The following is a 486,926-nucleotide window of genomic DNA, read 5'->3' as shown; positions in this document are numbered from 1 at the left end:
AATCAGTATCCCACACATAGATCAATAAATCATCGCTTATACTCAGAATTAAAAGGCCATACGCGTGTTGGTTTTTCTTGTTCCACGAGGCTTGAACAGTTTCATCTTGGGCTGGCCATTTCTCCGTGAGCACTTCAAAGATTCCTTTTGTCATGAAGATCGCTTTCATCTTGAGGGCCCAGGTTTCGTAGTTATTGCCATCCAGTTTGGGGGAAAGGAGCCACTCCTGAGTAGGCTGTAGTTACAGGATCCATACTGCAGTCTCTAACTAACTCAGCTGCACTTTCAAAAATGAAAAATGAAAAATAAAATAAACTCTGCTTGTGCCTAGAAGCCTGTTGCTCTTGCTGGGCCCATAATGCTGTTAGAAGTTGTTGATTTTTACCCACAATAGGTAAAACAGCAGAGCACTAAGGAATGAGCACACACTCCAGTTACAGAGTAGGTAGCAGAGGATGGTTTGGATATTGCAGCTATTTAGAGAAAACACAAGGAGATCCTTGTGTGACTAAACACTAAACATTTATTGGTTAAATACACTTAGACAGGAAAGACCTATATCTAATCTAAAGGACTACATAGTGGATAGGTAAGGAGAGAGAGAGAGAGGTTTCCATCTGCTCTCTAGGAGGAAAGGAAGGATTGTGACTCAGCACAGGAAGTGCTGCAGAGTCAGTTCAGGGGTCATAGAGTAGGGACAGATAGGGAGACCCTGACTCACTGTCTCTACTCCCAATGCCCCTAGTGGTCATTAGGACAGTTGGTGCAAAAGGTCGATGCACTGGAAGTTCATCTCCAACATTTTCTTCTCAAACATAATGCAGATACAATGTAAATGGTAGTATCTGGCAAACTTGACACAATTGTGCAGAGAGTGAAGGCAGCATCGAGGATAATATAAGTTAGGGAGGGGACCAAGGGGGTGAATAGTCTAATAGTCTAGCGGCTGGCAGGTGTTGAAATGTGAAGAGGGAGAAGAGAGAGCATAAACAGAGGGAGGATAAAGAGCAGCTTAATTTCCTGTCCTCCTGTATATGCTGGTGCATGTGTGATGCCAAGGACTTCAACCAAGGAAGATTTAGGGTCCTAGCTGGAAAGATGTTGCCAAGATTTTGCAAGGGGGAGCAACAAGGTGCAAACCTGGCACCAGATTCCAAATGCCCACAGGTACTAAGGGGGAGCTCTGGCACTCAGATGCAGGGGTGAACCCATGACAAGCCCATGGAAGCAATGGTCGAAACTCAATGAATGGCTCAAGGATTTTGTCCTGAAGCCCAATGCTTTCAAGCAATCAAGCATAGTGGTCTGCGTGTGACATGGCCATGTAGAGGGTGACCTAAATAACGAAAGACATATCCCAGAACCTCACAACCAAGGCTTGAGAACAGAGAAGCGATCCTCATGACAGCATGAGGAGGCTATCCTCTTTTGCAGGCAGGTAGCCCAAAAGCTGTTAGAGGTTGTTGATTTTTACCCACAATAGGTAAAACAGCAGAGCACTAGGGAATGAGCACACACTCCAGTTACAGAGTAGGTAACAGAGGATGGTTGGGATATTGCAGCTATTTAGAGAAAACACATGGAGATCCTTGTATGACTAAACACTAAACATTTATTGGTTAAATACACTTAGATAGGAAAGACCTCTATCTAATCTAAAGGACTACATATAGGTAAGAAGAGAAAGAGAGGGGGGGAATGTTTCAATTTGCTCTCTAGGAGGAAAGGAAGGATTGTGACTCAGCACAGGAAGTGCTGCAGAGTCAGTTCAGGGGTCATAGAGTATGGAGAGATAGGGAGACCCTGACACACTGTCTCTACTCCCAACACCCCTAGTGGTCATTAGGACAGTTGGTGCAAAAGGTCAATGCACTGGAAGTTCATCTCTAACAAAAGCACCCAGGGTTCTGGATTGATGGTGCAGACAAGCAGCGGCTCTTCTGCCATCCATCCGTGCCTTGCCTGGCAGCTCCAAGGATCAAGTGAAGAGAAGTGCCGCCGCACAGCACCCCACTCCTGGAGCCCCAGAAATGCACTGAACAAGAGTACGGTGCATTTCTGGAATCCTCCTTGCTGTCCCTCTTCCCCCGCCCCCAGTGCTTGCAGCCACTGCAGCCACATGATACATTAACCTGTTTTTTAGGCACACTCACGCCCAAAACCTGGGTTATGCAGCAGGCTCCATAAGTGGGCTTGCCTCCTAGCCACCCCCGGGAGCTGCATGGCTCCTGTTTGTGCACATCAGCTGCAGAAGCATATCTAGGGGAAATAGAGCCTAGGGCAAGCACTGAATTTGCGCCCCCGTCCAAACATCTGACACCCATCTTTCAGGTAACTTTACCATCATATCAGCTCAAAAATACAAGTCAAGCTCGCTAATCTTTTAATATTTCAAAAACTATTTAGCAGTGGACATAGCCAGACCAAAAAATGCTGGAAAATGACAACTTTCAGTATGCTGGGGCTCATGAAATACCCAAATACTACGTGGAGGTGTACTTGGAAAAATAAACAAAAGTGCCTATCTAATTCTCTACTATGCATTGTAGCATCACTATTACATAAGTTTTAAAAATAAATGGAGAATTTAACTTTTCCCAGATACTCTGAAAATAATTAAATGATATGCAGAACAAACTGTGTCACTGCTTGGAATATATAATAGTATTTCAGAAAGACAGTTAAAATGAGAGAAAGAGAGCAAGAAACTCCCAGTGGGCCTTGATACTAAGGATTTCACACTGATTCAAAGACAAACTCACCATTAATAGCCATATTATTAAGACATCACATTTAACTCACTTATCACAAGAATCAAAGTAAGAACAAATGAATACAATCCTAGCTCATAAGCTTCAGCTCAGTATTCACAAACCCTGATTCTCTGTACATAGTGCCAAACTGAATATGTATACAGTGACTTTTTTTTTTTAAATTACCTGTAGCCCCTTCAGGGGGCTTCCTAAAGGCTGTGGGGGGGGGTCTTCAAATGTTCTGCCTCCCCCTGCTGGCCTCTAGGGCCTCACAGGGACCATTTGAGCATGTGTGGTGGCCTTTAAAAAAAATATTTTTTAAAATGGCCGCTGGAAACAAAATGGCCACTGTGCATGCTCAAATGGCCTATGTGAGGACTGGCATGGCCTAGGGCCTCACAGAGGCCATTTGAGCATGTGTGGTGGCCATTTTGTTTTCGGTGACCATTTTTTTAAAAAAAAATTAAAATTGCACCCCCCCTTCAAGTGGCGCCCGGGGCACGTGCCCTGCCTGCCCTTCCCTAGATACGCCCCTGATCAGCTGCAGAAACCAGGCCCATAGCCCGGTTTGTGCTGCTCGTGAGAATAGCTTCAGAGGCTTTTATCGGTTTTGCCCTCTGCAAAGTTCCAAAGGCAGAAAAACTTTAGCTTACAAGGGGACAAAGGCAGAATTCCAGGAACTGGCCTTGGGAAACGTGTGAGTGTGCTGGTTGCTATTTAGAGGGAGTGCAGAACAAAAGAGCAAATCTACATTACTAATTTAAGACTTATTGACTATATTACGGGGTTTGTTTGCCCTGTTTCTCAGGGTAGCCTTTAATCTTCAAAAGATTTATGCTGTTTTAGCAACTCTGGTTTCATTAAGAATGCATGGAATGCCGTGTGTGTGTGTGTGTGTGTGTGTGTGTGTGTGTGTGTGTGTGTGGTGTAATCTTTTTCTAGGAAGCTTTTGCATCAGTTTACTTGAAACTGCTGCTTGACCTAAGCGGAGATCAGTTTCCTCTGGTGTCAAGTGCCTGTCCATGCATGGCTTCCTTTGCTTCTTTAGGAAGCCAGAGAGGCTGTTCTCACACACAGCCTAACTCAGGCTAGGGAAACCCAACTTGGGTTAGGTTGCATGTGAGAACCACCAGGATCAGACCCAGTCCTGACAAATCAGGCCCAATCCACCTAGCCCAGCTTTTTAGGCCGGATGTAAGCCAGACTAAGGGGAGTGAGTACTCTCTTAACCCAGACTCTGGGATTGTGTGACTGTGTCGGTTGCTTGCAGTCTGCACGGTCACAGAAATAGGAGCCTAGAGTCCCCGTCTCACAGGGGAATCCCTTAATGCACTGCGCTCAGTGTGCAGTGCATTGTGGGATACCCAGAGGCTGGGACGCATCATAATAAAACATATCAGTTTTATCATCTCCCAGGCATACTAGGAACACAAAACCTTACCCAGTTTTATTCAGGCATTATTTCAGCTAGTAATGAGAAACACTGAAGACACACATCCATACATTTCATCTTGCTATTGCTTATCGGTGCCCTATTCTCTCTCCCTCACCAATATAACACATGAGATTTGAGATCTGATGTGACTTTTTGTCATGGGTTCTGTTTCACTTTACACACACATATTAGGCTGGAAGCACATACCTTTATTGACTCATGTGTGCTTGTGTGAGTGTAACACACACACACACACACGTAGAACTAAACAGTCAAAAGCAATAGGCCCAATTCCAGTTCTAGTCACTGGCATCTAATAGTGCACAACAATGAGTAGTCTCAAATAGTGATGCAAAATACTCATCTGCATCTAAAGAGACAATTAAGTGGGCCCAATGAACAGCAATGCAAATGTGTATTCAGATAAGCATCTACATCCACAGTAACCAGGGGCGTAACTACAATTAGGCAGGGGGAGGCCGTTGTCTCGGGGGCCCCCGCCTTGGGGGAGCCCCTCAGAGGCTCTCCCCCACCCAGCGCCTACCCGATCTTCCGCCACCGAGGAGGCAGCCCTGGAAAGCTCACTGCAGGTTTTTGAAATCAAAGGACAGGAGTCTGCACAAGAGAGACGCCCCCACCCAAGCCCAGGGAGAAGCGCGGAAGGCGGCTTCCTCTTTGGCAGGCTCCTCGTGTGCCTGGTGGGGGGCGGTGGGGGCAGCTCTGCTTGCAACTGTACTGCCACGCGCGCAGGGACCAGGCAGCCGCTGAGGTTGCGGTGACTCGGGGGAGAAAAAAGTCACGGGGGTGGGGGGGATTGCGCCTGCCTGATTTCCTGAGAACAGCTGATCTCCTGGGGAGAGCTGCGAAGAAGCCCTGGCAAGTGGGGCAAAGGAGCCGAGCCGACCCGAAGACGGGGACATAGCCGCCGGCCAATTGGGGAGAGGAGAGGTGGCTGGAGAGCGCAAGCCAGCAAGAGTCCATGCTCAGGGCTACAGCCCAGAGGCCGCATATGTGTGGCGCGGGGCAAGTCCGTTGAAGTCTGCGGCACTAAGTAAATGTGACGTGCCGTACTATCGGGACGCACGGTTGCTTGAACCCGCATCCTCTCTGGCCTGGCTGGCAGCTCTCGCCCTTAATCCCCGATCGTGAGCTGTGAGCAGGCCGTGGGAAAGAAAGGGCACGTTGCTCATGTGTGTCTGTGGCTGTCATCTCTCTCTTCTTGTCTGACGTGTGGCGAGCCTGTTTCTGGAGCTAAGGGGCTCCTCCTGCTGCTGCCAAAAGCACTGGGCGGGGAGCGGAGAAATGGAGCATGCAGCAAGCGCGGGGGAAACTTCCGGTAAATGCCGCCGCTCATAGAGGTCACTAACTTGCTGGTTTTTCTTTCCTTTTGAAGTCATAAAAAAAAAAATTTCTCGGCGGGGGGCCCATTTAAGAATCTTGTCTCAGGGCCCACTCCAACCTAGTTACGCCCCTGACAGTAACTATATCTATGGAAACCTGCTTCCCTTGATGGACTCAAGTAAATATGAAGCAACCCAAAGATTCAGATTGTGCTATTATGCAAAGTACCCATGAGGAGCACAGAATATTTAGCCATGAATAATATCTGTAAATGAAGTGCTACAAAAAGCAACAGCCGACATGAATCACCATATATTCTAGGTTACCATCAAATGCAACAGTACTGCATTTGAAGTACATTTGGCTATGCTATTATTGTGTCATTCATTTTCTTTGAAATTCTGTCACTAAATGAACATGTAATGAATAAGTAATTCACACAGATCTCCAAAAAGGTTAGTATTTTTATTGCCTCTGCAATGTAACAACAACCATGAGTTAAAATGGCTTTTAAGGACTATTGAACAGAGCTGTGAAGGATAAATCTATCCAAGGATGTAGCAAGACTGAAGTGGGCCCTGGGATAAGAAGTTAAGATGGGCTCCTGGGCCTCCTGCCTTCTCCCCCACCTCCCAACCACCTCTCTCCCATATTTGCTGCAGAAGAACTATATGAACATAGTGAAAAACAAAATATTCTTGGCATGCCCTTTCTCGCTCCTATGCAAATAATACCACACACTCTCTACACTCTGATCAGGAGCCAGCAGCTTGCCAATGAGTCAGGGAAGCAGGAGAGAAGAGTGGGCTGCTTCCCAGCCAATGAATGCCTCCACCCCATCATGGTCCCAGGGATATTTGTCCGCCGTTGTTCAATTATAGCTGTGCCCCAGAGTCTATCAATAGCTACTAGTCAAGGGGGCAAATGGAATCTTCGGAACAAACAGTGGACCTCTGATTAGTAGATGCTGGGGACAAAGAACAAGTGCTGGCTCTTTATTTGTATCTTGCTCTGCTTTTGAGTTTCCTTGGTCACTGTTGGGCTGCTCAACTTCGGCCCTCCTGCAGATGTTGGCCTACAACGCCCATCATCCCTGGCTATTGGCTACTGTGGCTGGGGATTATGGGAGTTGTAGTCCAAAAACAGCTGGGGGGCCTAAGTTGAGCAGGCTGCTGGGAGACAGACAGTTGCCCCAGATCAGGCATCCCCAAACTGCGGCCCTTCAGATGTTGCTGAACTACAACTTCCAGCATACCCAGCCACAAAAAATTGTGTCTAGGGATGCTGGGAGTTGTAGTTCAGCAACATCTGGAGGGCCGCAGTTTGGGGATGCCTGCCCTAGATGGTCCTTGATCCGAGCTAGCAAAGCAATTCTTACATTAGAATGAAGATTGTCATCCTTGCTACAGGGACCATGTACAAGGAACTCTTTAGCCTGATTTACTAGTCAAAATCACAAATATTTTAAATATATATTTTTGTATCCAAAGGGATTGGGATTTTTATATCCCAGATCATTTGCATGTCAAGATTTTTACACTTCAGTGCTAGACTGCTAGAGAAGCGCTTGCATCATGCCACCACCTCAAAACTAATTTAAGAACTGTTGTTCGCAGCTCATAGTAACTGTGAGAACATTAAAATTCCATCTGCTTCTGCCATAAGAAAGAAATAGAATGAAACAAGGGATACAGACACAGTAGTATTTATTGCTGCATCTGATGCATTAACACCCCCCTCCACTTTATTGTAATAGTAATATAAATGTACTATTAGAATGATTATAAAGTGTAATGGAATATGATAGATTTTAAAGTGTGGTTGCAACCCCCCCCCAAACCCCAACTCTTTACCAATGTAGGTGCTTCATGTAGCACAACAGTTAGTGTATCTGCAGATCAGCATAGTTGCATAACAGCTTTGTATCATTTGGGTACAAAGATTGCATGCAAATAGGATGATGAATGGCCTTAGAGCCTTTTAAATGTTGTGCTAACCACACAGACTGCCGGATTTGCCAGAGTGATGTAGTGGTTAGTGTCACTCTAGGATCAAGAAGGCCCAGATTAGTCATTAATCTGTTTTACTTAGTCACGAAACACATTGGATAACCCTGGGCTAGTTCCTAATCTACCTCACAAGGTTGTTCTGAGGGGAAGAAATTGTATACCACACTGAAATCCTTTGAGGAAAAACAGGATAGAAATGTAGGTAATAAGGATGCTCAGAGTACACTTTTCAGTGGTCTCTGTAGGGCCACCATTATATCAATCATCCCAAAGGTGCCAAGAATATGCTCTGTATACTTTATCTAATGGGTAGCATATTGAACCACACCGCCTGATCCTTTCATCTGTAGTTTAGAACACAGAGTTGGGATCAGGGCTCTTGGTGCTGAATACAAGCAGATCCCTGTCAATCATCATTATCTATCTATCTATCTATCTATCTATCTATCTATCTATCTATCTATCTCTCTAAGGTGTACCTGTGGCTAATCTTGTGCGTGGCAGCTCTCGCAAGAGTTCGCGAGCAGAAGCACTGTGGTGATCGGGCAGTGGAGATTACATATGCAGAGAGGGAGGAGGAGCCTGTGAGAGCAGAAGCACCATGATGAATGGGCAGTGGGAATTCTATATGCAGATAGAGAGGAGGAGCCTGTGATGGTTAAGGTCAGTTGGAATGCAACTGTTACTGGTCAGCAGATGTTCTTGATTGTAGAGGAGATGAATCTATATATATAAAAGGATAGTGAGCAGGTGTCTGCGAAGAGAGGGGTTGTGAGGGAGGAAAGAGCCCCTTCAGGAGAAGGAGGCTGCTGTTGTGTGAATTAGATGAGGAAACAAGACGAACAAGATCTGTTAATTCAGGAAGGGAGAGAGATAGAAAGAGAGAGAAAAAGAAAAAAGAAGGGAGGGGAAGAAAGACAGAGGGGGAGAGTGAGTAGAGGAGAGAGAGAAAGAAAGAAGGTAGGGGAAGAAGAAAGGGCAAGGGATTGACCTGAGCCTGTCATAGGCCTGAGGGGAAAGAGGTGCCATGGTAGTGCCTATTGGCAGCAAGAAAGGGCCTAGTCAACCACTGCTGCTGTTTGGGGCTACTAAGGTTATTGGTGGAGGGAAGCAGGCAGGCAAGGGACGGGCCTGGGCCTGGGCCTGTCAGCGGCCCGAGGGGAACAAGTGGCCATGGCGGTGGCAGCAGTGAGGAAGGGCCTGGTCAACCGCTGCTGCTGTTCCTGTGGGGAGGAGCAGGAGCGGAGTGAGGGTGAGGAGGTCTCTGGGGATAGGAGGCTGCAGCTTAGCCAATAGCCACCAGCAATGCTGCAGCTGCAACCAAGAGGGGTGAGGGGGATGGAGTAAAGGGATGGTTGAGTGACCAAGAAGTGTGAAGGAGGTCGAAGCAATGGGATAGAGGAGGAGGAGCAGGAGTGCAGCTCAGGTGAGGGTGGAAAGATCTCTGAAGTATGGGAGGCTGTGGCAGGGTGTGAGGGGAGCATTCAAGTACTAGCACGCAGATGCTCTGCATGGGTTTAACTAGTAATAATAATATAATATAATATAATATAATATAATATAATATAATATAATATAATAAGATATGATAAACTTTATTTGTTAGCCACCCCATAACAAATTGTTCTCTGGGCGGCTCACAACAGAGGATTAAAATGTATAATAAAAAACACATAACACATTAAATCATAACAGAAAATACAAATACAAGCAGCTTATAAACTCATTTTAAAATTAGTTAAAAATCAGATCAAATCTGAAAAGCAGAATTTAAAAGGCCTGGGTGAACAAAAAGGTCTTTACCTGGTGTCTAAAAGAACAAAGTAACAAAGTCAGGCAAACCTCACTGGGGAGGCTATTCCATAAACAGGGTACTACCACCGAAAAGGCCCTCTCCCTGGTAGCCACCCGCCTCACCTTGTTTGCCAGCCCCTGCCAAATGGAAAGCATCTGGGTGCCCCACCCAGAAGAGGGCCTCCGAAGAAGATCTTAAGGTATGGGTAGGGACATATGGGCCAAAGTGCTCTCTCAGGTAACCCAGTACCAAGCCATTTAGGTCTTTAAAAGTTAAAACCAGCACTTTGAATTGGGCCCAGAAACAGACTGGGAGCCAGTGCAGCTGATGAAACACTGGAGTGAGATGATCAAAATGTCCAGTCCCAGTTAATAATCTTGCAGCCCTAGTTTGTACCAGCTGCAGTTTCCAGGCCATTTTCAAAGGCAGCCCCACGTACAATGCATCACAGTAATCTAAGTGAGAGGTTACCAGAGCATGAGTAACTGTGGCCAAGCTATCTCTGTCCAGGTAAAGTCACTGTTGGAGTATCAGCCGAAGCTGATAAAAGGTAGTCCGAGCCACAGAGGCCACTTGAGCTTCTAGTGACAGTGCTGGATCAATGAGCAACCCCAAACTGTGAACCTGGTCCTTCCCTTTGTGCTGATGCTTGCACCTGACCCCACCCCTGAACCAAATAACAACTGCTATTATTCGAATTAAGGGCACCCATTTCATTTACTTACCATATATATCCAGAATGATACATGCAGACTTCAAATGCTGATGAGGAGCTGTACCAACAAGTTTTCTCTTGCTTCCAGGGTGAGTTCTGTCCCATTTGCCAAAGACTGGATGCCACTGAAGGTGCTGAAACATAAACCTCTTCCTGTGCTGCAACAACTACAAAAGCAGACTCAAGCTGTCAGTGAGGCTGTTCTCACAAGCAGCCAAGAGGATGAGGAGTCCCAGTCCCCAAACCTCCACACTGCCTGGGGCAGCCAGTGACCATCTGCGTGTGCCCAGCAGTGTGCCTGTGGGGAAGGGAAGGTTAAGCAGCCTTCCCTGCCACCCATCCAGTAGCCCTTCTCACACTGATCATGGGAAAGGGCCCCATATTTCTTGTAGGGCCACAGCTTTATTTGGAGTAATTCTTACTTGGAGTAAATCCTATTTCACTCAGTGGGACTTACTTCTAAGCAAGCATGCATACATACGGTTGCACTGTACAGCTCCTATATATGTGTTCCAGCCCTATGCATGCTAAAACCACATTGAGATCAATAGCACACATAAATGTGCACTAGATTGTGGCCTGTGTGTGTGTCAAGACCTTTTTTAGTTCTGTAAATTATTAATAGGAATGGGATACAGTCCATTTCAAAATACAGATTTAAGTTTAAAGAAACAGGAACATATCTTGCACTACAGAGCACTAATGTGACCATTAAAATCTTTGTAACCAATACAAGATACTAAACTACACATTCCAGTTTTAAAATGCTAAAGGTTTATTTTTTTGAGGGGGGGGATAAGCTGAGCAAACAACTGTAATTTAAAATGGTATTCAAACAAGAAGGGCTTGAAATTGTATCAGGTGCTAGCAAAGTTATGTTTTTAGTCAAGAATAACAGGCTTGACCAACAGTCACAATGCGTAATTAAATTGCAGCTGTCTCTTTTAGTCACAAGCTGTAAATTGTGCATTCTGGGAGAGCCGTAGCTATATTGTAGAACCAAGCCTTTATAAAACATTTTAACAGTAACTTTAGGTCTTTTATATTGTGCAATGGCAATGCAAATTGGCAAGAGTTCCCATGTCTGTCTTGTTCTTCATCGGATGCTTTTATCAGAACTGCAAAATGCAATGAGCAGGGCTTTTTCTAGTGGTTGAGGCTTGTGTAGCTCTTAAGGGTAAGTTTGGGAGCACAAGATAACCAGTTGTTATAAACTGTGCACAGTGTTACAGAGTTGCAACATAGGATGCTGCTTTATACCAAGTCAGACCACAGGTCCATATAGCTAAGTATTGTCTACACTGACTGGCAGCGGCTCTCCAAGATTTCAGGCAGGAGTCTTTCCCAACAGTGGTGTAGAGAGGCCGCCAGTGGCCCCAGTTCAGTCCACTGCCAATGGCTCCCCATGTACCACATCCTGCATCTGACTATGGTGGCCCAGGTTCTCTGGGAAAAGAAAAAAAAAAGACCCATGCAGTGGTGGCTCCACCCCTGTTTCCCAATGGTACCTGGGAGCTTCTGCATGCAAAGCAGATGCTCTACTACTGAGCTATGGCCCTATCCCCTAGGTAGGGGTGTGCACAGAACTGGTTTGAAGGCACTCTATGGGCCTCCAAACCAGGTTGAACGGCGGGTGGTTCCTCCAGTTTGAAGTGGGGGGTGGCACTTTAAGTGCAGGGAAGGGTGAACTTACCCTTCCCACCACTCTTTCCCCATTGGTGCTCCTTTTTCAGTAAGTCCATGGGGCGGCAGCAAACCTCCCTGCCACCCCATTTGCCCCTGTTTATCAGATATTCCTTGACGTTTTGGATGCACACGTGCATGGCAGGTGCAACGTGCATGTCCTTGTGCCAGCACAAGCCGGTGCACCCAACACTTCCAAGTATATCTGGTTAATGGAGCCAAACGGGGCTCCTGAAAAAGGAGCACTGGAGTGGGAAGAGCGGCAGGAGGAGTAAGTTCACTCTCCCCCGCACTTAAAGTGGCACCCCACCCCACTTTTGAGCCTCCCCCTCCCGGTTCCGTGCACATCCCTACCCCTAAGGCAGGGGTTCCCAACCTATTGTCTTGATTGTCTTGATAACAAATAAATAAAATAAATAAATTTAACAACAAATAAATAAAATAAAATAAATGTAAAGAAAGAACCATTTCCCCCACATATGCACACCTGTCCCTTCCCCTTGTTGTCATTCTTGTTGTCAGAGATGCACCTAGGTAATTTTGGAGCCTGGACCTAAGGCCTTTTTGCGGGGTTGGGGACCTGTCACTATCCCTGCCCCCGCAAGATAACATGCAATTTTTAGAAGAAATTCTGAATAAGAGTGTTCTCACTGACCTGCACAGACCACATTTTGGGTGGACAGTCATTCCACTTATATTAGCTGAATGCACTGGGGTTTTTTTACACCAGAACATGCTCAGGGAAAGCTAGAAAAGGCATTTTTAGAATAAATTCTCCATAAGATACTTCCCACTGACCGGCACATACCACATTTTGCATGGACAGTCCTGCTACTCTCCCTTCTTCCTCCCTTGCCTGTCGGGTGAGTGCCAGTGCCAGCACAGGCAGGGTGCAGAGAGAAACACATTGAATAAACTCTTCTTTGGCACTTGACAGGTGTGGGCAGTGGGGTGGGGGAGAAACATGTCAGCAGTAGCAGCAGCAGCAGCAGCAGTGGAAAGCAGCGAATCTTCTCCAGTCCCTGTCCCCAGGTGGCCCAGGAGCTAGTGCAGGCTGCTTTCCTCCCCTCCTCCATGTTTCTTCTCCTCCAGTCCCCATGAGCTGCTTCATGGCCGGCTGGGGTAGAAGCTGCTGTCTACTTGGCAGCTTCTCTCACCCCACCAGGCCCCACCACCTCCTCAAGCGCCGACTCTGAGAACGGAGCCTGGCTGGCTGGTGGAAGGAAGGAAGGGGGGGATAGGATGGCCCGGGTTCGGCTGCCGCACGAGTCTCACCAGCATGGCTTGGGTGGGTGAGCAGTGGTGGGCAATCTTTCTGAGCATTTGGGGAGGGGCAGTCTTGCGGGGGACCTGAACATGGACCAGAAGTCCGGTCCAAAGGGCACCACTGCTTGTTGGGCCACCTTGGCTCTTCACTGCTGGGCTGGTTGTGAGTGAGGATACTGCTGTGCTTGATAGCAGCAGCCGCCATGGAAGAGTGTGAAGAAACAGAAGAAGATGGAGGGAGAGGAGAAGGGATTTCTGCCCATAGAGTGCTGCCAGCAGCTCTGTGGTGCTCTCAGTTGTAGTAGGCCTCAGCAAATGAAGGTGGCGGCGGCTCTAAATATGCTGCTTCCCGAAATTTGCAGTCTGAAAAGACCCACTTCACCCTGTGTGGAGATTGGCTAGTAAACACTGTCAATCAAGAGGAATTTAAACTTAAGAACCTCCTCTGGAGAAATTCCCAAGGGAGGGGCACTGGAATGGAGTGAACAGGTGGCCATAACATTCAGCTGGAGTTAACTGACAGATGCAGATAGGGGACAGTTGGGGCTAGAGAGGTTGGTTCGGTTTTCCAGAGCAGGACTGAGGGTGGAATTGGAGATTGGTAGGTAGGTTTTACAGACCAGGCATGATCTCTATAGAGCAAACTTGACTATCTAATGTAAAAGCTGAGAGTGAATGGTTGATTACACAGGATATACTGCCAGGGAGGTTGTATCCCAGTAAAGGTGTTGAGAGTCTAAGGAAGGTTGTTATTTTTAAACAGTCACCTCAGCAATTTGAAAGTAAAGCCTTCTTTAATGTACTGACACAATTTTATATAAGTACTGACTTGATGGCACAACTTTCTTTCTTTCTTTCTTTCTTTCTTTCTTTCTTTCTTTCTTTCTTTCTTTCTTTCTTTCTTTCTTTCTTCAATTTTTAGACCGCTCTTACAAAATAGCTCAGGGCGGTTCACAAACATCAAAGACCCTTTAAAACTATTTAAGAGCACTGGAAGGCCAGGCTGAACAAATAGGTCTTTAGGGCTCTCCTAAATTCCAATAAAGAATTCAAATTATGGACGTCTGCAGGGAGCGCATTCCACAGTCCAGGAGCAGCTACAGAGAAGGCCAAAGGCTACAGACGAGTTGGTGGCAACTGGAGCTGGACCTCTTCAGATGATCTTAGCATGTGGTGCAACTTTACCTTTACCTGAGTTTGAATACAAGTTTGAAATTAAGAGTTGGTGCCAATTCTAAGATTGTTACTTTGTCTCAAAAACCATTATGTGTTTGACCCTACATTGTAGTGAATATGAAACCACTGAAACTATTGTACAAGAATAAAGTTATTTTCCTTGGCTTGGAACTTTAAAACTGTTTCAACTGTTTCTATTTACTTCTTACCACATTACCACTTGGGCATGATACCAAAGTTAGTTTAGAAACCCAAATTAGGATTTAATTCATTGGTGGCAACGTAATAAAGGATTTTAAACTAATTAAACATATTGAGCCCTTTCTCACAATCACATGAGAGGGCTTGAGGATGGGCAGCAGGGAAGGCAGCAGAAGCCCACCTTCTCTACAGACGATCCGGCTGCTGGGTCTGGACAGGTCAGGGTGTGCCGAGTCTGCTGGTGGCCCAGGCAGCCAATGTTGGCCCAGGTAGCGAGGAGCTGCGGGAGTCGGAATGCATGGTCCCACCGTGCAAGTGTAGGGATCCCCACAGTGACAGCCTGGAGCCCACTTCTGTGCCAGCGCTGGCTGGGGGCAGCCGGCACTCACGCATGAGCGGTTAGCCCAAATTAAGGGCGTGCCTGCACCTTTAACCTTGACTAACTGGCGGGCTCGTTAGGTGGGTTTGTCACCACTCAGCTCCATCGGTTCTCAGGGGCAGCCAAGCCTGGGCTTAGTTGCCCTAGCCCAGTCTTGGATGCTCATGAGTACAGCCTCATTGTTTATTTTAATGTCTATATATTTTAAACACTAATTTCCAGGACAAACCTTGGGTCCTGACACCTTGCTGCATAGCTAGCCCTAATCCCTTTATCCCAAATGAGCTATATTGCTTCCCTTTGTGTTGTTCCATCAAAAAGGTTACTAATGGCTATTGCTGGTCTATTGTGTGTGTGGGGTGTGTGTGTGTGTGTGTGTGTGTGTGTGTGTGTGTGTGTGTGTGTGTTTGTTTTAGGTAGTGAGTCCTTAGGGGACAGGGGACCTTCTTCTTCTTATCTTTTTAATATGTAAACTACTTGGAGAACTTTTGCATAGAAGATGTGGTGGCCATCCTTCTGTCAGGTGGATTATTTTGAGTGGTGATGTCATGGAGGCATCTTACTGTCACTGTAAGTGCATTGACTCATTCCATTTCTGGCCCACATGTGGGCACCATCACCAGTATGATACTCCATTATTGGTGTGTGCTGGCACTGTTGTCAGGGCCTCTGAAGGAAGTGGTCAGGGGTGTAACTATAATAGGGCAAGGGGAGACAGTTGTCTGGGGACCCACTGCCTTGGGTTGCCCCAGAGGCAAGTCACATGACTGACTCCCCCATCCGCGTACCCGCCTGGGCTTCCTTCAGTTGTATTCATTCTCCAAAACTGATGTGAGTGTTAAGCCCTGGAGCTACCAGAACAGCATGTCTTTCTTAAATGACTCGCATCGTCCACAATTTACAAAACCTTAAAAAAAATAATGTAGGATGATGTTGTGTTGTGGCATATATATATGCCACAACAGAATGAATATATATATAAATTTAATATAAATATATAATAAATATAAATTAAAATGCCCCCCTCACTGAAGATAGATATAGATATAGATATAGATATAGATATAGATATAGATATAGATATAGATATAGATATAGATATAGATATAGATATAGATATATCTTCATTGAGGGGGGGCCCATTTTAAAATCTTGTCTCTGGGCCCACTCCAACCTTGCTATGCCCATGAAAGTGGTTAATGGGGTTGGGCCTCCCCCCGCCACCCACTTTTGTTTTATCTTCCCATCTTGTTCTGAGAGCGCTTAGCAAGTAAATTACATTGAAGTTACACCAGTGTAAATGGTCAGGAGTTCAAGTGGGACTACAGGATTGCTCTGTGAGTTTAAAAGGACGTCCTTCTAGTATGTGCATTTAGGACTCCAGAGCTGCAATCCTGAGTATATTTACTAGAAAGTATGTCCAATATTTAGACATATTTAGAATCAATTAGTGTGCCACTACATTAAATTCTGTTGAACATGTTATAAAACTATCAGCCCAGTAAATATGATGTTTCCTGTGAACAATCAGAATGAATTCTTCCAATCAAATTTGAGGAAAATTTGTCAGGATGTCAGCCACTGTCTTCTGAATAAATATGCTTAGGATGTAATAGCATAGCGACTGTTAAATGTTCTAATTAGGTTTTTATTATATAACAGTTCTGAGTATCCTTGGATAATGTGAAAAATGTGGTATATAGGTTACTATGGTGAATGTATTCTGTTTACAATAGACAAGCCTCAGTTTCATTGGAACTCATGCATCTTCCACTTTTGTTCAGTAGATGTCACTATAACACAGGTTAGGCCTGTGAAAAGAAAGAGGAAGAAGACTGACTTAACTGATCGTGTGCATTGTTAGATCCTTTTCAAATGTTGGACCAGGTTGAATTTATCTTTAAAAACAAATGTTTCTCATTTTCTTATACACACAAGATTAGGATCTAAAAACCAGAATAAATCTCTCTCTCTGTCTCTCTCTCTCTCTCTCGGTTTGGTTTTGATTCACACATATAAAGACTATGTTTGAAATTTCAGTTTTGCTGAAGCATGAAGAAAGGGTTCAGATTTGAAATTTAGGAAGAAATGTTAAGGAAAGTAATTTAGAAGCATATTTATGCTTGAATCAAACTTGAGTCTCTGAACCAGACTATAGATCAGGTTGATTTCAATCATAAATATAAACACATTTATTTCCCTCATTTTCCCCTCCCAAACTTCAATTTTGACTGTAATCTCCTAATGTTTATACAGGACATTAGGTTACTGTGATGAGCTGATGATGAATCTGGGTTATTGGTCAATAGGTCTGTGAAATAGGCATGCGCACAGCACGGTTGGCACCACAAGGAGGAAATGTTCCCAACATGTACCTCCATGTCAGACCTGACCCTCTAACTGACTGTTTGCCATTTCCAAGGGCCTATTAAAGAACAGTGAGTGCTTTTATTATTGAGCTCAGTGGGGAAAGCAATGGAAAGAACTATATTTCCCAGTGCTCCCCATATACTTTCCAAGATGATGCTGAAGCACAACAGGGTTCCATATTCTTTAAGGGGCACTTGAAATGGGTAAGAAGTCTGTTTGAGAGCTGGGTCCCTCACAGAAGTGCACACTGGGAACATTTTCTCTGCATGATGCCAATAGAGCTGTGTGCATGATTCAACTTTGCCTCTTTGAAGCCAAATAATTTCACAGGCCTACTGGTTAGCTCTGAGAGCATAAGGGCCCAAATCCAGCTAAAAATTGTTATTTGAAACCAATGGAACAAGTTAGTCATCGCTAACTTACGTCAGTTTCAATGAGACTTGATCACGGCTAACTTTAGGTAGGTCAGCGCCACAGGCCTCTTATCCCGATAATATTCATGTTTAAGTCTTCTTGATTGAAATTGGACATAAACAGGACCACCTTTCTGTAGATTAGAATCAAAGGCCAAGAAGTTTTTTATGTGTTTCTCAATGGGCAGAGCTATTCTGTGGTGCAATTATAGCTATGTCACCACTCCATTTTAGGCCTTTGCTGTTACAGTAGCACTGGAATAGCATTCTGCCAGTGTATTGGCATGTTTGTTGCACTAGTGTAGCAGTAATGATCTGAAGTTACACTGGCAGAAGGGGGCTTCCACAAAATCCTGTGCTGGTCAGATTGGCCTAGTTGGGGCATAAGACTGAATCCACGGAAAATGTGCCGGATTTTGAAAATCTACAGATATTCATTTCAGCTCTAACCTCCCCCCAAACATCTTTGTCCCTATTCAGCTGCAACATATGTAGGGTTGTTCACTGCACTTCTTGGCCAGCACCACAAAGCAAGTGGGAGGCATCATCTGATTCACATGGTGCAGCTTATGTGATACTGCACTTCCAAATCAAGTAAAGTGACAGCAACTCTTGTCCTCACATTAAAAAACAATGACCAATTTTCTGTATGAAAGTAACCAGCCAGACACAACCAGCCAGACACAACATGGGGCATAAGATTGAATCCTCCCTGAGCCATTAAGCCGCCCTGAGCTATTTTGGAAGGGTGGTATACAAATCAATCAATCAAACAGACAAACAAATAATAACATCGTAACATTGGGATAATCAAAGTGAAGTGAACTATGCATTAAAACAACAATTTCTGAAGAGTGTAGTGTTTGCAAAGAAAGACCAACAGCCATTTTAGAAGAACACAAACAGAAGAAGCTTCCCAGGGGAGGCAGTCCTTCCTTTATTTAACTCCACCTCTTATATGTCAAACCTTTAACTCTTAAAGTGCTATACACTATTATAGCCGCCCAGAGACGTAAGTTTGGGCGGGGTATAAAATACATACATACATACATACATACATACATAATATTATGCCACAGAGAGATGAAATATTGTATAATATATTCTAATGAATACCCTGACTTGAATAGAATGTTGACAGTTTACTCCCATGGTTTAGAAATGGTCTTAGTCTTAGTCTTAGTCTGTTATTGTTTTCTTTTTAAGAGGTGTCTTTTCTTTTTCTTTTTAAAGAACAGCAATTCTTGAAGCCATAAATTTGAGAAGTGAGATACTCTAGTCCATAGGAAATGAAAGCTGCACAGTTGCTTTTTGTTTGGTTGCAAGGTACCAAGAAGAAAAAGAAACCCCTATCACAATTTTTTTTTCTTTTTTTTTTTTTTTTGGCCCTCTTTGTATTAAATGAAATGTCACAGCAAGAACGAATAATAGTTTGGTGCTGCCTTCATTCCAAGTCCTGCTGTTTTTATTCAGACAAAACTCCCATTGATTTCATGCTTTAAAAATGATATTTTTCAGAAGCAATAGCTGTGATCTTCAAAATGCTGTATCTTGTATAATTACTTTATAGCCATGCAAAGACAGAAGTAAAATGCTGCCTAACTGGAGCTCTTTGATTAAAGAACTTTCATAATTTGATGCTGTTCTTGGCTTGCATTTTTTTAACAGATGTAACTTACTCTAAAATGTGGAAAGATGTAAAAATAGGGTCAACAATATTAGTCAGGGCTGGTTTAACTATTGCGATAGAGCAGCAATTTATGCTATAGAGCAGTTGAGTCCCAGCCAAAATGGTACTTCAGCCATGTATGCAATGACTGCTGCTCCCTCCGCCTCATGGTAGCACAATGGCTTGAAACTGTTTGCTGAAGGGAACAATGAAATTAAGCAGGAACATGGATTTTGTTGTTCCTTGAGACCAATAGGGTACAATATTGTGACGGTGAGTGAACAGGTTGCTTGAAACAGGAATCTCAAGATATAGTTGCTTGTTGCTGCACTGGGTACCAGTGTTTAAAGGGTTATTTCTATGTGGTGCCTATGTGTGCAAAGAGGACCTGTTCTATGTCCCCTTTAGCATTATAGGTTAGTACATGAGCTGTTACCTCATCAAATGACAAGGGAGCAGTGATCATGCTTCCTGCTCTATTGATATTTACAATACCAATAGCTTGCTCTGGCACATTCACATGTAACACAAAACCACAGTTAAATGGGGCAGAGGGTGGAATTTGTGAATGTCCAAATGCATGAAACTGCAGTTCCGTGGCAAAAGCAACCTGTGGTTTCCCTTACCAAACTCCAATTTGAACCTTCAGTTTGTAGTGAATTTTGCCATCCCAACCTGAGGTTTGGGGGCAGCAGTGTAATGTCCAAATGCAGATGCCATGATAACTGTGGTTTCTTGCTGTTTCTGGGACTGTTTCTGGGTCTGGGCTGCCATAGAGAGGGCAGCCCAAACCCAACCAGGATCACACCCACTCCATGCCTGTGGCACTTCTCACTGGCCACCTCTCTGAGCACTTTCCCCACCCTTCTGTCTCCAATCCACTCAAGACATTGCCCAGCCACAAAGGACAGCACCACGTCCCATCCCAAGCCTGTAAGACTGTCAAATGCCCTCTTCCAACTTTTTCCCTTCTTCCCCTTCCTGGGCAATCAGATGAGAAAGGAGATAGGATTGCAAGACGGGCATTATGTGCTTTGCTCTCTGAAAATGAAGCTATAAATAAATATATTCACAAACACATGCAGTTGCAGTGGCATCATAAACTGGGCAACCCAATTAGATCACTGCAAAGATAACATGGCAGGCAGCGATACCCAGGGTTGGGTTTAAAAGGCAGCCTCACTCAGGAATTCTTGAATGGCTGAGCTCTATTTTTTGTACAATAAAGTTGGGGAAGGGGGCCCAGCCCTTTCCCCTTGGGTCAATGTGTGAGCTCCCTAGGCTTGCTGATGAGAAGACCCATTTAGCAGGATCAGGCATTGCCTCACATGGCAGAGGAGATTCCTCCCCTGTGATGATGATGGATGCTGCTTCCAAGTGGACCACTCTCTCATGAGAGTGGAAGGCCATGGAGATGCCCATTCACAACTCAAGAGAACAACCATCCAGGGTGGAGATTGGGGACAGATCAGATATAATCGCTAATAATGTGCATTGAAAGCCCTTCTCCCATGAACCACTCTCTCGTGAGAGTGTTAGACCATGGAGACTTGCATGCGGGCCGGATAGCAGGTATTGCCCAGCCTGGTTGCTTCACACAAGCCAGCCGCAGGGATGGGTACCCCGGCAACACCTCTCCAAGTCTTGGTGACTGTTGTGAGGAAACAGTCCAAGTGGGCTCTCTGCCAGTTCAGTCACCTGTTGGGACATCCATTTTTATTTTTGCCTGGCATTAAATTCCCTCTCCTGCAATTCCCCTTGGTGGCCAATCTGCATATGCCACAAAGCCGGTCCAAACCTGGGAAATTTGAATGAGAGTTAAAGGTATGTCCCTGGTCTCGGTGTTTCCCCAGTCTGCCCACCCAGTAAAAACTAGATACATGGAGTGTCAGATTCTCCTTTAAGTACATCATAGGCTTCCTTGGAGAGGTGGGCATTGTTGTGCAAAAGTTAAATTACTAACCAAAGAGAATGGGGGCTCACACAAGAGCCCCCCTTTTTTGATGGCTCAGCTCATGAGAGTGCAGTCCAATAGAGGACTGAAGGTTTTCAAGCCTAAGGTCCTCCCCAGGGAAATGGTTCTCTCATGAGAGGGCTAATCCCCAGGTGGCAAGCCAACCCGGGAGCAGGAGTGTAGTTTGGTCTTCCTGGGCTGCTTTGCCAAGGTGAGCCATCACAAGATCATCCTTGGTCACAGCAGGCCAGATCTGAGGATCCTTTTTCCTCCCTCATAGTGGTGCATAGAGCAGTGGTGTGCTCACTGTCAGAAGATGAGTTTGCATGGCATTTAAAGGGATTTAAATGCCCCTTCCCTGCCGAGGGTGGGTGGGCCATTCCAAAAAGACACAATCACACTCAGCATGCCCCATTTAAGATTGTGGCCAATGGCTGCAGACTTTCTAAAGCCTTGCCACATTAGAAAGTCTGGCAATGTGAGGGCTATGGAGCTTGCTGGGATTCAGACTCGATGGACCAGAAATAGGGAGAGGCTCCTTTGGCCTGAAACTGGAGGTTGCTGAGTTGCGGTTGGACAAACACCTGCAATATAATTCATGGTTAGAAAAATTAACCACGGGTTTGGCAACCTCCAGTTTCATGTTATATTTGAATGCGACCTCTGTGTCCCTCCCAGTGTTTAACCTGGCAAACAGTATGCATCGGCCTAGTACTTAATCAGTCATGCTGACTTGGATTGGTTACAATTAATGAACCAGACTATCCCGAGGTTTTACTTGGCCATCCTCTCAACCACAACACTTCCCATTTCTTCTCACTTATGCTCTTCAGAGGCACAGTACTGTAAATGAATTCAACAAACTTTCAGTTTAAGGTGAATTTAAAAAACAAAACAAAACATTTATCTTTAAATTTTAACTTGTGCTCTAAGGTGTGGAAATGTGAAGGTAAGGTGCCCATCTGCACTTCGGTGCTATATAAGCTGTAAAGACCTTGCAAAGTCTCAGCTTTAAATACAGGCTTAATTTTTAAAAGTCAAGGAAGTGAAATGTAGAACCCATTAGTTCTACTGAAGACTTCTTTCTTTTTTTAGCATTTAAATGTTTGACAGACTATGCTGCAAATGCAAATGCAGCACATTATTATTATCTCCATGGGATAAGGGGAGGGGAGAGGCTATGTAGGTGAGAAAGTGTACAACAACCCTGCCATGCAACCAAGCTTGATGTGCTTAGAGAAAATATATTACACTATAGTCACCCTTCTGTGCAAAAAGTAGGAGTATTGAATAATGCTTTAAAACGATGCAGTAGAAGTTATATCCCCCTCCCACGTAACTTTCTGTCAGTGGTGTTGGATTCCAGCAACAAACACCCCACACAAAAAACACTTCAGTTTGCAGCAAAAGGTAATTCTAGTTCATTTGCTTGCTCAACCCCATTCACTCTGCTAAATGTAGATACCTTGTGCTACATTATAGAAACACTCTGCTTTTAATGTTCCCCCTTACCTAAGCCTGCCACATTTATCAGAGAGAATTCCTGGACAAAACCATCAACAGGGGTATGTGCAAAATTTAAAACCCAACTCTTTTGACCAGGATTATAAAGAGTGCTTGACTGTGGAGCTTGATGGCTGCTTCCAGTGGCACTCTTATCCTTGGACTTGGACAAAGTCTATGGCCTCCACACTCCCTGTGGCCCCCCCAAATCGTCCTTAGTCAACCCTAGGTGGTGTGGTCGCCTCTGGCCCACACTACGCTGGTGATTAAATGCATTGCATCTATATATATAATTTGCTTACGGACGACCGCGTTGAGGACTACATGCGGAGGCGTCCGGAGCCATGCGGATGCCTGAAGCCATTGCCTTGGGAGGCAGCGGCAGTGAGGGAGGCTGGCGGGACTCGGGGAATGGCAAACTCTGGTAAACTCAGGGAACAGAAACAGAGGAAGAAGGGAGGCTGGTGGGAATAAGCTGGCATATTAGGAAACAGAAAATTGGCAGACTCGGGGAACGGAGGAAGAAAGACAGAAAGGCTGAGGTGGGGAAAAGGAGGAAGAAAGGAGGATAACAAGGAGGGAGAATCCAAGAAGCGCCCTCAAGGATGGCCCTCAAGAACTGAGGGACTGCAAAGTTCGCCTGCTTTGCAAGCGGCGGGGAATGAGGTGCCAGCCTTCAAACCGGGGGCCCATTTGCTCTGTGTAGGTTCAGCTAAGGGGCGGCTGGTGGGTAAGCGGAAAGCGAGAGAGAGACATCAACAACCGAACTGCTGTCAAAATGAAGCCCAAAATCACCACCGGTAGCATTAATGAGAGGAAGGAGACAACAACACTGGCTAGGGTAAAGCGTATTTAATATAGTGGTGAGGGATCGACAGTGTGAGTGCCATTAAAAACCATTGTGTGAGGGTGCACTGCTGAAGAGGAAGAAAGGAGGAAAGGCAGAGTGGGGGGGGGGAGAAAGGAGGACAGCCAGAGTCGGGCGAGTGGTGGTGGTGGTGGTGGTGGGAGAGAGCAAGCGTGAGAGTGGTGGGGACAGTGGTGGGGAAGAGAGAGAGAGAGAGTGATGAGGGGGAGAGGGGTGATGCCACAGGTTCAGTGCATCGCCACACAGATGCTCTGTGCGGGTTCAGCTAGTAGTCTTTATTTCGGTCTTTGACCAGCATAACAGCAAAATAGACAAAAACAGTTCAATCTACTCCTACAAAATAATAAGAAGTTTCTATAAAATTACTTAGTATATTAAGTAAAAGAAGCTAAAAGTAAAAACTATGGACATAAAACTATATATAAAAGTTAACACTAATAACAGAATGACACGGAGTATAAAGGTAGCAAGACAGCAAAATGATGTAATTAATACAGAGCGGTGTTAAATCTCATACCATATTGTATTCTATACTATGAATGGCAGCAAAAAATCCAGCAAGTGGAGGCAACATACATATTGGCTTTAGAATATTTAGTTCTTAATGAGCTCTAAATGAATTTTGCTAGCTATAAGGCAGAACTTAGCCACATTATAGGATCTAGAGTCATTCTGATCTGCTAAGAGAAATTTAGGTTAAACGAATCAGTTCAGCCTGGATATGAGCTAATATCTGACGAGCTTATGCTGAATATCAGGAAATAGTGACAGTACAAGAGTACATTTATTTATTTATTTATTTATTTATTTATTTATCGATCATATTTTTGCACGGCCCAAAACTTATATCTCTGGGCGGTTTGCAAGATTAAAAGTAAAACATTAATTAAAAACAAAAACAAAAAACTTAAAAGCAAGAAATGTAAAACACAATTTAAAATTTTAAAACAATATTCTAAAAACAACATTAAAACAATCAAAATAATATCAGTTAAAAGTCTGGGTGAAGAAATGCGTCTTTAGACACTTTTAAAAAGATATCAGAGATGGGGAGGCTCTTATTTCACTAGGGAGCACAGTCCAAAGCCTCAGGACAGCAACTGAGAAGGCCCATCCCTGAGTAACCACCAGAGGAGCTGGTGGCAAATGCAGACGGACCTCTCCTGATGATCTCAATGGGCGGTGGGGTTCATAACAAAGAAGACGTTATCTTAAAAACCCAGGGCCCAAGCTGTTTAGGGCTTTATAGGTTATGACCAACACCTTGTATTTTGCCTGGAAACATATTGGCAGCCAGTGTAACGCCTTCAATACGGGAGTAATATGGTATTTCCTAGATGACCCAGAGACCAGCCTGGCTGCCACATTCTGGAGCAACTGTAGTTTCCAGACTACATATAAGGGCAGCCCCAAATAGAGCGCATTGCAGTAATCCAGCCTGGAGGTTACCAGCAGATGTACCACTGTTTTGAGGTCGTCTGTCTCAAGAAACGGGCGCAGCTGGCGTATCAGCCGAAGCTGCTAGAAGGCACTTCTGGCCGCTGTCTCAACCTGGGACACCAAGGAGAGACTTGGATCCAGAAGCACCCCTAGACTGTGTACCTGTTCCTTCTGGGGAAGTGTGACCCCATCCAGAACAGGCAGATCAAAATCGTCTCTCAAGTTCCGACCCCGTACAATGAGTACCTCCGTCTTATCTGGATTTAGTCTCAGTTTGTTATCCCTCATCCAGCCCATTACCGACTCCAGGCAGGCATTTAGGGAGGTTATGCCCTCTCCTGATGATGCTGACATGGAGGAATAGATTTGGGTGTCATCAGCGTACTGATAGCACCCTGCACCAAATCTCCTGATGATCTCTCCCAGTGGTTTCATGTAGATGTTAAACAACGTCGGAGACAATACGGAGCCCTGAGGGACACCATACAAAAGTTCAGATTTTGAAGAACAGCAGTCTCCAAGGGACATCATCTGGAACCTGCTTGATAGGTAGGAGCGGAACCACTGCAGAGCAGTGCCTCCAACCCCCAACCCCCTCAGACGCTCCAGAAGGATACTATGGTTGATAGTATCGAAAGCTGCCGAAAGGTCCAAAAGGACCAACAGAGTCACATTTCCTCTGTCCATTCCCAGTTGGAGATCATCCAACAGGCTGACCAAGGCAGTCTCCACCCCATAGCCAGCCAGGAAGCCAGTTTTAAATGGGTCTAGATAATCCATTTGCTCCAAGACTGTCTGGAGCTGGGAGGCCACCACCCTCTCAATTACCTTGCCCAGCCACGGAAGGTTGAGACAGGCCTGTAGTTACTCAGCTCCAAGGGATCCAAGGTAGGCTTCTTTAGAAGCGGTCTAATAATTGCCTCCTTAAGACTAGGAGGCATCTTACCTTCCTTCAGAGATGCATTTATGATCTCTACCAGGCCTTCTACAACAACCTCCCTGTTAGATTGAACAAGCCATGTCGGGCAAGGATCAAAAGGACAGGTGGTGGGCCGCACTGTTCCAATCAGCTTGTCCACATCCTCAGGAGTCACAAACTGGAACTAATCCAACCTAACCACATAAGAGGAGTCACGTGATACCTCCACATCAGATACTGAAGTAAGTGCAGAGACAAAATCCAAGTCAGCCCGAATACGAGAGATTTTTTCCAGAAAGAATTCATTAAACACATCACAGCGGGTAATAGATGATTCCAAATTCTGATTCAAGGGAGGGGGGCACACACTATCCCTCTGACAACCCTGGACAACTCCACCGGATGTGAACTTGTGGATGCAATACAGGCCGAAAAGAATCGCTTCTTTGCCGCGTGTATCGCCTGAACATAGGTCTTTAAATGAGCTCTATGTTGCAATCTGTCACATTCAAGCCGAGTCTTTCTCCACCTGCGCTCCAGTCATCAACCTCGCCACTTCAGCCCCCGTAGTTATTCCATATACCAAGGGGCCAGTTTTTAAGTGGGTCGGAGAGGTCGCTTAGGAGCTATCATGTCTACCGCCCCGGTGAGTTTGCTGTTCCAATTCTCCACCAGGACATCAACAGGATCGCTGGCAGAGCCAACACTGAATCCCTCCAAGGCTTCTTGAAATCCTATGGGATCCAATAACCTTCTTGGGCAGACCATCCTAATAGGGCCCTCGTCCCTGCGAAGGTGAGGTGTGACTGTGAATCCAACCTTAACCAGATAGTGGTCCATCCATGACAATGGGGAAATCACAGGATTCCCCACCCACGGAACACCACCCTGATCAGACCAAATCAAGTGTGACACCTGCAACGTGCATCAGTCCCAAGACCACCTGAGACAGGCCCATAGTCGTCATGGCCGCTATGGTTCATGATGAACTCCTGAGCCACCCCAGACAAATTTGTCCCGAAATGAACATTGAAGTCGCCCAGCACCACAAGCCTGGGTGACTCCAACACCAATTCTGAGACCAAGTACGCTAGCTCAGTTAGGGACTCTGTTGAGCAGCGGGGCAATCAGTTCACCAACAGACGTCCCAGTCTATCCCTGGTCCCCAAACTTAAGTACACACATTTGATATGGTCTGACACTCTAACAGGGATCCTGGTAAGGGGGATATTATTCTTGTAGACCACAGCCACTCCACCTCCTCGCCCCTGGTCCCTCACCCACTCCTCAACAGAGTACCCTGGAGGGAGAAGCTGGGACCATACTGGGCCCCCAGCCTCATCCAACCAGGTTTCTGTAATACATACCAGGTCAGCCCCTTCATCCAGAATCAAATCGTAGGATGGTTTCTGATTTGTTCTGGACCGACCTGGCATTACAGAAGAGCAAGGTGAGGTTCCATGGGTGGTTGGCACTGCTCCCCAAGGTCAAAGAGCTGGCAAGACAGCTGGAAGGGGAAGCAGCTAGTAAATTTCTATGTTCCCTTCCCCTGTAACGACCTGCTGACCTGCCAACGTTACTTCTTCTGTTCCCCACCACCACCACCGGAATGGCTGCCCCACAGTCAGTGGACATTTCCCCTGTCTCCCCATCTCCAGATAAGCCCAGACACATTTTAAAAGATCCTCACCCAGGACTAGTTAAAACAGAAGCCCCTTTATTGAATGCCTCCCACATACAAATACCTGGGCCAAGAGACCTGGCCCTCACTGTCCCCCAAAGGGACGACCCCCTTTGGTGTCGCCCCTTCAGTGGCGGGCCCGCCACCACAGGCAGCATTCCTATATAGGGCCAGAGAAAGCCCCTCTGTTCAGCTGGCAGGCTGGAACTGTCGACTCACTCCTGGCCCCGATCCTGCAGAGCAGCTAAAGGCCACAGTTCAACTGCCAAAGGCCACAGTTCTACAGGTCAGGCAGGGGACCAGCAGGTGGACTCGCCTTCTCCCTCTCCCTCTCCTGCAGGCAGATGTTCAATGCAGCGGTGGCGGCAGCAACAACAGACAGCCCACACCAGTGTCTCACCCTGGGGGGTTGTCTGGGAAGCAGGTGGTCTCTCCCAAGGCTGCAGGGCTTCTAACTGGCTGAGGCAGGAGGCAGCGTTCCCATATAGGGCCAGAGAGAGCCCCTCTGTTCAGCTGACAGGCTGGAACTGTTGACTTCTGGCCCCGATCCTTCAAAGCAGCCAAAGGCCACAGTTCTACAATTCTACATGAGCTGTTTCAATCTCACCAGAGCCTTGGGGCAAATACACTCTCCATATGGAATTCTTTGATATCTCCCTTCCATCACAGCTGCGCACAAGACATTGCATCGGGCCAATGTCAGGGCTCTGTGGTACTTTGGGACTGTTAGCTGGTTTAAATAGTTGGCGGGGGTAAAGCTCAAAATTTGATTGGCCCAAAAGACACCAACCGGAATGGAGCCCTGATCAATTTGCCACTCCATATCATATATCCTTTCCCTTATTTTGAGTCTGGCGTTTTCATAACCCAGGGTTAGCAGTGGTGATTAAGTGTGATTATGACCTCTGCCGGGTGCTTTAGAGACAGAGGGGACGGAGTGGGGAAAGAAAGATGTGGAATCGGAATATGTTACATTAAGAGTTGAAATGTTTCTGCTAATGAATATTTGCATGAATATTCCTGTTCGATATTCTTACATTCTTGTGAGTTCAGCTGCTGTTTGTGCCCTCAAGAACCCATGTGTTAAATCTCCTGTGTTTGTAACAGTGTCTATGTATGTGTGTGTAGGGGGGTGATGTTTAACTTGCAGCGGAGTGGGAGGAGCGCCAAAGGCCTTTAGGTCCAGTGTCCAGGATCCACACATTTCCTGCTATATGGGGAGTAGTGTAATTTTTTCAGAAGAGGGTTAGGAGTGCATATAGTTTTGGGAGCAGTAGCTGGGGGTGGAGCTTCTGCAAAGCTTAATCTTTTATGTTGTAACAGTAAAGGACAGGTGTATTTTAAGGCCTGCTGCTTTCTGAATTTTTTCTGCTACTCCATACAGGAGAGACTTCCTGTTGGCTATGAGGGGCCCTCACATGACTTCAGTGCTACATGAGGCAATGAGTGTTCTAGACAGAAGTGGGATCCCAAAAATACCGCTAGAAAAAAGGGGTTCTCTCTGCCCATATACTTCACAGCTAATCCCAGAGGCCCACTATCACCGTTGCTAACACTGCGGATGATCCAAGGCAGGGGAAGGGGTTTACCCAGCCATATACAGAGAGCCAACCTAGGCAGTGGCAGTACTGGTGCCAGAGAAAGGTACCAATATGGCATTGACACCCTGAAGCTACAATGCCTGGAGACAAGACCAGAAAAATGGGTAAAATTAGCAAACGTAGCTTTCTGACTTAAATTCCTGGACTTTTCGTATCCAAGACAAGAACAAATATTTATTTATATACCACTTTTCAACAAAAGTTTCCAAAGCAGTTTACATAGAGAAATAATAAGTAAGTAAGTAAGTAAGTACGAAAGATGGCTCCCTGTTCCCAAAAGGCTCACAATCTAAAAAGAAACATAAGATAGACACTAGCAACAGTCACTGGAGGTACTGTGCTGGGGGTGGATAGGGCCAGTTACTCTCCCCTTGCTAAATAAAGAGAATCACCACGTTTAAAAGGTGCCTCTTTGCCCAGTTAGCAGAGGTTATAGAAAACAACACCTTTTCTATATTCTTTCCTACAATTCTGGACTGTCCAGGCCAATCCTGGCAACTCTGCCCGTACCCTGGAAATTCCAAACCCAACAGGAAGTTAGCTGGTGGTGTCTATTACTCTGTCCTCACTCTCTCTCTTATAGGCTTGTCTTTCCGCATCTCTGTAAATTACTTCAACAGAATAACTTACAGTATTTTTGTTTATCTGAACCCTCCTTATTTTATTGGTCAATCCCCTCCCAAGTGGTCTCATTCACTTCATAGTCCCAGGTGCCATTTCACGAGTTTAACTAGTTGTGTGGCCCTAGGGTTTGGGGGGCCCTGGGCAATAGAGTCATTTGAGGTATGAAAGGCAATCAGGCAATTCACTTAGCTCTATAGATAAGCTGCAATGAAAATATGGATAAATATAACATATTCATTGCGGCTAATTTTTATTACAACTGGTGTGGAGAATTATTCTGGATTATTCTGAAGTAATAAGGAAGAAAGTGATTCTAAGCATGTGCAGAGGGCTGTGAAGCTTTGCAGCATGTGGGTGGCTCTGGGAAATAGGCTGCCTGAGCCACGGAGAAGGAGGAGCCAAGAGGAGCCATCAGACATTTTTAAAAGATCTGTTTTCATGGGGTTGTACTCAAAAGGTACATCATATGTCATGCAAAGAGGTACTTTCAACATATATTTTTAAAACACACATATATTTCAATAAAGTAATACCATAATTCATGTATTTTAATATGAAATTATTGTTATTAAAGCACTATCTAAAAGTGTCCAGAATTCTGAAATAATTTTTATCACAAAATCCCACTTATAGCCTTATACATTTGTAAACTAAGGCAATCTTGTTTACTTAGGCTGGGTTTACACAATCACACAGATCCTGGTTAAAAAGTTAATTAGGTTTAATGAGTCCTGTGGAGATGACTGTGTGAACCCAGCATTTCAAAGTAATCCTGGTCAAACCACTTCAGTTAACCAGGATAGACAACCAGCATTTATAGGTAGTATACCTCTCATGAAGAATGTTCATGTTCAAAGACAGAATTCTAGTTGTTCATAGGGAGCAGTATACATCAGGTATAGAACCTCCATGTTCAAAGACAGTCTTCTCCAGACTTCTAGCTGCTCGTGAGGAGAATGGGGTGATGATGTTTCCTGTAAGCACTTACTGGGAGGTTCCCAGAAGGATCTAAGTGGACATTGTGAGAAACAGAATGCTGGGCTGGATGGACCTTTTCTCTGATTGAGGAAGACTCTCATCTTTCCATTAAAAGTGTATTATACAAATTCGAGGAGGAGGAGAAGTGTAACACTGGCTCTTACCCATGTTGCCTAAGTTGGCTCTTACCCATGTTGCCTAAGTTGGCTCTCTATGACAAAGGCATACTAATTCTGATAAAGAACCTCCATATTCGAAAGCAGTTTGCTGTCGCCGCCTGTGCCTTCACAACTAGGCCCCTTGATGCTCAATTGGTAAGCCAGAGGTCAAGAACAGCGTCCAGCATACAGTCAAGCAGACAGAGCAGAAACCAGGGTTCAAGTGGTAAGTCAGAGGCCAGGGATAAGACAGGTTGACAAACCAGACGCCAGGGTCAAGTAGTAAGCCAGAGGTCAGGAACAAACCCAGAGGTCAGAGAAGCCAATTAGTCAAGCCAGAGAAAATAGAGACAACTCACCAGCAGCAAGAAAACCTTGCAACTGAGGCAAGGCTTGCTTCAGATAGAAAAGAATTTATACCCTTTCTATTGTAAGGGGAACCAATGGTCGATGAGGAATGCCCAGGGCCCAAAGTGGGTAGGCATGTCCAGGGCCCGGAGTCTCAAAAGCCTGCTGTAGTGCAGCAGCTTGCCACAAAGGGCAGTAATACGCAGAGCCTCAGTCCAGGTACTTGGCAATTATCAGCCTCAGTCCAGGAACCTGTCAATTATCTTTGAATTTTTATTTTTATTTAAGTTTATTTCCAATTTTTATTTATTTATTTATTTATTTATTTAGTTAGTTAGTTAGTTAGTTAGTTAGTTAGTTATAACATTTATATACCACCCAAAATGCAAATCTCTGGACTCCCAAGTCTTTAATATTTGACTTGGGAGTCCTCTTGAAGATTTAATTCTAGATGTTTTAAAACTATCTTATGAGCTTTTAGAAATGATATATATGTATATATTTTGTAGCATGCATACTGTGCTGAAACCTTAAGTGATTTGACTGAGTATAGGTCCCATTGTACTAAGGTATCTTTATATGCTAATTAATTGAACAGTTAGGTTATTGATGTATTAGGTTAGCTGATGGATATATGTATGGCATAAGTATGTAGTACACCGTTCTGGGCTCCCTGGAGGAAGAGCGGGATATAAAATGTAAATAAAATAAAATATATATAATTATTGTTTGGATCTTCTGATTGGCCAAAGGCAAATAAGTTATTTAGATAGGTTCAAATAAGATTAGGAAAAGAGAAAGTATAGAAGAAGAAGAAGAAGAAGAAGAAGAAGAAGAAGAAGAAGAAGAAGAAGAAGAACTATTAAACCAATAAGGGAAGGACTTATAGTGGATATTTTGAAAGAAATTTTACCAATAGAAGTTAATAAATCAGAGAACAGAATGATTCAGAAATTGAAAATGAAATAAATTTGAAAAATGAATAGAGAAGCAAGAAAATATAAGAAGATACTATTTTGAGACTAAGAATAAGAAAAATAAATTATCTGATAGGGAAAGTCTCCTTTTATAATAAAAGGCTGCAATATTATGAGCACGAGCTGGATGTTGTCAAGTCTAAGCAGATATAGCTGAAGAGACAGGCTGGGCAAAATGAAGCTGGCTCAGCAGCCTATGTAGACAATTAAAAACACAGAAGGTTGATATAGAGATAATAAAGCTGAATTTGGAAGAACAAAAGTAGGAAATATAACTTGATACTTAGAAGAGATAGATTTTAAAAATTTACTTGTTTGAAGCAAAGAACAATTATTTGGAGTCATTTGGCATTTGGTCGAGATAGAAGCTGCTACTCAAATTATGACAATGGCTCTAAAAAATAGAGGTGTGCAGAACTGACTCAGTTCGGTCGATTTGAACTTGAACGGAACCAGCATAAAAAAAGCAGTTGGTCTGAGTTTGAACCAAACTGGGCCTGTTCTGTTCTGTACTGGTTCAACAGTTCTAGGGGCAATGCTTATAAAGGGGAATCCGGTGAGGATTCCCTTTTACAAGCAAAGGAGATTAGGAGAACCTACCTTTAAAAGGTTTCTAAGGGCGGCCAGTTGTAAAAAGGTTTCTAAGTTTCTAAGGGGTGTGCGGTTCCATGCACACTCCTACTAAAGAAACTTTGAAAACCATGAGATGTATTTGTCTGTGACATTTATCAGCTTGCAGGTTAGGAACACACCCCTGCAATTAGCTTGGTAAGGGAGAAAATGTATTATAAGCCGAAAATGTATTAGGACATTATAATAAGTAGGAGGGGGACATATTATGACATTAAAAGATCTTTAAAATGAGATGAAAAGATGAGGATTTAATTCTCTAAAATAAACAGAAAGAGAAAATTAGATATACATAGGAAACCCCATTTAAATTATTTTTAGAAATCAGAATGGATAATAATAAAGACATTACAAAAAGCAAGCCATATTAGCTGATATAAAGGCGACACAATACACTTGGGTCTGCAAGAATACTTCTCACCAGACTTTCTTTATTGTGTAAAATAAAAACATAAGCAAAAACTACAACAGAGAACAAACGTTTCAACGTAAAGCAAGACAGTTACACTTCGTTTTAAAGGGCTATCTGAAGATAGTTAGGGATAAAATTAATATAAAAAGAAAATACATTACAGAAATGTAAATTTTATGCTCTTAACATGAAAGGTCTCACCTCATCAATAATAATAACATTTTCATTATTATTTTAGGAAGAAAAAAAGAAGCTTTATTTCTGCTGGAAACATAAGAAAAGGAGAAGAACATTTAATCATTTTAAAACTAGGTGAGGTTTATGCAACCTGCAGTAACCTAGAAGACAAGAATTGTAATTATTATTAAAATATTTATTTATAACACATTTTTCTTAACAAATTTCTTGTTAAATACGTTTTTAAAAGATGATGACGGTAAATGAATTATTATAGCTTAATTGCTGAATGGATAGCTGGTCTTGTGGAAGCAAGGATGAATTGTCCACTTTGCTAAGCAGGGTTTTCCTTGGTTTGCATTTTGATGGGTGACTACATATGACCACTATAAAGAGATTCCCTTAGAGCAGCGGCTCCTAACATTTTAAAATAAGTCTACCCCTTCTATCACAAGCCACCAGTTCAGGTACCCCATAGTGATTTTCTGTGTGTGTGTGTGTGTGCGCGCGCGCTTGCACAGATGTAGACACAAATTTAAATGTGACAGTTATGAGACAGGCTGCTTCGGTCATTGGCTTACATACTGGCTAAGTTACTTATGAATATTTCCACATAAATTAAAGGGACAAGTTTACGTAGTCTGGTTTTAAGCCAGCCAATGATTGGTGTAGCCGATTTCATAACAGTAACATTTAAATGTGTGTGTGTGTATGTGTGTACACATATTTATTATTTATTTATTTATTTATTTATTTATTTATTTATTTATTTATTCGATTTTTATACCGCCCTTCCAAGCTGGCTCAGGGCGGTTTACAATTAAAAAACAGAAATCATTAAAAACAATTAAAACAGAAATACAAATATAAACACCAATTTAAAAACATCTTAAAAACAATTAAATGTACATATGTACATAAAAACACAGATTTAAGTGTTATAGTTAGGGAGACAGGCTACTCCAGTCACTGATTCACATCCACACATAAGCAGTCTTATTGAAATAACTGGGACAAGTGTACTTGTCCCCTTAATTTCTGCGGGAGTACTCAGTACTAATTTTCTGAAGCCTGTCAGTCAAGCTGAGGTGCCACCAATGGCTGCGTGGGAGGGACAAAAGAATGGGAAGGAAGATTGATGGAGTTTCGAAATGTATTTAAGAGTAGGGATGTACAAACCGGCTCGCCCTTGAGCCGGTTTAACATTGAGGCAAACTGGTTCGAGGGCTCAGCCTCAAGCCAGACCAGGCCAAGTTCAGCTCAAGATCAAGCTGAACCCCACTGAACCGGCTTGGGGCTAGTTTGGGGGTTATATGTGATAGGTCTGGGGGGAACTCCTCTGGTGGCCTACAGGGTGCTGCTGTGGCCACAGGGAGTCCCTGGTGGTTCCCCCTCCCCGGGCAAACAAATGGCCAGTGCTCATATGTGGTGGCCTCCAAAATGGCCACCACCAATGCAGAAAGGGCCAAAAAGGCCCTGAAACAGGCCAAAACAGCCCTTTTAGGACCCGGCACAGGCTGGCGAACTGGGAAGGGGAACTGCTGGAGATCCCTCCGTGGCCGTGGCAGCACCCCTGAAGGCCACCAGAGGTGATAAGTTTAAAAAACCAAATTTCCTCCCCTCGAGCTGGCCCAAATTGGTTTGGTCTCAAGCTGGTCCGGGGCCCAGCTCTTCGTGCACAAACCAGACTGGGCCCAGTTTGGTTCAAGTCCGGTTCTACTCGAACTGAACCGGGTTTTCCAGTTTTGTGCCCATCCCTATTTAAGGGGAGAAGTCCAGGAGGCAGCCATTAATTCTGCTGCCCTCATGGAGGAGAAGAAAGAAGAGAGACTGATGATGGCTGCTGCTGCTGTGGAGTGGATTCTTTGTGGAGGAATACTAATGCTGAGATTCTTCAATCTGTGCTGGTCTGGATTCTTCTGCCTGGAGGAGCTTCAGCCTGAAAGAGATTCTTCTGCACCCACAGGCAGGATACATATGAGCAAGGGCAAGGACCCTAAGCATTTAACAATGTCGGGTATGCTGTTGCACATGGAGGTCCTTGCCCCTGCTGGCAGCACTAGGCCAAGTTTGCCCTTGACTAGCGGCAGTAAATCAGTGGCTCCAGCTCCTAAGCAGGAAAAGCTGACTGTGTGGTGGGTGCAGCTATGGGGAAGTGGTCTGATTGCCTGAAGGCACATCTAATTACCTGGACCATTGGGGAGATGATGGCTTTGGACAACCAACCATTCCAGATGATGGAGAATGCTGCTTCCACCGGCTACTCCTGCTGCTTGTCCCAGAATATGAGATCCCTTCATGCACCACCTTCACTAGGAGGATGGTGCCTTCTCTGTACCATGCATGCAGGAAGGCTGTGTTGTCTCGGCTGCATGCAGCAGGGTCCAACACCAGTGTGCACTTCACCATAGATCTTTGGACTAACTACAGCAGGCTGCACACTGCCTTCCTGTCCCTGACAGCCCACTGGTGGGGGCAGGGAGGTGAGGGGACATCTGACACTGCTGATGTGGTGTCCGGATGGACTGTGTTGCATGTGGAGGCGATGGACACTGACCAGATGACAGATAAGATGTCAGTGGTCATGGACTGGCAGGTGGATGCTTGACTGATCAGGAAGCCAAACCTCCAGCGAGACTTCATGCTTACTGACAACACAGCCAGTATAGCCAAGGTGGCCAAACAGAGTTAATTTGTGCACATATGTTGTGTAACGCACATTTTGAATCTGGTTATGCACAATGCACTTGGCCTTAAGGAGAAGGGCCAAGCATGACAAGGAAGTTCTCTACACAGGTTATGCTGCTTCCTTGGTTACTCTTGTGGAGAAGTGCCACAAGATCTCCAGCCATTTCCAATGGAGCAGGAAGGCAAGGCACATGCTCAAAGTGAGACAGCTCAGCCCGCACATGTGGCCAATGATGAACTTGCCTGCTGGTGCCCTGACATATGTCAGCCTACCTGTCAGTCACGGTGCAGCATTCTAAGGCCATGGCAAAACCCTTATGCACGCATACACAGTACACACAGGTTTGTTTTGGGGGGGAAATTCTTCTTAATTTTAGCTGTGTACTGTATAGTATGTGCCTTTATTTTTATTTAACCTTGTGTATTTTACCAGTCGCCTTTTGTATTTTGGTAGCCTTATGTATCAGCAGCCTTCATACATAATTGTTTCATAATGCAGGCACACTGAATTTGGTCTTCACATTAAGCAGTTTCATTCAGACAACCAGGCATCATTGTTCTCATTGTTGGCTGTTTGCATTTCACACACAAACAGAATTTAAACTTCATCAAAATACTCCCAAATATTGGGTCTCTTTCACAACCTGCTGTCATCTTCCAAAAGATGAATTCCAAAAAGGTTTGCTTAGGATTTAATGAATATGTTTTGTTTACATTTGTCCCTTGCATTTATATCAACTTTAAAGTTGTCCTCCTTGCTCAGGTATGTTGGGGACACCCTGACCCCAACATTTAAACCCAGAATTACCAACCCAGAATTTTGTAGAATTCAGGCCTGTGTCTGAATTCCATTTTATTAAGGAATCAGTTAATGCCTGAATTCAGATGAACTGACCAGTGCATGACACCCAGACCTCATGACTGCCTGGTAAATGATTTGTGAAGGCAGGGGCAATTTAGCATTATGTATCAGTGCTTGTGAAACTCACAAGAGACACACTGGACCGGGTCTCACGATCCGTGAGACCCGGTTTGGGGAAGTGAGCAGGAAGAGCGGGCTAAGCCCACTCTCCTCGCTCACGAGCGGGGAGGGAGCCCTGGGCGCTCGGATCGGACGCCCACACGATTTCTGGCTCTGAGATGGAGCCGGCGGGGGCTAGGGAGCTCAGGGGCTGCACGGCCCCTGGAAGCCCCAGTACTGGGGAGAGCCCCAAGCCGGGAGGCTGATTTTAAGCTTCCCGGCCAGGGGGTCTACTCGCAAGTAGCCCGAGTTTGTGGAGCGCTTGCTCCGCAACCCCGGGCTAAGAGGCAGGCTACAGGAGCGGGTTAGCCACTCCAGAACCACCGGGCTCGGCTGCGAGCCTGGTGGTTCTGACGACCTACAGAAATCGGGCTAGGCTTTCCTAGCCCGATTTTTGTGATCGTCAGAATAGCCCCAATGGGTCTTGCTTGATTACCTGTCTCACACTGCTAAAATTAACTTGCTCTCCAGGAATTCCCTTACCTTGCTGACAGGATGCTTCTGCCTTAGTCAAATGTATTGATTAATTAGCCTCAAACATGTACCCCTTTTTGATGTTACTTTGAACATTCTTTTGTTATAATTACACACTAGATAGATGTACACAAGAAATAATTTAATTGCTGTCTAACACATATAGTTTGGCTCCTTCCTTCTTTCCTAACATCTTTGACTTTTAACATTCTTGGGTCAAGGCAGGAGAAGATGTAGATTTGTTTTGGGGAATGACAATAGAACAATACCTGTACAATAGAGCAAGATCCTGTGTTCTCTTGCTGACCAAATATCCTGAGCTAATTTTGATAATTAAAAGACAATATCCAGAGGATAACAGGAATGGACATCAAAGGGAGTAGCAACTACAGAAATGGAGCAAGCCAAACAGAGAGTCAGCAAGCTTTGCCTTACCAGCATATCTGTGCTCGAGAGCCATCTCAGAGTTTGCTGCTAAAGCCTCAGTGCTAAAAGCAGGAACTCTTCCCATGGACAGGAACTGTCTTGACCTCTGCTGCATAGTGAGAGATCAAGACTTCCCCAGCCATGGTGCTCTCGCTCTCCACCTCGCTCTGAGCAAACTACCACCAGCCTGCTTGACTGCTTGAAGCTTGCATCGCTCTAGCTCCTGCTTTCCAGCTCCAGAGTCTCTTCTTCAGCTGAAGCCTCACCGCTCTCAAGCCTCTGACCCTGGTAATATGCTGCTTCCACAAGCTTTGGATCCCTCTTCCCTCCTCCCTACTAATCACTGCTATTCCTCTCCTAAGTCCTACCTTCTTCCTTCTTTCTCTGCTTCTTTCTAAATGTTTTATTAGGATTTGTTAGATAGCTGTGATTATTGAGTGCACACACATATGCTAGTTAGGCACATTACACTACCCCTTGAATTGGAAACATTTTTTAATTTGGATGACTTGTTTGAATTTTATCCTGATAAGCAACTTTCTATAATAAAGCCCATTGAACTTTCTGAGTGTGTCTCCCTCTGTCTCTGTTTGTGCGCCCAGATCCTACATGGTCACCATCTCCAAGAACCAATTCAGTTTGTGTATGATGTAACTTTCCCTCTTTCCCTCTGAGCATATACAGAGTGTGAAAACAGGTGCACTCCATCCCTCCAAATGCTCAATTCTTTTATTGGCCACCTTTGTCTTTGCACTTTTGTAGAGAGGGTGGGGCCAGGGCTTGACTGTGTGGGTGGGTGAGTGCATGCTGCATGCAAACCACCATCTGCGATAGGATTATTTTATTTTTATTTTATTTATTGTTGCATTTATATACCGCGTTTCGTTAAAAGACAACCCCAAGGCGGTTAGATTTAGATCTAGTCTATCATTTCTCTTCCCCATACACTACTCTTAGGTTGATAGCTCATAGAATTAATATGATAAAGTTATTATTAATATTCAGGATGATATTTTGGACATAGAGTGCATTTAAAATAAAAATAAAAATAAAAACCGAATAAAAGTAAAGTGGTCAAGCCTCAGTTTTATTCAAACTTAACGTTTACAATAGGTTAACACTTCTTGATACTGTAGATTTCAAATGTGTTTTGTCATTCTGCGTGGGAAGGGAGAGACATTACCACTTCTTGATGCTGTAGATTTCATGTTGTAATGCATGTTGTCATTCTTCATGGGGAGGGAGGGAGGGACAGAAAATGAGTGGGGTGTGTGCAGCAGCTTGCTTCACCTATAGGGAACAATGGGGGTGTGAAACACCCCATTGTCACCTATGGGTGGCTGCTAGGAAAGCAACAGGGGGTTGTGTGGCGGAACACCATGCGTGCCACCCATCACCCTTTCCACATAGCAATTCGCCACTTGATTGTTGGTTGATTTTTGGTAAATTGAAAAATAATATCTGGATCATTCCAGGTCGGTGACCTGGGATGACCCAGTCTAGGGAGACCTGCTCTACTCACGGGGTTCTATGGGTAGACCAGCAAACCCAATGGGAATTTCCCAATGGGTTTGCTGGAGAGCTGGTCTACCCATAGAAGCCAATGGGTAGAAAGGTCCCATTAAAATTAGTGGGTCTGCCTCGTAACATTTTAAAAGTTTACAAAAAAAACAACCAAGTGGCCAACTGTTTTGTGGGTTGAGTGGTGGGAGCCACCCATGCAGCCTTACCTTCCAACATACTTTGGCGCTCTTAGACCTTAAAAATTTGGCCAAAACAGTTCAAATCTGAATCAAATCAAATTCGAATTGACTCAGATTTTATGCCAGCAGATTCAGGCTTGAATTGGACTGGCCTGATTCAATTCAAACTTGAATCGAATTGCAAAACGCAATTCGTGCACATCCCTATTGAAGACTGTCTTTATATATAATTCTCTTAAATGTACCCATCGCTAATCCCATTTATGGCAGCTCTTGTGAGAGTTTGCGAGCAGCTTTGGCGGGGGGGGGGTTAGTGACAGGGACAGGGGAGAAAACAGTGATAGCAGCCAGTGACGGACCCACCACCCAGCCGGCGAGAGAAAGCATGGCCGGCCGGCAGGGGGAAGCAGCAGGCCGGAGGAGGTGTCCGGCCCACCAGCCGGCCAGCAAGAGAAAGTGCGGCCAGCCAGTAGGAGGAAATGGTGGGCTAGCCGGCTGGAGGTAGTGCGGCCAGCTGGTGGGAAAAAGCAGCAGTTCTGCTGGCCGGTGAGAGGAAGTGCAGCCGGCGGGTGAGAAGACGGGGCTGTAGGCGGGAGTGGGTAGGTGGTGCCGGACTGGCCAGCCGGTGGAGGTGGTGGGTTGGTGGGCTGAGGCGACCGGCAGGAGGGTGGGCGGCTGGGTGGCTGGCTGGTCAACCGGCCAGGAAAATAAGCGGGGGCAGGGGAGAGAAAATGGCTGCGCCAACTAGAGGTGCAGATGCTCTGCACCTGACCTAGCTAGTCCTCTCTAATAAAACGCTTGGTGTCCGTCCGTGGACTGACACCAAGAGTGCGTTCGTGCCTGGCCTGTTCTGGGCATGCCCAGAACAGGGCAAGGGAGGCACGAACGGCAGGACCCGGCGGCCATGTTGGGGCCGGGAGAAGGAGAAGTGGCCGCCGCCTACGCCAGGAGGAGAGTGCGGGAGAGGCGGCGGCGCAACCGTGGCCACGGCCAGAGGTGGCGGTGGCCGCGACGGGGCAACTGGCGGCGGGAGTGCGGGTGAGGCGGCGGCGGGGCCAGAAGCGGCCGCTGCAAATAAAGGAGAGAGGCGCCGGGGGAAGAGGCGGCGGGGAAGCTGGCCGAGGTGGCGGCGGAGCCGCCGCCGAGGCCTGGCGCTGCCAGTAAAGCCAGGCGGGGGGGGGAAACCTTGGGGCCCGATCCCACCATTCCCATCCCCCCACCAAATTACTAAGGGCCAAATTGGCCCTGAAAAATGCCGCCGCCGAACCGCCCTCCCAGCTGCCCGATCCCACCATTTGTACAGGAAAGAGGAGCTCGCTAGCAGAGCTACTCTTTCTGCAAAGGCTCTTCTCAAACTGGCACTTTGAGCGGAAAGGGCGTCCTTTCGGCTCAAAGCGCCAGTTTGAGAAGAGCCTTTGCAGAAAGAGGAGCTCTGCTGGCGAGCTCCTCTTTCCTGTACAAATGGTGGGATCGGGCAGCTGGGAGGTTCGGCGGCGGGGGCCGAAAGCATTACTAGCACCCGTTTTTCAACGGGCTAAAATTCACTTGTATTATTATAAAACAGCAACTGAAGGAATAGGTACAGATAGGTCTGTTGGGACAGGAGTGTTGTTCACTGAATATTGGGAAACATTTTTTTTTGATAATGAGGCGATTCTCACAACTGGCAAAAAGCGCACTAAGGGAGCCTAGCCCGCTTTTTGCCGGTCGTGTTCTGCAATGGGAGCCACACGGCTCCCGGCAGCAAACCTCAGTAATTCCCCCTCCCCTTAGCCGAGGTTAACGGAGTGAGCACTCCGTTAACCTCAGCATTTTGATCATGTATTGCCGTGGCACGGCTCTGCGCCGCGGCAATACACGAGGAGACCCCCGACTGGGAGGCTGCAAGCAGCCAGCCAGGCTCAGGGGTCTCTCCAGGATGTCCCGCGCACTTGTGCGGGACATCCTTGAATTTCCGGGGGCCGCACAGCCCCTGATCCCTGCAGCCCCTGCCAGCTCCATGATGGAACTGGCAGTCGTGTGGGCAGCCAATCCTGCCGCCCAGGGCTATCTGAGGATCATCTGCAGGGAAAGCGGACTAAACCCACTCTCCCCGTAAACCCTCTTAAGGTGGGTCTCACTGATCCTGAGACTCACCTCAAAATGTATCATTTTGCAAAATTCTTTAATTTTGATTTAATTTAATGTTTTAATTTAAACTCAAAATTAATTTCTGAATTCTGTACAAAAATAAAGATTATGAAACAGGAACAAACCTTTGTGTGTGTGGCTTTGGTCTTCTGAACGTTAAATGCTCATAAGCAGCATTTCAATTTATATTCTGAGTTGGAAGACAACTTGTACTCAGTTCATAATATGGCCAAATATTATGAGCTGGACAAAATTTGAATTCTGAATTAAAAATGAATGTTGGCGACATCACTGCATGAAATAGCAAAGATGTATTTTATGTCAATTGGAATACCCTGGTTTAAGTTCAAGCAGTACACTGGCTTAATTATTACACAGTTCATTATACACTAGTAATTTTTAGCCCGTTGTAATAACGGGCGCTAGCCTTAAGGGGAGCTACTGCCACCTCTTGCTGAGGCCGCGGCCGCCATCGGGGCTAGTCGCCCCGCCACCGCCTCACCCGCACTCTCGGTGGCGTCGCAGCCGCCGCCAACGGGGCCAGTCGCCCCACCGCGGCCACAACTACCTTTGGCCGAGGCCGCGGCTCCGCCGCCGCCTCGGCCACACTCTCCTCCTGCCGTTGGCGGCGGCCGCTTCTCCTTGGCCCGCCGCTTCTGCTCCTCCCGGCCCTCTCGCCGTAACGGCGGCGGCCGCCATCGGAGCCAGTCGCTCTGCCGCGGCCACCGCCTGGTCCAACATGGCCGCCCGTCTCTGGGCGGCCGTATCTTTTTCGCCCGATCTGGGCATGCGCTCCGCGCATGCCCAGATCGGGCGAAAAAGACACGGGCGGCACGGACGCACGCCCAAGGCTTTTATGGGTAAGGATTATAAAATTCAATTCTGACTCTGACCAATTCTATTGTTAATCTCCAACTGATTAGTAGAGACCTTAAGTCACTCCCTGTAGACTAGTCAAATTGATCTGAATGAGACAACGACAAAGTATGATTTATTTATTTTTTAAAGACTGTGGCCTGAGAACTAAAAATCCCCCACACATTTTCTCTGGTTAGCACTATATTAGCTGGATTATTTAGTTTGCCCAGAGACATTAAACAGGTCCAAACAGGTAAGGCCAAGGTCAAAAAAGCAGATCAGGGTCAGAGGCAGTTCTCAGCCAAAGGTCAAGTTCCAAAAAAGTCAGATGGTGGGACAGGACTTGGTTATAGTACTTATAGTGACAAGTTGTTCAGACTGTGGAGTCTGTTCTGAAGCTTTATAGGCCTGGTTTGTGGAGCCAGCTGACAATTACTGTGGATTAAGTGGCATCCTTATGCTATAATGCTTAGACAGTCAGGCTTGCAAGGGAGGCATAACACAGAGGTTTGCAAGGTAGCACAGGAGTTTATATGACTGTCCTGAAGGCTGGGTGCCTCACTTCGGGATTACCCCGAATGCTTTACAGGTTCTCCAAAGATATGCCACTGATCCATGTTATGCACACTAAGGGGAGTGTTTTCACACTCTTAATTCTACTGTTTCTAGGTAGGAGAGGCCACAAACCCAGGATTATAGGCTGAGATGGTCTGTTGACACTTGGCCCCAAATAACACACATTTTAAAGACTGGCACCAATGGGAGCTTTCCTTCCAGACTAAATAACAGCTGCAAATATGGATTTGGATCACATCAGGGACAAAGAATTAGTACCCTTTTCCAAGTCCCAATCTGGATGTGCCACCCAACTCCTAATGGGTGTGTGTGTGTATCTAATAGCATGCTTAATATAATGGGTAGTTTGGTCTATAGAATCAAAGGGCAGGTTCTAGTCATATACCGTTTTAGCTTCTCCTTTCCTGTATATTTTTTAAAACAATATGTCCAAAGTGCACTTTCCTTTTCCCTGATGTGTTTGATGAAGGAAATCCACCAGAAATTCAGGATGAGACCTTGTAATTCACATAATTGTTTAATTCAAATTCTGATTCAGAACAATTTGGATCTTCAGTGCACAGAATAAATAGTTTCCTATATCTCTCACCTCTCTCCTGATGTTAAGCATGTCACCAACACTTTCAACTAAACATGCTCTTTGGATTTCAGTTTTTCAGCATAAGCACTGAGTTCAATGGAAATTGCTCTCCAAAGAAGTGTGTATAGAACTACAGCCTCTAGAAGTGTTTGCTGAAATCAACAGATTATTTCAACAGATAAGCAAATGATTGAAATTTTAAGCACATGTACCCAAAGCCATATTCCACTATGTCTGAAATGTGTGCATTTACTTCCTAGTAGGTTTACCAGTTTTGGTTCAGATGGGTGTCCGGAGGATGGGGGCAATGGGGGGGGAGTTGCTCCCACAAATTGAGCCAGTTCCCATTGAATTTAATGGGCATGCTCTGGGGGGTGGGTATTGGATTGCTGGCTTTGCCCCCCCTCCCCACAAAAAAACCACACAAATACTGTGGACACCTATTAACAGCATTTAATTGGTAGAAAGCCCAGGAAGAGAGGATACAATAAGGATACAATTTCCAGATATCCACCCAGGGGAATAGCTAGGGGATAGGGGGCCCGTGTTCATTCCTGCCCTGGTGGCCCCTCAGAGTGAGGGAGATAATGAAGAAAATAGGGAGGGGTGGAGCTGGGGGCCCTCAGGAGCTGGGGGCGGGGGAGGCTGGGTACTTTGAACCGATCTGCTAAATTACAGCCACACCTCTGTATCCACCATAGTCTAGTGGATACAGAGTGTAGAATATTGTGGCATCAGCATAGAATATTGTGGCACCCTAAGATGCACACATTTATTGAGGATAAACTTCCATGTACTTATGCTACAAATTTTAGCCTACAATAAATTTGTCCCTCTTTAAAATGCCACAAAACTCTTGGTTGTTTTAGGGTAATTAAGATGGGAACTTTGTACAGTACACACTTACCTGTGACATTAAGTCACATCACCTAAGCTTATTCTAAGTAAACATGCCTAGAATTGTTCTGCACCTTGCCTCGTTTAGTGCCTTTTTGGTATTTGCACTTCCCTGGAATATGCAACAGTTTACAAGCAATTAGAAAAGGACAGGAGGAAGAGGAGGAAGCATCCACCCCAGAGGAAGATCCGTCATAAGCAAGGAACAACGGGCGCCCTCCACGACCAAAATGAGGGATACCGAGAGACTAATCTTTGCCCTGAGTTCTGAGCCCCCACCGGTTTCTGTCTGTGTCACATATGCTGCTTAGTCATGACAGCACCAGCTGCCGATGCTGCTTTTGCCTCCCGCACGAGTCTCCAGTTCTCTCTCCTTCCCTTGGCAGCAGCTGCGGCTTCCCAGTCACGACTCCCCCGCCGCTGCCCCCCTCCCGCTCTCCCGGCCGCCCCAAGCTCCAGCTGCCAGGCGGAGGCGGAGCCGGAGGCAACATCAGCAGCAGCAACAGCAGCAGCAACCTCCTCTTCTCTCTCCATCACAGCCCTTTGGTTGCTCGGGAACTGTAAAGTCAACCGAACCTGAGCGCACGGGGGGCGGGGCTAAACAGGCAGGCTGGCCAGCAGGCGGGGTGGGGACCTGGTGGCGGTGGCAATGGCGACGCCCGCCCATCTCGGGCCCACCATGCCGCAAGGGTGGGGGGAGTGCCTGCCCCGATTGGTTCCCTTTCGACAAAGGCGTGGCCTCCTCCTCCCTGCGCCTTTTTCCAATTGGCGGAGGTGCGTGTCAGTGACCAAAAGTGGGGTGGTGGAATGGGGTGGGGGGAATGCCCATCCTCAACACCTCCTCCGTCAATGCTTTGCAAACGGGTAGCGGGTTTGGGTGAGAGCGAAACGAGCGAGCTGTGAGGGAGAAGAGGGCGAGAGCGTGAGGCAAGCGCTGGTAGGACCGTCTCCGGTGGCCGGCCGGGCACAACGAGGGCAGCAGCAGCAGAGCTGAGGGACCGAGCGGAGGGGATGCGAGGCCGGGTGAGGAGGAGTGCCGGCGAGGAAAGGCGCGCGCGCGCGCGGGGGGGGGTTACCTGTCCCACCTGTCGCCCCCCTCTATCATTGCACCCTCAGCCCGCTCCCCTTCTCGGCCATCCTTCCCGCCTTCCCTAACCGCCCCCCCCTTTCAAATCCCACCCACACTAGCCGCCCACCCACCATTGCACACACGCTGTAGCCACCGAGGATGCCTTCTCCTTCCTCGCCTTCCCCGATCCCACCCCCCACCCCTCACCTTCCATCTGCCAGCCGAGGCTGTTGTTCCCATGCATTGCCTCTCCCCGTGTCCCCCCCCCCACCAGCCCCCGCCTTGCCTCCTCCTCCCCCCCACCCCAAGTACAAGTGCCTCTTGGTGCTACTGGCTGAGGGGGCAGCATCTTTTCACACGCCCCTCCTTCAGCATCTTTGCCTCCGATCTCCCCATGGCTTTGGGGGACTGGGGTGTTTTCCGTCGCTTCCTCCCGGCAGGCACAGCCGCCGCCACTAGCAGGAGCCACAGCAGCAAGCGCAAGGGATAGTCAAATCCTGCATCCATTAAGAAGTGATACTAGTCGCGATGGTGACAATGAACAGCTTTCTAATCGATCTCTTCAGAGCAGATAGTTGAAATGCCAGTGGTGGGCTTGATCCTGCTGCAGTTTTAGGATTAAGGCAATTCGACCCACCCCTGGGCATCCCTTCTTCCTTCCCGGTGCCTGCATGCTTGCTTGCCTCTTATTTGTATTCTTGTGGTATGTCGTACATATATGCTCTCTGAGATTTCTCTCTTTCAAGCCCCCACCCCCTCCTATGAGTTAAATATGAGTAATGTTATGTGTGCAATGGTGCTGCAGACTCGTATTCTGTTCCCTTTCTTGGCTTTTCTTCTCCTGCCATGGCACTATGATTGTGGTAATTTGGGCCTTTGAGATTTTATCAGCTGAATTTATTCTGTGCCATATGTTCCTGTGTGTGAACACACAGACATGCAAGTAGTAGATGGTAGGTGTTAATTTGTACGCACTGGTCCTCTTCTTGTCCATTTTCTGTGGCAGACCTTTAAAAAAGGTTTATTAGTTGTTACCTGGCGGATAGCGATATATATATTAGGTGATAGCCGGATGTAATGGGGAAATCTTGGGAATACCCTGGGATGGAGCTCAATTCCCAATTTCTTCTGCAAGGTAGGCTCTAGGATTCCCCTTATGGTGCCATCGCTTGAGTTTGTTTTGTAGTGCAGTTTTTCATGCCCATCACTGAAGGAATGGGTAAATTAGAATTGAAAACATTTTTGAAGCATCTGTTGCGGATTTAAAATACGTGAATTCTGTTTTTGATTGAACAATTTCTTGTGAAGGGCTGACTTCTATACCAATGCAGCTTATGTGTGCATTCCTTGATGTGGAATGTATTTGAAATTTTACAAAATTCATTGTATCAATTTAATCAAGAGAAGCCATTATCTTTCTCAAACTATTTGACCATGATTCAAATATTATAATCTTTGTGTTAATCTATTAAAAGCAAAAGCCAAACTGACTGGGAGGGGGCTGTAATTACATCGCAGCCTTTGTGCAATTAAATTTGAAGGCTTGGAATCCCGATCTTCTAGAAAAAGGAGTAGGTCTAAATGAAATGTTCTATTTTTCACAGTCTCCACCCATATACTGGGGCTCTTTCAGGACCTGTGGCCTGCTTTACCTACCTGTATATTTGCTGTAGCAGCTACTGTAGCTGCTGGCAGTTTTCCTAATTGCCCCCAAATGAGGCTCTTGGAATGAAATCAACAATAGTTATTGGAGTTTGGGTAAAATATATGTAACTAGTAGCTTTTATTTTGGTATCACTTTCTCTCTTTTCCCACCATCCCCTTTCTTTGCACGGGGACTTATCTTGTCTGCATTATTCCTGTTGAGTATTTAGCTCATGTTATGAGAAAACAACCTCAAATAATTCTCATTTGATAGTTTCATTATTAATTGATGAACAAGTTATCAGAATGTTTCTCTTCTTCAGGGATAAGAACCTATTTGTTAACTAATGTTGTGTTAGCAGTGCCTTATCTCTCTATATTTGGTGATCCTCAGTTGCCAGGATTTTGCAAATATGTTCTAGATGAGTGGGGGAGGCAAAGGCAAAGTACTGAAGTTATCTGCTGTACCAAACAGTAATGAAAATGTGTAAATCAACCTTCTCCAAAGCCCTCATAATAAGTACTAGGAAAAGGCAACCTCCCTAAAAGTTTTTATTGAAGTTGAAGGAGTCTTAAGGCGATAGGCTTTGAAGAGCCAGCATGGTGTAGTGGTTGGAGTGCTGGACTAAGACCAGGGAGACCTGAGTTCAAATCCTCATTCAGCCATGATACTTGCTGGGTGACTCTGGACCAGTCACTTCTCTCTCAGCCTAACCTACTTCACAGGGTTGTTGTGAGGAGAAAGCTAAGTATGTAGTACACCGCTCTAGGCTCCTTGGAGGAAGAGTGGGATATAAAATGGAAATAAATAAAATAAAATAGAAGCAAAATCATTTTCTCAAATTTAGATATTTACAGTTTCATTCCCATATTACATGACGGCCCTTAGTGAAATTAAATGTGAAGTTCTGGAATCTTCATTGCTAGAAGAAGGAGTTGGACTGAAAGAAATGTTCAGTTTCTTACAGTCTCCTACCATATACTTAGAATACAGCTATACTGAAGTGCAAACATTTGTAGTTTCTAGTAAAAGTAATGCTATAGCATTTAAAACACTTCCCATTATCTCTGTTCTTACAACAACCATGTAAGGTAGATCAGTGTTGTTATTCCTTACAACTCCAAGATAGTGATGCCTAAGATCCTCTGTAAGATCAGGGTAAGATCAGGGTGCCCTAAGTAGTGCCCTTGGTGAGGTGTGCCTTTGGCACTTATCTCCCCTCAGTTGCCAAGTTGTGCTGCTTATGCACAGCTCAGTGGCCCCTTCAGGTAGGCATTCTTGGCAACCCCCCAGCTTGCTCATTAAGGCCGGCTCCAAGTTAGATTTGAAACAAGGACTCCTGGCTCCCAGCTCAGACACTTAGCCACTTACACTATACTTAATCAGGAAAAGTAAGCATTTGTTGAACTATGCTGGTTTTGGATTGCAAGAGGTTGCTGGTTTGAATCCCTTTTGGTATGTTCCCCAGAATATGTTTTCCAGAATATGAGAAACACCTATATCGGGCAATAGCGATATAGGAAAGTGCTGAAAGGCATCATCTCACACTGAGGAGGCACTGGTGAATCCATCCTGTATTCTACCAAAGAAAACCACATGGCTCTGTGGTCACCAGGAGTCAACCCCGACTTGAGGGCACAATTTTACTTTACCTTTCCCTCCCAAACTCAGCGTAATGGGGTAGTCCAACCTCCAGCATAGCACAGTTAAGTCCTGCAGAAATCAGTGAGAGAATTGTGGGCTGAGTTGCCACTAGTGTTAATACATTTCATATTAACACAACTAATTTTAAATATCATTGTTTAAATACTAATGTTGACACAGTTAAGAATGCAAGTCCATCCTGATTTGATAGCAAACATAGCTTTTCAGAATGAATGTCCGTTCCCGAGATATTGTTTCAGAGAGTTTGCAGACATAATTTATTTATCTTGCAGCTTCAAATATACATCCTCCTTTAAAGTAGAGATCTGCACGAACCTCAGGTTTGAATACAAACTGGTTCATGGTTCTGCAAACTGGTTTGTGCTGGTTCACCCGAACCACGAAGCAGTTCGGTGGTTTGAGCGTGGCACCAGGGGGGCGGCAGTGAGTGGCACCTTTAAAAGTGAGTAGAGCAGGTCCTTACCTGCATGCTGCAGCACCACAGAGCTTCCTGCTGCTGTGGCGTTGGTTTCCCCCAACACCCTGCACTCAGTGGCGGTGTGGCGCTGGCACACACATGATCTCCGCGTATATGCAGAAGCCACTTTCATGGTCCGCATGGAAGCAAATGGCTTCCAAGTATGCAAGGAGGCCATGTTCATGCTGCCACCGCACATGGGCTGTTGGGAGTGTCACAGCAGCAGGAAGCTTCATGGAGTGACAGCACACCGGTAAGAACCTGCTCTACTCACTTTTAAAAGGTGCCACGTGTCGCCCTCAAACTGCTGAACCAGTTTGTGGTTCTGCCTAACTGGCACAAACTGGTTCACAGAACCACAAACTGGTTCATATTTGAACCTGTATGTGAACTGAGGTGCACATTCCTATTTTAAAGGGGGCGGGGCGGCGGGGGACGCACTAATTGTCTTACCAGTTGAAATTACATCCAGATTAGTGTTTTGTAGTCATGGACAAGTACACATAAACAAATCTTGTCTTGTAATGTGTTTTAATATTAATCATTTTAAAATTAATCCTTGATTAATCTTGTAAATATTTTAACTTTACATAGAATGATTTTTCCTTTTTTTGTTTCATTGCCATTGAGTAGAGAAAAAGTATTAATACTTGTGAAATCTGTTTAACAGTTGCTTATATTGTCAGTGTTATAATATCTGTGTATTTATTTCTGTGTGGTCCACCAGTAATGTGAGTTTTGGGTGTTAAAGATAAATCTCCTGGATTTGCCTGTGCCAACAATCAGATAGCTTGGACTTCAGTTTTTCCAGTGTTTGGGGTAGTATATGTGGAAGCTCTAGTATTACTAAAATATATGAAGTGTTTCAAATATAGCCTTACACCTATGCATGTTCATTTGTAGAGACATCACTAATATTTGATTTTTATGCATTAAATGGATGTGCAGCCTGAACCTAAGAATATTTTAAATCAGAAATAAGGCCTGTTTAGTTCAAAGGTAACTGTATTTGGGCTGGTATTTCACCTGATTTATTGATTCTAAGATCAATATTTAGAAGACGTTCTATTGCATTGGAAGGCAATACTGCTCTACTGTTGTACCTTAGACATAACTACAAAATGTAGCTTGATCCTATAAATTCCACTGTGATCAATGTAGTTTACTCTCTATTATTTTTTCTATACTGCTTTTTAGCAATAAAATAAAAACAAAAGGTTCTCAAAGTGGTTTTTATGGGGGTGAGAGTCAAGATGGTTCCCTGTTCCCAAAGGGCTCATATCTAAAGACAATTAATTCAAAAATAAAGTACTTGTGGATCAGGACTGCAGTCTGTTATAAGAAATGTTGGTTAGTAAAGTAGTTCATCCTGTGACTTGGCACTATTTTTTTAGATAGTTTATGGCTTTGTGTTAGTGTGTTAGTATATCTAGCTGTTGGCAAATGGTGTTAAAATCTACCAGTAACACAGCGTGACTATTAGTTATTTCTGTAAATGCAGGACAGAGACTAGGCAGCTGGGTAGGTAGGCGGGATGATAAGGCAGGCAATCTAACTTTAAAAAAAGAAAGAAAGAAAACCAACACACTGAACAGTCTAGTTAGGGTTTGTGTGTGTGCTCTCTGATGGCATTTTTCAAAGGTAAGGATAACATTTCTATGAACTGACCTACAACCATTATAGTAATCTATTGTGGAAATAGGCATGAATTATCATAAAGTGGAATCTTCTTAATGTTTGGAGACCAGCTTGTATAATTTGTACCACCAGCAGATAGACACCATAATGCAGGGCGTGTCAAATCCCAGGCAGCAATGGAGCCATGGTGTCTACAGAGTTAACTGTGATGCCTAGACTAGGATATTGAGACAGAGTTATTTAATAAAGTCTTTTTTTGTCGCAGGCTGCTCTGTCCTACGGTAAGTATGCTACTTGTAAATGGAACAAAGTCCATATACCAGGCCTGCTCAACTACGGCCCTCCTGCAGATGTCAGCCAACAACTCTCATAATCCCTGGCTGTTGGCCACTGTGGCTGGAGATTATGGGAGTCATAGTCCAAAAACAGCTGGGGAGGGCAAAGGTGAGCAGGCTTACCATATACCCTCCCACTTCATAGTGACCATCAATCACTAAGTCTGGTTATTTTGTCAAGTGTCCATTGTCCAGCTCGTAAATTTTTAGGCTGGCTCCTAGATCCAAAGAAAAATCTTCAACGTCTGCCGTAATGGTTATGAATATCAGCTGAGATATCTGACTGTCCAGGCAGATAGTTACGGAAGAGAAGGCCTCCTGCATAGTAATAGAATAATTGGGCACCATCTTCCCAAGTATGTTCTTATGGTGCCATCTTTATGAATGATCTCTTGTTCCTTTGTGCTTTTAATGGTATATAAAGTCCTATTACCTTGCTTTTATCTGCTGGCTTCGTTTATGTTTTACTGATATTTCCTTATGTTATATGTAAAGAGTGCCATTTTGTTGAAGAAATATTGGTTAGTTAATTTATATAGCACATTCCTGATAAATGTTATGAACTTCTCTTACATTTTAAAGAATTGAAAACTGGTTGGTGAATGCATCCTTGCAAACTGTTAAATTCCACATACAGGTGAAACTCGGAAAATTAGAATATTGTGCAAAAGTCCATTAATTGCAGTAATGGAAATTAAAAGGTGAAACTGATATATGAGACAGACGCATTACATGCAAAGCGAGATAAGTCAAGCCTTAATTTGTTATAATTGTGATGATCATGGCGTACAGCTCATGAAAACCCCAAATCCACAATCCCAGAAAATTAGAATATTACATGGAACCAAGAAGACAAGGATTGAAGAATAGAACAATATCGGACCTCTGAAAAGTATAAGCATGCATATGTATTCAGTACTTGGTTTGGGCCCCTTTTGCAGCAATTACTGCCTCAATGCGGCGTGGCATGGATGCTATCAGCCTGTGGCACTGATGAGGTATTATGGAAGACCTTCATTAGCGGCCTTCAGTAATTCTGCATTGTTTGGTCTCATGTCTCTCATCCTTCTCTTGGCAATGCCCCATAGATTCTCTATGGGGTCAGGTCAGGCGTGTTTGCTGGCCAATCAAGCACAGTACACTGTATACTTTTCAGAAGTCCGATATTGTTCTATTCTTCAATCCTTGTCTTCTTGGTTCCATGTAATATTCTAATTTTCTGAGATTGTGGATTTGGTTTTCATGAGCTGTACGCCATGATCATCACAATTATAACAAATTAAGGCTTGACTTATCTCGCTTTGCATGTAATGCGTCTGTCTCATATATCAGTTTCACCTTTTAATGTGCATTACTGAAATTAATGGACTTTTGCACGATATTCTAATTTTCCGAGTTTCACCTGTATTTATTCTTAGAATGTACATATCTACATGGAACTGCCTCACTTTTTTGCTTTATCTGGGCTATTCCTAAAAACCATTTAAAATGAATGCATTACTATTATTTGGAATCAGAGTGTGCAAGACTATTTATTTATCTTGTGATAATATTGTTTTCTTTTTAGGTTAGTTTTAACTTTACAATAAAATGGATGTTACTACTTTTACAGATTTGTGAAGCCATGCAGCTTCATAAAAACAACAACAATGCCTTCATCTTTAAAGTAGCCTTTGTTAATGGTTCTGTTGTATACTGTAACCACTGAGAGTCAGTACAAAGAACTTTTGTTAAACACAGTGAATAGTATTTGTTGTCCTTGCATAAGCAGTCAGTACCATCAGTGTCTCTTAAGAATGGATCTCACAAGCAGTTTTGTTCAAAGTCTGTACAGGCGAATGGTTCATCTTGCACCATATTGTGTCCTCTGACTTGGTTGGTTTGGGTTCTGAGGCAGAGCAGGACTTTGCCAGCTATCCCACCTGAGATACTGGGGTCTGAAAAAGATACTTTACACATACAAAGTGTAGCCCTTTTCAGACAGTAAGCTGGCCATGTGTTTGGTTGTTTATACATATGTACGCATTTTCATTGAATGACTACATGTGTGCTAATTTTAAAAGTGAACATGGATACAGGTCCCCTGAAATGCAGAATACAGATAGGAAGTGTTCTGCCGTATCTATGATCAACATAATCCTCTCTAATAAAACGCTTGGTGTCCGTCCGTGGACGGACACCAAGCGTGTGTCCGTGCCTCCCTGGCCTGTTCTGCGCATGCGCGGAGCGCATGTGCAGAACAGGGCAAGGGAGACACGACGGCCGGCACCCGGTGGCCATCTTGGGCGGCCAGAAGCAGCCGCCCCGAAGAAGCTGGGTGAGCAGCGCCGGGGAACACTGGCCGCCGCCGCCTTGGCCAGAGGACACCCGCGGCGGCAAGGGAGAGGCCCCAGGGAGCGGAGGGCCCGGCCGGAGCTGTGGGCGGCGGCGGCGGGCCCGCTGGAGCCGCGGGCGGCAGCGGCGGTGGGTGGCGGGCCCGCCGGAGCCCTGGGTGGCCGCCCCGGCCGGAGACACGGGCCGCGGTGGGTGGCGGGAGGGGGAATGGCGGCAGAGGCCCAGACCGGCGCAGGGAGACGGAGGCCGGGACCGGGGGCCGAGTGAAGGCCGAAGAAAACTACAAGCAAAAATGCAGCCTCCGCCGCTGCCTCCAAAGTCCCACCCTCCCAACTTCCGAAACCACCTTACCCTGTCCCGTGACAGTTGAGCAAAGAAGGTAAATTGAGGAGGGAGAGAGGAGCTCGCAAGGAGTGCTCCTCCCTCTTCAAAGGCTCTGCCCGAACTGGCGCTTGGGGCGGAAAGGACGCCTCTTGCATCCTTTCAGTGCCAAGCGCCAGTTCGGGCAGAGCCTTTGCAGAGGGAGGAGCACTGCTTGCGAGCTCCTCTCTCCCTCCTCAATTTAGGACTTTCTTTGCTCAACTGTCACGGGACAGGGTAAGGTGGTTTCGGAAGTTGGGAGGGAGGGAGGGTGGGACTTCGGATGCAGCGGCGGAGGCAGCCTTTAAAAAAAAAAAAAACAGTAAAGGGGAGAGGAAAAGGCTAGCGCCCGTTATTATAACGGGCTTCAAAACACTAGTGTTTGAATAAAATATATATGCATATAGGTCTATATGTGCATACACTGTACAGAGCTTCTGTGTGCACTAAATTTAAGACGTGAATAGAGACTGTATGTTCTGCTATTGATAGTTTGTGGGGTGGGATGGATAGTAGTGAAGGGGGTTCCATGCCTTTGCTGGCAGGTGCTGTTTGAATATGGGGGAGGGAGTGGGGCAACTGAGGCAGCATCATGGTTAAACATCTAGCTGATTGTCACATAGGAGATTGTTTGAAAAGTTGGGTGATTTTTGGACACTGGTTCAAAAGAGCTTTGAATAAATTGTTTTTTCTTTTTGATTGTTAGTGTACACTTAAAAGGTTAACTGGGTTTGACACAGTTGCCAACCCTTTCGCTTTCTTCACTCCATTTATGGTCTAGCTGTCCATGACTCCATATCCTCATGGTTCTCTACTGCCTACCTAATTATTCTTCCACCGTTTTTACAGGTGGAAGCTCTTCTTTTGCTTTCCCTATCTTTGTTGGGTTGACGACTGCAACCTTCTCCTTTCTGGTCTTCCTTTGATTAGCCATCTTTCTTCTATACAGTATCCTGCTGCAATGCATCTCTGTTGTTGCTTTTGTCATGTGAATCCCTACAGTGAATTCATGTCAGTGATCTGTCCATGACCCCACTGCTGCTCTCCCTGGATGATCCTGTGAAATCAATTTACTTTCAGTACCACCTATTTGCTGATAATCCCCAGATCTGCCTCTCTGCTGCATAACGTTTTTCCTTCCTCCACTTCTGTATCTTCATCTGTCTGACACTGCCGCTTCAATGCTTCATTGTCATTTCAAGTTTAGTATGTTCAACACTGAATTTCTGATATTTTATTTTAAGTCCCCCCTTATCCAATGATAATGTCATTGTACACTTGTTCTTCTTTGACTCCTCTCTCCGCTTTGTCCCCCAAAGCCAGTCTCTAACCAAACCATATTGCTTCTCCCTTCCGCTCTGTCCCACCCTCCAAGAAAAACTCTAGTTTTTGCCAGCTGCAACCTTCTCCTTTCTGGTCTTCCATTGTCTTGTTTTAGCTATCTTGTCTCCATCCAGTATCCTGCTGCCAAAACACCTCTGTTGTTGCTCTTCTCATGTAAATCCCTACTGTGGCTTTATGTCCTTTCCTAGGTCCAGCACAGCTCCTGCCCTTGCCTTGGCCTTGCCCTTCCTTCTCTTTCTTTCTCATATAGCCCATTACACTCCTGCCCATGGCTCCACCACCTCAGCTGTCTAAAGGTCTCCTGCTCCTTTAAATGACCTTGCCCTTTCTGTCTTGCTCCTCTTGTTCCTGGACCTCCTTCCCAGAACACCTGCATGATTCCTCCTCTCGTTCTTCAAGTTTCTCCTTGAAAACCACCATTTCCATGAAGCCGTTGGCATAACACCTTAGTCTTTGTACACTAATGCAACTGAGCCAAAGTACGTGTACATACAATAATTACATGTTCTTCCTTGTACGCTGCCTCCACTTCCTCTCTTGTCCCTTTTTCTGTCTAATCCCTGTTCAGCCATGGAACTCACTGGGTGACTCTGGGCAGTCACTTAACTCTCAGCCTAACCTACTTCACAGGGTTGTGAGAATAAAAAAATAACCACGTACACTGTGCTGGGCTCCATGGAGGAAGAGCGGGATATAAATGTAAAAGTAAATAGACATGGGTGGCATTATGTAAATAAATAAATTGGGCCTTGACCCTTTTCTTTGGGTCATTCTTGGAACGGAAATAGGGCTGCTTGGGATACATCTGGATTTAATAACTCTACCTCTAAATATCCTAGTCTATGTGCCAGATATTTGTCAAACCCTGAAATAAATAATAGCATACTGCTGCTTGACAAATACCAGGTGCCAGGGAGCCACGATGCCTACAAGTAACCATGGCACCTAGACTAGGATATTCAGAAGCAGAGTTATTTAATAAAGACTTTATTTGTCACAGGCAGCCTTGTTCTTGTTCTAAGTTTGTTATTTATAAAGAGAAGCCCACTTACTCTCTTTCTCCACATTGTCTGTCACTAAGTCCAGCAATTTTGTTAAGTGTCCATTACCTGGCTCCTAAATTTTTGAGCTAGCTCCTAGATCTTAGGCCTGGCATCTGGCACACATAGTTAACATTGTCTTGTTAGCTTGATACTTTGTTTTGAGGTAGACTAATTAGGTGTATTATACTCCCTAATGTTATGGGAGTCTTTATGTAAATGTGCTCTTCTAATATTAATCTCTTAGGCATTATACAAGAATTCCTGTAGGGATTGTGTTGTTCTGTGTTAGTAACTAGATAACTCTGTTCTTCCTATGGATGTGGGATTTAATGTAAAGCACAGCACGTTCTTAGAAACTGTGTGTGAGAGTGTGTGTGTTTTTTAGACAATTCCTCTTTAACTACTTGAGTAGATTTCTAGGCACCTCTGGTTTCTGTGGGAGAAGTTCAGGAAAGTAAGGATGTGCATGGAACCGGCGTTTCTGTTGGTTTGCAGGTGGCGGCGGTCTCCCTTTAAGAGCAGGGGGAGAGTAAACTTACCCCTCCCGCCACTTTCCCCCCACCGGCATCAGTTTTTTTTTTAAACAGTCCATTAGGGCGGCAGTGTACCTCCCTGCCGCCCCAGTGCCCTCGTCTTCTGGGTATAACCAGAAATTGCTGGCGTGCCTGTGCACGCCGGCACGGGTACGAGCACGTCACACATGCATGTGCCGGCCATGTTCTTTAACATCAAGTGCAAAATGTCACCATGTTCTTTAACGTCAAGTGCAAAATGATGTTGTTTAGTTTTAAAAGAATCTAATATGTATGTTGATAGGGTATTTCTTGGCTCTGACGACTTTCAAAACTTAACGTGGGGTCGTAGTGAAAAGCACATTGAAAATGTAGTGTGCTGCAATAGCAAAAAGAAGCAAAGTCAGTACTGGAAATTATTAGGAAAGGGATTGGATCTAAATATGCAAGTATCATTCCATTATATAAATGCAGTGTGTTTCTCCATTCTGGTCATGCCATCACAAAAAGAATATTGTAGACAGGGAAAAGGTACAGAAAAGGACAACACATTATCTAGGGCAGTGATTCTCAAACTTGGGTCCTCAGGTGTTATTGGACTTCAACTCCCATAATCCCCAACCAAAGGCCACTGAGGCTGGGGATTATGGGAGTTGAAGTCCAATAACACCCAAGGACCCAAGTTTGAGAATTCCTGATCTAGGGTATCTGAGCAACTTTCTGTAAGTGACAGCTAAATTATTTGTCGGGTTAGTTTAAGGAGGAAAACTGAGAGGAGGACATGTCAAAAGTTTATAAATTTGTGACTAGAAAGAAGAGAGATTAAATAAAATTCTCATAATATTGGAATTTAGTACTATTTCATGCGACATAATTAGAGGATTTCATTAACACAAGATGTAGTTATATTCACTAGCCTCTATAGCTCTTTTAAAAATTTAGATAAGTTAAGGGAGCTGTGGCCCAATTCAGACATCACACCAAACCTCTGGTAGATGTAGCTGAGGTAGGTGTTTGATTGTCTACGTGTGTGAAGCTGCAGTTCTGTCACTCTGTTTTTGCCTCCAAATCTGAATTTGCACCCTCTGTTTGTAGTGGGTTTTGCTGCTGAAACTAGAAGTTCTGAAGCACCATTGTATCATCCAAATTCTGTGGTTGCTGTAACTTGAGCTTCATGAGGAAGCTCCTTCCACTACTATAAAGAGATCAGCTCAGAAAGTGTCGGTTCTAGAGTGGCCTCTTCTCTTGCTGGCTGCCTCTCAGAGCGAATGCTCCACTTCTCTCATCACCTCACTCCTCCTGCCTCTGTCTGGCAACAGGGATGCTGCATCCCTAGATTTCCTGCATTTAAAGGGACATAGTGGAATAAACCTACTTCCCCTTGCTTGCTTTGGACCTGATGTGTTCCTGAGCAAGAAAGGGATTGGAGGAAAAGACAGAGACAACAGGAGAGAGTTCTCAAACGTTATCAAATGTTATCATTTCCGTGTTTATGTTAAGGGGACTTTCAGGCCTGTACAACATAAGGCCTGGGGGCCAGATTCAGCCCGCAGAGACTATTTTACTGGCCCCCCAGGTATCCTGCAGCAACACAAGAGCTGGAAACTGTCTTATAGCGCCCCCTGTGCATGCTTTCTCAGAAATATGCTCCATGGTGTGCCCAGTGAGGCTTACTCCCATGTAAGCATGCCTAGCATTGCAGCCTGAAAGCATCAATAACTAGGGAGAGGAGAGGACTTGGCATTTGTTTGGGGCTGGCATGCATTCTAGAGGCCCCACTCATTGAGCACAAGGACAGGACCTATTCAAGGCCACTATCCAAGGCCACTATCCTTGGTTAAAACTATGGGTCCATTGACAGGGGGATAGATCCACAAGTAACTAATATAATAATTTTAATTTTAATGTAATAATGTGCTAAAAATTTGATCTCGGCCCCTGCACACCACATTGTGGATGAACATTCCGACCCACCACATGTGGTGGGCCACATTCCGGCCACATGTGGGCCACATTCCGGCCCACCAGGGCATTTGAGTTGTGCAGCCCTGCTTTAAATCCTACATACAGACATAAACAGATTTCTGTACACACACACAGGCTGGCCCTGAACCAGCACAGCAGAGAAGCATAGGCAATACAATGACTCTTCTAAAGATATACCTGAGAACATTTCCCCTCACCCCAGCCGTAGGAAAGACAGCTGTGGGGTGATGATGAGCACTCCACTTTTAAAGTGCAAAAGACTCAGATGCTGCACCTCGGCAAAACATGAGTTCCACTGAAGCTATTGTAGGAATACTACCACATTAACCCCACTTGTGATTCCCTTGATCTTGTTCACTTAATTAAAGAAAGACAATATTCCTTTACATGTGTGATGTATGTTTGTTAATGGCACTGATAAGTTCACCGTGGGCTGTGTGTGCTGGCATGTGCGGTGAGGCTAGAAACTCTGTGGTTGTGATCCTGGGTTGCCATAACAGAAACAAGTGTTCAGAGAGGTTTTTAAGGCAAAGCCTGTCTTGCTTCTGAGGGGAAGGAGGTTGGTGTGGGGGATTGTTAGTGCTGCAAGTGATCGATGCTAGGGCAGCCTCCAGTGCACTTGTCAATGAGGTGCCTTGCATGCAGGACCTCTACTTAGAATTCCTATCAAAATGGATGTGAAAGCTTCCAAGGAAAGAAGAGAAAGAGGCATGCATGCAAGGAGCTCTTACATGGACCTAGCACCTGATTTGGTGCATCTGTTTCTGAACCCATTCTGTAGAAGGAGTTAAATGTGTGGTCTGACTGGACACGAGTACATGAGGTGTCTACCATGGTTGAATGTGACATGTTTAAAGTACACGTGCACAGTTAAATTATTTATTTATCAAATTTGTTCACCACCCTAAACTTCCGTCTCTGGGTGGTTTACAACAATATAAAACAAGTTAATATACAAAAAATAAAAAACCTTAAAACAACTTAAATCCACAGTCAAATTAAAAAGCTTGTGCAAGAGATACGTCTTTATGTACTTTTAAAAAGTTGTCAGAGATGAGGAGGCTCTTATTTTTGCAGGGAGTGCATTCCAGAATCTCAGAGCAGCAACAGAGAAGGCTTTTCCCTATGTGTCCACCAGGCCAGCTGGTGGCAAATGCAGATGGACCTCTCCTGATGATCTCAATGGGCGGTGGGGCTTGTGATGAAAAATATATTTTCTTAAATACCTTGGCCGTAGCCAGGTACTGTTTTGTCTGGCATCCATCGTAAATGGCTATAGTATAGTATAGTTTAGTGCAGGTATAGCCTGCACCTATTTTTATGAGGTCACCCAGAATGATGCAGTACAATCTGTTGCTGCCAAGAAAACTTTCCCCTAAATAAGATAACCCCACTTTTGAATTGGGCTTGCAGTCTTCTGGAGTCATCCTCAAAATTTTCAGGCCAGCTAGGCTTCACCCATGCTCCCAAGATCTTCTTGTAACCTCATCATCCTGGAATGGTAATCTAGCAGGTGCTCTGTCTATCTATCTTCTATATATTTAATTTTCTAAGACATACCCGTGGCTAATCCCATTTGTGGCAGCTCTTGCGAGATAGCCATGGGTACTGGCGAGAAAATGGCAGCAGCGGCCTGCCGGCTGGCAGACAACAAAAGAAAGCACCAGCAGCATGCGGGGAAGAAAAGCACCGGCAGCCCAGCCAGTGGGCAGCCGGGCAGGGAAGGAAAGCGCTGACCAGGCCGGCAGCGAGGGAGGAAAGGAAAGCGTCAGTCAGGTCAGGTCAGCGAGGAAAACTGCTGCTGATGGGGAAGAAAAGCAGACTGGGAGGGGGAGAATGGGCTGGGGCTGAAGGGGAGGGAAAGGAGAACAGACTGGGGCTGAAGGGGGGGGGGAGGAAAATGGGGAGAAGAAACAGGGAGAACTAGGGACACAAATGCTCTGCACCGGATCACCTAGTTCCCTTTATTCCCTTCCCTTCTTGGAACTGAAAACCCTTTATTCTCTTATTCTAACTGTGTGTGTGTGTGTGTGTGTGTGTGTGTGTGAGAGAGAGAGAGAGAGAGAGAGAGAGAGAGAGAGAAGGAGTCCCCAACAGACAGAGGAAGAATTTCCAAGAATCTACTTATCTCCAGTAGAGGTGCGAAGAGAGAGGCCCAATTTTCTCTTCCCAGGAGATGGAAGGGCCCCCATGTCCCTTCCTCCCCAACTGGGGAAGACTGTTTTTCCCAAGGGAGATTAAAAGAGGAACCCCAAAAGGGGTACGCAGGTATCCCCGTGACAAACCATTTTTCTGGATGTTTAACTTGAGTTTGTTAAACCGTCCAGATTGGAATCTATGTGCAGTACACTGCAAGTGGATTTCTCCTAGGAGATTCCAATTGTTGGTTGTAGGCTCCTTTCCTATGTTTGGGTTAGGGTTTGCACCACAGTCCTTGCTGAGGGAATCTTGATGAAGGCCCTTTCAGATCTAGGGAGCCTGCACTAATTTCATCAAGCCCCTCTGCTCTTTAAATTAGGATGCATTGAATCCAGATTAATCCTCCTGACTGAAAGTGTTTTTGTCAGGCACCACATTTCCAACCAAGTAACAGGTTCCAGATCCACCTGCTACAATTACTGTTCATGAGATTTGCCTTAGATGCTGATAGCCTCTGTGCAGCTATGTGAAGGCATAACTCTACTGAACAATCCCTTCTCTCACCCACTGCCCCCTCCATCCCAATTCTCAGTGAATTTTCTGTGTTTCTCCCCCTTCCCATCTGGAAGAGCCCCTTACTATCCTGGGATAATTGTACATATGTCTGGCTATGTAGCTTAGGAAAATTTTATGAGGAGTGGCAGGAAAGAGTGAATGTCTTTCCCCTGCCAATGGCAGGTGATTGATGCCGAGAAGCAGGGCTGTCCCTAGGGAAGCGTGGGGGGGGGGGGCTTGACATTTCTATCTAATATGCATAATATGTAAAAAACAGACACAAACATATCCAATTTAACACAATTGCATTCCAAACTTGAATTTAGTGTTGAATTCTTGAATTAAGAATTGAATTTTCAATTCAAGTTGAAACTTGAATTAAGTGTTGGATTCCCAACACTTAACTCAAAGTTGGATGGCAGTCACTGTGTAGGTTATAGTTAAACAATCCATTATAAATGTTGGATAATTTGTGGAAAATGCAGTAATACTTCCTAATGACCTACACATACCAGATTTTGCATGAACAATTCTGCCAATAAAATTAGCTGAATGCACTACTATTTACAGTAGAATATGCTGGGGTGGGGGGAGGTTTAAATATTACTTCGCTTGTATTTTTTTAAAGAAGAAATCAATATAACGAGCAGATTTTAACTGTTGTTGTTCTCAACAGATGATCACCGCTCAATAATCTGATCAGTAATTCCCAAACCACATCATGCCCCAAAGATGCAGATCTTTCTCAGATTAACATTTACCATATATAGCAATTATTCAATAAAATAAAAAACATTTGAAGTTGAATCCTACAAATTTCAAACTGTTGTTTTACTTTCCTTTTGCAAACACATTAATTTTTAAAAAATCTATTACCTATATTTAAATCCTCTGTCAGTACAATCTACACAAAATGACTTTGCCCAATCAACAACAAGCCTAACCTACTAATTGAATATATTGGACAGAAACCTAGATATAATAGTTGCTCCAATCTTTAAATTGACAGTAAAACTGAAGCATACAGTTTGTTTTTCTTTGCTTCTGCCACAAAAACAGGAATACGATGAAGAAAAATGGGCATGATTCAGCAAAACTTGTATGCTTTGTGCACTGAAATTCTTTGTGTTTACCATTTTTGTTGGATAAATAACAGACAAGAATATCAAATCAAAGCTTGATCTTGTTGCTTCCACTCCCCTTTCCCCTAGCCCTTCTTCAGTCTATCCCTCTTGCCTCACCCCTGAAAGTTTACTGCAACTTAACAACACCTGCTCCATGGTTCAACCCACCAAAGGTGGTGTTTTATTTTCGTGTTTCCTTTGAAACAGTCTTTTAATGGGCACAAAGAAAATATGTGTAGCACTGCAGAAATGCTCACAGCATTTCCATTACAAATTTATTTTAAAAAAACCAATTTGTAAGTTATTTATATACAAGCTACTGTTACAAGCACAGAGTAAAATAAAAAAGTAATGATTATAAGGGGAAACATGTTGAGAAAACCATTTTCTCATATTTTGCTGTTTAAGCCATTTTGAGAACATTGTTGCTCAAAAAGCAGCATATGAATATTTTTAATAGGGGGGTGGGGGAGAAGAAACCCACACACATAGACCAGATTAGAGCTATAAGCAGTTTAGTATCCTCAGGAACAAAACCAAGAACATCCATTTTGTTAGAGCAGTTTTTCTTCCCTCATTCTCTTTAAAGCTTTTAATATATTTGAACTGACTAATTTGAGGGCTTTCCCTAGATTTGTGTGTGTTATACCAGAACTGTGGCATTGGCATACTTTGAAAATGATTTTTTAAAAAGTGTAAATCTCTCTTACACTCACATACACACGAAACACATGCACAAATTTGATATTACTTCTCAGTCTCACATACACAGTTCATGGGGGTGGGTGGGAAGAGAAATACTTTGGCTTAAGCAAGGGGAACAAATCACTCTCTCGCACAAAACAGACAGATAAGGGTGGGTTGGGTTTTTTTGTTTTACTTTCCTGGGGGAAACAAGCCAAACAGCACCTTAGAGGGAACAATGCTGGTGGCTACAAGAAGAAAGCTTTGTGCATTACCTCAGTGGTGACTTATTTGGTAATGCTGTGCCATAAAATCCTACTCTTGCAACCTACCATAATCAGAGATGGCTATTGCCTCTAGTATTGACTATGACAGTCTCTTGGTGGTTGCTGGTGGAGATGAAATGGGGGACTATATGCATCTTCCAATATTATTTAGGAACACACATATAAATAACAACTGACATGTTGTGCAGCACTGCGGTGGCAGAAGTAAGGAGTCTGTGCAAGTGGAAGAAAATATTGCAGATGCATCATGTCCAAATATGCAAGTGACATAACTGCAGTACTGATCTTGTGCAAGCACAGCCTACACTGCTAAATGCCCTTTCACATGTGCACAGATGATGCTCCATGTTAATATTAGCTTGTTTGTGCAATTGCAGTTCTGCAAGTGGAAACACTAGTCAGCAATGTTAACTCCCAGTGTTTTAGAACTCTCTTGCACCTGAATGCTATCTGTCTCAAGGTCTTTTTATGACGATAAAGCTGTGCAACATGCTGGTTATTTTCTATTGGCTACATATATAAGCCAAGTGGCTTTGATACCAGTAACTTTTGCACAGGAACAAAAAAAAAAGGGGGGGGGGAGCTCTTCTTAAGAGTAAAATAGCTCATGCAAGCTAGTATCCAGGAGATATGCATTTATCAGTGCACTTGCTAAATAGCAATTATATTAATACAGTGCATCCTTACTGAGAATATTTTGTACAATTCTTATTATTCTGTCTTTTAAAAATGTAGCAGAGCTAGGGAAGGTACAAGGTAATTGAAATTATAGGGAGGATAAAATTTTCTCTTTATTTGAACATCAAGCTTGCTCTTAAATGTATGTTTCAAACAACAGTCTTAATAGTAAAAAAATAAACACTTATTTTAGAATTGGTACTCTCTAGCAATGTAAGTTTATAGGTTGGTATAAAAAATGTAAGTCTCAATTCAAGACAAAACTTTGAGAAGTGCCACTGAAGAATAATGTAGGGTTTTTGTTTGTTTACACAGAGTGGCTTTTTGCAGTAAAGTAAAATTTTCAGTCTTATTCCTATTTAATTTCTTCCTCACTCACTCCACCTCATTCCCATCCTCTGTACTTTAAACTGCTAGACTGGTACATCTTGGTTGTTAGACTGATTTCTTCAAGGAGCTTTATAATTTGTATTGGCAGTCCTGTAAAACCTGTTTATAATTTGCCTGTAAAAATGCTGTATGCAAGGCTCAAGGTTAATATATATTCAGCAACCTTGAACAGATATTTATCAGCTGTCTAAGGTATGCCTGTTTAGTGTTCTGTTCTGTTGTATGCCTGGAAATACCTGTAAATTTACTCTTTGGAATGAGCACTCTGAAGGAGCTTTTTGGAAAGTATACACAGTTGTATCTACTTAGACATAAGGGAAACATTGTGGGTTTCTATACATTCAGGAACACTAAACAAGATCACTTGCTGAAAGACAAGGGCTTCAATCAGTTTGCCCAGAATAGACATTAAGCTAACCAGCCTGCAGTTCCCCGGATCCCCCCTGGATCCCTTTTTGAAATTCGGTGCTACATTGGCTACTTTCCAGTCCTATGGTACAGCCTTATTCCAAGGCCTTGAATTGCCTTGATCTCCAGAAGCAAGTGTGGTAAACAATGGGGAAAAGTTATCTAGCAGATGGGAAGTAAATGCCTATGCTGCTCAGTTGATAAGATATTCCTAATTATTATTTTATTTATCAGATTTCTATGCCACCTGATATAAACATCTCTAGGCGGTGCACAAATCAAAAACAGAATATTAACAGTATAAAACAGTTAAAATCCACAAAATTAGCAAAACAAAATCACCGATAAAAGCACAGTGCATTTAAAAATCTTTAGTTAAAAGCCTGAGAAAACAGGTCCATCTTGAGGGTTTTCTTGAAAACAAACAGAGAAGGGGATGCCCTTATTTCAACACAGAGAAGGCCTGGTACCGTTGCCACGAGCCAGCATCAACTGTAACCAGACCTCTCCAAATGATCTTAATAGGCGACAGGGTTCATGACAAATAAGACGCTCTTTTAAATACCCTGGACCCAAGCCGTTAAGGGCTTTGTAGATATTTGTAGAACTATAATACTTCTGACACATTATGCGAAGATGTAGCTCCTTTGAGGAGTCCATAATGCTGGGGAAAGTTGAAGGAAAGAGAAGAAGAGGACAACCAGCAGCAAGGTGGATGGACTCGGTTATGACAGCAATGAATGCACCACTGAGAGACCTTAAAGGCCAAGTTGAAGACAGATCATCCTGGAGAGAATATGTCTATGTGGTCGCTAAGAGTCAACACCGACTTGACAGCACTTAATCAATCAATCAATCAATCAAATCAATCAGATATTAACCAGACTTTGTATTACTCTCAGAAACATAGCAGCAACCAGTTCAATTCTTTCAAAATCAGAATTATATGGTCCCTTGGAGTTGTCCCCAAGACCAATCTGGCTGCTGCGTTCTGTACAAATTGTAGTTTCCAGACTATGTACAATGGCAGCCCCATGTAGAGTGCATTAGAGAAGTCAAGCCTAGAATATTAATTATAATATTCTTCCTCAATGCTTTTTTCTTTTACATAGAATGCGGACCTTAATTCAACTGTGTTCGCCACAGTTTAGCAAAATACAAGAGCAAATGAGTCTCGAGTACACACACTCATTCCTCCCCTCCCCTCAATCTAATCTGTCCTGTCTGTAAGCAGGAATCCATGGGGACATCCAGAAGGCAGCATGTTAGGTTGGAATTGTAGGACCTCAGAGGTCTGGGTGATTAATTTATGCCTAAGCAAAACTGAGAACTTAAGTGTCCCAGGTCCAGGGTACTCCTAATCTCTGGGCACAAAGGAAGGAGATTAGAAGGTTTTGTTTTCTTGTTTGTAATGAGATCTGTTTCTTGCTTGCAGTGAGGTTGTATCCAAATCCAGTAAACTGTGGCTTGCCTAAATATAGGTTGCCCACAAACTAGGATCAAGCCATAATTTGCCAGATTTTAACAAAGTGATGAACTGCAGCTTGCTACAAACCGGTAATAATAATCATGCACAGCGGATGTGGGAGGATAGGAGAGGGGAGCATGCAGGTCTGAGGGTTGTGTCCGCTCTCTCCTGTTATCCTAAACAATGGTTTAGTGTTACATCTGAATATCCCCGCTGCATCTTGTAGAGCAGAGAAGGGCAGGCTTAAGGTTTCCAGGACCTTATTTTATTTTTGTCAGAGTCTTAGGAACTACCAGCAAGAAATAGCAGCTTGGGGAGGTGGCAGATTGTATAACCATTTCAATCTTCAACTGAGGTTCTCAACATCCTGAAATGTTGCTGGACTACAACTCCCTACATTTCCAGTCTCAGTGATATTCATCCATTGTGGCTGGAGATGATGGATGTTGGTCCAGCAGCATCTGGAGACACAAGTTTGAGAACCCCTGATCTACAGGAGGATAAAGGATTTTAACATTGAAATCCCTGCATTCCAGGATAATTTTGCTGCAGGTCAGAGGGGAGCAAGATAACCTGCTAGTTGTGGGGGGGGCGGAATCCTTGAATTCCAGGGATACAAATATTTTTGTCTTAACTGTCAAAGGCTCTTGTAGAGCCTGCACTACTTCAGAGGCTACAAATATATTTTATGGAAACAGTTTTAATATTAAAATTGTCCTGGTGTGGCGTTTAGTCAGAAAGATAAGAGCTTTAAGAATGCAATCTATATACAGGAAACTTAATACTTACCAATATTTTTAATGAAATATTGTGGTTATTTATTCCTGTTGGGTAGCAGGAAAACAAACTTCATCTTAGCCCCTTCAAAAAGCCCCCCCCCCCACACACACATCCACTAGACATATTCAAAATTGTGTTTTTGACGCTGCTGATCCAAGAGGATGCTGCCTGTCACGTCTTGTCACTGTGCAGGACAACTGTTTCTACCATATCAAAGAATAATAATCTTTAGAATAGAGATTATTGTTGTATAAGTCTCCAAATAGGAACATGCATTTTCAGATGACTTTAATACAATTCCTTTTATTAACGTAAACAGCCTTGCAAATGTTTACAAAAGTTGCTAGCATACAAAACATTTTAGTAGCCTTACTCTTACACAATTTTTGGGGGGAAAACCACTGGCTGACATGCTGCAGCTTAAAGTAAGTGGTTCCGAACCACTCATGCTGCTGTGGGCATCTCAAAAAACATGCCTGTGATGCTGCATAACAGGCCTGTTCTGCTGCTGCTTACCCTTGTGCACTCATGTTTTGACACTGCTTGCACTGAGAATAATACAAGTAGGATCGTGACATATGATTGTGTAAGTAACAGTGGAAGAGCCCTGTTGTGCAGCACCACATACTTGTTTTTTAGACACCCACAGCGTCACGGTTGGTTCTGAACCACCCATGCAGTGTATGAACCACCATACACTGTGGGTGGAGAGGTCTGATCTTTGAAATTGCAGGTTTAAGCACATGACCAGTTATTCTTAGATTACAATACAGGGGAGTGAAGAGAGAAATCCTGAAAGGAACTAAAAACCAATGGGTTTTTCAACAATGTTGACCTTGATGTCGCTTCAAAGCAGCATATAGGAAAAGCCGTGGCCACAATTGCAGGGCTCTGATCAAAATAAAAATATTTTTATTCAACCTAGCATCCATCTGAAACTTCTGTAAGATTTTGGAGAAGAACTTCCATGACTTCTTTCTGCATGTCCTCTCCTTAATTTGAACAAGAAGGCCAGACCTTGTTTTTACTGGCAGGACTCAGCTTGAAAACATGTAAAGTAACAGCCTCTGAGCATTAGTCAAATGCCCTTTTTACTTGCCAACTATCTATAAGGAATCTTACATTAACACCCAAACTACATAAAAAAGCTGTTTCCAGGCTGTCTGCTCGAAAAAGCTGCTGTAGCCTTAGAGCAAATGCAAACAGCTAATCAGGCAGAAAGATGTGAAGTGAACCCTGTCTCAGGGCAAAGAAAAGGCAGAGAGAACATAAGACCTCCTGTCAAAGACCACATTCTTAAAACACAGACAGCCCAATGACTTGGTATATTTGTTTGGTCTTGATTGGTGCAACAAGTATACTAACCCCTGCTAACCTGGCAAAGAGGTATCTTTTAATGTGGTGATTCTCTTTATTTAGCAGGGGGAGAGTAACTGGCCCTTTCCACCCCCAGCACATTACCTCCAGTGACTGTTGCTAGTGTGTTTCTTTTAGACTGTGAGCTCTTTGGGGACAGGGATCCATCTTGTTTATTTATTATTATTCTGTGTAAACCGCCCTGAGCCATTTTTGGAAGGGCAGTATAGAAATCAAATAAATAATAATAACAACAACAACAGTAGGATTCTTTGCAAAGCAAGAGATTCCCGGTGCGAAAATACTGCCTCACTAATGGAAGAGAATTCAATAAGCACTAAACTATGTCCAAGTAGATTTTTAAAGGGCAAGACTTGTACTGGGTAATGGGGTACAAATTGCAGGCTTTGAGCCATCACCTGGTCACTGGGGGCAATTTCTAACTGCCAGTGATGACCAGGTGACATGTTAAATGACAAGCCTGGATAAGAAGTCTCATTAAAATCAGCAGGAGCCAGGATATCTTCTTGAGAAGACTTAAAGTGCTGTCTTCTCTCTCTTTGGTCCTAGTCACAAGTGTCATAGAAGATCTAGTGAAAACAATAAGAAATTACATAGAGACAAAAGAATGGAAATGAGGTAGGTTCAACGAGGAAATGAGGAGGTTCCATGACAACATAATGCTCTATCTGTCTAATACAGTGAATTCCTTAAATACAGTAAGGTATCACTCTAGAAATGAGAAGTGTCTGCTCGCAAGCTGAATTATTAAAACAGAATCTGTAGGATTTCAAACTCATGCTCAACAAAAACTGGATATATAAAATTTCTCTCTAAGTATGGTGGCTCTCAGTATGAGAGACAACTAAGCATCTTGTTTTGTTCTACTTTGGAAGTTATCAGTTAGGGTTTAGCTAAAAATTATATTCAATCATACCTTCACATTTGGTGAAGTGTCAATGGCTCATGGCTAAAATCTCACTTTATTCTAAATTATTAGAACAATTTGTTAGCCACCTTTCCTGTGTGCAAGATGGTTGCAACAACAGAATTCCGTAATAAAAACAAGTCTGTAAACAAAATGAAAATCAAACGAGTAGAGGCAACAGAACAAACATACTAAATCAACTGAACCAAAAGACAAATGGAATAAATGCTTTGCACTTCCTTTGGCTAATAGAGCACTGGTGTAGCATTACAAACAAATAAATTTAGGACCTTCGCAGTTGGAATCTAACCTCTGCCATGGATTCATCAGGTGGCCTTAAGCAAGCCTCTCCCTTTCAGCTCCAACTGCAATACGTAGAAATATTACTTACTTTACAGGATTGTTGTAAAGATCACAAGACAATTCATGTGAAAACTCAAAACCACTATAGAAATACTAAATATAATTATTGGTAAGGGGGAATTTAGGACTGCAAGCTTAGAGGACAATTGATGGAAAGGCCCTGCTTCTTGCTGTGACAAATCTTATCTGACGAAGACCTGGAACCTGAAGCAGGGCCTGGGAAGAGGATTGAAGCTGTCAAGGAGGACACTATAAGGATAGAGACTTTCTGAGACATGTGGAACCTAGGCTGTGAAGAGCTTTACAGATAAGCACATGGAATTGAGCCCACAAGCAAACTGGCAGCCCATGCAGTGGGAATAAAATTGGCTGGATATGTTCATGCTGTCTTGCATCCTTCAAGAGATATGTAGCAGCATGTTGCATTAACTGAAGCTTTGGAGTTGTCTTCAAGGGAAACCCCACACAGAAAAATATCACAGTGATCAAGCCTGGTGGTCATGAAACCGTGATTTAGTATTGCAAGATCATTATCCAAGAGGGGTGGAGGCTATGCAGCAAAAGGGGTTGATAAAATGCGCTCTTTGCTACTGCAACAAACTGCATAACAAAAAATAGAATCAAATACAATCTGCAAACCCTGAATGCTTTTTTTGTGGCAACCTAAAACCACATTGATTACAGGATTACCCCTTCCAAGACTTAAGGAGATCCTATCTGCATTACAATGTGTAATTTGGAAGTTCTTCTTTCTTTTTCAAATCTATCCACAGCACTGATGGATCATCAGTTTCAGTAACGGCAGTTTGATAAAAGATTTTTGTACCAACAGGAAAAAGCAGAGAGTGTTGAAATTACAATTTGATTGATTGATTGCTTAAGTGCCGTCAAGTCGGTGTTGACTCTTAGCGACCGCATAGATAGATTCTCTCCAGGATGATCTGTCTTCAACTTGGTCTTTAAGGTCTCTCAGTGGTAAATTCATTGCTGTCGTAATCCAGTCCATCCACCTTGCTGCTGGTTGTCCTCTTCTTCTCTTTCCTTCAACTTTCCCCAGCATTATGGACTCCTCAAGGGTGCTGGGTCTTCATATAATGTGTCCAAAATATGATAGTTTGAGCCTGGTCATTTGTGCTCGAGTGAAAGTTCTGGATTGATTGTTCTATGATCCATTTGTTTGTTTTCCTGGCTGTCCATGGTATCCTTAAAAGTCTTCTCCAGCACCAAAGTGCAAAAACGTCAATGCTTTTTCTGTCTTGCTTCTTCAAAGTCCAGCTTTCGCTTCCATAGAGTATCACAGGAAAAACCATTTTCCAAACAATTCTAATCTTTGTAGGTGTAGACACGTCCCGGCATCTAAATATCCTTTCCAAGGCCTTCATTGCAACCCTACCAAATTCTAGTCTGCGGCGTATTTCTTGACTGCTGGATCCTTTACTGTTGATGGTTGATCCTAAAAGGCGGAAGCTTCACCTTTACTGTTGATGGTCAATCTTAAAAAGCAGACCACTTCAATGTCTTCATTGTCAAGGATGGTTGCTGTACCCATTGTCATTAGTTTAGTCTTCTTTAACTTTAACTGTAGTCCCATTTTTTCACTGTGCTCCTTGACCTTCATTACTAGAGCTTGCAGATCATCTGCATTCTCAGCTATCAGAGTGGTGTCATCAGCGTAACGCAGGTTATTGATGTTTCTTCCTCCGACTTTAAAACCACCATCTTCTTCCAATCCAGCTTCTCTCAGTATATGTTCAGCATATAAATTGAATAAAGAAAGAGAAAGTAGACAGCCTTGTCTTACTCCATTGCCGATCTGGAACCAGTCTGTTTCACCATATTCCGTCTGGACTGTGACTTCCTGCTCTGCAGTTTCTCATGAGAACAACAAGATGTTCTGGGACGCTCATTTTGCTAAGGATATTCCACAACTTGACATGGTTGACACAATCAAAGGCTTTTCTGTCATCAATAAAGCACATATTGACTTCTTTCTGGTATTCTTTGTCTTTCTCAATTATCCAGCATGCATCAGCAGTGATATCTCTTGTTCCTCGGCCTTCTCTGAAACTAGCTTGAACATCCGGCATTTCCCTTTCCACATAGGGCTCTAATCTGCGTTGGATGATCCTGAGCATTATTTTGCTAGCATGTTAAATTAAGGATATTGTGAGATGATTTGCGCAATCTGTTATGTCTCCTTTCTTTGGTATGGGTATGTAGACTGACCTCTTCCAATCTGTTGGCCACTGTGTCATTCTCCAAATTTGCTGGCATAGTTTGGTTAGAGCCTTGCCTGATTCTTCTTCTGTTGCCTCCCATATTTCTATAGCTATTCCATCAGTTCTTGTAGCCTTCTGACTTGGTAGTGACCGGAGTGCTGATCTAACTTCAGCTTCCTGTACTAGAGGTTCTTGCAAGTAGGGAATATCTTCTAGACTGTTTTGGACATTGACATCCCTGCTGTACAGATTTTCAGTATACTCCTTCCATCTCTGTTTGATCTTCTCAGAATCAGTTACTATCTGGCATCCCCTAACATACCAGTTTGATGTTGGAGCCTCCCTCTGAGTTTTGGAAAACTTGATTCGTTTTCCCATGTCTATTTCCATCCTCAAGGTCTTTACAGATGTCATTGTAGTATTGCTCCTTGTGTCTTCTAACAGATTTATGAAATTCCCTATTAAGTTCCTTCCTGAGGTCTTTATCTTTCTTGATTTTGGCTTCTCTCCCCTTCTGGGCAATTTCCACCGTCTGTTCTAACATCCATTTTGCTTTCTTCCATTTCTTGGTCTTTGGCAGTCTCCTTTCACATTGATCCTTAACAACTTCTTTGATTTCATTCCACAGTTCCTCTGGTTTCCTATCAATGAGGATCAGAACTTCAAAGCAGTTACTGATGTTGTTTTTCTGCTTCAGCTTGACTTGGAACTTGCACATGAGAAGTTCGTAATCAGTTCCACAATCAGCCCCTGGCCATGTCTTTGCTGTTATAACTGAGCTCTTCCACCTCACTGCACCAATAATGTAATCAATTTGATTTCTGTGTATTCCATCTGGTGATGTCCATGTGTATAGGCTCCGCTTTGCTTGTTTGAAGAAAGTGTTAGCAATGAAGAGATCATTGGCTTGGCGGAAACTAATAAGTCATTCTCCTGCTTCGTTTCTGTTTCCTTGGCCATATAGGCCAACTGTTTTCCTCCTTACCTTTTCCAACTTTGGCATCCCAGTGTCCAACCACCAGCATCATATCTTGCTTGCCTGTTCTGTCAATTTCAGATTGAACTCGAGTATTAAACTTATCAACTTCCTCCTCTTCTGCATCAGTTGTTGGGGCATAAATTTGAAGAACTGTCATGTTAAAGGGTTGTCCACGAAATCTAATTGATATTAGTCGATCACTGACCGCATTGTACCCAAGTACTGTCATTGCTATATGCTTCCTGACTACAAAAGTGACACCATTCCTTCTTTGGTTTTTGTGTCCCGAGTAGTAAACGGTATGATTTTCTGACTGAAAGTGTCCCATTCCAGTCCATTTTAATTCACTGATGTCTGAGATGTCAATCTGTAGTCAATCCATTTCATCTTTCACTGTGACGAGCTTTCCCATATTCATGCTTCTAATGTTCCATGTTCCCATTCTAATACTGCCTTTGCAGCTTCAGATTTTCTTTTCCCACATGGCAACATCAGCTGCTAGACATCCAAAAGGCTTTAGTCTAACTGCGTCATAAACACCTTCGGTACTCTGAGAGATCCTTAGCTCTTCCTCAGTATCATGTTGAGTACCATCCAACCTGAGGGGCCCATCATCTGGCACTACGTCGACAATCATTCCATTTTGTCTATCCATGTGGTTTTCTTGGTAAAATACAGGCATGGTTTACCATTGCCTTCTCCCACGCAGTATGAAATGATGCCTTTGTCATTGTCACTGAAGTGATTGTCCGCCTCCAGCACCTTCCTGTATCAGTGCTGCCCAATATAGGTGCCTGCTTCCTTTAGCTCGGTAGCTGGGATGGCCTTCGCTCTTTGGGTGACCCTACTGGGAGTATACCTCCCGGCGTACTTCGCTCATCCCTTCTAAAAACACACCACCACCACCACCACAATGAGGCAGCATAGCAGGACTTGGAGGGGTGCTAATTTCAATGAGGAGAGGAAAAATAGGATATTGATATTTCCAAGCCAGACGTGTTATCAGGCTGCACAAATCTGGACTATGTCAGAGTAGATTAGGTGAAAGAAAACTACTCACAAGCAACTGGATAGTAAATACAGTTTTAAATACCTTTGTTGGACAAATGAGAATCTTAGAGAACTGGAAAATTTTGATCATTTATTTTACAAACTAACCTAACATCTTTAAAAATGCTAGGACAAAAAAGTCATGAATAGAAGATTGTTCAGGGAGGAGTAGAACTTGGCAAGGAGGAGAAGTCTGGAAATAAAAGCAAGACAGTAGAATGTTCAACAAAAATGTTTATTTTGAGCAGAATATTCCTTGAGCAATATGTTTCTGATTCTGTGTGCTTCTAGTACAGTTTAAAAGTCTGCTTAGTGACAGTGGTTGTCCTTCTATTATAGGATGGCAAATGTATTCCCCAAATAACCATGATTAACCAGTTAAACTGGAGATAGTTCTCCTCCCAGTGACTTTAGATGTACCTGCTTCACTTAGCTTCTTTGATTAAATTATTTTTCTTGATGTAACTGTAAAATCAAACTGGGGGGGGGGGATTGCTTTTCAATACATAGCATGTAGTTACCTTCTAAAATGAAGCCTAAAGCTATCTGAGTAATGAAGAGTATGCATCAAGATTATATCAAACAAGAATGTACTTTAGTAGAAAATGCTTAAGTGGAGTCTTCCAGACTGATTGTAACAGATTTCATCACGATTTAATGGTTTTTATCATGATTTTAATAGATTTGATTTCAGTTAAATCCACCTGGTTTTCTGGGCCTACAGTTTGAGAGTCCCCGAAGCCTTTCTCTTTTTGCAAACTTCACACAGTCCCTCATGTTCCTAGGCTTTATATTTGAATTTTCTTCCCAATCTCATCCCTCCCTTTGGTTCCTCTTCTTTGATTTTACTCTTTTCTTCAAGCAGTTGCTGCCTTTGTACTTCATTCTCATAGATTCCTGCTTTATAGCCAATTTGCTACTCTGTCCTCCATGGCCTGTTCAGCACCCTCCTCTTTGGATGTGTGTCTTCCTTACACTGGCCTCCTCCACCATTGTTTCCACAAGCCTCTGCCAAGATTTACTGTGCCCACTTGAGTTCGGAGTGCCCTATGCCCCTGTCTCCTTCAGCTTCTTTCCCTGCTCTCCTCACACCCCAGTACAAAAGGATTTGTGTTAAGCTTTTCATTCCTCCAAATTGCCCTTTTCATGTTTAATAGAGAAGCTGTCAATTTGAGGACAATTTTCTGTTGCATATATCTCCATCTAGAGCAGGGATTCTCAACGTTGGGTCCCCAGATGTTATTGGACTTCAACTCCCATAATCCCCAACCAAAGGCCACTGGGCCTGGGGATTCTGGGAGTTATATAACATCTGTCCAATAACATCTTAAGTCCAATAACATCTGGGGACCCAACGTTGAGAATCCCTGATCTAGAGTATTGAGATGTTTCTAAACATTCTAAAATGTTATAGAAGTGCATCCACCATCAGGGGAGGTTTACAGCCAGATAGGCCATAGTCCATCTTTAGCCTACTTTGTTTCAAAATGTATTTTTAGCCTACTTTCCAGTAGGCTTATGAGATCACCCAGCTTTCTCTGTGTGTGTGTCCGTCCGTGTGTACCCCTGATCAACTTCGCAATGCCTGGACCAATATGAACCAAATTGGGTAAAGTTGTAGGGACACATAGGGACACCTCAACGGCGTAGTTTGTGATGATATCATCCACCCTGATCCAAGATGGCAGACGCATGCACTTTTGAGGTGCAAGTGGACTAATTTATGAATTACCTAACTGATTTGTACCAAATTTGCTTCAACTGTAGGGAAACATAGGGATGCTCAAATGACACAGTGTGTGATGATGTCATCCATTCCAATTCAAGATGGTGGCCATGTGAAAATCTGAGGTGCAAGCAGGCTAATTTGTGGACTGTGATGATGACACAGAGGGTCACCTCAATTGAGTAGTTTGTGATGATGTCATCCACATTGATTCAAGATGATGGACACATAAACTTTGGAGGCGTATGTGGGCTAACTCGTGAACCACTTAACCAATTTGAACCAAATTTGCTACTGCTGTATGGACACATAGGGACACCTCAATGGCGTAGACTGTGATGATGTTATCCCAGTTCAAGATGGCGGACACGTAAACATTTGAAGCACAAGTGCACTAACTTGTGGACAGTCTAACCGATTTGAACCAAATTTGCTACAGCTGTATGGATGGACACATAGGGATGCCTCAATGGTGTAGTTTGTGATGATGTCATCCACCCCAATCCAAGATGGTGGATGTGTGAACTTTTGAGGCACAAGTGCACTGTCTAACCGATTTGAACCAAATTTGATACAGTTGTAGTGAGTGACACACAGGGACACCTCAATGGTGTAATGATATTATCCACCCCGATCCAAGATGGTGGACACATGGACGTTTAAGGTGCAAGAGATCTAACTTGTCGACCTTGATTTGAACTAAATTTAGTCCAGTTGTAGAGACAGTGAAAGGAAAGTCACCTGATTAGTTCTTATTAGAACAACTTGTTTCTTTTAATTTCAGAAACAGGAAAAGCCTATAGCTGATATCAATGTTCTAGAGAAAGGGAAAGACCTCTGAAGTTTGCTGGGATATTACCAGCAGTTTGTGCTCAAAAAGAGTAATCAAACCCTTATAGAGTTCCTTTCTGGGACTGAAAGGCAAGATACAAGTTTCTTAAAATAAAATTTAATTTAAGATTGGCATGAGGCTTAAATGACAATCAAAGTACAAATCAACAACCACTACAAGCATCTTTGTAAAAATTCAAGGATACAGGAAAGCAAAGAATGTTCATTGTAGAAACTTCTTTAGAATAATGGGCACAACTCGAAGATTTTCAGAGTACGTGACAGAATTACCACAGTTTGTCTAGACTGGTGGGAAAAAGGTGGTTAGTGAAAGAAAATATGATACTTTAGTTGCAACTTTCTGCATGTTTGGGAATGAGTTCCATTGAACTACTTCTATGTTAGTAAATAAGATTTAGTTGTTGTTGTTTTTTAAATAAAGTCCTTTTAGTTCTTTAAATTTGCAGTAGATTGGGAGGTGAGAATGCTTTAGGAGAACTAAGGATCAGCTGAATGTGAGAACTGAGAGAAACTTGAAAGAGCAGTTGGATATTGGCAAGTAACATGGAAATTTTGAATAGTGGAACAGGAAAGCTATTTGCACTTCAGTTACTTTTTTCTCTGGAAGAATAATAGCAGCATTTAAATTTGCAACATTTTCTGTAAATTTAGTTTCATAGCTCAGTGATTTTGAAGAAAATTTCTCATGTCTGAATGGTCAAATGCAAGACCAACATACAGGTCTGCAAATTCCACATGTCAGACCATAAGTGGAACACATGACAAAACAAAAATTGCATGTGTCCAGCTGTGCATTTTTTTAGTTTATTAGATGGAATTTACAGATGGCTGAAGAACTGCATCATAGCCGTGCTTTTAAAATATAGTTACCTGTCCTCTTAAATTTGGTGCACAGTTTATAATTGGTTTGAAGTTCATTTACATGTCAAAAATTTCCTTGTAATTTGGGAGAATTAGAATCAGTGGAAACTATGGATTTCCTTTTGATGTTAAAATTCTCTGCAACTGATTCTTTCAAATGTTTCTTTGCTCGAATTAATATTGGGCTTGAAGATTCCTTTTGAATTTTGCAGGGAAATATGGGCAAAAGGGGAATTGGAGTACATCTAAAGGAGGGGTAATCTTTAATTATACCTTTTAAAAATTAGGCTGCAAGATATGAGAACTTGGACTGCAACGAACAGTGTGCCAATATCTGCAACTGAGAAAGACATGGGGCAGAATCCAGATGAAGTTAGTCTTGGCAAAGCACCGTTGAAAGAAATGAGACAAGACTGACTAAAAATGTCATTATTTACAATGAGACTTGGTCAACGTAATCTGGTTCCTTCCTATGTGTTAGTGGTGAGGTTCAGCCAAGACACTGCTGAGGCATTGCAGATTATAGGATGACTCCAGTGAAAACACAAAATGATTCATCTTTCTGGTCTACCTACACAAAAGAACAGTGACTGACATGACAGGCAACGAAATGTAAGCATGAGAGACCCATTGGGGCTACTGCATACACTGATGTTTCCCTGCCTGTCATGCTGGCCCAGCCTTCTTAGTGGAATTAGTTTGGTACAATGAGATGATGAAATCCACTTGTCATAGAAAATGGGGCACAAGATGGACTATGGTTATTCTCAGCATATTGGTACTGAGAATGATTTCAGAGACTGGGCAGAAGATTTAATTAATTACATTTCTATACCGCCCAAAACGCAAGATGACTGGAACTGGAAGTTAAATTTTAGTTCAGAGGGTTTTTTGTTGTTGTTTGGTAAGATATAGTAAGCTTTTCTCCCAATTCTAGAAAATGGTTGGATTCTTAAATAAAGTTTGTATTGGGCCTTTATAGTTAGTACTTGAACTATTGGCTGGAAGCTGTCTGAGCAGTGGCTAAGCATGGCAAATAATGAACTGGTGTTGAATAGCAATAGCAATAGCAATAGCACTTACATTTATATACCGCTTTATAGCCGGAGCTCTCTAAGCGGTTTACAATGATTTAGCATATTGCCCCCAACATTGAAGTCACTAATCCTGCAGAAATGGAAACCCATATCTTCCATTTGGAGAAGCGCTGGTCTTGTGGTAGCAAGCATGACTTGTCCCCTTAGCTAAGCAGGGTCCATCCTGGTTGCATGTGAATGGGAGACTAGAAGTGTGAGCACTGTAAGAGATTCCCCTCAGGGGATGGAGCTGCTCTCGGAAGAGCAGAAGGTTTCAAGTTCCCTCTCTGGCTTCTCCAAGATAGGGCTGAGAGAGATGCCTTTCTGCAACCTTGGAGAAGCTGCTGCCAGTCTGTGAAGGCAATACTGAGCTAGATAGACCAGTAGTCTGGTCTGTGTTCCTATCTCCTGCAGCACTACCATAACAGCTGACTGACTGACTGAAGTTCTGCTGCACCTATCAGTCATGACAGAATGACTTATAATAGAAAAGCACAAGAAACATATCTACAGATCTGGGTTCTCTTTCTGGAACTCCATAAAAATTGATATCATATAATCAGATTGCTTCCCAGGGCCAGTTTCTCCTTCTACCCTGCTTCCCCAATTTCTTCCAGAGTCCCAGCAATAAGACAGAGAAGTGTTATTTGTTATCTGGGGAGAAGTGTTATTTGTTGAAGGGGAGGAGAAGAAACTGCCTCCCAGATATTTAGCAGTCGTGGCTTCTCCCCCTTGGTGAATTGGGGAATGTAGCAGCTCCTCCTTCTCGCTTTCAGGTATTAAAAGCAATGTTCTTTCTAATTTTTGTTCTGAGAAGCAGTATCAAGACAATACTGCACATGTGCATTCAGAATGGGGCCCTCCTGATTCAACCTGAGCGGGATCTAAAATTAACTGAGTGAACATCAAAAAACTTGTGAGCGCACACCTTAGAGGGAACGTGCACACGCCTTAGAGGGAACACTGATTAGCAGGGATGCTGCCCTGTTACCTGCCACCCCCTATTTCTCAATATGGAGATAGGAGGCAGCAGCTGACCTGTTGCTGCTACTCACTTTACTTCTTCTGTCCCTCTTCCTACATTTCCATTCAGGTAAACTGGGATGGGGTCAGCAAAATAATTTGGATTAGTCATGCCCACTTCCTCTCTAGTTGCTGCTGCTGCTGTTGTTGTGTTCCCTATGTAAATCATTTTGAGAACTTCTGTTGAAAAGCAGTATATGTATGTGTATCTCTCTTTTCCCCACTGACCTCTTATCTAATTGTCTTTGTCTCCTGAGCAGTTTTCTTGGTTTTATTTTGTTTTGTTTCACTGATAAGTTATTGAAGTGAGGGAATGAATGTATGTAATGAAGTTTATCACACATTTATTGATGGAGTTTTATAATGTATGTTGTAAGCAGTCAGAAGAGGAGTTGATCTGTGCTGAAAAGAGTAAGCACAGTGTCAGAGGTCAGAGGGGAACATGGTTAGTAACTATTGGTAGCAGTAATACAGAAGCCCCCAATGCATGCACCAAGACTGAATGCAGGTTTTTAAAAACACTTAACTCTAGAACACCCTGCCAAATGTATAAACTCAGAGGCTGTTTAGAGATCTGAAGAGATGTGTTCTCTTGCACTTTGTATTAACTCTGGTATATGTACCTACAGAAGTCTCTATTTGTGTACTCCTACTTTTCCATACCTTCCAACATTTCATGAATGAATATAGAGATGTGCCTGCAAAACTGTAGGGGCATGGTCATGCAACCTGGGAGGTGTGGTTTACAGTGTGTAGTGAACATGGTCAAATAGCCTTGGAAGCATGGTACAAAAGTCAAATTACACCTGTGGCATTAATAATAAAGTGCATATAGAAGTAAAAGGTTACCTTAAGTGGTGCAGCGGGGAAATGCTCAACTAACAAGCAGGAGGTTGCTGGTTCAAATCCCCACTAGTACTATATCAGGCAGTAGCAATATAGGAAGATGCTGAAAGGCATCATCTCATACTGTGCGAGAGGAGGCAATGGAAAACCCCTCCTGTATTCTACCAAAGAAAACCACAGGGCTCTGTGGGTGCCAGGAGTCAAAATCGACTTGATGGCACACTTTACCTTTGGAAGTAAAGGGCATGCAGAACACATTGTCCAAATTACCAAAAGATAAACCAAGTCCATGCGCTCCAACATTGCATGCACCAAGGCCATGTGCATGCTGGTGTTGTGCAGGGGCAGCTGAGTGATGCCCCGCTGGCACATGGGCATAGCTGGGAGAAGTGCCATGATTACGACAATAACAGCCATCAGAGCAGGAGCAGGTATGGAGCTGCTCTCCTCTGCTTTAAAGGGGCTGCGTAAATCCTCATTTTTTAAGGGATGTGCCTATGATTTGGATGCCTGAATTGTGTTTTGGCACATCCCTACCAGTTAGGGTCCTCACTTGGGCCATCTTCCTCCTCTGAGGATTCCTCAGGAGCTGAACTGAGGCAGATCCTGACACAACTCTGCATCATCACTGCTGACAAAGCCCAAGGAAGGTGCAGATTGAGCAATTCATGAATGCACATTTTTCATGTTCATGGGCCACCATGAAGTTCTGCTCCCGAAATTTCCCCTCCTATAGCTCTACAATTCAGGGTAGTCCTTCCCTAAAATCCCCTCTCTCCCCTTATAATGCTGCATCTACAGCACACTTTCTTTAATTTCCCCTTCCACCCCTGCAATCTCTCTTTTCTCTCTTGTCCTGTCAGTCCATCTCCCCATTGTTCTGATATACAATTACTGTCAGGTTGCCTTCCTTCAGCCTTCTAACAACCCTCTCTTTCGCCTGTCTTCTCCTGCCATTTAAACCTAGATCACTGATTTGCAGTTAATCTTGTCCTTCCATTACATCTCACTTCCTAGTCTCCAATGTCTCTCACCTTCTCCAATAAGCATTAGCATTACCCCCCTGGGGGTGGATAGGAAAAAGTTAATGATGCTTGGTGAACAATTATAGATCGAAGAGGAGACAACTTGCAGCCGGCCCATGGGAGGGTTATCTTATTTATTTATATAAATCTAAAGATGTATATGCCACCATTCTTCATAAATGAATGGCAGCTTACAATTTAAAAACTTTAAAACAGAGCAAAACCAGTCTCTAAAATAATAGAAGTGCAGGATAAGACTATTAAAACCAAGCAATCAAAATAGTGTTAGGGGAAGGCCTGTTGAAAAAATAAGACTTCAACTTTCATTTAAGTTTAAAGTGGGGGGGGCACACCCAGGAGAAATAATAATATAGATGAATATCCTTCTAGATAACACAGTATAGGATAAAATGTTGTTTTCTGTGGCCCCAGTGCCACATGGGCACAGTCGGGAGGAAAAAGGTATCCCTTCAAACCTGCCGTCAAGAACAAATCTCCTGAAACAGGTAGATTCAGGTACAAATTGTTTTGTTGCCAAATCAGTTTGCACAGACAGCAGGTACAGGCAGTGATTCTCTCAGCAGCAAGAAGGGGGTGAAAAAAATTCTCTTCTTTTTTCCTCAGTCAGGAAAGCAGCAACAAATAGCAGAGAATCCACTTCAGGCAGTCAGCAGGCAAGGCAAAGCAAAGCTCCTCTGGCTCTCTCTCTTTTCCCGTGAGGCAGAAAGGTGGCTGTCTGCCTCCTTAAGTACCTTTTAAAATCCCTTCTTCAAACTCCCCCCACTCTTGTCCCTTCTTTGACCCTTCCTCTAGCCAATGCAGGTTCAGTCACCCCTGGCAACACAGTATTTGAATGGAAACGAACCAATCTGGAAGCCGGGGGGAATTGCCAGCCAATTGTTGTACACTGTAAATCACCAATCTGAAGTTTAGGAGGGTGGCATTTAAAAAAATATTCCTGACAGCAAGCGAGATCGCCACAAAATGGAGGTCTGAATCTAAAACATTTTCAGGTCCAAAATTTTGGGCGATTTGTTTTGGACCTGAATCTGGCCAGCTAGTACAGGGGTGATTTGTTTTGTCCACAAATTGCAGAAAACAGGTAGATTTGTGTACAAATCATTTTGCACCTGAATCGATTTGCACATCCCTAGTTCTTACCAAACTCATGTCTATCTTCACTATTTCTTTCCCCTTCCAAGCAGAATGATTTAGGGAGATTTAAACTGCCAAAAATGTTTTACATCCAGGGAATGTGTTTTGGTTCATAGATAACACACCACAATTAAAAGCCTGGCAGTCATTTCAGAAAGAACGAAAGCAAGCAAGCAGTGTGCCCTTACAAACATTATTTGGGGCAGTGGGAGGGTTCCATATCCAACATGAATCATGATTTAGTGTGCTTATTCTTAGACTTCCTTCATTCTTTCATTGCAGTTATTTTTGCTCAATATTTTGCCCAATGTTAAAACCCAGCAAGAACCTTTACTCAAACTATTTCCAGCTTGTCCCTGCTCCTATCTCTCTGCTGAGAAAATTCATCAAACCTGCCAGTTTTGAAGTGACTTCTATCCAGTGCTCCTTATATGCTGGCAGATGTTTGAATGGCTTTTTATAGGATCCTATGGAGAAGTTAGGGAAGTGGTTCTTGCTGTTTGCAGGTGTGAGCAACCTAGCTACTAGTTTGTTCCCGCAATAATGTTTTGGCTGCATCAGTCGGATTTCCTTGGATTTCACATCTTCATTTTATAGTTAACAGTTATTTTTGGTTTTCAGTTTTTGATTAACCTAAAAAGCAATTTAAAAATAGTAAACTTGCCTACTTTATTAGCATGTCCTGCACTACTTTTATTGTCACCTTCCCCTGACTGACTGTATGTGGTTTCAGATTTGACACTAAACTGTGGTTTAGTACTAATAGCAAGAGCCTTGGGCTTGCATGCTCTTCTCCAGAGCCGGAGCCACCACTGGGTGAACGGGTTCAAAGAACCCAGGCCACCACCAATCAGGGGCCATGAACGTGGCCCTAGACATACCCCCTGCATCTGACATCAGACGCAGGGGGGGGCATTATTTCAGTCCCAAGGGTTCTTGCAGCCCCGTTTGGAACCCAAATCAGCCCACGCTGTGTTGGCAGCGTGGCCAGGATGATGCTCCCTGCCTTAAAGGCAGGGAGAGCCGCTCCTGGTCTTGCTGATCGATCTCCCTTCCAAATGGGGCCGCACAGCCCCATTTGGGAGGGATACCACGTCCCCTGCATCTGACGTCCAACGCGAGGACTGGACCAGGGGGACACGGTGGCAGCTGCACACCAGCCGCAGGCAGCCTCCCTACGCTACTGCTCCCTCCTCTCCTTTGTGTATGAGGGGTGAGTAAATGTTGGGGCTTACTTTGTGGTTTAGAACAAACTGTTATTTGTTGTTGTACTGAATCCAGCCTTCATATCCTCAGATGTTCAGAAACTGTCCCTAGAACAAACTGGAATGTTCCAGGTTTTGACACACCACCACTCTTGTGCCACAAATTAAATGGATTTGTGGGCATATTTACTATATATTGGCTGCTCACTTTAATGATAGATATTCTCAGCTTCTTCATAATCACTTTACTACTACTTTGAATTAAACTTCTCAATTGAACATTGAGGTGTATAAAATTATGCATAGACTAGAGAGAGTGGACAGAGATAAATTTCTCTCTCACACACATACAACACTAGAACTAGGGGTCATCCCATGAACCTGAAGGCTGGGAATTTTAGGACCAACAAAAGGAAGTACTTTTATACACACACCATGTAATTAATCTATGGAATTCTCTGCCACGGGATGTGGCGATGGCGACTAGCTTGGATGGCTTTAAAAGGGGCTTAGACAAATTCGCAGAGGACAATGGCTACTAGTCTAGTGACTGTATGCTACCTCCAGCCTCAGAGGCAAGATGCCTCTAAATACCAGTTGCAGGGGAGCAACAGCAAGAGAGAGGGCAAGATCTTACCTCTTGCCTGTGGGATTCTCAGAAGCATCTGGTGGGCCACTGTGTGAAACAGGATGCTGGACTGGATGCACCTTGGGCCTGATCCAACAGAGCTGTTCTTATGTTCTAATCCTTTCCCCCTGTTCTAGCTTGCTTATTTATTTATTTATTTATTTATTTAGAGTGTATAATATAATATTATTATTATATTTATTTATTCTGAGTGTGCCCTGAAGGTGTAAAAAGCCCCTTTTTTCTTGATATAGTTCCACCTAGGCAAACTTTCCTTATCTTAGATGTTAGGACAGCATGGGAAAGATGAATGAAGAAAATTTTCCTCATGATGGAAAATTTTGGATCTCCAGATCTCCAGGAGTGGCTTTTTAGAGTCATGGGTCACAGGAAAGATCCACTGTGCAAGTGGAACTCTGTCCTTGATTCTTTGAATTCAAGCATTTATATCTGGTGAAACTAACCACCATCCAATGTAGGCCAGAATCAGTGGGTCTAATTCTGCACCTAAAAGAATGTGGTCCACATCTGTGGTCTAGAGACCCTCACTTTTCCTGGCAGTTTGAATTTCAGCAGATACTGAAATTTCAGCAGATACTTTGTTTTTTTTGTTAAAAACAAAATGCCACCACTTTGTGGATGGAGGAACACTGAAAACTAAATTCCAGAAAAATTCCGATGTGCATGCATTTCCATGTTGTGAACTCTGCCTTTTTCATGGGTCAAGCAAGCAAACTGTATTTGGGGAGTGGTGGGGGGGTCTAGATAATCGTCCAGTCTTTCCTCTATAAACTTGATTATCTTTTGATAAGCAGACATGCTACAAATGTTTTGAATTTGTTTTTGTTTTGTGGATACTCTAGACAAAAATTCCCTTTATATCAGAATAGAGTTTATTTTTGTAACTACAAGTCATAACATAGTATATAAATAAAATATAACATAAAAAAGACTTAGACATAATCACACCCATCTAATTCATAAAATACATGAAGTCGTCTGTGCACTTAAATGAAATTATAACATCCTTTAAATACCTAACTGCAGTTTGAGCTCTAATAAGTACAATGAGACTAGGCCTTCAGTTGAAATAATGCATGTGTAAGGCTAATCCTGAGGCTGCAACTTAGTCAAATATCCGGAAGATTTAGCTGGTGCAATCCTCTTTTTAGGTTTAAAAGACATCGTAACAAAAATGGCTAACTAAGATAAGGTATCTGTCCTTGCCCACGTGCTGAGGATAAAAACTGTGTGGCTTTGACCCATATTATTTATTATTATTTATGTATTTAAAATATTTATATCCTGCCCCTCCAGTACACTACTGCTCAGGGTGGCTCACAACAATACAATAAAAGTAATAAAATTAAACAAATTGAGTAAATAGATTAAAAGTTAGGTTAAAAACTACCATCAGTATTAAGTTGAAATTAAAAGTTATTTTAAAAGCTAAAAACAGAGAATTATAAAAACGAAAAACTAAAGAATATGGTAAGTTACCCATGTGGTAAGTTGTTTGTGGTGCCCACATTGCTCTGGTCAGTGTTAAGCATATCAGGAGTTTCTCTAATGTGGTTTAAACTGGGCTGACCCACCTCAGTGTCACTTCACACAAACTGCTTATCTTGCAAAGCAGTGCTCACTGAGTCGGCAGCATTGGCAGCAACCACACTGCAGGACACACAAGTGAATCAGGCCTGAGTTGGCATCTTTTACCTTGCAGACCCCATGTAATCCTCCCCTCCCCTCCCCTGCCAAAACTATTAGTTTCTAACCCTCCTGGTGGGTTAGAAACATAACAAAAATGTTAAGGCTAATTCCAAAATTAAATATGATTTAAATTATGATTTCAGTTCATTTTCAAGTCTATGCATTGAAATTTGTAAAAGCATTTTTCTCACTGGAGGTAGAAATGTTAGTATGTCGAATATATATCTCCTGTCAGTTTGCATCTGCTACATTCCTGAAATTTTTACGGAACTTTCCCCAAATACACATATTATCTATGGCCTTCCTGCTCTTAATAAAACTTCCAATTTAGCCTTGCCATACTGAACAACCTTTCATACTGCTGCTCTAGCCTACACATTCCTGTTTTTGTAATTGTTATCAGTTTCCAGCTTAGCTAGGACATAGTTTCCAGGCTTTCCGGAACTGCATCCTTCACAAATATTTCCCCTAGCTTTGCAAACTATTTCACAACCTACTTTTTATTCCTAAAATAAATGCCAGAAAGTATCCTTTCCCCCTGCTGAAATTATAAAATGATGTTAGATACAAACCAACAACATAATGCAGAACCTATACTAAAATAGGGTCTTCCTAAACATGTTAAATTAAATTTCTTCAGAATCCCTCACAAGCTGCAAGTGGAAGCAAAAACACCCTGCTACTTGTGAATTGTTGCACACCTGTCAATTTATGAATAGTAGCTATATCTTCATTTATTCATGCACATTATTGAAGTGCTTCTCAAGCTTGGGTCAGCAGATGTTGTTGGGGCATAGCATTCCCCCTGTTCAGTGGTGGCTATGCTACTGTCAGCAACATTCCCAGCGACCCTGGCCAAAAGCAATGTAATGGAAGCAGTAGTCCAACCACTTCTGGAGCCCCAAGTTTGAGAATGCCTTAATTACTGTTTTGGGACTAAATGTGTCATCTTTTTGGAAAGAAAATGCCTCTTAAACAAATGCAACAATGATGATATGTGGAATATGCATTTAAAAGCTAGAGGCAAAGTGTGCCATCAAGTCAATTTTGACTCCTGGCGCCCACAGAGCCATGTGCTTTTCTTTGGTAGAATACAGGAGGGGTTTACCATTTCCTCCTGCCGCGCAGTATGAGATGATGCCTTTCAGCATCTTCCTATATTGCTGCTGCCCAATATAGGTGTTTCCCACAGTTTGTGAAACATATACTGTATTCTAAATGAAAATGTTTTGTATTTTGTAATTGTGGACTTGGCAGCTCTGGGACAGTATGAAAGGTTAAAAGCCCCATGACGTTTGAAGGCCTGATCTGATTATTGGTCCTAGAATGCTTTTACCCTTCAATATGCTGCTTTGGTGGCCAGTGATGTCACCAGTGCAGCAGATTAAAAGGCAAAAGTAGTAGAAAAATTGTTAGTGGGCTAACTGCTGCTCATCTCCCCTGATTCAAGTTGGTGGACACAAGAACGTTCGAGGCACAATTGGGCTAACTTGAGAACCGCCTAACTGATTTGAACCAAATTTGCCACAGGTGCAGGGACACATAGGGACAGCTCAAGGGTATAGTTTGTAATGATTTCATCCACTCTGATTCAAGATGGTGGACACGTGATTGTGGGAACTGATTTGGACCAAATTTGGCACAGTTGTAGGGACACATAGGGACACCTCTAACTTGTAAACTGCCTAATTGATTTGGACCAGATTTAGTCCAGTTCTAGTGATAGTGAAAGGAAAGTAGACAGATTAGTTCTTACTAGAACAACTTGTTAATAATCATAGACTTATTAGCTGGTGTAAGTTGATACAGGTATGCAACTATGGCATGTGATTACCACTCTACATAAGGTTTAGAAAGGTCATTGAGCAGGATCCAGACTAACTTAGCTATTGAAATTAATGGGGCTTAAGTTAATCATGTCTCCATGATCCACCTCCACAGTGGTGTTCAGTCATGCCTAAATTTAGTCAGGAACCTGCCTATTGTCTAGCTCTGCCAGCATTTGCAAAGTATATGAATCTATTTAGTCTACTACTAGAATAATCTAATTTTAAAAAGTTTAATATTTAATGCTTTTTTAAAAATATATATATATTGTTACCAAGGAGATTAGGAATTTCAAAGATATTCTTGTTAATTGTATGGGGGTTGGCAAGAGATTTTTCTTTCTAACTAAATCTAAATGGAGAGAAAAATACTGTATTAGTATTTTTTACTAAAATATAATACTATTTTATTTTAATAAAATAGTTATTAATTATTATTTTAGTAATGGAACTTGGAACAAAGTATTCTTTACTGAATTATTTTGGCTTTAAAATGTTTTTAAAATAGCCATTCTTTAAAATGTAAGTTCCAGTATGGTGTGTTCTGTCACTGATTGATTGATTGATTGATTGATTAAGTGCCGTCAAGTCGGTGTCGACTCTTAGTGACCACATAGATAGATTCTCTCCAGGATGATCTGTCTGCAACTTGGCCTTTAAGGTCTCTCAGTGGTTCAACTTTCCCCAGTTGAAAAAGACTCTTCAACTTTCCCCAGCATTATGGACTTCTCAGGGGAGCTGGATCTTCGCATAATGTGTCCAAAGTATGATAGTTTGAGCCTGGTTATTTGTGCCTTGAGTGAAAATTCTGGATTGATTTGTTCTATGATCCATTCATTTGTTTTTCTGACTGTCATTTAGCAGTGGTCTGTCACTAGCCTGCCCTATTTATGCTTGGATAATTTTCAACAGATACTCCCTGTAATTCCATTTGGGAACACTAAAAATAATGATGCAGCTTCATGTTTCTAGGGATGTGGAGTCCAGCAGATGAAGTTCATTGATCCATAGCCATGTGCTTATTTAATGATTTCGATTCATTCCTACCCTGCAGTCTTGTTCCTCATGAGTAGCTCCATTCCCGGGTCACTGAGATGTAAAAAAAAATTTCCCACTAACATCAGGCTGTCTCTTGTTTTGCAATTCGTACAGATTTTCTTAAAAAGGAGTAGGAATAAAGATGTAGTTTTTCAGTTTCTCTGAAGTTGTTAATTAATACTGAAACACTTTGAAATATTTTTGTGGTAGTGCCATGGGCCCCAACTCCCAGGGGCAAGTGGCAAGCTGTGTACTACTGTACGCGAAAAGCAATTTATGTGCTGCCTAACAAGATACCACCAAAGCAAAGGGTGGCCAGTGATGCACTCTGAGAAGTTGTGTTGTGGAGAGAGAAAAGTAATAGGATGGGCATAAACCCTTGTATCCTCTTAAAGGGGCTCTCTGGATTGCATTGATTTGAACTAAAAAAGCAGCTGATGCAGTGCTTTATACACTATATATAGTCTGCAGTGTTAACTGCATTATAGGTTTTTTGCTATTGTATTGTACACAGAACGATTTTTCTCTTGTGGTGTCTGTTGTAAATGGATTTGATCATGCAACTTGTACAGAGCAAGGTAATAATTAATCAACTGCAAATATGGTGAATGTGCCATTTGTTTATCTTTTATTAAGAGCATTGTGAAGCAAGGTTGGCTGATGCCAATATTACCATTTATTTCTTCACAGGTAATCTTACTAACTGGGGGAAAAATTCAACCGATGTGGATTTCTTATATCAAAAGCCTTCGCTTCAGTCTGTTGCAAAGCCTTTAGGTCTTCTCTATGCCATGCTGTGCAACTGTCATCCCATGAGGAATTTGTCTTCATGAAGATTCCTAACATTGGTAATGTGATGAATAAATTTGAGATCCTTGGGGTTGTAGGTGAAGGTAAGCACACACCCTTCACTAAATTTACATAGGAACAGCATGCATAAAGAGTTATGGGCATAATTAGGAAGGAAATGTGTTTTTCACTGGCCAACATGCTCTTTAATGTGACAAGAGCCTTAGATAAATTCATGGAGGACAGGCAGGGGCTTATACAAATCCATGGAGGACAGATCTATCAGTGGCTACTAGTCTGATGAATATAGGCCACCTCCAGCCTCAGAGGCAGGATGCCTCTAAATACCAGTTGCAGCGGAGCAACAACAGGAGAGAGGGCATGCCTCTGGGCTTCTCAGAGCATCTGGTGGGCCACTATGTGAAACAGGATGCTGGACTAGATGGGCCTCGGACCTGATCCAGCAGGGCTGTTCTTAAGAACCCCCTCCCTTCTTTGGAGCCTGAAAAGGGTGGATGCTTTCCTTGTGCGAGCCTCTGAGAAATTCAGAAAACAGTAAGACATCTCTCTGTTTCCAGCTGAGGCTTGGCATGAACTCTGTGAGAATCTCTTGTTTACTTTACTGAGCTTGTAGCTGAGCAGAAATTCAGAGGCTTTAGTCTGTAATCATACTGAGTTTCAAAAGCTCTCAGAGTGCCTTGAAAGCCAGTGTGAGATGAGAGCTTACCCTTCCTTCTGTGTGAGGGGCAGCGTTAATGGCAAGCATGACCACACTGGCTACTAAGGCCAGCCAGATTGGTGACCCCCTAGTACTAGCACAAGGTCCTTCTCTTTTTGTGAGAAGGTGACCAGTGTAGGTTAGAAGGTTGCTCTGGGTTCTGTCTGGGGAGATTTGGCATGCCACCCCACTGGCAATATTTAAGAAGGCCAGCAAGACCCTCCTGTTCCAGGAGGCTTTTGACTGAATCTTTTCTAGCAACTAGATTTTAATCACTGCTATGGTTCTGTTATTTTTTTGGCTTTGTTTATAGTATTATTTTGATGTGTTTTTATTGTGTATAATCTGTATTTATTGTGACATTTTATTGTCACCTTTGAACACTGCCTTTGTACTTAAAAGGCAGGGTATCAAGTCCCTGGAATAAATAAATGAGGCTTGAAACATATTATAGAATTTTGCCTTAAATAATACTTCCTAAGAATGTGTATGTATACCAGTGGCAGCCAGTGAGGGTGGCACGGGGTGGTGGTGATGGTGAGAGGATCTTTAAAAAGTTATTACCGCAGGTACCACCGACACCTGCATGCCGCCGTGAGCGGCGGCGCCCCTCCTGGCATCCTTCATGGTGGCTCTGGCTCTCACCTGGCCTCTGTGCATTCATAGAGGCAACTTGCATGGTCAGCATAGTGTTGCTGACCATGCAAATGTATACCTGGTGAGTGTGGAATGCCAGGGGAGGTGCCACTGCTTGCAGGTGCCAGTGGTACTGCTGGTAATCACTTTTTAAAGGTACCTCTCCATGCCCTCCCCAGCACTGCCCTTACCAGACGCCATTGATGTATACATTTTGATTGACATCCAGTCTAATCAATTTGCAGAGCTATGTGTTGTGCTCTGCAGTGTTGTGCAGCCATTAGTAGAAAGCCTTCTCTTGGTTGTAGCCAAAGTGGTGTGGTGCACTGCACAACAGGATGTGCAACTTGTCAAAATCTTCAGCTAATACAAAGACTAGTCTGGATTGGAACATACATTCCTTTCTTTCCGTTATGGCTTTGCACTAGTCCTTGCACAGCATTACACCAGTGCAATACTAGTCTGAATACTGACTGTTCAAATTATTGTCCCAGATTCCTTTGACTAATACTTTTATTCCTCTTCTCTTGTAATTGTTTAGGAGCCTATGGAGTTGTACTTAAGTGCAGACACAAGGTGAGTACGATGCTTTAACCTAGAGCAACGATTGCTATGTGACTCAAGTTTCATTTTTCTAATGCTGACAGTGTATACATAACAACTTGAAGAGGCTATTCACATGGACAGCCAGGCTAAGGGAGCAAAAGAGAGACCAGGCTACGGGAACCAGACCAGAACTTAGACCAGGCTAAGGGAACAAAGCCGAGTTGAGCGGCTTCTGACGGTGGTGCGGCGGCATACCTCCTTAGGGAGCCCATCTTTTAGCCAGAGTTAAGGATGTGGAGGTGTCCTTAACTCAGGCTAGGTGCTCGTGTGTTGGAACCACACAGCACTGACACAGAAGCCGGCTCCCAGCCAGTGCCATGGGATCCCCACAATGCACCGCGCACTCCTGCAGTGCATTGTGGGACTACCGGGGGCAGGAACTGTGTGTCCTGGTTCCCAAATGTCCATGTACTCTGACCCAGCCCCAGCAGCTGGATTGTCTGCAGAGAAGGAGAGCTTCTGCTGCCTTCCTTGGCTCCCACTGCCAAGCCTTTCTCATGTATCGTGAGAAAGGGCTTGTAGTGTCTTACTATATACTGAACTGATTCAAACATAACACCAAACCATAGTTTGGCACTACAAGAAAAAAATTTCAACAAGCCTCGGCCTCCTGTGCTTCCATTCTCCCTTTCATGATTTGAGGCAAATCATTGCCGTTTTGTGCCTCCAGAGGGGCACTCTGGATCACTGGTTTTATTTACAATGAAGTAAAACATTTTTTCCCACACACAGCCCGCACCCCAAGCCCTGCTCCTTTAAAAAGAGTAATGAGTGGAAAATAATCTGAGGTCATTCACACAATCAAAAATTGTGTTTTACCTGGGTTTGGGAGAGCTGTATGCTCCCAATTTTTGGTTGTGTGGAAACAGGATAGGTGGAAAATGTGGGTAGAAGTGATTGTGTGGAAGCAAAGTAGGAAGAAAAGCTACCCAGGTTTTCCTCCTACCTTGCTTCCACATAACCGAAAATTGGAGGCACACACAACTCCCAAACCCAGGTAGAACACAATTTTTGATTGTGTGAATGACCTGTGTATTATTTATTATTATTATTTATTTGATTTCTATACCGCCCTTCCAAAAGTGGCTCAGAGCGCTTTACAGAGAGAAATAATAAATAAATAAGGTGGATCCCTGTCCCCAAAGGGCTCACAATCTAAAAGAAACATAAGATAGACACCAGCAACAGTCACTGGAGGTACTGTGCTGGGGGTGAATAGGGCCAGTTACTGTCCCCCTGCTAAATAAAGAGAGTCACCATCAGAGGCGTAACTATAGGGGTGGCAGGGGGGGCACGTGCCCCAGGCGCCATCTTTTCTGGTCACGTGGGGGGGGGGGGCGCCGCCATGACCAAATTTTAAAAAAAAAATTTAAAAAATTTTCTTAATACAAATGTTTCCTGCTCAGTGCAGCAGTGCTGCAGCAGTCAAGGGAGCGCGTTGGTGCCCCCTTCCCCACGAGCGGTCCCTTCCGCGCCGCCTGCGCCCCCCCCATTGCTTTGCTGGCGCCTAGCGGCCAGTCAGTGGCCTGGCTTGGCGGCAGCGGCAGGCACTTGTGAGGAAAAACCTAAGTATAATGTAGTATGTTGGGGGGGGCGGTGGGGGGGCGCCATTTCAGTGCTTGCCCTGGGCGCCGTTTTCCCTAGTTACGCCTCTGGTCACCATGTTAAAAGGTGCCTCTTTGCCAAGTTAGCAGGGCTCTGTTCTCAAACTTATATCCAAAAGGTCACCTGTGCGTGTGTGTTTACAATCTAGTTGTAGTCTGAGTTGCACTGACACATTTTTCAAGCAGTTCTACTGCCTAGCATTCAAGTTATTCAAAAGAATGTTGCTGGGTTGCCTATAGTGCCATGAAAAATGCCATCCTAGATACAAAAACTGCTCAGACCAGTCAGACCTGGAAGCCACCACATATCTTATGCAAACTGCATGCTGAAATAAATAGTCTTTGCATCTTGTTGACCCATACCAAAATCTAGTTCAAAGGCTTTCGAATTTCATCCCATGATGTTATCTAGGAAGATAAAACAGCCTAATACAGCTAGAGACATATGAAAAACAGAGCTTCTCACCATATTTCTATCTGGATCCCGAGCATAATTATATCCAAAGGCAGTTGGCACAATTTCAAATTCCAAGGGAGAGAACTTCTGAGTAAGTGTGTTTAGGATAGCTGCAAGCAGGTGTGTGAAACATTCCCATAAGCATGTCTGGTGTTGCAAATAAGACCAGAAGTGTTGCCACTTGCAAAAAGTAACAGGTGAATGAAGCATTAATATCTTTCCTCCAAAGTTCTGAGAACTATATTTGTACAAGGAAACAAAATGCCATGGCATCATGTGATCAGCGCATATCTATTTTTTTGGACACTTAATCCGCACTACCATACACTCTGGCATTTTGTTCTCTAATATCTATCTGGTCTGTCTCCCGTTTTTAAATTAAGTTTTGCTCAAATGAATAAAATTGAGAAGAGAACAAACCATTGCAAACTGAGTGTAAGTGTGGTAGTAAACTAGGCAACAGATGTATTTGCAGAGCAACTTCAAATATTACTGGAGGAATAAAGGTCGGAATTAAACAAAATAATTATTTAAAAATAATTATAATTAAAATAAACTAAGGCATGGGGGGAAACATAGCAATGATAATGGCCACTCATAAAAGACTGCCTAGCAATATCATCAACATCTCATTGCTCTTGCAACATCCTCTTATTTCCCATAAACACACCCTGTTATTTCAAGTAAGGAAGTATCTGATCATGCAGACTCTTGCTTAACTGGCCAATTATTTTTGGAAAGTTCTATAATTTTTTATTTCATCTGTGATTGAATAAATGTAATAAATGTATACAATTTGCTGCTAATGTAGAAGTGTGTTAAATTTAACCATCAAATGCATAGCAACTATTTCTAGTTGCTTTGAGTCAAGTGTACTATTATCAGTGTTCTATATATTTAAAAGAAAAATGAAATGCATACAAGCATTCTTTTAATCCTAACATATAATCCTTGCGCAAGAAATTGAAAACACTTCATGAAAATCCTCTGTACAAAAGTCAGGTTTTGTGACCTTTTCCTAACAGAAGAAATACTTAAAATAATCTATTTCTAATCTATATTATCTATATAATCTATCTATATAATCTAATCTATATTATAGGTGATAATTGAAATTTGAATGATGTAGCTAATTGCTGATTACTGTTTTTACAGCTATTGTGGAAATTTTAATGCAAGCCTTCTCGACTGCGTTGTCTGTGAAGAAGGCAGTCAATTAGTTAAATTCCAAGTACTGGCTCATAAGGCATAAACAAAATCATTTAGGATAGAACCATGTTTTGCCAGGTTGTCTTGAAATGCAAACAATGTTGTGGGGAAATCTCTTGATAAGGGTTAAATAGAAAACTTTTGCTTTGGCTAATGCGATATAACAGAACAGAAAACATACTATTGAACTTAAGGAAGCTGATCATCACTCCATTGGCCAGCTAAAGCTGATGTTTTGAATTCTATTTTACACAAGACAGAAAGAACTCTATTAAGCCTTGTATTGCCATCCTGTTTTTACAAGGCACTATTTCCCAAATCACCAGCTAAACATTCAGTTTTAGTGTTGGATAAATGTTGGACTGAGATCTTTCAGCAAGCCACAGTTTTCTACATAATAGGAATTGATAAAGGAATAGCAACAAGTCTTGTGAAGATAAGAAGTTTCACAAACTGTATGCTTCCAGAGACAGAGATATCAATAGACTTCTATAGTGGCAATTTGTGAGGTTGCTGTGTTTGCAAATTGTTTCAGTGTATTTAGCTAGAAGGGGAGGTTCATGTTTGGATGGGTCTCCTTTATGACTGAAAGGTAGTGTACAACAGCAGGATAACATTGACTTTTTGATCTCTTCTAGTCCTGTCATTGTATGAACCTTATTTTTTTGATTAAGTTTTTCATTTAAGATTATTGAAAAGTCAGTAGTTTGCTTGCCAGCTTATCAGCTTTCATAGCTTGCATGATAGCCAAGCTGTCTTCTTGAAAGCAATTAACATTTATGGCAAATATGGAGTTGTGCCATTTTTATGTAGAGAAATTCACAGGCTGTACCATCTGCAGATTCAGAGCCTAGGTATTTAACATGGTAGAAACTAGCAAAGCTGTGTAGTTGCTTTTGCAGTGACATGCAAATGTGCCCAAGGAAACTGGAATGAAGGAAAGGAGAAAGGAAAAGCTGACCATTGGGGACATGACACACAAATCCAAGTTGATTTTGGAGATACACCACAATTTACTGTATTTATCATTGCAATGATTTTTTAAAAACAAACAAACTTGAGATTGAAACTTACATTTATATTTGGATTATTTGTAATTATGTAGTTGAAGGACTGGAGGATCTTTTATTATCATATGACTACTACAAAGTTGCACAAATACATATATCCTGTAAGAGTCAATCTGTAAGAACATCTGAGCAAGCAGATGCCAATGATGTTTCTCTCTCAATATTAAATGTTTTTTCATGATCTAAAAATCAATTTGGTGCCAGACTTAAAATGTAAGACCTTAAGGATATTTGTATTTTTCACTGTACTAAGTTTATTGTGATTTATAATTTCCCTTTCTTTCCCTTTCATTTTTGTTTTATTTATTATTCCTTTGCAAATATATACATTTTAATGTAGGCAAAATATTTCTATGTTACCTTTCCAAGGCTCAAGGCAATCTTAGAAACAGATCATTAAAACACAGTGTCTTGGAGTCTGTTTTGCCTGAGTGATTTCCACTCACAAAATGGGCTTTTCCACCTCCTCCTACCCTTCCTGCTGCCACTCCTGTGCCTTCCCAAAAAAGCCACTCTTGAGAGTTTATGGATGCCCCATAATGGCCTGAGTTGTAGCCCAAGTAGTTGCAGCAGGAAAGGGGGACTTGGTGAACCTTGGGAGACATCCCTTGCACTAATTGAAGTGCTTGTCACGCCTCTAATGACACTTTTGGACCCAACTTAATATAGGAACATAGGAAGTAGCCTTATACCGAGTCAGACTGTTGGTCCATCTAGCTCAGTATTGACTACAGAGACTGGCACTGGCTTCTCCAAGGTTATAGGCAGTCTCTCTCAGCCATATCTGGAGATGCCAAAGAGGGAATTTGGAACCTTCTGCATGCAAGCATGCAGATTCTCTTCCTAGAGCAGCCCCATCAAATAATATCCATTTGGTACACTTAAAAAGACTGGTCAGCCAGCCATAAGACAGAAAGAAATGGCCTTACATTACCTTCATGAAAGCAAATAAGAAGAGAAACCATTAACGTCTGAGGGAACATCATTCCACAGTATCTTGGCAATTGCAGTAATGGGGAAAGGCCCTGTTCTAGCTGCAACAGTTCTCACCTTGTGTAGAGTTGGAATATGAATAGACAGATGTAACTGGCATGGGTCCTGCTATTTAATTGAAAGTATGTGTGTATAGGGTGGGAAGGGTGAATGGATCTTTTAAAAGAAACATTTTACTGCCTTTATTTTGTAGGAAACGCATGAAATCGTGGCCATTAAGAAATTCAAAGACAGTGAAGGTAACTTTTCTAGCTTCATATATGAATACATTGGTAATGAAGTTTTATAGGTTTTACACCTGGGATAAAATCTTTCAAGAATTTTATGATGCATATATTGTAAGTGTAGGTTGCTTTGAACAGTAACTCGTCTCTGAGGCTATACACCATAGTCCAGAGACTTAAAAGTACACACTCTTTTGTGTGGAAAAGAGAGATTGCACATAAAGAGATCATAATGCTCTCCAAGCTTTTTCTGAAACAATCCAGGAATATGCAATTATTTATTTTAGTGACATTTAATAAGCCTCTTTAAGAACTTCTGAAGCGCGATTCCATGCATTTGGTGAGTAACTTAGGGTGAGGAATTGCATCATGGCATCTGGCTTTTCTCCCTCCTGTATGTGTGTTCCATCGCACTCTTCAGCTTGCAACTTGCCTATGCAAATCATGCCAACGAACAAGTGTACAACAGGAGCAGAAGCTGATGTCCTGCTCCATCCCAACATTGTATGTACATTCTGGAAAATCAACTCAAAAGAACTACAGAAGGCTGTAAATATATAACTACAGAATATAACTATAAGTTAAATATAACTACAGAATATATTTAAACTACAGTTTAAATATATGCCATTAAAACAATAAGCTGTTAGATTCTGGACGAATATGTCAGGTTAAAATTATTGTATATACTCTGTGCCATTGAATTTCATATCAACATGCATTTGCATGTGTAGATTATTTAACTGATGCAGTGAGTCTGTAATTTGGTAAACTTGTTTCCACACCCAGTACAGAAATAAGCTCTCTGGAGTTATTAGTGCTGCCTTTATCTTCAGTATTTTTTTTTATTTTTTTTAGGAGAACACAGAAGTCTCTTTTGTGAGATAGTGCCACAGCAAAAGCTATCTTGTTCAGTCATGTCACTATTCTTGAACTACTGGATCTAAATTAAATAGATTAAATAATGTTAATGGGCCTTTTCAGTTGTGTCTTCTTAATTTAAATGGAACTTTATTTTTGTAACTTCTCTCTTTGGAGGCAGTAGAAATCCAGACCCATCATTACATCACAAACGTAGGTCCAGGATAGTGGTAGCAGTAAGAGCCAGTGGGGAGTAAGAATTTTAGGGGGAAAGTGGCTTGGCAAGAAGGCTTAAGGACTCCCTTGTCTGGTGTAAACTTCTGTTTCCCAAGGGCTGGTTCTTAACATGGCCCTTGGCGTGGCTTTCATAATGACATTGGTTGTGTTCTCCAAATCTTCCTAAATTCTAACACTAATGCTATCGGCCAACGGCACCTCTACTTAACATTGCATAATGCTGTCTACAAAACTATTCAGTTTGTTAATTACAAATTGAAATCATATTGGATAAAATGCTATACAATTCTTCATGGTTAAAAAGTTCTTCATCAAGAATCTAGTGGTAAATAAAATAAATACAAACTAGCTTAACCTGCACAGAGCATCTGCACGCTAGTACTTGATTGCTCTCCCCCTGCCACCCCCTGCCACAGCTCACCTCACCTCAGAGATCTCTCCACCATCATCTGAGCCGCACTCCTGCTGCTCCTCTACCATTTGGTTGCTTCCATCCCCATCATCCCTTTGGTCGTGGCTGCAGCGTTGCTGGTGCCTATTGGCTAAGCTGCAGCCCACTATCCCCACAGACTTCTCCACCTTCACCCAAGCCCCACTCCTGCTCTTCCCCACAGGAAAAGTAGCAGCAGCGGTTGACTCGATCCCTTCCTCACTGCTGCCACCGCCATGGCTGCTTGTTCTCCTCAAGCCACTGACAGGCCTAGGCCAATGGCCTGGGTAGCCCCAAACCACCAATGGCCTTGGTAGCCTCAAACAGCAGCAGTGGTTGACTGGGCCCTTCCTTGCTGCCACTGCTGCCATGGCCACTCATTCCCCTCAAGCCGCTGACAGGCTTGGGATCATTCCTCACCCTTCTTTCTCTCTTCCCCTCCCTTCTTTCTCTCTCTTTCTCTCTCCTCCACTCACGATTCCCTTCTGTCTTTCTTCCCCTCCTCTCTTTCTTTCTTTCTTTCTTTCTTTCTTTCTTTCTTTCTTTCTTTCTTTCTCTCTCTCTCTCTCTCTCTCCCTTCCTAAATTAACAGATGTTGTTCATCTTGTTTCCTCACCTAATCAGGGGCGTATCTATGGTAGGGCAGGCAGGGCACATGCCCCGGGTGCCACTTGAAGAGGGGGTGCCATTTTTAAAATGTTAAAAAATTGCTACCGAAAACAAAATGGCCACCGCGCATGCTCAAATGGCCTCTGTGAGGCCCTAGGCCATGCCAGGCCTCACAGAGGCATTTGAGCATGCGCAGAGGCCATTTTGTTTTCAGCGGCCATTTTTTTTAAAAAAAATATTTTTAAAAATGGCCACCGCATATGCTCAAATGGTCTCTGCGAGGCCCTAGAGGCCAAAGGTGGGAGGGGAAACCTTTGCAGACCCCCGCCCAATGGCCTTTAGGAAGCCCCCCGAAGAGGCTACAGGTAATTTTTTTTTTAAAAAAAATATGTCACTGTACACATATTCAGTTTGGCACTATGTACAGAGAATCAGGGTTTGTGAATACTGAGCTGAAGCTTATGAGCTAGGATTGTATTCATTTGTTCTTACTTTGCTTCTTATGATAAGTGAGTTAAATGTGATGTCTTAATAATATGACTATTAATGGTGAGTTTGTCTTTGAATCAGTGTGAAATCCTTAGTATTAAGGCCCACTGGGAGTTTCTTGCTCTCTTTCTCTCATTTTAACTGTCTTTCTGAAATACTAGACTATATTCCAAGCAGTGACACAGTTTACTCTGCATATCCTTTAATTATTTACAGAGTATCTGGGAAAAGTCAAATTCTCCATTGATTTTTAAAACTTATGTAATGGTGATGCTACAATGCATAGTAGAGAATTAAACAGGCACTTCTGTTTAGTTTTCCAAGTACACCTCCACATAGTATTTGGGTATTTCATGAGTCCCAGCATACTGAAATGTATAGTTTACCAGTATTTTTTGGTCTGGCTATGTCCAATGCTAAATAGATTTTGAAATATTAAAAGATTAACGAGTTTGATTTGTATTTTTCAGCTGATATGATGGTAAATTTATCTGAAAGATGGGTGTCAGATGTTTGGACAGGGAGCACAATTTCAGTGCTTGCCCTAGGTGCTATTTTCCCTAGATACGCCTCTGCACCTAATTCACATAACAGCAGCTTCTTTCTCCTGAAGGGACTCTTTCCTCCCTCACAACCCCTCTCTTCGTAGACCCCTGCCCACTATCTGTGTGTGTGTGTGTGTGTTCCTCTCCTCTACAATCAAGAACATCTTCCGACCAGTAACAGTTGCATTCCAACTGTCCTTAACCATCAGAGGTTCCTCCTTCCTATCTGCAAATGGAATCCTCACTGCCCAATCACCACAGTGCCATAGGCTGCTCCTTTCTATCTTCATATAGAATCCCCACTGACCAATCACCATGGTGTTTCTGCTCTCACAGGCCCCTGCTCACTATTTGCATATGGAACTACCCAATCATCACAGTGCTTCTGCTCGCGAACTCTCGCGAGATCTGCCGTGCATGGGATTAGCCATGGGTATGCCTTAGAGAATTTAGATAGAAGATTGCTCGGAGATAAATATTAATTGAAGATGGCAAAATAGCAATTAGTAATACCTCTTGTACAAATACTAAAGTATTTTCTATACTTGTTCCAGATCCAGCCAAATAGGAAACAGAACCGAAGATCAATTTAAAAAACCCTTTTTGCTAGTGGTTATCTAAATAATAGAATTAGTATTAATTCTAATTAATAGTATTAATACTAATTATTAGTAATAATTCTATAACTAGTTAAACAACCAGTGATGGATTATGACAGTTTCTTTTAGCAATTTAAGTACTAACATTTGTGTCTGATTAGTGAATTGTGAAAGAGTTTAAATAGACATTTGTGCCTTGTGTCAAATTTGAGAGAAGCCCTTTCTGGTGATTCCATACTAGGATATAATTTTTAAAACCATTTGTTGGTACTGTTTACTTATTTTACCAAAATTTCTTTAACGTTTAGAAAATGAAGAGGTCAAAGAAACCACTTTACGAGAGCTTAAAATGCTTCGCACTTTGAAACAGGAAAACATTGTGGAGCTAAAAGAAGCTTTTAGAAGAAGAGGAAAACTATATTTGGTGTTTGAATATGTAGAAAAAGTAAGTTTTCATTGATACATAAGAAAAGGTTCAAATGTTCCATTACATAGGGGATTAAACTTTTTTAAATGAAGACATTTTATGTATTTTAAAAAATGGCTTAGTTTATAGTTTTACTTTTCCAAAAATGATACTATTTTGTGGTATTGTGTTCCTCAAGGGAAGCAAAAATTGGGCAGGGAGGTAAAAAGGGGTTATATTCTTTCATAATCTTTATTGTTGGACAATAGGTGGGTATTGCCTTAGTCAAATACAGTGTTATAAAGTTACTTGGGTCATAAATTGTGCTTTTAAAAAGCATAATTGGGTAAAGGAATCTGTTGTAATATCTTATAACTTATGTCTTGTATTCTGGTCAACCACTGTGCTATGGGAGAAGATGCTGAGGAAAAATGATTTAAAAATAATTTGGTATAGTACATACTAATTATCTGAGTTATTAAAAAAGAATCAGTACCCACCCTGTTCCTGTTTATGACTTATAAGGGTAATTATGAACTATGTGCTATCTGATATTCTTTAACTCTCCTCTATTGGAGAATATTCTGGGAATAGAACCTGTACTCCAAGTTGCTTCCTTCCCATCCTGGCCAAAGACTCTATTATTCACTAGAATCCTGTCTAGCATCTTTTTGCTCACCTTTGCAGTCTCATGTATTTGCCTTCTGTGTCCCGTGTATCACAGCATGTGACATCAGGAAGGGCGAGAAAATGCTGTGCCTCTGCATTAGTGGTTCATGGAACAATGTGTTTTCAGAATTAAAGTTTGAATGGTATATCATTAGTGTGGTTTACTCCTCTTCATTGAGTGTAGTTATGGCTTGTCAGTCAGAAAAGTATTGTTACCAGATTTGCTCTGAAGTGTGTTAGTAACCACCCTTCATGACTATACTTTGCTCAGTGGGGAAATTGGCTCTAATTGCTGCAAACCAGCATACAGCTATGTTGTAACTTTAAAGTACCGGGAAAGCTGATTGCAAAATGGATATACTGGAACTTAAGAGTAGGCTAAAGCAAAGGAACACATACATGTGCCTTGAAAACAAAGTGTTGCTTTATTACGAGCTATAAAGGTGTACAGATTAAGAAAAAGGTTTAACCCCATTAAAGCAAAGTTTAGTGCACAGTGTGCCGGGTCTCACGATCAATGAGACCCGGTTTGCGAGAGTGAGCGGGGAGAGCGGGCTAAGCCAGCTCTCCCCACACATGAGCAGAGCGGGAGCCCTGGGCGGCTGGATTGGCCGCCCACACGATTGCCGGCTCCGTGACGGAGCCGGTGGGGGCTGGGAGGAGTGGGGGCCGATTGAGTAAACCTGGGTTAAGCGGTGGGCTACCTGAGAGGGTTTGCTGCTGCGCTGCCTCTGGTAAAATTTAACCTTTTCCTGCTAAGCACTGAGAAACCACACATGATTCAATTTTCAGATTACAATGTAACACTTTGAATGAAGCTGACAAAGCATTATCAGTTCTATTTTTTAATGTCCCTAAGGAGTGAACCATGTGCTGCAGTTGGGCAGCCCTGGGCCATGGATGATAAGAAAATATGTTTTTTTCCATCAGCTTATGCCTATGGACCCTCATACACAGTAACAGTGAAAGGAGAGTTAGTGCAAACAACTAACTCACTGCCAGAGAGCCCTGAGTCTGCCAAAAGGGCATTGTTGAGGCACCCTCAGCAACAACCTGGTCTGTGTTATAGGGAAAGTGGGGAAGCCTGGAAAGTGGGTGGAGCTCTGCTAGCAGAAGATTCCTATACTCAGTTTCTAGGCTCTCCCCTTTCCCCTGAAGCCACGTCTGATACAGCCCGCAACAGTGCCAAAGGTCCCTCTTCTTACACTGGTGTGTATGTCCATAAACATACACAGACATAAACTTGCACTAAGTCTCTTACTCTGGTATCACTATCACAGTGAGGAGAACAAAGCTAAGAAGCACTCTGGACTTGCTTCCAGTCTCCACCGCTTAACCCAGGTTTCGGGCGTAGGAGTGCCCCAAGAGCAGATTAATTGCTCATGTGTCACCGCAGTGCGGCTCTGCAGTGTGCCGACTCACAAGTAGCCTCCTGACCGGGATGTGACAACAAGCCTCCCGGTGTTGGGGTGCTCTCCAAAAGGCATGTGGTGTGTTATGGGACTTCCAAGGGCCAGGAGGCCCCCAAACCCCACCGCCTCAACTGGCTCCGTGACGGAGCTGGTAATTATCTGGACGGCCGATCTGGCCACCCAAACAGGGCTAGGTGGTTGTCTGCAGGGATAGTGGGTCATGCCCGCTCTCTCTGCAAGCTTCTGGCTCATGGATCGTGTGTAGTGCCTTGATGTAACGTGTTGCTTGGCCTTAAGTTAAGTGGTTTTCCAGGAAACCACTGTTGCGTAACTAGTAGTTTCACCACCTATTTAGAAAGGATAATAGCTTTTGCAAGAGCAGCTAGAATAATCCTGCTGTCTGCTGGGATAGTATCTCCTTGATGCAACTCCCATCTTAAAGCTGAGTTTCACTATAAGAGACAATAGATCTTGTCTATTAACAGAAACTTCTAGCATCCTATAAGCCTTTCATTAAAAAACACACTAGGATTTAGGTCATACAGGAATTAAGCTTAAAATATAATTGGAGTCTTTAATATTGATTCCATATTTGAGTCTTTAATATATTATATAATATAATAATAATCAGCAAGGGATGCAAGTCCAGATATACAATTGTACATAGATTACAAGTTGAACCAGGGAGAGTGTGGTTTTGTGAATAGAGGGTATTCCTGACCTTGAAATAACCCAGTGGGCTCTGACCCTCATAGCATGATCCCCATGCATGTTTACTGAGAAGTAAGTCTCGTTAGTTTGGATCCAGGTTGCACAAGCAGACAACATACACTTATGGAAGATGCCTTTGTCTGATTTTAGCCTTCTCCTTTCTCTGAAGCCCACTCCATTCTGGAGCATACCCTGACTTCAGGAGAGGCTTTTCTGGGGGTATACCAAACCGGCCCCTGTTCAGCCTAATCTCAGACCAAACTGTTAGAGGTTATTAATTTTTACCCTCGGTAGGTAAAACAGCAGAGGACAAAGGAATGAGCACACACTCCAGTTATAGAATAGGTAGCAGAGGATGGCTTAGTTTTTGCAGCAATTTAGAGAAAACACACGGAGATCCTTGTAGAACTAAATACTAAATATGTATTGGTTAAATACATTGGCATAGGAAAGACCTAAACCTAATCTAAAGGACTACGTAATGGATAGGTAAGGAGAGAGAGATATGTTATGATATGACCCTTACTCACTATCTCTACTCCCATTGCCTCTGGTGGTCATTAGGATAGTTGGTGCAACAGATGGATGCACTGGAAGTCCATCTCCAACACAAACAACCCGCAGTTCGTATTTGGAATTTTTTTTTTTTAAGTAATTAAGCTAACCGCCACATGGTCTGGAGGTACTGTGCTGGGGTGGATAGAGCTGGGGTGGATAGTTACTCTTCCCCTGCTAATTAAAGAGAATCGCCACATTAAAAGGTGCCTCTTGGCCAAGTTAGCAGGGGTTATATGTTAGCAGGGGTTATATATGAACTCCCACAAACCAAACCAGGTGTGTGTGTGTGTGTGTGTGTGTGTGTGTGTGTGTGTGTGTGTGTGTGTGTGTTCGGGGGTGGCAAAATGGAACATGCCCAGTCCAGTTCGAGTCTCATCTGGACTCAAACTGAACCGGGCAACCCGGTTTTGTGCACACCCCTTTTCCCTATGGCATGAGCAGACTTTTATTCATGCAACTCTGGGTCCAACACATTATGTTCAGCTTTCTCTCAGGAAAGTATTGATCAGATTGTATTCTGGAGATCAGAGAAATCCCTCTCTTATTATATCCAGCTGATAGTAAAGGAGCAAACCCAAGGCTTCCTACTTCTCTTACCATGGGTAGAATCCTGGGACCCGAGTTAGGTTTAATGTCATAGAATTTACTTCTAAAGAAGTTTGCATAGGATCACAGTTTGTGTGGGTGTGTGTAATTCATATTACACACTTCAATTGTTGATTAAAGTCCAAAACTGTTAACTAATTATGCTATAGATTATTACTGATTAAAAGTATGGAGTTCCACAAGACTCCATACTGTCTCCAATGCTCTTTAACATCTAAATGAAACTGCTGGGAGAGATCATCAGGTGGTTTGGTGCTGGGTATTATCAATATCAAATCTGATGACGCCCAGATTTACTTCTCCATGTCAACCTCATCAGGAAATGGCATATCTTCCCTAAATGCCTGCTTGGAGGCGGTAATGGGCTGGATGAGGAATAACAAACTGAGATTGAATCCAAGTAAGATGGAAGTACTGACTGGGGGGGGGGAACGACCCAAGAGATGGTTTAGATCTGTCTGTTCCAGATGGGATTACCCTCCCCGTAAAAGATCAAGTACGTAGCTTGGGAGTGCTACTAGACCCAAAGCTCTCCCTGATTTCTCAGGTTGAGGCAGTGGCCAGGAGCGCTTTTTATCATCCTTGGCTGATTCATCAGCTACATCCATTTCTAGAGGTGAATGACCTAAAAACAGTGATACATATGATGATAACCTTCAGACTGGACTACTGTAATGCACTCTATGTGGGGCTGTCTTTGTATGTAGTCTAGAAACTACAGTTGGTACAGAATGAGGCAGCTAGATTGGTCTCTGAGACAACACGAAGGGACCATATAACTCCGGTTTTGAAAGAATTGCCATGGTTGCCGATATGTTTCCAGGTGAAATACAAAGTGCTGGTTATTACCTATAAAGCTCTTAGCAGCTTGGGTCCAGGGTATTTAAGAGAGCCACCTTTTACGATCTTCTGGAGAGGTCTGGTTACAGTTGCCACCAGCTCATCTGGTGGCGACTCGGGACCGGGCTTTCTCTGTGGCTGCTCCAGGGCTTTGGAATATGCTCCCTGCTGAAATAAGAGCATCTCCTTCTCTTCTTGTTCTTAGGAAGACCCTCAAGAATCTCCTTGCAAGGTTTTAATTATCATTTTAATAATTTGTTTTATATTGTTTTTACTTTTTACATTTTAGCCTGTGATTTTTAATATTATAATTTGTAGACTGCCTAGAGATTTACATATCAGGCAGTATAAAAATATAATAAATAAATAATAGGAGGTGGTTTATATCAAGAAATGGGCACAGCTGGTGTATCAGCTGAAGCTGATAGAAAACACCTCTGGCCACTGCCTCAGCCTCTGGTATCAAGGAGAGGTTTGGATCCAGAAGTACTCCCAGGCTGCATACCTGTTCCTTCTGGGGAAGTGTAACTCTATCCAGGACAGGCAGATCAAAGTTGTCTCCTGAGTACTGACCTAGTCCAATAAGTAGCTCCATCATATTTGGATCAGTCTGAGTTTGTTATCCCTAATCTATTACCTTCATTACTACCTCCAGGCAACAATTTAGGGGAGTTACTCCTTTTCCCAGTAATGCTGACATGGAGAAATAGATTTGGGTGTCATCAGCATATTGATAACCAAACAAAACCTCCTGATGATCTCTCCCAGCGGTTTCATATAGACATTAAAAAGCATTGGAGATAGTATATAATCTTGGACTCCATACTGAGGCTCTTGTTTCGAAGAACAACAGTCTCCAAGCAACACCATCTGGATTCTGCCAGAGAGGTAGGAGTGGAACCACTGCAAATAAGTGCCTCCCACTGCCTCCCCCTCAGACGCTCCAAAAGGGTACCATGACCAATGGTACCGAAAGCGCTGAAGGCTCCAAAAGGACCAACAGAGAGACATTCCCTCTTGTCAATTCCAACTAAAGTCACTGGAAAATAATACAAACACATAAAATATCTAGCAGGACAAGCTTCCATAACTACATGCCATAATGGCAGTGCCACTGTTTAGAAGCCCCTGCTTTGAACCAAGTATAGGGTGGCTGTAATTAGTGTTTGAAAGTAAGAACATAAGAACAGCCCTGCTGGATCAGGCCCAAGGCTTGTCTAGTCCAGCATCCTGTTTCACACAGGGGTCCACCAGATCACCACATCCTGTAGCAGAGAATTCCATAGATTAATTATGCATTGTGTGAAAAAGTACTTCCTTTTTGTTGGTCCTAAGTTTCCTAGCCTTTGTGCAATGACCCCGATTGTAGTGTTGTGAGAGAGAGGAAAACAATTATCTCTGTCCATTCTCTCTACTCCATGCATAATTTTGTACACCTCTATCATGTCTCCCTGTAGTCACCTCCAAGCTAAAAAGCTCCAGTTGCTGTAGGCTTGCCTCTTTAGGAAGATGTTCCAGGTCAGAAACATACTGGAAACTGTGCATACTCCAGTAATAGAATAATGTGGACCCTACTGTCTACAAAAGTTAATCAGATGGTTACATTCTTACCAGCTGAACTTTCCAAATTGTTTTTAAGGGCTGATCTATAGTACATAAGAGGGTACTGCAATTGTCCGTCTTCTTTCCTTTCCCTTTTCCGAGTTGAAGATAGTTGTGGGGGGGAATTGCTTCACATTTTGGGTACTCACCCCACTTTCATTTCTGGTAGCAGGGCTTGCGGATTTTTGCACAGTTTTAAAAATCTGCTGTTGTAAGAATTATTTCAAGCAGTTGATTCTAGGCTTCTATTATGTCCATACCCCAGTATTTTGGGTTATATAACTTGTTATCTGTCTGGCTAACTTCAGAAACCTGTTTGACCAGATGCACAAGTAATCTGTGTACAGTGTAAGCAACAAAGCCTCTCAAACCATTGTCAACACTCTCAAAACCTATGGTTTGTCTCGAGGCTCTACAAGGTTACTAAGGCATGAATTATGGTGGATAGGTTCCATTCCTGAGAAGGGAGCACAACTCACTAAAAAGATGCAGCTGGTTTTCAGTTTTAGAAAGGATTTTTCACTTTATTCCAATTTGCTACAAACTATTTCATTCATACAATTTAATCTTTGCACGTGTTATTTGTTACAGTGTTATAAATATTCTAGTGAGTTTTGTAAAACAGGAATTTATTTCTATCTTGTAAGAAAAACAGAGGCTTTAACTAAGTACAATTTTCTGATTAATTAGTAAAAATGGAATGCGTATAGATTTTTCTATGAAAGGAGGTTAATTAACTATTTTAATGTTGGATCGATACCTTCAAGATGTTAAATTGCAAAATTGCTTGCATAATCCTCACTGCAAAACGTTTTAGTAGTATTTTAGGTCAAGTGCCTTTTAGCCTCTAATATCATTATGTTTAAATCTAGAATATGCTTGAATTGCTAGAAGAAATGCCAAATGGAGTTCCACCAGAAAAAGTAAAAAGCTATATTTACCAGCTAATTAAAGCAATTCATTGGTGTCATAAAAATGACATTGTTCATAGAGGTGAGTAAAACCGAATCTTTTACAGGGAAATTTTGAAAGCATCTTAAAGATATTAGAAAGCAAGGTAATTGCACAGATAATTGTAAGTATCCTTCATTTAATGCTGGTTAAGTTGTCAGGGAATATGGGAAAAAGTACAAGGAATTATGCATACTTTACAGGGTTAGTTTTACTGTAAATGTAGTCCTAAAATGCAGTTAATATTCCATAGAAAGGAATCAGTTGAGATATTTACACTGGCTGGTATCAAGAAGAACAAACCAGATGCAGGAGGACATTGTGCTCACACAAAGCAGTTATACCAGCTAATTGAGCAAAGTCTGGAGCTTGTGTTCCAGACTAATGTTGCACAATTGTGGCAAACCTCATTTGTTTCAGTGGGAACTCTTGTGTAAGAATGCTGTAGTGCAATTCTGCAAATCCCCATTTTATCACAACTAAGGCACCTTCTTGCACTAGCCCAATAGTGCTCATTCTGCAAGCAGTTCCTGGCTCTGGATGTCAGCCGGTGGATCTAGATAGCATTGCATATAAAGAAAATATCATTTTATAAAGTCTATTTGTTCTCATACATCTTTAGTATTAATAGGCATATGTAATTAAGCTTTATTATTTACTTATTTTTTGGTATATGATTCTATGAAAAATTTTTAACAGATGGCTTCAACAAAAATGATTCCAGTAGAATCTAAATGGCATGCAATTGAAATTTAACATAAAGGGAAGGTAGCTAGTTACTTGCACTGTAGAAACCTGCATTAGATTCGACAGATAACACTTGATTATTTTCCTAGACCAAGAGAGCCCCTCAGTATCCTAGCAGGACAATAGTGTTAACCCAGGTTCTGTTTGCTCTGGTCCAGTTCAGATATCATGCCAAACTTCATTTATGCTAATCATAGTTTAGATATGAAGCCCCATTTTGAACTTCATACAATGGGCAAGCCATGAGCACTCAGCTTCTTAAGCTGACAGCCATCTTATGATACAGCAGCCTTCAGAGATGGAATGATGGCCATAACCATAGCTTGTTGCTTCACAACAAACGCACTTCAAACTGTGGTTTCTGAGTCTTGTTTTGTAGCTGATTTACATACCGTAGTCAGTGACCCGGGCCTCACAATCAGTGAGACCGGGTTTGCGAGAGTGAGCAGGGAGAGCAGGCTAAGCCCGCTCTCCCCGCACACGAGCAAGGCAGGAGCCCTGGGCAGCCAGATCGGCTGCCCACATGATTGCCGGCTCCATGATGGAGCTGGCAGGGGCTGGCGAGAGCGGGGGCCGATCGGCCCTCGGAAGCTCCAGCATTCCCTGCACAAGCACGTAGGGCATGCTGACGAGACCCCTGGAGCCAGGAGGCGGCTTTTCCCCTCCCATCCGGGGGTCTCCTCGTGAAGAGCCATGGTGCGGAGCCACGGCGCGGCTGCTCACAATTTTAAAAAACCAGTTTGCGGAAACCTGGAAACTTGCTCCGCAAACACGGTTTTAAGGGCGGGCTACTTGAGTGGGTTACCTGCTCAAGAACCACTGGGCTTGCAGCCGAGCCTGGTGGTTCTCACGATTTCAGAAATGTAGTAGGATATGCAGACACACAGCAGCACCCCTTATGCAGCTCTCCCTATCCTCATATGCTGTTGCACGCTAAGATGCTGAAGTGTTCCCCATGCTTCAGAAGGGCTTAGTAAGATCAGAAACACAGTGTCATGCCCTCGATCTCAGACAGCGAGGAGGAAGGGGAAGCTGTCAACATTCCAGCTGATACCGGGGTGCCTGAGGGGCAGAGACTACTAAGGACACAGGAGACTATTAAGGACACAGGAGACTACTAAGGACACAGCTAGAGACTATTAGGAGGAGTAAACGCCTCTTGCAGAGGGCTGAATTCCTGCCAGTTGGGAGCTCTCGGCTTGTGCTATAAATTGCGTCACCAGCTTTCTATTCACTGCTGGAAAGCAACGTTTGTCAACTTCTGTGTCGACAGCTTGCAGCCAAGCTCGATAAGAAGAACTGGGTCTGAGCCGTATCCTGTTTCTGCAACTTCATTGGAGACTGTGAACTTCCGTGCCAGGTGGCCAGATACGGACACACATTGCTGACTCTCCAGAATGCATTTCCAATCTTTCTAAATGCTTATGGAGCATGGGGAGTGCCAAACTCTTAGTCTTTACTTTTATGCAAGAGCAGGAGCACAGGAGGATGGGATTGTTGCACAAGGAGTGCTGATGTGTGTCTACACACCCTACTTACGCACACACTTGGTTGGTCAGGATGTCAGCCACTGATTTCAATGGGAGAATTAAGTTCATGTTTAAAAACTTCTGAGTTAAATCAGTGGTATCTTGCAAATGCTTAATTTGGGCTGGATCACGTCCTAGGTTTTCACTCATTTGATAATCACGTTCAGTGTTCAGAAAGTAGACTTTGTTGAAATCTCATTGCCCATGTAAACCGCTCTGAGAACTTTGATTGAAGAGCGGTATATAAATATCCCTAGTAGTAGTAGAAGATTTATACCAATAAAATATAGTGGCCCACATGTTCTGCAGCAGTAAGTGGGTGGAAGAAAGGCTGCACACTCTCAAAGAGGCTGGAGAGTAGTTACAGCAAAGGTTTCTTCCACAGCCAAACTTGCACAGGATAGGGGAAAGTGATTTTTGCCTTTCTTCTGTCCCTCTAAAAGCTCTTTTTGCTTCCAGAAGTTACTCTCTGACGGTTATTTCTGGAAGCAGAAAGGGCATTTGGAGGTAGAGGAGAAAAGCAAAGATCACGTCTTCCTCCTTGTACACTTGGCTACAGAAAAAGCCTTCACCACAGCTACCCCCAGCCTCTCTGGAGAACTTAGCCCAGGGGCCTAGCTAGGAGAGAGGGGGCCCGTGTTCCGCCCTCTCTCTGGCAGCCACTCAGAGTGAGGGAGATAATGAAGAAAATTGGGAGGGCAGAGCTGGGGGGCCCTCAGGAGCTGGGGGCCTAGGTTCTTTGAACCCTTTTGCTCAATTATAGCGACACCCCTAACTTAGTCCTACTTACATTACTGCTGTGTAACATGATGTGGGCCAAGACATTATATCAGGAATATATGCAGTTCTTTCAAAACAAGTAATAATATAGAACAAGTTAAATATTATGATTTGCTAATTTTTTTTCATATGCCTTTAATATTCCAGATATCAAACCAGAGAATCTCTTAATAAGCCACCATGATATTTTGAAATTATGTGACTTTGGTAAGGGTTTTTTTCTTTCTTTTTGATGTGTGTGCTTATTTTAAGGGTTTACAAATAGAGTACTATAATTAAAACTAAATTAAACTGATAACTGGAATTACAAAAAATGAGTTCTAATATATAGAACTTAAAATTGTCAGTTTAGATTTTCTGCATATACTAGATTTTGTTAAAAAATCTTTCGCATGAAAAATTAAAATTATTCTATAGCTTGATATCTCTATGATAAAGATATATCAAAATGTTCTATAATCTGGTATTTATATTCCAGTTATCTGAATGGCTTTGTAATCAGTGTTTTAATTTAATGTTTTTTTAAAAGACATTGATTCTCCCATGAAATAGAAGTTGGGATGTAAATAGCAAATTACTAATTTTGTTTTACCAAAATAACAAAATCATTTAAATATGGTTCAGGGCTGTGCTCGAGAATAGCAGGTACCTTAGACCTAGAAATACAGTCATTGAGCAAACAGCTGCTTTCAAAATATGTGCGTGAGAGGCATCAAAGTAGATTCTAGTGCAGCATAGGGATTAGAAAGGCTACTGACTTGTGCCTTTTGGACTTTAATATGATTTGTTTGAAGTTTGCAGCTCTAAGAAAACAATCAGGAAATTAATCAGTAAGAGGCTTGGTTAATTGGTGGAGCAGCTGGGGCTGGGAATTTAATGCTTTTGAGGTCATATGGATTCTGGTGTTTTGGTGTAATAGGGAATTAAGAAGTGGAAGTCAACAGTGGACTTCCTTCTAGCTATGATAAGTTAGTGCACACTTCCTTCAGTATCTCATAAAGGCATCTCCATTGAGTTTTTGTTGCTATGCGCCAATAAAATTTTATTATTTTAATTTCTAATTGATTAATTACTGGTTAAAAGTAAGTTGATAGATTTTTTATAGATAGATAGATAGATAGATAGATAGCTGTGCATCAATTCAGAACAACAATTGGTTCCATTGTGATGCAAGCCATGTTGGAGCATTTTCACCGGAAACTATTATCATGAAAAATACCCCCTATATTGGAAATAGATTCAAAGCAATGCCTCATCATATCAACATTGCAATAAACCTATCAGAAGATTGTGGGGGATTTGCCTTTACTGAAGATCTAGCATTCCCTGAAGAAAGAGGATGCCCAAAAGGCAGCAACATAAATTTAAATTGATGCCTTTTCTTCCCTCTTCTTAGTATAGAATGCACAAAGGCAGGAAGCCCCATCATTACGTTGAATCCTTTTCCTGGGACATTATTAGGAAGGCAAAGTGGAATGGCCATGCCCTTTAACTATAGGTTGTAGCCATTCTCCTCCCCTGCCCCAGTAATGTGCCAGGAAAAGATCACATTGTAATGATCTTACTTCCTACCGTGGTGCATTCTAGGATGAGAAGATGGAGGGAAAGGCAGCAATTTGAATTGCTACAGCTGGCTTTTGGGAAGTGGCTTACTTCAGGGAACTAATACCAATGTATCAGCTTGATGAGATCCAGAGCCCCCCAGTGATCTAATGTATGATTCAATCACTACTGGGATCAAGTCCATCCCAATAAAGCCCTGATATGATATGATATGATATGATATGATATTAGCCTCAAATTACAATTCTGTGGGTGGGGTTTTGATTTTTCTTTCTTTTGAATATACCTTTGTATAGTATATTTCGTGAGGAGAGCTGGTCTTGTGGTAGCAAGCATGATTTGTCCCATTAGCTAAGCAGGGTCTGCCCTGGTTGCATATGAATGGGAGACTTGATGTGTGACCACTGCAAGATATTCCCCTCAGGGGATGAAGCCGCTCTGGGAAGAGCAGAAGGTTTCAAGTTCCCTCCCTGGCTTCTCCAAGATAGGACAAGATTTTTTTTTATAGGACAAGATTTTTTTATTGAACCAACAAACTACCAAAGCATATAGGGCTGAGAGAGATTCCTGCCTGCAACCTTGGAGAAGCCGCTGCCAGTCTGTGAAGACAATACTGAGCTAGATAGACCAATGGTCTGACTCAGTATATGGCAGCTTCCTATGTTCCTATGTGATCTTGGGCATTATAATAATTAATCTTCCCCTGTAATGGGCAACTGTATTCTAGGTAACACAGTCAGCTCAAGTGGGGCAACTTTGTTCCCCAACTAGCCGGTTCCCTTTGTACACCTTAGTATATACCCCAGAATCCTCTGCAATCATGTGCAGATGTGCAGGCATTATGTCATTATGGAAAAGATGGCTTGAAGAATATAAAAACTCCTGCCTTAACAGTAGAAACATTTTATAAATGAAGACTACAGTCCTAAACGCACTTGCTAGGGAGTACGTCCCACTGAACTCAGTAAATATACTTTGGCTTACTAGGAATATGTGAATTCCGCTCCCCCACCCCTGAGATGTTTACTGAGAATTCAAAGGCTATGCAACAGTGCCTTAGGGATTACAGGCTGTATATTATAGTCTATTTCTCTTGACTATGTGGTGTCTTTATGTATAATGCTTGAAATCATGTGCAGTTGCTGCTTAAACACATGTATTGTAGGTGTGGTTTCTTACTAGTAGGAATGTAGAAGGAAGAGTACAGGTGGACCTTGCTATACACAGTACCCCTATTTGCAGTTCCGCAAATCTGCGGGTGCCTAATTGACACCAGCCTCTTATTCGTGGATACAAAAGTGTTAAAATCCCCATATCAGCAGTTCCTAGGTGGTCAGAAATGACCTTGGAGATCATTTTCAACTGCCATTTTGTAAAGAGGAGCCAATTTGTGGCTCATTTGTTTTTAAAACAGCATTTCCCCATGATTTTTCATGGAAACATGGGGAATTTTGGACTGGGGGGGGGATTCCTCGATAGCTGGAGACCCACAGAGCATGGCAGAGCACTTGTTTCATGTTTTCCCTTTTTTTCTGCCCATTTTCTAGTCTCCAGGAACCTACCCCCCCCGCCCAATCTGATTTAGTTTAATGCCCTGTAATCCACGGTTCCATTATCCACAGTTCCTCCATAGAACAGAACTCCCATGGATGATGGGGTTCACCTGTACTAAGCATATTGTGACAGATGCATTTGGCTATTGTGATGGTTTCACACTACTGCTATTATGGTTCTCTATAAGGTTTTTGTGTATGGCTTAATACAGGTGTATTGTGTTTGGGATGGTCTAGTCTCCAGCACTTCGCTTAACTGAAGGACAAACCTCAAAAGCACAAAAAATTGATTCAGTGAGATTACAAAGAACACATACATTTCCATTTAAAAAAACCTTTTTTGGCCTTAACATTGTGTTAAAATATATGTAATAGAAGTAATTTTCACATGATTTTGGTGTAGGTTTTGCGCGGAATTTGTCAGAAGGAAGCAATGCTAACTACACAGAATATGTGGCCACCAGGTGGTACCGTTCACCTGAACTCTTGCTTGGGTATGTAATCATTCTAGCTGTTAACATTTTGTAAATCGTTTTCACTTATTTGTGCATTTATTCTAATATATTGTATGAGTTTTAATCCAGTACAATGAGTAAGTGTAGTAATGATATTTGGGCTGCTTATATCCATTGGCTATTTTGACAGTCAGTACTAAATTAACTTTTTTGCCTCTTGAAGAATAAGTTAATAATTTCTTTTTTAAAAGAACGATTGTAAAAATATATTTTGGATATTGAAGAGATCTGTTATCCTAATGTTATAAGCCAGAAATGGCCAACCTCTGAAGCACTTAGACTGCATGTTCAGACTTCCTTTGTCTTGAGGACCAGTTTTTTTTATGCACAGGGCATATGTGAAGAGCCCTTACTTTACCACTAGTAACTAGCATCCCTAAACACTGATGCCCTGGTAGGCTTGAGGATGGTCTTTCCCTTATTCTTAATCTTACACTTGCATTTCCGCACGCACGCAGCCCATATCAGTTTGCACTGTAAACATGGTAGATAAAATATCATGATGCATAAAATGGAACAACCAGAAAGGCCTGCTGAAATAATAGTGCCTGAAGTGAAATGCTTCTGAAGGGAGCCAAATGGATCTCTTGTGGCAAAAAGTTCCATACCTTGAGTGTTGCCACAGAGAAAGTGCTCTTGCATGTTTTAACCATCTTCACCTCTGAGGAAGGTGTGATGCAAAAAAGGAGCTTGTCTGGTAACCTGAGTGGATGGGCAGCTGCATATTGAAGTAGATGATCCTTCAGGTAACTTCAGCCCAAAGATCAATATTATTATTATTATTATTATTATTATTATTATTATTATTATTATTAATTTTGCATTTATATCCCGCTCTTCCACCAAGGAGCCCAGAGTGGTGTACTACATACTTAAGTTTCTCCTCACAACAACCCTGTGAAGTAGGCTAGGCTGAGAGAGAAGTGACTGGCCCAGAGTCACCCAGCTAGTATCATGGCTGAATGGGGATTTGAACTCGGGTCTCCCCGGTCCTAGTCCGGCACTCTAGCCACTACACCATGCTGGCTCCATAGGCATATATTCCATTTGTTTTCTGCATCAGATATTAAATGAATCAGACTATGATTTTTATTTTACTAGTTTATCTATATTCTATCTGTTCTGATGTATATGGACACTGAAAGCTAGAACTTCTTTTGTGCAGGAGTGCTATCTAAGAAATCTGAAAAAGTATGGGGAAAGTTGTTAAATACAGGTGGTCCTCGTTATCCGTGGGAGTTCCATTCTTCCCTAAAACTGCAGATAACAAAACTACGGATAACAAGACCTTGAGTCAATGGGAATTGGGCAGTTACGTTCCTAGAGCTTAAAACAGGGATTAAAATGTGGAGAGGTGGAAGAAATAAGAGCAATAAAGTAATGTACCATACTCTCCAGGTCTCCAGCTATCCAGCAATGCCAACCCCACAAACCCCCAATTTCTCCCATTTTTTTCCAGGGAAAATTGTGTGGGGTTGTTGGTTTGTTGTTTTTTTAAAGATAGAGCTCCCGAATAGCTCCATGGTGCAAAATGGTGGCCAGAAATGTCATTGGAGGTTACTACCCAAGATAGGCAAATTTTGAATATTTTTTTAAACCACGTATAACAAGGTCGGGACTATATAGCCCGACCACTAATACGTGAAACCACGGGTGCTGGGACTGTGGATTACAAGGGCCACCTGTATCTAATCGTGCTTCAGAATATCTTTTCCTTGTTTTCCTTCTATAAAAGAATATTTTCTCTGATTCGAAATTCTGATTTGATTTTTGCTAGCAGACCATGCAGAGTAGTCCCTTTATCATCTGGGGGCTAGCCTTGGGAACAAACCCATATTTGAACTATTTTTTTCTCTGCTTGGTCAAACGGCATCAGTGCACATATTATTCTCGAATGAGCTGCTTGTTCTAGTTTTTGCATCAGGATAAGTCATTTTAAGCTTTGGTGCATATTTAGATGCATTTTGCAGACTATAGCAGGGAAAACAAAGCACCAACATTAATATACCTTTATGTGCATGTGGTGAATGCATTGTGGGGTGTTTTTTGTTTTAAACTTTCAACTGCCAGGAACTAGTGTGCTGCAGCATGGGAAAGAAATATACACATTGCTCTTGAATGAAAGTTCAGATTCTTTAGCATTGGAAATAAATGGTAAAATTAAAAATGGCAATCCAATCCTAGATTTCAAAATATCATGCTGTCTGCTCAAGCTCAATTGCATATTTTTACATCACAGTGGAAGGCACCAATCAGTAGCAATTGTTTAGAAGGAGAAATAAAAAAAGAAAGCACCAAACAGTTAAAATTTCAAACACAGCAATTTGGACATAAAATAGCAATTGGTGATAGGGGTGTGCAGAACATTCTGAGGTCAGAACAATCTACCTTGAAATGGGCCGTTCCGAGTGTTCCACGCTTAGAACAGAACACCCCTAAAATGGGGGAAGGGTGGTGGTGTTCCAAGCTCAGAATAGGACAGCCTGAATCCGAGCGCCATTTTGGAATCCAAAGTGGTGCTCGGAACAGGGTCAGATGATTCCAACAGGCCAGGGTTGTTCTGTTAGAACAAGAGGTTCACCAGGTTGTTCCGACGGAAGGTTTGGTGCATTTTGCATTCCATTCCAAGGTTGGAACAGAATGAAAAATGTGTTTCATGCACACTGCTAATTGGTAGCCATAGGGTGTAAGGAAAATAGGTTTGAAACGAGCAGAACAGAAGAAAAGAAGAAGAAACAGAACAGAAGAAAGCTCCTGTCACATACCAGATATTCACATAGTAATTAATTTGCCCATGTTTATTTCCTAAAGAGACCAATGAACCTGAAAGACAGATTGGCAAAAAGCATTTGTTTTCCACTAGTAAAGTCTATATGACTTTACATTTCTGGCCTGTGAATGGAATAAGAAAAATAAATTGGCTAGAAAGTACACCCATTATTTTCCAATCAATCAATCAATCAATCAATTATAATACCCCTATGTATTGCACACAATGCTGACTTTTTAAAAGGAGGGAAATCATTAATTCTATTTGTTATACGCACTACTAGAGGAGAGCTGGTCTTGTGGTAGCAAGCATGACTTGTCCCCATAGCTAAGCAGGGTCTGCCCTGGTTGCATCTGAATGGGAGACATGATGTGTGAGCACTGCAAGATATCCCCCTCAGGGGATGAAGCCGCTCTGGGAAGAGCAGAAGGTTTCAAGTTCCCTCCCTGGCTTCTCCAAGATAGGGCTGAGAGAGATTCCTGCCTGCAACCTTGGAGAAGCCACTGCCAGTCTGTGAAGACAATACTGAACTAGATAGACCAATGGTCTGACTCAGTATGTGGCAGTTTCCTATGTTCCTATGTACCAAACTTGGATGTGTTTCCCTTTACCCTTTTTTGCCCTTGAGTTGCCTGCCTGTACAAGAAGAGCTACTGCTAGTTAGTACAAATTCTATAACTTGCCTTGGCAGGAAGCAGGAAATTTAATAAGTTTTCTTGCTGGCAGGGTTAGGAAGTGCTTGCACTTATATTCTGCAGTACACAGTACATTGAGATAGAGGGACAGGCAGATCACTGACAGGAACGATTGTTCAATCATTCCGAGTTGACTTGAGCAGACTGGTTCAAGAAGAGGAGCTGGTGGAAGCACGTGGCTGAGGGGCAAAGAATGAAGTCCCTCCGTGAAGGAGACATTACTTGTAAAAATGCCCCCTCTTTCTTAAAACGAGTATCTCATGTATGATACGCACCATGGACTGAGGCTAAAGAGGAGGAAAGCGTATTATAATTAGAAAGTTGTTATGCAATTAAAAATGAATTTTTCTTGATTTTTTTGACAAAAGACTGAAGAAAAATTCATTTTTAATTGAATAACAATTTTCCAGTTATAATATGCTAGGAGCAACATTTGCTCATACCACACATACCATACTATGGGCAGGATCCAGACCAGTGTTGCACTTGCATAATGCGACAAATGTGTGCCTCTGTGTTATTTGTGCTGCTCTGCAGTGTTTTACAGTAAAGATAAAGTGTGCTGTCAAGTCAGTTTCGACTCCTGGCGCCCACAGAGCCCTTTGGTTTTCTTTGGTAGAATACAGGAGTGGTTTACCATTGCCTCCTCCTGCGTAGTATGAGATGATGCCTTTCAGCACCTTCCTATATTGCTGCTGCCAGACATAGGTGTCTCCCATAGTCTGGGAAACATACCAGCGGGCATTCGAACCAGCAACCTTCTGCTTGTTAGTCAAGCATTTCCCTGCTGTGCCACTTAAGGTCTTAGCTAGTGCAAAACCTTTTCCAGAACATGTATGATATTCTACAGCATTTTTTCCTGTAGAAGGTTGAATTGGATCAGCCCTATCAATCTTTTTATAGGAATTTACACCAGAAAGACATTTTCCAGAGTAAAATTAAGAATGTTGTTGATTCTCCCTTTAGAAGGGAACACAATTATCAATAACTTTGTATCACCAGTGCAGCTGTAATTAAGGGCAACCTAAAGGAGAAAACTAAGATACTTCATTTTAAAGGATGAAATGCCTTGGATAATTATTTTTCCCCTTATACCAACATGGGAAAAATAGTTAAATATTAATGACTGGTTATTTGTAATGTATGTATTAGTTGCCTAATTAGCAACAATATCCATATGCTTTCTTTTCAGAGCCCCATATGGCAAGTCTGTTGATATGTGGTCGGTAGGCTGTATTCTTGGAGAACTTAGTGATGGGCAGCCATTGTTTCCTGGTGAAAGTGAGATTGACCAACTTTTTACAATTCAGAAGGTGCTAGGACCACTTCCTGCAGAGCAAATGAAACTTTTCTACAGCAACCCCCGTTTCCATGGGCTGCGGGTAATGTGTAAATAAATTGTTTTGTGCATGTTTTCAAGTGGTGCATTGCGTACATAAAATGTATCTACCAAAATAATCTCCCTGTTTGACAGTGCTTTTGTAGAAAGGCAGTTGTGCATAAATGTGTTTCCATTTCTATTTTCTACTAGTTTCACAAGTGCCTACTTATGGTTCATAATGATAGTGCTCTGTGCTCTAGAACTGAAAAAAAAATGCTTTCTCATTGTCTCTTCCCTGGCTCCTACAAGAGCTTCAAACATAAAGATTGCAATGCATAAGGAGTTTACACTGCATAGTGATACTGTTTAGCAAACCATATATGCATACATATTTACATAGGAGTAAAAGAAAAATAACATTAGAGAAATATTGCTGTATTGCAAATCAAATTAGCTCTGAGAAGTATGAACACTGTATGTGAAGTCATTTTAATGAATTAGGCTCTGCTATCTAGAATACTTCCCTGTCTTTACCATCTGGAAAACCTCCCTTTACAACTTATTTTAAGGATGTGTTCACAATAGCTGGTGTAGTGTATGTCTGCCTGTTAAGTTAATGAGGTCATTCACACAATCAAAAACTGTGTTCTACCTGGGTTTGGGAGCTATGTTTCGGTTGTGTGGAAGCAAGGTAGGAGGAAAACCTGGGTAGAAGTGATTGTATGGAAGAAAGGTAGGAAGAAAAACTACCCAGGTTTTATTTCTACCTAGCTTCCACACAACAGAAAATTGGAAACACACACAATTTTTGATTGTGTGAATGACCTCACTATCTTCCATTCTCCTTACATTCTCCTTGACAAGTATTCAAGAGGAAAATATACACAGGAAAAGGTAATCCCCCCCCCGCAAAACAAACAAACAAAAACAACCATGTGGCTTCTTTAGGTAAAAGACTCTGAGGAATTCCTAGGACAGGATTCCACAACCCATGTAAAATAATAGAGCTCTTCTCACGATCAGCGAGAATTACTTTTGGGCTGTCTGTAAGGCAGGTTTAGCCTACTTTCCCCACAGACAATCTCCTGTTCTTCCCTGGGAGGACAGATTGCCTGCCCAGACGAGTGGCAGCTCCGCAGGGTTGGGGTGATAGGACATGCCGCTGTGCATCGCACTGCCCCCAGGAGTCCCAATGCTGGTGCATTGAGTGTGCACTGCATTACTGGGATCACCCTCCCCAGTGTGCCAGCTGTGGCTGCAAGGTGGTTAAGGGAGCCCTTGCTCTCGCGAGTGTTTGTGAGCAGCTGCCAATTGCAACAGGGACGGGCAAGAGGAAGAATATGATGGCAGTGGTGGCAGCTAGCCTGCTGGCCGGCTGAAGAAAACTGTGGGAGGGAGGGGGCCACAACTGGCTGGCGGGCAGCCGTGGGTGGGTGGGGCAGGTAGCCATGGCAGGCGGGCGGCTGTGGCCATCAGCTGGATGGCTGGCCAGCAGGCCGGCTTCCAGAAAAGTGCTGTGGGAGCGGGTGGGGAAGAGGAAGAAGGGGGCTGCGGGCAGGTGGAGGGAGAAGGCGGCAGCTCCAGGCGGGCAGGGGGAGAAGGCGGTGCCTGCTGGTGGGCAAAGGAGGCCAAGTCTGGCTGGGCAGCAGCGGGCAGGCAAACTAGAGGTGCAGATGCTCTGCACCTGTCCCAGCTAGTAAACTTTAATTGGCTGCCAGAACAGACATCTTGCTAAGGAAATGTGTGAAAAGGTTCTTGGCGCCAAACAAGCATGATGTGCAAGATCCAAGATAGTTTCTGATTGACTGATTAGCAGCCACATAGAGATGCTGCTTGAAGACCAGGAAAGCAGTGCTCTTGGAGAGAGTGTTAATTGGGGATGGCCCACAGTACTGTGGCACCTGAGGACCTGAAGTGGAGTGCGGAATGCCTCCTTGCTCATATCGGGGCGGGGGGGGAGCCGCCCTTCAAAACTCATCCTTGAAAGCTTTGAAAGTGGTATGTGGGACAGGAAGGAGGGAGGGTTTCCAGCAGCTTTTCTCTCTGTAATTCTTGCAGTGTGAGGGGAGGTGATCCTTGCAAAGATCAGATGGTCCTGGAGATCTGGTCCAATGGCAGTAGGCATTTTGCTGCCCTGCTGGCACCCCAATAATCTGCCCTAAGGCAACTACCTTGCTTCATGGAGTGCCCCTAGTATTAACCCTTTCTCCCATGCCCTTTTCCTGAAGTAATAGCTTCAATATTACTCAATATCCCCCCTTCCTTGAAGTTGCTATTAGCTCCACGGGGCAACCACAGTCTCAGGGGAAGAAGTGGCAGGAAGGATGATACAAAAGGCATGGGAGAACAGAGTAACATATTCTCTCCCCATCAGTGCTCCCTCTAAGGTGTGTGCACATGCCTGCATACTAAAGTTTTTTGATGTCCGCTCAGTTAATTTTAGATCCCGCTCAGGCTGAATCAGGAAGGTCCCACTCTGAATGCATGTGTACACACTGCCTTGATACTCCTGCCCAGAACACAACTCATTCTGCACGCAAATGAAAAAAATGAGAGAGGACACTAATTCATGTGCTACCATTTCCCCTGCTGCCCTGCCTGTCTTCAAAAGCAGCCATCTGGGGCTATTAGCAAAACAACAGTGAGGAATTTTTTGCTCCAGATCTTCCATGTCTGTTCCAATTTGGCCATTAGATTGTACTATGTATTGCAAATATTAAAATATTTGCCATAATATAGCTACTCTTGGTTGTGTAACTTGAAATATTAATTGCAATTAAATAGAAACTAAGTTGCAGCAATGTCTTATTTTAAATGAAGGAGGCAGTAGGGCAAGAACAAGCATTTCACCCTTTGAAGTTTATTGAAGCCGTACTATTTCAGACACATGATCACTCCCTTTCCGTTATGCCTTCTCCAAACAACTCTCATTCAGCTTTCAACATTATTAATCAATGGAGACAAGCAGTCTGAGATGTTGCATGCTAGTGCTGGAAAGTTGCGAAATTAGAAGCGATCATTGGGAACATATGATTCTCACTATTAAACTCGTATATCACTTACCTGGCCTACTTTTAGATCTGGCAGTTTGCAAAATGATATGACATGTACAGGGTATCTTCACAAACAAGCAAATTAGAAGTTCTCTCTTAGTTAAAACCCTAGGCAGACAAAAATGTGGTATATTCAGTGTTTCCTATTGACACATCATAGTGTGTGTGACTTCTTTCTTGTCAGAGAAGTGCAACCTACGAATAGCATGCTGAAACTTTGCCTTCTCTAATAGAATGTTTTCTTAATGTCCCCAAACTGCATTAGCTTTTTAGTGGGGTGGGGATTCCGCCACCCCTTGCATTCCATCTGAAGGGATGCCAGATGCTTTAGCGTTTGCTCATATTCCTAGTGGCAAGTGGACAGAGCTGCTCAACTGTATTCTACCTGACAGTATTCTACCTTTACACAACAGCAGCAGAGCACTGGGATACATCAAATCTAGATCCTAAGTTTCCTTTCATTACTGCAATCACTTAATTCTTTGAATTCATTTAGACCCATCTGTATGGGAAAATATTTTCAAACTAATCCTAACTTCATTTGTGTACTCTCTTCATGAATTACTAGTCTTGCTTTCATGTTAACTGCATCTAGATCTGTGACATTTCTTTTAGCCATTAATAACAGCTGAGAGATGCCCAGAATCAACATTAGGGGAGGGGAACTAATATTTGGTGCTGCTTTCCCAATTTAAATTGACTTTCAATCTCCTTTTTTGCTTATTGGAGAAAACCTTACAGATATCCATCATAAGAACATTAAAATATTGCCTAACAGCTTATTTCATATGGAAGTCATATTATCAAAGACAGTCTGGTAAACATAAATGCTTCTCTGAGGGAGGGCAGGATGCCTCCTTGTCTTAAGGAGACTGTTATTAAACCTTATTTGAAGAAACTTGCATCTCTCAGGTTGAGGTAGTGGCCAGGAGTGTTTATCATCAGCTTTGGCTGATATGCCAAATACGTCCATTTCTGAAGGTAAATGACCTTAAAAACAGTGGTACATATGCTGGTAACCTCTAGGCTTGACTACTGAAATGTACTCTTTGTAGGGCTGCCTTTGTTTGTATTTTGGAAACTACGGTACAGAAAACAGCAGCCAGATTGATCTCATGGTCAGTTCAAAGGGACTATATAACACCAATTTTGAAGGAATTGCACTGGTTGCCTATATGTTTCCGAACAAAATACAAAGTGCTGGTTGTTACCTATAAAGCCATTAATGGCTTGGGTCCAGGGTACTTAAGAAAACACCTTCTTTATAATGAACCCTGTCACCTATTAAGATCATCTGAAGAGGTCCGGTTGCGGTTGCTGCTGGCTTTTCTGGTGGTGACTCGGGACTGTGCATTTTCTGTGGCTGCCCCAGAGATCTGGAATGTGTTTCTTGGTTAAATAAGAGCATCTCCTTCTCTGTTTGCTTTTAGGAAGAACCTCAAGATGTACCTGTTTGCCCAGGCTTTTAACTGAAATTTAAATTTTAATATGTTTCTACTTACTGTGGCTGTTTTTATCTGTTTTATGAATTTTTAACTGTTTTATACTGTTTTTATATTATGTTTTAAGTTGTACATTGCCTGGAGATTTCTATATTGGGTGGTATAGAAATTTGATATAGAACAAAACCCTGTTGATCAGGCCAGAGCCTGTCTAGTCCAACATCCTGTTACCCACAGTGGGCCAACCAGATGCCTCTGGGAATTACACAAGCATGAAGACAAACCCCCTCTCTCGCTGTTCATTTCTTCAACAAGTAGTGAGGCACATGCTTACTAACAGTTAGTAGTAAGGCACACTGAGGTGACATATTGCCATCCAGACTAATAGCTTATGAATTTCCATAAATACTAGTTCCTCCATGAATTTGTCTAATTCTTTTTTAAAACCATCTGAGGTAGTGGCCATCACTGCATCTTGTGGCAGCAAATCTACAGATTATGCACTGTGTGAGAAAGTACTTCCTTTGAACCATCTGAAATCATAATTCAGTTTCATTTAAGTTCTAGTGCAGTGTGTGTGTGAGAAAACTGTCCAGTGTGAATTGCATGGTGTAAGCTTCACTCATGTCCCTCTTTAGTCACTTTTTTTCTGAACTAAAAAGTGGTTGTCCTCTTCTGTACCTTTTTCAACTCAATTTTATGAGACGCAGCAACCAGAACTGTAAACAGTATTCCAAATGTGGCCTCACCATAGATTTGTATAAAGGTATTTTAATAGCAATCTTATTTTCAGTTCCTTTCCTAATAATCTCTAGCATGGAATTTGCCTTTTTCACAGTTACTGCACACTGGGTCGGTACTTGCACAGAGATATCTACCACAACAACCCCATGATATCTTTCCTGGTTAGTCACTGCCAGCTCAGACCCCATCCATGCATATGTGAAGTTTGGATTTTTTACTCCACTGTGCATTACTTTACACTTATTCACACTGAACCACATTTGCCATTTTGTTGTCTGCTCACCTAGTTTCGAGAGATCCTTTTGGAACTCTGCAATCCATGTTAGTTTTCACCATCCTGAATAGCTTGGTATCATTTACAAACTTGGCCTCCTTACTACTTCCACTAAGTTCCAGATCATTTTTGAATCTTTCATGTGAATGATCATGCCTAATTTTCCCTTTAAAAAATTAGTTTTGCTGCTGGCAAGAATCTTCAGCTGAATGCAATTTTTGTACCATGAGCTCTAATTATATACTTGAGTGTTAATACCTGATAAATCTGCTTGGTAAGAATCGACTCTTTAAAACCATGTTGCTGTATCTATTGACAAACCACAGTTGTGTCTGTTTGCAGAAGTGGTGTGGAGGTAGGGCCGCGTTTCCCCATAACTATTTTGGGCACCATATATTGCAAATACTATTTTGGTGACTTTTGTAAATGGTGCAGTTGTGTATTATATGCCAATTATTTTTTACACAGTTCCCTGCAGTCAACCATCCTCAGTCTTTGGAAAGGAGATACTTAGGAATCTTAAGTGGTGTTTTACTTGACCTTATGAAGGTAGGAATGTTGTCTTTGCTTTTCTCTGTGTGTGTTTGGCTTCAGTTTGCATCAGGTCCTATAAATTGGCTATCCTTATATTAGTAGTAAATTCATGTGGCCTGCTTTCTTAAAATCAAGAAAAATATCTGCTTCAAAAATTTGCAGTAATACCTAGGATTGCTCAGGGAGAATGTGCCCTTTCCTGTGTACTGTTCCATTTATTTTTGGAAATGTTTACTTTCCATTTAGTGTGCTTTGTCATTTTTCTCTGAAAATAATTCCACATTTATACCACTTTAGCCCTATGTAGATTGTATAAATGGAACTTATTTTTTATTTTAGTCTTTATATATTGAAGTAATTTGTCACTAGTTGCTAATAGTGGTGATGAAATTGCAATGGTAATCTTTTAGTTAATTTTGCCAAATACGTCTTTCCAGGTTTTTACAGATTTTTCTTTTCTTTCAAAACTTTAGAGCCAGTGAGATTTCTTTTTTTAATATGAGGTTTTTTATTTTAGAAGTACAAACAAGAGAAACACACAATATCATATGATGATACTTTTCATCAAAAGGAAAGGAAAAGAAAAGGGGGGAAATGCTCTTCCCCTCCCCCCACAAGAACTAAATAAGAGGAGAAACCATTCACCGGGCCCAGTTTTTAGTTGCCTGTTATACTGCTGGATACCAAGTGTTTGTATCCTTAAATATTAATAGCTATATCTTTTGTGGGTCTTTCTACATTAGATTTTTAGAATCCTTGTTTATATTTATTTTAGATAAGTACCTTGAAATTGTATTGTTCACAACCGAAACGTTTCAGAAATTAATAACTTGCGGTAAATGTGCATATTTCTGCTTTTAAATGGTATACAACTCGGTCTTGTTTCTTAAATCTGAATTTCTGTTTAAAAGAACTTGCTTAAACTGGATCCAGGAGACAGATATTTAACAGAGCAGTGTCTGAACCATCCGTCATTTCAAACTCAGAGGCTCTTGGATCGTTCACCTTCACGGTCAACTAAAAGAAAACCTTTTCATGGAGACAGCAACACCTTATCCAATAGGTAAATGACTGTAGCTTGTTACATCAGTGACCTTATTATAATGCATATTTCAGCGTCTTGATTAGACTTTCCAATAAAGGACAGGTTGCACAGATTCTGTTAACATTTACTGTCATTGTGCTCCTTCAAATGTTAAGGCAATATTTCAGCCCCAACAAGTGCTGAGAATTAGCATTCCTGTGCCATCTCCTTGAAGAGGGGTTAGGTTCTGTGGGGCAAGTTGTCCACCTCTGTCAATACAGAAATCTATACATCCACCGTTAGGGCTTCCACCTCAGATATGTTTCATAGATATGGACTACTAAAAGAAAATAATGTAGGGGAAAGCAACATATCTTCATGCCAGGTGACCTGGCAGGGGACCTCAGTTTATTTCTTGAGTCCATTATTCCCACTGTGAGTGTATTAAAAGCAGGAGTGTCAAAATACTGTTTATTCACAATATATGCTTAGTATCTATTATCCTGCGTTTAAGTATTTATTTCTTTAATACATTTATAGCCTGCCCTCCAACATATAATCAGTGCAGCTCAAAAGCAGCAAAACATTTAAAAGTCAAAATACAAAACAACAAAAACACATGAGAGCAGCAAATAAAAACACAGCACATAAAATTATTAATAGCCATCTTAAAGGCCTAAGAAAATAAAGAGGTCTTTGCCTGACACTGAAGTAACATCAGAGTAGGCCCCAACAGACCTCTATAGGGGGAGCATTCCATAGACAATGTGCCACAGCCAAAACAAGTTATCTCACTGGTCACCTGGTCACTTGCCTTACCTCAGAAAAGGAGGTCATTTGGATGAGAGCCTGTGATGACAGGAGTTTCTCACCGGCCTGATATGGGGGTTCTCTTTACTGCTAACATATGCTTGGCACAAACAGTCTCAAAGACTCAGTGCCAAAAGTGTGTGTGTGTGTGTGTGTGTGTGTGTGTGTGTGTGTGTTTGTAAATGCCAATCTGTGTTTGATGGTAAAGATTTGTAATATAGGCTTTCTTTGTGTTTCAAAATACAGAAGTCAAGCCAGCAAAAGTACTGTGCAGTCTCACCACAGATCAAACAGCAAAGATATACAGAATGTGGGAGTTGGATTGCAAAGAGAAGAGGCTCTTCCAACAAATGAAAGTTTTCTAAATGGAAACCTTCCTGTAACTGCGCATAGTCCAATGCTTTCAAAAAAAACAAGCAATCCTCCTGGATCTGGCAGCAAGGATATAGCTAATAACAACATACCACATCTTCTCAGTCCAAAAGAAGCAAAATCAAAAACTGAATTTGATTTCAATTTGGACCCCAAAGCATCAGATGGACCAGGTTCAAAATACCTGAAGTCAAATTCCAGATCTCAGCATAACCGCCACTCATTTATGGAAAGTTCTCAGAGCAAAACTGGCACACTGCAACCAGGAGAAAGGCGTAGCCGTCACAGCTATATTGATACTATTCCTCAGTCTTCAAAGAGCCCCTCGTATCGAACAAAGTCAAAAAGTCATGGGGCTCTGACAGATTCCAAATCTGTGGGTAATCTCTCTGAGGCTAGAGTTCAAATTGCAGAACCTAACAGCAGTCGGTATTTTCCATCCAGCTGCTTGGACCTGAATTCTCCTACCACACCAACGCCACCTCGTCATGCTGAGAACAGAACTTTGCTCAGTCCTTCTGGGAGAAATAACAGAAGTGACGGTACACTTGAATCGCGAAGACCATCTACAAGACATTCCAAAACCATGGAGGAGTTGAAATTGCCAGATCACATAGATGGAAGCCATTCACACTCCTTATCTGCTCCCCATGAATCTTTTTCTTATGGTCTTGGCTACACAAGTCCCTTCTCTTCACAGCAGCGCCCTCATAGACACTCTATGTATGTGAGCCGGGACAGAGTGAGGACAAAGGGCTCAGAGGGTGGCTTAAGCGTAGGGCAAGGGATGGCAGCCAGAGCAAATAGCCTGCAACTGTTATCTCCACAGGTGCAGCACAAGTCACTCACAAGATCTGTTGGCTCTTCACGTGAAGACTGTACAGAAGATACTAACAGGGTTAGTTTGACCAGCTGACTGTCACAGCTTTCCCTCCCCCTCACTTTTTCCTCATTGTATGTTTGTGTGACTGTACAACCAAATTACAAGATGTAAGCTTTTGCTGTTGATTAATGACACCTGGGAATGTCAAATGGTTTTATTCCTCAGGGAAGCCCACTAAAATGTGCATTGAAAGCTACTGCTTTATATTATAAAATAGGTGTTACCTAGTGTGTAGTATATGGATATATGTAGCATTCACATGATGACATTGGTATGTGTCACAAAGCTATCAGTTTGGCTCAACGTTATTCAGGTGGCGCTGTGGGGTGTGTTTTTTTGGCATAACATTGTTCAGGTTTCTTTCACCCGTCTCATCTCTGATCTAATAAGATCAAGAGCTAGCACACACTTCCCTACAAAAGTTAGTCTAATGGAGAAGACTTTGTCTCAGAAAGACTGCAGAGCTGTTTCGTAACATTTTAGCCCAAGATTCCCAGGTTGTAACCCACCAAGCTTAACAGAGCCCACTAGCCATGTATTGTGGTTTACCAGATGCTTGATCCCTGGTCTCTTTTTTAGGGTGCTTAGTCAGCCAGCAAAAACGGAAGGTTTATCAACCCCCCATGGACTCTATCCAACTTGGGAGCCACCTCCTACTCCTATATTTTGATTTATTATAGACCTCTTTTCTGATTCCCTATAGCAAGTTTCAAATATTTCATGTTGGCCTGGTTCACACACATCCAATTGACCATTTTGAACAGAGATCATATTCTCCCTGCTTCTTTTCCTCATGCTCAGATTCCTTCCCTCACTTCCTCTTCCACTGTAATTTCTGAATTGGGCAAACAGTGGTTGCTGTAAACAATAGTTTTCGTCCAAATGAGAATTGGAAACCACAGTTTGAATTGTGCTGCTGTTTCAGTTCAGCACATCCTAATTTGTAAACAGTGCTCCAGATTATTTTTTCATAATTATATTGTGACTACAAACCAAAAGTACTAGTCACTTGCCAGTCACTCACATGACTCCCTTTTCTCTTGCTTTTTGCTGTGCTGCCATAACAAATATTTGAATGTATATGGGACGTTAATAATTCTTACTTGAACACCCACTTATGGTAATAATTCTTTGGATTTTATTTTTTTTAATGTTAGGCTGCTGAGCTAAAGTTTTCTTCCTCACCGTGGCCAGATTTATCTAGACGTAGGTACATATATTAATCCGAATGTGACTTTGGGCTCTGTTCAACCATAAATTTGCCAAATTAAATAAGCTATACAAGGATAAATGAGGGGAAGTGTTGGAGTTTTGCTTGCACTCCATTTTGGGATAGTGATTAGCACAAGTGACTGTATGACATCACCCAGTAACCTACTTTAGCCTGTGTCCAGATTTTTGTGTCTTCGGACATTTGGGGTAATATGAAGTTCTCTACTGCATGAAGGTTAGGTAAAATACATAAAATTACAAGCATAGTGGGTCTCATTTAAAATCTCCTGATTTAATTCATCACAAAATTAATAGTATATATAATACATGAGATGCATACAATCCTTTGTAATTGATCCAGCAGCATGTCAGCACAATCAGTAAATGTGAAATGGTTTCTGTGTCAGTGTTTTCATGAAATAATATTAGGGCTATATACAGTCACTCTAGTTAACTGAATATATCTAATGCACATTACATATGCATTTTTGCCATTTGTTTCTTCAGTTTTTACTCTGCCATACCACTGAAAGGGTGGTAAAGGCATCTCGTTGGTGAATTGTTGGTGGGTTTGTTGGAGGTGGGATACTTGGGCTCGGCGTATATTACAGTAGTGACGGCCTCATTCTCTATTTATGATCTGTAATTTGGGCTGACTACATTCTGTTCTTGCTGTATGTTGTGACAAGTCTAGATATCAAAAGTGCAAAGCATATCAATGGGTGCCCTGCAAGTGTGGAACTCTCTCTCCAGACTACTTTTTCAAAACATTGAGCATCCTTTTGTGGTTTTGAAAGGTCTTTCTGTTAGGGCTAGCTTTTGGAACCAGGACTAAGCTCATAAGGGAGACCTAGAATTCTAGCATGTGTTGGTTTGGCTGATTTTACAATACTTCAGCACATATTTTAGTTATGAATTGACCTGTTTACCCCCAAGTCTCTAAGGTGGACAGATTCAAAATGCTGAACAAATTAATATGCTTGTCATGTTACTAGACTGATTGGATTCCATTAGAGTTTAGTAATCTTAGAGCTTTAGAAAGGTTACAGACTCCTTTTAACTCATTAAAAAACAAAATAATTACTATACATTTTCTTGAAACAGGACTCTGGAACAAATTTCTTTAACACAACATTTTTCATTGATTTTATGGAGTTGGGTATAATTAACAAATATTAGTAGAACTAGAATGAAATTATGTGCCGTTTACATACATGTTAATTGCTATCCTGTTGCATATCACTTGAGAACAGCACAAGTTTTTTGGCTTTTATTTAGGGTGGAGCATACCATGATCCACATCAAGATGATGGAGCATCCACAAAAGAAAATAGACTTCTGTATAACGATCCTGTACCTAGAAGAGTTGGTAGCTTTTATAGAGGTATTTTACAAAAATACAGAGGTATTTTTATTGTATAGAACTTGATCAAATTATCTACCATTGTTCTAACAAGAGATAACTGCAGCTTAACTAGAAAATTGATCATGCTCTTTTCCCCAGAGATGCTCTCTTTCTCTGCTGCAGGATGAAGACATCGCACATGGGTTATCGTTCCCACATGCTCCAGAGAGCAGGGCTTCAGTTAATTGTTCAGCCTTTATAAGCCTGAGGAGGATAAGCTCCACCCAGTTCTGTTAGTACTGCACAGTTCCAGAGACAGTCTCCTTGCCTTGCCAAGTTTCTCCTCTCTGTTCTTTGTGTTTGTTCATTGTTTCCTCCAGTTTTTTGAGCCTCTCTTATCTATCTTCACCCTACTGCTGTTGATGGAACAGGCCAGATGGATTGAGCACATTCTTGTGCTGAAGGGGAAGTAAAGGGCACAAAGCAAGGCTGGCCAGATTAACCACAAAGCACTGCTGACCTGGATCCCAGCAGTAGACACAACGACGACCACGCAGTCCTCACCAGTGCCGAGGGAAGGAGCGAGTGGGCCCAACCCATGGAAGGTCCTACAGGTCCTGCAGCTCCCAGGATGCAGCAGGCTGAGAAATACTGCCATCCCATTATGCCCCCAACAAAACAATGAAGGAGACCAACACGCATCACTCACCTTTCCCGGCAACGTTGTCACTGCACCGCTCCAGTGGTCCCTCCGCCGGGGCTGCTGCTTGACTGCACAGCTTCTGGGAAAGGTGGGACCGCCAGAGAACTGGGCAGAAGCACTCCTAACGGACTGATTCCTGACCCAGCACAGCCATCAGCACCTCTGCTTATAGAGGCCCACAGATGGTCAGCCACCAACAGGGCCCCCAGAAAAGGTTGTACCAGCCAGCCCAGCTCAGCCAGACACTCTGGGACTTGAGAAGCCCAGAGAGCCACCACTTCCAGAAAGACTGAGGACACCAGAACCGGTGAGACCAGGGTCTCTGCATCCTTTCCCTCTACTAATCCAAAGGCCCTGGGCCCAGCACTTACCAGGAGAGGTCCCAACCACCTGGCAAGAGTGGTTCCAGGGCATGCTTGATAATTCCGTGCAACACCGCAGGCACTCCAAATCCTCTAAGAAGTGGGCAAAAGATCTTCCTCATCCTCATGTTCCTTGTCTGATTCATTCAGCCCTCCTAAAAAGACAAGAAAGAGATATATGTGTAAAAAGTCTCAAAAATCTAAAAAGACAACGAAGGCCAGTAAGCGGAGCAAAAGTAAATGGGATCAGGATTCCCAATCTAATTCATCAGCTATTTCTGTATACAATTCTCCAGACCCCCACCCTGGGGTGCTTGATGTAGAACCACTAAATCCACACCCCATTGACACAGTGGAAAGCCATGTGGAGATACCAGACAATCCAGACTTAGACCTGGAATCTAGAGAAGAAGGTGAATGGTCAGATGACCAAGCCACAGAGCCCTCTTCACAATCACTTTTTAATTTCATATTTTTATACTGCCTGATATGTACAACTCTAGGTGATGTACAAATTTTAATATTAAAAATCACAAATTAAAATACATAAAACACAATAAAACAATATAAAATTATTAAAATTAATTCTAATTAAAAGCTTGCATGTACAGAGAAGGAGATGCTCTTATTTCAGCATGGAGCATATTCCAAAGCCCTGGGGCAGCCACAGAGAAAGCCCAGCCCTGAGTCGCAACCATAACCAGACCTCTCTAAAAGATCGTAAAAGGTGGCAGGGTTCATGACAAAGGAGCAGCTCTCTTAAATAGCCGGGATCCAAACCACTAAGGGCTTTATAGGTAATAACCAGCACTTTGTATTTTCCCCTGAAACATATCGGCAGCCAGTGCAGTTATTTCAAAACCAGTGTTATATGGTCCCTTTGTGTTGTGTTGACCCAGAGACCAATCTGGCTGCTGCATTCTGTACCAATTGTAGTTTTCAGACTACGTACAAAGGCAGCCCCATGTAGAGCACATTACAGTAGTCCAGTCTGGAGGTTACCTGCATATGTACCACTGTTTTAAGGTCATTCACCTCTTTCATTCCAGATGACTTCACACATCTCTTCCGCAAAGCCATTAGTACACTAGGGTTGCAACAAATACCCACACAGGAAGAGGAGAATTAATCTTTACTACGGTCATAAACCAGCATAAAGTATAAGGGTGATTACATACTAAAAGTGGGAGTCGATAAAAAGTACACAGGTTGATTACATATGGTACAGGACAGAAGCATGAGAACATAAAAAGCCTGAAAGGAAGAGGAGAAGTTCTGGCAGTTCACAATCTTTACCAGATATGTTGTGTTGCATACACCAGCGTAGAAAGACTCTCCACGTGGACTGATGGATTCTGTTTACTGAGGCCCATCTGGACACCAGGATGGTATCAAGGAGTGTATCCTGTTTTTTAACCGCCCCATGTTCCCGATGCCTGTGCACAGGATTTGCTTTTTCCTTTTCCAGACTGCTTCTCTGACATGGTGAAGCAGGAATGGCAGGCGCCAGCAGCCCATAGAAAGTCTGTGCCCTTTTCTATCTCAGACAGCATCAGTTATGTTCCAGGTTCCAACCACGGATGCTCCTGTGGCAGCCCTGACATCTCATGCCATCCTATCTTGAGATCGGGATTCTGTGCTCAAAGATACCACTGAAAAGAAGGTTGGATCTTTTCAGATACCACTGAAGAAGGGACATAAGGCAGCATCTCTCTCTACATGGGCTTCTACAGCAGCCTCCATCATGGCACAGGCATCATTACTCAGTGGACAAACTACTGCTATCCACATCATCTGATGTCACCCGATAAAAACAGATGCTTTTTGTCAGGTGACGAAAGGTTGAAATCGTTATAAGAGGCAACACGCCTCATGCAGTGGGTGGAAGCCCATCTATAGTCCACCATATAAGGGAGTCCTGGAATACAAAGGTAGACTGGTTCAGCAAGAAGGAGATCCATCTGGTGGAGTAGAGCCTCTATGACCACACCTTCCAGCTTCTCACTCAGGTTTTGAGTCATCTGCAGGTGGACCCTATTTGCATCTCCAGACAACAAAAAGCTTCCACAGTTCTTCTCCTGTTTTCCCTCTGAGGGTGCAGAGGCAGTGAATGCCCTGTCATCACCATGGCCCAAGAAACTTTTGTATGCATTTCCTCTGGTCCTGGTCCTCAGCCATGATTTGGCTTCACAAGGCACAGGTGATTCTGGTGGTGCCACATTGGCCCTGGTGCCTGTGGTTTGCAGAACTTTTACATTTCGCCACAGCAGGTCCATGGTTTTGAATGCAACATCTTAAACAAGTCATTTAGTAAGAACTAATCAGTCTACTTTCCTTTCACTGTCTCTACATCTGGACTAAATTTGGTGCAAATTGAGGTCCACAAGTTAGATCTCTTGCGCCTCAAATGTTCATGTGTCCGCCATTTTGGACCAGGGTGCATGTCATCATTACAAACTTGATGTAAACATTTGAAGCGCAAGTGCGCTAACGTGTGGACGGTCTAACCGATTTGAACCAAATTTTCTGCAGCTGAATAGACACACACGGATGCCTCAATGGTGTCGTTTGTGATGATGTAACCCTTCTCGATCCAAGATAGCGGATGCATAAACTTTTGAGGTGCAAGTGCACCATATTTAATTGGGGTGGATGACATCATCACAAACTACACCACTGAGGTCTCCCTGTGTGTCACACTACCACTGTACCTAATTTGGTTCAAATCAGTTAGACAGTCCACAAGTTAGCCCACTTGTGCCTTAAATGTTCATGCATCCACCTTCTTGGATTAGGGTAGATTACATCATCACAAACTGTGCCATTGAGGCATCCCTATGTGTCCCTACAACTGCAGCAAATTTGGCTCAAATCGGTTAAGTGGTTCACAAGTTAGCCCACTTGCGCCTCAGAAGTTTACACACCTGCCATCTTGCATTGGAGTGGATGACATCACACACCATGCCATTTGGGCATCCCTATGCAGAAGATTGCCGGTTCGAATCCCCGCTGGTATGTTTCCCAGACTATGGGAAACACCTATATAGGGCAGCAGCGATATAGAAGATGCTGAAACACATCATCTCAGACTGTGCGGGAGGTGGGAATGGTAAACCCCTCCTGTATTCTATCAAAAGAAAATCACAGGGCTCTGTGGGTGCCAGGAGTCAAAATCGACTCCTGGCACCCAAAATTGACTCCTGGTACACTTGGTACACTTTACCTTTACCTTTACGTGTCTCTACAGCTGTAGCAAATTTGGTTCAAATCAGTTAAGCGGTTCACAAGTTAGCCCATTTGCACCTCAAAAGTTTACGTGTTCGCCATCTTGGATTGGGGTGGATGTCATCCTCACAAACTACACCGTTGAGGTGACCCTGTGTGTCTCTACAACTGTACCTGATTTGGTTCATATTGCTCCAGGTGTTGCAAAGTTGATGGCGGGGGGACACATGGACACACACACAGAATGCTGGGTGATCTCATAAGCCTCATGGAAAGTAGGCTAAAAGAGGGTCCTTGATACCATCCTGGTGTCCAGACAGGACTCAACTCAACCAACAGAATTGATCAGTCTACGTGTAAAGTCTTTCTACGCTGATGGAGACAGCACAACATATCTGGTGAAGATTGTGGATTGCCAGAATGTCTCCTCTTCCTTCAAGATGGTCTGGACAAGGGCTTTGAACCAATACAATAAAGAGACAGGTAGCGCTCCTAGCCATGTTGCTGTCCCCATCTGCAGCACAAGATCTCCACTACCACCCACACCTTCGACAATTCCTCAGGGGCACAACACTCACATTGCTTCCAACTGAACAGATTCCTTCCTGGGATCTTCATGAAGTCCTGAGAGTCTTACACACAGCTCCTTTTGAACCCAGTGGTTCCATGCCTCTTCGCATCTTTCATTTAAATTGGCGTTCCTAGTGACAATCACATCTGAGGCCAGGAGGGTCTCAGAATTAACATCGCTATATGCTAATCCTAATTTTTGTATCTTCTCAAGAGAATCTGTTCACTTGGTACTGGATCCTTCCTTTTTACCAAAGTGTCTTCATTGTTCCACCATTCCCATGATATTGTACTCCCCTCTTTCTGTTGTAAACCATTACATCGTTTGGAGAAAGAATGACATAACTAGATGTGTGTTGCTGCTTGAAGACGTACCTCTCATCCTTCTTTTCTACAGAGATGCTGTTTCTGCTGTCATCTATGGGCCAGAAAGTGACTCCGCTAACATCACCAGATGGATTAAAGTGTGTATTGCCCTAACCTATGAGGTTCAGAATCTACCAACTGCTAAAAATTAGGGGTGTGCACAAAGTGTTATGTGCACATCCTGGGGGATGGAAAGCAGGCACTTACTTGCCTCTTCATCACTCCTCCATCGCCCCCCAACGCCACACTGCACGGTTGCAGTTGCTGCTCCCAACAGTCCATGGGCAACATCAGCTCGTAAATGGTATCTGCCCATGCACGGACGCCATTAATGTGCCGACGCTGCCCGCAGACTTCTGGGAGAAGCACTGCAGCCGTGCAGTGCCGTGTTTAATACCAACAGCGCCCTGGCAGAGCATCAGCGGAGGGGTAGGTAAGACCTACCTTCCTCCTTTTAAAGTGCCTGCTCACCACTCACCAAAATGATTTGTCTGGGGCAGTTTGAAGCGTTATAGCGCCTTGAATTAGAGGGGCCAAAATGCTTCGTGCTTATCCCTACTAAAAATCACAGCACACTCCACACAGTCGGCAGTGCATTTGGCCACATTTTCCACAAATGCACCTCTTACCAAGATCTGCAGAGCAGCTACATGGGCAGCACCTTGCCTGTTCACAAGGCACTGTAAGATGGACCTTCATCATTTCTCTCAGGTGGCCTTTGGCAGACGTGTACTTCAACATGTTCCCCTCCCCCTGCCCATTAGATGCTGATGCTCTCACCCGAGGTTTCTGACTGTGACATGTCCGACGTGAGATGTCCTCATCCAGCAGGAGAGAAAAGAGCATTGGTCACTTAACGTGAAGGCTTTTCGCTGCTGGATTTGAGGACATCTCGACCCACCTGTCCAGGCGTCGGCATCTACTGGTGTGTTTTCTTCCTTTCTGTTTGGTTTTTTCCGTGTTTCTTCTGGATCTTAGATTTGGCTAACTAGAACCGGGTGGGGTTTATCCTACCCAGGCTTATAAAGGCTGATCAGTTAACTGAAGTCCTGCCCTCTGACGCATGTGGGGAGGATATCCCACATAGAAGCCTTCATGGTAAGTGACCAATGCTCCTTTTTATCAGTTTTATTTCATGGGTGAAATCCTATTTTCATGTTAACTTTCCTTGGCTGTTTCTGCTTCAGTCTGACCTTTTGCAGGGATTAAATTTAGGAGATTTAGACTATTTAATTTGTATGCATTATAATACAACTTGAGAAGGAATTTTAAACTGCCAAAGAAAACTGTTCTTGAAAGATCTTAAAGTACTCATCATTTTGAGGAACGATTCTAACTTGATTATGTTACTCGTGCTAAGTCCTAGTTCCTTTTTGTTGTCCATTTCTCATTGCTGATAACATATTGTTAAATTCACAATATGGTAAACAAACACAACTATCAGTATCATATTTGGGGAACACAACTACCAGTATATTTTGTTTTGCTGAATATAAACAATTGAATCTGAATTTACCATTTTATTGTGTTATGAATGAAGGGTTCTAAGGATGATAGATACATTGCAATTTGGTATTTATTTTTACAGTCCCATCTCCACGCCCAGAGGGAACATTCCTAGATAATAGTGCCTCAAACAGAATTCCTGCATTACCAGCAGAGAGCAGTAGTGTAACAAGCCACTCAATGAGACAAACTGCTTTTGATCCTTGGTAAGTTGGTATCTTTATGGGATTTTGTAGAAAACCAAGAGGATGATGGGTACTTGCTCATGTGATGAAATATTTGGTTTCCACACATGCCATGGCTATAGTATATTGGCTGAATCATTTTTAATCATTTATAGTATTCAGAATTAAAAGTTTAATTTCTTCAAATAAGATCCATCTTATTTATTTATTATTTCTCTGTGTAAACCACCCTGAGCCATTTTTGGAAGGGTGGTATAGAAATTGAATGAATGAATGAATGAATGCAATTTTGACTTGCATATTCTTAATCTACAATGGATCTTTCGCAGCGTTGAATCCTCAATCTCCATCTTTCTGTATATTAGATCCTCTGATACAATCTCTCCTGTAAAAGTGTCTTTCATCTTCATTTGGTACTGGCAATTTTGGCTATTTTCATTGCTCAAAAATAAGATCTAATTTTATAGATACCAGACAAGTCTACCTTTAACCATCAGCAGTTGATAGAAGAGAGGAAAAAAAATATATTTTAATTTGCACTTTCACACCATGTATGTCCTATATAACAGGGTACATATTGTAGCTTTAATCCTCTTGCATAATTTTGAAAATAGCATTTTGAAGGTATCATATGAGACAAATGCAGTTAATATGGTTTTTTAAAAATACTTCATTTTGGTTCCATTGCTAAATGTAAATTCATTGCTGTGAGATGAATGTGTGTTGTGTAGGTGGGAAGGCTGGGGAAATTGCTTGTAAGATCATTCTCTGTTTGCAGTTTCCTGGAGCAAAAGCTATGCTGGGATAATTTTAAAAGATCAAAATGCAACTTCTCATTTAAAATTGAGAATCTGATTTTGTAATAAATATATTTATTGGCATGCATGTAGAGAGAGTGGATAGATGCAAATATTTCCCCCTCTCTCATAATACTACAAATCATGGTATTGCAGTTGATTAACAGTAGGTTCAGTAGTAGCAAATCTAACAAAGGAAATACTTCTTCAAACAGTCCATATATTCACATATATGGAATTCACATATATGTGAATGATGACAATCTGTGGTGATGACCAATCTTCCCTCTAACAGGGATTCCCAGATGTTGTTGACTACAACTCTCAGAATCCTCAGCTGCAATGGCTTTTGCTTGGGGGTTATGGGAGTTGTAGTCAACAACATCTGGGAATCTCTGTTAGAGGGAATACTGGGGATGACAGTTGGCTCAGATGAAAGCAGTTGAACAAACCAATGGATGATGGGACTATCAATATTTTCCAGCCCCAATTAACTATACATATAGAAGCATTTTGAATGTCTGATATTGGGGACAAACAACTAGAAAAGCCACACCTTCTAATCCGCCTTATTAGCACTCAGACATCAATCTGGTTGTTGTAAGAAATTGACTGCTGAAAGAAATGGCCCTTAGTGTAATCTGGCAAGACAAGAAATGGTCTTAACCAGCAAAGGGGGTGGGGATATATTCTAAGGGAAATAAAGCAGCAGTGTGTATTGCCAATTATGCTAAGAAAAAAACACACAACTGTATCTTTAAAATCTAACGACTCTTGCCCGTCTGAGCAGAATGGATTAGAAATAAGTTGAGGGCATTTCCATAGAGGTAATGTCTCTTTGTCCCTTCCCCACCGTCCCTTTCCTGTACCTTTTTATTTTCCCCTTATCTGTCGCTCTGAACTGGCTTTTTTCTCTCTACCTCCAGTCTCGCAGCACACTCCATTGAACAGATCCCCTTATTTCTTTCATCTTTGTCTGTCTCTCATCTTGTTTTGAATCCTACTCAAATCCATTACTTTGACCCCACTTTTTATTCCAATTTGTCATCTCATCTATACTTCCCATTGTAACCAAATGTTATTCCACTCATGCTGCCTTTTTCTTTCCTGTCCTTTTTCTTTCCTGTCCTCAGACTCTCTTCACAACCATTTCCAGACTGTGACTCAGCTAAAACTAATCTCAGCCAGGTTCTCAGTAACCTTCTTTGTTCAAATATAAGTGCTTATTGACCTATCTGCCCTATTTTGTATATTCTGCCAATCTAGGTGCTGACCTAGGAATGTAGATGCTAAATTTGTCAGACTATAGTCTTTTACACATTTGCCTGGGAGGATGCCTCATTGAGCACAATGGGACTTACTTCCAAGTAAACATGCATAGGATTGTGTCCTCATTGCCTTTGTCTGAATCAATAAGAAACCTTAATTACATTTAGAATTACTTGCTAAGAATTTATACAGTTTGCTACCTTCATTTACTTAAAATAAATGCAAAGCAGTCCTGCTCATTTAACAACATAGTACTACAATTGAATTGAAATGCCCATCTGTGGCACAACATCTAAAACCAACCAACAGGACTGAGTTGCTTGCAATCAAAACAAGCCATAGGAGATGAGGCACTGGCCTGGTTTTAGATGTCCAGGTCAAACTATGGTTTGACCATTATGAATGAGATTTAGACTCATGTCTTTCCTTCCTTGCTCAGAAAGAACTATTTTGCTAAATGGGCAGTATGCCTAGCATTTATTTTGGGAAACAAAAGTAACAACCTAACGGACATTTCCTCCATCTCTTCCTGTTTTAGGCTTATAGTTTGCTGTGCCATTTGGATTGGAAAAACTGTGGACAATAATACAGAAACAATAATTTGCTTCCAAAACAATAACTAATAGTCAGGCAAACTGTGGTATAGCCATAGTTAACTTAATTGATCATGGCAAATTAGAGTTACCATGAAACAGAAAGAAACGGAAGGTCATGGGGAAGAAGAGAATTCACAATTCCAAAGCCTATTTGCTGCAGCCAAACTATGGTTTGATTATGACATCTGAACCAGGCCATCATGTATTTTGGCAAGAATCAGGACACAGGAACCACCTTTGGATAATTTTATGAAAGGTGGTATATAAATCTAACAAATAAAATCAAATAAAAATTACAGCTAATCCTGTGTTTCTGAATTTGAGTGTCAGATTTCTGATAAACTTCTGGGCCCTCTTCCCAAATTCCCTACTGGGGTGGGGAGAACCTGTGATCAGTTTTATTTCCCAGTGTGTTAGGTATGTAATAATAGTTTTGTATGCAAGTTGATGGTATACAACACTACAGAACAAATAGAGCTTTCCCCACAGGATATTGGCAGCAGATAAAACATAATCCATACAAGATGGACAAAATGTCCTGGATCTGGTCTGGGCCAATGTCCTAAATCTATGCCGGTCCTTTCTATGGATTTTGAAAAATCCTTAAAACTGACCAAATTCTGCTCATTGAAGAACTTCAGCATTTAAGTGACCAGAATTCAGTTGCAGTTCTATATGATATTTTAAAGCATTTCCTTGGATGCTCAAGGAGATTGTTCATATATATAATTTTCTCAAGGTTGACTCAGCCTTCCAGCCTTCCAAGGTCGGTAAAATGAGTACCCAGAATGTTGGGGGCAATATGCTAAATCATTGTAAACCGCTTAGAGAGCTCCGGCTATAAAGCGGTATATAAATGTAAGTGCTATATATAATTTTCCTGTAAAGATATATCTTTGTAAGATGATATATTAATTGTGCAGTTCATTATGCTGAAATAGCTGTTGTTTTTTTCCCATGTTAAGGAAAAGTCCTGAAAATGCTCATTCTGAACAACTAAAGGAAAAAGAAAAGCAGGGTTTTTTCAGGGCAATAAAAAAGAAAAAAAAGAAATCCCAATTTGTAAGTATCTTCTATATTTCCTAAAATTGAGTGTGTGTATTCCATTATTTTGAATGACTTTAGTTCCATTTTTGTTGTGCCGCTATATAAAGTATCTTTCTTTTTAATGTTTAGTTTATCAGGTAACTTATTTCTGTTCATTTTCCCAGTCAGATATGTATTTTGCAGTTATAATTACACAAAAATATTTAGACTGAGATGCAAATTACTATTTACTCATATAAGGCGCTTGCACTAGCCCAGTGCATTTTTAAACTATTTTCTTCTGACTCCCATGCTATAGCACAAGTCGTTGCTGAAATGCCTAGCTTAAAGAGCAGCATGCATGGCAAGCACTGCTGTTCAAGAAAAGCAAGTCTAAATACCCCTTGGAATGACAGAACTATTTTAGGGATCTCTCCCCAAGTTCCCAGTTGTTCATGCCTGGTGCAGTTGTTCATATCTGAGAATCCAAAATATCTAAAGGATATCTTCTCTGAAAATATTCTATGAGAGCCGGGCACAAGAGTAATAGCCTCAGAATTTAGTTTTACCCAGACTGTCTTAGCTGGGTTTCTGGTGGTTTGCTTAGGAGAGGACATAGATAACATCCTAACAGCATTTCAAATCATGAGGATATTATCTGACAGATTTGAGTCCATAAGAATTTCTCATTAAGCCTGGAACAGAAAAATCTTGCACTATGATCTGGTCCAGGCATTACGTGGAGCCAGGACTGAATCCTGGCTTTGTGTGATGTCTCCTAGCCTTGATCATGTCTGCTCTCCTGATCCCCTTCACACATGAAAGGAGGAAGGATTCTATTTGGAACAAACCAGGATCTCTTCTTCAATGGCAGTTGGTATGGGTGCAGCTGGAGGGAGGGCAAAAAATGAGCCACATCTTGCTCTGCCCACACCACCCTGACTGCCTTTCTCTCTCCTGCTGTGGCAAATACAAGGCTGGCTCCATGTTACATCTGAACCAAGATAATGCAACATGAGGCCTCAGAAGACCTTAACTGACCTCATGAGGCTTGTGGGCAGGGATTGTCTGGCTAGCATACAAAGGGAGATGTTCTTTCATATATATTTTTTATGTTTCTTAATTGTATTTCATATGCAGCTTATATATATTGTGACCTGTTCCAAATCCTTGAAATGGGGCAGGCTGGATAACTAGCTAGAAATTTAATTTATTTGCAGAATAAAGCTGTTAAATAACAAAGCATATTATTGATCATGAATTAATGTCTGCATGCATGAATATATGCTGTTTTTAGTGTTGGAGATTGAGTATATTGAAAGCATGTGGTTTGAGTTCTTACTCACTGGTGAAACTGGTGAAGCTATTTCATTTATTGTAATAAGAACAAACATTGTTTTTAGTATTGTCATACTTGCAGGAGTCTAGTGGATCGTAAAATGGTGGTTATGTTCTTGATTTATAAAACATATTTCTTAATATGCCAATTTTTTAATTAGCACATTGGATTCCCCTTTGAAAATTCAATCTTGAACATAGTTACCTTGAAATTCTATTGAATTGCTTTTTCCTAGTTGAATCTTTGTTTTTGTATAGTGCTGCCAAACTTGGATAAAACAGAATATAAATTGAATAATTGGACACCAGTCTCCAATGTTGTTCTTGGAGACTGTTGCTTTTCAAAATCTGAATTTTCATATGGTGTCCCTCAGGGCTCAATAATGTCTCCAGTGTTGTTTAACATCTACATGTAACCACTGAGAGAGATCATTAGGAGATGTTGTGCAGGGTGTTATCAGTATACCCAAATCTATTTTTCCATGTCAACATAATCAGGAGAAGCCATAACCTTTTTAAATGCCTGCCTGGAGGCAGTGATGGGCTGGATGAGGGGAAAGCTTTTAATTAGCAATAATCGTGCCTCGAATTAACCTCATTGGCTACGATACTGCCACTGCACAAACTGAGGCTGAATCCAGATGAGATGGAGGTACTTATTGTGCGGGGCTGGATCTTGGGAGATGATCTTGATCTGCCTGTTCTGGATAGGGTCACACTTCCCCAGAAGTTACGCAGTCTGGGAGTGCATCTGGATCCAAACCTCTCACCACCCAAGTTGAGGTGGTGGCCAAAGGTGCTTTTTATCAGCTTCGGCTGATAAGCCAGCTGCGCCCATTTCTTGAGATAAATGACCTCAGAATAGTGGTACATATGCTGGTAACCTCCAGACTTGATTACTGCAATGTGCTCTACATGGACTGCCTTTGTATATAGTCTGGAAACAGCAGTTGGTACAAAATTTGTCAGCCAAGTTGGCCCCAATTATTCCTCTACTAAAAGAGCCACACTGGCTACTGATAAGTTTCCGGGCAAAATACAAGGTGCTGGTTATAACCTAAAAAGCCCTAAACAGCTTAGGCCTAGGGTATTTAAGAGAACGTCTTCTTCACCATGAGCCCCACCACCCACTGAGATCATCTGGAGAGATTTGTCAGCAGTTGCCACTGGCTCGTCTGCACTCCTTGCTGAAATAAGAAGCTCCCCATCTCTAATAATTTTTAAGAATGCAGTTAAGATCGTGTCGGTTTGTTGGTTGGTTGGTTTGTTTATTCTATTTCTATACCGCCCTCCCAAAAATGGCGCAGGGCAGTTTACACAGAGAAATAATAAATAAATAAGATGGATTAAGCCTTTTTCCGCCCGTAGGCAGCCAAGGATTTTCCACCCCCACCGCTGCAGTGAGGAGGATAGGGGTGGCAAGGATGAGCCCCGCTTTTTTAACTTCTAAATGCCACCACAGTGGCAGGATAGGGGGCAGCCAGGGAAGGCTGCACAGTGGCTGCTGCAGGGAGCAGAGGACAAGAGGCAAGTCCTCCCTTTTACATTAAAATACCGCTGCCTGCGTGGCGGAATAGGGCAGCTGCAGCAGGTACTGGGAGGGTTGTGGTGGGGGAGGAAGTTCCCCCATTTTACCTTAAATCAGCTTCCTCTGCATGGAAGAACAGCAAGGGAAAGCTCCTTCCAGCTCCCCTGCTCCCACCCAAATGAATGCACGACCCTGGAATGAGTTCTCCCTCACTGTTCCTCCACGCAGCAGAAGCTACTTTAAGGTAAAATGGGGGAACTTCCTCTCCCACCATAACCCTCCCAGTCCCCGCTGCAGCCGCCTCATTCCACGGCATTTTAATGTAAAAGGGGGGACTTGCTTCTCATCCCCCGCTCCCCACAACAGCCGCTGTGCGGCCTTCACTGACTGCCCCCTATGCACTGCAGCGGCATTTAGAAGTAAAAAGGGGGCGCTTCATCCTCTCCACCCCTACCCTCCTTGCTGTGGTGGTGGGGTGGCAAGAGGCTTAATCTCTCCTCGTCATCATCAGCAGCAGTAGTTTTAAAAGTTAAAGAAAACAGAAAAAACATTTTCCCCGCCCCAAGTTCTGCTGCTCCCCCAGGATTCACCTCCATAGGCAATTGCCTCTATTGCCTCTGTGATAATCCACTTACGGTTAAGACACATTTCTTCGCCCAGGCTTTTAATTAGACTTTACAGTTTTTAACATTGCGTTATATTTTAAATTATTTTAATCTTTCAACATTTTTAATTTTGTTTTAAATTGTACTGTTTTATTGTAAACAGCACAGAGAAACAAGTTGTGGGCAGTATATCAATATGAAATAAATAAATCTGCTTATAATTTTCAAATCCTGATCAGCGGTGTCTTTTCCAAAATACACCGTGCTTTTCATGAACATTAAATGAATGGGTATTATCTGTTTTTGTTTAAAAACAAAAACAAAATACTTCCTTTCATGTGATATTTCTGTAAAATCATCCACAATCTCTATATAACCTTGCTGGTTTGTTACCAAACCACCTTTTTCTCATGAGCAAGAATGGAGACTGCAAACCCATGATGTACTGCAGCTTTGAGTGAACTACACTTGCATAAAGTCATCTGGGGTCCTTACATGAATTGAACAATGGGTAGTATTGAAAAAGAATGGCAGTGCCAACAAAGCCACCTAAATTTTTAAAAGGCAGACATTTTCCTCAGAAATCTGCTGCTTGGGAGTCAGACAAAAAACTGAAAAGGGAATTTAATGTATGAAGTTTGGACAAGCGTGACCATATAAGTGTCTATTGTACAATATGTTTGAGCTGCTATTGTGACAAAATGTAGTCTGCTGTGTCCATCATCATGACTCAACCCAAGCTGTTGTGTCAATGAAACAATGTAGAAGCTGCTTTTCTTCCTTTTCTAGAAAATGACATAGTGTGATAGTGTGAGGCTATTTATAGGCTGGTCTATAACATTTTTGGTTGTTACTGAGCCAGTTAGTTGGCACAAACCAATGTAGTAGCTATTGCCTAAAATTATTGTAATGCAGACTCAGGTTCACAGCCCTGTGCAACTCTGAAGTTCACTGGCTGGCCTTTGGCCAGTAGCTATTTTTCAGTGAAATCTACTGTAATGATGAAATGCAGAGCAGTTCACAAATATGGTTGTAACAGCTTCATTCTCAACATCTTGCTGAACAGGTTTCTTTAGCCACCAAATAAAAGAGGTGTTTCCTAGGTCTGTGTGTCGGGTCAGATCTGACAGAACTGTCACTTCTGACATTGCCTATGTCAGAAAATTTTGGAATAAACATGATTCTTACAGGCCTCTATTGCACTGGAATTATCAGAATGCATTCTCTGTAGTGTCTGATTTATGTCAGAATTGTCAGAATTAAAAAAAAAAGAGGCGCGTTAGGGCTTCTAGAAGCCAAGCCAAACAATGTTGCTATAGCAATTGCCTTATTTGGAACAAGCTGAGTAGAGAAGAGGGGGAGAGTTTTGGTCCAACAGATCAGTGTATTGTTCATTAGCAATGCATTGTTTCAAACAGTCTGAGTCTGTCCTTCAGTCACAGTGCCTGGGAAGGGGCACTCTCTGTTCCCTACAGTCTGCCACAGTGCACATTTGCAGCAACGTGCCAAGCTAGTATTGTGGCTCTGGGTTCAGAGGAACTCTTACCCCCTAGACTTCCAGGCCAAAGTCCAGGGGCTCCACACCTCGTGGGGACCCCCAAATCCTTTTTAGGCTATCCTGGGCGGTGTGGTCACATTGAAAATATGTTTAAAACACTGTGGGATGGGGGCCTCCAAAAGCCTTTAGGTCCAGGCTTCAAAATTACCTAGGTGCACCTCTGTCTGGGTTACTTCTGCCATTCAGTGGGTGGGCCAGCCTGCTTCATACTACACACATTGAATGCTATGGTCATGTACTTCTGCCATGGGAGATTTGAAATCTTTCTATTGAGCCATTCTGCTGTTATAGCATGCAGAGTTTTCCATTCATATGAAGGCAAGGAGCAATTTCCACCCAACAAGGCATGTTCAGTGGCCAGAGTAATACTGTAAAACAAATGGTCATAAAGTCTTTACTTTACAGTTATGGTACTTCAAACATGTTTTTAATTTTTTTAAAAAATTGTGTAAGTAGACCACTCAATTTCTAACTATACAGCAAATATTGGCATAAACTACCACCGTGGGAATTTCAGAACTTTCTGACTAGCGCTTTAGGAACTAAATTTTTAATAAATTTTTTTCCATTGATCCTATGGAGTTTCCAGTTGAAATCTGACACAATCTGACTTTCCAACCATTTTAATAGAGTCTCATTCAAATTCCAAGAAATTTCATGTTGTATCAAATTGTGCTGGATCAGATTCAACAATTTTGCTATGTTCCTATTGTTTGCCTCTATAGAAGGGAGACATGGAAGTAGAATAAAAGCATACATTCCCCAAGTTCAAGCCACTCTTCTTTTTGAAAACTACAGGTGAAACTCGGAAAATGCAAAAGTCCATTAATTTCAGTAATGCAAATTAAAAGGTGAAACTGATATATGAGACAGACGCATTAGATGCAAAGCGAGATAAGTCAAGCCTTAATTTGTTATAATTGTGATGATCATGGCGTACAGCTCATGAAAACCCCAAATCCACAATCTCAGAAAATTAGAATATTACATGGAACCAAGAAGACAAGGATTGAAGAATAGAACAATATCGGACCTCTGAAAAGTATAAGCATGCATATGTATTCAGTACTTGGTTTGGGCCCCTTTTGCAGCAATTACTGCCTCAATGCGGCGTGGCATGGATGCTATCAGCCTGTGGCACTGATGAGGTGTTATGGAAGACCAGGATGCTTCATTAGCGGCCTTCAGCTCTTCTGCATTGTTTGGTCTCATGTCTCTCATCCTTCTCTTGGCAATGCCCCATAGATTTTCTATGGGGTCAGGTCAGGCGAATTTGCTGGCCAATCAAGCACAGTACACTGTATACTTTTCAGAGGTCCGATATTGTTCTGTTCTTCAATCCTTGTCTTCTTGGTTCCATGTAATATTCTAATTTTCTGAGATTGTGGATTTGGGGTTTTCATGAGCTGTACGCCATGATCATCACAATTATAACAAATTAAGGCTTGACTTATCTCGCTTTGCATCTAATGCGTCTGTCTCATATATCAGTTTCACCTTTTAATTTGCATTACTGAAATTAATGGACTTTTGCACGATATTCTAATTTTCCGAGTTTCACCTGTATCTTCCCTACAACAATTGCCCTTGGGTCCTTTTTGCTGCCATTAAATATAGATTGCAATATTAGTCACCCAAATGCTCTTACCTATTTGCCTACAATTTGAAGAACATTTTCAAATTGCATTTTCAAAGGCAGAGGCATTTTTTTTAACAGATGGAAGAATAGCACTTATTCCAGGACTTGCTGGCTGACATACTACAGTGTACTACAGGCGGTTGTGCCTCCCCTGCTGCTGTGTCTAAAGCAACACTGGTGCTGTTGCACAAGAGTGATCTTACACATGATTACAGCATCATGTATGCACAATTGCACAATTTTACATATTAATGCAAGAGTGCTCTCGTGCAGTAGCACTGAAATTTTGTATGCCTGAGGCAGCATGGGTGATGCAGAGCCACCCATGATACACTGCATGTCAGCCACTGTCTTAGAATTGTACTCACCAACTTTTTTCCACGCCCTTTCTTCTGCAGAGACCCTAAGAATTGAGGTTGATGACATTTAACATTTCTGATGGATGATCCACCTAATGGTGCCATGGGGAAATGACTTGACTAGCAAGCCAGAAGTTGCCGGTTCGAATCCCCACTGGTGAAACACCTATATCAGGCAGCAGCGATATAGGAAGATGCTGAAAGGCATCATCTTATACTGCACAGGAGATGGCAATGGTAAACCTCTCCTGTATTCTCCACAGGGCTCTGTGGTCACCAGGAGTCGACATCGACTCAATGGCATACTTTACAATATTAAGGCATTTGCTTCTGTATTCTAGATGTCAATATGAAAGACTATTTGGTTGGCTTAGCTGGTTCTTAAGCTGCATACATACATAAAAATGTGCGGGCTCCTTTATTCTAGACTTTGCTGCTAATGTTAAATTTGATTTCTTCCAAAGTGTTCAAGTAGTGGGAGTTCTACAGTAATGAGAATTCCAATTAGCAGATCGGTATTTTCCTGAGCCATTTTATTTAAAACTGCTGACCTGTACTGAGGTATAGCCATATGTCTTCAGTTTCAGCCGTATGCCATGTTAGTGACTAATATCATCTATATATATAATTCGCTTACGGACGACCGAGTTGAGGACTATGTCTGGAGGCATCAGGAGCCATGTGGATGCCTGAAGCCTTTGCCTTGGGAAGGGTGCGCTAGCGAGCTAGGGAGGCAAGTGGAATCGGCAGACTCAGGAGACAGAAAAAGAAAGGAAGAAAGGCAGAGGAGAAAGGAGGAACCATTGCCTGGGGAGGGAACAGCAGCGAGGGAGGTGGGAATCAGCAGACTCAGGGAACGGAAAGGCAAGGCAGAGGAAACGGACCACAAAGAGGAGGTGGCTGTCAGCATGGAGAACCAAATGAAGTCCAATCGCTGGGAGGTAAGGGGCCGCTAAAAGCCATTGGGACTGTGAAGACGTGCTGCTGACCTTCCCGCCCAAAAAGAAAAAACCCAGTGCCATTGTTCCACTCCCCCGCAAAAAAAACCACCAGCCAGTCTTCCACACCCCACATCATAAAAAAAACAAAAAACCCTCAGCTCCCAGTCACCCCTTCAAAAACAAACAAACAAACAAACCACAAAGGGACAGTGTGGGCCAGCCGCTGGCAGTCCCCCCCAAAAAAAGCCCAGACAGTCTTCCTGACACCCCCCCATGCCAAAAAAGGGGAACCAATGCTCCCAGTCATCCCACCAAAAAAAGGGACTGTATGGGCCAGCATTGCGTACAGTGCTGGGAACTGTGAACACAAAGGGCTGCCTTTAAGGGGGGGGGAGCAAAAGAGCCGGTGGGGCGGACAGAGCGAGCGAGAGAGCCGGGGGGGCGGACAGAGCTAGCAAGAGAGCCGGAGGGGGTGGACAGAGCAAGCAAGAGAGCCGGAGGGGGCGGACAGAGCAAGCGAGAGAGCCGGAGGGGGCGGACAGAGCAAGCGAGAGAGCCGGAGGGGGCGGACAGAGCAAGCAAGAGAGCCGGAGGGGGCGGACAGAGCAAGTGAGAGAGCCAGAGGGGACGGACAGAGCAAGTGAGAGAGCCCAGGGGGGGATGAACAGAGCGAGCGAGAGAGCAGGGGGCGGCAGCAAGCGAGAGAGCCGGGGGGCAGCAAGCAAGAGAGCCAGGGGGGACGGCAGCAAGCGAGAGAGTGGGGGGGGCTACAGAGTGAGCAAGTGAGCTGTTGGGGGGACAGAGCAAGTGAGAAAGCTGGTGGGGAGAAGGGGGATCAGGTTGCAATGCACGGCTACAAAGGGAGGACCAGCCAAATGAATTATCCCAACTAAACCCCAAAACGAAATAAACTACCGCACAGATGCTTTGTGCGGGTTCAGCTAGTTCCTTCTAAAATAGCTGTGGCAGCTATAAGGAATATTCAGGCATGCAGTCCCATTAACTGATAGTTTTCCTAATATAATCTGATAATTATTTTGAATAAATTACATAAACATTAGTTGGTATTTTGTATGCAGATAACTCCCCTCCCCGTGTAATTTATCTTACAGTTTGCTGCATCTAGATCTAATACATGGGCGGAACTGAGGGGGGCAGCCAGGGCACGTGCCATAGGCGCCACTGAGGAGGGGGCGCCACCCCAGTTCCTGCCACCCCATTGCCACCTGCCCAGCCCCAGGGCCCCTCAGCCACTTCCCCTCCTGCTTGCCTTGCCCTCCGGCTCTGGCCTAGGATCGGAGCGGCCTGCAAACTGCAGAGAGCTCTTCTCTCCCCGCCTCTCAGCTGATCGGCGGGTGGGTGAGGCTTCCAGAGAGGCCTCCGTGTTGGCCTCCCTGAAGCCTGAACTTGGCAGTCCCCCGCAAGCAAGCCAGGAAGGAGGCAGGAAGAGTTCTCTGCAGAAGGCTCTCTGCCCAGACCATCCAGCACCGCTTTTGCAAGGTAGACTGTGAATTCCTTTTTGTGGTTACCCTCCCACCCCGGATATATAGGGATTTGCTTGCCATAGGGCTTTGAAATGGGGGGGGGGGGGGCGGGGAGACTGAGAAGTCTCTGAATATTTAATTTAAAACAGATTGAAAAATTTCTGGCTTTAAATTTCTGGCTTTTTACTATCTAAAAAGGCCTATAAGTGGCTTGTTTCATGGCAAAAAATTGCAAAAACTTCTGGAACAGTATTATATTATATTCATTCATTCATGTATAAATGCACTTATGTTCAAGTTGTTTTTCAACCCAGAAGGTCTGAGTGAGAACTGTGAAGCATGTGTGGTGCTTTTATTTTATTGTTCTAGTACAGTGAGGGAAATAAGTATTTGATCCCCTGCTGATTTTGTCCGTTTGCCCTCTGACATCTGCCCATCGCTGACTTTTGGGCACTGGGCTTTTGAGGGTTTGTTTGTTGTTCTGTCTCTCACAGCTACAATAAACCTACCATTCCAATTATAGCCTGGTCATTTCTGTGTCAGAGGGCAAACGGACAAAATCAGCAGGGGATCAAATACTTATTTCCCTCACTGTATGTGAACTGCTCCCCAATAACTCGCAGGGATTTCAGGGTAAATCTGGCCAACATGTGAATGCAGCACCTCCATTCCAGAGGAGATGTGTGTTAAAGGGCTTTAAAAGCCTCGTGTGAAAAACCTCCTGGAATCAAACTTTACTGAATTTGTTCAGAATTCTGAGAAAACAAACATAGTCTCACCCTACATGGTTGAAGGGGCCATTTTAATGATTAGTGTTTCTAGTGTGTTCTAGGCATTAAAAGTAGCACAAATATATAGTACTCAATGTATATCAGTATATATTGTGAAGTATGTGTGTGTGTATTCATTGAAATGCATTTCCAGGCAGTGTACTTATTTTGAAATATCAGACTTAAATCCTTGGGAGCCTGGTGTGTGTGGAGTCCCTGGACTTTGAGAGGCTGGTGGCCCATTTTAAAATCTCATCTTGGCCCATTCCAACTTTGCTATGCCCCTGGCGGTCACTACACATGGGTTTCTGCACAACACCTGCACAGAAGAAACTTCCATGTAGAAAATGTAAACTGACCTTGAATTTTCCATCCATGACTGGGATATCTGAGATTTAGAGTCAATAATAAAAGAACAGCACACTGCTTGTGACAGGAAGGGGCAAATTACAATGATTTCTTAGTCGGGCAGGGGCTGGTTTTGGCCCTGGCAGAACTTGGCTGTCTGTTCCTGTTGCAAATTCCTCTGTCTAGTGTGGCAAACTAATGTATCCTCCTCCCTCCTGGTGTCAAAGTAAGCACTAGAATGGTGAATGCACATATACCCCATCATGAGCCAATAGTCATCACAAGACAAAGGCTGGCAGGAATCATTCACTGGTTTATAGACCCCCCGCCACCTTCTTCTTCCCCTATTTTGCTAATGGCTATTTGGGCAGGTGATCCTCTAGTCTAGGACAAAGTCATGTTTTTTTAAAAAGCATGATATGAGAGAGAGAAAATGACACTTCAAATCCTCACATAACTCCTGACTGTTGTTCTAAGTCTTTTACAGAGATGGCTCATGTTTTCAAGGTTTGATCGGCTCATGTTTTCAGGGTTTGATCAACAACTATGTCTAGATGGTACAGTGTTCTTTTTAACAGGGATTGCCAGATACAAGTCCCATCATTCCTGTTTGGACAGGGGTGCAATTTCAGTGCTTGCCCTAGCGCTATTTTCCCTAGATATGCCTCTCATCTAATATCATTTTTGTTTAAGATCATAAAGCTCCACAATGTAAACGAAACTGATACAAGCATATTTAATAAGATTCTGCTAATTACCACATTGTATATGCTTGATCAAAAAGACAGGTAAAAGTAAATCATGCTACAGCTTGATTTAAATGCATAGCTGACTTGTGCATACTTGAAATTCATTGGTCAATAGTGTTTCCTCCATTAGCATTTTTATCATTCAGCAGAGCAATGCATCTTATCTTGCCACAATTATATAAAGAAAGATTTAACATGATAAATGTGTTACTTATTGAAGTGTTCATATATGTGCAGATAAGAGAGAAGGATAGCTCTCCTGAATTATAGAGTTATTTATGCAATTAGTTTTTGTATCTTATATTGCAGACAGAATCCACCAAGGCGGAGAACCCAAGCATCAAGAAATCACTCTTTCCTCTTTTTAATTCAAAGAATCACTTAAAGCATAGCTCTTCTTTGAAAAAGATTCCTGTAGTCACTCTACCTATGGTATTACCTTTTAAGAATGGTAGCACTGAATAATAATAGTAATAATAATAAAAACCACTCCAGTAAATCTATTTTACTGACTACAACAGCATGTATTTTCTTCTCATGGGGTCACAGTCTCTTCATGCAAGTTAAGCAACTTGAGCCAGTTCCATAAATTCAAAGGATTCAGAGCTTTCTTGTTTGTTTTTCAAAAATACAAAAAAGTATAGCATAATTTCTATTTTTGAAAGATTAGTAGTAGGCATTAGTAAACCATGGCAAGCAACATCTTGTGAAATAACATTTTCAAGAGTGACTTATCTTTTTTAAAAATTTGTGTTCTGAAGTTTTCCATAGTTGAACTGAGTCTGTTGTTTTTCCTTTTTGGTTAAATAAAAGGGGCAGACTTCCTTTTAAAAAAGTCTATATTGCTACAGTGTCATGGTGATTGGTGGCCTTATTGCTTTCAGTTGGTAGAATAAAGGCTAAGCTACCTACATTTAATAGCTTTACAAGTTTTTAATCCTGAACGCTGAGAATAGGTTGTCTAGCCAACTATTCCCTCCTCCCTCCCTCCCTCTCAAGTAAGCACTAATACCTAAGCCATATAGGAGAGAAGTTCCACCATTCTATCCCCAGCAACTAGCTTTATGTATTGCTGAACTACTTTTGTGATTAGAAACCTCTGGTAGTTTCCTTCCTCTAGGTTGGCAGGGGATAAATAGCTTCCTTGTTCACATTGTGGAAAAGTAATGGGCTGATAACCCTCTACATTCACATTTTGATCTTCCTTGTTCAAAGAAAACCTGGTTTTTGTGGAGGTGGCTCATGATCTTAACAGCAGTATGGAATGCTATTGAAATGAGGATGAAACACAGCAGTGCACTTATTTAACTGCTCTCTCTCTCTTCCAGTGACTTGACTAACAGCATGTGAATGCCTTATGGGTGGAGGCTATAGCAAATCTGCATGGCATCTACAAATATGATTATTAATGTGGAGATATTAAAATAGCATTACAATAATGGGCTTCACCTGCATTGCTTTGACCTGGGAGTCAGGGGAAAGGGGTGGAGGGCAGATTTAGAACATTTGTTCTCAGGAACTTGTCAACACCCAGTATTTTTCTGTATTGCAGATGCCTGGGAGTGATAGTCAGGATCTTTTGGCATTACAGAAAGCAATTCACTCATCTAATCACCCGGCCAGCCGGCAGAAGGACTGGCATTCTGACAAGATGACAGAAATCCAAACTCATGTGAGTGAAGCTGCTGCTTCATTTCATTTTGTGGACACTGGGAGTCTTGGCAGGTGGCTCATCCTACAGAGAATAATGGACAGGGCTCCCAGGATGCAATCCAGAGTACCATATACTTTAAATCCATTACTGAATCAGAATGAGGTGGATGTGATGACTTCTCATTTTCCCCTGGCACATTCCCAGATGGCAATTTCCCTTTGATTAACCACAGAAGGGCAAGTGTGCATTCACATATCATCCTGCTTTAAGTCGAAGTGCCTGCGAGCTATCAGGGAGCATTCCATACACGATTCGAATTTTTCATTGCTTGTTGGAGCTTAGCCCGGTTTATGTTTGGGGTAAAAAAAAATCCACTTTTGGCATCATTTTTAAGGCGATTTGAAATATCCATAACTCGCAGTACTTTGCCCTTCTTAATCCCACGGTAAAGCCTGCTGTCTGGGAAAGCTGCTGGTTCTTTAGTGCACTCTCTTCCTTCTCTCTAGAAAGCAAGACACCAGGTTGTTCACACCGCAGGCAGAGGAGGAAGGGTCAACATAGACCTCACCGCTCTCTCTTGTAAGGGCATGGTGGGGAGCTTAGCCCCAGTGGCCACTTGGCTGTAGCCTGTGCCTTGTTGGCCACATTTGGCAGTTTTACACAGAAAATGGTTCTCCAGTTTTCTGTTAAGGTTACTCTAGTAATGGATCCATTTATAATTTCATTTCCTATCTTTGCTTTGTGTTTGTCTAACTTTTGTAGGTAGGAGGTAAGTACAAAGCTGATTCGGTCACCTCTGAACATTTTGTCAGATTCTCATATTCTCTCTCTTATTAAAAAAATTTTTTTTGCCAGATTCTAGCTGATGAGACACACACACCACCCCTTAATGTAGAATCACATTCCCTGCTCAGAAGTGTTGGCAGAGTCTCCTAAACTAGATAGAGGACAAGGAGAAGCAGCAGTTTAATGCAAGAGATGGGAGGCTCCCAAGAGGGAACCAGGCTTGCAGATCCTTCTATGTTTAGCTATCTCTGTTTAGCTAGATCTGTTATCTGCAATTTCTTATATATCTTATTCTGTTCAATGTCTAAGATGACCCCAGGAAAGGAGGGAGCAAATATATGGCCCATTAGCCCACATACAGGATTGAAGACAGCTTCTAAGAAGCATGAGGCACTGTCATGTTATCCCATATATTGTATACAAGATAAACAAAGTATGTTATGCACAAGTGTCTTGTGCAAACTGGCCTTTTGATTTGGGGCCTAAATACCTAAGGACTGCCTTGTACCACATGAACCTAGCTAGAGACTGTGCTAGTCACTGAGGCTCTCTTCCAGATCCCTCGTCCATCTGAAAGTGAGTGGTGACTATGGAGAGGGCCTTATTTTATTGTGGCACCCTGACTGTGGAATGCACTTCCCAAGGAGACTTGCCTGATGCCAGACTTGGTGCCAGGCAAAACATTTTTTTTGTCCAGACGTTCTAGCATGTAACATGAGCTAGTTTTAGCATAGATTTTCATCCATTCTAATGTTTTATTATTGAATTTTACTGCTGCTTCATTGTACAGTCCTGTGTTTGTTTAACTCGTATGCTGTATTGGAGCCAGTGGTGGAGCGGGGCCGAACCCCACCCCCGCATCTGATGTCAGACGCTGGGGCTAGCCACGCCCCCACATCTGACATCAGACGCAGGGGCGTGGTCTGGCCGAACGGAGCCTTGAGGCTCCGTTCCAGGCGCCTAGAGAGAGTTTAACTGCCGAAGGGGCTGTGCGGCCCCTTTGGCAGTTAAACGAAGGCTGGCGCTGCGTTTGCAGCACAGCCCAGGAGCGGCTCTTCCTGGAAGAGCCGCTCCTGGGCTGTGCTGCTAAAGCAACACCAGCCTTTTAACTCCTGAAGGGACCATGTGGCCCCTTCAGGAGCTATTTAGGCTGGCGCTGCCTTCGCAGCGCACAACCAGGAGCAGCTCTTCCGTGCCTTTGCTCCTGGCTGGCGCTGCAAACACAGCGCCAGCCTTTGTTTAGCTCCCAAAGGGGCCGCGCGGCCCCTGCTCGGGAGCTAAACTAGCCTCCCCGCGTCTGATGTCAGACGCAGGGGACGTGTTGGGGCTGCTCTTGCGGCCCCTGATTGGTCAGCGCCCCGGGTTCTTTGAACCCTTTGGCCCAATGGTGGCTCCGCCCCTGACTGGAGCATTGGGGATTTTATTTTATTTTATTTTACTCCTGATAGCTTTACTGAGGGTGGCCTAGATTTTTTTTCAAAACAAATAAATTCAAGAGACATCGAGTGAGCCCTTGTGCTGCAAATAACCACAGTCATTTTTGAAGTTTTAAAAAAATGCTTAATCTGATTGATTTGATTCGATTTTACTATTAAATTAAGTGACCAACACCTACAGCATGAACCGTATGCAGAACGAGCAAAGTACCACTAGCACAAGAGGGTAGTTAACTGCCCTAAGAACCAAGGATTTCCAAATTGTGCTATGTGCAAAAGTCCTCATTAAACTTAATGAAGAATGCAGCTGCTGTGCAACACTGGCCTGGAACGCAAACTCCAGCCTTAGGGCAAGTAGCTCATGCAACAGCTTTGTGCTAGTGCAGGGTCCTTGGCCATTATGTTGATTGCTCTAGATATTTACCAGTATTTTTTAAACGGAAGAAGATTGATTGAAACAGAACAATGTGAAGTTTAAGCACTTAAATCAGCTAGAACACTTGCATCAATTAGAAGGAATCTAAATTAATGTTGTTTAAGAGATTCTCAAACCTGGCTGGAATACCGAAGGAAATTTTGTATAGAAAATTGGGTTATTTTGGAGAAAGGCTCTTCAGTAAAGAAACACTGCACTTTGCTTGCAGTTCCTTAAACATCAAATATGTTTGTGTTTTGAAGTTCTAGAACATGGTAAAAATAAATTAGAGGATTTGAATATTTCTAGATGACACTTTCTGGCGTAAAAACCAGAAAGTCACTTTAAAAAAAAAGTTATAAGTGAGCACACCCCAAAGCATTGTCAAACAAATGTTAGAAAATGGGCCTAAGTGCCTTTTCTCATGTCTTATCTTTCAGAGCCAGCCTTTAAAATCCCTCCGCAAGCTGTTGCACCTCTCCTCTTCCTCAAACCATTCAATTCCGTCTGAACCTCGATTTCAACCCTTACCAAGTCAGCCAGTGAAAACGCCTTTCTCTGAAGTTCGAATTCACCCTATAAGTCAAGCTTCCACCAGTAGCAGCAGCAACATCCGGCAAGAGTCCCAGTCAAAAGGCAGAACCACACTCCAGATCCCAGGCCAGATGGAGCCAAGTTGGCATGTTTCCTCAATGAACAGGAGTGCTAATGACGGAACTTCATACTCTGATCAGATGCCTTCTAAGAGTGGGCAGAATGGGCATACATATAACCGAACAAATCGATCTCGAATGCCAAACTTGAATGATTTAAAAGAGACAGCCTTGTAATAATACTCCAGGGAATGCTATGCAGGGATTTGCCTAGGGGTACGGTGGTGCTGCTGATCATGGTTGTGACTGAATTCTAAGCTTTATAAAAAGGTGTGCAATATTGAATACGTGGAGCTACTGTTCAGTACCACATTGATAGAGATAATACAGTAAAATGAACTTGATTAATTGCCATTCATCTAATCTCATTACTATAGAATGTGCACTTCAGGGAGAATGAACTTTATTGCCCTTTTCTCTCATTTTACATTCCAGCTTAGTGCACATATCTATCCAAAAGCTGTATAAGCACTTTTGGGAGTTAAAAGAAACGTCTTTAGACCTATGCCCTTATGAAATTTTTTGCTGCCTAGATTTAATTTTTTTTAAGTGGGGTTTCTGAGATACACTTGTATCCCAAATAAGGATTTAAAGTTCAGTTGTATGTCTTTATTTCTTTTTTAAACTTCCATATTTGATAGGATTTGTAATATTTATTTATTATCTAATATTGTATTGTTATAACCATATCTTATGTTACGATGTAAAGTTATTTTGAGCTGTTTGAAACATTGTGATGCAGTGCAACAGCTACAGTAGTTTCTATAAAACCTAAATGAACATATATTGCATCAGGAGTATTTTATTATATACATAAATATATATATGTGAATATATATATGTATGTGTGTGTATATATATATATTCATATATTAATGGTAAATTGTTTTTTTAAAATATACTCATTTAAAAAATTGTTATGACACTATCTGCCATATTTTTATACATTTGTGATATAAAGTGCAGTATTATACTTCTAATAAAATGGAATTGGATGTGGATCAGTGTGACTGTAACAAAATGAATTTTGCTCAGCTATTTAGATGCAGTTATATTGATAACAAACAAAATACATAGTGATTCTCAGAGTTTGTTGATTCTCAGACTTTGCTATAGACCTTTTTTCTGGAGGTAATGGCTAAAATGTATGAAACCCTAAGATCTAATGAAAATGGTATTTTCCCCTAAATGTGTGCTTAGCTTTCCCAATTTTTTTAATGGGAGGTAGGCATCTGCATTATGGTGGCAGAATCTCTGTATTGCTTGTAATCCCCCAACCAGGAAAACGGATCCATAACTAGAAGTTAAAGCAGATGCTCTTCCATTAAATATATGGGGGAAGACCAAAGAGCCACAGCAGAGTTGCGAGTGGCAAGCCAAAGGTGGCATGACACGGCACTGTAAATCATGGTATAAGATTTTAGGCCTATGTGTGTTCATTGCACTTTGTTTGAAATTGTACTAACGAGAAAGTAAAATATTGTATTTAAATGTAAGAGAGGCTGTGGCACTTTCATTTGTTTCTAGGATTAAATAAAAGCTGTAACATTGATATTTGAATATGGAAAGAAACAGTTTTCTGCTGAAGCTTAATTTTCCTTGTATATCTTCAAAAGAATACTTCTATGGACATTAACACTTCTGGATGTTTTCCAGTTTCCTAGATAATATTACTTTAAAATTACTTTTGTAAAGTGAATTTATAATTTAATACATGTAGGGCCTATTTATTTCTCTTGTTTAAAATCCATATAACTCAGGAAAAATATAATTGGAAAAATCTAGGTATCTCTTTATAAAACTGTTATAAATGAAAAGAGCAAGAGGACAGTCATGTCAGAATAATATATTTTAGCTTACAAACTTATAGAGTTCTTGGCAGTATAACTGTGTTTTTTCCTCAAAAAAACCTGGAAAGCAGAAAGTACTGGGCAGTATTTAACTAATTACTAGCACAGTTGAAGGGTAGATTTGTCATTATACAGTAAAGTTATGACGGATTTGAAGATTTTAAAAAGTAGTTTAATAGACTTCATAGCAGGAATCTAACATTTCTTCCATTGCAAGAACCTAAAACTTGGCAAGAAAACATTGTGGCAGGTGTCTATTTTCCGAATTGGAAAATAGTTACTAGAACAACTTATAAAATAATGAGTGAGTATCTATGGGAAGTACGGTGGGGAACATGAGTCTAGTGGGATTGGTAATAACTCGATGTCAAAGATGTCTGTTTTGATCTTTTAATTGGCAGTTTCTACCTGTCATGTTCCCCCATGAATCCAGCCCCATGATTTCTGACTGCATAAGTAAATTTTCCATCTAAAATTCTTGATTTTGTTTAGAGATTGGGGCTCTAAGCAGTACAGCTTGAATGTCATCAATGTTGTTTTTTAGCTGGTTTTGTACCAGCTAATGAGTAGTATTTCTTGCCTTGCTAGTAATTTGCACCATTTATTTAAAGCTACTATAGACCTTTTTTATTTAGGGAAGCCTCTGAATGGATACTAAAAATCTCCAATTATGTATATTAGATAATTAATTGTGCTTCCATGTGTTTAAAATATTATTTTCAAGCATTAACCCCAAAATGGGATTTTTTCCCTCTTTTTTGGTCCAAATTATATGAAACCATTTTCTCATCATCTTGCATAACTAATTCCTTTTAGTTAAACGAAAAGCTTAGCTGTACATCATGCTTTAACATATACAGTTTTCAATCTGTTAATAGGAAGAGTAAGTCTTATTCCAAAGGGTTGTGAGACAAGATCTTGCACTTGATTTAGTTTATGGTATCCAACTTGTAACATGTTAGTCTTGTAAATGTTCTAAGATGTCCAAAAAATCTTATTAGACTAATGGAGATTTGCTAAAACCATAAGAGAAAAGCCTATTATGTATTAAACTATTATTCAAGGGAGAGCTTTTCTCGTCACTCAGATCAGAAAATAATTTGCTGTACTCTATAGCTTTACCAAGAATTGAGCAGCTAATGTTATGTCTGTGGCTTTTAAAATAGTACTGCTGGTATAAAAGAATCAGGATCATGTATATTACTAAAATTGCATAAACTTTCTGTAGGGTTTTAGAGTTATTTTTAATGGGAACAAATTAAAACATTAACATGTTTAAAATTATATTTGAAAGAAAAGTTTGATGCTTCTGCAAAAGTGTTCCAAACATGCAATAAAAAAACTTTCAAAAGTATGTATATGCCAACGAAACATACTGAACTCTGCCTGAGTGGCTTCTAGAAAGTAGAGTCTTGGTTTCCGAATCAAGATTTTTTTTATGGTAAACCATTGCTAGGATGCTGTTTATTTTTATTTTTAAAGATCCAAATGATATTTTGCTTGTTCTCAGGGGGAAAAAATCTAAGTGAAGCATCTGTAAGTTTTGTTTAAAATTTGGTAATAGAGGAAAGTTTATTTTAAAAAAAAACCCTCCCCCTTTTTTAGGTCATTAGTGCTATATATTGAGAATCAGACGTTTGTTGGTGGGGAAATAGTAACTGCCACTCCCTATTTCTTGGAATTGCCATGCTTCCATTACATACAGTTTTAACCTCCATTTTACTACTTCAGTCCACAATCTGGATGTATGGTTTTCAAATGTTTATAATATCTAATATGTTTTGTTTTAATTTCATATATTAGAATTTCCAATCTTATGCTTATAAATGTTGGGATCAGCATCTCTTCCATAGACTTTCTGGAAGTACAAGGCAAGATGTCCTACAAGAGATGTATAGATGCAAATTGATGGGGTCTTACAATTTAATTTGGTGTTTCTGTAGAAAATATTTTCATTTGAAGATGTCCTCTCTTCCTTCCTCTCTCGGCACTCACTACACCATCGCTTCTCAGCCTTTTGGCTAAGATCAAGTTTAGTGTGTAGTCTCACTCACCTCACCTCACCTCACCCCACCCCACCCCTGCAGACTGGAAAGTATTAGTAACCCACAGTGGTCACCCAGTTTCCAGTTGCCTTAAATATCAAATTTTATTTTTGTACTGTATAGTAATTCACTTAATATGAAAGACATTGCAATGCTCTTTTCAAAATAGTCTTAAGATAACTATCAGGAGAACCAGGAACCATAAAATATGTTTAGCTTCTAGTACAAGTACCAATTTGCTTTAAAATTGTGGACAAATGTGGAATAGGCAGAGAAACATCATGTCTGCCTCACAATTCTATTTGGAGTATCAAGTGGTGTGTGTTAGGGATGCTCTGAGATAGAATTATGAAATTGTCAGACTTTTGCCTAATAATCTAATGTGTAGTCTGACTTTTGCATAACCACAATGCTGTGATAAAGAGGTTTTTGTGGGAAGGTATAGCAAGGTAGTAGTGAAAATCTATTCAGTTACGTTCAGCATACATCTCCAAGTGTTCCTGGTTTCACTGTGCAAAAGGTCTGTAGTACTTAGTGTATGTAGCAAGGGAAATGTAGTTATGTAATCTTCAAGAAATATTTTAAAGCACCTATTTTAACAATTATTGACTGACGTCCTGTCTAATGATGTCCAGAAGCATTCTGTAAGGGTCAGTAACGTGGTTCCAATCTTACAGAGCACTTTTGGAGTGCAGGAGTGCGGCTCTGGCCGCACATGCTAAACAGTGAGAGTTGTACATGGGCTCCTGCTTTGTGCCTGCACACCCTCGAAGTGCACACTTCTAAAGGATGTCAGCTACTTAAAACCTCTATGAAACCAAGATAATCTAGAAAAAGGTGCCTTTTCATTCCAATCCCTTCTTCTTCTTCTTCTTCTCTCATTGCCATAATGCTGACTGGCTCTTCACTACAATTTGTAGCAAATTAGGAGAAAAGCCATTTTTCTAGTCTCCAATCTAACCTAGCTGATGTTCAATACTGTAATACAACACGGCTGTCTGCAGGAAAAGTTAACATGGCAATGGCTCTTTATCTCTCTATACCTGTTAGTTTGCTGGTTTTGCCAGCCTGTTTCTCTTCATTCAGCTACCCTGACAACACGGAAGAGGGTCTTCCCCAACACATGCACCACGTGCCAGTCACAATTTACATTGTAGAACCAAAGTCCAATGAAATTAGGACTTTAGTTTATTGATGGAATGCTTAATGTGGAAAATAGTTAAATAGCTTTTTATAATCAAGTGCTGTAGATCACAGCATACTGGAATCTGACAACTGGGAGTATGATCTCCCTGACCAGGGTGTGTAATTGTTAGCTGGAGTTGTTTATTTTTGAAAGCAAGAAAATACACATTTAAACCTGAATAATCTCATTGAAGTAAAAAGCATTGCAAATTGATATATTTTCAGTACCCTCTGAATCTACATTCTGTTTTACTGCTTCTGAAGAATATAAAGAAATTCATACAAAGGTGACCAAATTCTTTTTAAAAAGTGGTTGCAATACAGTACCACTAATTTTTGTCTTAGGTGGTACTTTTGTCTTACAACTGAATATCTATTATATATTTTCAGAATAGTTGTATGCCCCGTAGCATAATTCTTGATTGGGAAATTGCACATCAGTTATTTATCTTGGTTAGCTGTTCTCCAAACATTGGTTCTTGATGTTTGCTTTGCTTCTTCATTTATGATCTAAGAGCCCAGTAACAGCCTATGCGTGAACAGGAGGCATCAGATGTTGGGAAGTGCTTCCAATGAACTGTAAGCCAGCTCAGCACATGCCCATCCTTGGACCATTTTAAGGTGTTTCCTTTTTCTTTTCTTTTTTGCTTTACATTTATTTCCATGTAGTTCCAATTAGGTTGCCTTGTTCTTTCCCCCCAGAGAATATTATCAGGGAGATACAGGCCTTATTGTATCTTGACATCCTATTTGCTGTCCCACTCAGTGATCACCATTGTTAGACTTGCTCAGGATAATCATCATTTAATTTGCTAGTTTGTCCAAGAAAGTAATATTACCTCATTCTTTTCAAGCTAAATCATTCTTTTAAAATGCTGTTATATTTTGGTGCGCCAAAACTCAGTTCATTGGACATAATTCTTCGGTATGTCTTTTTAAGCATAACTATTTAATTGCAAGACAGCTTATAAAATGGATGGAACTCAATAACTGAACATCTCTACAAACAAGATAATCTGATACAGGCAGTGTGTTTGTTCTAAAATTGCAAAGTAAAATTTAAATGAGTTTATGCTGCGAAGATTTTGTAAGGATAATACAAAGGTTACTAGGTGGTTGGAAATCCTCCACATTCCCCCTATTTTTCTACCTCATTGTTACTTTAGGAGAATTCTGATGAAGGATGATACTTATTCAGAAGTGGTACATTTTGACCTGTAAATCTGGATTCTCTGGAGATGGAAAAAATGCCAAATAGAAGTATTCAGGGTAAAAATATCATTGGCCGGCTTTTAGTGTGCTTGGAAAGCAGGACTGCTTTGATCTCCATTGTCAAAATACGGAATAAGAGCTATTGAAAAGAAAAGTGGGGAGAAAATACTTTGGTAGTATTATAAGGAGTCAGATAATTAGAAAGGATCCAATTATGAAGGCAATTTTCCAGATTTCTGAACTTCATGAGGAGAAATTACCTGTGTTCACTATATCCCTTTTTAGATGATCTCAGACGCACAAACTTACTTTGCCCCTGCTTTCTGCTGTGGAAGAGATGTAATTGTGATGGTAACCTTTTAAATCTTTTAATTAACACTTTGAAAATAATTTGGGTATTTGAAAATTTCATTCCGAGTTAATAAACTATTTGTAAAATGTTTATAGAACTATTTGTATCATGTTGTGATTACACCTTACCAGATTGTTTTCAGCATGTATTCAGTTGTTAACTCTATAATTTTTTATTGTTTATGTAAATAGTATGAGAAATGGTATGAGAGAGAAATTATCCTGTGTTTAGCCTTTACTTAACAGCATGAGAATTATTCATTTTTACTGAGCACAATGTATTTTTGAATGGGCCTTCCAAAATATGTCTTTAATAAAAATGCAGGTTTTGCACTAGAAAATGGAGGTTGTCATCCCTATTATACTTAAAGCACTTCACATGTCCATATTACATTTGTTTCAGCATTGCTGACTTTATTTTCTGCTTACTCATCTGCTTTTAGTCATACTCAACAGGCAGATCTAAATTGCTGTTGCGTATATAAAGCTAAATGACTGTCATGATATAGCTGTAACTTCAGAGATGTTTGAATTATATCACTATTACATCAGTCTTTAAGTCCAGATAATAGGAATTTTTATCTCAGATAGTGGTTTGCCACTGGATATTCACTCTAGAGGTACAGGTGACAAGAGTGTCCCCTTTCTTTTTATAGCTTCCTAATCCTTAAGCAGCAAAGGTCACTAGAGGATTCCATCATGAAAAGTGTATCCTTCATTTTCTCTTCACTCAAGGAAGTTCTTCACACAGGGCTTTTCAAATCCTTTAGTTCGCATCTCCTCCGGAATAGAGAGTATGTGTTCACATATCAGACAAATTTACCCCAAAGTCCCTGTGAACTATCGAGGTTTTTCTGGGTTTTTCACACAATCTGGGTTTTTCACAGAGTGCAGCCTGATTTATATGCGGGGTAAAAAAATCCACTTTTTGCATCATGTTTTGGGGATAGTTTTGACTCTGCAGTAAAGCCTTGCAAAAAACGCGTATTAAAGCCTGCTGTGTGGAGAACTTCTAGATGTTGCATCAAATGACCTTTTATTGTGGATTGTTTTCCTGGATACTTGCAATTCCTCCAAGCAAGGCAATGGCCAGAATACAAGTAACTGTTGCAACTTATCTATACAGATACTGACTTAAACCCATGATTGAGTTTGTGTTTGATTTCTAAGGTCCACATGACTTTCATAGATGTGACTTTCTTTCCCCATTACTGCCTAATTTACATTCTTTCCACTAGAAGAAGCCTCTCTGCAGTGAAGAAAGGCAAAATCCAGTCATCAGGACTAGACATGAGTAACAATCATTTCCCCACCCACCCTCACTTTTTTAAATAAATGGAGCAATGCAAACAATACAAATCTGATTGAAGCAGTAGCATGGGTGAAGTACTTAACCGTCTGTCCCTTGAGCTGTTCATCCCACAAGAGGATTGTTTTCTACTCATGGAGAGGGGCAAGATGCATGGCCATTAATTTTTTTCCATGCAGATGAGAAAACACCTATGGCCCCCTGATTTTTATTTTGAAATAACAGTCCAAAGGGATATCGTTCATAAAAACCTTTTGGGCTGGAAATTGTGGTTGAATAATGTGGACAATCTGATTCCAAATTCCAGAAAAATATTTGGACATACTGTCATATTCTGTGGAGTATGAGCAAGTTCCTTGCTCAGTCTGATGGCAATACATGTGCTAAACCACCAAGTTAGTTTGTATCTTGGTGATTTTGTCACACAGAACACTGATTCAGTGTCAGTCTCCAGTTTCCTCTGGTTCATTTTTATTCTGATTGCTACTCTTTGTTTGCAGTTGTTAGGTATGGGGGTTGTTTAATCAGCTGTATTGCACTGGCCTTGAGCGATCTATTTCAGTATTCAGATCATTCCTCCTATCTGAATTCATTTCAGAAACCAATGCCAACTTTTTAAAATCATAAGTCAATAGCTTCTGATTCAGATACTTTCTATTCCATACACATTTTTCTCTTCATAATTCAATGATGCACATCCATCTAGCTGCCAGGAAGAGCACAATTAAAGGAAGACCATCCAATACATTGCACAACCAAAGGGGCAAAGTCCATCCTAGTAGCAGCTGTCAGAGAGGGAATCTGGAACTTCTCTCTTGGCCTTCTTCAGGTGCAAGAAAAGGGAGCACAAATCAATGTACTATCAATGCAGGCTCTTGCCTCTTAAGTGTGTCTGCTTTGGTTCTGATTTGGAACAGGTCAGCTACTGTTATGGATATTTATATATCTCTTTTCAATGAAAGTTCTCAAAGTGGTTTACATAGAAAAATAAATAAAACATAAATAAAGTGGCTTCCTGTCCCCAAAGGGCTCAAAATCTAAAAGAAACATAAGATAAATACCTGCAACAGCCACTGGAGGGATGCTGTGCTGGGGCAGGGTAGGGCCGGTTGCTCTCTCCCTGCTAAATATGAGAATCACCACTTTAAAGTTGTTTCGTTGCTCAGCAGTCTCCAGGAGCCGTCTTGTCCTTCACTTGATCTTGTTTAAATAGCATTCCATCATAATTACCAGAACATAATAGAACAAGCATTTCCAACCTTGTAGCCCAACCACATCAGGGACCCCCAATGGCCCTGTGTGGCTGGGGCGATTTGCATTGTAGTTCAAAATCAACAACCAAACTATTTTCGGAACTATACCAAAAGCTGGGAATCCCTGGAATGCAATGAACAGATGGGATGGACTATAGTTTAATGACTGAGCACCTGCCTTGCATGCAGAGGGTCTCGGGTTCAATCCCTGGCATCTCCAGATAGCACTGGAAAAGCTCGCTGGAGATTCTGGAGAACTGCAGCCAGTCAGTGTAGACCATGAATATGGCCCAGGGGGGTTCCTCTGCATAGTTGTGAGCATTTTACATGACTTATTGAAGTCAAGCAACGTGATGGCAGCTGCACAATATAACTGTGGATACTGAGGTGATGTAGGATACAGTGCAATGACTGTCACATATTGAATTAATACTCCAGCAGTATCCCGTGTTGGCACCAGAACTGGAGCACCTATACAGCAGGCTGAAGTGAGTGCCTTCAGCTGGCACGAAGTGACTTACTTGACTTCAAATGAATTGTGGGGAGCGACAGATTTGGAGCCATCTCTGCTCATCCGTGCTACAGGTGGCAGCACTGCAGAGCCAGCAGCAGCGCCATTCTAGCCAACCCAACTCTATGTGTAGGAATCTCTCCTCTGTTCCCTAACTCCTCTCATATTAACTAGGGCAGGGAGGAGGAGGAGGAGCACAAGACAGAACCCAGTCACTTGAAATCAATGTATCACTGCGAGCACCTCTCTTCCAGTTGCCAGACAGACAGATAAGGGGTTGGGGGACAAGTTGTGTGCAGGTGTGGGGGAGGGGAGAATGGGAGCAGCATTTAGTGAGCACCTCAGGCACCAACATTTCTTTGACTTTGGTGGGAATCAAATATTAGTGGTAGAGCAATCCAGGCAGACTTTATACCAATATTACCAAATACTACAGTGTCATGCAAACCTATTAAACAATAGAGGTTCTGGCAGGAGAGCAGTATGGGACACCTAAATGATGACAGCTTAAAGAGCATGACTCCACATTTTGACTCCACATTTTAATATGTGGACTAGTGACTTAGCCTTGGAGAAGGTATCACTATAGGTGAACTGCAGCCAGCTGCAAGTGCAGGTATGTTGATCTAAGCAACTCCTTGTGATTTTATTGCTCTTTAGTGTGACTGAGTTTTTTTTATCCTGTTTCCACTTCTAGTGTGGGATTCTCTTCCTGTGTACATTTATTCTCCTAATGTTTTCTGATAGCAGAGCCCACATTTTAAGGCTGAATAACTGGTTCTCATTTATCTTCATATTAGTTATCCCTTTAAAAAAATTCACATCACTTTTTTTCTTTTACTAGCCGACCCCACACAGAGCATCTGTTCACTCTTTGGGGCCGGCAGTTACCTCTCCGCCCCCTTCTGCCCCAGTCTCTGCTTCCGAGCCCAACCACCTCTCCTCCCCACTGCCACTTCTGCCCCCTCCTGGGCCTTGCCTCCGCAGCCAGGCCGGGCCCACCACTTCTGGCCTCCACAGCCAGGCCGCCACTGTGGCAACCAATCCTCCTGGGTGCACCTCAGCCAATCAGGCGCGTCCGCCACCCAGCCAATCAGCTGGGCTCTGGGACGCACATTCCAAGGCACACCCAGGAGAATTAATATAATAGATGGTAAGAATTTTTGTCACAGGGGGAGGCATTTCTGGTAACCCCAGGGGTTCTCAAACTTGGGTCCCCATATTTTATTTATTTATTTATTTATTTATTTTTCCATTTATATCCTGCTCTTCCTTCAAGGAGCCCAGAGCAGTGTACTACATACTTGAGTTTCTCCTCACAACAACCCTGTGAAATAGGTTAGGCTGAGAGATAAGTGACTGGCCCAGAGTCACCCAGCTAGTATCATGGCTGAATGGGGATTTGAACTCTGGTCTCCCTGGTCCTAGTCCAGCACTCTAACCACTACACCACGCTGGCTGGACTACAATAGGTTGTTGGACTATAATAGGCCAAAGGCTGTTTGGGTTGGGGATGATGGGAGCTGTAGTCCAACAGTCTCTGGAGACCCAAGTTTAAGAACTGCTGTGGTAACAACAGCTGTGGAAATCAAATAACCTAAAAAAGAAAAGAAAAGAGCATGAATTGCTATTTTGCTGGTCCTTGCTAGGAACCTGTGCTATGTACTTATTTGTATTTCATGCTTCTTCTCACACTTTTCATCACATGGCTGCCATTACACTGCTTAATCAGCCTCAAAGGAATATGATGAATATGTCACCCCAACTGGAGCTATGCCACTTGACACCAGTGTGAAGCTGCAGTTCAGCTTCAACTTTTCAACACTACCTTTTGACATTTTCAGCAAGCTGTGTTCTGTTCCTAGATTTCCCTCACACATATGCTGTTTTGAAGCTTTATAGGCTGTCAGCTATTTTAGCCTCTTTTCTCTTTCTCCAGAGAAAAGCATTTTATTGAATCAAGAAAGGAATTTGCTTTATATGGTTGAGGTCAGGAGAGATCTCAATTGGTATGGGCAACCCCAAGCTTACAGGGGAAGTTGTTGCTGCTTTGAGTACAAGTGTTCATTATTATGTGGCAATTGCTCTGCAATGTAAAATCCTTTGCACTGGTGATGCATGGGTCTAAAAAGAGGCGCTCTTACCCCTGGACATTCGGGGCTGAAGTCCAGGGTCTCCACACCCCCTGCCCCACCCCCCCAATCATCTTTAGTCTGTCCTGGGTGGTGTGGTTTGTGCCCTCAATCTACTTGTTAAAAATGATGCTTAACTTGCAGTGGATGGAATAGAGCTATCCAACATCATCTAAGTGGATGCTGACAGATCAATATATTCAGCTGTCTCATGGATCCCAGGTTCTACATCTTTCCTAGAAGAGATTATTCCTGAGAGGGAAGCTGTTAGTTTCAATCCATTAGTCTAATCCAGGGCTGCACACAACTTTGGCCCTCTAGCTGTTTTGGGACTACAGCTCCCATAATCCCCAGCCACAATGGCCAATAGTCAGGGATGATGGGATTTGTAGGCCAACATCTGCAGGAGGGCCAATATTGTGCAGCCCAGGTCTAAACTCTGGGATCTTTCTACATGCAAAACCTGTTCTCTACCACTAAGCTTTGATTCCAGCAAAGCATGAAAAGAAACAGAATTATGTTGGTAGCTAGAGAACTGCATGGTTGTCTGATGGGTATTCAGCGTACATTAGGTTTGCACTGGACCTGTGCAGTCCATGCTGTGCTCTCAGTCTCACTGCCCTATATCTATTAGAACTGTGAATTGGATTTAGACACAACATTGCCCAGGAGAGATGTTGATTAGGAATCGCTACATGCTACTTCAGTGCTCTGAACAAATTGGCTTATGATGGAATGTTATCTGGCAACAGTGTTGATAGAGCCAAAAGTAAAGTCTAATGGGGTAGATTCTCCGATTTGCCATGCTGATCCCTCAGATAACCGCCATGCATGCGCATTGGCCAGCTGACCAACGAAGGAAGGTGTGCGGGATGCTGGGTAGTGGTGAAAGCTTTTTAACCAATTGTTAAAAGTTTACTCTGTCTTCCCCTCTGCTTCCAAAGATACTAATAGCTTACAGGAAACATAACAGAATAATTAATAACCTCAAATTAACAAACAAAATAAAAACTCTAATCCAGCTGAAACTTGATTAGGTTTCTTAGCGGCCTCCCTCTAATATACCCATACATATGTGGAGTATGCAGAAACCACTACTAAAATTTTGGGTAGCCCTGGTTTGCTTCAGGGATAAATCGGCATCAGATCACTGATGTTTGAGACCAGTCTTTCAGTAATGGACATATAATAGCCTTTCCATATAAATGCATCATAACTCTAACTTTAGAATAAACATACACAAAGACAGATGCAGTAACATGCAGTCGATTCACCAGCCCTAGTAACATCTGGAAGAAAGCTGTAGTAACTGGAGCTTAAAAGAATTTGTCTTTTCCCAAATTCATTATTCATTCCCTTTGATACCAGAGAACATCTTCAAATAATTTACTTCAGCCACCTCCATTAAAATTGAAACAGATACATATTTTGTACAGCTTTTACCTCCACGTTGCACAACCATTATATAATCAAGTTACAATCCCAAATGTACAAAGGTCAACACTTTTGGGAATGCAGCACAACAAATCCAAACCATGGCAATACAACTTTGGACGTTAAAAACAAATTAAACTGCATCTCCTGATGCCACATTTCAAAGTGTTTTCCACAGTTTCAGAAGTACTTGGCTGTATAGTTCAAGGCTTGCTGCTTTTAAAGGGGGAGGGAGTCTTCCTGTACCTGTGGGGTTAGTCCTGTGCTGAACAGGTGTCACCTAGTAAGTCAGCTCTCCTTCATCTTTGTTGGGGCACCAAAGCTATGTCCCTCTACACTGTGCTGTACAGTGAGGCAAATGCCCCCTTGAACTTACCATCCCCACTATGGCCACCAAAGTGACTTTCTTCTGCAACCTCGTACTGGAGGGGCACATGAACCTAAGAAATAAGCAGGGCCTTTGATCACAAGGTCCATTTGCTGCTCTGGGTCTTTGAAGATTCCATAGTGACCATGGGGAGAAACAGCACTCCCTCCCCCAAGTTTGCTACTTAGAAAATAGGGCCAGGTGGTAGCACATGAGAGTGTTTGTGTGTGTGTGTGTGTGTGTGTGTGTATTTTCATCCTGATACCTTCTGCCTCGTCCTGATGGCAGCGTGGAACATAGGAAGCTGCCGTATACCGAGTCAGACCATTGGTCTATCTAGCTTAGTATTGTCTTCACAGACTGGCAGCAACTTCTAAAAGGTTGCAGGTAGGAATCTCTCTCAGCCCTATCTTGGAGAAGCCAGGGAGGGAACTTGAAACCTTCTGTTCTTCCCAGAGTGGCTCCATCACCTAAGAGGAATATCTTACAATGCTCAAACTTCTAGTCTCCCATTCATATGCAACCAGGGTAGACCCTGCTTAGCTAAGGGAACAAGTCAGCTACCACAAGACCAGTTCTCTTCTCCCTGTCCTCTCGTATTGCCCTCCTAGCCTCTCCTCTCCTTATGAAGGCTCTGGGAAACAATGGTGAAAAATGTCCCCAAGCCTTGGGTGTTACACATGTTGTTACTAAAAGCAGAACAGGTGATTATTTACTGGTTGCACAGAGGTGTTATTTGTATTTTTAAAGTTAATGAAACTTAACTTAAAGCCAACATAAAAATTAATGAGATTAAGCACATAAAATGTTGCACTGGGTTATACCATAGAAGCTTATCATAAAAACAAAAACAAAACAGTTTCATAGTGATAATGCAGGGGGAGGGGGGAGGGAGGGAGAGAATGAACAAACGGAGAACTTGGTAAATCATCAAAAAAGTGTTGGCTTTATTACTGAGTATCGTTTTAAATTGATTTGAAAAGCCCTTACATTTGAAAGATGATAACCCCTTCAGAAATGTTATGTGTATATAAGAAAGTAATTGCATTATTTACACACTGCTATGTGCTTACATCATATTTAAATTGTACAGAAGTTACAGTAATCCTATCCGCAAACTAACTTAGACACACATCAGTCTACACCCAGACTAATGTTATGCTAGCAAAATGCTGTTGAATTAGTGGAAGGGTAGGCAACCTTGGCTCTCCAGCTGTTGTTGAACTACAACTCCCACCAATCCCAGACATTGTGACTGGGGATGATGGGAATTATAGTTCAGACAGCTGGAAAGCCAAGGTTGCCTACCCCTCCACTAGTGCAAGAGCACAGTGCAATGATGTGGTGTGAAGAAAGGAACATCTGTTCCAGATTAGTTCATGCACTAGCAGAAGATGTTGGCACATTGCCCAATGCATTGCCCAATGCATTGCCCAATTGCACAAGCTAGTATGTAACCCACAATTGTGCAACATTGTACCTTGGTGCAGCTCTGCACACTTATGTGTGTGCACCTTCTCTTTTTACACTAGCACAACACTAGTCTGGATGCCAGCCCTTAAATCTGTTAGGTAAACACAAACTAGGATTTCTATTTTGCTATATTTACTGCAAATAAGGATGGCTGTAATGCTTTTTTTTTTTTTAAAAGAGGGATCCAAAAATTCTAGCACCTTATTGATGGATTTTATATAAGTTTGAAACAACAAGACTGGCTATAAAAGACTTAATACTATTGTATTATTGGAGCTGTTCTTCGATAGGGTGAAAGAAGAAAAAATTGGTCTGTAGAGTAAAAGGTAGATGCTCCCCTCCTTTACCCTGTAACTTCTGATTCCATTGCAGCTTCCTACAGCTGTTGTGGCTAAAGAAACCCCTTCAGGAAAAATATTCATGCAACTCAGTCACATGTAGTTCAAGGATGGCTCCTAATCTAAGAACGGTCTGGTCAATCCAATAAGCTCCTATTTCTCATACCAGATGGCAATTGTAGCAAACTCCTCACAAATCTTTTCCTGTGCCAGGAAGACTTTCTGTAAAAAGTAGTAACTTTACACAGTATTTCATTAGAAAGCCATATGAAATGGGAATGGAACGATGGCCTTTATCATTCTTTCTTTTTGTTGTGCTGTACCTTTTGGAAGCACTGTAGAAGAGCAGTGAGTTTTGCTTTTGGAGAGAACAGCTCTCGGGGGTTTTTGAATACCTAAAATATTATAATATTAATTGCTTAATAATTAAGCAAAGGCTGATGGAGTGCAGGGAGGACTCACAACAAAGGAACCTTTTTCATTGTTGTGCAAAATGCGTTTTTATTTTTATCTCTTCTTGCACAGATCAATCTCTGATTTCATAGGCTTGGGGAAAGTCCTGTAAACACCATGGTGGGGGTCGGGAGGAAGTACCAGAAGCTAAAATGTGGGTGGGGGGTGGATTTAATACAGCACGGATCAGGGTTTCAGAAAAATTAACTGGCCTAGATCCCATCTCAAGATTGCTTTTAAAAAAACCATTAAGCCTATCTAAGTGTTAGAAGATACAGGTCACAGCAGAAAGTGGCTGGAAAATGATTTTAATTTGCATAGGACATGAAAACCCTACCCTACAGACTACTCTTTTCATTCATTGTATCTCTCTATCTTGCTAACGCCTCCCATCACTTCCCTTGCAATATCATTTGAGGATTGGGTCAAGCGCACTTATTCATGCACTCAAGCAGCTCCATCCGGATCGCAATGCGCACGTGCCAGCCGAGCGGTATCAATCGAACGTAGCGAGAGACGATGGGTGGGCGCAAAAAGTTCTGCACAGAAGATGATCTGTCTGAATTTCCATAGAAAACCTGCAGAAAGCCAATAGGGAGAGAAGAGGGCAAGTTCAACTTATGGAAGATCTTATGGAAGGCTCTGGGCCTTAACCTTTATCCGATTTTGCATTCAGTATGTTGGAAACAAATTGACTGACAAATTACTCTGTGTGATTAATTTGCCAAGCAATGCTACTGATGGTTCCTGTCACTAGAAGCAAATTACTTCCAATTACATGGTGCATGTTGCTAAATTCTGCTCAGGGAGATAAACCTACTTCTCCACAGCTAAACTGTGTTTACACAATAGTAGACTTGTAGGGGCATGTAGGGTCATATCTGTATGCAAAATGACTAGTCAAACATATTAAGCTCCACTCAAGTCCATAAAATTATTGGCACTGAAATAATGTAAATATATTAAGGACTGAAAATGCCCTGTTTGTTATCCTTATCCATTCTTACCATTTAGATCACATACATATTTGATCCAATGTAATTAAATGCAAACACAACATTATGAAGAAATGCTTTGTCTTATGGCACCGCTCTTTGAATTGACAAGCTTTAACAGAAATTCATATGGACGTATTAAGCTGCCTCGTTCTAATTTATGTTAAAACATTTACCACCCTGCCATTCTTGCCACAGGCAACCCAAGACAGCTAACAACAAGAACAAAAATGGTCAGTTATACTGTATGAGACCATTGGGCTACCCAGTACAATAATGGTTGAATGAATTACAAATTGAGTCCAAACATCAGAGTTTGGGGCTCAGCTGGTAATTAGCTCAGAAGTTCTGCACTGGAGAAGATTGTACTCCAAATCCCCCAGTTCTGAGCTTTCGATAAATTACTACTATTCTGACCAACTATGGAAAGTTCTTGCATGGGAAGAACATGGTATGAGCTCTTGCATGGGGAAAAAAACCTGGAGTGGTAAAGATGGGGCAGAACATGGTATTCAATGTGAACTGTTCTTATGCAGTTTCCAGCAGTAAAAATAAAAATCTGTCCGTCTGGACATATCTTTAGTCATCATGACATCATGAGTTCATTCACACAATCAAAAACTGTGTTCTGCCTGGGTTTGGGAGGTGTGTGCTCCCAATTTAGAGTTGTGTGGAAGCAGGTAAGAGGAAAACCTGAGTAGAAGTGATTGTGTGGAAGCAAGGTAGGGGAAAAACCTGGGGAGCTTTTCCTCCTACCTTGCTTCCACACAATCACTTCTATCCAAGTTTTCCTCTTACCTTGCTTCCACACAACTGAAAACTGGGAGCACACACAGCTCCCAAACCCAGGCAGAACACAGTTTTTGATTGTGTGAATGACCTCCCTCGGTTTTAAGTAGATGTCAGGTTCTAGGGATGCGCACAGAACCGCAGCAGGGAGACTCAAAGGTGGTGGGGGTTTATTTTTAAGAATGGGGCAGGGTGCACTTACCCCTCCTGCCGCTTCCCCCCACCAGTGTCCGTGTTCTTAAAAGCCCACTGAGGTGGCAGCATACCTCCCTGCCACCCCATTTCCCTCGTCTTCCGGCATGGGCACGTGCACGTCATGCGTGGCATGTGCAGGCACATCAGTTGCTTCCAATCAGTAAGGCTATTCACATGTGTGTGTAAAACTGGTCTAAGGGAGCAATTCCAGTGGGACCACGGCAGCAAACCCACCTGTGAAGCCTCCCTCTAAAACGCTCTCCTGACCATCTGTCAGCCGTGGCTGCTTGCAACCACGACTGCCAGACTGCGGGGAGCATGGGAAAGGGGGGTCCCCATAATACACCGTGTACTTGTGCAGTGCATGCTGGTATTTGTGGGGGTGGGGCAATCCAGGCTAAAGCATACCAGCACCCCAATTCCCAGAGCCACCATTTGATAGGGATGTGCAAACAGGTTCAACTGTTCAGGGTTGAACCGAATCATCCCCTGTTCGGTCTGATCCCGGACCGAACACTCCCCGACTGCAACAAAGGCTGCCGCACCTGCGCAATTGGCCTCTGTATGCTCAGGCACAACGTCCTCCAAAATCGCCATCGCACCGGAGGGGAAAGACCATAATGGGCCGAAGAGCCAGTGGTGACATGAAGGGAGGCCAGAGGGGAGAGGGGGAACTCCCGTGGACACCACCACCTCTGCTGCCTCCAACAACTCCCCCGAAGGGGGTAAGGTGTTTTTTTTTAAGTATTTATTTATTTATTAAAATGTTCGTGAACCCCCCCTGGACTGGACTGAATGGGGGGTCAAGGGGGGGTCAAGGGGTGCCAGACCGAACTGGCCCAGTCCAGTCTAGACTTGAACCAAACCAGCTGGTTCCATACACACCCCTACCATCTGAGCGGGTGGTCTGCCCGCCCAGGAAAGCCTGGAGGATCATTAGTGGGGAGATAAACTTGTCTGGGCTTCCTCCCCACAGACAGGGTAGCCCTTTCTCACTAGTCATGAGAAAAGGCTCATTGAATATTAGAATTGTATTTGAAAAGTGTTGCTGATCTTGACCCTTCATTTCTTTCTATTTGAGAGTAAATGCCAGCTTTGTTGCATATCTACAAAATCACATACTGACCCGGTTGTTTCCTGTCTGATCCTTATAATAGATCCAATTCAGAGTCTCATCAGTCCTGTACTGTACACTGTATTTTGTCATCCATTCATCTGCATCACACCGTCCTTGAGTGATTATCCCTGAAATAACTTTGATTTCCTTCAGGTCAATCTGCAGCCACTGGCTAGCATCTTGGTATTTGGAAAGCCAGGCACACCTGTAAGAGATAAGGAAAATATATAGGGGGTTTTGTAAATGTCTTCAAAAGACAAACATTTGTTGAACAAGTGCTTCTGTTTTACAGAGGTCTCCCTTACATCTGCCATGTCCAGGCTGCACTGCAGTGCAAATAATCATGTGATTCAAGTATATATTTAACTTCCATCCTAACATTCTCCCTTTGTCTGTGAAAAAACTGAAGTTCCAACTCACTAACATTCCCAAAACTATGTCACAGTCTGGTATCACACCAAGGAATGGAATCCTAGATGGAAATATGAAACTAACAAATTATAGGCCATGCCAAGGGTTCCCAGTGTTGTTGGACCATCATACCCAGCCACGATGGCTAAAGGGGCCAAAGGTTGGGAACCCTTAGATTATGATATACAAGCAGAGCAACAGTCCAATTTCTTCAAATCATAGGGAACATTTTGGTAGTGGCATCCTAAACATTCATTCAAACATGTTTGTCGTGCTGTGACTTGCTCCCTAATTCCACATTTTGCATTGTATTGTTCTTGTAAAGAATCCCAGGGTATCAGTGCAGGGTACTGTTGGTAGGGTTCTGCTGGTTAAACTTGAGGTACTTACTGTTGGTGCCAAGAGCAGCTGCTCCCCCTCCCCATTTTATGGGGGCAATTTTTGTCAGGAATACTGCACAGAGGGAGGTTAAAATGCCATTCTCCATGGAACATAGGAAGCTGCCATACACTGAGTCAGACCATAGGTCCACCTAGCTCAGTATTTTCTATCCAGACTGGCAGCGGCTTCTCCAAGGTTGCAGGCAGGGATCTCTCTCAGCCCTATCTTGGAGATGCCAGGGAGAGGACTTGAAACCTTCTGCTCTTCCCAGAGCGGCTCCATCCCCTGAGGGGAATATCTTGCAGTGCTCACACATCAAGTCTCCCATTCATATGCAACCAAGGCAGACCTTGCTTAGCTAAGGGGACAAGTCATGCTTGCTACCACAAGCCCATCTCTGTCATGGTCTCAATCTAGATCTGCCCTCCTACACAGCTGTTAAGTTAAAAATAAAAATAAAGATGGAAATACAATGCTTTTAGAATCCCATGCAACTTGACCCTGAGAGCAAGCAAGCCAGAGCAAGCAAGCCGGAGAAAAAAACTGAGCGATGAAGAGGAAAGACCCAGACTGAAAGAACTGCAGCCACAGAAAGGGATTTGGTAGCATAACAGCAAAGTGAAAGAAAGAAACAGCAAGATCAGCAAGGACACAGAATAGAGGTGGTTAAGCAGAGTTGTTTAATACATACATATTTAAAATGGCTGTATATAATGCATGCCTGGTTCTCTACTGGTAGCAAACACCTCTTGCAACATTGGAATGCCATGCAGCTTACCCAAAGCCTTGCCCGTTAAGGCGGGCCTTGTTTGCAGTCCATGAGGTATACCATCCAGTGTACTGCTCTGGACTGGAACAACTTATCTGGTCTGAAGTAACAGCTCCCGACTCAAAACCAAGCGGTTTGTGATAGGGACATTCTGTAATCAAAAAATAAGCCAACTTACAAATGAAAGATCCAAAAAGCTATCTTGAAACTTAGTCTAGCTACAGAAATTACCTTTTACTAATAAGATGAACATTCACAATATGAGCTTTGTTCATCTTCCTTGGGATTTTTGTGGGAGTTTTTGGTTTGGGCTTTGTTAGAATGTGGGGAGGAGAGAGACAGAGCGTAAGAAGGGAAGAGACAGTGAAAGAAGATTTAATAATTTATGAAGGATATGGGAATTACTAAGAAGATTAGAGAATTGCTTTGTTCCATAAATATTTGGAAGGGCACCAATAAAAATAATTGTGAAAAAGGCAATGGCTGACATCCTGACTAACAAAGTACCAACACAACAGAGAAGCACCGATGTATCACCAGTGTTTCAGAAGAGTTCTAGACTAACCAAGCACTAGTGCTAGTGTGTGAAGCCTTCAGTAAGGCCTACATGACCCTCAGTGATATATTTCTGAGTGGTACAGAGCACTTCCTGGGGTGCTTCCTTTGGGCAAGCTCCAAACTCCATCCTACTGACATTTCACACACTCGTGTCAGCTTCCACACTTCTTTCCAGAGTGAAGGGCCACCTGCAGGGACTTTATGTGATTTTTGCAGTAGCAGCTGCCAGCCAGCTCTTGGATTCTGAGAAGAACCTGTCCATTTCCCAGTTGCCACAGAAGTAGTGGGTGGGCTCTTCTTGGAATGAAAGAGCGGGCTAGCAGGGGGCCTTCTGAAAACCACACAAGGTTCCTGCTTGATGGGTGGCCAGAGGATAAGATCATGCTGGGAAGAAGATGCATAGAAGCCTACGTGAGTGTGTGGACTGTGACTAAGATGGCACTTGGAACATGCACGTAAGCTGTGCACATCCTGCATTTGATTGTTGTCTGGAAGAGCCCCGTGTCAACTGTTGCCTCTTTTTAGATCCACACAGCTGCTGTGATTTCTTTGATGACTGAATCACTACCATCAAGAAAATCACATTGATCACATGTGTAAAAGAGTTACAGCAATGATGAACAAAATTTGACTTAATCACCCCTGTGTGTCAGGCTGTGATGTTTACAAGAAATAACAGTTTATTTTAGTAACAGTAATCTCTAGATAACACAGTCATAATACACTTAAGAGATAACCTTCTGTTCTAGAAAACAGTAGTAGAAAGAGGAATTAGTAAACAGATGTCTGGGGACTGTCAGACCAAGTCAAGTCAGTTAAATTATTTAATGCTGTTACCACTGACCTTATAAGTATACTTGTGTTCTGGGCCTTAGAATGGCTTTCCCTTTTAGTTACGTTTGTACAATCCATACAATTTTGCTCTATAATGTGGATCGTTTGATACTAGAAGGTGAAATTATCATGGCTCATGCTGCTCTTTGGTTCTGTTTATATTGCAAGTGGGTAAACACGACAGTGGTTGCATTTTAAAAAGTAGTAAAAATTCTTGCTATGTTTAAGATAAGAAATTATTAACAAACTTGAGGTCAAACTACTATTGTGAGCTTTATTTGTTTATTTTTTTGATTTTAAAAAAAATCATATAACCTTTCTTCCAAAAAGGCACTTAAGCTGATGCACAAAACAACACCACCACCAAAACAAACAAACCTGCCTAAAATGTAAACAAAGCAATCACAAATAAAATCCAACAACAAACATACTGGCAGACATACTGCACAAGAGTAGGTCAGCATCTTAAGAGTATGTCAGCCTAGTAATGTTGTCTTTGTTCAATTTGCACAAGTTGTGTTGCCCAAGAGTAGGCCCATTGGAAATAATGTAATGCAATTTGTGCAGGGGCATATCTAGGGTGGGGCAGGCAGGGCACATGCCCCGGGCACCACTTGAAGGGGGGGTGCCATTTTTAAAAATTAAAAAAAAAATTGATGGCTACCGAAAACAAAATGGCCACCGCACATGCTCAAATGGCCTCTGTGAGGCCCTAGGCCATGCCAGGCCTTGCAGAGGCCATTTGAACATGCACAGTGGCCATTTTGTTTTCAGTGGCCATTTTAAAAAATATTTTAAAAAATGACCACTGCATATGCTCAAATGTTCCCTGCGAGGCCCTAGAGGCCAGCGGGTGAGGGGGAATTTTTGCAGACCTCCCCATGGCCTTTAGGAAGCCCCCCGAATGGGCTACAGGTAATTTTTTTAAAAATTAATATAATATAAGTCACTGTACACATATTTAGTTTGGCACTATGTACAGAGAATCAGGGTTTGTGAATACTGAGCTGAAGCTTATGAGCTAGGATTGTATTCATTTGCTCTTACTTTGCTTCTTGTGATAAGTGAGTTAAATGTGATGTCTTAATAATATGGCTATTAATGGTGAGTTTTTCTTTGACTCAGTGTGAAATCCTTAGTATTAAGGCCCACTGGGAGTTTCTTGCTCTCTTTCTCTCATTTTAACTGTCTTTCTGAAATACTGGAATATATTCCAAGCAGTGACACAGTTTACTCTGCATATCTTTTAATTATTTTCAGAGTATCTGGGAAAAGTCAAATTCTCCATTTATTATGTAACAGTGATGCTACAATGCATAGCAGAGAATCAGACAGGCATTTCTGTTTAGTTTTCCAAGTACGCCTTCACATAGTATTTGGGTATTTCATGAGCCCAGCATACTGAAATTTGTAGTTTTCCAGCATTTTTTGGTCTGGCTACATCCACTGCTAAATAGTTTTTGAAATATTAAAAGATTAACGATCTTGACTTGTATTTTTCAGCTGATACTATGGTAAAGTTATCTGAAAGATGGGTGTCAGATGTTTGGACAGGGAGCGCAATTTCAGTGCTTGCCTTAGGTGCTATTTCCCCTAGATATGCCTCTTAATTTGTGCAATTCTTGCATTTGCACAAGTTGTGCAAATTGAACAAATCCAACATTACTAGGCTGATGTACTGTTGTGCAGTATGTCAGCCAATAATGATAATGAAATCAGGAAGAAGAAGAGGGGAAAAGCAGTTCTGGAAACTCCAGCCAGGCTGCAAGCCAAGTGAGAAAGGCCAGTCTTCATAATTTTCCTCAAATAATAGTGACAAAAAGCATTGGGCAGCATCCAAGCTAAGACTTGCACAAGCAGAATGTTTCTGTCCAAACATGGGTGAGAAGCACAATTCTTGCCAACCCTCCATCCTTCGGCAGCCCCTGAGTCCACTGAAAAAATGTCTCTGAGGGCTGGAGAACCTTTAGGAGCAGATTTTCGGTGAGCACAAGGATCTGTAGAGGGATGGGAGATAGTGGCGGGGCTGTTCCTCCTCCCATGTGCATGCAGAAGGTTGCCCAAGCAAATACCAAAGTCAGAACTGGGCAAATGAAGATGAGAACATGGCTGAGAAATACCTTCTGTGCTCTCCAAATGATTCTTATAGTGCCACCAGAAAAATCTGTTCATTTTGTCCCAAATGATTAATGAGTTTATATGGCCATCTCACTCTGAATCATTTTTGTCTTCAAATGTCTTTTTTTGTTTAATTAAAAAAAAAACTTCAACAAGGTTACATAACAATAGAAAGACCCAGTGGCGGGCATCCTGACTAATGAAGTGTGCATGCATATTATTCATTCATTCATTCGATTTCTATACCGCCCTTCCAAAAATGGCTCAGGGCAGTTTACACAGAGAAATAACAAATAAAGAAGATGGATCCCTGTCCCCAAAGGGCTCACAATCTAAAAAGATACATAAGATAGACACCAGCAACAGTCACTGGAGGTACTAGTAGGGTCTGCAGAAACACAACAGGAGCCATTGCACATATAGCCATTGTGTCTCTGGAGACCCTGCATATTAGTAGGGTCTGCAGAGACACAATAGGAGCCATTGTACAATTCCCTCAGTTCTCTTGTGCTTACACTCTTCCCCAAGAGTACGAACACTTCTGAGCACTGCCTGCATTTCAGGAGTGCTCTGTAAGATCGGAAACACGTTGCTGACCCTCAATGAAGTGTTTTTGCTCTTCCAGGGCATGCACAGCACTTGAAATATTAGCACTTCCACAGTTAAATACTAACTGTGGAAGTGGAAGAGGAGTGAGGGAGCTGCACTAGGGATTCTGCTATAGACCCAACAACATGCATGCTTCATTAGTCAGGATGTCAGCCCCGTTAACATGATTAGGAGCAATGCATGTTCTCCTATTGCCTCCAAGGCTTAGGTCGAAGTGCTCAAGATAACCTACACCAAATTTTCGCAAATATAATGGGACATGAGTATAACCTGTGCACGGGATATATTTGCAAAAATAAAGTAATATCCTAAGTAATCTGGGCCAGTATGTCTAGATGGATTCTACTACTATTATATCCTTTCAGATTACAAGAAATGCTCTCTGAAGTACATGATTTATGTACACTGTGCATACCGGCTCAAGGTCAAATCAGTTCATCATCAAACCGGGCCTGTTTGATGGTTCATCCTTGAGATAAACAGGGCCCTGTTTGGATTGGCTCAGCTCGACTTTGAGCCAACCCCCTGGCTTGACTTCGAGCTGAACCCCCGGGGCCAGTTCATAAGTTCTAAATCTGTGTGGTGGGGTTAACTCACCGCTGGGTCCGGATCATCCGGCGGCCTCTGGGAGGTGCTGCTGTGGCCACAGAGGGGTCTTATAAGGTCCCCTCCCCCCCCAGCTTCTCCTGGTCTTCCTCAGGCATTTCCAGCCCTCTCCTGGCTTGCGGTGGCTATTTTGAAGGCCGCCACACATGCACACTGGCCATTTGTGTGCCCAGGCAGGAGGGAGTGGGAACCTTCCAAGACCCCCCACCCACTGCATATGCGGCAGCACCCCCTGGAGGCCACAACCTGGACCCGGCGGTGAGTTAACCCTCCCCCCCACATTTAGAACTCCAGAACTGGCTTGAACTCAAGCCGAACTGTGTGGTGTTTGGGAGTATGCAAAACTGAACATGCCTGGTCCAGCTCAAGTCCAGTCTGGACTCAAACTGAACTGGGCCAACTGATTTTGTGTACACCCATATACATTGTAGTGTTGCAAGGGCATACAAAATAGTATCTTTGGTAGCTCATTCTGAACTTTGGACTTCTGTTCCTTTGGAAACATGCCAAAGCCTCTTCCAGAAATAATATAAGATGATTTTTTTTATGAAAACTGGCTGTTATTGGCCTGGATGAGAGAGAGAGAATATTTTTATCTGCCCTAAGCCCTTGGGATAGGTTAGGCTATAAAGCCCAATATATCAATAAAAGGTCTTACCTGGCATGCACTCCAGACTGTTAGATCCAGTGGACCATACCGAATTGGGACTTCCCTGACAATCACATTTGCAGGCTTTACTATGCCAGTGCTCCAGTCTGTCATCCTACCAGAGTGCAGAAGAAACCATCACCATGATGCACACAACAAACCTACATCTCTGTTTCTCTGGGCACTTGCCCTTTGCATTGGGCTATACAGCAAGTCCATGCTGCCATTTTTTTAAAAAAAAAATTAATGTGGGTTTTTTTTTACATTTTGTATTTTACACACATCTTTCCCAGTTTCCCCCATCCCTTTCCCCTGCACCACCCCAGAACATGACCTTCCCTCCCCTAGCCAGCCTTTGCATGCTGCCCTGGCTGGGGGAAGGTGGGAAAAGAATGGAGAGATCAAAGGAAAGAGAAAGGGGGAGCAGAGAGGCAGGGAGGGAAGAAGAGAAGGAAATGAACACCATTGCAACAAGAGATGTGGGTAAATCAAAAAGGGTATTTTAAAAAAACATTCTAAGAATAGTTCAATAAAGTTATCCCAGATTTCTGACCATTTATCCAGTTTATTTACTTTTATGAAGGCCCATTTTTCATGTGCCGCTAACTCAAGCAGATCATGCACCCATTCCTCACTCCTAGGAGGAGGAGATTTCCATCGCCTTAGTATTAATCTCTTGTCTATCAGTAAGCTTGCAGCAGAAGTTGGAAAGCTATTCGAGTAAACCTTTTTTCTGATTTCAGCTAATGCAGAAGATTTGGGTTGGTCATAACATTGGCTTTACATATTTATTTAATTTAGGCAAATGCTCATCTCAACCAATGTAGACTCCATTTTTCAAACAGAATTTCCCAAGGTGACTTACAGTCAAATGCACAACAATACAATTCAACAAAACAATTCAATTTAGTTCAGTTGAATAGTACAATGTAAACAATTTCAACTTCAACATATCCATAATTTCCCCTAGATTTCACTCCATACCCTATGTATCTTCATAAAGACAGTGCGAGGGGCAATGATGTTGCATCATCTTGCACTTGGGCTGGCATTTCTCTTTGAACCATGCAATACTTTGTCAAAATGGTGGCATGGAGACAGGGGCCAAGGCTTGGATATACTTAGGGACAAATTGAACCTGAACTTACACATAAACTATCACTACCACAATGGCAAGCTATTTTAGGTAGTGCTAAACGTAGCTCAGTGGATGTTAAATTGCACCTTATTCAACAAAAGATTATTTTCAGGGCATATTGGACCCCTCTACAACTTACGTGATTAAAAATGGCCTCAAATACTAATTGCTGTATGCAATAATCCTCATGACAACTTAAAAAATATGTTCTGGGTCTGTCCCATAGGCGAGGATTCTGGAGGGAGGTTATTACGTGTATTAATTTAGTGATAGATTCATCCTGAATGCAGTACTGGGGTATGTCTCAACTGAGTGGGGACTAAAATTGGGTCCTAAACAATGGCTATAGAGAACTGAGAGTTAGTCTAGTAGCAAAGACCATGAGCAGCAAAGTCCTTCATCCAAATGTTACCTCAGCCATGAACTCACTAAATGGCTTTGGGAAAGCCACAATTCCCTAAGCTTCTGCAGAATAATACTGACAGGATTGCTGGAAGGATTACTGTGAACATATACGTGGAGCACACAAAACATTCTGTACATACAAAGCATTACTATGCCTCATCCTGTCCTAACTGCCCTCCTACCGCTAGCTTTTATATGGCTGAGCTGTGGCAAGGAAATCACACTAACGCAGCAACCTGCATGGCTGTGGATAAATTAAGAGGTTCATCTGAAACTGAGTTGCTATGCCTACACAAAAGGATACATTTCCTCTCCACACACTTGTACAAGATCGGGGACTTGTATGCCCAATCCTGTCAGCCACTGTTTCAGCACAGTATACAATGTGTGTTTGTGGGAGAGAGAAGTTAGTGACATTAACAACTGTCCCTGAGATTTTTATGCAAAATATCTCAGAATGACCACAATTCATTGTCTTAGGGTGCTTAAGAAGGAAATTTTGAAACAGAGGCTCAAATGCCATTAAGAAAGTAGAAGTCATGTTGTGGTCAGATGTTCAGCAATTATGTGGACAGACATTAACTCCTTTAATTTTTCAGAACTGGAAGCATTAAAACCCTGGCCAAGAGTGACCAACTCAGAAATACTAAATTAATTATTAGGCTTCTCAGTAATAAATTCCCAGCACTGAGCAATTTAAAACCAACATGAATTGGAGGGATATGATCCTGCCCAAATCGTTTACTTATACTAACAATTTTAGAAAGTTCATTAAGGGCTAGGAAACCAGTATCTCCCTCCCACCAGCCCCAATAAAAGACATAGGATCCACAAACCTATTGGCCTATCAGCCTGTTAAATATTGCTTCAAAAGCATATACACAATTCTTAACGAAAGAACATAAGAAAAGCCCTTTGTGGATCAGCCTCAAGGCCTATCTAATCCAGCATTCTGTTTCATACCTGAAGCCCACCAGATGCCTCAGGGAAGCTGAGGGCATGCCCTCTCTCCTACTGCTGTTCCCCTGCAATTGGTATTTAGAGGTTGCTTGCCTCTGAAGCTGGAGGTGGCCTAAAGCCACCTAGCCAGACTAGTCACCATCAATAGACCTGTCCTTCATGAATTTATCTAAACCCCTCTTAAAGCCGTCCTGACAGCCAGGTGCTAGTGGTAACCACATCTTGTGGCAGAGAATTCCATAGGTTGATTATGTGTTTTGTAAAAAAGTACTTCCTTTTGTTGATCCTAAATTTCTTGGCAATCAGTTTCATGGGATGACCCCAGTTCTAGTGTTATGAGAGAGGGAGAAAAATTTCTATCAATCAACTTTCTCCACATCATGCATGATTTTATAGACCACTATCATATCTCCTCTTAGTCATTTTTTTTCTAAACTAAAAAGCCCCAGGTGTTGTAGCCTTGACTCATAAGAAAGGTGCTCTAGGCCCCTGATCTTCTTGGTTGCCCTCTTCTGCACCTTTTCCAGTTATACAATGATCTTCTTAAGATATGATGACCAGAACTGCATGTAGTACTCCAAATATGGTCATAGGAACATAGGAAGCTGTCATATACTGAGTCAGACCATTGGTCCATCTAGCTCAGTATTGTCTACCCAGACTGGCAGCAGCTCCTCTAAGGCTGCAGGCAAGAATATCTCTCAGCCCTATCTTGGAGATGCCAGGAAGGGAACTTGGAACCTAGATGCTCTTCCCAGAGCGGCTCCATCCTTTAAGGGGAATATCTTACAGTGCTCACACATCAAGTCTCCCGTTCATATGCAACCAGGGCAGCCCCTGCATAGCTTAGGAGATGCTTGCAACTTCAAGACCAGCTCTCCATACCATAGTTTTGTATAAGGGCATTATAATATTAGCAGTTTTATTTTCATACACTTTCCTAATGATCTTTAACATGGAATTGGCCTTTTTCACAGCTGCCGCACATTGAGTTGACACTTCCAACGAGCTGTCCACCATGACCTCAAGATCTCTTTCCTGGTCAGTCACTGAAAGCTCAAATCCCATCAGCATATATGTGAAGTTGGATTTTTTTTTTTACCCCAATATGCATCACTTTACACTTTTTAACATTGAACCCCATTTACCATTTTATTGTCTACTCACCCAGTTTGCCCACTCACCCAGGATGGCACATTTGGCAAGCATTTTCCTCGGCATAAGTAATCTCGATATGCAGTAGCGGAGCCAGAGCAGCGGTGGCCTGCAGCCAGGGATTCCCGAACGGAGCTGCATGGCCCCACTTGGGAGTTAAAGCAGCTCCCCCTCATCTGATGTCAGATGCAGGGGACATGTCAGGGACGCAAGGCGTGGCCCCTGAGTGGTGGCGGCCCGGGTTCTTTGAACCCAGTCGCCCAGTGGTGGCTATGCCCCTGTTGATATGGTTACTTACGCCTATCCATCTGGTTCCACTCTTTGAATAGTCATCCAAACCCCAGAAAGCTCATGCTAAACAAATCAATCAAAGTCCTCCTGTGTTTTACCCAAGGTAGGGGTGGAAATCTGGCCATCCCATTCTTGATATCTTTACACGTAAAATGATCCCACAGCTGTAATATGGACCACAGTTTGGAGGAAAAGGGTTACAAGTGCTTATTTCTCCAAAATAAGTTTCTGGCTTTACCTCCAGAAACCTCTGCTTCCTATTTAGGAGCATATAGAAGAAGTGTAGAGTAAAAGTATACTTGGCCAAGCTGGACATTTGGAAAAGGCCTGATTGTCTTGGAATTGTTTCATAGAGCAAACCCAGGAATGAGAAACAGACTCTAGGCTTGTAGAAATATTTATACAGGAATTTCATTTGATGGAAATTGACATTAAAGCCAGGGAGAAAACAGGTACTCATTAAGGCTCTCCACACAAGCAGTGTGGAGAGCCTGCAGGGCTTGTGCAGGGAGAGAGGACTTGACCCACTCTCCCTGCACACAAGCATTCCACCCTCCCTGGACAGCTGGATCGGCTGCCCACACGATTACCAGCTCCATCGTGGAGCCGGTAGGGGAGGCAGGGATCAAGGGCCGCCTGGCCCTGGAAGTCCCAGAATGCCCTGCATGAGTGTGTGGGGCATTCTGGGGAGACCCCCAATGCTGGGAGGCTTGTTTTAGCCTCCCAGTGGGGGGGGTCTCCTCATGAGTCACCATGGCGCAGAGCCACACTACGGCGTCTCACAAACAAGAAAATGGGGTTAGCGGAATATTCACTCCGCATACCTCATTTTAGGGGAGGGCTACTTTGGTGGGCTAGCCGCCATTGAACCACCAGGCTTGCCTATCCAGTTTAACCCCATTGTGAGAATAGCCTCACTGTCTGATTATGAACCAATTAAAATATATGAATGTTCAAAAGGGCATACCATTAATGGAGCAGATCTGGTCTTAGGGTAGCTGGTCTTGGCGTAGTCTTAGCCATGTGGATTCCTAGTCAAGTCCAAAACTGAGATTAATGGGTTACTAGCGAAGTCTGAAACAAATTCCCTCCCTGGCATCTCCAAGATAAGGTTGAGAGAGACTCCCACCTGCAACCTTGGAGAAGCTGCTGCCAGTCTGGGTAGAGACAATATTGAGCTAGATGGACCTATGGTCTGACTCAGTATAAGGCAATTTCCTATGTTCCCATCTAAAGTGTGGGTGTGTAGAGCTGTTCTTGTGGTAGCAAGCATGAATTGTCACCTGTGCTAAGCAGGGTCCACCTTGGTTTGCATTTGAATGGGAGACTACATGTGTCAACACTGTCAGATATCCCCCTCAGGGATGGGGCCACTCTGGGAAGAGCATCAGTATGCTTGCATGCAGAAGATTCCAAGGTCCCTCCCTGGCATCTCCAAGATAGGGTTGAGACAGATTCCTGCCTGCAACTGTGGAGAAGCTGCTGCTAGTCTGTGTACTGTAGACAATACTGAGCTAGATGGACCAATGGTCTGGCTCGGTATGTGGCAGTTGCCTATGTTCTTAATCCAGGATTCAGTTTTTCACATATGATCTGTGTATATCAAAAAGTCCCCTGCTTCCATGTTCTTACTTTTTTACAAGACTGTGAAAATTATTTACCTTCTTATGTCAAGGAAGGGAAAAAAACAATGCCAATGCAATGCTTTAAAAGTCACGGAGACTGTTCACACAACCTGCCAAGACAGGGCTAAGAGAGCCAAACCTGGGCTTGGGCTGCCCGTGAGAACCACCAGGAGCTGCGTGGCTCCTGGAAGTGCCTCGGCGGCAGACCTAGCTATGAAGGCCGGCTGTTCAATGAGACTGAAGGGAGCGAGTGCTCCTTAAACCTGTCTAGCTGACCGTGTGTCAGCACAGGCTGCTTCCCAGCCAGCATTGAGACGCTGAGGGGCACCCGCCTGTCACCGTGGGGATCCCCACAATGTACTGCGCACGCGCATGCTGCCGTGTGGGATTTCCAGGGGCTGGACAACACGTCCCGTATTGATTACTCCGCACTGCCTTGGCAGCGGCAGGTTCTCTGGGGGCACGATTCACATGCCCAGCAACCAGGACCCAGTCGGCTGCGGGGGAAGTTAGCTTCTGTAGCCTTCCTCCCCAGGACCCTGACCATGAGAAAGGGCCCACTGTGTATTTTTAATTCACATTTGGTAGCAGACTACTTTTTCTTGCACTTTTGTCTAATTCAAGAGGAAATTCCCTAGAGAAATCTTGGATCAATCCTTTACAGCAAATGGCCATAAGCAAGTTTAATGTTTCTTGGAAAATAGACACATATATTACAAATGGTTTATACATAGATGCCATGGCAGTCCAACTGTTGGAAAAGGACTATTTGCAAATTAAAGTGACAAATTGATTCATTGTACTGATCCTTAAACTGTCTCAATCATTTCCCTAAATTTCATTTTATTGTGTATGTTGTATATTGCTGTTTTATAGCATGATAATGTTTACTTAAGCAATAAGAAGTGGTGATGACAGCTTAGATTTCTTAGTACATTTCCTAGCCTACCTAGAAATTCTGGGGATTGAACCAGGGATTTTCTGCATGCAAAGCAGAAAGATTAGTCTTGAACTGTAGCTCAAGACTACAGCTAGTCTTAAAAGCACTTCTATTAGTCTTACAAGCACTAGTATTATCTGATGATGATGATGATGATGATGATGATGATGATAATTATGATTTACTTTATAGTATGCTGCTATTATAGTGGGCAGTCTATAAGTCTATAACAGCGGAGCCAAGCTTTTCAAGTACTATGAAGTGGAGTAGATTCTGGTTAGCAGCACTAAACACTGGGGAAATAGTCTCTTGACTCAGCATATCCCTTCAAATCCTCTTCTCTTCTCTTATTTATTGGTCCATCTCCAGTTATCACCAGTATATCTAGTGGCGACTCGGAACCGGGCCTTTTCTGTAGCTGCTCCTGGTCTATGGAATGCACTCCCAGCAGATATCCGCAGTTTAGGCTCACTGTCGTGTCAGCCTTTAAGGGAGCCCTAAAAACTTACTTGTTACACTTACTTATATGTTGATGTTGTTTTTAAAGTATTTTAATTGGTTTTAAATGGTTTTTAATGGTTTTTATATTGTTTTTAGCACTGTGTTTTGAATTGTGTGTTTTTATGTCTTTTTAAAGTTGTTGTACACTGCCCAGAGACTCTGGATGGGGCGGTTTATAAATGTAATAAATAATAATAAAATAATAATAATAAATTGCATTTCTATAAGAAATCTCTAGGCGGTGTACAAATTAAAACATAATATAACATTTAAGATTCATAAAAACAGATAAAAATCACAGTAGATATAAACACACATTAAAATCTAAATTTCAGTTAAAAGCCTGAGAAAACAGGTTTTCTTGCTTGAATAACACCCAGTGCCACTGCTAAACTCCTGAGTATAGGGGAGCACACAGCACTGTGTGTGGACAAGTGCATCCTAGTTCTATTGCATTTTCTAAAAGAAACAATTTTGAAAGCAAGGGGAAGAAAAATATGTGAAAATAGAGCATGTTACATCAGAATGAGCTTTACTGAGACAACAACTGAATTTTGATTACATCATAACATCAGCTCTCTAGCTGTGGGTAAGGGGTGACAGGCCAAAAGATTAGTGCTTAAATTATAAATTAAATTATAAATTAAGTTGGGGGAAAGGTGATCCCCTTATCGTTTTTGGGGGGTCCCCATCACTACTGTTTTTAAAAGTCTACAAGGGATGTCATATGGCAAAATTAAAAGTTATCTGGGAGCGTAGCTTGTGGATTTCATTAAGGGCCACCTCCCTATTCTGCATAAGACTCACCTTTGTAGCAAGGATACAATCCATTCTAGAATCTTATCATGGCAGAGTGGATGCCTGGTGGGTAGGCAGTTGCATAGCACGGCAATATGACAATGCAGACTTTAATTTTGCAGGCAGAGGTACACCCAGGTAATTTTGGAGGGCACCCCCCCACACACACACACACTGTGACACAAGCAGTATTTTTAATACATGGGTTCTTGTGGGCACAAACAACAACTGAACTCACAAGAATGTAAGAATATAAAACAGAACTATTTATGCAAATATGCATTAACAGAAACATTTCAACATGCAGCTTAACTTATTCCCTTCCCACATATCCCCCCACCAGGTGCTCTTACCCCTGGACTTACGGGTTGAAGTCCAGGGGCTTCACAACCCTTGAGGACCCCCAAATATTTTTTAGTCTGCCCCCTGTGGTGTGGTCACGGTAAAAACGTGTTAAAAATACGGTATGGCGGGGAGGGGGGCTTCAAAAGCCTTTGGATCCAAGCTCCAAAATTACCTAGGTGCACCTCTGCCCTGCCACCTCTAAAGCAGAGGTCATGGTTAGCTGCCCAGCACAGTGGCAGGCCAATGCCACCCATGACAGACTAAGGAACATTTGGAGGCACCCAGGGAGTGTGGAGGCCCTGGACTCTGGCTTGGAAATCCAGGGATAAGAGCGCCTCTGAAGGAAGGAACCATCAGTGACTCCGTAAACAACTTCTGTAAAGAAGTGCTTAAGTTTTTGTGCCATCATCAGAAAGAAATCTGTTTTCTACAGAGAAACTGAATTAGACCCAATCCCAGAATAATATAGCCCTTTGGTTGTTGTCCTGAGCATTAACATCTTATGAATATACAAATATGTAGAATTACACTGCCCCTAACTGGGCAAAGAGGCACCTTTTACTGTGGTGATTCTCTTTATTTAGCAAGGGGAGAGTAACTGGCCCTGTATCCACCCCCAGCACAGTACTTCCAGTGACTGTTGCTGGTATGGTGGTCTAATAAATAATAATAATAATAATAATAATAATAATAATAAGAAGATGATGATAAAAGCCAGAGTCAAGATTCAGAGGGGAAATTGGGTGTGGCGGGGGGATAGCACACTCACTGACAGTATTTCAAGAAGTTGGTGCACCCAACCGCCCCCCCCATCTGCTTTTTGAATGCACGCAATGGTATAACCGGGAGAAAGAAAATTAGGGGGGGCATAGAAGGGCCAAGCACATTTCTGGGTGGGCAAGCTGTGTCCAACATGTTGGATTTCTGAAACAGCAATGGAGAAGGGAGAACTACATTTTCTGAGAGGACACACTTCCCCCCCACCTGGAGCCACCCTTGAATCCGTGGTAGTTCTGTAGGGATGCCTTCCAAAAGCAAACTGGGGCGGGGTGGGGAGGTCCATATGCAGGTGTGGAACATGGCTCTCTGGACTGTGGTCATATTTGCTACATAGATTGAAGTTCCGTTTTGTACAGTGGCTGACATGCCATGCAGGGATCCATTGGTCCAAGAGAGAAGTGTGTGTGCTGCTTGTGAACTACTCTTCAGCTTGATGCACTGCTTGTGGAAGTGAGGCTGCTCCATGCCCACTAAATTGTGCATCATTGCAGTTGTGACACTACTTCCATCATTCCCAATGGGAGCAGCATCGCTGCTGTGATGACACACTGCTTAGCAGGCATGCAGCAGCCCTACCTCTGCAATCAGCACAGGTGGGCTGTGTGGAGTGGCTCTCATGCAGTGTGTGTGCCTCTCTCTTGGACCCAAGGATTGCTGCACAGTACGTCAGCCAGTGTCTCTATCAAATTTAAACAATACTGCAGTACTGACATTGTAGAAAATGTGTTTTAAGCAAATTTATCATTTTGTGTCCTTGATAGGAGGCTGCATTCTGGTGCTGTGTGAATGCTGGTGGGATGTGTTGTTAAATATTTACTAAAAATTACCCAGGGATTGAACAACCTGAAAGCATAAATCCAAGTACTACAAGGTGCTGATTTCTCACTCTCTGCAGTGAACACATGAGAACTCTGCACAGAATGGAATAAAGCTTAAGAAGTAGATGGACATGTTCAAGAAGTATTCAGATAAGCTGAAAGGACCTACCTCAGCAGGTGACAATGCCAGTATAGCTGTCCAGGAAAGATAATTTAGCATAGGGAAGAAATAAGAAAATGACAGTTAAAGCAATGTTTGTAAGGTGCTGAACAGTAAAAAGTATTAACATGGTCACTTATTCAATACTCATAGTGTGATGGATGTCAAACAATGGAAATAAATGAAAATGGAGCACAAAATGTCTTTCACATAAGATGGCTCCTATGAATTAGCAAGATAATAAGGAATAGGAGTACACACTTGCAGAATGCAGCACACTTTCTAGAACTCAGCAACTCTAGATTGTTTTTATTTATGTAGCATCCTAACTTAGTTTCTTACCTCTTTCTATACTTTGATTAATCACCCTGATTTGCCCAGCAATTCGTTGGAGACAAATTTCCCGGCAAGAATTGCTAGGAATGTGTTGGAGACAGAAGACCTCTAATGCACAGACAGGGCTCTCCAACAGCATGGACTTCCCTCTTTTCTTCAATGGACAGGACAGCTCGATGCACACCAAGGAATGAGCATATGGTGGTGCTCTTCACTGAAGTGAAAAGGGAATCCGGCTTGCACAGGAGTTGTGTGTGTTGTGTGTGTGTGTGTGAGAGAGAAACGGCACTCTAAATCAAGGTAAAAGTAACCAAGAGTTTAGTGGTGCCTTAAAGACTAGCACATATATTGTAGCATATGTTCTTGTGGATTGTGGCCCTCTTCAGCAGATGCACAAAGTGTTTTCAAATGTTGGTCAATGGCTTACATACTATACAGTGTTTGTTTTGTGCACTGCAGGCATTGCTGTAGCTTCCAAATGCAAGCTGCGCTAGAGTGCCCTTGTGCAAATGATGACATTGTGCAAGGAAGTTGTGCAATGGCATAACCATTTTTTCCTTTGGCCATGCAATTGTGCAACTTCCTCATGCGATTTTAGCATTTGCACAAGTGTTCTCTGGCACAACTTGCATTAGGAAGCTGCAGTGCAACTACACACACACACACAAAGAGCCAGACTAAAAGGCCAAGGTAGTTCAAGAGGTATCAATAGATGTGTCATAATTCTATGCAAAACAAAATGAAATCAGGTCCCAGACCGAATAGATCCATCCACACTATCCACATCACGTACAAATATATTGAGGGCATGTCTGTCTGCAGCTAGATACCTGTAAATGTCCTACAAAATGTGAATTTTAGGGTTGGTGAGAAACATATATAGTAAGTTTTAATGAGGAAGTTGGATTTTGTCTCTTTTATGAGCAATAAATGTATTGACATAATGCAAGCTGGTTTGCTTTACACATGGTCATGTGCGCTCTCTCTCTCTCTCCTTCTCACACACACAACACACCTATGTCTGAGTGCTGAATATTAATATGAGAACTAGAAAGAAATGAACCCGAGTGATAGTTTCGAGTTTCTGGTGTCTCCAATTCAGCTGCGTCAGGGGTCAGATGGAGTTCTTCTTTCCACGATATTCAAGAAGTGGAGGTTGGAGTTTAGCAGAGCGTTTATACTGTAGTTCTGCAGGAAGATCAGTCAAGTGTTTCCAACATGCAGATTCATTATAAGAAGAAACACTGACTAGAGCTGCCTAACTGGTGGCAATGGCAATGCTCCTGGGAATTCTCAAAGCTCTCTCCTACAAGAGATGGGTGAACACACTCAGATACTGGAAGTTCAACGTAAACTAAACTTTTTACTTCAGGGAGTCTCCAGGAAGGAATGCTTTCAATCCATGTCTTCCTTTATTTGGGAGGAAACCACTTTCCACACAGCCTCTTGTGCTGCAGTATCCATATGATGGCTTTAAGGGTCAATCTCCTGTGACTTGACATGACAGAACATTGGGTTGGGTTCAGAGGTATCATGTGCAAATGGAAAAGCACTCATTCAAAGAAGGGCACATAGGGCACCAGCTCTCTCTTCCATTGGGAGCCTCCTGCCCCATATCCCTCTCTATTCCCAAGTCTCCCCTGATCCTCAGGAGTGGCTTTTGGGGGAAAGATCTGTGAGCTGCAGTATGGAGGACACCACTTGGGATCCAACCGACTAGACATACCCCTGGTTCCATGACCCAGCTCACTATTTAGCTTCACACTCATGAGGGCCAGATGGCTCCTTATTTTCCATTGAACATGAAGTACAATTTGAAGTGCAATTAATACTGTCAATAATTAGCCAGAAAAGCACTGGATGTGTTCTTGGTGGGTTGATTTGTTTGTTTATGGATGCAAGAGAAATGCTAAATTAATGCTTTTAATTAATATTGGTGTAATGGTTTTAATGCTATTTTAAAATATGATTCTAAAGATTTTCAATTTTAATGTTTTAAACTTTTTGTTTTTTGCTTTAACGAATGTTTTACTTTTTCTGTTTTTATTTTGTTGTAAAGCACCCAGAGACATAAGTTTTTGGCAGTATAAAAATATGTTAAACAAACAAACAATAAAAGAGAATTGCTGGCACAATACATTCAAGAATTTGTTTTTAAAAGTTATACTTACTGTATATACTGCTTTTCAAACAAGTTTAAATAATACTGAAGTAAACTTTGTAGTGCAAGTCACCTAATGGCGCAGCGGGAAGCAACCTGCCTAGAGAGCAGGAGACTGTTGGTTGGAAGCCCCGCTGGTGTGTTTCCCAGAATATGGGAAACTCCTATTTCGTGCAGCAGCATATAGGAAAGTGTTGAAAGGCATCATCTCACAAGGCGTGGGAGGAGGCAATGGTAAACTACTTCTGTATTCTACCAAGAAAACCACATGGCTCTGTGGTTGCCAGGAGTCAACACCAACTCGACAGCACAACCAAACAAACTTTGTACTAATGGTGGAAGTAATAAGGAAGAAAAGAAAACAGATTCAAAATCTGTTCCTATTTATATCTCTTCCCATCAGTGAAACATAAAAAATATATTCTTAATATGCCACTTGAGAGGCGGGGGAGGAAAAAATAAAAGGAACATGCACACACATGTGGGGAAGGAAGGCTGAAACAAATACAATTGCTCTGCAATGATAATTGCTATTGATAAAGAGCAGATCTACAATCTTTTAGAGAATATGAAGGACATAAATGCATGGAGCTCTTCATCTTTTCCTGTAAAAGTATATGATTAAAGAGAAAACAACAAATTAAAGTTCCATAAAAATTCATTTGCAGTCACAGAAGCACCTCAGGATATACAAGAACCAACAAAGCAAAACAAGTGTACTTAAGTATATGGGGGTTGTGTGTGTATGTAGAAAGAGATGCTTCTAATGAAATTACTAGGCTTCCATCCAGAGAGCCTTGGCACAGCAGAAAGTGTGTGCATCATTGCATGCTGTCATGGATGGAGATATTGCCACTAGTGAAAAGGTCAGTAGTGAACCCATGTCAGCTTTGACAGCACTGATCAGTTTGAAGCAGTACCTGGAATAAGTGTTATCAATTTTCCACCCCGTCACAGGGCTGGCATTGTCATTGCTGGATAATGACTGCTCCCACCCTGCACAAAACATTCTGTAATATACGCTGAAGTGGATTGGGAACAGCATTTTGCACACATAAGCCCAAGACCATGTGTAGATTGCTTCATCATATAAAGTAATGAGCATTCAAAACCATGAAAAGCAACAACCTGCTCTGCAACTGACAGCCATTTAAAGACAACACAAATCGAGAAGAGCCAGCTTTGCCAAGAAAACAGTAACTGGCAACTCTACTTTTGCCAGAGCCACCAGCTGGTAACAGTCTGTAGATGTAAAAGGAAGACAGGGATCCTGTCTTCCTTTTATTCATTGAAGAGAAGAGCTGATTTTAGCAAGTGCTTCTTTTCTTATGGCTGCAGGAAAAGCTAGACCAGTCAAAATGTCCTCTTCTATTACACAAAGAAAGAAACAGGAACTCTTGTTTTCCTTTAGTCACCCTAGTAACATTTGCTCCCTAAAGCACTATAAATGGGTATTGCAATGGTGGCCATGATATGGAAACTGGCCTCATGTATGGGAGTTTAAAAATAAATAAATAAGAAATCCTACAAAAGAATCAGAAATAAGGTGAAAAAGACAAAACTATTTCAGATTTCACAATGGTATGTTTGCTTGTTTCTTTAATTTGTTAGATGCTTCTCTAACAAAATGAGTGAAATGCCTAATCAAAATAAAAACTAAGCAGCACCTTCCTATTGAAGTCAAATTTATTTAATTTACAGTATATACTGCCTGACTCCAGAGGCTCCAGGTGGTTCACAAAAACAAAAAACAAGTACAGCTATTAAAACAAGAATTAGAAATCTAACACATTCAAAAATTAAAGCAATTTTAAAAATCTAAACAATTAAAAATTTTAAACTCAAGTTTAACCCTGGCTAAAAAAAAAACCCTGGCTAAAAAAAGTGTGTCTTAGGGGCACCCTCCCACCACCCAAGGATTAGGTACGTAGCTTGGGAGTGCTCCTGGATCCAAAACTATCTCTGGTTTATCAAGATGAGGCAGCGGCCAGGAGTGCTTTTTATCAATTTCGATTGATATGTCAGCTATGCCCATTTCTGGAGGTAACTGTACTGGCTTCTAATACGTTTCCGGGCAAAATACAAAGTGCTGGTTATTATCTATAAAGCCCTCAATGGGTCCAGGGTACTTGAGAGTGCACCTTCTTCATCAATGGCCACCCAGCTCCAGGCAGTCTTAGAGGAAACTGATCATCTAGACCCATTTCAAACTGGCTTTTGGGCAGGTTATGGGTTGGAGACTGCTTTGGTTGGCCTGATGGATGATCTTCAATTGTGAATAGACAGAGGGAGTGTGACTTTGTTGGTCCTTTTGAATCTCTCAGCAGCTTTTGACCATAGTATTCTTCTGGAACGTCTGAGGGGACTGGGGGAGGGAGGCACTGATTTGCAGTGGTTCCGCTCCTACCTCACAGGCAGATTCCAGATGGTGTCTCTTGGAGACTGTTGTTCTTCAAAATCTGAACTTTCATATTGTGTCCCTCAGGGCTCCGTATTGTCTCCGATGCTGTTTAACATCTATATAAAACCGCTAGGAGAGATCATCAGGAGATTTGGTGCAGGGTGTTATCAGTATGCTGATGACACCCAAATCTATTTCTCAGTGTCAACATAATTGGGAGAAGACATAACCTCCATAAATGCCTGCCTGGAGGCAGTAATGGGCTGGATGAGGAATAACATACCGAGGCTGAATCTAGATAAGACGGAGGTACATATTGTGCGGGCTCAGAACTTGGGAGACGATTTTGATCTGCCAGTTCTGAATGGAGCCACACGGCCCCGGAAAGAACAGGTACACAGTCTGGGGGTGCTTCTGGATTCAAACCTCTCCCTGTTGTCCCAGGTTGAGGCAGTCATCAGAGGTGCTTTTTATCAGCTTTGGCTGATACGCCAGCTGCATCTGTTTCTTGAGATGAACTACTTCAAAATGGTAGTACATATGCTGGTAACCTCTAGGCTAAATTACTGCAATGTGCTTTATGTGGGCTGCCTTTGCATGTAGTCCAGAAACTGCAATTGGTCCAGAATGTGGTGGCCAGGTTGGTCTCTGGGTCATCTAGAGAGACCATATTGCTCCTGTGTTGAAAGAACTACACTGGCTGTCGGTATGTTATCAGGCAAAATAAAAGGTGCTGGTTATTACCTATAAAGCCCTAAACAGCTTAGGCCCTGAGTATTTAAGAAAACATCTTCTTCACCATGAGGCCCACTGCTTGTTAACATCATCTGGAGAGGTTCATCTGCGGTTGCTACCAACTTGTTTGGTGTCTGCAAGAACGGGCCTTCTCCATTACTGCCCCTGGAATGTACTCCCTGTTGAAATAAGAGCCTTCCCATCTCTGGCAACTTTTAAAAAGGCACTGAAGACACATTTATTCACCCAGACTTTTAATTAGAATTATAGTTTTAAATTTTCTAATATTGGGTTTTTAATGTTTTAAATGATTTTGATTGTTAACTGATTTGATGTTTTAAATTATTTTAAGTTTTGGGTGGTATAGAAATATTTTAAATAAATAAATAAATGTTTTTAAAATAAATCATTAACCCTTTCACCTATTAACAGCATCTGGAGAGGTCCAGTCACAGTTGCCACCAGCTCGTTTATTTATTTATTATTTATTTAGCACATTTTTATACCGCCCTAACCCAAGGTCTCGCCAAGGTTTGGTGGCAACTTGGGATCGGGCCTTCTCTGTGGCTGCCTTGAGACTCTGGAATATGCTCCCTGTCAAAATAATAGTATCTCCATCTTTGTTTGCTTTTAGGAAGACCCTCAAGACACACCTGTTTTCTCAGGCTGTTAACTGAAATTAACTGTAAACCTTTTAATTGTTTTTAGTCCCATGAAATTGTTAACTTTTTGTTCTGTGAAATTGTTTTAATTGGTTTTAATGTTTTATATTTTTGTTTTAAATTGTATACACTGCCTAGAGATACACACATCACATGGTAGAGAGGTAGGTAGATAGATAGATAGATAGATAGATAGATAGATAGATAGATAGAGTGGGGATGAGCACATTGTTTTATAGCTGCTTCCCTCATGTACACAAGGAGATCTTATGTGGATTTAAATAAAGGCTTATTCAGCAACAACTCCATTTTCTCCTCCTTTCCCTCCCTCTTCCTTTGTGACTCTTCCCCCACACTCTCTACAGCAGTGTTTCTCAATGTTTTTGGAGTCATGGACTAGTACATTTTTAATGCACAGGTTCCTGGACCAGCAGTTAGTAAGGGGGTCGCCCCCCCTCACCCCCACCCCCACCCCCAAGCACCTCCCAAAAAACAATTTCAGGCAGTTCTCCAGAGCTAATTTCCAGGCAGCCCTCTCTGCTGGATATTGTTCATTTCAAGGAAGTGAAATGAATGTTATCCAGCAGCAAGGGCTACCTGGAAATGAACTCCGGAGAGTCCCTGGTGGCCCCTGCCAGTCAGAAATTGGGGTGTGTGTGTGATTTTTTATTAGTGATGCCTCATGGATCGGTATCCAATGCCTTGCGGACCAGCACTGCTCCGTGGACCGGTGGTTGAGAAACACTGCTCTATAGGAACAAATGTCCAAATAAACATACAAACTGCAAAAGATAACTGGATAGGATACAACACACATGGATACACTGGAAGACGGCAGGAGTAAGTTCCTGCATAGCTCGGAGAACTTCAAGATATAAAGGAAGATCTTCATGTAAAAAGAAAAGACCTGACTCTCCCAAGGCTATGGAGACCAAGGGCCCTTTGCTGCTATAGAATCTTGATTCTGATTCCTTTCAGGCTGGAAATGAGTAGGGGCTTCAGGCATGCACCCAAATTGTCTTCCCATCTCATGGCTTAGAAGAGCACTGGTCTAAGGGGGAAACATCCCTATTGGTACATGCCCCCTAAGCCTAATTTTCCACTCCTAATAGGACCCCTTCAGCTGCAACACTCTTCACAGTTTTAAGAATGCAGGGAGGAGATTGAAGCCAATTTCCCTCCCCCAAAGATCCCACTATATTTCTCTACATGAAGGAAACCCAGCTGTGCAGTCCAATAGTCAGGCAATACTAAAGACAAAGATGTGTGGGGGTGAACAGGGTGTAGGCTGGGCAAAGCGGGGTGTGAATGAGGAGGGAAACTGAGGATGGGCAAGAGAAACAGAAAGGGAGGAAAGGAGGTGAATGGGGGATGGAGAAAAGAAGGATAGTGGAGGAGGATTTAGCAAGGGGAGGAAGGAACCCAATTTAATATCCATCCAAAGACATTTTTAAGTACTAGAGGGATTGCCGCTTTGTAGTTACAGGACAGCAGGGACGGAATGAAAGAGCAGAAATGTCTCCCCTCCCTGTTTTCCTCAGTGCTGATATCATTATGAGAATTTTGAGTACTCATGGAGTAATTGCCTTGTTCATTCCTGAGCTCAAGACAAGCCATCATAATTGCTTCAGGGCCAAAAGTAGGGGCCAATCTCAGATACATCTCTTTCAGCCCCTGAAGTCATCTTGGGAGTTGAATAGACACCATTGCATCCTCTTGGACTGATCCCAGCTGGAGGATGGCATATCTGTCCTCCAAGCCAGTTCTCAGACCTGGGCAGCATGGATGGAAATAGAGAGGGAGGGTAAAAGGGAGGAAAATGTTCTTCTCTTTGCTCTGTCTTCTTTCTCCACCTTCATTTTTTTAATGGGTTTTGTTGGGATTTCCTACCTTCCGCCATGAGACAGGGTTGTTTACCCAGCCAAATGGCAGTATGCCGGGAAAAGCAGGGGGCTCCAGACGCCAGCACAACCCCAGTAATTACCTTTCAGAAGTCAGGAAGGGCTCAGAGAGGCGTGCAACAACTGCTGGGGAATGGGCAGGTACAGCCCAAGATGCAGCAGAATGGTGGAGAGGGAATAGTGAAGATATCAGCTCCACAGCTGCAAACAGGTGTAGAAAGGCTAATGAAGGGGGTGGAGTTGGAGAACAAGTCCCCTTTGGAGGCCAGGGATTGGCTGGCCAATCTACCTGCCTGGCCAGGGAAGAAGGAGAACACTGGAAGGTGGGAGAGGAATGTTCTAAATGTAGAGCTGCCGAAGATGAGAAGATCAGCAGGGATGGGGTTTGTTGGTCTGGTGGATTCCTAGAGAGGAGTTCAGGCTTTTGGCTCCCACTGATAGGAGAAGGAGTGGACTGAATATTCTTCCCTCCTTCCCCAACTCTGAGACATTGCCCACACCTATAATTTAGTGTGAGAGGGTGGAAAGTTTATTTAGAGAATTCCTCCTCCCTAAACATGGACAGGTTTATACTTGTAAACTGGGTTTTCAAGGGCATACATTTGCAAACTAAAGGACTGATCATCATTGCCTTTTAATGATGCCCCCAACCATGGATAGGCCATGCCTTTGCCCTGAATAATGATGTTAGTCTGGGAAAACAGCCTTTAGGTACTCCATCTTGTGCCTGAGGATGACGGGAGTTGTAATCCAACATTTGAGGACCTAGGCTTCAGAACCTCTAGTCTACTGTGTTCCATATGCCCTAAACATTTCAGGAAACACCATTTGGAATGTTCCCATGAAGGCTTGTAGAATTTCCAGAGGCAAAAATTCTGCAGTGAAAATTGCTTTAGCAGAGGATGTTATACCACACACCTTCTTTCTGAACAGAACTAGTTAATCACAAATCAGTGATATAAATTAGCTGTATTCAGTAGCACAGTCAATAGACGTAAGTTGTTCCAACCACAATTCACATTAATTAGTCAAGAAAAGCAGACCTCAGGCAAATTGACACTTCTCAGTCAATTCCTTGCTCTGGCTTTCTTTCGCTGTGTGTGTGTGTGTGTGTGTGTGTCTGTGTGTGTGTGTGTGTCTGTGTGTGTGTGTGAGAGAGAGAGAGAGAGAGAGAGAGAGAGAGAGAGAGAGAGAGAGAGAGAGAGAAGCCCTGCCAAAATAAATGCTAAAATGATTGCCGAGTCTGATAAAATGAGGTCAGGACCTGAAGAGTTGTTAATTTGGGGTTGTGAGGTTACATGATTAACATTGACAGCCTTGTCAGTTTAAAATCTAGAGGACATGCCTCAATTAGATTATGAAATATAGGTCAGAAGTTGAGCCTGGGTAATTTATAACTGCCTCCATGTTCCAGTACAACCCCACAGGCAAGTGGTCTTAAATGCCCTCTATCTTTTGACCTCTGAATTGCTTGCCCTGACAGTAGTTACCTAACAAAAATACATGCATTGAAACCCAAAGAATATGGAAAGCTGATATTTACTGAAAGTGCTAGCATTATAATAATCATACTACAGTCATAATCCCCACAAATTATTACTGCACCTCTTTGAATTTTATTGTTGTGAGTGCAGATACTAAACATGACTGGTATTAGGGAATAAGGCTGTAAGCTTAAATATAAGCCATACATATGCTAACAAATAAAATTTTAAAAATTTTAAACAATGTAATAAACTTGTCATTCCGGCACTGAATCTTTAATGTAATTTTTAAATTTGTAGTTATGGAAATATATTAAATAGACATAGCCCATCATAAAATAACATTATATTTCCATGTTGATAAAATGGACAATTTAGTGGCTACAGACAAAATAGAAATAAATTAGTGTCACAACAAAAACACTTCCTTCAGAACATTATGAGGGTTGATTAAGGAAAGTTCTCATTAAGAACATAAAAGCCCTGCTGGATCAAGTCCAAGGCATATCTAGTTCAGGCAGCATCCTGTTTCATACAGTGGCCCTTTAAGAAACCCATAGGCAAGAGCTGAGGGCATGCCCTCTCTCTGTTGTTGATCCCCTGCAACTGGAATTTAGAGGCATCTTGCCTCTGAGCTGGAGGTAGCCTATAGTCACCAGACTAGTAGCCATTGCTAGATCTGTTCTCCATGAATTTATCTAAGCCCCTTTTAAAGCCATCCAAGCTGGTGGTCATCACCACATCCCATGGCAGAGAATTTGTTCACCCCTTTCCCCGCTGGCCCCTTGGATTGAGGGAGATAATGAAGAAAATAGGGAGGGGTGGAGCTGGAGGGCCCTCTGGATGGGCCCAGGTTCTTTGAACCCATCCGCTCAATTATAGCTACACCCCTGTATAAATCTCTATCATGTCTCCCCGTAGTTGCCTCCTTTCCAAACTAAAAAGCCTCAAGAGCTTTCTCACACAGGGCTTCTTCACCAAACTAAAAAGCTCCAGATGCTGTAGCTTTGCGCCATGAGGATATTGCTCCAGACCCCTGATTATCTTGGTTGCCCTCTTCTGCACCTTTTTCAATCTACAATGTCTGTCTTAAGCTAGGTGTCCAGAACTGTACATAGTTCTCCAAATATGGCCACAGCATAGATTTGTATAAGAGTATTAGCATTTTTATTTCCAATCCCCTTCCTAATGATCACAAGCATGGAATTTGCCTTTTTCACATCTGCCATGCATTGAGTAGACACTTTTAATTAGATGTCCACCATGACCTCAAGATCTCTTTCCTGGTCAGTCAGCAACAGCTCAGACCCCATCAGTGTATATTTGGACTTGGTGTTTTTTTGCCCCAAATACATCACTTACACTTGCCTACAATGAACCACATTTGCTATTTTGTTGCCCATTCACCCAGTCTGGAGAAATCTTTTGGAGTGCCTTGCAATCAGTTTTGAATTTCAGTGCCCTGAATAGTTTGGTGTCATCTGCAAATTTGGCCACTTCACTGATTACCCCAACTTCTAGATCATTTATCACAAGTTAAAGAGTACTGGTCCCAGTACAGATCTCTGTGGGACTCCACTTCTTACTTCCCTCCATTGTGAAAAAGGGAAATGGGACTTACTGTGAAGGATTCTTTTCCCCTGACCTATGGAGGTCATTCCTACCCTGTTTCCTGTCCTTCAACATGAACCCTTATCCCATGATTGCAGGGGTGTAGCTTCCATTGGACATGGGGGTGCAAATGTCCCTGGGCCCAGACTTGTCAGGGGGCCCACAAGGGCTCCCACCAATGCCCAGTGCTACTCTGCTGCCGTCTGCACCGCCACTACCCTCTGAGCTCACTGTTGTCCCAATGCAGCCTCACCACTCATACTGCCCATAATCTTCACCATCAAAGGGAGCAGGTCACCCGCTGTGGCAGCTGCAGCAGCAGGCGGTCTCCCCCCCCCCCACACTCCTGGCCGGCATGGGGCTTGTCTTGGGCCTGTGTGCCTGAACACTACAATTATGAATAGTGACACGTGATGTCACAAAGTTGTCCATGGGCTGTCAGGCAGCTTGATATGCACCTGCATGACTGGTATGTTTACTCAAAATGCTCTGATGGAAACTTGGTCAAAAGCTTTTTGGAAGGCCAAGTATACTATGTCAACTGGATCACCTTGATCCACATGCCTGTTGACACTCAAATAACTCAAAAAGGTTAGTGAGGCAAGACTTGCCCTTGCAGAAGCCAGGCTGGTTCTCCTTCAGCAAGGCCTGTTTGTAAATATGTTTAACAAGGTTGCCATTAAGTATGCTTTCCATCAATTTACCTGGCACCGAAGTTAAGCTAACTGGTCTGTAGTTTCCCGGTCCCCCCCGGATCCCTTTTTGAAAATTGGAGTTACATTAGTTACTTTCCAGTCCTCTGTTACAGAGCCTGATTGTAGAGACAAGTTACATATATTTGCTAGGAGATCAACAATTTCATATCTGAGTTCCTTCAGAACTCATGGGTGGTTGGCATCTGGCCCTAGAGATTGGTTAATTTTTAGTTTTTCAAGACAGTTTAGAACATCCTCCCTCATCACATCAAATTGGCCCAGTTCTTCAGCCTCCAAGCCTGAGAAGCTCAGTTCCAGAGCAGGCATATGGTCAATATCTTCCGCCATGAAAATAGATGCCAATAAGGTATTCAGCTTCTCTACAATCTCCTTATTCTCCTTAATATTCCCTTTCATGCCCTCATCATCTAAGGATCCAACCACCTCCCTGGCAAGTTTTCTGCTTCTGATATATTTAAAGAAGTTTTTGTTATTCCCCTTGACACTTCCAGCTGTGCTCCTCAAACTCTCTTTAAGAGTTCTTTGACTTCAAAATACAATGACAGCAAGATAACATAATATGGAATAAAAATAACACATACTTATAACATTGATTCCACCTGCATTGATCAATTAAATAACCAATGTTGAATATAAATAATAGATACAGCTGGCTTCTGCTCTTGCACATGAAAGTCAAGCCAGCTGACACTTTTTTTTTAACTAATCCCTACCCTCCATTCCCCAGATCAACAGACAAATCAACAATTTAACAAGAATTAAACATTTAAAAGATTGGTGGTGAGATCTCATTTCACCTTCTTTCCTGAGGAAAACCAGTTTTCCTGAGGAAAACTGAGGAAAACCGAGACCATCTTTTCATCCCAGGATTTCTACAATTGTTAATTTACCCTTTGTCTACCTTGGTGGCTCCATTTACTATAGAACAAATTTCTAGAGTGTTGCAACTTAAGATTGTCATCCATTTTATCATATAACATATAAACAATGTATAGGACTGAGAAGTATTGATTGTGATATGCATAAAGCGGGAGTATGGGATTATATATATATATATATATATATATATATATATATATATATATATATATATATATATAACTATCACGTTCAGCTTTTCCTTTTTCCTTCCTTGATTTCAAATAATTACTCAAAAGACCATCTCTTTGAAGTTCCTAAAAGAGCATTTTACTAACCTATTGTATATAGTTGTACATAGGATTGTGTATATATGTGTATGTATGTATACACACACACACACACACACACACACACACACACACACACACAGAGAGAGAGAGAGAGAGAGAGAGAGACACAGTTACATACTGTATATATCCTCAGATTGATGTCCTGAAACTGCCCTGTCAAAAACAAACCCCTAGCCAGACAGAAGTCAAACCCTAGAAAAGCCAAGCCCTAACAAACTTCCTGGGGCTATTCCCACGATCAGGGAAAATCGAGCTAGGGGAGCCTAGCCCAATCTTGCCTGATCATGGGAGCCACCGGGCTCGCAGGGGAGCCCTGTGGCTCCCAGGCAGTTAACTCGCCTAAGTACCCGTCCCCTAAAACCGGGTTTGCGGAGCGAGCGCTTCGCAAACCCATTTTATCATGAGTAGCCGCGGAGCGGCTCTGCGCCGCGGCTACTCAAGAGGAGATCCCAAAGGGGAGGCAAAAAGTCGCCTCCCGGCTCCAGGGGTCTTGCCAGCATGCCCTGCACACTCACGCAGGGCATGCTGGAGCTTCCGGGGGCCAATCGGCCCCCGCTCCCCCCAGCCCCCGCCGGCTCCATTACGGAGCTGGCAATTGTGTGGGTGGCCAATCCAGCCACTCAGGGCTCTCGCCCTGCTTGTGTGTGGGGAGCTTAACCCACTCTCGTGTGTGGGGGCTTAACCCACTCTCCCTGCTCACTCTCCAAAACCGCTTCTCACTGATCGTGAGACCCAGCTCACTTTGTCCTCCCCTCGTTGTTTTCTTGTCAATTTATTTAATTTAATTTATTTATTTGCTTTCTTGCTTGCTTGCTTGCTTGCTTCTTTAGGAAAGAAAACAAAAGTTTGCTGCCTTCCCTGGTCTGAACCTTTTCTTCTCAAGAGCTGCTTCTAAACTGAGCCACCTCAAGAATGAGATTAATTCATTAATGAGTCACTTCCTTTCTCATAAGAAAACTAAGAGATGGAGCCCTAAGAATGTGGCATTATTCAAGCATTCTAATGTATTGACTAGAAAGCCAGAGGTTGCCGGTTTGAATCCCCACTGGTATGTTAACCAGACTATGGGAAACACCTATATCGGGCAGCAGCAATATAGGAAGATGCTGAAAGGCATCATCTCATACTGCACGGGAGATAGCAATGGTAAACCCTTCCTGTATTCTACCAAAGACAACCACAGGGCTCTCTGGTCACCAGGAGTTAAAATCAACTTGACGGCACACTTTACCTTTAATATTAATACTTGGTATAGCACATCGCATATATTATCTTGATAAAGTAATTACAACAACCTTGTAGGAATTATTATTTCTGGATTGAAGCTGAGTCTGAGCCTAAGGCCACCGAATGAGTTCATAGCAGAGATAAGAGTCAAAGCAGAGAAGTCCTGGGTTTCAGTTCAGTTTCTTAGCCGCTATGTTATATGAGCTCTCACAAATGAGTCTCATGCAGATGCTCCCCTACAGATCCTACAGTCAGCTTCACACACAAGGCCAGCAAGTTAGTAGGAGTGAACCGCTGGTTTCCAGTGTGCATGTACCCCTGGGACAAGATGGTACTTCCTCCCCTTTCCATCTCATCTGAACCTGGAAATCGGGTGCCTTCTGCCACCCAGATTCAAATCTATGTCAGATGGTGGAGGTGACCCTACATTGCCAGCATGGAACAGGGAGGAAGTGCCAACTTGTGCCAGGAACACATGCTCACCAGGAACTAGTGGTTCCTCCTCCTTACTTGCTACCATTACAGGTGAAGCCACCAGAGAAACAAAAATATAGTCATGTTTGAAACCTGAGGAAAGAACCCCAGGTTTGTTGATTCAGATCTAATGATCTAATATCACACAGCTCTGTATTCCTTTTTGACTGGAGCTGTTTTAGAGTTTTGGTTAGGTTGCTTACTTTTGAACACAAGTTAACCCACCTTTAGTATTTAGATTCCATGTGATTAGAAAGTGGAAAGGGGTAGACTCTCTCGAGAGGAGAGCTGGTCTTGTGGTAGCAAGCATGACTTGTCCCCATAGCTAAGCAGGGTCTGCCCTGGTTGCATATGAATGGGAGACTTGATGTGTGAGCACTGCAAGATATTCCCCTCAGGGGATGAAGCCGCTCTGGGAAGAGCACAAGGTTTCAAGTTCCCTCCCTGGCTTCTCCAAGATAGGGCTAAGAGAGACTCCGCCTGCAACTTTGGAGAAGCCACTGCCAGTCTGTGAAGACAATACTGAGCTAGATGGACCAATGGTCTGACTCAGTATATAGCAGTTTCCTATGTTCCTATGTCTGCTAGTTCCATCCCTAGTCTGTGACTATGATGAACGAACTAGAGAATTACAGAATAATTTTATTAGTCTGATTTTATATTGTAACTATTTTATACATTTTGTGATCTGCCCCGAGCAGTAATGTACTGGAGGGATGGGGTAGAAATATTATAAATAAATAAATAAATAAATAAATAGGTAAGTAAATAAATAAATAAATAAAGCAGCCTTGTATATGTATCTTTAAGTGGGGGAACCCAAATATTATATTTTGAAAGAACAACAAATTATCTATGAATCCTAAACTAAGATAGTTTTCAGCTAAAAGGAAAGAAAGAAAAGGGATGTTTTGAAAGCTTGCAAACCCTCCAATGTATTGTGTACGTGCATTAGAACAGCAACATAATTCCAAGGATTATGTTGAGGTATCCCTTCTTGGACAAGGGAAGATGCTGCATGGTTGCATAACCTAAAAACATATCACTTCTTAGCAGTTTTGTAAATTTTTAATGCTGCTTCCAGACTTCTGTACAGCAATTAAGGTTCTAGGAAAATAGAAGAACAAAGAATAGAAGGGAAATATAGTTACTGTTGCTTCTCTGTAAAGATGTAACATAACAAGGCAGAACATGCCCCCACAAAGAAAGGTAATAGATAATACTAGCTTGTACCTCTCAGAGCATCTGCATGCTAGTTCTACCTGCCTCTTTCCATCTCGTCAGCACTCCTCACACTGTCTGGGCTCCCCATGCTCCAGCCAACTATCCCCCCACCGCTGCCATGTCTGATTCATGCATCCAGAGCCCTCACGGCCTCCCACCCCCTCGGCTCCACCCCACCTGGTCTCCATGGCAACCCTCTCTCCTTGTTTTGTAGAAGGCCCCACGCTTTCACAGGCAAACTTTCCATGGGCAAACTTTCCATGGGCCCCGCTGAGAAGGAGAAGGTGGTGGCCGTTGCCGAGGAGGAGCAGGTGGAAGCGCTGCTGCTACTTTGTGGTTTTGCTGCCACCAGTGGGGAGGATGGGGGCGGAGCAGGGGGCGGCTTCCCCCTCCTTGAGTGTGGCGCAGCCCGGCCCACTCCGCTCTGGCCTGCGCATGTGTGCTCCCATTCCTCTATTGGTGCCGGCAGCCGCAGTTTCCTTCCCATCTGTGGCTGGTGGTGAGAGGGCAAGAGAAGCTCCCCTCACTGAGTGCTCCACGCCCAGTGCTCCAGTCATCAACAAGGCTTTCGCCACCTGCCTTCCCACCTGAGCCTGCTCCCAAGACAATCAGCGGGCCGGGATTGCATCAGGGATGACTCCCTCTCTCTCCCCCGCCGGCTGCCGATTGGTTTACCACAGAGATGACGGGGCTTGCTGTGTACACCCTAAGCATTATAGATAAATAGATAGGTTTTAATGAAGTACTCTTGTATGCAGCTTTCTCCATTAGGACCTTAAACTGTCTTACAAAAAAAGTACATGAATTTAGGCTCCCACTATATTGATGATATGGTTATATAGATTTGGCTACCATTTTCAAAATGGGATAAGTTCTGAGAGATGGACTTCTGACTTCTCAGGGGCTACTCTGTTTTCCAGACACTGGGCCTGAGATCAGGAATGTAGCAGCACGGTCCTCTCCAGCCTCCATCACCAGTATTTGACCAAGGTAGGAAGAAAAGCTGTCCTACCCAGCTTTTCCTCCTATCTTAATTCCACATAATCACTTCTTCCTCCTGCTACCTGTTTGTACAACTGAAAATTGAGAACACACACAGCTCCTAAACCTGAGCAGCACACGTGTCCCACCCAGTTTTAAGGTGTGTGAATGGCCTCATGCACTCACTGATATGGAACTCCCAGACCAAACCATAATAAAAGCTAGAAGTGTGCCATCTTCGCCGGTAGGTTCCAGACCTTGCCCGTACTATCAAACAAATCCAAAAGCCCAGAAAAAGTCAATACTTTCCCAGAAAAACTCTCCCATTGAAAAGCATGGGGAATGAGACCTCATAAAACTAGGAAAAGACTAGAGTCGCAGTGACCTATGAAGTTAAGATGCTTGCAAACTCCAAGCCCTCACTGACTCATTCACTGGCTGACATGAAACTTCCAGACCAAACTATAAAAGATAGAAACATGCTGTTTTCGCAGGCAAATTCCAGACCTTGCCCAGATAATGAAAAAAAAATCCAATCCCCCAGAAAAATGCATTAATCCCCTGGAAAATGCAGGAAAATTCTTCCATTGACAGTATGGGTCATGAGACATCATAGAGCTAGGAAAAGACTAGACTCACAGCAACATAAGAAATTCATATGCTTGCAAACTGCAAGCTGTTTTATTAGTACGTTAATATATTTTGCAGAGATGTCACTTCACAAGTTTTGGGGGGGGGGATTAGGATATAAAAAAGCCCACCTCAAAAGAGAGTCAAGATCTTCAAGCCCCCCAAATATGGCTCCGTGTGGAAAGGATTACTGCATCTTGCCACCATATTGTGGAGGCCTTATAGCAAGGGTAGGAAAAGAAAGAGGAGTGGAGACTTTGTATTTATATCTATGCAATGGACAGCTTAAATGAACAGTGTAGTAGTACTATCCCTGTCAGGCTGTGCCCACTCAACCACTAAGTTCTGGTTTTACCCAGATAAAAAACTTTTCTTTCAAGAGTTGGCAGTCTTTAGATGTGGCTCATCCAGTATTGGATTTAGCCCCCTACCTTGATCTAATAGCCCCCTACTTTGAGCCGCCTTGAGGTTTTCTTAATGAAAGGCGGGGTATATATTTAACAATAAATAAATAAATAAAATAATGCAAAGCACATGCAAATTAAAAAATCTCATCAAACTCAATGGGGTTCCTTATATGATAACATTTAATCACCTACCTGTGTATACTGCAGTTCATATACGTACACACACACACACGAATTTTTATATATATCTTACACATACACACACACACTGTAGTAAACAGAAGGCATTCCCCCTTCATCCAGCTGAGCTTCCTCATTCTCCGATTTGCTATCTCAAACAGCACTGAAATGGTGAAATTGATCAGGCTGGGATGTGATTATATAGCACTTTACTGAGTCAAATTCTATTAAATGAGATGGTAAAAAATGATTTTACTGTACTTAGACCTTGATCACATTGAGTTGCTTAAGCTAATCTTATTACTACTACAATCTGGATTTCAAAAAAATGATTAATGCATATAATTTCTCTTGCATTTATAAACACAACATTGAGAAACTGTCCTGTCTTGCTACTGCTTTTTGTTTTCCTTAGCCTATCCATCAGGTTAAAGAGCACACACACACACACTTCTGTGTATTATGTCAAAAGTTTATTTGTACCTTGTGCTGTACAATATCAAAGAATATAGGTCCCTATTTAGAACCTTCAGCTCTTCCTCCTCCTCCTCCATCCTAACTTTTGCAATAGCCAGCATTTTCAAGACCTTCTGAGTCAGAGGTATTATAATTCATGTAATATCTCACTATATAGATAGAAATTCCAACTAGCATCTATAGTGCATAATAACCCTGCTAACTGGGCAAAGAAGCACCTTTTACCGTGGTGATTCTCTTTATTTAGCAGGGGGAGAGTAACTGGCCCTATCCACCCCCAGCACAGTACTTCCAGTGACTGTTGCTGGTGTGTGTCTTATGTTTCTTTTTAGAATGTGAGCCCTTTGGGGACAGAGAGCCATCTTATTTGTTATTTCTCTTTGTAAACCGCCCTGAGCCATTTTTGGAAGGGCGGTATAGAAATTGAATTATTATTATTATTATTTCTTGTTTACACAGTCAGACAGGTGTTATTGACTGGTTTGTTTTATCCAGACATCGAGTCCTTCCCAAGGACCTGGGATGCCAGAATTTTATTGTCAATGGTTATAGATATTGTCGCAGAATATAGGCTGTTCCCAGTAAAGCTGCTTTTTGTAATTGGCTGATGGTGATTTCTGTGGCCCCTATGGTGTTGAGGTGCTCTTCAAGGTCTTTTGGAACTGCACCCAGGGCACCAATTACCACTGGGATTATTTTGGTCTTCTTCTGCCACAGCCTTTCGATTTCAATTTGTAGATCTTTGTATTTGGTGATTTTTTCTATTTCTTTTTCTTCTATTCTGCTATCCCCTGGTATTGCTATGTCGATTATTTTGACTTGTTTTTCTTTCTTCTCAACTACAGTGATATCTGGTGTATTGTGTGGCAGATGTTTGTCTGTTTGTAGTCGGAAGTCCCATAATATTTTTACATCTTCATTTTCTTCAACTTTTTTAGTTTTATGGTCCCACCAATTCTTGGCTACAGGTAGCTTGTATTTTTTGCAGATGTTCCAGTGTATCATCCCTGCTACCTTGTCATGCCTTTGTTTGTATTATTATTATTATTATTATTATTATCTGGTAGCTGCTCAGGGATGGCCCTTCTCTGTTGCCACTTTGAGACTCTGGAATGTGCTCCCTGCTGAAAAAAAGAGCCTCCCCATCTCTGACAGCTCTTTTAAAAGTATTTAAAGGCGTACTTGTTCTTTCAAGCTTTTAAATTAGAATTGTAGTTTTAAATTATTTTGTTTTAATTTTTGTCTTAAATTGTTTTATGTTGTGTAAACCAACCAAAGATGCATTTTGCTATTGCTGCCCCGGAATGAAGTCCATAATTATATCTTGGTTAGTCCCATTTAAACAGCCAGGACTGAGGCTAGAATCAAGCATTCTGAATTGCTTTTGAGCTTCTCCTGCAGTATAAATTAGTGTCCCACCAGTCACAATCCATTTAATTCCTTAGGTCCTAGACTACAGTATTCTCAATTTAGAAATTAACAGGATCCTGGCTAAATATTGCTGCTCAGACCAAAGTTTGCTCAAGCATTATTAGTAGCCAAAACATGTTATGCAGCATACCCTGCTATTGTATATATTGTTCAAAAAGACACCATAATTAAATCATCATCATCATCAGTAGGCAGAGGACAACAGGAGAAGGGATCATCTCTGAGCTGCATGTCAAAATGAAAAGAACTTCTAAGCAGGTTACTACAAATAACAAGATAATTGCTTCCAGCTTATGTGAATGACCTGACAGTACCTCTTGGGATCCTAAGTTAAAGTGATTATCTCTGCAAAGAGGAACTGACAGGAATTCTGAAGAATGTTGAATCACTGTAATAAAGGACCAGCACAGGGTTTCTTAACCTTGGGCCCCCAGATGTTGTTGGATTACATAAGAACAGCCCTGCTGGATCAGGCCCAAGGCCCATCTAGTCCAGCATCCTGTTTCACACAGTGGCCCACCAGATGCCGCTGGAAGCCACAAGCAGGAGTTGAGGGCATGTCCTCTCTCCAGCTGTTACTCCCCTGCAACTGGTACTCAATTACAACTCCTATCATCTCCAGATATGGCCTTTGTGGCTGAGGATGACTGGAGTTGTAGTCCAAAAACATCTGGGGACCCTGGACTAGCATATTAGATAAAATGTACAATATGGGGTATTCTAGTCATAAATGGTGGCATAAACATGCCACACTAGTCTGGCCTCATCTGGAGTACTGTGCCCAGTTCTAGGCATCATCACAGTTTTTAAAAGATGGAGGCATACTGGAACAGGTTCAAGAAATGGAGATGGTTAGGGGTCTGGAAAACCAGCCCTTCGTGGAAAAGTTGAAGGAGGCTGGTCTTTCTGGCCTGGGAAAGATAAGAGTGAAGGGGGAACTCTTCAAGTAACTGAAGAGCTGTCACATAGACCTGTCCTGCCTCAGAGCAGGACTATATCTAATGAACTCAACTTACAGGAAGGTGGATTTCAGTTGAACATTAGGAAAAACTCCTTAATGGTAAGAGGAGTTCAGTAATGGAACCAATCACTTGAGGGTGGGGTGGCAGGCTCTCCCTCAGTGGAGATCTTTAAGTAGAGGCTGGGGATGCTCTAGTTCTGGATCAAAAAGTGGGTTGGAATAGGCCACTCTTATTTGAAGAGTGGCCTACAAGACCTCCCCCAGCTCTATGAAATATGTGGTGGGTAAATGAAGGCATGACCTCTTCAGGCAACCCCGGAGACCAGCCTGGCTGCTGCATTCTGTACTAGCTGCAGTTTCCGAACTATGTACATAGGCAGCCCAACATAGAGTGCACTGCAGAAGTCAAGTCTGGATGTTACCAGGATATGCACCACTGTTTTAAGGTCATTTATCTACAGAAATTGACGTAGCTGGCGTATCAGTTGAAGCTGATAAAAAGCACTCCTGGCTATTGCCTCAGCCTGAGAGATCAGGGAGAGGTTTGGATCCAAAAGTACTCCCAGACTGCATACCTGCTCTTTCCGGGGGAGTGCAACCCCATCCAGAACAGGCAGATCTATACCACTTCCTAAATCTTGAACTCCCACAGTGAGAACCTCTGCCTTCAATCTTCTGCCAATGTTGAAGTTAGACCTTACTTAAAGCTTTAAAAATTATTCTTCCCTATGTAATACATGCAATTGGCTTTTCAAGTCTTTCCACATAAGATTTTCCAACACATCCTGGAGAAGCCTGAAAAATATCTTAGAAAATCATGGGAAGCACAATGAAAAAAATTCTAGCCAGGATCCAAATAACTGAGAGTTCAATATCACCATTAGGTTTCTTTTTCTTCAAGAGCAGCCCCCATGCCATAGGGTAAAGTGTTCTTCAACACAATCATATGGCTCTCTGTTTAGAACTAAGTCCCACTGAGTCTTAGTCCTAAATAAGTATATCTTGGATTGCAGCCTTTGAAACTGCTACTACCACCAATATTTATATACTGCTTTTCCGGTTACATAGCTTACATAGAACAAATAATGAAGATATAAGATGGTTTCCTGTCTCCAAAGGGCTCACAATCTAAAAAGAAACATAAAGTAGACACCAGCAACAGCCATGGTCAAGATAGCGCTGGAGTTGGATAGGGTAAGTTGCTCCCCTTTTGCTAACTATGGGAGAACCACCATTTTTAAAGGATCCTCTTTGCTCACTTAACAGGGCATTTAGCAGAAACCAATAGTAGTTTCAAAAGCATTTTTTTAAAATGCTGAATGGGAGTCAGCAGTTAAAAAGAAAAGTCAAAAATTCAATTTGGCTACTGCAAGCCCCTTGGGTATATCTCTTTGGATCTCAGCCCTTCTGAAATGTCATCATTTGAAAATGTGAATGTTTATTTGACATGACATGCAATAATTTTGTTAAACACATTAGTAACTAGCATCCCTAGAATGACAAACAACCCCTCCACCTGTCCCAGCAGCATTCAATGTGTCTATATTTAATACAGAGAAGAGATTAATTTGTTCATGTGAAATAGCAGAGACAACAGAAAAACAAGCACAAACAGTGCTTACCTTTATACTCGAAGAGAAGACACAGAACCACACTTCCTATCTTGAAATGCATCTTTATTTTCCCTCAGCTTTCATCAAAGGCTACATAAGCATGTGGCACAGCTTTCTGAAAAGGGCTGAGATTAACTTAAGCATGGCCTCATTAAGCACCTTACTCTCTTTAGCAATTAGAAGGTTTACAAAGCCACATTTCCTATATTAGGAAATATTTAGACAATATTAACAGAACATTTTCCTTAGTATTTCCTGCAAAACTAGACTTAGTTTTCAGATTTAAAGAAAATACTAAGGAAAATGTTCTGTTAATATTGTCTAAACATTAAGGAAGATACATATGTATTTGTAAATAATGCACACAGAGAGAGACAAAAAAACAGCCTAGAGATCCTACAGAAGAACGGAACTCAGGGTGCCATGAATTTGGCCAATACAATGGACACAAAATTGAAATGTGACCCTGTACACAAAGGTAATCTTTGGAGGCTCTCCTCTGGATGCCCTCATCTTGAATGGTGGCCAAAGATGTGGTCTTTTCCGTTGTGGCAGTCCACTTGTGGAACTCCCTTCCATAGGGAGGACAAATGTTATTCTTTGACTGACACTCCAACAGCTCCCCGCTCTATACGCATACCAATAACATAGCACTGTCCTATTACATGAATAGATTTGCAGTGACAGCTGGGGCAGGGTAGTCAAGCTGCTGCTTGGCTCAGATAGATGTGTGCTCCTATGCCAAGGAATTTTTAAAAATCCAAAAACCTTAAAGGGTAACAAGAAGAAGGTGTAAAGGAAAGCCTTACTGTGGTTTATCTATTTGAAAATTTTGCTCCTTGATGAGTGCTTTGGGTTGAAAATTAGAGATGTACACAACACTGAAGAATGAAAAAATAAAAAAGGACATTCACAAAATGAGTGGACCAGATTTGTTAATCTATGAATAAGATCTCTGCTTAAAGGCATGGTGAATCGTTTTATTTAAAGCCATATGAAAACACTAGTATGATCTTGTATTCAAAGTATTACATGCCAATACGCATCACTTTACGTTGCCTGTCTCTGTGTCCCAAAGTGGTTGTTCCTTTTGATATAGGCTGTATTTGGTATAAGAATGTATGAAACTTTTTCCAAAGGTTGGACTTTGACTAGAATACCTGGGTTCAAACTTCTGCTCAGCCATAAAGCTTACTGGATAAGCTGGAACTAAACATTGTCTCATCCTATCCTGCCTCAATAGGTTGTTGTGAAGAGGATACCATCTATATTGCCCTGAGTTCTTTGGGAAAGGGAGGAGATATACGTGTATTAAAACCACACAAATACATTCACAGTTATTACCACCTTGTGTAGCAGCAGCAGCAGCTCTGTGTCTTCAAACCTGGATCCAGAAAAGCAGACACACAATTTATTGAAAGGGTAATAGCAGGATTCTGCATGTTACTTTTGATCCTTGCACAATTGTTCTTCCTTCCAAAAGCACAGAACATATCTGGTTTAATGGCATATCAGTCCTGCTTCAGAGATGACAGAGAAGCCTTGTTCTTTTGTTTTGTTTTGTTTTGAAGCCTATGTGTTAGGGCAGTTTTTGCAATTGGACATAACCAGCCTGTGCCATTTGTCACTGATAGTCCCAGGTGGAAAGTGATCTATGCATGATACTCATTTGTGATACTTGTTGGTGGGGTGTGGAAAAGGCTCAGCTTCCCCACTCCCCTTTCTTGTATCTTTCCATAATGTTTGTAAAAACGACGGCAGCAGTTCATAACTGCAGTTCAGACATAAAGAGGCACCTGTCACTAGCTAATGTGCTTTGGTGATCCGCCTTCCACCCCCATTTTAGACCTTATAGCTCATTCATAAAGAATCCTCTCAAAGACATGTTATTAGAATGTCGCCAAGCAATATGGTGATTTTAAGTACTGCAGTCCCCGAAGCCTCACTAGAAGGGGGAATCATCATCATCATCATCATCATCCACTCCTCATTTCAGAGAACAAAGTATTTCATTCAGGATTCTCCTGCGATGAGGAACTGTGTGCTGTTCTGCAAGAGACACGGAGCAAGCACTTCATTATCCGTCGACCTCTTTGTCGACAACATGTGACCTGCTGAAGCAGGGAACAGCCACCTGCCCCACCTCGGTGCCTGCCTACGAGTGGGATTGCCTCATTTGTTCGGAGAGGCATCTCACCCGTGTGAGCTTCCTCGCCCACCGTCCTTGTTGGGGCTGTTCTGCATTTTCTGCCGCACAGATCCCGAGCGTGGGCGGCGGCGGTAGCAGCTGCAGCGATGCAATTATCGCAGCAGCTCTCAGAGCTGGAGGCTCTCGGCTGCTGGGGCCCCCCACCTCCCCACCCCCCCGCTCGCCTCGCGCGCTTCCTGCTAACATCGAACGCACCGGGCTCTCATTTAGGATGATTGCCTTGGCAACCCAAGAAAAGCACGTGCCCCGGAGAGCCAGAAAGTTTCAGTGCCTGCTCCCTTCTCTGTGAAGCCGCCACCACCAGTCAGGCTTTTCAGCAAATTCCCCCAACCCACACTTTGAATTGTAATAGCTTAAAACAAACAAAAAAAACCCTGCAGTCACTGGCGCTAGGGACACAAAAGACGGAGAAATTGGAAGGCTGGTTGCCTTACAGGGGATGTAGTATGCCGTGTATTGTTCTAGCAAATGGAAGAACCTGCCTTCGTACTTCACACTGCGCGGGAGGAGGCAATGGTAAACCCCTCCTGTAGTCTACCAAAGAAAAGCACATGGCTCTGTGGTCGCCAGAAGTCGACACCAACTCAATGGAACACTTTACCTTACTAGTGGGAGGAGGCCGCAGCACCCGAGTCTCTCTCCCAGTGCCTTTGCCTTCTCTTACCCACCGCCCCATCCACAAATTCACTGGAGCACTTTTCCGGAATTGCATGGGGAGGTGATTAGGCTGGGCTACCTATCTACACGCATTAAAATACTAGTTTAAATTAGTATTAAAGTAGTATTTATGGCACACGAGGGATGGGGGGGAATGACGAACTGGCCTGTCCACCTTCCCTTAGGTAGCACTTCTCATGCTTGATAATCTGCTACATAATAGTCCTGTTCAGACATTACATTGTATGCGTATACAGTGTCTGTATGCATGCACATGCTTTTTGTATAAGTAACCGTGTATTCATTAATTTTAAAAATAAACCTGTGTAAGGGCCCTCACATGCAGGTACAGATAGCAAGTGTACTACTGTACATGCAGTGAGCACATATAGGTATGAATAATTCTATGTGTATACAGATCTGTACGTGCGTGCATTGTACACAGATTATACATATGTTGTGTGAATATGGTTTATGTATAAGGCTAATGTGTTGACTTCATAATATATACCATTTATTATATATAATCCCAAATCTTTTGTCAATAAAGAATTCTAAGGTGACAGGAGCATGACGTGGGCTTTCTAAAATTACCGGCAGCATTCATTATGAAGATAAAGCCAGACTACAAAGGGCGGGGGAAAAGTTCATTTGTGGTTCCACTGGGGCTCGAACCCAGGACCTTCTGCGTGTAAAGCAGACGTGATAACCACTACACTATGGAACCATTACGACTTCGCTTTTTTCCACCAATCTCCTTCACTTACAAGATCAGCGCCGCATCTGGTTTGACGTTTTGTATTTCCTGATATGTCACATGCTCCGCCCATGTGAAGTGCAAAGAGAGATGAGCTGAGTGAAGCTAGAGGGAGGGATTTCTGCGGCCATAAATAAGCAGTTCGGTTTCATTCTGAGAACCTGGTGCTGAAGGATGCCCAAACTAGCTTTTCAGCTATCCAAGGTTGATTCCCCTCCGTGATTTTACATCACGGCAAAATTGAGGGCGGGGAGGGAGTGCACTGCCACGAATATATACGGTTTCTAGTAGGTAGTAGTTAAGCAATCAGCGGCTCGTCTTCGTGAGGGGAGCTGCTTAGACCGGGTGCAAAATGGTCCGTTTGCAGTTCAATTGTCTTAGCCTGAATAAGAAATACGACTATTGTTCAGGATTACATAAATATTCATATAATTATCCGGGGGAAAATCACATGATGTGGTTTGACCAACTCACACTAAATTTAATGATTAATAACACTTTAATGCCTTTCCTGTTGCTGATTTCAGGATGCTTTTAGGCAGAAACAAAACAATGGCCCTCCCCCAACGCAGAAATTCGGAACGTTTATGCAATTTTTTTTGAAATTATTAAGGAAATAAGCTGCTACTTGTATGTATTTCGCACATTAGAAAAGGAAAGTCCAGTCACACATGCTAATACTGTACGAGACCATTTTTTAAAAAAGAGAGGCTCCTGCGCCTTTAGTATGTGCAATGAGAAAAATTCAACAGGTGATACTTTTGCATCATTGCAGTCTTATAAAGAGGGAAAAGCTGCACATGTTGAATTCCACACGAACTTGCAGATGTTAAAAACACAGACAGGTTGCTTTGGCAACCCCCCTCCCCCCCGAAACCTTCATAATTTTAATTGTGTTTTAATTCTGTTTTAATAGTTCTAATGTTTTAAATTTTAATTGTTGAAATGTGTCAATCTTTTTATTGGTTGTTGTCTTGTAAACCGCCCAGATAACTTGCATTTTGGGCAGTATAAAAATGTGTTAAACAAACCAACCAACCAACCAACCAAAAAGAGAAGTAGGGTTAACAAGTTTTAAATCAGACCTTGATCCAAAGCATTTAACATCAGTTTGATCTGAAAACATAGCTTATCTCCATGCTATGAAAAGCTCTACTTGCTGATTTCTGCAGGCTAGTCTAAGATTTCAGATACCTTCCACAAAAGATGGTTTCCTTTCTTTTCATACATAGACAAGACAAAGACATTATGTGTCCAGCCATTCAGATTTGGGTTTGTAAATATATTTTCATTGTAATTTAGCAGCTATCTATTGTTAAAGCATGGAATGTTAAGATAATTAGGTGGACATAAATGATGTGCTTTGCTTCCATGCACATTGAATTTAATTTAAAATTTGTATTTATACATTACCTGGTAGAATTGTGGATTGTTATGTTTAGTGTGCCCAATTTTTTTTTTTTTTGCTCTTCTGTTGTTTTCCAATTGTATTTGTAATTTTTTTTAGAAAATATACCAGAATGAAATGTATTTACAGGTGCAGGAGCAGGTCAGATCCCAACCCCCATCAGTTGGCAGCCCTAAGATGATGTCTGCAAATGGAAAGTGGGGAGGGGAATCTACTTACCATGCACCCCCCATCCACAGAATTTATGACAAAACATTTCCCCCCGTAATGATTCACTAAAAAATTTAATTGTATCCCATTTCAAAGGCAGACTAAACTAAACAAACAAACAAATAATAGATATGCATGCAAGATGAAAAAGCATTTCTAATGGGATCATTATGATTCTTGTAATGGCCTGTGGTTTTGTAATTACTGTTCCTGGGTTTCATTTTTATTGGTATTTTTGTTTTGATATGCTTATGGCCAAACAAACTTACTAGAGGTTCAAGTAGGGTTCCCAAGCAAAGTACTGTTCCTGGATTTCATTTTTACTAGCCGACCCGCACAGAGCATCTGTGTGCTATTTGCGACCAGCTGTTCTCCCCTCCCTCCCGCCCTACTCTCTTGCCGGCCCGCCCACCTGCCCTCCCTCCCTCCCTCCCTCCCTCCCAACTCCGCGGCCAGGCCCGCCGCTGCCGCTTGTCTGCCGGGCCCGCTGCCGCTTTCCTCTGTGGCCACTTGCCTCTGCGGCCGCGCCAGGCCACCACTTGCCTCCTGGGTACACCTCAGCCAATCAGGCGCCTCCGCCGCCCAGCCAATCAGCTGGGCGCCAGGACGCACATTCTAAGGCACACCCAGGAGAATTAATAATATAGAAGACTGGTATTTTTGTTTTGGTATGATTATGGCCAAACAAACTTACTACAGGTTCAAGTAGGGTTCCCAAGCAAGAACACAAAAGCTATGTCCATGCTAGGAAAGGACCCAGGGCAGACTCTGACAAATAGGATTTTCCTTTTTCTAAAGGCCTTGTTAGAAAATAGTGAAATCCTAAGCTGCAGTGTTGGCTCAGTAGCTTAACCATTGTAACGAAAGAGCTTTGGCTTATGGCACAATTTATCGCATTTACAATAATCGGGTTTAAACACAGCTGTACTTAATACAGCTCTTTTCAAACCAACTTTGGATTGATGTGCTCTGACATGCTATATTAGGAAGGGCAGTCCATGCATCAAAACAGAATTCCTTATGAAGATGATCTTTCTAGATGCTGTCTGGTATATGCTGCAAAGGAATGCTGCATGGAGAGAAAAACCTCAGTGTGCAGCCCTATTCAGATGTGATGCTGTACATGTGTTCAGGTGTCTGTACATATGTACATATTTTTGTGTGAATGTGTTACATGGATTGATTGTTAAAATTAACCTAACTAGGTACAGACCCTCTTAATTCAGGTAGAAATAGGAAATGTCCTGCTGTATGTGCACTCAGCATAATGTGTGAATCAATCTCTCTGTCTCTGTATGTGTGTACACACACACACACACACATTCATACAGATCTGTACATGTGTACACTGTATTCAAATTGTACACATGCTGAAGATAATGTGATGTTCTGGGCATTGACAAACGGTCACCTCTGACACACAACTTGCTTGTTTGGTGGGGTAAATTTTTATTTAGTGGCCTATCTTTCCCTTCACTAAGAGGTGAGGCTAAAAGGCCCACCATCTCATTGGTCAAAGGGCTTCCACAGGGAGTAATATGTGCTGCCACGCATTAGAATCTCTGCATATGGCCTAAATCTTTATGTCCAAGCTTGAAGTATGCTAAGAGCTAAAAGGTCTTGTAAACAAACTAAAAAAACAGGAGGCAGGCAACTGCAACTCAAAAGATCCATGGCTGCAATTTTTGCTGTCTCATTTTCTGTCATATGTATTCAACAATGAGGGATAGAAACCCACTTCATCATCTTAAAATGAAACTCTAAATGTCAGAATTTTAATAGGTGTTGTGCCAACAGCTTTTGAGAGACTTTAAGGAAGTACAGTTGTCCCTTGCCAACCACGGTTTTCCCAATCACAGTTTTGAGTATCCTACTGGGAAACTGTGGCAACTCACCAACCGTGACTTGAGTATATCCCGCTATTCTCATGGGATTTCATTGGCATGATTTTCCGAGGGTGAGAGGCAGGAAAGAGTGGAGGAGCGTTGTGGAGAGTTGGAAGAGTGTTGGAGTGTTAGACAAGGGTTGGAGGGGCGTTGGCGTGGTGGAGTAAAGAGAGAGATCTGTGGAAACCGTACAGTATTGGGGGCCGTAGATGTTGGGGGCTGTTCAGTACTATAATGGCTACTGTGCTTTCACTGCTGCTGGGGGGAGCCTGCATCTCACTGTTTGCTATTGGGGGGATCCTGCATGTGTTAGGGGGTTGTAATGGCTGCTGTGTCTTCACTGCTGTGTTTGCACTGTTTGCTGCTGAAGGAAGCCTGCATGTGCTGGGGTTGGGGCTGCATGGCTGCTATTTCTTCACTGCTGCGTTTGCACTGCTTTTTAGGCAGAGAGAGAGAGAAGCGAACATGAGAGAGAGAGGAGCAGTGGTGAGAGTGGGAGAGCTCCGAAAATGGGTCCAAAGTGTGCAGGCAAGGCCAAGGGAAAGGAAAATGCTGTGGCCAAAAGGCCAAGGAATGACATGTCCCTGGAAGACAAAATCAAAGTCTTGGACTGCCTGAAGGAGGGCCAAAGCAACAGCACATTTGGAAGATTGTTCAGATTCAAGGCTGCAAAGCACAGGCGGACGCTTCTGTTCTGCGCCAATGCCTCAAGGTGGCCTGATGGTCAAGCTTATGCTGGTCTGCTGGTCCCTGAATCCATGGGCAGTGAAGGGGAAGAACATGGACCACCTCCCTGTGTTCTGGAGAGCAAACACGAAGGCCTGGCTAATGTGCACCATCTTCATGTCTTGGTTCAACAATTGCTTTGTGCTACCTAAAAGAAGAACCTGGCTTTTCAATGCTCCAGAATATTCTCCGGACCTGCTGCTTGCCCACCCCAGTGTGGAACTGGTTTTCATGCCTCCAAACACCATGTCGTTCATCCAGCCAATGGATAAAGGCATCATCCAGGCTTTCAAGAGCTACTACACCAGGCGGAACTTTGAACACATTGCTAACCTTATGGATGGCAACCACGACATGACCCTGAAGGAAGCCTGGAAAGGCTACATCATCACCCATGCCTTGACCATCATCAAGGAGGCAAAGAATGAGCTCAGGAGCAGCACCCTGAATGCCTGTTGGAAGAAGCTGTGGAAGGAGGCTGTGAGAGACAACACTTCTGTGCCAGCTGCAGAGGAAGAGGTTGGGAGGATAGTGGCTTCTGCCAGGTGACTTGGAGGTGAGGGCTTTGAGGACATCTAGCCGGATGAAGTTGCTGAGCTCCTGGAGTCACACTCTGAGGAGCTCACAGAACAAGACTTGGAGGCTCTGATCAAATCCTCTAGTGATCAGGAAGAAGCTGGTGAGGAAGAGAAAGACTTCAGGGCCACAGCAAAGTTGATCCTTGAAAAGATCAACAGCTTCCTCAAACATGCCTCAGAGCTGGCAGATGAAGCAGTGGACATGGACTCCTTTATGCAGCGCAGCCTGACATTCAGGTGGGGACTGAATGAACTGATTCGGCCCTATGCAGAGGTCCAAAAAGACCTCAGGAAGAAGATGGCACAGCCAACCCTCCTGAGCTTTTTCAAGAGAGTGCAGTCTGGCACTTCAGAACGGCCTGGCACTTCAGAGCAACCTGTCACTTTGAGGAGCAGCTGTGAACTGCCTGTAACAGAGGGCTCATCATTGTCATCATCATCATCATCATCGGGAGGGTGCTGCTACCCCTTCTTCACCTTGAAAATCTCCCCTTGCCATCCCACCCCTTCCACAACTCCCTTCCCCCTAATTGCAACCCACCACATCTTTCCTACCCCACCTCCTCAGCTTCCTGACCATCTGGATGGCTGTCAGGTAGGAAAAGCTTCTCATTCAGATTTCTTGTGTTCTGCTGTTTTCTTATGATTTTTAAAGTGTATTTGAGTGGTTTGTGGGGGTGGGGTCAGGAATTTTCAAGGGGCTCAATCTGCTCATTCGTCTTGATGACTCTTGGTCACTCTTGCTGATTCTGTTGATATTTATGGAGTTTTGGTGATTTGAGTTTTTTTGTTTTTTGTTTACCACCACACCCCTTGATTTTTAATTGATTTCATGGTCATGGTTCCCCTAACCCCCTTGGTTTTAGGGTTTTCCATTGGTTTCAATGCCTTGCCAACTGCAAATTTGCCAACTGCAGGATTCTGCGGGAATGTATCCCTTGTGGTTGGCAAGGGACGACTGTACTGCAGAATTGTCATTGCCCATGTTATATGCTATAGTTTCTGCAAAACTTTGCAGGCTCTCATAGCACATTTTGTATTCCTGTAACATTATAAAATGCAAAAAATTCCACCATTCCCCACGCATGTAACTAGCACTGTTGCAATAGATTTGTGTGCACATTTTGATCTAATGGTCATACACACCTATGCATGCGCAGCAGTTATGAAACTGTTGAAGGTTTTCTTTATTTTATGTTCATAAAACAATGAGCAGGAGTGAATAAGATTTTTCTCTTGCAACAAGGCTATCTTATCTAATGCAAAGCTCTCCTTCCTTTGTATGCTTATCAGCAGGATGGGAGCTTGTGCCACTGTAGTGGGATAATGACCACTACAATCACTCGGAATTTGAGTAGTTCAGTCTATAAAGGTGAATAGGGAAGATAAAACAGGGGACCACCAAGCCATATTACTCTTAAGTATCTCCACGGTAATATGGTCAATACCTGGAGCTTTACCTGATTTCAACTGGATAATAAGAGCATTAATTTCACTGCATGACACTGGAGGCCAATCTGATGATGGGGCCAAAGTACCTGTTGAATGGGAGACTAAATTGTCCTCCTTTCGGAATAAATTCACGAAATGTTGCAAAATGGGGGAATTACATAATCAAAGTGAATAGTATTACAACATAACTGACAGGTAATCAGTATCCAAAAGACTGCACAGTTTCTAGCTTTAGCTGCCATAATTAATTTATTCCAGTCAGCCATTTTGCCCTTTTTATGCTTTAAAAGAAGTTTATATGCTTTCTTCTTATCCATCGCCTCAGCCCCTGAGGTGGAGGTCAGACTAGTTCTGTGGACCAAAAGGGTGGCAGTAAGTTGGTGTTTAGCTTTGTAACACTCCTCATCACACCACCCAGGGGAGCTTTTTGAGATCCCACCAGTTCCCCCAGGCTTTGGTCGAGTAAGAATAGGTTGTAAGGCCTGTATAATTTTGTCATAAGATCTTAAAAAATCTGGCCCAAGTTCACAATTACCAGATAATATAACAGAGCGATGCATATCAATGTTACGAGAAGTCAATAAGGAGTCCACCCTAGCACCCAAACTATCCAACCAGCTCACCCGAGAGGGACAAATCTCCAGATCAGAAGTGGTGGTACAAATCACATCCAATTTAGGTAAGGTATCAAAATTTAGGAGTAATTCCCCCGGGAGGTGATAACTCTCACACTGAATGACAATTCTAAAATTTACCGGCCGAGAAAAAAGTGAAGGCGAGATAGCCATATAATCGATTGTTGAAAAGCCAGCACTAGACCAATATGTATATTCAGCTGGATAATCACCGTACATTGCCCCATTAAGGGTATGCAAATGTAGTTCGTCGAAAGTTTGTAATAGGCATAGCCCAGCAAAATTTCCTTTGGAGTCCTAAAATTTATGAGTTAACAATGGGGATTGAATTTCCCCATCAAATGAATAAGATTTGAATTTAGCAAATAGTTTTTGATTGTTGTCAACCAGCCTAGCATTAAAATCGCCGCAATCAGCAAATGCGCCTGAGGATACAAATATTGAAGACCTTCTATATATAATTTCAGTTTAGACCATATTGTCTTAATGCAAACAATCCGATTCAAAGGCAGAATGTATACATTAATGAGTAACAGGAGCAAGGCCTTAGATTTAATAAAGAAGGGCCATAGCAAACTGGTCACAACTTGGTAATGAAAGACATTCAAAATTGAGAGCAGTGTTAACTGATATGCAGAGACCACCAGTCACTCTGCCTCTGTTCATTGGAGGAATAGCTGCAAGTGAAAAGGTAACAAAACTATTCAAATACAGATCCTCGGTCATCCAAGTTTCCTGCAGAAAAAGAAAGTCAGCCTCCACCAGAAATTCCAGAAATTCCAAATCCAGCAGTTTTGTCCTTAGTCCAGCCACATTCCACAAGAGACACAAGAAAAAACTGCTCTTACAGAGTTGTCAATCAGAATGCTCTGTTACAATATTAGCATAATCCAAAAAGTGCCTATGTCCCAAATCTGAACCATTAAAATCAACAAATGCCTGAAGATCCTCCACCTCAGGCTGAAATGACTGGTCTAGTAGAGAAGAAAGAAGAGATGGAGAACCAGAATCTTGCAAATTCAATAGGGCAGGCATAGGAGATAGTGCTGCCTTAGTGTGAATAGCTTTCTGCAAAGGTCAACGGAATGAACTTGAATTTAAGAGTAAAATACATTGATCAAAATGCAGATCCACAGAGAAAGGCAATACTTGACCCCAATATAAGGTCCCTCTTATCTTGGGATGAACTGTCTAATAGGATTTGCGATTCTGGCAAAGTATCCAATTTAATACAGATCCTCTGACTAGACTCCAGTTCCTCCTGCATAACAATTAATTGTTCATCTATTCCAGGGCAGAAGGAGAAGAATGATCAGAAGAAGAATTTATCTCTGATAAGGTCAAAAGCTGACTACTATTCAATTCATCCGGAGAGATACTAAGGTTGTTTCCAGAGTTTAATATTAATAGAATTGAGAGGAGAGCTGGTCTTGTGGCAGCAAGCATGACTTGTCCCCATAGCTAAGCAGGGTCTGCCCTGGTTGCATCTGAATGGGAGACTTGATGTGTGAGCACTGCAAGATATTCCCCTCAGGGGATGAAGCCACTCTGGGAAGAGCAGAAGGTTTCAAGTTCCCTCCCTGGCTTCTCCAAGATAGGGCTGAGAGAGATTCCTGCCTGCAACCTTGGAGAAGTCGCTGTCAGTCTGTGAAGACAATACTGAGCTAGATAGACCAATGGTCTGACTCAGTATATGACAGTTTCCTATGTTCCTAGAATTAATCTATGGAATTCTCTGCCATGTGATGTTATGATGGCCACTAGCTTGGATGGCTTTAAAAGGGGCTTAGACAAATTCATGGAAGACAGCTCTATCAATGGCTACTTGTCTGGTGGCCTCAGAGTTGTAGGACAGAAACATCAAGAGAGGGCATTCAACCATGAAACTCACTGGGTGACTCTGGGCCTGTCATGTATCTCCCAGCCTAACCTATCTCACAGGGTTGTTGTGAGGATAAAAATAACCATGTACACTGCTCTGAGCCCCTCGGAGGAAACATGGGATATAAATGTAAAAAATAAAGTAAATGCACTCACCTCTTGCCAGTGGGCTTCCCAGAGGCGTCTGGTGGGCAACTGTCTGAAACAGGATGCTGGACTAGATGGACCTTGTACTTGATCTAGCAAGGCTGTTGTTATGTTAAAGAGGAAATCGGTGGAATTGCTCCACAAAAAAGAATCATCTGTGTGCAGCCCAGCAGCTGGACAGTGACTTCAGTGACTGTTGCTGGTGTCTATCTTATGTTTCGTTTTAGATTGTGAGCCCTTTGGAGACAGGGATCTATTTATTTATCTATAAATAAATAAATAAATAAATAAATAAATAAATAAATAAATGTGAGCCCCTTATTAATAGTGAGCCCCTGGTGGCGCAGTGGTAAAACTGCCGCCCTGTAACCAGAAGTTTACAAGTTTGATCCTGACCAGGGGCTCAAGGTTGACTCAGCCTTCCATCCTTAGGTTGACTCAGCCTCCCATCCTTCCGAGGTCGGTAAAATGAGTACCCAGAATGTTGGGGGCAATATGCTAAATCATTGTAAACTGCTTAGAGAGCTTCGGCTATAAAGCGGTATATAAATGTAAGTGCTATTGCTAGTGCTATTGCTATTGCTATTACTTCTCTATGTAAGCCGTTTTGGAAACCTTTGTTGAAAAGTGGTATATAAATATTTGTTGTTGTTGAGGGGCTGCCACAAGCAGGGATTTGAGAGCAGCAAAATCCTACTTTTTCCACATATAGGTTGGGCAAAGGGCCCCCATCCCCTTTTGGAGGGGTCATGCCCCCCTGCTTGTGCTCTTAGGGGTGACACCACTAAGCCCCCGGGGCAGCTGGAAGCCAGGGATCTCCTCTTCTGCTGATACCTGCACGGGGATATCTGCAAATGGTGGCACGCTGGGCCAGTTCCAGGAATTTTGGATTGAAGGAGGGTAGGAAGGAAGAAGTGGGGCTCCCCAGGGATTGGTACTGGGACCAGTGCTTTTTAATTTATGCATAAATAATCTAGAAGTTGGGGTAAACAGCAAGATGACCAAATTTGCAGATGACATCCCCACCATGACCCCAATGCACATGCATGCGTGCACACACATGCATACACACAGAAGTCCCCAGCATGTGTCAGCCCGCCTGCAGCATCGCCTCTGCCTTTGCAGCCCCATCCCAGCTTGGATGGTATGCAAGTAAATGCTCATTTTCTGCAACAGACTGCAAATCCTCCTCCCAGATCTCGCCCCTCCAAAAACGTTCACAGAGCAAAAAGCCTGAAAACTACGCCCCTGGGAATGAGGTGAAATCCAGTAGGAAAAGCCTGATTTGTAGGAAAAGCCTGGGACTTCGAACTGACATCGAAAAGACATCGAACTGACCTTGGAGGGAATTTGGCACACACCCTCCTTTTCGGGGGAGATTTGGGGTAAAGCCCCTGTGTGAGAAAGCTCTTGGGGCTTTTTAGTTTGGAAAAGAGGCAACTATGGGAAGACATGATAGAGGTGTATAACATTATGCATTAGGGTTGCCATATTCAAGCTTCCCAAATCTGGGTGGCCTAATTTGCATTTGCTAATTATGTGGAAACTAATTCATATTATTTATTTATTTATTTATTTGACAGATTTGTATACTTTCCCCTCCTTCTCTGCCCTCCCATGTGATCAGATCCAGAGTAAAATCCAGGCAGCACATTTGAAATCCATGTAAATCTGGGTGGAATTTAGCAGCTGGGTGGAGGAGCCAAAATCCGGGGGCTAACCTAAATTACGGGGGACATGTCAACCCTGTTATGCATGGAGTAAAGAGAGTGGACAGAGATACATTTTTCTCTCTCACACACAACACTAGAACCAAGGGTCATTCTATGAAACTGAAGGTTTCTATGAAACTGAAGGTTGGGAAATTTAGGACCAACAAAAGGAATTACTTTTTCACACAATGCATAATTAACCAATGGAATTCTCTGCCACAAAATGTGACACCAAAGACCTAATGGTTTTAGAGGGGTTTAGATAAATTCATGGAGGACAGTTCTATCAATGGCTATAGGTCACCTGCAGCCCCAGAGGCAGAAGCCTCTAAATACCAGTTGCAAGGGAGCAACAGCAGGAGAGAAGCCATGCCCTCAGCCCTTGCCTGTGGGCTTCCCAGGAACATCTGGTGGGCTACTGTATGAAACAGGATGCTGAACTAGATGGGCCTTGGACCTGATCCAGCAGGGCTGTTCTTACGGATTTCACTTGCTCATACTGTACTGCATAGTGCTTTGGTGCTGTGCACCCATTTGCACACAGATGCACTAGAGACACAACACATCCACTCACCTGGAGATTTAATTTCTAGAGACTCAGGGGAGAGAGCTGAATCCTAAAGAGTAACTATTCTAGCAACTCATGTGAAAAAAATGAACAAGGTATGCCTAAGAAGCAAAAACAGGACGAAAGTGGGGAGAGAGCTCTACCAGAAATAGATTCCAGAAGACAAAGACAGAGAGGTCATTCATACAATCAAAAACTGTGTTCTACCCTCCTACAATTTTTGGTTATGTAGAAGCAAGGTAAGAAAAAAACCTGGGCAGAAGTGATTGTCCACGGTAGGAGGAAGTAAAACTTCCCAGGTTTTCCTCCTATCTTGCTTCTACATAACCGAAAATTGGGATCACACACAGCTCCCAAACCTGGGTAGAACACAGTTTTTGATTCTGTGAATGTGCTCAGACTCTGGTAAACATGGAAAGTTGGAGCCTATTCACTTTCAGCTACATGCCATAATAGATATCTTTCTATACTTGCTTAATTCTCTTAATTTTAAGGCTAGTCCTTCATGACACACATCTGACAGCTAATCTAGTCTTCCAGTCCCATTTTTCCTATTTTTGAGTCATTTTTCATGCTGTCTTGACAACAGCAAGAAGCTTCCAAATAGCAACTTGTCAAAATCACCACCTTTCTGTCTTTTAAAGTTTCAAAAACTGACTGTTGCTGCCCAACCCACAGGGAGTGAATTAATTCTCAAACTAATATATCTGCCGGAATGATGAAATTCTAGCGGGGGAAGAGAATAGCTTACTAACATAGTATTACTATTTTTGTTTTGTCTCTCTTTTCCTATAATGGTGTGTGTGTGTGTGTGTGTGTGTGTGTGTGTGTGTGTGTGTGTGTGTGTTGTTAATTGAGATTATCTTCTAGATGTAGCAACCTCTCTAAATTTCTCTGTAATATGGATAGCGAACTTTGGGAGATTTTGTAAATAATTTGAAATAGGTTTTGGAATGATTAAACTATTTCAGAGTTTCCAAGGAGCACCATATGTATGACCTGCAGCAATTTCCCATACATTTCCCAAAATGGGAAATATCCAATTTTAATATCTTCATGCTGGGGAAAACATCACCTCTTGATTTCTGCTGGTTATGGAGGTGTTAAGGCACAATAAACAGGTGGCAAACCTAATTAGTAGAGTAAATTAAATGATGTTATCATTTTAAAATATTAGGTAGACCACAAGAATGAACTGATATCTGTGTGGACAATACTTCGTTGAACAACTTAGTGAATCTTAACTTTCTAAAATCCATGCTGTGCATTGATTTGGATAACATATACTAGAAATGGCCAGACCGGTATAAGGGACTTCACTTCTTTCTTACACAATTAAAACAACAAGCACTGTCTATTTTAACACACACTAGCTGACCCCGCACAGAGCATCTGTGCAGTTGTGTACTGAGCCTGTGACATTCCCCCCGCAGCTTGCTCGCTCTCCCCCTGCAGCTCTCCCCATTGGGCGGGCCAGGGCCAGGCCATCCCACCACCACCTCCCACCTTCTCCTCCGGCTGGTAGGGCTTTGCCCGCCATCTGTCTACCGCCTCACCGCCGCCATAATTTCTCCCCGCCACCGCCTCCTCTTCCTGGCCGGCGGGGCTTCGCCTGCCGGCCCTCCACCTCTGCATCCTGACCACTGCCATTATTTCTCTCCGCATCAATGCTGGAACTCTTGCACGCTCTAGAGCATCTGCGCTTTAGTACTTGATTGCTCCCCTCACCTCAAAGATCTCCCCACCCTCACCTGAGCTGCACTCCTGCTCCTCCACCATCCCGTTGCTTCCATCCTCCTCACCCTTCTTGGTCGTGGCTGCAGCATTGCTGCTGCCTATTGGCCAGGCTGCAGCCTCCTATACCCAGAAACCTCCCCACCCTCACCTGAGTCCCGCTCCTTCTCCTCCCTTCAGGAGCAGCAGTAGTGGTTGACCAGGCCATTCCTCACTGCTGCCACCACCATGGCCCCTCGTTCCCCTCAGGCCACTGACAGGCCCAAGCCCATCCCTTGCCTGCCTGACTGCCTGCCTCTTACAATGGCCTCAGTAGCCCCAAACAGCAGCAGTGGTTGACTGGGCCCTTCCTTGCTGCCAGTGCTGCCATGGCCGCTCATTCCCCTCAGGCTGCTGACAGGCTCAGGCCTGTCCCTTGCCCTTCCTTCTGTCTCTCTTCCCCCGCCCCTTCTTTTTCTCTTTCTCTCTTCTCCACTCGCTCTTCCCCCTCCCTTCATGATTTCTCTCTCTCTCTCCCTCCCTGAGTTAACAGATTTTGTTCATCTTGTTTCCTCATTTAATTCACACAGCGGCATCCTCCTTCTCTTTCCTCCCTCACAACCTTTTTGCAGACCCCTGCCTGCTATCCTTTTATATCCAGAACATCTTCTGACCAGTAACAGCTGCATTCCAACTGACCTTAACCATCACAGGCCCCTCCTCCTTATCTGCATAGGGAATCCCCCTGCCCAGTCACCATGGTGCTTCTGCTCTGACAGGCTCCTTCTCCCTATCTGCATATGGAATCCCCACTGGCCAATCAGGTGCTTCTGCTTGCAAACTTTGCATATGGAATCCCCACTGCCCAATCAGGTACTTCTGCTTGCAAACTCAGCCAATCGCCTCCTTCCTACCACATCACCACGCATGACCCTTCTACAAGAAATAAGTATATAGATTGTGCTGCTAATAACTGTTTCAGCCATTACCAGACTCTTGTTTTTGCATTCATTGCCTTAAAAGCAAATGTTGGTATTTTAGTCAGCATTAAGTAGCCTGGGTAATTTCTCGTGACCTCTGGTGTAAGGGGTATCCTCTGGCTCATGGGGGAGGAGGTTTGTCTGCCATCATGTTTGAAGGCAACAAAGAGAGCATTAACTTAGAAACTAAATTCACGTCTGTTTCCTCAGGTTGCATGTTATCATGATCCTCTTTGTAGGCAACTTGAGATGAAGCTCAAGTCCTCACCTTTTTCTTGTTCTCATTATTGTACATTGTCCTCCACAAAGGCAGATGAATGTATAGATTAGTCCAGACAGTCAAGCAGATACTTGACTCAGGGAAACTTGCTAGAGTTTGTTCAAATAAAACCAGCATTGCCTCCCCCACCCGCCGCCGCTCCCCAACTGCATTTTATCTATAGCAAAGTTTTACTGTGTCACAACCCGAAATGTTAATGCTTTAAAAAACAATTCATGATATAGTGATATATTTTAATAAAATTGTCAGCTCAAATCAGACCAAAGATCATTTGCTCCATTATGATGTTTCCATCAGGGAAGCCATATATATGCCCCTGGAAACGCTCAAGTTTGGATGTAGCGGAGGAGATGGCCAGGCTAACACCTGTTGCATATGTCCAGCACCTGATATTCAGAGTTATTTAATTTACCAGTATATTACTATATTTTGGTAGCTGAACACATGATTGACTGCATTTTGCATTTCTCTGGTTTTCTCTTTGAATGATCTGAGTGCCTCTCCCTCTGTCTAAACCTCACGTGTTGTAGTTTATGCCATGACAGTGAGTGTGCTAATCTGTGCCTCCTCATCAATACAATAGTCATTGCGCAGGAAGAGACCATGTGGCTCCTGATAGGAAGCAGATAACTTTAGTTCAGTGATCCATTTCGCTGCCTGAGATTCAGGGAGTGTGCAGAAGTCCAATACCTCACTCTGCTTGCACTGCTTCTTCTGTATCTGTAGCACACAGGGCTCTTGTTTCAGGCTGAAAGGGGGGAAGGAGCTGCTTGTTTGATCCACTCATTTCTAAAGCAGGGTGTTTGGGAAATCTTCCATCAGCATAAATGTAAGGAGGGCGCAAATATAACCCACCGTGGAGATAGCAGCAGTAGCTATTGATTTCTTGTCGTTTTCTGTACACTCTGCCCAGGAAGAAGACTTGTTTACAACACTTAACAGTCAACCTTTTTGCTGATGCAATGGAAGAAAGCAGGTAATTTCTTTGTGTGCTTTTCTTATTGAAACATTTTAGCCATTTTTAAAGAAAGTATTCAGTATCAGTTGAGAGAGAAAAGTGCATGAATACAGATTGTGATCTTAAGCATGCTTCTCTGGAATTAAATTTCTTTTAGATCAATAGGGCTCATTTCTAAGTAAAATATATGTCTGATGCATAGCATGAGCCAGCAAAAATCTTGGATTTATACATCTGTCTCTCATAGGATCGTAGAAGTTTAATCATGCCTAGTTCATTAGGTTTTTGTAAACATCAGTGGAGTGGAACTAGATTATGTATTCAGGCGTCCACACTCTCTTGCTAACTACTCAGGCCCATATAAGGATTAACCAGATATAGAAAGACAAGATTCCTACACATTTCATAGTTGGGTAGAAGAAGGAATTTTGGCATACATAGCTTGTCACAGCATACTACTGAGATGGGGAGAGAAGCTACACCTGGCAAAATTCCCTTTCCCACAACTGTTAAAGGCAAAGGGGCCACTCAGGGGTGTAGCTATAAATGAACGAAAGGGTTCAAAGAACCCAGGGCACCTCCCGCTACTGAGGGACCCCCAGCTCCACTATCTCCCTCACTCTGAGGGGCCGCCAGAGAGAGGGGTGAACACGGGCCCCCTCTCCCCTAGCTATGTCCCTGACTCTGTTGCATCTGGTCAACCTTCTTCACAGGGTGTGGTCTTGCAATATAAAACGGTCTTGATTTAGGAAGTAGAAATCACAATGCTCCTCTGAGTTATTCTTCCTTTTATCTGCATTTTAGAACTGATGTTAAACATGATTTTGGATGCATTTACATATTTCCTAAAAGACTCCTGGTGGTTAGCTGTCCATGATAAATATATTACTCTCTTTCTACAACTGCAATCTTTCTTTAAAAAATAAATCAGATCACGGAATTATTTCTGAGCTTTCTAAGTGGAAAGAAGTTCATAGCCAGTTAGCAAAGGAAGAATTTATGTCATCTTCTTTAAACTTAAAGATTTCTATCTTGTCATTACAAGGAAAGCTTGGCCTTGAGTAAAGTTCCTAAATGTGATTCTCAGTTGAATTTTGTATTTCTAGTTTTCATTTCATTTGTTTCTCTTTCTCCATTCCAAGTAGCTTTTCATTTGCAAATTAAGAAATGCTGGTATGGTAGTCCAGCTTGCAAGAGTGGGGAGTTGTATTCCATCTGCTCTGACAGTATGCTCCTGCCCGATGTTGGGTCCCGTAGTGATTACTCAATGGTGAGGATGTGACATTTTGCACATGTTCTATGGCTCTTTTCTTGAATACTGTTCAAAGGCTGGGTGTCCACAGTGACATCCAAAATAAGCAACGGCTACCTAAAAAAAAGGGGGGGGGATGCTACTATTCCAACCATTCCAATTCTGTGATGCCTCCAGTCACCCATGATAGTTAAATAGAATGTCTATTTTTAGAGGCAGTGTAACTTTGCAGACCAGACATGGGGACACAAAAACAGAGGAAAGCAGTTGCCCTCAGGCCCTGCTTCGAAGTTTGCCAGGGGCTGAAAAGGGGATGCTAGAAGAGATGGAGACAAAGAATTACCCAGTAAAGCAAACTGAGTAAAAGGCAGAGGTGGGACTGCAAACCACTAAACCTTGCACTTGCTGCTACAACAAAACATCAGTTTTACAGGAAGTAAACTTATGATGCTGAGAGATTTGCCCAAGAGCACAGACCGTATACAAAGCAGTGGTAATGTTTGACCATAAACACCAAACCACTGCTTTACTCCCACCTTTCTGCAGTGCTATGGTATGCCATGGTCTGAATTGTTCCTCTCCCATTTTTACAGATACAAAAGGAAAATCAAATTCAAGCTGCCTCATAATTTCTTCTTTTTTAAAGCATCTATTAGCAGCAGTGATATAGGAAGATGCTGAAAGGCACCATCTCATACTGCATGGGAGGAGGCAATGGTAAACCCCGCCTGTATTCTACCAAAGACAGTCACAGGGCTCTGTGGTCGCCAGGAGTCGACACGGACTCAACAACACACTTTACCTTAATTACTTCTGTACAAAATGCAGACTTAAAAATGCAGTGGTGAAGGCCATTGGGTGCTGCAAGGTGCTATGACTGCTTTAAAATGTATTAGACATATTCATGAAGTATAGCTCCTGCCACATTGCCTATGATAAGCCAAATGGAACCTCCATGTTCAGAAGCAGTATACCTCTGAATACTAGATGCTATCAGCAAACAACATAGAAAGGCAAATTGCTAGTGCCTGGTAATGAGCATCCAGAGACATCTGGGCTGGGTGGACATTAGTATGGTCCAACAAGACAATTATTGTTGTGTTGAGCAACAGCCAAATGCAGTTTTCACTTCTCCATATGCACTGAAAACATGTTCTTAATTTACATGTTCATTTCCTTCTCAAAGTTTCTCCAGAAATTCAAAGCACACATTTTCTTCCCAGATTCCCCCCGCCCGCCAAGTAGTTTCTCCTTCAAAAATGTATCCTCAAGATACATCCTTCTCCAAAGAGAGAAAAACTGTTTTGTGGTTTTAGCACTCAGCAGCATTCTTAACCATCTTAATGTATTTAATTATTTATTTAATAAGATTCTCTGGCCATCCCTCACACATACTGTCCTATCAGTCTCAGGGCTGCTTTGAAGTCCATGAAATTCATAAAACTATAATAAAACATGATTGCACGCTCCAGCTTGGAGGTGACCTGTGCATGGCTGACTGAAGTTAGGTCCACTTTTTCTGTGGTGAAACTGCAGCTGTGGAATGGCCTTCCTAGGAGAGTCAGCAGACTGCCTCACTGGCAATGTTTAACATCTTTAAACAGTCTTGAGGGCTGTCAAGACCCTCCTCTTCCATGAGGCCTTTAACTGAAGCTTCTGTATAGCCGCACAGTAGGTTTGAATTGCTGCTGCTTTTCTGGCTCTTGTTATCTGATTGCTCTGCTGTAGTGTTGTTCTGATGTGTGTTTAATTGTGTTTTTATTATATGTTTAACTGTATATCACAGAGACATTTTATTGTTGCTTTTGTAAGGCTTGTTGCATAAAAGGCATGATTTCTAGTGCCTTAAATTACAATAATACAAGCAGCAGCATCTTAGATAAAACAGCAAAGTTAATAAAGCAAAAAAAAAAAAAAGGTTGTGTCTGTGTGTGGGGGTGGGGGTGGGTAAATATACACAGCCATCAAAATAAAAACCAGCTGGACTAATATTATTTCAAAATGCCGGGGAAATGAATAGAGTTTCAGTGGCACCAGGAAGATATGAGAGTAGTAAGCACTAGGCAAGTCTTTCTAGAGAGAGCGTTCCAAGGCTGGGGCTCTGTAAAAGAAGGCCCCTCACTAGTAGCCTACTACTTAACTTCAGATGGTGGTGGCACCCAAAGTAGGTCTCTGATTATGATCTTAATCATGTCATCTCTGCCTTAGAGACAGAAGAACAAAAGTGTTGAAATCTTAGAAACTGGATAGCTAGTCAATCAGCACCAGAGCCCCAATGACCCAGTTTATAACCCCACCATTTCTGTCCACAGTGGCGTAGGAACCCCTGTGGCACTCAAGTATCACCAGTGGGGAGATAACAAGGAGATAACTTGGCGGCTACTTTTTGTGCACCAGCATTGGTGCTGGCAGATCAGAGCTTCAAACATCCCACTGACTTACTTAAGTTTCACAAATGCTTGTTGATTTTCCATGGAGAAAATGTTTGGCCCTAAGATGGCAGTCAGCAGAACTAATGTTTCCCTTGGGGCTGGTGGTACCACACATTATGTGCACATATAGAGTGCAAATGCTGAGCCATGGTTTGAAGGACATTCCTTATTGCCTAATAATGTTTGTTGGTTCTTTGGTTGTTTGAATCCCATTGTGTACATCCATATTCCAAAATCATCTGCCTAGTTTCATATTAAACTTTGCCTTCCCACTTGAAGTGGACTTAAATCACCTGATTGCTATAAGCACAACTCTGTTGGAATAAAAATGATTAATTTTCCACATATAGTTACCTCAGAAGTTATAGTAATTCTCTGTAGAAGAGAGGCCTTACTACTCTTATATAAGATTTATTATAGTTGTTATTTTCAAGCTGCAGCTTTTCTTCAGCTTCATAAACTTAATCCTGGTGTTTGTTGTTTTCAAAACCTTGGTTGCTAAGGACTCTTGTCTTGGTACCTCTCAGAAGTAGCTTTTCAAGGTCGCAGGAATGAAATTGAAAGAGTGCATGCCAAGTGTTGAAATGCAAAGGAACAAGATTTAGGTTTCTAGTAATGTCCTTTCCTATCTGTAAGAGTTGTTTGACAGTGAGACAGGCTGTCTCATGCAGTGGAAGGCTCTCCTTCACTGGAGGTTTTCAACAGTGTAGAAGTTTCCTACTTGAGTATCTTCAAGGTGCCTTTCAACTCTAACATTAACATTCTGTGGCTGAAATGATGTGCAGCAGTATGGCGCCACTATGTACTCTGTTAAGGGCTGGCTGCTGTGCACTCGTAAGGCAGCCCCAACCTTGTAAAGAACAAGTGGTTGCTCAAGCAGTGCTACTGTACTTTCCCCTACTGTCATGAATGGGAGAAACTGTGGCAGCATTGTGCAACTGCCCATTTTCTACAATGTCAGGACTGCCATATGAGTCTGCAACAGACCTGATATGGTGTGCAGCAGCTCTGTACCACTGTGATGATTCTAAGTGCTTTTCATGTACGTGATAACATTCTTATATAAGGCCTCAGTCCAACAAAGTGTTAGGCATGCTTAAGCTCATGGATTTCAATGTATGTAAGTGCTTCCAAGTCTATGTTAGATTGTGTCCAACATATTGATAGTGCAATCCTGTCAGGACCCACTTGGAATCCAGCAAGAAGGAGAGCCTCCCAGAGGAGGAGAAGGCACACCTCAGCTGAGACCTTTGGCCCTAACAAAAGTTCCTTCGATCCGAGAGAACCTAAGCAACCAGAGCTAGTTACACTGTGGAGGAGTCCTGGATCTCTGGGGACCTGTTTCCCCCTAGCAAGGCTCCTGTCCTGTTGAAAATTTCCTCAGTTGCCCCCAGGAGCAGAGGTGATGCTGTTCCGGGGCCAAACTCCAACAACAGAGGTGAAGAGCTCACCTAGCTGTTTAGGGCTTCCCTCCCAATTCAGGAGGACAGCACCTGTCTTAACACTGGATCAACCTGAGCTCCAGAAGGGATGGGGCTCCTGTCTCCTACGCAATTCCTCCATTTGCAACCAGCCTTTGCTTGCTAAACAGCCTCTCCTTTGAGTTCCTGCCTTGCTAGACCCAGGTATGGACATATCTGGGTCTAGCATGGCCCTTCTTTTCCCTCTCCAGTCCCATCCACCTCTCCCTCTCCAGTCCCATCCACCCAGGATTCCCAGAAATATAGCTCAGTACTTAAAAGATAATAAAGTAGACTAACCTTAACCAATCTATTTGTCAACATATTTATGGAAATGCATGTTATAATTGGGGTGCCACAAGAGAAAAATCCTGTTGGTGGCTATTCACTCATCTCCAAAGGCAGCGGCAAAAACCTCTCAGTTGCCCTGATCCCAGACCACTTAGAAGAGCTAGTTAGAATCCTAAAAGTTAGAAATTGCCAGGTCTTGATGGATTAATGATTGAATATTTGGAAATTCTAGTTACCCCTTCTAGTAAGACATTTTAATACTTGTTGGGCAGACATTTCATACCAGAACCATGACATGAAGCCTAAGTAATGTTGCATGCTACAGAAAGAAGAAAGGAACCAGCCAGAGCAGAATAATTTCAATTTCCTTATTAAACCTGAAAATATTAACTTCAATTCCAGCAAAGCTTAAAAGTGTAATGTACATGTATACATCCATATACAATCTCTCTCTCTCTCTTTTAAAGGAAGACCTTTTTTAGACAGCGCTAAAAAGTATTTAACCTTTTATACATCATCAAAATCTAACAAAGAAGCTATATAAGTTCCTTGGAGTAGGGAATCTGCATATCATTCTTTGTAAAGCACCATGCATTGTGCTAAATAATAAGCTATACTAATGCTACTTAATGCAGCAAAACTTGTGATATACCGTAGTAGAGAGATTACTTAATGGAAATGTTGAACCATCATATTGGCATTAGTGTTTTTTTTAATGGATCTGATTAATTTATTATAGGCCTGATGCCAAGATATATGCCAAGATTTATTATCGCAAAGTGTTTTACTTGAAAGGGGAACCTATCAGGTTTTTTGTCTCTGTGCATCATTATTTGCTATATCTGCAGAATCTCGTAGAGAAAGTTAGGGAACTGTGAGATAACTGGAATAAAGATGGAAGGAAATTAATTCAGAATTGGACTGTATGCTTATCTTATCTGTTACTAATCCAGTAATGTCTACTCCTAATATTTTAGAAACAATTAAGGTAAATATCAGGGTATAAACTTAATAAACAAAATATGGAGACTAAATTTTAAAAGGCACTGGCTGGCAGACATCTAGACCAGGTTACTGGTCTAGTGTTACTCAGGAGTTATTCTAAACAATACTAAATTTCAGAAGGGCTTCCTTCAAGTAATTTGGTCAGAATGTCAGCCACTATTTTTAAATATATATATAAAACTAAAAATACGACAACCATGTTTGGCCTTCCAAGTGATGTACATATCAGGCAGTATAAAAATATGATTGATAGATAGATAGATAGATAAGATATGATAAGTAAAGTGAAATACATGGGTATTTTCCTCATTCCTCACTGTTTTTAAAGATTTGGATTAGTTTTCCAGGGTTTTAAAAACTGTTTTAACTGTTTTAGTAATGGTTTTATGTTTTTACAGTTTTTGATTTTAACAATTGATTTTAGTGTTTCTAATGTAAACCGCCCTGAGCCATTTTTGGAAGGGCAGTATAGAAATCAAAATAAATAAATAAATTGCAGATGTAGAAGAATTATATGTAGCTCTTCTACATAACAGTTAAAAACACCATCTGGAGAATGTTCAGAAAGGTGGTGTTGTGATCACTTACTTACTCACTCACTCTTGCAGTGGGAAGGTTGTAATGTGCTACTTGTTATTCCAGGGTTCTGTCAAGTACTAATAGGAGTTATTGAATTGTATGTGGAAACCTCCTCCTCCCGTTTATCAGTTTAAAAAAATATTCAGAAAGCGCATTAAAAAGGAGACTAAAGCCCTGCTACTATGCCACTGCTACCATTGCACTCTTGGTGTAACGTAGTCAGGATCCTTCAAGATCCTACATTTTTTTCTCTTCAAGAAGAAAATAAAGAGCACAATGATACCATTTCAAATAAGATATAATGTAGCCACACTAACAGTCACTCCCTGCTTTCAAACCAGTTCTGCCACCACCACTATAGTGTTGTGCACGAAGGACACATTAGCCATTCATGGAGGGAATTAATTGATGGGCAGAGATGGCAGAACAACCAGTCTGCCCCTGATAACTGAGCGAAGAGGCACCTTTTTAGTGGTGATTCTCTTTATTGAGCAGGGGGAGAGTAACTGTCCCTATTCAGCCCCAGTACAGCATCCTCCAGTGACCATCACCAGTGTCTATCTTATGTTTATTTTTTAGATTATGAGCCCTTAGGGGACAGGGAGCCATTTTATTTTATTTATTTATATCATATCTATGTAAACTGCTTTGGGAACTTTTTTCGTACACTCTCCCCCTACCAGCACACATAGAAAACACACCCCATCAGCCGTAAAGATGCCATGGTGTCTCCTCTGTCCACTATCACTGTGACACAGCAAACAGAAGTAGCTAACACTGATGTCCGGCAAGGCCAGCTGTCCTTAACCCACAAGGACAGAGTGGTGAGGGGGCCTGAGGAGACAGGGACGGGTGGCAGCTGGGGAGAAGTGGAGGAAAGACAGCCAACGGGCAGGGACTCCGCTCCAGCGGAGGAGGGGCAGAACCCTGAAAGAGCCAAAGGGGAAGCATGCGAGGATAACGTCAGCAGTACGCCTCCTGAAGGGAGGGGTCTGAGCAGGAGGAGGGAGAAGGGGGAGAGCAGCTGTAATTAGCAGCAGCTGTAAACAGTATACAATTACAGGGAATAAAGAGGGGCGTCGGCCCCGTAATTGGGGGTGGGTGATGCATAGCCTGTGAGGAGGCATATAAGGAGCCGGCTGGGCATGAGAGGCTGGCTGGTGGAGAGTGTCCAGGGCCTCAGGAGAGGGACAGACACAAGGAGCAAGCAGTCTGGGATGGAGGAGGCACAGGGTGATGCTCCACATTTGATAGTAGATAATATAATTTTGGCGGGGGGGGGGAGAAAACAGAGTTTTACAATTAAGATTAGGCCTCACTCTGAGTCATAGTTTCAAAAGAATGGAAATGGAATGAAAATCTAAAATATCTCAAATTTCAGAACAATTGGGCAAACCGTGTTGATGTTCTGAGTGCTAGAATGTGACAAACTTCAGGCAAATATACATGGAGAAACATGCCATTTTATGGCCTTGCCTTAGACATAAAGGCACTACCATGCCTCTATCATACTTATCCCAGAGATAGAATTGCATTGGATCCCTCCCATGGTAATGGTGTGGCCTGCTCCTTTCTCTGGTTCTGATTCGTCAAGGATAAAAGAGTTCTGATTAGCCAACAGGACCAGTTGAATGGTGAGTCTGGAGTTCAGCAACAAAGGTGGCGGTTCTCCCCACTGCCTTTACCAGTGTATGTATATTAGTCTATGTAATGAGTTTGCTGCACAGCACCTTAGATACTGTATTGTTAGCCACTATTTTTTGTCACATTCTATTCTCTCTTATTAGAGCAAATGAATGAAGTGAATCTCCCTGGGATTGGTATATTGGTGTATATTGAGATGAACATAAGAAGGGAGTGGTTGCAACATCACTGGTTGAAAGAAAACCATCATCTCTAAAGAAAAAAAAATCAGATATTGAGTCTCTGCTGAAGCCATGGGATGTGGCACTTCTACTACGACAAGTCGGGTGAACAAATCAGAGAGAGGTAAAACCTGTCTGTGCAGTTGTAATTCTGTGGAATAATTGCATATCGTAGCATTCCTTGATCTTTTCCAGGATTCTGAAGGATCCTATTTGCAGGCTGGCTCATCTCAGGTCTTTTACTGAAGTGCTTCTTATCCTTTAAAGTAGCAAGTACCCGCTAACTTCTGAGAAATTTAAGGAGTCCTTCAATTTCCCTGTGGATTTCATATTTCAAGTAATATGACCCATATGTTGAAAGAAGTGCTGTGTACATAGGTCTGTGATATGACAGAGGTGCAATCTAGTGTGGGTAGGGTTGTTACCTTTTACATCAGGGTGCACAACTCGAGTATGTTACTTGGCTAGAGGTGATGTTGGCCAGAGCTAGGAGGGAGGAACCCAGTGCCATGCAAATCATGATATGCCAGATTACCATTGGGAAATCTAAAGTGCCACCCATTGCCTGGCGTGCCAATTTTTTTGGTCATCATTTTGAGAGGAGAGAAGGACAAGATAGATAGGAAAAGAAGGCGTGAGGGAGAGGGAGAGAGGGAAAGAGAGAGAGCTAGACTACATCTAGGCAGTAAGCAGCAACAGAGATGGAGTGGCAGCAAAGGCAAGCAGGCACTCTTCTTTCTATCCTCCTCCCAGGTCTTCTATCTTTCCCCTCTCCCCCTCATCTCATCCCTTAGGCCTAGTCACACGTTATGTTCAACACTCATACGGCAAGTGTATAGTGTGCACAGTTACAGATCTGTACCCAGACATTCACATTTTATGCTGAACACAGGTACTAAAATACACTTCTGATCTGTACCATGCATTTGAAGGGCCTGTATCCAGGTTTACTTTTAAAATGAACACAGGTACAATCATTCACACAAACACATGTATAAGTATACAGACCTCTGGACACTTCTACAGCATAATATCTGAATTGGGCTCTTGTGTCTCATGTATTCCAGGGGTATCCATAACCAGCGTGGTTAGAGTTCTGGACTAGGACCAGGGAGACCTGAGTTGAAATCCTCATTCAGCCAAATACTTGCTGGGTGACTCTGGGCCAGTCACTTCTCTTTCAGCCTAACCTACGTCACAGGGTTGTGAGGAGAAACTTAAGTATGTAGTACACCGTTTTGGGCTCCTTGGAGGAAGAGCGGGATATAAATGTAAAATAATAATAATAACTTTAGCTGCAGGCCTATATGTGGATCAGGAAACAATGAAACTGTCTGGCATTTTGTTTACTTAATGCTTCAAGCCATGATTTCTTTTATGCCTGAGGATCTTGGTTCATTGAAACCTATTAATTTTTCCTTAGTACAGCTCCCAAATGTTTGCTTAGCTTGTTTCATGTTCTTTTTATGCAAGTTAAAAGACAAGGAATCAATTAGATAGGAGTGATCTGATAGAAACTCTGAACTACCTTAATAGTTCATGCTAATATTTAGAACCTTAGGGTGTGCCTTTGTTGTGATTCAGGATGCTTCCAAAAGTTCTTCCCTCTTAATTTCTCCCAGAAATTCTGAAATTCCAAATTTTCTTGTCTTGTTTCTGAACTGGAATGGATGCATTAGGAATTCTCCATCATTTTGCTTTTTAAAACTTTTCTGGATATTGTACAAAGCAGTGTGCATGCACAGTTTGGTGTAGCTTTCAGTTTCTCCACACACCCCACAACTCCATTGTGAACACATTGTAGATATTCTCATAATGCACATGTGAGCACACCTGCATTGATAAAATACTGTAAACAGGGGTGGCCAATCTGAGGCTCTCCATCTGTTGATGGACTACATTACCCTCAACTGCAATTTATTGCAGCTAGGAATGATGGGAGTTGAAGTCCCACAACAGCTGGAGAGCCTCAGAATGGCCACCTCTGCTGTAAGCAAACCTTGATTGTACATTAACTGCATGTACCGTATTTACCCAAACCTAGGATAAGGTTTTTCCCAAGTTTAGAAAGTGTGGGGTTTAGAAAGGTAGGGGGTTGTCTTAAAGAGAGCCAGCGTGCTGTAGTGGTTAGAGAGCTGGACTAGGACCAGAGAGACCTGAGTTCAAATCCCCATTCAGCCATGATACTAGCTGGGTGACTCTGGGCCAGTCACTTCTCTCTCAGCCTAACCTACTTCACAGGGTTGTTGTGAAAGAGAAACTTAAGTATGTAGTACACCGCTCTGGGCTCCCTGGAGGAAGAGCAGGATATAAATGTAATAATAATAATAATTATTATTATAGCAACAATAATAAAAAATATATAAAAATGTGCATACCAGGAATCCCTGCTGGGGCAGCCAACTCCAATCAAGAGAACAGGAGTGCCTCATAAGATGGTCTGAGAGGCAGTGGCTGCAGGCCCTCAGATCCAGCGCTCCTCTTGCCACAGTCCTGAGTCCTGGAGTATTTCAGGCATTTAACACATGCCTGAAATCCTCTTCCTCTTGCCTGGGCATGCATTCTTCTCAGGCACTGCTAGCTGCTGTAGAGGGAGAAGGACTGTGCCTCTTTGTCATGCTGCATTAAAGGAGGAAATTGGGAGAGGCTCATAGGCACACTTACTTTTGAGTAAGTATTAAACTGAGTGAAACTTAGTGTAAACAAAGAGAAATTTGGGTTTCCATATGGAGGTACTTGGATTTGAAGGGTCAGATCAAAACCAAAAAGCTATCAAATCAAATCAAAACAATTGATTTCCACATAGAAAAAGTTAAAACATACAGTCACAGATACAATTCATTGAAAAGAAGTTCTAAGCAGAGATGTGCAATTTGATTAGCACACAAACTGATTCATGAAGAATCAGGGCGATTCACGGATTCAACCGCTAATCAAATCGTCCGTTAAATGAAGGGACTGATTCAAGGTCAAATCGAATCAGCCCCAATTCAATGTGAACTGACTTGTGTGATTTGTGCATCGATTTGTGGGCACCATTTTGTCTCTATATTTTCCCCTTGCTGATTGGCTTTCTGACACTGGCTTACAATTTGCTTGAGATCTCTTTGCTTCTTGGTTGGCTTGTTGTCATTCAAATCAAGTGTTGGCATAGGCAACTGTGCCCCCATTGGCTGGGGGAGGGAGCAGGGAGGCCAAAGGAGGGAGTTTCGAAATTTATAGAAGGGGCTGATTGAGCAGAGAGTCATTGCTGTTTTATTCCTTGAGAGAGAAGGATCAGAGAGAGACTGCAGCAGCACTGAGATAGCATAGTGGTAGTACTGGTTTAGGCATGCCAGCCTGCCTGGCCCCCAGAGAGTGGTGAGAGAGACAGAGAGTGCCTGCTGTCTCTCTTTTTATTTTTCCTTTAAATTTGCAATGCCAACCACTGCTTTGTCCTCCCCATCTTTATTTTAAAAAATTGTACCAGTAGTACCAGTGGCTTTAACTGCGTTCTGCTTGGAATTTTCTGATATTATTCTTACTTGTAGCCATTCTACTCCCAGTGGCTTTAATAGCCGGGGTGCTGCTGTGCTGGTATTTTTTTTCTGATTATTTTAAAACTGTACCAGCAGCCCCAGTGGCATAACTGGGTGCTGCTTGGAATTTTAGTTTCTTATTCATGCTTGTAGCCAGCCCCAGCTCCAGTGGCTTTATTTAGTGGGATGCTGTGCTAGTCTTCTTGTAGCTCCAAGCTGTACCTGTTCTTCGTTTCTGTGAAGAACTCTGGACTGAATTATGTAATTCAACTCTGGACTGAATTATGTATTTTTATTTATTTAGCTAGCTAGTTAGCTAGCTAAATAACTCTTGTACTGAGACTTCTCTCCAGTGCCCAGGCTCTCTCTGACTGTTTTATTTCTTTTTTGTTTTGATTGTTTGGATGAGTGGGTGCCTGACTAGTGCCCATGTGCCCTCCCGCCAGTGTCTGCTTGGACCATGAGTGCCTCCGAGAGCGACACTTGCAAGACTCTAGCCAAGGACGCCTCTGGAAGAAGACATTAGAAGGTGGGAGCCCCACCCACTCACCTTGGTCAGATTCAGTTCTTTAAATAAGGCCTAGTTTGAGGCAAGGGTGGGATTGGGTGGCAGGACTATATGGCAGGAGGGGTGGCTTAGAGAGGCCACAGTAATCCCCTTCCCTTCTTTGCCTTCCCTTCCCTTCGACTTGCTCCGTTGTCTTCCCTCCAAGAACAGCCTACCCCAAAATAAAGTCGGCTTCTGTATTGGGGGGGATTTAATTTTTCTGGCTTCTTTATGTGCACCACAATGCTCTGAGCATAACTGACCCATGGTGACCTGTGCAATGCTGACTGCATCCACTGGTCCACAGGGGTATGTAGCCAACTGTCTTGGGATGACAGCACTGCTGCAGCACCTGCGATGGCATCAACCAGGAGTGCCTGCCCCTGCTGGCAGCAATAGTCCTGGTGTGTCCTTGGGTAGCAGCAAGGCTCTTACTCCCAAGTAGGGGAAGTTTCCTGCATGGTGGATGCAGTCGGTGGGCAAGCAGTCTGGTCACCCAGAGCCTCATCTCATCTCTTGTGCCATTGGGGAGATGATCACTTTGGACTACCAGCCATTCCAGGTAGTGGAGAGCACAAGCTTCTGCACTACCAAATACCCCTCACACATCACCCTTAGCAGGAGGGTGGTGCCTTCCCTGTACTGGGCATGTACAGAGGCCATGTCAGGGCTGCTGCACACAGCAGTGCCTGACACCAGCATGCACTTCACTGTTGATCTGTAGAGCAGTCCCAGTGGGAGGCACACTGCTTTCCTGTTGCCAACATCATGAAGGCAGCAAAGCAGGGTCATCGTGAGTGAAGCTCTTGGCCTTTCTGGGGCTGCAGCCAGGTGATTCATCCCCGCTGCAGGAGCTGGGCGCCATCCTACTGCTGTCACAGCTGTTCTTGTGGAGAAGTGCTGCAAGTTAGGAGAGCTGGTCTTGTGGTAGCCAGCATGACTTGTCTCCATAGCTAAGCAGGGTCTGCCCTGGTTGCATATGAATGGGAGACTTGATATGTGAGCACTGCAAGATATTCCCCTCAGGGGATGAAGCCACTCTGGGAAGAGGTATAGGGCTGAGAGAGATTCCTGCCTGCAACCTTGGAGAAGCCGCTGCCAGTCTGTGAAGACAATACTGAGTTTGATAGACCAATGGTCTGACTCAGTATATGGCAGTTTCCTATGTTCCTAAGTTAGCAGCTTACTTCAACCGGAGTGAAAAGGGTAGGCATGTGCTAAGGAAGGGGCAGCTTGAGCTGGGCCTACCTAAATATCTGATCCCTCAGAATGTTCTGACCTGGTGGAACTCCACCTGTCTCTTGCTCCAGTGCCTGTAGGAGAAAGAACCGTCCTTCCACAGCTTGGCAAGGAGGTGAGGCTTGGAAGTGTGCGACCTATCCAACCAGGAATGGCACTCGCTTTCGAGGTTGTCTTGGCACTCAAGCTGCTCTTTGTTGCCATGAATGGCTTGTGTGCCAAGGCAGGAATACTGAGCCAAGCTTTGCCCACTGTTATTCTCCACAAGAAGATGATGGGTGAGCTCCAGACCACACTGACCACTGAGGAAGCAATTGCCTTGGCAGGTTGACTGAGAACTGGAGTGTTGGAGCATCTCAAGATACCCTTGGGTAAATTGACGGAGCATGCTTTGTCCTGCCTATGTGACCCAAGGATGAAGGGCAAAACAATCACCCCTGACCAGCTGCCCAGGTGGAGGGACCTCCTGGTTGCAGAGATTAGGCAAGCTGAAGATAGGGGGCTGGGGCTCAACCAGGTGGTGGAGCACCTATGCTAGTGTGCAGTCCACCCCAGCAGCAGTACTATCACTATCATTTCCCGGCCCAGAAGGGGAGTGTCCCTGGCAGGGCCAAGTGAGCTGGCGGTTCCGCCTCCACATTCCACCCAGTAGTTCATGGAAGGGTGCAATGCTGAGCAGTGTGTTCTGCTGTACCTGCAGGACCCGGTGGCAGGCCAGGCCAGGAGACAAGCCAATCCAGTTTTGAGCAATGCATCACCAAGTCTGGCCAGACATGGCGACGGTTGCTAGATGTCTTGTGCCCACCAACCAGAGTGAGAGGGTTATCTCCTTGGTCGGGGCCATGGTGACACCCCATCACTTATGCTTGGATGCTGACATGGTGGAGCGGCTGGTCTTCCTGAAGGTCATCCTCCTGCTGCTGGGCTACCCCGAGCTGACCATGGAGGGTGAGTGACTCATGGTCACCCCTAACCACTGCAACACCACTGGCAGCTTGCCTCACCCTGGTCAACCCAGATGTGTCACAGTCTGCCCATTAGTGCTGCTGACACACGCAGACATGCATGCATGACACCACCGTGGCTGATGATGAGATATAGACTGGTGCCCTGACCCATGTGTCAGGCTGTCAGCCAGGGCCCAGCACCAATCTGAGGCCATGGTGTGTTATCCAGATGCAGGCAGGCAGGGATGTACACTTACGCTGGAGAAGAAGAGGAGAAAGAAGACTTCTTTTCATGGTAAGAGATGAGCACCATGCCTGGCCCTGGGAGTAACTTGTGCTTCACTCACTGCTCTGGTCTGCTCTGCAATCTGTATTGTGCATTGCAAGGTGTACTCACTCAAATGTGAGCAGAAGACATTGCTATAGTAGAGCTTATGGCTGTGCTCCTCACAGAGGCCACTTGAGCATGCATGGTGGCCATTTTGTTTTCAGCTGCCATTTAAAAAATAATAATTTAAAAATGGCCACTGCACATGCTCAAATGGTCCCTGTGAGGCCCTAGAGGCCAGCAGAGGGGAGGGGGAACCTTTGCAGACCCCCAGCCACGGCCTTTAGGAAGCCCCCCGAAGGGGCTACAGGTAATTTATATATGTATATGTATATGTATATGTATATGTGTATATATATATATATATATATATATATATATATATATAATACAAGTCTGAAGGTCACATACAAGTCACATATCTGAATATGTGTACAGTGACTTATATATATATATATATAATATAAGTCACTGTACACATATTCATATATATATATATAGTCACTGTACACATATTCAGATATATATATATCTGCCTGCATCTGGATAAGTCACTGTACACATATTCAGATATGTGACTTGTATGTGACCTTCAGACTTGTATTTTCCAGCTGATATTATAGTAAAGTTATCTGAAAGATGGGTGTCAGATGTTTGGACAGGGGGCGCAATTTCAGTGCTTGCCCTAGGTGCTATTTTCCCTAGATACGCCTCTGGCTGTGCTTGCTGTCTGCTAGTTAGGGTGCTGCCATGGCCGCTGTTGCAAGTGAGGATGGAGTCATAATGGTGTGTGTGAGAGCAACTTGTGCTGCATCTCACTGTTTTCCTGGGAGTGTATGTTCACTAATGCTGAAAAGAAGAGGAAGGGTCACTTGTTAGTGACTGAGATTTACTTCTGAGTAAGCAGCTGCAGAGCTTGGTGAGAGCCCAAAGTGGTGTTTACTTTTGAGTATGTGATGGAATGTTCCCATTTCTTCTTTCCCTCTATCTTATACATTCCCCAAATTGTGCCCAACCATTTTCCTCTCCATGGCTAACAACAACGTGGAGGGCAATGAGACTGACATTGGGAAACAGTGGGAATCCCAATTAATAACCCCCCCCCCTGCATTTTGCCTAGTCCAAATTCCCTCCCTCCTGCACAGGTGTTTTTTTTTTAAGGCAACCACAATTACAACCACCAAAAGGCAGGGAGCCCCAATCGCCCCAGCCAATTTTCTCCAGGATTTTCTCTTTTTCCTTGCCCCATCCTTCTGGTGGCCCCTCTCTCATCTGCGCAAGGGCGGCTGGAGTTCTTGGTGAGATGCGGCCAAATGGCCACGTCTCTGCCAGCTGAGTAAGGCCAAAAGCAGCAGGCAGGCAGCAGAGAGACAGATCCCGAGGAACTCCATCCGTGGTGGACAGATGCCCAGAGGAGGCCCAGGCTGGGACAGACAGCGTTTTGGGAAGTAGGATTGATCCTCAACATAGCTACTTTGGTTTATGATCAACCGCAGACTAGAGCTTCTGGCCTTGATCCGGCTGCTGGGCAACTTGTTATATCAGTCTTCCCCAACTAACTGTCAGTCTGGCAACAACAACAAAAAGGTCTCTTACCTCCTCCTCCTCCTGGGATGTGATTGGTTGGAGAAAAAACCTGGAACAAGCTGTGATATCACAGCATGTGACACTCTACCTACTTGAAATGCGCAGGTGCAAGAAAAGCTGGTATGTTGGCCAGGGAATGGGGAGGCCTGTGCGCCAGCCAGGGAGAAGCCCGCCCACTGAAAAACCTACCAGCCTTACCCGCCAGCCACGGGTAAATAGAGGGGAAACCGTGGCAGAGTAGGGCTTTGAAGTAGGGGGCCCCCAAAAAACAATTTTGTCCCTGGGCCTCCGGGAGCCTCTCTGTGCCACTGCAGATGAATAAGTGAGTACACTAAAGAGATGCAAGAAATGTCCACACCCGATAACTTCTTTCAGCTCCCAGTTTATTTAGGGCATCTGGCTAAATTCTGAGCAGCAGGAAAAGCAGAATATCATTTAGCTGTACTGGTGGATCAAGCTTGTGGAATGCCTTCTGTTGGCATGGTGAAAGATGGCTTTTATTATTATTCTCAACTACCTAAACAACAACAGAGCTCTACCTGCAGGCTTACCATGTAAGGAAACTAAAACACCAGGAAGTTATCCAGACATGGCTTAATGCCACGGGGTATCTGAAGAGTGAATCTGCTTCGCAGCTTCGCGGCAGATTCACAGCTGCTTAATTTGGGGGATTAAATAGACCATTCACATAGGGTTGGCTCCTCTCCGCAATCCCTGCAGATCTTTTTCCTGATGCTACGCCCATGCATAGCTGTGCTTCACTGCGTTAACATTAATTCTGTCTCTGAAGCAAGGAGGAGGTGCCCTCTACCATTTATTTCCCTGTGAGGAAGCATGGATTGGATTGCATATTCATGACTGAGAAGTAAAAGTAAAAGCAAAGTCTAAGTAGAATCGTATATCCTTGGCTGAGGTCGCTGCAGTGTCTACACTCACCCCAGCTACCTACAAGTGCTCATTTTGGATTACCAACATAATTTGTTGTCATTGGGCAGAAGGCCAGACTAAGTTAGTCATGACTAAGCACCACTAAAATTAATGAAACAAGTTAAATATGACTAAATTACGTTCAGTGAATTTCAGTGGGAACCCATGACTGTGTCTGGATCCTACCATAGGAGTTCCTTGTCTGGCATAGTATAGCCTGTAAAATCTATCAGGAAATCTGTGTTTGCACTGTGTGTGGAAACCAAAAGCTGGTTAGCTTTGCATTGCAAAAGGATGAAACAGTGATGGCCATTATCACAGAGTCTGTATTGAAAAATTCACTACATGTGGGGAGGGGTTGACCTGAGCCAAGTGAAGATGAGCTGTAAGTGGGTTACAGCAGACGGTATCAAATTCAAATAAATTAGAGGGCTTTATTCTCCACCCACCAGATGCATGAAATAAGGTCCTGTTCCATCTTTTTTTCACAGACTGACCATTCAACAGCAAACATACTGTATGTTCTATTTCAGTTCAACAACAATGCTCTCTCAGTCATCTTTTTCTCCCGCATCTATTCTGAAATATGGATTTGCTACTTCTTGCATAGTGGGTAGATCGTGGCATTACGGGCTTCTCCCCTTGGGAAGAGGATTGGTTGACATCACTGACCCAGGTCTCTTGGTTTTCAATTAATTGCCTTCATAACAAAGCAGCACTTCTAATCTACTTGACTGAGAATTGAAATAATTAAATTGGGCACTATGACAGAGTGATTTTCCAGGGGGAACCACACGCCACCATCTTAAAGGCAGGTTACTACTTGTTTAATAACACAAGTTCTGTGTAATGTCCAATGCTATGTTTTGGTGTGTTCAACAATCACTATCACAGTTTGTCAAGAGTTCAGTCTAAATCATATGCTTTCAATGCAACATGCACCGTCTTCAGGCAGTAAAATAAATCACTAGCAGCTACTAAAGAAGAATGGTTGCATAGTTAATAGACAGTGAGGCTCTCCACATGAGCAGTATGGAGAGCCTAACCGGGCTCTGCGGGGAGAGCGGATTTCGGCCACTCTCCCCGCAGACGAGCAGGGAGCTCGCCCTGGGTGGCCAAACTGGCTGCCCACACAATTACCGGCTCTGTCACGGAGCTGAGTGGGGACGGCAGGGATCGGTGGCTGCCCAGCCCCCGGAAGTCCCACAACGCCTCGTGTGAGTGCACAGGGCATTCTGGGGAGACACCCCCCCCTAAGGTCGAGAGGCTTGTTGGAACCTCCCAGTTGGCCTCCCAGGCACCGTGACGACTCACGATCACCAAAACGGGGTTAGTGGTGCAGCTCCCGGCTGTTCCTACGACCTCAGGAAAGTGGGCTTGGCTCCCTTAGCCCGCTTTCCTGCAGTCGTGAGAATAGCCTCAGTGAGATATTTTAATTTACTGCAAAGCTAAACATGTTTTCTACATCTTTCTTGTGAGAAACCATATTTTGAAGATATTGTATAACTTAATGTGCTGCATCCATGTGTCTTATGAACACTTTAATAATAGTGGCAATGAGCAACTTAATTCCAGTGGGGCTACTTTGAATAACTTTCTTCATCATGTAAACCACTTTCCTTTCTTCTTTTTTTTGCCTTGAGTAAATTATGACTTTGAGCACCATTTGCTTTTTGAACTCAGAATTTCCTGTATTTTAGAGCAGATTTGGTGTCCCAACTCCCTGTAATGTAGCAATATTGTACATTAGTAGAAGTAAGTGTCATAAGAACATAAGAAACAGTTAGGACATATATTAAGATAAATCTTGAGGTGCTGTGAAATCAACCCAGCCTTTTTTGTTTTTATTCAACAAAGGGCCATTGTGTCTCCATGAGCTTGTTAAAACACATTAAAGCAATTGACCCATAAGAGTTTCCTGGAACTCATGGCTTTAGAGAGTTTGGGAGAAAAAAATTCAGTCTCCAGACAATGTGCACTTGGATTATGGGATTAATGAATCTAAAGAATATCCTGCTGACTACATTTTCCTAGTCAGACTGTTCCCATTCCAGTTGTGGTAACAAAGGAGCACATTTTCCTGAGAGAATCAATGTCTATAAAAAAAGGAAGATGTGGTGTTCTGGCTTGTGAATGATTTCTTTCCTAGAGGGATGACTTGAGATGCACAAGAGAAGCAAACATATGCTAGTTTCTGTAGGTTGTGTTTTGTCCTTCAAAATAGCAGCGGGGGGGGGGAGATGCATGTGCATGCTAATTGAGCAAAGAGGCACCTTTTAAAAGTGATGATTCTCTTTAACAAGGGAAGAGCTACTGGCCCTATCCATCCCCAGCACAAGATCCCTCCAGTGGCTGTTGCTGGTGTATATCTTACATTTCTTTTTTAGATTGTGAGCCCTTGAGGAACAGCTTTTTATTTATCTATTTATATCTATGTAATTGGCTTTGGTAACTTTGTTGAAAAGAGGTATATACACATTTGCCGTATGCACAAATGCATGCATACTCCTATAGCAAAGAGGAGAGCTGGTCTTGTGGTAGCAAGCATGACTTGTCCCATTAGCTAAGCAGGGTCTACCCTGGTTGCATATGAATGGGAGAATAGAAGTGTGAGCACTGTAAGATATTCCCCTCAGGGATAGAGCTGCTCTGGAAAGAGCAGAAGGTTTCAAGTCTCCCCCCAACCCGCACCCGGCTTCTCCAAGATAGGGCTGAGAGTCTTTTGCCTGCAAACATAGAGAAACCGCTGCCAGTCTGTGAAGACAATACTGAGCTAGATAGACCAATGGCCTGACTCCGTATATGACAACTTCCTATGTTTCTAATGTTCTTTGGAAATCACTTGTTGTGCTTGTAGGATTGAGAGAGCCTGGAGCTATGGATCCATCCATCCAAGCGAGGAGAAGCCCTGGTTCTCTTTGGACACTGAGAGCAAAACTATACATTGCATATATCTCATGCTTGGCCATTGTTGGCTTATTTACTCCCTGCACAAATATCCATGAGGCAGAGGACAACCTGAATTAGCACTATGGTGTGCAGCAAAGAGTGAAAGCCCTGCACTGGGGCCTTGTTCCAGATCTGGGCAGTGTGCCCTGATCTTCTGGATTGAGCTAAAAGCTGTATACTTTACTTAACATACAATTGGATTTGAACACATTTCTGGAGCAGTGGGGTGTTGTTGTTGTTGGTGTTAGAGCTATTTACCTGTGGGTCCAGCAATGCAAGAACAGCAACAAGAGGGTTGGTGAGAGGACTTCTTACAAGACTCTTTTCTCTACTCTTTCAGCTGCATCTTCCAGTGAGAGTTCTGAGAGCCAAGGGCTGTTGATGCTCTCTGCTCAATGAAGCCTACAAGGCCCAAAGAACAATGCATACAAAACTCTTGAGAAAACTTTAGAACAGAGTTTCTCAACCACCGGTCCGGGGACCGCTGCCGGTCCCCGAAGGGTTGAGCGCCGGTCCCTGACTGGGAGTCAACCCCCCCCCCCCAACAACTGCAATCAAGGCACTCACTTCCTCAATTTTGCACATGGTACGGAAGAGGAAGAGTATCACCTTCTTGTCCCTTGCCTCCACGTGCTGCTGTGATCTTCCTACAGCTATTTTATTCCCTATCTTTACAGCTTCAAACTGTATGCGGTGTGGAAGGTATGCCACCTGAAGGGCTGCCACTTGAAGGGCTGCTGGTTCTTGCATGCTCATTGTTTGCAGCCAAAGGTTGATTGATTGAAACCCAGCTGCCTATTGTGGTCGAGGCGCCTTGAGAGGGAACGCTGTTTCCCTCTTGCATCGGTGGGGTGTTGTGGTCCCTCTGCCCCCTGTAACCCCCTGGTCTGCACCGCCGGTGGAGGACGGCGGTCCCCTTTATGACCTCGCCGGGTGCGGGGGACAATCTCTGGCCGGGATCATGCCGCGGTGAGGGCTAAGCAGAGGAGGGAGGGAGGAGGGCCGCCTTGGCTCACCTCGCAGGTATGCGCGGGCAGCATGTGGGACCACGTGAGCTGCGTGGCCCCAAAGGCAGGCTGGTGTGATTGGCTCCCGCAGGGGAGTTGGGAGGGGGGCACAGGAGTGCACATTGTGAGAGAGGATGGGGAACACTTGCTACACTCTGGTGCGCAAGCACAGTGGCGGCAGCTCTTGGACCCAGGCGACCTTCCGAGTGCAGTCCGGTGCACCATTGCCTCACCCACCCTGAACAGTGCCTCGTCTCCCCAGCGAGGAAAATGAGGCATCTACCACTACAACGCCCCACACCCTCCGCCATCTCAGAATCACCCCCTTTCTTTTAATGCCAGGTCTCCACCGCTCTTCTTCACATTTTCTTTCACCATTAAAAAAAACCCCATTCCCAGCACCTGCCATGTAACGAATTTAACGAGTTTTGGAGGAGCTGCACGGGTTTCATTAGGTCCACCTAACAAAGTGCACATCTAAGAGCAGGATCCAGATCAAGTCAGGTGATCATGACCAAGCAGCATTGACACAAATGAGAGATGACTAAATTAATTTCAGTGGGTGGTCGTGACTAACGTTGTCTGGATCCTGCCCTGCGACTACACAACTCCTGCTAAAACTCCACCTCCATCATGAGAGGGTTAAACTGTAGATTTCCGGCTCTACTGAGCTTGCCCTGCTCTCCTCTCCTCACCTCCTTTTTGCTTTGCTTGACATCCAGCCTGATGAAGCATTTTGGGGGATTCAAAAGCTTGCTTGTGTGTTGTTTTCATTGCCCCCATGTAGCTTTTGAATTTTTCTAATGGCCCAACATCCCCTCTCCATTGAGTAATCACAAGCACCTCCACCCCCACCCCACACATACTGAAGACATACTGGAGACAAATTTGTTCACCCAGGCTTTTAGATTCAGGGGTTCTCAACCTTGGGTATCCAGACATTGGTGGACTTCTATTCCCATAATCCCCAGCCATAATGGCCAAATGCCATTGTGGTTGGGGGTTATGGGAGTTTAACTGAGGGACCCAAGGTTGAGAACCCCTAATATTCCATGTTTGCAAAAGATTCCAAATTTAATTATTTTAATGCTTATATTATTTTAATTGTAAACTGCCCAGAGATGCAAGTTTTGGGCAGTATAGAAGTCTGATAGATAGATAGATAGATAGATAGATTTGAAACCCCTTTACTAACTGCCGGTCCGGGAAACTGCGCATGAAGAATGTAGCGGTCCTTGAAACTCTGCACGAAGAATTTAGCGGTCCTTGACTCCAAAAAGGTTGAGAAACACTGCTTTAGAAGATGTTGTAGGATGGTTTTATTGTTGCCCAATTTCCCTATGTAAACCTTGTTGAGAACTTTGGGTTGAAAGGCAAATATTCTAAATATCCATACATTTTCTAAATCAGTCACTCAGTGGGGAAGCCATGCCTTTTGTATTTTAGAAGGAAGTGTTATGCAACATAAGTAAGTGTACAGCAAAGCCTATGATTCAATGCCTGAGATTCAACAGCAACTAATTTTGCACAATTAACTTTCTCTTTCTGGCTGCTTCATCTTTTGATAGCCATTAAAGCAGCTATCCTCATTCAAAGATGGTTTCGGTCTTACATGGTCCGGCTGGAGATGAGGCGAAGATATGCTCTGAGTATTTTTCAGTCAATTGAATATGCGGAAGAGCAGGCTCAGCTACAGGTATGTGGAACAATTCTGACATGAATGGCTTGTGAGGTGGAGCATGTGGGGTTTCCATATATATGTCCTTCACAGATAATTTAGTTTGGCAAGGCATATGAATATAAGTATATGATATAATAACTGCCAAGCAGTTCATTGTCTGAAACTGAATAATATCAGATAAATCTACAAGGTGCAGCAATCTTTTTTAGTTTGTATCAGGCTTTTTGATGCAAATTATATTTTTGCTACTATTTGTATCTTTAAAAAAATTCAACATGCTTTAACAGGTGAAATAATCTAGATCTAAGAAAATGCATGTATATGAACATAGAATTTTGCAGTATTTGGTCATAATTATTATGGTACATATACTGTAGAGGTTGGACTTATTCAAACTTTGATTTCTATTATTGTGAAATTAATTGGAGAGTTCTTCAGGATGGTACATCACACCTAGGCTGAGTTCTAAAATCCTCCACTACTCAATATACAATAGTTGTTTCTCTTGTCATATGACCGAAGAACTATGACCAGGTTCTTAGCTGTGATTTTTTTAAACAAGTAGTTCTAAGTAGAACAAATGAAGGCTACATTCTGTTTCTTTCAATATGGTAACTCTTTCCTAGGACCCCTCCCATGTGTTGTGTGAATCCTGAAGCAACATGGCAGAGCAATAAAAACAAAAACCACTGGGGTCCCTACCTGTCAGTGTTCTCTCTAATTTTTTTCATGTGAGAGGAATGAATTTTGTTCTGGGCAGCAATATCAAGGCAGTGTGTGCTCACGTACATTCAGAGTGGGGCCTTCCTGATTCAACTTGAGTGGAATCTAAAATTAACTGAGCAGACATCAAAAGAATTGTGTGTGTGCGCACATGTGCTTCCCTTAGAGGGAACACTGGTGCCTGTGCACCTTCTCAAGTGCTGTGAATTTGGTTTGTATCCAGTTCTCAGTGCATGAATTACAAAGGCCTGTTGTGTATACTCTGAGTGGCTAAAACAGGGGTTCCCAATCTGTGGTACTCCCCATGTTGCTGAACTACAACTCCCATCACCCCCAGCTACAATTTATTGTGCTTGGGGTAATGGGAGTTGTAGTTCAGCAACATCTGGAGTACCATAAGCTGGGAACCTCTGAGCTAAAAAATAAGAAGCACAAGGACTATGAGGCTGTTCTCAAGTGTGGCCTAACCCAAGCTAGGGACACTCAGCCTGCAGGGGTGTAGCTATGATTGAGTGGATGAGTTCAAAGAACCCGGGGGCCCGGGCGCACGCAAAGGACTACTGGGAGTTTTTTTAGAGCAACATCGGGGAAGGGGCGGCAGGGAGGTATCCTGCCACCCCAATTACTCGTAACATTACGGCGCCAGAGCGGGAAAGCAGCGGGAGGGGTAAGTAAACCCTCCTGCCGCTCTTAAAGCTACCCCCCACCCCCGAACCGAACCACCCAGATCCGGACCAGTCCGGACCGGTCCGGATGCCTTTACAATGGCCTCCGGACTGGTCCGGGCCCATCCCTATTAGCAGGGGACAAAGGATCCATATTTTTCCCACCATGGATAGAAAAGCTGCAGGAGAGGATTTTGATCAGGAAAATTGCTAGTGGGGAATCGATGATGCACACCCTCCCCTGCCACTGCTCCAATTTAAATTCACACACACACCCTCGTGACTGCATTTCAGTTAAAGCACAAAATGTTGGGATGCTCCTCACATGTGTTCTGCACCTTATCTAGTTTGATCCTCTGTGCTGAGCCAAGAAGTCTCTGATTCATATATAACTTCAATATAACTTATATATGATTCATATATAACTTCATTTACTCATTTGAAGTAGCCTTAAGCAAGCCACTTACTCTTGGTCTCAGTTTCATTTAATTTAGTTGTAATGTTCAGTCTACTTTGTTTTGCACTTGGACATCTTTTATATAGTCAAGTTTAATTTTATGTGATTAGATATCTGTATTCACAAAGATATAGCTACTTTTTAAGAAAGAATATAGGAAGTGAAGTGATCAGTGCAGAGGAGTTAATTAAACGTAGCTTAATAGCTGTAATGCGCCAATGTCAACTTGCCAAATCACAGAGAAAAGCACAGGATGCCGCAGCAACAACAACAACAACAACAAACAGATTATGAGATAAAAGAGGCTGTGATTCAACAGGATTAATGCACCAGAATAGTTTTGTGCCCAAAGGACCTATGTTCTGTGCACCTATGTGTGCAGCAGCTATTCTGTTTTATGAGCAAAGAAGTGTTTCATGCTGTCAATGGGCAATCTTCATGCATGTGCAAATGATTCCCCTTCCCAATGAAAAAAAGGAGCAAAAGGCAAATCCTAGCATACACAAGGCTTTGGATTTTTCCCAGTGTCTTTACAAGAGATGGATCAAAATTGCCTAACAAATCAACATCAGATGAGAAAACTGAGACATGAGAAATGGCTTGCATTTTAGCTTGTAAATTAACCAATTTATGTTTTCTCTCTCAGCTTTCCAGCTTTTTCACATATATGCTGGACCATTTTACTCAGCCCAGTGAGACTGATCCAGGTGAGCTTAAATGCAAAAATCAGGGAGCATTTAATTTAAAGTTAGATAGCATAAATAAGTCGTTTTAATGCACTTTCCCCAGCAGTTGCATACATGGATCCTGTCAAGTATATATAGTCCACAGCAACTAGGGCCTTGTGTGTGGGGAATAGGTTTCCACGTGTGTCTACAGTCATGTTAAGAACCGTTTGTATAGATGGGTGCTGGCATGTGTTTTCCCAGGCAGAAATCCCAGGGGCTGGAAAGTGCAGTGCTCATCAAATGGTGAACAAGAGTGAAAGTCCCTTGTTCAGGAACACCAAACGGTGGAGGACTGAATCCCAGGTGTCTGTTCATTCTCTCCCCAAAGAAACAATTGGTCCTGACAGTTGCACAGATTGGGTTTCTGGATGGGGTTTGTCAGTCTGGAAACCGATATAAAATAAAGCAAGCTTCGAAAGGTGCTATAACATGTTTTGTTTTGTTTGCACTCCAAATTAACATCACACCAACTGCACTTTGAGTACAGCACACCCTTTCATCAGAATATGCCCCTGTGGAGGAAATGTTCCTGGAAATTGTTGTAACCTTTTGTAGGGGATTAAAGTCTTTGTCTCAGAGCTAACTTACATGAGGGAAAGAAATTGCCTAGTCATCCCTGCTGAGCTGCCTGGGTGGGCTTCTCATAAAACTATTCTATATTTAGCTTTAAAATGCCGCCGCCACCATCCCCTTATTGACAGAAGTACTCTGAAGTACCCTAAGATTTGGGCTGGAATATCACAGGGAAAACTCTCTTAATCTTGCTATTGGACAGGTACACAAAAAACCCTCCACGTGTCTGCCTACATGGGATGAGAAAAACTGATTGCTGCTGAGCGCTTCAGGACACTTTTGCACCAGAGAAATCCCTTTTTATGCCCCCCCTCCTGAGTTAAAAACCAACTCTGAAAGGCTTGTAAAAAGAAAAGAACAAAAAGAAAAGCAGTTTTATTCAATTACTACAGACTGCTTCCATCTGAGCTTTTAGCTTTAGATACACTCAAACATACTTAGGTTACAAAAATAAGTTGTCTTAGATTTCAGCTTTAGGTTGCATTTGGGCACACTTAGATGTTTACAGAGACTTTTGCAACACCCTAGGTGGGTTGAGCATAGGCTAGTGTTTCTTATTTTAATCACGTTGCAGGTAAAGAATGATAGAACAGGATCAGGGATATACAAAGCGCACACACAAAGAAATATAAGTTCCTAACACTGACTAAGCAAACTGATCCCTATGCTGGCCCTTTTCTTTGAAAACTCACCAAAACTCCTGATGAGAAATCAAGCTTCCTACAGATCTCTCACCCTGAGAGATTATCCTGCAGCCTCCAGCCATGAGGCATCTGACCCCATGCTAGTCTGCACTCTCTGCACAGACTTCATTTCCTGTTCCCAGAGTTCCCAGCAACAACTCCCTAGGGTCCCACCCCCTTGGTGGACTGTTAGGGTGATCTCTGGAGTTAACATAAGAACGTAAGAACAGCCCTGCTGGATCAGGCACAAGGCCCATCTAGACTAGCATCCTGTTTCACACTGTGGCCCACCAGATGCCTTTGGAGAGCCCACAGGCAAGAGATATGTGCATGCCCTCTCTGACCTGCTGTTGCTCCCTTGCAACTGGTATTGAGAGGCATCGTGTCTCTGAGGCTGGAGATGGCCTACAGCCACCGGACTAGTAGTCATTGATAGACCTGTCCACCATGAATCTGTCTAAGCCCTTTTTATAGCCATCCAAGCTGATGGCCATCACCATATCCCATAGCAAAGAATTCCACAGATTAATTATGCGCTTAAAAAATGAAGGTTGCAATCATATACACTCATATGAAACAAGTCCCATTGAGCACTTCCTCTTGTCGGTCCTAAATTTCCCAACCTTCCATTTCATGGGGTGACTGCTGGTTCTAGTGTTGTGAGAGAGGGAGAAAAATTTCTCCCTGTCCACCCTCTCCACTCCATGCATAATTTTATACACTTCGATCATGTCTCCCCTTAGTCACCTCTTTTCCAAGGTAAAGAGCCCCAGATGCTGTAGCCTAGCATCATAAGGAAGGTGCTCCATGCCCCTGATCATTTTTTTTTGCCCTCCTCTGTACCTTTTCCAGTTCTACAATATCCTTCTTAAAATACAGTGATCAAAGCTGTACGCAGTATTCCACATGTGGCCACACCATAGAGTTCACCAGCCTGTCAGTCAAGACAAGGGTTCCCTTCCTGTTAACTCTTTAGAGGGAGGGGAGACCTTTGCTGATCAAATGTCTGTTACAGTGAACCAGCCAGTCTTTAATATTCTTATAGTGCAACTCAGCACATATTTGTGTGGAAGGGGGTCCCACTGTGTCCAATGGGACTTGTTTCATATGAGTGTATATGATTGCAACCTTCATTTTTTAAGTTATTTGTGTTTTTTTCTAGTGTTGAGCTGAATGTTTCCATAAGATAACTTTTGCCTTGGATTGGGGGTGGGGCACCTTTGGGCCTCTCCAAAATGGGGATCATTTTGGTGATTTTGTGGGGGAGGGTAGGATCTTCAGGGGGCTTATTGGAATGGCCCCGTGATGGCAATTGCCTTTTCCTCTGGGTTAAAAAAAGGAGAAAGACAAGAAAAGTGGTGTTCCTTTTCTTGGCACCAGTCTGAAATCTTTCTTGCACTTAGCAAATGCTAATCAAATTAAATGGGTATAAAACTTCCTGCACTCCATTTTAAGACTATTACTGATTCCAGACCTTGGAACATTTTCATCATGTCCATTTTTTTCATAAACACACCCTTTTTGTTTTGCTTAAGATCCAGCCTGAAGAAAAGTCCTGGAGTACTCAAAAGCTTGCTGACTACTTTTTGATTTGTTTAGGTGCCTTTCTGAGGTTTGCATCATTGTTTGTTTGTTTAAAGATTATTGATGCCCTTCTCTCTTTTTCCTGCTGATTGTTGCAAGCCTGGACCAATACCCTTGCAGCAGCCTGTGTGCAGCTGGATTAGGGCCACAGAATCTAAGCGTGTGGTTTTCGATATGTTACAGTGAAAAGTGTGCTTTCTTTCCTTCTGCAATGAAATGGAAGATTGCACATCAGTGGACTTTTCATTGAATATGAGAGTAAGGTTTATCATAATGCATTAAGTTCAAGTGTGTGGGTAACAGTTGTACTGTGATTACTGAGACTGGACAGCTGATTCATAACCAATCAGTGTCCTTGCAAAGGGAGAACCCTTGTGCTGTACTTTACACTTTATGGTAAATATTCCTATACATAGATAATCTTGGTGCTATTTGAGTAAGTAAAGTTGTGCCATTGAGTCAGTGTCAACTCCTGGTGACCAAAGAGTCATGTGGTTTTCTTTAGTAGAATACAGGAGGGGTTTACCATTGCCATAAGTATGAGATGATGCCTTTCAGCATCTTCCTATATCGCTGCTGCCTGATATAGATGTACCAGTGGGGATTCAAACCAGCAACCTTTTGCTCCCTAGGCAAGTTATATCCCTGCTGCACCAAGCAGGATCTAAAACAAAGCAAAGCGATATAGAGAAAAAATGGGGCCTTTAGAATATGATGTAGGCATCATATGACTGGCCATACCTCCCTTTCCACACTCTTCCCTCCTTAAAAACCTGGCTTGTGCAGAGTTCTTGTCTCATACACAGAGTGACTGCTCTACAGGAGCATGAGGCAGTAGCTTTCTGTGTAGGAAGAAACAGGATAGGATGTCTTCCTGCCTGGAGGTGCAAGCTTAATGCACAATACTTTGTATCGGAATCCAATACAACTGAATTCAGGATTGGGTAAGCAGTCAGTAATGGGATACACTGTAAGACAGCACAGGAGCATCTATCTAAATGCTATGCAGTCAGATTTGGATGAGTGTGTGGATGGTACTTCAGTAAATAGATCAGGAGATAGATAAAAATATAATCAGTGGCTGATATCCAAACTAAGTTACTCTAAGGACTACTTAATATAATAGAATCAACATTTCGCAATGAAATCATACATTGTAGTGAGTTCCGGAGCTTAAATTTAGTATTGAAATGACAATTTAAATGGTGAGAAAGCTTGACATTGACTTTCTAGTCAATGAAAGTTCTCCCAACTTTCTGGTGCTGTAGACACAACACTAAATCTGAATTTCCAAAGAAACAGTCTCAATCACTGAGCCACAGAATCTCTCTTGTTTATCATCTAAGTCAGCCATTGGTTCGTATCTCATACTGGATTATTTGATAACAAGATAAACACACTATTACAGACCATAAGCTGATCAATATTTTTTCAGTGATGAGAATTATAAATTCCCATTTTTCCATGTAAGCTGCCTAAAGTACCTAATGACCTTTTCATGTATTGAGTAGCCAAATTACATTCGTGGTGTTTTTAAAAGGAACTAAGATAGGCCATAAATGGCCTTGTCATGTACTATACTGAACAACATGGTGGCAGTATAGAGACACACTTAGATATTCTAAAAATAAATAAATTATTGGACCCATTATACTTTTGTTTATTTTGGAGAATCAAGCTAAGTCTTTGAAGTGCTTTTATGACTATAGAGCACATTTACCTATTTAGTACTCTATGACTATAGAGTACATTTACCTATTTAGCTTTTAGGTTACACTAATTTGGGGGTGGGGGTGGTGATGTTTCCTAGGAGGGCCTAACAACTTCATAGAAATGTCTTCCAACCAAGGGTGTAAGGACTATAGAGCAAGGGGGGACGATAGTCCTCTGGCCACCAGGGTCAGGGTGGTGGCAACAAGGCAACCCCTCACCCTCAGCCAGAGTGCCTACTTGCCTCCTCCTGCACTTAGCCAGCGAATGAAGTGCTCACCAGCTGGGAGCGAGAGGCATGTCCCTCTCCTTCCCAGCCAGTGTTTCAATGTAACTCTGCCTGTGCTGAAGGGAAAAGCCCAGCCAACCAGCGTTTCAGTAAAATGTTGACTGGGGATGGATGGGAGAGGGTCCAAATGGACCTTCTCCTCAGCATTGGCCCCACCCCTGCATTGGATGTGAGATGCAAGTGGCCGGAGCCAATGCTGAGGACGGGGCCCATCAGCCCAGGTAGAGCTTCCCTTCCCACTCAGCGTTGTGTGGAATCACTGACTGGGAGCTGCTTTCCCTGCCTTCTCAAGGAGACAGGGAAAGGAGCTCCCTGTCAGCTCTTCCACCTATTTGGCCCAATGGCTTCTGTATAGGAATCATTCCAGAGTAGGAAGGATTCATCTGTTCTAGTTACAGAAGATATTAGTCCAATTATTTACAGAAGATAATTATAATTACAAGATATCTTATATTAGTTATCTTATATTAGAAGTATATTTATATTTACAGAAGATAAATATTCATCTGTTCTACTTACAGCAGACAAAGATTAGAAAAATATTTAATGTGCAGATTGCTCTACAGTCTTTGGCTAGAATTTAGAGAAGGATTTAGAGAAGAACTGGTCTTGTGGTAGTAAGCATAGATTGTCCCCTTTGCTAAGCAGGGTCTACCCTGATTTGCATTTGAATGGCAGACTACATGTGAGCAGTGGAAGATATTCAACTTGGAGGATGAGGCTGCTTTGGGAAGAACACCTGTGTGCTTGCATGCAGAAGGTTCAAGTTCCCTCCCTGGTACCTCCAAGAGAGGGCTCCTGCCTCCAACCTTGAAGCAGCTGTTGCCAGTTTGTGTAGACAATCCTGAGCTAGACGGACCAACAGTCTGACTTGATAGAAGGCAGCTTCCTGTGTTCCTAAGTGGATAGTGAGTGTGCAGTGGGAGCTTCTGAAATTTGCCTTTTAATGTGGCCCCCTGGTGCCCAAGAAGCTGTTGAGGCTGTTGTCACCAACAGCCAAGACTGGGCTAGGGCAGCTAAGCCCGGGCTTGGCAACTTGAGGGAACTGCTGGGAGCTGCATGGCTCCTGCCGGTGCTTTGGCTGCAAGCCTGGCTAAGAAACCGGTCTATTAAATGAGGTCAAGGGAGCGAGCTCTCCCTTAACCCCGTTTAACTGACCATGTGTCAGCACCAGCTGCTGGGGGGATCCCCACCATGCACTGCACACTATCACAGTGCATTGTGGGATTTTGGGGGGTTGGGATGACACATCCCAACCCCCACATCTCTGTGGTGTCAGTGGCAGCCGTGGACCACCCTGAGCACATGATTCGTGCACCAGCAAGACCACCTGAATCATCTGTGGGAAAGGTGAGCTTCTGCTGCCTTCCCCACCACTTGCCCTCAAGCCCTCTCACTCAATCGTGAGGAAGGGCTCGGTCTCAAAATCTGAGGCAACTTTGACACAGCTTAAAAATTTCACCATACTGTGCCCCAAAGCACCCAGAATGCACACATGCATCTCCAATGTTATATTAGCAAATTAAATGCTTAATATTAATGACATCATTATCAAGGGATATGTTTGTTGTCAGCCAAGGCAAATGTTTATATATTGCTTTTTTTATTTCTTGTATAGATATGAACTCACATTTTTCCCCAAGTGCCAGTGACTCCAGTATACCTGGCTCAGATCTAACTATGGCAGAATATGAGAGAACAATAGAGGTACCGAATTCCTACTATGGGCCTCGCCTATGTTTCCCCCTCACTACTGCTGACACTGATGCGATTCTTCAGGCCTTCAAGCATCAACAGGCAAGTTCAGAGCTGTGGCTAACAGTATTTTATAGTTTTTCAGTAATCTGTAAAATCTTCAGTTCATAATCACATAGGTATCTTAGACACCATTAACACATTAGGGCATACAAGATGCAAGTAGCCATGGTGGTTTGTTTTTTGAAACAATTGTTATGAGCCTCTTCAAAGAGATGAATAATTGTGGATTAAATATGTTTGTTCATCCTGTGTATATCAGAAGAAACAAGTTGTTCTGGTACGAACTAATCAAATGATGTGGTTCAAGTGTCGCTATGTGTCACTCACTACAACTGTACCAAATTTGGTTCAAATCAGTTAGACGATTCATATGTTAGCCCATTTGCATCTCAAATGTTTATACATCCACCATCTTGAATCAAGGTCAATGACATAAACTATGCCTTTGAGGTGCCCTATGTGTCCCTACAACTATACCAAATTAGGTTCATTTTTGTCCAGGCATTGCGAAGTTGATGGTGGGGACACACACACAGAATGTCAGGTGATCTCATAAGCTTACTTTTCTTCAGGAAAGTAGGCTAAAAATATAATTGTTCCCTGAGGAAGAAGCCCTAACTTGAAGGTTCTGTTCTGTGCCACTTTTAAAACAATTATGGCTGGGTCACATGTTATCACCACTCTCTGACCGACTCCACACACACACACACACACACACACACACACACGCCAATGAAATATGAAAAATGAAATTCAAGGCCAGCCCAGCACTGCTTTGCCTCCTCTGGTCCCCCACCCCCAGCAGGCCAGCGGCAGTACAAAGAGCTGGGCAGCAGCAGGCGTGGAAGCAGGCTGGGCCAGGGCTCCAGCTGGCTGCCTGACTTGTCCAGTTGTCCCCTACCTGCCTTTCCCTCCCTGCTCCCCACATGCACTTCCTGGTCCCTTTATGGTTCAACGGCAGCACACCAGGCCAGGGGAAGGAGAGGCCTGCAGGAATGCCTGCCCTCCCTCCACATGCCTTCTCTTCCTAGCTGGCCCCTGTGGCTTTTGCCAGGCTGGGGGTTTCCTTCCCACCCGCTGCTGTTCTTCCTTCTCACTGGCACCAGCTGCTAAGAGATGCGGGGAGAGACAGAGAGAGGGCCCCTCGAGAGTAGCTGTAAAGCGCTGTTATCCCACCATTCCATAGCTGCCACAGAGGCTGACAGGTTTATGCCTGCAAGAGGGCAATTGCGGAGGGAGGAGGAGAGCCAACTTCTGTGTTAAGGTTTCCTTACAAACACAAACACACACACGAACATACTCACATCAAATAATAATAATAGTAATAATAATAATAGTAATTCCCCCTTTTTTTTTTAATCGCCATGACTCCACTTTCACAAATACTAAACAAAACAGGCCTCGGATACCAAACATTTAAAACAGGCCTGCACAACATGCGGTCCGGGGGCCGGATGCGGCCCACGAGGCCTTTTTTCCTGGCCCCCGGGGCTATTTCCTCTTCCTCCCCCTGCTGCTTAAAAAACACCTCCTCAAAAAAAATTCCAGCCACTGCACGGCCGAGGAGATGGCTGCGGGGGTGCGGGTGTTCTTCCTTACCCTCCCCGACGGCAGCAGAGGCGCACAGCGGCAGAAACCAGAGCGACACTCGGGTCTGCCATTTGGCCCGGTGTTGCTTCCCGTGAGGCACGCCTGCGCAGTTAAGTCTCTCTCTCTCTCTCTCTCCCACCAAGACTGTGCCATTCTCTCTCTCTCTCTCTCCCCCCCCCACCAAGACTGCGCCATTCTCTCTCTCTCTCAATCCCCCACCAAGACTGCGCCATTCTCTCTCTCTCTCTCTCTCTCTCCCACCAAGACTGTGCCATTCTCTCTCTCTCTCTCTCCCACCAAGACTACGCCATTCTCTCTCTCTCTCTCTCTCCCCCCCCCCACCAAGACTGCGCCATTCTCTCTCTCTCTCTCTCCCCCACCAAGACTGCGCCATTCTCTCTCTCTCTCTCCCCCACCAAGACTGCGCCATTCTCTCTCTCTCCCTCTCCCACCAAGACTGCTCCATGCTCGCTCTCTCTCTCTCTCTCTCTCTCTCTCTCTCTCTCCCACCAAGACTGCGCCATTCTCTCTCTCTCTCTCCCCTACCAAGACTGCTCCATGCTCTCTCTCTCGCTCTCTCCAACTGCTCCATGCTCTCTCTCTCTCTCTCTCTCTCTCCAACTGCTCCATGCTCTCTCTCTCTTGCTCTTTCCAACTGCTCCATGCTCTCTCTCTCTCAGGCCAAGCCTCCTGCTGCATCCTTTCCATCTTTCTTTCCCCTTCTCCATTCTTTTCCAAAATTATGAGAAGAGGGTCTCGTTTTTTTTCTCCTTAAAAGTGTTCCATGTTTTGTGTGATGATTTGGCAGAGGTGGAAAGGAAGAACAATGCATTTTATTATGTTTTTTGTACAGATTGTATAATATTTATATTATTAGAATGAATTTTAATTCAACTTATTTCATATTAATTTAAATCAATCTTGGCCTGCCAGAACATCAAAAGTTAAATATTGATTAAATACATTTAAAATTCATTTTTAATTCATTTCACTTTAATTCAGTTGATTGGTTGATTGATTGATATTAAGTGTTACTCTAATAATCAGCACCCTAGGAATTGACCTCGGCCCCCATGAACCAAGTCATGGTTGGTTTCGGCCTGCCAGGGAGTTGTGCAGGCCTGATCTAAAACATCAAGTAAAATAAGCCATCTGCTCTACATGGACAATTTGAAGTTGTATGGAAGGTCCCAATCAGAAATCGAATCACTGCTAAACATTGTCCATATATTCAGTAGCGATATAGCAATGGAGTTTGGACTAGACACATGTGCTGCATTAATAATGAACAGAGGGAAAATAACAAAAACAGAAGGAATAGAACTGCCCAGTCGCACAGACTAATTACAAACAAAGGCATGACAAGGTTAGGTAGCAGGGATGATACACTGGAACGTCTGCAAAAAATACAAGCTACCTGTAGCCAAAAATTGGTGGGACCATAAAATTGAAAAGTGGTCGAAAATGAAGATGCAAAAATATTATGGGATTTCTGACTACAAACAGACAAACATCTGCCACAAATTGCACCAGATATAACTGTAGTCAAGAAGAAAGAAAAACAAGTTAAAATAATCGACATAGCAATTCCAGGGAATAGCAGAATAGAAGAAAAATAAATAGAAAAAAATCACCAAATACAAAGATCTACAAATTGAAATTGAAAGCTGTGGCAGAAGAAGACCAAAATAATCCCAGTAGTAATTGGCACCCTGGGTGCAATTCCAAAAGACCTTGAAGAGCACCTCAACACCATAGGGGCCACAGAAATCACCATCAGCCAATTACAAAAAGCAGCTTTACTGGGAACAGCCTATATTCTGCGACGATATCTATAATAACAACAGCAACAATACTGATAATAAAATTCAGTCATCCCAGGTCCTTGGGAAGGACTTGATGTCTGGATAAAACAAACCAGTCAATAACACCTGTCTGACTGTGCAAACAACAACATCAATGATGATGGTGATGGTGATGGTGGCGATGATGATGATGATTGGAGGATATGGAACATATATAATATATTGACTCAAGTCTACCGACTGGAAAGGAAACCAGAAAGGAGATGTTTGCTGCAGACTCACAGCTGAGGGGAACCGACATAGGAAGTTCAATATCGATTACCCAAGGCTCTGCAGGGCTGGCAGAGAGTCAAAGAAATCAGAGCAGCCAGCTCAGCCTAATTTCTGGAAGTGAGGCAGACTCAGTTTTATGGTCAAGAAATGGTTAAAGAAAGTCTGCATAAACCAAGCTGCTCTAATTACAACTTGCTGGCCGCATTATAAACTCCTGTCCACTTGTTGGTATGTAGACAGGAGGCCCCCTTGCTATCTGTAGATAACAAACTGCTGGTCAGCACTTGCTGAAGGCCACAGCTATAGTGAAATAGTTGTAGAAAGATGTAGAGGGAAGGAGGGGGGGGAAAGCTTAATTATAGTTTAGTAGATAATTGTCTGATTGGTAGAAATTGTTAAGATGACGATTAAGTGATGCTTACCAATGAGACTTGTACCCACTATATGTAACTTGTTATGTGTATAAAAGGCAAGGCCGCAGTGTGATCGGGGTCTCAGCCTTTGGAAACTATTCCGCTGGGACCATTTGCCGGCAAATAAATAAACCTGCTTTCTCTCACTTTGGTGTCAGTCTCTGTCACAGAACCCGGGGAATTTCTGCTTCAGAAGGAAGCTGGGAGAGTATGGCCCTTTCCATACCTGCCAGCCCTGGCCCTGGCTTCTTTGCTGGCTGCAGGCTTGATCTTCCTTCTGGTGCGTGTGCCACCCACAACAGCTGAACTGCTTGGCATCAGGCCAGATTCGCCTCTCTTCTCCTTTCCTTTCCGTTCCAGGCAGCCCTCTGCCTCCCGATCCAGCAACCATCTGCAGGTTCTGCTCGGGAAGGGAAGGGATCCCTGGGTTTTGCCGGCGGTTGTTCTCCGTTCAATCCCTCCCTCTCTCACACGCCTCCTGCCAGCCCATCTTTTGCAGCCCATCCCTGGATCCTGTCCCCGACACTGCCTTTCTCACAAGATACATAAATTTGCTGCCATAGGCAAGTGCTTACTTAGCCTATGCAGTAATCCACTCCTGCTCACATGTAGTCACCCATCCAAATGAAAACCAAGATCAGGCGCTTTCCAGATTAGACCCTAAAACAGGGTCAGGACGTATTTCTGAAGTGTGCTTCCACACTTCCTGTGTTGTGACACCGCAATCCCAATGCTGACCGCAGGGTGCCGTTCATATGTCAGATGCCTTGCTTCAAATTTAATTATTGCAATTTAGTGCTATGGCATCATCTATCCGGTGTTAAAAAGGTGTCATTTCCCCAGGTTGTTAGTTTTTGCAAGACTGCTCCCCCTGCAAGTTTTACGTTTTGATTGCAATTTGCCTGAACGAGGCATCTAGCCGCTTTTAAGCAGCTAATCTAGAAAGCGCCATTATGAGCCTTTCATCCAGTAGGCATACCTGTTCCCACAAGACCTGATCTCCTCCTTATTGCTTCCACTGCTGTGTTGTGTGGGCTCATTTGCAAAACAAGCTGTTCAAAGCTGGGCATCACATCTTCTGATATTGCCTCTTCTTTTGGTCAGCTGGCATCTAAACTATATTCTGTCAATGAATAAACCGTCCTGCAATGACTGTTCATTTAAACATTGTGTGGTGCAGCATTACTCACAACACAGTACAAATATATTCCTAATATACGAATATACTGCAGACACCAACATTGCAACTGTATTGATGACCTCATTCATCTGTTTAGTGTTTTCCAATGCAAGCAAGCTGCTTGATTGTGCAATAAAGATTTCCCAAACTTCCAAACTGCAAAGTACTTGTCAAGCAGACAAGGGCCTTCTGTGTGTAAAACTCTTAGTCTGGCAAAGCTCAAGTCTTGCCATTGACCGCCTGTAATATGTTGTTTCTATCTTCTTGCATGTCTCTGCACAGCAACTTCATGCCCGATATGTTGTAATATGTTGTTTCTATCTTCTTGCATGTCTCTGCACAGCAACTTCATGCCCGATATGTGCTCCAGCTGCTGCACGAGACCAGAAAAGTCCTTCAGCAGATGCCAAACATCAGCCATCTGTCAACCTCCTATGCCAAGGAAATAACAATCTGTGGTAAGTTATGAATGCCTTTAATGAGGCATAAAATAATATGTAAGAGTCATTTTGCATTTGTAGGGCTGCATAGAATTCCTGGCTGTAGCTTCCATTGCAAAGTTATGCCCCCGCCCCCCACCACCACACAGCATAAACCCTTCCTGTCTTTCCTTTATTATGGAAAATAAGGCTGGTGACTCAGTCTCTGGCATATATTTTAAGTAAACTAAACACTTCCACCCACTTTTTTGCTGTCAGATGTTGCTGGGTGAGTCAGTGACTAAACCAGGCAAACTTTTAAGAAAAGAGCTGCTTTTCCATCTGTAAAACGCTACTTTGTGTGGTAAATAATTTCTTTCACCTCTAGCCTTCCCTCAAGTACTTCAACAAGCAGTTTCAGAAAAATGATCATGGCAGAATAAATGCCTCTTTAATGGCATTTGTTCTATGGCTATTTTTTTAATATATATATATGATCCATGAGGACAATGAGTAAATCAAGGAAAGGTTGTACACATTTCCAGTCTATGCAATATGCCTCAGTGTGGAAATGTTCTTAAATCTTTGCCTTGGAGAGGTGTGTGTGTGTGTGTGTGTTTGTGTTTCGTTTATGACACCCTAATAGAGGGCTAAAGTGTAGAATTTTGCTCTCATGCATACACAACTTGAATACCAATATCCTTTCTCTTAGAAAATATTTATTTCTGTAGTTTTACTAAGAAGAAAAATGTGTACACTATCTTTATTTAATTTTTAAAAAACACACCCCAAACCACCTAAGGCAGCTTTCAAGGTCTGAAAGAATAAATCAGAAGTACAAAGATTTTTTTCCAAGATTAAACCAAAACACCCCAAACCTAGCAACAGCTAAAAATCAAAATCACAATGGCTTACCTACAGTGCAGTGAGCTACATAGCCAAGGAGTATGCAAGCTTTCTGGCCACCTGGGACTCACCTCTCTGTTGATACTTCTGGCAAAGGGGGAAGAGGCTCTGTGCAATTGATGGTGTGCACCACCACATCACTTCCTGACTCCCAGGATTCCCAGTGGGAGTTGGGTGCTGCAGCAATGATGGACAGTTTCATTCGCGCAGAGCCTCTTCCTATCGTGGCCATGCCCCCCCCCCCCGAATTCCTGGTATCACCCGGATTTTAAGCATCTTACCCAAATTGTTCAGCCCACCCAGATTCACCCGGATTTCAGCTTTCGTTGGTTTGTTGTTGTTGTTTTTTAAGTTAAGCTAAGCTCTAGCCCTTGTAGAAGCAGAGTTATGAAGCAAAACATGCAGTCACTATTCTGCTCAACAACTCGACTTGGAATAAGAGAGGAAGAGCACAGGTCAGGAGGCTAGCTGGGAGGGTTTCACTTTCACAAGTACAGTAATCACCTGAGGAATGTTGCCTTGTTTGTTATCTATTGGGCGGTTGAGAGGAGAGCTTGCTTTTGATGTGAATCTCTACCTGTCTACCAGGCTGTGTATTGTAATGTTTTCTTGTCTTTACATTCAATGCATGCCTACTTAGAAATAAACATCATTTGTTTCAATCAGATCTCCTCTCAAATAAGTGTGTACAGAATTGCAGCCTTAATTTAAAAGCTGTGCATTTTTTTGTTCTATTGCTGCAGTTAATATGTCAAGGAAAATGTTCAGGCAGATTTCTTCCCCAACTATTGTTGGTAGATATCCGGAGCAAATACAAGTCAATTGAAAAGTGCAGCTGCTAATTTGCACATGCAAATTATTTGCAAGCCAATAATATGCAAATTAGGCACCTGGATTTGGAGAGCCAGAATATGGCAAACCTACTCTTCCACCTTTAGGAACATAGGAAACTGCCATATACTGAGTCAGACCATTGGTCTATCTAGCTCAGTATTGTCTTCACAGACTGTCAGCAACTTCTCCAAGGTTGCAGGCAGGAATCTCTCTCAGCCCTATCTTGGAGAAGCCAGGGAGGGAACTTGAAACCTTCTGCTCTTCCCAGAGCGGCTAGCAACAGTAGATGGGGGAGTTCCATGCATGCAGCCAGAAAGTATCCTTACAGCCAGCTTGTATCCTTATTGGGTATGTGGCCCACTGCACTGTATGTAAGCCAATATCAGCAGTTAAGTGGCCTGAATAAATAACAAGGTCTTTGCCTGGCAGCTGAACACCATTACAAGTTTGGCATCAGGCTGCCTGACTGGGGAGGGCATGCCATAGATGGGGTGCCACAAGAGAAAAAGCCCTTCCTCTGGTCACTCTCCATTTAATCTGGACCAGTGGCAATGCTTGAGAAGAAGCCTCAGCATATCTACAACTGGAGGACAAAAGTCCCCAGGTCCCTGAGGGAGGTGGGCCCCACCAGCAGGTTGATAGCTGGTGGGGCCCAGCTATCTTTGCTCTCCCCCTCGTGCTCCTCTGAAGAAGAAGTGGGGGCAGGTGTACATCTTCACTTTTTGTCCCAGGGCCCACTCCAAACTTGCTATGTCTCTGGGCCTCAGATGATGACCTTAGCAGGTCGTGCGGGAGAAGGTCATATTTTGCACATAATTTGGTGCGTTTGATTACGGTTTGGTGGGCCTGTTAGGGTCCAAAAAAATAGTTTTGTGGCTGGATCTGGTCCATGGGCTATCAGTTGCCTGCTTTACATTCTCATCACCTGATCAGAGCTTTTGTGGGCAGGGCAGACTGAATAGTACCCAGATAAATATGTAGTTCTTTTTTGCCCATAGCAAATATTACAACACTGCAAATGTGTCTCAATTATTTGTTCTTGGTTACACTGATACAGTCTGTGTCACTGTGATTGAGAGGATGGAACCTTGGATTTACTTGAAGGGCTTCAGTTGCAAAACAATATAATTATTACATTATGAATCCTGATAATTTAGCCCTGTATTTTCAGATCAAGGGGGCACCTCCAGAATAGGATTAATTATGCTGTTACAGGTGTAGAGAAGGGCCAGATTTTAATAAAAGCTACATAAATATTCAGGGCAGTAGTAAATAAGTGATCTTGCATTTACTTTTATGCAATTTAATGAGCTTTTGTGAACAAGTTGTTGCTGTGCATACAAATTATCCTTTTTCCAAATAACATGAGCCCCTGAAAGTGGATGGGATTAGAGTTGCCCTTCCAAGCCAGCTTGTCCTAGATAATCAATGTACATACATCCTCCAATTGGTTACTAATTTGCACAATTGAAAGAACATCTGAAAGATTTTTTGACCTGTCCTTCAAGTAAATAATGGTCCATAGCCAAAAGCATGATTAATAACAGATGAAAGTGAGTAATTTTTACTGATGTTGAAGCCAAAATGTTGATTAGCTCACTTCATATAAATCCTTTTTAATGCCACATTGAAACGGGCAATTAAATATTAATCTAAAAAAATATTGTTTTTTAATTCCTCAAAAAGGACCAAATTCAAACACCGCTGAATTCAGACAAACTATTTCCAGTACATTTTGGATTTGGCATTTAAGGGTTTCATGCATTTTATATTAAGAGGTTAATGCTGTCTCCCCACTCTTTTTAAAAATCTTAAAATGGTTTAGTAAGCAAAAAGAAACCACTCTGTGTTTATGGTGAATTTTTCTTTTCTTCAGATGTGCAAAGGCTTTAAATCCTGCTTCTATAGGAGAGCACCCCATCCTTCCCCCCTCATTCTTTTGTGATCATAAGCCCTATTAAGACACTGTGTTTTATGTGCATATAGGTGTTTGTACATATGTAAGTGTTTTGTGTGAATAACTGTACATGTCTTCTTTTTAAAAGTGATCTGGGTAAAGATACCCTCAAAGCAGGGTACAGATAGCAAATGTACTACTTAACATGCATTTGCGTTGAACATGTTAATGTTTGAAAAATGGTATATCAGACAAATCTGTACATGTGTCCGCGGTACTCCCGTGATCCTCACTATTTTTCAAGTGGGGACCACTTTGCCAAAAAAAACACCTTTCGGTGTGCTAGCCATTTCCTACTGTGCTGACTTCTGCACAGTACTGCATTTCTCTCAGTGCTGGGAGCCCTCTCTTAAGAGCTCTGTGGGGAAAGTGATGGGAAGGGCTCATTTCCCAGGCACCGAGTACACATCTTCCAAGATGGCGCAGGGGCTTAAGAGGGCTCAGTTTCCTTTCAAAGAAGCCCCACTGGCACTGGGCAAAGTGTAGCACTGCATGGTGGGAATCGTCATCTCTGCATGGTGCCAAGAGCTCTGTGCAGAGTATTCAGCTTTAGCTTTAATGGGCCTTTTCCCACACAGGCCCATTAAACAGTTGGCCGGGTGCTGCACATAGGGTTGGATGGGGGCTGTCACTGGCTCCTGGACCTTACACCAAGAGCGCTGTGGTACACAGACTGTATATGTGTGCATCACAACATGTGAATAGGCTATAACTGCCTAAAGAGGAGCAGTGTGGTGTTCAGAGATTGTTCTCACATGGCACAGTCACCAACAACTCAGGACAATAAAGAAAGAGTCCTCATTCTATGAGTCTGTTTATTTGGTAGAAGGAAGCAAGCTTAACAGAGGCATCATTAGATGAATATTGTCTTATGAATTGTCTGAAAACTTCCATGAAACATCACATAGTCTGTTAGGTATAGTTTAAACGTTGGATAGCAGCTTAAATGTGTGCTAGCATTGTGCTAAAACAGGGAGCCTTTAGTAGGAGTGAACTCCGCTACTCTAAATAGTAGCAACTCTCATGTGTCAGCAGGTCACTATAGAATTATTACTGAGTAGTGCTGCTGCCTTATGATTACATCTGTCTATTACAGCGATTCTCAACGTGTGGGTCCCCAGATGTTCTTGGACTTCAACTCCCATAATCCCCAGCCCTAGTGGCCTTTGGTTGGGAATTATGGGAGTTGAAGTCCAATTACATCTGGGGACCCACATGTTGAGAATCCCTGGTCTATTACAAACACAGGTTTATAGCTCTGACTGGGAGAAAACTAATTGAGGAGGACCATTAATTGCATTAAATCCAACATTAGCTTTTGAATCTTTCCTTAATCAATTTGCTCCCTCCTGAACCTTAGCTGATTGTGAGTCTTGTGTCCTTTCTAGGTGATTTGCATGGAAAGCTGGATGATCTTTTGCTGATATTCTACAAAGTAAGTAAATGAGGCAGGGCTAGCCCTAGACTAAGGGAGGAGAGCTGGTCTTGTGGTAGCAAGCATGACTTGTCCCCTTAGCTAAGCAGGGTCTGGCCTGGTTGCATTTGAGTGGGAGACTACAAGAGTGAGTGCTGTAAGAGATTCCCCTTAGGGGATGAAGCCGCTCTGGGAAGAGCATCTGCATACTTGCATACAGAAGGTTCCATGTTCCTTGCCGGTATCTCCTGATAGGGCTGCAAGAGACTCCTGCCTACAACCTTGGAGAAGCCACTGCCAGTCTGTGTAGACAATACTGTGGTAGATGGACCAATGGTCTGACTCAGTATATGGCAGCTTCCTATGTTCCTATGTAGACAAAATGGCCCTCCAGCAAGGAGCATCTTCCCATTGCACAACACTAAATATCTTATTTTCCTGAAAGTAATACATATGAACAATACATGAGTGTGCCATGCAGGTCAGGGTTGCCAACTTTGCCACTGAAGATGAACAGTTGGTACCATTTGTTTCCACTGTTGATAGCTGGTGGTAAGCACTCCGCAAGCCTGCATCCTAAGCAACCACAAATGTCATCTTCCTCTAAATGAGGGCAGCTCGGCGCTCCTGCAGATGTTGGGCTACAACTCCCATAATCCCTGGCTATTGGCCACTGTGGCTGGAGATAATGGGAGATGTAGTCCAAAAACATCTGGAGGAGGGCTAAGTTGAAGGCCTGTGCTAAATTCAGCCCTGAGATGACATATTGCTGAGCTAATAGGAATGTGCCATCACACACAACTGGTTTTATTAGCATTTAGTTATATACTTTGTTATATCAATGTTTAGCCTTTGGCCAACTTTCCATGCTTAGCACCCCATTAATTATAACTGAATTTCAATTGGAGGGCATGGTCTAAAGAAGACTGGAAGGTACTAAGCCTAAAGGGCAGGACTCCTTGTGATTCTTGCAAAATGCAAACACAATTTGAAATGGCTTATTATTATTTTTCAGAGAGAGCGAGAGAGAGAGAGAGAGAGAGAAGCCTTGGATGCTATTAATTATTTAATAGGAAATGAAGTGCCCTGTGCTGTTTGAGCTGATTCTGTTCAGGAGGGGCAGAATCTATAATGCTCTTTCCTATTCCAACCAAAGAAGTAGCTTGACTGAAGTATTGACTGCAGCTCCATGTACATCTGTACACCTAATATGTGTGTGTGTTGGGGGCGGATTAAAACACAGAGGGAGGGGGGTGTTGTGTTGGGAGTTAATTTCTTCAGAAATCCATTGGAAGACCCCTGATGCACAGCCCCAGCTCAAAGTACATAGAACACTTCATTTCAAAATAAACAATAAGGTTGTTCACATGACCAAAACTGCTGGCAGGGCAGAGGGCTGGCTGGGAGGCAGCCTCCTGCCTGCCTCCCTGCACACAATTGAATTTTGTTTACAGGCTCTGCCGCTCACGTAGTACACAAGCCGTGCCAAAGTGAGAAGCCGAGCAGGTAGCCGGAGGAGGAACCTGGGGATTAACCCTGAACGTGGGGATAAGGGCATGCTCATGCCTTTCAACCCAGGTTAAAGCCTGGGGTAAATTTCCTGGCTTGGGGCTGAGGCAACGCTGGGCAGCCAAGCCCAGGTTGGGCTGCCCTGTTTGTGTGGATAGCCTTATTGAATATTATCTCCCTGTGCCACATGGTATTCCTTGTGGGAGCAGACCTTCTAATCTTCCTTGTCATCTCCCCACCTCAGAATAGCAAATTTGATTTCAGAATGTTTCAAATGTACTTTCATCAAGCTATGTCCGATCTATCTGCTTTAAAAGGTTCCCTGTTCTTGAAAGCATATATTTACCTTTCTGGGATGTGGTCCTCAAATGACTTTTATGAACCACTTACAAATCCGTTTAAATCTCAGTGCCCTTTCTCACAATCATGAGCCAGGGTGGGCAGGTATGTGGGAAGGAAGGTTCGCTAACCTTCCCTTCCCTGCAGATGAGTGACATGAATAGCCTGGGCACATGGATCGCATGCCTACACGACATGCATATGCCTCATGCAGCACGAATGTGCAGGGGCTGGGATACATAATCCCAGCCCCCGGAAATCCCACATTGCACCACGCAAGTACAGTACATATCAGAGATGTACATATCAGGCGGTATAAAAATGTGATAGATAGATAGATAGATAATTAATTTTGTGGGAATCTGCTGGAGACCCCGCAGTGTCTCTGCACCAGCTGCAAGCAGCCATCGCTAACACACAAGCAGTTAGGAAGGATTAAGGGCACGAGCGCACCCTTAATTTCGGCAAACTGGCAGACTTGTTTGGTGGGTTTGCTGCCGAGGTGCTGCCTGGAGCCACTCACCTACCGGCAGTTCTCAGGGGCAACCCAGCCCGTTCTTGGCTGCTTGTGAGACAAGCTGCTCATTTCCCCCCATGTTGTTCAATGTTGTGTAAACCCCCTTGAGATTGTTTTTAATGAAAGACCGTATAAAAATTTAAAGATAAATATAAAAATAACCAACAACCTGAGTTGTCCTTTATGATTGAATGGAGGCACAGCGTTTCCTACAATAAGTGCCAACTTATTTCCTTTTAGATATCATTTACTTCCTTTCAGTATTCAGAAACAGGACGTGCTGTTTTATTGCATATTCACATGCAGGGAACTGAAAAGAAACCTGAGTTGAACCTAGTGCTAATAAGAGACATGGCTTTTGTCTCTCACTGGGCTGCTTTCATCCTGTTCACCTCAAAATTAAACTATTTTGTTCAATCAGAAAAGTAGTTTTAAAAATGGGTGCTTAAGAAATTTCTTAAAGACATTCCCTGACAATAACACTTGATGAGTGCTAGGACTGTGGACATCTTTGGGGCTAATGATATACAGAACTTATTCATGCTCTCTTGCTCTGACAAGGAAGTAGGCTCTCAGGAAATACTCCCATGGAGTTATTCACACATGCCTTTATGCCCTGGGGTTTCTGAAGAGTGAATCTGCTTCGCAGCAGATTCACAAGATGTCTAATTTGGGGATTAAATGGGACAGTCCACATGGGGTCAGCTCCTCTCCACAATCCCTGTTCCTGTGTGAGCAATCCTACAGCTTGCTCTGGGTTTTTTCTTCAACCAATCATAGGCGAGAGACCTTTTTTGTGTTGTTGTTGTTAGTTTGACAGAGGGAGCATGTGCAAAGCAAAATTGTCAGTCATTCAGGGAAAAGCAGAGTCGGGTGTGTACTCGTCCCTGATAGCTTGCAGGGACGTTGAGGTAAACAAAACTAATATGTGGACTGTCACACTCCAATCTGGAGTGGATTCAAATTAAAAGCCCTATCTGTAGAGCCTCCATGTGGCCATTTTCTCTAGTGGAGATTTTTGTCTTTATTTCTGCTTCTTATACCTGTGTACTAACTTCAGCTTCATTTGCAAGTCTGTCATATTGTACCCTCTGCCCTTGGCTATCACTTTTCTGTTTGCAGGGGAAAGCATTTTGATGTTTCTAAATTCTATTTCCACATTGCCTGAAAACGTAGTTTCCATATGACTTTGAAGTGTGTGCCTCTTGGCTGCATGTATCTCTGAATGCAGAATCTATTTTCATGAGCACAAAGAGGAATAATCCACAGGGGGCTATGAATTATTATGGATCCTTGTGTTACCCAGACAAGTTCCACATTGACCCAGAAGCCTAATTGTCTATAAGGTCAAAGGGAGCCAATATCTAATCTGGGTGGAATGAGGCACGCTTGAGTCTAGGAAGCCTTTACTACCTAGGGAGCATTCTAAGTGCAATACTGATAGCTCACCATACAGGGCAGTAGCAACACAACACAGAACTATGGTTTCCTGATTCTGATCCTAGCAGCTCTTAACAATAGATGACTGCAATTAGAAAAGATGCTTTATTTTTGCAGCACTTCCATGCCACAGCTGCAGGATCATTGTATCCAAATTGCTTTGCCACCAGAATGCTAAAATTCTCATTCTACACTACAGCAAAGCCCAGCACCTGCTTCTGGTTGCCTCCCAAATATAGAAAATATATAGAAAAGCAACTGTGGACCATTGTGAACAAAAGACTGGGGATGATCGCTTTTCTCTGTCCCTACCTTATGTATCCACATGTTGTGCAATGGGAGCCTTCAGGGCAGGATGCTCCGGTATTTTTTTTATTTTTACATTTTTTACATTCTATCATATTGTTAATGTGCTTTGAGCATTTAGGATAAGCTCTGTGTGGTAGATGGGTAGATTTCCCTTGGCTGCTAATTGCTTTATGGCTCACAATCTCTGATTCGGATTATAGTGTGGTTTAATAATTATTTGACGTAGCTGCAACACATTGCTCTCCTTACAAGTGAGCACTGCCTTTGGGAAGGGGAGGGGTTGGTGGGGAATGGAAAGGGAAACAGTTAAATGATTTTCAGTGAATATTCTAACACTGGCTGAGGCCACTTAGACTGCTAGCTAACATTTGCCTTTAATGTTTTTAAGTAACTGCTCTTAAGCATAACATATTTACTTAATTAAAGTAGACAGTTTGGAGATACTTCCATTCACTGCACTAATCATTGTTAAATTATACCATTTCACAGCATTGTTCTTCCAAACCACCCCCTCCCCCAAACCCCACACATTATTTTAAATTGCCAGTTGCTAAATTAGTCTGTGTTAAATGGATGCTATGCATATAGACATCCAGGAGCGGAATTAAAAGGCAGATTGACAAAGGGAAGCTAATTAAGCACAAACCCGGAAGGCACTCTAATGAAGCAACAGTAGCAATGATCTCTTCTGAAAAGCTACCTTTTCCGTCTCTTTTCCTGTGTGTACTATAGATTTAATTTCATCCCTTCCCCCCAGAGCCCTGGGCATTAGCTAAAACTAGAGAAATGCTCAAGGAAAGTGAACTGGGACAGAAATCCCATCTTGAATGTTGAAGGTAGATGAGATTTGTGTACTTGAAATGTAAATATAATGTCAAAAGCCAATGTTGCAAAAGGCTTCCCAGGGTGAATAAACATCGCTTCTGCCCATGCGGTTGGAGCGACTGTGCGCTCAAAGTGTTTTATATAAGAATATTTAAATTCCCCTGTCATCTGAGGAGTTAAGAAGGGCTTGCATATGATTGCTGGGACTGCCTCCATCCAAAAAAGGTAGAGGGGCCAGCTCATCTGGTCCTCATTAGTCCTAAGTGCAAGCAACATTTTGTTATTTAAACATTATTTGAAAAAAGAATGCAGCGGGGGCGGGGGGGAGCAAAATGTAGGGGAGCAGGCCTGCTCTAACCGCCCCCTACTTCATCTCTACATATTCAACTGAAGGCCTAACCATACAAGCATAGTCAATCTCCACATATGGAGAGAGCCCACGGCTGAAGATTCCACAAAAGCTGGGCTCCTGATCATGAGTATAGAGAGCCTGCATCATGTGTACAGTTGTGCACAAGCTCTGTTCAGAACTCTGCCTGAATGTGTGGCGCTGAGGGAGACACAGAGCCATTGGACAAAATTCTGATCCCCAGTGTCCGTGATTTCATATCCTTGGATGTGCTGCCTAATGGACCCAGTGACCTTGGGCAAGTCATTCTCCTTCTCTCATCTCAGGTTAGGCCTGTAGTCTTTAACAAAAACTATATTAATAGCGAGCTGGTACACAATTTGTTATAAGGATTAGCATACTGAGGAAAACACTTGCACATTAGATATGGTTCATATAAGATGTAATATTGTACAGCAGTGACAATTTGTACTGTGTGCACTGTGGGGACAGCAACCTATATTTTGGGGCTTGAGATCATCCTAGCTGGTGATCTCATTCTGCCACCAGGACCTGATGCTAGCCCCAATTCAACTGTAGCAACTCGTGCAAAGTGGCAGTACCACAAATGAGCACTTGAGTTACACTGATCAAGACAGGGAGGAGGTGGGGAGAGGGGATCATGTGTGGTCATTCAACTCTTGTCTGATAATATAAGCTTCACTTCCAAATCCACTTGTGAATTTCCCTACATTTTGTCTTTTCCTGCAGAATGGCCTTCCTTCAGAAGAAAATCCATACGTTTTTAATGGTGATTTTGTTGATAGAGGGAAAAATTCCATAGAAATTCTTATAATCCTGTTTGCATTTCTTCTTGTCTACCCTAACCATTTACACTTGAATAGAGGAAACCATGAAGACTACATCATGAATCTTAGGTATAATTATTCTTGGATATATGCATTTTTCTCCCTGGAAATGATAATACATTTATGCAGCTCAGTGCAAATGGAAGCAAAAATAGACAAGCAGCTCTGTTGCTACTGGGAACAGAATTATTATATGCACCACAGTAGAGACAAGTTAGTGAATGCATACCAATAATACTAGGAACAATCTGGAAATCTGTATTTGGGGGGAGATGGAAAAATCCCTTTGCATTCTTCTAGGAATGTCCTACATTTTGGATCTCTTGAGATTAATGTTGCCTTTCTATATGACAATCACCCTCTATTTCAAGACATAAAAATAAAAACCATCCCTTATATGTAATGGGTGTGATCCAGGGCCTGCTGGCTCTTAAGGGAAGGAACCACAAGTGCAAGTCATTCCATAGCTGACAATGGAAAAGATAGGGCTGCTTATCTCTGGGAATGGCCAATGCTGCCCATTTGGGCATGGAGGGTACTGTAGACAATACAAATTTCCATGTAATGTTTTTTGTATTAGAGTGTTAATATTTCAGGTGGGGGGGGGGGAATATAGCACTAACCTTTCCTAAGCCCAATATGAGACATCTTTATTCATTTCAGATATGGTTTTACCAAAGAAGTTATGAAGAAGTACCGGGTAAGCATTTTGTCCCTTCTTTTGTCAGTGGTTGCTTGAATAAATTGAAGCCATGGCACAGTAGTTGCAAAGGCTTGCTCCTTTCCCCCCATTTGCATCCCAGAAGCACTTGCAGGAAAGTGACCAATACATTATTTGCTTGTTTAATTTATGTACGCCTTTATTAAAAGAAACTTATTTTACTTTTCTCATCAAATGGAGACACAAAATGGACTATACCAACAGATTGTAAGCATAAATAATGACATCAAAATAGCAACCATAAAAGAAAATAATAATGACATCAAAATGGCAACAATAAAGGGGGAAAAAACAAAACATAGAGACGGGGCGGAAACTCACTTAAGGAGGTTAGAGAATGCAGGGTGAAACAGCAGCCTCTTCAGCTTTAGACAAGGAGGGAGCCAACCACTTGACAAGTCCAAGAGAGAGGTGCAACATAGGGAAAGTCATATCACACATCACCAAGTGAACCTTGAAAGGTGATGGAGCACACAAGAGGGCCTCTCCTGAAGATCTTAAGAGCTTAATTAACATTCAAATGTCCTGCCAAGAATGACAGATTGGACACTGGCTGGAAATTATTCAGTTTTGTGAAATTTAAGGCCACATTCTGACGTAACATGGAATCACAGTTGAATGGGCCAGCAGTTCTATGGACATTACATCCAAATGCGGCAAATGTTGTTTGGTGTGGCGACTAAACCAGGGCTTCAGATCTGGAACTCCAATCTGAACCCTCGGGTTGTAGTGAGTTTGTCTCTGCAACCCGAGGTTCCACGCAGGTTCCAGGCAGTATGTCTGAATTCTGAACTGCAAGCCGCATCCCCTGCAACCCGAGTTAAGAAAGGAAGCTCCTTCTTCAACTCTGATGTGATTGGCAATCAGGCTCTCCTTTAGTCAAGAAGGAAGCCCACACAGCGAGCTCTACCATCTCTCTGCAGTCTGGCTGATTGCAGAGAGGACTGTCTCCAGTACATCCACATTTGGATGGGGGACTGTGGAACTGTGGGTCCACCTGGATGCAGCCTCAAATAGTTTCTTTACTAGAAGGTAAATGACTGCCATTTTAAAGTAGGATTGTACCATGCCATTTGCAAGAGATGCGTTTTTTAAGATTTGTACCCCAATTTCTCATTTCATGATGAAGCACTTAAGGCAGCTAACATATGTTAGAAGCAACAAATAGCAATAACACAATTTAAAACCAAAATCACAAGAAAAATAGTAACATTATAAAAAAGTACAAAATAATTTCAGGGAGGGAGTAAAGAAAACCCCCATAAAATGAGCCAAGGGCCAATGAAACAAAAAATTTATACCATCAACATGTAGCTTGTAAGATGTTAGTGGTCAGACTTATATGCACAATTGCCATATAGCATGTATCTGGTACCTAAGTACTGTGAAAGCCACCATTGGGTTAACAATATTTGCTTTGATTGTGTGGCTATAAAGACTGTAGTTTTGTTTGATCACACACCTACTGACATGCACATATGAACAAGTTTAGTACATTACAGAGTGGAATTTGGTTCTGTGAAGGATGTGTTTAGAGATGTTCTAAAAATCATATGCAAGAACCTATTTTCCAGTGTTTTGTTTTGTTTTAAACAGTGAGGTAGTTCCCATAATCAGTGGGAGCCGCCTGGAGAGGGTTAGCATGGAGAGCGGGCTTAGCCTGCTTTCCCCGCAGACGACCCAGCAGTCTGCTTCGGGCAGCCAAATCGGCCACCCACATGACTGCCAGCTCCATTATGGAGCCAGTGGAGGCTGGGGGGATCGGGGGCTCCATGGCCCCCAGAAGCTCCAGCATGCCCTGCGTGAGCACACAGGGCATGCTGGAGAGACCCCCGAGCTGGGTGGCTGCTTTTAAGCCTTCCGGTCGGGGGTCTACCCATGGGTTGCCAAGGCACGGAGCCGCATCACGGCAACTCACGATTGTAGAGCTCAGATTAGCGGCGCACTCGCTCTGCTAACCTGGGTTTAGGGCAGGGCTACTTAAGTAGGTGACGTGCTTAAGAACCACCGGGGTCACAGCTGAGCCTGGTGGTTCTCACGATGGGAGAAAATTGGGCTAGCCCCCGCTAGCTTAATTTTCTGCCATCGTGTGAATAGCCTCAGTGGCTTCTCAAAGCAGTACACAGGCCTTGACAACCTTTCTTTGGATCCAGGAGTCATCCCCAACATTTAGGATCCAAACAATGAACACTTGATATAATTAGCAGACTTTGAAGCTATTCAAACGGGCAGACGCAACCAATCTAAGGAAGCCCAGCTCAGTTTGCCTGCACATCTATACTGCTGGGATTGTGCCCGATCCTGGCGGTGTCTCGGTGGCAAACCCAGAGCCACCCCCTTAAATGGGAATAGGAGAGCAAGTGCTCTGCTAACCCTGGTTTACTCTAAGAACGGTATCTATCTGGGGAAACAACTTTTTTATTCCAAACTGCAAGCATATTTAGATAATATTCTTATCCCTAAATTTAGGCGCCCATTTACTCTTGCCCACCTAAACGCCGTTCCGACGGCTGGTAGGGATGGTAGATATAAAGGGATTCAATTTAATTTAAGGATTTGCCCCTGTGGAATGGGTGCTATAGAAACTACCCCTCATGTTATTTTATATTGTAAATTTTATAGCAATGCTCATTTAAAACTAATTTATCCTATCTTGGGGAAGTTTTCAGATCACTCTGATGAATTTTACTTAGAGTTTTTGTTATCTAACTTTTGTAAAGAGATCACTTTCAATATGGCTAGGTTTTGCTACATTGTTTGTATTATATGCTCTAGTCTTATGTAATTTTTGTTGTTGTTGCACTGTCTGATCTACGATCATAATAAATTTTATCTATCTACCTCGGTTTACTGATCGTCTGCCAGCCCCAGCTGGCTTCGGGGAGGGGGGATTACCATTATGCACCGCACACTCACACGATGCATTTTGGGAGTTCTAGAGGACAACGTGGTGCGTCCCGGCAGTCCAACCCTGGGAGCTACCAGCAGAAGCCGGCAATCATCTGGGCTGCCGATCCAGCAACCCAGCAACAAGAATTGGATCATCTGCGGGAGAGTTATGCTTTGCAAGGCTTCCTTACCTTGCCCCTTTTCATGGATCGTGAGAAAGGGCTCTTTGTGACAGATATTATGGGAGGGGAGGCAAATGGGCACATCTTTTTCCCCATTAACAAGTTATATAATTGGAACAGAAACAGGGCTATCTGGGACAAATAAAGATTTTATCAGATAACTTTGCCTCTAAATATCCTATATGCTACAATTAAATTTCTAGGCACCATGGCCTAGCACCGGGGATTTGTCAAGCCCTGCAGTAGCATCATAAATTTAAAATTAAACTACGTTTTCAGATGCCTTCATTTTCAGATGCCTTCAAGAATGGAATCTAATTGCATTTTTCTTTTTATAGTCCTATGGCAAAAAAATTCTTCATCTTCTACAAGATGTCTACAGCTGGCTTCCTCTTGCAACTATAATTGACAGTAAAGTTCTTATCTTACATGGTGGGATATCCGACACCACTGATTTGAATTTGCTGAATTTATTTCAGAGAAACAAGGTAAGTCAACAGACTCACCAGACACTCTTTCTATTCAGTTACCAATGTGTTTTTAATCTAGTTCAAAGTTAAATCTTATTGAAATCTGTGAAACTTAAATCTGTGGTTCTGTGGGATGGATGACTGTCTTTGTATTTGAAATGAGAATGTTCATAGCATTTTGTAGATTTAAATAAATGATCAAGATTAACAAAGAACAGATTAAAAAAATTTATTTGGTATCACATTATGTGTGACTTAGGACGTTCTGTTTTCCTAGACCTAGTTGAACTGTTGCTGTAGTTCCATATTCAGAGAGATCTGCAGGGACTTATGTGCAAAAGAGTTCTGTATTATGCATGTGTCAATCTACATTTATAAATATGCTCTAATGATTATGATACTTTCCCAGTGTGTTTTTATGGTGGTTTCTCAAAGCAGTAACATTTTGTCATTCTAGCTAAAGTCTGTGCTAAAACCATTGAAGTCAAACACAGAAACAAACTCTGAGCCACCACAAGGTGTTAGTTGTGTGGAAGTTGGTTCCCATCCCAAGGAAGTCAACAAGTGCCTTTCTGGACAAGACATCTTGATCAAAGAAGGCACAAGGTCTTCATCAGCATCTAGTGGGAGAAGACAAGACAGGAGGGATGTGACTGATGTCAACAAGCATCGTAACCTCCTTCCTGACAGAACCAGTTCTAGCCCACTCTTGGAAGTGCAATGTCCTAAGTCCACTATTAACACACCGTGCACATCCCCAGAATTAACAACGAAGGCATGGAAGCAAGTATGCTGAAGCCTTATATAAACATATAAGCCTTTAAAAACATATGGTATTGAGATGCCATTCTTTTTGCTATGTAAGCCACTCAGAGCACTTTTGGTTAAAAAGTGGTATAATAATAAATAATATCTGAGGGGGTTTTGGTATCAAAAATAAAAACTGAATAAAAGAGGTTTCAGAGTCAAATAATTGAAATATTAATTATTTTTTTTACCAGAAGCCTGCAGAAAAAAATTGGCTGTTGCTTCAAGTCACATCAGTCAACAACTTGTCTTATAAAATGCTCATGTACCAAAGGAAGCATATGTGCTTTTGCTGAATTCCAAAGTAAAGCAGCATGGGCACTCATGGATGTTGGGGGCAGAATTGTAGCCGATCACCCCTTCCCTCTGAAACACTATGTGCCCCTCATATGTCCCTGAGGGCTGCACAACCCTCGGGGACATATTTTCAGGGGTCATGGAGTACATCAGAGGGAAAGAGAATTTGGCTTAAAAATGCCACACTGTTTTACATGTGCACAGTTTTACACTCAGTAAATGTACACGTGTCTCCTTTGCTGCACACATGCTTTGTAAGTCAAAATGTTGGCCTATTTGAAATTGCATTAGTACCATATCTCCTTTGCCTTGTGCCCAGGCCTCCTTAACCCTTCCTCAGAATCCTGCTTCTCATTTCATTGCCAACTTTGCATCTTCCCTTCAGCCACCCTGCCCCTGAACTCCCTTGCTCCTGGAACCTTTGCCCAGACCTCATTTTGCCCTCTAAAGCTGGGACCATAGAGCCTTTGTGATGTTTTAATCCCAGTCAGACAGACAATTTTTCCATCTCTCATAGAAAGTGAATCACAAATATTCTGACAGCTTTGTTCACTGAGCAAACATTCTGTGCCTTCAGAGTAGCTCATTAAATCAGTGTAGAGGTGTCACCACCATAAGTAAAATACAATTTATATTATTTTGAACTTCAGCTCAGTAAGGAAGGCTTTTTAGATGATAAATCAGTATTTCTTTCAAATTCTAGTTGTACGGTTTGCATTATATGATTGATGAATAGTCACTAGCATTCATTTGCTATTGAAAGGTGGTGGATATTCTCTGGAGTGATCCTGTACACCAAAAAGGCTGTATACCAAACAAATATCGAGGAGGAGGTTGCTACTTTGGGCCTGATGTTACTGCCAGGTTGCTGAAAAAGTATAATTTGAAAATGCTCATCAGGTCTCATGAATGCAAACAGGAAGGCTATGAGATCAGCCATAATGGAAAGGTAAACAATCGTTTATATTGTACATTACACTATTGACTTTTGTAATTGGTACAGTAGTTGTGAGATGGAACTTGTATCTGGTATCTAACTGATAGTCACTGCCTATAGTTGAAGTACTCAAGAAAAGCAGTGTGTGTGATTACTTCTTTGTCAGTTCTCCTCTCTTCCTCAATAGAAAAATAGATAAGGAATGGAGCAAGCAGTCCTTTGCATCCAGTTTTAGGTGTGTGTTGGGAGTGGAGTTACTGGACAGAATTATTATTATATAGGGCTGTGATGAGAGGGTGTAGTGTTAAGTGTGCTAGTTGATATTTCTTTAAAGTTTTTGGTTAAACCTTTTGTTGTTTCCTTAGTTTTGCTTCCACCTACTCTGGTTCATGGCACATAGTAGGTATTTATCTTCTGGACTAGTAATGTAGTTGTATAGTTATGGAAGGTTTAACAGAGCCATTCAGATTACTTCTTGAATAAAAATAATAAGATAACGGTATGTTGATTAAAGATTCAGAGGTTGTTTCCATTCACTACTAGTACAGTAGGGCTGTATGCTTGTTCTCTTACAGATGTTTCTTTTCCAGTACAGCTCTTTGTTTACAGCTTTTGCACAGTTGTCATATAATTTAATCTTTAACTTGTTGCTTCACAGAACTTCCTTTTAAAAACATACTTTTAAAAACTTACCTACTAAAAAACCCAAGTGATTTCTTTATTTAGAACTGATCCTCCTAATCCAGGTTTTTCTTGACAACCAGCCCCTTTCCAGGCTGTCTGCTCACTACCGGATTCACACACTCCAACTGAACTCACTTCCCCTTTCTCTGGCAGTTTTTAACACCAGCAGGGGTTCCACAAGCCACACCTATGGAGTTGCATAGAAAATGTGTCAACCCTTTCCTGACAAAATAACATTCTACAGTCCATTACATAATCATTTCCCTACAAGGGCATTGGCTGGTAACTAGTTTGTCGGTTGCCACCTTCCAAAGTAGCCGACAACCATTACCAAGAATTGCCCTGCCTTCCTCCTCTCACCACACACTATTTCCCTTTCTTTCTCATACCCACCACTTCTCTTCCACACAATGTGAAGCAACGTACGACAGAAATCCTTTTGGCTTTCATTTTCCTATTGTCACTTCTCCCTCCTTAGTTCCTCCTGAATTCTTCCAGGTGGAACAGTGGAAGCTCCTCCACACTTCTTGAAATGACTTTGGCAAATAAAATGGTGTGATGGAGGGAGTCACTCCACAGTACACAAGGATCTTCATGTGTGCAAGTGATCCCTTCCATGAACTGAATGAGAGCGTCCCACATGTTTATTACATGGAGTTTCATTTGTGATCAAAACAACATGAATTGTCTTCTTCACTGCATTGGATAAAGATGTTGTGTCCGTGCAATTCTTCTATTATAATAAAGTATACACAGAAGCCCATTACTTTTGAAGGGATTATGAAGGCAGTGATTTCCCATTCTATAGCAGAAAGTCTTCAGGACTGCTGCCTTGGTTAGGCTTTTGCATTTGACTTGGTTGGTTTGCAACTATTCTCTGGTGTTGCCAGTTCCAGTCTGAAATCTTCATTTCTTAATTCAGATTTGTTAATCTGAATATTTTCTTTCCTTTTAAAATCAGGTTATTACTATTTTTTCTGCCTCTAACTACTATGCAGAAGGAAGTAATCGCGGGGCTTACATCAAACTCAATCCGGATCTGATCCCTCGCTTTGTTCAGTATCAAGTCAGCAAATCCACACGGAAACAGACTCTTCATCAGAGGTAGGTAAGGAAAGCATGCATGCTAGTTAAAAACAAAATGCTTGAATAGGAATTTAGAATGTAAAACTGTTTGGTATAAATGATGTTACAACAGTGAGATGACCAAGTTTTATGATGTTTATTGATTGAGGAAACATATGTTGCTGTTCCCTGAACAGAGCCTGTGGTGGGTACTATCCCCACCTATGTTCAATTACCTTTTTCGTATATTTAAATCCTAACATTCTTCCCCTGCCACCAATTTCCTTTAACCCAATATCCCAAAATTCCTTTTACTGTAACTTTAGTAACTGGGAGAGGCATTAGGCATGAGAATGAGCAATTAAAAGAAAAGGGAAAGGAAAGAGCCCCCTAACACACTCTGACATGGACCAAACATACTCAGTGGCTCCCAGGAGCCATGGAATGCTGAGGAGGCATTGAGGAAAGAAACAACAGCCGAACATGGAGGTGGCTAAGAACAAGGAGAGGGAATTAGCCTCCCTTAAGGTGGTGTGGTTTTGCACACGCCATATGTATGTAATTTGTGTACGTATGTATTACTTCATTTCTATGCCACCCATCGAAAATAGCTCATATGTGTGTGCAGATCAGCTGCAGGATTGTGCTCTTAGAATTGTGATTAAGGGGTTTAACTCAGGCAGGAAAGTATAAGTGATGTCCTTGTTGTCCTTTATGTCCCCTTATGTGCTTTTAGTCCTGCACCATACATATATGGACTGTAGTAAGGACAGAGGTAGCACATACAACAACCTAATTGTACTCATTTGCTAATAATTTAAGCAGGTTTAGCAACCCAAATCCTACCCCTGAATAGTATTAGCCGCCACCACCCCCATTTGCTAAGCTAGAAGAAAAAGAGGTGTTCAGAAGGAGTGATAGCTTTGGCAATGGGGCTTGCAATCCATCCATTTTGGAAAATGTTCAGAATTCAACAATGCCCTGACCCACTGTCAGCTGATCAGAAAGCTAGTCTAGTGAATAACACAGTTTTGGTTGTGGCATGTAGAGCTGATGTACAGAATTGTACTAACCAATTATTGCCAAATCCAGATTCATAATGAGGTCATTCACACAATCAAAAATAGGGATGTGTGGACCGGTCTGGCGGTTCGGTCCGGGGGTTCATAGGTTTGTGGTCGAACCGAACCACCACCACCCCCTGGTTCCATCGGACCAGATCCGGACCGCTGAGTCCGGTTCGGCAGGTCCGTGAATTTGTTTTTTTAAAATTTTAAAGTCAAGGAGAAGTACCTGCTGAAACTGCAGGGTATGTGTGTGTCCGCGTGGGTTCCCTCTCCTCCCGCCGGCCTTCCTCATCAGCACCATGGCCGCCGCAGCCAGGTAACTGAAGCATTTTCAGCCCTTTCGTGCCTCTGTAAGAGCAAACGGCTGCCATTTTGGCAACCGCTGCACATGCGCAAATGCCCTCTGCGAGACTGGGGGGGGGTTTGATGTGGGGCCGGACCAAACTAGTCCGGTTCCGTTCGAGGCCAGTCTGGCCTCGAACCGAACCAGGCCAGACAGTTCCGTGCACACCCCTAATCAAAAACTGTGTCCTACCCGGGTTTGGGAGCTGTGTGTGCTTTTCAGTTGTGTGGAAACAAGGCAGGAAGAAAACCTGGGGAGCTTTTCCTCCTACCTTGCTTCTACCCAGGTTTTTCTCCTACCTTGCTTCCACATAACCAAAAACTGGGAGCACACGCAGCTCCCAAATGGTAGGGCACCGTGTTTTGACTGTGTGAATGACCTCAGTATGTTGCTACTATAAAAGCAAATAAACTTGTTTCCCTTTTAATACATTATGTGAAGCACACAGGGTTCTTTTTGTACATGTATACATGTGGCAGTTGACTGTAGCCAATCAGACCTCCTTTCTGTGTGTTTGCGGTGAATGAGACTAGTTTATGTTCCTCATGTGTCATATTTTTTGTTTTTATACAATGTATATTGTACACAGTAAGCTAAAGTGTGAAGCAGCTCTGAATTGCTGGCAGAAAACTGAGTAATTATCAGGGGTTATTCAACACATGCAATGGTTGGTTTTTCCAGTATAGATGAATGTTTTTCAGATCAACTTGACTGTATACCACTGATCAGTTTGATCAAGCCATCTAATAAATTTAGGACTTTGAATTGTTTTGTATGCATTAGAAAACAATTTCAAAACCACTAAACTAGCTTAATTTATGTAGAAGTTTGGTTGAATGTGGAAATGAAATATTAGAGAGATTTTGATCCCCTCCTTACCCATTCTGATTATTTTCTTTGTAGGGTGACTGCGATTGAGCTATCTGCCTTAAAATGTCTGCGAGAGAAACTTTACACACGAAGATCAGAACTCATTGCAGCTTTTAGACAATATGATCCAAATTATACAGGTAACAAACTTCAATCACTAGCTGCTTCTCTGAGATTGCTGCATTTCATTGAAATGTGAATAGCTAACTATAGTAAATCAGCAGGAGGACAGGAACAGGGAGCAGAGAGTAGAAGTCGATGGGCAGTAGATCACCTGCAATAGATGGACATAAGTAGTGGGGTTTCCCAGGAGCGGAGTGAGGCTGGTGGTGACCCGTGTGTGGCCGCGGCGGCTGCCCCCTGGCCCAACCCCATCAGACACAGGGGCCCAGCTAGCCACACCCTCGCATCTGACGTCAGATGTCGGGGACATGGTCTCCCTTCCAAATGGGGCCGCACAGCCCCATTTGGAAAGGAGATCAGTCTGTGCTGCATTGGGCAGCATGGGCCAGAGTGACTCTCCCTGATCCGTTCCGGCGGTGCTGCCAATGCAGCGTGGGCCAATTTCTCTCCTAAACGAGGCCGCGCAGCCCCGTTTGGGAGGGAAATTAATCAGCCCGGCGGCGTTTGCAGCAAGACCAGGAGCGCCTCTCCTTGCCTTTAAGGAGATGCAGCGCAGGCTGATTTCAGCTCCAAATGGGGCCACACGGCACCATTTGGGACCGAAATAACGCCCCTGCATCTGATGTCATACATGGGGGGGTGCCTGATTGGTGGTGGCCCGGGTGCTTTGAACCCATTCTTCGAATGGTTGTTCCGCCCCTGGGGTACCCAAATAATTTGTATTGGGCTGGTGCTATTAACAAATTCGTAAAGAATGTAAGAACAGCCCTGCTGGATAAGGCCCAAGGCCCATCTAGTCCAGCATCCTGTTTCACATAGTGGCTCACCAGATGACACTGGAAGCCTACAGGCAGGAGTTCAGGGCATGCCCTCTCCTGCCATGACTCCCCTGCAACTGGTATTCAGAGGCATCCTGCCTCTGAGGCTAGAGGTGGCCTGTAGCCCTCCAACTAGTAGCTGTTGATAGAGCTCTCTTCCATGAAGTTATCCAAACCCCTCTTAAAGCCATCCAAGTTGTTGGCTGTCACCACATCATGTGGCAGAGAATTCCACAAGTGGATTATGCGTTGTGTGAAAAAGTACCTCCATTTGCTGGTCCTAAATTTCCTGGTAATCAATCTCATGGTTTGACCCCTGGTTCTACTGTTATGTGAGAGGGAGAAGAATTTCTCTCTCTCCACTTTCTCCACACCATGCATGATTTTACAGACCTCTATCATGTTGCCCTGCAGTCGTGCAGTCGTCTTTTTTCTAAACTAAATAGCCCCAGGTGTTGTAGCCTTGCCTCATAAGAAAGGTGCTCTAGTCCCCTGATCATCTTGGTTGCCCTCTTCTGCACCTTTTCTGGTTCTACAATGTCCTTTTTTAGATGTAGTAGCCAGAATTGTACACAGTACTCCATGTGTGGCCACACCATAGTTTTGTATAAGGGCATGATAATATTAGCAGTTTTATTTTCCCCTTCCAAATGATCCCTAGCATGGAATTGGCCTTTTTCACAGCTGCCACACATTAAGTCAACACTTACGAGCTTCATGTCCCAATTATTTTTTGCACATGAAGGTGTTCTTGTACACAAATGAGGCATCTTGAGTGTGCACGATGCTCCATTTAGCTGTCCACCACGAGCTGTCCACCACGACCCCAAGATCCCTCTCCTGGTCAGTCACCATGGCAATTTTTCCATCTGCTGCCTTTGATGAAGTGCTTTTTTATGGCTATCCTCAGGGCACTTTTGTGGAACCCAGAAACCTCTTGTCATAAACCTGGCAGACCTGCAGTGCTTACCTTATAGGCTGAAAAGAATAGGATCTCAAGTGCTAAAGTTTTATTTCTAAAACTGGTGAGCTTGGTCCTATGTTTCCTTCGACTGGCTTTCAGCCATGTGAATTGTACCAATTTAACAAGTTTCTGAGATTTCAGTCGCTAGGCCATCATCTCCAAAATACTCTGAAATATATGTCTCCAGGTCTTGCGCTGGAAATTGCCTAGATATAAGCAAGGGAGCACAGGATGTCCATCAGCTGGGGATTGGAGTGCTCTGTTTGCAAATTAGACTAATTACAAAGATCCAGATGGCTTAATTCAGACTAGTCCAGTGTGCTAAATGGAGCATTGTGCACACTCAAGATGCCTCATTTGTGTACAAGAACACCTTCATGTGCAAAAAATAATTGGGACATGAAGCTGCTTTCCTGATCATTGACGTGAATGGAACAGCAGTCATGACAGGCATGGGAGTCTTCTGTATACATCCTAAACCTTGTGGCCACAGAAATTTTTTGGATTGGGGAGGTACGTGAATTTATTCAGTTTTCGAGTTACATTTTTGGTGTCTGTCCTTTGGCAATGAACAAGTTTCCAGTTAGTATCTTATGTATCTCTGATGTCAAACTTTTAGAGAATGGTAGGGATTGTCCTCCTTGTAGTCTCCCATCTATAGCAGAAACCTAGTTGTTTACTCAAAAGAAAGTTCTACAGTCTGCAATGGGAGTTTCTCCTAGGTAAGTGTGCCTAGGATTGCATCCGTGTTTTGTTTATCAGTTTGATGTCTGTGTAGAAATCTAGAGTCTATTTATAGATGTAGGATAGAAAAAATTGTATTGTAGTTCCTATGCTTGCATTTCAGATGGATAAAACACTGCAACTATGGGTAGTAATTTGAATATTTATTTATTACATTTCTATACCACCCTATCCATCCAAAGACTCTGGGGAAAATCTGAGTATTCTGTAAAAATAACATCATTTCCCCATTCAGTTATTCCAGCTATTTAATATTTTTAGCTTCAGGGCTTTTCCTGCAACCATATTTCTATTCTGAACCTAGTGGCTCCATACACATAAATTGTTATCACCTGCAAGGTAGCTATCTGATCCTTAAAAAAAAAATTATAGAACTGTCAACTATCACATGAAATGCTCTTTATTTTATTTTATTTTTCACAGGAAGGATTTCTCCCAGTGAGTGGGCTTCAGCAGTGGAGTCTGTTTTGTGTCTAGCCCTCCCCTGGAGAACTCTGCGTTCTCGGCTGGTTCATCTAGCCCGGGATGGAAGTGTTGAATATCTTTCATCTTTTGATGACTTAGAGATCAAGCTGCCCATCAAAGAGGTGGGGTTGTTTGCTCTCCCTGCTCTGGTATTCCTGAATTCTATTTAGAAATGTAAAAACTTTATTTTATACATGTACATTAAAATACGAGACAACATCCAGCCTAACTTAGTCATGACTAAATCCCATTGAAATCTAGGGGTGTGCACGGAACCGGTTCAGTGCACACCCACGAGGTGGGTGGGGGCATATGAAGCGTGCTTTGCTGTACTGCAGAAGTCATCTAGACCAGTTCAAGAGAGCAAATGTAATTTAAGAATGGTAGGCGACGTCCAGACTAGTTAGTAATACTAAGTATAATTGAAATCAATGGGATTTCAATAGGGATGTGCATGAACCTGTTCAGCGTTTTATTCCTAGAATGCCATACAGGTTCGGAACCCTAGCATTCACGCGTCCCCCCCCCCCTGGCACTGCTGTAAAAACTGCTGGTGTGTGGAGGCTGCATTCCCTCTTGCTACCCCAGTCAGCATAATACTGGAAGTGGCAGGCGTATGGATGCGTGAGTGATGCTCGCGCGTGCCCCCACCACTTCCAGTAATACGCTGACCAGGGCAGCAAGACGGAATAGAGCCTCCCCACACCAGCAGTTTTTACAGCAGTGCCAGAGGGGGACGCGCGGTGGGTGAGGTAAGAACACCCTCTCCACACCTTAAAGGGGCCCCCGCGTTTGAACTGGTTCGAATGCTGGGGTTCCAGACCTGTACGGCATTCTAGGAGTAAAACGCTGAACAGGTTTGTTCACATCCCTATTGAAATCCCATTGATTTCAGTTATACTTAGTATTAATAATTAGTCTGGATGTAGCCTACCATTCTTAAATTACACTTGCTCCCTTGCACTGGTCTAGATGACTTCTGCAGTACAGCAAAGCAGGCTTCATATGCATCTGGAGCTTTGCCATTAGTGACTTAAGTGAACATTTTCATGTGTTTGATTTTGCTGTTCTATTGCCAGCAATGAAAATTCAATGCCATTAAAGCCTTCTGGACTGCAGCCAACACAATCCTGGTCCTATTGGATTCAACTGCAAATGTCTCATTGATTTGAAATGCACTGATTACATCTCTTTGATTTAAACAAATTAATAGAAGACAAGGGACCCAGATGATTGCAATGTAGATTTGGATATTGATTTGCTTTCTCACATTGTCATTCACACAATCAAAAACTGTGTTCTACCCGGGTTTGGTAGCAGTGTGTGCTCCCAATTTTTGGTTGTGTGGAAGCAAGGTAGGAGGAAAATCTGGGTAGCTTTTCCTCCTACCTTGCTTCCACACAATCACTTCCATCCAGGTTTTCCTCTTACTTTACTTCCACACAATCAACAATTAAACCCTGCTGGTATGGCTTGCAGATGTGGGGAGGTTCTGTGCCTACTAAGGAAAATGTCAAGCTCTCACTCCTTAGGAAGCACAGAGCCTCCCCACCTCACAAGCCACACCGGCAGGCTTTAAAGTGCCACAGAAGCAATGAGCACACCTGTCAGTTAGGTGGCTTGCTGTGCTTCTGTGAGCCTTTGTTTGTAATGTCACCGTTTGTGAAACTGCTTGCTGTGTAATAGTGTCATGCTAACACTGGATGCACTGATTTCTAACAACACATTCTTCAGGTTCAGCCATCTTTGGTGGAAACATTGTGCAGATACAAAGCTGACCTGGAGATAATCTTTAATATGATTGACAGAGATAATTCAGGTATGTAAAGACTCAGTTTCCCAGCATAGTATGTCTGAGACGGGGGAGGGGTGAGGTGTGTATGTAGTTTAGCAGGGAGCTGCAAGGAGTCGTAATGGCTGCTTAGTTTTCATCCAGTACTGGAAAGCTGACTTGGTGTAAGTGGGCATGAAGTGACAAGACAGTTGAAAGTGGGAGTCGTCTCCATGGATATAGCACAGTACACCCATTCCTTCCTATTGTCATTAAGGTGGGAAATGGGAAGTCCAGCCTTTGACTGTTTGTAAGCATGTTTTATGGGTTTCTCTACTTCCAGACCACATGCTTGTTCTGCACACTGAGAGTTGGCTACAGGTATCCACATATACAATCAATACCTTCATACCTTGACATGTATCTTCTCAGATTTAAATTTCAGGCAGCCATTAAAATAATGTCTCAATTCTTGGTGACCATTTTTTAGAGCAAGGGTTGGACAGTGATGGGAACATGTTAGGCACATCTGTACAACAAGCCTAAACAATGACAGAATCAGCCCAAAGTGTGATCTGGAAACAGAGACACACCATCACTGCGTCTTACATTGCTGCAATCCTTGGTCCTGTAGGGATTTTCTCCACAGATGGCTGTCACCACCCGTCAGTGATGCCTGGGTGTCAGTAATGATCAAGGAGGGTTCAGGTGGGATCTTTGGAGTCCATCAAACTGTGCCTGCACAAAAGTCTACAGGCACTGGCATGAGCTGACAGTGTCAGCAGCCCACGTTAGCACCTAGAAGACTCTGCACAAATGCAACATGGCTGTGTTCAGTGTGGGATCCTTCCGATAGTACATCATGCTATGCCTGTACAGAGGCCTGTAGGCACTGAGAGGCTGACACTGCGAGGGCCCCATACAGTGTACTGTAGGGACACTGCACCTAGAGATGCAACATGGTTATGACCTTTTACTATGTGGAGCCTTCCACTCCCCTCTCTAAACTTAGCTGCCACCACTACTGAATTTCAGGTAATGCCTGAGGGTGGATGGAGATGAAATCTTGCATTGCAGGCCACAGCCATTCTGCAACTGTGCAGATGCTTCCAGGTGCTGACATGGTCTCCAGACATTGCCAACCCATGCCCATTTGTCAGTTCCTAGAGGTGTCCAGGTTTTGGTATTAGCCAGTGACATCACAGACACCTCTAGATATAAGGCACCTCACATCTAGAGCTGTCTACACAAACATGGGATAAGCCTTTCCCCACTATTGACTTTCTAGCTCTGTGCAATGTGTTCCATGGAAGGGGTAGCTTTTTCCTTTGCAATCTACTGCCCTGGGCCTGTTGCAAGATGCACACCAGCCTGGCTTCCAGCCATGAAACATCTCTGATTCCTCCCTAGCTCACAGAACTAAGACTTTGCTGACTGTATGTATGTTGTCCCCAGTGACCCCATTTCCCCTCTTGTTTAGGTCTTATCTCTATTGATGAATTCCGCCAGACATGGAAGCTCTTCAACCTGCACCTGAGAATTAATGTAGACGATGACTCTATTGACAAGTTAGCCCATAGCATTGACGTCAACAAAGATGGTAGCATTGACTTTAATGAATTTCTAGAAGCTTTCCATGTGGTTCATAAATTTGAGAACAGATATAGCCAATAAAGGAGTAGAATTTACTCTGAATTCCCAGCAAGGAGCTTCTCTGCTGTCACATTTTGCTAAGAAACTTCATGACTAAATGATGGCTGCCTTAATACTGAGAAGATGGAATGAACAATGTTTCTGGGGAAAAGACTGTGTGGAGCAGAGATAACTGAGCATGATAATTTGTCAACAGATATGGGACTAATCAAGGGCATAGCTACAATTGAATGGGGGGCACAGATGTCTCCCCCCCCAACAATGCTCCTGTTTGAGGAGAGGCCTAGGGGGCCATTTTTATTTTTTGTTCCAGGATCCACTCCAACCCTGCTATGCTTCTGGAGCTAATGGGAGAGGGAGGGTGAGAGAGAGAGAGAGATGGGGGTGGGGGGAGATCTAAAAATAAAAACCATTATTGTACTACATTCTCAGATGTAACTGCAACAGTGCCATATTGAGAGTCTCAGCATTTATTCTGATTATTTATTTCTTCATAAGGCTTCTTCACATTTGATGTTTTTCCTATACAGGCATACATTGGTATAGGGGAGAAAGCATTATATACCATTATGTGTAAAAAGCGGGCATACACTCAGGAGAGGAGACTGCCCCTTCTTCTGAAGTAATTCAAAGCAATGGGGATGGACTTGGGTTTTCATCAGAAGCCTTGTACCTACAAAGGACCCACTCACATAATTACTTTGATCATCTTTTCCCTCCATAATAACTGTACCCAAATATATAATCATGTACATATGCTATAATCACATGCTGACGTAAGGTATTAGGGAGTTTTCCTTAACCCAACATTTCTGGAGTAAGCTACATTAGGAACAATTTTGTTGAATTAAAAAAATATTATTACTAAACAGGAAAATATAGAACAGCAGTAATTAACCACAATTAAACATCTGTCCACCTTCCCTGATACTTGTAGGGATTAATTCCATCTTTGAATTTCTGGCTAGATTGTCCAAGTGTAAGATATTTAAAACAAAATGACATTGATACTCCACTACATAGGAATGTATATGATACATAATTCATTAATATGCCTATAAGTACAATGCATGCCTGACTTAATATGACTATTAGGCTTTACTAAACAGATTAGGTAGAACACCACTCAGCATACAGCATGCATTTTTTGCCCTCAGAATGGTTGTATTACTTACGGCAGTGCAGGCACGATAGCAAAACATTTATTTCGTAGAGTTATGAAGTGTCCATTCACAAGAATACAATCAATAAAAGAGTTCATATACCAAAATAATATTACAAAAAACTTTAAGGCCAATCTTTTCTCTTGGGGAAATGAGCCAATTTACAAATCCCAAGCACTCAGAAACAAGGCTGAGTACTTCACGGTTGTTACAGAGTGGGTGGGGAGGAGATTGAGGTCAAATAATAGAACAGGGTAGAGACCAGAGATCTTCCAGTAAGACACTAAAATCCTCTAATGCTCAAATAATAATAATCCTGGAAATATTGACCCTTGCTTCATTGCAAACAGTTGGCTGGAGCCGGTAGTGTCAGAAAAACTGCATTCAAGCTGAAGCCAGGATAAAACATAAGCTTCCTTACACGGCAAAAAAAATGTTGTTCTGAATCAGACTTACTTCATTTGGCAAACATTTTGGTTGTCTGGGAAGAAGGAAGCTCATTGGGGCACCAGTAGAGGGAGGTAAGGGCCTTACTGCTTCTTAGTTGTTCTGGGGACACACACACCCCTTAATTGAACTTGCATGCATGCTGCTTTATTTACATATGTTCTAAATGTCCCTGATTACCAGGGACAATCCCTGTTTTCCAGTCTCTATCCCTAATAAATTATTCTCCCTGTTTTCAGAGTATCCATGTTAGTCTGTTGCAGCAAAAGATCTTGCAGCACTTACAAGACTAATACATTTCATGTAACATAACTTTTCATGGATCAAAGTGTACTTCATCAGAAGCATTAACCGTTATGCTGCATTGGAAGCAGTGTTCTCTCTAATTTTTTTCATCTGTGTGCAGAATTAGTTTTATTCTGGGTGGCAGCATCAAGCCAAGGTGAACGCACAGGCATTCAGTGGGATTAAACCTGAGCGGGATCTAAAATTAACTAAGCAGACATCAAAAACCATGTGAGCACACGCACATGCGCACGCCTTAGAAGGAACACTGATTGGAAGTAAACCTATATACAAGTACAGAGAAAAATCAAATCAAATTGGGGGTAAATGGCTATTAAATGCAAGAAGTATAGTCTGTGATTGCTTTTTGCACTTAATGGGCATTTTTATATGTATTTCTCTTCTTTATACATAACCCCATGGAACATATCCAAGCATCTTCAGAACATATACAAACTCTCTGCTCTCCAAATTTAAGAATTGAGTGTTTAAAAGCTTAAACATCGATTCGAAAATGTACATAAAGTACTTGTGTGTATGTGTCATTGCTCATTTGTCCATCACAAACACATCTGGGGACTAATTTTGTATAAAATATTGTGGAAAACTGCACTGAATATTATATGACATTCAGCACCTGTTAGATTTTATTGCCTGGGCCATAACTGGAACCAAACCAATTTTATGTTTCCAAAAATGTCTAGCCTGTCAAAGGAGTAATGTAGGTACTGTAGTTCCTTCTTGGCAGCTACAGAATAGCTTGGTTCTACTTTTATTTTAATAATTTTTCAGGTCACAAGATATTTATGTACTTGTATAGCCTGGTTTTAGTTATGTCCTGTATGTATGGCTTTCCAGCTAGTTCAGTGTTTGATCCCTGCTTAGGGATTGCTGTTGCAATCTGCTCAGGTGGTCTGGCAACGTGAGAAGTCAGTTGTCCAAACTCGACTAAAAATCCTGGCTCACATACCATGCAGTGCTACATGATGGTTGGCTGAAGTACTGCCCATGCGGCTACATGCATAAACACCATTGACAGTGATGTCAATGCCCCAGGGCAGCTCTGCTCTCTCGTAAAGTTGCACAACAGGATGTTCATTATTTCCAGTGGTGGCCTGTTGTGCAACTCTGCGTGTGCAACTTTGTGCGGAGCTGCCCTGGTGTGCAACAGCATCAACAGTCCAAGTTGCACCATTTTTTGTCTTGTAACTTCTTGTACTGGCACAATATTTTTGTTTTGTAGCTTCTTTAAAATCTTCACAGTTCTAGACAAATCCTTACTGTCACAAAGGTGGAAGAGCTTGAGGCTCTGATTGGTTTAAGATGACGAGGAATGGTCTGAGGGGTGGTCAGGTTGAACACATACTCCGACTGAGACTCATCCTCATCAGACACCCCACCTGACTCACTCCACTCCTTAGCTGCTGCCAATAAGCTTCCCCATTGGGACCTGGCAAGGCTACCAAGAAATGGTGAGCAGCAGTTGACGCTCTTCTTTCCGCAGCAATGCCATTTTAGATCCTCATGCCAGATATACTATCAGTAAGGGGGACATGGGAAATCTAAAATGATGTCACTGCTGAAAGAGGAGTGTTCACTGTTGTCCAACTCAGTTAACTTTCCAGGTTTGAAGAGCAAGGAAAGCTAACTGGGCAGCAGACACACACTCCTCTTCAGCACCATAGTGGCAGCGATGCCAATTGAGGTGCATCTGCTGCTGTTCAGTTAGTTTTCCCTAACGTTGTGGGCAGGCAGTATTCATGCATACTATGAGGGCAGAGAACCAGTATGCCAGGGATGGGGCCCAGCACAGGATTGTCCCAGAATCCCCTGCAACCTGGCACTGACCCTGATATATGAATGTTGGATATCTGAGGTGTTTTGGAGCAGTAAATGCTGTTTATAAATTTGGATAGGCTCCATTTGTATTAAAAGTAATGCTTAATTCATGTCCATATTCTGAGACACAGGGAGCAAGCACTCTTTAAGGCTTTCAACATATATGCAAACATTATTAAAGGACTTGAACAGAACAATTATACTAATAGGCACAGCATTCCTTCGGGGGGGGGAGAGAGGCTGGCCACAATTTAACAGTTAGGTGTACTGAAGCCTTTCAGAAGAGTGACCTATATAATAACTTTATGTCTGGATTGTGACCTCAACTGCAAAAGATATTGGACATTTAGATATTTAAGAGATTTAGGCTTGCTTAAGGGAATCAATTTCAACGGGCACATGCTTGGACAGATGTGAATTGCGACCATCATATGACAGGTAATATAGTATTTCTGGATTGTAAAATATGTTTGTCCACCTCTCTCTCTCTCTCCCGTTTTATACCGTTCAGGTGATTATTAGGACAAGGAATTTACTGGCTGAACAACATACTGTAACTTCAAAAGACAGATTATCACAAAAGATGCTCATCCTGCCATATGATTACATTTTCTGAAATGCAATTTTGCCTCAGCTCATTAACTACCAAGCTGCTCAGAAGAATCTCTTTCAGTCTATAGCACTGTATATTATAATACCTTCCCAAACACATTCTTGGAGAAAATGTAGGTTGTAACCGTGTTACAAGAGACCCATAACATTTGAAAATAGTGTTGTGACCCAATGCCGTGTCATATCAATGGTCCAACTAGACCAGCAGTTGGTTTCTACCCTGCTGAGGTGCAGCCCTCTGACAAAGATTATAATTTTAAACTAGTGTCTATAGTTAACAAAATAGATTAACAAATCTATTTTGTTAATTATAGACGCAAGGAAATGAACATGTTTCCTCCTCTTATTTAGCCCACCTTTTTCTAATCAACACACCAAACTAGTATCTGTACTTACAAAGGAAATTGTAATTTCTAGTATTTCTGCAAGAGACAGTTGTGGCTTAATGCACAGTACATCAGATCCCCCCCGCCACAAGTGCTTTATGAGATGTCCAACAAACCCCGTGGGTTTATAAACATCCTCTTAATTTGAAATCTACACAGTGGACACAATCAAATGCAGAGCTAGGCTCACTTAAGTGCCTTGGTTTTCAATGGCTTTAAGTGAGCATATGTTTGTGATCTATAGATACTATAGCTAGATATGAAACATACTCTGTGAAAATCCAAGCACTAAAAATAATCTCCAGTCCCAGGACTGTTACAATTCAGTACTTTATTATTTGATTTTTCTTCCTATTTAAGTGTGCCTCTGTAGTGCTTACTGCATGCAGGTATTTTATTAATCACTGGGAATCCCATTGCAATTTTTCTGGTCCATCTTCTTTTTGAATTTTCACTTCATAACTTTAGATGTATGCCATTTTATATATGAACTATCACCTATATGAAGAATGCTGTATTTGCAAAGCTCACTCTTTTTAGCTGCCACTTTGATCCTCAAGAAATTTGCTTTGAAGTAACCACCACTAAATTCAACACAATTTATCTGCAAGTAAGTGCTGTCTCAGTTTGTAGATGAAATCTGTGCAGGAAGACGGAAAATACATCACTTGAAATTGCTCACAATGTCCTTTTAATGTTGTTTCCACTGGAATGATCTGAGTTATGGCTTATTGTTCCAGTAATAACTATATTCAGTGAGGTACCATTGGAAAAGTCCAACAGAACAGTTATTTTAACATGTTTATGTTAGTACTTTAGCCAATGGCACTTTAAAGAAAAGTCACTTCTGATTAGGAACAACGGATTGGCATAATCAACAGCTCTGAACTGGGCTGGTTCAACACATGTACTAATTATTAGGTATTTTGTATTTGAATACCTTATACATAGATTAAGGCTTCAATTCTAAGCTGAATACTGTGGGACTTACTTTTAAGTAAACATGCATAGGATTGCACTATAAGCCCAATAAAAGCAAACAACGCAAATTCAGAACCAGAGTAGGACTTGTCCCCAAACAAGGGGCAACACCAGAAAAATATATATTGGGAGGGTGCAGAAGTGGCAAAGTGCATTTCAGGGGCGGGTGTGGGGAAGAGGACAAACTTTGTTCCAAAGATTTGAGGAGCCAGCATGGTGTAGTGGTTAGAGTGTTGGACTAGGACCGGGGAGACCCGAGTTCAAATCCCCATTCAGCCATGATACCAGCTGGGTGACTCTGGGCCAGTCACTTCTCTCTCAGCCTAGCCTACTTCACAGGGTTGTTGTGAAAGATAAACTTAAGTATGGAGTACACTGCTCTGGGCTCCTTAGAGGAAGAGTGGGAATAAATATAATAATTAATATAATAATAATAATAATTTCCAAAAGAAAAACATCAGTATGTTTCACAATAATGTATCCAGTCTAAACATAAATGGAAATGAGCCCATGGGGAATTGCTCTCTGTATATATTGATGCTTATATTAAAGAAAAGCACTCTGAGCATGTGAAAAGTCCCTTTACTTAAAGTTACCACAGGGCTTCAGCAATGGAGGAGTTTCTGGAGAGGCTACTTGTCTAGGTAGGCACTTGTCCCCGTGGTGGTGCTGTCTATGCTCCAACCATTTTGCAGATATAGGCCAGCAGAAGCAATAACTATCAAGTGACAGTCAATCATTGTTAAGCAAGCTTTATCTGTGGTAGTGGTTTCATACAACCATATGACCCCTTTGTTAGATAGGAGGGGGCCAGCACTGGCACATTCAGAAACAAGTCAGCACAAGACAAGAAGGGATGAACCAACAATGGCTGCCCACTGCAAAAGCTCACTTTATCGGATGTACTACTTTTTAACATGCAGGAATTTTTTGCTGTGGGGGAGCATTCAGACAGGTAGTTTGGCAAACTGCATTCTGGAATAGTGGGCATCTGGAAGACCCTTATCATGTACTTTTGTATAAATATTTGAACCAGTTGAAACATACATTAGAGAGAGCTTTTAATCAGTTTCAAGTCAACTTTTGGAATCCTCTCCTATGAAGGCATGAAACCCATTTTTGAGACCATGTTGCAGATGAAAAGATTTCTACACAGTGTAGAAATTAGCATGAAACCAGTGCACATCTTCATGTCCATTTATCTTACAAGCAGCTTTAAAGAAACAACAAAGAATACATGTGTTGTACAAATGGCCATGAATTCCCAGGCAGTCATGTCCATACATAATATGCAGTGTAAAAAATGTGAATGTGTTGTATTGTTAGTAGAGCTGTCACCCAAGTCAGACAATTAAATCTGCATTAATTTGCATAAGAGAAAACCAATAATTCTGCATTTAAAAAGGCTATGCTCTGTGTATAGATAATGCTCAGCTGCATCACTGCAGGCATCTAAGAAAAGGTATTTCCTAATCTTCCTTACACAGAAGGAGAATGCTTCATTTAAGAGGGTACTTGCCATTTGCAGTTTTTACAAGTACTTGAATTCTTTCTTTCACTCACTCACACACAACTGCTGACTGATTAATTGAGGCATAGTTTATTAACATGATTGTGACTGGATTAATCTAACAGATGAACAAAATGTTGCAGTCCTAATTATGAAGAATTATTTAAAATAATACCAACCGATGCTTTGCACAGGTATTTCCTGTTAATTCTTGCCCAGAAGTGCATTCTATGAAGGGATTTTGCAAGGTATAAACCCTGGATGTTACTAATTTAGAAGTCTGAAATTATTTGGCTGACATACTGTGCAATATTATGTGCATATTGCAATGTAACACTTACACAGCTGTACAAGGGTGCTGTTGTGCTAATATCAAGAATTGTGCAACACAGTTGTGCAACGGACAGCCATTATTTTAGTGGTGGTCAGTTGTGCAACCACGTTAGTAAGAATTGTGCAATTGGCACAAACAGCACTCTTTTTTGTACAACTGCATGAACAATAAGTTGCAAGTACTGTGCAGTATGTCAGCCACTGTTCCCTATTCCTTACTCCAGTTTGTTTCCATGGTAGAAATAACCCTTGCAATGAAAGATTTTCAGCTAAATTGACGTAGTTCAGCTATCACAACGGATTGAATGGCGCTCCTCCTCAAGGCTGATGTGAGGGGTGAATTATATTCCATTTGTTTATTACAAAATGTTTTGCTATCATATGAACATAATGCTAAGCTTAAATTAAACAATGCTGTGCAACCTAAATAGACTATATATGCAGATTGGTACTAAAGAGACACTATCCTCTCATGCATGTAAGAATGCCCAGAAGTTTTGCACCTTTACACAGTGTTTAACATCATGTACCCAAATCTGTACATCCGGATTTATATTTACTGGTCAGAGCATCGTCCACAAAACCTTGCACACTGCCTATAGGTCCACATTCTCTTTAAATGGTCATATGGAGCAGAGTGTTGAGGTAGAAGTATAAGCCTTATTCAGAAATTATGCTGAACATGTATACAGATGTTTGCACGCTCGTACGTGGTTTTGTGTGAATAACTGTACCTGCATTCATTTTAAAAGTAAAAGTGCAGGCTCTTCAAACACATCCTATTCTACATAATGAGTGACTAACTGCACCTGCGTACACTCTTCATACAAATTTCAAACATAATGCGTGAATAGAGCTATAGACTAATCAAGGGGGAAGGTTCCAGAGAAGGTAGCATGAGATAAAGAGCTTTCAATTTTAAAAGATTCTTTCTTGTACTTTAGACAGTTCATTGCATCAGGCAGCCTGTGCTTGGGAGAAACTCTTGTAGGTAACCTGCCACTGCTTTTGTTAGGTAAGTCATGGTTCCATAAGCACCACTCGGGGCACTGTCATAGAAGAAATAGCAGATCCCTGTGGCAAGGTCTCGTTCCAAGAAGCCATCAGCTGTTCCAAGGGATTTCTGGAAGGAAGCAGACGAGTGGAGGTTCAAAGCTAGTTCAAACACAATGCAATGCTCAGGAAAGCCAAACAACCAGAGGCATGGTCTCACAGAATCCAGCATAATGGCCCAGATCCAGTTAGTCCTCACCCAGCAAACAGATACTGGGGCCATACATACGTAGGCATGTTAGAAAACTGGCAATCCTTTCCTTGCCACTCAACATCAGATCAGCATCCTTTCCAATTATTTGAGCTGACCAGTCACAGGTAGTGAGGCACTTCTCTAGGTGAAGCTACTGGCAGCTGTTGCATGGCAACTAAGCAGGATGGGGGAAAGGAATTTCCTTCCCACTGAAAGGAGCTACTGTATAGCTCAGTAGCAGAGCACCTGTTTTGCATGCAGAAGGTTTGAGGTTCAATCTGACATCTTCCAGATGGGATGTGGAAGAGCCCTGCCTCAAACCCTCGAGAGTCACTGCAAGTCAGAGTAGACAGTACTGAGCTAGATGGGCCAAGGGTCTGTCTCAGTATAAGGCAGCTTCTTACATTCATGTATACAGCTTTCACCCTTGCCTCCAAGCACTGGGATCCAGTGTTCCCCCTAACAGGAATTCCCAGATGTAGTTGACTACAACTCCTAGCATCCCCAGCTGCAATGTCTTTTGGCTGGGGATTATCAGAGTTGTAGTCTACAACATCTGGGAATCCCTCTTAGAGGGAACACTGCTGGGATCTGGCAGTGGAGGGTGGAAGTACTTCAGTTAGCATTGTACAGGTGGCTGGATAGTCCTATATCAGCAGTACATATTGGTATACAGTATATATACTGCTAATATAATCGGGGAGTAGCTAATCAGCAATCCTGAATTTGCATGATGCTGATCCCGGTGTCCTCTGCTGCTTAAAGGCAGAAGTGGGAATTCCCCTACCTTCAACTGCCATGCAGCTGCCACTGGTAGCATGCCTGGAGAACTGCCTCACCAGCCCACTAGTCAGGTCTATGCATGAACACATATTTAGATCAGCCTCGCTTTGCGAGTGCTTATGATACCACATGGCATCACTGTGCCTTTGTATAAAAGCACGTTGTACAACATCAAGGCTCTTGACCAAAGGGCTCTGGCAACCAGACGACTCCCTGTGCTACTGAAACCATGTATGTAACTGAATTAGTTTCAGGCAGTTATCAAGGCAGTTATCCAGTATTCTTGCACATCTCCCAGGCTGCTGTCCAAAAGGAGATGCTTTAGTTTCAACACCGTATGTTTGCCATCTGCCACAGCCTGACAGAGCCCTGCTGAATCAAAGGACCTCATGAACCAATGATGCTTCTTCCACTTTGTAGTATAAGCACATAAGGTATTCTCTTGATTAGTCTGACTTATCTGTTAGGTTTGGACCAGGAGGGGGTAACTTTCTACCTTAATTAATTCTTAGATTGCACTGTATTTACCTGAATCCAATAACAGGTTTTTTTCCAAGTTCTTTGACATCAGAAATTAGGTGGTTGTCTTAAATTCTTAGTGCTCTTCTTTGGGGGTAAATACCAGTACAACCTATATTTTACCTCTATATTTTAAGGGGATCCACCTTAAATTCAGACCCATCTTCTATTTGGGTAAACACAGTAAACACTTTTGGGACAGGAAATCATCTGCTATTTTGTTTTGTTATATGAACTGCTTTGAGAAATATACTATTTTCAAAAGTGCTGAAATTTGCGACTCTCGTGGATGGGAACTGCAGGCAAGTGGGTGGTACTGGCAGACTCAGAGTGACCTGCAGATGTGTTGGTGTTCAAAAAATCCAAAGAAAAACCCACTAAGAGGACACCCACAACACGCCCCTGCCAACTGCCTTCATATTAGTCAATGGGACAGAACATTCTAGAGCTCCGGCAGTTAACAGCCAAGCAGGTGGGTGGAAGTAATGAAACTATGGGTGGTTCAGGGGGGCAGAAGGAGGACTTGAACAAAGAGAGAAGGGAATTTATCAGCTTGAAGGAAATTTCTTCAAGGTAGGGCTTTGAAAGGAAGCTGGGGCCGAGGACCTGTTTCTCCCTTTCCTGCTGCTGCCACAAATACACAAAGAATATTTTTTTTTAAAGTTGCACATGAAATTAGAGCAGGAACTCCTCTCTTTTTTGCTAACCTTTGTTTTTTCACCATGCTCAGCCACAAGTAACACTTGCACACCAGGAATACACAGCAACATTTTGTTTCAAGTCCATTCTTGTATAACAACAATTCTTACTTGCTTGCCTACCTACTAGCCCCTGCCCGCCTCACTGCTATGCACTGCTCGCCTTTGCTTAAGTCTCTGTTTATCCTTACCACTTGGAACTGATGCACTGTTCTGCCCCAATGGGCTTAATTCTGCCACAACTAGCTGGATTTGTGGCACAGTTCTACCAGCCAACCCAACTACAGATACAAAGCTGAAGTAGCCAAAACTTGTAGTAGAGGAGTAGATAAGCTTTTTCTAGGAAGCAAGACCAGAAGCCAGCTGCTTCTTTCTCTCTTCCTAGGGACTAGCAGCTTAAGCCAATCTATAGGTTCAGATGGAAGTCTCAACTAAGTGAATGGGATTTAAGTGCTGATTTAAGTGTTTCAACCCAGTTGTTTTCAGTGGTCTACATAGCAGTTGTAATCTTACATTACAATGATGCAATATTACTGAATGCGTCCTGTTTGTGTGGTGGCTGCATGCACATTGTGATGACTGCACACTTGTCTATCTCTCTGCACATAAACGTACTGAGAGGCCATAACCAATCACACACAGGAAAAATAGACAAATGTGCACTCATCAAATGTAATGATACACACATGATCTGCTCCCACATGAAGCCCATGTTTGCTTATGGGGCAACTATGTTATAGCCCAAAGGTTAGTTCAATAGACCTCCTTAGACAACAGACCACACAATGGAACACTCATACCTGTTCCTGGAGAAAGAGATCGTTTGCTATGTGCACAATCCGATCCACGTGAATTATGCCTCCAATGCTGTTCACCTCGATTTCCGATAACAGCGCAACGACAAGGATGGCCTCCACTAGCAGTTGCCTGTATTCAGGCTGGGGTACATGGTTCAGTACTGATTCCACATGGACAGCAAACTTGATTTCACAAGGTGTCATCTGTGAGATTAGTTAGGTTGTTGCCAAAAAGGGAAAACAAGAAACAGACAAGTGTGAGAGCAGTCCAAGTTCTGTAAGGATACCTATAACATCACACACGGTGAAAGCAACGGGACCCTTTGCAGTCTAAGTTAAAAGCTGCATTTAAATCAGTGGCTGGGGTGCAGGGAGCTTCCTAAAGAAATTAAGTTAAAATCCATGAAACGCTGTCAAGTGTCACTCCACGGCTGTGTATTCGGATGCCTTGGCCTAGAAGTCCAGGCAGTAGGCATTCCAGCAGGCACACTGTGGTCCAGCCACCCAGAGCATCCGACTTCCTGCTCCAGAAACAGGCAGCTATCCAAGAATGTTCCCTGTGTTGTGTATGTGTATCGCTCAGCGGTTAGAATAACCATGGGAGCCAACCCCTCCTTGGAAAGGCGGTCCTCAAAGGGGATGGTGATTCATACAGCACATTCCCGGCTCAGACTGAACAGCTGTCACAAGGGGACATTACTTCTGAGGGCCTTAAAACCCTGATGGGTTTGAAGCCACCCAGTGTCACCCTGGCAGTGTGGGAGCCTTCCTGCACTACCAGGGTAATGTGAGAAGCCTTGGCACTGTCAAATGGGGAGTTCCTAACCAGCATAATTCTTCCCAGAAACTGGAGCACTGCTGAAACAATTCACATGGCAGTGTGGACACTGGCCAGGGCGTCACATGTTACACTGGCAACATAGGAAGGAGCTGTGCTGATGCAGCCCTCACAACACAGGTATAGCTTAAGAAAGAGGTTGGGAAGGACTGCCAACAATTCTCCAAGAGGCCAAAAAGAGGGAAAGGGCTGCAATCAGACTGTAGGATTCATGTTGTATTTACATAGAGCAAAATAAAAGCTCAAAGCAGAATATGATAGAGAATTTTCTCTGTAAAAAAAAAATAACGTCACAACCAGTGGCTGCCAGGAGACGGGTTCCTCCAAAGAGCAATCTCAGCATTGCAAGCAAAGCCAAGCAACCTAATTTTTCACTGGCAACAATGTTCAGATGTCACACAGAATCATTTAGCCTCAAGAGATCTTGTGCTTATTAAGTTTGATTCCTATTAAGCAACAAAATTGGATATTGCCAAGTTCTGACAGGCCTGTTAAAAGGATTTGAGTGTTTCTAAATCTCTCCTGATAGTGAGAGTAATTCATCATCCCCACATAAATTACATTATAAAGACAGAAAAGATGCCAGAGCACATTTTCTTTTCTAGCAGTAAGAATTTTTTTTAAGTCCAAAGGTGTACACACGAACTCTGCTTCCATTTCTTCTTATTGGCTCAAGGAGAAAGTGACATCACATACTTCTTCCAGTAATCTTGTGCTGTCCTTATGTTCATTGCCACAGAAAACTGCTATCACCCCACACTTAAGGTGAATTATCAAATTCATTAAGGTGAATTATCAAATTCATTTGCATTATCCTCATGACATGGGAATTGCTGAGGCATGCTCCACCTTGGACTATGAACATATCCTAAGACTCAGTCTTGCACAGTTCCACAAGAAGCCCAGGTCTGCACAAGGACTATATCATCGAGAAATATAGTGTAGTGCACATACTGCACAACACTATATATCTGCAGAGTGAAGTGTTCCTTTGGGCAAGCACATTGGTGGCCATGACTCCTGCAGAGAACTGAAACATATCCAGAAATGAATCTGTCAAAATGGCTGCCGATAATGAAATCTTCTGAAGATTATCCTTCACCACTTTGGGGATGTCCCTGTCCACAGGCATTAGTCTTTCTGTCAGCAGGGTACACTGCTCTAGAAAGCAAGAAGTTCAACACTGATGTCCTCAAGCCTCCCGAGCTTGTTTAAACCTCATGTTTAGAGCTGCTTCGAAGTGCTTATCTGAATGCTGTTTTGGAAAGTCCTCACTGTCTGAAGATATTACTGATGCAGGAGTTTGTCATTGCAATGTGCACTAAAGAAGTCTCAAATCATGCCATGACTCCCAGAATAAAGTATAACAGTAGCTGGACAGGTAATTGGCTTCTCTAACCCAGGATTAGTTCTTTCAGCTTTGGCCACCTTATCAAACCTGGAAATGGTAGACAGACAGACATTGAAGGAAGGATGCCTTGGCACCCTTGGGGTGATTATTGCCAGTCATCTTCCTCCAAGTTTGAGGATTCCTGGGATCTTGGGCAGCAATCTAGGGAAGAATTCTGACAAGAAAAGTCATGCCAGATGCCTGTCTCCTTCCCTCCTGGTTCTGGAAAGGAGAGGTGTGGAAGAACATGAATTGCCATGGGCTGCGGAGCTCTGGTGCAGCTGCTTGGAGCTATTCCCAGCTATGAAGAAGTGGAGGAAGTGGCAGAAATGCATGGCAAATTTCAAGCAAGGTGAGGAAAGGGAAATAACAAGGAATGTGAAGGGTAGGGTGGGACTGACTAACCCAGGGGTTCTCAATGTGTGGGTCCCCAGATGTAATTGGACTTCAACTCCCATAATTCCCAACCAAAGGCCAATGGGGCTGGGGATGATGGGAGTTGAAGTCCAATAACATCTGGGGACCCACACGTTGAGAAAGCCTGGACTAACCCATTGCTTGGTTTTTAGAAACAGTTTGAGTTTTAAATGGTGTCACCAAGTTTAGTCCATCTCCGATTGCAAACCAAGCAGAGCTGGTCAAAGAGTCCTGGGGAAGCCCTCCTCCTGAGTGAGGCTTGCATGCTGTCCCTGCCTGCAACCACAAGGAGGTGCTCACATCAGAAGTAACAACTGCCCAACCCCAGTGCTGCTGGAAAAAGTTTTCATCATCTTGTTTCCCTAGAACACTGAGCAACCACGTGGTTCCAAGGCTCTGCAAGTTAACAATGGCTTTTCCGTTTTCCATGTGACAAAAATGCGAAAAATAAATCTTGCCTCTAAAACTAGAATGCCCCATTAAGCTGTAATTATGAATACTTGGCAAGTGTGGAGCTGTTAACACACTCAGTGCCTATTGCTAATAATAGATCTTGCCCCTTTTTATTGTACTCATGAAACGGCACATACATGAAAATGAATGCCAAAGGGCTATTTGATACCATGCCACAAAAACAGAACCCCACTGGTAACAAGGTAACAAGTCTTTCTCTTTAAAACAACAACAACAAACGCTTCATGTAAGAAATCCTACCGTAACAGAAACTAACATGCAAGGGGCATTATTCTCAGCCCATAATAAATGTAAGCAAGGTTTAGCATTTGCTGCAGTAACACCTTCTACATCAAATTGTTTGTCAGAATAAAAATCTGTAACAACAAAGCTTAAGAACGCTAAGAAAGTCATGTAATGCCTTTTAATCAACTGATATTTATTGGTCAAATACAATGCAAGCTTTTTTAAACCTTAAAAGGTGCAATAATATGCAAAATGAGCTGCAGAGTAAATTGGCTTAGCTTTGAAATTCAAAACCTAAGAAGTCAATAAGAAATGTCTGGTCATTAAGTGTACCCTAAGGCAGCAACCCTATGCATACCTATGTGGGAAGAAGTATTCTGAAGTAAACACAAGTAGGAGTGGACTGTAAGTTTCAAATAATTTTTATTCACTTCATTATTTTCTATCCGAAGAAGAGTATTGCAAAAATGGAGCACTGCTGTTCACTTACCGTGAAGGCTCCTTCTGGTTGATGTTGCCAGGGACACCTCTGGGTTATCCTTTCTCACTAGCTCCAAGGCAGGACAGATTTGATTGGTTAGAGACGTTTCAGCCATGCCTCCTTGGTGCTAGGAGGATAACCCCTCCCAGTTCTTGCTGTCCGAGAAAAGGTACTGGTACACGCCAAAGGAAAGACTGGATAATCAAAGAAACATGCGAAAAAACAACACAACTGGAGCTAAACATACTGGTATACTCTGCGAAACTCTAAGGGAGGCCTGAGAAGGAAGAACACCCCCCTCATCAGGAGGCCAGGAGCGCCAAACTGGGCGGGTCGCGGTGTCCCTGGCAACATCAACCAGAAGGAGCCTTCACGGTAAGTGAACACCAATGCTCCATTCTCGGTTGATAGGTTGCTAGGGACACCTCTGGGACATACCACAGCTTGTCCAACGCAGAGGGCGGGTGCACTCCTGGCCTACGCCCAAGGGAGGACCTGCTGAAGCACCCTTCTACCAAAAGAGGCCTGAAGATCGGCGTGGGACTCGATCTTGTAGTGTCTGGTAAACGTAGAGGGGGAGGCCCAAGTGGCAGCTCTGCAAATGTCCTGGACTGGTGCATTAGTTGAAAAGGCTGCTGAGGTGGCTGCCACCCTGGTGGAGTGTGCCGAGATGCCAGCAGGCTGAGGTAAGCGTTGTGTCTCATACGCCAGCGAGATGCATGCCCTTATCCATCGTGCGATAGTAGGCGCTGATACGGGGGAACCCATTGATCTCGGATGGAAGGAGACGAACATTTTGTCCGTATTTCGAAACGAGGCGGTGCGTGCGATATACTTTTTGAGACATCGCCGGACATGCAGGTTGTGCCAAAGTTTCTCCCGCTCGTGAGCCGGTCGTGGACAGAATGACGGGAGGAAAACATCTTGTGACTGATGAAAAACCGAGGCTACCTTTGGCCTAAAGAAGGGGTCCGGGATTAGCCTTACTGCGTCTTTGGAGAAGATGCAGAACGAACGATGAATGGATAAGGCTCTCAGTTCTGAAATTCGCCGTGCTGAAGTAATTGCCACCAAGAAGGCGAGCTTAAAGGATAGCAAGCGTAGGGGGATGCTAGCAAGGGGCTCAAATGGAGGCTTCTGAAGGGCTTTTAGGACAACATGCAGATCCCACGATGGAAAACGGTGCACTGTCGGAGTAGATAGCAGTGTTGCACCCCGAAGAAAACGTCTCAGGTGTGGGTAAGTTTGCCGGGGACTGGAGCGGTTGTCTGAGATTAGACCGACCAGAGATGCCGCTTGTCGTTTTAGAGTGTTGGGGCGAAGGCCTTTGTCCAAGCCCTCCTGAAGGAATAGCAGGAGGTGGCGAAGAGTAGCGCTGCCTCTAGGAACGGAGTGTCGAGCTGACCACCTCAGGAAGGCTTTCCAGGTGCACTGATAGATGCGGTTGGTGGAGGACCTGCGGGATGCCAGCATAGAGATGACTTTTTTGGAGTAGCCGAATTGCCTTAAGGCTCGCCGCTCAGTCTCCATGTGGCAAGCCTTAACCATCCGGGGTCCTGATGAGGGACTGGCCCCTGAGAGAGCAGGTCGGGCCGGACCGGGAGTTCCCATGGAGGTTGGATGGATAGGTGTAGCAGCTCTGGGAACCAGGGGCGGCGAGGCCAAAAGGGAGCGATTAGAATGACTTGGGCCCGCACGAGACGTATCCTCCTCAGGACCCTGGAAATCAGAGGTGTTGGTGGGTAAGCGTATAGAAGGCCCGGGGGCCAGTCCGTTGACAGCACATCCGTTGCCATTGCTCCCTGGCAGGGGAACCTGGTCACGAAGAGAGGCAGTTGGGCATTCAGCGGGGAGGCAAACAGGTCGACTATCGGCGACCCCATTCTGTCTACTATTTGCTGGAACACGACTGGGTGGAACGACCACTCCCCTGGTTGCATGTCCTCCCTGCTCAGCCAGTCTGCTAGGACGTTCAAGTCTCCCCATACATGGTGAGCTGTCAGGGATTCTAGCTCTTTCTCCGCCCAGGAGAGAAAAAGAACCGCTTCCTGGTGAAGGGAGGAGGAGCGGGTGCCCCCTTGCCAATTTACATGCGCCTTGGCCGTGGTGTTGTCGGTCTTCACCAGTACATGGCGCTGCAAGATTGTGGAGTGGAAGGAGAGTAGGGCCAACCGGATGGCACGAAGCTCTCTCCAGTTGATGCTGTGGTTTCTCTCTGTGGCTGACCAAATGCCTTGAGCTGTCAAGCTGAGGCAGTGGGCGCCCCAACCCCTGTCGCTGGCGTCCGTGGTCACAATGATCTTGGGAGGGTCCAGGAACCCTTTTCCTTGGAGGAGGTGATCCGGTGAAAGCCACCAATGAAGGGCTGTCCGGACAGGTGGGGGCAACTTCACCTTCAGTTTGCGCCTCCGAGCGATGGCCTGTTGGTGGGGAATGAGGAACCACTGAAGCGGGCGGAAGTGGAGTCTGGCCCATGCAACTACTTCTATGGTAGCGACCATCAGACCCAGGAGTCTTGCTAGAGAGAGTAGCCAAGGGGATGGAGACTGTAAGGCATTCTGTACCTCCCCTGTTAGGATTGTAAATCGCTCTTGTGGAAGGAAGAGACGATCTTGCTCCGTGTAGATGAGTACCCCCAGGTGGAGGAGCTGACGAGACGGGGATAGCTGGCTTTTTTCGCGGTTGATTACAAAGCCGTGCCGTTCTAACTCTGAGGGTCAACGAGATGTGTTGTTGGGCCTCTAGGTGGGAGCGCGAGTGAAGAAACAAGTCGTCGAGGTACGCCATGAGCTGAACCGCTCGAAGTCTCAGCAGGGCCACCAGCGGGGCTAGGACCTTGGTGAAGACTCTGGGCGCAGATGAGAGGCCGAAGGGTAGCGCCGTGTATTGGTAATGTAGGCCCGCATACTTGAATCATAGAAACTTCCTGCTCTCCTGGTGAATAGGGATGTGCAGGTATGCTTCTTTTAGATCCACAGAGGCAAGTAGATCCTGGTGATGTAGGGCCTCCGAGATGGAGCGAAGAGTGTCCATGCGGAAGCGTTCTCGCCGGACCCACTTGTTGACGTATTTTAGGTCCAGAACTGCACGTCGGGAGCCGTCTTTTTTGGGGACGGTGAATAAAACAGAATAGACGCCTCTCCCCTCCTGAGAAGTTGGAATCGGTTCTATGGCTCCAATGTTGAGGAGCTGGGAGATTGCTTGAGCCATCTCTGAGTGCTTGATAGCCGACCGAGACCGAGGGGTCGGAAGGAAGCGGGGAGGGGGGGAATGCATCCGTTTCTATTTTGGATGACCTGGAGAACCCAGTTGGATGACCTGGAGAACCCAGTTGTCTCTTACGGAGGACTCCCAGGCGGGGAGGAAGCAACCCAGGGGGCCTTCCAGGGAGCCCTGGGGCGTGTCATTGGGCTGGCTTTTGCTTAGATGTAGAGGGCTGGGGTTTGAAAGATTGCCTACTCCGGTATGGAGTACGTTGGCGACCCCAGGAACCGCGCTGTTGTTTGAAATCTCTATCTCTGCCCCTGAAAGGGCGTGGGCCCCGAAAGGGCTGCCACTGGGAAAAGGACCTTTTGAATGTGCGGTCGGGTTTGCGTGCCACTGAAGGCATGGTTTTACGTTTATCATGAGATTCAACTAGAACGTCCCTAAGGGCAGCGTCCCCAAAGAGCTTGGTTGCGTCGTAGGGAACCGCAGTTAGGTTGCTCTTTGAGGTGTTGTCAACCTGCCAATTCTTTAGCCACAGGTGCCGGCACCCCAGCACTGAAGCGGCGGCAACTCTAGAGGAAAATCTTACAGAGTCCAGTGTGGCATCAGCTATGAAAGCCTGAGCCTTCTGGACTTTAACCAGCTGTTGCCTCAGCTTGACTGGGTCAGATGGGGTATCGTTAAGGAGATCATCTATCCATAAGAGAGACGCTCTTGCAGCCATAGAGGCTGCAGTGGCCGCTCTGGTAGATAGGGAAGAGTTGTCGTGCGTTCTTTTGAAAGCAACCTCAGCCTTTTTATTGGCTGGATCCTTTAGGGTCACCTCACCATCCCGGGGTACCAATGAATTGGAGACCAGCTGGGCGATGGGAGCATCTGCGCACGGCGTCTTAAGGAGATCAGATGGAGCCTGCTTGTAAGAATAAAAACGGTTATGGACATAGGTTTTCTATTGGCTGCTGGGAGGAGCCACTCCTGCTTGACCACCTTTGTGAATAGATCAGGGAGGAGTAGGAGAATGTCCTTAGGTTTAGTTCTAGGAAAAACTGCTTCTCCCTTATCAGAAGCGGAAGCATCAGCGGGGGTAGTTTGATAAAGACCTATGGTTTTCAGAATACGAGTCATTAATGGGTTAAAATCCTCCGCCACAAACAGTCTCTGAGACACTGGGACTGCCTCATTGTCCTCCCCGCCAGACCATTCCCCTTCCTCCCTGTCTATAGGGTCGGGGTCCTGTGGAAGCCCTCCCAGGTTAGAGAGGTCAATCTCTACATCAGAGTCCAAGACCACTGGCCGGGAAAGGTTTACTGGCCTAGGATTGACTGGAGTGGGATCCCCCGACTCGTGCTCTGAAACCTCCGAAGAATGATGGGAGGGAAGGGCACGTTTCTCTGGCCTCTGAACCTTCTTAGGTCTTAAGTGCTTTGTCTTTTCCCTAGCCTTTTTAGGCGGTGGGCTATCTTCAGAGGAGGAGGAAGTGCTCTCCGAGGAGGAGGACGCTCTCCTCCGCTTTTTAGATTTTTTCTTTCCCTTTTTCGCAGGCTTTAGTTGAGAGACAGTATTTATGATAGCATTTTGGAACCACGCTTGCCATTCTGGTGGCACAGTTTGAGGAATAGCCATCTGGATTACAGGGGCTGCAGTAACAGGGGCAGCCGAGGTGGTAGAGGGGCCCAGGTTTACAGCAACAGAGTCTGAGGACTCTCCCAAAATCGCACCAGCAGAGGGCTCCAAACACAGTACCTCTGTAGAATGCTGCCCAGGGATATCCAAAATGGCCACTGTTCCTTCTTTTCGCGCCATTCCTGCCTTTTCCAGGGCCCTCTCCCGCTCGTGTCTCAGTCCGATCTCCCGAATCTCCAGGGAGGTGGGAGGCGGGTTGGGGCAGGGAGCTCTGCAAAAATGCTGCAGCGAGGTGTCCACTCGTGCCTGGGTAGCCCGCCTGGCCGCTGCAGTGTGTGTCTCACGGCCCGGGGGCGGGAGATCAGCGGGTGGGCGAGAGGCGATCGGCGCGGGCAGCTCCGAGGTGGCCGTCGCTGGTAGCGTAGCCGTTGTTAAGCTAGAAGCTGCTGCTTCGATCGTTGGCTGTGGAGGGGAGCGGTCTGGAGAGGAGAGCGCTGACTCCGAAGCTACCGGCAGGGCACACGAGGAATAGGGCGTTGGCGGGTATTCAGCCTCCCGGGCGGGCGATAAAGGAGCCACAGGGAGAGTAAAACCAAGAGGCTTTGAGAGACCAGGTCCAAAAAGCCGCTGGCGAGACCCCCACGGGACCAAAACTATCCTTCCCCTACGCTCAGACTCCATACAAGGGAGCGCGGGGGAGGAATGGGGGGGGACAAACTAACAGACAAACAGACTCCTCTTTTTTTGTTTTTATAAGGTGGACACGAAGAGGAATATGGTAGAGAAAAAACACACACGGGTAAATAACTCACAAGGAAGACCAACACTAGATGAAGAGAAAGAAGAAAGCACGTCTGCCTGGAGCTGAGCGAGGACAGAAAGAACTGGGAGGGGTTATCCTCCTAGCACCAAGGAGGCGTGGCCGAAACGTCTCTAACCAATCAAATCTGTCCTGCCTTGGAGCTAGTGAGAAAGGATAACCCAGAGGTGTCCCTGGCAACCTATCAACCAAGAAGCTTGTATTTTACAGGCTCAATAAATAAATACAGGCTCAAAAGCTTGTATTTTACTCATCAGCTTTGCCCAAGCAAAAAGAATCATTTTGTTCACTCTGTATTTACTACAGCTAATGACAAAATGCTGTCCTTCTGGGGTATTTAATTCTCTACCACTTAGATAGCAACAATTCTAATGGTTAATATCTCAAAACCCAGAAGTCTGTAGTTCAAGCATGCCCGGAAACTATTACTGCCTTTCCCCCTAATTCAAAATTAGTGGGCTTTGGGTAACTTGGTAACAATTGAAATGCAGTCTGTACATGCTCAGAGCCACTGTCTTCTTTGTTACATTCTACAATCAGAGCTCCAGCATGAAATCCAGTTCCTGGAGCTTAGCAGACATAACTAGCCCTGCCTCAAACTAAGCCAGGAATCCCTTACTGCAGGGGTTCCCAGCCTGGGATTCCCAGATGTTGCTGGACTACAACTTCCATCATCCCCAGCCACAAGTCTTTCCAGATACAGATCAACAAAATCTAGAAACAAAAAGCTGGGAATCCTGCCTTGGGGAAAGCCAAATCTTTTCTTCAAATCTTACCTCTCTTGTCGTTGAAGAAGGAAGGACATAACCATCAATGGACAGACCGTGACACTGTAACAAGGACATTACAAGATCAAACACACGCTATATAGACGAAGGAACTGAATCAAAATTTCAATGAATTAATTATGGAAATTTGGTGGGAGGGCTACTTGGTTTACACAGGTTCCTCTAGAATTCCTGTTTTATGATATATGACAGATTTTTAAATTAAGAACTCTAACACTATTTTAGCATACCTGCCAAAGAAAAGGTAATCAAGCAAGAACAAAAAGATTGGATAACAATCTCCCAGAACACATCAATCATGAGTAGAGAAAAATATGCATGAAATAAAAGCAAAAAAAGTTGAAGTCGGCAGCAACCCGGTTACAAACATGCAGTGCTATTTAGAAAAATGTGAGGGAGAGTCACCAACTCAGAAGCATTTTTATGGTCTGGGAAAATCACAATGTCACACTGTGTACTGACTCTGCACAAGTAAAGCTCCAAGTGAGAAAGGCCTTCATGAACTCTCCATGGTGAGGATGGCCAGCTGCCAGTCCACTGGCCACATGTGGCCCCTGACAAAAATGTAATAGTGGACATGTGTTTGCCAAGCACTATCCGTGATGAGTCAGGCCTAAGCTCTTGTTGGAGTTGGGCCCAAGTTATAGTGAGTTAGGCAGGGGCTGAGGGCACACAGGTTTGCAATTACAAACCCTTCCATTCCAAACTGGCCCTATCCAACCCCAGCACATCATCCCTCCAGTGGCTGTTGCTGGCTTCTGCCTTATGTTTCCTTTTAGATTGTGAGCCCTTTGGGGACAGGGGACCATATTATTTATGTATTACTTATTTTCTTATATAAACCACTTTGAGAACTTTGGTTGAACAGCAGTATATAAATATTCGAAGTAGTAGAAGTAGTAGTAAACTAACATAGGAAGCTGTCTCATATGGACAATTGGTCCATCTAGCTCAGTATTGTATACACTGACTGGCACTGGCTCTCCAAGGTGTCAGTTTCCCCCAGTCCTACCTGGAGATGCCAGAGACTGAATCTGGGACCTTCTGCAGGCATTATGAATATTCAAATAGTCACAATTACTCTGTTTGCCTTTTCTTGTTTATAGACACAATGTTGGAGATGCAGTTTCAGTGCATCAACCTTTTGCACCAACTATCCTAATGACTAATAGGGGCATCGGGAGTAGAGGTAGTTAGTGAGGGTCTCCTTACCTGTCCCTGATTTGCTTCTACTCTATGACTCCTCAGGTACTTCCTGTAGAGAGTCAGTCCACTTCCTTTCCTCTTGAAGAGTAGATGGAAATATCTCTCTCTCCTCACCTCTCCTTTAGACAGGGCTAGGCCTTTACGATCTAGAATGTACTTCACCAATAAACCTATTTAGTTTAGGTTGTACTGCAATCTCCATGCGTGTTCTTTAGATGACTGCAGCAACAAAACTGTGCACTCTATTCTGTAAATGAAGTGGGTAGTTTCCCTTGTTGGCACTTTGAAAGAGAACTGCAAAATCCAACAGTTAAGCACAATAAGTCTCCACTGTTTCAGCCTACTGGAATCAATGCAATTGAACATTACTTTTTTTGTGTGTGTGTGCTGGATTGAGCCCCCAGGGTGCTTTCCCACATGGCCACAGTGCTTGTATAATTACTGAAATGGCATGCCTAGGCGAAGGCTGGAAGGTTCTGAACAGGTGAGGAATCCTCACTGGATCACCTCCACTGGTGTGACTGTAGCAATCACTTGAATATTTCAGCCAAAGGGGAAAACACTTCTTACATGGCTCAGTGTGCATGTGAAGGAGGCTTAAAGTAGCAAAGGAAGGCTTGTGAACTTGTGTGAGCAATGCCTGGTGAAATCTTAGAGGCAAGAAAAGAGAAACATGAGATGCTGCACAGGATTTATGAAGTTCAAGTGGGGCTTCAGTGCCCTGCAATAGCATGCAGCTACCAGAAGCAGGATACTACAGCAAGCAAACCAATAAAAAGAATACAATTTTGTGCCAACAAAGCTGAATTCTGTGATGTGTATATATTATTAAAATCAACATAAAGTTCTTATGTAGCACAAAGTATACATCCTGACTATAATCTTTGGTCTGCAGTGAAGGCTCTTCTAAGTGGCCTTCAACTCACTTCCATCCCTGCAGTTCTATATGGCCTCCAGTGACACATTTAGGATTTCAAGATGAAAATCGATGCCCTAGTCCCACAAGCTGTAGCACACTTGAAAGGTGCTGCACATGAACAACTGGGGGAAGGTGTCAGGTACACAATGACAGCATATATGGAGAGGAGAGCTGGTCTTGTGGTAGCAAGCATGACTTGTCCCCATAGCTAAGCAGGGTCTGCCCTGGTTGCATCTGAATGGGAGACTTGATGTGTGAGCACTGCAAGATATTCCCCTCAGGGGATGGAGCTGCTCTGGGAAGAGCAGAAGGTTTCAAGTTCCCTCCCTGGCTTCTCCAAGATAGGGCTGAGAGAGATTCCTGCCTGCAACCTTGGAGAAGCCGCTGCCAGTCTGTGTAGACAATACTGAGCTAGATAGACCAATGGTCTGACTCAGTATATGGCAGTTTCCTATGTTCCTATATATGAGCACCATGATCTATACTTTTGACAGGCCTTCAGCATACATTGGTGCTCTCCCTCTATGAACTCCAGGATGACCGCCATGTTGCACAACCTTTGTGCAGTGCAATCTATGTTGTGTGCCTGCCTGCCTAACCAAGTCAGCTATAATCCAGAACAACATAATTCACCTTAAATGCCACCCCCATCAGACAATGTACTGCATTTTCACAGCCATTAATTTACCTTTTGAAGGATCTTCCATACTTTTTGATAGAAGCCGACGGGCACTCTGTTAATGGCACCATCAAGCCGCCTCCTACGAAGCCATTGCCCTTGTCGATCACCCCAGCTTATACTGTGTCCACCAAACCCTGTAGGGGATGAAGTACTGGTGGGAGAAGATGGACTACTACATCTCTGAAGGGGAAAAGGAGGACAAATTATTTTTAAAAAAATCCACAGTAAGTTATTATTTTTATTTTACATTTATATCCCACTATTTCCTTGGAGGAGCTGAGAGAAGTGTAGATGGTCATCTTTATCCTCACAATAACCCTGTGAGGTAGGTTAGGCTGAGAGATACATGATTGCAGCAGAATCACCCAATGAGTTTTGTGGTTGAATGGGGTTTTGAACTCGGGTCTTCCCGGTCCTAGTACAACACTCTAACCACTACACTATGCTAGCCCTTAAAAACACATCTTTTGAACTATGAAGGGGCAGAAGTCCAAAGAACAAACTTCCAAACGAGTAGTCGTGTTTGTCTGTTACAACAAACAATAAAAGGTCTTCAGAACCTTAAAGACTAACACATTTATTTCAGCTTAAGGTTTTGTGGACTACAGCCCTCTTCTAGCCCCACAAAAGCTTATGCTGAAATATGTTTGTTAGACTTTAAAGTGCTACAAGAGTCTTCTGTTCTTATAAAAGTAGGAGGTTAATAGCATGGTGGGTAATAATTCAGTGAAAGTGCAAGGTGGGAACCTGTGGTACTCCCAGTGTTGCTGAACTACCAACTCCCTTCATCCTCAACCACAATAAAAATTGCATTTGGGAATGATGGGAGTTGTAGTTCAGCAACATCTGGAGTACACCAGGTTGGGAGCCCCTGAATTAAAGGATCTAGTTCAATGAATTACTGTTTGGAAATGATTTGTTTCGGTTGTAACAAACACAGCTACTCTTTTGGAAGTCTGTTCATTGATACCAGTTTTAAGCAAACTTATTTAATTTTGCCATTAAAATGACATCTTACATACTCCAAAACCAGTGATTCCAATATATTTTTAAAAAAGGATAAAACCACCAAAGCCAGTAAATCCATGCAGTTAATCCATTTCCATCACAAATCTATTATTAACATGTATTTTCTCATCTAATAGGGGATTTATTTCCCCATTGAATTGCAGCAGATTGCTGTATATTAACCATCTATGATGTTAAAATTATGATGTCTGTGTTATATTCAATTACTGAGATAAAATATTGACTACTAATTAATTTCCTTCCCTAGTCATGCATATCAAGTTCACTTTACCCAAAAATCTGCCACAGAACTGAGTAACATATATCAAACTATAGTGCAGTATTAAAGAGACAGTCTTCAAGTGATCGGCTACAATTTAATTACCAGTTAGCCATGAATTAGCTTGCTTTGTTAACGTCAGAAAGGGTACTTTTGGTAAGACAACAATAATCAATATTTTTCAAAGGTCACAGCCACAGAAATACAAAAAATCTTTCTAATTATTTGACTAATACTGTTCTTGTCTTAAGTCTTTCCTCAGGAACTTAATCACAAATAAGATATTTGGAAAGGTCCACATCACAGTGCCCATAGCATATATTTTCTCAACAATTCCATCAATGCATCAGGTTTATACAAATAGGATCTTCTTGGTTATGAAACTGTCTTCCTCTGGAGATTAGCCAAAGCCTCAGCATCTTCTGGAAACTCTATAAAATTGATTTGTTTGGACAGGAATATGGTAACTGAGATTTAGTGGTAAGGGAGGTTACTAAATCAATTATATTCTGCATTTTATTTTGTCCTATTTGTCTTTTGACAGGATGCTGTTCACCTGCCCTGAGTCCATGGAAGACAGGATAATATAATACAAAAGTACTTTCATTTATATACAAAATTCTTTATTCCAGAAAGATAGTACATTTGCTAATTATACAGTTCAGGCACTTCATATTCCAAGAGTTTGATCCAGAGTACGTCAAGCACTTACATTAGCTTTCTCTGGGTTAGGTCATATTTCATGCTTAAAATAATGCAACTGTCAGTTCAGTAAAAAGAAATTAGTGGACTTGCCAGGGTCATGACATGACATGACTGCTTAGCTACTCAAATATGTATCACAAGAAGGGTTACCAACCTGCAAATTGGCCCCTGTACCTGTATGTTTGGCATTTGGCCTGCTGCATGTTGACATCCATGCTGTGGAAAGTCATGCCTGCTGATTTCTGCATATCCAACAGCTATTAAGAGCACAAGAGCAGGAGATGCCACCCCCCACACACCACCCCCACCTTGCCATTCTCACAATCCAACTTCAGAAAACCATCATTTCGAATGAAACAAGCTCTTCTCTCATTACTTCTTTCGAAGGAAACATTCTCACTAAAGTATTTTTCACAAATAAGAACATTTTCAAGTTACAACCCCTAGCAGCAATTCACTGAATTTTACAATTGATTAAAATATCTGCCACACCACTGTTAGAGTTGAAATACTGAGGTCAAATGGTAGGTTTTCAAATGTGGAGCAGGCATGGCAGCAAACAGAATGACCAAAGGCAAAGGAGACAGGGCTCCTGTGTTTTTTTTACTGTAGAGGGAATATTAACATTTGCAGTTTTTGCTCACTCCCACAGGATAAACTTCACCAGCTGAAATGGTATCTTCTACACAACTATTAAAGTCTTGTCTCCTCTGCCTATGGTCAACTTAGGTGACAATGTGGATAATCACAGACTTACAAAGGGTTCTTATGCACTAAAGGGTGAAGACAGAATGCCTGCTTGGAAAGCTTTAGGCATTTTTTTGCAACTCATTGCCAGTGAAGTTCACCATTCTGTACTGTAATTATTGGGAAGGCAAAGTGCATTGCATCAGCAGCAGTTCTGGAGTCACATACTTTTCCAGCACAAGCTGAGGTCCAGATCTATGCAATATGAAACTATGCAGGCGACCAAACGGTTCTGGGCAAGAGAGTTTACCCTGCAATCGCTTGGTTATTCGGTCATCCTGTAGTAAGGTGCTTGCCACACACATCAGGTGCAAATCAGTGGTAAAATGTATGGTAGAATATGTGATGAAATGACGTCTGTTTGGGATTCAGGATGTGCACATAAAATAGTTCTTTGTTAAATGTATTCTGCACTTCTCACCTAGAATATTTAGTGAGAATTGGATTGGACGCAGCTCTGTCTCTGGGAACTTATCAAAAGCCAACAGATCTGAAATCTATGGCATCCTATGAAACACATCTAGCAGAGCAAATGTGGTTTTTACTTTTTTTTTTTTACCTTAATGCAGGATGCTATAAAATTAAATTACTGGTGTATTTTAATTTCCATTAATGCAAAATACGTAGGGGGGGGGAGTTTCCTCTTGCAAGAAAGATTAATACAATATACAACACGTTCATTTGTACTGCGGAGAGTCTGGATGTTGAATGAGTCAGCCTGTATTCCATTCAGGAAAGCTAACATTTAGTCACACCACGGTTCAGTGGAAGTGCCAATGCTGAAGAAATTAGTGTGTCTTTACTGTGGTGTTCTCTCGTCTGTGCCAACAGTGATAAGCTTTGCTTAACCAGATTGCCTTCCATTAATAAGTCATTGCAAATGAATTATGGACTCGGGTAATGAGCATGCAAAGAGTGTAAGCCAGCACAGCTCTTCACGCAGCTACTTCGGAGGGGGAAGTAGGATAGTTGTAATCAAAACAAATGGAACTTGGCATATTTGCTGATGACCTTATTAAAAGAACAATTCTCTAGCCCTCAAGACTGCAGAGAAAATCCCAATGTGTTAAAACTTTCCCCTAAAGGCTTAGGATCTAAAAAGAGGCTTTATGGGGCAAGCATCAGGATGAAGCCAGATAGATTCCAACAGTTAGCTGATACATAAAAAGACATGTTGCTTCCTTTTTAAGCTGATGGAGCCTAGAGTGCCTCCGCATCTTCAGGCATTTGGGCTTAGCTGATTTGTCACAAGGTGCCGTTCATGGCTTCTTCTTACTGGCTGACTAGTGTCCTTCAAGGTTAGGTGTGTGGCCCAATCAGTTCCTTTAATTTCCTCAGAAGTATCCCCTGAGCTTTTCTGGGCACTGCATCCAACCTGAAAGCCCACCCCATCAAGCCTCAAGCCTTTTTTGGTGTGAAGAGAATGGATAGAAAGAAACGTTTCTCCCTCTCTTGTTGTTCTAAAAAACCCAATGAAATGGAGTGGCAACAGATTCAGAGCAGACCAAAGAAGGGACTTCCTCCATATTGTGCTTAATTAATGACATTCACTGTCACAGGATGTTGATGCTCACAAGGCAAGATGGCTTTACAGTGGAACTAGACATATTTATGTAGGACAGAGTTAGATATTGGCCATGATAATGAAGTGGAAATGCCAGGTTCAGAGGTAGAACACCTCTGAATCCCAACGGTGAGAGAAAGCTGTTGTCTTCATGCACTGCTGTGGACTTATTCAAGCATCAGGTTGGCCACTGGTACAGGATGCTAGATGATGGACACATGGCCGCATCCATCAGGGCTCTTATTTAGCTTTTCAGTCAGTTACACTCCAATTATCAACATCCTTCCTCAATTTCCATTTGTTTCCCCATTTTTAAATTTAAAAGCTTTGCTTCAAGTGGGCATACTTTGAGCTTGCACATGTTCATTAATAATGTGTGTGTGTGTGTACACACACACACACACAAATTGGCCTCCGGCTTTCTGTGATAATATAGCAGTTTAGCCATTTGTTTATTTATTATTTCTCTGTGTAAACTGCCCTGAGCCATTTTTGGAAGGGCAGTATAGAAATCGAAATAATAATATAGGAGCCAGACAAAGAGTACCTCTCCCATCAACAATATGGTGAGACGTAACTTTAGTAAATCTATACCGGATCGGTCGTCGCCCGGGTCAACAAGGACCGCGCCAGGTGCTGGAGTCCCTGGACAGCTGGTGGCAAGTTGGCAACAGGACTCAGGATCTTCAGTTGAGCAACCAGGGCTGAAGACAGCAAAGTTACTGGAAGAAACGTCGCTTAACCAAAAAAAATATACGAATAATGCCAACAAGGAAATAATGATCTGCTATTACAAGTCTAGTCCAACTAGAAGAGGTTATTTAAAAAGAATGTACCAAATTTGGAAAGAGAAGCATTCAGACACAGAAATAACAGAACAAAGGCTTGCAGACCAGAGAAGATTCATAATAAGAAATAAAGTATTCACAGGAGTTGAGCTGGAAGAACTGCAAAGAGCAACACAGGCTCAAGACATGGAAGAAGAATTACCACCAACTGAAGCAGTTGCTCAGGTGCAGGTGGAGGAGGTGTTGGAAATAGAGGATGCCACTGTTGCTGAACTGTTTCAAAATCAAAACCAGGCAACCTCCCCTTTGCCTTCACCTCAAAAACCCGAATGCCGTTTAACAGAAAAGCAACAAGAACTAAAGGAAAAAATAACTGAGCACATGAACCAAACAACCACCAGGGTTCGACTTCCAGCTCTAAAAACAGTTGCCAAAAAACAACTTGCTCAGGTATTATAATATGTCAATGCTGCACTTGCAGAAATAACCAAGAATTTGCAATAAACAAACCAACTAATGTACAGTGCAGCAACAATAACAACACAAGAGCTCAGATATAAGATCAATGGACCTGTAAAAAAAGAAAGTAGTACATCACCTAAATGGGAGATTAGATTAGAAAATAAAATCTCCAGGCTTAGATCAGATGCTAGTAAATTGAAAGATATGAAAGACAAGAAGCTGAAGAATGAAAACAACAAACAGTATCTGATCCAAAAATACCACCTAGATTCAAGGAAAATTAGAGAAGTCCTGGAAATAATAAAGCAGCAAATAACAGCAGTGTCAAAGAAGATTAGCAGATATGAAGCCAGAACTACACAACACAGGCAGAACCTCCAATTCCAGTCGAATCAGAGACGTTTCTACCAAAGCATAGAAGGAGAAACTGCAAGAAACATAGAAACACCAAATAAAGAAGAAACAGTGCAATTCTGGCGGAAATTATGGGACAATCCAATAGATTATAATAAAAAAGCAGGCTGGATGAAAGAGGTCAAAAAAATGTAACCAACAAATGCAAGATCTAATAACAACACCAGAATTAATAAGTGAAAGAGCAAAGAAAATTAAAAATTGGACAGCTCCAGGTGACGATGAACTGCATGGCTTTTGGCTTAAACACCTAACAAGCCTTCATGAACAACTATCAAAACAGTTCAATCACATTTTGCAAGGAGGTGATATTGAACAATGGCTAACAACTGGGAAAACTCATCTCATCATGAAAGACCCAGCAAAAGGTGCACTTCCAAGTAATTATAGACCGATAACCTGTCTGCCAACCATGTTCAAATTATTAACTGGAATAATAGCAGATGAAGTGATGCAACACTTATTAACTAACAAACAGCTTCCAGCTGAACAGAAAGGAAATTGCCCAAACACCAGAGGCACAAAAGACCAGCTGCTGATTGACAAAATAATTTTAGAAAATTGCAAGAGAAGAAAAACCAATCTAAGTGTTGCATGGATTGACTACAAGAAAGCCTTCGATTCATTGCCTCACACATGGATACTAAAATGTTTAGAAACAACTGGTGTCAGCAAAAACATTGATATTTATAAAAAAAGCACTGAGCATGTGGAGTACACAGTTAACAATCAATGGGGAGACACTTGGACAGGTTAGCATTAGAAGAGGCATTTTCCAAGGGGACTCACTATCCCCTCTGTTGTTTGTAATCGCCATGACCCCACTTTCACAAATACTAAACAAAACAGGCCTCGGATACCAAACATCTAAAACATCAAGTAAAATCAGCCATCTGCTGTACAATGACGATCTGAAGTTGTATGGAAAGTCCCAGTCAGAAATTGAATCACTGCTAAACACTGTCCATATATTCAGTAGTGATATGGCAGTGGAGTTTGGACTAGACAAGTGTGCTGCATTAATAATGAACAGAGGAAAAATAACAAAAATAGAAGGAATAGAACTGCCCAATGGAAGCAACATCAAGAACCTGGAAGAGAAAGAACCTTACAAATACTTGGGCATTCTCCAGGCTGATAACATCGCACACACTGAAGTTAAAAGAAAAATTGGAAGTGAATACATCAGGAGAGTTAGAAAAATCCTTAAGTCCAAATTCAATGGCGGGAACACCATACAAGCCATAAACACCTGGGCTATACCTGTTATCAGATACACTGCAGGAATAATAGACTGGACCCAGGCAGAGCCAGAGACGCTGGATCGTAAGACCAGGAAAATCATGACCATCAATCATGCTCTGCACCCCCGCAGTGATGTTGATAGGCTATACCTCCCTCGCAGCTCAAGTGGAAGAGGAATGCTGCAAGTCCATCAAACAGTAGAGGAGGAGAAAAGAGGCCTTGAAGAATATATCAAGGACAGTGAAGAAGATGCACTTCAAATGGTCAATAATGCGAAACTATTCAACACCAATGAGACAAAGCAGGCCTACAAGAAAGAACAAGTCAAGAACCAAGCAGAAAAATGGAAAAATAAGCCACTGCATGGTCAATATTTGCAATATAAGTGGAAAATCAGACATCACCAAGACCTGGCAATGGCTTAAGAATGGCAACTTGAAGAAAGAAACAGAGGGCTTAATACTGGCTGCACAAGAACAGGCACTAAGAACAAATGCAATAAGAGCAGAAGTCGAAAAATCCACCACAAACAGCAAGTGCCCCCTTTGTAAAGAAGCAGATGAAACAGTGGACCACCTAATCAGCTGTTGTAAAAAGATCGCACAGACTGACTACAAACAAAGGCATGACAAAGTAGCAGGGATGATACACTGGAACATCTGCAAAAAATTCAAGCTACCTGTAACCAAACATTGGTGGGACCATAAAATTGAAAAAGTTGAAGAAAATGAAGATGTAAAAATATTATGGGACTTCCGACTACGAACAGACCAACATCTGCCACACAATACACCAGATATAACTGTAGTCGAGAAGAAAGAAAAACAAGTCAAAATAATCGACATAGCAATACCAGGGGATAGCAGAATAGAAGAAAAAGAAATAGAAAAAATCACAAAATACAAAGATCTACAAATTGAAATTGAAAGGCTGTGGCAGAAAAAGACCAAAATAATCCCAGTGGTCATTGGCGCCCTGAGTGCAGTTCCAAAAGACCTTGAAGAGCACCTCAACACCATAGGGGCCACAGAAATCACCATCAGCCAATTACAAAAATCAGCTTTACTGGGAACAGCCTATATTCTGCGACGATATCTATAACCATTGACAATAAAATTCAGCCATCCCAGGTCCTTGGGAAGGACTCGATGTCTGGATAAAACAAACCAGTCAATAACACCTGTCTGACTGTGTAAACAAGAAATAATAAACAACTATAGAAATCTTGCACACTGATAAGGAACAGTTAGCTTTACTCTAAGTTTTATTCTTTTCCCTAGATTTCCTTTTTGAAAAAGCTGTGTGTTCTGTGCTTCAATTTGACACTTCATTCATAACTTTATGATCATACTGAAAAGTAAATTTCAAGTATCTGTGTAGATTGACATGGATGGACATGGAGTACTTCTACAGCCTTTTAATAAAATCAGTACACATATGTATAACCATTATGTTTTTGTACAACTTGCACTGCAGGAGACAAGCTCTTTAATATTACAGGAGATGTAGCAAATTGAACTGAGGCACATATCTATGAATTTAGGCATATATCTGTCCCTACCAGGAGGAAGAGAAAGAGATTTTAAGTTTCTGAATTATAGATTACCATAGACCTGGAAGAGTGCATGCTGCTGGATGTGGAATGGCCCCCATAGAAGAACTACAAAACAGAAATACAAAACAATGAAAATCAGTGAAATCAAGACAACATGAATACCAAGTGAAAAGATGTACACATGAAAAACAAACTCAAAAACAGAAATGCACCCATGCATTTAGTTGCTGGAACCTGTTATGAAGCATCACTCACTGCTGCACCTTCTCTGGCATCAGGGAGTCCATTCCTAGTTTTCTCAGTTCCTAATCTGGCCCTTTAGGAAAAGGTTCTTGGCTTGTACAAAAATGCCAGAGAATTCCAGTATTTGCAATCACGGTTGTCACTCAAAGTACTGGTCTTCACACAGCAGGAAACAATGATAAAGAGTCACATGAGGGAGATGAAAACTGTTTTCTGAATTACTTTCTTTTTTGCTTTAACCATGATGTTTGGGATTTGTTTTGAAATTAAATGTATTGGATGTTTAAAAGCACAGGAGAGTATATTTTAGTTTCTAGACATTACACTAGGCAGAACTAAGGAATCACAGTGAATTATGTACAAAATCCCTCACCCAAAAAGTCTTCCAAACTGATGTTAGCAATGATGTTGACACACCACTTTTCAATTTTAGAGGAGTCATTTTGGTGACGATGTTGGGATACAAAATGAAAACCCAGAAATTCTTCCCAAGGTGGTCCTTCCCTAGAATTTAACAAGTACTTTTTCATGCATCTCTAATAGACATAAACATTGTTAATTTTTCTCATGTGATTTCAGATTAAGGTTTTATTTAGAACAAGACTGTCCATTCGGTCATTATGACATCTGCCTTGCATATCAAGCTCACAGAGATGCCATTGCTGAGTAGCCAGCAGAAAAATGCCACTGGACCTGGAGAGTATCATGGCTAGAGCAGTTGGCTTCAATGGGCGAAACTCCTGTTCAAAGCCTCACACAAATATGAAGACTATGAGATGGAGAATTCCCAATTCCGTACCTGTGGTCTAACCTGCCTTACAGGGTTATTGTGAAGCTAAAATGTTGCTCCGAGTTTCTTGGATCAAGGGCAGGATACAAATATCAATTGTCACATCTTCATCAATGCTTCAGCTGAATGTTTGGCCTGATCTATGAGAGAGTGATGGAGGTATTGTTGTTTGGAAATAATAGGAGATATTCAAAAATCTCCAGTGACCAAGGTAGTTTCAATTTTAAAAAGGAAAGTACCAAGACGAAGGGCCAAAGGAAAGTGGGCAAGGTTGTGTGGGCAGGGTTGTGTGTCCATAAGTTTTCTAGCCAGTACCTCTCTCTCTCTCTCTCTCTCTCTCTCTCTCACGTACGTAAGTTATTGTGGGATTCCATGCTAATATGGTATCACAAGAATATATGATGGGATATAAATTCATTCAAAAACTCTATGCTTGAATATATAAGTCTCTTTTAAAAAAAAGATGACAGGACAAATAAAATCTTTATCCTCTTTAATATTCCAGACTTGGGCATACACATGTGTACATCCTGGTGACTATAATGGGTTTTACTGATGTGTTTACGTGCATGAACACACCCTCTAATAAATACTGTAGTATAATGCAGCTGTTATGGCAGCACGTTAATGGTGACCTCTAGTGGGCAAGATATATGTTCTAAAAGAAACACAACTAAGATTTATCTTTTCCATTAAAGGAATTGAGAAAAGATAGTTGAAGAGTATAGTGGGGAGGGTGTTATAATGAAGTGGCACCTAGATCATTTTGAGCAAAAAAAACATTGATCTATTTTGGATTCATTTGGGAGTGATCATATATAAGAGATGAGAAACCAAAAGGAATCAACCATCAAGTAGCAGTCTCATAAGCAAAGTAAAATTATATAGGGTTTATCTACAAAATCGATTATACTGAGATAATTAGTTATTATTGTTCATAAACCTGGGTTCTGTTGGAATAAATCCAAGTTGAAACAGTGTCAAAGTGATGAAAAGAAGATAACTTTCTTACTTCTGATCTTCTCCTGACCATGTGAACTCTAATAGTTCAGTTACACCAGGAGTCAAAATTCACAGCAAGCACTTTGTGACTAAGGGCCATTTCATACATTATGCAGAAGCAAACCCAGGTTTGCTATTGAATGGACATTGCATATGAAACTGCAGCCAGTCAGTCTCCTGACATGTTTTGCACATGTTTTCAAATACCTGTTTCTTACATTCACATTTTATATTTTTAGGCATACATTCAGAAAACATAACAAGGTTGTTCATGTGAGTAGCCCAGCCTGGGACGATCCCGGTGCTGCCCCGGCCCCAAGCCCGAGAATTTACCCCAGGCTTTAACCTGGGTTTACAGGCATGAGCACACCCTTAACCCAAGGTATGGGGTCATGAGTGTGTGCAGGCTACAGGCAGAGCACACACAGAGATGGGTGGCAAGAGCGCCCAGGTGAGGGAGGGTCCCTCAATGCACTGTGCTCCTGGCACGATTCATTGGTGGACTTCCTTCTCCGGCTCTCTGCTCTGCTGATCACCTTAATGTGAGATACAGCCCTGAGAGTCAACTACTAAAACGATTAAGTAGTTGTTGCTACACTGAGATGGTGCAGCTAAATTGGTTAAAAGACTCTCCTCACAACAGGAGATTATTGATTCAGAATAGCAGTCTTGAATTAGTAACCTTGGAAAAAACTCTGGAACCCATGCTAATGAGAGAAAGGGAGAGCGAGTCAAAGCCAGTCTCACATACACACTAGATTAGTAATTCTCCAATTGCAGATTGAATTATCCAAACCGTGCGTGCTAGCCTGCAGTCGTGCACTCACGTCACATGCATCTCTGCAATACCAACTAAAAACATGCAGATGTAACAACTTTGTATCGACATGTGCCATTTTCATTCCACCTGTTCACTACTACTTAGTCTCCTATGCCTCTAGAATAAAAAAAAAAGAATTATAAAAAACAAGTTGAGCAATTTTGGTTACAAAGATGCTGAAACAACAACAGAAGCAGATGCGAAGTAACCTAAATTATCTCTTTGTAGATAAACAATACAAGTGACGAAGGTCTCACATGACTGCAGCATATGCCATAAAATCACCCCAGCACCCTTTCTTGCAATTGGTTTTTTGCGGGGTGGGGGGCTGAGATGGGGTAGCTTTTCCGTATGCTTAAAAACAGAGGTTCAGATAAGAGTCACTTGCATATGCTTAAAATGCTTCTGGCGGTAGATCCTTATACTGACCCAGGTGCTGCTTTGGAATGTTCCTTGGCATTCAGAACCAGCTTTTCCAGCAGCCAGGAAGGGGATGAAATGGGCAGTGGGGCTAAAAATTCCCCCATGCACATGGAAGCTCATGCTAACCCCTGCTAAATGAGCAAAGAGGGACCTTTTAAAAGTGGTGATTCTCTTATATGTAGCAGGGGGGTTGCAACTGGCCCTATTCAACCCCAGCACAACATCCCTCCAGTGGCTGTTGTTGGTGTCTTTCTTATGTTTCTTTTGTGAAACTGTGAGCCCTTTGGGGACAGGCAGCCATTTAATTAATTAATTAATTTCTGTATGTAAACTGCTTTGGGAACTTTGGTTGAAAAGCAGTATATAAATACTCAGCATATTCATTTATGCTCTGTTTTTGACAGCCCTATTTAATATGCCCTAAAAGGCTAGATAAAAGTTGTGGATCAGTTTCAGTGACCAATAAGTGATGAGTTCTATGAACCTGTCCTTAATTGCCCGAAGGTAAACGCAGAGACATGGTTTCACCTGCTTCATCTCACTCTTCAGCCTGGTGATGCCACTTCTTTCTGTTTTAGTTGCTCCTGTGTGGCCGACTTCATGAATAGATATAGCAGGGCTTGATGTACAAGAATCAAGAGGACGCACTTGGGAAAAAGGAAAGAAAAGAAAAATAAACCAGGTTGTTATACAAATTAAGCATGAGCACAAGTCTTTTCAATGTAACAATGAATGCACGAAAAAAAGGTATACGTACTGCTTCTCTCAACTCCAAACTCTTTCCCGCTGAGAATATGGTGCAGGAGACTTTTCATATCAAAGGGGCTGAGATTCATCAAGCTTTCTGACGCCTCCTCTCCTAGAAAGGAAAAAGCAGCAAACACATAAGTTGCAGACGCATTTCCCATTAATAAGAAGATATTGCCAACAGCACAGTTCATTCACACAGAACAAATGGCTCCATTCTTCCACCTTGAGATACGAAATGAATGACTAGTGTTGCATTCAGCCTCTATCCACTTAATTAAAAACAGTGTGGTCTTTTTCAACAGGATATATTTTTAAGCTTTCTCCTCTGACAAGCCCACATAATTGCCATTAATATGAAAAGGTATTATTTTAAATCAAAAGAAATAAGTTGCACCCTTTCCCATTTTTGTATAGCACAGTTGTGTTTTCACCTGAATCACATATCTCAGGTTCACATAAAAGCCCATAATAAACACAGCACTGTCTACCTTAATGTCCTTCTTGCTAGCACTTAAAAGTGAAACAAGATTTCCTCTTTCTGTAATGTAAGTAACACTGACTGAAGGTAATTTACAATTATGTCACTCAATTGTTTTACCGTGTGCTTCATTCTCAAGAAATTAAATTTGTGAAGTTTGCTTCATGAAGCATGCTGGAGAGAATGCATGAATGAACTGCCAAGGTAGTATTTTGTTTGTTTTTTAAAAACCTGTCTGATCCACAGAAATAATATGTAGATAAAGATAAATATGTAGAACTCACATAGATTTCCCAGTGGATGCACTATAAAATTATATATAATAAGCTGAATAAGACAACAAATATTCAGCTGATGGAAGATCTTAAAGCTCTCCAGCAACCTTCTATCGTTAATGAGCTGCTAGAACTGGATGGATATATTTTTGAATTATTCTACACAAGGGCTGACATCCTGACTAATGAAGCATGTGCTCTTCCAGGAACACAATGGAAGTCCTTGCACAATTCCCACGTTCCCCCTGCACGTAAACAGTTGTGCAAGAGCCCAGAACGCTCTCTGTGCTCCAGAAAGGCCCTACAAGATCTGAAGAGCATCGCTGACAATCAGGGCAGGGCCCTGAGTGAGCCATCTTTCAGGGCCCTTCTGGAGCGCAGGAAGTGCTCTGTGCTCTCAGAGATCTTGCACATACAGGGAAAAAGGAGGAGTTGTGTGAGGGCATCTGTAGTGTTCCTGCAATCCCTGGAAGCTCACAAGTTTCATTAGCTAGAATGTCAGCCAGGAAGACAAAAGTGCACCAGCTGAAGAAATTCTATTTAATTGGATATCTTGTATGAAGCCATATTGTTGCTCTTCAGAAACAAGATGTTATCAGCTCTTGTTAAAGTTCCTCTCACAGCCACTCTCTTTATATTAAGTCCTACTATGATTCCTTGTTTTTTCTCATTATGCTGTTGACCTCACTACAGGTGGGATATAGACTGTGGCTGGTCTATATCAGGGGCTGTGGTAAAACTAGTCTCACCTGAACAATTCAAGCTACGAGCCAGTTCAGTGGCCATTACTTGAATGATGAGTCCAATGCGGAGTCTGAGCATCTCTGCAAAGAGACTGGGTTGCGACCGGACATACATAGCCAAGTACACCATAATTTCCTATCACGAGAAGCAGAGGAAATGGATTTTAGAGGCATTTGTCATGATTATGGAGCCTGCGACACAATGGCCTGGCTCAGATGTAACACTGAAACATGGTTTAGCACTACAAGAGCGAGTTCTAGCACTATGAGAATGAGCTTCTGAGAGCCACAGGCTTAGTGGCTTCTCTCTCCTACTTCTCCTTTCTTGTGCACAATTTAAAATTTCCTGTCTCCCTTCCATTCAAACCATAGTTCCCTGTTACATACAAACTTGAGGAACTGTGGTTTGTTCAACTATTTAACAATATCAGAGCATGTTTTAACTAACTTGTTAGAATAAACCTCACTTCCCTAACACAAAACTGGAGTTTGTTCTAAGATGGAGTTGTTAAATCCCTCCCTCCCACCTGTAAGAGAAGAGGAGCACACAAACCTGCAGCTCTTACAGTACAAAGCTACATTTTATATCAAAATGTCTGAACTGGGCCAACGAGAGGGACAAAACGTTTCTTCAAGGTGGAGAAAAGCCGCTTTCCACATTACCTGTGTAAGTACTGCAATGCTGATGTCCTGGCCACTGGCTTCATAGATAAGTTTTGTCAGCTTCTCTGGTGGCAAAGGGCTAAAGAAAATGACCCAATATGTAGGGACAGAACAGTATTCAGGCAAAGACAGTATCTTTGATAAAGTCCCACCAACACTCCCTCACTTTTTAAAAATTTGTCATTCTCCTGGAAAAACTATCCAGAGCCCTGATGTTCAAAACTTGCTTCACATCTAATTACACTTGCCTGGTGAAAAATGGATCTAGGCTCCAAGCCACAACCTTACTGCTACTAATCAATGTCCCAAAGTTTCCTTTCCTCTTTATTTCCTATTGTGCTCTTCTTGTTCTTAGACCTTGCTATGGTCTTGCCTAGCCCAGGTGTCTTGCAAAGATAACCCATAGCTTCCTTATTTTCTCACTACATATTTATTGTTGTTTCTCAAAATTTTTGTACAATTTCCATTTCTGATTCATAATACAACAAAACACCTGAGTAAGACCCTTCACTCATTGAACAGAATATTTCAAAATATACAGAAAGAAGCACATAGCAATTTTTAAAAGCCAGAAAAGGTGTAGCGAGACAGGCTCTGGCCTAAGATATATGATCACTTACGCTATAATTGTTTTTTCACGAGGCTCAGGTGGCAGGCCCACTGTAAGTTGCTTCTGGTGTGACAGGAGGTCTGTGCATGCCTAACACAGGAGGACCAAGGAGGGACCAAGTGAGCTCGTTATGCAGCACTAGGACACACCACTATTTTAAGTTACATACATACATACATACATACATACATACATACATACATACATACATGACAGGGAGCGAGAGTGCTTTGGCTACTGCAAGGATTCCCAACTTTGGGTCGTCAAATGTTGGTGGACTACAATTCCTGACACACTCAGCTACAATGGCTGAAGACCAGTGGCTGGGGATAACAGGAGTTGTAGTCGAACATCATCTAGGGAACCAAAGTTGCAACCCATGGAATATTCCCTCTCACTTCTGGATGGCCTATACCATGTGTGTGCCTCAATTTAGCAAATGAGTTAAGCATGCAGCAGCAACACACACATTTCCTGCTGGACGGGGAACCGACACTTGTACTGTAGACTGGACTGCAATGTGGATTCAGATACAAGACATCCAACACACCTCCCATTTGCATGGAATGGTTTGTAATTCCAATGATCTTCTTTGCAATCCAGACTGCAGTGCATACAAGAATGTGCACCCCCAAACCAGAGTCTTGAGCTGCTAGGGCAATGTTGTGTATGGCAATGTTGTGCATGATTTCTTGATCAAGGCCATGATACAGTCATGCCCTCATGGAAGTTACAAAAAGCTTTACTAATGGAACATTACAGCCATTATTTCTGGAAATTCATTTCCAAAATAAGTCTACTTTTGTAGTACATAATAATCATTGCTTTTAAAAAACATGTTGTATAGAAAAATATATTTTAAAAATCTAAAAATGGGTGGCAACATATACAGCATGATTTATATTTTTTTGGGATACAATTTTCTTCCTCACAAGGAGAAAAAGAAATAGAACTGGCCGAGAGATCTATTTGTTTGGTACCTCAGAGAGGACCTCCACTCTTTTTTTAAGTATGCCAGAAATGTAGCGGATTAAACCCCATTCTTGGTTCAGGCCTGCTTTGCTGTAGAGCTCATTGAGAAGACAATGAACTGTGACTCCACACTGGCCATAGAGTTGTGTTTCCCAGTCAAGGCCTCTGAAAAGAAAAAGCAACACAAATTATCAGTATGCAAACGTGTCTAGATATTTTCCTTGGAGAGGTAGGGGGCATAACTAAAAGTATGTGGAAGTTCCACCTTAAAGTTCCTCCCTAAAAGCTGTAATTTTTAAAGTCACTTGAGGACTCATGTCTGACTAAAAATTAATTGGTTTTTGACATTTAACTTCCCCTAGTCCTTTTGAAAATCCCAGTCAAGAAGCCAGATATTGATTTAGGCATATGAACAATTCAGGGAAGACAAGAGCATGACTCAGTACTTCAGTGTTACGAAGGCACTTGTGTGTTTCCTCCATTCATGCTCAAAAGGACTTTGCATGAATGTACCATCAAGTCCCAAAATAGCAGCATCTGGATACAACAAGCCGCTGCGCTACTTTAACTGTGTCCTGTGCTGTGACAGATGGAATGGTCAGCTCTACCAAAATAACATGGAATATTTGGCTAGGAACCGTATTAGGCATTTCCAACTATTTAATGGAGGTGTTAGAAGGCAACAGAAGGTGAAAGAAAAACATTGTTACATAACATTATGAATATGTAACAACACACATTCTGAGATCATAGCTCTAATCTTAATGTCTAACAAGCACAATGCCTTTCCATTTGCTTATGGAAAAGGAAAGTTTTGAACAAACTCTAAGCAACTGTGGATCTGTTCATAAGTAAACAAAAGAGCCAGTGCACTTGCAGCTGTTAGGATCATGAGTAACAAGAACTGCATTCAAAATTAGCATGACAAGGTGCTTTGCTTTCTTGCATGTATCATGTTTGTTTTTTAAGAATCATTATAAATATTAGGAAACTTACTTTATTAGATACAAGATATACAATATGTCTGCCTGATCATGTAAAGTAGGGCATTCCTTTAGCTTATCGACTAATTTCTCACAGTCCAAATCACCATGAGCATCTTTGGGCAACTGAAGAACAGCCTCCGGCTCCTGTTAATCAAAGGCAAACATCAAATGACCCAAAGTCAAAAGGGCTTGAACATGAAAGGCTGCTCTGTAACTCATTAGCTAGAAATGCTCCTTACAGAATGTGAGGGACAGAGACATTTCATGTAGAGTTTCTTTGAACAGTTTTCATTTTTGTTCAAAGAGAACAGATACAGTTATAAGAACCGTAGAAAAGCTAAGAATTTCAAAGTTGGTTATGATATTCTTCTTTTGCCCACCCATCTATCTCTGACCTTCCCTCCTCCCTACAATTAAATCAGAGCTGAGAACAGCATTTTCAGCACCTACCTAAAACATAAGTTCCCAGAATTCCTTCAGAGGTACTAATGACAATTGCTGGTAAAACATGTATGTACGTACACACACACACACACACACACACACACACTTACATGGTATATAGGATCTTCATTTTTCTTCTCTGTCTATAAAATGGAAATCATTATGGACAGTGTTCCCTCTAAGGCATGCACATGTGCACGTGCTCACACATTTTTTTCTCTCCGCTCAGTTAATTTTAGATCCTGATCAGTTTTAATCAGGAAGGCCCTACTATGAATGCATGTACGCGCACACTGCCGCCCAGAACAAAACTCATTCCACACACAGAAGAAAAAAATTAGAGAGAACATTGATTACGGAGTGTGTCAGGTTGTTGTAGAGTGAAAGTTCTGCATAGATGATTAATAGTAGATGATTTTGGCAGCATGCCTAAATATACTCATCTTCATGTAATGCATTGGGAAGGTGGCCTTGCTCTAGGTAAGGGCTGCACACACAGCATTCCTACAGAAGTTGGCCTACAACTCCCATAATCCTGTGTGGACTGTGGCTGTGGATGATGGGAGTTGTAGTCCAAACACAACTGGAGGGCCTAAGTTGTGCAGCCCTGACGTAGATGGAGGAAAAAGCATACTTGTGTTGTCACTTTACGATTTAGAAATGAAGGACTCCGAAACGCAGGGAAAATATACTGTGGTGGAGTGGGACCGCCGGCGGCCTGTGTGCCACCGCCGCCCTGCTAACCCCGCCTCCACGTCTGACATCACACGCAGGGGCGTGGTCTGGCCGAACGGAGCCTTGAGGCTCCGTTCGCCAGAGAGAGTTTAACTGCCGAAGGGGTTGCGCGGCCCCTTCAGCAGCTAAACGAAGGCTGGTGCTGCCTTCGCAGCGCAGCCCAGGAGTGGCTCTTCCTGCAGGGAAGAGCCACTCCTGAGCTGTGCTGCGAAGGGAGCGCCAGCCTTTTAACTCCTGAAGAGGAAGGGGCTTTGCAGGGAAGGGGCTTTGCAGGGAAGAGCCGCTCCTGGCTGGCGCTGCGAACACAGTACCAGCCTTTGTTTAGCTCCTGAAGGGGCTGCGTGGCCCCTGCTCGGGAGCTAAATTAGCCTCCCCGCTAGGGGTGTGCAAGGTTCGGAGGCCCCCCGGACGGGCACAGGGGGGGGCCTGTCGCTTTAAGCGGGGGGTGGTAGTACTTACCCCCCCGCCGCCGCTCTTCCCCCTCCGGCGCTGTTCCCATCAAGGAATCTTCTTGGGGCGGCAGAGTTCCTCTCTGCTGCCCCTGCCTGCCCCCGTCGTTGTCTCAAAATACTTCCAATGCTGCCCCCGTCGTTGCGAAAGCCCACAGACGAGCGCTAGCGGCGCGCATGCGCCCTGCGCGCCGCGTGCCCGTCTCTGACGCTGCCGTGCGCGCCGTGACATATGCGGCGCCGCATACGTCACAGCGTGCGCGCGGCAGCATCAGAGACGGGCGCGCGGCGCGCAGGGCGCATGCGCGCCGCTAGCGCTCGTCTGTGGGCTTTCGCAACGACGGGGGCAGCATTGGAAGTATTTTGAGACAACGACGGGGGCAGGCAGGGGCGGCAGAGAGGAACTCTGCCGCCCCAAGAAGATTCCTTGATGGGAACAGCGCCGGAGGGGGAAGAGCGGCGGCGGGGGGGGTAAGTACTACCACCCCCCCGCTTAAAGCGACAGGCCCCCCCTATGCCGGACCGCCGGACCTCCGGACCGGTCCGGCGTTCTATGGAATGTTGCCGGACCGAACCGTGCACACTCCTACTCCCCGCATCTGACATCAGACGCGGGGGGGTGGGGGTGTCGGGGCCAATCTCGCGGCCCCTGAAAGTACAGTCTTCAAGACTAAATACTTTATGCTTCTAGTAATAGAGGACACTAACCTACAAAGTGGCTTGTAAAATGAAGCAACGATAACAACATAATAAAATAGCATAACGTAGTTGTATAAAGCCAACAGCAAACTATTTTTTATATTTATTTCCCACTCTTCCTCCAAGAAATCCAGAGTGGTATACATGGTTTATGTTTATCTTCACAAGGACCCTGTGAGGTAGGTTAGGCTGAGAGAGAAGTGACTGGCCCAGAGTCACCCAGTGAGTTTCATGGCTGAGCGGGGAATTGCAGTCAGGCCTCCCCAGAACAACACTCTAACCACTACATCACACCAGCATAATAGGAGAAAAAATCAAAAGAAAAAACCTAAAGATTTTCAGTATTTAATACATGCAAACACATAGACTTAATATTTCATATTATTATTATTATTTAAAAAAACACAACAGTGGCACAATGTTTCATGTATGCACACAGTTGTGCTGCTCCTCACTACTGTTATAATGCTCAGCATAAAAAGTAGAGTACATTTCATGAACATCTTCTCCTCCATCCTGAAAAATGTGCTGTCCTTTTTCAGTGATCTTGTGGGAGTGGGTCCTTCTTCAGGATTGTTTTCTTAAGAGGCAAAGCTCACAACAAAGTGCTGCTGAATGTCAACTATGCATCTGTGTGGGCTGCCTGAATGTGTGTTGAGGGGTGTGCATCTTCTCTGCATGCAGCCCTCTTCAACACATATTTAGTCAGCCCACACAAATGCATACCTGGCACTCAGCAGCACTCTGTTGTGAACCTTTTAGAGCCATGATCAGCTGCAGCTTTGGTGATATGTTGTTGCTGCACAGAGCAAGCTTTGTTTGCCCTCAGCAACATCATCACTAATCTGACTGGCCATGTGCTAATAGCACTGCTATTAGAAGAAGGGTCCCAGAACTTGGCTTGAGGCCACATAATGCAGAATCTGTGCTGAAGCTAGGCAGGTCTATCTCTCGTCAGTGCCTTGATGGGAGACTGCTTGGGAACCTGGTGTTTCTCACATTGGGCCAGTCTAGACAACACCTTGCTCACAAAACTGGCTCATGAAATTAAATGGTGGCTATGCTAAGAGTGCACCTACCATGGAGGTCCTAAAGCCGTCCTGGCATGTTCTTTTATTGGGAGAAGGCCGGGGGGAGAGGAGCTATTCATCTGAATGACAACTCTGTGCATGCTAAAAGTAGTAGTTTAAACTAATTCAGCTGGAAAGGTTTAGCTGAAGAAACCCAAGATATAAATATAATAAAATAAACATTTTCAAATAAAAAATGGCATTGGAGCGGCAGCTGATCAGGGCTGAAAACAATAATAATGAACTGAAATGACAACAGTAAGTTTTTGGAGGTCTTTAACGAAACCATTTTCCTCCCTGGAAAGCCTCTTTTTCACATGAAAATATCCAGATCTTGTAAGATCTGTAACACTCCTACCAGTCACCACAGGGTAATCCATTTACTGCTAGATCTCCAAACACCACCACCACCACCAAATGTGCTAAAAACTCAATGCCTTTCCCAGCTTTGGGAAGCAAGCAATATAAGCTTTGTCTTCTAAAAAAGTATTTTAATTTAATAGACATGGACCTTGTATGGTAAGCAGACTGGCACACCCATGTGTCAAATGGCCTTCCTGCTTCTTTTCTCAACAGCAGCTGCTCAGCCCACATTGCAAGTTGCTCCTTAAATCCGGGAGAATTTTAAACACATAACTACTAATCAGCTTGGAAACAGACCAGAGCGTAGATTCAAAAGGCAAGATGGACCATGGTGTTTTATTCCAAAAAGCAACATATACTCAGGTCAGACTACTATGGATTGGGATCCTGCCATTTTAATTTTGCACACTCCAAATAGATCAGTTGAGCAATTCCAAAGGAGCAAGAATGCAAATCTCCTGGCCTTAGGGAAATCATTATGCATATGTAACAGGATTATTAGGATTGTAATATCTATCCTTAGCATAGTACTGCAACTTGTCTGAAAGCAATTAATAGATTTGCAAGCTATTAACACTCCTTTCCTCAGGAAGGGAACCATACAAAAGCTGCCTGTGTATGAACAGATCAGTGGGTGGGTTTCCCAGCAATGAAGAAAACTCGGCAATGTCCCCATATATTGACGTCTTGCACCTTGCCAACAAGTGAGTCCACCTTCTTCGTGTGCCCAAAATCGTACTGGGCAGGAAATTATGACAGAGCAATTTAATTCAATTATTTCCCTAATTCTGCATAATTAAAATAGAACATTTATCTATCTAATTTAACTAATAATGAAAAATGGTTCTCTCCCCCCACTTCCAGTGAGTAAACATTTATACCAAAGATAAATCACTATGTTTTCCAAATGTAAACATTAAAACAGCTTACTTGGTCAGATACTGGATGTGGGGAGTCAACAAGGTTCAGGGATTTTCGGTGAGTGTTTAAAACATTTGTAGGCAGAGACATTGAAACATCTGGAAAGCAAACAATCAAGTTAGCGGACAGAAGTAGCACTGGAAGAGTCCAAAGTCCTCCATTAACCAAAGCATACAAGATATTAAGGGCCTAGCTACACTTTACATACCAATACATGTAACCAAGCACCAATGGGCCTTTAAAAGCTGCTTTGATGGGGGACAGTTCAGGGCATTGAAGCAGGAGGTGAGGAAATAGTTATGCATTCCCTCCAGTAAGTGGTCCCCCCCCTGAAATGGGGGCATTGGGGTTCAGATACATGTATTCATATGCATTGTGTAGTCGGATCTTTAGAAAACACACAACAGCTTTTTTCTCTCCTGAAACCAAAGCCCACTGTAATATACTGGCATGTGTGGAAGTCAAAAATCATCTGTTAAAATAAAAAGTCTGGTTTACTGCAAGCCAAATTACTAGAAATCAAGCATATCCATATCATCCCCATTTTCACATTATTGTTTCTAGTATATCCTACTGGCAGACTGTGTAGTTTGCACTTAATACAAAGTTCTTCTCCTTTTCAACTCTAGTTCTGAAAGTGTAGCACTAAAAACTAGTACATCACAAAATGAAGCACCAGCCTTACCTCAAGCTCTAACAAATGTCATTTGAACAAATGTCACAACTCAATTCATCTCTGCTACACTCTTGGCCCTCTTCCTTTACCTTTATCATACTGTTTTCCATCTTTTAAAATTAAACTGTCTACCTCTCCCCCCTATTCACCAATCCATTTGAAAAAAGAGATCTGTACAGCTTTGCATGCTTCTTCCTCACTTTGCACATGCTGTCATAACATGAAGCTTATTACCCAAAACCGTGACTACCAAAATGTGTAGCAAATTGGCCAATTTGCACATGCTGTCATAGTGTCTACTTTTATTACAGAACTTAGTTTTACTGGCAACACGTTAATTGTATGGTTACCAGAAAACACCACATTACTTTGTGGAACGAATACCAAAACAGCACTAGACTATTTCCTGGTAACCACAATTAGTGTGGTTCAATGGTTTTCAAACTTTTATTTGCAATAACAGAGACTGGCATTTACAGGCATTCCATCAGTGAAAGAGCAGACATTTAAAACACTTAAAACTCACTTGGAACATTCAATCCCTTTGCCTTGGCCATGACTGAGAGTATTTCTCTGGTAGAATGAGCGGCACTAAATACATGGGGTGAACTGGAGGCTTTTGAAACTGGAGGCAAGTAGGATTTAAGAGCAGTGCTCTGCAACATACTGTTTATATACTGGTCCAGTTCATCCTGGCTTTCTGTCAAGATACATGCAAAGGAAAGCAGCATGAAACATAATGAAAATGTGTTTCTTTTTGGTTATTATCTTTTTGATATTACAAAAATAGGCATGAAATCCGCCATTTTTAATTTTTTTTAAGTAAGCAAATGGGCTTAGAGCATGGCAGGTCATTAAACAAGGACTTTACCATTAACAACTAGGAGAGATTGCTTATGATGTATATTTATCTAGATTGTTTTTTTATTGTAGTTAGGGATGTGCACGAATCACGATTTGTCCACGGAATCAAAGTTGAATTGGTTCATGGGGCTGCTGAACTGATTTGGGAGGGGGCGTGATCGGCACCTTTGAAATATGGACAGCAGATCCTTACTTGCTCCTCCACCGCTCCATGTAGCTTCCTGCTGTGACGATGTTTTCCTCAACAGCCCTTGTGCAGTGGCACGCATGTGCACATGCACAGAGGCCATGTGCATGCTGCTGGGCACAAAGGGCTGCTGGGGGGAGTGCTGCTGCAGCAGGAAGCTGCGTGGAGCACTGTAGGAGCAGGTAAGGATGTGCTGTCCTTATGTGCCACTCAACGGCCCCTTCTGCCCTGTTCTCCACCAGTCAAATCAATTTGGCAGCTCCATGAACCGATTCAGCTTTGATTCTGTGCACTAATCTTGATTCATTCACATCCCTCATTGTAGTGGCCCTGAGGTTTACTGGTAATTTTTCTGCAACACATTGGGTTTAAACTGAACACATTTTTGTAATAAATTCTTTATGTTTTGCCTTTGGGGTGATATCGCCCTCTCCCCCCTTGTTCCATTTCAAATAATTAACCTCCACTCCAACACCTCCCACATTCTGCCTTCTCCACTTACCGCACACCACTAATGTCCTGTAAAGCAAGAAATGCTCTAGCACCATATGGTTACTAGATGCTTTGCTCTGCTGTACTATTTTCTTCCTGCCCATCTGGAAAGCAGTTTTCAAGTCCTATAGAGGCATCTGGGGAACCCTCCCCGCCCCTCCTCGAATGTTGAATCCTCAACATTCATAGGAGTGTTGTCATATAGTCTCCAGTCATATACATTCTGGCCACCTCAAATTTAAATTGTCACCTCAATATTTTGGGGAAAGCCGAGTTATTTTTCCCAGCCCGTGAGAAATTAGAAGTGATTTTTGGCCAATTGTTCAATTGCTTTCTGGAATTCAAGACTGAAATGACCTGGAATAAGAACTGGATCTTTGGTAGCACACACATTTTCACAGCCTGGATCCTCATTAACCACAAGAGATTCATAGCCCTCCATTTCAAATTTGATTTTATAAAATAGTCTGATAAAATTGGTTTTTAAAAACTTTCTTGATCATTAGTAGTGAGTACACCCAATATCCTTTGTGTATTTGAAATTGTATTCTGAGACAATAATTTATTTATTTGAGACTGACAGTTTGCTTAGCTTTGAGATGTGATTAACTGGCAGAATCTTTAATATTTCATTTTATATATATATATATATATATATATATATATATATATATATATATATATATATATGAAAATACTCCATTTATAAAGCAAAAAACATTATAAAAAACATTATTACCTTTGACACAGAAGTCTGCATAATCTTCCAGTTCATAGCCACTTTCAGGACTAGAATAGCCTTCACTATCATCATCAAAGAGTTTTCCATCACAATCTGGATCCAGAAAGCTGAGGTTTGTATGGAATGAAGTCGTGAGAAACTCTGAAAGCTTGCCCAACTTCACCCTAAAAACAACAACCACCAACATTAGGAAGACAAAACATTCACATTATTTTGTATGTCTATTTATACACTCCAAGGACCCACATGGGCCACAATTGCTAGACAGCAGGAAATATTTCTGACTATTACTGTGATTAGACAAATTCATGGTCAGGTTTATTAACCAGGATAGACAAGTGGTCTCCATATTCAGAGATAATATTCCTTCAGTTAGTACATGCTGGGGGGAAATGATAGGAATCGACATCAACATTTGAACCTGCTAGTGAGCTTCCTAGAGGCATCCAAGTGGCAGAGACAAAATGACAGACTAGATGAAGCCTGGTCTGCTTCAGCAAAGCAGCTTTTATGTGCTTCAGTGTTACTACAATAGTAATTTCGAAGCAAGGACCAGAAGCTTCTAATTCCAGATAGTTACTTGCAACGTCTCTTCAAAGTGTATTTGTTTTGCCACCTCCCCATCTTCCTTGAGGTATCCAGATCCACTCACAGATTTCTAAGGAACAAGAGCACAGCCTGACTCCAAAAGGTTTCATACACATTATGAAGGCAGCGAACTCCGTGACATACATATCGATACCAGAATATACACATCTTTGTACCCAAGTTCATACAGATGCATATGAAAAGAAAAAGAATCAGCCCTTATCAAGAAATGGATAAGAGTGTGGTCAAACTCCCCCCACTTTTTAAAAATATAGTTAATTGTGTACATAATCCCAATGATCCTAAGTGAGGATAATTTTGGTTTAACCAAAATAAATGACAATATGTTTTTACGTTTGATGGATACTATTTCTAAAGAATATAATCCAAACTATTTCCTAGGATTTTAGTTGAATTAACTTTATTTAGAGCATTATTGGCATTTTTCCTGCACCCGAAGTGCAATAAAGCTTATTTTAAAATAATAAAACAATTCAACAACAACAACAACTCTAAAATATAAGCTAAGCACTTGCACTAACAAAAACTTCCAGTTACAAAGACTAAATTCTGCAAGTCAGACTAGCAGTCAATCTCACCAAATACTAGATGGGACAGAAAAATCTCACAGCCCTTACAAACGACAGAGGGAGAGGGACACTTTGACCTCAGCAGGGATTGTGGCACTTACCTAGCCCCTCCAAAGTATCCATCTCCAAGTTTCCTTACAGTAGCAAGAATTGCAGGATCAATGTCAGAGCCATCATCAACTAAAAAAAAAGAAAATAGTTGTGCATCTTGGCAATAGGTTTCTTTATCCATTCACAATGAAAAAAGCTTGAGATATTGAATCCAAGAGGGGAGAAAGCTATTGACTGGTTTGGGTTTCCCCTCATAAGTAGGATGAAGGTGGGGGGAGGGGGGAGGAACTAATTCCATCTGATGTGTTTTGGGTCCTGCAAAGTTCAATAGCCGACATTCAGAACAGTATAACACCAGTGTTAGGAACCTATCAGGGCTGCTGCACATGTGGAAGGCAGCCCCAGTGATGTGCAAGAGCGTTCTTGTGCAGATACTCGCACAATGGAAGTTGTACTGCACAACTGCACGTGGACTGTTTGAAGTATTCACATATGAGGACTCATGTATAAACATGTGCAGCAGCCCCGGTGGGTCCCCAACACTGGTGTTATACTGCACTAAATGGCAGCAAGGGAGGCTAAAAGTGTGTGTACATTATGTGCAGGTATCCTGTTTTAACGCTATTTATTTTAACATTATATACTGGCATTCTGTAACACCTTTACATTTATTTATTTATTTTGATTTTGCTGCAAAACCCACTAGGTATTGTTTGTTTTTCACACATGCTGGTTGACAGCCAGACTAAGTTGCTCATGAGCAGTCTAACTGAAATTAGTGGGGCAAGTTCGTCACTAACTAGTTCCATTGATTTGAATGGGACCACTCAGTCTGGCTGTCAGCCACTCTGTGGCAATTTTTGTCTTCACTCTTATTTGATGCATGATACAGCCAATCATGAAATGAGGGCACAAATAAGCCCAGAAGTCTCAGTAACTACCATGAGTGGAGCAGGGGCTATGGAAATCCCAGCTTGAGAAAGCTGCTGCTTTTAGATTTAGACTGAGGCATGCTTCAGCAGAACATGCTTGTAGAGTGAACCATTAATAACAGTCTATGTAACATCCATAATTTCAGCATTGGCACTGAAATGATATTCTGTATTGCCTTGCAAAATCCTAAAGGAGCTCCCAAAACAGAAAGCCAAGCTAATTTCAAACTCTACAGAAAATAGTGTTCATTTTGAAAGGTGGTCCTACAAAAACAGTATTTCCCCCCCATTATATCCCTTAATTTCCTCATCCACCAACAGATGCCGCCACCCAAAAGGGAAAATTGCTAGCCATCAAGCATTTGGATGGATAACTGTAATAATGAAGTTAAATTCAGCTACCATGATAAAGGAAATATGTTACTGACTTAGCATTGTATTGGTGATTGGAAAAGTGAGGGTTGGTCTTCCCGTCATCCTCCAACAGGAAGTTAGATAAGCTAGCTCTGTTCGGATCATCTCCACAATCATCCGATTGTCTAAAGCCAAGTAGAAGTGATGTTGATCTGTAAACTGGAAGGCAGAGCAAATCCAAGTTAAGCTTGTATGCATTTCTCTCTCAGTAGGTTTGACTTAATGACCTTAAACATACGGGCTGACATCCTAGCTAAATGGAAGTCCTATTGAAGTTCAGTAGTTTTTTAGAGCAACTTCTGTATTGAGTAACTTAATCTAGATATCAGCTACAATCTATGCAAAAATCTTCATAGCACAATCATTTGTAAGGTTGCTCTGATGCATTTTGTGCAGCAAGTCAGGATGGAGGAAATGCCTGCCATCACACTTATAGCGTTCACCTCTTCGGATGAACACTGTAAACATGTGGATCACATCAAGAAAGTTCAATGATTGATGTGTTGGATGGGACCCAGATACAGCCTCCTTTTTAATAATGTCTGAATGAGGCTCCAGTTTGCATAATTTCATCATCTTTAAAAAAAACAAAAAACCAGGATCATCATGTGGACAAGAAACACAGATGGAGACACTGGAAGCTCACACAGGAAGTATAGAAACTCATCAGGATTCCTGTTTTATGATTGTTGTCAATTTTTTAAAGTTACTAAATCACATTTTTATCCATTCAGCCTATATAAGGTCAAGAAAGCTGGAGGCTGTCTTGACTGGTGGAGAGGAAGGACTTGCACTTTCCCAACACCATGGTATTTCAGCATAATCTGGGCTCACCAAACAAAACAGAGCTCCATGCTGGATCTTCTGGAGACATAAAGCTGACTGAAGGAACAGAAAGGAACTTCTTTGTGCGAATGAATTATTATAACCTAAGATCTGGCAATCTGAGGCCCATAACATTTTATTTATTCAAGCCGACTATACTGTTTATTTGTAAGAGAACTTTATCTTGCAAGCCCCATCAAAAGTTTAGAGCCTCCTCTAAGAGATATTATGTTAGATTTTTAAAGAAAATAAACATTAATTTCCATAACCTCAGCTGAATATTAGTTAATCTTTCATCACGCAGTAAATAAGCAAAGGGGGGAAAACTTTGGGTAGTTAAAAGGGACTAGAGCTTCAGTTGAAATAACTAACAGGAAGCGCAATTGTCTCATGCTTCCAAGTTTTACTAAGGGATTATTTATCTTATCTTTAATTAGCCTTCAGCATAGGATTGGTCAACAACAACTTTGTAGTATTCATCCATGTGTTCACTTCTGGCCTGTGCCATTAGCAACAGTAGGTTTCTGTTATAAAGGAAGTCTATCTGCACTCCTGTTTTATTATCATCCAGTTTTGTAGAAAGCTAAAGCAAAGTACAGATTTTTATCAGTTCAACCAACATAAAGTCAAGAAGTGACATGTGAAAAGAAAAGTGTTTCACTAACTATTAGGAAAGAGGCAGTTTTTATGTGGGTATTACAACCTCACCTGAGGAGTAAAAGTAAAGATCTGATTTCTTATAACATATAGTTTGGAAGTTCCCAGAACACCAATATGTCGATAAGGTCTTCCACTCAGTTTCATGTTCTTGTTGCGGCCTACAAAAGCAAAAGACCACAACTAACATTAATTGCTGCTCTTGCATTGTATACAACACAACCTTATCCCATATACGTTTGTCAGAAGAAACTCAAACCATAAATTTATATATATTATGCAACATATATAAGAATGTGTTTGTGAAACAAGCAGCATAGTGTTTTAATTGTTAACAGCATGGAATTACGTGGATTAGTCAAAGGATGTGCCCAGTTCATGAAAACAGCAATGTCTGAGTGGCTTGTGGAACTTACTGTGGTTGTTATATGCATTTACGAAAGCCATTAAAAATGTGCGCAGAGATGTTTGAATATTTGAAGCAACAGTTTTCTTTCATTATGTATTAAGCCATTAGCCATTAGCAAGTACTTGAATAGAAGGTAACTCTGAACGTAAGACTATGCCTTAAAAAACAGAGGTTAAATACAGGCCATAACTTTTTTACCCAAAAGAAAGAGGATTCTGAATTCAAGATGACCCACCTATATGGAAAATCCTCATATTTGTTTTGGGTAGATATGGTAGGGCCAAACAACTAATATGTTTGCATCCCTAAAAATGCTAATGTAAAATGCTAACGTAAAAATCCCTAAATATCACCAGAAGTCACCAAGAGGAATGAGCAGATTGAACCTCTGGAAAATTTTTGAACGCCCCCCCCCCCAATCACTCAAATGCACTTTAAGTCATGAACAATCAACAGAACACAAGAAATCTTAATGAAAGCTTTCCCCAGTTCCATCCCACAGCAAATACAAAGAGAACACAGCAGTAAACACTTTGCTCCTTTGTAAACACAGCATATTCTTTTAAAAGAAATGGCTACAATTCAGCAGTTAAGCCCTTCTGGATCAGGCCCACCTAGTCCAGCAGCCTGTTTCTTACAGTGGCCCATCAGGTGCTGCTGGCAAGACCACAGGCAGGGGCTGAGGGAATGCCCTCTCTCCTGCTGTTACTCCCTGCAACTGGTGTTCAGAGGCATCCCACCTCTGAGGCTGGAGGTGGCCTATAGCCCTCCAACTAGTAGCGGTTGACAGACCTCTCCTCCATAAAGTTGTCCAAACCCCTCTTAAAGTAATCAAGGTTGTTGGCTGTCACCACATCTTGTGGCAGATAATTCCACAAGTTGATTAAGCATTGTGTGAAAAAGAACTTCCTTTTGTTGGTCCTAAAATTCTTGGCAATGAATTTCATGGGATGACACCTGGTTCTAGTGTTATGTGAGAGAGAGAGAAATTTCTCAATCAACATTCTCCACATCAGGCATCATTTTATATACCTCTATCATGTCTTCCCTCAGCCATATTTTTTCTAAACTAAAAAGCCCCAGGTGTTGTAGCCTTGCCACATAAGGAAGGTGGTTTAGGCCCGGATCATCTTGGTTGTCCTCTTCTTTATTTATTTATTTTTATTTATTTATTTAAAATATTTCTTTATTGCCCCAAACCTGCATCTCTGAGTGGTTTACAATCAAAATAATTTAAAACATCAAATCAATTAACAATCAAAATTATTTAAAACTTTAAAAACCCAATATTAGAAATTTTAAAACTATAAATCTAATTAAAAGTCTGGGTGAATAAATGTGTCCTCCAGTGCCTTTTTAAAAGTTGCCAGAGATGAGGAAACCTATTTCAACAGGGAGTGCATTCCAAAGTCTGGGGCAGCAATGGAGAAGGTCTGTTCCCGAGTAGTTGCCAGACGAGTTGGCGGCAACTGCAGACGAACCTCTCCAGATGATCTTAACAGGCGGTGGGGCTCATGGCAAAGAAGAGGTTATCTTAAATACCCAGAGCCTAAGCTGTTTAGGTCTTTATAGGTAATAAAGCTGCTTAGGTCTTTATAGGTAATAACCAGCACCTTGTATTTTGCCCGAAAATTTATTGGCAGCCAGTGTAGTTCTTTCAACACACGAATAATATGGTCTTCTGCACCTTTTCCAGTTCTACAATGTACTTCTTTAGGCATGTTATAGTGTGCAAGCCTGGGCTCCAAAGAGGTGGGGAGAAGCATGTGCTTTTGAACTCTGCAAAATTATAGATTATGCTAATCATTACAGATCTAAAACCACTATATTATTTAATTAGTTTCAAACAACAATTTCAACTTAAAATGTTACATAATTTTTAAAAGAAAACAAAAAAGGGGAAAGTGCAAGACGCAAATAGGATTTCACAATTTCTGTATTACAGCACCTACCAAGCTTAGCATATAAACTGCTCAAAATCCGTGCTGGCTGCACTCTGATTGGATGAATGTCAGCAATGCTCTGAACATGGATTCCATGATGTCTCAAGAGTTGCTTAATTTCATTTGTCTCTGCTAGGACCGTTACTGTAGAAGAGAAAAATTAAAAAACAATACTCAGTTATTTTAAGCAGAGTTTATTTCTGAGAACATGACACTGTATGAGAACCTTCCAGGAGAAAAAGAGACTTCTCTCATTGGACTAGAACTTTATTGTCTAAGATAAGCAAGTGAGGACAAGTATATTTAATTGATACCATATCATATTCAAGATGACCCACCTATATGGAAAATCCTCATATTTGTTTTGAGTAGATATGATAGGGCCAAAAAACTAATATGTTAGCATCCCTAAAAATGCTAACGTAAAATGCTAAAGTAAAATGCTAACGTAAAAATCTCTAAATATCACCAGAAGTCACCAAGAGGAATGAGCAGATTGAACCTCTGGAAAATTTCTGAACCCCTCAAAATCACTCAAATGCACTTTAAATCACCAACAATCAACAGAACACAAGAAATCTTAATGAAGAGCTTTCCCCAGTTCCATCCCACAGCACATGCAAAGAAAAAACAGCAGCAAATACTTTGCTTCTTTGTAAACACAGCATATTCTTTTAAAAGAAATGGCTACAATTCTTTTAAAAGAAATGGCTACAGCAGTTAAGCCCTTCTGAATCAGACCCATCTAGTCAAGCTTCATACAGTTTCATACAGTGGCCCATCAGGTCGTGCTGGGAAGCCCACAGGCTCCTGCTGAGGGCATGTCCTAAGAAAATCTGTCCTGAGATTTTGGTATAGAAATGAATACAAACATGAAAAAGGACACAGGGCAACCATTAATCTAAATTAAGTAGCACAATACTTAAGAACATAAGAACAACCCTGCTGGATCAGGCCCAAGGCCCATCTAGTCCAGCATCCCGTTTCACACTGTGGCCCACCAGATGCCACTGCTGGAAGCCTAAAGGCAGCAGTTGAAAGGGGCCTGCCCTCTCTCCTGCTGTTACCCTCCTGCAACTGGTACTCAGAGGCATCCTGCCTTGAGGCTGGAGGTGGCCTATAGCCCTCCAACTAGTAGCCCTTGATAGACCTCTCCTCCATGAAGTTATCCAAACCCCTCTTAAAGCCCTCCAGGTTGTTGGCTGTCACCACATTTTGTGGTAGAGAATTCCACGTTGATCACACATTGTGTGAAAAAGTACTTCCGTTTGTTGGTCCTAAAGTTCCTGGCCATCAATTTCATGGAGTGACCCCTGGTTCTAGTGTTATGTGAGAGGGAGAAGAATTTCTCTCTATCCATTTTCTCCACACCATGCATGATTTTATAGACCTCTATCATGTTTTCCCACAGTCGCCTTTTTTCTAAACTAAATAGTCCCAGGTGTTGTAGCCTTGCCGCATAAGAAAGGTGCTCTAGGCCACTGATCATCTTGGTTGCCCTCTTCTGCACCTTTTCCAGTTCTGCAATGTCCTTTTTTAGATGTGGTGACCAGAATTGTACGCAGTACTCCAGGTATGGCTGCACCATCGTTTTGTATAAGGGCATTATAATATTAGCAATTTTATTTTCAATCCCCTTCCAAATGATCCCTAGCATGGAATTGGCCTTTTTCACAGCTGCCGCACATTGAGTCGACACTTTCAACGAGCAACACCTTAATGCAACACCTTAATGCATTTACAATCCTTGAAGCAGCTAGAACTGTTGGCTTCTTATTTTAAGCACTACATATGCTTCCATTCCAACTCAGTGCAATTATCAAGGACTATGGATGCCACAGTCATGGTGTAACGTTTCACACAGATTCTCTTATATACATGCATTAGAGTTTCCATGTGTGCAAGGCCTGCTAGATGGAGGCGGAAGCCAGATGCCCTAACATTTATTCCCAGATGCTCTAACATTAAGAGGAAGTCAAATAAAAACAGTCACCAACCTTGAACAACAACATCAGGCTTAAAGGCAGTCGAAAACCTCCTATTTAACGGATCAATTTCACCAGTAGCCAGAAATCCCTTTGAAGGGGAGGAGCAAAATAAGACAGAGAGAAATGAGACTAAATGTCAATGGCCACAATCCTGCTTCCCAACAGTGATATGCTGAGGATAATCCCAAAACGTTCATTAGGGGCCAAGTGGGCAGCATCAGCCCTAATCCCTTTCTCAAAGAATGCTTAACTCCAGGAATTAGGATAAGATCAAAGATACCCGTCACATGGGCATTTGCAAGCTGTGATGCAGGTAGAGTTACCTCTGCTAAGAGTGCACTGAGGATGTATAATGACTGGCCCCAGAGATGAGGTAGCTTTCCAGCTGGAATACGATCCACCGTGTGAGGATTCTCATATTCTTCATTCACCTGGCAAATATAACAAAGAATGGAGACTGGTTCACACATGCATGTGCATCACTTGATTTTTCTACACTTGATGTCTGACAACTGAATGTGTGAACTGACTCCATTGAAAAACACTGCATCTATTGGACGATAGAGAGGATCCACTTGCAGAGTTAGATCTTTGGTGGTCCATACACACACACAAATCAACAAATGGACATTGCAATCAACAAATGATAAACGTGCTTACAATTCAGCCCTTATAAGCAACCCAGCTGATTGCTATCAATTATTATAGATTGTGACCACAACGAAGGCTGCCTTCGGAAAACCTGCAGGCACTCTGTGAAGGAATGAGGCCAAAACTTCTTGTTGTAAATAAGATTGTATGTATAAAATGTTTTACTTGTCTCAGAGACCTTTTTCACGATCTATGAGAAGGGCTTGGTGGGTGGTCAGGGAGGAAGGTTTCATAACTTTACCATCCCCACAGATGATCCATGGAGCGTGCTGGGTGCGCGGACTGTGCAACCATCCTCCACTACCTCAGGCAGCACAGAGGGTAGGAGGCTGGAAAGTGTTGTTCCGCCCACCCCAGAGCTCCCATAATGCACCTGACTCCACAGGCGCGTTTGCTGCTGCAGCAGCCACTTGCCTCCAACTGCTTCTCATAAGCAGTCAAGAGCAGACTTGGTTGCCTCAGTTTGCTCTTGGCTGCTCGTGAGAACAGACTCTCTGTGTTAAGAGAGCTGACAAGGTCACAGGTTCATGGCTTCTGTTCAACAGTTTCATTTTGAGGATGATGCTATATACTGGTTTGATTTTGGAGGGAAAGGAAGGTTTGATTTCCTTGGTTATATTCTTAAAAACAGAATGAACTTAAATTATGCTTATTAGTCTGAAGACAAGTTGGAGAGCTGGAGCGAGCAGAGCTGGAGAGTGCAGTGAAGTTCAGAAGCATACCAGAAGAAGGGCATAGCTGAAGGATCCAAGGACGGAATTGCCAGTACAGACTGAAAGAAGCTCAGGGCTGGGGCTGTAGCAAGAGTTGTGAAGTCACTTGCAGAAAGCAGAGACTCTCTAAAGGGCTGAAATCACTTGCAAGTAAGAAGAACCAGTCTGGGTTGAACCCCAGGACTCTAAAAGTGACCAGGACCTGAGGCTGCACAAGGAACAAGCCAGGTTGCTGCAAAAGGAGGTAACTGCAGAGTTAGGGACCAGTTGTGGTTTTTTTTCAAATTCAATTTTTATTAATTTTAACAATAGTAATATTGTCATTCATTACAAATACACACAAAAAGGTGGACTTCCCGCACACATCTCTTCGTGAATCATCATCTATAAAGTTTACCCTTGCTATAATAATAATTCAAAGCATAAATTTAAACCCTTACAAACATAGCTAATCTACCCAACCTGCAGTTTTTTTGCTAAATTTCAAACCCTGCTGTAAAGTCCATAGTAGAAAAGTAGTTCTTTAGATACAACAAGAATGGTTTCCAATCTTCTTTAAAACATTCCAAGTTTTGGTCTCTTATTAGTGTTGTAAGTGGGACTAGTTGGATGCATTTCCCCCCAACCATTTTATTTCTTCCTTTATGCTCTTATGATAACTGGTTTTTATTTTGCTTGATTGTCTCTACCCCACACCTAAAGTCTTTCCACTCTACTGAGTTTTCTTTGTATTACTAAAAAGGCTGAAGGGCTGCTTTAGTAGACACAGCCATAGAAAGAAAAGTCTATTTGGTGGCAGCAGTAAAGCATAGATATCACGGGGCTCGTGGGATCTGTAATTCCTCAAAACATGGTGTCACAGAGGTGGGACAAGTAGTTCTGCCACACACCCAATAAATAAAATCTAGAAAAAGGCACTCTTCTTCAGCAAGCACTCTCATGCAGTGACTAGAGATCACTTTTGAACCAGACTGCAGGAAATAGTTTCCATTTCACAGCACAGTACACTGCAAATTGCTTTTAATTCCCTAAGCACCTTAGGTTTGCAACTGCCTGGTTTGTATTTATAATTAGACATAACAGAAATTACACACAAATTATATACTGGACTGGTGACAAATGTCACCATGTGTTGTAAATTGCCCTGAACCATTTTTGGAGGGGCGGTATATAAATCAAACCCTTTTTAGACACTGTTCTCTGACCCTAGGATCCAGTGTCCACTGGCATGCTGACGGGTTTCAGCACTCGACCACTGGAGTGCTGAAGGATTTAGTGCCACACTGAAGGCTGAAGATCTAATTCACTTATGGATACACATTCTGGGTCATATCAGCAGCATTGGCTCCTATTGTCTGTGGGTCTTCAGCATTCCCAATTATTATGATGCTTGTCCATCCCTCCTGCTGCTAGTCAGATATCACACCCTGTTGACTCCTGCCTGTGCACAGGAAATGCCTGCAAGAATTTAGAACTCTGGGACTTGTAGTTCTTGAGAGATGTCTTCCCAATAACAAGCCCTAAAGTTTCTCACATGCATGCATTCTCATTCACATGCAATCACTGGAGCATTAGTGTGCACATGTACACACACACTGACTGGGCCTGGGCCCTCCCCTCCCACCCACCCCCGACCATTCACCTCCCTCCTTGTCTGGCACAATGTCAGGACCTTGATTTCCTCCATCTTCCCCATCTGGCTTTCCATCAGGGTCAGTGTCTAAGTCAATCACAGGGATTGGAATGGCCTTACACTTATCAGGGACCACGGGTCTTGGTTTATGCATATTAGGATCCTCAGAGTCTGAACCTAACATATCTGAGAAATGCTGGTCATTATTTTTGTGTTTAGCAGAAACGGATTCTTTGTATTTACTTGAATGTGACCCCGGGATATGTTTTTTTCTTTTTCTTTGCTTTTTTTGGAGATGGGCTAGATTAATCTGAAGAAGAGGAGTACTCAGATGAAGAAGAGACCCATTTATGCTTTCGGAACTTTTTACTTTTCTTCAGAGGCCTGATCTGGCAAATAGTATCCACTTCTTAAACCAGGCCTGCCATTCAGGGGGAACTGCTTTTGGGAGGCTTGGACCTGGCTCTGAAGGATCTGCATGGGGGCTACTCTCAGCAAGAAGAGGTCTCGCCGGCTTTCTCAGTTGTCCTTGGTCCTGATCATCCCCTTCTGCTGCAGTTGGAGCAATTTGTGGTTCCGATGGCCACTGAAGCACCTATCCTTTTGGGGGGCCATTTTTAGCCACCCACCCCATAGCCTGACTCCCTGTAACCTCCGCTGTTGCCTCCGAAGTTCCTCAAGCCCGTAGCTCTGCTCCCGTGGGTGGAGGCTTGGAAAGGAGAACCACTGCCTCCCATTTTAGCCTTTCCATAAGGAGCAACGATGCTCCCAAATGCTCCCCGCTTTTTCTCTTTCCACCTCTTCCTGAGGTGTGGGGGGCTGCTCTGCTGCACGCTTCATGGCCCAAGGGAGGAAAACTCACAGTAGCATCATTGGTGTTTGGACTGGGCGACATTTGAGCAGCCAGTACTGACACTTATTGAGGAGGCGATCCGGGGGCTCTGGTGGTCAAAGGAAAGCTGCTTTCCCCTTCAACACCAGGATCATCTTATACCCTCCTGTGCGCTCCATGGCTGGAGGAAGAAGGAACAGGTCAGGAGAACTAAGGGTGTACTATTTATTTGTTTGTTTGTTTGTTTTGTAGTGGCTGAGACACAGAATAGTAAGGGAAGAAGATGGATGAAGACAGAGAATAGGAAGAAAATATTTCAAATACAGAAAGATCTAGGAGAAGATTTTGTAGCTACCTGGAGCTACACAGAACAGAAAGAACTGGGGCGAGGCTATTCCCCCAGGCTCGAATAGGCGTATACCTTTTTTCTTTAGCTAATAAAAATTGTCCTGCATTGCAGCACGTGAGGGGCATAACCCATGGAGATGTCCTTGACCCCAGCAGCTAAGAAAGGCTAACTTTTTAAAAATCTGAAACACATTAGGCTCAATAAAGAATTTAATAAAGCGCTTGAGGGTTCCCTCTCTTTTTGTGCTCTCTCAGTGGTGCCTCTGCTCACAGCTTTTCTTCTGATATGCACCCACAAGCATGATCTACAGCCTCAGTTTCTTCCCTAAGCTAATGAACTTGCAGCCCAGGTGGACTCCCCTGGACTTTAGCAAAGTGCACCCATTTCCCCCCATGCTTGGATCCTATGCTGGTGTGACTAAGAACATTAAAACTTAGTGAACAGAAATGCTGTGAAGGTTAGGCTGAGCTGGAGTGACCCATCAAGTTTCAATTAGGCAGGACCTAGCCACTGCACCATGTCTGAGATCTTTTCACTTTTCTCTAAGTGAAGAGCAAAGATTGTTACTGAATTTTCCCTGCCTCTCTCTCACTTCTTTTTGTGTTTATTACAATCTTTAGTCCGATATGCACTGTGAGCATTTCTTAAGACCAAAAGCAGAAACCAACCCCAGTAGCTACAAGACATATATATAAAGTAGAAAGGCAAAATAAGAACTCCACATATTGGTGTAAGTGTATGATACAGCAAAGTAGAACAACCTACCTTATCTGGAGGAACAGCATACAGTTCTGGCATCAAAAGAATCCCATTCTTTTTTCTAATGAGTATTGCTTCTAAGGCTTCTCTGTACTCTTGCACCTGGGAAGTACAACACAAGTATGGTCCCACAGAATGGAAGAAAGAGACAAACAATGCTATACAGCAGGGAACATGAGTCCTAGAGACACCAGCTGACATCCAGATCAGTATTCTGAAGAGACAGCAGGAGCTTCATCCTGCAAGGAGAGGGTGATCTTAAATCAGACAGTCTTCCCAACAACAGAACATTGTATGTACAGGGTGAGCAATTTTTGCTGCTCCATAAGTGCTCTTTGCCTTCCAGGAATATGCATCTAAGAGTTGTGTGACTCTCAGTGACATATTCCTGGAAGGCAAAGAGCACTTAGGGAAGCAGGGCAGAGCAGTGAAAATCATTCCCCGCTCCCCACATGCATGTCCTGCTGCTTGGGAAGACTCTAAGTTTGTTCTCATGAACTCTTACCATGGTGGTAGGGAGGGCAGGTGGGGAGGCAGGCTACCTGCTTCCTGCTTCCCCTCAGATGTCGAACTACAGAATAAAACGTTACCAATCGCACACCCACATGCATGTATGGGCAGCGATCGGCACTCTGCTAGTGAAGAGGGGAAGTGCACTCTGGATCCTCTATGGACCCAGAATGTAGCGTGTGTGCAGCAGAGCACCTGCTTTTAGCACTGCAGCCACTCCACTCCACATAGCCACTCTCCCCACCCTCCACCCCGGCTTGCTGCCAGAAATGGTGGCAGGCCGGTAGGGAGCCCAGGAATCCAGGGGCAATCATTCACACAACTGCCGACCAAGGTCAAATGGGCCATAGGTTCTTGGTTTATTCTCCATAAAATCCTGGGCTACCCAGGTCTGGAACAGTCAGGGGTGGATGGCTCCTGGTGCTCCACATGAGCCATCCACTCCACCCCCAGCCATCCACATCCACTGCCTGGGGTAACCATGTCGTGTGAATAGCCTTTCTGACTGCAAGAATGCAGCCCCTGGCTGTGTCCTCAGAACACTGCTCTGGATATATCAGCCAACCTCTTCTGCCACGCCAAAGAGGTTTCCTGATGGCACAGAAACATTTTCAGGCCAATCTACAAGCCCTTCAAACCAGAACACTTAGATGTAAACTTCTCCAGGGCCTACTCTGCCTCCAGCACAGTGAGGTGGAAATTAGGCAACAGAATTCTGAGGTGGTAGAGCAAATTGTACCAATTCATACTGCAGTGGGGAATGACATTCCTTAAAGTTCTCTTATGTCATAACCTCCCTGTAAGTAGAAAACTAGCACAACAGGCTGTGTTTGTTCTTCCTGGTGTGCTAGGCTTATGACTGTAGGGAGGTATGCTTTTGTTTTACATGGGAGAACATTCAAAAATGGAATCCTTCACCTGTAGTCTGGACATTAACACTTAGGGTTCTGTTGCCTCAGCCTCCCACCTCATTTTCCTGAATGCATAGACCAGATCTTATCCCATCACCTCTAGTGAGCCTGATCCTATGCTTTGCTGAAAGAACATAGGGTTGGCTTAGGGCTCGCCACTCTAGTGCAATAGTGATTTTTTGCACTGCTGCTTCAGGGGAAGGGGAAATGTCCTTATATGGTGCAGCAGTGTTGTGCAGGGGCATGGTGGGAGATAATTGAGGAAAGAAGCATGGCCAGTATTAACTGTGCATACCCACAACTTCTAATGCCGGTGCTGGAGCTTTTAGAGACAAAGGGGGTGGAGGAATCTAGTCTAGCTGTCCAGCTTGCCTCATATGGAATGTCACTGCTGGTGCTACAGCAAAAGCCTGTTAAAGGGGAAATATGGAACTGCCATAACATGCAAGCCCATTGATCCATCTAGCCCAATACTATCTGCTCTGACAGCAGCTCTTTAGCCTTGAGCAGATGTTTTCCCCAGCCCCAAAAGGAGATAATACATCCTTTAACTGGAGATGCCAGGGAGCTCTCTGCTTGTGCCTCCAAGAGCTACTGATGAAGATATGATCAGGCTACTCACAGTCATTTATCCAATGATGATGACCAGCTTAGCTGGTTTATGGCTAACAGCCATAATGCTTTTTACAGTTTCAGTCTTGTTTTTATTTCTAAGATATTGTTATTTGCCTTTGTTCTCTGATTTCTAAGATACTGTGGGTGGCTCTGGGCCATTCACTTATCTCTCAGCCTAACCTACCTCACAGGGTTATTATGAGCAAGAACATAACCATGCATACCACTCTGGGCTCCTTCGAGTAAGGGGGGATATAAATGTAAAAATAAATAAAATTCCCCTTACCTGAATTAAATCTCCATTAAACACTCCATCAATTAGGAAATATGTCCAAAATACAGGCCACTCACATTCTATATTTTCAAATAACTTGAGCTCAGCAGGATCATAGTGTAACCTATTTGGATCCTATAAATAAAAATAGCCATGCTTGCTTTAGTATGACTGGTTCACAATATTGCCCAGAAAATACTAGCTCTCTATCATATTTGTATCTGGAACAGCCTTAAGGAGCTCAGGCCATCACGAAGGCAACTCCACCCATTTTGTTATGTACTACACCTAGCTTCTTAAAGAGAACCCAAGTTACACAACCTGAAATCAGGCTAAGAGTGCAAACACAACACATTCTTCACTACTAAACTCCTACTAAACTCAGTGAAAGATGCCTAAAGTAAGCGGCTCAATGAAACACTTCTTATTTAAGTTCTATCTACTTTCAGTGAAACTGATTCCCAAATTCATTTTGAAGCATCTGTGCATCATAATCAATGAAACACAGAATGTCTGTGAGTGAACAATTCCTATGTACAATCAATCAAATTAAAATTTCACAGTTGCTGCTCTGACATAGCAGGAATCAGAAGTAATACAATATAATTAGTAGCTCATAAGTTAGGATAAGTTTGGCATGGGACATCACAAACCCAACACAGCTCCTAAAGTCACGCAGAACCCAAGAAGCCAATGTTCAATTAAGTAGTGTTAGCACAGAGCACAAGAGCTGATTGTGCACTGGAACACTACCAATGTGACAATGACCTAGCATGTTACTATGCTGGTTCAAGTATCCATTTCCCTTTTTTAAACTGAGCAAAGTGCAATAGCTGTCTTAAAGAAGTAATAGTTGTTTTCCAGTAACCTAGTTTTGAAAGTTGCATTAGTTTTATATGAAATGCCATTACCATATTTACCTGAATCAAAGACGACTCTGAATTTAAGATGACCCCCTTAAAAGGCAAAGGTTAAATACAGGTTATATACCTGCATTTACTCAAAAGGAACAGGACTCAGGAAAAGGAACAGGAACAGGACAAGTTTAAGGACTCTATGTTTAAGACAGCCTCCGATTTCTAATATCAAAAAACTTGGGGCAGGTGGGACTAGTCTTGGATTCAGGTAAATACAGTATGAAAAATGTGATAGTGAATCATGTGATGCCCAGTAGCTAGTCACCTGTCCATTCTTCTACCCTCAAGGTTAAATAAATGCTGCTTCCCACGCTGCAATAAGCCATAGATTGCAAGCCATTATTTTTGTGTACTGGAATTACTAGCCCTAAGATTATAGATGCTAGTAAAGCACCATATGGAGGTAGGACAGAATGCAGGTGAATGTGTCAATGCCCTAGTAGTGGAGTACAAGCTGAATCTGAAGTACAACTGGATCCTTGATTATGAATCAGCAATTGATCTCTACATCTACTCTGAAGAACTTCATAATTTTCCAGGTTTTACTATCTAACAGGTGACATTATTAAGTAAATGATAAAGTGTTTGCAGTTTTAGAAGCAAGACCTCTCTTGGTGTTTTATAGCCATCTCGAAGGAAACGACAGCAACCATATCGCCCCTGTAAAGACAAATAAAGGACTTACTATATAAGCATTCTTTCATTTTATGCATTTTATTCTTTATGCACAAACATAAGGCTGAACTTATTTTCCACACTGAAATTAAAGATTTTTTTTTAAAGCTAAAACTGAACTCTTACTTGAAGTTTAGTGATAATTTCATTTTTAGTCACATTGACAATGTTCATGTCCTCCACAGCAAAGGCTGGATAAGAAATAATAGATAAAAGTCCCGCATCGATCTCTTTTGATGTGGATGCCCTCGGCAACATGGAATATAGAATAGACTGTAAAGAACATATATTTGGACTGAGTGAAAGACAAGACAAAACAAAAATAAAATAAAAATGCTTGATTTTGTTTAAAATATTTTATCAGATTTTAAAAGAGCATCCTATTCACATTCAAAATAAAAAGTACAAACTACTTTTTAAAAAAATGAATTCATATGGGAGAGATCAATGTGTGTGTTGTCATCATCAGATTAATCAATAGCTGTTACATCTAGCAACAGAAATAGGTCACGATCCAGTAACTGAACATCATGAACACTGCTAGCTACAGGATACTTGTATTCACAGATCTTTGCCTTCCACGGCTGAAAATGATATCTGGTTGCAACTGACTGATCAACTTGGATGGTGGATTTCAGCAACACTTGGTTTATATTCTCTAATCTGTTCAGTCAGAACTTTAACAAGTGTGGGTGCTTTATCGGGTCCCCCCGAAAGGAGATTCAGATTTACCTGACAATGTTCAACTTCATCTGGAAGAACATGAATAACTGACTTGTGTCCTCCTCCAGCTCCAAACAGGTCCAATTCATCTATTGCTTCCAATGCGGCCTCAAGAAACATACATATGTGGTGTTTAGTAACTTGTCAACAACCATCACTGATGAATGAGATATTACTGATTAAAGACTTGAGCATTTGTTTACATATCTGTACTGGGTACAAAGTATTTTACAACCATCTCATTTCTCCACAACATATCTTGTGAAGCAAACTGCATTCCCCCCCCTATAACAGGTGCTGAAGGCCAAGTCCTAGCCAAATTAACTTAGAAGTAAATGCATTAATGAACAAACAATAAACAATACAGATTTTCTCAAGGTCACTGAATTAGGCCAGTTTCATACATTTCTTGGTAACCTGGACTGAAAAACACTTCCTCATGGGAGTTCACTACAGATACTGTGAGGCATACAAGCAGCTCACCACATATATCAGCCCTATCATGGAATCTCTCTATCCCAGCACAAGCAGGACCCAGGAAATTGTAGCACTTCCAATCAGGAATTTGTATAACAGTTTCTTTGTTCCAGTACCACTATTCTAAGTGTTGAATAATAACAACTCCAAAGATCTTTGAACTTTGACCCCACTATTGAAGAGTTACCTCTCTCTCATCCCATTGACTCTGTTGCACTGGAATTTCTTTTTGGTTCGGAGATTTCCTCTGTCACTTCTGCAGCCTTAAAAATTCTCCCAATCCTATCAAATCACTTCCTTAACGGCTATTAAAATGTCTAAATAAATACAAATTCTTAACACATAATCAATAACCATATAAAAATATGACCTATACTGTACATCCTAACAGAAAATTAAGGCATGGGTTGTATTCTGAAAAATGAAGATTTATAAATCTACTTGCTACATTTGTGTATAATCATTTAAATTTGTGTATAATCATTTACCAGTCCAAAATGTTTGGCACCACTAATATTTTTAGTGGTAGAATGAAAAGTATACACAGCTTTATGTACTGCTCATTTCAGCAGTGTTGCTTTTCAGTTTTGTTAAGCATATTTACTCACATGTTATTTACTTAAATCCATAGCTTTTCTAAATATACCTATATGATATATGGTCTAAATTTTTTATAATACTGATTATGTAGCTCTTACATTGGTTCCCTCCTAAAATATGAATTTTTGGTTCACTTTACAGATTTAAGAACAACATTTGCACACAGCACAAGAAGGGGGCTCTTTGGTGCACTAGATTTCCAACTAGTTTACTCAAAAGGCATTAGGATATCGTTCAAAGTTATCAGTTGATACTTTGGCAGGGATTTTGCATTTAGGCATCCTAACTCCCCATTAGTACAACAGTGCAAAGACAGACATATATACTGAGGCTGTTCTGATGCGCAGCCTAACCCAGGCTGGGGATGTCCGGTATCGGGCCTAATCCCAGTGGGCCAGCACTATCTAGCCCAACTTTTTAGCCCAGCTGATAGCCAAGGTTAAGTGAGCGAGCACCCCCTTAACCCAGGCTACCGGATCATGTGTTCGGCCAACAAACACAGAGATAGATGCCTAGAACATCCATCTTCTGGGGAAATACCCCAATGCATCATGCAGTGCATTGTGGGATCTCTGGAGGCCAAGACTCGTCATCCTGGCCTCTGGAGCTCCATGCTGCAGGCACGCAGCGTGGATCATCTGGGAGCATGGTCCACACTCCCAGCAACATGGGATCGATTGTCGGAGGGGGGAGGTGAATTTAACAAGCCTTCCCCTGCCACCCATCAGACATCCTGTCCACCCGATCATGTGAATATCATATTTATACAAGTAAACTGCATTGAAACAACTTTTCATCACTGTCTTGAAATTAGTAGTTATTTACTCGGGGGGGGGGGGGGATATTCTATGTGACCAAGAATACAATCTATACCTTGTGAAATCAATAGTGAACTTCCCATTCAATGCATCAGTTCTGGATTCTTTCTGAAGTTACAGTCTTAGAGACACTGGCCTATATACTGTACACATAATAATGGCAATGCTGATCCACCTATTCTGCTGCAGGCTCATAGTGAAGCACTAATAGTCTAACACTTTGTGCAAGAGCACAAACACTTCATATCATGTGCCTGCACTCTGGAAGTGCTGCCTAGATCAGAATCACACTGCTGATAGTCAAGCAATGCATTTCCTGTGTAACTTGCACTTCCAACCTAACTAGCACTTCCAGAGTGTGGGCATGTTACTTGAAGTATTTGTGTACTTGTGCAAAAGTGCAAGAGCACTGGTACTTCACAATAAGTTCGCAGCAGGGCAAGTAGATCTGCACTGCCTATGTTATGCTGTGTAACATGTGGGTCAGTGGTCTGGAATTAAGTCTCACAGAAATCAATAGGAATGGCACCTTTGTAAACATTTTGGGCAGAACAGCAGTGAAGAATCCAATGCATTTGTTAGTACATGTTCATTATCTACATCTAGAACACAAAACACATTCTCACTTTGGCCATTCCTACAGAGCTTGCATTCAGTTCAGGGATACCCTGATTTGTCTTATCACCACGTTCCCACATGCCATAATCCTGAAACAAAAGAAAGAGAAAAACATACACATTTTAAAAACAGATATCCAGATATGCATGAACAGCAGTGGACTGCACATGTGCTTGCAGTGTCAGCATTTTTCAAACAGTTTATGGATCGTTCCCCATTAGTTTAATCTGAAGACTACCAAAAAAGCAAGAAACTTCTTTCCACTGGTGAGCTTTTCTAACAAGTATTTTCCCTTTAAAAATGAGTGTTTCTGAATGTGAACTTTAATGATATCCATGACTAGTTCTCTGTAATAGTTATATCTTTATTTTGACTGTTCTTTTTTACAACAATGAAGCTAAGGAGCTCGCAATTTCAAACCCTTTCCAATATTTTAAGAATTAGGATACACATTATTAACAAGGAGTGTTTCTTCTACTTTTTCTGGTTTATATGCTGGAGGGAAAATCACAAGAGAAGGAGAAACAGAAAATAATGCTTACTATGGTCTGGTTGAAGATTCAAGACATTTTATTTATTTCAGATAAATTTTATAAATAAACTTGAACATACTTACAGCCACTTTGTATGCAGCCTCTATGTAAAACACTAGATTCTGTATAAAGGCAACTTCATCAAGGGTGAAGACAATACGCAAACCTAATTAAGAAAGAACCAACATTATGGTGTGTTAACATGCATCCCAGGGATACAAGGAAATAAATTCTTGCCTGTGGGCTCCTCAGAGGCATCTGGTGGGCCACTGTGTGAAACAGGATGTTGGACTAGATAGGTCTTGGGCCTGCTCCAGCAGGGATGTTCTTATGTTTATGTTCTTATGTAAATAATGGATAGCATCCTGACCAACTCTTTAACTCTTGCAGAAGTGATTTTCCTCATCTTTCTCCTCTCTGCAGTCTCCAGAGTCACCCAAAATGCCAGATTCAAGGGTTGAGGGACCTTTGGCAACAGCATGGGATGCAGCATAGATGACTACTGGAGATGGGGGGGAGGGGGTCTCAGAAACTGAGCAGAGACACTTTCTGCTCACTTGCAAAAGGCATCTCTGCCTAGTTTCTGGCAATTTCCCTGCTCCTCCTGAAGCTATACATGCTGCATCCTCAATACTGCTAAGAGTCCCTTGACCCTTGGAACTCTCTTCAGGCAGTTCTGGGACTGCAAAGAGGAAAATGGCTTGCATTTGCATGTGCCACACTGTGGATACTTGCTGATATATTTTATTTCATTTTTACTGAAATTGCACCTGGGAAGGATGTCTTTTTAGCACCATATCACATAACAAAGCAGTAGATAACCATTATTTTTCTCCAATACTTTTGAACAAAAAGCAAAAGATAGGAATCCAGCACTAAGACAGATTTTACTTTGTGAAAAATATCTCCAGAGTAAAATGCACATTCAGCTCTAAATGGGGATAGATCTTCTGGACTGTAACCCTGTTCTCTAACAGCAGGATCGAAAAACCCACTGCCACAGGATAACCTGTGGTTTTCTTTTTCTGTGCTTGATCACGGACAATTTAAACATTTAACAAAGACATAATACTTTAAACAATAGTGATTTTGAAAGGACAGAGAGGTAAGTGCTGAAACAACCATCTGTTCCGTAGGTAGCCAGTCATTCATCTGTAGGATGAGTGTCCTTGGTAACACATTGAAAATATGCGCTGACGTGTGCTCATGCACAGAAATGAAAAAGATTCATGGGTTAGTAGATGCTGTCCTAGACAGCATCTGTTGCAAACCACTGAAATGAATGCACAGAATCACTCAATTCTGTGCATCAAGACTCATGCACAGAATTTAAGCCAAATCAGTTCACGGAGCCGCCGAACTGATTCGACTGGTGGAGGGCAGGGCAGGAGGGGGCAGCGAACAGCACCTTTAAAAGTGAGGACAGCAGGTCCTCACCTGCTTCTCCGCGGCTCCACACAGCTTCCTGCTGTGGCAGTGCTCCACCCAGCAGCCCTTGAATGGCGGTGGCATGGAAGCCATGTGCATTCTGCCGCAGCACACAGGCTGCTGGGGGAGCCCCGCCCAGCAAGAAGCTGTGTGGGGTTTAACATAATATAGCGTTTCCCACAGAAAATACTTTTTGTAGGGGTTGATTCACCATGACTGCTGAACATTCTATCTTACCAGAAGCTGTCATCTGCGCCAGGAAAAGAAGGTAAAGGGAAGTTGCATCTACTTGTAGATGTCCCCACTCATGATCTGCTACTACAGTGTCACAGGTGGCTGTGTTATATTTGGCATGTAGGCAGTCCCGGGTACTCTGTGTGTGCTTGAACTTCTCAACTTTATCTACCTAAAGAAGAACAGGAAAAGGATACTTCAGGTCCTCAAGAAAACTTTCCTTGATTTTGGTACAATTTACTTTTATGAACACCAGTACAGCAAAACTATTAAAACTCTTTTTTTATTAAACACATTCATTTCAATTTAACAAGTATCATGGTTAAAGCTGTATAAGTTTAACCTATTACAGCAGCACATTTTTACAATGGTTTACATGGTAATACATGCCCAAGATAACCACCCCTGAACTTCCTTCAGTCTTGGATTTATTTGGAAGATAACTGAATATATAAAAGCTTACCTCAGGGAAAAGAGAACTAGATAAACTTGTATAAATTTTGCACAACTTTATAAGATATTGGTGTAATTAATCAAACAAGCAATAGAGACTTACTTGATGAGGGGTATTGCCTAACTCATCCTTTTAATGTCAATGAAACTACTTTGAGAAATTTTCCTCATCAGTCCTCAACCTTGGAGAAGCTGCTGCCAGTCTGTGAAGACAATACTGAGCTAGACAGACCAATGGTCTGACTCAGTGTGTGGCAGATTGCTGAGTTCTTTGCAAAAACATGTTTCTCAAAATAGCAGGCAGTATACTGTGCTTAACACCATGCAATTCCTTGACAATGCAATAAAAACTGAGATTGGCTTGGTTCTTGGGTTGGGTTTTTTTGCCAAGTCACCAAGTTATTTCAAGATGGCAGCCACTCAAAGTATAGACAACATTCATTTGTAACCTAAGTTTAGATACAAGTTAAATTCTTAGCATGTGAGGTGGAGTCCTACTGTAAGAATCACAGATTCTTACAATTACTGTAAGTTAAAAGACATAGAGAGTAGGCTCCATTAGCTCTGCTTAGAACTACCCGTTTCCAATTGAAATGGTTTCACAGGAACCATTGGGGACAGTATCTAACTGCTATAGATATTGCTTAATTCATACCTACCCTCTTCACTTCCTCCCATCCTTCATAACCCAAACTGCAGTTGAATCATTAGATTTGGCCATGCCACTGAAAATGACAAAAATTGTCTTCCGTATTAAGTTACCTGTCTCATCATACATTGCAGAAGTCCTCGCATCAGTTTCACAACATTCTGTAGGAATGCAATAGAAAGAAGGAAAAACAAATGAGAGAGAGCATTCTTGGATGATCCATCTTAATACTTGCAGCAGTTGTCCCAAAAGCCTGAGCTAGTATCTAATGATGAACTAAATTCAGGATGTCAAAAACTGGATCAATGTTAGTGTAGAGAAATGCATTAATATAAGTATAGTTCTATGTATTTTGGAAAACCAATTTGTACACCTGATAATCTGATACAGTAATGACTGCTAAAGTGATTGGGTTATCCTAGAATTCAAACATATTAATGTTTTAATATAGTCAGTCCTACATTGCAAAAAGCAGTTCAGTTTTCACCAAGAACACACACACAGATCAGTCATAACTATGTCTTTTTCACTAGAAAAACAACTTCTATGGTGATGTTACTAAAGTTCAGAATTAGCAAGTTTGGCTTCCCTATTTCAGAACTTCCAAGCTCTCCAAGTTCTGAACTCAACTTGCAAGTAGCTTGGCCTGGCCCTAGATTTAACCCCTTACCTCTATAGTTATCCTCTTTCCTTTCCTGTTGAAACTCATCTGACACCAGCAAAAACAAGCAAAAGGAGGACTGCCCCTGAGACCTTTGGTAGGTCCAGCACTGAGGTGCCAAGACTCTTACTAAAAACCTAAAAGCCATGGAAAACTGTACTTTTGAGAATCCTGACCCCTGCAACAATGTTCCTAAACCATCCTTGGGACTAATCAAAACAGCAGCAGCAACTGAAAGCTCAGAACGGACCCAAGCTTACATGAACTTAATTCAGTCCCATTCTGAATATAATTCAAATTAGCTCATTTTAACAAGTCCACTCCAAATCAAACCCAGGGAGGTTAACCCATCACCTATGGTAGGAAAATTCTTAATTCTTTCTCATATTATATGCATAAGAATAGAATGAATCCCTGTCAGGGAATTGGCCTACATTGAATTTTTTTATTTATTGTTAAGTTTATACCCCGCCTTTCATTAAGAAAACCCCAAGGCGTTGTACCTTGTGTACCTAAATCTGGGGACCAAAGATAGTCTGGGTCTTCTGTTGGTGTACCCATCACCCTGCTGCCCAACAGAGACCCTAATTAAGCTGATAAGCCCGAAATTCCATAATGCACCACATGGGTACACAGTGTTGGCTTTGGAGGGGCCTAGGTTGTTGGGTAACCTGATAATTGTATTATCAGAGAAGGAGCCCTATCTCACAACTAGTGAGAAAGGGCTATCCTGTCTGCAGGGAAGAAGCCCAGAAAAGCTTACCTTCCCACAGATGATCCTCCAGGCTTCCCTGAGCGGGCAAATCACCCATCCAGCTGAGCACCGGCTGCTGCTGGTCGCCTCAGGAGTCAGGGTGATGGGATGTGTCACCTCATGTCAGAAATAGCCCACCCCCGAAATTCCATAATGCACCACATGGGTGCACAGTGCATTATGGGGATTACCCCTCCCCTCCCCGGACTCCCCAGTCTGGCAACTGCGACTGACAGACAATCAAAACAATGGGGTTAGGAGAGCCCTCACTTTCATGCATGCAAAACCAGGCTGGGCTCCCTTAGCCCAGTTTTGCATGAGTGTGTGAATAGGCTCAGGGTCTGGCAAATATTATAAATGCTTCTTAGAGGGAGGGCAGGATGCCTCATTGTCTTAAGGAAGCTATTATTAGACCTTATCTGAAGAAAACTGAATTGGATCTGTTGGAGTTAGCTAATTACAGATCCGTTTCCAATTTTCCATGGTTGGGCAAGGTGATTGAGTGGGTGGTGGCCTATCAGATCCAGAAAGTTTTGGATGATACAGATTGTCTAGACCCACTTCAAACTGGCTTTCAAGTGGGCTATGGGGTTGAGACTGCCTTAGTGGCCTTGTGGGTGATCTCCAATCGGCTGTCAACAGAGGGAGTGTAACTCTGCTGATCCTTTTGGATTTCTCAGCAGCTTTAGATAATATTGGCCATTGCATCCTTCTGGGTTGCCTCAGGGATGTTGGATTAGGTGGCACTGTTTTACAGTGGTTCCATTCCTACCTCTCTGGTAGATTCCAGATGGTGTCATTTGGAGACTGCTGCTCTGCAAAGAGAAAACTAAAATATGGAGTTCCACAAGGCTCCATACCGTCTCCAATGTTCTTTAACATCTACATGAAACCACTGGGAGATACAATCAGGAGATTAGGGTGTTATCAATATGCTGATGATACCCAGATCTATTTCTCCACATTGACCTCATCAGGAAATGGCATAAATTCCCTAAATGCCTGCCTGGAGGCGGTAATGGTCTGGGTAAGGAAAGTGGTATGGCTGTGATCTATAAGGAGACTGTCTCCCTTACCAGGCCTATATCAAGTGTCTGTACCTAAGCCTAGGACTAAGGATAGATTGGGACTACTATTGCTGTACAGATCACCCCATTATTCAACAGAGTCCCTAACTGAACTCTGCCTCAACCCTTAGGTAGGCAGGGTTGGCATTGGAATAATCCAGATTGTTGTTGGTGGTGGTAGGACTTCAATGTTTACTATGGCCAAGGTGTCAGCGGTGGGTGAGGAGTTCATAGTGACTATGGGCCTATCTCAGGTGGTCTCTGGACTGAAGCATGTTGCTTGTTACATACTCAATATAGTCTTTTACTCTGATCACGGAGGTCTTCCGTGGGTGGGGACTCCTGTTATTTACCCACTGTCAAAGGACAGACCACCATCTGATTAAGATAAGACTTGAAATCACAACCCATCTCTGTACGGATGAAGGATCCATTAGGTTGGTCTGCCTGAGAAGATTATTGGATCCAATGGGATTCCAAGAAGCCTTGGATGGGTTTAGAGTTGGCTCTGCCAATGATTCTGTCAATGCTCTGGTGCAAACTTGGAACAACAAACTTACGAGAACAGTAGACAAAATCTCTCCTAAGCTTTCTCTCTGACCTGCTTCAAAATTAGCCCTGTGGTATTTGGAATATATATATTTACATATTTTTATACTGCCCAAAATTTACGTCTCTGGGCAGTTTACAAGATAAAAACAACATTAAAACATTAGTTAAAAACAAAACCAAGAAATTTAAAACACAACCATTTAAAATTTTTAAAACAATATTCTGAAAGAACATTAAAAACAATCAAAACAGTATCAGTTAAAAGCAGTATCAGTTAATTATGGAAGCTGAAGCAACGAGGTAGATGACTAGAGCACAAATGGAGAAAGATTCTACTAAAATCTAACATGTTACAACATAGAGCACATCTGAAGATCTATGCTTTGGCAATACATGTGGCAAAGAAGAAATTATTTTCTGCCTGCATTCCGTAAGTTCACATCCAGTTGAGTTGTCTAGGGTGTGAGGGGGCTAATTCGAACCCCCTCTTCCTTGAATCCAAATTAAGAGCCATCGGTTAGCCATGTGACGCTTTCTAAGGATTTTTTTTGGCGTTTAAAAAGTCTCATATTTGGGCCAAACTGGATTCTGCAATTAGGTAGAGTCTGTCATAGAGGTATCCAGTAATTCCTCTTATGTGTCAGACTGGCTCACTTTCAGTTTGTGACTACTGAGGATGTACACAAGCTATTTCAGACTGTGCGTCCTAGCAGCTGCTCTCTTGTCCCTTGCCCAACTTTGCTTATTTTATCTAACAGTCAGATTGTTGGAGAGGGTCAGGTAAACATCATTAACACTTCTATGAGGGAAGGTGGGATGCCTCCTTGTTTTAAGGAGGCTATCATTAAACCATACTTGAAAAAAACCTACATTGGGTCCCTCAGAGTTAGGCAACTATAGAACTGACTCTAATTTCCCATAGTTGGACAAGGTGATTGAGAGGTTGGTGGCCTCTTAGCTCTAGACAGTCATGGAGGAAACCGATTATCTAGACCCCTTTCAACCTGGCTTTCGGGTGGCCTATGGGGTTGAGACTGCCTTGGTTGGCCAGATGGATGATCTCCAATTAGATACAGATACACAGAGACAGAGTGTGACTCCGCTGATCCTTTTAGATCTCATGGCGGCTTTCGATAGCACTGACCACAGTATCCTTCTGGTTAACCTGAGGGAGGTGGGATTAGGTGGCACCGCTCTACAGTCGTTCTGATCCTACCTCTTGGGTAAATTCCAGATGGTGTCACTTGGAAACTGCTGCTCTGCAAAGCGAGAATTACTGTATGGAGTTCCTCAAGGCTCCATACTGGCTCCATACTGACTACATTAAACCACTGGGAGAAATCATTAGGAGATTTGGTGCAGGGTGTTAGTAATATGCTGAGAACACCCAAATCTATTTTCCCCTATCAACTTCATCAGGAAATGGCATAACTTCCCTAAATGCCTACCTGGAGGTAGTAATGAGCTGGATGAGGGATAACAAACTGAAGTTGAATCCAGATAAGACGAAGGTATGAACTGTGTGGGGGTCAAGACCCAAGAGATGGTTTGAATCTGACTGTTCTTGATGGGCTTACACTCCCGCAAGAGATCAGGTACATCGCTTGGGAGTGCTCTTGGAACCAAAACTCTTTCTGGTTTTTCAGGCTGAGTCAGTGGCCAGGGGTGCTTTTTATCAGCTTTGGCTGATACATCAGCTACACCCATTTCTGGAGATGAATAACTTTAAAACAGTAGTGCATATTCTGGTGACCTCCAGGCTTGTCTACTGTAATGTTACGTGGGGCTGCATTTGTACACAGTTTGGAAACTACAACCAGTAGAGAATTCAGCAACCAGGACAGCCTCTGGGACAACCCAAAGGGACCATATTCTGGTTTCTGAAAGATTCTGAAAGTATTGCACTGACTTCCAATATGTTTCTGTGCAAAATACAAAGTGCTAGTCATTATCTATAAAGCCCTGAATGGCTTAGGTCCAGGGTACTTAAGAGAGTGCCTTCTTTGTCATGAACCCTGTTGCCTGTTAAGATCATCTGGAGAGTTCCAGGTACAGTTGCCACTGGCTCGTTTGGTGGCAATTCGGGACCAGGACTTTTCTGGGGCTGCCCTGGGGCTTTGGAACATGCTCTCTGTTAAAATAAGAGCATCTCCTTCTCTGTTTGCTTTTAGGAAGACCTTCAAGACACACCTGTTTTCTCAGGCTTTTAACTGAAATTAATTTTAAACTGTTTTAATTTGTTTTTCTCTCATGAGATTGTTTTAAATTTTTATTCTGTGAAATTGTTTCAACTGTTTTGACTCGGTTTTAGATTTGTGGTGTTTTAAATTGTGTACGCTGCCTAGAGATGCACATATCAGGCAATATATAAATATGACAAATAAATAAGAATTGAGGGAAGTGGTGGATTTATAAAGTGGATTATCCACTGATTACATCCCCAGTTCTATGAAAATTATGATCTTTCACAGATCTTCTCCCAATTCCCTAATTTCAGGGGTTAGTCAGATTGCTACCAGAGAGTCTTTTCAGGGATGACCACTGCACTTTGGTTCTTTCTTCCTAGATACATTTGCCTGCCACCATTTTGGTTCCTTTTAGGTGCCAGGAGAAGTCTGTCCAAGTCTTTAATGATTTTAAATGGTAGTAGAATCTTGGCTATTTGTCTTCTATCTGCTGGTTTTTTTTCCTGGTTTTAACTGCTTCTTTTGTTAGCATACGTCTTTCATTGGCTTGTGTCTGCTTTTTTAAAACTCTGCTTGTTTAATTGCTGTTTACATCATTATATTTCATTGTATATTTACCTTCTTTTTGTAATCAGCACTGAAGTTATTTTGCAAAAGTGGAGTAAAGGTCAAGTGTGCCGTCAAGTCAATTTTGATTCCTGGCGTCCACAGAACCCTGTGGTTTTCTTTGGTAGAATACAGGAGGGGTTTACCATTGCCTCCTCCCATGCAGTATGAGATGATGCCTTTCAGCATCTTCCTATATCGCTGCTGCTCGATATAGTACCAGTGGGGATCCAAACCGGCAACCTTCTGCTTGTTAGTCAAGCATTTTCCCACTGCGCCACTTAAGGTGACAAAAGTGGGGAAGAAACACTTTATTCAATCCATATGAAGAGCTTCAAAAAGAGCTTTTCAAACCTCATCCAGACATTTGATCTTACTAACTTCCCAATTCTCAAGTTATAACTCCACCTAAATGACTTAATGGGACACCTCATGCACTTAAAAAAATGGAATTTGGGCAGAGGGGAGATTTCAGAGCCTTGGTTAGATTTAAGATCTAACCGCTTACTTCTTTGATAACTACTAAATAAGATATGACGAGACCAAGCATTTGTGAACACGCTTCTCCAGATGACCACTATAGAAATGATCCCTGAAAGTATAGTCTTGTTTGGAGCGCCAACATGGCATAGGAGTGTTGGACTAGGACCGGGAAGACCTGAGTTCAAATCCTCATTCAGCTATGAAGCTCACTTGGTGACTCTGGGTCAGCCAATTCTCTCCCTGCCTAACCTACCTCAAATGGCTGTTGTAAGGATAAACATAACCATGTACCCCACTCTGGGCTCCTTGGATGAAGAGCAGGATAGAAATGTAAATATATACATACATACCACACCATATAAATGAATGTAACAAGAGTTCAAATGACGTACCTGCTCCAATTCATATGCTTTGGCTTTATCTTCATCTCGATCTGCATTCTTCCTGTAGGCCATGCCCAAGCCCCACACAGCCAAAATGCTATATATGTTGTCTCGGACCCAAGCATCCTTTTGTTCTGTGCTGGCAGAGAGCAGTCCTGTAACTGGGTTCTGAAAAATAAATTAAAATCCATGCAGACTACTAGTCTAAATTAGGTAGAAGGGCATTAAACCCTGTTTAAATAGCGTTTTGGAGTGCATGTAGAGCGGTGATACAGATGAAAGCCCTTATGCAATTGAGGGATGCCCTGAAGTTGCATCAGGACATCCTCTGGCGACGTCAAGGTGGGTGTGCTCTCAGTGCGTTCCCAGCCTTATCACATGTGCCAGGTAGTGTTCATCTGAACCAAGCCGAAGTGTATGAGCCTTAAAAGCAGCTCTCCTATTTTCAGATCAACAGAATTTTTCTCATTGTGTTATCTCTTTTGCTTACACTAAAGGGTCAAATGCCATGCAGCATTATAGCCATAGCTACATGAATCTTTAAAAAAAAAAAATCCCAAATCAGCCTTCAAGACCACAGCTTTCAATGGAGGAATTGTAGAGGGGATGAGGGGGAGAAAGAACTGTTTACCCCTTTCCCTTCTGGAAGCTTTCCTCTCCAGACTGGTCTGCCTCTCCCACCTGCCTTTATTTTGTCTAACCCTGGGACTGGTCCGCCCCCTCTAACCTGCCTATATTTGCTCTTATGGGACAAAATATACAAATACCCTTCTCTTCTGCAAGGTGAAGTGCAGTTGGGGGCCCATTTTGAGCTCAAAAACATCCAGAAGGGAATGGGTTAAATGCCTCCCCTGCTACTGTTTTTCTACTGAAACTTGCAGCAGTAGAACCTTTCTGCTTTTTGTTTTTCAAAAAGAAAACACAAGATGAAAGAAAATGCAGCTGTGCATAATGTGTCATTTGTACCAAAGAGAATCTTATGCGTAGGTGTGATTCCATGACTGCAGTCATTTCTAGGCTGTGGGAGGAAAGAGAAGGAGTCAGTTTTGATTTGGTTTCTGGTTTGTGTGGATTATTTTAAAGCAATTTCATTGTATGCTCAGTGTCAGAGGAGCAATGGAAAATTCTAAGAGGGAATTTTCTGGAAAATGGCCTATGCACAGGAAGATCTTTAGGTTTAAAGGACAGCATGTGGTATGTTAGTGTCACAACTGGCATTACCATTATGCTTCAAGGACATATGGGGTTATTATAGATTATTGTAATGTCTATTCCCAAACCTATTAATTATTAAACTCTTTGGGGGACAAATTCTTAAGGACAATTATTTACCTATTGGGAACAAATCTATCTATCTACTTTTCTTTAATGTATCCATCGCTAATCTCATGTGTGGCAGCTCTCACAAGAGTTCGCGAGTGAGCTGCCAGGGGGGAAATCGAACAGGCAGAAATGGACGGACAGGCGAGAGAGTGGCGCTGGGAAAAGCAAGAAGGTGGCGGCAGGGTGGGTTGGTGAGGAAAGTGGCTCTGGGGGAAGCGGCAGTGGGGTGGATGAAGTAAGTGGCACTGGGGAAAGTGGTGGGGTGTGTAAAGAAAGTGGCTGGGGCTTCTGGCAAGAAAGCGACAAGGGCGGGGGTCGCAGACAGCCAGAAGAAGTGCTTGGCCATGCGGCCGGCCAGAGAAAAAGAACATTGGAGGGGGCGAGCTGAGAACGAGGGGCCAAGAATGCAGATGCTCTGTGCCCAGCCTAGCTAGTAATGCAGGAAAAGTGCAAAACCTTAGCTACTAAAAGGTTTCCTGCACTTGATATTTGGAATGCCTTCCCCAGAGAAGCATGCTTGGCAGTAATTTTGATATCTTTCCAAACCCATTTTTAAAAAATTGCCCAGGAATTCCAACACATCATGCAACTGGTTTTGTTATTTTATTGTTCTTGATCAATTTTATTGTTTACTGCCTGTATGGCTGCTGCTTTCCCCTGTAATTTTTTTCATTCAATTTCATATTTGTTTATTGTCTTAATATGTATACCACCCTGGGAGCCTTCTGAAGAGTGACTAATACATTTCTAAAACAAAATAAATATAAATAAATATTAATTAAGCCTTGGTTTGCTAAAATCAAACTTGACTTATTTTTATTTATTAAGATATCTAATTGGACTTCTTCATTTTCTCATGACAAGTACTAAAGTACTAAGTACTAAGAATGCATAATAGATGAAAGATGAGAGATCAGCTTTGGCAGATGCCCATTACACAATTAGATAGGGGGATGTACATAGGGTTGATGGGGGCTCCCACTGGTTCCTGCCAGGCTTTGCAATGAAGAACACTGTTCTATCCTCATGTCTATAGAGCATACAAGTGAGAACTTCATGATGAAAGTGGTGAAAATGGGTACTTGGCACAAACAAACCACCAAGGCTCACAACAAAGTGAGAAAGGCATTTTGCCAGCATTACAGGTTCTCCATCTCAGAAATCCACATATAAATGCCCATCAGGAATCCCAACCCTCTTGCTGCAGCTGGGGCTCAATTTAAGGACAACGTACCCCACACTGGAAAGAGAGGGCGACGGAGCCCATAGCTCTGAACTAGCCTACATCACCCAGAGTGTTCTCTCTAAAAAAAAAAAAAAATTCATATGTCCGTAGAATGAGTTTCGTTCTGAATGGCAGTATCAAGGCAGTGTGTGTGCATGTGCATTCAGACTGGAGTCTTCCTGATTCAACCGGAACGGGATCTAAAAATAATTGAGCGGACGCAAAAAACATGTGAGTGCGTGCACACATGCACGCCTTAGAGGGAGCACTGATCACCCACCAAAGCATGCTAGTTTGCAAAGCACTCTGTCGCCTATTATCACAAAATGTTTTCCCCTGACCTTGCAATAGGAGGAAACTATGTACTAACATAAAGCAGTTGAAACGGCATCATCCACATAGGGAACATAGAGCGAGTACTCCAGCGGCAGAAGAGGAAGACCTGTTGATTACAAACTTCCAAATGTAAGGAAGATCCCATGATGCACCACTGAAGGCAATGGAAAGCATGGCCATCTCTATTGGATATGAACATTAAACACTTCTGGCCATGACCAAACACTCATGGTCTATTTTTCCTTGCAGGATTGGAGCCAGGGCACAGGAAACCAAGAGATATCATTTCACCTCATGGGATGGGTGCATATTGTTGCAATAACCGAATTCTGGGCATGAATGTGACAGAGCACTATCTGAGGCCACTGTGGCTTGTGTCACTCCCTCCAACTGGCAATATCTCTGTTCTGCTGCAGGGGTGCATGTGGGGTTTATAGCAGCTCAGAGTGGTGGGGGGAGATTGGTTTCATTGGGACTGTGGTATGACAGGAACAGGTTCTATGCCCCATCCCCATGTGCCACTGTCCTGATCCTCATCAGCACCCCCCACCAAAATCTGCTATTTTATGTAAGACAAGGGGAGTGGGGGACCAAGCACAAATGACACATTTAGTTTCCCTTACATGTCATGATACGAATGTGTTACTAGGAGTGTTAACAGCAAAGGTCTGGGTAGGAACATTTTTCTCACAGTCTTGAACTCTTCTGCAACATTCATGCATTTTCCACACAACCTTCTGATCACTAGGCTATGAGGTGGCAATCTATTGCATTTGGAATGGTACTCCTTCCTTGGCTGTTTCCTTGGTACACAGCTTGGGGGTACTCCTGGATCCAGGCCTCACTCTGGTATTTCAGGTGGAGGCTGTGGCCAGGAATGCTTTTTATCAGCTTAGGTGGATTGGACAGCTGCATCCATTCCTAGAGGAGGATGACCTCAAAACAGTGGTGCACCAGCTGCTAACGTCCAGGCTTGACTACTGTAACGCGCTCTATGTGAGGCTGCCTTTATACGTAGTTCGGAAACTTCAGTTAGTTCAAAATGCGGCAGCAAGGCTGGTCTCCGGGGCAACCCGGAGATATCATATTATGCCTGTTTTGAAACAGCTGCACTGGCTGCAGATACGTTTCTGAGCAAAATACAAAGTGCTGATTATTACCTTTAAAGCCCTGAATGGCTTAGGTCCAGGTTACCTTAGAGAGCTCCTTCTTCGGTCTAATCCCCACTGCACGCTAAGATAATCTGAAGAGGTCCGGCTCCAGTTGCCACCAGCTCGTCTGGTGGCGACCCAGAGGTGGGCCTTCTCTGTAGCTGCTCCTGGACTGTGGAATGCGCTCCCTGCAGACATCCGTAATTCAAATTCTTTATTGGAATTTAGGAGAGCCCTAAAGACCTACCTGTTTGGCCTGGCCTTCCAGTGCTCTTAAATTGTTTTAGAGGGTCTTTGCTGTTTGTGAAGCACCCTGAGCTATTTTGTAAGGGCAGTCTAAAAATCGAACAAATAAATAAATAATAAATAATATTTGCTTCCAGGCTGCCTGTGCATGTATTAGCAGGAGATCAGAATTTGGTGAACCGGTGTGCAGAACTGGTTCAGATCAAACCTGGATCAATTCAAACAGGTCCAGATCAAGACGAACTCAAACCTAGCATCCTGCCAGCCCGTGCCGATGCAGGAGAAGTGCAAGCAGGACCTAGGGGAGCAGTCACTGGCCCAAAACCTCCCCCCCCCTTTTCAACCCAATTTTAGTTGCTAGGGATCCCCAATGCTTGTAAAGGGGACTCATTACTGAACTGGGTTGACCTGGATCAAATGCACGAACCGAACCACCGGCCAGTTCTAATGAACTGGTATGCAGACTGGCTGTTTGGTTCAAATTCAAACAGAACTGTCCAGAGCTGTTCAGTGTACACCCCTACCCTGACATTCATGGCTAGAGGTATCAGATGTTGCCTTCCTGTCTGCCACACCACAATGTAATGAGATACTCTTTGTGGCTGGCATGTATTAGATTAGTGACCTCTTGGTGTTGTTTGGCTGACAACAACATAAATGGTGTCACGCATAGTCAATGTGGGAGCATCACTGGTTTGCAATATAGAAACAGAAGTACTGAGGATGCTGTGTTGCTATGTTAGCCTTTGTTTCTTTATCTTTTTTTCTTTATCTATGATGTTGACATTGCTGCTAGGAACACACCTAGGTCAGGGGTCACATCACAATGATGCTAACAGCTTCCCAGCTTAGTAAGACCATAAGATTGCCCAGCCAATCATCCACCCCTAACCTCTGGAAGCTAGCTTGCATTCAAAATACTTATTTCTCTTTCTCTCCCTCTCCCTCACACACACGAAGTGACCAGCCTGGACAGTTCTAGAAGTGAGAAGAGTCACAGGGAATAATTTTTTTAGCTTTCTCGGTATCTGGAGAACAATGTATCATGTCAAGGTGCCATTCTTTGCTAACCCAAGAGATTTTAACCAGAGATCAAGAGAGGAAATATTTGTAAGTTTTGTATCACTCAGGCTGATCAGGTCTTGCTTTGCACACATTTTCTGCCATGAACAATCTGATTCTTCTAGTTGCAGAGAGAAATTACCAAATCTAAAAATAGAAGCTGGTACCATTAGGTTTTCATTAATGGACAGTAAGATACGGTATTAGAGTAGTATTTTGGCCATCTGCCAGCCATTGATGGCTGCAATACAGAATTGGAGTCTCACATGTCAAAATGGGCACAAAGGGTGGGTTGAAAGTAGTACAACTATGGTAAGGGAAGGATGAAAGAGTGCAGGGATGCTACAGGAATGTACACCTACCAATATGTCCATCATACGAAGCTTTGTAATTTATAGTACTGCAGAGTCAGGCTTTGCTGTAGGAGAATCTTAGTGAAGAGGACAGAGGCCACGTAAAAAACATGAATTTCATTTTAATTTTAAAAAATACGGTGTTCCTTCTCTCCTTTTAGAGATGTACTGCCTGCACATATACCAAAATGTAAAATCCACATGCATTAGAACTTCCTCCACACACATACGCACACTCCTACACATAATTATAAAGTGCAAAGAGTTGGGTCGATGTTTTCTTTTTCTGCATAATGATAATCCTATACAATTTAAGATGTATTAATATTTAAAAAACACAAATGAATCTAAACCTGTTAAATTGGTGCCAAAAATGTTCAGTTTGAATGCCTTTTAGGATTTAATATAGTGATTTAGCTGGAATCAGAGTCTAGCCTCTACAGTGTTCTTGCAAACATGATAGTGTAGCTTACACTATTCACTTAGTATGCAATACCTAGTGGAGGGGAGGCAGGTCATCTAGGTAACTAAGAGTAGTAGTTGGAGAGATAGAGAGAGAAGAGAGTGAGAAAGAAAGAGTGTGAAGAATTACTCAGGCAAAGAATGGAGAAAGGCTCGCCATGAGAAAAACTGAGGAAGAAGACTGTGGAAGAAACCAAGGTTAAGGTGAAGAGGAAACAGTGGAACAGATACTTACCAAACAGGACAGTTCCTTTGACATATCCTGATCAGCAGAGGTCAGTGTGGTGTAGTGGTTAGAGTGCTGGACTAGAACCGGGGAGACCCGAATTCAAATCCCATTCAGCCATGATACTTGCTGGGTGACTCTGGGCCAGTCACTTCTTTCTCAGCCTAACCTACTTCACAGGGTTGTTGTGAGGAGAAAGCTAAGTATGTAGTACACCGCTCTGGGCTCCTTGGAGGAAGAGCGGGATATAAATGTAAACAAAAAACAACAACAAAGTAACAAAAGTGTCAGGCCTGACTGATGTTGTGAAGCGGCTTTGTAGGACTGTGTGAAGGGGCACCTCCAGAGTGGGGGGAGGGGGAAATCAAAAGCATATAGAAAAGAATATTTGTATAATTGTCTGTTTAGGTTATACCTATTTTATCACTGTTTGTTGTATCTGTTTCTTTCTTTTGCCCATGAATTCTGTTGGTCTTTGCCTGTTTGATAGATATGCTCAATTACTGGGGAATCAGAGCCCATTTCAATTGCTTACATCATATCAGATTTGCTCTAGCAGTGCAGTGATGCTAAAGCCATCTCAGCACTTAAGCAAAGAGCTTGTACTTTTCCCACTCAAAACAAATATATACAAACATGATGAAACCACTGAATGTCCAATTTGAACGTGTACATGTACACCCCCACCACACACACACACACATGGGACATAAGCAACTAATGCTATTGGCACAGTGCGTACATACACTGAATCTGGATAGACAATTGGTAGTCTGTATGTAACACCACCACATCCATTTAGCCTTTCTTTCCTCAAGCAAGTTACTCAAGTTTGGAGCTCAAGTCACTTGCTAGGCACAGGGATGGAGGAATAAATGTGGACAGAGGAGAACACAGACTTCCCATTGCCCCAACATCCTGCTGCACTGCCAGCATACACACATGGACAGAAGGAAGAGGTAAACAGGTCTTGCGAAGAGCTTAAATAAGGGTGAGGGGGAAAAGAAAGATACTCATCACAACCACAGATCTGCATCATCTTCATAGATCCCCACGGATTTCAGAAAGATTCAGGACACATACATAACCTTGGATCACTGGTATGAGATCTGCAGAGTTGAATCCTGCTTCCTATTTCTTTTTAATTCTTCCCAGGATTTCCCTACAGATTTTTTTTAAAGCCATTTTTGAAATTGCATCACAACAGCTAAGGATACCTATTTCTCTTGTTGTTGCACGCATTACTCGGTTATCCATGAGTTACATGCTAAACATCACTGCTTGGCAAGCAGTGTTAAATGGGGATTTCTAATGGCTGTTTTCTTATGAAGAGAGTCTGCTCCTGGCACACTTTGTGTGATGAACTTCCTACTGACATTCTGCATCTTAAATCTGGAGTCCATTATGCCTTATGCCTTTTATATTGCCCTACTCCAGTTTACAGTGCTTAACAAGGAATATATTTGGAAACTGATTCAGAAAAGAAAAATCTTCTGCTCTCCTCTCTATAAGCAATACAATTTTAATTAAAGACTATTTCAAGATTCTGGGCAGGATCCAGAATGTTGGTCATAACTAAATCCCATTGAAGTTAACAGGATTTTATTCAGTTATGACTTACTTTTCCCCCCCAATGGTGCTTAGTCATGACTAACTTAATCTGGATCCTGCCCACTGCAGCTTTCTACAGTAAGAGATCTTCGGTTTACCATAGATACATGGCGCAACAAATATATAGACTTAGAATATCATGTTTATACGTATCTAAGAGCCAAATCTATCTGATGGATCCAGTTGTTTTTAGATTTACCTACCAGCTATCAAGATTTGTTTTTCAGCCACACTGTAATAAATACCAGCAGCCACTAAAATAAATCTAGTGAATATGTTTATATTAGTTTTATTGCAAACACCATCTAGTCTAAGGGTCACTTAAACCAGGATCATTTTCCAATGCATGTGTTTTCCATGTGTTTCCAGGAAAACACCTACCACATATGAATCATCACTCGTGATGATTGCACAAATATGTATTCACCACATATACATGGGTGGTGTTTAGTTTGAGTCAGGGATGTATGTAAAGTTTATTTTCACCTTAGATATTACTTTGGCTTGTATAAGTGTACTTATGTTTCCGCTGCCAGCCACCAATTATATGATGGAGTCTCTGTAACTCTCTTGGTTTTTTAATCTTGATAACATGGCTTTGCAGACATAAGGAGAGTTGTTACAGAAATAACTCCATCAGCTTGTCCCCTTTGTTAAGCAGAGTCTGCCCTGGCTGAATATGAATGGGCAACTACATGTGTGAGCACTGTAAGATATTCCCCTTTGGGGATGGGGCCGTCAGAAACATAGGAAACTGCCATATACTGAGTCAGACTATTGGTCTATCTAGCTCAATATTGTCTTCACAGACTGGCAGCAGCTTCTCCAAGGTTGTAGGCAGGAATCTCTCTCAGCCCTATCTTGGAGAAGCCAGGGAGGGAACTTGAAACCATCTGCTCTGCCCAGAGCAGCTCCATCCCCTGAGGGGAATATCTTGCAGTGCTCACACATCAAGTCTCCCATTCAGATGCAACCAGGGGAGACCCTGCTTAGCTATGGGGACAAGTCATGCTTGCTACCACAAGACCAGGACTCCTCTCATTTTTCTGGGAAGAGCATCTGCATGCTTGCATGCAGAAGGTTCCAAGTTCCCTCAGTTTCATCTCCAAGGTGGGGCTGAGAGAGATTCCTGCCTGCAACCTTGGAGAAGCTGTTGCCAGTCTGTGTAGACAATACTGAGCTAGATGGACCAATGGTCTGACTTGGTATATGGCAGCTTCTTATGTACTTTAAAAACAAAACAAGAAGAATATTTATTTAAAGATATTGTCCGAGGTTTGTTTTTTTCACTACTGATTAGCAGGGCTGAAATCTTGCTTGGATACAAAGTTGATGATTTGAACTTTTCACGACACTTAGTTACTTTAAGGACAATATACAAGGCTTTTCACCTTTGAACTCAGTTCCTTCCCAGAATTGTACTTCACAACCCAGTCTTCATTACAGACTGTCCTAATAACCCAGTACTTCATTTTTAGACTGTCTTATCCCTTGAGTCTCAAAACTCCTCTCTTAGACTGCTCCTATCCAAACCCAAATCATCACTCCAGGGTTGATAAAAATCAATGATTACTTAAAAAAAAAAAGAAGTTGGATTTTTTAATTTTAAAAAACAATTGATTAAAAGAAGATCCCAGGTCAAAGATAACATCATAAATATTAATCATTACTTCTAATTATATTCTATGAACATGTTAAGAGCAGCATATGGGGATGAGAAATAACAGACCTGATCAGTTCTAGGCTGCAGCTGGTGAACACGCAGCACGTATGCACACGCACATGGACTCACTCAAGCCCCTTGCCCCACCCACTCTAAAAATGCAAAGATGAATGAGAAGAATGTACATTTACTAGAAAATGATTATATAGAATCTTCCTAACCAGTTATTTAAATAATTAAAATCAAGTCCTTTGGTGAAGCGATTTAAATCAAATCAACCCTGTTCCACTCCAAGTAAACTTCACTTCCAACTTCTGTCACTCTCTGCCTCTTATGACTGACAGCTCCAAAGAATTCTAAGCCAATCTGCATAAAAGTCATCCTACTACAAATATTTAGATACCACTCTTCAACCAAAGTTCTCAAAGCAGTTTACATAGAAAAAATAAATAATATATAATTAAGATGGTCCCTGTCCCCAAAGGGCTCACAATCTAAAAAGAAACACAAGGCAGATACTATCAGCAGCCACTGGAAGGATGATGTGCTGGAACTGGATAGGGCCAGATGCTCTACACCAGGCCTGCTCAACTTAGGCCCCCCAGCTGTTTTTGGACTACAACTCCCATAATCCCCAGACACTGTAGCCAATAGCCAGGAATTATGGGAGTTGTAGGCCAACATCTGCAGGAGGGCCGAAGTTGAGCAGGCCTGCTCTACACCCACTAAATTTAAGAGAATCTCCACTTTTAAAAGGTGTATCTTTGCTCAGTTAGCAAACTGAGCGCCATTTCATCACACACGGAAATAACCATGTGCGCTCCTTGGGACAGCAGCTGCCATTCTACACTGATAGGAGAGCTGCTCTGTCCTTGTAATGTTTGATATCTGCAGAACTGATGCAAGAAAATCATAACGTAAGCATTTCAAACAATATATTGCTGATATAATAAATTGGAAAAATGCCTGCCAATTACTGTACATGACTATTAACTTGTCATGATATGTGTTGATGCAGTATTCAAGAATTTGCTGAAAAATATACTCTTGGTTAAAGCCATAAGTGACCCTAAAATTGCACTCTAGGCATGTTAGAAAGGAAGAACTGGAGCAAGGCATGCCCCTACAGTCTACAAAGCATGGCCCTACAGCAAAAGGCCAGAAGTTCCAAGCTATGGGAATGACTGCTAAGTCTAACCATACTCTGTTGAAGCAATGCCCTGAGTTTCAAAGTTCTAACAGGCAGAACATGAGGTAGATTTTTGACAGCTGGGAATGAGAAAGCCAACTCCCAGAAAAGTCTGAGAAAAGCCAGGCAGGGAGGGAGGGGAGAGATCCTGCAAGCTACAGAGAGGATGAGAAAAGATCAACACATTTCATTATCAGCTGTTCAGCTCATCAAAAACATGACTGTAAAGAGCAGAGAGGACAAAGCAGAAGCCATGAGCATCAGCAGCTGATGACTTAAAATGAAGATCATGGAGGCATGAAGACGAGAGGGCCCTCTGTGCTACATTACCTTAAACAGGGACAATATGTCCTGCTGATCATTGGAATCTGCAAATCCCTTTAAACTATTTAAAGCCTGTTCAGCCCCTTACAAGAAATTTGGAAGGGAGCAGAAGATGTAGAAGCTGCCTGATAGTGCTTGGTACTTTAAGGACTATTATGGGAGATGCGTCCACCCACCCCACATAAAAGGGGATACTTGCTAACTCCCTCTGCCACAGAATCTCTTTACAAGATGTTGGTATCCCCTCAAAATACCTCTCCACAGGAAAATCAAAGATTAGTCCTGCGTTTATTCTCTCGTCCAAAACATTTTATACACCAATACAAGATTTAATATAAATATATTTTATACACTTGAACATATGAGGTAGAGGGAATAATACACAGCCAAGCAATGATTATGTACAAAAAGGGAGAGGACAGAGAAGTATGGGTATGGCCCATTCACCTGTCAGAGCTGTACTAACCTGATTACTCAAAATGGTCTGTTGAACAAGCCGAGCATAACCATCTAAACGGACTCCGGAATTGCTCCTGCTCCTCATCTCCAAGGTTCTCACAATTCAAGAAGAAAGGTGTGGCAGGTTGGAGGAGCTTGTATCTCTCACTTAGCACTTGCAGCTCATTCATCCATCAGCAGACCGAACCGTGACTCTGGCTGGCAACAGGCATCTTTGTTCCAAAATAAACAGAATAGCTGTCAACAAAACAGGAATTACAGAGCAGCTTTCCCTTTTGCCTACATGTAGTCCAGAGTCAGACTGTCACTCTGAGATTGCAACACAATATGCACTTGCAGGAGAGAAAACCCTACTGAACTCCAGGAAACTCACTTCTCAATAAGCATGCATAGTATCAAGCTATAAATGAATCTTATGGACTCTTCTTACCATGTTAATTGTTTTCCAGACTGCTTATACAGACAAATACTATAACTGGCTGGTTTCTTATCTCTTTACACTATGTTTAAAGACTGCATTGGGTATGTAACAAATAATTCTAAAATGGGAAGAACTTGGCTATTTTAAGAACATAAGAGTCTTGCTGGATCAGGCCCAAGGACTATCTAGTCCAGAATCCTGTCTCTCACAGTCACCCACCAGATGCCTCTGGGAAGCTCACAAGCAGGCAAGGCTCTTCTTCTGCCATTGCTCCCCTGTATGCAACTGGTATTGCATACCAGAGGCCTCCTGCCTCAGAACCTGAAGGTAGCCTACAGCTATAAAGCCTTGTAGCCATTGATACACCTGTCCTCCATTAATTTATCTACGAGAGAAAAATTCCTCTCTAGCCACTCTTTCCATATCACGCATAATTTTTAAACCTCTATTGTGTTTCCCTTAGATGCCTTTTTTCTAAGCTAAAAACCCCAAACATTGCAGTCTTGTAAGGAATGTACTTGTAAGCAATGTGCTCGAGTCTAGACCATTAAGTCAATGCTATCATATTAAGTCAAATTAGTTTCTGAACCAACTCATGTTGCTGGCCATGCACTCGATTTGGTCTTTTGTTCAGATCAGGGGGGGTGTTCCGTGGGTGGGGGATCCAGTGGTTTCCCCATTGTCATGGACGGACCACTACCTGGTTAAGGTTTGTCTCACAGCCGCAATCCACCCCTGCAGGGGTGGTGGACCTATTAGGATGGTCCGTCCAAAAAGGCTGCTGGACCCAGTGAGGTTTCAAAAGGCCTTGGAGGATTTTGACGTTGGTGCGGCCAGTGATTCTGTCGATGCCTTGGTGGGAACCTGGAACAGGGAACTCATCAGGGCAGTAGACATGATTGCTTCCAAGCGTCCCTTCCGACCTGCTGCAAAAATGGCCCCTTGGTATACTGAGGAGCTGTGGGGGCTGAAGCGGTTGGGTAGGCGACTAGATCGCAAGTGGAGGAGAACTCGGTTTGAATTTGACAGGATTCAGCATGTGACCCATTTGAAGGCTTATGCGGTGGCAGTGCACGCAGCAAAAGAGAGATTCTGGTCTGCGCGCATTGCAACTGCAGGTTCACGCTCGGCGGAGCTATCCTGGGTTGTGAGGAGTTTGGTTTCTGCTCCTTCCAATCAGTCCCCGGAGTTGCTTTGCTGTGATGCTTTTAATGGGTTCTTTTCGAATAAGATCTCCTGTATTTGGGTTGACTTGGACTCCACTATTTCTGCAAGGTGTATGGAGGAGGTGTCCAGCAATCCCTCTTGCAGTATTAGATTGGATCAGTTTCAATCTGTGACTCCTGAGGATGTGGACAAGCTGCTTGGGGCAGTGCGGCCTACCACCTGTTCTCTGGATCCTTGCCCGACTTGGCTGCTTCTATCTAGCAGGGAGAGTGTTGGAGGTGGCCTGGTTAATATCGTAAATGCATCGCTGAGGGAGGGTAGGGTGCCCCCTTGCCTGAAGGAGGCAATGGTTAGACCACTCTTAAAGAAGCCTTCCCTGGACCCCTTAGCGATGGACAGCTACGGGGCAATCTCCAATCTCCCTTGGTTGGGCAAGGTGATTGAGAGGGTGGTGGCTGACCAGCTCCAGGCAGTCTTGGAGGAAACTGATTATCTAGACCCATTTCAAACTGGTTTTAGAGCTGGCTATGGGGTTGAGACAGCCTTGGTCGGCCTGATGGATGACCTTTACCAGGGAATCGACAGAGGGAGTGTGACTCTGCTGGTTCTTCGGGATCTCTTGGCGGCGTTCAATACCATCGACCATGGTATCCTTCTGGATCGCCTGGGGGAGTTGGGGATAGGGGGCACTGCTTTGCAGTGGTTCCGTTCCTATCTCTCAGATAGATTCCAGATGGTGGAGCTTGGTGACAGTTGCTCCTCAAAACAGGAGCTGTTATATGGAGTCCCTCAGGGATCCATTCTGTCACCAATGCTTTTTAACATCTACATGAAACCGCTGGGTGAGATCATCAGGAGGTTTGGTGCTGGGTGTTATCAGTATGCTGATGACACCCAAATCTACTTCTCCTTTTCATCTTCAGGAAATGGCACGCATTCTCTAAATGCTTGCCTACAGGCAGTAATGGGCTGGATGAGGGATAACAAAATGAAGCTGAATCCAAGCAAGACGGAGGTGCTCATTGTGGGGGCTTAGAATCTGAGGGGTGAATTAGATCTTCCTGTGCAGGATGGGGTTACACTCCCCCAGAAGGAGCAGGTGCGCAGCTTGGTAGTACTCCTGGACCCAGGTCTCATCCTGGTATCTCAGGTGGAGACCATGGCCAGGAGTGCTTGCTATCAGCTTCGGCTGATTCAACAGCTGTGCCCATTCCTTGAAGAGGATGACCTTAAAACAGTGGTGCATCAGCTGGTAACCTCCCGGCTTGACTATTGCAATGCGCTCTACGTGGGGCTGCTTTTGTACGCAGTCCGGAAACTTCAGTTAGTTCAGAATGCGGCAGCCAGATTGGTCTCTGGGGCAACCCGGAGAGACCATATGATGCCTGTTTTGAAACAGTTACACTGGCTGCCGATATGTTTCCGGGCAAAATACAAAGTGCTGGTTATTAACTTTAAAGCCCTGAACGGCTTGGGTCCGAGATATCTTAGAGAGCGCCTTCTTTTACATGATCCCCATCGCACGTTAAGGTCATCTGGGGAGGTACATCTCCAGTTACCACCGGTTCGTTTGGTGGCGACTCAGAGGCAGGCCTTGTCTGTAGCTGTTCCTGGGATGTGGAATGCACTCCCAGCAGAAATTCGTAATCTTAATTCTTTAATGACTTTCAAGAGAGCCCTTAAAACTCATCTGTTTGGCCAGGCCTTTCAGGGTTTTTAATTAGTTTTAATTTTTTTAATGTTAACCTGGTTTTCAGGGTTTTAATAGTTTTGATAGTTTAATTGTTTTTAAAGATGTTTTTAAATTGGTGTTTATATTTGTATTTCTGTTTTAATTGTTTTTAATTATTTCTGTTTAATTGTAAACCGCTCTGAGCCAGCTCGGAAATGCAGTATAAAAATCGAATAAATAAATAAATAAAATCTGTAGTTTGACTTTGCTAAGTCAGTCTACATAGCTAGTTTTATTTTATCCTTTGGGGTAGGTTGGGCAGAGACATTGTGACTGATCCTAAATTTCAGCTTATAAGATTTATAAATCTGAATATAGGTCTTAAATTCAGTACTCCCAAGTCCAGAGCAAACAATATTTTGTTTCATTACATAGGTTAGTTACCTATTACTACTTTAGCAACCACAGTTTCAGTATTGATATAACGAGGGCACCAGGTTGTCAGGAGCAGCTCAGGAGTTCATAGTGACAATTATGACTATGGGTCTATCTCAACTGGTCTCTGGACCGACACATGTTGCTGGTTACACACTCAATTTGGTCTTTTACTCTGATCAGGGTGGTCTTCCGTGGGTGGGGACTACTGTTATTTCCCCATTGTTATAGACAGACTACCATATGGTTAAACTAGGACTTGCAACCACAACCCACCTCTGCAGGGGTGAAGGACTCATTAGGTTGGTCCACCTGAGGTTATTGGATCTAACAGGATTCCAAGAAGCCTTAGAAGGGTTTAAGAGTTGGCTCTATCGATTCCGTCGATGCTCTGGTGCAAACTTGGAATAACAAACTCACTAGAGCAGTAGACAAAATCACTCCTATGTGTCCTCTCTGACCTGCTTAAAAATTAGCCCCGTGGTATTCGGAAGCATTACGGGAGCTGAAACGGCAAGGTAGACGACTAGAACGCATGGAGAAAGACTTGACTGGAATCCAACAGGTTACAACACAGAACACATTTGAAAATCTATGCTCTGACATATTGCCAGAGCAGCCCTGCAAGTTGAGCAGCTCTGATCTAGACCCATTTCAACCCAGCTTTCAGGTGGGCTGTGGGGTTGAGACTGCCTTGGTTGGCCTGATAGATGATCTCGAATTAGGTACTGACAGAGGGAGTGTGACTCCGCTGATCCTTTTGGATCACTTGGAGGCTTTCACTTCCACCGACCATGGCAGTGTTCCCTGTAAGAGGGATTCCCAGATGATGTTGTCTACAATTTCCATAACCCCCAGCCAAAGGCCATTGCAGCTGGGGATGCTGGGAGTTGTAGTCAACAACATCCGGGAATCCCTCTTACAGGGAACACTGGACCATGGTATCTTTCTAGGTCGACTGAGGAAGGTGGGATTAGCTGGCACTGTTCTACAGTGGTTCCGTTCCTACCTCTTGGGTAGATTCCAGATAGTGTCACTTGGAGACTGTTGCTCTGCAAAGCAAGAGTTACTATATGGAGTTCCTTAAGGTTCCATGATGTCTCCAGTGCTCTTTAACATTTAAATGAAACCGCTGGGAAACATCACCAGGATGTTTGGTGCAGAGTGTTAGCAATATGCTGATGATGCCCAAATCTATTTGTCCCTATCAACTTCAAGAAATGGCATAACTTCTCTAAATGCTTGCCTGGAGGCAGTAATGGGCTGGATGAGGGATAACAAATTGAAGTTGAATCCAGATAAGACTGATTGTAGGGGGTCAAGACCTAAGAGATGGCTTAGATCTGCCTGTTCTGGATGGAGTTACACTCCCCCTGAAAGGTCAGGTACACAGCTTGGAAGTGCTCCTGGATCCAAAACTCTCTCTGGTTTCTCAGGCTGAGGCGGTGACCAGGAGTACATTTTTTTTACCTTGACTGATACAACAGCTTCACCAAATTCTGGAGGTAAATGGCCTTAAAACAGTAGTGCATATGCTGGTTACCTCCATGCTTTACTGTAATACTCTCTACATGGAGCTGCCTTTGTACGTAATCCACAAACTACAGTTGGTATAGAATGCTGCAGTCAGGCTGGTCTCTGGGACAACGCAAAGGGACCATAGAACACCGATTAAAAAAAACAAGACTACACTAGCTGCCGATAGGTTTCGGAACGAAATACAAAAGTGCTTTTTATTACCTATAAAGCCATGAATGGATTAGATTCAGGGTACTCGAGAGTGCCTTCTTTGTCAGGAAAACTCCTGCCTATTAGATCATCTGGGGAGGTCCAGTTACAGTTGTTGCCAGCTGGTCTGGTTGCGACTTGGGGCTGTTGGGCCTCTATGGCTGCCCCAGGGCTTTGGAATGCACTCCTTGTCAAAATAAGAGCTTCTCTGTCTTGACCCAGAAGGCACACCTGTTTCCTCAGGCTTTCAGTTAAAACTAATTTTAAAACTGTTTGTTTTACTCTGTGAATTGTTTTTAATTGTCTTTATTTTGTGAAAGTGTTTTGTTTTTATGTTATATTGTAATATGGATTATGTAGTGATAGATATCAGGCGGTAGATAAACAAATACCTAAGAGCAGCACGGCGCCATTGGGTCCAAAGAATGTTCCGTTCCCATCAATGGCAAAAGTGTAACTGGTCAGAATTGCACCGTTAAAGTGCTCCATACTGAGAACTCATGAAAATATTCTGTTCTATGCCAAAGGCATTATCCCTACACTGGATCCCTATCTCTGCATACAATAATGAAACCAGGAACAGTTCAGACTGGATAGGCACACTGTCCTGAAAAAACCTCTGGAACACATGAATAGAACAAACAGCAGGAACAAACCTGTCAAAACAGGTTATGGGGGTGGAGGCACATTTGCAGAAATGTTGCTCAGCCTTTACCCAGTTATTGGGCTCCCAAATATTTTGACTATGAGACCCTCTTCCCCACAGCCCCACTACTCTCAGGGCCATCCTTACAAACTGAGACTTCAAAATCCACCCAGCCATAGTGACAAAGTAGGCAACTGCCTAGAGGTGCCAGAAGTCTAGAGGCCTGCCTCAGCTAGGCACAAATCTTGGAGAGAGCCTCTCCCAGTACTGCACTTTTGGATCAATCCACTTTTTTCAGGGCACGGTGACTAGTGAAGTGGGGATTCTAATCTGAATTATTACCCCAGTAATCCAGGGGAGTATTTAGTTCTGAATAACCAATGTGGAGTGAAATAGTTAAGCTACTGGAACTGAAAATGGAAATAAGGGAATAGTATCTGGGTAAGTGTCAATCTTTAAGGTTTCAATATTCAGAATACATACTGGGTGAAAGCAAAAGCCCCAGTGAATCACAAGGGGATCTACTTCTGCGTAAACATGCATAGGACTGCACTGTTAATGGACTATTGTTAAACTGCTCGGAGAGAATAGGTAAAATTTTAGGGTTGCTAAACCTTTGCAAAACAAAACATCGCTTTCATCAACTCTCTGCGGTTCTATTACTACAATAGCGCTTATTTTGTTATTTGTTTTTGAAATCAGGTGTTCTCGTTGCTTATGCGTTAAGGCGGCCGTATGTACCCCGCTCATTTTAAACTGACGATCGAAACAGCTTCTTGGGAACATAACAAATCTCCTTTTAGCCCCCGAAGCAACTCACTGTTCTGTTTGCTGAACAAAAGCCGCGTTTTCGACATGTTAATCATTGTATACATTCAGAGAAAAGGCTGGAAAGGGGCAAGGTCATCCAGTCCAACCCCTATTCCACTTCTGAAGTAGAATCCTTCATTACTCCCCACGTTAACCCGCATAATGGAAGTGTGCCACCAGCAGAGAGGCAGGGGCAATCGCCTTACCTGGTAAGGATCTCCACCAGTTCCCATTCTCCAGGTGGAGCCGCTGGACGGTACTTTATTTCTCAGGGCGATTCAAAACGAAGGAAGAAGAGCTTTACCCTCCCAGCCAATAAAAGCTTTTTTCTTGCCCGGAGACTAGCCCAAATTATTCGAGAGCAAGGTTGTTTGCCTCTCCTGGCAGGAGCTGCGACGCTCCCCCTCCCCCCACCAAAATAAAATCGCTTGAAGGATAGGTTCAGAGCCTCTTCAGCCCTGTGCGAGCGTGTTCCTTAGAGCTATAGCAGCAGCGGACAGCTTCCGAGGTGAAGTTACATCCAGGCACGCGTCACTAGGGCCAGAGAAATGCTCCTTCCTCTTTATTAAGCTGTTTACGGGGCCGGCAGCAGGAGCAGCTGCACGAATCAACCTTCCATGGCAAGCGGCTCGCATTTTAGGCAGGTCTTACAAGGACAGCGGAAATGCAGGCTTAAATCACAACGTACGGACTTTGTCCCCCCAGGCAAGGGGAGGAGGGGACGCCAGAGCGAGTTCTTCTATTGTACGTGACACAGACTACAGTTTAGGAGTGCAGGCTCGCTAGAGGCGGTTGTTATTTCTTTATGTGGCTGTCAGGACCTGGCTGGTAGCTGCTTTTGGTGAAAGCAAGATCCACATGAGCTGAGCGTGGTGGGGAGATCAAGCTGTTGTCATTTTGTCCTGGCTGAGCAGAGCTGCTTGGGGTGTACTTTCCCCCGCTGCTTAAGACAGAACTATGATTATTTTAAAAAACAGTCAATTTAAGCTGATGTAAAGGGTAAATGGATACAGATATTTTAAGATCAGCCTGCCTGGGAGCATTTATGCACCAGCAGCATACTGTAGATCGCAGGTTGCAGCAAAAGTACCAATTTTTACACTATTAAGGGGTAAAACAAAAAGCAGAAGATTGGGGAGAGACTGGGCCTGACAAATTGAGGAGTCATTCCTGCAAGTGGTTATGCCAATTCTGACTGCTGGTTTTTGCTTTTATGCAAGTGATTCATTTTTCAATTTGATTCAAGATTGTGGATGTATATACATATACAATATGTATATTCGTATTGATACAATAGAAGTGTATGATTTCTATTGTATCATATTTTGAGGTTTAAATGGAATTGATATGTTTCTGATAACAATGCTCCTACTCCCCCCCCCCATTTGTTGGTTGACTTGGGGTATGCATCACTAAACCCTCTCTCTTTTTGAACCTTTCCAGAGAGAGTCTCCCCACTTCCCCACAAGCTTCTGTGGCTTGCACATGGAAATGCATGGGGAGTCACAGTAGTTCTTGCACTAGTTCAATGCACCATTTTTTGCCAACATCAAGGACAGAACACTGAAGTTTAATATTTTTTAATTTAAATGTGCATTTCAAGTTTAGTGTACTTTAGTGAAATGTGCATTTCAAGTTTAGTGTACTGACTCCTCAGACAACTATAGCATTTACACGCACACTTCTGTGGGCAGTCCTATAGTGTGTGTGTGTGTGTGTGTGTGTGTGGTGTGTGTGTGTGTGTGTGTGTGTGTGTATATATATATATATATATATATATATATATATATATATGTATATATATATTTTTAACGTACTCATCGCTAATCCCATGTGTGGCAGCTCTCGTGAAAGAGGTGTGGATTAGCGAAGGGGATGGGAAGAGAAGCGGGCGTGCAGGGGAAGTGTCTGCTGCCAGGCCAGCAAACGGCCAGCGGAGGAGAAGAGGCCGGCAGATGGCCAGCTGAGCAGAAGCAGCGGCCAGCCACTGAAGAAAAGCAGCCTGGCCACTGAGGGAGAATGGGCTGTGGTGGGGAGAACAAAATGGGGTGGGGGGGAGAAATGGGGCTGGAGCGGGGAGGAGAAACAGGGAGGACTAGGGGCACAGATGCTTTGCGCCAGGTCAGCTAGTACAGATATATATATAATTCTCTAAGGCAGAGGTCTCCAACCTTCTGGCACATGGGGACCGCATTAGAGTGCCCAGTTCCTAAAGAGGGCCACATCTTAAATCAAAATGTAACAATTATTAACCTACCTAGATCAAAAAGTTTAAATATTATCCTTGAATCAATCAAAACATGAGAAGTATAGTTTATGGGGCCTAACTCTTCCCTTTCCCATCAAATACACCCCACTCTAGCTGCTATTAGCTGGGGATTTTCATTTCACCCATGGCAAAGAAGAGAAGAGACCCCTGCCTCCCTATCCAATACAGTTCTCAGGAGTATTGGGCCATATGCACAGGCTAGGAAGATATTTTTTTCATAGATTATGATTCTGACCTACCATATGGCAGAGTTGCAATCCTCAGTACATTGAATACTATGAGATTTATTTCTTCATAAACATACTGCCTTGAGGTTTAAATCTATGCATGCTAATACTTTAAAAAGTGGAGGCCCTCCAAAAAAGGGCAGGTAGGGAGAAAGAGCAAATGAAAGGGCAGCCTTCCACCTGGAGCAGAGAAGATATGCCATGAAGTTGGCTTCAAATTATATGCAGGGTGCACATACACATCACTGCGTGCCCGCCAAGCTTCAATCATGAGAAGCAAAATGGCAGCTGGGTTGGGGGAGGGGAACTTGGCTGGAGGAAGATGTGGGAAGGGGAATCCCATCAGCTCTCCTGCCAAGAGAGTACTCCTTCCCTCTCAACCCAAGGGGCCACTCACCGGCTCCTGCAATCACAGATGCATGAGAAGACTCTTAGCTGGAGTGGGTGGGGAAGGAGAGGAAGAAGCAAGCAAAGCAAGAAGTTAGAGCAACCAGCTCTTGTTGAGGGAGGGAGGTAGGATGCTTTTGCCTGCAGCAGCAACCTCACCAGTAATCTTGAAATGAAGCCACAATGAAGCCTTGATGGGTGGAGCCTCTAGAAATGTTCAGTATGCAAAACACGTATCTTTTTTTTTTTTTGCAAAAAAAAAAAAAAAACCCAAACCCCAGCCCTTACACTGTCCCTTCCCTGCCTTTTTGCAAAAGTGGGCCAGACATCTCCTGTACCCATTCACACAGCTGCTTTATCTTCCTTCAACATGGTAATGCATAGAAAGGGGGAGTGAAAAAGCTGAGTGGTACTGGTACCTGAGCTTTGCTGGCTAGCAAAGCACCCAGAATGGCCAAAATGCTAGTATGCAGGATAAGACCAAGAAGGGGCTGACAGAAGGAACCATGGAGACCAGCAGGAACAATGCTGCTATTGTGGGGTTTTTTGCAAGGAAGGGACAGGAAGAACAGCAGTAGATGGTCCTCTCGAGGCAGGAAGAACCGTGTGGGTCAAAGGAAAATACCTTGTGTGTGATAGCAGCAAACAAGCAGGTTGGAGGACCGCACAGAAAGAGCTCAGGGGGCCGCATGCAGACCGCATGTGTACCCCTGGCTAATCCCCATGCGTGGAAACTCTCGCGAGAGTTCGTGAGCAGAAGCACCATGGTGACTGGGCAGTGGTGATTCCATATGCAGATAGGGAGGAGGAGCCTGTGATAAGGACAGTTGGAATACAACTGTTACTGGTTGGAAGATGTTCTTGATTGTAGAGGAGAGGACTCTGTCTATATATAAAATAATAGTGGGCAAGGGTCTGTGAAGAGAGGGGTCGTGAGGGAGGCAAGAGCCCCTTCAGGAGAAGGAGGCTGCCACTGTAGAATTAGATGAGGAAACAAGATGAACAAGATCTGTTAACTGAGGCAGGGGGGAGAGAAAAGGGAGGGGAAGAGGCAAAGAAAGGAGGACAAGGCATGGGCCTGGGCCTGTCTGAGGGGAATGAGCAGCCATGGGAGCAAGAAAGGGCCCAGTCAACCACTGCTGCTTTGGGACTACCGCGGCCATTGGCAGAGGGAGGCAGGGAAAAGGCCCGGGCCATGGCAAGCAACCATGGCAGTGGCAGCAGCAAGGAAAGGCCCAGTCAACAGCTGCTGGTCTTGTTGGGAGGAGCAGGAGCGGGGTGCGAGGGCTCTGGGGATAGGGAGCTGCAGCTTGGCTGATAAGTGCCTTCAATGCTGCAGCCACTACCAAGAGGGGTAAGAGGGATGGAGGAGGAACAGAAGTGCAGTTCAGGTGAGCGTGGAGAGATCTCTGAGGTGAGGGGTGGCTGTGGCAGGGGGTGAGGGGAGCAATCACGTACTAGTGTGCAGATGCTCTAGTACTCTAGTTAAGCTGGTTTGGAATAAAAGATGCCACGTTTGAATGCAGTTCTTGGTGTCCACTTGCCCTTTTATTAAAGTAGCGGTGGTGTAGGTTCACACTAGAGTATATAAAGTGTATATAAGCATCAATAAGTATTAGCAGAATAAATTGGAATATATGGGACTTGTTCACATTGCTGTTTTTTATTATGGTTGATTACGGTTCCTTGCATTTTCCCCCAATTGTTGGTTTGTTCACACGGCAGACTTTCCCCTGATCCATCTTGCCTATTTCTGGACAGTAAGGTTCAAGAGGAGGCGAGATGCGTCACCTTCTGCTTCCTATTGGTACATTCACCTTATGTCTAGGTAGGCAAAGAGGACCCGTGTACACGTGCCTGGTGCTGCTTTAAAAAACAACAACACCCAAACAACTTTCATGCTCTCAGAGAGTGCAAGGGCATAATTCTATTAGGGTGGTTCTCGTGTGAAGTTTTCAGGGTTTCCGCAAAAAAAGGAAAGAAAGCTATTTTGGATGGTCTTGTGAAAGACAAAGCTTAATCAGATGCCCATGGAAACCACATGGCTTAGTCGTGTTTCTTTTTTCCAATAGAAGACTGTGCACACTCTTACAAGCCCGCCTACTTCTCATTGTTGCGCTTCCTCCCGGCACAGATAGTGAAGAAAGGAATACATTTTGTTTTGTTTTGTTTCTGGCTGCTCTTGGTCCCAGAGCAACATGATGCTCCAGGGAGCCTCCTGGGAATGCTGAAAATTAAAATTACTTAATTTTAAATAGTTGTTAATTAAAAAAAACCCCACTAGCTGCTTTTTTGGTGCCATCATTTACCTCTGCCACCCATGAGCGGAAACGGAAGTGATGAGTACTTTTCACCATCAGGGGTATTGCACATAACAGAGGATAGCCTGAGACTGCATTAAGCTAAGTAGTTCCTCTTTACAACCCTCTCCCACTGTGCATGCCATACTGATGCTGTATGGAGTCTTCCACTATAGGGTGGATTTAGTCAGCCTCTCATGAGTGCACAGTGGTATTGCAACTGGAATTGGGAAATACAAATACAATGAATGAATGTTTATTTCGTGATTGGTTGTTGGCTTCTGATACATGATTTATATATTTTAGGGTATGCTCAGCCTTAAAAGATGATTCGCCACTGGCAGGATTCTGTGCATTTAATTTCAAGAAAATTGGTCCAGGAATTAAGGATTCTGTTATTCTTGGATGTGGTTTTTTTGTTTTTTTGTTTTGGCTGCAATTCTTGGATATTAGCACAATTTGGCTTTAAAAATCTACGGCTGGACTGATTTATTGAAATGATATACACAGAGTCCTGCCATCCTCCATTACCCATATGCCAAATTTCAGAGCGTTCAGCCCAACCACTATCATGATATGAGTTCTTTTCTATCTTCCCCATAGACTTTTTGGTTTTAAAAGGTGTCCTTGCATACTCACATTGGTTCAAAAGGATTTCTCTCTTGTTTTCTTCATTTTTGAAATAGTATGGGTGTGCAAAGACATTTTGTCAATCAAACAAAAAAGCATAGAGTACAATAACTGTGACTGTAGGAAAACAATTGATCAAATTGCAGAAGGCAGCTGTGGGCACCATATTGTATTTCTACCACCATTTTATCTTCCAATTTTTCAGTAATGTTAACAATACTTGTAATGATATTTCTAGAGGGGATTCAGATAATTCCAGTCTGAGTTATTGTGGTCAGCAACCATCTGGCACAGGGGCAACTGGAGATACCCTGCCAGCACACAGTTAATCCTGGGGGCAGAGCTGGGAGTGCTCTCCTCTGCTTTAAGGGAGCTGGGAAGCCCTTGTTTTTAAAGGGAGGTGCCCCACAATTCAAAAGCCGAATTGTGTTTCGGTACATCCCTAGAGCTGACACTCCCCAAAGTCACTCTCAGGCACAGGTATCTATACCTCCCAACTCTGGCTTTATCTGCTTTATCCATGGGTCTCTCCACATGGCTCCATAAGAATGCCAGAATATCTCTCACAATCATTTTCAAAACTCCAGCAAAGTGCAGCTTTTAAAGATGCTTATGTTATGTATTAACAGCCAATTGTCATGAAAAAATCCAAATAATGCCACTGGCTGGATGAACAGCACTGAACTAAAGGTGCTGTTTTGTATTGTGAAGCAGAAATAAATGCGTCTGGAAAACTTTCAGGCAGTGTCAAGGAATTCATATTTAAAATTTATCATTGTCCTATGATTTTTGTAATATGACTATTTTAAGTTATTTCACATACAGAACAAGTTTTTATGTATAAAGTATTTGGAGTTAACTGAAATAATATGTACAAATTCATAATTACAATAATGTTTCAAAAACACATACAACTATTTCTATACAAAGGAATATTAAATTTAATTTACAAGAAATAAATATAAAATTATAGGATAATTTTATCCTATAGGATAAAATAGGATAAAATAGGGATAGGTTATAGGAAAACCAAAAGGTAGATGTTGTTTTGCTTATATACAATACTATGTCTGTGAATACAACCTATTAAAAAGGTGTAGAGGTCACATACTTTTAAAGATAATTTAAGCATTTTTTCCAAAGTTTAGCTTGTAATTATCTATATTTAAACAAGATTGCTGCATCATGGTTTCACTTATTTCTAACAGCAGTTTTAACTTGTAACAGAATCTTCAAAAATACATTATTTTAATAAGTGAATTAAGCTGGATGTATTTTCCAACCATGATACTACAACTAAAGTCCCTTGTCAATTGGTATCACTAACATTAAAGGAAGAAGAAAAAACAAACACTTTGACAATCCAAGGTAACATTCTTTGACAATCCAAGGCTGCCTTGAAGCTTTGTTAACGTATATTAAATAATGTTCTTTTTTTGGTCTTCTCACATTATGTAAAACAGTTAAATCTGTATTTCACACTGTAAAACAATGGAGACTGCTTAAGAACGTCACATTGGTTCAATGAAGTGTAGGTTCCCTCTCTTTGAAGTCCTTCTCAATGAAATGCGAGGCTTTTTATGACCTGTGTCATTGTTCTCATGAAATACGATCTGTTTTCCTGAGAAGTCATGAAGTCTCACATCACCATTCTGTACATTAAAAGCAACACCATTCTTCTCACTAGATACATTTCCTAAAATATTTTAAAAAGCATATGTATTAGAACTTAGTCATGTAAAATCATTGAGCCTCAATATCAATTCCATCACTCAGACCCACCTCAGATGTTGTATTTGTCGTAAGGTAGATGCCAAAATACTGAATCACGTGACAGATGCTCTTTCACATGAACTGAATAATATATTTGACTGGCATGGAAGTGGTGGAACACTGCTGCATGGAAACAACCTTCCACCCACAAATATGATTTGATTCCCTCCCATTCTTTAAGCAGCACCTCAATATGCACATTTTCATAGGCCTTCTCAAATTCACTGAACTTTAACTTGTGAGCCTGTTCCTCTATTTTCTTTTATTTACCTTCTTTTTTGTTCCTTTTCCTCATGTGTCTGTTTGTTTGTTAGTGAATCTCCCTGAAAATGAAGGTTTCACTGCTGTAATTAGGAACTGTTTCCTTCTCATTGTGTTCTGTTCTACAGCAACTTCAAACATAACATCTGAAGCAGGCCTCAGAAGTAACTGGATCATATTTCTTTTGCATTCATATTGAGATAAGTTTTATAATAATTTAATTTGTTTCTATAAAGTGAGTAATAAACCAACTAAGCATATACACCCCTTCATTAATCCAACTTCTGTTATTCTGTTTGATATTTTTGAGCATCACTTTACTTTCTTTGAGCATCACTTTACTTTCTTTTGTTTACATAATGACCTATATCCAAACTTTTGTCATGCTAGTGCAGTGATCTTGTGCAAAGAAAAGAAGTCTGTTCCAGACTAGTTCTTGTGCTTACTGAAGATGTAAAAGATTGCACAATGCATTGCACAACAGGTTTTACAATGTGCTGCACATCCTTATGTGTCCCAGAGAAGGACTTCCATTATCATTTGCCCAACATCATGGAACACATCAACTTTGCACAACTCCACAAAACTTCTTAAGTGCATGCAACTTCTCTCACTGCACTAGCGCAACACTAGTCTGTCAGCCAGTGAAAAGAGGGAATCACCCAAACTAATGCATTTAATGTGAATTATTCATTTAAATGCAGGATGAATTTAAGAAAGGTGCTGCTACACTATATCGGTATAATGCATAAAGTCTTTACTTGAATAAATAAGTACCACTATTAATATTGTTATTTTGAATATATTATTACAAATCAATTGTATAGGTTTTATTATTTATGAGTTATAAGGAATTAAATTGTTTTGTCTTGCAATATTAAGATACACTCATTCAAAATTCATATTTGGAAAAAAGGGGGAAAGGGATAAAAATTTGACTTTTTAGCATACATACCATTCCCATTTGCATGCACTGAATAATCATTATTCATTAGCACTGAAGTGGAATTAGTGGAGTTACTGTTTGATTGCAAGGAATGGGAAGAACTGGATACACCTTGGTTAACATTCTGCTTCTTTAAGCCATTAGTAGCAGTTCTACTCCAGTCTATAGCAGAACAAGAATTATGGAAAACAGCATATTAAAGCTTCATTCAAGGGCATAGTTAATACCATTTTTAAATATGAGTGGTAGTTTACACTATGCATTTAGTTTAATTTCAAGTCACATATCTTTGTCAGTGTAGGCTAATATAGAAAATGCAAATTATCTCTGTTTCATCTTCTGAATAGAAATTTGTCCTGTTCTCACCTTCCTCTTAATGAGTTGTCAACATAGCTTACAAAAGAATCAATGCCGTGAAAAAGAAACAACTAAGATGGCCTCTGCAAGTTTAGTGGAAATTGTGAATGAACTCTAAATAGGTACAACTGTATACATGTAGGTTTTTCCACATGATCAGGAACCTTGGACTGTTAAGATTCCCAAACTCATGGAAGTGCCCATGTGCATACAGTTGTACATTCATAATACTACATTTTCAAATTTAATAGTCCTATTTGGAGAAAAGAAGGGTGAAAGGGAAAAAAATTTCAGCATACGTACCTTGTTTCTGCTAAATATACAGAGGTCTGACTCTGGGCAGAGTTAGTGGCTGTGATCCCACTTTCCCTCCAGACAATAGAGATTTAAAGGTAAGAATAGAGCATGAATGTTTTGCTAAATAGAATGGGCTAACTCAAGGATGGTTATGGTAAAATCTAAATCTGCACAATCTGCAGGAAGACTGAGTGAAATCTTAGTTTCAAAACAAAGTTCTCCAATAACAAAGTCTAATTTTCATAAAACTGATGCTGCTTCGTAGTCTAGGTAATCTAGTGCTGATTTTGATTTATTTTTTAAAAAAATTATTCTGTGATAGTGCAGGCTCCAAGTCCTGTATAGGGCTCCGTTTAGAATATATTTGTGCAATATGCCATTACAGTTAGGGCAATGGGAACATTGGTGCTTCTGAAAAGTTCAACTAACAGCTCCGCTGGCTCAGTGGTGGTGGTAAATTCGACTTCCCATGCATCAGGAAGGGGTCTCTGACTCCTGAAAATACAGGTGGATCTCAATATTCGCGGGTGTTCTGTTCCAGGCTGCAGCCGCAGATATGGAAACATTAATATCGAGTTAAGGGAACCTATGGGATCTCAGGGGTTATGTTCCCAGTCAGCCAGAAATGGCCCCAAATCATCCGAATTTGGTGGGGAGAGCTTCTCACCTGGCTCTCCCCGAGTCATACTGTGGCCCAAAGTTGCCCAAAAATTGGCGCCCGCCCCCATTTTGTGGTTCTGTCGAAGAAAATGGCGCCAGGAATGACCTTCACAGTAATTTCCGGCCACCCCCAACCCGACTTCGTGACTATGCGGTTGGCATGGTTTGGGGGGGGAGGGAGGGTGGTTCATGTATGCCAAGGTCCAGTGTCTTTTTCCTGACCGCAGATTCACGATATGGAATCCGCGGATAATGAGGTCCATCTGTATGTCCCTGAGAGACATGTTTTCAGGTGACAGAGGGCTTCCAGGTGAAGGGGAAGTCACGGAAATGTCCACACGTGCACTCACACACATACACTAGCACCGGTGCAGCGTTAGTCTTAAAATTTTCAGAAGCACTGGTGCTTCCCCAATGCACTGGTGCTTCATTAGGATGGGACTTTATGAGTGTGTGTGTGTGTGTGTCCTTTTGTGCTTTAGGATGATTCACTGTCTTATTGTTACTCTTATTTTTAATCTTGGATTTTATGTTTCTGTACATTTACTGTAAGCCATCTTGAGCATCAGTGTTCTGGAGGGTTTAAATTTTTTTAAAAAAAATTAAAAATAAACAAGTGCATTTGTGTAATGGACACACATGCACGCACAAGAGATTGTCTGAAAAGCATTGATTTGGTATCTATTGGCAAAGGAATATATGAAAGCATAAATATTGTACGTATAGATATTGTAATAGTGATAAATATTTACCAGAATTTTCTGCCAGCCTGTATTTTCCACAACACAGGTACCTTCTCCACTGTTTACGAACATTTTCCTTTGCTACACAGTAGAAGATAAAAATAAAAAACCCTGCAAAACAATGTGTGATAAATTTAAAGCAAAGCATTGGATTTATCCTGTTTTTGCAACATTAAATAAATGACTGCATCATATTTTCTCTTTCCCAAGCTGCGAGCTAACTTTCCTCCCCACACCTGAAATTGTATTCACATGATGGTAAATCAACAGTCAGAATGGGTGATAATTGCCATTTCCCTCAATTTATTTTTAAGTATGTTTTAAAAGAGGCTTTCAAGAATTTGCATATTTAACCAAAATATTTATTAATTAATGCCCCACTATCAATACCAAGTTATGTCCTTCTTCTGAAGCCTTAGCTAAAAGCATGTAAAGGAATACTTTCACATACATGATCTTCCCAGATTCTAATGTTTTTACAGATTCTGTATGTTTTATGGAACATTGTCAGAATGGAGTTTTAAAAAATATAATCTACAATGCAAGAATGATTCTACTTATTATCTCAATAGGAGATGCTTTTCAGAATCTCAGTATGTACCTTGCAAGGTGTTAAAAATGGCAAAGAGATACATAAAGACAAGATTTACAGGACCCCATGCGAAAAAGGCAAATCCCCAAGTAATTCCCAATAAGAATGTGATGCCAGCAATACTCCTGAGATCTTGAATACTGGTTTTCCGCTGAGTACCAAGTTGTTTCTTCTTTTTTATTCTGCAAAGCTGAATCAGCACTACTATGAACATGCTGATATTCAACAAGAATATTATGCAAAAGTATCCCACAACGGTAATGTAAAAGACAACATTATTGTTAATCCAGCAGCTAAAACACAAAAAAGAGAAAAAAGAATGAGTCAATTTCATACAGATTTTGAAATATAAAAGATATAGGCTGAAATCTAGAAAGTCAAATAACTAGCTCTCCATGCTATTCATGACTTTTCCCACCACCAGCAACCTGCCTGCATCCACATAATTCTTTTGAAATTTGGACGTACATTTGTATACACTTGTTTACTCCCTAAGGAATGATGGATTGTGGCCTCAGACTGCAGTCAAGAGTTACATTCATTTACTTTCTTTAATTACAGCAGAAGTTAATATCTAGACAAAAATTCATTCACTGATAATTTTAAAAAATCCCTTAATCAGATTCATTGACTTAATTTTTAATCTTGCCCTTTCATCATTGTAACTGAGTGAATCCAAAAACGATAAAGCACATGTAGAATTAATCTATGGAATAGGCTTGTTCCTTTAAGATACCCAAGGCAGTCTGGTTTTAAATTAGGGTTTCGTTTTTAAGCACAAGAATTGCATAGGATGTCTTTTTTCTTCTAGACTTGTTCCCATACCTGTGTGTGGCATCTATTTAGACATATAGTGTAGGACTTCAGCAGGTGAAACTCATATATTGGGGCAGAAGGAATTATCCATATTATTATTATTTATTTGATTTCTATACCGCCCTTCCAAAAATGGCTCAGGACGGTTTACACAGAGAAATAATAAATAAATAAGATGGATCCCTGTCCCCAAAGGGATCACAATCTAAAAGAAACATAAGATAGACACCAGCAACAGTCACTGGAGGTACTGATAGGGTCAGTTATGCAGATTTTAAAAACAACCACAGTACAAAGTAGGTCAGAACATTTATTGGCACCAACTAAAGAGTCAAAGTGTTAAACAGCAAACTTTCAATTTCTGAACTCTTCATCATTGGACTGGAAATTAAGCAAAAGGATGGTGGGAGGAAGGAACATTTGGAAGTACTCTAACAATCTGCAGTTTGTACAAGCTAAAGATGAAGTTAAGGGGATTTCCTATAGACTTTACTTAGCCTCTGAAAGCAGGGGCACACCTAGGTCCAAAAGCAGCCTGGACCTGAATGGCTTTAGAGGCCCCCCACTGCCACGAAGCCCACCTTAATTAAAAAAAAAAAAAACCAGTTCCTGCTGCCATCCTGCCACTGCTCCTGTCTCCGAAGGGGAGCTCCAAATGATCAGGGGCTCCCCAGAACCCCACCACTGCCCTGCACTCATGCTGTCACTGCCCAGCGCTGATATTTGCCATCTTCACCCCCATGGCGGTAGTGGCCTGTCCGGCAGGCATGCCTGTACTGTGTGACAAGGGAACGTTGCATACCGTGACATCACCGGCATGCGACATTCCCTATTCACACTATGCAGGCGTGCCTGCCGGACAGGCCAGAACAGCCGCGGGGGGGTGGGGGGAGGCCTGCTCTACTCATCGCTCACTCCCTACCCCCAGCAGTGAAGATGGCAAATATTGCTGTGGGGCTCTGGGAGTCCCCCGATCATTCGGAGGCCACGGATTGGGGTCTGAGGTCCGTGGCTAAATCCACCTCTGTCTCAAAGGTGTAAGATAGTTTCATTACACATCAAAGGCTTCTGGTACAAAGGAAACAAAAATGGGATACGGAATACTCCCATATCCTCTCTCCCATTATTTTATTCGTCATCATTAACCTGATGAAGAGTTCTGGGAAACATAAAATTTCAGTGTTTAATGATTTATTGCTTTCTAGTTGGTCCAGATAAAAGTATTGCCTTGCTTTTGGATTGTGGATTGTTTTTTTTAACTGAACTAACACAGGTTAGTTTGTGGATTTTTTTTTTAACTGAACTAACACAGGTTAGTTTGTGGATTGTTTTTTTTAACTGAACTAACACATGTACCTACAATTTCATGCACAGGTGGTAGTTCTTAAGGAACTTGATACTTAATGTATGATTATTACAGACTTACAATTCATCAGATGAACCATTGGGAAACTTTCCATATGATCCAAGTCCGTAGTTATCTGGAGATATTGCCAATACAATGGCTACTATTATTGCTGGTACTCCTGAAAGATAAGTCAATCCATGAATTTCAACATGTTAACAATGTGTAATTAAAAATTTGCAATTATAGAGCTGACAATGAGGTCCTTTACCAACAACAATTATAATATCTCTAATCTTCATAAAAGCTTTGTGAGCCAGGCCAGTTGTGCTAGACTGGGTGTTCAAAAATCTCACAGATGTGAAATTACCGTAGTATTGAAATGGGATACCTGAGTGTCAGTCTCTTGATGTCATGTGTCAGCAGAATAACAGTAGCTACTTGGGCTGTAGGCCACCTCCTGCCTCAAGGGCAGGGTGCCTCTGAGTACCAGTTGCAGGGGAGTAATGGCAGGTGAGAGGGCATGCCCTCTCCTCTTGCCTGTGGGCTCCCCGGAGGCATCTGGTGGGCCACTGTGCGAAACAGGATGCTGGACTAGATGGACCTTGGGCCTGATCCAGCAGGGCTGTTCTTATGTTCTTATGAGTGCTGCATATACTGTCACATCTGTATGATTCTTCCCCCAAGGAGCTCAGAAGAAAATGATGGTGACCTGTGAACCATTCTCTGCTTGGGCCACTAATTATAAGCTTTCTCCACAAAAAAAGTGTATAGCTCTTTTTTAAAAAAAAGGAATCAAAGTTTACTTGCAATCTTTTTGCACATGTGTGTTCTTGCCATGCTGCCTGAGAACTGTGGTATGGAGGTGGGCAGGTAGTAATTGCTTTGCCTAAGCAATTGTGCCATCCTCCTGTTCATTGTGCATCAAGGATCTCAGCAGTTTGGTCCTAGATTGGCTGCTCGAACACACATGAGGAGGTGGGATCATAAGTAGGCATATGCATGGAACTGGTTCCGTGCACTCCCGGAAGGGTGGGGGGATCACTTTAAGGGGCAGGGAAGGCACTGCCTACCTTCCAGACCCTGCCCTGTCGTTTCCCCCCATCGGCGCTCTTCCCAAAAGTGGGTACGCTGAGCTGCATCATGCCTGCTTGCAGCCAGGATCAGTGCCACCATGCAAATGGCTAACATGCATGCATCTGCATGGCAACGCTGATCCTGGCTCCAAGAAGGCATGCTGCAGCCCCATGTGCCAGCTTTTTGGAAGAGTGCTGGCAGGTGGGGGGAAGCGGCAGGGCAGAGGCTGGCAGGTAGGCAGCACCTTCCCTGCCCCTTAAAGTGCCCCCTACCCCATCCGAACCAGTTTGTTCGCCGGTTGCCAGAACCGGTTCTGCGCTCCTAGAATGGAGCACTGAATGGTTCCATGCACACCTACAGTCAGCAGTCCCTCCTACATGTGGCATTAAGAGCAGCAGTTTTGTCTATAAGACAGCAGGGGGCCATCATCCCAGAGCAAGCACATGTTGTAATTAGGAGTGTGCAAAATGTTTCAAGCTCTAAACAGACCATTTCAAGTTCAAAACAAAATGACCCTGTTTCGAGTCGAAACATTTTGAGTGTTTTGAGCGCCATTTTGGAAGGCTATTTTCAAGAGAGAGCTGGTCTACCAATTGGGGTTGGCAGGTAGACCAGGCCCGCACTGCAGACTTAGTGTGTAGGCCCACCTTGGACAACTGATCTACCCACCTCACCCAGTGGGTAGACCAGGCCTCTGAGGCAGACAGACACACTAAGTAAAAGGTTAACAAAATCAATTTCTGAGCATGTGCCAACAGCAGCTACCAGTTTTGACCTGGTCTGATGGATGCTGACTTGGGCACTGGGACATCAGCTCAAAACAATGTCTCATTATTAATAACAAACAAGTAACAGTTTCAGGATGAGAGTACGTTACTTGTTTAAAAAAAACCAGAGGGTATAATGAACAGTGAAAAACTGTTCTGAGCTCTTTAACTTATTTCTTCAGCATCACTAGGATAAATACAGGTCTTCACAATAATGTCTGGCAACTTGAACAGAGAGATAGTGATTTGCTTAAAGTCCCTGTGAATCTCCTTGGATCCTGGTCCAATTCCAAGCACACTATCTACTGCACTGCATTTTGTCTATGGATGGTCCTCTATCCACTAAAATAATTTGAGAGTTTTTTAATAGTAATATACATGGAGAAAAAGCTATACATACCCCAGCCAATAATGCAGAATTTTAAGATGTATTTCCTAACATACGTATTAAACACTTTGACAAGGGCAAGATACATATGAAAGGCTTCAAGGCCCATCCAAGTGAAAGAAGCCAAAAGGAAATAATGTAGAAATAAAGCAACTGAGATGCACACGCCTCGTATATTAGATAGAGCAATCCAGGAATTCAGGAGGAAAACTAGGTTCAGTAGAAGTAATGCAACACATAGCTGAATAAGGATTTTAGAAGGATAATCTCTCCGTATTTTCCTATAAAAACAAATACATGAAACACTGTAAAATGTCATTTTATTTGCATAAGATTACATTTGCTGATGCAGTATACATAGTGATACAAGTACTATACTTCAGATCCAGACTACTGAAGCAGGTGCATAACATGACTGAGCACCTACCTTACCTTCAAACTGACCTGTAAATGGTAGACATATGTCCTTGAGGGTTGTACAGCACTCGGGGACATACTTTCATATGTCACAAAGTGCTTCCAGCAAAAGGAGAGAATGGTGACATTTGACCCCCTCATAGCTTCTTTCCTCAGAAATGCTCTATGAAATAGAGAAGTATGTCTCTGAGGACTGCACAAGCTCAGACTAGTTAAAGTTATTCTACCAGTTATAGGTCAAACTGAAGAGAAGGTAGGAAGCCCAAACTTTGCCCTCAGTGCTGTGTGCTGAGTTCAGCTTTAGTGGGGGACGGCTGTTAAAGCAGTCGCACAGGTCTCCATTCTGAGCCTGCTTTAGTGGTGCAGATCTGAACCATTGTGTCTTTGTTTTCATTATTAATGGACCACTTGAGACTCAAATAATAGCCTTCCCCAAATGCTTTTCAAAGACCATACACATGGATGTAATGCTGCTGAAATATTCTAGCTGAAATAGCAAACAATAGATGTTTTTCTATTACAGTTATTTCTTCTTTGGTGTACTGAGCTGCACATTACTTGGAATACCCTATAAGCTTTATCACACCAATACAAACATCTGTTCTTCAATATTAAAAGGCTACACTGGGAATCAAAGCACTATTAAATAAAATAGTGCATTTAATTGTAAAGAAGATTTTTTAAAAGTTTAGGTTAGGTTAATAAGAATTAATGCATTAATTTTTAATCATAAGAAAATGCTTAAAGCACATCTGTTCATCCAAGCTTTTAACAATATTTTAACATGAATTTGTTTTAATTGTTGTTTTTATTATCTTTTCAAAAAACACTGGTCTGAATTGGAAGGAACACTATCAAACAAAAAAATTTCAAGTTATCTTAAAGTTGCAAAAGACAGCAATTTCCCAAGATATCTGAAAATTCTGATGTGATATGAAAATTAAGTGTATTTAAATTTTTTATCTTCTCATCAAAGTTGTGCTTGAGTAACATTTCTCCATTTCTGTCCTTGACTTTCAATTACACAACTCTAGGTTGCTTTACAATTTTTTTTAACTGATTTTAAAATATGAAATATGGCATCATATCCAAATTCATCAGTGCAGTTCTGTAAGCTACATGCAATTTGAATAAAGCAGATACTTACTCAAATGCAATGTATGTAACAAGGGTAATGGAAAGAAAAATTGCTGACAGGCCACAGCCTATGTAGGTGATGAAAGTCAGAATCAGTACTTGCACGGGAGTTATAGAGGGATTTCTTGATAAGTCCTTTAAAAAAAACCCAGAAATATTTTAAAACATAAACAGAACAATTGTTTAAAAGTCACAGCCTACGTAAGTGATAAAAGCTAGACAGTCCCATTAACAATGATCAGTGCTGCAGTTTGACAGAAACATACAATTTCTAGATGAATTATTTCTGAAGGGGGAAAAGATGCTATCTGTGCCAGTATCTTTAAGAAGAAATTGCAATATTCAACCCTGCATCTTTGTCTCTCCCTAACTTTCTGCCCCATGAAACATACAGCAGATAGCCACGTTACCAGTAATAAAGTCTAATGGTCTTCTTCAAGTTGGACTCAGAGCAAAAGATAGGAACAATGAAGTGATTGCTTGCTGTATTCTGGGGAGCTAAACCATAAAAATACATGCTCCACATTGGAGTGGATAAGAACACTATAATAGTTTTTTCTAGCAAAATGTCTTTGTTTGCTTTAAACTAAAGCCCCCAAATAACATATTGGCTTCAGAATACAAATTTGTAGAACACACACTAAACATATACTGGTCAATAACTGTAATAAAGATTCTATCCAACACAGAGCAGACTTAGAGATGCTATTCCTTTCCAAGAAAGAAATTGAGAAACTAGCTTGCTATTGATTAGTATTTCACAAGTTACTTTGAAGTTTACATAATTCAGTGATGAAAATAATTCAACTGAAATTTAGCATGATGTAGATACAATCCTGAGATCAGAACAGAGTTACATATACATTTGGAGCTTTCTCTACAGTCTTCTCTAGCCGAGTTGACAACTGGTTTGTAAATATGATCTAAAAGGCAGACACCTTGTTGATATACCCTGGTTTGTGCATGCATAACTGGCCCACTGCAGTAACGATATGTCCCAAAAACCATGGTTAAGATATCAGAAGTTCCCCACATGATCTTGTACTTGCTCTCATGTGAATTTCTGCTTTCTTTTTCAGCTTTAACCATACTTAATGTTACATCTGCGCCAAGGTTCACCAAAACCATGGTTAGCTTTAAACCAATGTTTAAAACTAAACTCTGGTTTCAAGTTAATTATGGGGGAGGAGTAGCATTAACCTTAACACAGATGTAACACTGCACTGTGTTTTTGTTAGACAAAAAGAAAGGAGGGAGTATAAGTGACGATGGAGATAGAAGGAGTTCACAAACCAGGGGATTAAAACATGGTTAAGAGATTGGGAAATGTTACATAACAAAAGCCCTGCTGGATAAGGCCAAGGCCCATCCACTCCAGCATCCTGCCTCATGCAGCAGCCAATCAGGTCTGCAAGTGGGGAAAAGAGGGAAACTTCCCCCTCCCTTGGTGCTCCCTAGCACCTGGTGTTCGGAGGCATGCCACCTCTGATTCTGATGGAAGTATATCACTGTCAAGGCTAGTAGCCAATTGGCAGCCCTATCTCCATGAGTTTATCTAATCCTCTTTTAAAGCCATCTAGATTGGTGGCTATCTCCACATCCAGTGGCAGCAAATTCCATAGATTAACTACATTGTATAAAGAAGTACTTCCTTCCTGAATGTCGCAGCATTTAGCTTAAACAGATGGACCCAGTTTCTAATATTATGAGAGAAAAATATCTCTCTATCCACTCTATCCATGCTGTGCATAATTTTATACCCCTCTATCTTGTCCCCCAGTTACCTGCCTTCTTTCTAAACTAAAAGGGCCCACACATTGTAGTCTTTCCCCTTGGGAGTGTTGCTCCAAACAAACCCCTGATCAATTTCGTTGCCCTTTGCACTAGGATTTTGTAGCCTGTTTACTTATTACAGTACATAAACAAGCTAATTGGGAACTACTGCTAGGAACAAATCTGGGGAGGGAACAAACCCCAGCTCTCTCCCATTTGTGGACCTCTGATCTAGACTGAGGTTATAGCCATATTTTAGTAGTTTTAAGGATTATAGACACAGCATAGAATTTTGCAGTTAACTCAATTTCTCCCCCATGGAGGAGTTTGACTTTCACTGGCTCATAGCAATAAAAGTCATGAGCCAATAAAAGTAATGTCCCTGATGCCTAATAGGAATGTGCACAGAACTGCGGTGGGACAGTTTGAAGGCAGTGGGGGGTCTCCCTTTAAGAACGGGGGGGGTGTACTTACCCCTCCCACCGCTTTCCCCCCACCGGTGTCAGTTTTTTAAAAAGCCCATCAGGGAGGCAGCGTATCTCCCTGCCGCCACGTTGCCCTTGTTTTCCGTATATGACTGGAAGTTGCCGGCGTACATTGGTGACTTCCGGTCATATCCGGAAGATGAGGGCAAAGGGGCAGCAGGGAGGTACACTGCCGCCCCGATGGGTTTAAAAAAAAAAACCTGACACCGGCGAGGGAAATGTGGCAGGAGGGGTAAGTGCACCCTCCCCCTGCTGTTAAAGGGAGACCCCCTGCCACCTTCGAACCAGCGGAAACTCCGGTTCTTCGAACCGGTTTGGAGGCCCATAAAGGACCTCTGAACTGATTCCATGCACATCCCTAATGCCTAATGACAAACCACTTTCAAGATCTTTGGGCATAAAGAGCTCTTGTGCCATTTTTGTTCATACCGGCCTTACCAGTAATACTCCAAAGCTTGTGAGGTGGTTGCAGCTACAGATTGTTTCATTTGTCCTTCTCTCTGTAACCACACAGCCTTCATAGGACCAGCCTCCTTTGCCACCTGTCAGAAATGAAAAACTTCCAGTATTACAAATATCACAGCTAGTTTTGAAGATTTATATACAATTAATACGAAGGGCATGGCCAAACAGACTTGCCATTTTTAGTGAAGTCCCAGAAGGCACATCTCACAGTCAAATGCTCCTATTGGAGGGAGGGAGTGGGGGTGGGGGAAGAGATAATTACTGATCTTCAAAGTATTCTGAAACCAAACCAGATACTACATGAGGAAAGATACAACATAAAGGTTTTTGCTTGCATATAGGTGAGCCTGTTTTTCACACATAAACTAAGATAAACATGCCATAGCTTCTTCTTGTGTGCCCTTTCACTATTGTCTAAGCCTCTCTTCTTTCTCCATTATCAGCCCCGTACTCTTCCTGCATTTTTTCTTGTCCATCTAATGAAGATAAATTCTATGAGACCAGACCATGTCACGTCATGGTCATTATGCAGTGCATGTCATGGTCATTATGCAGTGCCAAATGTTACATAGCAGTAATAGTCATAGGAAAACCAAGCAGAGGTATGTGAAGGACACTTTTATGGTCCTTGTTCTGTCCCAAAATGACTAGTAGTGCTGGATTTACAAGGCAAATGCCCTTTTGGGGAGTTTTCCCTTGAATTATCTGTAGTCACAATTACACTGAGCATTTGTTTCCACTACCACTTTCCAAAGCTTTATATGATTTTGACCTCTACTGCAGCTTGATGCTAACCAGGGCATCTGCACTGAAAACACATGAAAATTGGGCGGCCTTTCAATGTTTTCCCAGTGATATGGGAGTCATAGGCAGATTCCATGCAACTGGAAGAATGTATAAATAGTCCAATCATACAGGCAGGGCCAATTCCCATGAAATTTGCATGTTCCGCTGGCAAGGTGTCAATTCCATAGGAACAACCTACAGCATTGACACTGTTCATGTTGTACGGGTCATACAGATGTAACATCTGACTGTAACAAAATTTGCTTATGGTCAGATAAAAGATCACTGCATGGTTGGAGTACAGTTACACAGAGAGAGGGAGGGAGGGAGGGGCGTAGGTACAATTGTTACACTAAAACTTGTACCTATTTTTTATTATTATTATTATTATTATTAAATTCAATTTCTATACCGCCCTTCCAAAAAATGGCTCAGGGAGGTTTACACAGAGAAATAATTAATAAATAAGATGGCTCCCTGTCCCCAAAGGGCTCACATTCTAAAAAAAACACAAGATACACACCAGCAACAGTCACTGGAGGTACTGTGCTGGGGGTGGATAGGGCCAGTTACTCTCCCCCTGCTAAATAAAGAGAATCACCACGGTAAAAGGTGCCTCTTTGCCCAGTTAGCAGGGTTAGCTAGTTGAAGAGGAACAAGTTTTCCACTTCAACAAAATGTACTGTTGAAGTGTGAGTAGACAGAAATCCTGGGATTTTATTTATTCCCCCTGGTTTAAAACTTGAGACAGACTTTTACTTGGTGCACATATGTGAAAGTTATCCTAGTGAAAAATGTTGGAAATATGATGGAGACAGTATTTATAGAAGACCAGGCTCCACTGAAGAAAGAGTGAGGTCGTTCTCACGACCAGCCCTACTCAGGGCAGTGCTAGCTCAGATAGGGCTGGTCATGAGAAGCGTCAGGATCACTCCTGATCCTGGAGCTTTGACCCCAAGTAGCCCAGGTTTGAAACCCAGGCTAAAGGTGAGGTAGGACAACGCACATGCGCCTCCTGCTAACTGCCTGTTCGTGTGGATGAGCGTGATGCTGGCAGCCATTTTTACCAAAGAGGCTGGGAAAAGGAACATCCCAGCAGCCAGAAGATATCCTAGTGCACCCCAGTGCATTTTGGGATATGTGGTGGCCTGGCTGCCTATTCCCTGCCTCACATTCGCTGCACCAGTCACCGCCTCACTGCTCATCCGGGTAAGTGAGCAGCAGAGCCTTCTGCAGGCTTGGATTGTGTGGGGGAAGTCAGGTAAGCTTCTTTCTCCCGCCCACCCCCCCACACCAACCTGTCCCAACCCCGCCAATTGGATTGTATGAACAACCTCTGTCTCTCAGGTATAAATCGACTCTCTTGCCATGATTTCTTCATCTCATTAATTCATGCAGATTTACAGACATAATGGTCCCCAAAGTAGAAAGAACTTGGCACAGTCAAGGGTATTAAGGTAGATAAATTTGAGAAATTACACAATATTTCCAAACTAATTTTCCACCACAAAATTAAACATCTTTAAATATTCACAAGATTGAAAAATTCTTAATACATGAAGTGATTGTACAGTCATGTCCAATTACTCTAAACATAATTCTTTAAAAACAGATAAAAATACATTTTTGAATTACTTCCATTTTCCATTTGTACCTGTTCCAGTTCCGTTTGAACCTGAGTAGGCATGGCATTTTGTAGTGTGACAGTAACATTAGTCTTCAAGTTGTTAATTGTGAGGTTAGCAACACTTGATGATATAACATGGCTGATCAGAGACAAATTTTTCAGTGAGGGGTCCTGGAAAAAAACCAACAACCCTCATATTCATTTACTTGGTTTAAATTTTTTAGAATTAGGAAGGAATGCTAGAAGCAATAAACTAAATTTAAAATATCAAATCTGTTTTGAGTGCACACAAATTACCTGAAACAAAGTTGTCTTTTCAAAAAAGTTAAATGTAATTCTAGAAGCTTCTTGCATAGCTTTAGATGACAAATTTCCCATTACTGAGGACGGAAGTGTAATGGCTCCAACATTCTTTGTAGGTGCTTGATTTCCCAGAGTAACCTAAGCATGGGGGAGAAAAGAGAAAATAACTTTGGTTACAAAATAACGATAAAATTGGGGTTTAACCTAGTTCGCAGCTCTGGTTACTGAATAGACTAAAGAGAGCATCTCATCTCATACTATATATTATTTAATAATAGCCTTGTGCAGATGTTATCTATGCATCCAGTGGACATGTGGGGGGGGGGGGACCAGTAGGTTCTGGCCCAATTCCTTATGCATTCGTTGAACACCTGAACAGATCCCCTATGCAAAAACAATGCCAAATCACATGGACATGTCCAACACATTGAGCTGCCCCTACAAAGGTCCTGTTAAATAGGAAAGGAACATAAGAAGCTGCTTTCTACCCAGTCAGACCACAAGTCCATCTAGATTGGTATTGTCTACATAAACTGGCAGGGGTTTCTCCACGGTTGCAGGCAAGAATCTCTCTCAGCCCTAACTTGGAGATGCCAGGGAGAGAACCTGGAACCTAGAAGCTCTTCCCAGAGTGGCCTCATCACCTAAGGGGAATATCTTACAGTGCTCACATGTAGTCTCCCATTCAAATGCAAACCCAAGTGGACCCTGCTAAGCAAAGGAGACAATTTATGCATGCTACTACAAGACCATAGGGACATGGAAAGCTTCCTTATACCAGGTCAGACCATTGGTCCATCTAGATTGGTATTACACAGACTGGCAGCGGTTTCTCCAAGGCTTCAGACAGGAGTCTCTCTCAGCTCTATCTTGTAGATGCCAGGTAGGGAACTTTGAACCTTCTGCATGCAAGCATGCAGGTGCTCTTCCCAGAGTAACCCCATCCCCTAAGGAAAATATCTTATAGTGTTCACACATGTAGTCTCCCATTTAAATGGAAATCAGGGCAGACCCTGCTTAACAAAGAGGGAAATTCATGCTTGCTATCACAAGACCAGGTCTCCTCACACAAGGATGAGAAATCAGACTATGCCACTATGACTGATTGATTGATTAAGTGTTGTCAAGTAGGTTTCAACTCTTAGTGACCACATAGATAGATTCTCTCCAGGATGATCTGTCTTCAACTTGGCCTTTAAGGTCTCTCAGTGGTGCATTCATTGCTGTCGTAATCGAGTCCATCCACATTGTTGCTGATCATCCTCTTCTTCTCTTTCCTTCAATTTTTCCCAGCATTATGGACTTCTCAAGGGAGCTGGGTTTTCGCATAATGTGTCCTAAGTATGATAGCTTGAGCCTGGTCATTTGTGCCTCGAGTGAAAATTCTGGATTGATTTGTTCTATGATCCATTTGTTTGTTTTCCATTCTGTATCCTCAAAAGTCTTCTCCAGCACCAAAGTTCAAAAGCGTCAATGTTTTTTTCTATTTTGCTTCTTCAAAGTCCAGCTTTCACATCCATTGAGTGTCATGGGGAAAACCATGGTCCGAACGATTCTAATCTTTGTAGGTACAGACACGTCACGCATCTAAATATCTTTTTTAAGGCTTTCATTGCAGCCCTAACAAGTGCTAGTCTGCAGCGTATTTCTTGACTGCTGGATCCTTTACTGTTGATGGTCAATCCTAAAAGGCAGAAGGTATCTACCACTTCAATGTCTTCATTGTCAATTCTGAGACTGGTTGCTTTACGCATTGTCATTCGTTTAGTCTTCTTTACATTGTCATAGTCCCATTTTCTCACTGTGCTCCTTGACTTTCATAACAAGAGCTTGCAGATCATCCTCATTCTCAGCTATAAGCTTGGTATCATCAGCATAGCGCAGGTTATTGATGTTTCTTCCTTCAACTTAAAACCACGCTTATCTTCTTCCAATCCAGCTTCTCTCAGTATATGTTCAGCATATAAGTTGAATAAATAAGGAGAAAGTATACAGAAAGTATACAGAAAGTATACTGTCTTGTCTTACTGCTTTGCTGAGCTAGAACCAGTCTGTTTCACCATGTTCTACTTGACTGTGGCGTTCTGTCCTGTGTATAGGTTTCTCATGAGAACAATGAGATGTTTGGAGACTCCCATTTTCTAAGGATATTCCACAACTTGACATGGTCTTGATACTTGACATGGTTGACGCAATCAAAGGCTTTTCTGTAGTCAATAAAGCACATATTGACTTCTTTCTGGTATTCTTTGGCTTTCTCAGTTATCCAGAGTGCATCAGCAATGATGTGTCTTGTTCCTTGGCCTTTTCTACAACCAGCTTGAACATCTGGCATTTCCCTTTCCATGTAGGGCTCTAATCTACATTGGATGATTCTGAGCATTATTTTGCTAGCATAATAAATTGTGCGATGGTTTGTGCAATCTGTTTTCTTTGCACAATCTCTTTTCTTTGGTATGAGTATGTATACTGACCTCTTCCAATCTGTTGGCCACTGTGTCATTCTCCAGATTTGCTGGCATAGTTTGGTTAGAACTTTGACTGATTCTTCTTCTGGTGCTTGCCATATTTCTGTAGCTATTCCATCAATTCCTGTAGCTTTCTGACTTGGTAATGACCGGGGTACTGATCTGACTTCATCTTCCCATACTAGAGGTTCTTGCAAGTAGGGAATATCTTCTAGAGTATCTTGGATGTTGACGTCCCTGCTGTACAGATTTTAAGTATACTCTTTCCATCTCTGTTTGATTTTCTCTGAATCAGTTACTATCTGTCCTTTGGCATCCCTTAACATACCAATTCGAGTTTGCAACTGCCCTCTGAGTAGAGAGAGGGCAGTTTTGGAAAACTTGCCTTGTTTTTCCGTGTCTATTTCCACCCTCAAGGTCTTTACAGATGTCATTGTAGTACTGCTCCTTGTCTCTTCTAACAGCTTTCTGAAATTCCCTATTAAGTTCCTTCCTGGGGTCTTTATCTTTCTTTCTTTGGCTTCTCTCCTCTTCTTGGCAATTTCCACCATGTGTTCTGGCATCCATTTTGCTTTCTTCTGTTTCTTGGTCTTTGGCAGTCTGTTTTCACATTTTGCTACCTTAAGCGCAGCAGGGAAACAAGCAGAAGGTTGCCGGTTCAAATCCCCGCTGGTATGTTTCCCAGACTATGGCAAACAGCTATATCGGGCAGCTGCGATAAAGGAAGATGCTGAAAGGCATCATCTCATACTGCATGGGAGGAGGCAATTTATTTATTTTTTAATTTATTTATTTGATTTGTATACCGCCCTTCCAAAATGGCTCAGGGTGGTTTACAATTAAAACACATAACTAAAACAGTAAAGAGCTAAAACAAATTAAAAAGCAATATAACAATTAACAATTTTAAAACATTTTAAAACAATTAAACAATTACAGTGATTAAAAACCCCGAAATCAGGTTTTGAATTTTAAAATAAACCAGAAATTAAAACCCCTACAATTTAGGAAGCTGAGAAAGCTTAGGTGAAAAGAAGGGTTTTCAGGTGTTTTCTGAAAATTGCCAGAGATGGGGAGGATCGTATCTCAGCAGGGAGCGCATTCCACAATCTCAGGGCAGTGACCGAGAAGGCTCGTCTCTGTGTAGCCACCAAATGAGTTGGCGGTAACTGAAGACGGACCTCCTCATATGACCTCAGTGGGCGGTGGAGCTCATAACGAAGAAGACGCTCTCTTAAGTACCCAGGGCCTAAGCCGTTTAGGGCTTTGTAAGTTATAACTAGCACTTTGTATTTTGTCTGGAAACCTATTGGCAGCCAGTGTAACTCCATCACTAAAGGAGTAACATGGTCTCTCCAGGATGACCCAGAGACCAACCTGGCTGCCGCGTTGTGAACCAATTGAAGTTTCCGGACTACATACAAAGGGAGCCCCACATAGAGCGCATTACAAAAGTCAAGTCTGGAGGTTACCAGCAGATGTACCACAGTTCTGAGGTCATTGATCTCAAGAAACAGGCGCAGCTGGCGTATCAGCCGGAGCTTATAGAAAGCACCCCTGGCCACCGCCTCAACCTGAGAAATCAGAGAGAGGTGTGAATCCAGAAGTACTTCCAGACTGCGAACCTGTTCCTTTTGGGGAAGCGTGACCCCATCTAGAACAGGCAGATCAAAATCGTTTCTAGAGTTCTGACCCCGCACAATAAGTACCTCCGTCTTATCTGGATCCAGCTTGAGTTTATTCTCCCTCACCCAGCCCACTACTGCTTCCAGGCAGGCATTTAGGGAGGATATGCCAGCTCCTGGAGAAGTTGACATGGAGAAGTAGATCTGGGTGTCTTCAGCATACTGGTAACACCCAGCTCAAAATCCCCTGATGATCTCTCCCAGCAGTTTCATGTAGATGTTAAAAAGCATTGGAGAAAGTACGGAGCCTTGAGGGACACCTTACTTAGGCTCAGATTTTGAAGATCAACAGTCTCCAATTGACACCATCTGGAATCTATCCGAGAGGTAAGAGCAGAAACACTGTAAAACAGTGCCTCCCACCCCCAACACCCTCAGACGTTCCAGAAGGATACTAAGGTCAATAGTATCAAAAGCCGCCGAGATATCCAAAAGGACCAACAGAGTCACACTTCCTCTGTCAATTGCCAATTGGAGATCATCTATCAAGCCGACCAAGGCAGTCTCCACCCCATAGCCCGCCCAAAAACCAGTTTGAAATGGGTCTAGATAATCAGTTTCCTCCCAGACCGCCTGGAGCTGAGAGGCCACCACCCTCTCAATTACCTTCCCCAGCCATGGGAGGTTGGAAACAGGCCTATAATTGCTCAACTCTGAGGGATCTAATGCAGGCTTCTTCAGAAGAGGTCTAATGATTGCCTCCTTAAGACAAGGAGGCATCCTGCCCTCCGTCAGAGAAGCATTTATGATTTCCACCAGGCTGTTTACAACAACTTCCCTGCTAGATCGAACAAGTCATGTTGGACAAGGGTCAAGAGAACAAGTGGTAGGCCTCACTGATCCAAGCAGCTTGTCCACATCCTCAGGAGTCACAAACTGAAACCGATCCAGTTGAATCACATAAGAGGAGTTGTTGGGCACCTCCAGCTCAGACATCAAATTAATTGTGGAGTCTCCATCTAGGTCAGCTCAAATCCGAGATATTTTATCTGCGAAAAACTCTTTAAACACATCACAGCGGGTAACTGATGACTCCAAATTCTGGTTCAAGGGAGGGAGGGCAGATACTAATCACCTCACAACCCTGAACAACTCAGCTGTATGTGAATTCACAGAGGCAATACGGTCAGAAAAGAACCGCCTCTTTGCCGCACGTATTGCCTGAGCATAGATCTTTAGATGTGCTCTATGTTGCAATCTGTCAGATTCGAGTTGAGTCTTCCTCCACTTGCGCTCCAGTCGCCTACCTTGCCGCTTCAGCCCCTGTAGATCTTCTGTATACCAAGGGGCCAATTTTGGAGCGGGTCGGAGGGGATGCTTGGGAGCAATCGTGTCTACTGCCCTGGTGAGCAAGTTGTTCCAATTCTCAACCAGGGCATCAACAGGATCACCAGCAAAGCCAACATTAAATCCCTCCAAGGTTTCTTGGAATCTTAATGGATCTAATAACCTCTTCGGGCAGACCATTGTAATGGGCCCCTCGCCCCTGCAGAGGTGGGAAGTGGTTGTAAGTCCGACCTTAACCAGATGGTGGTCTGTCCATGACAATGGGGAAATCACAGGAGTCCCCATCCATGGAACACCAACCTAATCAGAGTAAAATACCAAATCAAGCGTGTGACCTGCAATATGCGTCGGTCCAGAGACCACTTGGGATAGGCCCATAGTTGTCATGGCCGCTATGAACTCCTGAGCTGCCCCAGACAGATTGGTCCCGAAATGAACATTGAAGTCCCCCAGCACCTAGAGTCTGGGAGACTCCAACGCAAGTTCTGCAACCAAGTCTGTGAACTCAGTAAGGGATTCCGCTGGGCAGCGGGGCCATTGGTACACCAACAGAAGTCCAAATCTATCCCTGGTCCCCAAACTCAAGTACACACATTCAGTATGGCCCGGTACCCTGACAGGGACCCTGGTAAGGGAGATGTTATCCTTATAGACCACAGCCCCCCCCTCCCCGCCCATGTCCCCTCACCTGCTCCTCTACAGAATATCCTGGAGGGAGAAGCTGGGACCAAACTGGACTACTAGCCTCCCCCAACCAAGTCTCGGTAATACATACTCGGTAATACATACCCTTTATCCATGATCAAATCATGGATGAGTTCAGATTTATTTTGGACTGACCTGGCATTACAGAGGAGCAGGGGAAAGCTATGTGGGTTGTTGGCAGTGCTCCCCGAGGTCAAAGAGCTGGCAGGACAGCTGGAAGGGGAGACCACTATTAAATTTCTTACCACCCTTCTCCTGGAACGGCCTGCTGACCTGCCAACATTACTCCTTCTATTCCCCACCACCACCGGGATGGCTGCCCCATAGTCAACGAAGGCACTCCCTGTCTCCCCATCTTCAGAGGAACCCAAACACATTACAGCAATTTCAACCCAAGTCTAAAACAGCTTAAAACTAATTAAACAGAAGCCCTCTAGCCCTCACCCTTGCCCTCGTTCTCCCCCGTAGTGGCTCCCCCAAAGTGGCGAGCCTCTTTGGTGTCGCCCCTTTGGTGGCGGGCCCACCACTGGCGGACCTGCCACCACAAGGAGCCTTCCTATAAAGCCCAAAACTGAGCAGGTGACCTGAGGAACAGCTGAGTCACTTGCAATGGCAAACCCCTCCTGTATTCTACCAAAGAGAACCACAGGGCTCTGTGGGTGCCAGGAGTCAAAATCGACTTGACGTCACACTTTACTTTACCTTTCACATTTCACAAATGCCACCCCCATTATACATGTCAATTTAATTTCAGATGATAACTTCTGCACAGGGCTGTGCTTCATCCCACAAAGAGAAGCATCAGTCAAAAGCAATCCCCTCTGCAGGCCTATTCAGTCTAGTGGGTACCACTGACAGATCGAAGTTCAGTTTTATCTCCTAATCATACATTTTCTTTTTGCAAATGTTAAGGTTTTCCCACCTCATCCCTAGTGGCAATTAGATACACCACATCTTTAAAAAATTAAGAATAATTTTAGGTTAGATTCTGTCATTTCATCATATTTATAATGTTCTCATAGGACATAAGCTCCAAATTATTCTATGATCTGCTCTGGAAAGAATGCCTGTAACTAAACAGATACATGACAGACGGAAGCATGGGACCAGACGGCATGATAAGGGAAGCAATTACACCAGTTTTTGTAAGTTTATGTAATATGTTTTTAAAAGCAGCCTCAACTGCTCATTTTTCAATTATGTATGCAATTATTCAATGTATCACAAAGCCGATCCAGTTGGTCCCCGTCCCTTACATTTGCCATGAGTTGTTTGCAACTTTTTGTCACATGATTGGGACTGATGGAAAGAGGAGTCAGAAGCAGGAAATATAGCACAGAGCAGTGCAAATAGGAGGTTGTGGGTAGGAGAATACAGAAGCAATTGGATCATGAACCAAAAATGTTAACAATTATCTCTTTATTCTAAAAATGTATATCTTATATGAAGCTGCTTTGTACCAAGTCAGATCATCAAGCTCAATATTGTCTACACTGACTGCAGTGGCTCTGCAGATTTCAGATGAGGTTCTTTCCCAGTCATATCTGAAGATGCCAGGCATTGAACCTAACCTTCTGCAGGCAAAGCAGATGCCACAGATTACAGCAATAATGGAAATACAGTCTTCAAACCATCTCAGCAAATGTTTCAATCAAAATTTCTGTCACCCAAAAATATGTCCACGAGGCTTGGTAACAAGCTCAAGCCACATGGTCAAATTACCATTTTTTAAGTTTAGTGAAAGAAACAAATAACAGGTTTACCTGAAGGTCTGAGGAAGCTTCAACAGCAAATGAAACTTTGCTGAAGAAGCTGCTGTTCACTTTCAAGACTGCCAGAGCCAAGGAAGGAGAAGTCATATTAATGGATTCTGTTGAGAAGTTCACTTTTAAGCCAATTGCATCCACTATTTTTATTATTCTATTGAGGCAAAAAAAAAAAAAAGGAAGATTACATTGTTCTATATCTTCTGTTTAAAAACAGTATAAGCATTTCATGAAATATAGTTTTACTTGTATTATTTTAAAATGCAGGACAATTCCAAAACTCTGATAAAAAGGCACCAAGATACATGAGAAGAAACAGACTCATGTTCAGTTAAGTACAAATTAATATAATTTATTTATGTGATTTTATCTACTCCATCTCAGAAGGCTCATGTGAATATCAACAGTTAAACCCTACAATCAAATCTTTTAATTTTTTTTAAGGTTCCTAAAAGAACCTTCTGCACATACAGTACATGGCAACAAAATGTTGGTCTCTACTGAGCTCTTACATGTACAGACAAAATATATATAATTTATGGTTTCTTCTGTATCAAACAAATCATGTAAAACAGATAAAACCCTGTAAGAAAGAGAAGCAGAAATGATAATCAAATTATGAAGAGATGCACCTTTTAGACATAGGAGAAATCTGTGGCTCAGGAATATTTAGGAGTTGACTAACTCTGTTCACCATCTCTCTTGCCAGAGCTGGTGCTATATTTTCTGCAGACAATTCCTCCTCCAATTTAGAAACTATTTTCTCAACATCTGAGGCATTAAAAGTATTGGTGATGGGTGGAAGTTCTGCAAGAGAACAGTGGTGGGGTGGGTGGAGAATCAATATGTTATCTGAACATAATGTGTATTCCAGCTATTATACACAGTAATGTATATACCAAGAGGATTAAGGCACAGAAAAAGAAATATGAAGCATTATATATAAAGTAGCTGATTTTGCTTTTTCATTTTCACAGTTGTTTCATCAAACAATTCAACAAATAATCATTCCTTCTACCATGTTGCAGAACAATAGAGAACAATGCAAGCTCAGAATGTAACATGTATTGTTTTTTTTAAAAAAAACACAACCCTGTGCAGAAGTGTCTCAGGCTCTCCTTTTACTTATGGCAGATTATTGAATTCCTTCCATTAGCTCCCACTAAGACCCAATTCACACATTCAGTTTTTGATATAATAAACACTTTGCAATACAAATATATGGATGTTGCTTTTCATTTGTCTCTATTTGGGCAAAGCACCATTCCATGCTGTTTGGTTTATTTTCACTATGCCACTGAAAAGCCTCAATTTTTAAGATATGTGTTAATGTGGAGAAAGTAGCCAGAACTGTCTGAAGAGCTATTTGACATATAAACAACTTGCCATGGGAAACAAGTTCCATGAGACTGAATTTCCAGTGCTATGTACCATACTGCAAACTGCAGGGACAAATCAGGCTCATCTTCAAATAACAACTTTTTATACATTTAAAGTCAGATTTAAAGTCAGTGGTGCCTTTACCTGAACTTCCAATGTCATCAGTGGTGGAATGCATATCAGAAGAAGTGTTCATGTTGGATGCAGGGGAAGGCATAGCAGAGGACACTGCTGCTGTAGATTTGGCAAATGATGTAGGGCGAGATACTGCAGTGATGGATTCAGAGGAATCCATCACTACAGAAGAAGCAGTAGTAGGTTTGGTAGATGACACCGTAGTAAGGACTCTGTTAGTTGTAGCAGAAGAAACAATGGCATTGTTAGATCCTGTAGGAGGTGCAACAGGAAGTATGACTGTGTTTTGTTCAGTGGAAGGAAAAAATTGAGTTGTAATTTGACCACCCAGTATGGAAGGATAATCTGTTGTTTTAGGCTCAGTCTGAGGAGGAGGAGGAGAAACCGTGGTAGATTCAGGGGAAGGACTGCCATGTTGAGTTATAACAGTAGAAGTCATCATGGAAGGAGCAACAGGTGAAACCGGTAGGCCAGATGTACTAGGGCCAGCACAGGCAACTGGTTCATGCACACCACTAGAGGTAAAACACAGATAAAGTTATACAGGTGTTGGGATTGGTTTAGTAGCAACTTTCATCAGAATACGAAACAAAAAGCTTCCTAAGAAGAAGTGAGTAGCATCATGATTAAGGCCCACTGAAAGTAATGGGACTTTAGTCTCATTGATTTCAAATGGTGCATGCATACTCATGACTAACTAGTATTGATAATACCCATTATTATTATTATTGTATGCATATGATTAAAATCACATAAGATCAGATTTGCTATTTGTAATACAATATTCTTCTTTTTTTGTCATGCCTCCAATGGTTCCAAATACATTATTTACTAGACACAATCATTAGGACTGTGCATTGAATCAAGCTGATAATCAGAACCAATTCAGTGCAGGCCCTGTTGGATAATTTTTCACCAGATCCAATAACAAAAGTGTCTGATAGGGCCCAGTCCAATCAGATCTAATTTTAAAAAGGGTGCCCGAGGCACCCTGGATTGACAATATTGGATGAGTAGGGGGGTGAAAGCAACCTCGCCCCCAGCAACAGGGGGTAGGTTCCCCTTCTTTGTTCTAATGCAAGAAAGTTGCTGCTTTGTGGATAATAGCAATGGCATTTTAAATAGCTGTTTTTCTTTCCCAGCTGCCAATCCATACTACCCTTGAGAAGGAAGAAATGTCATGACATTGTATCCTTTCCCCAGTGCATTACTGGTAAAAAGTGACTTCGCCTTAAGACTACAGAAGGCAGCCTCACCCCTCCCTCTAGGTAATGCAATGGGGAAGGGCACAATATCAGGTTGCTTCCTTCCTCAGGAGGTATAGGCTGGCTGCCAGGGAAGAAAAGCAGTGATTTAAAACGCCACTGTTACTGCCCACAGAGCAGCAGCTTTCTTGCATTAGAAGGAGACACCATGCTGCTGCCAGCTGTGTGTCTCCGCCATCGCAATATATTGATCCAACAACACACCCTACACTATCAGATTGATTCTATGACAGCTTTTCCATGCAATTTGATGCACTTGATTGGGAAAGGATCTGATCCGATCCCAATCATTTTGGCAGTGCACAACCTTAAAAGTCATTTATAATTCATATGTGTCAAGGGATTTGGACTTCTACACTAAAAATATATGCAAAATATATAATATTCAGTTTAAGCATATTTGCAACCATTTAGAAGACAATCTTTCCTAGCACAGGCACAGTGCCCATGGGCAAAATAAATTAAATAACTATCATTACAATTATATTTCTCAACATTGTAAAATTCTGATTTACACTATCACATGATTTGGAGATTTCTATATTCCCAGCATTTACTACATCAGCAAAACATCTTGCTCATTCATTTTATGGGAAACTCTTAGATACATACAAAACGGCTTTATACCAAGTCAGACCATTGGTCCATCTAGCACTTGTGCAATAAGACATAATGAAAAGGATGTCCATGTAATTCTGCTCCTAAAGGATTTTTCCCAGTTCATGACACCCTAATCACAAAATAGGACTAGACTAACCTATCAGACTACAGATGGGCAGCAATGTCACACTGATAATTGTACAGATTTCAGGTTTTGTGTACCAGCACAAATTTCTAGAGAAGTTGTGAGGTGTTGGTAATAAATTAATTGATGGTATATAAAGAGAAGAGGAGGAATTTTAACTAAATATGGTGTACATTTATGGATAATGTAAAAACGTAATACAAATAGTAACTTTATGAGCACGATTCAGCTAAAATTAAGTATATTTAAATCCTATTGGTTTCAGTAGGAACGACATAATCCAAAATATAGAAAGTAGATCAGATTTATTGATTTTATTTGGCAATGTACAGTCCAATAGACAACAATTGTTCTCAAAACAGATTCTGTCTATTGTCAAGACGGGTTGTATCTCTCCCTATTTCCCATTTCAGCACCCTCGTGCAGTGCCATCCAATATGCCGAACTGGGCTAAGGCTAATTATTTCCTGCTTCAAATATGATCCAAATTTCCCAAATTAAGCAGGATTATTATTATGTCAAACTTACCACTGCAGCAATTGCAGCTCTTTAGCAGTAGAGGGACAAGAGTTAGGATGCAAAGTTGAACAGCAGCACAGCTCTATAATTAACAACAAAAATAGTAAAAACACATATTTTAATTTGTAGCTACACAGCCATCATATCAACTCCACAAAAATCACATCATATACATAATTTTAGGTAAGACTTGTTCGCAGTGACAGCATATGTGGGGGCTAGGAATGGAATGCACTATTTTGCTGTTGGACAAGTGCGCACCTGTGCACGTAACTAAAGGAGGGATAGGCCAGGATTGCATGGTAATGGAGAGTGTCCACTATTACCTAGTTCAAGATAACAACATCATTGTCCTTTGCTGGGTGCTGCCAACCATTCCCTGGCAACATACTGCAGTATCTGTACTATGCAGTCCAAGGCAACTTTCCTTCTTTCACAGTTGCTTAGCACTGCCTGCCAGTAGGAACATGGGGTTATTCATCCCTCCCTATCAGTGACAGTAGCCAAGCAGTCTCCCCATATTCCAAATGCACTATTTGTGTTGGACTCTTCAGATCAAAGACCATCATAAAACAAGTTAAACTAAGTATTGGCATAGAGTAAAAGCCAATAGGCAGCAGATAAACAAATTATTTTTAAAAGTGCCAAGCAAATAAGACAGTATTTTATATTTTGACTAACACATAGCTTAAAGGTGACAAAACAACTAGCATGCAAGCCCTAAGAATTCTGAGTTTGGAGTTCTCAGACACATAATCTCACTCTTCTTAGTAAAACTGGAACTAGAAATTTCTGGTTTTATTTTGAATTTTCAGCCACAAACAAGACATATACCCTTGGTTACAACATATTAGCCAACATCTGGACTAGAACTGCACTTGAGTGCCCAACTTCCACTGCACTGTTGCCTGAACGGGGGAAGGAGCAGTTTTTGCTTATCTCCCCTTTCCTCTGAAGCCCACTGTGCATCACCAAAATATGTCCCTGAGCACCATACTACTCTCAGGGACATATTTTGGTGAAACACAGTGGGCTTCAGAAGCAGGGATGACTCCAAGGAGTAACAAGGAGTTACGGGAACTCCTCAAAAAATATTTTCCACTCTCCATTTCATTGTCTCATCTACCAGACTGTGACTTTACAACAAAGTGCCAAACAGTACAGTCACAGGTAGCAGCAGCTGGTGTAGGCGCCACCGGTAGCGATCCCAACAGTCCTGTATTATGTGGGATGTCCTGTATCTGAGGCAAAAATCTCTTGTCCCATATGGGAAGCTGTTTTTCTTATATTACTGGCAGAGCCTGGGGCTATTTCTCATCCCTCAGTGCATTTGCATTGAGCCCTTTGAAGTCTGGGTGAAGTCCATAGTATAATGTGAAAGAAACAACAAAGTTCACAAAAGAAGCCCCAATTGTTCTGCAAACTTGCAGGAGCAATTACCTGGTTTTATTTACACCTTGCAAGTGGATAATCATTTACTTGTCACACACTGGCTCGGAATCACAGTATCCAACCTCCTCCCTTCCTCTGATCCTGTTCAAAGGCTGTGGAAGTGACCTCAGAAGTGCTTGTGAGGGGGTTAATTGTCACCCTATTCTTCTACGAGCTATCAGGGAGAGGGGTAACCCATTAGTTTCATTCCTGGCCAGGGACTGTTCTGGGTGGGACCATGTGTGCAGGGCATCAGCTGGCCTGGTACTAACCTCTCTTCCCACCCCAGTCTTTCCTGCCAGATGATCTTAGACAGGAAGAGAAAACTAGCTTGGAGAGCAATCGAGAAAGTTTGGTCTAATTTTAAAAAACCCAGTATTTTCTAAGAAGAATCTGGATAATGTTCTCAATAAGTTAAAAAAGCCAAGCAAGCTTCATTAATAAGGTGAATAAACTAACAACATTAAAACTTATAAGTATTTAATGTATAGCATTAAATCAATAATATTGCCCCTCAATAATATTGTTTGCTACCCTTTTGCTCCCCCAAACTAGTTGTTCTCAATTCACCACTGCTTTAGAAAGAGGAGTAGATTGGCAAAAATTGCCCCTCCCACCACTCAAAAAATAGTGCAGCAGTGCTAGCCCAGATGTCAATCATTGTTTCTAGAATAAGAGGTAACATATTCAAGACAACTTACCAATTGGGCTAAGTTCTGCTTTTGCTTGTAAATTTGCCAATATCTGTCTTATATTCATTTTTTTCTCCAGCTTTATTATGAAACTGCAATCTGTTGCACTAGAATGTGAAATAAAGTAAACTCTGCTATATTGAATAACCTATATATGATTTATTAAAAAATAGTGGCACTGAACAATTGGTTAAATCACCTTATCAACCCACACAATATAGGCTTGCTCACACAACCCAAAACAGGGTTGGAGGAGCACCCAGCCAAGATAGAAGAGCTGTGCGTGCTCCCAGTCTGCTGTTGTGTGATCTGAAAAAGCAAGGTGGGCAGATGGGAGATGGAAGCTGAGAGTTGGGTAGGACAGGCGTGCCCTACCCAGATTCTTTCCAGCATTTTACCAAAGGTAGACCAAAAGCTGTCCTACCCAGCTCCCACACAATCACTCTCCCCTCCTCCTACTTTCCTTTTTGAGTTCACACTACCATGGATTGGGAGATATTATCTGTTTTGCTTTATCTATTAGGTAGGCACAGAGCAAAATCTTTATTGTTATTTACATTTATCCAGCAGCATTGAACAAAAACAAAACAAAACCATGCTTGCACAACACTCTCAGACATTCCCATGTATGGAAATTCCATGTATCCATTAATTTATGTTGAGATTTCAGTTGGTATGGCAGTCTCCCTTTTGCAGCAAGAGATCCCCAGTAAAGACTCACAGGCTTTGCAGCTTCTTCCCTCTTTCTTTACCTCACTGCAGGCAGTACATTCAATGAAGAGTGAGCCGCCAAGGTCAGTTGGCACCCTCTTCAGGTAGGCAATGCAGGCCCTACTCACCCACCCCTAAAGCTGGCACAGCTCAGTGCTCACACGTATCATTATTGAAAGTGGCTCTATTATCTAGGTAGACAGTTCTAAATTCATTTTAGAGATGACACTTCAGATTTCTATTAAAGCATTGTTGTGGAGTCCACCCTTCTCTTGTGTCATCTAGTAAGGCACAAACTTCAGAATAGCATGCATACAATAATAATTGATGATCTTCTGGCTGCTGTTCTATAGCCCTTTGGTTTAAACTGACCAGTGAGATGGAAGGGAAATGTCCACCACTTCACTGCCTGTGAGTTCCTTAATCTGAAATTGAAGAAACTTTTAATACTCTGCAGCCAATCAGAGAATCAGTGGGAATGTAAACATATACTTAAATATATTTAGCATATTTAAAATATATTTAAAATAACAAACCTTTCATTTTCTGCACGACACTGCATAATGGATGACTATAAGACAAATAAAATCACTCAGTCATCAAAATGTGTATTCCATCATCCAAAATGAGGCTTATTGTGCACAAATAAGTAGTTATAGTAATAAACTATAGCTTACCTCACTTAAATTCTGAAGTGTTTTGTTGAAATCTGAAATGCTAAAAGAAAAGTTTTCAATAGCTAGGTCAGAAATTCGGTCACTGCTTTTTATTCCCCCGAGCCAGCTGATGATGATGCTTAGGTGCTTGCCCCAGTGTCAAAGTTCCCTTTACAATATCCATACCTACCAACATGTCCCTATTTTCCTATTCAGGTGATATATTATAGTGTTTTTGAGCTCACTGGAGTTGCAGAGGCCAGCACAACCCTGTAACAGTATCATCTAATAATAAGATGGAAACAGTGGAGTATTGCCATTCAAGGAAAAAGATACAGCTAAACAACTCTGTTGCTTTGCCATGTATAAGCTGCTGCACTCTCTACAGGGGTGCAAATGGTTGTTTGCACACCCGTGTAACTAAAGCAGATCCTTAAAACCGGACTAGAAAAACAGAAGTACATACTAGCATATTGAAAGCAATTTCCACTGGTTGACATCCAGACTAATGCTGCACTAGTGCAACAAACAACTCGCATATGCAAAAAGCCCATGTAGCTGAGTGCATGCTCAAACTTACTCAATCTCTTGCTCTCTCAATCTGTCTGTACAAGCAGGGCTGGTGCCAGACTATTTTGTGCCCTAGGCAAACACATTGACACTCTATACTCTGTGCCTCTCCGAGGTCTACACTCTGTGTGCCCCTCTGAGGTCTGCACCCTAGGCGGCTGCCTAGTTGGCCTAATCACAGGCTGCGCAAGCACAGCTAAAACACAAATTTACCATTGTGCCAGTAAAACACAAATCTGGAATGCAAGCTCCTGATTTAGCAGAACTGTCTAAAGCAACATCCTGCTTTCACTAGGATATGCAACTTGCACTGTGCAGAATTAGTCTGGATGTCAGCCACTGTATTGATATCAGATATATTGCAAGAACTGGAAAGCAGTAAAGTAGTCCATTACATGTACATCTTTACCACGACTCAATGAAAATTAAGACTAATCATTTATCATACAAGCAAATAATTTAGCAATTCATTTTATAATGTTATTCTATAACACAGAATATTAAAATATCACTCTGCTTGTCTGATCTATGTGATAAAGATGAATCCAGTGAGTTTTTATATAATGTGGTTAGCAGCAGAAAGAAAATATGGAAATCTGTGATAAACTACTCTGATGAGGACTTCATTATAAGCATAACTTTCAAGTGGCTGAATTCAGCTTAAGTTGAAAATATAATGATGTGAATTGGACCTATAGAAAAAGCTGGGATATTGCAAAGAGCTGAATTGATGCAGTATTTATCTTTCTTTCTCATGAACACACCAAAACACAACATGATTCAAAAAGAAACTCAGCGGGCATTCAAAAATTGTGTGAGGGATAAAGATCTAGTAATAAATCACAAATACTTACTCAAATTCCTCAGTCTCCAGTATGATCGGAGGAACTGTTAATTGGTACTGACTGGTGTTATCTCCAGGAAAATGCTAAAGGAAATAAATAATTTTGTTACTAATCTACATTTTTTGCAGTGTAATCCGGGATGCACACAAACCAGTTTGGTGCTTCCTTTAGGAAACGCCGAACTTACTTGGGTGCCCACAGCCAAACCAGTTCGGTGGGGCGGGGAACAGTTCCCTTAAGGAGCAAGTAAGTGGGTACTTAACTGCTCTGCTGCCGTCCCACCACTTTTCTTGGTGCAGCGCCCGTTCTAGCAAAGGCTGTGGCAGCAGTGGCACTGTTTCCTGTGCATGGAGTCAGCACGAGCATGGAGTTGGCATGCACATGGCTACCGCACACACAGACTTCAGGGAACAGCACTGCAGCTGCCGTGGTCTGTGCTAGAGCAAGTGCTGTGCCCAGAAATGCATTGGGGCAGGTAAGGACCTGCTTCTTAAGGGAACTGCTCCCTGCCCCACCCATGCATGCATGAACTGTTCATGCACATCCCTAAGTGTAATACTGTGCATGTTTACTAAGAAGTAAGTTATGATGTGTACAGTGGTGGCTTACTTCCAGGTAAGTGTGCATACTAGGACTGCAGTCTGAATATATGGCCAGCATTCCATTGAAAAGTATGTAACTATATACACATAAAATGTACTGTAGATCTGGCACTTTTCATAGTGACAAAATGTGAAAAACTATCAATGAAGTACTGCAAATTATATTATAACATGCAGAGGGGATTAATGTGATAGGCAAGCATTTCCTCCAGCAGATTGGAGAAACAAGAGATAGTCAATTTTCCTTCACACTCACTGCCTAGTTGATACTTCTTTAACATCAACCATTATGCCTTCAATCGCATAAACATTTATTCTAGGTTAAAAATCCTTGTGACTCCTTCCTGATATAAGCATAATTTCCAGGAAGTATTGAATCAAGAGAAGAGACCCATTAGATGCCTTTAGCCACACCTCTATAATTTTTCAACACCATAGCTCTGACAAAGTCTAATTAGCATATTAAACTAACATTTGGCCACAAAATAATAATTTGTCACAATAAAAAGTCTTACTAATTTGAGATTATATGAATCTTTTGAGCTGTTTTTGCTGGTCTGAAATTTCATAGTGCCCGTGTAGAAGACTGAAAAAGAAATACAATGAAATAACTAAAAAGTCACATCATTTTGAATTGTTTGTTTTAGAAGGATCCTGACAATAGAGAAGCAAATATTTCCTCTGTCTATACCCTAGAGCAGAAGCAACGTCTGAGGATGAATAGTTCTCAAATATTCTATACAGTCTTAAAGATGCTCTAGAGATTGTGGCTGATATCCTGCCTAATGAAGCACAAATGTTACATTTACATTTGAAGTCTCTAAAAGGGCCAACAGAAGGGAAGATCAATACCACAAAGAGTTAACAAGATCAGAGGTACTCTTATCCCTGGACTTCCGGGTGGACATCCAGGTTCTCCCAACCCCCTGGGGTCCCCCAAATTCTCTTTAGTCTACCGGGCAGCCAAGCGTGACTGTGACCTGCACTGGGTGGCCGAGCATGACCTCTGCTTCAGAGACAGAGGGGTAAGTGGGGAAAGAAATATGTGGGATTGGAGTATGTTAAGTTGCGTGTTGAAATGTTTCTGCTAATGAATATTTGCATAAATATACCTGTTTTATATTCTTACATTCTTGTGAACTGTGTTTTTTTGTGCCTTCAAGAACCCATGTGTTAAAAATACTGCGTGTGTGTGTCTGTGTCTGTGTCTCAGAGAGAGAGAGAGAGAGAGAATATGATGCTTAACTTGCAGCTGGACAGCTGGTGTGTGTGTGTGTGTGTGTGCACATGCAAGCTAAGCATCATCTCCCCTACAAAGGCCTTTAGGACCAGGCTCCAAAATTACCTAGGTGCACCTCTGAATATTCCTCAATTTAAAACAAAAACAGAAAGAGATGATCCAGCAGATCTATTCTTCACATTTGTGCAAATATATACAAGAATTAGAATAAAATAATATGTGAATTAAAATAAGCAGTGAACTGTTAGCTTCCCATTAACATAACATTAATACTAGAGGAAACCAAATTAAATAAATTCACACACAGGTAGATCACAGCACTTCCTCACAGTAGTAGAAAACAAGAACTGGTATGACAGCAAATGTGAATGAGTAAAATCATGGAATTTTAAAAGAATTAGTATAATATTAACTATTTGTTTTCCATGACTATTGCTTTTGTTTTCCATAAATGATTTTCTTAGGAGGATACCACAGACACTAATTGATACACAACTTTACAATTGTTAAACTATTTCCTTAACACACATTAAAATGTGATTCTCATATCCATATATCAACATTTATCAGAGATCTGTGCATTTTAGATTAAATATTACATAGAAGTATATATAATTTTCTATACTCCATTCCCACATATGTCAGAGAAATAGGATTTCAGCTCAAAATCATTCTTACACACTAAAATGAGAAGTAAGGGTAAAAAATCACTAACCTGTGTCTTTACAGAGGGCTGATAAGTTACACACATGATTGTATTGAACTTTCATTCCTGGGGGGGGGGGAGTGGAAGTAAAACAGTTATTTTTTATTTTTAACAGATATTATTTTAAAATAATATTTCTTCATTTCTCCTACCTTTTTCAAATTAAGCTTTCAGTATGGAATAAAAATATAAGATGCATTTCTGTCTTTGACAATTGAGTGAGGGCCTCAATTGAAATGCATCAAAATTGGTGGAATAAATGCATTAATTTCAGGAAGCCATTAGGAGATCTACACAAAGGAATGAAGCCATCCATACAAAAACCATTGGTAGCAAAAGGAAGCATGGTGAAATGCCACTGAAGCCAGAAAGATAGAAGTCACAAACTTATACAGTCACCCCTCACCAACCACAAGGGGTTCTGTTCCAGGAACACCTCACAGTTGGTGAGCCACTGAAATCAATGGCAAACAGGGTTAGGGGAATCACAGCTACGAAAGGACTGCAAAATAAAGAGGAACCCCTGAAAATCATCCCCTGTCCCCCCCAATATCAAAACACACACACCCCTTGCCAAAAAAATCTCACCAAACTGCAGATACTCGGGTTGCAGTTGGCTGCCACAATTTCCCAGTCACAGATACTCAAAACCACGACTGGGAAACCCACAGTTGGCGAGGGATTACTGTAGCTATACAGTACAATACAAACTGGAAAGAAAGGAAATGAATGACTACTCTTTTCAATTCCTCTTAGCATAGTATAGAGAGCAGAAGAGGGGCCATTAATCATTTCCGCAGGGGCGGAACTGTAATAGTATATAAAGGTTCCGAGAATCCCAATTGAACTGCCTCCAATGGCAATGTAGAAGCCTGAACTAATATTGCAGATAGATAAAAACATATAGCACTTCACAATATGAGTTCCAGAGTGATCAAATAACATACCAGCTGTTGGTGAGAAATTAAGTTCAGTCACATTAGCCGTTTCTAAAAGGGGGAAAATTATAAACACTGATTGTGATTTATATTATCTACGTTTCTATATTCAACAGTGCAGTAATTTCTTTTTGTTAGTAGACCTTTCATATTCACTGGCTACTAATGTGCTCGACATAATTTGATTTCAATTATTTTAAAGACTGCCTCTTGGTTAGGTTGTGACCACTGACTTTACTGTTAAACAGAGACTCATGAAAAATAGAACAGAGGCTTGTTACAAATAGAGGTGCATTTGTTGTAAGCTAAGTATATATTTTAAGATTCATGAGCCAGTGTAAGTGGGTAATAAATACCTGTCAGTTGTACCCCCTCAAATTTGCTTCTGTGCACAATACATTCAAAATTAAAAGGCCAGTAACAAATTTCATTTTATAAATCTGTGGTATAGCCACATTTGAAATATGGGCCAGAGTGTGGGTGCAGCAATGGTGCTATGAGAAAAATTTTGTCGATCTCTCCTTCCTTCTGAAACAGACTGTAGTTCCCAAAAATATGTTCCTGAGGCTTGTGCAGCCCTCAGGAACATATTTCTGGAAGTCACCACTGCACCAGCACTTTGTTAGTCTGGATGTCAGCCACTGTGTCGAGGTCTGGTCATGTCATGTCAAGAAGGCCATCATAGAGTTTGAAAGTTTGCAAAATAGGGACAACAAAGAAAAGGATGGAGCACCTTCCATGAGATGAAAGGAGAAAATGTTTAGGGGCTTTTTAGTCTAGAAAAAAGATTGCGGACTAGAAAAACATGACAGAGTTTAACCTAATTATGATTAGTATACATTTTTCTCCTCATACTAGAACTCAAGGTCACTCAATGAAACAGACTGAAAATAGATTGAAAACAAAATAAATTATGTCTTCTGACAATATAGGAACAATAGACAATATTGTCTTCTGACAATAGGGAGCCAGCATGATGTAGTGGTTAGAGTGCTGGACTAGGACCAGGGAGACACGAGTTCAAATCCCCACTCAGCCATGATACTAGCGGGGTGACTCTGGGCTCGTCACTTCTCTCTCAGCCTAACCTACTTCACAGGGTTGTTGTGAGGAGAAACTCAAGTATGTAGTACACTGCTGTGGGCTCCTTGGAGGAAGAGCGGGATATAAATGTAAAAATAAAATAATAAATAAATAAATATTATATGCATAATTTGTGGAACTTGCTGCCATGAAATATAGTGTGAGGTTAAAGCATAGACAGCTTTAAAAGCTGGTTAATGGAGGATAGCTCTCTCAATGAGTATTAGTCAAGATAGCTAAATCTGAGCTAAATTTTAGCCAAGATAGCTTAAATCTGAGAGGCAGTATGCCTTGAACAGCATTGTGCATTGCTTCTGCGCTTCCCAAACAAATCTGGCTGACTGCTAGTGTAAACAGGATTCTGAGCTAAAGGCGACTCTTGGTCTGACCCATCAGGGTTCTTGTTATGTATGCAGCAGATTCCAAACAGAATAGAATTCAAAATAGTGCAGGGAATTAACTGAAATCGTATCATGCTCATTTTGCCTGAGAGAACCACCGGATTCTTCATATTCTCCATGTTTAGCCCAGACATTAGCCTAGGTGTCATTGTTGACATGCACACCCCTGCCCAGGTTTTGAGAAGTGGGGCATACTTAGTGGTAAATCAGTGGTAAGTCAGATGTTTTTGATTCAACAAACCCCAGGTTGAGTTTTAATAGTTAAAAGGTACTCAGTCACACAGCTGGGAAAGAACAGACTGGGAGGGGAAAGGACTGCGTTTACTAGAGAAGATAGTACTAGAGCTAAATGGACCAATAATTTGACAATAGAAGGCAGATTCATAGCAGCACTTAATCAAATTGAACATCTGCCTGAAAAAGTAATTTGAACTGCAAATAATAAAATTAGCTCAAACATAAAATGAAACATTAGTTCAAAATGCCCATTAGAGAACAGGGGAAGAACAGTAGCCCAGTGGAGAACCTTCTTTGCAGTAGAAAGTCCCAGGTAGACCTGGGAAAGACTTCTCTGAAACCCTGGAGAGCTGCTGGTAGTCAGTGTAGACCAGGGGTTCCCAACGTGTGATACTCCAGATGTTGCTGAACTACAATTTCCATTAACCCATGCAAAAAAAAATGTAGCTGGGGATGGTGGGAGATGTAGTTCAGCAACATCTGGAGTACCACAGGCTAGGACTCTGGTGTAGACAATACTGAGTTTGATGGACCAACAGTCCAAGTATAAGGCAGCTTCCTATGTTACAGATGGAATGCAAATTATAAAATGAAGATCAAACACTAGGCTATACTTAGAAGTATTGGCTGACATGATCTGCAGGAGTTCAGATGATGGAAGGAAAGCTGAAGATTCACAAGAAGCCTTCAGCGCAGGCCACAAGAAATCTTCAGCACATATGTTCCTGACAGTTGCACAACCCCAGTGGAAAGGGCTTCTGAAAGGAGGGGTGAGATATGAAAGTCACTCCGCCCTCCACCTCTGGTCTGCTGCACAAAGAAGTCTTCAATGCAGGGACATTGAAGGCTTCTTGCAATTCTGCAGCGCTCCCTCCATTACCAGAGATCTGTGGATCATGTCAGCCAATGATTCAAACCAAAAATAAAGGAACTGGATACATAATGCAAACACCACATCAGACTGCAAAACAGAAAAAAATGATTAAAAGTTTAAGTAGAACTGATATAATAGCACAGAACAACAATGAACTCTGACCTCCATCCTGGGGGGTGGGGGTGGGAACTGAAAATAAGACCCTGGTGCACGATGCAAATGATAATTATATGTATAATACAGCAAAAGAAACCAAACAAATCACCAAACTGCTTTTCAGATAGAGCTGAGAAAGCAAATAAAACAAGATGCTCTCCTGTAGTGGCTTTTAAAAACAGAAAAGAATTGCTGGGCTACAGTTACAAACATTTGCTTGCAATATGAAATCTGGCAATAAATGGTAGGGTTAAATCGAGAGGTACTTTTTAATGAAGCTGTGAAAATGCACCCCTTCTTGGCAATGAGAAGTTTAAAAAAGGCCCCCAAGTGTCCTGTTCTGTATATCCCAATGTTTCTGCTCTGTGCAGGCTCTCCCTCTGCATACACTCCACCTGTCCTAATTACAGACATTTTACTAGATGTATATAAAATAACTATTTTAATACAACTGTACTCAAGTTACACTCTTTTCTTAATCTAAACAGAAATAAGCAAATTCTACATCAAGATTTTGAATACTAAAGCAAATTCTCTGTGCAAGTAATTCTCACCTGCAGAACTGAAAGATTCAATGGAAGATGAATCTAAAAAACCAAAAGCACAAACATCATACAAATGAAAAAAAGAAAGAGGAAAGTAACAAAATGCACCTACACTAAATGGAAAATATGAATGAAATCTTGCCTGTCGCACTGTTAGGATAGGTGACAAAAGTGACAATGGAGGAATCTGCTGTAAATAAAGAAACTATTTTTAATGCAAATTAAAAGAAAAGACCGAGAAGCATAAGATTTTCAAAATAGTCCATCTTCCATCTGTAAACCTAGGAGTGACTAGATTTTCTTAAGTACTGTATCAAAGTACAACCATGGCTTTGGGAATAACTTTTGCCTCCTAAGCATATGCATGCTGCAAGCTGAAAATGTTGCCCTCTGCAGCCAATGTCCAAAAAACTGTAAAACTAGTTTTGTGAACCCAAGGCAGGTGTATGTTGGTTTTTCTCCAGAAAGCTATCCCATCCTCACCAGCATGTTGAATTGTTTTTGAAATTATGGGAAATGTTTGTGATTAGGGATGTGCTCAAAAGAGATTTTGCATTGTTTAAAGCTCAAAACACAAATGCCAACGGCCGAAACCTTTAGTCAGAAGCAGCAGTTGATCCAGCTGTTTTGATGATAAAAACCAGAAACATTCCGAATGTTTTAGCCACATGGAACAATGGGGAAACTCAGAACACCACATTCAGCGGTGTGGGGACAATGGAGCGGGGGGCAGGGGGATGAGCATTCCTCAGCCACAATGGTCTGGGGGATCCGCCAAGGCATCCCCATGCCCAGAGCACGGCAGAGAGGAGGGGAAAACCAAGGAGAGCAGCGCTGCAGCTGCACATGACCTTCTGAACAGCAATGAACAGGGAAAGCGTTGGGATGATGGAAGAACAGGTAATGTCCTGCTTACCTGCTTTTTAAAAGGAACCAACCCCCACCCTGCCGAAACAGTTTGAATGCCAGGACCTAAGCTAGTTTGGTTCTTCCCAAAGTAGGCACCGAACCGGTTCGGGCACAGAACTACTAGGAACATCCTGTTTAGAGTCAAAACATTTGATGTTGAAACATTATGCACATCCCTATTTATGATATAGCAGTTTGTGATATGGCACATAGATCTGCTTTTCAGACAAAAAGTCCATAATTTCTTTCTTTTTTTTGGTCCATAATTCTATTAGGCTGTTACAAGCCCCTTTGGGGATTGCTTGTCTAAGGTTGCCAACTCCCCTCCCCCCCCATTATTTTGCACAATGTCAAGCTATTACATAGTTTTTTGTTGCCCAAACTAAAAAGAGGCCACAATGAGATAGAATATTCAACAACAGAGAGTCTCGTGCCATTTTTAGCCTACTTTCCAGGAGACTTATGAGATCACCCGACATTCTGTGTGTGTGTCCGTCCATGTGTCCCCCACCACCACCACCTTCAACGTTGCAATGCCTGGACCAATATGAAACAAATTGGGTACAGTTGTAGGGACGCATAGGGATACCTCAATGGCATAGTTTGTGATGACGTCATCCACCTTGATCCAAGATGGCAGATCCAAGATGGCATAAACGTTTGAGAGGCAAGTGGGCTAACTTGTGAACCGCCTAACTGATCTGAACCAAATTTGATACAGCTATAGGGACACATAGGGATGCTGTAATGGTGTGATGTGTGATGATGACCAATATAGTGGTCACGTGAATGTCTGAGGTGCAAGCTGGCTAATTTGTGGACTGTCTAACCCATTTGAACCAAACTGGGTACAGTTGGAGTGACACACAGGGACACCTCAGTGGTGTAGTTTGTGATGATATCATCCACACCAATTCAAGATGGCAGAACCATAAACTTTTGAGAGCAAGTGAAGTAACTTGTGGACAGTCTAACTGATTTGAACCAAATTTGCTACAGCTGTATGGACACATAGGGATGCCCCAATGGTGTAGTTTGTAATTATGTCATCCGCCCCGATCCAAGAAGGTGGACATGTGAACATTTGAGGAGCAAGAGATCTAACTTGTGGACCTCCATTTGAGCCAAATTTAGTCCAGTTGTAGAGACAGTGAAAGGATAGTAGGCTGATTAGTTATTACTAGAACAACTTGTTCTTTTTCATCTCACTCTGATATGCAGAGCTGCCCAGTTAGATATTCTTGTTGATCCTTGATCAAAAGCTTCAATTGCTCCCAAACTTTAATACATTGCAGGTAATATAGATACCCTGTGTTCTCTCAAATGTCTCGATAAATATACATTTATATATCAGGTTGGGAAAATAATATTGTTTCTAACTGGTACCTAAAGGCTAACAAAGCAGGAGCTAGCCAAGTGTCCCTGGGGATCGTCAATTGGGCCATAACAACAAAAAGAGCGCTCTCTCCAGGCATAGGCACCTAACCTAAAAGGCAAGGATGCCTGGAACAGGGCGTCTGACAAAGCTAGCAGGCTCATATGTGAACAGGCGAGAACTGCCAATGCTCCAGGAACTGGCATCAGTCTCTAAGTAACAATCAAAAGCAAGAACTGAAGATTTTAATAGCTCGACATTGTGCAAATAGTGGAGGGGGGAGGGGATCTCCAGGAATACCTTCCGTCAGAGTTGGCAACCCCAGACATTACAAGCAATCAGATACTCTGATCCCAAGATGTGTATGGATCCTTATAGGTTCCTGCACAGTGCTGAATGCACAGAATGTTTTAAGGGCATCATAATTCAGGACTGGCATATTTTTTTCATTTCCAGAGTAATGTCTGGAAAACAAATAATTTGATTGAAAATAAGTTGTTTGGGGACTTTTAACCCATATTCAATGAATGAGAGATGGAAGAGGATTGTTATTCATTTTTACTGAAGCTAATTATTCTCACAGGTCAATACCCAGACTAATAAAGTGCATGAGCAGCAAATTCTGAGCATGCACTAGGGGAGAGGGGCGACTTTTGTCAAAAAAAAACCCCAAAAAACCCACCCACCCCACTTTCCTCTGTAGCATAATCCCTGACAGTTGCCCCATATTTTCAGGAGTCACTGTCAACTACAAGGATGGGGATACTGATGAAAATAACCCCTCTTCCATAGTGCATGTTGCTTGTTCATTAGTGTGGGATGTTGGTTTTCCAGACCCAGTGCCCTTCCTTTTCTAACATATATATAGTTGATGAATTATTTCAATTACCAGTTATCAAGAAAGATGTGAAACATCAGTACTCACAGATTATATGTTAAAATGGACAGATATACTTTACAACAATTAGTACACCAGAAATAGTTGGGTATTTGTTTTTCATTTACATAATGGATTATGTTTATTTTATGAATCTATCAATGGTCTTTTATTGACGTAAACACAGAAATAAGCAACGTTCTTACCAAGTGTAGTTCCTGAAGCTTTCCCCCATCTTGCAAGGTTGGCTGTAGGGTGAACAATGTTAACAGATTTGTTAAGCTGAATGGGGGAAAGATGTTTTCAAACGACAGTTTTCCTCATTGTCTAACCATGATTGTAGTTTGCATTCTCCACCAGAAGAGGGCAACACTGAACTATATAAAAAAAGACTGCACTGCAACAAAAATCCTGCAAAACCTTTTACTGCAAAAACAGAACATTTGTTATGAAAAACAGACCAGTTTGAGGTATGGAATACTTTATAACTTATTCATGCAATTGAGGCTATAATTGGGCAATGTTTGAAGAAATGCAGAAAGGTTGCCAATAAGTGGCTCATACTTTAAATTAGAAAGCAAACATCCTTCCACAACTATTCTTCCACATGCAGAAATGAATAAAATGAATCTATATTTTGATTCATTATGAATTATGAATCTATACATCTATATTTTGTTTCCTTTAATTGCTTCCTTTGCCTAGTCTAGAGTAAAAATAGCAGTACCTGCTGATCTAAGGCTATATTTGAAAAGCAAAATCCACTCTGCCAAAGGACAAAACATAGCAGGTAGATCTCACACCATACCACTCACTGTCTCTGGGGCTCCCCAACCCTAAAATCTAGCCTTGGGGTGTGTGTGTGTGCTGGGAACAGCAGGATGGAGGAACAGGCAGGAAAGCTCCATTACACAAATGGAGCAGCACTGCTCACAATCCAAGCCACTGATTATTTTACATAAACAGCTTTGATATTGCATTAGAGGTGTTCAATTTAAATGCATATTGGCTGGCTATTACACAGATATAAGGTCACTTAAGCAACAAGGCAGAATAACTTCATGGAAATGGGAACATAAGAGTATTGAACAAAACGTTCTTGTGAAAATGTACAGGGAAGGACCATTGCCATAGCAGCACCAGATCTTTACCCTGTTATAGTCATTATAGGACTTAATTCCAGCCTAACCACCAAGTAGTATTTCAGCACATTGAAAACAGAATTGTATGGTGCTGGAGGATAGGGGGTAGGAATTCTTAATATGCTGATGACGGGACAGAAGTGCACTCTCTGGTTATCAAGATGTCAGGGCTTAAAGTCTCTGCCTGGCATTAAGTGGATGGGATCTAGCCTTTATTCTGCATAGAAATGTGAATCATCCACTGGTATCTCCTGTATTTCTACTAGGTAAAAAAATTCTTTATCTATGTACATATAAACCCAACAGCTCAGGATACCACTTCATACATTTGTATGATGCTCTAGCTCACAAAACTTGTGCCACAATAAATGTAAAGTAATCTTTAAAGACACCAGGACTCTTGGTTTTTGTTGCTATAAAAGAGTAAGGTGGCCACCCTGGGATTTTCCAACTGTGAATAAAAAATGTTTTATTCATTTTATTATAAAATCAGTTTGTTTATTTGTTCAAGAAGTTTCAAAGCTGCCCTTCAGGAAAATTATCAAGGTGACATACAATAAAATAATAATAATATAATAAAATGTGTACACCCCCAGTTAAAACAAGATATAGAATAAAAGAGAGAGAGAGCATAGTAAAAACTCAGCAGAGCAGATAAAGTGACTGTTAAATCCAGCTTACTGGTGTGCCATGACTGAAAAGACCCTCTTCCCCATTCACTAGTCACTAATTTCAGACCACGGGGGGACCTTGACAACAAATAGTGTCAGCCAAGCTCCAAGGACCAACAGTGTCCTGACAAGCTTGTGAGGTAGAAGACAGTCCTTGAGTGACTCACACCATTCAGGATTGTAGATGTAAGCACCAGCATGGATAACAATGGCACAGGTATTCTGTCCAGAATGGGTCATAGCTGGTACACCATACTAAGCCAACAGAAGGCACTGCAGGCCAAAGAAGCCACTTGGTCCTGCAGTGGCAATGTTTGATCCATCAGCTCCCACAAGCTAAGAACTGGATCCTTCAGGGGAGTGTGCCCTGTCCAAAATTGGTTGAACCCTAGCTCTCTGGTCAGATGAACCACTGACCAACAGCACTTCAGTCTGTTGGACTGAGCTTCAGTTTATTGGCCCTCACTCACACCATTATCGATTCGAACGAAATGCATGACAGCATCTAACATGGCGTCTTACTGGTTCTAAGCACTCACAGAACTTCTGCTGTACAAAATAGCTTAGCTACCATGAAGCCATCATGCAACAAGGATGTGCTCAAAAGGAATATGTTGCGAAAAGCTGTACTCTATCAAAAGGAAACCACAAACTAGGGCACATTGCTTATTCATGTTTTTCCTAATCCCTATATTGAAAAGGAAATCATATGCTCAAATGGCTAAGCTTTCAATCTTCCGCTTTCATACTTTTTGTCTATCAGCCCACCAGACCAGCGTATTGTAATTCTTTAATGTACACCAGTACACACAGGACCTGCTCGGCCAGTTACTCCTAGAACAGAATATACGATATTGTCAGAGACAAAGCCAAGCAATGATTGCTACCTTCTGGTTTACAAACATTCCTTATAGCAAAAGTATATCATGGCAGAAAATAATACTTTGGGGATTATACGTACAATGACATTTCTCTTTCAATATGTAAGACTGAATCCTTTTTATTTATTTATTTAACACACTTCTATTCCACCCAAAACTTACATCTCTGGGGGATTTATAAAAGAATTTAAAAAGAAATCTCTGGGCAGTTTTCATATCTCAGAATCCAAGTTATCCAAATCTCTGTTGTTTTTGTCAGTTTACAAAAAAATAAAACACAGCAAGTAAACTCAGGTGGAACTACACACCTGATAGATTTCCAAACCTGATAGATTTCCTTCATCTACCCAACAAACAGAAGTTCTGTTGGTAAATGGTTCTTTTGACCAGTTAGTCACTTTTAGATTCTGAAACTGTGGGAAAGGACCTGCCTTTTAAAATTCTCATTTTACATTGTCCAGTAATTTCAGGCACTTTATAAATAGCCTATGAGGAAGATGATAAATTTAAAAAGCAGAAGCAGTCAAAGAAATACCAGTCATTACTGAGAGTCTTGTGACACCCTACAGACCAACACATTTATTGTAGCGCTGACTTTTGTGGTGTAGAACTCAAGTGATAAAGCAAGTTCTAGTCCCCAAACCTTACAGAAGTCTATGCCTCAATAATCTATTTGTCTACAAAAGACTACGAGCATCTTTTGTTGTTTTTCACTGCAAGAGACTAATTCGTTACCAGACATTACTGAAATCCATTTGAAATAGCCACCATCTCTTTTATGCTTGACAGGTGCATCTATTTGCAGATTGTCTTTTGTAGCCAGACAAAAAGCCTCAAATAAAAAAATTTCAAGAACAAGCTCCAAAATCTGGCAAATATTTTCTTAGGTGTACATTGCAGACAAGGGAACACTCAAGTCACATTTATTGTTTTGCCATGTTTGAGCAAACTTAAAAGCCCAGACCAGATTTTTCCCCATGGTTAGAGACATAAAAGTCTTGAAACACAATCTGAGTTAATATCAACAGGCTACTTCTTTCAGGCTCTTAAAACACCTTAAAAATATTATAGGTCTGATATAGTTGTATTTTTTCAGAGAAGAGTTAGATAAATGATGATTTTATAGCAAGCATTGAGGCTGTTCAGATGTGCAGCCCAATGCAGGCTAGGGAAACACAGCCTGGTTAGGTGCGTGGGAGAACCACGGAGATTGGACCCGATCCCAGCAGGGCAGTGCCACCTAGCTCAGCTTTTCAGCCCAGCCACAAACTGAGATTAAGGGAGCGAGTGCTCCCTCAACCTAGGCTTGCTGCTCATGTGTGAGCCAGGCCACTTCCAGCCCAGCCACACACAGAGATGGGAGCCTAGAGCTCCCGTTTCCTGGAAAAATCCCCCAATGCACTGTCATTGGCTATTTCTCTGTGTAAACTGCTTTGGAAACTTTTGTTGAAAAGCAGTATATAAATATTTGTTTCTTTGGCGTGTGGTGCATTGTGGGATTCCCAGAGGCCAAGATGTGTCATCACAGCATCTGGAGCTCCGGCATGCAGCATGGATCATCTCGGAGCGTGGTCCGTGCTCCCAGAAACAACCAGCACTCATCTGGGGGAAGGGCAAGTACAACCAGTCTCCTCCCCCCATCCGCCCACAGCCCCATCTGTCCGGTCATGTTAATGGCCTCATTATATTGATCTTCAGACAACTACTTAAGGATGATTGTTTGTGTGATAATTTTGTCCTTATGTGATGCTCGTTGACAATGCATTCACAGAACAGCTTGTAAGAACTGGGCACTCCATGGATCCAGCCACCACTTCTCAGGAATGAACAGGAATACCTTTTTATTCCTAAACATCCATTTTGTACAGGAATACCTTCTGATTTTAAAAATACTACATTTACTCACTGTACTTGAAGGCCAACTAATGTACTGTTTATTCATGGAACACTGAGCAGAAAGTAAAAGGAACTGGGAACAAAAGCCTAAAGGAACATCTTGCACCAGTCTATAAGGTCCTATTACACCCATAATGGTCAGATTGCTTCAGTTCTAACAGCAGCTGAAAGTATAATGCTGCTGTAATTATGGAAATCACTAATGATAGCTGACAAAACTATACATGTATCAGCTATTGAGAAATATTGTATCAGATACTGAATAATCCCAATACTGCAGATTCAACACTTTTATGGTACCGAGGTCCAGCCTTCACAGAGGGTCAGTTAAGATAATAAAACAAACTATAGTTTGTTTGGTCATGAACATAACCTGATTTCCAAGCTGTCTCTCTTCTCCATTTACCTCTTCAGCTCCTGCAGGAAGCTGAGATGTTTCCATCCTGGTTTGTTTAAACCGCAGCTTCATGGCTTGTCTGAAGCTGTGAGCTGCGATTTAATTATTATTGTTTACATACAGGATTTGAAACAAGATGCCAGTTTCAAATCTAGATTGGTAAACCATAGTTAAACCACAGCTTACGGCTTCAGATGGACTGTGCAGCTGTGGTTTGAACAAGGCAGGATCCCCCTGAAGCACAAGCTGAGGAGGTATTTGGGGGGGGGAGGGAGGAGCATGCAGGCTCAGCAGCAGTTTGTGTTGCTTTCATGACAGAGCAGGAGTCTGAGCTGGCCTAGAAGTTCCATTACTTGCTTAGATTGCTACTAACTTGCAGAAGTAAAACCACAATAAACATTTTGTTACTTCAGTAAAAACAACAACACCAAACCTACAACAACCAAGAGCCATCTGTCAACCACTATCAGACGATCATCTAAGAGAGTAAACCTGACCAGGAGACTTATCAAGCAAACACAGCCCACAAATCATGACTTGAAGCCCACAGGATGTCCATAAATTTCTCAGTCTGCTGCTGCCTGAAACGGCAAGGAAGGGCAAAGGCTGGGATGGAGGTTGCCAGGCTCACTGGAAGCCACAATAAATGTCTGCTGGACTGTATTCAGTGCTGTGCTTTGCACACTGTATGGTTACAGTGGATGGTTAGTTTAGTGGATTCAGTGAAATATCCCATATTTTTAGAATGAAAGTCCCACAAATGCAGTTTTCAAATTCTCTGCTCAACAATTTGCTATAATACAGAATGAAGCCAATGACTGTAAATTCCAGTCATGGACAGAAAATGGCAGTTTTGTGCTAATTACCTTAGCATCTGTTGCAAGGCTGAATTTCCTGCTGTTAAAATCTGGTTTATCTTGTGCCTATCACCTAGGCATCCAAGCACATATCCTGTTGAATGCTAAAAATCAATATCTGCTTTAATGAGATTATTTTGTTAACAAAGACATCCCACAGACCTTCCAAGAAAAGATACATTTTCCATGGTTACCAATGCAACCAAATCCTATAAATTCTAAAGGACTTCTGTATTTTATCAAGGACAACTCAGCAAAGGATTAGCACTTTTTTGGGATCCCACCCTTTAAAGGCACAGTGAATACAAAATGAGAACTGTCTTCCCGATTCTTAACAAGTCTCTTTATAGGAAAATAGTACAAAAAGTTCTGCGTCAGTTCCAAGCAGAAATTTCCACCACAAAAGAAAGATCTGAAAAGCAACATTAAACTGCCATCCGGGTTCAAATGTGTGGCAAATCATGAAGATTTGCTACTCACTGCAGTTAGAAACAGTATTTTAAACGAAAGCCTGGTAAAATAACAATTGCCATGATGGGACCTGGCCCCTCACTTAGGATCAAAATAGTATTCATTGGGAAAGCTTACAGTTTCACATATTCACCAGGAAAGAGCTCTAAAAATCACAGTTAATGTATCACAGTTAATAGCACTAGAGTAGCAACCTCTTTCCCAGACTGAGTTTTGTGGTTGTATGGCAGCCAGAAATTAAACAGGTGCCACTTTTCCCTATTGCAAATGGAAGACTACAAGAATCTGGCTTGTGTAATCTGTTGGACAGCAGTCTCTTTCCTTTACTGGCTGTTGGTGAATATAGTTAGAGACAGTTCTCTGCCTATATGCTTGGATACTACTGCCCAGTTATTTCCTGCAGACAGTAGAGTGAATATTCAACCGTTTCCTTTCTCTTCTCTGAAGCGTTGAGGTAGTCATGTAGCAACTTAGATAACACCTATGTAGTGGCTCTCAGCTTTTATGTCTGTACTTAGTGGCAGGCGCATGAGTTTCATCTCTCTCAAGTGATGGAACAGCACTCAGAGGATTAATATGATGCAGGGTGAAAGAGTCATTTGGCTACAAATGTACAAGAACTGATGGCTGGATGCCTGTTCTTGTGTTAATGTGGGACTGGAAAAAGATTAAATATGACATTTATCTTGTGCAGGGTGCCAAATTACCATTTTATCAGACAGAATTTCATCATTTCTGCAGAACAGAAAGGTGCAGTTCTATCCTTAAATTTCAGTGGAAGGAATTCTAACAATCTGAAAGAGGCGTTACAGGAAATGTTATAAGTAGTATTTTATAACTGGCAAGTGCATAAAAACAAACAACTAAAGTTACTAAACCACCACATCCAAGTTTAAACTTATAGAGGGGAAAATGTAGCTCACTTATTAGACATACCAGGACATTTATCAAAAATGATAAACTGCATCAGTCTATCTGTCAGCTCATTTTTCAGTTCAACATATTGACACACATGTTGTTTAGCAATAGGAGGATGGAAGAAGGGCGGCACCCTTGCAAAGAGGCTTGGGAACAGCTATGTTGTATGCCTGTTCTGCAGCCCAACATGCAGGGAGGGCAGAAAGCAATTTTCACTTTTCTCCCCTCCCTGAAAAAACCCTCAGGGACATATTTCTGGAAGAGAAGAGAAGAAACATGCAGGCCCCATGTCTGCATGGAGAAGGCAGTAGGAAATTATAAAATGGCCTGCAGAAATAACATGGGGGGCTGCCTTTAATTCTCAGTGACAAATTAATAAGATGTGTATCACATGGTTTGTGGATTGCCTGCCTGACTTATGTGAATTTGCTTTACTAAAATGATTCCTTGTCCACAGACATCTTCTTCCTTCATGCTCTTTGTTTGTATCTTACTAATCTTGTATTTGTTAGAACTATAAATGGACTTTTAATTCGATTTCTGGTAGAATACAATGGCAAAAACAGTGGATATGCATAATAGCTCAAATACGCTAGTATTTCTATGGCAAAGTTTTAAAATTGAAACTTGTATGCATGCCAGACTGCACCATGGCTTTGTTGTGGGGATGCAAACTGTTGCTGTTAGAACAGCTTCTGAACCGGATGTCAATTGTAAAGCATTTAATGAAAATCTGTTAAATTGAAATACGGCTACATGAACAAAGACAAGTAGCATGACCTCCTGTGAGCCATCTTAGGGCCATGTGCTCTGCATCAGTAAACTAGATTAGTCAGCAGTGAAAACTAAAGAGTCAAGCCAGAACATGAAATCTTGTAGTGAAATAGCCCACTTAGGATTATTTCAATTTTATTTGAAGGAACACACAACTCTTTTGGGAACAAATCTCCCCTTACATTCAGGGATTTGATCTGGATTGCTTTAAGTTTCCTTTCAGTAATTCTACAACCCTGCCAGAGTTAACGTGTGCATGATCTCCACAGCCCTATGCAGGACATCTGGAAACTACATTAAGTCTACCATAAACACCGCATAACCTTTCAAAATTAGCTGTTGCAAGGGCCCCAACTGAAATTAGGATCATGGTGTAGGAGACCCATGGCTGGGGCAAAACATCAGTCCCCTTCATCTCACTGCAGTCCTGATCTGGATCTCTCTTATGGCTGCTATTTTTGAAAGAAAAATTAAGTATGTCAGCACTTAATGACTAGGATTACTTTTACTGTGATGGTAGAGATATTAATTAGGATTAAAATTCAAGCACATGTAGATCTGTCAAAAAATCATAGAAATTCAAAGAACAATGACTGAGGTAAACACAAGCAGACTGTTATACATCAGTTTTCCAGCTCTACTTAATCACTGGCAGAAAAGCTGTGATGGCACAAAAGCTTAGCAGTCAAAGCTGCTAGCGATCTAGATTCAATTGATTGAAATGAGTATGTATTATATTCTAAGCATGCCAACTTGAAGCAAAACTGTATAATTCAAAGGTTATAGAGTACAAAAGCAAGGAGACAAAGAGGCACTTCAGGCCATAAAACCTTAAAGGGGGACAAAGCACATATGATCCTCAGGACATGCCAGTACCATATAGCCACCCAAAACTTTCTAGCTCTCTTGGAGAGCTATGTGGTGAAGCTTCTTAATAGTCTAAAAAGCTGCCTGGCACTGTGTGTATTGTGTAGTTTTATAGATATCCGTGGAAGCACACATGCCGCCAAAGCTATCCAAAAGGTATGGGCAGACCTTCTGCATTTTATTATTTATTATTACTACTACTACTACTACTACTACATTTTATATCCTGCTCTTCCTCCAAGGAGCCCAGAGCAGTGTACTACATAATTAGGTTTCTCCTCACAACATCCCTGTGAAGTAGGTTAGGCTGAGAGAGAAGTGACTGACACAGGGTCACCCAGCAAGTATCATGGCTGAATGGGGAATTGAACTCGGGTCTCCCTGGTCCTAGTCCAGCACTCTAACCACTATACCACGCTGGTTCTCTTTTAGCAGGGGACACAGCAGTTCACACGTTCCACAAACACTGGTTCTGCATGACTACTACTGGCTACTTCTTTGCTGCCCTTTCCTTTTAACTTGTAAATAAACAAACAGATTTTCACAGAGGCATCATCAGATTCCAGATTCTTTCTTCCAAAGAAAACTCACTCTGCTAAAGCTGCACTGAACTTTCCACCACTCAAGGAACTCAGATTAAATATTTGTGTCACTTATGGATTAGTGGCAAGAAACAGGAACTAGATGGAGCCAAAGCAGCAGGGAGAGCAGCAATCAAATGAGAGCATGAAAGAATCATCTAGTAATTCACAGCAAAATCAAACATTTAAAATGAGGTTGTGGACACATACCTCAAATAGGTGGTTTAGAGCCTGGGAAGAAGGAAACTAAAGCAGTTCTGACTTTTAAAAAATTTTGACCAAAAATATAGTCAAATCAAACCTCCCTGCAAAGTGTGCTGTGAATACTCAAATATATTTATACCTTTTCTAGTATAGAGGTTTGATTGTACATGTAGGGAGTAAACACTAAAATAAGATGAAGACTTTAGATAGCAACTCCAGTATCAAAAACAAGCAAACAAATAATGAGAAGAAAAAAGAGAAAGGTAAAATCATTCGAGCCCTTTCTTTTGATAGTTTACAAAGGTCCAGGTATGTGAATTGACAAGTGAGGTTTCTAGAGAGGCAGCATTTTCCCCATGCTTAGTCATCCATTTGAAATATATACAATGACCTCAATTTTTAAATCAAGGGGGGAAAGAGTGCTGAGCACTTCCAGTGTTACTTGTGTTTACTATCCAGCCACTTACACCGGATAGACACAGTGATGACAATGACGACGATTCCCACTTGTGCTTTCTTCTATTTGGCTATGCCAGGCACCATCAATTTTTATTATTTTATGTATGTATTTCTTTTAATCTATATATACTGCCCTTAAGTGGCTCAGGGAGGTTTACACTAAAATAAAAAATACATACCATTTAAAATCAAAACCATTTTAAAACATATTAATATTAACATTAAAACTAAATATTGTTGAAAACCAGGTTAAAAGGTGGGTCTTTAAGTCTCTCGAGGGCCTCCAAGGAAGATATTCCCCTCATATCCATGGGGAGTGTGTTCCACAACCTAGGGGTGACAACTGAGAAGGCCCAATCCCAGATCTACACCAGATGAACCAGTGGAGCACAAAGATGGACCCCTCCTGATGATCTCAATGAGCGGTGGGGATGTTGTAGAGAAAGGTGCTCTCTCAGATAACTCGGACCTAAGTCATTCAGGGCTTTAAAGGTAATAACCAGCACTTTGTACTTTGCCCAGAAACATATCAGCAGCCAGTGCAACTGTTCAAGAATAGGCATAATATGGTCTCTCTATGACACCAATCTGGCTTCAGCATTTTGGACTAACTGAATTTTCCAAACTACATGCAAAGGTACAGAGTGCATTGCAGCAGCCCAACCTGGAGGTTACCCACTGCTGAACCACTCTTTTCAAGTTATTCTCCTCAAGAAACAATAAGCGACCAGGTTGTGTAGGCCATTTTCATAAGGATCCTGTCCTCTCCATGACCTTACATCCATACTTCCTTCCCCTGCCTGCTTTCCAAAGCAATGTGCATCCTTCTGAACTTCTGCTCAAGAATCTGAAAATGCCTTGCAAAAAGGGGGCAATATGCATGCCTCACAATTAATAAGTCATGGTCAAAGCAGTACATGATTTGCTGAGCCTTTGCTTCACGTGCCATCTGTACCTGCCTCCCCAGAGGAACAGGACCTCCCCTCTGATACGCAGCACATGAAAAGACAGTGATACCGTCCTCATATCAAGCATGCCGAACAATTTAAGGGAGCCCAATTATCCACCCACTTCTCCTTGCTATGAAGATACTTAAAGAAAGACATCTTGGAGCCAACTTCAGTAGAGACAAGTGGTGGTGGTACGAGTAGTAACAGCAGGGGAAAGGAGATGCCCATAACCTTGGCCTCAATATATCTCCAATAACCTAACCTCGGATTATCTTGTCTTTTTATCTCAGTCAACATCATTTTCAAGGCAATGCCAGAATTCCTGATTGGCTAGCACTGTGCATGTGGAAGCTGGTGGTGTGGTACAGCTACTTAAAACAGCACAGCCACATTTGCACAATGCTACTTACCTTGGAAACAATGTATGTTTTGCTGCACAAGTGCAGGCACACCGTTTTACATAGTTGCACAACTGCACTGGTTGATCGGAAATGCCAGCTTTGGAAATGCAACTGGAAATGCAATTGGCTGATCAGAAATGCAACTGGCTAATCAGAAATGCCAGCTTTGCCTTATGGATCATATGGGCCATTGTCTCCAGAAAAATGTATTCCTAAGACATTCCTCCCCACAATATTTTATGGCATTTGGTATCGTTCCCAAAGTCCAAGTTTTTTAAAGCTATGTAAATACAACATTTTAAGAAATTTTAAGGTGCTTATCCTTCAGATTAAAAAGTGCTTATCCTTCAGATTAAAAAGTATTTTAATATGCAAGCAAAATGTTTGTTTACAAAATGCAAATATGACAATCTCTCTCACTCTCTTTATAGTATGCATGTACAATCAGAGGCACTCTTATCCCTGGATTTCCAGTCTAAGGTCCAGGGCCTCCGCAGCCCCTGGGGCTTCCCTGGTGGTGTGCTCGCCCAGCTGAGCATGATGATGCTTAATTTTCAGGGGAGGGGGGGCCTCCAAAGGCCTTTAGGTCCAGACTCCAAAATTACCTAGGTGTACCTCTGTGTACAATATCATAAAGAACTATGGCTAATGGGCCACTGACAGATGATGGAACAGATAACAAGCCTCTAGGATGAAAAGCTGAGAGTAGGAGTGGCCTCCCCAAATATATATATTGTGAACACTGTTTTAGAGCCTTTTGGAAGTGTGTTCATGGATTAATGTTTCTATCAAGATTAATGCTTTCTAATGTTTCTATCAACATTGATCTAAGGTAGTCTCAAGAGCAGAAACAAGGACACATTACTTACCACAAGGCAAAGAGCTGCTGTATTGTGCGGTCTTATTATAGACCCAGTAATTCTTTCTCCAGCGTATAATGCTACCATCATGGCAATCTTGAGTGTTATTCATCTCTGCTCTAGCCCACATTCTGAACATGTACAGTTCACCGACCATTCCTACTGGAGAAGATGAGGATGTGCCTGGCTTCTGGGAACAGCCAAGTAAAAGCTGCCCTTTCGCAATAAGCTTTCCAGTTTTAGATATATTTTCAGTTTTTTTCTCTTCGTTATTTATGTACAAACTCATTTCGTGATCTTTGCCTCTCCATTCTATGCATGCTTGATACCAGGTATTGTTATCCAGTTTTTCTGGCACAGTGATTTCTTTGCCAAATATCCAGACTGTCAATTTGTCATGCTCTCCTGTAAGTCCTAGTTCATAGTGGTCTGCTGACAGATTGCCACCAGGTTCTTCTGTCTTGTAGACAAATGCTGTCCAAGGATTTTTTGTATTGTATAGTTTAAGATAAATGCAAACTGTGAAGTTTTCAAGGGTAGGCACAATAGTTGTAGCTGACAAAGTCCAGACTTCATCACATGAAGTATTAAAAACAGCTCTGTATTGTCCAAAAAACCCATCCTGAGCTATATAAGAAGCAAACAAATGTTTTAATGATTTTTGCAAAAAATAAAATAAAGTAAATTGCTAGTTTCAGCAGCATTATTATGACATCCTATATCTGTCTTTGTATAATCTTGTAAATAAACGGGCTTTTAAATTCACATAATTCCTCAGAATCTACTATTCTGAGGCAAGATCCTTCTTATCTGAACATTCCCAATATACACATGTCAACTTCTAAGACAGGGTCAAGTCCATATGCTAGGGACTCTTGGTGGCATAGGCACTACAGCAGTGACATATTGTTCTCTGCTGCTGAGCAGTGAAAACTCCTAGACTATTGGAGGTTCTCTCCATATCAGTGTCAATCCTCAGGGGAAAAAATAGTTAATATTGTATGAGAAGGAGTTACAGCATGAAATCCTCTCATATTTTATTTTGTTTAGTTTTTATACCACCCATCCAAAAATGGCTCAGGGTGGTTCACAATGAAACACATCATAAAACAAAATAAAACCATTTAAAATATTAACACAAAACATTTTAAAACCATTAAAACCACTTAAATATTATTATTTAAATGTTATTAAAAGCCAAACTGAAGAGGTGTGTCTTTAGTCTGGGTTTTCTCATGTTACACCAGCAATGCAAAAGTGAGTAGCCCATGCTGCAGATGTAGTGTAATTTACATGACTTTGAAAAATTCAGACTGACACTTTTGATGTCAAATTGATGACCCTTAATCCATGCTTCTTCACCCACACATGCTAGGAAATTCTCTGGTGGTAAATTTTGCAAGAGCTATTGGATCACTATCCATATAGGCTATGATCAAAATAAAATATACAGAGAGGGTGAGGTGTCTGAACTCTCTCTTATTGTTTTGGGGTTTGTTTGGTTTTTTGCCTCAGCACTTGCAAAAATACAATTACCATTTAGTGGGAGAACTATTGCAGCAAAATACCAAACAAAAGTCTACTTATCCTCTCCATGGCACATATAACTTCTCTGGACTGTAGCCATAACTTGTATGGCTGTGTACACAGAAATAGATCCACGGAGAGGAGAGCTGGTCTTGTGGTAGCAAGCATGACTTGTCCCCATAGCTAAGCAGGGTCTGCCCTGGTTGCATCTGAATGGGAGACATGATGTGTGAGCACTGCAAGATATCCCCCTCAGGGGATGAAGCCACTCTGGGAAGAGCAGAAGGTTTCAAGTTCCCTCCCTGGCTTCTCCAAGATAGGGCTGAGAGAGATTCCTGCCTGCAACCTTGGAGAAGCCGCTGCCAGTCTGTGAAGACAATACTGAGCTAGATAGACCAATGGTCTGACTCAGTATATGGCAGTTTCCTATGTTCCTATGTTCCATGCTACTATCGTAAATGCTCAATACTTCCAGTCATTGTTTTATGCACATGCAAATATGACTAGTGTATCATAAACAAGTATGATGGTTTTCATATGTTTTTTAATGTACATACAAGTAGGAATTGTGGTAAGAATTTACTGTGTACTCTAAGAAAGGACAGTGAACATAACTAAAGGCAGTGGAAGCAGGTACAAGGACAGATATAATCTTGGACACTTGCCTCAGACATTCAGATAAAAACTTAATGTCTGAGGCAAGTGTCCAAGATTATATCTGTCCTTGTACCTGCTTCCACTGCCTTTAGTTATGTTCACTGTCCTTTCCCAAGTACTAGCACCTGTGCACAGTCCTAATATTCAGATATTAGAAAGGAGGTGACATATTTTAAATAGCAATCTATTGAAGCAAAGAAGAGGATTAGACAGATTAACTGACCTGAACTGCACGGGGAACCTCATTCAATATGATTTTGGTAGTTAGAACAATCTTGTAATTTAATACATTCTGATAATTTGCATTAAAGTAACTTTAACTCCACTTCATGTAAATACTTTTCTATATAACCTGGTACCTTCTATATCCTATAATCAACTATTATAGAGTATAGAAGGTAACAAATGATATAAAAAAGTATTTAAATGACTAAGATTTAGAGTTACTTTAATAATGTTTGTGAATTTCAAAGCCATTTCATATTCCATTCGATATATATGTAGTTTAATGATATCGATTTTAAAACCTTAATTTGATTTAATTTAACTTTGGTCCACTTCCCTTATTATTGAAGCCATGAATCTGTCTTAGTGCACTTGGGTTGGCTACTAGGGATGTGCACGAACCGGTCTGGAGGCCATTGTAGAGGCCTCCAAACCAGTTCGAATGTGGCGCCGTTCTAAGGTTCAATGCTGGGGGGGGGCTCTTTAAGTCTGGGAGAGGGTGCACTTACCCCACCCCCACCACTCTTCCCCCACTGGCACTCCATTTTTTTGAAAGTATATGGGGTGGCAGCATACCTCCCTGCCACCTTTCTCCCGTTCGCAACCGGAAGTAATGTCTGTGCGTGCGACTGCCCCACTGCCTGAGCGCCCAGTGCATGCACATCGTGCACATTGCACATGCTACATGTGTGTGTGCACTGGGCGCATGCACAGACGTTACTTCCGGCTGAGATCGGGAGAAGGGCGGCAGGAAGGTTCGCTGCCACCCCATATACTTTCCAAAAAATGGAGCGCCAGTGGGGGAAGAGTGGCGGGGGGGAAGAGCCACTCCCCGCCCGGCGTAAAACCGCAGCTCCGTGGTTCCATGCACACCACTATTGGCTACTATCCTTAATCAACCTATTTTATAGCATTGTGGTCAGCATGATCAAGATGAGTCTTTCTATGTATTCTGAAAAGTACTAAACAAATGATAAATATTAAATGTATTTTTAATCTTTGGTTTATATATTTACATCACAGTTACTGACTTCTGTGAAATTAATTCAGGTTACTTTTTAAAATGCATCTCACACTGACATACTAACAGGGACAGTGTTTAGATTAATGTGGCAAAGACAATCTTACCTTTGCCTGAAGCTGCCAGAAACAAATGAAGCAAAAGGAGAGAGAAAGAAATCTTGCATTTGAGTAAGCATCCCCATACCCTGTCAGCACAGCTGTTGTGTACTCCACACACCATCATCCTAGAATACACAAGAAAAATTATTCTAAAGCAGGATATTATTTTATTGCATTTTTACATTGTTTTTCTAAAAATGCATTTATACAAAGTGGTTCACAATGAAACATAAAACAATAAATCTAATTTTAAAAAGAACACACAACAAAAGGGCCAGCAGTAGAAATAAATACCCAAACCAGCCTAAAATATTTTCTCATTTAATTCAATTAAAAGTCAGTCGACTCAAAACAGATTGTTGTCAAGAGGCCCACTTAAAATTCACAAGTGTGGTAGTATAACAAATCATTTCATGTAAAGAATTCCATCAGTGCAGCAGCACCACTGAAAAGGCTCTGTCCCTGGTCCCTATGTTGGATCTGAAATCTCAATGGACCAGAGAGCAAACCGGAGAAATTAAAGGTCAGGGAAGTACATATGGGTGAAGATGGTCCTTGAGATAACCTTGGCCCTTTAAAGTTCTAAAAAGGTAAGAACTAGCGAGTTGAATTTCTGCCAGAAACACACTGACAACCAATGTAGTTGGCTCAGGACGGGTTAAATAATGTTCACAACGACTTGCACCTGTCAGTAATCTCACAGTTGCATTCTGTACCAGTTGAAGTTTCTGGACTGTTCGTTAAGGACCAACGAGGAGTGGATTAAAATAGTCAATCCTTAGTATAACTTAACCAGATAATGATCTGTCCATGACAAGGAAGTCAAATTAGGACCCCACCATTCACAGATCACCCCCCACCCCTACCCTCAGATGTTGAAGAAAAGAACAGCTCTCATGTGTGCCCTGCCAAATTGATAGGACCAGTTATTAACTGAAACAGGCCTGTGGCTCTCATGACAGCCATAAAGCCTGAGCTGCAATGTTCAGTGCAAAGAGAAAGCCTGGAAATACTATGAAATTGGCTAAATATTATTTATCCAACTGGTTAGAATCCGAGAAGGCCCAGGAAAATAAGTCACTCTCCAAAGATCAGTCAATTAAAACAATAACAACTCTTAACACAAAAATCCATTAAATTTGCTTATTAGTAAGTTGACTAAAAATCCATAATATCTAAATACAGTTAAATGCCATAGGAAGGATTTTCCCTTCACATCTCAGCCCAGCACCCTAGGGCTGCTTGGAATTTTAAGAACATAAGAACAGATCTGCTGGATCAGGTCCGAGGCCCATCTAGTCCAGCATCCTGTTTCACACAGTGGCCCACCAGATGCCTCTGGGAAGCCCACAGGCAAGAGGTATGTGCATGCCTTCTCTCCTGCTGTTGCTTCCCTGCCACTATTTAGAGGCATCTTGTCTCTGAGGCAGGAGGGGGCCTATAAAGTTTACAGATATTTAACGATAAAATTAAATATTTATAAACTTTAACTATAAAGTTAAAGACGCTTATAAAAGCTTCTTCAACATAGGTTCACAGTAGATCTTGGTTCACAAGGGAACCTCTGTGTGTGTGTGTGTGTGTGTGTGTGTGTGTGTGTTTGTGTGTGTGTATAGCCCAGTTCTGATCCTAGATCAAATATTCCAGTTAACTCTGCAGAACTTAGCTGGGATTGCCACTGTACACGGGTTTACATGATCACACCAATGTCAGTCAAACGCATTTAACAGAATTAACATAGTTGTGAGAATCCAGCCTTAGCCACACAAATGCACGTTTCCATTAACTTTTGCTCATTTAAGTGCTCCAGCTACTCTTCAGCCATAGTCTAGCAATTCAGTCCAAGACACTCATCTTTGTTAAATTTTATACATTGCAACTTAGAAGAAAAAACATAACATTGTAACATATTGTATATTCATTGGTAGTGTGATACAGTTGCTACAAAGATTATTAAGGAAGAATTGTATTATTTAGATGATGTTCTTATTCGAAGTTCTGTGTACACCAGGATTAGGGGTATACATGAACCCGGTCTGAGCAATGGTTCAGTGAAGCAGGGAGGGGAGCAGGAACTTTAAGAAAGAGGAGAGCAGGTCCTTCCATGCTGACCATGGAAATGGTGCCCACACATGCACAGATGCCATGTGCCTGCTGGCACCATGCAGGGCTACTTGGGCTGAGCACCACCCCAGCAGGAAGCTGAACCAGTTCAGACCTTATCCGAACTGGTTCAGCATCGAACCAGTGCTCAAACCACAGTTCGTGCACACCCCTAACTGGGGTGGGAGTCGGAATAACTTTCATCACCCAGACTAAGGGATAGGAAGCTATCTAGTCAATGTGCTATCATCCTGGCATTTCTGGCATGCATCAGACTAAGCCCAATGCTGAATAAACAATGTTAATTTGTGTGGTGGAAAGGTTTCCCCCTCCTTTGAGATGGCAATCACAACTTAAAGCAGATCACATTTCCACTTAAAAACCACAAGTATCGGATTTTTTAAAAAAATGGCACAGGCATTCCACACAGTTTTCCTTGAAGACAGAATAAGTCAAGTGAACACACTGCATATGCTGTAAAGAAAGGCCACAGATCTTGATCTCTAGGATGTCCTCTAAAAATGAAGATGGCACAAAGTTTAAACACCTCATTCTGTTTTGTCACTGTGTTCTAACTGGAGACATTTCTTCTAATAAATGTCTACATTTTTGTGATGCAGTTCTGTCATTAACCTTCTTTTCCATTGATTGTGTGTATGTGGTAATATATGAAGCTTACAGAATCCAAATCACTTCATTTTCTTCTTGTAAAACTTTAATTACATTGTTATGCCATATAGGTTTTTAAAAACTTACAAATGTGTACTTCCATTCACTTAGATCACCAGAACTTAAGTGCACTAGCTGCTCTTCAGTTTGAGTCTATAGCATTTTAGTGAAAGGCAGGCTTCCAAAGAACCATGCAATTACTTCCATGCACACAAGAGCTGCAGTTGTCTCTTTCTCAGATAAGGAAATATGCCCCATGCCATATGACAAGCCTCTTTGAAACTGAAGGGATTTTCAAAAGCAGCTCATGATAGGGATAGATTCAGAGGGGTTGCAGTTCAAAAGAAAAGGGAGAAAATCCCACTGGGAATAGCAGGATGCCAACCCTCAGGTTGTTGTTTTTAATCTAAGTATGACTATTGTCTATAGGTCCAACCTTCATCTTTCAAGAGACAAACCGCATTTAATACCCTCATGTTACATTTATGTCAAGGCTTGGTCTGACAGCGTGGCATCTTACTGAAGCTAAGCAGATCTAGATCTGGAACAACACCTGGATGGGTGACCATGTGGGAATCCCATGGGGAGAAAGGTGGGATATACATGCAATATAAATAAATAAAATTTTGTCCCTCATTTAAGAAAGACACGCTCTTCTATACAATTACCTCACAAGCTACCTGAGTGCAGGCATCAAGCAAAGAAGGTTCTAGAACTCCCTGGTGCACTTAATCAAGCTTGTCTGGTGGCTATGAAGGGATGGGCCTTCTCTGTTGCTGCCCTGAGATTCTGGAATGTGCTCCCTGCTGAAATAAGAACCTCCCCATCTGACAACTTTTAAGAAGTCCCTAAAGATTCATTTGTTCACCCAAGTTTTTTTCAACTTGACTGTGGTTATAAATTGATTTAAGGTTCTCAGATTTAATTTATTTTATGTTGTAAACCACCCAGAGATGGAAGTTTGGGGCAGTTTACAAATTTGTGAAACAAAATAAATAAATGTTGTATGTCCATATGCATATGTTTCCATGACAACCTGTTAAAGGTTTGGGATAGTGAACTGGACACTTTGCAGCTTGCCAGAGAAATGTGCAGTCTAGTCTCAGTTAGTTTAACCTAAACAAGAAATTATTAGATTTTTGACAAAGCTAGGGTTGTCCTCATCTCTCCTGGAGACACACCTATTCGCTTTGCAAGAGGGAGACAGTTTTTCCTGCCCTGGTGATACATACACTGACTCATCCCACTGTAGCAAGAAGCATTCCAAGTATGCTCTGCAGGAGGCTACCCCTCCCACCTGTGGCAGAACAGAGCCATCAGTTGCAGTAGAGCACAGCAAAGGCCTGAGCCCTCCCCCAGCAGCCATGGGCTCACTTCCATTCATATTACCGATGGGAGCATTAATGTAAAGTGCATGGTTATTTTTCCTTCAGAAATCTAATATGCCATCCCAGAAATGCACTTTGCCCCTTCCAGGCCCCTTCAATATTTTTTTGTTCCTGGTGCCACCTCTGAACAGAACTGGCATCTTTAAACAAGTATTGATGTTTGAACTATGTAACCATAGTTTGACTTTAAGTATCTCATGCCAATATTTGTTGCCAATAGAGCTACTTTAAATTTCATTTTTCAATGAAGCAGCACTGATCCAAATCAAAGGTTACCTTGGTGCTTTGGAGGGCCCCCTCCCCAATTTGAATCAGTGGCTTGGATGGCCATTCCAGCTAATTTTGGACCAAGTTGGAAGTGTCACTTTGAATTGGAACCTAGACCCACACTCTCCTCCCCTTTCGTAACAGGTATGCAGGAGTCAGAAGAGATCATTTATTTTGCTCCTAGTGGCAAAGGAGCAGCAGCTTTTTAAGAAGAATGGCAGAGATTTCCCTTCCCTTCCCTACTATCCTAGGAAAGCAGCAGGGTATCTTAGGAACTGTAATCTTTTCAGGAGCTGTGGCTATTACAATATATCATGAAAAGACAATTCTGAAAATACTCTGCACTTTCCCCATGATTTCAAGCTGGTGTGTGGAGTCGGAGGGAGGATATCTTTGCTGAAAATTCTTTCAGAAAGTGAAGCAGCTGAGAATGTTCTGCCATTACCAACAGGAGCAAAGTTAAGTAACAAGAATATAACTTCTCCCCTATTTTCTGCATGCCTGAATTGTACAGGGGTGGAATTCAGGTTGAATCAAAACAGGCTGAATCAAGGCTGAACTGTGTAGTGGCTCAACTCAGGTAGAAATGGTCTGAACCTGAGCAAATAACCCAGTTCAATTCAGCTCTGATTTGGCCATCAACATTTCTCATGGCCTTAGTGTCCTATAATTTAAAGGCAAAATGTGTGAGCTACATGAAATAGAACTTTTGGTTTTGGATAGTACTTAATTAGAAATGACAACATAGTTCCAGCATGGTCTCCAGATGTTCTCTTTCAGGGGTGGGAGTTCTTTACACTATTTGAGTACATATATCAGTGTGAACATAAATTTTCGTTCATAAAATAGAGAGCAGTATTAGAACAGCAATCACAGTTTACTCATAGCTTGTTCTGAAGTGTTCCCTATTCAAATCAAATGAAGACGTGGACAAAACCCACAAAGACTCATCCAACAATTGATATTGAACTACAATGATCTTCTCTGCCCATTTCCCCCATTATTTTCAGTTATTATTAGAATGCGACTCTCTTCCAGCAGCTACTTCCAGATCGGCGTACAAAAAAAGTGAGCTTCCTTTTAAAAAAAGGAGGGGGGGAGCTTGGCACAAGAGGTAGATGTAATGGCGAAGGTGCAAGTAACGGAAAGTCTTATGTCCCTGTGAAAACTGGCATTTGACCATATATTGATTGAATATAAGTAGCAGCGACTTTCTTTATAAAATGTCTTAATTTTTTTTGTTGATTTTTCCAAGAGGAACTAAAAAGGCAAGCAACATCTCACTGAAACCAAGAGCAATACATACTCGCACACAATAATGAAATAGCTCTCTTGAAGTCCCTACTGCAACACTGGCTTACCAGCAATAAACAAAATGAATCTATATATCAGATGTGAAATCAAAACAAGACATCTCTTTTGAAGCTTCAAGGCATTATATAGACACTTTCCTGTCCCTGACACACAGATAATAAAAATGAATAATCTCTTCATTTGCAATATACATCATGTTCTGTAGACAGGGGCTGGTTTAATCAATGGTGGGAAAACATGCACAGAAGAATGGGGTATCCTTTATCTGGATGTCAGCCACCGTCCTCAGCCATGGTTTACTCCCTACACTTTATATTCATGCTCTAGTTCAGCTAACACCTCTGTAGGAGAACAAAATATTTGTCTGACTTAATACATTAATTTTCATCCTCTCCTCCAAGGAGGCAGCAAAGAGTGGCATGCACCAGTCCAGGACAAAGACAGAACACACACTGCTTGCTCCTTGCTGCACGCAGCCTGATAGCACCAGTCTCTGATCCAGAGCATGAGGGCAGAGAAGAGGGGGTGAGGATGAGTCAGCACTGGGTTCACCCAGACTGCAGGGCCAGAGGAGGGGGATAAAGCACTTTGCTACTTGCCTCCATCTCTCTGATCCATGACATTTTAAAGGAAGTCTCAGTACCTCTTCTCCATCTTTGAGAGGGAGTGATTTTACTTATTCTCCTTTTCCTGTGCCGCCCCCTCAGAATTGCCTCCGGGGGCTAAGGGACCTTCTGGGTAGGATGGCCCCTTATACCTCCACTCTCATATTAGATTAATGTATTCATACATAACAGCTAACCACAGTTAAATCTGGCCAAGCTTGTATCTCCATTATGCCCAAACACGTGAAATCACAGTTACAGTGTGAATGTTTCCTACAGTTTATCTCTAAGATCCACCGCTGGCAACTGAGGTTTTGTGCCGAGGTAGGGATGTGTGAACCATCTCAACCTCGAGCTGGTTCACCATCGAATTGATCTGGCTAGAGGGCTCTCGTCATCACCCAGCCACGCAAATGCCTAGGGTGGATGTGCAGCAGCCTTCAAAATGGCCACTTTCACATCCGAAAGGGCCAGAACGGCCTGAAAATGGGCCGAAGTGGTCCTTCAGAGAGTGGGTGGAGGCCAGCAGGGGGAGGGGGAACTGCCAGAGACCCCCTCCCTGCAGATGCAGCAGTATCCCCCACCAGAGGCAGTGAGTTAGTTAAAAAAAATAAATCCTTTAGAACCCCCAAAATGACCCGAATTCGAGCTCAGTCAGGGGGGTGCTGTTCAAGGGGCAAAATAAAACATGCCCAGTTTGTTTTGAGTCTGATTTGAGCTGGCCAAACCAGTTTTGTGCATACCCCTACGCTGAGCAATTGCGTATGACCACTGACACAGCTGTAACCACCGTTTCACAGCAATTTTCAAACCCCAATCATGGGGTTTGGCATGTGCTGGTTCAGTTCATGTATGGTTTGAGCTCAAACCAAACTAGGAAAACCAGTTTTGTGCACACCCCACATCAAAGCATTGCATTCAACCTCTGACACAGCTATAACAGTGGTTTCATGCCGATTCTAAAACCCCAATCATAGAGGTGGTGCCCATGGACTCGGCTTTTAGCACTCTATGCTTTTAGCACTTCTTGTTGAAAGCCTCTCAGACAATCAGCCATGCCCCTCCTGTCAGCTATGCGGCTATGGAATTGCCAGGCCACAGGGATGCCACCAAGCCCCATCCCAGACTGCCCAGCCTGTCAAGCTGCGCAGTCAAGCCCCAATTCCCACACTCTCTCTTGCTCCCCGCCACCCACACCTGGCAAGTGGAAGGGTGAGGGCATAGGATGACAGGATGGGCACAAAAGCAAATGCCTGAGGGTGAGTCTGAAGCTCATTACTTTGAAAAAAATACAAGGGAAAGTATTTGTAGTATTTTACTCAATGAGATATTTCTTTAAATTTCAGAATTCATTGTGTGGTCAACTGTTACTCACACAGTACCTATAGAAAAAATATTAGTGCTCTAACTGTTATACTTTTCTTTTAAAAGTACTTTAAACTTAGCTGAAAAGTGCAATCCTGGAAAGAAACTGAAAATGCACCCCCACTGGCTGATGTGATTATGACATCACTCTCCTGTTTTGCTCTGGGGCAGAGATAAGATACTTCCGCTTATTCTGCAGGATTTTCTCGGTTTTCTTCTTTGCTGCCAACTAACAGGCCCTAAAATAATTAGGATGAGAAACTACATGGTGGGGGGGGATTCATCCTACTTTGCTAACAACTAATGAGGAGACTACAGCTCTGATTTGGGGTGTGGGAACTGAGGAACTCTCTCTTTCTCTGATACTGCAGGCCTTTGGTGTATGAGGCAGCTGCAGCTCTGATTTGGGGGGATACTGGGCGAAAGGGGGTTGAGCAACTTTTTCTCTACCACCATCTCTAGTGATCCTGGGAATGGGGTTGGAGTGTGTTGGGGGAAACAAAGGCAAGCTAAAGACAGCATCTTCGCACAGGGGCGTAACTATAATTGGGAGACAATTGTCTTGGGGCTTGCTGCCTCCAGGGCCCCCCCAGAGAGATGTCACATGTCTCTCCATTGTCCACCCAGCCCCAAGGCCCCTCAGCCAGTCCCCCTTGCCCTGTTTGCCACTCTCTCCTGCTTTTCCTGGCCAGCAATCTAAGCAGCCTGCAAGTTACTAGAGCTCCTTCTCTCTCTGCCTCTCAGTTGACCGGCTGGTGGGCGGGGCTTCCAGAGAGGCCTATGCATTGGCCTCACTGAAGCATGAAGCTCTCCAGGCAGCAAGTAGTCATGTGCCATTTGCAGCCCAGCCGGCAAAGGGGAAGGGGATGGCAGGGAGTTCTCCTGCCGTCCTCTTGTAACGGGGGGATATTTGGCAAGAAGGGGGCGGCAGGGGACCTTTGGAGAGTTGCAGGGGGCGGCCGCCAGCCAAGCGGGGCTTAGCTTGAAGGGGTCGGCAGGGACTGGGAGTGATCCTGCCGCCCAATTACGTGTACACATGGAGGAGCCGCGCCGAGCGGAGATTGAAGCGGGCGGCACCCTGCCGCCCGATTACTTCAAAAAATACAGTGACTTTGAAGGAAGGGGTGAGTAAAGCCCCCCTGCTTTAATTGGAACCCCCCACCCCAGTGCCGGACCGGTTCCGTGCACACCCCTAGCAGCAAGCAAGCAAGGAAGGAAGGCGGCAGGCAGAGTGGCCAGCGCTGGCTGCCCTTACCCAGTTCTCTGCAGACCCTCTCCCAGCCCAGCCTTTGCAAGTAATGGAGGTAGAATGTGAACACCTTTTTGTGATTAACCCCCTCCCCCATATATAGGGATTTGCTTGCCGTACGGCTTTGATGGGGGGGGAAGAGAGACTGGGAAGTCTCTGAATATTTAATTTGAAACAGATTGGAAAATTTGCTGACTTAAAAAAAAACCTTATCTAAAAAGTCTTATAAGTGGCTTGTTTCATGGCAGAAAATTACAAAAACTTCTGGAACAATCAATATTATATTTATATTTATTTATGTATTCATTCATTCATAAATGCACTTATGTTCAACTTGTTTTGCAACCTAGAAGGTCTGAGTAAGAACTGTGAAGCATGTGTTGTGCTTTTATTTTTTCTTGAGAAATGCCAAGCTGGTTGGACATGTCCAAAAACCCCACTCACACTATTTATACTGTATGTCATCAGTCAGTATGATTCTGTAATGATATGAAATGTTAAGGAGGCCCTGCACATGCTGATTTGCCCCCCAGCCCCACACCCCACTAGGGATGACCCTACTTCTGAGTGTGGTTTTTATCTCAGTACAGTGAGAGACCACAACCAGCCATACTTCCACATTGGGGAGCAGGGAGAATGACTTTTAGGACAGACTAGGGCATAACTTCAGGAGCTCCTTGAGCCCAGGCATGTCTCATCTTTCTTAAAGTTTTACCAAGACGCAGATTCCTCATTCTCCCCCACCCGTTTTTTCTCCTGAGGAATGGTGCTAATTCTTGCTTTTTGCTCTATTTCTCCCCACCTATCTTCCTTGCTTCAGTGGGACTTACTGGTCTCCTATAGGGAGAAAAATATGCTAGGAGCACAAATGAGTTTAGTTTGCTTTACATCCCTGAGCATGTGCAATCCTATATGCACTTACCAGGGAAGGATCTCAGACAGTTGAATGCAATGGAGTTTATTTTTAAGTAGACATGCTTAAAAATAAATGCAAGACATGCAAGTAGACATACTTTCCTTGCTAGTAAGTCCTTTGGGTTTCAATGAAGTGTACTTCCAGCCTGAAGCTGCAATTCTCCACACACTTACCTGGGACTTTTACACACAGCAGGCTTTAATGCAAGTTTACTGGGAGGCTTTACTGAGAAACTGAAGTTGTCCCAAAGAACCAATGCAAAATAGTGGATTTTATTTTTTTACTCTGGATATAAATCAGGCTACACTCTAATGAGCAGTGAAAAACCTGAATTGCATGTGAACTGCTCCCCAATAACTTGCAGGGACTTCAGGGTCAATCTGGCCAACATGTGAATGCAGCACCTCCATTCCAGAGGAGGTGTGTGTTAAAGGGCTTTAAAAGCCCCATATGGAAAACCTCCTGGAATCAAACTTTACTGATTTTGTTCGGAATTCTGAGAAAACATACATAGGCTCACATTGCATTGTTGAAAGTCTCCTTTGCTAATCTGCAGTGAGGAGCCCATTTTAATAATTAGTGTTTCTAGTGTGTTCTAGGCATTAAAAGTAGCACAAATATATAGTATTCAATGCATATCACTATATATTGTGAAGTGTGCATGCGTGTATTCAGTGAAATGTATTTCCAGGCAGCGTACTTATTTTGAAATATTAGACTTAAATCCTTGGGGGCCTGGGGTGTGCGGAGGCCCTGGACTTTGAGGGGGGGGGGGCATTTTAAAATCTCATCTCTGGGCCCACTCCAACCTTGCTATGCCCCTGTAAATAGGGTGTTTACTTAGTTAAACTGAAAGACCAAGGAAGCTGTATTTCCCGAGTCTCTCCCATGTTCCTAAAGGGAAAATATCCTGAGCTGAGAGGACCAAGAAGGTGAAGATAGAAGCAGAGCAGGAGGGGGCTGGCTAACAAGTGTGTGGAGAGTAGAGCGCCCTTTACTTTTGGGGGGTGTCCTGATCTTATGGTACTTCAGCTCTAGTAACATGAGGTAGATCTGTGGCATCACTTAAATTAAGGTAGGGATAAAAGCACCCCTACCACCCCTGCCAAGAAAGATTCCATCTGCCCATCTGATGTCTGACCCATATCTCTTTTGAGCCCCAAGTGAAGTGTCATAACGTTAGGATTACACTCCACTACCACCTAATGGCGTAGCGGGGAAATGAATTGCCTAGTGAGCAAGAGGTTACTGGTTCCAATCCCCTCTGGCACCTATATTGGGCAGCAGCAATATAGTAAGGTGCTGAAAGGTACAGGTGAAACTCGGAAAATTAGAATATCGTGCACAAGTCCATTAATTTCAGTAATGCAAATTAAAAGGTGAAACTGATATATGAGACAGACGCATTACATGCAAAGCGAGATAAGTCAAGCCTTAATTTGTTATAATTGTCATGATCATGGCGTACAGCTCGTGAAAACCCCAAATCCACAATCCCAGAAAATTAGAATATTACATGGAACCAAGAAGACAAGGATTGTAGAATAGAACAATATCGGACCTCCGAAAAGTATACAGTGTACTGTGCTTGATTGGCCAGCAAACTCGCCTGACATGACCCCATAGAGAATCTATGGGGCATTGCCAAGAGAAGGATGAGAGACATGAGACCAAACAATGCGGAAGAGCTACATTGCCGCTAATGAAGCATCCTGGTCTTCCATAACACCTCATCAGTGCCACAGGCTGATAGCATCCATGCCACGCCGCACTGAGGCAGTAATTGCTGCAAAAGGGGCCCAAACCAAGTACTGAATACATATGCATGCTTATACTTTTCAGAGGTCCGATATTGTTCTATTCTACAATCCTTGTCTTCTTGGTTCCATGTAATATTCTAATTTTCTGGGATTGTGGATTTGGGGTTTTCATGAGCTGTACGCCATGATCATCACAATTATAACAAATTAAGGCTTGACTTATCTCGCTTTGCATGTAATGCGTCTGTCTCATATATCAGTTTCACCTTTTAATTTGCATTACTGAAATTAATGGACTTTTGCACGATATTCTAATTTTCCGAGTTTCACCTGTATCATCTCACACTGTGCGGGAGGAGGCAATGGTAAACCCCTCCTGTATTCTACCAAAGAAAACCACATGGCTCTGTGGTCACCAGGAGTTGACACCAACTCGACAGCACAACTTTACCTTTACACACACACACGGAATTTGTTGTCACGTGGAGTCCAAGAACAGGTGCCAACACAAATGCAAAGTGCCTTTTTCCTTCTACCACCATTAACTGCAGATTGTGTTTCTTGCCTTACTGTTAATTGCAGCATGCCATGCCCCCATACACCCAGGATTAAAGAGCAGGAATTCCAAAGCAGATGTTATTTATCTTGGCAGGGGTGGTGGGGGTGCTTTTATCCCTACCTTAATTTAAGTGATGCCACAGATCTGCCTCATATTTCTGGAACTGAAGTACCATAAGATGAGGGTCCCTCCTACCAAACAAGTAAAAAGCATTTTACTCTCCCCAAACTTTGTCCATCCCCCTCCTGCTGTGTTCCTATCTTCATCTTCTTGGCCCTACCAGCTCAGGATGTTTTCCCTTTTGGAACATTGGAGAGATTCAGGAAACAGCTTCCATGCTTTCTTTCTATTCCCCCACACTCCAGCCCCACTCCCAGAATCACTAGAGACAGTGCTGGAGGAGGAGTTCCTCAGCTTTCAGGAGTTCAGAACAGGAAAGTGATGTCATAATTGTATCAACCAATGAGGTGCATTTTCAGTCTCCGCTGGTGCTAGGCTAACTTTAAAGTATATTTTCTTGAAAACTATAGAATTTAATAATTTTTTATTCAATACCTACTAATTATGTGACTGAATGTAATTACAGGACCAATATAGAAATCGGAGAGTTAGGAAAATACCCCATTGCTCAAGAAGTAAACCTACTCTCACCTTCCAGTGTTCTAACCAATGAGTGCAAAGACATGAAGCAACAGGGCATTTGACATTTTTAGATAACCTTTAAAATACACCACACTTATGAACAATAGAAGTATCACATTAATTCTAATAACTGGCCATCGCAGTAATAACATGTGAACTGATCATGTTCTTGTGCCATTTTATTTTTCTGAGTTTGCAGCTCTGCCCTAACCCATCCTGCTTCCCCACCCTTGATTGTTCACTGAATCACCACACAGCTTAAGAATTATGGGAGTGCCCAAGAGCAAAATAACAATCTCGCCCCCTTCCCATACAACAGCAAGACTCAGCACGTGCAGAGAGAACAAGAAAATCTGCATTAGATAGGAAGGGAATGGGAAAGAACAAGTTACTTAAGATAACTATAGTACTGTAAGTAATGAAATCCAAATGGTATAAAAGACATTAAAGTCAGTATGAAATACACATGCGTTTACAAGAATGTGGTGTAAAATGATAGTTGCTTGGTGAAATCAGACGTAAGCTAGTAAATGAGCAAGATATAATTCGGCACATTTTGAACTCAATGCAATTGATTTAAATAGGAGATTTAACATGTTCTTAAGTCCTCTTTTTGAAATCAATAGAACTTTAAAATGTTTAATTTTGTCTCCATCATGCCCTGAGTTTTTGGTATAAATGCATTCCTCTCAAAAAGCAGTATAAAAGGCTAAGCTGCTAACATGCTCCCTGAAAGATGCACATCACCAGCAGTCTTATTTAGGATCCAGCTGTTTATCCATTTACTGAAGTAAACAATCACAAAAGGCACTTGGAGGGAACAGATGGAGAAGGAATAGTGTTTGCCTGCTGTTTTAAATATTGCAATATCATCCTGATGGAGTCTTTCCACTGGCAACTTCTTTCTTTGGGACTCAATATTTATGGTAAAGCAAATCCCATAAAGAATCTGATTCCAAGTGAGCATGCTCAGATTGCAATTGTAAACGTTTACCTCCTTCCCCATTAACAAGTAAGCCCCACTAACTCCATGGGACTTACTTTCAAGTAAACATGCTTGAGGCTGTACAGACTATACTTCAATAAGGTGCCACATCATTCTCATTTTTAAAAAAATTGTGAGCCCTTTTGGATCATATATATAATTTTCAAAGGTGTACCCGTGGGTAATCCCGTTCGTGGCAGCTCTTGCAAGAGTTCGCAAGCAGAAGCACAGTGGTGATTGGGCAATGGAGATTCCATATGCAGATAGGGAGGAGGAGCCTATGATGGAGGTCGTGAGGGAGGAAAGAGCCCCTTCAGGAGAAGGAGGCTGCCATTGTGTGAAACAAGATGAACAAGATATGTTAACTCAGGGAGGGAGGGAGGGAGGGAGGAAAAAAGAGGGGAAGAGCAAGTGGAGGAAAGAGAAAGAGAGAGAAAGAAGGGAGAGGAAGAGAGAAAGAAGGACGGGTAAGGGACGGGCCTGAGCCTGTCAGCAGCCTGAGGGGAACAAGCGACTAGAGATGTGCACGAATAATTATCGGTGCTGGTGGGAGTAGGGCTTTAAGGGCGGGGGAGAGTGTACTCACCCCCCCACGCCGCGTTTCCCCCGCCGGCGCTCTCTGAATTTTAAGCCCCTCGGGGCGGCAGCGTTCCTCCCTGCTATCCCGTTCCCCCTGTCGGCCGGAAGTGGCTGGAAGTCCCGAGCGTGCGTGCACCCGTCGTGTGCGCGCGCGCTCAGGACTTCCGGCCACTTCCGGCCGACGGGGGGAACGGGGCGGCAGGGAGGAACGCTGCCGCCCCGAGGGGCTTAAAATTCGGAGAGCGCCGGCAGGGGAAACGCGGCGGGGGGGTGAGTACACTCTCCCCCACCCTTAAAGCCCTACCCCCGCCGGCGCCGAATCGCCGAATCCACCCCCACACCCAAAACATTTTGGCGGCCTTTTCAATGGCCGCCGAAACGTTTCGGGCACAAGCCTACAAGCGACTATGGCGGTGCCTATTGGCAGCAAGGAAGGGCCCAGTCAACCACTGCTGCTGTCTGGGGCTACCAAGGTCATTGGCAGAGGGAGGCAGGCAGGCAGGCAAGGCGATGGGCTCGGGCCTGTCAGTGGCCTGAGGGGAACGAGTGGCAGCGAGGAAGGGCCCAGTCGACTGCAGCTGCAGGAGCAGGAGCACAGCTCAGGGGGTGGTGGGGAGGTCTCTGGGGATGGGGACTGCAGCTTGGCCAATAAGTGCCAGCAATGCTGTAGCTAAGAGGGGTGAGGGGGATGGAGGAGGAGGAGCAGGAGTGCAGCTCAGGTGAGGGTGGAGAGATCTCTGAGGTGAAGGGGGCTGTGGCAGGGGGTGAGAGGAGCAATCAATTACTAGCGCACAGATGGTCTATGCAGGTTAAGCTAGTATTATTTAATGTTTCTATGTGAACCACTTTGAGAACTTTATTTGAGAAGCAGTGTATAAATATTCATTGTAGTAGTAGTTATTCCCCACCTTGTGTTTCATTAACCCCATGTGGCACATACTGTGTAAACTAGAAAGGGAATATCACTAAAAATACAAAAACAAAAAAACTTCCCTGTGGGAAAGAATAAGTTTTCTTTATCTTTCATGTATAAGCATTTCATACACTATGTACTGCAATAAATTTTGGTACAGCCAAAATTAAGCATTTCTATATTCCACTGATTTCAGTGGTAAAATGAATGAAGCATTTTCATTCATTCTCCCCTACTGAATTTAATGGGACTTTAAAGTGCTAAATAAAACAAATAATTTATTAGGGGGGGAAACATGGGTGCAATCCATTCAATTAGCACTTTAACAGCACCCCATGTTATTTTTCCTAATACATAATTTGTTTTTCTTTCATAAAGAATTCATAAAAAATTAATGTTGTATACAGGGATGCAGACAGAAAAAAACCTTAAATTTGGTGGCATGCGGGCATGAAAGATACTTCTTGGGGAAGAAAAATATGTTTTGGGGACTGAAGATGGGGTTATGATGTTTGGGAGGGGAATTCAGTATAATGAGGGGGGAATTCCTCAAATGCTTAGAGATCTGAACCCCTGATAAGATATGTGTTCAATTTCACTGAACTGAGAAAATGTTCCATCTTATCCTAGAATATATTGAAAAAACCTGTTTAACTAGTCATGCCATTAAAGTTTACTACTTAGCTTCTCTTACTATCCTAAAAATAATATATTTTGCATTGAGCAATGTGCTTTCTTGAACAGAAGTTACAAGACAAATACCCTTTGATTGCTGCCCCTTCAATCCTCCCCCCCCCACAAATGGAATGTAAATCTCTCTAAAGGAAAGAGGAATATAAATATAATTTTAAAAAATGAAGCAAACATATATTTTGAGTATTTAAACTCATATAAGAATACTTTTCCTTACTTCCATTCAAGAGCGATCTTTCTGACTTTTGCTGTGATTGCATAACATTATGACGAAAGAGAAGGTATGATCCAGCAAACGTTAAAAAGTTGAAAGCTATAATCCTAAACACAGACAATCCCTGCTAACTGAGCAAAGAGACACCTTTGGTGTTTTTCTTATATTTAGCAGGGAAAGAGCAACTGCCCTCATCTATCCACAGCACAGCATCCATCCAGTGGCTGTTGCTAGTGTCCACCTTATGTTTCTTTTTCGATGTTGAGCCCTTTGGGGACAGGAGCCATCTTATTTATGTAGTATTTATTTTCCTGTGTAAACTGTTTTGAGAACTTTGGTTGAAGAGCAGCATATAAATATTCATAATCATCATCATAGAAGATAACTGGGAGCAAGTCCCATGTGTGATTTACTGCTGAGTAAACATCCACAGAACTGGGTTTTAAGTTCCATTCATTCCAATGTTACACTCAATGTGCCAAATGAAATCAATGGGACAAAAAGTGCTGAATGGTGTAATCCTATGAATGTTTGCTTGTAAATAAGCCATATTGTGTTCAGTAGTGGTTATTCCCAGGTTAACATCATAGGACTGCAGTCTGAAGTCTGAAGAAGTTGGGTTTGTTGTAGCTGTTTTAATGAGGGTACTGTCTATCCCAAATTAAGCATGTATGCAATGCAATCACTACATAAGTGATTTAGTTATGGTTTTAAATTAGTTTGTAAACCACCTAGATATTTTTATTAGGTGGTATATAAATGTAATAAATGAATGAATAAATGGTGGTACCAGAAAAAAATATAGAGGGGGGGCAGAGAAGATGAAAAATGGGTGGGGGGGCAGTATGTTTCACATTAATGCTCCTATCCTAAGCATAAAGGGATGGAGCATAAAGCACCTGGGGAAATACTGAGAGTGAGAGAGAGCACACGCACACACATCCTGATGCTTTGTATCTATATTGATTTATCATAATAATGAAAAGGATGACTCCAAGTATGTATAAAGTGTTTTTCCTTCAGGTTGTAACAGGAATCCAACAATAAGGGGGCAGCAGCAGGGAGAGCTACTTGCTGGGGTTTGGTGGTGGTGGTGGTGGTGTCTACCTTCGTTTGATGCCACTGGCAAGCACAATTCTTAGCATATTTTCTCAGTAATAAGTCCTACTGAATTCAGTGGGACTCATCCCTAAGTGAGTTTCAGCAACCTTAAACACCTTTGGCTCCCACCAAAATTAATGGGGCCAAAAAGTAATTAACTTTTAACTTCTTGCATTATGCCTATATATGTTATGACTAATGAGTACAAGGCAACTTATTGGAAACCACCACAAAACACTTCCACAGCCTTAAATAGATTAGTTACACCATAGCATGCTTTTTATTTACACAATCGGTTTGATTAAACAGCAGTAAAAAGGACACATTTCTTTCCAGGTGTATTATAGGCCTGGAAAGTAGTCTATGTTACTCTGTTTTACTCTTTGTTGATTTACCTGGAACGTTATCAAAATCAATTAACAGAGATTAGATTTACCAGTCTACTCAACTTCCTGAGGAGTGAGAAATCTCCTACTTCTACCATGCTCCAAACAACTTCCAAAAACCTCTTATCAGCAAATATAAGAATACATGGCCTTTTAAGAAATTCTCAGTAACTTCTCGGCCGGCTATCTGTTTCATTTCTATTAGGCTTCTTGCCCCTTTTCTGCAAATTTCACTGTATATGACTGTGGGGGCGATGTTATTTTAGCTTTCTACGGTGTTCTGTAGGCTAAAAGCAAATCACACCTGTTGATAATTCCGTTTCCACCACAGAACCGCCTTTTACTTCTGTTCCAGCAAATGAAGCCTGTGAGGATTTCTTTTTAAGTACCATTAGTAGCTTTTAATTCCAACCAGAATCCTGCTTCTCCTCTCTGTGTGCCCAAATTCCAACATCTGACTGATGGAAAAACTGAATAAGGTTTTCCAGATCTGGCCCTTCAGTAGGAGACAGAAGCTTCCCAGTGCCAGCCCAGTACAGTATGGCATCTTCCTCCCATGAAGCAGCAATTAAAAGCTTAAGAGCCAAACCCTTCTTTCTCCCAGGAAAAGTGCTCCCAGTTCCATTCATCCTCTGTTTATGCAATCCAAATACTACTTTGAAGAAAGAAGGAGGGGGGAGACTCCTCCGCTTGCAAGATGGCAAATTGAAAAAGCAACTTTTCTTAAGGAAATTGTCCCTTTCCCTATTGTGCCTCCCTGCCCCCTTGCCCCGCGGCCATTTGGCAATATTTGAAGGAAAACCCAGTAGTGCCCTTCTCTCACCTCATTCCAGCAACTCAGGGCGGCTCCAGAGTTTGTCCCTCTGCCTCGGAGTCCCTTGACTACTAATGAGACCGGGAGCGGCGTTTTTCTGTCCGTCTCTCGCCCCTCTTTCTGGCGTCAAGGCGGTCCCAAGCCGAGCCCCCAGATATGTTCAAGGAGCCCACCTGGCCTTCCGCAAGTACCTCGAGCAAAAACTTCGCCCTTCGCCGCGCTGTGGAGAAGTATACAGTCGGAGGCTTTGAAGTGCAGGCGGAGCGCAACAGAGCTGCTCAATCGACAGTCGCAGAACCAGCGGCTGTGGCGGCGAGGGAGGAGGGAGCGCAGGCGGGAGGAGGAAACTTAACTAAGGAACGGAGGACTGTGGTAAGCACATTGCTCCGTGGTAGTGGTACGTGTGTGTGTCGTCTGGTGCGGGACGCGGGGGTGCGTTTCTCCCTAAATTATTATTATTATTATTATTATTATTATTATTATTATTATTATTAATAACAGCGACACAACAACGACCTATAATCTAGGAAGAGTCAGAAACAAATCCAGGGATATGCATGTGAAATGTAGTCCAGAGGGACACTGGAATTTCCAGTGCATACTTAAAAGTAGTTAGTCCCTTTAAAAA

The 486,926-nt window shown here is 42.5% G+C and overlaps 5 protein-coding genes, 1 non-coding gene and 1 pseudogene across 36 annotated transcripts; 2 read left to right on the top strand and 5 right to left on the bottom strand.

Annotated features, from left to right (window-relative positions):
- The first annotated feature begins 45,469 nt into the window (after positions 1-45,469).
- On the top strand, positions 45,470-166,444 carry CDKL5 (cyclin dependent kinase like 5). 4 transcript variants are annotated; one of them, XM_053307961.1, is made up of 18 exons: positions 45,470-45,602; positions 90,286-90,488; positions 92,280-92,314; positions 97,871-97,916; positions 101,980-102,116; positions 109,348-109,468; positions 112,630-112,689; positions 116,002-116,092; positions 120,771-120,960; positions 126,881-126,961; positions 127,858-128,009; positions 129,027-130,050; positions 132,526-132,631; positions 139,407-139,530; positions 143,137-143,233; positions 154,826-154,948; positions 156,069-156,188; positions 159,248-166,444. In XM_053307961.1, the coding sequence occupies exons 2-18, from the start codon at positions 90,425-90,427 to the stop codon at positions 159,635-159,637; spliced, it is 2,961 nt and encodes a 986-aa protein (XP_053163936.1). In that variant the 5' UTR covers positions 45,470-45,602; positions 90,286-90,424; the 3' UTR covers positions 159,638-166,444. The 4 variants fall into 4 exon arrangements, with proteins under 4 accessions (XP_053163936.1, XP_053163935.1, XP_053163937.1 ...); XM_053307960.1 differs by lacking the exon at positions 45,470-45,602 and adding an exon at positions 45,626-45,851; XM_053307962.1 differs by lacking the exons at positions 45,470-45,602; positions 154,826-154,948 and adding an exon at positions 45,626-45,851.
- On the bottom strand, positions 145,037-145,163 carry LOC128352646 (uncharacterized; annotated as a pseudogene).
- Positions 166,445-174,032: 7,588 nt separating the features above from the next.
- RS1 (retinoschisin 1) lies at positions 174,033-218,254 on the bottom strand. 4 transcript variants are annotated; one of them, XM_053304801.1, is made up of 6 exons: positions 218,153-218,254; positions 195,330-195,355; positions 185,414-185,519; positions 180,040-180,181; positions 178,479-178,674; positions 174,033-175,951 (listed from the first exon to the last, which is right to left on the bottom strand). In XM_053304801.1, the coding sequence occupies exons 1-6, from the start codon at positions 218,202-218,204 to the stop codon at positions 175,799-175,801; spliced, it is 675 nt and encodes a 224-aa protein (XP_053160776.1). In that variant the 5' UTR covers positions 218,205-218,254; the 3' UTR covers positions 174,033-175,798. The 4 variants fall into 4 exon arrangements, with proteins under 4 accessions (XP_053160776.1, XP_053160778.1, XP_053160775.1 ...); XM_053304803.1 differs by lacking the exon at positions 218,153-218,254 and adding an exon at positions 212,051-212,069; XM_053304800.1 differs by lacking the exon at positions 218,153-218,254 and adding an exon at positions 211,641-212,043.
- Positions 218,255-221,663: 3,409 nt separating this feature from the next.
- TRNAV-UAC (transfer RNA valine (anticodon UAC)) lies at positions 221,664-221,736 on the bottom strand. The gene has a single exon. It is a non-coding gene; the product is annotated as a tRNA-Val (tRNA).
- A 13,879-nt stretch (positions 221,737-235,615) lies between these two features.
- Positions 235,616-305,325, top strand: PPEF1 (protein phosphatase with EF-hand domain 1). Of its 7 annotated transcripts, none has more exons than XM_053304617.1 (18): positions 235,616-235,631; positions 236,856-236,918; positions 245,707-245,908; positions 260,402-260,529; positions 263,006-263,066; positions 269,545-269,723; positions 275,289-275,403; positions 280,450-280,496; positions 286,514-286,680; positions 287,275-287,311; positions 290,742-290,891; positions 291,331-291,660; positions 292,741-292,926; positions 294,560-294,702; positions 296,977-297,083; positions 300,016-300,179; positions 301,792-301,876; positions 303,309-305,325. In XM_053304617.1, exons 3-18 carry the CDS (start codon positions 245,857-245,859, stop codon positions 303,500-303,502), a joined length of 2,145 nt encoding a protein of 714 aa, XP_053160592.1. In that variant the 5' UTR covers positions 235,616-235,631; positions 236,856-236,918; positions 245,707-245,856; the 3' UTR covers positions 303,503-305,325. The 7 variants fall into 7 exon arrangements, with proteins under 7 accessions (XP_053160592.1, XP_053160594.1, XP_053160591.1 ...); XM_053304619.1 differs by lacking the exon at positions 235,616-235,631 and adding an exon at positions 235,689-235,710; XM_053304616.1 differs by lacking the exon at positions 235,616-235,631 and having other exon boundaries at positions 236,598-236,918.
- A 4,913-nt stretch (positions 305,326-310,238) lies between these two features.
- Positions 310,239-403,029, bottom strand: PHKA2 (phosphorylase kinase regulatory subunit alpha 2). 9 transcript variants are annotated; one of them, XM_053304606.1, is made up of 35 exons: positions 402,492-403,021; positions 395,414-395,643; positions 383,786-383,944; positions 377,198-377,245; positions 375,986-376,154; positions 374,404-374,486; positions 373,796-373,876; positions 371,284-371,382; positions 370,678-370,824; positions 370,483-370,536; positions 368,972-369,094; positions 366,656-366,751; positions 362,036-362,143; positions 361,722-361,800; positions 359,734-359,868; positions 357,424-357,533; positions 355,905-356,049; positions 354,595-354,673; positions 353,313-353,479; positions 351,557-351,730; positions 350,364-350,452; positions 346,228-346,260; positions 345,684-345,817; positions 344,696-344,852; positions 343,726-343,805; positions 343,106-343,184; positions 342,449-342,578; positions 340,954-341,055; positions 340,725-340,843; positions 339,861-339,890; positions 336,970-337,023; positions 328,157-328,330; positions 325,332-325,385; positions 315,084-315,284; positions 310,239-312,160 (listed from the first exon to the last, which is right to left on the bottom strand). In XM_053304606.1, exons 2-35 carry the CDS (start codon positions 395,489-395,491, stop codon positions 311,987-311,989), a joined length of 3,744 nt encoding a protein of 1,247 aa, XP_053160581.1. In that variant the 5' UTR covers positions 395,492-395,643; positions 402,492-403,021; the 3' UTR covers positions 310,239-311,986. The 9 variants fall into 9 exon arrangements, with proteins under 9 accessions (XP_053160581.1, XP_053160580.1, XP_053160584.1 ...); XM_053304605.1 differs by having other exon boundaries at positions 395,414-395,618; XM_053304609.1 differs by lacking the exon at positions 325,332-325,385 and having other exon boundaries at positions 395,414-395,618; positions 402,492-403,025.
- A 5,816-nt stretch (positions 403,030-408,845) lies between these two features.
- ADGRG2 (adhesion G protein-coupled receptor G2) lies at positions 408,846-486,447 on the bottom strand. Of its 11 annotated transcripts, XM_053312996.1 has the most exons (29): positions 486,308-486,447; positions 467,783-467,901; positions 464,255-464,872; positions 452,123-452,164; positions 448,898-448,945; positions 448,765-448,797; positions 445,469-445,510; positions 444,531-444,587; positions 443,091-443,161; positions 441,983-442,056; positions 440,580-440,619; positions 440,439-440,473; positions 439,201-439,298; positions 437,078-437,150; positions 434,549-435,054; positions 433,657-433,831; positions 433,022-433,178; positions 425,108-425,251; positions 424,838-424,981; positions 422,572-422,617; positions 422,371-422,474; positions 419,685-419,809; positions 418,133-418,401; positions 415,970-416,069; positions 413,737-414,020; positions 413,145-413,246; positions 411,088-411,240; positions 410,142-410,194; positions 409,660-409,794 (listed from the first exon to the last, which is right to left on the bottom strand). In XM_053312996.1, exons 1-28 carry the CDS (start codon positions 486,310-486,312, stop codon positions 410,163-410,165), a joined length of 3,696 nt encoding a protein of 1,231 aa, XP_053168971.1. In that variant the 5' UTR covers positions 486,313-486,447; the 3' UTR covers positions 409,660-409,794; positions 410,142-410,162. The 11 variants fall into 11 exon arrangements, with proteins under 11 accessions (XP_053168962.1, XP_053168963.1, XP_053168964.1 ...); XM_053312987.1 differs by lacking the exon at positions 410,142-410,194 and having other exon boundaries at positions 408,846-409,794; XM_053312988.1 differs by lacking the exon at positions 410,142-410,194 and having other exon boundaries at positions 408,846-409,794; positions 448,898-448,942.
- Between the last annotated feature and the right edge of the window lie 479 nt (positions 486,448-486,926).

This window comes from Hemicordylus capensis, chromosome 3 (assembly GCF_027244095.1).
Source record: "Hemicordylus capensis ecotype Gifberg chromosome 3, rHemCap1.1.pri, whole genome shotgun sequence".
Classification (NCBI taxonomy): domain Eukaryota; kingdom Metazoa; phylum Chordata; class Lepidosauria; order Squamata; family Cordylidae; genus Hemicordylus; species Hemicordylus capensis.
This window is presented reverse-complemented; position numbering and strand designations above follow the sequence as displayed.

Excerpts from the sequence above, each read along its gene's own strand:
- PPEF1 (XM_053304614.1), top strand. The coding sequence starts at position 249,732 with ATGTGCCCTCCCGCCAGTGTCTGCTTGGACCATGAGTGCCTCCGAGAG. Across the intron at positions 287,312-290,741 it reads AAGTTATGAAGAAGTACCGG|TCCTATGGCAAAAAAATTCT; the intron begins GTAAGCATTTTG and ends TTCTTTTTATAG. Across the intron at positions 291,661-292,740 it reads CAACGAAGGCATGGAAGCAA|GTGGTGGATATTCTCTGGAG; the intron begins GTATGCTGAAGC and ends TGCTATTGAAAG.
- ADGRG2 (XM_053312987.1), bottom strand. Across the intron at positions 422,618-424,837 it reads TTCAAACGGAACTGGAACAG|GAGCATTTGACTGTGAGATG; the intron begins GTACAAATGGAA and ends TCCCTCCAATAG. Across the intron at positions 409,795-411,087 it reads AGTGCATGCAAATGGGAATG|GAAATGTATCTAGTGAGAAG; the intron begins GTATGTATGCTA and ends AAAATATTTTAG.
- CDKL5 (XM_053307961.1), top strand. The coding sequence starts at position 90,425 with ATGAAGATTCCTAACATTGGTAATGTGATGAATAAATTTGAGATCCTT. Across the intron at positions 116,093-120,770 it reads TCACCTGAACTCTTGCTTGG|AGCCCCATATGGCAAGTCTG; the intron begins GTATGTAATCAT and ends CTTTCTTTTCAG. Across the intron at positions 139,531-143,136 it reads CAAACTGCTTTTGATCCTTG|GAAAAGTCCTGAAAATGCTC; the intron begins GTAAGTTGGTAT and ends TCCCATGTTAAG.
- RS1 (XM_053304800.1), bottom strand. The coding sequence starts at position 211,950 with ATGGGAAGGAAACTGCGGCTGCCGGCACCAATAGAGGAATGGGAGCAC. Across the intron at positions 195,356-211,640 it reads AGGGTTGCCATGGAGACCAG|CTATACTGGCATTGTCACCT; the intron begins GTGGGGTGGAGC and ends TTTCCTGGACAG. Across the intron at positions 185,520-195,329 it reads TGGCATTGTCACCTGCTGAG|GATGACAGACTGGAGCACTG; the intron begins GTAGGTCCTTTC and ends GCACTCTGGTAG.
- PHKA2 (XM_053304606.1), bottom strand. The coding sequence starts at position 395,491 with ATGAGGAGCAGGAGCAATTCCGGAGTCCGTTTAGATGGTTATGCTCGG. Across the intron at positions 371,383-373,795 it reads GCTCTGTAGGAATGGCCAAA|GCCGCATTGGAAGCAATAGA; the intron begins GTGAGAATGTGT and ends ATGTTTCTTGAG. Across the intron at positions 339,891-340,724 it reads TGAAGAGTGAGATGAAGCAG|AGGCATAGGAGACTAAGTAG; the intron begins GTGAAACCATGT and ends TTTTTATTCTAG.